This window comes from Balaenoptera acutorostrata, chromosome 1 (genome assembly GCF_949987535.1).
Source record: "Balaenoptera acutorostrata chromosome 1, mBalAcu1.1, whole genome shotgun sequence".
Taxonomy (NCBI): domain Eukaryota; kingdom Metazoa; phylum Chordata; class Mammalia; order Artiodactyla; family Balaenopteridae; genus Balaenoptera; species Balaenoptera acutorostrata.
The window spans coordinates 4,154,571-4,713,242 of NC_080064.1; the positions used below are offsets into that span (position 1 = coordinate 4,154,571).

General features: G+C 54.2%; 10 protein-coding genes across 29 annotated transcripts; 3 read left to right on the plus strand and 7 right to left on the minus strand.

Annotated features, from left to right (window-relative positions):
• Positions 1-82,245: 82,245 nt before the first annotated feature.
• On the minus strand, positions 82,246-222,402 carry NPHP4 (nephrocystin 4). Of its 4 annotated transcripts, none has more exons than XM_057555484.1 (32): positions 222,210-222,402; positions 221,184-221,229; positions 210,096-210,267; positions 209,726-209,899; positions 202,482-202,634; positions 193,489-193,661; positions 192,364-192,428; positions 189,674-189,829; positions 174,660-174,796; positions 172,377-172,558; positions 171,544-171,670; positions 151,822-152,004; positions 143,567-143,705; positions 125,054-125,115; positions 122,998-123,105; positions 121,598-121,746; positions 121,250-121,441; positions 120,606-120,793; positions 104,828-104,988; positions 101,704-101,884; positions 99,170-99,295; positions 96,325-96,533; positions 92,503-92,729; positions 92,191-92,377; positions 91,279-91,362; positions 87,081-87,237; positions 86,425-86,510; positions 85,767-85,852; positions 84,565-84,736; positions 83,742-83,921; positions 83,318-83,461; positions 82,246-82,811 (listed from the first exon to the last, which is right to left on the minus strand). In XM_057555484.1, the coding sequence occupies exons 4-32, from the start codon at positions 209,858-209,860 to the stop codon at positions 82,671-82,673; spliced, it is 4,290 nt and encodes a 1,429-aa protein (XP_057411467.1). In that variant the 5' UTR covers positions 209,861-209,899; positions 210,096-210,267; positions 221,184-221,229; positions 222,210-222,402; the 3' UTR covers positions 82,246-82,670. The 4 variants fall into 4 exon arrangements, with proteins under 4 accessions (XP_057411467.1, XP_057411459.1, XP_057411472.1 ...); XM_057555476.1 differs by having other exon boundaries at positions 96,325-96,536; XM_057555489.1 differs by lacking the exon at positions 202,482-202,634 and having other exon boundaries at positions 96,325-96,536.
• A 205-nt stretch (positions 222,403-222,607) lies between these two features.
• KCNAB2 (potassium voltage-gated channel subfamily A regulatory beta subunit 2) lies at positions 222,608-319,652 on the plus strand. 5 transcript variants are annotated; one of them, XM_057556931.1, is made up of 16 exons: positions 222,608-222,738; positions 264,404-264,532; positions 265,744-265,785; positions 292,854-292,897; positions 293,699-293,736; positions 300,958-301,037; positions 303,435-303,479; positions 305,175-305,219; positions 306,041-306,084; positions 307,088-307,174; positions 310,862-310,947; positions 312,711-312,831; positions 313,105-313,199; positions 314,140-314,260; positions 314,601-314,689; positions 316,724-319,652. In XM_057556931.1, the coding sequence occupies exons 2-16, from the start codon at positions 264,456-264,458 to the stop codon at positions 316,811-316,813; spliced, it is 1,104 nt and encodes a 367-aa protein (XP_057412914.1). In that variant the 5' UTR covers positions 222,608-222,738; positions 264,404-264,455; the 3' UTR covers positions 316,814-319,652. The 5 variants fall into 5 exon arrangements, with proteins under 5 accessions (XP_057412914.1, XP_057412922.1, XP_007166271.1 ...); XM_057556939.1 differs by lacking the exons at positions 222,608-222,738; positions 265,744-265,785; XM_007166209.2 differs by lacking the exons at positions 222,608-222,738; positions 264,404-264,532; positions 265,744-265,785 and adding an exon at positions 274,695-274,929.
• Positions 319,653-320,161: 509 nt separating this feature from the next.
• Positions 320,162-386,867, minus strand: CHD5 (chromodomain helicase DNA binding protein 5). 2 transcript variants are annotated; one of them, XM_057526417.1, is made up of 42 exons: positions 386,655-386,867; positions 376,496-376,623; positions 368,732-368,911; positions 366,206-366,324; positions 365,377-365,615; positions 363,368-363,492; positions 361,987-362,110; positions 361,168-361,334; positions 360,767-360,988; positions 359,484-359,690; positions 359,065-359,276; positions 356,391-356,522; positions 356,197-356,305; positions 354,848-355,039; positions 354,559-354,759; positions 351,461-351,598; positions 351,249-351,370; positions 350,273-350,446; positions 349,751-349,892; positions 348,397-348,528; positions 345,655-345,772; positions 344,170-344,294; positions 342,857-343,088; positions 342,560-342,670; positions 342,135-342,307; positions 341,414-341,588; positions 340,860-340,952; positions 340,572-340,660; positions 340,131-340,264; positions 339,562-339,706; positions 339,017-339,176; positions 336,903-336,982; positions 336,526-336,658; positions 330,909-330,998; positions 330,140-330,277; positions 329,761-329,869; positions 327,996-328,128; positions 327,375-327,570; positions 325,741-325,904; positions 325,512-325,626; positions 325,353-325,406; positions 320,162-323,736 (listed from the first exon to the last, which is right to left on the minus strand). In XM_057526417.1, exons 1-41 carry the CDS (start codon positions 386,731-386,733, stop codon positions 325,399-325,401), a joined length of 5,865 nt encoding a protein of 1,954 aa, XP_057382400.1. In that variant the 5' UTR covers positions 386,734-386,867; the 3' UTR covers positions 320,162-323,736; positions 325,353-325,398. The 2 variants fall into 2 exon arrangements, with proteins under 2 accessions (XP_057382400.1, XP_057382408.1); XM_057526425.1 differs by lacking the exon at positions 325,512-325,626.
• A 4,412-nt stretch (positions 386,868-391,279) lies between these two features.
• On the minus strand, positions 391,280-399,318 carry RPL22 (ribosomal protein L22). Its single transcript, XM_007166205.2, has 4 exons — positions 399,195-399,318; positions 397,301-397,405; positions 395,337-395,461; positions 391,280-393,113 (listed from the first exon to the last, which is right to left on the minus strand). The coding sequence occupies exons 1-4, from the start codon at positions 399,204-399,206 to the stop codon at positions 392,969-392,971; spliced, it is 387 nt and encodes a 128-aa protein (XP_007166267.1). The 5' UTR covers positions 399,207-399,318; the 3' UTR covers positions 391,280-392,968.
• A 6,241-nt stretch (positions 399,319-405,559) lies between these two features.
• Positions 405,560-419,261, plus strand: RNF207 (ring finger protein 207). Of its 6 annotated transcripts, none has more exons than XM_057554998.1 (17): positions 405,560-405,987; positions 406,635-406,767; positions 407,962-408,106; positions 408,210-408,291; positions 408,366-408,441; positions 408,520-408,645; positions 409,093-409,139; positions 409,414-409,486; positions 409,553-409,621; positions 410,141-410,209; positions 410,304-410,401; positions 411,178-411,418; positions 411,536-411,721; positions 411,994-412,045; positions 412,366-412,483; positions 416,860-416,940; positions 418,210-419,261. In XM_057554998.1, exons 1-17 carry the CDS (start codon positions 405,797-405,799, stop codon positions 418,376-418,378), a joined length of 1,956 nt encoding a protein of 651 aa, XP_057410981.1. In that variant the 5' UTR covers positions 405,560-405,796; the 3' UTR covers positions 418,379-419,261. The 6 variants fall into 6 exon arrangements, with proteins under 6 accessions (XP_057410981.1, XP_057410988.1, XP_057410993.1 ...); XM_057555005.1 differs by having other exon boundaries at positions 411,178-411,364; XM_057555010.1 differs by having other exon boundaries at positions 416,860-416,924; positions 418,210-418,325.
• Positions 419,262-419,727: 466 nt separating this feature from the next.
• Positions 419,728-428,929, minus strand: ICMT (isoprenylcysteine carboxyl methyltransferase). The gene is made up of 5 exons (XM_057555047.1): positions 428,607-428,929; positions 427,673-427,761; positions 426,590-426,759; positions 425,612-425,829; positions 419,728-423,134 (listed from the first exon to the last, which is right to left on the minus strand). Exons 1-5 carry the CDS (start codon positions 428,799-428,801, stop codon positions 422,952-422,954), a joined length of 855 nt encoding a protein of 284 aa, XP_057411030.1. The 5' UTR covers positions 428,802-428,929; the 3' UTR covers positions 419,728-422,951.
• A 3,934-nt stretch (positions 428,930-432,863) lies between these two features.
• Positions 432,864-437,649, plus strand: HES3 (hes family bHLH transcription factor 3). Its single transcript, XM_057529748.1, has 4 exons — positions 432,864-433,154; positions 436,226-436,321; positions 436,424-436,505; positions 436,881-437,649. Exons 2-4 carry the CDS (start codon positions 436,241-436,243, stop codon positions 437,252-437,254), a joined length of 537 nt encoding a protein of 178 aa, XP_057385731.1. The 5' UTR covers positions 432,864-433,154; positions 436,226-436,240; the 3' UTR covers positions 437,255-437,649.
• Positions 437,650-439,060: 1,411 nt separating this feature from the next.
• Positions 439,061-450,230, minus strand: GPR153 (G protein-coupled receptor 153). Of its 5 annotated transcripts, none has more exons than XM_057529826.1 (6): positions 450,039-450,230; positions 445,706-446,172; positions 444,936-445,365; positions 442,993-443,185; positions 442,204-442,388; positions 439,061-441,747 (listed from the first exon to the last, which is right to left on the minus strand). In XM_057529826.1, the coding sequence occupies exons 2-6, from the start codon at positions 446,059-446,061 to the stop codon at positions 441,070-441,072; spliced, it is 1,842 nt and encodes a 613-aa protein (XP_057385809.1). In that variant the 5' UTR covers positions 446,062-446,172; positions 450,039-450,230; the 3' UTR covers positions 439,061-441,069. The 5 variants fall into 5 exon arrangements, with proteins under 5 accessions (XP_057385809.1, XP_057385824.1, XP_007166355.2 ...); XM_057529841.1 differs by having other exon boundaries at positions 445,706-446,519; XM_007166293.2 differs by lacking the exon at positions 450,039-450,230 and adding an exon at positions 446,404-449,583.
• Positions 450,231-453,343: 3,113 nt separating this feature from the next.
• Positions 453,344-546,282, minus strand: ACOT7 (acyl-CoA thioesterase 7). Of its 2 annotated transcripts, XM_057533255.1 has the most exons (9): positions 546,128-546,282; positions 527,071-527,188; positions 520,083-520,239; positions 516,049-516,140; positions 510,666-510,780; positions 503,259-503,345; positions 488,595-488,711; positions 470,136-470,320; positions 453,344-453,756 (listed from the first exon to the last, which is right to left on the minus strand). In XM_057533255.1, the coding sequence occupies exons 1-9, from the start codon at positions 546,280-546,282 to the stop codon at positions 453,658-453,660; spliced, it is 1,125 nt and encodes a 374-aa protein (XP_057389238.1). In that variant the 3' UTR covers positions 453,344-453,657. The 2 variants fall into 2 exon arrangements, with proteins under 2 accessions (XP_057389238.1, XP_057389239.1); XM_057533256.1 differs by lacking the exon at positions 470,136-470,320 and having other exon boundaries at positions 546,128-546,273.
• Positions 546,283-551,150: 4,868 nt separating this feature from the next.
• On the minus strand, positions 551,151-555,203 carry HES2 (hes family bHLH transcription factor 2). Of its 2 annotated transcripts, none has more exons than XM_057535792.1 (4): positions 555,054-555,203; positions 554,864-554,959; positions 554,467-554,503; positions 551,151-554,380 (listed from the first exon to the last, which is right to left on the minus strand). In XM_057535792.1, exons 1-4 carry the CDS (start codon positions 555,096-555,098, stop codon positions 554,130-554,132), a joined length of 429 nt encoding a protein of 142 aa, XP_057391775.1. In that variant the 5' UTR covers positions 555,099-555,203; the 3' UTR covers positions 551,151-554,129. The 2 variants fall into 2 exon arrangements, with proteins under 2 accessions (XP_057391775.1, XP_057391711.1); XM_057535728.1 differs by having other exon boundaries at positions 554,467-554,566.
• Positions 555,204-558,672: the final 3,469 nt, after the last annotated feature.

Below are 558,672 nucleotides of genomic sequence, written 5' to 3' on the forward strand. Positions count from 1 at the left end.
ACCTGTGACGTGAGGCCAGCCACACTGTGCAGCGGTGTCACCAGATAAATATGCTGGATCACACCGTTGGTGCTTCCCCAGACAGTCAGGACGTGACCTCGGGGTGGGGTGACCTCGGGGTGGGGCGAGCTCGTTCTCGCCAGGTCGCTCTCACCCTCTGACCTGGAGGAAAGCAACCAGGTCAGAGGGAAGGCTGGTTTCCATGCCAACAGCCTGGCTCCCCAGCAAGGAAGGTCTCTAAGACGCTTTCACGTGAATATGCATTTTGATTAACTTGATCCAAGCAGACCCGCAGAAGCAGATTCCAGGATGACCTGGGCCATCGCGGGCGGTTGGACATCACACGCAGCTCTGAATGCTCCATTAGCCGGTTGGCGCTGCAGGGCTGCAGACTCTGGAGGGCTTCAAATAGAGGCGGACACAGTAGAGGACAGTCCAGACCATGGATTGCCGGTGAGCTGACCATGATGACCCTTGGATCCTCTGCTCAGCGGGTGGAACAGTCAGACATCTCCCAAACACTGTCCCATGGATACGGCTGCCCACAAGGCAGAGATCCCCCTCTCTGGGAGCTGCCCCTTATCCACAAGAGTGGCCCCTGGCAGCTCATATATTCTGCATGGTCCCGCCCCCTGCAGGCAGCTCAGGAGCACACACCTGACCCAGTCGGATTTCCCCTCCTGGGAGGGCTGAGTTGCAGTCAAGAGAAGAAATTGCTGGTCCAAGCAGCCAGCCTGTAACCCACAAACTCAGGTGCCAGGGTGGCCACAAGGACGGAGGAAAAACCATGAAGTGAGGGAAGAATAAAGAGGAGAAGCAGAAGGGAAGAGAGAGAGAGAGGCCAGTCGTGCCCTGCAGTCCCAGGGATGCACCCTGTGCTGCAGTAGCACGAGGTTCCCGTCCGTGTTCTGTGATGCTAGCGCCACCACCCTGGGGTCGGGGAGGTCAGGCCAAGGCAGGGCTGGTCTGACCGCAGGAAGTGGCAGGTGAGCCCCGTTCTCGGTTTCAACATGCAAAGCGTGTGAATTTCAAACACGCTTTGTGTAAAATCAAACAAACTGTCACTTATCATGAATGGTAACGACGTTCTTGGAAAACACCGTATTTGAAATAAATCAGTGGCCGACTTTGCCAGCCCACTGAGTCACACAGAACCTGAATTCATGAATTTGTTAATGAGTCTCCCAGAATGATATTCAAGGGTGTTTGATCTTTGGTTCCCTCTGAACATGTCAAGAGTCTTTGATGATACCAGATCCATATGTGAGAGGAAAAGAGAATGGGCAGCCCAGAAGAGCCCAGAACTAGGACTCAGGACATGGATTTCATCCCTTAAGAATAAGGTGTAACCAGAAAAGACAGAGAGAGAGAGAGAGAAGAAATTATTTAAAACCTAAACTAAGGATCATACCAAAAATAGATAGATAGATATATGATAGATAGATAGATAGATAGATAGATAGATAGATAGATAGATATAGATAGATAGATCGATCCTAAACTGGCTGTAACCACTTCTACCTTCTGTTAATCTACTGCTGCATAACTAGTTAATACAAATTTACTGGCTTACAACAATGGACATTCCTTACCTCTCAGCATCCGTAGGTCGGGATTCTGGGCAGGAAAGCCGAATCCTCCACTCAGGGTCTCAGAGGCTGAAATCAAGGTATCAGCCAGCTGTGTTCTCATCTGGAGCCCAGGGTCCTCTTCTGACCCCATTCAGGGGTTGGTAGAATCCAGTTCTAGCACTTGTAGCACTGAGGTTCCTGTCACTCTTAGCTCCTACAGGCCGCCCTCAGGCCCAAACCACCTGGCCCGCTCACACATGGCAGCATGCTTCTTCAAGGCCAGAAGAGAACATCTGACTTCTGGAAGGTCTGGTCCCATTGAAGGACTCACCTGATTAGGTCAGGCTCACCCCAGGTCAACTCAAAGTCGACTGATTTGAGATCTTAATTTCATCTTCACCTTTGCTACATAGGTGACTTAATCACCAAGACTTCAGGTGGCCCTGAAGTCTCCATGACCTTAGGTAAGACCCTTCTCTTCTCTCCGCTCCTTCCAAGGAAGATGCAGATAGAAATTCCTGCTTGTGGCCACCACCCACAGATCGTATTGGACTCCAGTGAGAGGTACAGCCCCTTCCCTTTGTAAACTGCAGCCACTGCCTCACTGCATGTGCCCCTCACAGCAGCCTTGCAGAGGAGGCGTTGTCCCTGGTGAGGATGGAGGTGGGGGGAGTGGCACAGGGAGGGAAGGGGCCCAGTCTGGTTCTCACTGCAAGCAGAGCCCTCCCACTTCATCCTCTCTGGACACCAAGTCCTGCCTGTCACCAGTCCCAACCTCCATGTGTGACAACGTGCAACCATCTCCAGGACCTTCTGCAGACATCAAATGTCTAAGCAGGAGCAATCGTGGTGAGGATGGTTTGTAATGTGCTCAGGTGTGATTTTGCTCAACTTCCCTGCCTGCAAGTCTCAGCTCAGACCGAATTCCGTCCTTTCTGGGAAGGGAGGGATTGAGGCTGGCTTCCTGGAGGAGGAGGCCGGGAGCAGCGCCTGGGCTGCGAGGGGCTGGGCACGGCTCCCAGGCCGTTGGGAGCAGGTGGCCGTGCTGTCTGGGCTCCAGGCAGGCCAGGAGTGGAGGAGGGTCCAGGAGCAGCGAGGTCCCCATTCCGTGTCCACTGCACCACTCTGGCTCCACGGCCTTGAATCTGAACGGCGGAAGCAGGGACCTTTGCAGAGGTTCCTCATCAGTTACAGCTCCCGACCTCAGCAGCAAGGCACGGGCCCCGCGGGGTGACTCTGCTTCTTGCGCCCGCGACGTGGGGAGGGCTGTGGGCCGGACAGTCATGGCCAAGGGGGCGATTTGGGAGGCTTGGCCTCCAGCCAGGACGGAGCTACAGAGTGACCACTCGCTGCGGGATGGACACCTCCTGAGAGCCCCGCCTACCCCCACCCCTCCAGGCTCCTCTCTGTTTTTTAATACATTTTCTGATTTAATGAAGGTGAAGTTGACACCAAGGTAAAAAAGCTCCAAGTATTAATCAACACTTCTGGCTTGCTACTGTCAAAGCAACCAGCACCTCCCCTCCCATTTTCACACAGAGGCTGGAGAAGCTCCTGCACCCGCATCTAACTCCCACCGGTGGCCTGCCACCGAGGCCTCGGGTGAGCCCGGGAGGGAGGGAAAGTCACAGGGAAGGGGCATTTCAAAAGCCCCCCCAACTCCATCCTAGACATTTGAAATTCATTCCTCAAAACAACCCAAGTGCCTGTAGACTTATGAATGGGTGAACAAAATATATCACACCCATTAAATGGAATATTATTCAGCCATGAAAAGGAATGAAAGTCAGATACACACTGCAACTTGGATGAACCTTGAAACATGATGCTGAGCGAAAGAAGCCAGACACAAACAGTCACACAGTGTATGATTCCATTTCTAGGAAATGTCCAGAACAGACAAATGCCCAGAGTCAGAGGTAGATTCGTGGTTGCCAGGGGCTGGGGGAGGGGCAACGGGGAGTGACTGCTACTCGGGACGGGGTCTCCTTGAGGGTGATGAACGTGTTTTGGAACTAGATAGTCGTGATGGTCACACAACGTGGTAAATAGAGTAAAGGCCACTGCATTATGTACTTAAAAAAGGTTCATTTTGTGTTATGTGAATTCTGCCTCAATTTTTTTAATCCATATTTTTGCATTAAGGCACCAGGTTTTCAGAAATCTCCTATTTCATTGGTAACACTGCTGGACAAGATAATATCTGTGCTCATTCATTTAAAAACATTTATTGGGTACCTACTGTGTACCAGGCACTCTTTTAGACACAGAGAGATGCAGAAGAGAAGGAGACAAAGTCCCAGCCCAGAGAAGTTGTATTTGTGGAGATGAAGGAGTTTATCACAGGCTAAGCAGCATCTTAGAAGTCAGAGCTAGGGGCCCCACAGGGATGGGGCAGAGGCCGGGTCATTGCTGCCCAGGAGCAGGCAGGAAAGAGGCAGCCCGAACCCAGTGTCTAGAGGATGCGAAGGGGCAGTGACGGCACCATGGTGGGGGACCCAGGTGGCCAGGACACTGTGAAGTCACTTCACAAAAGCTGGGACGGGGGTGGGGTGCAGATGTGGGGAGCTCTTAGAAAACACCTAAGGCAAGCTTTATTTCACCACAGACGGATCTTTGGTATTGCTCTTTTCGTTTTTCTTTTTTTTTTTTTTTTTTAACAGTTTCATTGAGCTATAGTTCACATACCATACAATTCATTCATGTAAAGCGCACAACCCTATGGAGTTTTTCTAGTCTCTTCACAGATATATGCAGCTATCTTCACAGTCCATTTTAGGACACTTTCATCACTCCAAAAAGAAACCCTGCACCCCTTAGCTATCTCCCTCCATCCCTCCCTTCCGCCAGCCCCTGGCAACCACTAATCCACCTTCTGACTCTGTGGATTTGCCTCTTCTGGAGGTTTCATAGAAACGGAATCATATAACATGTGACCTTTTGTGCCTGGCTCCTTTCACTCTGCACCATGATTTCAAGGTTTGTCCACGTGTCAGGATTTCATACCTTTTTGTGGATGAACAATATTCCATTGCATGAATATGCCACATTTTGTTTGCCCATTCATCTGTCAATGGACATTTGAGATGTTTTCACCTCTGGCTGTTGTGAATGGTGCTGCTGTGAACATTGTGTGCACACATTCTCATTTCTGTTGGGTGGAATTGCTGGGTCCCATGGTTTCGATGTCTAATTCTTATTTTCTTTCTAAAGAACCACTCTTTGTGTTCTTGCCTTGGAATCTCTGTAAATGCAGTTGTTTCTATTTGTCTGTCTGTTACCTTTTCATCCCCAAACTGGAAGATGGGTTGCATGATGTGGAGAGTTTGCTTGGGCTGGTGGATCCTAAAACACTGGCTGTGAGACTGCTACAGGCACGGGGTGCAGGGCTGAAGTTCTGTTTTTCCACCTGGCAGCTGTGGTCACAGGCAGCTTATACAACTTTCGTGCCTCTGTCCCTTCGTCTATAAAATGGGGTAGGGGAGCTCTTGTGGGTCACGGGGACCACATGTAACTGGAGCGCTGAGGGCAGACCTGCCACGCAATGTGCTGTTTCTGTGTTCATTCATGACTTTTCCTTGACATATGTTCAGAAACACCGCAAGGAGCCAGGGAGGTAAACTGAGTCATGAGCCTCTGAGATCCCATGTCCCGGACAGGTCAGACAATTTTACGCATTTGTTCCCCAAAAGGAAATTCAGAAAAGAGGGAGTCACAATTGATCTATAGACTCAACACAATCCCAGTCAAAATCCCCAAAGGCTTTATGCAGAAATTGACAAGCTGGTTCTAAAATTCAACGGGAAAGACAAAGGATCTAGAATAGCCTCAACAACTTTGGTAAAGAAGAACACAGCTGGAGGGCTAACACCACCCAGTTATTCCAACTATTCTGGAATAAATCTGTTTTAAAAAAAGAAAAACAAGAGAAGGGTCACCCTATATTCTGGTCTTTACAAAGGCTCTCAAATACAGAGAGTTCTATTACATTATTTTAATTACACAGTCTTATTCAGGAGCAATCACTGTGGGTGGAGAAAACCACAGTGGTCACCACTGGGAGGGCTAACCTGAAGGTCAGTCATCGTATCTGAGCCATGGACACTGACTGACCAATATTAGAACTGTTTCTCACGTGGACAGCTTTATCTAATATGCTCCAGAAGAGGTAATATTGGACATTTATTAGGTGCCAGGCACCATGCTAAGGAGTTTATGTGCATAATTCACATCAGCCTATGATGTGGTAGGTTCTGCTTTTATCCTCAGCTATAGATAAGGAAAGGGCAGCTCAGAGAGGCTGAGTAACTTGCCCAAGGTCACACAGCCAGTAAGTGCTCAAGTTAGAGTTTGAATTCTGGTCAACGTCATTAGCCATGAGGTTATACTGTTCCTGTTGGGAGCCAGGCCTGGGGCCGGGGGTGTGTCCAGCCCTGCCGGACCCATCAGCAGCCATGTAGCAAGAACCCTTGACGATGAAGTTAAAACACCAGCCACAGACACTATGGAAAACAGTATAGAGGTTCCTCAAAAAATTAAAAATAGAGCTACTATATGACCCAGCAATTCCACTTCTGGGTAGAAATCCAAAGGAATTGAAATCAGGATCTTGTAGAAATATCTGCACTTCCATGTTCACTGAAGCATTATTCACAATATCCAAGATATGGAAACAACCCAAGTGTACACCGATGGATGAATGGATATATATATATATATATATATATACACACAATGGCATATTATTCAGCCATGAGAAAGAAAGAAATCCCGCCATTTGCAATAACATGGATGGATCTTGAGGGCATTATGCTAAGAGGAATAAGTCAGACGGAGAAAGACAAATACTGCATGGTATCACTTATATGTGGAATCTAAAAAAAACTGAACTCAGAGAAACAACAGTATAGTGGTGGTTACCAGGGGCCAGGGGTGCGGGAAATGGGGAAATATTGGTCAAAGAGTAAAAACTTCCAGGAATGTAATTAACAAGTTCTGGGATCTAATGTACAGCGTGGTGATTGTAGCTAACAATACTGTACTATAAAGGACCTACTGTATAGCACAGGGAACTATACTCAGTATCTTGTAATAACCTATAATGGGAAAGAATCTGAAAAAAGAATAGATATAGATATAGATATAGATAGATAAATGTATAACTGAATCACTTAGCTGTACAACCTGAAGCACAACATTGTAAGTCAACTACACTTCAATTTTTGAAAATTTTAAAAATACTATACTGTACACTTGAGTCTTGCTAAAAGAGTAGATTTTAATGTTCTTACCACAAAAAAAGAAATGGTAACTATGTGCAGGATGGTGGTGTTAGCTAAGGCTATGGTGGTCATCATCTTGCAACATATAAGTGTATCAAATCACCGTGTTGTACACCTTAAATTTGCACCATGTTGTATGTCAACTATATCTCAATAAAGCTGGAAAAAATAGACACCAGCCACTTTGCCACATGGATGAATTTGGAAACAGAACCTTTGGGTCAAATGATGAAAGCTGAGTGTCTTGAGCAGCTCAAATCCTGTCTCTGCCAGAAACGAGGGAGGGGCCTTATATGCTGGTCCTCCAAACTACAATTATGGTGGGGGGGCGGGTGATCCTATCACTTTATTGTGAAGCACAAAGTATTGTTTGGGGAAAATGAGTTGTCTTGAAAGAACCTCAATCAGCGTGGCTTGGGATGCTTATTGAGGCCACCTGGTAAAATCATTCTACAGGGAGGCAAAGAAACTTACACAGGGCGGTCGGTACTCCTGGGGAGCTGACTTCCCAAGGCAGGCGTTGGATATTTTTAACAATCTCCTTGGAGAACAAGAGTTAGTGGTTCCTGTCCAGAGATCACCTAGCTACGCTTACAGGACAAAGGAAAAAGAGATGATTCTTCTAGTGTTAGGCGAATAGGTACATGTGGCCTAGAATAAAACTTTCCGCATCGTACACAGGTTCAAGGAGTCCTGTAATCTCTTCCTCATCCCCTACATAATGGTTCAGTCCAAAAGCCCTTAGTCAGGGCCCAGCCAGGCAGGAATCTGCAGGGACTGGCGGGGAGGAGGGGCCGTGGCCACCTGGCAGGAGATGTCAGCTATGAGCAGGAAGAGAGGAGGGTGGACCATGAGATGCAACAAGAGGCGGCTGCCATGGTAACAACCCAATGTGGGGTGTCGGAGCCCCAACAGGGTGAGGACAGAACAGGGGGTTGGAAGCAGCCAATGTGGGGTGCTGGACCCCAAGCAAAGCGGGGTGGGAGTCGGCACAGGGGTGGGAGAGAGAGATAGTGGTGATGGGAGATTGATTACAAACCAGTTCTAACCTGCAGGATTGGCCAAATAAATTATAGCACATCCGTACCGCGGAATATTATGTAGTCATTAAAGCCGATGTTGTAGAAGAACATTTAATGATGTGAAAAGATGCTCATGAAACACTGAGGGGGAGAAAGCAAGTTGAAGAGACCCCACGTGATGCTACTAATGATGTTCATCCTGGCTCTCTGCTGCTGCTTAACAATCCACGCCAGAACCTGCTGCCCTTTCGTTCTGCTCCTGGATTCTGTGGGCCCAGCATGGCAAGGGGCGCAACGGGCCGGCTTCTCTCTGCTCCAGGGCACAGGGGACCTTGGCTGGGACAACACACACAGCTTAGGGGGAAGCTGGAGGTTGCCTCCAAGACGTCATCTTGACCCACACGCCCAGCGCCTGGGCTGAGGTGACAAGGACAGGACAACCAGGACAGGCCACCAGAGCACCTACAGTGGACTTCTCATCGTGGTAGCTCAGGGCTCCGAGAGCCTGTGTTCTGGTGAACTAGGGGCACAATGCTTGGCCTTTTATGACCTAACCCAGAAGTCACAGGGTCACGTTCACCATACTCTATCTGTGGAGCCGGTCACAAAGACCCTTCCAGACAAGGGGCTGGGCACTGACCCCACCTCTCACAGGGACGAGAGTCAAAGCATTTACAGCCTGAGTCAAAACCACCACATATTCCCTCAAAATAAGCAGGAGGGCGCCAGATGTCAACCATCCTTTTCTAAGAGTGGTGAGATCCTAAGTGGGGTTTTCCTTCCTTTTGCTTCTCTGTGTTTTCTAAATATTCTACAATGATCATGAACTACCTCATTAAAAAGGAAAAAAAGGGCTTCCCTGGTGGCGCAGTTGTTGAGAATCTGCCTGCCAATTCAGGGGACACAGGTTCGAGCCCTGGTCTGGGAAGATCCCACATGCTGTGGAGCAACTGGGCCCGTGAGCCACAACTACTGAGCCTGCGCGTCTGGAGCCTGTGCTCTGCAACAAGAGAGGCCGCAATAGTGAGAGGCCCGCACACGGCGATGAAGAGTGACCCCCACTCGCTGCAACTGGAGAAAGCCCTCGCACAGAAACGAAGACCCAACACAGCCATAAATAAATTTAAAACGTTTTAAAAAATTTTTTAAAGGAAAAAAATATATAAAATTTAAAATAAGGGCTTCTCTTCCCACTTGCTACTCACCACCCCTTCCACCCCCTCGACGCTGCACAAATGCCATCTTCCCGCTGGTCTGCTGGGCCCCTACACCCGGGGAGGAGCAGAGGCGCCCTGAGAGAGAGGGTCCCCTCTCAGTCCTGCAGCATTTCCAGGGACAGTGTCTCCTGAGGATCGTGTGTGAAGGCCCTGAACAGATCTGAGCTTGAGTCAGAGCACGAGGCACCCCGGACAAGTGGTAAGAAGCCTCTGGGGGGTCAGCCACACCTCCTTTTCCAGAACCTTCCAGAACGTGAGGGGCTGCGCTCTCCAGACGATCAGCTCCTCAAAGGCAGCAGAGCCTGGACACCTGAATGGCAGAAGCAACGCAGGGACTGGGTCCCTGCAGGACTTGCAAACAGACAACTGCCACCTGGATCCAGTCCAGAGACAAGGGCCCACCAAGTCATTTGAGGCCAGACTTAAAAATCAGGAGGTTATGTATAAAATTCCAACCTCTGGGTTTGCTTGAGAAAGCTGGAGATTTGGTGACGCAGGCCCACCCTCCTATAGCCACCAGCAAGTGGCACCTGGCTGACTTGCCCCATGCCCCGGGGCCCCCAAAGTGCCACATGGGCACTCACACCTGGCCAGTGTCACTCACCCACTTGAAGGGCACAGCCTCGGGGGCATTGGCTTTGCAGTCCCTGAGTCTCAGCAGTGGGAGGGTCCTCAGAAGGACCCCTCCCCTTTCAGGAATACAGCGTGCCTGGCAGATGCTCATCGCATCCCACTTAAATACCTCCAGGAGTGGGGAGCTCAGCCCATTATTAGACAGCTGTCCTTATTAGAGCAATTCTCCCATCCAAAGACAAATGTACTTCCCTGTGGGTCAGATCAGCCACTCCTTTGGCTGAAGCCCCCAGGGCCTCCCTTTATGCCCAGAATATCGCCTGCAGGACTCACCATGATGCACAAGGCCTGGCCCCCTCTGACCCTGCCTAACTCTCCAGCCTCACTTTGTTCCATCTGTGTGTTAACACTTTCTCCCAGCTTCTTGGATGCACCCCTCTGCCTCTTCCCCCAGCACCCCCTTCCCCAGACACCCCCAGCACCCCCTTCCCCAGACACCCCCAGCACCCCCTTCCCCAGACACCCCCAGCAGCGGCTCCATCTCCTGCTTCCCGTCAACCCCCAACCAAAGTCAGTCCTTCCCACCCTGCACTCTCTTTCCCTTTCGTAGCACTTAGCACAATGTGGAATCGCTGTACTTCATTACTTTCTGGGTTACCTTTCTCCTCCACTAGGGTGTCAGCCCCTAGCCAGGGACTGGCTTGCTTTGTCCATTGTTGTAGCCTTGGCACCTGGAACTGAGGTGCCTGTTCTAATAATCAGCATAATAGGTGCTTAATAAACATGGGATGGATGGATGGATGGATGGATGGAAGATGCATGGATGGGCTGGTACTCTGTAATTCATGCTCCCATTTAGGGAATACAAGCAGACTTCATTTTATTGGGCTTTGCTTTATTGCACTTCAAAGATATTGCATTTTTTAAAAATAGAAGGTTTGTAGTAATCCTGCATTGAACAAGTCTATCGTTGCCATTTTTCCAACAGTATTTGCTCACTTTGTGTCTCTGTGTCATATGTTGGTGATTCTCACAATAGTTCAGAATTTTTCATTATTATTATATTTGTCTGTGATCTGTGATCAGTGATCTTTGATGTTACTACTACTGAGGCAGGAGACAGATGGGCTCCAGGCTAGGCATTTAAAACTGGCCTCCTGTTTACTTTTCTTGGGGCAGGAAAAAGGTGGGCTTCAGGCTGGACACTTACATCTAGCCTCCTGTTTGCATTTCCTGAGACAGGAGATAGGTGGGCTCCAGGTTAGATATTTATGACCAGCCTCCTGTCTGCACTTCAAGATAGAAATAACAAGAGGAACAGGGTAAACAGCTGGACTTTGTCTCCTGTGGACACTTTAAGATAACAGTCACGGCAGGAACAGAGAGGGGCTAAACCTTGCTTGAGTAAAAGATCAAGAGGTCATACATTTCCCATCCTTGGGGCAAGGGAGACATTGCACCTGTGCAGAAAGTCTCCTTGGGGGTCAAAAATCACCCAGAATAGGTGATGCCAAGGCCCCCCATAGGCCTCTGGGCCAGAATCCATCTTGGAAAAAAGTTGTGCACACAGGTTGGGGAGGGTCCTAGGGCAGGTCAGGTGTGGAAAAAGAAACCAGATAATTGGCCAAAGGTAAACAAAGACCCGGAAGAACTGCCCTATATAAATGACTTAACCGCCTCTTCACTGTTCCTCCTCATTAGGGGGGACGCCCACACCCTTCCTCTCCGGGTGTGCATCTCTGCCCTGCTTCTGTCTTAACTAAACAAACTGTTTCTCTGTGAGCTCTCCCACGTGTTGTGCTGTGTCTCTAATGATAAACTTTGTACCTGTTTTTACAGTTTTTGCCTCCTTGAGAAATGCATTTTTCAGTAGGGGTAAGAGCCAGGGGAACTTTGCTTCTAGACTCTAGTCCCTGGTGAACTAGTGGCTAGGATTCCTGGTTTTCATCCAGGCTGCCCAGGTTCAGTTCCTGGGTGGGGAACTAAGATCTTGCTTTAAGCCACAACTCACTGCTGCTGCCTCCCCGAGATCACTACCACTCACTGAAGGCTCAGATGACGTTTAGCAATTTTTAGCAATAGAGTATTTTTGAATTAAGGTATGTACATTGTTTTTTAGACATAATGTTATTATTGCACACTTAACAGGGTACAGTATAGGGTAAACATAACTTTTATGTGCACTGGGAAACCAAAAAAATTCATGTGACACGCTGCCTTGCGATATTCACTTCACTGCAGTGGTCTGGAACCGAACCCGCAGTATCTCTGTGGTGTGCCTGTATGTCCAAGTGTCTGCCAGAGACAAAATTCTCGTCCTATCAACAGGAGCTACATGGATGTGGTTGGCCCCGCCCAGGAGAGCCTTTCAGGTATTGGAAGATTCCCAATCCCATCTTCCCTTAATCATTCCCCAGGCTCTGAGGGATGGGCTCCTACACAGTCACTGGTGGCCTGTGTCTCCTCTGACCCACCCGTGTTGCCCTGTTCCCCTCAGCGCTCCTTTCAGGCCACTGTGCAGGGCCACCAACTTTCCCTGACAGCTGTCCCCGGAAACAGGATTGTCCTCTAAAGCCAGCTTATCAACTATCTATGGAGAAGGACACAGGTTTTTATTCTCAATTTGTCACGAACCTGTACTTGTAAAATATGGTAAAAATGAACAGCCAGACAAATGAAATGAGGAAAGACACAAAATACGAGCTCCCAATTTTTTTTATTAGATGCAACAGGCATAAAATTACCCTGAAAATGGCTACACGGCTTCTAAACGCTTACTCTCAATGTCTGTGCTTATCTTGTCCAAAGTGACAACTTAGGGACCGCTTTGGAGCAGCTTTGTGGAGCAGTCCCACAAGCCCGCGGACTTTGAGATGGGGGATCGGGTGTAGGGCCAGCTGTCCGTGGCCCCAGCGCGTGGCAGGGAGGCCTGCAGGCAATGCCCCACCGGCTCCCTGGAGCCCAGAGAGCCAGATAGAGACAGCCCCACCTGCCCCCATGCTGGCCCAGCTCCTTCCACTTGCCTGGGGCCAGAATCCAGGCAAAATGCTTGCCCTCAGAAAGCTGGTGTTCTGGTTGGGGAAGGCAGAAAGGAGTGAACTGGATACAGGAGGGTTGGTGCCAAAACTCGGCCTCTGTGCACCAGTGCCAAACCGAATCTCAGAGACAGAGTTTTGGGTGAAATAGAAAAGAACAGCTTTATCGTTTTTGCCAGGCAAAGGGGGAAACAGAGGGCTAATGCCTTCAAAACTGTGTGTCCCCACCCAGGGGGCTTTGGTGAGGAGTTTTATAGCAGCGGTTCAAGGGTGGGGTTACTGATAAGGATCAGGGTGTGTGCAGGGCCTGCACTCCTTTAATCTGGCCTCAGGTGGTCTCCTGATGAGCTTCTGTGGTTCTCAAGGTTATCAAACTGTGACCTTTTCTCTTGAATGAAGAATGCTTCATCAAGTAATTAACATCTTCCATTTGTTGGAGGTTTTAGTTCTACAAAGGGTTCAAAGATATTGTTATGTGCATCCCTTAAGGCAGAACCAGGACCCTGCCCCAAGGCTGCACTATTGTTTCTTGACTGCTTCTCCCTTGTCTCTGCATCCCTTCCCTTCCCTGATTAGCAATTGTTTGAACCTGCCCTTTGGAACTCACGGAAGGTCATGGAGGCTGAAGCCTATTCCCTACAAACAAGAAATGGGGATGGGGTTCTTCTGTGCCCAAGAACCCCACAGGGTCCTGCTCGGTTTCAGTGGTGGGTGGTGTACCTGAGCAGGGCGGGACCTCTGGTCAGGAAGGCCTGATAGAGGAGATCACAGATCTCCCTGAATGCGGGCAGGAGGGGACCATGCCAACACTGGGCAGAGCATCCAGGCAGTGGGAAGAGCAGATGCAAAGGCCCTGGGGTAGGAGCATGAGAGGAATATTCCAGGAACACGTCTGCCAGGAAGAGAAGGGAGGGAGGAAGGGAGGCCCAGCCCTGTCAGTTCACCATGGCTGAAAGTCTTTGGCCTTGAACCTGAGGGTAAGAAGCAACCACACCTTGCCCTTCAGTCCCAGGTGGGGCTGGTAGGGGATTAAGGCTGGCAGTCTCTCTCTCTCTCTCTCTCTCTGATGCAGCGAAATTAGATGAGATCACTGACCTCTCTGAGTCTCACTGGCCTTACCTGGCCTATAAAAGAAGGATAGGATACACACACACGCAAACACACACACACATTCCCCAAGGATGTTGTAAAAATTTAATGAGAAATCACAGAAGGATCTGACATTGAGGCTGGCCCAGTCAGTGGAATGACTCGGCAAACATTAAAAAGAAAGAAAAATGCAAACTTGGAAGGAGACACACTTCAGGCCTATTCAGTCATTTCCACTTTAGTGAGAAGTAGCATCCTTCTCACTAAGTAGAGTCCTTCCTTAGGACCTCCAGGTGGGGACTCTTGTGTGGAATGGGGGGTAGGAGGATCAAAGCAAACGTGACCAGGCCCCTCTCCTCGCAGGGTTGCATCCAGGTCTGGGGGAGCCGTTCCCCCTCAGAGTAGGAAGGAATCCTAGAGGTCAGCCCATCCAAACCACCTGAGGGGCTCCTCTGGGCTTTAATGCCCCTAGGGTTGGGGGACTCAATCTCAGAAGGAGGGAATGGCAGGTGGGCAATGGCCAGTCTCTGTGATCCTGGTGTGAAAGTTTACATCCCTTACATTCTTTTCTCCCAGATTCATTCCCTTAAATATGTCTGTGCCTATTCTTTGTCCCCTCCCTAAGGAGAAAGGATTTGCTTCTTTGCTAACCCTAATAAATTATCATTCCCTCAAGTGGGTGGGTGGGAAGCAGGAAGAGAGTTCTTCAGAGCAGCCTGGGACCCAGACACTCACGTAAACACACACCTACACTCACGCACACACACAGGCACACAGGCACGTGCACACACGTGCATATATGCTCACATGTACATACATACAGGGGCAGGCCCACACTCACATACCCACACAGGCACACATGCAAATGTGCTCAAATGCACATACATACACACACACGTGCATTCACACACATACATAGGCACATGCCTTCACGCACAGAGGCGCTCACACATGCATTCACACACGCAAGCGCACACACACACACACACACACACACACACACACACACACAAATGCAGGTTGCAAAGGATTAGCAAATGTTTGCTGAGTTTCTGCCTGGCAGGAGACGCTACACGGTTATCTGGAGGCTGCAGAGAACTTAAGAAGCCCCTGCCCTCAGGGCGAAAGGGAAGGCAGGGAGGGAACCCTTGGTCAGCGCCCACCATGCTGGAAACACACTGCAGGCGTGTATTTCAGGAGGCTGGAAGTCATCGCCATGTTCAGCTTCCCATCCTGTGAAGAAGGTTACATCAGGCCCTGATGTGCTGGGGCCAACAAGATGTCTGCATGTTTCCTTAGGTATCTTCATCAGAGAGGAATTGATTTTAACCTGGTCATGCTCCAAGCCTGAAAATGGAAACATACGCATCTCCAAACCACAACCTCTATTCCGCAGACATGGACTATTTGGGAGGCATCTGCTTCAGCCCACTAAGATCCTGCACTGAGGGCCCCAAGCCCCTGAAGGGGGTGGTCAGCAGCTGAGAACACAAAGGAGAAAGTCTGACCAAGACTCCCGGAGAAATGGTGAGTACAGGTGAGCCTGGTGCAAGGACATGCTCAGAGAAGGATGCTGAGCTGTCAGAGGGCCCAGCAGCCAGGGGAAGGGGCTCCCATGAGCCAAATCTAGGGCTATTTGAGCAGAAAAGTAAATAATGATGGTAATGGATGATAGCCCATTGAAACAAATAGGAAACCATGAGTCCAGACATATCTAAGTTGATGAATAAATAAATTTAATAAATAAAAATATAATAGATATAATAGATTAATATAAACAAATTTAACAAATACTAACATGATAAGTTTAATAAATTAATGGGAGGGAAGGGAAAGCTCTTCCTTACAGAATGTCTATTAATGAATGCAGAAGGAATGCTGGAATTAAGAAATGATCAGCCCAGGCTAAAACGAGTGGATGTAAAAGTTCACCTAAGGGCACAATATTTACCTAACCTCAAAGTATCTCCCCAAGAATCTCCTAGTGATTATAAAGGGAAATGAGTAACTTCCAGTAGGTAAAGAACCTGGTGGACGCTCCCCAAAGCAGGTGGTCACCATCAGAAGCCTTTGTACCCAGACATCCTGAGCCTCCAGACACAGCATCCCTTCAGGAATCTGTCTGCTGAATGGTCACCTGGATCTAAACATGAGGAAACGAGAGAAAACTCAAACTAAGGGACATTTCAAAATAAATGCCTGTTACCTTTCATGATGCCAAAGTCAAAGTTCCCCGAGAAAGGCTGAGGAACTGTTCCAGTTGAAGGTAGAAGGAAAACAAAATGCCCCACGTGACCCTGGATTAGACCCTGAACAGTGATAAACAGCAGGTAGCAGGGTGTTATTGGGACTGTTGAAGACATCCGAATGCAGATAGATAGATAGATAGATAGATAGATAGATAGATAATAGATAGATAGATAGATGATAGATAATAGATAGATAGAAAGATAGATAGATAGATAATAGATAGATAGATAATAGATAGATAGATAGATAATAGATAGATAGGTAATAGATAGATAATAGATGATAGATAGATGATAGATAGATGATAGATAGATAATAGAAAGATGATAGATAATAGATAGAAAGATAGATGGATAATAGATAGATGATAGATAGATAATAGATAGATAGATGATAGATAGATAGATAGATAATAGATGATAGATAATAGATAGATAGATAGGTAATAGATACATAGATAGATAATAGATAGATGATAGATAGATAGATAATAGATAGATGATAGATAGATAATAGATGATAGATAATAGATAGATAGATAGATAGATAGATAGATAGATAGATAGATAGATAGATGATAGATATGGAGAGAGAGAGAATGATAAAGCAGATTGGTCAAAATGTGAACAATGGTTGAATTCAGGTAGAGAATATAAGAATTCCTTGCACTATTCTTGCAACTTTGGTATAAATTTGGAATTACATCCGAATTTAAAGTTACAGGAAATCTAACTAAGTTCTGTCCACCCTCCAGAAGCACAGTGTGTTTGGGGGTCCCCACGACCACTCTCAGGTCCAGTGTTTTTCCAGGACTCACAGAACTCAGAAAAGTCATGGTACTTGTGGTTATGGTTTGTTAGAGTGAAAGGATTCAGACTAAAGCCAGCAGAAGGACCAGGCCCACAGGGACACACAACGGTGACCGCTTCTCTGGAAATGACGACGGACAACACACAACAGGTGTGGTCAACGAGGGAAGCCCAACCAGGCCTTGGTGTCCAGGGTGTCTGCTGGGGGCAGTCACACAGGCATGGCTGGCTGTACAGGACCTTCCGTCTCCAGACTCTGCAGAGGTGAAGGCCCCCACCGTAAGTCACATTGTTATACTCTGGTGTGACCCAAGGCATCAGGTAAACAGACACTCCTGTCTGGCAGGATATTCCAGGGGCCGGGCAAGGAGTGTGCAGGGTCTGGACAAACCAGGCCTGCTGAGCCAGTCCTTCTCTGCCCACATGCGCTCACGGCAATGAGCAAACGGATTCAGAAAAACTCAGAAGCAAAAGGGCAGGAAGCAGGAGGCAGTGTTTGCAAAGGGCTCATGGGTGAGCCTGGGGGGGATGGGCAGTGGGGCTGCGCGGGGAGTCCACAGGGGGCATGCAGGAAGAGTGAGGGACCTCAGGCCATCTGGGGTCTCAGACTCTCAAAATCTAACCCGTGCTCTCACTCAGCCACCCAAGAAACACTTGCCGAGCCCTGGGACATGCTGGTTCCACATGCACAGCGAAACAGGCAGGCCAGGTCCCTCCCTCCTGGAGCTTGAGGTCTAAGGGAGGGGCAGGCCATCCGCAAGTAAGCAGATAATGGAAAACCATCGCATCTGGCTCGTGCAAAGGGAACTGGCTCCCCCTGTCTCCAGCCTCCTCCCTCCCGCTCTCAGAGGGAGGGGAAGAAGCAGGAGGACCCCAGGCTGCCCCGCCTCCCATGCCATCACCGGTCCCTTCGGTACAAGAGGCAGTGAGGCTCAAGCCCATTTATGCTGCAGAACAAAATCCAGCTTCGATTGCCCAAACCTGTGACAATGGCGGGGCTGGGAGCGGGTCACCGTCCCCGCCTCCCTGGACCACCTGACTCTGCCTCCAGCTGGGGTCACTCACTCGTTGCATCCCCGCGGGACTCAGGACAGCGGCAGACTCCCCCGCTGCGGGAGGGATTAGAAGGAGGCAAGCTGGGGTCAAGGGACCGTCAAATCCGTCCCGAATGCTCTGATCAGCAGCATGCCCCACTACGGCCGCCTCCCCTCCTACGCGGCTTTGATAAACGGATTCCTTAAAGGACCTCTCTTCTCATCCTCACCTCTGTGGGACCCAAGGGGACACCTGAGCAAGGCTTTCTCTAATCTTTGCATCTCACGCTTAGTACCGAGACGTTCATAGTAACGGCAGACGGGAAAATAATGGAAAGGTTCTCAAAGCATATTGGTGGCGTTGATGGGCAAAGCCCAGTGAGTCGCTTCTGCTATTGTTAGGATCCCATCTTACAGATGAGGCAACTGGAGCCCAGAGACAGTGACCCACGTGAGGGTCCCGCCCATGTCCCTCCACCCCGTCACTGCCGTTCTTACTGGCCCTTCAGAGCAGGTGGATTGTGCCTCTGATGCTTGCCAATCCATCACCTCCCCCGACTGTGGGCTATCTGGCGGCCACACGAGATGGGGGTGAGAGATGCACATGGCCTGGTGCGGAGACAAATGGTGACGATTGCCCCGAAGGAAAGAAACGCAGTGTTACAAGAGGAAAGTAACAGGAGGGACCTAGAATTTAGACTGTGGCCAGGGAGAGTGATGGTTAGAGCAGGAGGGACCCAGGCAGGGAGGCAGCATACACACCCAGGACCTGCTGGGGCTCAAGGGGGGTCAAGAAATGACACCCCCTCTCCCTGGCTGAGTTCTGAACCAATGGAAAACAAGATAAGTGACAGGTAAAGGAGAACTGTCGTCCTCATGACCGTAAAGGCAGGGCTGAAGGGAATGACCTGGGCGTGGGGATTTCCAAGTCAGACTGACTCAGCTCCCCACCAAGGGCAAAGTCAGCCCCAGCAGGAGAGTGGAGCTGTGGCAGGGGTGCTGCACTAGCGGGGCTCCCCCAGTGGGGAAGGCAGGGCCAGGAGAAGAGAGCTGGTCCCAACCCCCCGCCACCCAACGGGAGAGAGGAGAGGATCGCCCCCCCCAAGGTGCAGTCAGCACGGGGCAGGGTGAGGACAGGGCAGAGACAGCACTGGACTTTCCTCCCAAGGTCAACAGGGAACCATCGGCCGGCTTTAGAGCAGGGAGTGCCGTGCTCCAACTTACACTTTATTTTTTTAACTTATGTATTGTTATTGAGACGTAATTGACATATAACACTGTAAGTTTAAGGTGGTTGGTTTGAAGCATTTATATATTGCAATGCAATTACCACCCTGGCTTAGCTAACATCTCTCTTGTGTCACATAATTAATTGTTATTTAAGGGTACAAACTTGCAACCCTAACTAAGTTCTGGAGTTCTAATGCACAGCATAGCAAATATACCCAACAACACTGTATCATAAACCTCAAAGTTGCTAAGAGACTAGATCTTAACCATTCCAAAATGCATTTTCAGAAAGTAGAGAACTGGCTGGAGAGGGAAGGGTGGAAGAAGAGGGAACCATAGGAAGCTGTCCCTCAGGCCCAGGTGGTATTGGTGGCAGTTCTGAGTAGGTTGGTGGCCACAGAGCCAGCGAGAGCTGGAGGGATCTGGGGCACACTTGGGCAGTGATCTGGGGAATGACTAAGGAAGTTATTCTGGCTTCTACATGAGTTAACTTGAATTTTACACTAACTAGAACAGCCTGTTTGTGGCCAATCAAACATGCATTGTGCACCTGCTTTAATTATTAAAGAAAAGGGTGCATTGACCAGAAGAACATCATGTTAAAAATAAAGATGAAATATGCCGCTCTTCCTGGGATGCCAATGCTGATCCTCCTTTTTCTTTCCTTTTTTTTTTATAAACTTATTTATTTTATTTATTTATTTTTGGTTGCATTGGGTCTTTGTTGCTGCGCACGGGCTTTCTCTGGTTGCGGCGAGCGGGGGCTCCTCTTCGTTGCAGTGTGCTGGCTTCTCATTGCCGTGGCTTCTCTTGTTGCGGAGCACGGGCTCTAGGTGCGTGGGCTTCAGTAGTTGTGGCACACGAGCTCTAGAGTGCAGGCTCAGTAGATGCGGCACACAGGCTTAGTTGCTCCGCGGCATGTGGGATCTTCCCAGGCCAGGGCTCGAACCCGTCTCCCCTGCATTGGCAGGCGGATTCTTAACCACTGTGCCACTAGGGAAGCCCTGATCCTCCTTTCATGATAAGACTCCCTTACCAGGTGCAGAGGCCATCCTGACTTGCTGTGAACGTGCTGATCTGTTTTTTTTGAAACCTTGAAGGAATGTATCCCTGACTTGTTTAATGTTCTTTGTTCTGATAAGACATAAAACTCTGCTGAAAACCATACTTCTCCGGAGCAGGACCTCAGAGTCTTCTGAGAGGCTGGCTTCCAGACTCTAGTCCTCATTTTGGCTCAAGTAAAGCCCTTTTCTATTCTTATTTTTGATTGCTTATTGATTATTTTAGTCAACAGCAGGAACAAGCCAGGCCGTCACAACCCATGGAGGGCGGCTTCACGTGGTCTTACTTCCGTTTTATTGTTGGCACCCCCATCACAAGAGTGTAGAGCAGGTATGAAAGGAAAGAAAAGAAATATTCTTCATGATAAGCAGAGCAACAGGCTGTCTCTCTCGGGGCCGCCAGGAGCAGAGGGGAAGCTTCCAGAAGGGTCCACTGGAGTTTATGCTGCTCACTTTGGGAATGGACCACTGAGATTTTTGTCTCACACTCGGGAAGCCAGGGCCCCTTGCAGCATCCAAAAAGACATTAGAGAGAGAAATAAGAAGAAAACCAGTAATCTTCTCCAGTAATAAAAACAATGCCTCTCAGAGTTACTTTGGAGAAGACGAGGAATCTGGAGGGCATTTAGCCCTTACAGCATGAAATGTTCTGTTAAATTACTGAAAGGAAAGATTCCAGTTTCTTTGAACCTGAAAGATATAGTAAGTACTGAGCCAGAACTCTCAGCAGGAGATGTTTTATGGGACCTAATTAAAGCCAAGCAGGAAGAATGAGTCATCAGAACTGGGTAAGAGAATCCATCACGGGGCTCGGTGAGTAGAGCTGGGGCACAGTCAGCAAGGAGGCAGCCTCCAGGGACAGGACGCGACCCAACTGCACAGACGGCACTTGGGGTGAGGACAAGGGCTGGGGCTGCTCCTGGTCCCAGCATGAGGCCAGGATCAGAAGCGGTGCTGGATGCACAAGTGTCCCCTCCCGTGTCTTGCTTGAGGGCAGGTCATTTGTGCATGCTTGTGCACACACACATGCACACACACACATGCACACACACATGCACATATAAGACACATGCACACACATGCACACACAGACACATGCACATACAAGACACATGCACACATAGACACATGCACATAGAAGACACATGCACACACAGACACATGCACCTACAAGGAACATGCACACACAGACACATGCACACACAGAGACACATGCACACAGGTGCACACACCCCTATGCATGCAGATACAAACACACTCACAATACACAAATGTGCAGGAGTATGTGCATATGCACACATGTGCACGCATATACACACAACACATGTATACAGTCAAGCAAAGCCCCGTGTGAGCCCAGCACTGAGCTGCTCACCTCTGCAGTTCCAAACTTCCTTGCCCGCCAAGGTGGTCCACGCCCGCTGTGAACCCACTGCCTTGTTGGAAAATCAAGACCACACGCCTGCAACTAGGACACACAGAAGAATCCAGAATCCCATTTCTTCCTCCAAGAGAAAAAGTCAGTTTCCTAGAGTCAAGAAAATAAAAGCCATATGTATAACTGAATCACTGTGCTGTACACTTGAAACTAACACAACATTGTAAATTAACTATACTTTAATAACATGTTTTTAAAAAGGAAAAGAAAAGAAAAGCCACGAAGACTGGGATTTTTTTTTTAATGGAGAAATGGAATTTAACAAAGGAAAGGCGTCAGCCTAAAGCTCAGCCAGAGGCAGGGGCCTTGCCGGGCGCTTGGCAGAGTCGGCTGATCCGATCAGCTTCCAGGCCGACCAGGGTGAGACAGCGTGCGGGGGGAGGAGGAGGCGGGCCTGGGGGCCTTGGAGAGCTCCCCACGGAGCAGAGAGGCGCCAGCTCCCGCTCCCTGCTTCCCCGGCGGGAGGGGGACCCCCGCCCACCCCTCCCGGACAACGGAACAGGTGCTGCGCCCCACCACCACTCAGAGAAGGTCCAATGGCCGCCGTCTCCAGGAAGATTCTAGAGTTCTGATGTGAGTTCTCCACCTGCCATGGCTCCCACCCCTCCCCCCATCCCCACCCCCAGGGAAGGGTCAAGGCTCTCCCAGGCAATCAGCAGACTCCATCCAAAGCAATCAGGCATGCTGACAACTCTCTTAGAAAAATGGGAGAAATGTGAGGTGAGCAAGGACACCATTCGGCTATTTTTCCCCAGAGACCCAAAGGCATTTGTATTCCTATGGCATTTGGGGGCTGCGACTTCACCCATCTCTTTTACCCCCATCTGTTTGGTTTCATTGGTGGCTGCCGGCAGCGTGATGGAGTGGAGAGGGCCCAAAGCCAGGTGCCGCGGCCAGCTCCGTGCCCTAACCTTCTCAACCTACAAACGGGGTTCTCGGGCACCATGGGGTCATAGGAGACACCCAGCACCTGAACGCCTCTCCCAAGGCTGACACCAAGACCCCCAGGGGCAGAGGGATTGTGGCGGCTGGGGGTCTGGGTGCCAAGGAAGGGGGTGAACCCCCAAGAGTACCCTTTGAACCTGCTTCCTCCTTCTCATTCTGAAGCCCAGCGTGGACCACCCCGACCCATCACTGATCTTGCTGAGGCCCTGGGGGCACGTCCAGGCTCACGGAGGGGTGAGCAGGGAGCAGTGCAGAGCTATGACATCCCCTCTACCTGGGTGAGACGGGAGGGGTCCCAACGCTCTGCCGGGGACACCAAGGAAGCGTGGGGACTGACTCAACACAAGCAGAGGCGGGCTCAGTCCAGCAAGTCCTGAAAGTGATGAGCCGGGGAAGGAGCCTCTAATAGTTCAGTAAATCAGATATCGTCCTGGCAGAGCCACCCAGAGGACCAGGGCGGGGACCCTGGGGACTGGGCTGGTGAGACATACAACCTGGCAGACGGCTCCCAGAGGGGATTAGGAGGGCAGCGCTTGGAAAACAGGAATCCGGCTGATTGGAGCAGCATCTCAGGCCATAAAGGTACAGTTAGAACCGGCTTTGAGAATCAGCTAACATGGGTCCCTTTCCTAACAGCTGCCCCTGATTGAGACCCAACTTGGGGAGACAGTTACCCCAGGCTCTCCCAGTGGTCACACAGGTCCACCTGCCCACCTGAGCATCAGGCCAGGGCTCAACTTTTACCGCAAAGCTCAGCTTCCACCAGCAGATGAATGCCCATGCTGCATTAGCAGGAGGTGATATGCGGGAGCAGAAAGGGCCCCTCCCTGTCGACAAGCAGGTACAACCCAAACCAAAGGTTTTGGAAAGCCCGCCGGGAACACAGATGACCAGGAGGAGAAGGAGGCTGGGGACAGCCTGCCAGGCTGGGCCTTTTCCCGAGGAACACAGAGGCCTGGGAAGAAACTCCAGGACCCCACGCCCCTTGCCAAGGGCAGAACAGGTAGCTGTCAGTGGACAGAGAGCCAGGGCATCTTGAGTGGCTCTGCCGAGCCCCGCCCTGAGCTCCTTTCCTGGCTGCCCAGAGCCAGGACGGGCCTTCGGCAAACTGGGTACAATCTCTCGGTTCCCTGGAGCCTTAGAGACCCGGGTCTCTCTGCCAAGGCCTGAGCCCCGCCAAGCCATGTGGTGGGAAAGGCATCTCCTCTCCCCGTGGCCAGCTGTGGCCCTGGGTGGCCGTGGCCAGCAGCAGCTGGAAGCCGCTGACTGCATCACTTCGTATCATGTTGAGATCCTGATTTCCCGAGTCCTGACCACAGACACCCAACCTCCAGGGGGTCCCAACAACCCTCAGAGCCACGCCCCTGAGCTCAGAGCCAGAAGAGCCAGGCAGGGGACGTCATCCCCGGCAGGCGGCGGCAGTCCCTCTGTGTGTGCTACACTGACACACGCTCAACATGATGAGCCTGCCTTGCTGTGCTAATGAGAGAAGTCAGAAACACAAGACCCCGGATTCACTTATATGAAAAGTCCAGAATAGGTAAATCCATAGAGTCAGAAAGTAGATTAGTAGTTACCAAGAGCTGGGGGTGGGAGCGGCAGGGGGTAAGGGGGAGACAGCTAAATGGTACAGTGTTTCCAATTCCCTGATGAATTGCTTTGGAACTGGGGATGATCACATAATGTTGTGAATGTATCAAATGGCAGAGAAGTATTTGCTTTAAAATTGTTAATTTTACATTAGGTCAATTTTACTTTAGGAAGGAAAGGAGGGAGGGAGGGAGAGAGGAAGAGAGAAGGAAGGAAAGAGAAAGGAAAGGGAAGAAAACTGGACAGAAAACGTAACAAGATGGGAACCTTTTAAAACGGAAGGCGTTGCTGTATCAAGGGAATTACAAGCCAGCAGAGACTGGTTAGGTGAGGGACTCAAGAGGGACAGAGATAATCCTGAGATCCTGGAGGAGCACACAGGTGCAATCAGTAAGGCCCATGCACTAGCCACGCCATTATTAAAAAAAAAAAAAAAAAAATGCATCCCTACCCAATGGAAGAGGAATAAAACCAACGCTGCTCTCCTCTGCCCTTTGGCTGCCCTCCTTCTGCATTCAAGCAAACACAGGAAGAAATCGTATTCCTGGTATTCAGGCCAGGGGAGTCCATGGGAGAAGGCAGTGGGTTCAATGGTGACCCCCCCCAAAAGATATGTCCACTTCCTAACCCCCGGAACCTGTGAAAGTTACTTTTTTGGAAAAAGGGGACTTTGCAGGTGTGATTTGAAGTTAAGGGTCTCCAGATGAGACCATCCTGGATTCTCCGGGCGAGCCCTAAATCTGATGACAAGTGTGCTTATAAGAGACACATGAGAGAGACATGGGGAGGAAAGTAGAAGGTCATGTGAAGACGAAGGCAAAGGTGTGATGCTACCACGAGGATGGCTGGTGGTCACCAGAGGCTGGACAAGGCAGGAAGTATCCCCCCACCGGAGCCTCTGGAGAGAGCACAGCCCTGGCTATACCTTGATACAGGACTTCCGGCCTCCAGAGCTGTGGCAGAATAAACTTCCGTTGTTTTTAGTCCCGTCAGGACGCTTCTGCCCGGAGCCTGGCCCTGCGAGCCTGACTCTTCCAGGTCTGAGCACGGCCCTCACCTGCTCAAGCACCTCCGTGGCTGTCACCCCCGCAGTAAAGGTCAAATTCCTTCGAGGTGTCCAGGGAAGTCTGTGGTCTGGCCCCATGTGCCATTACTGGGGAGTCAACCCACCCCAACTTCAAGCAGCCTCAATGCACTCTGATAAGCTGGGGTGCCGGAAGTGGGGGACACAGGCTAGGTCCCATCTGCGATGCTCCTAGATTAAGAGCCCATGAACAGGGCAGGACAAGAGGACCCTGAGTCCACAGAGGACATCTTACTTTAACCAGCCATGGGTGCAGGTCTTCCGCTGGCCTTGCCGGGCACCATGTCTGGATGGTCCAGAGCCATGCGAGGGCAGTGCCTGTTGATGGCAGCCCCATGGCCAGTCTTAGCAGATCTCAGAAACACCCCACTGGGACAAAGCCAGCAGGGCTGCAAGAACACTGTCTGCCCTCGGAGGCCTGTGGGCGGAACTGCTTGGCCCCATGAAAGCTGGGACCCAGCTGACAGCATCCTGCCCGTGGCAGGCAATGGATGAGCCCACCTTTCTGCCAGGCTCAGCCTTCTGCTGCTCTTCCGAAGAACAGCTGAGACCCCAGCCCCATCACTGATGCATATGAGAGATGGTCACTTCTGAGACCCTTTCTGTCCATGGCTGGGGCTTCAAGTCCCAGTGATCAGAAGACTCAGGACAGTGCCCTCAGGTAAGTGAGGCCATGGCCATGGTCGGTCCCTCGTGGGCTGCCCTGAGGCACTCTCATTGTCTTGCCCGGGAAGTGGTCTGGAAGAAAGGGAGGATGTGGGGAAACAGTGGCTTACTGCTGCTGGTGCTCATGTGACTGAGGAAATGACAGTCTCAAGCACTCAGCCAGGCCCCTCCACCTACTCACTGCAGGAGGGCGGCACAGGGTGGCCCTGGACTGCTCAGACGCTGGCTCTGAATCCTGGCTCAGCCACTTCCTAGCTGTGTGACCTTGGGTAAGTTACCTACCCTCTCTGTGCCTAGTTTGCTTACCTATAAGTTGAAAGTGATAACAATAATAATACCTATCTCACAGGGTTGTTGTGGGGAAGTGTTCATATTTGTAAAAGAAAGAAAGAAGGAAAGAAAGAAAGAAAGAAAGCGAGGGAGAGAGGGAGGAAGGAAGGAGGGAAGAAAAGAAAGAAAGGAAGAAAGAAAGAAAGGAGGAAGGAAAGGAAGGAAGGAAGAAAGAAAAGAAAGAAAGGACCTCTCTTTAAGCCATGGCTTTCCCACCTATAAAATCATAGAATTGTCCTAAAGAAAAAATGACAGAAGACATGGTGGTTATTTAGCACAATCCACAATAAAAAGCAGCTACAATCTGTCATCATCATCATCACCATCATCATCTTCTTCATCTCATTTTTCATGTGCAATGGAGACAGTGGTATCTTTCCCATGGACCTCACAAGGCTGGAGGGAAGGCAACAAATTAAATAATACCTCACACATGCATTGTTTTTATTGTTTTTGATCCCAAAAGAAGCTGAGTTGTGTTTCTTTTAACCTGCAAACAAGGTTTAGGATATTCACCCTTTGGTTGTCAGCTCCGTTATCCAGAAGTCTCATGCCTTCCCAACCCAGGGATCACTACCTCACTGTCTTCATGAGTTGGGGGACCCATCTGTTCCTCAGGATTCAGGCAGATTCCCCAGACCCCACCCAGCCAGAACCAAGCCCCCCAGGGAAAACACCCACTGTATCGATTGAGCTTCTGTCCTCTGAGCATTCAGCCTTCCTCTGCCCGTACCACGGTGAACTCACACACACACACACACACACACACTTCATGTTCTCTCTTGCCTGCCACAACAAAATGCCACCCAAGTCTCTGGTCCCTCCCGATGAATCACTCTCATCAGTGACATGCATTTAGGCATCAGCTGGTGTCACATGATGTATCTGGAAAACGTCAAGCCCATGCAGTCAGACAGGAACAATTTAAGAGAAGCTGAGCGAGTCTCATTTAGAAGTCTCCACTCTCTGCTGGAGCCTCCGGTGAGCAGAGAGAGAAGGTGATTTCCTTCCTCAGACAGAGGTCAGTGCTTATCAAGATACTTAATACCTAAGCCTCCCCCACCCCAGCAAGCACTGTCTCAGAACAAAAGAGAAACAATGGGAGGGGAGTCAGGGATTTCCAGATTCTTTGCCATGGCCTGGGAATATAGTATGGTTCTATGGTCCACCAAAGAAGTCCTTCCTTCTTTCCGTGCATCCATCCATGCATCCTTCAATCCATCATCTATCCATCCATCCATCTATCCATGCATCCTTCCCTTTTATCCATCCATCCATCCATCTGTCTATCCAGCCATCCATCTGTCTATCCAGCCATCCATCTGTCTATCCAGCCATCCTTCCACCCATTCATCCATCCATCCATTTCTTTGGTTCATTCAGAAGTGATTCTTTCCCCGAGGGTTTTGCATGCAGACTGGAACCTCCACAGTACCCTGGTCCTTGTTGGAGATTCACCCAAATGTATCAACCTGTTCTGTATACTTTGGAACTCAAGCTACAGATGGTTCTGGAGGGCATTTTTAAACAGCGGTAAAAATGTAAGACTAGACCCTGTGGGGGTTGTTTTTCAGAAGCATGACTTTTTAAACATATCTCATAAAATAATTGTTTGGAATACTCCCAGGTTGTTCCAGTTCGACCCAGTTTTTACAAGGTTGTCACAGTATTTGGGAAAGCCAGGTCTCCCTGCGGGCAGATTATTAGGCAAATGCTAAGATCTGCTCAGAAACCTCATCTTGTTACCAGGAGGGGATGCTGCAGACCTCGGCTCACTGGGACCACTTGTCCCTCCTCACAGAACCTCCACCACTGCATCTCAGTCCTTCAAGTGGGACCATCTCACCAGCATCCACATGGCTTCCCCCCTGACCTTGGCAGAGCAGTTGGTTGAACAATGCTAGGTGATGAAGAGGTTGAATGACACCAAGTGACAATTTTCCCCTAGGAATAACGAAATAATTTAACCAAACTAGGCAGAGGAGTATCAGATGTTGCTCTGTATAGATTTTTTTTCAATTCTGAGGCTAGGCAACCAAACTTTTGTATATCTTTTAACAAAAAATCAACATAGGATACTCCAGGTTGCCTCTTTAAGTTTTGGCAGGTTGGGACTTTGCAGGAGGAATATTGAAAAAAGCAGACCTCAGTGCTACCCCATTCCAGAGGTCCCCCTGGAGAAAAGCGTGGTCAATGTTTAGAGACCAGAATTATGGAAACAAGCCCCAGATTACCTGTATTTTTCATGAGTTACACCCTCACCCAAACTTAGCAAAATAAGCTGGCCTAAATATTTTGACTACCTTCATCTCTCTTTCCGCAATTTGGATTGACTTAAAGAGCCTTTCAGAATTGATTTGATGTAATGCTGCTCTGTTTCATTATCGATTTCAATTCCAGTGTAAAACAAGAAGTTTATGTCCACAATTAGAACATAAATGCTACCGTGCTTTCTAAATATTATACCTCACTGCCACAGTGCATCAATGAAAGTGTAAACATACTTTTAATTGACTTTCAGGCACTTTCAGGAAATGTAATTCATAGAGATGCCAGGATGGGAATCTCCTTTCATCACCAATACAATACCCTCTGGCTATGTAAACACTTGCAAAGCCATTACTCTTCATTAAAAAGCAAAGATACATGGAATCCTCCCTGTCAAGGGTCACCTCTACCTATTCAATCCAAGAAAGCTGGAGGGACAATGAACGTAAGTCGTGTGTCCTCCTACGTGAAGGGCATGCTAGTTGGTCTTCACCCACTAGCATGTCTTTTTGTCTCTGGTAGCAAACAATGCTTTCAAGGAGTGAAGGTCAAGCATGTCCAGTACCATGGACAGAGTACTGGATTTGCCATTGAGTTTCCCAAAGGAAAAAGGTTTTAACCTTCTATCTGTCCATTTTTTTCTGGGGGGAGGGGAAGAGGAGGAGTAAGTTAAAACTGAATTAGGCATTTTTTCCTATTCAATACTTTAGAAGTCAACAAACGTTTTCTTTTTTTAAAAAAATTATTTTATTGAAGTATAGTTGATTTACAATGTTGTATGAGTTTCTGGTCTACAGCAAAGTGATTCATTATACATATACATATATATATTCTTTTTCATATTATTTTCCACTATGGTTTATTACAGGATGTTAAATATAGTTCCTTGTGGTCTACAGTAGGACCTTGTTGTTTATTTTATATATAATAGTTTGCCTCTGCTAATCCCAAACTCCTAATTTATCCCTCCCCCACCCCCCTCCCCCTGGGCAACCACAAGTCTGTTCTCTACGTCTGTGATTGTTCTGAACAAACATTTTCTTAAAGGGCCAACTGTAAATATATTGGTTTTGCAAACCTTACGGTCTCTGTCAAAACTACTCACCTCCCACATTGTAGCCCCAAAGCAGCCAAAGACAATATGCAAATGAACTGGCATGGCTGTGTTTCAATAAAACTTTATTTACAAAAGCAAGCAGATTTGGTCTGTGGACTGTAGTTTGCTAATGCCTGCTTTAAGTTAGTAGTAAAAATGCTGAGAAATGGGTAGGGGTGTCAAGGAGAGCACCATAATTCAAAAAGATATATGCACCCCAATGTTCATCGCAGCACTATTTACAGTAGCCAAGACATGGAAGCAACCTAAACGTCTATCAACAGAGGAATGGATAAAGAAGATGTGGTACATATATACAATGGAATATTACTCAGCCATAAAAAAGAACAAAATAATGCCATTTGCAGCAACATGGATGGACCTACAGATTCTCATACTGAGTGAAGTAAGTCAGACAGAGAAAGACAAATATCATATGATATCACTTATATGTGGAATCTAAAAGAAAGGCTACAAATGAACTTATCTACAAAACAGAAATAGAGTTACAGATGTAAAATACAAACTTATGGTTACAGGGGAGAAGCAGGGGGAGGGATAAATCAGGAGACTGAGACTGACATATACACACTACTATATATAAAATAGATAACTAATAAGGACCTACTGTATAGCACAGGAAACTCTACTCAATACTCTGTAATGACCTGTATGGGAAAAGAATCTAAAACAGAGTGGATATATGTATATGTATAACTGATTCACTTGGCTGGACCCTGAAACTAACACAACACTGTAAATCAATTATACCCCAATAAAAAATTTTTTTAAAAAATGGGTAAGGGTGTCAAGCAGATGAGGATGCTAGTGTCTCTGATTTCAGAAGAACCGTGATCGTTGAGCCAGGTCATGACTCCCCAGGGACTTACTCTCCAGTAAGAGATCAGTTTTGCATCTCCTGATACTCATCAAGGACCTAGAAATAAAGCTTTTTTTTTTTAAGTTTATCCTGTATTTTGACCTCCTTAAGCTTTGCCTCACAACGTTAACAGTGAGAAGTAAGAACTGAAACAGGGGAAAAGATTCTGAGATACAAGTGAGCATCCCTCTAAAAATCATTCCTCTACCCCCTACCCAGGTGATCTTCCTGGGACCAGAGTGAGCCCCCTGGAGAAAAGAGAGTCAACTTTTGGGCTACCAATCCCTCACTAGTATCCCAGTAACAGCATCACTGACACCCCCACTTACCTCCAAAATGGCGCAGGTCTAAACAGGAGGTTGATAAGGGAAGCTAGTTCTTTGGAGAATATGACTGGGGAAAAATAAGGGAAGAGCAGGCAGAACTGGGCTGAAAAACTGCTTCAGGAAGTCTCTACTTGGTTGTAGATCCGAATGCTTCTCTCATAACTAAACACTTCAACAGCTAATTGGTTTCAGCAATTAAAAAAAAAAAAGACTGGATTCAATTTCCACTCCCTTAAAATGCAATCTAGACAATTTATGAAAAGCAACCAAATACACTGCAGAGATGAATAGACTTTTTCTTGCCATAACCTTCCTTAAAAGCACTTGGAGAGGTAAAAATATTCTTAAATCAAAAGGAACACCATACTCAATAAAATGGAAGTTGGCATAATTAATTTAGTGGCTCCTTTATTATCATCAGGGACAAATAAAGAGATCTGTCTCTACCTGTTAGGGCTCTTCCTGGGTGAACCCACTTAACAAGGTCAATTACGAAATAAGGAAGGATAAAGCTGCTAGAGAGATGTTCAGACCCCGTGTTGAACCTCCTGCTATTCAGAAAATGCACGGCCTTTGCAGGAAACACAATCTTTGAAAAGAAAGAGGATAAGAATAACAGCCTCCAGAGTGGAGGCTGGAGTGGAGACAAGCAGGTGTCTGCAGAATCAAGAGAAAAGCTGAGGTGGAAGTTTCTAGAAGAGGGATAAGGATGTAACCGAGCAGGACCCTATGGAGGCCTTCCCAGGACAGAACCCCCTCTACGTCCTCCACCTGCCTCTTGTCTGTAGAAAAACTTTAGCCTCCTAGGCCTTCCCCAAGTTCCAAAGAATAATTTTCATCAGAGAAGTGAGAAAATACAGAAAGAAGGGAAAGCAGTCAAACAAGACAAAATAATAAGTTTAGCCATTAAACAAAGTCAAAGACCTTTAGTTCCTCCTCTAAGGCTATAGATTTTGAGCCATATCCTTTGAGCTATTTTGCAGATACTGAAACCCCACCATGTGGAAGAAGTTAACTGTTTGCTGACCACAAGCACATAGACCCCACCACCAGACTGGTTGGAAACAGAAGGTTGATGATGTTGACTCTCAATTACCTCACTACCAACCAGTCAGAAGGGTGTCCACGAGCTGATCACACACCCCACAGCACACTTCCTTCCCTCGCTTGTCTTTAAAAACATTTCCCTGAAAGCCATTGGGGAGTTCGGGTCTTTCAAGAACTAGCTACCTGGACTCCTTGCTTGGCATCTGCAATAAACACTGTACTTTCCATTACCACAACCTGGTGTCAGTAGATTGGCCTTACTGTGCTTGGGCAAGTGGACCCAAGTTTGGTTTGGTAATAAGGAGTGCAAGAGAAAACCTGTCAACAGGAGAGACAGAGGCAGGCACTGAGGGAGAGAGTGAGGGGTGAGGAGTCACCCCCAGGAATCCCCACGTACCAGTGGAAATGAACACGCATGCACACAGCACACCGTGGTACTAAGACACAGACACAAATGTAGACACACACACATACGTACAGCCACACACACATGCACACATGCAGAGACACATCCGACCCACACCAAGACACAATCACACAGGCACAGAACAGATGGACACATGCAAACACACACACGGGTGCACAGACACACACGCACACACAAACATCGACACACACCTCACACAGTCACAACGCCCATGTACACACAGACACATCCACCCACATAGAGACACAGAACAGGCCAAAACGTGCATTCAAATACACGCACCTATACACGCTCACACACAACACAACATATCTATTACACTCCCCTGAAGATGAATACAAATTTGCTTCCAGACCCAGGTCTAGCATCAAGGTCGACTCTCAAGGTGATTGGGAAATCTTGGCATAAAGAAGAAGCAAACAACGTTATCTGCATCTTGCTAAGTGCTGCGTTCTGAAGATGAGGAATTATTTATGAATCACCAATACTCAGCATGTAGCCTGGCACATAGTAGGTGCTCAGTGTATGCTGCACAAAGTACAAATTGTCTAGAGCTTAAGTCTAGGATCTAAAACCAGTAACCTGAGTTGCTCCTGACTCCCTCCCCACCCTTCCCATGCAGAGAGTGTTTGGGGTGCCCTTCCGAGCTGGCCGCCCCTCCCCACACACAGACTCTTCAGGCAGGGTCAGCACGGCCCCGCTGAGCAGGCATCTGGTTTCACACTTTCATTCTACAGAAGTGGGCAAAGGAAGTGGCTGAGAGCATGGCCTGCTGCCTTTGAATCTCAGCTCCATGCTTCCCAGCTTTGCAACCTCAGGAAGGTTGCTCAGGCTCACTGTGCCCCCATCTCCTTGTTGGTGATGTGGGAATTTGAGTTTTAGATGAGATGAATGTCTTAGAGGAAGACTCTCCTTCCTAAGGGGTCAAAGATCTTCCCCCAAACCTGCTCTACCTCAGCCCTCTCTACCCCAGCTGATGGCAGCTCCATCCTCCCATTGGATTTCTCTTTCTCATGGACCTAATATTCGATCTGTCTGCCAGTCCTGCTGGCCCCACCTGCAAGCCAGCTCCAGAATCCAGGTCTTCCCCCAGCCCCCACTCCACCCTCTCTCACCTGGACTCCTGCAACAGCCTCCTACCTGGTCTCCTAGTTTCCGTGCTGGCCCCCCTGCAGCGAATTCTTAATTCATCCACCAGAGCGATGACTGACAACACCCATCAGATCATTCCTATTTCACCCAGAGGAAAACGAACATTTTTATGCTGCCCCCCAAGGCCCGCGTGATCTGCCCCCCATAACTCTGATCTCACCCAGCCTCCTCCTCTCTTTTCCCCGAACATGGCCGAAAAGCACCCACCTGGGCCCGTTGCAAGGGGTGCTCTCTCTGCCTGGAATATGCTTCCCCAGGTACCTGCAACCAATTCCCTCATCCCTTTCAAGTATTTGCCCTAATGGCATCTTCTTCCAACTTTGACCAACTTTGACAGCCATCTGTCCCACTCTGATCCTGGCACTGATATTCCTAAGCTTTACTTTTACACTTAGCAATGTCACTTCTAATCTATTACATAATTCACTGCTGTATGATGTAAATCTTTGTCTTTTCTGCCCACCGGTATATTCCAAGGACTTAAAGCAATGCCTGAACACATAGGCAGCACTGGTTGAAGACTGGTTCAATAGATGAGTGAATGGACTACGGATCAGATGCCGGCTCTTGCACTGTGCTCAGCTTGGAAGATAAAGGGTCAGAAAGAACAAACCAGAAGCCCAGCACCTCCCCCACGAGAGCCTCATTCTCTATTTTCAAGAAGCTCAGTTGTTGTTGGGTTCCCCCCCCCCGCCACCCACTTAAGGAGCTTGCCCAAGGCACTCAATAAGTAAAAGAATGAAAAGTCAAAACCAGGACTTGAATTCCAGACCATGTGCCCCATCATTTAAGCTGCTCAAGAAAGGTCAAGGGGTCATGCACACGCTCTGTAAGCTCCACGGTGCCGCAGAAAACACTGCAGTTGTTAAAGACGCACCTTATTTTGAATCTCAACAAGGTTAATCTGATAAGCAAACAAGGTTTCAAATGGGAACAAGATCAAAGACGAGGATCCAAAATCAGTTAAAAGCATAGTAGAAACATTTAAATAAACCATTCACCCATTCATTTCCCTCCATTTTTCTTACGTGTCAGATCCACAAGATGCAGTGCCTAAAATTCATTCTAAGGTCAAAGAAGAAGAAAAACCTAAATCCAGGGAACAGGAGAGCCCTCTGGTTTACTCTACGTGTGTATTTTTTTTTACGAAGGTGTGCTGTGACCCAGGGGTGGAGGTGAGGGGAGAGTCCTGGACTCCAAAGGGCGATCAGGGGCCCCAGGGACACCTCCTCCCTGCAGTGCAGGATTGGGTGGGGAGGTGGCTGGGGGCTCACTTTTCCACCAGGAAGGGCCACGTCCCGTCCCTCTCATGTTACTCTGAGAACAGCACTCTGGAGGAAGCTCTTCATGTCAAGGAGCCCCTCCTCACTCAGGTCTCTCCCTCCTTAATTTAAGATGATGTCATTTTCATTACCTTTGACCCCTAGAGAGTCTGTCAAGTCTCCATCATAAAGCCTCTTCCAACTGACACCCTTCATTTAAAGGCCTTGGGCCTGTCACTTAACCTCTCTGAGCATCCATTTATCTCCCTGGCTCACTCTCGGGGCTGCTGGGAGAATCCAGTGGAAATAGGAAGAGGGACCACCCTCCTCCCCCGTCATCTTCAACCTTCCCTGCAGGCTGGCTAACGCCCTTTCCTTGACCCACTCCTTCTAGAACCCAGTTGCAGCCCTTCAGCTTCTTTTCTGTGATGGCTCCTCTCTGTGGTTTCCCCAGGCTTCACACACACACACACAAACACACACGCCCATACTCACATCTATACACAGTCCACACTCACTCTGTCACACTCATACACTTGCGCATATACACTCTTATACACACACACACTCCACATACACACTCTCACACACTGTCATACACTCTCACACATCCATACATACACACACACACAGACACTCACACTCACACACATGCACACTCTCACACATACCATGTACTCTCCACACTCACACATGTGCACCCTCACCACTCATACGTGCTCACATACACACATACACACTCTCACACCTCTGCACACTTGCACACACATCCACCTGCACACTCACACACTCTAAGGTGCAGAGGTTTGTGCAGACCCTCGTCTCTCCCCTCCAGGACTTGAAGCACCTGCCAGGTAGGAAGGGTCACCCCACCAACATGCCCACCAGATGCTTCTACCTGAAGAGAACCTGAAGAGAGGACGCCTCCTTTCTGACTGCACCACATTTGCAAAGAATTACCTCCCTCTGGATAGTAGATTGACCGTAAGATAAATAAGGTGGGCTCTTGCCCAGAGGGTATGGGGGCCAGTTAGGAATCTAGAGAACTGCAGCCTTAGCGTGTCCAGCCTGGTAAAGAAGGAAGAACCCATCTCCCTCCCAGTTACTGACCCCATAAATTCTCATTACAGTGTCTGGGACCAGGTGGTCAGCCGCTGCTAATGGCTTCCAATAGGGTCAGTGGACAACATCTCAGCTAGTCTGGGGGCTCAGTAACTGCCTTTTGCCATTTCAGAGCCACTACCACTTTCCCCAAAGCAAGATTCCCTTCTGGGGGCTGCAGGTGCGCTCTGAAATCCTCCCACGTTGGAAATCTCTCATAAGCAGAGCAGAAGGGAGGCATCTGTCAGAGCTCTGATGCTCCTGGGCAATTTCTAAACGCATCTGTCCTCTCCCAGCTTTGCAGAGTTGTTCAACGCCCATCTCAATAAGGAAGGAGCCTCATGGGAGCCGGGGGATTGCCATGACTGGAACCCTTCTACACCAGGGAGTTCTGACCCTATTTGGGTCCACTGGGTCAAAGGGGATAAGGACACCGTTTGTAGATTTAAGTTTGGGAAGTAAAAAATTTTAAGTCAAGGCAATCTGAAAAGAGAAATCAGTTGTGCACAACTATGAGAAGAAACCTTACCCAACATATGGCTAGAACTTCACCCCAGGGGGATCTGAATAGACAAACCTCATGCCTATAAAATGAGGTCATTCGACTGGAAATACCCTCAGAAGCCATTTTTAGATTGAGGTGGTATTGTGTATCAATCGGATATTGAAGACCCGAAATTCTGCTTCATTGACTCCAAATATGAAATAAGATGAAAAGGGATCCAGGAAACAGAGAAGCTTTTAAAATGAGCTACAATCTTCACCGGGAAAAATGAAATGTGAAATTGACTGAGCCAGAACTCAGATTTCAGGATGAACTTGCCACAAGTGGGGCTGTATGTTTTTCATCGATTGAGCTAATATGGGAACACTTTAGATTACCAAAGCCGATGCCACTTCAAGAAATGGTTCAACCTGCATTTTTCAGAACGATTTGATCAAACGCCTCGTCTTTTCTCTTGCCTCTGCACAGGCACATACCAGGTCAACCAATGGTACACAGTATTCTTCCCTCCAAAATCCCTTTATGACCTGTTCAGATTAAAAGGATAAACACATCTAGCATGATGGTGGGAAGATGAGCCAGAATCAGACATATCTACATTCAAACTCCAGTCTCAGTTCTCACTGCCTGGGTAAACCTTGCTGAGTCCTTGTTTCCTCATCTGTAAAGTGGAGATACTAATGCCCATTTCACGAAGATTAAATAAAATGATGTAAGGAAGCATTGACCCCAATGCCTGACCAAGTAAGTGCTAAATAAATATGAATATTTGAATAAAGACAGCACAGCCCACAGCATCTCAATCTTAATTAACAATGATTATTGGAGTATGGAGGTTCCTTAAAAAACTAAAAATAGGACTACCATATGACCCAGCAATCCCACTACTGGGCATATACCCTGAGAAAACCATAGTTCAAAAAGAATCATGTACCACAATGTTCATTGCAGCACTATTTACAATAGCTAGGACATGGAAGCAACCTAAGTGTCCCTCGACAGATGAATGGATAAAGAAGATGTAGCACATATAGACAATGGAATATTACTCAGCCATAAAAAGAAACAAAATTGAGTTATTTGTAGTGAGGTGGAGGGACCTAGAGTCTGTCATACAGAGTGAAATAAGTCAGAAAGAGAAAAACAAATACCATATGCTAACACATATATATGGAATCTAAAATTTTTAAAAAAAGGTTCTGACAAACCAATGGGCAGGACAGGAATAAAGACGCAGACTTAGAGAATGGACTTGAGGACACAGGGAGGGGGAAGGGTAAGCTGGGATGAAGTGAGAGAGTAGCATGGACATATATACACTAACAAATGTAAAACAGATAGCTAGTGGGAAGCAGCCGCATAGCACAGAGAGATCAGCTCGGTGCTTTGTGACCACTTAGAGGAGTGGGATAGGGAGGGTGGGAAGGAGACACAAGAGGGAGGAGATATGGGAATATATGTATACATATAGCTGATTCACTTTGTTGTACAGCAGAAACTAACACAACATTGTAAAGCAATTATACTCCAATAAAGATGCTAAAAAAAGAAAAATGATTATTGGAAAGGAGTGTTTTCGAGTTAATAGGATTCTCTGGCTAAGTGGACATACAAGGCAATTAACACTGGCTGCTGTAGTCAACAGCACCAAAATCTCAGCAGCATTCACATAATAACAGTTTACATCCCTCTCATCACATTGTCCAAAGCTGACCAGATGGTTCCCTTGGGTGGCCTCCAAGTGGTGACTCAGAACCACAGGCTCCTTCTGTATTGTGAGAATGTCCTCTTGATACATGGCCTCTGGGGTTGCCAAGAAGGAGAAGGGCAAGCATGGACCACCATGGCCAGGATTGAAAGGGATGCACCCCACACTGGCCCTCATCCCATTGGCTGGAACCCAGTCATGTGACCCTGATCAAACGCAAAGGAAGCTGGGAAATGGAGATTTCCTTTGTGCACAGGAAGAGGAAATGGAATTGATGGTCATTTAGGCAGGTCAGCCAGGGAGGGTTAGATAGAAAATCCTTTTTGTTCAAACATCGTCATTTTATGGTTTTCTTTTTCTTTTTTCTCTTCTTTTGTCTTTTTAGTGTACTTACTCTTCCTTTGGCTTTAGTAAGCAAAGTCTTCTGAATATAGTCTAGACTTTCTTTGATGATGACAGGGTCATCATTCAAAGCATCAGTGGAAATAAACTCATTATCAGCAATATATATATACAAAATCCATTAGTGTGTGTGTGTGTGTGTGTATATATATATATATATATATATATATATATATATACATACATATACACACACTAATGGATTTTGGAAACAAATTTTTTAAAAACCACCAATAGAGATACATAAAATCTGTGAGATTTGGGTCTATGAATATTGACAACAGCATATTCTATAGAAAAAAGTCTTTATTAAAACCTTGGTAGAAACTTAGCTTATTTTCTAGACATACATTGGTTCACTCAAATGCTATTTTGCTCCAATCTAAATTTGACTTAGAGATTTCATTTAGAAATCAGCCTTATCAGGAACTCATTTTGCTTTTCAGAAAGCCAACCAGGAGATCAGGTGGCCACAAAGAAGTAGCCACATGTGTGTTCCTGGAACACAGGTGTCTTCACAGGCTAGCACATCTGGACAGGCACCAGAATATCTGTGCAACTGGTTAGAATTCAGCTTTCTGAACCCCATCCCTAGTGACTGGATTTGGGTCCAAGGTAGCTGAATATTAACACACTCTGCCAGTGTTGACAGGGCTCAACAAAGTTTGAGAATCCACCAATGTTGTAGAAAGGAAACAGTCTTTGGGAATTAGAAAGTCCTGGATTTTGATCTAAGCTCTAATTCTGACAAGATGTGCTCCTTTGGTGGAAGTACTTAAACATCCCAAATCTCAGTTTTCCCATCCATAAAATGGAGGTGATACCTCCCCGTAGGTTATCGAGTTAACCAGACAACAAATGTAAAGCCCTAAGTTCAGAGTCTGGTACACAACAGGGGAGCAATCACTGGTGACTTCTGTTCTTGAGAATGACCTCCGCACATTGCAAATGTCCATTGAAAACCAACTTTCTAGCCTGGAGAACTAAGGGCTATAGAGGTGGCTTGCTTGTACCTGAAAAAGTTCCTAAATGTCCATGGTGAACAGGAAAGAGAGAGAGAGCCACAGAAGTCTGCAATTTCATCTCTAGATGCCTGGGGAGAATCACCATGAACCATTCCCAAGAAAGCCAACGAGGTGGTGCTGAGAAAAGGGAGTCTCCAAAGCCGAGCCTCTCCCAGGAGAGCCTGATGGGTAGAAAAAAGCAGCTCCCAGACAAGCTAAAACCAGTGATGTAGGGGCTCTAGGGAAGGTGGGTGGCGAGGAGGAGAGTGAGAAAGAAGGAGTTTGGGAGATGCTCTCCTCCCTGCCGTGTGTTGGCTCTGGGGAAAGTTCTCCTACACGCAGGGCATCAAAGGCCCAGGAAAGACCTGGGGTGGGGAGGGGAGCCATGCCTCAGCTTGGTGGAATCTGTCTTTAACATCTCTCTCTAACCCATCTACTCTCCCTTCTTAAGGAGAGATGGGGGAGCGGAGAGGAGGAGGGGGGCGAGGGGGAGGAGGGGGGAAAGGAAAGAAAAACAAACCAAAGCAAAAACTTCTCTTAAAAGCCAGTATTCACTACAGTTAAAAGCATTGTTTTATCTTCTCTTTCTACAGTTACCTTCTATTTTTGAAAAATGGATTCTGGTGTTTCATTCAGGGCAATGATACACCTGCATTTCCCTTTTGAAATAAATGTATTTCACTAAAAAGCCAAGTCCATTTAAAGAATAATCATGATAATACAGTACAAGCATTAAGAGGATAAGGCAAAAACTGTGCAGAAAGTAAGAAATGACTGGGGTCGTCTGGGTTGCCCCTCCCCCTCCCCACCCCTTCACCCTGGGGATGAGGAGAGCAGAGCTGATTGGTCTGGAGCCTGGACACCTGTGGCACCTCCTTTGCCCATGTGCCTTATACCTCCGGGTATATACATTCCTCTAAACATGAACCCCAGCTTTATCTTCCGCTGACACTGGCACATGTGGCCTTTCACCCCAACCAAGTGGCAAGGTCTGAGATTCAGGTTTGGCGGCTGGGGGAGAAGATGCAGCTGTCTGCACTGTCAACCAGGCTGGCCAGAGACCTGCCGGGGAGCTGGGCCAGAGCTGCAGCTGGCTTCCCCTGTCCTCCCCCAAGCATCTCCCCTAGGGCTTTGCAGGGAGGAGGGGGCTGGGCCAGAGCAGAAGACAGGGGTCCGGACTCCCTAAACAACATATTGTCCTAGTAGCTGCTACTCCCATCACAGACACAGTGTGATCGTTCCTGAGTTCGATACGTGTGTGTCTCAAACAATCCAAAACATGTTCGAGTGGCCTTGGGATGCTGTGAACAGGTTCTGCTTGGTTAGGAAATTGACCAAGGAAGAAGAAATGTGGACACACCTCCACCACCTGCTAAGATTTTCTTTCACCAGCAGGGTAATCAGAACTAGCAGCTCTGACATCCTTTTCCATGCTCCGTCATAACTAGGGGTTCATCAGAACAAGAGGTTACTAACTCTGCCCAGGGGTGACCTTCACAGGACATCCACCCACACAGAAGCATTCTTCCCAATAGCTTCTCCCTTCTCTCCCGGGTGAGAGCAAACTCAGAAGCCCTTAGGCAGGGGCTCCTTTCAAAGGCAACAAAATCACCCAGTCATCTTCTGGGGGTTTTTTTCTCTATATCTTTATGATGGGTAGCAACTTCATATATGCACATTAATAATAAAAGTGTATCCTGAACTTGAGAAAAGGAAATATGATGCCCACTGGCTTTGCTGATATCCAGCTAGAGAATTTTCTAAGTCTGCCTGAGCATCAGATTCTCTCCAGAGTGTAGATTTGCTTCCTGAATGATGCACAATGGCTAGGAGCCCAGATGTTCTACAGCCCTATAAGTTTAGGGGGTTTAACCTGTCAAAACTGGCAAGGAGTAATGGTTTTATGGCCCAGTGGAGAAGATGACCCAAAAGGTTATACTTTTATTGCCCTCCTAGGTTATTAACCGGTTTTACATCTGACTTAGCAAGCTCATTTCAGCTTGCCTTTCGCAACCAACCTATAAACCCCTGCTTCAGACACACTCTTCAAATCAGCTACTTTTAACTTCCTGCTGTTCATTAATTCATTCATTACTGAATTAAGTTAAACGTTAACAGGGTCTCACCATCTGTTTGTAAAAGAATTCCGTTTTAAACAACAAACAATTGATGTGGACCATTACTTATAGGACAGGTAGAATAATAATAATCAAAATTCAACATTTATTAAATGCATACTCTCTACCAGGCAATGTGCTAGGGGCTTTAAAATTATCATCTACTTTAATCCTCGTAAAAGCCCTACAATATGTGTAATATAATTCTGCCCATTTTATAGATGAAAAACAGAAAGGAAGTAACTTGCCCAAGGTCACACCTCCAGAGGAGACAGACTAGGATTCAAAACCAGGCAGTATGGGCCCCCCTGCAAAAAAAAAAAAAAAAAAAAAATTAAAGACACGCTTACCATGATACAAGTAAGGAAGCCCCCTATCCCATGAGTTTTTCGCAAACTTAACAAATCACAGAAGCATGCCATAGGTCAGAGGGACTCCAAGTGGTCAAGAATAGGGAGACACTGAGATGCTTCTGCCAGTCTGGCCCTAACTGATGTCTCTGATACATTTCAGAGGCCAGCCTTTCCCTGCTCTGATGGGGTGGGAGTCCTGTAATCCATGCCGCCCTAGGAATGTGCAATGTCCAGGGCTTTCCTGGGTGTGTGGGTTTGGGGTACTGGCTCTCTCTATCTGTTCCATCATCTTCCTGGACTAGAAAAGCTAAAACTACATTTCCCAGAAGCCCTTGCAGCTTGAGTTCACGGTGAGATGCAGATTCCCCCAATCAGATGCACTCATGTGGGTCTTACCTTCCGAACTGAGCTGTGTGGTGGGTGGGCTGGCCTGGCTCCAAGGGCAGCTTCCTGACCTTCACCTGCTGGCCTGCCCAATTCTGTGCTGTTGCTTTAAAAGTCTTTCCTGGAAACTCAGACTTGATTTCATAAGCCACTTAATACCCTGTAAGGAATCCCTTTCTGCTACACTAACTGGAATAGATCTTTCTTCTGCTGCTGAGACCTAAGCCTCTCAGAAATCAGTACCAGGAGTAAAATCTGGGATTTGTTATCTGACCTGACGGCATGCGGCTAAAGGGAGCAAAGGGTGTGCTGACATCCAAGGATGAAGTGGTGGGGAGAGGGCTCCAGGGTGCACAGAGCAAAGCAATTACCCTGGGATCTCCGAGTAACAACACTGATGTCCCAGAGGCCAGGAGGCATGATGACCCCCATGGGCAGCACAGCAGGAATGCATATCAGAATGCCTTAACTCATAGGACTCTTTGATAGAGGTCAGTTGATCATGGGACCCCGGGGGCTAAAATAGGTGGGCAGACTACTATGGTCCTGCTTGGTCTGTGTAACCAAAAAAATAAAATAAAATCCTCTAGGCCTGGTGAACAGAGGCCTGACAAGGCACCACAAGAGTCACAGCTCCTCAACCAGTTCCCAGGATTGGCTCATGGACCCTGAACCCTTTGAATGAGGAGGAGGCCAGGTTCCCCTGGGGATCAGTGCTGGGTTACAACCTGTATCAGCTAGCCATTGCTGTGTAACAAACTGCTCCAAAACCTAGTGGCTTGAACATTCATTGTTGCTCCTGAGTCTTTATGTCAGCTGGAAAGTTCTGCTTGAATTTTTTTTTTAATTTATTTATTTGGCCATGCCACATGGCATGTGGGATCTTATTTCCCTGACCAGGGATCAAACCCATGCCCCCTGCTTGGAAGCACAGAGTCTTAACCACTGGACCACCAAATAAGTCCCAGAAGTTCTGCTTGATTAAACAGACTCAGCCTGGCCAGCCTCTCCCATGCTCTGGAGCCTCCATAGGACTGGCTCATCCCTGCCTCATGTGGTCTCGCATCCTCCAGTGGGCTAGCACAGGCTTGTCTGTATGGAGGAGCAGGGTCCCAAGAGAAAGAATGGAAGCAAGCGAGGCCTTCAGAAGCCTTGGCTTGGAACTAGCACAATGTCATATAAACACTACCTTCTTTCCATCAAAGCAAGTCACAAGGGCATCCAGATTCAAGGAGAAATAGACTCCACCTCTCAGTGGGAGGAGCTGCTGTCACACTGCAAAGGAGTGTGGACACAGGGGTAATAGCAACCATTTTTTCAAATGACCTCCCTCAGCACCGGATGTGATGCTGTCAGCCTTCCTCCCAGCCTTCCCCAAAGGGACCTGCGGCCACTGCCCAGTGTGCTGCCCACGGGGGAGGGAATACCCAGACCTCTGAGGGTTGTTGAACACTGGCTTTGAGCTGATGCTAATCCCTGAAATCCTCCATGGAGGCCTCAGTCCACTGTGGCCTCAGTCAGAATTGGGACTTGTGGAGGGCAGATCAGGCTGGAGCTGGCTGGCTCGGGCTGCAACACAAGCAGCTTTGCCTCTTGGCACTTGCGATCCTTGAGATCCAACAGGGCTCACAGTGTGGGTGACAGATGGGAGACTGTATGGAGAATCACAGTACCCGCCCATCCCCTGGGTTTTGAATGACAGTCACAGCCTCTGCGGCAAACAACGATTCCCTTTGGAGGCACAGTTCAGCAGTTGCTATCAGACCTGATGGGGAGATTGTACTTCTAGTCCTGGGCCCCTAAAGAGCGCCAAGGGACCCCACATAACTGGAGGCCACCCAGTCTACCAGGCCATGCCCTGGGCCAAGCCAAGCGGCAGCCCCCACCTAAGGCATATACAAGAGATCAGGTCAGGGCTTCCCTGGTGGCACAGTGGTTGAGAATCTGCCTGCCAATGCAGGGGACACGGGTTCGAGCCCTGGTCTGGGAAGATCCCACATGCCACGGAGCAACTGGGCCCGTGAGCCACAACTACTGAGCCTGTGCATCTGGAGCCTGTGCTCCGCAACAAGAGAGGCCGCGATAGTGAGAGGCCCGCGCACCGCGATGAAGAGTGGCCCCCGCTTGCCACAACTAGAGAAAGCCCTCGCACAGAAACGAAGACCCAACACAGCCAAAAATAAATAAATAAATTTAAAAAAAAAAAAAGAGATCAGGTCAAGCAGGCCCTGGAAACCCAAGAAATTGCACCAGGGAGTGACTCACGCTCCAGCGCATCTACTCCAATGGCTTGGCCATCCTTCCCTCCACCCACCTCTATCGTCCCAGGGGTCTCCTGCGACCAGCTCACTTAGGAAGAAGGAACGCAAGCCTGGTTTGCAGGCTCAGCACGAAACACTGGTACCAGCCACAACCAGATGCCAGCGCACCACAGCCCCAGCCTGAAGGCGAGTGGAAAAGGAAAACCTTCCCGGCAGGCAGAACCCCAATGACACAGCAACTCTCCAGTGGGTCCTGGAAGGAGAGATGAGAGCAGGTCTGCACAGCGAACGTGAGGACTGTCGGAAGGTTTGGCCCCACAGTCACGGCCTGGGAAGAGCACAGCTGGAGGAATTTGGGGGGCAGGCCTCCCAGAATGACCAGGAGCGTCAGGATGTCTGGTCCCCAGAGCAGAGGAGGCTCTCCGTAGCCAGATGGACAAGCTGACCCATTCTGAGCCTCCTTCCCCAGCCACCCCGTGCCTGCTCAGTGGGCCCACTGAGGCAGGGATGGAGATTCCAACAGGTGCTCAGCGCCCTCCTCTCCCCTCCCCAGGGCAGCTCCACCTTCCCAGGTGTGGCAGAGATAGCAACCGAGCCCCGTGGGAGCACACACCCTGGGAGAGCCAGACCCTTTCCAGCAGACAAGTTAGCCTCGCTGGGACAGGCATTTATCCAGAATACGGATTTGCTTGCCCTGCGCACCGTGCTTCTGCCAGCCTATGGCACTGCTGACTGCCTTCCATGGCGTCTCACACAGCACTGCTCCTGGCAAAGGCACTCATTTCACAGACAGAGGAGGAAAGCAGTGGTGCGACATGTGGATCCACTGCTCCTTCCCTGCATCCGTCTCCCAGAAGCTGCTGGCATTCCGGAATAGTGGAGCATGGTGGGAAGACCCTATGAGACTCCGTGGTAGAGCCGATGGCGCGTGGGGCTGAGGGCGGTCTTGTCCGGTGCAGTGTGTACTCTGCACTCGCAAACCCCACACGTTGCTCCTCCTGCAGGCAGAACATCCGGGTCAGGGAAACGAGGGAGGTACGCACCCAGTGACTCACTGCAGAGTTTTACATTCTTGCTTCCCATCTCCAAAACCTTAGGCTCTGTTGGTCTAGGGATCTAGTGCCCAAGAGAAGACATAACCAGAGGACCCAACAGTGGAGCTAATGAAGTGAAAGTACCACCTGACCTTGTGGGGCTAATTGTGCCATTGGATCAACAGAGACCATGTTGGGTGGAGAAATTGATCCTGAATATCAAGGGGGAAATAGAGCTGCTCACCTCAACAGGGGTAGGGTGACTGTTCTAGATCTCCCAAGATTTGGGGGACTGCTTTCTGTTACTGTAGTGTCTTGTGAGGGAGGTGATGAAGTCTACAGTAACCCCATGCAGGTAGGACCACCAAGATCCCAGACCCCACAGGGACAGTGCTGTACATCGATCCTCCAGGTTAAGAACCCAACCCCGCTGAGATGCTGAAAACAAAGATCACAGAACAAGTAGTAGAAAGAAGTTACAAACATCAACTACGTGGCCCCCCGGCCAGCTGCATAAACGAGGACTGTGCCCTGGATTTCCTTTTTCCCCTCCCTTAGCCCTCCTACTGTGAACCAGTGTGTCGTAGGTGGTTGATTTTAGGTTTGTGTGATGGGTGGGATCTGGCTCTCCTTTCAGGACTGAGGACGGTTGCATTTTTCTGAGGGATGCTTGCACTGCATTCTGTGGGAGCAGCTGATGTGACGGTTTAGGAGTTGAAGTTTGGGAAGGAGTAGGGATGGGGGTATACCTTCAAGGGGTGGGCTGTGAGGGGCCTGTGCACTGGCCTGCTGGTGTCTGCTCCCGCCTCCTTCTAGGCACCCTCCTGTTCTGCAGAGGCCAGTAGGTAAAACTACATCTTCCAGAATCCCTTGCAGCCCAGCTCCAGGTGCAGTTTCTACCATCAAAGGGATACATCCCTGCAAGGAAGGACCATGGACCTGAGTTCTGTGGGAAGGTTCGGGGGTGTGGGGTGACAGCCACTTTGCTGGTATGGCTCAGAGCAGAGACCTCTGTGGTCCCAGAGCCTCTGCAGTTGTAGCTGCGGTGATCCCGCGATACAGAAACAGTTTCCAGATGAGAACTAAAATGTTGCTGCCATATCAGTAAACAAAGGATGTTGCAGCCGTCAAGCCATCACAGTACAACACCCCAGACTGTGAGCCCTGCGGGGACTCAGGATGAGAAAGCACAGGACACTGGCCCGGAGAGCTGAAGTGCATATCAAAGGAATGATTTCAGTGAGCCCAGACTTTGCGTCTTCCCATACGTAGAAAAGCTCTAAATGCATTAACTTGAGATGTATAGTTTTCTTTAATTAGCAGTCATCTTCTGATGTTCCGACCACCTGGTCTTTCGTTGCAAAAACTCTTATATGTCCTGGCTCCCCCACCCGCCCTTCCCTCTTCAGAACAGTTTTCGCAGCGTTATCTGAGATGCTGTGTCCGGGGCTTGAAATCCTCAGATAGTCCGCCAAATAAAACATAACTCTCAACCTTTAGGTGGTGCTTTTTTTTTTTTTTTTTCAGTTGTCACTGATCATGCCTCAAAGCTCAGACTGGAGTTTGTTTCTCCAGCCCTCCCAAAAGTTGAAGAAGTCATTTCATGCCCTATAATAAACTCCTTTCTGCAAAACTCCTAGAGTAAAATCCATTCTCTGCAAGGGGATCTGATGCATCTGTTGGGGTCTTTCTACGCTAATTTACTGTTTAGAAATTGAAAGGTTGGGTTAAACTGGGAGATGATAATGTATTTAGGGGGTCATGAGAGAGGAGGACATAGAAATGAATTTGGATCATTCAACTCCCCTTTCCCTACTTAGGATTCCTTTATTTGGTTTCTCTACAAATATTTCAGTGATAACTCATCAGCTTAAAGACAAACACACACACACACACACACACACACACAGTGTTTTTACAAAAAGAAATCTTTGAGTCCTTGAGTCATGTGTTCTTTGGATGTCAGATGCACAAGCCAGATCAGAGGTTAAATTGGGAAGCAACTAAAGTGGTCTTCCCACTCTCACCCCCACTCCATCCTTAGCACCAACCACAGGTGCCATAGGACCTCACTCTACTCTGAGACACCGTCACCTCCCACTATGGTCCTGCCCAGGGAGTCACCAAAGCTGGACAGGAGCCCAAGTCCCAGGGAACGGATGGAAGGAAGATACCGGCGTCCATGGTGCATGACAGAAGCTATTCTGACATCCTTCGGAACACAAAGGGCATAGGGGCTCTTCTTCAGATGAGATTTTCTTCAGACGAGGGATCCCGGCTGAATTAAGGACCTTCTCAGTTAGAAACACAACTCAAACTTGCTCAGCCAACCCAGGCGACGTTCTTGACTCGTGTAAGTGACAACTCCAGGACATGCTGAGACGACTCCAACAATGTCATCGGGACTTGGTTTATCTCTCTGTCCTTCAGCTCTGCCCTCCTCACACTGCCTTCGTTCCCAGCAGGCTGACTTCTGGTGACGCTGTGAGCCTATGTCTCCCAGCTTCAAGATCGGAACAAGATTTCCTCTTTCCAAACAATTCTAGCAAAAGTCCCAGGGTTGAAACTTCTTGAGTCAACTTGGGTCAGGCATCCGATGTCTTTGGAGAGCCCGAAGGAAAATTCCCAGTGGCTGGGTCTGGATGCCATTCCCAGAACAAGATCATGTGGCAGGGAGGGGGTGTCCGGTCCATAAGACCTGGAACGGACAGAGAGAGGAGGAAGGCATAATCCCCACTAAACGAAAAATAGAGGGAGAATAGATGCCAGACAAGCAAGACAACAGATGTACCCCTCTCTGGCTGCACTGGACCAGCACCCCTTCAGTTGGCCCTGCAGGAAGCCAGATCATCAGCTTCTGTGAAGCAGGGGCAGAGCCATGAGGACAGAACAAGAATCCCAAAGCACAAGCCAGGCTGGAGCCCGCGGGGAGCACGGCTGGCCCTCTGCAGCACCGCACAGCCAGGCTCGCCTCCGTGCTGGTCCCAGCCCTTTAAGCAGCTGCGGAGAAGACACTCCATTGTTTACAAGACCTGATAAACTCTACAGTGTTCAGCTGCTTGAAGTGAACACCGCAGAGCCCGCTCAGCTGTTCAAACGGCATTGAATAGAAGCTGCAGATGGGCTCCCTGTTCCCCAGCAGGAAGGAGAAAGTGCCTCATCCTCCCAGGCCAAGATGCCCTTCCTGACCTGCTGGGAGGCGGGCCTCCGTCTCAGCCTCTCTTCCCCGGAGTGGGCGTGGCCGAGCACACAACCACGCCCATGCTCTCATCCAGCCCATCCTCTTCCATGTGCTTCCTTTATCATGAAAACCATAATTGCTGAGTAATGTCGCCTTTTGTCGATCATTGAGAACTTTTGTGCCATTTGAAGGTCAGAGAACTCCTGTCTACAGAGGGTGGCAGTGGCCGTGGTGGTGACATGGCGTGGTTAGGGCTAGGTGCCAGGGGTGTGGTGGGTGGTCAGAGTGCTGGTGATGGGGGGTGATGATTGCAGTGGGTGGTAGCAATATGGCGGTGGTGGTGATGACGATGGTGACAGTGATGTCACGAGCGTGGCCATGCTGGTGATGTTGATGGTGAAGGTAACGGCTGGGAGGACAGGTGGTCATGGTGGCCGTAGTGTTATTCCCACTTTGCTGATGATGGCAGTGGCTTGAGACTCTTCAAGCTCAAAATGTTTTGCTCAGAAGAGATGAAAAGATTTATTACCTCTACTCCAGCCCATCCAGCAAATACCCAGGTGGGGCTGCTCCAGGGATGTTTAAACCATTCATCACCGTGTGTCATTGTAGCCATGTGCTTCACGGGCTTCCTGAGTGACTGAAATGGCCAGGACCCATTGTTTGGTCCTTCTGGGAACTCAGCCTTGGAACCCAGCCACCATGAGGTGAGGAAGCCCTGGGCCTCAGTGTCTGCTTCCATGCCTGGAGGGGTTGCAATCAGAGCAGAGTTTTAGCCTGATCTTCCTGGATATCAGAAGCTCCTTGAATGTCCTGGAAGTGTTTGAAAAGTGGGTCGAAGCGTGTTTCTGGGATGGGAGCCCATGTGTATTCGTTATCTATTGCTACATAACCAATTATCCAAATTTAACAGCTAAAACCATTTATTATCTCACAGTTTCTGTGGGTCAAAAATCCGGGGGTGGCTTAACTGGGTGGTCCTGGCTCAGAATCTTTGTGGGGTTGCAGTCAAGCTGTCAGCTGGGGCTGCGGTCATCTGAAGGCTTGCCTGGGACTGAGGACCTTTCCAAGGATGCTCATTCAAGGTGGCTGTTAGCAGGAGGCCTCCATTCCTCACTGGCTTTTGGCCATTGAGACATAGCTTCACGCCATGTGGACTTCTCTGTAGGACTGCTTGAGTGTCCTCACAGCATGGCAGCTGGCTTCTCCCAGAGCAAGGGACGCAAGAGAGAGCAAGGCAGAAGTCGGAATGACTTTTATGACCTAATCTCAGAGGCCACACTCTGTCACTTCTACAATGTCCTATTATCTACGCAGATTGGCTCTCTTCAGTGTGAGAGGGGGCCACCCAAGGGCATAAATATCAGAAGGTCAACTTGGAGGCTGGCTACCATAGCTTTCATCATTCCAAAGAGGTCTTGACCCCCCAAAAATGATACGCATCTCTGAGTTCTTCAAATCTTGAGGACCAGGTGTCTGTTGCTACAGATTTCTCCTTCTGCTTCCCTTGGAAATGGAACCAACAGGGAAAGTGATAGTGGCCTGAAATAGGAGAGTGCATATCCTCCTGACCTGTCCCATCTCAAGTAGGTGAATGAGAACAGGGTGGAAGAGGGAAGGAGAAATGTTGCCCCTTGTTTTTCCATCTCTCTTACCAGTCCCATCACTGCCCCCAGAACAAGCCATCCACACACTTTCCACCGAGCCAGGCTGTCCCAGAGAAACTCAGTGGCCCTCTCTCCCATCAGAGCACCTCTGCCTTTTCAAGGCATGAGGCTTCAAGGCAGAGATATAGGGATAGCTGTCTGAAACACTCAGAGCAGCAGTCCCTGAGAGGAGGGTGACAAGCTCTATGGTGACAAGCATGGCTTTGGAAGCTGATAAGTCTGAATTCTGACACCAACTCCAGTGCGTAATGGCTATGTGTTTGGGGCCAGTGCCTCAGCCTCCATGAGCCACCATGTCCATCCACACGGGGCTGTTGAGGATCATTTTATTTATTTATTTATTTTTATTTTTGGCTGTGTTGGGTCTTCGTTTCTGTGCGAGGGCTTTCTCTAGTTGCGGCAAGTGGGGGCCACTCTTCATTGCGGTGCACTGGCCTCTCACTATCGCGGCCTCTTTTGTTGCGGAGCACAGGCTCCAGATGCACAGGCTCAGTAGTTGTGGCCCACGGGCCCAGTTGCTCCACGGCATGTGGGATCCTCCCAGACCAGGGCTTGAACCCGTGTCCCCTGCATTGGCAGGCAGATTCTCAATGACTGCGCCACCAGGGAAGCCCGAGGATCATTTTAACAAGAAGAATGAACTGTCGCTAAGTGTCCAGCCCTGTACTAAGTACTTAACACCTATTGCCTCCTCTGATCCTTGGCATCAGCCCCAGTTTATAAGAGGGTAAAGTGAGGGGAGTTAGGTTCTGCTTTAGGCCAAGTTTGCAAATGGCAGAGCCAGAAACAAAACCAAGAAAGGCTGATTCCAGAACCTGAGTCTTTAACCACCAAATGGGCCCTGAGGCTGGAATGAAGATGGTGATGGCCATGCTGATGATGACGGTGATGATGATGATGATGATGATGATGGTGCTGATGGTGATGGTGATAATAATGGTGATGATAATGGTGATGCTGCTGATGATGATGATGTTGATACTGATGCTGATGATGGTGACGGTGATGACAATGGTATGGTGATGGTAATGGTGGTGATGGTGATGATGATTGGTGATGATGATGGTAACGATGTTGGTGATGGTGATGGTGATGATGGTAAAGATGTTGGTGATGGTGGTGATGATGACGCTGATGCTGATGGTGATGATGGTGGCGATGATCATCATGATGATGATGATGATGATGGTGATGGTGATTATATTGGTGATGATAATGATGGTAATAATGATGGTGGTGGTGATGATGGTGATGAAGCAGGGAAAGAGACAGAGTCCCCAGGACAGGAAGGGACTCTTAGGCCAAGATGACCAGTAGGAGTTAGGGGAAATGTAAAGCAGAAGGCCCAACAAGGGTAACTCAACAAGGAGAACAGAAGGCCAAACCCAGGGCTGAAAGGAACCTCTCCCAACACCAGGGTGAAAAGGAACTGAATCTCACTCAATTCTCCCATTTCCTAAATGAGCAGACCGAGGTCTAGAAAGAAAAAGCCACTGGTCCGAGGTCACCATCCTGCATCCGTGCACAGGCCCAAGCTCCACCTCCTAGCTCCTAGTGAGGAGTCAGTCACCCAGCCTTAGAGCCCTGGGCAGGAAGGAGACCCTCTCCATAACGAGGTGAGTGCCAACACAGCACTGGGCCATGGGAGGGCTTCCATTCATATCTGTTCAATTCCTGTCAACTTAGAAAAATTCCCAGCGTATGTCAGAAGTCTGGAAGGATGTCAGGCATGCAGCCAGAAAAGCACCCAGTCCTGCTTCCTGGGAAGGCTGAGGCGTCCACTGGGGCCCCAGGAAGACCCTGGTAGGAGGTAGGCCAGCCCTAGGACAGAGCCTTTCCTGCCAACCGCAGGTACCGTCTCAGGGAGGAGCAGTGGTGGTCAGACTCGGACCACCCAGGCCTGGGCTGGGCCAACAGTAAGACCCTGGCTGCTGAGTTCACCAGTTGCCCTAGCCACTATAAGCAGCCCTTGCAGACTCCCTCCCCAGCTATGGAGAGGTGTCCCCAGGGTGACAGGAAGCCAGCAGAAGAAGGACTCCAAGTCTGAAGAGAAGCTGCTCAGGCCCCGTGAGCCTGGAGGCTGGAGGTGGACAGAGCCGGAGCTGCAGGCCCCCTCGGTTGGGCCTGTCCAACTGCTCCAACCCTGCCGCTTCCTGCTCACCGGGCCCTCCATGGTCCACTGTCCAGCCACCGCCCTCCCTGCCACTGAGGAAGGCCGGGGACCTCAACGAGACTCAGCAGTGGACCCGGGCCAGGAAACCCGCAGGAGTGTCTGCCCACCAGGAGAGGGCTTGCGCCCACCGGGCTCCCCTCCCTCCATCCCTTCCTTCCTGGCCCCCAAGGCTGCCAAGCTGGCTGTCTAGGTGCCCGGCGTGAGCCAACAGCGCCACCATCAGCTGTCAGCTAGGAAATCCGCCCTCTGGCTCCACCAACACCCACACTTTGAACAGGGGCTCGGCCCCAACAAGTTGGCTCTGCCTCGGGAACCACAGACCTGATAGAGCCTTCCAGAGTGGGTCTCAGGGCCACGAGGGAGCCTAACAATCATGTCCGTCCTCCTTCCCAGCTGTCAGGTTGGAGCAGCGATGCTGAGGCTGGTGATAACAAGGGCACCAAGGGCCCAGCAGAGGAGCAGGGCAGACAGACCCGGCCTGAGGTTGATGACAGTAAAAGGAATAGGGGACATTGCCTGACGCTCCAGTGCCAGCCTGGGCACACAGGCACGGGGCAAGCTTCACTGGGGGTGCCTGGATGGCAGCTGCCACTTGGTGAGAAGGAAGATTTTAACATCTTCCCACCTTGGTCTTCAGATTGTCCATTGAGGTCATTCGTGATGACCCCAGGGTCCCCCGAGGGGATCAGGGCACCTGTCAGGTCTGAGCTAGTCTGACACAGGCGCTTCCAGGGAAGAACCCTGGATGAACCAGCTTTGAGAGGGCATGTGTCTAAACCACCCCCACCCCCTACATGACGACGAAATCCTGGTCCTCACGGAGGCAGCGGTGACAGGAAAGTGGTACCCAGCACAGGACCCGGCACACAGAACCATTCAACAGGGCCACACTGAATGATGGGCCTCCACCCCGAGGAGGCTGTCTGGGGTCCCCTGGGGGCCTCGCCCAGCTCTGCCCACCCACAGCCCCGACACAGATGTGAACGGAAAGCCGGCAGTCCCACCAGAGAGGAAGGCCACAACTCGGGCACAGCAGGGGTTCCCAGCTCGGGCCCACACCGGGGGTCCTGACTCACTGGAAGGACCAGCAGAAGGACCACCTTAACAGGGTGTGGTCTAATTTGGAACTTCCTGAGCGATGGGAACGTCGTTTGTTATGCGTTACCAGCCCTGTTCAATCCTCCCTGAGTTTATGCTACAGAGGGGACTCTTGGTAGACACCCAGCAGCTTCAGGATGGGCGCTGGTGGCCCGGGGAGCCAACCATGGGATAAGAGGGAACTTTCGGCCCCACTCCCTGACCTCTGGGGATGGGGAGGGGCTGGGGATTGAGTTCAATGACCAGGGGCCAATGATTTAATCAACCATGCCTCTTGTAATGAAATCTCCATAAAAACCCTAAATGATGAGGCTTCTGAGTTGGTGAACACTGGGAGGTGCTGGGGAGGTGGTGGCCTGGGGAGAGCATGGAAACCCTGTGCCCCCCACCCCACCCTGCCCTGTGCATCTCTTCCATTTGTCTGTTCCTGAGCTGTACCCTTTAGAACGAACTGGTAAGCCACCCATGTACAGCACTTTCCAGAGGTTTGTGAGCTCTGCTGGCAAATTATCCAACCTGAGGAGGGAGTCGTGGGACCCTCCCCTTAATTACAGGTGGTTGATCAGAAGTGCACGTGGCCTGAGACTTGTGACTGGCGTCTGAAGGGGGACAGTCTGTGGGGCTGAGCACTTAAGCCGGGGGGTCTGTGCTGATGCCAGGCACACAGTGTCCGAGTTGAATTGAACTGTTGCACCCATTTGGTGCCGGGGAATCAGGTAGTGAGATTGTTTCCACGTCCTGCCATGGCCACGTTAGCAAAGGTAGCTTGATGCCCCTGACCTGCGGACAGCTGCCTCCAGGTGGGCTGCCAAGAACCCCCAAACCGGGGGCGCCTCCCTAAAAGAAGACCTTAATCCTCACCTGGTGTGGTGCTCGGCACTGCTCAGGGCTGCTTCTGGAGCAACCAACGTTGACCTGAATTCAATTCTCCCCAGTGCTGGAACCCAGACCAGCCCACCTCAACTGTCCATCCACCTCAACGGCATATTGTGGGTCTTCAAGGCACCCGAGGGACTTGCTGAATGAATGAATGAATGAATGAGTGAGTGTCTGGGCTCCCCACACCCACACCCTCACTTCTCATTACGGGCAACCCTCATTACTCTGATTTCTGGATTGGAATCCCAGGGGCACGGTCCCTGCAGGACATCCTCTGGGCCGGGACTCACAGCTCAGGACGAATTACTCTGCAGAACGTGACTGCAAGGGCTCTGTGTGCCCGAGTGATCTGCCACCACTCCAAAAAGAAGCTGGGACAGCAGTGGCTACTCAGCATTTCCGTAGGAGGCGTTGACGGTCTCTCGCCCCGACTGCGAGCGCACGCTTACCCGGACGAGGAAGAGCCACAGTGTCCGAGCCGAGCACAAGGCAGGGCCGCCGCTGTCCCACACTTTGGACATCCGTAGCTTCCCTCCCACAATCCACCGGGAACCTCGCTCATTCCCTAAATTCCAGGGCATGGCGTCCGGGGCAGGCACCCCTGACACCGAGGATTCGGAATGGCAGGGCTGGAAACTCAGTTTCAGGTGCTTTCTGCCACTGTCACCGGGAGCGTTCCGCAGGGTGGCAGTGGGGTGGACCTGAGGTTTGAGAGCTTCGTCCTGGACCTCCGCCCTCCCTGACTCAGCCACATCCGCAGGAGAGAGGACGCTGGGTATAGCACGGACCATTGCTGAGCCCAGAGGAGGCAGGGCCGCCACCCAGTGTGTCCAGTCCAAACAAAGCCCCCTCCGTCCCCATTACCCACCCTCCCCCAAACCCTCCATCCCCCAGGGACACGGAGCCAGTGAAAACCGGAGCCCCGGCCAGCACCCCAACCTTGTCCCTCCGCCTCCCAGCTCCTGCCCCTGCCTGGTTGAATTGTGGGTGACGTCTGAATGAGCCAATCAGACTCGCTTTTTTTTTCTTTCCCAAGTCACAGACTCTGCCCATCACCCCAGCCAGAGCCCCCAGAACCCAACAGCTGGGATGGGAGGAGAGGGAAGGGGTGTCCCCTCACCATACCCCAAGTGCACAACCAGATAGTGACGGGGGAGTGGCCTCAGTCACCCCAGGTACAAAGGACAGGAAGGTCTAAACTGCAACCCCTAGACAATGACCGTTCTGCTAACCTGACAAAGATTCTCTCCTTGACCAAACTCCGCAGGCTCCTCTGAGCCCATTTCAACCAGGTCTGGAATTTTGCCCTTCGGATTCCTCTCTGCCTTGTCCAGTTTTAGCAAGAATCCTGCTAAGTCAGCTTAGCCAGAATCCCCATCTGCCATATCTGATCGTGTCTCCATCGCCCAGGTCTGACCACCTGGCCTGCCTTCAGCCAGGATCCCCCTTACTCCTGATGCTTCCTCTTGGTGATTTTCCGTCCACCCTGCTCCTTGGCTATAAATGCCCACTTGTCCGTTTTGTACTCAGAGTTGAGCAAAACCCCATTGCAGGTCCCTACACCTATGTCATGCCTCTGCCCCCCTTGAATGAAGTCTGCCTTACCATTCTTTCACGAGTGTCACTGAATAATTTTTTAACGAGATCTTCAGGAAGAAAAAGTGTGTGAAGTCACGCCAAGCCAAAAGTTTGCTTGGAAATCCCCAAGTTTAGAAGCAATTGGCTGCTCCTTCCCACCTTCATCCAGCAGTTTACTTTCTCCCAATCAGCCCAGCCCTGAGTCCCACTCGGCATGGGCATCATAAAGCAGCATCTCAGGCTGCAGGCTCGCAGTGATGGGGCTGGGCGTGCAGAGTACGGGGGTGCCAGGGAGGCTGGGAGCACACGGTCGTCCCTGGCTCCGTTAGGACAGGGTCTCTTGTCTGCGATGTCCCCTACGCCCAGTGCCTGGAGCAGCGCCTGGCACAGAGGACACATTCAGACCTCACTCAGTGGATGAAGGGAACAGACAGCCACCCTGGGAACACGGCTTCCAGAAGGTGCAGGAGTGCTACGGGAAAGGACAGATCCCAGAGCAGATGACAGGCGCACGCTGGACCCCTGCTGCAGCAGCCAACACCTGGCCACCTGTGGGTGCAAAGGCCTCAGGGACTGTCCGTGATTCCTCACGGGGGCAGGGAGCACCACTGCGCTACCACATCTTCTCAGAAACCCAGGGGCCCCGCCATGCGGGGGCTGTAAAGGGACGCTGGCCGGTGTGATGCAGGAGAGCTCAGAGGAGGACAGCAGGGGACATCAGCCAGCCAGGAATCACCTGACGTCTGGAAGATGCCACTCAGAAAGACAGATGCAGGAGTCCTGGCAAAGAGGAGTCAAGAGGGTTTCCAGGGTGACGGAGCTCCCCGGGGAGGGAGGCGGATGCACAGCCGTGGAAAGGCGGCCGGGCTAGTCATGCTGCCCTGGGTCCCCCCACTGTGTCCCGGACACTCAGCTCCCTCTCCAGCCCGGGGCCGCCCCCAGGCTGTGGGAGCATCTGAGGCCGTCGGTCCTGCCCCGAAGGCGCTGGCAAGCCCTCGTGCCCTTGGCGCCCTGGGCACGATGTTCACTCAGGCTCCCTGGCTGTCACTGTCAGAGTTACGTGGCCTGAGCCTCAGGGAGCTGGGAGCCCCAGGTCTGAGCCCAGCGGGGTCAGGTCCTCCCCTAGTCCTGCAACACTCTCTCCTTCTCCCAGACCCGTCACCATTCCTGCCCTGTAGCACAGCCTTCCTCCCCTCCGCCCTCAGGACAGGGCTGGGTCAGGCTCTGGCCGTGACCAGGAAATGAGAAGCAGAGCCAAGGAGAGAAAATGATACAGGGCTGGTCACCGCGCTGACCCCTGGGTCCCTGAGTCTCACCCCGCGTGGGGTCTCCTCCCCCCTCCAGCAGCCTTATAAATGAGCCCACGGCCACCAGTCCTCCTCCAATCAGCTCCAGCACCTCCTTCCTGGAGCTTATTTCAGCCCCAACATGCCCTTTGCTTCCTGCCCTCCAACTCCCCCCAGAAATGCAAAAAAGCAAAGCCTGGCCTTACTGTGGGGACCAGGGCATCCTCCCGTGTGCCGTGCAGGATTCAGAGCTCTCCCTCTGGTTTGCACAAACCCTTTAAGGCTCCAGAGGTCCCGGTGTGTTGTGAGGCTCCTCCGGTTAAGACCCCTTTCTCGAAGGGTCTGTCCCACCCCCTCCTCCGTCGCTCAGTAGGGAACCTCCACCCACCCTCCTCCCCCTCCTCCAGGCAGCAAGGACAGTCCCCACAGTGCAGCATTACGCAGGCCCGTTGCTGCTGTGAGGTCCTCGGGTGCTGCTTCCGTGAAAGCGGGGTTTCAAGCGCACACACTCGCTGAGAGCTTGGCCCAGGGGGAAGCAAGACGGCTCTTTGAGCTTTGTTTGATGTCTCATTTTTCCCCCGGGGCTGCAGCCCTCCTGGGAACCAGAAAGCTGAGTCTGGCCCCCCACCTTCCCTGCACCAGGGCTAAAAACCACACAGAAAATCAACCAGCTTCCTGAACTGGGGGTGGGCGGCTCTGTTTTCCCCACACAAACCCCCTCCTGCCCACTGGCATCAGAAGACGCTCCCTCAGGCTTTGTCCACACCAGCGCCAATCGGACACTACGGGAAGGGGTGAGAGCCGTGCCAGGGCAGCATAGCCCGGAGGCGGCTCTGCCGCAGCCCTGCCTGCCAAGCTGGAGCAGGAATGCCCTGGACCCCTGGCCCAGCCTCATCTCAGCTTCCACCCCCTCCTCCCTCCTAGCACCTCCCAGGAGCTGCCTGCCCAAACCACTGGGCACAGGCTTAGGGGCACGGGGTCCCCCTATCCTGGGTGGAGCCCCAAGGGCCATCACTGGCAAGGCATCCACCAGCCCTCCAAGAAGTGGGAATGCTATAGACTGTTTATGTTCGGCCAAAATCCATATGTTGTACGGCTAACCCCCAATGTGATGGTATTTGGAGGTGGGGCCTTTGGGGGTGATTAGGTCCTGAGGGTGGAGCCCTCATGAATGGGATTAGTGCCCTTATACAAGGGACCCCAGAGAGCTCCCGCCCCCTTCTACCACATGAGGACACTGTGAGAAGACGGCCATCTATGAACCAGGAAGCTGGGCTCACCAGACCCTGAATCTGCCAGCGCCTTGATCTCATACTTCCAGCCTCCAGAACTGTGAGAAATAAATGTCTGCAGTTTATAAGCCCCCATCTGTGATATTCTGTTACAACCACTCGCCTGGCACTGGGATGGGAGCCACAGAGAGCAGCTCTCCGTCCCAATTACTGTGTCCGTTTAGGGGGTTGTTCCTTATTCTGGACTGTGTCCTTCCTCAGTTTGAGGTTTTGAATGTTCTTCCTTTTATGAAATTATGGTACCAGAAGTAGTTCAGAAGGAATTCTTCTTACTTGGCAAATAAAAAGTTGGCAATTCTAAATGAGACCCAAGGATTCTCTGATTTTTAAACAATTTTTATTGACCTATGTAATCCAAAAGTTACCCGTTCAGGGGCTGAAACTTCTCACCCAAGAATGACCCACAAGGAGCCCCTCAGCCTTGTTACCGAGCTTAATCATCAACTTCCAAAATGCAAATTAGTTGAGCAGAGACCAGGATGGGGCCTACATGGCATCCTAAGTGGTCTCACAAGAAGGTGGCTGGGAAGCAGAGGGGGAGGCAAAGGAGGAAGCAGAGGGGGTTTATAATTTCCATGAGCTGAGCTTGTCTTAGAGCAATAAAAATAAAATTAGAAAAATTCTCTTCAGAGGCAAGCACAATATTTTATTCAGTCTGAGCTGCTAATGTGCCTCAGTGCACCATCCAGCCCTCTGCGGACAGGAGATGGACGCTGGGCGGCTGGGCTGGGCACTCCCAGGGGGACATAAATCAGGGGGTCCGAGTGCTGGGCAGAGACACTGGGGACAGACAGCCCACAGGGGCAGCTCCAGCTGGGGGAGGCCAGCTGACTCTCCCCTCCTGCCCACCCTGAGGAGGGGAGAGGGTGGATATCCTAGCTGTGAATTCATTTGATCATCACCAGAATCCAATTTTCCTCCTGATGTGGAGGAAGTCATAGGAGAAAAATAAGACAAGCAAGCAACAAGCAGGGAGTGTTATGAGCCCATTACTGGGACAACTTCATCAGGTAGCCTGAGCAGGATGAAGACCACACCACCTCCTTCCAGGCCGGCACCAATCAGAGACCCCGTCTTCCCCCAGTCAAGCAGCCTGGTCCCCGGATTCCGCAGGTGCTATGTGTCCGTGGGTCCAGCCTGGGCCTGGGGAGGTGGGGATGCTCTGGGAATCTGGGGCCACTTCCTGACAATCTTTTCACTGAATTTCACTCCAGGGCCGTGGCTAGAGGGAGCCCAGCCAGGACCCCTTTGGACAATTCAGACAGTGCTCTAAGGGCACGTGTTATAAGGCATCTTGCTGCAAAGCCGCCCCTTGACCGAGACCCAAGGATGGCCTCGCGCCTAACCTCCAGGAATGGCTCAGAAAGCTCAGTCTGTAGAATCAGAGCCTCCTAGAAATCTCAGGAGCCCCTGGGGGCCAAGGGCTGGGTCCCCTCCACCTGACACGGGCCTCATTCCGCACCAGCTCGACTTGAATGCCATCATTCTAGGTTGCACAGGACATCAGGGACGGGGCCCAGCTAGAACCTGCGTCCCCCTGGGAGTCATGGCTCTGCCCGCACACCAGCCTCCTGCCTCCCCCACAGGAAGCCCCGACGAGTGTTGTGAGATTGCAAAACCAGCTTCCTCTGCTCCCAGTGTTCCGTGATCAAAATAGTTACTATAAAGCATGCATGCACACACACATATGTGCACACACACATTCATACACATCTGCACATGCATGCACATATACACACACAAACACATCAGTTAGACACCTCATGGCGTCCTTCGGAGTGACCACTCCGCAGTCCAGGGCTATCTCCCTGTGTGACCTTGGAGAAGTTGCTTGGCCTCTCTGGTTCTTCATCTTTAAGATGGCTTTGTGGAGGGACTTGTTCCTCGTGTCCTCCCAGGTCCCTCCAGACTCTATGATCTGCCTCAAGGAGCCCTCAGTCTGTAGGGAGGACAGACTTTCGGAGCAGAAGGTGGAAGAAGGAAGCCCATGAAAGGAAATCCCAGGCTCCTCCGGAGCCCAGAGGATGGTGGAGGTCTTCCTCTGAGTGGAGGAACCCTGGAGAGCATCCTGGAAGAGGTGACATCAAGCAGAACCTTGACAGGAAATAGAATTAGACACATGGGCAGGGGGCAGGCAGTGGGAGAGGATGCAAGCAGCGGCTCCACCCTCCACCCTGCTCCCTCCCACTGTCATGTCCAAGGGCAGTGGGACAGCCCAGCTGGGCCCAGGTCACATGACTGCGCTTACCAAGGAAACACTCCCTTCCCTGGGCATCGGGGGCTGCTGTGGATGAGCAATGTAGACGCCATTGGGAGCTGAGTGGCCTAGCAGAGGCCAGAGATGACCAAGCTCCGGCCCAGCGTCCTGGGCGTTCTCTCTGGACCACCAGGCCAGCTGGGTTCCCCACCCTACTCCCCACCTCAAGGTTGCTCTTTTTCTTTAATTGAGATATAATTCCCATACATAAAGTTCACCCTTTTAAAGTGTACAATTCAGTGGTTTTTACATTCACAATGTTGTGCAACCATCCCCTGTAACTAATTCCGGAATATTTCATCCCCCCCCAAAGGAGCACTGTCCCCATTAACAGTCACTGGTCACTCTCCCAATCCCAGGCAGCCGCTAACCAACCTCTGTCTCTGTGAATTTACCTCTTTGGATATTTAACATAAGTGGAATCACACAACGGGCCTTCTGTGTCTGGCTTCTTCCACTAGCATGTTCTCAAGGTCCACCCACGCTGCAGCATGTGTCAGTGCTTCATTGCTTTTCCATGGCTGAGTAATACCCCATCGTATGCATGGACCACATTTGTTCACCTGTTGATGCATCGGGGTTACTCCTGCACTTGATTCTAATCGACCCGCCTCTGTGGAGGTCCAGCGAAGTTCACGGTTTAGTTAAAGCTAAGGTAGTGAAGGACGGACTAACGGGCTTGCGTAGGGTCCCGGGGCAGGGAGGGGAGGGGGGAGGCAGGGCGGGACAGCCCCTTGCAGGAAAAGGTGAGCCTCCTGCGTGGAGGGACAGCTCTAGACTTTGGGGTCGTGGTGCCTGGGCCTCGGGGCAGCTCCGGCAGGGCTGTGCTGGGCCTGGCGGGAAGGGGTCGGGGCTGAGATGCTGGAACGCGGAGGGGCTTCCTTCCTGGACACGGCTCTCCGGGCAATCAGGCCAGGGAGGGGTGGGAAGTGACTGCCCATGGGCAGCACCTCGTGGGGCAAAGCTGGTTCTTCCCAATACACTCACTCCTTCATCCCTTCCATACAGCTGAGAGCCTGCGGGGCCTCGGGAGGAGCCCCTGCCTCGGGGATTCAGGGCTGAGAGCGGGTGCATGGTCAGCACCTCTGGCCGGAAGCAGCCCTCCGGGAACGCCCGGTCTGACCAGCCGCTCGGATTCTGCCGTGAGCTCCTCTGGCCCCGGGATCCCCTTTGGAGGTGGGATTGCTGACGGGAAGATGTCCTTCATGGGAGAGCCACCTGGCTTCCTTCCCGTACACAAAGACTCATGGCTGGCAGCGGCAGTAGATCCAGCCTCCACGCCGTTGCTCATTAGCTGACGTACGTATTTGTGAAAAAAAGGCCTAATTAAAGCTGTCACATTAGCGCTTTATGTATCTCTCCCAGGCTGAATGCGGCGAGGGCCTTAACTGTCTGTGAAGCTGGCCTTGACTTTCGCAGGAAGCAGAAGGGTGCAGGGAGGGACAGGCTGTCCTCCCGCCCACACGGGTAACAAGCCCCCTGTGAAGGTGAGTTCCCAGTCTGTGGCTTAGGTGAGGGCAACAGCAGTTCCCTAACACTCTCCCCAGACGTGGGTAGAATCGCCTACCTTTCGCAGGTAGAGGCATGCAGACCAGAGCACGGGCCCACAGTGGGCTGGCAAGTCCCCAAGACAGAGGGCAGTGGGGACAGGCTGAGCTTCCCAGGCCCAGGTCTCCTCCCAAACTCTCCAGCAGGGGTTCTCGACACCTCCCCGTGGGATCTCCAGCCCTACCCCTACCCCCACCCCAGAGGAGTGGGAAACAGGACCAGCTACATAGTTTGCAGGGCCCCCAGCAAAATGAAAACACAGGGCACCTTGTTGAAAAATTGTTAAGCATTTCAAGACAGCAAGGGCAGAGCATTAAACCAAGTGTGGAGCCCTCCTGAGCACAGGGTCCCATGTGACTGCCTGGTCATTAGCCCACGAGGCTGTCTGAGGTGGGGAAGAAGTGTCTCCGCCCACCGCCATCACCACCATCATACACCCAGCCTGGGCTTGAAAATGGCTGGCTGACTTTTTCCCTGCACAGAGTGGGCCTTGGAACCCTAGGCTCTCAGAGGCCAAGACCCTGCTGGTGGTTCAGCCTCTCACCAACCTGGGTTTCAATCCCTAGGCTTGGGAGAGATGGGGTTGCTCCTGTCTCCTAGGCCAGGGGCAAATCCTCAAAGGATGGGGCCCAGAAGCCACCCCACCCCCAGCTAGTTAGCACCTCCTGCAGGTGCTGGGGACCCCGCCCAGCGCCTCCTTCTACCTGGAAAGGGCCACAGGGATCAGAGGGCAGCACCCCTCCCAGGCATCTTCTCCCAACTCCAGCCCCACACACTGCAGAAAACTAACCAGAATCCCACCCAGGACACCCAGAAGACTGCAGTGGGGCAGCCCCTGACCAAAGCCAGCCTCCCTGTCCAAGCTGACGAATCCAAAGACTCAGGGAGACAAATCTTTGCCAGGCTCCCAGGATCGTGGTCCTGGGCATATGCCACTTCCTTAACTGTTATGCACGGGATATCTTAATTATATCTGTGAGCGAGTGCCTGGAAATCACAGTTTCCAATCATATTTTATCTCACATGACTCCGGAGCTGTCAATCTAACTCTGATCTGTGCATCTCATGCAAGCCTAATCGTCTCTGCAACTTTAAAGAGTGACATGAATCCACCCTCGGACATTTCTGGTTCATGGTAGCTAAGGAAAGACCAGGGCTCATCCATAATCCTTAAGAAATATTATTATCCTAGGAGAATTATTCAGTTAGTCTCCTTTAATAACCCTGTGTAGGGCCCTTGATATACTGTAGTCTTTACAGGATTCATTTCAAAAATATTACCTGTCACTTTCCAACCAACTGAAGCAACAGGGAGGCACCCAGCATGGACCCTGATAGGGGTGCCCATTTGTCAGCTTAATATGCCATAAAGGGCAGTGGCGTTGCTCCCTTCAGGGCATAAATCTCCCCAAGCCTAGGGAGGGCTTTAGGGGCGCAGGAAGGAAGAGCAGTGAGAGGCTCCCGCCAACACTCAAGGCAGGGGCTGGAGAAGCACGTTGCCCTTCTTGCCCAAGGGGGCGACTGCCGATCATCTGTACCTGGGGGCCACTTCCCCGCTCCCCGCAGCAGGCCAGGGCCAGCTCTGCCTGACAGCCAGGAAGCCAGGGCTCACCTCCGTCAGCACCCTGGCCTCGGGGTCTGTAGTTGAGGAGTGGTGACCTGGCTGCGTTCCAGGGATACGGAGATGGGAAGATGGATACGGACGTGTCTGGGATGGATGAATGGCGGCTGGCATGTTGGCCGTCCCTGAGGCACAGCTGCTGAATGAAGGAAGGAACAAACCAACCAACCAGCCATCTGACACAGTGTTCCAGAAGGGCCACAGATATTCACTTGCTGGCCTGCAGGGCCGGGTACCCAGGGAGATGGACGGGCGCTGAGACCGTGTCCCATCATCCTCCTACCCCCGCTTCTCCCATCATCTTCAATCTCACCTCCGTCTCTCCCCGGAGGCCCCAGCCTAGAGCACCTGCCGCGGCAGCCGCCCAGCCCAAGGACGGGCTGTCACAGCTGAAGCTCAGGCCCTGTGGGGACCCGGAGGGGTCAGGGAGAGGTTCTGGGGGCCACTCCTGTCTTCTGCCTGGCCCAGGTCTCCCTCGGGCCACCAACTTCAGATCTCTTCCAGGCCATGCTGCTTCCAGAAATTGTTTCCAGCAGTGTCTGTTTCCACACCCTCACTGATTTTTGTCTCTGTTTTCCTAGCTTCCTGTCACAACAGGACATTTCGGGTGGCGGATCGGAACTCACCCGGCACTAACCAGCCCCTTCAAAGCCGTCCGCAGCAGGACCCTGCCCGGGGCTCCCAGTGGCTTTGGGGAAGAGCCAGCAGGGCACATGGAGGCCTCTCCCTTCATTCCTCCAGGAAAAGGCGCCATCCGTGGGGCCCCATAAGAGGGGCTGCGGGGTCCACCTGACTCGGGTTCAGACACCCCCTTTCTCTCTCATGACCTCGGACAAGCCACCCAACCTCGGGGCCTCAGCACCCTCACCTGCCAGCCCCGGGGTCCGGGAGGACCAAAGACAATGCAGCAGGCTATGGTCCAGGGTGGCCTGGCCGCCCACGGCATCAGGGACCAAGCACTCCACTCTGCCATTCAGGGTGTGGCCTCTGCATCCCAGGCTCCCAGGAGGGAAGAGGAACCTGCATCCTGTCGCAGGGACACATGTCCCCCTCCTCCTGCTTGGCAGCCCCCCAAGCTGCCACCTTCTGCGAACACCCCTGCCCCCCCATCCTCTTCCCTTCTCCTGCAGGGCGGGGCACCAAACACCTGACATGGGATCTCCTTAATCCTATAGCATCCCTGAGGCAGCGATGCTGTTGTCCCAACTTACAGGTGAGAAAGTCGAGGCTCAGAGAGGTGAAGAGCATGCCAAGGTCACCCCGCTGGTGAGTGACGGGCACTGAAGGGATAGATCCGCTTGGTGACGAAGACGAGGCCGCGTACATCGTGAAGTGCTTGTCAGGGCTGATTGGCAGGGAGGCGGAGGCTCAGAGAGTTTGGCCAGTCCCCTGGGCGGGGGTGGGGAGGCAGGACACTGGACGTTTGACTGCAGGGGCCAGGGTCTCCCTCCCCTCTCCACCCTGGACCTTTCAATCTGCTCCCCCTGCCTCCCGGGAGCCTGCTGTATGTACACACGGGCTGTGGGGGCAGCAGGGGCAGCAGGGAGCAGGTGCCACCCAGGCCCAGGCCTGAGCGTCTTTCCTGAGACCTGACTCACAGATCTGTGCTGCTCCTAAAGAGAGAGAGGAGTCAGGGCCCCCCACAGACCCTGTCTGGGTACCCCGAGCCCCAAGTCCAGATAGTGGCAGTTATGTAGGCTTGGAGTTATTGGGAGGGAGTTAGGGGCTTCAAGCTAGCACCACCTCCTTCCAAGACCCCCAGTAAGTGTCAAAGAAGACAGCAGAGGCCCACCGTCTCCTCTTGTTCAGGAAATGACCAAGCGTGCCAGCCAGCACGAGACAGGAGGAGCTCAGCAGGGCAGCGCAGGACGCAGGACGTGGGGAGAATGGCCAGTCAGCTCCCTCTTGGGCCCCAGCGCCCAGCTCCACAGAGACACAGTGACCAGGGTCTGCCCGGGCTGGGGGGCAGCGGCCAGGCCCCGGTCGGAGCCCTGAGGCCCCAGTTTTCTATTTCTGGTTCTCACAGCACCTTCTCTTACAGGGCCAACAGTGGGGCCGTCCGTCCCCATGCCCAGCACCTCGCAGCCTGACTCAGACCGGAAAGCGGCTCCAACCCCGGCAAGCGGTGAGGCTGGGGCTGCCGAGGTTTGGGGGTGGCCAGGACAGAGACAGGCCAGGCGAGAGCGGCAGAGAGACATCGCGCTGGGGGCGGGAGAGATAGAGACACAGCACAAGAGGCCCTTGCAGAGAGAGGCAGAGGGATGGGGGGTAACGTGGGGGAGGGGAAGAGGGCAGACCGGTGCCCAGGTGGATGGGCTGGGCCGAGTACCGACGAGGCTGCCTCTGCAAGTTCAGGCCTCTCGGTGCACGACCGAGTGGGACAGAGAGCGGAGAGCCCGGTCCGGGAGCGGGGACCAAGCAGGCTGGGCTGGAGCGGGGTCCCCCCGCCCCCATGACGAGGCCAGCCTGGTACCACTGCAGCCAGACCCAGTGAGTGTCAAAGACACCCTGGACGAGGCTCAGGGGCAGGCAGAGGAGGCCAGGCTGACCCAGCAGGGCCCTGTCCCGGCGGCGGGATGAGAAGCAGAGACACGGGGCAGCAGGTTGAAGCTGGGCTGGGGGCGCCTTGCTTGTCTCCTGGCAGCAAAGGGCCCCCTCCCTCCCCTCCCCACTGGGCCCTACTCCGTCCAGCTACCCACACCACGCGCTCCACTGCAGCCTAGTGACCCGGGAAGGACCCAGGATGCGGCGATGGGTGACCCGGGTTCTAGCTCTGCTGCCAGCAGCAAGTCACACAGCGCCTCTGGGGCTCAGCTGCCCGGCCCATCGAGCGGGGTGTTAGCGGGGCTCTCCCAGGCCCCGGCCTGGCATGCATCCCAGCAAGAGGGTGCAGAGGGAAGGCGGGTGCTGCCATCAGCCGTCAGCTCTCATGAGCGTCGAGGCCAGGAGCTCGCAGGGCTTTGGTTTTGCCTAGTGCTCCAAACGTGAAGTAGCCAGACCAGGATAGGAGAGGAGGCTGCCCCAGGGACGCATGGGGCAGAGTAGCAGCATGGACGTCCCGGAGCCAGGACGGAGGCGCCCCGCAGCCCCGTGTCCCGAGCGCCCAGGCCGAGCTGCCCTCCGGGGTCCACCGGCCCGGACAGCAGGAAGAGGTCACAATGTCACCAAGGACCCAGGGGACCCTGAGAAGGCATCCCTGGGGCAGGGAGCTGTCGGCACACCTGGGGGGATGTTCCCCCGTCCTGGGCAAAGCCGGTGGAGGGGTCCCTGCCTGTCTATCTCTCCCCGGCCCCACTCAGAAGGTGGCCATGCAAGGAAGAGGGGTTTCTAGCCAAGCCACATTCGGGTGGAATTCAGACCCAGGTTTCCAGCTGGCAGGAGGCCGGCCCAAGGAAAAGCCTGTCCAACCCTGAGCCATCAGAACTGGCCCAAGGGGCCCGAGGCCAGAAAGACCTTGACCTTCCGACTTTGAATGCTGAATACCAGCCTTGCCCTCAGCGACGGAAAGAAAGAAGGCACTGCCTGCAATTGTACGGCTTCCTGGGGCTGGAAACCAGGAGGCGGGGCTTCCAGATCAGGGCGGCCGTGTACAGCTGTGCAGGTTGTGCATCTGCTGTGAAAGTTGCCCCTCGAGCTGTGCGGCTGGGAAGGGGCTGAGGCCAAGCTAATCTGGGGGCGACTCGGGGTCACAGCAAGCACCTGGGCTGGTTCGCAGCTTATCACCTCCTGGCTGTGCGACCCAGGCACACGTCTTAACCTTGATGAGCTTGGTTCTTCATCTGTAAAGTGGGCAGCACAGCATCTCACTTACCCAGTAGCTGAGGAAACTGAATGAAATGTCATCTGAAAGGTGCCTGAGGCCACACCTGGCACAGAGCAGAAGCTCAATAAACAGTATGTCTCTAGAGTTACCATATGACCCAGCAATCCCACTCCTGGGCATATATCCAGAGAAAACTCTAATTCAAAAAGGCACCTGCACCCCAACGTTCACTGCAGCACCATTCACAACAGCCAAGACATGGAAGCAACCTAAGTGTCCACCGACAGACGAATGGATAAAGAAGATGTGATGTATATATATATATACAATGGAATATTACTCAGCCATAAAAAAGAATGAAATAATGTCATTTGCAGCAATATGAATGGACCTAGAGACCATCATACTAAGTGAAGTAAATCAGACAGAGAAAGACAAATATCATATGATATCACTGATATGTGGAATCTAAAAAATAGTATAAATGAACTTATTTACAAAACCAAAACAGATTCACAGACAGAAAACAAACTTATGGTTACCTAAAGGGATGATGAGGGAGGGGTAAGTTAGGAGTTTGAGATGAGCAGATACAAACTATTACATATATATATATATATATATATATATATATATATATATATATATATTTTTTTTTTTTTTTTTTTTTTTTTAAATACAGTAAGCCTCACCACTATGCTGCCCAGTAATTCCCGGCCTCGTTTCCAGGGAGAGCTGCCCTAGCCCCTGCCTCCCCGTGGCCCATCCCTAGGGGGCGCTGTCCATGGACCAGCTCCCCGGGCTGTGCGTCACCCCTTGTCTCAGGACACAAACCACTTTCCCAGCTCAGATGTTTAATCCAGTAGTCATTTCTCCAGGGGCAGGACATCAGGATGGAGGCTGTCTTCTGCTCAGCCCACAGCCATTGGTGCCCAGCTCCTGCCCCCAAGGGAAAGATAAAGCCCTTGAAGGCAGCGTTGGGCGGGGGGTGGTGCTCAGGTTGAGCTGTTTGCTTTTTTTTAACCTCTTTATTAGAGTATAATTGCTTTATAGTGGTGTGTCAGTTTCTGCTTTATAACAAAGTGAATCAGTTATACATATACATATGTCTCCACATCTCTTCCCTCTTGCATCTCCCTCCCACCCTCCCTATCCCACCCCTCTAGGTGGTCACAAAGCACCGAGCTGATCTCCCTGTGCTATGCGGCTGCTTCCCACTAGCTATCTATTTTACCTTTGGTAGTGTATATGTGTCAGTGCTACTCTCTCACTTCATCCCAGCTTCCCCTCCCCCCTCCCCATGTCCTCAAGTCCATTCTCTATCAGGTTGAGTTTTGATTGAATGCAAGACCCTGGTTAGGAGCATCAAGCTCCTCGGCTCCCCCCCGCAGCCCGGCTGCCTCAAGGGAAGCCCGTGAGCCGGTGTTTGAGTCTCTTGGTTCTGCTCTTTGAGGATCACTTGGTAAATGAAACGCAAAGATGGGGGGTGGGAGGGGGCAGGGTCCGTGAGGAAGCAAAGGAAATCAAACAAAAGCAGCTTCCCAAGCAGGCACATCCACCACCAAAGATAACAGCCAGAAGCCGGAAGGCTTCGTCTGGAGTCGTGCCTTGGAGGAACACTAATTGAGCACCTACTACAAGCCAGGCCCTGGGCGCCTGGCCACCAGCATCTTGGAGATGGTTGTGAGTCTCCTCACTGCGCAGAGCTGAGATTCACCAGCCCTGTGAAGCTCGTCTCTGGTTTACTGGCTCGATGTGCTTGAAAAGGGGTCGGGTTGTCTGTCGGGGAAGCCGCCAGGCTCATGACCAGCAAGCCGGCCGGGCAGTGCCCCCAGCAGCACGCCCACCCGGCACCCAGCTCAGGGCAGCCGGCACCTTCCAGCCCCTCGGCAGTTTGGAGGAACTTTCTCATGCCTGTTGTTCAGGGGAGGTTAGTCCCAGCTCCACCTCTGCAGCCCCAGGTATGGCAGCATTAGTGCAGGGACCTGCAGGCTGAGCGGGAGCCAACAGGGGCCCAGCCAACGCTCTGGAATCTTCCGCCCACACTTGGCTATTCAGGCTCCTGGCCCTCCTGCAGCCCAGCTGTAAGTTAAAAAGGAAACATGACCACCCTGGCAGACCCTCTGCCAATCCCCATTCGGTCCCTGCCAGCAGCCTGCTGCACACACCCTCAGCTCGCCATCCAGCCTTCCTCCTGGACTGCACGAGGCTGACCAGACCTCTGAGAGCAGCTGGGTATGGATGGAGTTGGAGAGGGAGTGGCCCAGCCTCCTCATCCTTGGTGGCCCCTCACCACGCGTGTTCCCCTGGGCACAGGGGAACCCGCTGACCACAGTGGAAGCAGCCTGACATCGCTCCCTCCATGGACCCCTCCCCTTCCCCAGCTGGACGCACCACCTCCCTCCAGTCTGAGAGCTGGGAGGTCCCGCTGCACAGGAATGAGTCCCAGGAGCAGCAGAGGGCTCGAGACCAGCCTGCAAAAGGTTTGATGCAAATACACATGCATCGGGATCCAGTAACCCAGAGCACTCCATACTCGCTCTCTTCACTATTAAACAAATTTTCATTAAAAAAATAAACCTCCTTTTGCACAGCAAAGGACACCATAAACAAGATGAAAAGACAACCCTCAGAATGGGAGAAAATATTTGCAAATGAAGCAACTGACAAAGGATTAATCTCCAAAATTTACAAGCAGCTCATGCAGCTCAATACCAAAAAAACAAACAACCCAATCCAAAAATGGGCAGAAGACCTAAATAGACAGTTCTCCGAAGACGATATACAGATTGCCAACAAACATATGAAAGGATGCTCAACTAGTCATTAGAGAAATGCAAATCAAAACTACAACGAGGTATCACCTCACACCGGTCAGAATGGCCATCATGAAAAAATCTACAAACAACAAATGCTGGAGAGGGTGTGGAGAAAAGGGAACCCTCTTGCACTGGTGGTGGGAACGTAAATTGATACAGCCACTATGGAGAACAGTATGGTGGTTCCTTAAAAAACTAAAAATAGAACTACCATATGACCCAGCAATCCCACTACTGGGCATATACCCTGAGAAAACCATAATTCAAAAAGAGTCATGTACCACAATGTTCATTGCAGCTCTATTTACAGTATCCAGGACATGGAAGCAACCTAAGTGTCCATCAACAGATGAATGGATAGAGAAGATGTGGCACATATATACAATGGAATATTACTCAGCCATAAAAAGAAACGAAATTGAGTTATTTGTAGTGAGGTGGATGGACCTAGAGTCTGTCATACAGAGTGAAGTTAAGTCAGGAAGAGAAAAACAAATACCATATGCCAACACATATATATGGATTCTAAAAGAAAGGAAAAAAAATGGTTCTAAAGAACCTAGAGGCAGGACAGGAATAAAAGAAGCAGACATAGAGAATGGACTTGAGGACATGGGGAGGGGGAAGGGTAAGCTGGGACGAAGTGAGAGAGTGGCATGGACATATACACACTACCAAAGGTAAAATAGATAGCTAGTGGGAAACAGCTGCATAGCACAGGGAGATCTGCTCGGTGCTTTGTGACCACCTAGAGGGGTGGGATAGGGAGGGTGGGAGGGAGACGCAAGAGGGAGGAGATATGAGGATATATGTGTATGTATGGCTGATTCACTTTATTATAGAGCAGAAACTAGCACACCATTGTGAAGCAATTATACTCCAATAAAGATGTTAAAGAAAAACAAAATCAGAAACGTATCTCTTTAAAAAAAAATTGAACCAAAAATTTGATCCAAAACAATTGATCCCTGAGCTTACCTACATGAAGGGGTAATAAGCTGGAATAAAACCAAGCCTGGTGTTTATTTAAATCGTTGACCTGAGCCAATCTCTCCTTTGGTGAGAGCCTCAATAAGTAGCTCACAGTCTCAGAAACGACGGGGTTTGGGAGCATTCCCCAGGGGCTCATCCTGGGGTTCCTGACAGCGGGATACAGCAGGACCGAGGGCGTGACGCTGCTGCTTCCCTGTGGGTCTCTTGGGTCATTTCCATTATCACTCCACGCATGGGATGCACAGCACGATGGGTCATAAGAGGTGAAGCATGCTTTCCCAGACCCTCTGCAGAGACCAGCTTAGCAGGTCAGCAAACCCCTCTTCACGTATTTACTTTGTGCTTCCTTCCTGCAAAGGCCCTGAGGTCTGGGCTACAAGACTCAGGAAGCCTATTTCTCAATGCCCATCTTGGCACGTTGAGTGGGGCCATCTGCCTCCAGCTGGGCTGATCCACCTGAGGCCAATACCCCTCAAGATGCTAGAGGCCTGGGCTTCCCTGGTGGCGCAGTGGTTAATAATCCACCTGCCATTGCAGGGGACACGGGCTCGAGCCCTGGTCCAGGAAGATCCCACATGCCGCAGAGCAACTAAGCCCTTGCGCCACAACTACTGAGCCTGCGCTCTAGAGCCCGCGAGCCACAACTACTGAGCCCACGTGCCACAACGACTGAAGCCCATGAGCCTAGAGCCCGTGCTCCACCACAAGAGAAGCCACCGCAATGAGAAGCCTGCACACCGCAACAAAGAGTAGCCCCCGCTCGCCGCAACTAGAGAAAGCCCGCGCGCAGCAACAAAGACCCAACGCAGCCAAAAATAAATAAATAAATATATAAATAGATAAAAATAATTTAAAAAAAGATGCTAGAGGCCTTTTTTTTGTTCATGGTGTGAGAGGGGAACTGAGCACAGCTAATGCCCTAGGGGGATTAACCCCACTGTCCACACACGGCTGGGACCAGTGAGACCCAGTGACATTCCCAAGCGAGGGCACTTCCTGGTGAAGTTGGCCATGGTGGGAGCTGTACCCAGGGCCAAGAGTCCCATTACTGTGAGAAGTGGTCGATCAGGACTCATAAAGTTACATCTGAACTTTAACAGGGCCATCTAGTACAGAAGTATAAGCCCGCCTCCAACACCAGTAAAGGATAAAATCTGGACTCCTCGATTCCAAAACCCTGCAGAGAAGCGGTTTCCAAAGTGACCTCCACGGAACCCTGGTCCTACAGGGTGTTCCTCAGACAGGGCACTGTGGTTACACAAGCTCATGTTGATGGTGACACACTGACAGCACGTTCTTTAAAATCAGGAAGAAAACAAGGACGTGCACTACACCCATTCCTATGGAATATTTTCCTAGAAAGCCTCGTCCAGTGCATTAGGACAAGCAAGAGAAATTAAAAAGAGATAAGGATTGGACAGGGAGAAAGAAGGCTGTCACGCTCACAGATGATATGAGTATTCACACGTCCACCATAACATAATCCTACAGCCAAAGTATTAAAATTAATAAATGAGTTTAGCCATGTCGCCAGTTATAGAGCAATACACAAAAGGCAGTTGTGTTCTTGAGACCAGCCTAGAGTTTTAAAATGAAAATTTTTTTAAAAGATACCATTTCTCTATGTGGTGGCTTCATAAGTATTCACTGTAGCATTATTCTTTAAACCATATTTAAGTTGTAGATACTCTTCTGAATGTATAGTTTAAAACAAAAACTATAAATATGTATGGTAAGACATTAGGAAGAAAATACAAATGACTCAGCAAGATCTGTACGTTACATTTTGAAAAGATCACTAGGATACAGAATTAAGTGAGCAAAAAGAATGTTATCCCATGTGCAAATAAAAGTACACCTATTTATGCACTAAAATGCATAAACACATTCTAGAAGGATCCAAGAGAAATAGTAGTTTCCTCTGGGAAGTGTTACTGGAAGCTGTGGGGGGAAGAGAGAATGTTTAAATTTTTATTTTATACTCTTTGGTATTGTTTGAATAGTTTTACAAAGTACACATTTAACTTTAAAAGTGAAAAGATGTTTTCACAGTGTGAGGTCTTAGAATCTCATGTTTGGACTTATTTCTTTACTAGGGTCTCGCAATTGATTCTAATTAAGGAAAACATTAAGTAAAGTTTTCCAAATAGCCCACAAACAGTTTTCGACCCATGGTAGAATGCAGGTTTGTTCTTTGCTGGCAACATGACTATTATTAAATGCTAGTGGTCCAGTGGCTAAGACTCCACGCTCCCCGTGCAGGGGGCCTGGGTTCAATCCCTGGTCAGGGTAGTGGATCCCACATGCCGCAACTAAAGATTCTGCATGCTGGAACCAAAAGATCCCGCACGCCACAATGAAGATCCCGCGTGTGGCAACTAAGACCCGGCAAGGCCAAATAAATAATTAAATAAATAATCAACGTTGTGATTTCTAATCCTTTAGAAAAAATAAAATAAATAAAATAAAAAGAGGTTTCACTTTTTAGGGGACCCAGTAAATCCAACAGTAGGATCAATCCTACAGAACATTCACAGGAGAACATAAAAGTACATGTACAAGCTTATCGATTGCAGCATTTTATTATAGGAAAATTGGGAACACCTAGATTCCCATCACAGGGGAATGGCCTTGAATGTACGGTACCTCTAGGTGAGTGGAAGTTCTGGCAGGAAACGGGGGCCACCCCAAGCGAGCAGAGTTTGGGCACCATCTACAGAGGAGCAGCAGGTTTGGGAACCGCCCAGACAGCAGCCCGAGGCGGTGCTGGACAATGTCAGGGCCACAACATGGGTGTGAGGGGTGACAGACGTGGCATGCTGTTTAGAATCATGGGACAGGAGGCGGCCACCAGGACAGAGGGGCTGAGGGCAGGTGGCAGTCAAAGGCCGGGCTGAGGAGGGGGCAGAGGCTGGAGGAAAAGCAGGAGAATGTGACCCCCCAACTCCAGGAGACCAGGCAGGGGAGCCGCGGTGCCAGGCAGCCAGAGCAAAGGGGACTGACAGTGGCCATGGACCTGGCTTCACAGGGGCCATAGGTAAGCTTGAAAGCGAGGTCTCCGTGGAGCAGGAGAGAGAACGATGGCGGGGGGACGGGGGCAGGCTTCAGACACTGGCCACAGACAACGCTGGCAAGATTTTCTATCCAGAGGAAAAGAGCAGGTGGCAGCAAGAGGGGAGAATGGAGAAAGAAAAGGCTTTTCTTTTTAAGATGATGGGTGATCGAGAATGACTGTATGCGGAGTGATCCAGAAGAGACAGAAGGGCAGGAGTGAGGCCCTCAGGAGTTAGAGGGGTGGGATTCGGGCCCCCGTGGGGGCCAGGACACCTGGTCCTCTGTCAGGGCAGGCGAGATGGGTGCCGCCTCGGGCACAGCCGGGTCACAGATCATGGTAGGACCACGGGAAGGTTCTGGTCTGGTGGCTCCTCTTTCCTCCATGAAGGATGAGGCAAGGTTAGCAGCTGACTCTGAGGGTGGGAGCTGGGTGGTCTGAGAAGAAAGGAGCAGGGGTGGGCCGCTCTCTGGAAGCCTGGAGAAGAGACAGACCAGGAAGGTGTGGTAGGGCCATTTGCCTGAGGCCTATTTGAGAGTTAGGGCCACAGATCCAAGGAGAAACTCAGCGCATGGCTGAGAGCCTGTCTCCCTGTTCCGCTGCCTGGGCGCCCGACAGAGGGGGCCTCTGCCCAGCAGTTGTGACGACCAGGGGTCTCAGGGCTTCAGGGTATGGCGGTAATGAAAGGAAGGGGCTGTGAGAACAGGAGGCAAGGGAAGGGGGCAAGACGCAGAGGGGGCCGGGGGGTAAGCATGAGGGTGGCAGCCAGAGGTCTGTGTCAGGGGCTGAATCACATCCCCCAAATTCATCTGTTGAGGTCCTAACCCCCAGGACCTCCGAGTGTGACTGTATTTGGAGATGGGGTCTTAGAGGTGGTTAAGTAAAGTGAGGCCATAAGGGTGGGTCCTAATCCAACAGGACTCATGTCCTTACAAGAAGAGAAAATCATGCCATAGATAAATACAAAGGCAGACGGTGGGAAGACGCAGGGAGAAGACGTTCACAAGACAAGGGGAGAGGCCTCAGGAGAAACCAACTGACCAAAACCTTGATCTTGGCCTCCCAGCCTTCTGGAGAGAACTGATTGCTGTTGTTTAAGCCCCCATCTGTGGTGCTTGTTGGGACAGGTGACTAACCCAGGTGGGGAGGCAGCAATGACTGGGGCCACACAGGCCAGTGAGCTGCGAGGTCAGGGTGTGGGTCAGTCATCCCCACGGTGTGTCTTCTGCCCTCATGACCTCCTAGAAAAACCACGAGCCCTGCCCAGCGCCGTGCGGCTCAGGGAGACACCGACAATGACAACTACACACACAAGAATCCACCTTCACTTTCTTTGGCCTGGATGTGTAAGAAGGCATGATCTGCAATCTGGAATATGAGGGTCCTGAGAGCGCGCACAGGGCACCCAGCAAGGAGTGCTGGTATCTCCAGAGACTCATGAGACCACATTTCTGAGCCCCGCCATTCAACTGCCAGAGTTGGAGTCCAACACTAACCGGGAAAGTGGAAGAAAGGATCAAAGTTTATATTTGGTTTAAAAAGGACCAAACATTTCAAATCCATGCTTCTAAAAACCATGTGAACAAGATGTAACGGGCTACTAGGAGGCCGCCAGCTGCGAGAGGAGCCATCTTCCTCTCCTCCCCTCCCTGCAACCACGCCTGGGGCCCAGGGAGAGAGCAGCCCCTTCTGGGACACAGCCACGGAACCTGCGCCCCCAGGCCACAGCCAAAGCATGTCGCCCAGCCAGGCCCGCCATCGGGGTGGAAGGAAAAACGGCTCCCAAGGAGGGCACTGCACTCAGAGCCGCCTGGTGGGATGGGGACGGCGCTCGGGAACAGTCCTGAGGCCATCACACTAGACCTGGGCTCCTCCCCTGCATGAACTCCAGATCCTAACAAGATTCTAAGTGGCAGGAGCTCCTAGACCCCACCTCCCACAGGACACCGAGGACCCCACCTCACACAGGACACCGAGGACCCCACCTCCCACAGGACACCGAGGACCCCACCTCCCACAGGACACCGAGGACCCCACCTCACACAGGAGAAGGCGGCACCCCCAGAGCGGCCGCAGCAGCAGGCCGTGGCCGAGCCAGGATTCAGGCCCGTCTGGATCCGAGTTCTGCCCATACCTACTGCCCAGCCAAGGTGAGGGAGAGGGCGGACAGAGCCGAGAGAGAGAGTTCAGGGCCCGCGGCCCCTGCAGGATTCCCGCCTCTGTCTCACCCACTGAAGGCTGGAGGCCGCGAGAAGCTAAGAGCAGCAGAGGGAGAGATCTGGAAGGACAGGGTCGCCTGCAGCCCGGGGCCCTTGCCGGGCCTTGGTGACCTCAGCCCTTCCCACCGGCCTCACACCCATTCCGACCTGGGCGTCCCGTCTGAGCCTCAGGCACCCTCAACTTTTGGGGGCAAGGAGGCTGTAGTGCCTGTTCCTTTCCCTGAAGTGCCGTTAGAACACTCGTCTTGGTGACTTTGCCTCTTGGAGATGGACTCATCACTTTGGTGTGTGATTATTTCAAGGTTGAATTCTTGCGATGAAATGTATCTTTAGAGCCTTGATTCACAGATCAATTCGGGATCTGACAACCGAGATGACAGACACTCGAGGCTGACGCGGCTCTCCGAGCGGCCCCGCTGCTGCAGGAAGCCACCTCTGCCCGGGGGACGGCCACACACAGCAAAGGGTCGCCCTGTCTACGGGTCACTCTTTAGATTTATACCTGGCCCTCCCTCCCAAGGACCAGACAGAAATCTTGATTCGCTGGTTACATGGATATTTAAGACCCCTGGGGCTGCCGTCACAAGTGACCAGGTGGCCTAATCCAACAGAAGTATATTCTCCCGCAGCTCCGGAGGCCAGAGGTCCTTCTGGCGGCTCTGAGGGAGAACGGGTCCCAGGCCCCTGTCCTAGGTGCTGGTAGCTCCCAGCAATCCTTGGTGGCCCTCGACCAGCAGACACGTCACCCCAATCCTTGCCTCCACCATTGCATGACCTCCTCTGTGTGTCCTTTTCTGTCTCCTAAAGGACACTCACTGGATTTAGGGACCACCCTAATGGTCCCAATATGACTCCATCTCGATCCTTACCTTAAGGACATCTGCAAAGACCTTGTTCCCAAATAAGGTCACATTCTGAGGTTCTGGGTGGGCATGGATTTTGTGGGGACACTAGATCACTCTCTGACTTGCACTTGGCTTTCAGGGCCTCCCTAACAGCCTTGGAGAGGCGAGGAGCAGTGTGGTGACACAGATGACACATGGCTGGCTGTCCCAAGGTGGCCTTTCCCCGACACGGAGAGCAGGCTCCTTCGGCCCTGCACAGCCCCCCACGACCAGCTCACACCTGGCTTTGCTGTGGGATCAGGAGAGCCATGGGGGCCCATGTGTCACGCCAACAAACTTGTCCTGATGACACGGTCTTGACTGTATGTGGAGCTCCGCCCCCTCCACCAGCAGGAAGGGGCTCTGAATTCATTGTCTGTCCCTCAGACTCAAGGGCAGCGTCCCACACGGGACCAGGGAGACCCCACGGTGCTCAAGTCACGCCAGACACGGACGCACTTGAACGACTTCTCGCGGCCACTGGCTGTTTCCCTCCCTCCCCTCCTCTCCTGCTCTTTCTTTGTAAAGGTCTCAGCACACATCCCTGAAAATAAAACTAACACCACTACGTCCAGATTGTTGGGGGTTAGAGCTGCATACACCCCAACCTTCTCCACTGGGAGGAAAAAGGTTGTTAAGGAAACAGAACGGTTGTATTCCCCAACCTCTTCGAACCTGAGGCAACAATTTTAAAAGGCGCCTTAATTTATTTCTAAATAGAGAAAAACATAGCATTAAATCATTATCAGACATGAGCAAAGCAAAGCAGCTAATCTGGCCTTCATTTGACTCCATTTAGTTAAAAGCAGCTTTCGGCCGGGGTGAGAGGAGGAGGAGCAGGAGGGAAGAAATAAAATACTAATGCTAAAAAATGCCCTTGATGGAAATGATAAGGTTCCCTTTGAAAGATGGTACGTCTTCGTGCAGGAGAAGCAGCGGCTCCCAGCCCTTACGGCAGATCCACCCGAGGAGGGCGCTGGGCCCCCGCTTTCTCGTGTAAATCACCTGGCGCTTCTGCAGATGCCAGCTGGACCAGGGAACTGACTACCAGGAAGTCAGAAGTTAGATGAAAATACTAGCTCACGTCTAGGGCGTCGGGGCAGGACACCTCAGGTTCATAAAGGAAGGAAGAAGGCCCGTGCTTTGCAACCCAGAGCGCACAGTGAACTTGACCTGGGCTTTGGGCCCCAGCAGAAGAGCCCCAATATGGCGGATCACAGCCATGGCTTTTATTTAACACGGAAAATTTATTGCAGAAGAAATCTCTCAGGACTTCCCTGGGGGTCCAGTGGGTAAGACTCTGCGCTCCCAATGCAGGGGGCCCGGGTTCCAGCCCTGGTCGGGGAACTAGATCCCACATGCTGCAACTAAGAGCCCATGTGCCACAACTGAGACCCGCGCAGACAAGATAAATAAATATAATTTTTTTTTTTAATTTATTTATTTTTGGCTGTGTTGCGTCTTCGTTTCTGTGCGAGGGCTTTCTCCAGTTGCGGAGAGCGGGGGCCACTCTTCATCGCGGTGCGCGGGCCTCTCACTATCGCGGCCTCTCTTGTTGCGGAGCACAGGCTCCAGACGCGCAGGCTCAGTAGTTGTGGCTCACGGGCTTAGCTGCTCCGCGGCATGTGGGATCTTCCCAGACCAGGGCTCGAACCCGTGTCCCCTGCATTGGCAGGCAGGCTCTCAACCACTGCGCCACCAGGGAAGCCCCCAATATAATTTTTTAAATCTCTCTTTTTTGTGAGAAAAGAAAAAAAAAAGGAAAAAGAAAAAACGCTCAGAACGGCATAAATTTTGACAAGCACAAGCCCCCATCTTGTGCCCAATTCTCACTCCCGGGAGGGGCTTCAAATCCTCACCGGCGCCCAAGAAGAGAGGGGTGTACATGCCAGAGTGACCAGAAGGCCACAGTCCCCGGGGGGAGGGCGTTTGGAGGAGGGGACGGGAAGAAAGGCAAAGGGAAAGATCCTCTGTGTGTAGAGAACCTGCTTTTCTGACTTAAAAAAGCGTGGACAGCCCCCCACACCCCCCGACCCAGCTGAGCCCAGCTTCACCAGCCCCCATGGTGCCAACGCGGTGGCCACTGGGGAAGGCGGGTCACTAATGTGGCCCCCGGTGCTGGTCCTGAGGCGAGGCACCTGTCCACCCCAGCCCCGTCACCCCTGCATCACCCGAGAACCAGCCTGCAGCCCACAAGCCTGAGACCTGCCTCGGCCCCTCCACCCCTTCCTGTACCCTTCTCACCCACCACCCGCTCAGTCACCTCCTTCCTAACATCAACCCGCTCCACGCCCTGCTCCTGCTTTTCCCCTTACAAACTTTATCACCGCCCGGCCGACCGTCTATGTTGTACCCACTTTTTATCGTCTGAGCCCCCCAGGAGGTCAGCTCCTGACCTGAGGCCGGGAAGGTGTCCGTCTCAGGGCACCACAGTGTCCGCACCCCCTGCACAAACAGAGCCCGGAGGAGTGCCCACAGCCAAGGTCGGATGGATGAAAGAATGAACTAACGAGGGAGTGAGGGCCAGAGAACGAGCATCCCTGGCTGATGGCCTCTCTCTCGCCAAGGCCGGCCGCTGCTTCCTCGAGCGCCCCACCACCCCCAGCTCCTGCACCTGCAGCCTGCGGGCCCCCCGGGCACAGTGGGGAGGGGCGCCCCTGACCCCACCTCCAGCCAGGGCAGGGCTGCTGCCGGTGGCTCGGCACAGCTCACTGGGGACGGCGGCCTGAGCCACAGAAAGGCCTGCACGGCCCCCGCTGCAGTCTCTGCCGTGTAGACTAGACGTGGTGTAAGGAAGCCGCTGAGGTCCCACCACTGCGTGTGGGTGAAGTGCGCTCCCAGCGGATCTGCCTCTAGGAAGAGCAGCGGCCCCTAGGTTTTCCGGCTCTTGGAAGCATCTGGAAATGGGAGGAGATGAAAGCGAAGCGTCCCCTGCCCACCTCCCCCCCCACACCGTGTGCCCCCAGGACAGCAAGCAACTAGGCTCCAGAACTGCCTTCCTTCCTAAAACACTCCCCACCGGGGCCTGGTCCCTGGTGGCGGGGCCCGGGCCTGGACTGTCCCGGGGCGTGGATGAGCTGAGATCTTGCTGTGCGCGCGGCAGGCGTGCAAAACGCAGAGGCCGCCCTTGAAAAGACAACAGGGAACACCCGAACAACAGACAGACGGGCCCTTTGGTGGGTCCTCACGTTGCAGACTGGTCAATAGGCCTGAGGCGGTTCTCTTCCCCAGAATCCAACTCCACGCCACTCTTTGGGGGCTCACGCCCGGCAGGGAGGACCTGTGGGCAGGAGGCTGCAGGGTGCTGCTGGGTGCTGCTGGGGCAGGGGCCCCTCCCGGGGGTGGGGTGATTGGCCTCAGTTCCAGTGCAGGTGCCGTCTATAACCCCGCTGATGGGGCTGGGGTCTAAATCAGGCTCCCTGGGGGCAGCCGATGCCCCGCTCCTGTCTACGGTGCGTCTGACCCTGGGCCGCCTCGCTGACCGTCTCTCCAAAGAGCCTGCCCAGTCATTTCCCCGGCTATTGCTCTCAATCACGGGGAGCCCCCCTGGGTTCACGGTGCAGAGAGACCCCCCCATCATGGGCTGCTCTCCATGGGAGTCTGGTTTCCCGTCTGCACATGCGCACAGCTGGCTACCACCCTGCTGTCTCCTCACCACCGGGGCTGGGACAGCACGCTTCCTTTCTGTCCATCTTTCCAACAGACTGAAGGTAAAGTTTCTGTTTCTAAGCCCTAATCCGTCACCTACCCTGCTGATTCCATCCCTGGGGTGCTCCCCGTCTGCCCACTTCTCACCATCCCCACCAGCAGCGCTGGGGCAAAGATGACTGGCTGCCCCCCTAAACCTTCCCCCCTCCCCCCGCTAGGGATACCATCCCCCAAAGTCACCTGGACACACGACCACCTGGAAGAAAGACATTTCTGAGACCCCTTGGAGCTGGGTGTGGCCAAGTGACTAGGTTCTGGCCAACAGGATGGGGGTGGGCAGTACAATGCCCCCTCCCCGCCGGCCTGACCTGACCCCTGGACGCCGTGACTGGGTGACCTCACGTGGTAAAGGGGATGGAGTTAAGGATCTTGAGACGAACGGTTGTCCTGGATCTTCCAGGTAAGTCCAATGTCATCACGGGGGCCTTACAAAGGGAGGCAGGGGGACCAGAATCAAAGCAGGAGAGGTGACAACAGAAGCAGAGGTCAGAGCTGCCCTCCCCTCAGGTCAGGACTGAGCAGACTCTCCCAGAGGCCACAAACCACGGGCCACCTGACTGTCCCTCGGCAACGTCATCCTCCAGGGAAAAGCAAGCTTATGCTGCAGACAGAAAACTCTGACAATGGTGAGAACAGCAGAAAACGCTCAAGACAACTGCCAAAAGAGGAAACGTGTAAAAATTTAGTATTTCGTACAACTTTTTTAAAAGATGTGAAATAATAATACCAGCATAAAAAAACATTACATAGCAAATAATACAGTGTTTGTATAAAACTCAGTTAAAAAAAACATAATTTTATCATTTAAAATGATTCAGAAAATACATTTTGCTGACAGTAAATCCTAACGTCACAGACGGTGACAATCCCCCGCGTGCCGCAGAGAGAAACGGGCCCCGGGTACAGCGGGCGCGCACGTTCACGGTCAGGACTCCCGTGGGGCTGCTACGTGGGTGGTACCGGCAGCAGCCTGACCGGGTGGGAGCATCGCAAACGGTTAGGGGCACGGCAACCCCCCTCCCTCGGCCAAGTCCACGGGACCGAGTTCCGGGACAGCCGCCTGACCCCGAACAGTGGCAGGACGGCCCCCGCCGCTCCTTTACTGGTAGATGACCTTCACGCAAAACGTCTCCTCGTTTTTGTCTTCGTGGTCGTTGATGTAAATCAGAATCTCCTCCTCCCCGGCCTCCTGACGGGACGCAAACCGCAGGCCGATGGTGTAGGTCTCGCCTCCCCGGACCTGGCAAGAAGCATCGCCGTCCTAGCGCCCACCCCGCCGACCCCTCTCTCTCTCTCTTCCAGCCGCTTCCACGCAGGCAAACACACACTCCCCAGGCTCGCAGGCCCCGGGACATACACTCATGCTCTGAGCCAAGCTTCCCAGTGTTACTGTCGAAGCCCTCACGGCTGCTCCTCCCAAGCCCCAGGAGACGCGTCACTAAACCCTCCACCGAGCGACAGACCCGGGTCTGCCCGAGCCGCTGCTCACTTTCCCCGAAAGAGTCACAGGAGATAAAGGCCTAACTTGCCAGGCAGTCTGGATAAAACTGTTGCAAAACTGCAGGGAAGGTCGTCCCCAGGGCTGCCCCCGCCGGGGCCTGGGTGTGAGGTCAGAGGCCCGGCAGAGTTCAGCAGAGGGTGCCCCTGGGGGCCACAGGCCGTGCTCCCCCAGGCCTTGCTGACGCCCCCAAGGCAGGGTCCCGGGAGAAGCAGCGCCCAGGCCCCCCACCCCGGGCAGCCCCGCACCTGGAAGGCGTCCTCCTTGAACTGCAGCAGGCGCGGGTGGTCGCTGTGCAGGCGGTAGGCCCTCGGGGAGGGGTAGGGGTTGGTGTAGGTGATGCGCTTGTTGGCGCCCTTCCCGCCCCCGGCAGGCAGTGTGATCTCAAAGGCCTGTGGGGAGGGCAGGAGTTGGCCCCGGGCTCCTTCTCCAGCCACTTCTTCCCAAGCCTGCCCTGCACTCCTGGGCCCCAGACACTGGACGTCACCATAAATACGGCAGACAAGCCCCCCGAGTTCCGGGTCGCAGGGCTCACGGTACAGGAGGAAACACCCACACCCCAGGCCCCCAGCCAGAGGGGCCGGGAGGAGGAAACGCCGGCCTGGATCTGGGCAGGCCAGGTCACAGGACACACCACCCGAACCGCGTGGCCCAGCGCCTCTCACATCAGACCTTGGAGATGAGGGGTGGGCGGCAGGAGAGGCACACGAGCCACGAGGCCAGCAGCTGGTGGGCGTCCACGTCGACCAGGTTGAGGTGCACGAAGCGGCTGCCCGCCCTGCGGGGCCTCACGCCCACGTGCAGGTCCTGCACCCCGTGAGGGGGCAGCACGAAGACGCCTTTGGGGTCCGTCTTCAGGAACAACAGAGGAGAAGCAGGTCGGGAGGCAGCCCCTCGAGTCGTGCAGACGAGGGGTTTCCTGGGCGTGCAGCCCAGGGGCTGAGCGGGTCCCAGGGGAACCCCTGCGCTGGGCGGGAGGTCCCCTGGCCTGCGTGGGGTCAGAGGTAAGAAGGCCCGATCTGAGGCCAGAGCGGACCTCACCACCAGCACCCATGCCTGCGGGTCACAGTCTGTGCCCCCATCTGTGCGGGGCGAGTCCCCTCCCACACAGCGCGACGCCCTAAGTGTCAGAGCGGCCTCAGGAGAGACAGAGCTTACAGCCCCAGCTCTGAAGCCTGGCCTGCTGGCAGGGCGTCTGCGTCACCCTCGTTGTCCAGATGTACGGTTGCAGCCGCACTGATTCCAGAGTGACTGTTAATATTTACCTCCCGACAAGTCTACAAGTTCACCTTCAGGGCTTACGTGTCTCTCATCCCACGACGGCACGTCTGATAAAGGGGATCCGAATGAAGACTCTATCGAAGTCTTCAGGACCGACCACCAGGCCGCAGCCCAGCTCCCACCCCCTCCCCGGGGTGGGCAAGGATGGGGAGGGGCCAGGGGACACCCGCGAAACCCAACAACCAACCCCACGCACCCCCGCCGAAGGCCATACCGTCAGCTCCTGGGGGTGGGAGCTGAAAGCCTTCACTTTCCTAACTGTCTGCATCCCCCGAAGGACAAGGGCCAGGCGGGTCCGCTGGCCTGTGACACAGGAGACGTCCACGCGCTGCAGGGAGTGGAGGTGGACCTGCCAGGTCTGGACGGGCGTCGCCAGCCAGCGGTCCCTGCGCGGGCAGAAGCCACTCACGGTCGGGCGAGGGCAGTACACCAACCGCGGGAGAGGAGCCCCGAGGAGGCTGAAAAGGCGGCCAGGAGGGCGGGCTGGGGCCCAGCCGCCGTCACCCGCTCGGCCACCTTCCCTCTGAGGTGGAAGCTCTCAGGCGGGGCTGCGGCCTCTGCGTGACTTTGACTCTGAACAGATACTCTGGAGGCATGGCAACGTGGGCTTCTGCAGATGTGCACCTAGGCCACCTTAATCCCAAACCAGGCCTGGAGCAAAGTCCACGGGCAGCACAGCGTGGATGAGGACATGGGCTTGGAGGTCACGTGGGCCTGAGCCTGGGGCCCGCGTTAGCTGCCTGGTGCCCGAGGACACTGACCCTTGGTTGTAAATGGGGTTCAGCATCACCTGCCCACGGGCCGTCAGGACAACACTCTGCGGCCACCACACAGCAGGTGTAGGCCTGGCGCTGCCCCTCAGCCGGGTGGGCACTCAGCACAGGAGACCCCCGCCCGTTCCCAGGTGGGCTGCACCAAACCCTCCAGCCTGCACCGGTTTTAAAGGGTCTTGAGGGCTGGGAGATACGACTTATAGGAAAAGGTAAAGGGACCGGGGTCATTTCACCCAGTCCTCGGGCATCAAAGGAAATGATGCCACCTTCCACCTCCCCTTGGGGGGCCTGGGCAGGACCGCTGCCTGCATTCCCTCGGACTCGGGGCGGGGACCCCAGGGACAAGGGCTGCCTGGGCCGTCCTGGCACTGTGCTGGGGCAGAAGCAGCCTCGAGTTTCTCTCCTGGCTGGGCTCCCGACGTGTCCCTTAGACTGTGGTGCCGCTCTGAGCAGAGGCGCCCTTGCAAGGCCCCGGCCAGTCTGAGAACCTCACTTCATGTGGCCAAAGGCCCGATGGCCCCCAGCACCGTCACAAGTTTAGAGACAGCCAGGGCTGGCCCACTTCCAGTGCCACCAGCAGTCCCCAGCCTGCCTCCTCACCCCCTTTTCCCACCCTCCAGACCACCAGGGCCCACGTACTCACGCATAAATGGTGACAAGGAAGTCTTTGATCTCCGGGCTGGGACCACTGGCCACCTTCAGGAACACGTCTCGGGGCTCCCCGGGGCCCTGCCAGACAGCGGGGGGCATGTCACGGCCACACCACTGCCTCTCTGCTCTGACCCCAGCCCCCCAAGTCCGCAGGAAGCAAATGCAGGTGTGAACCGGGCCCCCTCCCCCCCTAACACCTTTTTCATTTTCTGTACTCATCAGAATTCACTATTTTTGTCACTGCAAAAGAGAAAAATCATTAACTTCTTGATTTCATATTGAGTTTAATAATTATTTTCTGCAGGAGATTTTACCCAGTTTCCTAACCAATCATAATATGATTATGGCCGTTATCCTTACACAAAGGCAATTAATAAGTGCCTTAATCACCACTCACTTTATTCAGTTTGCCTCACGTCTTTTTTTTTTTAATTTAAATTCAGATAATCAAGGAAGTGATCTGCTAGCAGAAAAAATGAAAACTCATTCATAAAGCTCTCATGAGGTTGTCAAAGTAGCCCTTCAGCATCTTAGAAAGAAACCGCTTAAGCAAAACCCTCAAATGAAGAGGCTGCAGGAGACCAGGGGTGCAGATAGTGGGCGGGACCTGGCGGGGAAGGATTTTCCCGGGAGGGCGCTACAGAACTTACCATGTTCTGGGTCTCGCAAATGACATTCGGGTCACTACATCGTACGTAGACCGGGGGGTCCTCACCGGGCATCCCCACGGGAGCACCTGGAGTGGGGAATATCACGACAAATGTCTTTTCCCGAAAGCCTGGGCCATCACAGCTGTTCAGTGAACCCTGCTGGGGGATGGACACTGCCGCCTGCGTGGACACCGGCCCTTCCGTTCCGAGCCGCCTCCCCGGGGACTCACCCCAAGAGACTAACCAAAAGGAAGCGGGGGTGCCATGGAGCCAGTGCCAGACGTGAAAGGCTCGGATCTGTTCTAAAGCACCAGCTGGAAATGAATCAGCAGGTGCAGCGGAGCCCGGAGAGCTCTCCAGGCTCAGGACTGAGGCCAGAGCAGAGCCTGACACCCGAGGCCGGGCAACCTTCCCAGGGCTGTGGATTTCAGAATGGAATCAGCCTGCCAAGGGCGCCTGGCATCTCGGAGGAGGTGAGGAGGTCACCATGTCAAACGATCAAACGACTGAGGCAAGTGGCAGAATTTACAGCTGTGCCCTGTGTTGTTAAAGAGCATCGCAGGATGACGTAAGGACACCACTTGTCACCCTTGGGGAGAAGCCTTTTCCACCTGTTGAACCCGCCAAATGCCAGCTGCGGGGACGGCGGGACCTGCCTGGAAGCGTGTGCCAGGGCAGCAGGCGGATGGCCTTCTTCAGGAAGGTGAGCTCCGGGTGGTAGAAGCGGAAGACCTGGTCCACCACGTGGGGCTGCAGCTCCACGGTCAGGCAGAGCACGGCGAGGGGCTTGCCGCTGCCTGCGCGGAACAGAACCTGCCGGGAGAGCGCGTGGCGCGGCATCAGGACCCGCACGAGGGCCCGTGGGCAGCTGCGTGCACGGCGCCGCCCTGGACGGACAGGGACGGGGTCCCCACGGGGTCCGCTCACGCCCACGAAGTGGGAAGGACAGGCGTGGTCAGCTGCACGGGGTCTGCAGCCGCAGGTGCCCCCCCGCTAGGACGGGCCCAGCACAGGGTCCACATGCTCAGACCACGCACGGCTGCCACTCCTGCCACTTCCCGGAGGGCAGGGACATGCCAAGAAGACCAGCGAGAAAGGTCTGCGGCCCCGACTCCCCCGCCGACGCACCCGCTGCCTGCAGGCTGGGAAGTCGTTCTGGAAGGATCTGGACACTAACCTCACCAGGTCCTCGTGGGTGGGAGCGGAGCATGTCCCCCAGACGGTAAAAGGGGGCTGTGCCTAAACCCAAAGGGCCAGAAATACAAACTTCCTTTAAAAAAAAAAAGTTACTCACTAAAAACAATTATTTGTCCAAAACAGGTCCTAATTGGGAACACGATGGAGCCGGTGTCTTTATTCCAGGACTCGGCCAGCCCAGTGAGCTCTCGGGGCCCAGGACAGAGGGCGGCACACGGCCAACCCCAAGGCGGAGCAACCTTCCCGCATCGGTCGGCGCCAAGCTCGGGCCCCCAGACAAACCTTCCACGTGGGAAAGGATGCTCTTCCATTTTGGTGAGTTTTATTATGAAATCTTTTAGATGTGTAACCGGACAAGTTATAACTGGGCAGCCACCCACGAGGCCATGTGGGCTTGGAACAGGCACGCGGTGCACGCTGCTCACCCTCTGCGCCCTCAGCACCCTGCCCGTCCGCCCCAGGGAGCCCCTCCTGAACTCGTGATCACCGTCCCCCGTTTTTCTTCACCATTCTCCCCTATTTGGGTCTTTAAGCGACCCACAGTGTTGCTTCTGCCTTCCTGGAGCATCCCCTGAAAGCCACTGCCCCGCGCGTCTCTTCCCACATCTGCTGGGAGGTGAGCCCCACCACTGCACCCTCATCCCCGGCAGCTGTGCCCTGACACTCCTGCCGGAATTTCACCGCTACACTGGGACTTCAACTCTACAATGATCCATTTAGCTGTCGTGCACATAGACACACATAGACACACACACAGACATACACTCCCTAGCTCTCTCTGCTCAGAAGGACCGGAAGCAAGGGCACCCCTGTCGTAATGAGCACATTCAGCACCCAGACTTTAGTTTCTAAACACCATTTGCCACTAAAAGAAGCCTTAGATAAACGGCTGATTCCAGAAATGGAGCAGGAAAATGTAAGATGACTCTGGAACATCTTGTGTGCCAGGCACGAAGGAAGTGCTCCAAGAATGACAGGGGCATGTCAAAAGGACAGCGGGGGGGCTTCCCTGGTGGCGCAGTGGTTGAGAGTCTGCCTGCCAATGCAGGGGACATGGGTTCGAGCCCTGGTCTGGGAAGATCCCACATGCCACGGAGCGACTAGGCCCGTGAGCCACAATTGCTGAGCCTGCGCGTCTGGAGCCTGTGCTCCGTCCGCAACAAGAGAGGCCGCGATAGTGAGAGGCCCACGCACCGCGATGAAGAGTGGCCCCCACTTGCCGCAAGTAGAGAAAGCCCTCGCGCAGAAACGAAGACCCAACACAGCCATAGATAAATAAATAAATAAATAAATAAATAAAAAGGACAGAGGGGCCAGCTTGAAGCCGAAGCCACCAGTGGACCAGGGACAATATGAGCAGCAAAACAAAGAAAGACAGGAACAAATTACAACCCACTGAATGAAACAGGAATTCATGGTCCATAATGGTGACAAACAAATTTCAGGAGTGAACGGATGAAGGCCAAGTGCTGCCTCACTTAGAACATGGAAGGAATGATGAAATCTGAAAGTCACCAATGGGTAACCATCATGCAAGAATCATCAGTGAAGAAATTTTAAAAAGAATGTCTCTATGTGTACAACTGGGTCACTTTGCTATAGAGCAGAGACTGGCACGACATTGTAAATCAACTATACTTCAGTTAAAAAGAAAAAGAAGCATCAGCAGATATTAAAACTAGCTGCAGAAGTTGAATGAGGAGCAGGATATTTACAGAGCCTGAGTATCTCCCGACAAAATACTTAACCATTACTTTCTAATTATCAACTATAAAATACTTCTTAATTAATTTTACATTGAAGGACCCTGGCAGACACCATCTTAACCAAATAAGAGAGTTAAATTAACATCCCTGGTAATAGAGCAAATCAACATTGTGTCCCTCCCAATAAGAGGTTCTGAGAAGAACACAGCAAAACATCTGTGCTTTTCCTGCCCTGAATGCACAGCCTGAACCCACCGACGAGCAAACACCAGACAAACCCAGACTAAGCGGCAGGTAGCAGAAATGACCTGTGCGCTTCAAAAGCACCGAGGGCGTGAGAGGCAAGGAAAGCTAGGGTGGGACCACCAGATGCACCATGGGAGTCTGGGTGGGTGAGGGATCCAGTGTTGGGATATTTGGTAAAGTGCAAGCGGGGTCTGTGATGAGACTGTATCAGTGCCCATTTCCTGATTTCCCCGGTTCTACTGTGGTGATGGAGCAGAGTGGCCTTATTTTCAGGCCATATGAGCTCTAAGTTTCGTGGAACAATGGGGCAGTCTGTCCATAACTTATTCTCAAATTGTTCAGAAAAAAATAGGGATAAATATAGACACAGAATGATAAGGCAAATGTAAAATGTCAACAACTGGGAAATCTGGGTAAATAATTCATGGGAACTCTTTGCACTATTCTTATAACTTTTGTCCAAGTTTGAGATCATTTCAAAATAAAGAGTTGTTTAAAAAAAAAAAAAAAAAGGCACAGGCGCTGACTTGAAAGGTATGGCCGTGGCCAGAGAGAGGACAGTTTTACAGCCCAGTGCCTGCCACACAGCAGATACAAAACCACGAGTTCATGATAAGACCCCCCAAAAACTGACCATCTTTGGATGTTCCCAGGGCACAGCTCATTATTTTTAAAATTGATAAATAAAGGGAAAGAACCCAACATTTATCCTGACCTTCCGGTATTAAGTATCAATATATTCAGGGTAACCAAACGGCTGATGGGGGAAAGCTCTTGTTTATAGAAGAGTCACAGCTAGTAAGTACAAGAACAGTGAGAGGATTTCACCGTTTTCCACCTGGTGGGATAATGGATGTGGGCAGTGGATCCTTAGCGGACACGTCGGCCACCTTGAACAGCCACCCGCCGCGGCCTCTGCACGTGAAGCCGTGGTTGGCCCACGGAGGCCGGCCCACGCCCAGCGTCGCCACAGACAGAGCCTCGAGGACGGCGGGCCCCAACTCCCACAAACCGACCATGATAAGATGAGTGACCAGCATGGACTGGACATCGGGCCGTCCTGAGGATTTGTTACTAATTTGGGGGCAGTGATGTCACGTAGCCGGGGTTTTTTAAGTCCTTATCTGTTAGAGATACACGCTGAATAAGATACCTGGGATTTGTTTTAAAACTCCAAACTCATGTAAGGAAAAACGTATTAGCCTCTCAGATTTAATTTATAGCCCTAAACAAAGAGCCGACGTATTCCTCAGACAAAGGCAGAGCTGCGGCCCCACATTTCAGTAAAACACAGCGAACCTCCCCCGAGGGTGGGGCTGTGGGCACAGGGCTGCCGGGTCCTCAGTCTGGGACGGCACCGAAATCTGTCCCGGGGGGTCGGTGGGCGGAGGGTAAAAGTGTTTCTGTTTTTACTTTCAACCTCCTACAAAAGGCATCTGTCTACCAAACAAACAAACAACAACAAGAAAACTTCAGAAATTCCTACAAAACGACAGTGTCCCAAGCTCCCCAAAGGACATCCCATCGGCAGGCAGGGGGTTGATAGTGTGCCCTGCAAACAAGCCGCCCCTGAGGTGGCAATGGGACTATTTACCAGAAGTAACAAACAGCAGAACCCATGATGCGCTTCACCTGGTCCTCTCACAAGACCCCTGGCTGGCACCGCAAGACCTCGGAACATCGGATGGGCGGTCTGCCCCCCTACCTTGGCGTGTTTGGTGGGCATCGTGCTGGACTTACGAGGTGACCCAGCGTCCGTGTCCTTCTCGAATCTCAGCTCAGCAGAGGCCTGCGAGAAACCAGGGAGCCCCCGGGTCATGAGACGGAGGCCCAGGGTGACAGGCACTTCTTCCTACCAGTGGGACCTCTACCTGTAGGAACGGCTGCCACCCTAGGCCCAGGGCTCCGGGGTCTCGTTTATGCTCAGAGTGAACCCCAGGCGGCTGCTGTTATTAACCAGCCCACCGCCCCAAAGAGGAAGTGGAGGCCGTGTGAGCAGTGGCGGGGGGGGGGGGGGTGGTCAGGTCCTGTAACCCAGCTCCACCCGAACCCAGAGGTCTGACACCTTCATCACGGCCCTGATGACCTCTTGCCCCAAAAGTGCATCCAAAGAGCCTGCACTGAAACCTGTGAGCCTCTCACGCCCGCCTCCGTGATGACCATTGCCCTACACAACTGACTTACAAGGTCAGGAAGAAACGCGCACGCCGCGTCCGCCCTACCAGAGCCCGCGCTCGCTCACACCCTGACGTGAAACCCCAGAGTCTCTGCAGTTCACGTCGGGGAGCAAACGCTACGTGAGAAGCGGGCAAACGGCAGTAACTGGGAAGTTTAGAAAACACTAGATCTTCTGAGGTTTAAGAAAGGCTCTTTTACCAATTTAGCAAAGAGAATGAAGAGGAGGTGGTCCAGCCTTTCCTGAGCGCAGGTGAGCCACGGGGCCGCTGGGCACAGCGTAGGTGCCAGGACGTGTGGAGGGGCAGGTGGGGCGGGGGACGGCCGAAGGCTAACCCTCCCACCGCATGGCAGGAGGCCCCCATCTCCCACGTTACTTGGCAAATGGGCTTCCCCGGTGCCCAGCCAGCCCCCTCGGCACGGGAAGAATGGCCTTCCCCACCTGTGCCGAGGCCCGCAGACCCGCAGAGAAGGTCTGGAACTTGAAGGGGATGTGGACCATCTCCCGGGGGCGTAGGAAGAGCTGGGGGGTCAGGCTGCCCCGTGGGTGGAACATGTCCTCCTCCAGGGGCGTGTGCAGGCCGGTCAGCTCTTTGAAGTACCGCCACTCCCGACTGTCCAGGATGAGGCTGGAGGGAGGGGAGACGGCGCTGGGCACAATGTCCTTCCCGGTCGGTCCCAGGACCCGCGAGGGTGAAACCAGCTCGGCTTTCGGGTGGGGCTGGGGGCCCGAGGGGGCGCCCCGCCCTCCCACCTGAGCTCAGCGCTGTCGATTGCGATGGTCACGGTGTGCTGCGTGTTGTCGGGGTTCCTGAGAGCGAATTCAAAGAACTCAGCGGCGCCCAGCGTGGCACGGATGGTGTGCCGCGTGGTGATGGCCAGGCTCAGCGCGTTGGCGATGCTCTCGGCCTTGGTGCGCTCCCGGTAGGCGGCGATGAGCTGCAGGTCCCGAGCGTGCTGGGCACGGATGCTCTGCTGGGCCTGCGGACACAGGGGCCGAAGCGGGGCCACGGTCCCGGGTGCCCTGCTGCTTAGGGGCTGTTCTCTGGCCCCTTCCCCACCCGCCCCAAACACCACATCTCCTTGGAATCACCACCCCACCCCCACCACCGACACGGGGTCAGTTGGGACTGGCCACCTACAGCTCCGGGGGACAGGGAATGGGGCTGCCCGTCTACAGCACCCCAGCTTCCCTCTGCCCACAGGTGATGTACCCGTGGAAGGCGGGCTCTGCCCACATGCCCCCGAGACTCCAACCACCCACCTGGGCACAGTGAGAATTAAGAGCAGAAGCTACCAATAAAAGAGGGAAGAATGGTCCCCAAACTAAGGTAGGTGATCGGCTCACCGGCCAGGCCTCCGGTGTGGCAGCGGGAGCCCTGCCTGCGAGCAGAGTCCCCAGGAGGGGCTGCGGCCGGGCCTGACTGACCACAAGCTGGGCCAGGGTCCAGACCCAGGCACGCTGCCTTGGTGGGCTCAGCGTGGGTCCTTCATCCACCTCCTTCTTCAAATGCCTTATGTTTCAATGGGCTTGGCCACCCCAGATGTGTTCTAGAGGCTGGGGACAGGCATAGCTTTCTCGGGTGCCTTGCAGTAAAAAGTGAGGCCCGTCGGAGGCTGCTTTGCAAGCCCAAGACCTAGAAGGCATGCCCACGTGCTAGGGACGCAGCTGGGTGCTGAGGGCCTCCAAAACCAAGGAGGCCCAGGCATCTGAAGGCCTTCGGACTCTAACTCAGAAGGTGAGGACCGAATCTGACCTCTCACTTAAATTATTTTGGAGACTGACTTTCCAATATCCAAAGCTTTGGCCTTTCCCCCGCAGGGGAATTGAAGCTGAGCCTTTAGTTTCTCCCTGGGGATTTAAAAACGGGAGGGTGGTCATGTTGACATCTGAGGCCTCCCTATGTGGGCACTTTATGATCAGAGCTTCTCGACGGGACGGAGCCTCTACCAGGCTGGGCTGGGCAGCACGGCCAGGTGTAATTTAGGATGAGAAACAGACAGAGCTCGGCTTTTCAACCTCGACTTGAGACAGCAGGTTGTTCTGACCTGCCAGGGACACAACCTGTACTGCCCACCAGTTAGAGGCCCTGGGACGAGGGCCCTAGGGGACAGGCCACATGGAGGTGGGCACAGGACTGGCCCATCAGACTGACCACCCGGGCGGGCACCGTGATGGCCACTCCCTGGTTTTCCGTAGGCCTGGTGGGTAAAAGCCACAGGCCGAGACAGTGTGACCCCAGGCCATCAGGTGTCCACACGGCCCCTAGCCAGGTGGAAAGGCTGGAAAGAAGGATCCACCTGTGGGGGCACCTGGCATGACCCAGACTGCGCGAGGCTGCCGTTAACCGCAGGCTCAGCCTTGTACAGACGCGAGCCAATCCTCCAGCAACAGCTTTACCAATGACTAGAGCCACCAGTAAAACAGAGGTGATGTTTTGGTCTCTTTCTGCCATAGACCTGTCTTCTTTCTTAATTCGAAACCCATGCAGGCAAAGGTGATGACACGTATTGGACCCCTCAGACCCCAAGAGGCAGCAATTCGCACTGTGGCCCCGTGACAGGTCCTGGGATGGGCAGGGAGACCCGTGGGCCACGTGCTGGCATTTCTGGAAAGTAAAGTCCTCTCTTCCGTGGCACTTGGCATGTTTTGACAACACGGAACGTGGGACTAGTGCCACCAATTCGCTAGCGTGAGGGGCAATCCCGGAGCTGCTGGGGTGTCCCTGTAGAGGGTATGCAGAGGAGAGACGACGCAGGGACTGACCGCTGTCGCTAGGGCAGCCGCCGTCCTGAGCACTGCACACAGGTTAAGCCGGGTGACCCTCACAGGGAGGCTGTGACTGTCCCAGGGCACCGCAGGGATTCCAAAGCAGGTGTCAGCCCCACACTCTGTGCTCCTGGCCCCAGGCTCACCACCTCCCCCAGGAAGCCCCGAGACCCTCAGCCTCCCTCGAATCTGACCATCAGGGAGAGAAAGCTGCACCCCAGCTGCCCTCGGCCTCCCCCCCTCACAGGAGGTCACACACGGTTCCACACGCTCACCACGCGCGTGCAGGGCCAGCCGGGACACGGCTCCTGTCGACTCTCTTCCCAAGGACCCACTGATTCCATAGAACTCCCATCCCTTCTTCAAGGAAGGCTGAGAAAGCTGGAAGGGAGAGAGACTACCGCATATCTGATACATCAAGTTACTTTCACCTCAAAATTCTCCAGGGCTATGAACCCAGGAAATCATTACAATTTAGTGGAAATTTTTCTTGTATTTGGAAATCCAATTACTTCCAAATTCACGGCTGTATTCAAAATGAGGGTTCTGACCTGTTGATTTCTCTATTAGAACATATCAGGGCTTCCCTGGTGGCGCAGTGGTTAAGAATCCGCCCACCAATGCAGGGGACACGGGTTCGAGCCCTGGTCCAGGAAGATCCCACATGCCACAGAGCAACTAAGCCCGTGAGCCACAAATACTGAGCCTGCGCTCTAGAGCCCGTGAGCCACAACTACTGAGCCCACGTGTCTCAACTACTGAGCCCGCGTGCCTAGAGCCCGTGCTCCGCAACAAGAGAAGCCACTGCAATGAGAAGCCCGCGCACCGCAAAGAAGAGTAGCCCCCGCTCGCCGCAACTAGAGAAAAGCCCGCGTACAGCACCGAAGACCCAACGCAGCCAAAAATAAATAAATTAAAAAGAACATATCAGATAAGAGGAAACCAGCCAAATGAATCATAAGTAACAATGATGCTAACACCACCGGCAGCTGTCAGGCTGAGGACCTGCCTGCGCGGGGCCCAACCCCCCGGACGCGGGAGCCTCTTGTGTCCCCGGCTGACAGCGGGCGGAGCCTCAGAGGCTGCCGAGGAGGGAGCAACCTGGCTGCACGGTGGCCTCCCCGGGAACCCGCTGGTCCAGCCGGCTGTCTGGGCCCATCCCACTGTGCTCTGCTCCTCCCCCCACCAATTGGACTGAATGGTCTTTTGCTTGTTGGTTTATTTCTGTCTCCCTCCCTCCACGGCCCACCTCTGCGAGCACCAGGGGAAGGCCGGCCACTGCCTGTGTCTGCCAGGCCATGGGCACAGGCCTGGCCCCTGAGAAGGACGGCGTCTGTTCAGACACCCGCCTGCCTCAATGTAAAGGATCCTAAGGCCCCTGTGGCTTCCTTATCCCGTAAACTCCCACTTCTTAGGGTCTTATTTAGATTTTTAGTCTAAGGTGGGAATTCTTCCGGCAAGATCGATCACTCTGACAACCCGTGATGTAGACGTTGTCATGGCTCTGCTCCCCAAACCTGGGGAGCCCTCAGAATCCCCGTCGGGGCTTTCTTAAAAGCCTAGGCTCCAAGGACACTCCCCCAACCAAGGGAGGGGAGCCCAGGAGTCAGCTTTTATGCAAAGCGCGCCAGTAATTCTGGCCTGGAAACTTCCCTCGGTGGCTGAGAGGTCGGGTCTCTTGTTCTGTAACCAGGACGCGGCAGGAGGATGAGGGAGCCCGCAGGAAAGGGGCGGGGCGGGGTGGGGGCGGGGCGGGGGCGGGGCTGCTCCCGCAGCGTTCCCGAGGACGCGGGGGCGGAGCCTCACCAGCGCGCCCAGCCCGCAGCGGCCAGGCTCGGCTCCGCGCTCCCGCAGGTGCACGGCCCGCATGCGCTCCAGCTTGCGCCTGCGGACGGCGTCCCCCTCGTGGCCGGCGCCCTGGGGCCGCGGGGTCCCCGGCCACGGGGGCGAGAAGAGCAGGGCGGCCAGCTCACTGTCCACGTCGGCCAGCTTCTGCGCTTGGACCACATTTTTCACTGCTGGAAGGTTCAAAGAGAGGGCCAGAGGTTAAAGGTCAGAGTTTACGTTCTCTAAGCAGCGACGGCTCCACGCCCTCCAGAGCCAAGCCTCAAGCTTTTCATAAACCCTCAGAGGCTGGTAAAGGTGGAAATGACACACCCTGCCCTCCACGGCGTCCCTCCCTTACCAGCCTCTCACAGAGAAGGGATTCTGTCTCGGAGCTTAGATACAAATGCATTAATGCCCACTAGGGGGTCTGCTAGGGAAAAGGTCAGCGTTGTAGAAGCTCAGGCTCTCAGGATTCTCCAGACGCCCTCGCCCAGGACCGCGCCCCTGCTCACCCCCAGCCCCCCAGCGAGCACCCCCGATGCCCAGCACACTGTCCGGGCTCTCAGGCACGCTGTCCTGTCAGGTCCTCAAACCCACCCTGGGTGCGGGTTATCAGGAGGCCCGAGCTCAGATCAGGAATCGGGGGCTCCAATGAGTTGTGCCCTGAGGCCCCGGGCCAGCCGGGGTGGGTGGAGCCCAGAGCTTCTCCTCTCTGCACCCGGCTGCCTCTGGCTGGCTGGGCCCCCAGAGCACCATCTCCTTCGGGGGCTCTACTCGAAGCCTAGACCCACAGGAAAGCTGTGTAGCCGACAACCAGAAGCCACAATAGGCCAGGCCCCGGCAGGCAGGAGAGCTACTTTCTCCCTCCCGTCACTGGCTGTGCCACTGACATGCACACGTGGCACGTGCCACGTCACAAGCTGACACGTGAGAGTCCCGGACAATCAGTAAACCTAGCACAGGTGGCAGGTGAGACGGAACACCCCAACTTAGCATCATGTCCTTCCTTCAGGCGCCCCCAGAACCACGGGAAGTAACCGCGAGCCTGAACTCCGCCGGCTGGAGCCCCCTCCCCGCCCTCGAGAATCTCTGCCTCCTGCTGCTGTGTTCCACGTGGTGGTGAAGCAGCTTCCCCTCACGCGCCACCTCTCCTCCCATCACACGTAAACAAGCGCTATTTCCAGGTTCTTCGGGTGCCCTGAGATGGCGCAGACGTCTCAAGTGGCCACCCCAAAAGGGCACTTTTCGTGTGTCTGGGGTCCAGCTCCATGGGAACGGGAGCTCCAACCTGGATCGGGCTCAAGCAGCCCGAGGCCCCCGGTCCCGAGTGGAGGGGCCAGGGTGGGAGACGAGCCAGGCTGGGGGGTGATCAACGGGCTTGTGTGTTCAGACTGCATCACCCCGACCGTGGGGGTGATGGGACCGTGTGGGACCACACTGCTGAAGCCAGGAAGCACCTTGCGAAATTCGGCACAACTTCCTGCTTCCAGAACCTTGCCCGGGGGGTGGAGACATGGCTTCTGGTGGAGCGCCCGGCCCTCTGGTTTTGACCAAAATAGGGACTGGAAGACTGATGACTCCAGAGGCTCTGGATCCCTCAGCAAACCCTCACTGTCACAACTCCCCGCGCTGCCCAGAGGAGCCCCCGACCTGCCGGGCCCCGGGCCGTGGGTTTTACAAATCCTCTCGTACCTGTCCCTGGGGCGGGGGGGCGGGGAGCGGAATGGGAGGCACTCCCTGCTCTGTGGAGCCAGCTCTCCATCCATTCTCTTGGTGGCCAAGGGGACCAGCTGGGGATGGGGAGGCACTGGCCCCAAAGCAGGAAATCCAGATTCTAGCCCAAGTTCACCACCCTTAACCACACAACCGGCCATGTCACCTGACCTCTGTGACTCAGTTTTTTCAACATTAAAATGAGGAAGCTGGTCCGGAACAGACTCTCAGCCTGCCGGGCTCACGCAGCATGGACCCCTTTGAGCATCTGAATGTACCCGGGCCGCTCTCCCGGGCTCAACCCGGGAGAAAACGTACGAGGACCCATAAAGTTTGGGCAGGAGTTTCAGGGGACTCGTGGGATTCTGGAGACCTTCCAAGACGGCACCAAAGGCCTCCCAGTCCTGACCCCCGCAGCTCTGGAATTCCCACCCAGGGCACAGGTTCAAGACCAACAAAGTCGAGGGCCCTCAACACAAGCCGCTCATGGCAGTCTCCGATTCCCATGAGATGACCGCAGCCTTTGGGGGCTGCCCCTCAGAGGGCACCTCCCACTTTGCATTCCCATGACAAGTATGTTACATCCAGGTCTGGGGGTCATTTGAAAGGGGACAGAGAAACTTCCGTGTTATGCGATATTTTCACAAGCCCAGGTCTTTATCTCCCGAGCTTCTCTTCTCCCCAACATGGGGAGTTTCAAATTAGTTTTTAAAAAACAGCCTATGTTCATCCTGACCTTTTCCTCCTGTCCCCTTCCCCTGGGGAGGAGCAGCTACCCGAAAACAAACGCCACTCCTAGGACTGTCATCTCCACCAAGTAACACCGGCGGCTTCCCCAGGGCCCAGCCTAGAGAGCGCTGGGCTGACGAACGCGGTGACTCCACGTGGCCTGCAGGTCACTGAGCCGGAGGCGGAGCCACGGCTCGGGCCCCCAGATCCAGAGGGCAGGGCCCCACGACACAGGCGCACGCGCGTGCTCCTGCACACGCACACACGGACACGCACGCACGCACACGCGGCCCTCCGCCTCTCGCTCTGCCCCACCGCCCGCCCACCGCCCCGAGCACAACCCCCAGCCTCCACCCGTAGGCCCCTCGGTCTCTCCACTCACGTCTGGGAGCCCCGGGCGTGAGAAGGCCACCTCCCGAGAAGCCGGTGCCTCCGTCATTCGAGATGACCCGCGACCTGGAAGGTGGCAGTGAGCTGGGACTCCTCACTCTCCGTTCACACAAGTGACCTGAACGAAAAACACCCCCCGCCCCGCACGAGACATAAATACCAGAACAGAGTCAATGACACTCACCCAGATCCCCACCCACAACCCCACTTTCCACTCTCAGGTCGGAGTTCTTTTTGCAGCAGAGAAACGGTGGGTGGGCAGAGGCCCGTTTCCTTCGAGCTCCCTGCTCTCCAGGTCCCCACTCTCCTCCGTCTGACCTCTGCTTTCCCACCACGAGTCGGGGCTCGAGACGCTCAGGGCAGGTCCCCGGGGGGGCCCGGCCCCGGGCTCTGGGATGGTCGCAGACTCTCCTGTCAGGCCCTCGAGTGTCATGCTGTTCCAAGAAGGCCTTTGTGCCCTTCTGCACACGTCTGCGCCCAAACACGCCTCGGGGGAGACACCCTGAGAGCCCCGGTGCCTGACCGTGAGCCGGGGGCCAGGGCAGCCTGCCCTCCCCAGGGAGGCCCCACGGGAGACCTGCAGATACAGTGGCAGCGGAGCTCCCAGGGGGGCCGTGGTCACACGCACAGCCAGGATCACAGGGTCAAAGAAAGGAAAGGGGCTCTTGGGATCTCTAAATGATGAATGACCCCGTAAAGCCTCAGAAGAGGCTGGCAAAAAGACAGCATCAAAAAGCTCGCCTGAGCCGAGAAGCCGCCAAGCACAAGGACGGCCCTCTCCCACGGAAAGAGTCACAGGAGACCTGGGCGTGGGTGACAGATGCCTGGATCCGCGGCCTGGCACTTGACCGCGGCTGTGAATGCAGAGGCGGGGCCCCATCCGGGCAGGCGCCGACCCTGCCTCTGTCACCCTGAAGGCCCGCACAGCAGCACCCCATCTGCTGGCCCGCGCCTGCCGCGCGCAGCAGAACAACCAGTTTCAAAAAGAAACAAAAGCCACGACACTTTTTTTTTGTTCAAGAACTGCAGAACGTACAGAGGAAAGCACAGTGCGGCCGCGTCGTACAAGCGTGCTGCGCGCGGCATCTGTCCCCTGCCTCACGGCCTCCCAGGCTGGGTATCTCAGGCTCCTTCCCACGAGCTTATCTCTCTCTTGCAGGCAACGTATGAAAATGACAATTTAAGATAACGCATAATGGAGCTAATCTTTCTTCTGAAGATAAGATTTTAAAACCTGGAATCACTGCACATTTGTGGGCTGGTGAATTAAAAATAAAAATAACCAACACAATCTTGGAAGCAGAATGCTTCTAGCAACTCCCCTCAGCCGTAGGCGCTTTTGAATAATGTCTGCTTCTCACACACAGCTCATTTATTTCTCCAGAACCTAATTGAGTTTTGCCGTTTCCATATTGTCTGTTCTCCAGGCTGCCTTGGATCCTACATTTGTAAACACGGGAGCAGAAGCCCCAGACCTGGCTTAACGGGCTCCACGCTCAACGCCTGCCGCTCTGTCCCAGCTCTGCCGGCTCCACGCTGTCGGCACAGGTGGAAAGGGCCCACGGGGCTCGAGGTCTAAAATCAGGCTGGGCTGTAAGGAATGGAAAATTCCCCAATAAAACGACAGAGAGGTTTGAGTCCAGAAACCTCAGATGGCTTGGTGTTGTCCTGCTTTCAATCCTTCCTCTGTCCCCTCGAGGGGGATGGAGCGGGCTGGTCACTAGCCCCACGAGGGCTCACACCGGCCTCTGCCCTGAGGCGGGCACAGGCAGGCATGCCCGGCCTAACGTCCCCTGTCCCATCAGGGGCCTCAGTGGAGCCCCCAGAATGTCCAGGCAGGACCATCCCAGCCACACCCAGCCCCAGCCTCCTGCCCACATGGAAGGAGGACTGGGGCTTTCCTCGGCGTCTCTGACGAGCAGCCCTTGGGACACCATCTGACGTAAGGTCAAGGTGCTCGGCTCTGAACAAGCACGTCCCTCTGCCCCTCTGTTCCCAAGCTGTGTGGTGCGGAAGTTTAGGAACAGTTCTCTCTTCTCTCCTCCACAATGAGGCAGTGCTATGAGCTGAAACTCCAGATGAAACTCTCTCCCAAAACCAGTCATCTTATTTGAGGATCGTCACAGCGATGCCCCATGGATAGTACCAGAAATAAAACGTGGGCAAGACGGAGACAGCTAATAATACCAAACCCTGACCAAAAATCAGGAACACCAAACAACCGGTGCCAGGGAAGGCTCATTGGTCAAGGGCAGACTCAGTGGTCAGGGGAAGGCTCAGTGGTCAAGGGCAGATGCTCAGTGGTCAAGGGCAGATGCTCGGTGGTCAAGGGCAGATGCTCGGTGGTCAAGGTCAGTTGCTCAGCAGTCAAGGGCATACTTAGTAGTCAAGCTAATGAGAGCTCTTCTGAATTCCTACTGAGTGCTGATGCCCACGATGTGACCACTGTCCTGAGGGGGCTCAGGCCCCAAATGGGAAGAAGAGTAGCCACCCAGGAACAAGAGCAAAGCTGCCAGGGACTCTTACCCACGTTGGCCAAGGTCAGGTGCAGCCGGCCCTTCACCACCGTGTGGACGTTGATGGGCTTGACGCAGCCAAACCTGGTCACGTCTCCACTCACCACCATGGTGTCCTGTTCGTGCTCTGTCGCCACGACCTCAAGCTCATGCGAGACCTGAACGGCTGGGCGCCCTTGGCGGAGGAGGTGCTGTGGAGGAGAAAGGACCGGTCAGAGGGCGGCCGAGGCAGGGGCCATCTGCTTCTGAAAACCCGAGTCCCCGCTGTCAGGCCTTTCCCCCAAATCCTTAACAAAGTGCATCCCGATTCACCCACTGAGCAAACCCCAGGGATGCACGAGCGGGCCTGGCAGCCACCTGCGTGGAGCCCCCTCCGCGCGGAGAAGATGAGAACACGGCACAGAGCAAGGGGGGATGCCGAGGAAGCCCAGCTCCGCGTCGGCGGGAGCCCCGAGGAGCCTCCGCTGGGCCCCTCAGGACGGAGATGTACCTCCAGGCCCGGGCGGGGCACAGGGGGCGCCAGCGTGGCAGAAAGGCGGGCGGCGGGTCCGAGGAGGGGCCGCGGGGCGGACGGAGCTGGGTCAAGAGGGTCCTTTCCGACCCCACTCTCCTCTGCTGATCAAGTCTAACCCTTCGGAACTGTCCTGAGCCCAAGAGCGAGTGGGGCCGGCCGGGAGGGAGGGCTGGGTCCCTTCTCCTGGGAGGCCCGGGCACGTCACCAGGCCTCCTGACTGTCACACGTAAATGGAAGCAAGCGCGGGGCCAGGTTCAGGTCCTGCTTCTGGAATTCTGGCCCTGCCCCTCCAGCACTTGTCCTCTGCCTGTCTCTGGGGCGGACACGCCCAGACCAGATCCCTCCTGAGCGGGTCTGGGGCTTCCAGCTCCGGAGACCCTGCTTGCTGAGCAGCGCTTGTCCACATAACGCCAACACGTTCACGGTCCAGGAGCCTCAGCAGCCAGATGGGGTGAAGACCCCTCCAGAGGGTGGCCAGTCAAGGCAAGAAGCGACGCCCGGCTGCCCCAGGAGCAGTGATGCCAATAAAAACAGGGTATCGCGTCTCACCTAGGAAACCGCAGAGGTTTTTTTTCCCACCCCGTAAAGGGCGGGAAAGCAGACGCCTTGGTCGTCTTCCGGGAAGAGCGCGGTGCCGGGCCCCTGGGCCCCCTGCCCGAGGCTCCACATTTGCGCACCCGTGACTCGGAAACGCGGCTTTGGGGCGTTCTCATTTGGGGAGAAGATGATGGAGTCAGACCTGGGCTGAAAGCCTGGTCCCAGCATGACCCGGGGTCTCGGCTTCATTGCTGGACACAGGGATCAGGGCAGCAGTCCCAGGGCCGGGCGGAGCACACCGCAGCGGAGCGGGGGGACAACCAGGCACCGGCAGCGACCACCGCGAGACCCCAGCGATGCTGGCGCTGTCACCGCTCAGGAACTGAGCTGGAGAGGTGAGCCACCATGACTCCAAGGTGTTCCCTGCAGTGTTTCCACCAGGAAAAGGCGCTTAACTGTCCAACAACGGGGGGCAGTGCGACGAGCTGTGATGCGTCTGGAAACGCAGGAAATACCCACAGAAGGCCACGTAAGCACCTGACAGCTCAGGACCTGGACTTGCACAAATTTTCCATCTTCTCTACATAGATGTTAACGTGAAGACTTGCTTATTTTTAAAAAGTAAAATTCCATTTTATTTAAACCAATTCTGTGTCAGTAAACCTGACAGCACTTGCTGAAGGGGCTCTTCGTGGAGGATGCGATCAAATAACCCCTCCATTCGCTTCGCTCGCCCCTCCCTCCCCTCGCCTCGCCCCGCTCCCCCCCTCCTGCCTTTCACCTCACCCCTCCCTCCCTCCTTCTATTCATCCATTCTCAGCCATGCCCTACCCACGGTGGCCTAGGACACTGCTGGGGAGGGGTCAGTGGCCATCCCATTCCCACCCTCCATGGCATCACTGGCCAGTGTAGGAGACAGACGGGCAACATCCATGACGACCTTGGAGGGCCTGAGGAATGAGAACATCAGCCGACACCTGCTGAGTCCTCGCCAGCTGTGACCCCGCCCCGTAACTCTTTGCCCACTGCCCCCCGGTTCCTTCCACTGTCCTGAGGGCCTCAGCCCCTCAGGGAAGGGCCCTGAGCCCCGGTGGATGGGACAGTTACAGCCCGGGTCAGCCGCCAGAGGAAGGGAGGGACAGAGGAGCAGGCGGCCCCCAGAGGATGGGGAGCACGGGCCCGGGGCCACTGCGGTACAGGAGCCAAGAGCTCCTCGCGGGCCGGGGTGCTGAGGAGCAAGGGGGGAGGGGACCAGATCTGCAGGCCTCAGTGACCAGCCATGCAAGGCTCAGGAAGGGAAACCAAGGGGGCCCGTGGCTGGAATCCAGAGGGAAATAGCTGTGTGGGATGAAGGAAAAGTGAATGAAGGTCAGAGAGATTCCAGAGCTGCAGCGATGGTGCTGTATCCTCTCCCCCGTCCACCTCAAGGCAGGGAGGAAAACTCTCAGGACGGCATGTCGGCAAGTGGATGTGGCCCAGTGCCCGGCCCAGAGGCCGCCATGTGACCCCACGGTGACCCTCTGGGGTCCTGGTCACACGAAAGGGAAGGTTTGGGGAGAAACCCTGGGAAGAAAATTGAATTAATGCATGGACTTCAGTTTTAGAATATGAGGAGAATGGGAAGCACAGTTAGAAAACGAATTAGCTTCTGATTCTAGGTAGAACGAGAGAAGCACAATTCATGGAACTGAGAACGGGCATCAGGAAACACTTTCCCACCCCATCATTCATTCATCCTGTCCTCCGCCCTGAGGGCACACCTCTGATGGACCGGCCAGGCTCTTGCGGAACAAGGCCGATCCCGAGCTGCTCTCAGGGAACATCTATCCTCACCGTCAAGGGAGCAGAGGTGACGTCACCTGGTGGGTCGGTTCACAGGAGGAACTGACAACTGGGCGGATGTAACCTAGCAGGATCGAGTTCAGACTCTGTGAACATCCTTTCCTTCGGGGAAGGAGAGGACTCGGCAGTGTTTTGAATTTGTGAACGAAGAAGCCAGTCCCCTGGACGATGCCCAGCGCTGGACGATGGCCCACACTGCCGGGCGACAGACCGCACAGGAAGGACCGTGGGGAAACGCTACCTTCATCTGAACGGCGGCGGATCCGATGAGAAGCAGGGAGTCTCCGTCCCAGATGTCGATCTGCAGGGTCTGCATGGCCAGGTAGCGGGCGAACCAGCGCTGCTCCCCGGGTCTCAGGAATCCAGAGTCCACCAGGTACTTCAGCTGAAAGCCCGGAGACCCTGTGCAAAGAGGCCCCAAATGTGCCCAGAAGTAATTGGAATCATTTATTATCTTTACACTTGGAGGAGTTTCTGTTCTGGTCATGATGACTAATTTCTGCTTCTGTCAGAGTTACAGCTTAATAAATAGATTAATCGAAACGTTATAAAATATCCAAATTAACAACATGAAGAGTGGTGTTCAGAAGACTACATTTCTTTCCAAGGTATACAAAAAGCTCCTCCCCAAATAAGACTGATGTTTTTTAACCGAGTCCTGGTGAAACAGTCTATGCTGGATAAGGACAGATGCCCCAACGGGGCCAGCCACCGAGTATGACTCTGGGCGCACAGGATTTAGGGAGAAATGCCGTCTACATCTTCTGTCAAAACCGGGTGGTCACCAGATAAAGAAGATGCGGTACATATACACAGTTGAATACTACTCAGCCATAAAAAGAGAATGAAATAATGCTATTTGCAGCAACATGGATGGACCTAGAGATGATCATACTAAGTGAAGTAAGTCAGACAGAGAAAGACAAATATCATATAATAACACTCATATGTGGAATCTAAAATATGACACCAATGAACTTATCTTCAAAACAGAAACAGACTCACAGACACAGAGAACAGACTTTCTGGTTGTCAAGGGGGAGGAAGGTGGGAGAGGGACGGAGTGGGAGTTTGGGGTTAGCAGATGCAAACTATTATATACAGAATAGATAAACAACAAGGTCCTAGTGTATAGCACAGGGAACTATAGTCAATATCCTGTGACAAACTGTAATGGAAAAGAATATGAAAAAGAATGTATATATATGTATAACTGAATCACTTTGCTGTACAGCAGCAATTAACACAACATTGTAAATCAACTAGACTCCGATAAAATTTTTTAGAAACCTGGGTATTCACACACAGGCGCATGGAGAGCTCAAACTGAGACGGAGCTCAGCACATGGTGCTTAGGCCACCCCGATGCCTCCCGCCCCCAACACGCCCAGCAGCCCCACAGAAGCACAGGCCTCTCCAAGGTCGCTCCTGGTGCCAGGCTTATCATTACGAGACAGGAGCCGGACTGCGGTCCCCGCCTTCACCTTTGCGAAGTGGCATCACCACTAATCCTAAATTGGCAAAGATGTCATTGAAGTCACCATTAGTTAAAGTGCAGGGACAGCAATACAGGGGAAACACACTGAGAACAACATTTCTGCCCTTTCCATCAATAATGTAACAGTATTTACGTGGCCCCGCTGAGCAGACCGCTAACCCCAGGGAGGAAGGCGGATGTTAGCTCAGCAGCCCAAGCGGCCCCGGGCAGGCTGAGACCCTCGCCCCCCGGCAGCCACCTCGCCCCGTGGGGGCCCACACAGCGCCCTCTCCACTGTCCGCAAGGCCAGGACAGTGCGGTCAGCGGGAGCAGTGAAGCAGGTCAGGGTGGGACCCAGCTCTGGGCGCTGAGGAGGAGCGTGGGGGGAGGGCCCCCGGCGGGCCCAGGGGATGCGGAGCAAGGACCAGCGGGGCCCTGGCTTCCGCCACAGCTGGAGCGCCAAGAGAAGCACCCTCCAGGATGGAGGGGCAGAGAGCAGCAGCCCAAAGACCGCGGGAGGGGCTGGGAATGACGTCGTACATGGCAGGCCAGGCCCCAGTGTCCCACCCGAGCGCTCAGATCAAGTCACGGGGTCAGTGGAGGCCAGGGTCACGCGCCCCCCCCACCCCAGCCCCCCACGGCCAGGTGTGAGAAGCAAGCGGCCTGCGGCACCCGATCAGCCTCCCGACAGCCGCCCGCAGGCTGGCTCATCCAGGCGCAGGGAGGACTGCAATGAGGACCGGGGAAGGAGGAGGGTCGAGCTCACAGCACCGCCGGCAGCGCCACCTGCCGGGTCCCGCCGGGCAGACTGCCGGCCCAGGACGCAGCCAGACGCGAACCGTGCAGGGCGACCTCCCAGACGACACCCACAGACACCCTTCCCTGGGCGCCCTTCACACCACCCCCGACACCTCCAGTCCCACGGGGCCTCCACCCAGACTTGCACTCGCGCCTGAACGCAGCATGTCCCAGCTGGACCCCGCATCTTCCTCCCCAGCCAGCTCCCCCTTGCGTCCCCCGAGTGCCACCCGGCACCGCGTCCTCCCGACGCCCTGGCTGGGCTCCATCGTCACCACGTCCCGTCAGCTGCCGGGTCCCCACAATACGACCATGAATTCACATGCAGCAAATGTGCCAGGCCCTGTGTGGGGTCGTGTGGGAGATCAGGAGGGACAGGGTCCCTGCCCTGATGGAGCTCACGGTCTCAGGGGGACACTTTGAGCCCCGAGCTGACAGTGTGCTGAGTGTCGCACACGGGGGCCATCCTGGTCTGGGCACAGCTCAAGGCCCCTCACGCTGGACCCTCCCAATCCCTCCCCACTGTAGGCTCGGACCCCTTTGCTCCTGTCTGGCTAAGACAACCCACTCCTCAGTGGCCTTCCCTGAGGTCCAGGTTCCCCACAGTCCATCCCATGGCACTGCCAAAGCATCCACGAAAGGAATCCTGTGTCATCTCCGTCCCACTCAAAAACCTGCAGTGGCGCTGACCACTGACTCCTGGGGGTAGTGGTACCACCCCACAGGGTCTGCTCAGGCTCCCCAGCTTACCTCCCTCACCCCTTCACAGACGCCGCCCAGCCCAGCTGGGGTCCCTGCTGCACCTCAGTCCTGCCCCACCACCACAGCCAGGTCTGGCAGATGCTCTGCCTCCAGCTGGACGGTCCTCCCCCACCCCTCTTCTCAATCTCCACCCCTCCTTCATGACAAACACCTCCTGCTCTGTGAAGGCAGCCACGACTCCTCTGATGACAAACACTTCATAACACTACAGTATACAATGCATGATGAATGCGTAACAGCTTGGAGTATCTGTGCACCAAATAACAAAGCCGAAATCCAGAGATGTAAGAAGAAACAGATGAAAACACAATGACAGTGGAGACCAAACAACTGCTTTCCTTTCAAGGCAGGTCAAGTGGACCATAAATAAGTAAGGATACAGAAGACCAGACCAGCTAACCCATAAGGCAGAGTGCATGCATACACATACAACATGGTACCCCAATAACAGAGAATATATCTTTTCAAGTATATTTGGAACATTAATAAAAATTTACTGTCTATTTCACCACAAAGAAAACCTAAATACGCTCCTTAAAGTAGAAATATTACAAATAATATTCTCTGATCACAATCCAACAAACTAGAAATTGGAAAAAATTTTTCAAAACAATTCATTTATTCTTAAATAATTCTGTGTCAAAGCGAAAACGCAATCAAAACAGATTTCCTAGAATAATAATAATGAAAATACTACTTATCAGAATCACCAAAACATAAAGCAATAATCAAAGGAAAATTTATAGCCTTCAATACTTTATATCCACAAAAACAAAAGAATTAAAATAAATGAATTAAGCAACTCAAACAAATTAGGAAAATAACAATAGAGAATACCAAAAAGAAAGCAGAAGGGGGGTAATAATAAAGAGAAATGCAAAATCTAATTGATTAAAAAACAAGAAAACAGCAAAACCTATTTAAGGTACACTTATGTGCCTTCAGAAGACAGGGAAGCAGAAATGAGCAGATGGGAAGACATCCCCGTTCCTGGGCAGGTCCCCTCCTGTCCTTCAAGGGCAGTTCTCCTCTCGTTCATCTATGAACTTCTCCAGAACCCCAGACAGAGCCTAACAAGTTCACATAGAAAACTAAACCAGCAAGAATGTCTGGAGAACCGTGCAAAAGAGAACAGCATAACACCTCTGATCAAAGAGCGCGACCTTCGTGTGTAGACAGACAGTCACATGAGGAGTCTAGTGAACTGCAGCCTGCAGGCCAACCCAGCTGTGAGCTAAGAATGGCTTTTACATTTTCTAAGGGTTGTGAAAAACAAAAGTCAAAAAAAGAAGAAAATGATTACACAGAGATCATATGTGAACCCAGAAAGTCTAAAATATTTATGATCTGGCCCTTAACAGAAATCCGTTTGCCAACCTCTAGTCTAATGGAACGAGCAAGAAAATCCAGAATTACACCCAAGTAATAAAAAAAAGTTTGGTATATGATAAGGGTGGCTCTCAAGTCACTGGGGAAAAAGACGAACTTTTTAATAAATAGTACTAGGTCAACTGGATAGACATTTGGAAAAAGATAAAACTGATTCATATCTGCCATCACACAGCAGGATAAACTACATAGAGATCAGAAATCTAAATGTGAAAAATGAAACCTGTAAATCCTAGAAGAAACCATGCACGAATCTCTTGCTGAGCTAGGGGAGGAGAAAGCCTTTGCATCTATGACTGAAGAAGCTAGAAGCAATAAAAGACTGACACATTAGACTACACAAAAGTAACACCTTTACATAGCAAAACCCATCATAAGCAAAGCAAAAAGACAAATGGCAAAGTAGGAAGCATATTTGTAATGTATATCACAGGCAACAGCTAATCTTCCTAATACAGTTCCCAAAACAGAGGACAAAATAGATGAAAAATCTGATAGAGAAATGGAAAAAGATATGAATAGAAGTTTGCAGACAAAGACAAAAAATGCTCAACTTCACTCATTACAAGAGAAATGCACATTAAAACTGCACTAAGATCTATCTCACATCAATCAGACCGTAACAACCTATTTTGTGGAGGAGGCCAAAAGATCTCAGGCTAACAGAGGGGAGGTGGTGGTGTCTGTCAACACCACTGAAGCCTTTTATCCTATAATCCCACTGCCAGCAATCTGCCCTAAAACACACCTCCACACGCAGAAAACACGAGAAACACAAGGTTACTCATTGCTGCATTATCTGAAATAGCAGAACCCTGGAAAGACCCAAACCTCCATCAGTAGGATGATGGTTAAATAAACCACAGAACATGCATCCAATGTAGGACGATGTAGCAGTAAAAACAATGCAGACGGTTTCCACATGGAGTGGAACTCAGGATGGAAAGTTAACTGAAAACAGCACAGTGAAAAAGTGGATTTGGTATGCCACCTACTGAATAAGAGAAAACAAAAAATAAAAACGTAAATATTTGCTTAAGCAAGAAACTAGAAACCTGGTTACCCCCAGGCCGGTGAGCAGGTGGGGACTGTCTAGAGGGATGAGGGTCGAAGGGAGCCTTGAGTGCTCATTCAACTACGGTTTTATGTTTGGGGCCACATAAATATTCCAATCAAAAAGGAAAGAAAGCAAATATGAAATTGAAAACAAACTGAAACCAACAAATTCGATTGAACATCAAATAGGCAACATAACTCCATAGAGAAAAGAATGAACACAAGGGCTTTGGGCCACACTCACTCACTCTACATCCTCGGTGGGACACAGCCCAAGACCAGAAGAACACAAAGAAATCTGAACTTTTGTCAGCCATGTATCATTAGTATTCAAACTAGCGGTGTAATTTTGAAAATACATTGTGTAAATTATAAGGGAAAGTAAATAAGTAAATATATTATCAGGAAACACGATTTTCGGTTTAAGAGGAGATACAAATAAAATATTTTAGGGAAAAGCTTCTAAATTTAAATTAGAAATATCAAGGTGAACTCATGTTTTAATATACATGCCCCAGCTCTGCCCAGGGAAAGGCCTAGAAGCAGTTGAGACGCTGATCAAAAGCGCCCGGATTGTGATCTTTAGAAAGCACTCCCAGTGGGGGGCCAGGCTCCCGGGAGAAACAGGTGACCGGATCTGAGGCAGAAAAGCACAAGGCGAGCCTGGACACCTTTGCTCCAGAAAGGGAGGACCTGCCCAAAGTCCAACCAGAGCGTGTCAACAGACTCAGGCCAACCCGAAGGGCTACAGCCGGCCAAAGACGAAACAAAGAGCTAGGATATACAAAACCTGAACTGTCACTATTAGAGTAACTATTACAGTAAGTTCTTACTCTGAAAATTAGAAATTAAAGGGAAAGTATTAAACATTTGTTCTGCCTTTTTTGGAGGTCATATATGTAGTTCACCCCTGGTTGATGAGAGAAAGTCTCTTTTTATAGAAGAATGCCAGCTCATAAAGGGAGACCAAATGATAGCATTAGAAGAATTACAATTTTGAAAGCTCCATTTAAATAGCTGATCCAGGCAAAGCACAGCCAAGGATGTTAGGACAGTAGGTGAAGGGCTGCAGGGGTCGGATATCCACATGAAGCCCAAGAACAGCCCCAAGAAGTCTTCCAAGCACAAAAGGGGAAGCGCCTACCTCTTCCCACTGGAGACACCTGGGGCGGGTGCCCCTACCAAGTGCTCACACTGGCACCCGCACGGTGACACGGCCTGACGTCGGCGCCTCCGATGGGATGCACAGGCAGCACGCAGCCTCAACAATGAAGAGTTCACACCAAATCCAGGATGAGACTGAGCCCTCAGCCCTTCCCCCAGTGGACGAGAACTACTGGAGATGAACGAGGTAGACAACCAGGTGAGGAAACAATCAGACACACGGAATGTGGGACATTCCACAACTCGCTAGGTCTCTTCAAACAGGCACCAACACTGGACAAAGAATGCAGGGGACAAGTCTCAATGAAAAGAGACTGAACACATGATTACAGATAATACATGGGCCTGGACTGGATGTCAGAGCAAAAAACAGCTACAATGGACATATGAGGGGAAATGGGAAAACTTGACTATGAAATTCTTATAATCTTAAGTATGATAACAGAATTGTGTGTATAGAAAAGGATGTCCTTATTTTTTTATAAATTTATTTATTTATATTTTATTTTTGGCCGCATTGGGTCCTTGTTGCCATGCACAGGCTTTTCTCTAGTTGCGGTGAGCGGGGGCCACTCTTCGTTGTGGTGTGCAGGCTTCTCATTGCGGTGGCTTCTCTTGTTGCAGAGCACGGGTTCTAGGTGCACAGGTTTCAGTAGTTGTGGCACGCAGGCTCAGTAGCTGTGGCTCGCGGGCTCTAGAGCGCAGGCTCAGTAGTTGTGGCGCACGGGCTTAGTTGCTCCGCGGCATGTGGGATCTTCCCGGGCCAGGGCTCAGACCCATGTCCCCTGCATTGGCAGGCGGATTCTCAACCACTGTGCCACCAGGGAAGTCCCAGATGTCCTTATTTTTAAGTAATGTGTGCTGCTATATTTAGAGGTAAAGTGTCACCACGCCTGCATTTTACATTCAAATGATTCTGAGGTCGGGGGAAAGATGAACAAAGAGATAAAGCAGGTATTCCCAAATGCACCAACACAACTTCTGTAGCTGGGGACACGGGATTAGGGCACCTGGAGAAGGCACAGGAAAGACAAGATCCAGTAAGGAAGAGGCGATCAAGGCTGTACTAGAGGGTCCAGACCTGGACGCTGGTCTGGTGGGAGATGCCCCCTTGGCTGGGATAACTCAGGGGCGGGAAGATGGACGAGAGTTCTTTAGGACAATGGATGCTCTTGTCTGACCCAGACTCCAGCTCTCACACTAGGCAAGACCCCACTAGACAAAAACACCAAGAGACGCATGTTAGACAAACAACATGCTAGAAGAAAACAGGCAAGAAAGCAAGGGAAATAACAAGGAAAGGCGGCCCCGTGCATGTGGCGTAGAAGGACGGGGACCAACGCAAGCAGATGAAGTGGCCACAAACTTGGGGGAGCCTTCCTGAAAGGAGCGGGGGACAGTAGTAAGGGAGGGAAGTCCAGAGGCACGTCCCACTGCTGAAGAAAAAGAGGAAACAAAAGAAAGTCTACTCACGATGGAGAACAGGGACTAGAGTGGCAGAGGCAGTCAGCAGGCCCACGGGCCGCAGGTTCCAGAAGCTGCGGTTTCTCCCGCTGGACCAGATGTGGCCGCCGTTCGGCACGAGCCTGCTGAGGGCTGCCCACGAGGGCGTGTGGGAGCCGCGTCATGGACTCTGGGCCCCAGGACGCAGACCTGGAGGGGAAGCGGTGACCCGCCACGAGAGCTGGTGGTCAGGGCTGCCAAGACTGTAAACGTCCAGACTTTGCCAGAAGACAACAACGTCTCAGATGCCACTTTGCATAAGTGGGTCCACCCACCAGAAAAGAGCAATCGTGTGGCAGAGCTAAGACCAGGGCTTTTTCTCTCTGCCCTCATGCAACCCTGAGTCTCTGCTATCGTCTTTGGCAAAACCAAACTCTGGATTCTGGGAACAACATTTTGCTTAAAATAAGTATTCCAGGCTGAGAAATGACTCACTTCGTAAGCTTGGTGGGTGTGGAGCCAATGCTTTTAAAACCTTTTATATGTGCTATTAACTCTCTGCATTCTTTATGAAGGTCACAAACCTCAGTCCCTACCTCACAGGATACACAAAATCAATTCCAGATGAATTCTAGATCTGAATATAAAAAGGGAAAAAAGGCTTCTAGAAGGTATCATAGGAGGATATCTTCAAGACTTTGTGGAGACAAACTCATTTTGGGTGTAGATTAGGAAATCTGCCCATTAAGGAAAAGACTGATAAATTGGACGTAATTTTCATGGAAAACTCCTGTTAACCAAAAGATACCATTAACAGAGTCAAAGGCGGGAGGAGATATTTATAACATCTGAAGAAGGTCTGGGATCAGGATATATACATAACACCTACAAACTGAGAAACAGACAACACAATAAAAAATGGGCAAAGCACTTCAAAGGAGGATCTGCCGAAGGCGACAGCGTGTGGAAGGTCATCGGTCAGCCAGGAGATGCCGGCATATGCCCACCAGGAGGTCACGTGAAAGAAACAAACAGAGCCACACACATTACACAACCAGCAAGGACACGGGCAGTTCAGACTCTCCGTCTACTCCAGTGGGTGTGTAAGCTGGCAGAGCACTGGGGAAGGGATGCACCAAAGCTAGACCTGTGCTGCCCGGGGACCCAGCAACTTCAGTCCCAGGCGCAGACCAACGCAGATGCACACACACACACGTGCACCAAAAGAATGATCGTATGTTATTTAAAAGGCAAGAGAGAGCCGGTACAGGTGAGGGCGTGGAGAAAAGGGAACCCTCGTCCACTGCTGCTGGAAATGTAAAGTGGTGCAGCCACTATGAAAGCCTCCTCCAAACCTTTTTTGGAGGTTCCTCAAAAAACTTTAGTTACCACATGATCCGGCAATCCCACTCCTGGGTATTTAACCAAAGAAAACAAAAATACTAACTCGAAAAGAAATCTGCACCCCCCCCCGCCATGTTCATTGCAGCATTATTTATAATAGCCAAGATGTGGAAGCTACCTAAGTGTCCACCTATGGATGAACAGATAAAGAAAATGCAGTATGTATACATACAAAATATTACTCAGCCGTTAAAAAGAAGGTAATCTTGACATCTGTGACGACGTGGATGGATCAGAGAAAGACAGATACCATATGATTTCACTTATACGTGAAATCTTTAAAAAAAGAATCAGGCTCGTTAAATACAGAAAGCAGACTGGTAGTTGCAAGAGGTGGGGCACGGGGTGGGCAAAATGGGTGAAGGGGGCCAAAAGGTACAAACCTCCAGTTATAAAATAAGTCAGTCACGGGGATGTGATGCACAGCACGGTGACCACAGTTAATAACACCGTGTTGCGTATTTGAAAGGTGCTAAGAGAGTAGATCGTAAAAGTTCTCGTCACAAGAAACACTGAATTTTATAATTATGTTCGATGATGGATGCTACCTAGACTTGTTGGGCTGATCATTTCACAATGTTTTAAATATGTTCATAGCAGCATTATTCAAAAGAGCCAAAACCTGGAAATGATTCAAAGGCCTGTGCACAGCAGAACGGGTAAGCATTGTGGAATATTCGGACAACGGGTTTCTATACAGCCAAGATCACGGACAAACTACTGCTACATACAGCAACATGAAGGAATCTCCCAGACATGAGGTTGAGCGAAAGAAGTTAGATTCAAAATGGTATGGATAATATGATCCATTTAAGTCCAAAAAACAGGTAAAACTGATGCAGAGTGACAGAATTCAACAGAGTAGTTACCCTTGGGGGAGGTCATCAACTGGGGTTGGGGGGTTGCTCTGTAACGTTCTACAGCCCCATCCGAATTGGGTGGTAGTTACACAGATGTGTTCACTTTGTAAAAATTACACCTTTTACAAAAATTAACTCAAAATGTTAATTTTTGTAATGTAAAATGCAAAACTATCAAACTCCTAGAAGATAACATAGGAAAAAAGCTAGGTGACCTTTCAGATTTGGTGATGACTTTTTAGCTACAACACCAAAAGCACGATTCATAAAAGAAATAATTGATAAGCTGGATGTCATTAAAATTTAAAACCTCTGCTCTGAGAAAGACACCATTAAGAGAATGAAAAAGATAAGCCACAAGTTGGGAGAAAATAGTTGCAAAACACATACATGATAAAAGATTCGTATCCAAAATATACAAATAACTCTTAAAACACAACAAATATGAAAACAAACAATCCAATTTAAAAATGGGCTAAAGATCCAAACAGACATCTCACCAAAGAAGATATACAGATAGTAAGTAAGCAGATGGAAAGACACACTACATCATCTGTCATTAGGGAACTGTAAATTAAAACAATGAGCTACCACTACACACCTACTTGGATGGCCCAAATCCAGGACACTGACAACATCAAATGTTGGCAAGAATGTGGAGCAGCAGGAACTCTCATTCACTGCTGGTGGGAATGCAAAATGGTACAGCCACTTTGGAAGACAGTTGGGCAGTTTCTCTCAAAGCTTAACATACTTTTACTATACGATCCAGCAACTGGGCTCCTAGGTATTTACCTAAATTAGCTGAAAACGTATGTCCACACAAAATCCTGAACAACAAACTGGAAGCAACCAAGATGCCCTTTGGCAGGTGAATGGATAAATAAACCGAGGTACGTCCAGAGTATCATTCAGTGCCAAAAATAGATGTGCTATCAAGCCACGAAAAGCCATGGAGGAACCTTAAATGCATGTTACTAAGTGACAGAAGCCATCTGAAAAGCATACACTGTATAATTTCAACTATATGACATCTTGGAAAAGGCAAAACTATGGAGACAGTGAACAGATCAGTAGCTGGCAGGGTGGAGCTCAGGGGATTTTTAGGGCAGTGAAATTACTCTGGTTGATACTGTAACAGTGGATACATCTATCATGTTACACATTTGTCCAGATCCATATAACGTACAACGTGGGGAGAGTAAACCTTAATGTAAACTCTGAGCTTCAGTTATTAACACTGTACCAATATCAGCTCATCGTGAATGTACGAAGTTGCTAACGGAGGAGACAGTGGGGGCGGGAGTATATGGGGCTCTGGGCTATCGGCTCAGTTTCTCTGTAAATCTAGAACTGCTCTAACAAATAAGGTCTAACCATCCTTAAAAATTCACGGGGCTTCCCTGGGGGCGCAGTGGTTGAGAATCCGCCTGCCAATGCAGGGGACACGGGTTAGAGCCCCAGTCTGGGAAGATCCCACATGCCATGGAGCAGCTAAGCCCATGCACCACAACTACTGAGCCCGCGAGCCACAACTACTGAGCCGCAAGCCACAACTACTGAGCCCACGAGCCACAACTACTGAGCCCACAAGCCACAACTACTGAGCCCATGCACCACAACTACTGAGACCGTTCTCTAGAGCCCGTGCACATCTACTGAGCCCGTGAGCCACAACTACTAAGCCCACGTGCCACAACTACTGAAGTCCACGCACCTAGAGCCCGTGCTCCACAACAAGAGAAGCCACCGCAATGAGAAGCCCGCTCACCGCAACAAAGAGTAGCCCCCGCTCGCCGCAACTAAAAAGAAAGCCCACGTGCAGCAGCGAAGACCCAGCGCAGCCAAAAATAAATAAATAAATAAATACATTTATTAAAAAAAAAAAAATTCATGGAATGGTGCACTTTGTTGTATGCACGTTATATTTCAACAACAAAAGAAAACGTCTTAAGTGAGGCCCATGAAAGACTCGGTGCTGAGCCAGATCAACCTTCTGAGGTCTTGAGGAACCCAGTCCATCCGGAGAGAGCCCCCAAGTTTGGGCTGCCAAAGGAAGCCCAGATCTGCTCAGTCAGAGGTGTCTTTGGCCAAGACTCAGCTGTGTAAGAAATTGCAAAGCCTTTGTGGACTTTGAATTTTAATTCACCATGACAAGAAAATTTGATTCTGGAGTTTAATTTCTTTGGACTTCCACTTGCAGGGAAATTTAATTTTTGGACTAATTTCTCTCTGGGCAATTCATAATGGAAAGGGGTTTACAGTCAAATCAGGAGCGTCTCTAAGTGGTTGGCCTTTTTTATTGAATTATCTTAACACTATCATTTAACCTCACTGCAGAACCTCCGATGAGCTCCACTGGATCAAGTGACTGGATAGCATTTAGCACGGGAAACAGAATAGGGAGTGAATGGTCAGCAATGGGTGCAGAGGGGCCCCGAAATCCATGCATTATTCTGATCCATTTCAGAGCCCTCTGGGGACATAGGCTAAACTATCCACTGCTGGTCCTGGGGGGACTGGCAAAGGAAAGGTGGTGGGTTTGGGAGCAGTGGTCCCAGGAAGGCTGGGAAACCTCCCCAGTGGTGACTGGTCCCCTCCCCCAAGGAGGGCCACAGCCCCGCTGGCCATAAACTCAAAGGTTACGTGAGCTGAGAGAACAAAACGCAGGAAGGTTGCAGGAACACATCGTCCCCAAGCCCCACCTCCATGCAGAGGGACGGCCCGTGCCGCCCTCTGCCCAGCATACCCTCCTCCCAGGGCAAGAGCAGCTCATAGGCTGGTGGGTTTGGGGGAAGAAGCAGAGTCCAAGCTTCTCACCCCTTCCCCTGTCTCTTCTTTTCAGATTTGTCCACAGGAAGAGAGGAGGCCGCAGTCCACAGGCAAGCGGGGGGCGGCAGCTCTGCCCCAGGTTCCAGGTCAACGGCGGCTGCCCAGCCCGACCTCTGCCTGCCGCTCATCTGATGGGGGCCCGGCAAGCACCACGGGCTCTCGGGCTAACCCCATTCCCACAACGGCTCTGACTCTCCGCACTGATTCTGACCTTGGACAAGGGAACAGGGCATCACCTGCTGCACCCGTGACTCCTCGCGCCCAACAATCTGGCTGACCCTTTCCACTATTTCTTTGTTTTCTAAGCATTTATGCTCATTTTCTCATTTCTTTCCTTCTGCTTTTATTGGGTTTGTTCTGGTTCTTTTCCACCAAACTTCTTGAGCTGAACAATTAGATCAGCATGTTAAAAGATACTTTCTTCTTTACCAACAATATAAGCATTTAAAGCTGCAAATTTCCCTGTAATTACCATTTTACTTATTAGCTTTTTTTTTAAGTTAATTTTTACTGGAGTATAGTTGCTTTACAATGTTGAGTTAGTTTCTACTGTACAGCAAAGTGAATCAGCTATACGTATACATATATCCCTTCTTTTTCGGATTTCCTTCCCATTTAGGTCACCACAGAACACTGAGCAGAGTTTCCTGCGCTATACAGTAGGTTCTCATTAGTTATCTGTTTTATACATAGTACCAATAATGTATACATGTCAATCCCGATCTCCCAATTCAACCCACACCCCCCTTCCCCCTTGGTATCCATACGTTTGTTCTCTATGTCTGTGTCTCTATTTCTGCTTTGCAAATAAGATCATCTGTACCATTTTTCTAGAGTCCACACATATGTGTTGATATACGATATTTGTTTTTCTCTTTCTGACTTACTTCACCCTGTATGACAGTCTCTAGGTCCATCCACGTCTCTACAAATGACCCAATTTCGTTCCTTTTTATGGCTGAGGCCATTTTACTTATTACTTTTGATATGCAATATTATTTTGTCATTCAGTTGTAAGCAGCCATTTCTACATTGATTTCTTCATTTACCTAGGGAAAAATTAGAAATTTGTTTTAAAATTCAAAAAAATCCAGCAGTTTGGAGCCTTCCAGGGGGAGGGCAGTGAATGATTTCTGACCCTGAGGTGTTATGGTCAAAGAATGCTATAAAATTAGATTAGATATAGGGTCTCTTGGTATATGGCAATACCTGCTTGGTGGCCTAAGATATATATACACATATATGAATAATCAGTTTTTATAAGTTTCAAAGGATACTTGAAAATAACGCATATTCTCTAAATTGGTTGTACAGGTTCTATAAGATCATCTCTTTAAATTGTATTTTATAATATTCTCATTAATTTTTTTCTGCTTGATCAATCAATTTACTGACAGAAGTGTGTCAAAACCTCCTATGATTGTAGGTTTGTCAGTTTCTCCTTATAAAGTCCATCAATTTGTCCTTTATCTTTGGAAGCTGTGGTTGTTAGAAGTTCACGGATTCAGAATCATTTTTTCCTAGTGAATTATTCCCTTAATTATTATTTAATAGGCTTCTGGATCCCCAGCAATGTCTTTGCCTTCTGTCACTTTTGTCTGATGTTAATGTTGTTAAACTAATTTCATTTAATATTTTAACACATCTTTTTCCACCTGATAAGTTCTACTCAAGAGGCAGCAGTGGTTCAGACCCCAGGTATGTCCCTTACGAGCCGTGTGACTGGCCAAAGACAGGACAACTGGCCACCAAAAACAATAACATATTTGGTATGTTCAGTCCACTGCAGTTTAAATCCATCAGTTGATAATGATATCAGAAAAAAAAGCCATTGGCCCCGCCCTTGAAGGATGCTGGGAACTGTCTCACTATTTTAAAAATAAGCAAACAAAAGAGAAGAAACTCAAGCATTATTCTGCCTTATCTATATGAATCGCACCTCAAGGCAACCAAAGAGTTGATGAGGAGAAGCTTCGTTTTAAGGAAGCATTCTGGCTGACAAATGAAGACGTATTCTAGGAGTAAAACATCACCACTGTGCAGCCTTGAATGAAGTGATCAGCCCATAAGCAACAGTCCTGATGGTCACTGACGAAGCATAAGAAGCAACCCAGGCCTCGTGCTGCTGCAGAGACGGGGACACACCACCAGCAATACAGACTCCTTGCCCCAAACAAAAAGCGTGCATCTGCTCACGCATCTAGATCTAACTCCAATTTACAGGCAAAACAGGGGATAGAGGAACGCCGCAGATGTCACCACTGGGCCGCAAAACCAAAGTGCAGACACCGGGAGGCTCCAGGGGACCAGCAATGTGGCGACTTCAACAAATAAAGCGAAAAACAGAGACAGGATGGTGATGACGGCTACAGATAGAAAGAGACTGGAGAGTCACACCATCCCAACGTACAGACCTTACTGAGATCCTGATTTGAACAAACTATTAAAAAATTTTATGAAGTTATTGGGGAAATGTTAACATTGGCTAGATATTTGATAATATTAAGTCATTATTAATTTTTAGATGGGGTAATATTATTGAATTTATGTTTTTTAAAAAGACTACTTTTTTAGATCTACGTAAGAAAATATCTATAGATGAAATCATATAACGTCTGGAATTCGCATCAAATAGCCCTGGTTTGGGGAGGGACCTGGGCAGGGATGTCACTGATAACTGTAGAGGTGAGTGGCACGAGCACTGACTCATTGCACTCTTCTCTCAAATTGTGAACGTGTTTGAAGTTTTTCACTGTTCAACATTTTTTAAATAATAAAATTCGCAGACAAAGCTTGGCACTGGATTTTGCGTTTGCCAGGTGCCCAGCGCTCACCCGCATCGAAGGAGCCGTCCTTGTGAATCAGGACGAGGAGGTGGGGCAGGGAGGCCGAGCTGGTCTTCCCGGCCTCGTCCAGCTCAACCAGCTGCAGCCGCGGCGTCGTCTCGGGGGGGAAGCGGTAGAACTGGAAGGTGAAATACACAGTCTGTGGCCACGGCGCTGGCTGGTCGTCCTGGGACACCCTGGATCCAACGACAGCTCCGAGTGAATCAAGGGTCCGGGCAGAGAACCCGGGCTTTCGTCACACGCTCGCAGGGAGACAGCAGGTGAGAGGCCGCCTCCTTCATCCACATCAGCAGCCCCACATCAGTGACCTCGGGGAGCCCGCCGGGCATCCCCCCACTTCAGGCATGGCTGGAGAGCCCAGATCTCGGGGCTACACCAGTACCCAAGGACAGGGCGACACTCTGTCCACGCTGTAACTAAGGACCACAGGAGATCGGTCAAAGCAGGTTTTGCAGCATTTGGAAATGGCAGTGGGTGGGTCCCAGCCAAACGAAAGTAAAGACCGAGGGCATTCCGTAGTCTCGTTAAGACCTGATCGTAGTATTCTGCCAGAGCCACACAGAAGTTCTTCCTCAACGCAAGAAATGCAAAAGCCAGGAAAAGAGCAAAAGACCAAATATTTAAGAGTTTACCTGCTAAAGGCAAGAAACTGTAGCACTATCTCGTTGCTTTGCAGACAGTCTGATTCTTCCTTCTGAGGGCTGAACTTCACGGGATCTGTAGGATTCACGGCCTCGGCTGGTTGCTTATTGGCGTCCAGAATCTCGGGAAAGCCGGCGGACCGCAGCAGCGCTAGGGAGGCTCGTGACGGCTTCCCTCCAGAGCTGGAACAGAAGGCCTCCTGAGCCAGCCTCCAGGAGAGGGCCCGCCAAGAGGCAGGACCCGGAAAGCCAGCTCTCTAGGAAAGCCTACCGTCCAGGGGGTCGAAGGGTCTTGATCACACAGCACTTGCCCTGGGCCCTCCCAGACCCGCCCCTCACCTCCTGGTCCAGGCTCCCACGATGAGCGGGGCGTGCACAGGTGTGAAAGGCAGCTCCTGCAACTGCTCAGCGGTGGATGTGCCCGGGGCCAAGGCCGTCTGGCTCAGGTCAGCTTCCAGGTGAGAGATCCTGCCCTCCAAGGGGAACTCCTGCCGAACACAATGGGGCCCCAGGTGAGGCCAATGAGGATCCCAACCCGTAACCAAGGGTGCTTGGACGTGGGGCTCATGGGTGCACTGCCTCTGTCACACTGCAAGTGAAAACACAGGAGGCTCAGCTGCACTGGAATTTCAGGTAAGCGATGAATAATTTTAGTATAAGTATATCCCACGCAATATCCAGGACACACTTATACTGGAAAGTATTGTTTATCTGAAATTCAAATTCACCTGGGCATCCTGTATTTTACGTGAGTCGAAAAGCAACGAGGAAGGAATCATAATTTTTTGAACAGCTCAGTAGCACAGGAGACATCTGATGCCTGAGAAGGCAAATTAACCTTAAAACCACGCCTACCGAACAGAAAGAGGAAACCATCTCCAGTAACACTAGGGAGACTGTGGGACAGAGCCCCCTAGCCTGTGTGAACGCTTCCCTGTCCCCACGTCACCGAATGCTCTAGGCTTTCACCAGCACCCTCCGCCCACCTCTGTCTAAAGGAAGAGCTTGACGGGGTCTGGGACGCTCTCTCTCCAGCTGGCCTCCCAAGCTTCCCATTTCATTTAGAAGGAGCCCCCACATGACCGGAGGCAAGGGACACGGGCCTCAGGCACGAGCCGAGATATATTTTAGAATCAGGCATTTCACCATGAGGGTTTTCAAGGAAGTAATTAAATGGAACCATTTTTCCTCAACAGACTTCCAAGGCAAGACTGAAGTCTGCAGGTGAACCAGCAAACTCTACGTGAGTCCCCCAAGTTCAGTAGAAAGGAAACAGGCCTATTTTAGCCCATTAGCTCCACTGGGATCGGGGACGGTGGGCTTCACAAACTCTCCTCCAGCCACAAGGCGAGCGTCCTGGAGGGGGAGCTGGCAACTTGGATGAACCTCTATTTACATCTCCAGCGAAACTTTCCTTTTCCTCTCATGTTCAGAGATCTAAGGGCGTTTTTACTTTGTCTTCTCAGGTAGAGCAAAGCCTAAATCAAGCCCTGTGGCAGGAAAAGCTCCCAGACCGAATACCCTTGGTCACCAAGACGGATGGTGGCAAATATCTAAAGCTGGAAGGAGGTGATGTCCAGCCCCCATCCCAAACGCCCGCATCACAGAGAACCCAGGAAGGTCTCGGTCACCTCACCAAGGACCAGGGCAGCTCACAAAGTCAGAGACTTCCACAGAAGTCAGGAGTTTGGAGCCATTCCCTGGAAGGAGGCAGGCGGGAGGAGGGGCAGGCTACTTACCCCCGGGGCCAGGGAGGGCGTGGGGCTCCCCGGTGGCTTTGAGGGGGCTTCGGCCGAGCGGCGCTGAGCTGGGGACTGTGGGGAAGCCGCCAGCTGGGAAAGCGACAGCTGAAGGGAAGAAAGCTTGGGTAAGACGACAAAATGCACCCCAATAACTTCACAAAGCCCCTCCCACCCCCCGCTGGCACAGACCCTTGGGAAGGAAGGGAAGACTCTGACATGGCCATAGGGAGCAGTGAGGTCTGGAATCTCCTGGAACCCAGCATCACGTCTAATTGCTTCTTTTCTAACTACTGAGAGGGGCAATTCTGTGGTTTCTCCCACATCGTAATATTTGAATAAAAATATTATTAACAAGGAAAAGCAAGTGGAGAAGGGGAAATGGCCAGGGAAGCCGGGTTCTCTGACACTCGGGCTGCAGGGCCGGCTGGTCTCTGAACCTCTCTGGGTTTCACCTCCATCCCTGGACTGAACTTCTCCAAGACCCCTTCTGATTCTAACCACCTGTGTTCCTACGACATGAACCCGCCCGTTAAGGCAGTGACCATGATGGCAGCTGACGTGGGCCCTGGAAGCCCCACTCCACCACTTCACTGCCACGTGATGTGGGCAAGTCGCCTAACTAACCTGGTCTTGCCTCAGTCTCCTCACCTGTAAAATGGGGGTGCTACCAGTACCTAGATCACAGGCCTACTGTGAGAAAGGGCTTGGCAAGGTACCCGGCACAGGGTCAGGTAAGTGTGACTAACGTGAGGAAAACGGACGTTGCTCTAAAAGGCTGGTGTGAAGAGGTGGAGGGCCCTCGCTCTACTGAAGACCTGTCTCTCAAATCCTGGTCTCTATTTATAATGTACACGTTAACAAATGAGACGTCTATCATCAGCAGTGACAGCTGGCCCAGGGGGGGTGGAGGGGGCTGGTGCTGGTACAGAGAAGGACCCAACCCATGAAGAGGTGTTGAAGAAATGGGCGAGGGGCACTGGGGGATCCAGGCAGCATCTTAGGAGCAGAGAAGAATTTAGGGTCTGCTCAGCTCCCCTCAGAGCGCACAAGCCGCCGTGAGCGCCTCCTGCCTCTGGGGCTGGAGGTGCTGCCCTGTGGCCCCTCAGCACTTAGGGGCACCATGCCAACCGCTGGAGGGAAAATGCTGGGACGGGCCAGCAGGGCCCGGGAGGCTGTCCCCAAACACGTGTCTTCGGGCAAACACCACATTCACTTCTGGTCCAATTTCCCAGCTGCACGGTCCACATTAAAGCCACATCCTGGGGACAGCCCTGGATACTGAATCATTCAACTTTTCTAGAAAGCCAACGTCCAGGGTGATGTTGGCAGACAAGGTCATCAGGAAGACAAGCCAACTCTGACGTCATTCAAAAACCACGCTGGCCAGAGCCAGCCCCGAGCCACGGGCAGACCCGCAACCGGCTCAGGTTCCCTGAGGGGTGGCCGCAGCTCCTAGCACCGGAGGAGACGTCAGCTCTCCGACAGGCCTGCCAACGTGCTGGCCTCTGTCGGTGCCGCCCTGTGCCCTCCAGCACCAGCTGCTCGGCGCCCCTGCCGGCTGCTGCCTGGGGAAGCCACGGCCTCACCGGCGCCCTCTCCTAGCAGAGGGTCGGGAGAGGAGGGGGCGAAGGGCACTCCTCAGTGTCTCAGAAGGGGAAAAAAGGCCATTCAGTCCTGAAAGATTCCCAGCCGTCAGACGTAACTGCGGGAGAACACATCAGCTTGAGCGTGGACACAGGCCTTCGATGGCAACTGGAGGATCATTACCAACCAGCACCAGAAGCCACGGCCCTGACAGCCAGCGCTGGGAGCAGCGCGCTAGGGACCCGCCGCGGAGACAGGCAGGAGGGCGGCCGAGGACATCTGCACCCCGACACCTGCACCCCGACACCTGGGGGCCCCTCCCCCCCGGCTCGCTGGCACGCTTCCCAGCCCACACAAGTAAACAGGACATCAACTGTTCTTAAAGATGCAAAGGGGACTTTCCCGCACCCAGAACCTTTAAATACTTGACTGTGGAATTCCGAAGCAGGCCTCTCGGGCCTGGACTTACCCCTGGTCCCACTGGCGAGTCCTGGGGGGTGGTGAGCCCCCGGGGCGGTGGTGCCGGCAGGCCTGGGAGGAAGCACAGGGGCCGGGGAGGGGCCGTCAGCCTGGGTGGGGCAAGGGCACCGGAGCCCGGCTCAGGCAGGCCTGGCGCGAGTCTCCCCTCGGCGGTCACCGGTGCTCGGAGCTGGGCAGCGGCCACTGGGCAGCCCCAGTGCTTGGCGAGCAGACCCAGGGCGCTCGTCCCCAGTCACCGCCTGCAGGATGGAGCCCGAGCTCGCTGCCCACTTCCTCGGCCTCCTTCTCCCTGCTCACGAGGCTCACTCACTCCGCGTGCGCTCAGGGAGATGTGAGGCTCTCGTGCGCTCACCTCAAGGCTCACCCGTCCTTTCCCCTCCTCACCCTCCCCTGCCTGCGTGGGGCCGGGCTCTGATGTCTGCCTGGGCTGGTGCTTCCCTGGCTGGGGCCCACTTGCTGTTCTGTTACATAAGAAACTTCTAAACAGACACACGCATGGCTGGGCGCTCTGGCTCTCCCATCACTCACAGCCCGTCCCCTGAGGCCCACTCACTCTACGGGTGTGAGTGCGGGCGTGTTCGTACTAGGAATAGTCGAGGTCCGTCCTCCACGGGGTCCCTGGAGCGAGGGGCCAAGGGCGCCCCTGCCCTGGGTGACGCGAGGCTGGTTCCTGCAGTGCCGGAGGTGCCCAACTGCGGAGGGAGCAACTGCTCCCACGGCGCTGTCCCCACCCACCGAACACGGTCACCGCACGGTGGCCCGGGGCAGGACCGGGCTGGAGTCTGCCTGTGCTGCTTCCACCCCCATCCCAGGCCCTGCACTCCTGTCTAGGAGTCCAGGCCTCACCCTAGTCCCTGAAACCCCCAGACTCTCAGCACTGTGCTCCGGCGTCAGGGGCCACCCATCACCTCCCCATCAGCCCATACACGCGCGCTTCTTCTGCCGTCAGCCGCCAACATCACCGCCTCCAGTCAACGGTGGGGCTGCCCGCTGGCCGGGGCCCATCCTGACAGGGCCCCCTCCGCTCCCCTGAAGGCCCAGGTGGGACCGGGCACCTGTCCGAGGTGACACGTCTGGTCTCCCTGAGGACCACGCCTTCTTAATGCACCTCAGTCCCCTTCACAGGGACCCGATTCTGGCCGCTGCATGTGGACACCACCACCGGCTGGACTTCAGGACGTCCTGGGCCCTGAGATATCGTGCCCCCCACAGGTAACTAGCCCTGTTCCTGTCACCCGCGTGTGGCCCTGACTGCCCGCACTTGGCCCTCCCTCCCTCCCCGGTGGTCTCTGCTGCCCAAGTCCCCGCACAGCCACGTCTGAGCCCCGGACCGGGCGGTGCCCATGAGCAGCTCACCTGACCCCGTGGCCCCCAAGCCCCAGGGCACACGGCACGGGGCTGGCGCGGGCGGCACCTAGCACCTACCGACCGGCCAGTGCACACGAGGGCCGTGACTCTGCATGCTGTGCAGTCTGAAGGGAGGACGCCCGCCTCCCCTGGCGGCCCTGAATCCCACCACCGCGCAGCTTCAGCCACCAGGCAGGAAGCGCACATGGGAAGCGCCCCCCCCCAGCCGGCCCTGCTGTGCCCTGGGGCCGACATGCCACCAAAGCCCCTTCCAGCCACCTCGGAATCCACCTGGAGAAGGCACTGCAGGCTCACCCCAGGAGGAGAGATCCAGCTGATGAGGAACAGGGTTCGGGGAAAGCGGGGGGCGGCGTGGAGGGAGGCCCCCAACTCCGCTGGTCCCGCCTGAGCTGAGCTACAGGCTCTCCAGCCCCTCGCCAGCCCAGCTCCTTTCTCAAAGCCAAGTTAACATGATTCCAAAGAACGCGGCGCCCTCTAGTCCTGGGAGCCTCCGGTTCCTGAAACGAGCTCCCTTTGGAGGGAGTTAGCGAATCATCGAGCAAGCTTCGCTTCCCAGGAAGGATGTCATCTCGCGAGAAGCAAAACGCAGACCAGGATTCTGCCAGGGCCCCACTGTCCTTGAAGCCACGTGCCTCTCCCCAGACAGCTCAGGGCTCTGGGCAGCCACTCATCACCACCACCACCCCGCCACCCGGAACAGTCTAGAAGATGAAACAGTAGAGCAGCACGCCGGGTTCTCCTTTGTTCCACCCTAAAAGGAGACTGAAAACTACACAGGTTGATTTTGGCAGCGAGGAAAAACCTGCAGGAAATGGTTCCATTTTCCTCTGCTCGGAGAAGCCCGGCGCTCGGGAGCCGGGCTGCGTGTCCTCTAGTTGAGGAAGATCTGAACCCTGCAGAAAGCTAAACCCTCCAAGCCCGTAAACTTCTCACGTGCTCTTTATTTCCCCAGTTTGTCTAAGCTGGGTACTGCGTGGTGCTTTTGAGGTGATTCTTTACATCCTGACTTACACAATCTTAACCTCCTAGACAACCAACCGCACAAAAAAGGCTTTGCAGCAGATGAAAGCAGTGCCTGCTGGGGATCGCAGGGCCCAAACCCACACACACCAGCAAGGCACGGGCTGTGAGAAAATACACCAAAACCACAAAATAACTTGGTTTCAAACCTTTCTGTTCTAATGTTCCATGCGGGAGTCGCTGATTAAGTTGCTTTGCAAACTACGCAATCTAACGGTCTAGCCCGGACAACACAGTGTCCTCCAGAGGCGTCCACTGTCATTCCTCCAAGTCTCCCAAAAGCCACGACGGAGGTGTTGGGGTCTGACTGGGAAGCCCGCCTTCCGCCACTGAGCACGAAAAGGCTGCGAGCTGCCAGGGCCGACAAGACCAAACCATGGGGCCCTCAAGTGTGTGCAAAGGCCGCGTGCGTGGTGACATCTGCAGCGTGCACAAGGACGTGTGCGCAAGAACCTCTGCCGCAGCACCGCTGAAAACAGCAAACCATGAGAATGGCCCACGTGTTCCTGAAAATGGAAGCCCTGAATTAAAGCTGGTCCATCTGGGTGTGGAGCCCGGAAGCAATTAAAAAGGGGGAGGTCGACGGGCGGGTCCTGACGTGGGACGTTGCCAAGACAAGTTACAGAGCGGAAACAAGTTACCAAGCAACCCGCGTAAGGGAATCCCACTTCTGTTAAAGGAGAAGAAAGAAAACGACACGTGGATGAAGGTCTGTAGGTAAATTCACTGAAATGCGTGGAATGGCAGGAAAAGTGAGGGGCTAGAACCTCACCCTTTAGACACGTGAGTAAGCGTGCTTTCCTGTACTACCCGTGGAATTTAAAATAACTTACATTCTAGTTTACTGATCATCATCAGGGATGTCTCTGTGCCCCTGCTGGAGCCTGAGCGCGCTCCTGGCTGAACCGAAGGCACCAGGCGGCCCGTCGCAGAGGATGAGGTCCCGCGGCAGGGGATGCTGGTGCCTCCCCAGACGGGGCCCGCCCGCCACCCCACCGGGAATAACATCCACGTCTGGCCGTGGCGCCGCGGGGCTCTGGCTTCAGGTGAGTCACCTGGTCGTTAAAAGAAGAACGCAGAGACTAAGAACGACAGCTTTGCCAGGCGCTCTGTGCAGCTCAGGGACACCTCAGCCTCGGAAGGGACTGAGTCAGCGGTTGCCATGCCACCCGAGCCAACCACGACGCAGACAGGGCCACACCGAGTGCTTGAGACAGACACGTTTGCAGCTGCAGCCGCTGCGCCCCCGTCTGAAGATGAATTTCCCCGACACCCTATTGCTCCCCGATCAGCCTCCGCTTGCTGAAAAGCGCTGTCGACAGAAGCTCAAGTGTCCAGTCCTCTCTTCAGTTCAGCTCCTAGAAGCCCAAATGCCCTACACTTGACTAAAAGGCCAGGAGGGGGCTTGCGATCTGCCCCAAACCTGGGCTGTCCGCGTCCCGCCAGGTCACACACCTGCATCCCGCGCTTCTCTGCATTCAGCCCCGGGGAAGTGGGGAGGTGTGCAGACCACGAGGACCTGAAGCCCACTCCACGCTCCAGGGCGAGAGGGGCTACCTTTCAGGTCAGCACTTCTCAGACAGCACTTCTGACGAGTCGAGTGGGCGAGCATCACAGAAAGACAGAAAGTAAGAACACAGGCACGAGAGAGCTCAGGCAGCAGGCTTGGGGACGTCCTCCAGGCTGGAGAGAGCAGGGGTCTCTCCACTGTCCTCCCCGGGAAGGCTGGTGGGGTCCCCATGCATGAACACCAACCAGGAGCCGGCCCTGCATGAAAGGCGGCATTCAAGCCCTTTACCCCACAGTGCAAGCTGCCCTCCAGAGAACGCTTTTGCTTGACCGTAGCTGCGCACCCTGGGGGGGACGGAGGAAAAGAGAATCAGCCGGCAGGGCCTGATGAGCGGGATTCGTGGGGGAAAAGGCTGCCCTGCAGACAGACCTGCCTGTGCTTAACTGAAGGGAGAGGAGGCTGTTGCTTAGCAACCGTGGCAGCTCAGGGCCAGGCAGGAAGGGGCCAGGCCTCCGACCAGGAAGGCGGGGCTCTGGGGATGTTCCAGGATGGGGCCGAACAGCTTACCCCAAGGGCAGGGGGAAGGAAGGGGTCGTCACAGCCAAAGACACAATTTCTGTGATTTAAATAAAGATTGTGAGAAACAGCTTTCCCCGTCAGACCTTGAAAATAAAGGATTACTCAGCATTCAATGGTACTCCAGACACTAAGAATTCACAAGGCCGACCCATTTGAAAGGCCGTTATTCCTAATTATTTGGGCTTAAAAAGTCATTCTCTTGAAGACTTTGATCACAGGAATGGAGGAAGTGAGCAAAATCTAGGAAGAGGTAAAGGGATGCTTGTCGATGGAGTAGGTTTGGGTCCCCGTGCTGAAGGAATCCAGAGGTGCCCCGTCTCGGCGAATCAGGCCCAAGAGGAGTGGGAAGTATGAGACGTGCCCGGAGCCCTAGGCTGGGTCACCTTCAAGGACCAGGCTCAGAAGCGTGATCTCCCTCCTGGAAGCCCTGGCTCTGAAACGCTCACTCACGCTCCCCGGCAGATGCTGTGCAGGTGTGTTGGGTTCCCGGGCGCTAACTTCCACCCCCTGCTCAGCCGACATCCTTCACTCCCTCCACTGCTGCGTGACTGCCTGGTGACACGACTCGGGGCAGGCAAGCTGCCCGTCAGTGAGGATACCCTCGAGCACGTCGCCCGCACACGAGGTCACAACCACGTCAAGCATCTAACTCCGTGTGCTCTGGGAAACAGCAGGGTTACGTATTTTCAATGGCCCCGTCTACCCGGCTGCTTTTATATCTATTAAGCAGGCACACCAAAATTCTGACGCCACCAGAACGTTCAAAAGCAAAATATGGGTCAGGGAAATGCCGGGTTCCAAAAACTGGAGACGGAGGGCCCTCTAGCGGCCCCGCACACACCCCCTCGCGGAGGGTGATGAATGGACCTTTGCTCCCTGGTAATTCTGCAGAAAAAATAAAAAGGATAATTCATAACAGAAAGCCAGAGCACCTCACTTAAAGTGACAGCTGCATATCGTTAAGATTTCCAAAGGAACCGTATAAGTTGGTAAAATATTGAAGCAGGAAAAGTTTCCCTCATAAGTTAAACATCAGCCAATATTTAAGTCTCTTATACTAGGTCCTGGGAGGCAACGTTTTCAAATGCTTGGAACCTGGGGTGAAGGCGATCACATTAATGTGACATGAATGCGGTGATAAATCCAAATTAAATAAACCAAATGGAACCAGGTTCCATCCACGCAGATCTGCGGGTCCCCAAACGGGGGCTGAAAACCAGATGACGCTGCTACCGCACGTCTGCACCAGAGCGCAGTCCCTGAGTCTTCCAGCAGCTGAAGCATCCACTCCTGTCTGCCAAGGACGCAGCAATAACCCTTCTGGTAGAGAACTCAGAGGGCATGCGCCCAGCAGCTCTGAAGCTCAGGACGTCACGCTGGGGCTCGGTGAGCCCCACACACGGGAGAGTAACACCCTCCCCCCGGTCACCCAGAAAGAGGCTCAGCTCAGCGGGCGACAGGACCATCTCGAGCCCAAAGCAAGACGCCTTGTGGGGGAGCCCTCCCTGCGGGGTCCGCCCACCCCCTGAACCTCCACAGTGCTCCCTGGAGCCCACACAGTGCCCTGCTCTGTGCCCAGCAGACCCTCGGGGGGTGGAGATGGTGGGCTTCTGGAAGACAGGCCAGGCCCCACTGGCAGGAACTACCAATCTCTACTCATTCGAAGATCGAGAAATGCAGGAAAAGCTGGTCAAAGCTGGGATGCAACTACGCAGTAGAAACAGCTGAGTGCAGGGAAAGACCTGGGACAGGAGATCAGGCCCTCAGTCCATCAGGTGACCACCGGAATCCACCCTCTCTCCCGAGAGCAGCGCTGATGGTTTCCCTTTGGGGACTCACCCTCCCAGCCCTTACCCCTGTGGTCAGGGGGGCTGGCCCAACCCCACGCAGGAGAGGGTGTGTGACCCGGGACGCACGCCCTGCCCCACCCCCATCCCGTCACTCGGGGTGCAGCAGGTGACCCGGCAGAGGGAGGGGCTCCATCTCAGGACCCCGACTGGACAACTGAGCCAAAGAAGTCCTTCCTGCTGGGATGCCTAAGTCCGAGGATAACCGAGCAGCTCCCGGAGCCACCAGGAGGGGAAACCCTGCCTGGAAGGAAGCCACCACGGACAGCTAGAGGCTGAGCAGACAGGTGTGGGAGACAGACAGACAGACAGACACACCAGGTCTTCACCGCATCGCTCAAGGGCCAGGACGCAGCCAGGCCTCACGTCAGGGCTCCTCCATCACGCCAGCCAATCAATTCCCTCTCCGTTTCAACTATTTTGAGTTGAGTTTCTATCATGGAAGAGTCCTGAGTGACCCATTTCTCTACCCACACGTGCTGAATGCTTTGGGCAACAGAAAGATGAATCAGCAGAGGCCCCACTGGTGAGATGCTCCTCTGATGGTCCCTAATGCCGAACGAATAACCACACCAGGGACCGGCACCTCTTCACCTTCTGGGGCCTCGCGGGGACGCTGCGCAGCCCCTGAGGCTGGGCGGGGCCGCACGCCAGCTCTAGCCCCTGGGCTGGGAGGAGGGACGCGGGTCATTTCTGGGCCTTTCTTTGTGCTGTGGGGGGCAGCCGGCGATACTCAGGTGACAACTGCCATGTGTGACCACAGTGAGCTGAGCCGCCACCACCCCACATGGACGTGGACCGAGAGCAGGAAACAAAGCTTCTTCTGTTTTAAACCAGTGAGAGTCGGGAATTCCCTGTTACCAGGGCAAACCTGGTTGACACACCCCAAGAGCAGTAGGAGAAGGAAGAAGCAGACAACAGACGATATAACATGAGGAGCAGCATCTACAAAGGCCGGGAGATGCGGAAAGGAGGCTCTGCAGGGAAGAGACACCTGAGCCGGGCTTGAAGGATGAGGGCAAGGGCCCACGTGAAAGGGCAAGAAGAGTTTAGTGTTTTTTTTTTTTTTAATAGAGGATATTTATTTTCTGTACTGTGCTGTCCTGTCCAATTTTCTAAAATCATTGTTTTTTTTGTTTTTTTTTTTTAATTTACTTATTTATTTTTGGCTGTGTTGGGTCTTCGTTTCTGTGCGAGGGCTTTCTCTAGTTGCGGCAAGCGGGGGCCACTCTTCATCGCGGTGCGCGGGCCTCTCACTATCGCGACCTCTCTTGTTGCGGAGCACAGGCTCCAGACGCGCAGGCTCAGTAGTTGCGGCTCACGGGGCTTAGCTGCTCCGTGGCATGTGGGATCTTCCCAGACCAGGGCTCGAACCCGTGTCCCCTGCATTGGCAGGCAGATTCTCAACCACTGCGCCACCAGGGAAGCCCTAGTGTATTTTTTAACGTGGGGATACTTTAAAACACTTCTACATTCTAGGTAAAAGCGAACAGAAATTGAACCCAACAACTGAGGAAATAAGAACACTAAAGATCAAAACGTATGAGAGTCCACGCTGCACCTAGAAGAAAACTGCAGAACCTTAAGTGATATTATTCCTAAACAGATAAATGGAAAAAATGCTAAGCATTCAACTTTTTTAAAACTTTTTAAAAATTAAGAGGATGGACTTGATAAAAGCATGTAAAATTAAATTTTCATTAAGTTAATTAAAATTAAAGATACAATTAGAAACAAAAACAAAGAACGGGAGAACCAATAAGTAAAACCAATAGCTAGTTCTTTGAAGAGAATGATGAAGTGAAGAAACCTTGGATAAGCCTGACCAAGAAAGGGAGAGATTCACCAAAATATTAGGAATGAGAAAGGGAACTTAATCATAGATACTTTCAAAAAGAAACAACAGGCCCAGAATGGAGTCACTTGTCACTTGTACTAAGCCAATGGCTTAGTACCGAACCATGGCTTAGTACCTAACCTAACTGCAGTTTCAATATTCCCCAGGAAAGTGGTCTTAACTAGCCAGTTTGGAATTTTCTGGTTGGTACCAATGAGGTAACAGCCACTTGGACCCCTTCCATCCCCCAGAGGAAGGTGAGGTAGCCGGCTCTTTCCTTACCCCCTCCCCCTTCTGCCTATAAATGTCTTCTTTTTTTTTTTTAATTATTAGCACCTTTAATTATTAATTAATTATTTATTTATTTATTTATTTATTTATTTATTTTCGGCTGTGTTGGGTCTTCGTTTCTGTGCGAGGGCTTTCTCTAGTTGTGGCAAGTGGGGGCCACTCTTCATTGCAGTGCGTGGGCCTCTCACTATCGTGGCCTCTCTTGTTGCAGAGCACAGGCTCCAGACGCGCAGGCTCAGTAGTTGCGGCTCACGGGCCTAGTTGCTCCGCGGCATGTGGGATCTTCCCAGACCAGGGCTCGAACCCGTGTCCCCTGCATTGGCAGGCAGATTCTCAACCACTGCACCACCAGGGAAGCCCCCGTCTTCCTTTTTGTTCAGCTCCTCCGAGTGCCTTTCTACTTGGTAGATGGGATGCTACCTGATTCATGAATTGTTCAATAAAGCCAGGTAGAGCTTTAAAATTTACTTGGTTGAATTTTTGCTATTTAATGATACAAATTAGAAGCTTTAAATTAGATACAATTTTATCCCAACATCTTTGTAAACTAAATGAAATTGACCATTTTTCTAGAGAATATGTATCCCAAAAGGTAACACAAGATGAGGTGGAAAACCTAAATAGATCAATAACCATAAACAGAAATTTAAATGGTTGTCAAAACATCCCTTCAAAAGGCACCAAGTTCCTGATGGTTTTATAGGTAAGTTTTATCAGACCTTCAAGAAACAGGTCCTACCTTTTGTTTAAACTATTTTAAAGCACAGGAAAAGGTAGCAAACACAGAAAAAGCTTAAAATTTTAAGTGCCAACCTGACTGGATCACAGGGCGCCCAGATGTTTGGTTAAACATTATTCTGGGTGTGTCTGTGTGGGTGTTTCCACATGAAATTCGAATTTGAAGGGGTGACTCCGTTTTAAAGCAGTTTGCCCTTCCCGCTGTTAGTTGGGGGGGTGGGAGGGAGGCCTCACTGAATCCATTGAGGGTTTGTATAAAACAAAAAGGTGGAGGAAGGAAGAACTAGACCCCCTCCTGCCTGACCGCAGAGCTGGGTCATCGGTCTCCTGCCCTCGGTCCCCTGTTCTCAGGCCTTCAGACCCAGATGAAATCCACGCCACCAGCTGCCCTGGTTCTCAGACTTTTGGACTCAGACTGAATTACACCACCCACTTTCCTGGGTTCCAGCTTGCAGACAGTAGATCATGGGACTTCTCAGCCTCCGTAATTGTGTGATCCAATTTCTCATCATGTATCTCTTCCTATACTGTATGTATATCTGTTTCTCTAGAGAACCCCAAGTAAACACTCATTTTACACACCTAGCATGCTCATAATACCAAAACCTAATAAAGACAACAAAAGAGAAAGGATCTATATATAAAATAGATAACTAATAAGAACCTGCTGTATCGCACAGGGAACTCTACTCAATACTCTGTAATGGCCTATATAGGAAAAGAATCTAAAAAAAAAGAGTGGATATATGTATATGTATAACTGATTCACTTTGCTGTACACCCAAAACTAACACAACATTGTAAATCAACTATACTCCAATAAAAATGTTTTAAAAACTAGAACCCACTAATATAAACAAACGCAAGTAATAATTCAATAAATAATAAGAGTGGTTTCTTAAATCAATGAGGAAAACATTAAGAATTAAACGGTATTGGGATAACTGGATAGCCATCTAGAAAAATATAAATTGGATGTAAACTGATATTTTATACAAGAATAAATTCCAAATGGATCAATGATTTAAATGTATATATAAGAAGGAAGCCCTAAAATTACTAGGAAAAAAACTTGAGAGAATTATTTATAACCGTGGAATGTGGAAGACCTTTCTAACTAAAATATGATCTCTTAACGCTTTAAAAGAGAAGATTGAAAAAAGATGACTATGAGGGGCTTCCCTGGTAGCACAGTGGTTAAGAATCCGCCTGCCAATGCAGGGGACACAGGTTCCATCCCTGGTCCGGGAAGATCCCATATGCCACGGAGCAACTGAGCCCGTGTGCCACAACTACCGAGCCTGTGCTCTAGAGCCCGCGAGCCACAACTACTGAGCCCGCATGCCACAACTACTGAAGCCCACACGCCTAGAGCCCGTGCTCCACAACAAGAGAAGCCACCACAGCGAGAAGCCCGTGCACCGCAACCAAGAGTAGCCCCCCCCCAGCTCGCCGCAACTAGAGAAAGCCCATGCACAGCAACGAAGACTCAACACAGCCAAAAATAAATAAATAAATTTATAGAAAGAAAAAAAGAAGATGACTATGAAAATTTTTGTAAACTCCTGGCAAAACCACTACAAGAAAAGTCAAAAGAAAAAAGACAAATTGAGAAAATAAATTTGCAACCTTATCACAAAGGGCTCGTTTAACATAACAAGAGCTTCTATCAGTTGGTAAAGACCAGCAACCCATTAGAAAATTGGGTCATCTATTTACTATTTCCCACTTTAACATTTTTTAAACATCTAAATATATTACATTTTCAAAAGACTTAATAAAATAAAAATTAAAAAATAGAGATTACTCTGGCTACTGTTTGGGTATGTTTCAATAAAGACTATTACACATTAAAAAAAAGAAAAAGAAAAAGAAAAAAAGGATCTGCAAAGTATGGCCCACTGGTCAAGTTTGGCGCACGATCTGCGCTTATAAATAAATTTTTATTGGCACACATCCATACTTGTTCATTTACACATCCTCGATGGCTTTCACTGAACACCAGCAGAGATGAGTAGCCGTGGCAGAGGTCATCTGGCCCACAAAGCCTAAACTATTTCCTATCTGGCCTTAAAGTCGGCTGACCTCTGCCACAGATGAACCTCAAATATGGAAACAGAAACATAAATCCTGAACACAAGTTAATCAAATCAAGACAGACATAACTAAGTTCCCCACATATTATTCTCTGTCTTATTCTTTAATGGACTTTATCTTTAGAGCAGTTTTATATTCACAGCGACTTTGAACAGAAAGGACAGAGAATTCCCATATACTCCCTGCTCCCATAGGCACCGCTTCCCTGCTGTCAACACCCCACACCAGAGTGGGACAGTATTCTTTCTGCTACCTAAATATTTGGTGGTTTGTTCACTTACTGTCTCTTTTTAAAATGTACCTGGCACTTCACAGACTGTCAATAGGGTTTGCTGAATGGGTGAGGGGAGGGCGCACTGGGCAAACCTATCCGAATAAACACTCCCTTACTTTCTTCCAGAATGCTAACATAAAACAGTAGAAGCAGGGCCAACACTAAGCTTTCCGGCCCGGCGGGAACCCACTTCCCTAGATGGCAACACGGGCACTGGTTTGTACCCATCACGGACTTTGGGGTCAACAGTAGCTCTGTGCAAATACTGCATTTGCTCCTGACCTGGTGGTCGCCTTGTTTCCAGTGAGACTTGGGATCTGTATTTAGTTGGGCCAGTGGCTGAAAGGGGGTATGAACTTGTGGCCGCTGCCCACCGATGCTGCCAGCCAGCAGGACGACAAGATCAGTGCAGCTGACAGCAACTGTGAAGCGTCTGCCCCGAGCCGGGAAGCCCGCGCACCCTGACAAACCTCTTCTCGTCTAACCCTCTCCACGACCTCTGAGGGCGTTTGCCCGTTTTTCTTGTCAGTTGTTTATCTCCTTCTTACTGATTGGGAGGAGCTCTTTCTATCATCTTTCTTCTTTCTAATCGTCTCATTCTTTCAATTAATTTTTAATGGTTTTATATATTGCAAGTATCTTTTAGTCTGAGGTTTGTCTTTTTTATATATATAAATTTTATTTATTTATTTATTTATTTATTCTTGGCTGCGTTGGGTCTTTGTTGCTGCACACGGGCTTTCTCCAGTTGCGGCGAGCGGGGGCTACTCTTTGTTGCAGTGCACGGGCTTCTCATTGCGGTGGCTTCTCTTGTTGTGGAGCTCGGGCTCTAGTCACGCGGGCTTTGGTAGTTGTGGTGCGTGGGCTCAGTAGTTGTGGCGCACGGGCTTAGTTGCTCTGCGGCATGTGGGATCTTCCCGGACCAGGGCTCGAACCCGTGTCCCCTGCACTGGCAGGCGGATTCTTAACCACTGCGCCACCAGGGAAGTCCAGTCCTGAGGTTTGTCTTTTGTTTATGGAGTCTTCTCTCACAGAAAAGCTTTACATGTTAACATTGTCACGTTTCTCAATCTTCTCTTTTTGGTTTGTGCTTCGTCTATCTTGTTTAAGGAAGCCTTCCTAACCTCAAGGTCATAAAAATATTCTCCAAATTTTTTTCTAAGACTCCTCGAGTTTTGCTTTTCATATGTAGGCCTTTAATCCATCCATTTTACAGCTGAGGAAACTGAGGGACAGACACGTTAAGCAACTGGTCCAAGATCACCCAGTTGGCAAGTCTGGATTCACAAACAACACGCAATTGATTTCAAAGCCACTTACATGCTGCCGTGCTGTCCATTTCCTTTCAGAACCTGCCTTTTTCACTCAGCACACTGCTGTGAAGGTTCACCCATAATGATATGCAGAGCCCTATCTTGGCATTTTCACTGCTATATAGCACCCACGGTCCAAATAGATCAGCTCGTTCAGCCAGCCCCCGACTGGGGCGCAGGCAGGTCGTTCCCACGCTTCAGCCACTAAACACAGGCCCCGTGTCACATGAACTAGCTCCTCTCTGCAGTGGGCGTCTAGAAACGGCACTTCCCAGCTGCAGGGTATTAACTAAATACTACAAAACTGCTCTTCAAAGTGGTCGTACATCCTGCATTCCTCCCTGTGTGGTGGGAATTCCTCGCTTCCCAAATCCTCCTCAACCTACATGCTATCTAGCCGGCCAGGTTTTTTCCAACACGAGGGGCATGAAGTGATTTCTCATTTTAATTTGCGTTTCTCTGATTGCTAGTGAAACGGAGCACTTTTGCATACGTTGATTGGTTATTCTGGTTTCTCCTCTGTGAATTCTCTCCTCACATCCCTTGCCCATTTTTCTGTCCTGTTATGGACCATTCCTTATTGATTCGGAACAGCTCTTTCTATCATCTTTCTTCTTCCTAATCTTCTGATTCTAAAATTTCTACAGTTCTGCTTTGTAATCCATCCAGAATTTGTGTTCACAACACGGAAACTGGGATCTGATTTTCCATTTTCCACCTGGACAGCCAGCCCAGCGCTGTTAACTGACTGGTCCGCCCTTACTCTTGTGGCAGACAGAATAATGCTGCCCACCGCCCCACCAAGTGCCCACGTCCTAATCCCCACAACCTGTGAATACGCTGCGTTAACGCCACCAAGGGAACCAAAGTGGCAGATGGAATTAAGGTTGCTAATCAGCTGGCCTGGAGACATGGAGATTGTCCTGGATGGTGGAGGGGGCCCAGTGTAACCACAACAGTCCTTATGAGTGAAAGAGAGGCAGGAGTGATTAATCAGGGTCAAACAGAGACGTGGAAATGCTTTTCTGAATCTGCCTCTGAAGATGGAGGACGGGGCCAAAGGTGCCACTGGGCCCTGGGAGCCGGCAAAGGTGACGAGGCAGATCCTCTCCCACGCCCTCCGCAGGGGTGCAGCCCAGAGACCTCGACTTCAGCCTGTGAGACCTTTGGACTGCTGATCTCCAGAACCAGACGATACTAACTTCATGCTATTTTAAGCAACTAAGCTTATGATAACTTGTTATCACAACAGTAGGAAAGTAATATGCTCCTTATCTGTAATTTGTCATACATCACGCTTTTTATTTTGTCTTGTTATCTGTTGATCTATGTCTGTACCAACGTCATACTGTGCTAGTTACTATAATTTTGCCGTTAAGCTTGCAAGTCAAGAAAGGGGAAGCCTCTCTTCTTCAAAACTGCCTTGGCTATTCTTGAATATGTAATCTTTTAATTTAACAAAAAGAATATATCTATACACTACCAAATGTAAAATAGATAGCTAGTGGGAAGCAGCCGCATAGCACAAGGAGATCAGCTCGGTGCTTTGTGACCACCTAGAGGGGTGGGATAGGGAGGGTGGGAGGGAGGGAGACGCAAGAGGGAAGAGATATGGGAACATATGTATATGTATAACTGATTCACTTTGTTATAAAGCAGAAACTAACACACCATTGTAAAGCAATTATACTCCAATAAAGATGTTAAAAAAAAAAAAAAAAAGAATATATCTTAAAAGAAAATAAACACAGTACACAAGGGAGATGCTTTCTAGGCTCAGGGCATGAGCCAAGACTCAAAGTCATGAAACGACGACATGTTTAGTGAATCACACGCAGCACGAAGCAGCCAGGAAAACTTTCAAAACCACTGGACGATCAGCCCTGGGGTGGATGATTTCAGTAGCCTAGAAACCATTAACAGCAGGCAAAGCCTTCTACCTCTAACCAGATTTTCCCTCCCATCTGAAACAAAAATTTTTTAACAGAATATATAAAACAACAGTCTTTAAGACATTGGAATTCAGGCAGGAAAGGATCCTGAGGAACTGGAAACAAAAGAAGTAAACCCTCCAATTGTCCTCACATCACAGTGTTGAGTGATTCTGCAGACTGCAGGGCAGGGAGGGGGAACCCAGAAAGTGCACAGTGGGGCCCTGATCTGAAGACCAAGCTGAGAGTCCAAGGAGACCAAGGAAGCTGGAGTTTGCAGGGCTGAACATAGACAGGAGGGGTGCACAGAGAAGGAGCTCCAGCCACTTAGAGGGCCCCTCTAGGATTTCGTAGATCACTGATGAGGAAACTACCCAAGGATGGGCAAAGAACCACCCGAAAAATTAGAAGGACCAGTACCCAGGGCTCACCCGAGGCCAGAAAGAAGCCGTTCTCACAGACTGGTAAACCTCACAATTCAGGGACATCAGGCAGAGTAACAAAAGGGGTCTTGTCACCTAGTGAGGAATAATTAGCCCTAAACTAAATGCTGATCTGGTCCCATCTAACAAATCTTAAGGGCAAGACCCAAAATGACCAAACCATTTCCAAAGCTCAAGAGTATTTATCAACTACAAAAATATTCAGTCCCCAAAAGGAGAAAACTCACAATATCTGGTATCCAGTAAAAAAAAATTATGAATATAAAGAAGCAGGAAAATACAACCCAAATTAGGACAAAAATCAATCAATCAAAACTAATCCAGAACTGACCAAGATATTAGAATTGGCAAACAAAGATATTAAAGTAGGGACAAACTTTGTAACATTATCTCCAGATTTTGGTAACTTGAAACTAAACCAAGTTAAAATCAGAATTCACTCACTATCTGGGTCACTATCTGGGTCATTTCAAATAGGATAAAATACTGGAACATTAACTGCTGGGCAGGTCTAAGAGGTCTACCTACCTCTGCCTTCTTTGGAGAGGAAGACTAAAGCATAAGCTTGTCAGTGGTTGTACAGGTATTTCCCATGTTCAAGAAGCAACAGGAAACACTGAACATGGAGGACAGAAAAAGACCCTGAGAGAACTTCTCTGGAGATGAAAACTACAGTATCTGTGATGAAAGCTACACTGGATGGGATTCATGGCAGATCAGACACTGCAGAAGAAAAGATGAGTGACCCTGAAGGTGCAGCAATAGGAATGATCTAGGACGGAACACAGAGAGAAAAGACCACAAATAGAAGTGAGGCTTGCTGCCTGATACATGCGTAATTGGGGGCCCTGAGGGAGAAGAGAGAGGAGGACAGAAGAAGGAATGATCAAAATTGTTCCAACTGTGATTTAAAAAACCCAGAGATCCAAGAAGTTCCGTGAACCCCAAGCAAAAACTCAGTTAAAGGACAATTCTGGGAAACAGAGGCAGCGACAGACTAGGCTTTAAATCTCCTCCAAGGCCCTCATGAGAACAGACAGGGCAGCTGGGAGAGCAAACCCAAATCCCATAGCCACACTGACAGTAGGTCAGGCCGGAGAAGCCAACAGGGTCATCCCGTCCTGGTTGACAATTAGATTAGACTAGATGCTGTTTCCAGTGCCATAACTACATCAAAATTCAACACCGGAAATTTCCTTTCCAGAAAAGGTAATTATATTCTTCCCTTAACGACAGCTGTATGGGTTTCTTCTCTAAGAAAATGATCTATTCTGACATTTCTAAGGACCAGGGTAAACTGTATTTATTACTTTAAACTGGGTTTATTACATTTCACTACTGTCCTTTTGAGTTACTTAATCAAAAAATCACAAAATATACATATTTTTATAATCTAGGATACTATCTTTCTTTCATACTTATATTTCTTAGAGGTTGGTACTTGTTTTATTTTTAGAACGTAACTACGAACATATGTCAAAGAAGGGAAGATACTAGATTTAAAGAAGGGAACGGGTTAGAAATAAATTTGACTCTGTTTAATATTTTTAACTATATATTCTATGCTTTCAATGCATTCAACTTTATCAGATAAAACTGGAAATTTATTCTAAACTGACTCTGATGGAAAACACATGCCTACCACCCACCACTGCAAGGGATTCTAGCAGATATTCTGGCAATTCCTCAAGTATAAGTGGTGCTGTACATTCCAGTACCACTTATATAAGATGAGATTATTAATGTACACACTGGTGGTAAGCAGCAATCCTGAGAACAGTCTGGTAAGTACAATATTCAAAACTACAAAGCGCAAAACAATTAAAACCATCACATGTACTGCCTTTCGGGGAAGAAGGAAAATACTTAATAATGTGCTTTGTCCCAAAGCAATCAACTATTAAGTTTTGGTACCTGAATATTTTTAAATATCTCGGAAAATCCTGGAAGGTCACAAAGATGGAGGCCAGCTCATCAAGTTCTAGACCAGAGAAACAAGTGTGCTGCTTCCACCAACTGTAAGATTAAATTCAGCAAGACCGGGACTTCCCTGGTGGTCCAGTGGTTAAGACTCCGTGCTCCCAATGCAGGGGGCCTGGGATCGATCCCTGGTCAGGGATCTAGATCCCACATGCATGCCACAACTAAAAGTTCTCATGCCACAACTAAGGAGCCCGAGAGCCGCAACTAAGGAGCCCGCCTGCCGCAACTAAGACCCAGCGCAACCAAATAAATATTTTTAAAATAAACCAGTAAATTCAACAAGACCAGTTTCCAAAAACTAGAATCTCAACTCATAAAAAACCACTCCCAAATGACAGACTCACTGGTGCCTTTGCACCAGCACCCAGGACCTGCTGCCCAAGAGACACTGCCCAGCCCTCCATGGACGCCCAGCAGTGTCCATCAGAGGAAATCCATCTGGATGGAGGATGGTTGGACACTAAGCTCCCCTCTACAGCTTACACTTTTGTTCATTCCCTACCTTTCTGACTTTCTAAGAGCCTAACTGCCCATGATCTAGAACATTCTTTCAGCCAGTGAGATCCCTAGAAGCCGAGAGCCAAGGGCTCAATGCTCTTTCAACTCTCCTCCTAACCTCCTCCTCTTCCCGCCACAGGTGGGCTTCCCCCCCAGGACACTAGCTGCCTGTCCTTGGGAATAAACTAAGAGGCCCTGAACACAAGGTACCAGCCTCAGCACAAGGTGCTGGTGTAGCCAACGCAACGCTGACGGCCGTGGCCACACGTGGGGACGCCACCACCCACAGGAAGGACACCACTCTGCTGACAGCCCTCGATCCCTTTCTTAAAGCCACACCCTGAGGTCACGGCCTCCCCACTCTCAGACTGTGCTCCAAGGGAGTAGAAAGCACTTTTTAAAAACAGCAAACTCATGGCTACATTAACAGTGCAAAATAAAGCTGGCAGTCCTTGGCTTTCAGCCAGCCTCTGATTCCTGAGCCCTGTATCTGCACGGCACCCACATGATGTGTCCCTTTAAGGGTCACCAACAGACCTCCCCAGGCCCTCGGTCAGGGAGCTGCAAGCAACAGAGCTGACTCGTGGCTGAAGCACAAAGCGCTGGGCCACGCTTCATCACTGCCCAGTTCTACACCTCTGTATTCAGCAAAAACTCAACCAACTGATTCAAATTAAAGCAACCTGCAGTGAGTATCTGATAAATGTTGCTGTACCGGGCACAGATGGAGCCGTGCCATGAGCTGGAAAACTCAGCTCTCTACACACACTTACTTGAAGGGGAGGCGGGTGGCTTCCTGGAAGGCCGCTGCTCTGCCTTGGGGCGAATGGCGTGCTCCAGGGGCGTGTCCGGGTGTCCTTCAGGGCTCAGTGAGTACTGGAACTGGACTGTCCCTGACTCCACCTGTTTCACCTGCAATCGACCACAACAAGAGCGGTGACGGCCACGCTCCCTTCAGCAGCGCCCTTCGGTTAGAACAACTCAACCAGGAACAATTCGCCCGGACCTAAGACGACCAATGAGAATCAGAACCCCAGGAGACCACCATCACAAGAACACCCTCACCAAGCAGAAATCACAACATTCCTGCTCCAGTTTCGAATGCGTTTTTTAATTAACCTATGTTATGCTGACTGTTTCCCTTTTGGTGTATAGTTCTTTGAGTTTTAACACATGTAACCACCACCACAGCCAGGGTACAGAACAGCCCCACCACCCAAAACATTCCCTCACTGCCTCCTTGTACACCGTCCTGCCAACACCCAACCCCGCAATCTACCCCTCTCTTCTGTCATATGAATGGGATCACATGCTATACAACCTTTGAGACTGGCTTCTTTCACTCCCTGCGATACTGATGAGACTCTCCCGGGCCATAGTGTGTACCCACAGCCCGTTCCTTTTTGTTGCCGAGCAGTTTTCTGTTGTACGATGCACCCCAGTGTACTTATCCATTCACCCATTTAGGAACATTCGGGCTGTTTCCAGCTTGAGTGGTTATAAATAGAGCTGCTAGGAACACTGGTATACATACTTCTGTGTGACGTAAGTTTTCATTCCCATAAGGTTCACTTCTCTACGAGTAGGATTGCTGGGTCATATGGTATGTGTATATTTAATTTTACAGGAAACTGCTAAACTGTGACTTGCTTCTGGACTCTATTCTGTTCCATTCATCTATGTGTCAAGGCCTTTACCAACAGCACTTTATCGTGATTACTGTAGCTTTAATGAAAGTCTTGAAATTGTGTAGTATGAATCCTCCAGCTTTATCGTTCTTTTCAAAATTGTTTTGACTCTTTCTAATTCCTTTGCTTTTCTGTATAAACTTTAGAATCAGCTTGTCTATATATACAAAAAAATCATGTAAGGATTTTGATTGAAATTGCATTAGACGTATAGGTCAATTTGGGCAGAATTTATATCTTTACTATGTTGAAACAGTCTTCCAATCCATAAAGACGTCTCTCCATTTATTTAGGTCTTCTTTGACTCAGCCTTTGTAAATAATGCTGTTTTTTAGATTTTGCTTTCCAACTGTTGTTAGTGTAAAGACATGTGATTGATTTTTCTATCTTGACCTCCTGTTGTATCCTGAAATCTCCCTAAACTTGTTTATTCTAGGAGCTTTTGGTAAATCCCTTGAGATTTTCCACACAGAAAATCATGTTGTCTGCAAGTAAGATTTGTTCCTTCCTTTCCAATCTGTATGGTTTTTAAATTTTGTTTTCTTGCTTTATTGCACTGGCTAGACTTCCAGTACAATGTTGAATAAGATGTTGAGTACTATGTGTGGGCATCCTTCACTTGCTCCTGATCTACGGGGAAAAGAATTCAATCTTTCACCATTAAGTGTGATGCTAACTAAAGGATTTTTGTAGACACTCTTATCAAACTGAGGAAGTTCCTCTTTATTCCTGTTTGCTCAGTTTTTGTCGTAAACGGACGCTGAATTTTGTCAAATGCCTCTTCTGCATCAATTGTTATGACCCTACGTTTTTCCTTCTTTAGGCTGTGACTGTGATGAATTACATATTTTTGACTTTCAAATAGAAAATAGCCTTGCATTCCTGAGATAACCCCCAACTTGGTCATGGTGTATTATTCTTTTTCCATATTGTTGGATCCAATTTGCTAATATTTTGTTGAGTATTTTGCATCTAAGTTCATGAGGCTTATGTATCCATAGTTTTCTTTTCTTGTACTGCCTTTTTCTGGTTTTGATATCAGAGTAATGCAGGCCTTGTTACATGAACTGGGAATTGCTCCTATCTATCCTACTTTCTGGAAGAGAATGTATAAAATCGGTGTTAATTTTTCCTCAAAGGAAAAAAGGTTTAGGACAATTTACAGTGAATAGGCCTGGATAGTTCTTTTTCAAACGTTTTTTAACCATGAACTCATTTTCCATAAAGTTATAGGACTACTCAGATTATCTAGTTCATCTTGGGTAAGTTTTGATAGTTTGTTGTTTAAGACAAATTGATCCATCTCATCTAAATTTTCAAGTTTATGGGCATAGAGTTGTTCATAGTATTCCCCTAATATCCTTTTCATACCTGTGTGGTCTGTAGTGGTATCCCTTCTTTCATTCCTATTATTAGTAATTTCTGTCCTCTCTTTTCTTTACTCTTTCAGTCTTGTTAAAGGTTTGTCAATTTTACTGAGCTTTTCAAAGAATCAGTTTTTTATTTCACTGGCTTTCTCTAGTTTTTCCTCTACTGTTTTTCTGTTTTCAGTTTTATTAGTTTCTGCTCTTATCTTTATTACTGACTTTCTTCTGCCTTGCTTTCAGTTTATTTTCTTCTTCTTTTTCTAGTTTCTAAAAGTGGAAGATTAGATTATTGATTTGAGACTTTTCTCTGTTATTATATAAGCACTTAACACTATAGATTTCCATGTAAGAACACTTTAGCTGCACCCTACAAATTCTGATATGTTGTATTTTCATTTTTGTTCAGTTCAAAATATCTTCTATATTTTCTTGAAGCTTCCTCTCTGACTTATGGATTTAGAAGTGTCTCAATTTCCAAGTGTTTCTAATTTTTTATGTTATCTTTGTTATTGGTTTCTGGTTCAATTCCATTATGATCGCAGAATATACCTTGTGTAATTTCAGTTCTTTTAAAATTAAAGCTTGTTTTATGATCCAGGATATGGTCTATCTTGGTGAATGTTCCATGTGCACTTGAAAAGAATGTGTATCCTGCTGTTGTTGGGTGGAGCATTCCATAAAGGTCATTTAGATCCAGATGCTTAATGATACTGTTCAGTTCTATATGTTGGTGATTTTCTATCTACAGGTTTATAGTTTACTCCAAGAGGAGTGTTGAAATCTCCAACTACAACTGTTAATTTTTCTATTTCTTCTTTCTGCGCTATTAGATTTTTGCATTTTGAAGCTCTATGTTAGATGCACACACTTTTAGTATTGTATGTCTTCTTGGTGAATTGACTCTTTTATGATATGTAACATCCCTCTTAATTTCTAGCAATTTCTTTTGCTCCAAAGTCTACTTTGTCTGGTATTAATATAGCTACTCCAGTTATCTTTTGAATAGTGTTTGCACAGAACGGTTTTCCATCCTCTTACTTTTGACCTACTACATCATTGTATTTGAAGTGAGTTCCTGGTAAACAGCATACAGTTGGACCTTGAGTTTTTATGCCACCTGACAACTTCCGTCTTGACGTTGGTGTGTTCAGACTATTTATATGTCATGTAATTATTGGTGTGCCTGGATTCAGAACTATCATTTTATTACGATTTGTTCCCTCTGTTTTTCATTCCTGTTTCCCCTTTCTTGCCTTATTTTGAATTATTCCATTTTATCTATCTATTGGGTTTCTCACTGTCCCTTTGTATCTTATTTTTAGTGACTGCTCTGGGGTTTACAATGTAAATATTTAACTTTTCACAATCTACTCAAAATCTATATTTTATTACCGCAAGTGGAATGTAGAAACCTTATCACCCTACAGGTCTCTTTACCCGCCCCCTTTGTATTATAGCTGTCTTACCTATTATACCTACATACCTTAAAAATCCTATCAGACACTGCTATACTTTTTGCTTCAACCATCAAACATATTTTAAAGAACTCAAAAGGAGGAGAATACTATATTATAGTTATCATTTTTGATGTTCTTCCTTCATTCCTGATGTACCAAGTTTTCATCTGGTATCATTTCTCTTCTGTCTGAAGAAATTCCTTTAGCAATTCTCTTAGAGCATGTCTCCTGCCAATGAATTCTCTTAGTTTTAGTTCATCTGAGAATGTCTTTATTTCACCTTCATTCCTGCAGGACTTTTGCTGGAATAGAATGCTGAGTTCTGGGGTCTTTCTGTTACTGCTTTTAAAATGTTGCTCCATTTCCTTCTGGCCCTCATGATTTCTGCTAAGGAACCCACAGATATTCAAATTATTGTCTCTGTGTAAGTAATGCATCATTTTTCTATGGCTGTTTTCAAGACTTTGTCTTTAGTTTTTAGCAGTTTGATTATGATGTGTCTGGTTGTGGATTTCTTTGCATTTATCTCTGGGTTCACTGAACCTCTTCAATCTGTAGGTTTAAGTCTTTTGCCAAATTAGAGGAGTTTTCAGCCACTGTGTCTTCAAATGTTTTTTCTGCACAGAACCCTTTCTCTTCTACTGGGACTCTGATGACACAGGCGTTAGCCTTTGTGGTCCTGCCCCACAGGTCCCTGAGGCTTCGTCCACTGTCTTCCAATCACTTTTCTCTCTGTGGTTCAGACTGGATAAATTCTATTGATTTACCTTCAAGTTCACTGACTTTTTCTTCTGTCACCTCCATTCTGCTATTGAGTCCACCTAGCGAATACTTTACTTTGGCAATTTTATTTTTCAGTTCTAAAATTTCCATTTGCTTCTTCTTTATCTTCCATCTCTTTGCTGAGACTTTCTATCTTTCCCTTTGTTTCAAAAGTGTTTGCTCCGATTTACTGGAGCATTTTTATAATGCCTGCTTTAAAGGCTCTGTCTGATAATTCCAACATTTGTGTCACCTCAGTATTGCTGTCTGTTGAATGTCTTTCCCTTACGAGTTGAGATTTTCCTGGTTCTTTGTCAATTAAGTTTAGATTGTATCATGGACATTCTGAATATCACATTATAAGATTCTGAGTCTCGTTTAAATCCTATGGAGAACGTTGATATTTTTGTTTCGTTAGGAATTCACCCAGTTGGGTTCAAGCCCCAGTTTCCAACCAGCCTCCTGTGGGTGGTGGTTTCAACACCAGTTCCATTTTCAAAGCCTGTGCAGTGATACTCAGGCCTCTCCTGCATGTGGTCCACCCAGTGGGCAACTCCATCCACAGTCCAGTTCTCAAAGTCTGCGATATGCTGTTTAGGGTCAGATTCAGGCACGTGAAGCTGGGGGTTAGCTCAGCATTTCTTAAACAACTTTATGGGGTACTTTCCAAGCTCCTCCCTCTCCAGACCCCCCTAGTTCTTTCCAGTTTCCTGCGGCTCCCCTTCCAATCCTCTGGCCAGGCCCCACTGTGCTGCACACCTCTGGCAGCAGTACCTGAATGCAAGGCCAAGCAGTGGGGGGACAGAGTGGGGTTGTTTTTTAAGTGCAGGAGTGTATAAAAGAGCTAAAGTTCCCATCTATCATTACTGTAGGACAACATATAATTTCTAAAATTGATATACTAAGAAATAACAGTAGAAGCATAATATTTAGAAAACAAAGTAAATACCATATGTCACAGCTAAGAGCTGAAAGCAGCTGCCTCTGGAGATATTTTTTTTAAAGACAATTATTTGCTCAAGGAAAGAATACAGGAGTTGTTTAAGAAGGAAAACATAATCATATTACACTACTTACCTTCACAGTAAATAACCATAATAACATAAACCGCAAAATTTACTTAGTAAAAAATTATAGGATGTTTATAGCATGTATTTTTTTTCTTTAACATCTGCCACTCCTACTCAACTGTAAGTTCCATGGGATTAGAGATATTTTTCCCGGAGCAGATACAGGTGATCAATAAAAAGTCACTGAATGAACAAATAAGATAAAGATCTGACGGGTGCACAGGCAGAGACCAGGCTTACCTAGGTTTCCTTCCACCCCTCTGACTGGGTAGATGCTGGCACTGCTACATGAGATGAGAAATACAGGAAGAAGCAGAGCGGCACTTTTAGAGAGCAGGAGAGTGAATCAAGTTTGTGACCAGTGGTAGTTTATTATTTTAGCGAATTACATCTGTTTAGAGTAGTGGTCCTCAACTGGGGGCGACTGTGCCCCCAGAAGAACACATTCAGCTATGTCTGCAGACACTCAGGCTGTCATCACTGGGGGAATGCTAGTGGCATCTAGTGGGAAGAGGCCAGGGACGCGGCTTGACACCTTCCAGCGCCCGGGACAGACCCACAGCAAAGAACTACCTGGCCCCAAACGCTAATAGCGTTGAGGTCGAGAAACCCTGATTAGAAGTGATATTCCTCATGAAAACTGATGGTATTTAATATATGTGTCCTTAAGAGAGTCAGACCTTCACAACACTTACGCTCCAATATAGTTTACACACTTAAAAAGCGAAGGAGATGTAGTGGCATGAGAAGGCTAAAATTAAACAGAATAAGGATTTATTTACATACATACATACACAGAGAGAGAGGGAGAATGAGAATGAGAAAATGGCAATGGCTTCAGGATTTCTAATGGCAATTTTATGATAAGGGCTCAAACCAGACCATGTGGGAATGCAGCAAAATGTGGACCCATAATGAGAGACATTGCTTATAATAAGAAAAGCTGCACAATCAGCTGCTCCCTTATTCAGGCTCCCAAAGCATAATCCAAACCACAAATAATAACACGGAAAACAATGTTTGTCACTAGACTCAGCACACGGATGACATACTGATATAACAGGTCTGGTCCTTTACCTAAGAAAAATTAGACAACTGAGTCCTAAAAGCCTCCTGTTTGTGCTGCTGAGACAGGACGGGTGTATTTCAGGAATGTCAGCAGAAGAATCAAACAACACACCCAGGCAAAAACGCTGTCACAACCCATTAGTAGTGTCAGGAAGGACTTGGGACATCAGCCAGAGCAGTGGTGTCACACGGTGTCTGTGGCCCCCAGGTCTCTGCTCCCCACCCCACAAGGCCGCCAATGGGCCAGTGGAGGCCAGGAGATAAGACCCACACACACACGCTTCCACTGGCCCTGCCCCACTTTTATTTGCTTTCTATACTGGGGATCAGAGAAAGCTTCATTTCAAAATGGATTTTTTTTTAAGTCCTGCTGTGGTCCCTCCCCTCCAGACACAGCTGGAGAGAGCTGAGGTCCAGTGGGTGTGAGTGACAAGCCACAAAGACCAGCCAGGGCAGTGCCCACCGCCCGGCTCCCATCCCAGCCTTGTGCACACGAGACACAGCCCCCAGTGCACCAAACGTTTCAAGGGGGCCTTTTTATTAAGGGAACCCTCCGACACTGTTGGTGGGAATGTAAGTTGGTGCAGCCACTGCGGAAAACAGTAGAGAGTTTCCTCAGAAAACAAAAAATAAAATTACCACATGATCCAGCAATCCCACTCCTGGGCATATATCTGGAGAAAACTCTAATTCAAAAAGACACATCCACCCCAATGTTCACAGCAGCACTATTCACAATAGCCAAGACATGGAAGCAAACTGTCCATGGACAGATGAATGGATAAAGAAGATGCGGTACATATATACAATGGAATACTACTCAGCCATAGAAAAGAACAAAATAATGCCTTTTACAGCAACATGGATGGACCTAGAGATTATCATACTAAGCGAAGTAAGTCAGAAAGAGAAAGACAAATACCGTACGATATCACTTATATGTGGAATCCAAAATATGACGCAAATGAACCTATCTATGAAACAGAAACAGAATCAGGGACATAGAAAATAGACTGGTGGTTGCCAAGGGGGAGGGGGTTTGGGGGGGGAGAGTTTTGGATTAGCAGATGCAAACCGGTGTATTTAGAATGGATAAACAACAAGGTCCTACTGTATAGCACAGGGAACTATATTCAGTATCCTGTGATAAACCATCATGGGAAAGAATATGAAAAAATGTATATATATATATATATATATATATATGTTAACGGGGTCACTTTGCTGCACAGCAGTAATTAACACAACATTGTAATTCAACTATACTTCAGTAAGAAATAAATTTAAAAAGAAAAGAGGGCTTTTTAAAAAGCGCAGAAGTGGATCTCATGGCACTATGTATACAAATACGAGTCACAGGCCCCGCAGGTCACCTTGAGAGACCGATACATGACCGGGGACATTATAAGACCCCAGATAAAACCGGCCTCAGTGAGTCCACAGCCGACTATGACTCAGAAACCACACTTATTTTTTAAGGGCACAGCCATGACGTGAAAAAACAGTGCTCGTGAAACATCAGCAAACCTATTTGTCAGCTTCTGATTTTGAAAATGCATGAACTTGCTAGAAGCTCGTAGAAAATAATCATACTTACGGAGCCTCTAACAATTTACCTCTTCGGAGCTCATGCTGGCTGGGGGTACCTTATAGACCAGACAGTGCGAGGGGTTGGGCTGGATCCCACCCTGTAGAGGTAACATCACCCGCCCGGAGCTGGCTTCCAGCACGGGGTTCCAGACAGCCCAGCGCACCATGTGCATACACGCCAGGTTCGACAACGAGGTGACCGAAGCTGCCTGGAATGGAAACAAAGCACATCGGTCATGAGTCATTACCAAGCCCACTTGGGTGGGGGAAATCAACAGTGCTTTCCCGGTAACATTTCACTAGAGAGCAGTGTAGCAAGGCAGGGGGTCATCACAAAAGAAAGAACCGCCACAGGAGGAGGACACGGCATCACATCAGTGGCTCACAGAGAGCAGGGAAGCCAGCCTCTGGTTCTGGGACCCCACCCCGCTAACCAGGACCCTCTTGAAGACCAACACCATCTTTATGACTCCTCCTCTTCCTGTAGGATCTTCCTGCAGGTTTTCAAACACTCTGTGCCTTACCAACATCTACCCAAATCCATGAATAAAACACCAGGAATGGCACTTTGTGTTAGTGATGAGACACTTTGTAAAATGATGAAGAAAACACGTGGATATTGGGAGATTGGGATTGACATATATACACTACTATGTATAAAATAGATAACTAAGGGACTTCCCTGGTGGTGCAGTGGTTAAGAATCCGCCTGCCAAAGCAGGGGACACGGGTTCGAGCCCTGGTCCGGGAAGATCTCATATGCCGCGGAGCAACTGAGCCCGTGTGCCACAACTACTGAGCCTGCGCTCTAGAGCCCGTGGGCCACAACTACTGAGCCCGCGCGCCACAACTACTGAAGCCCGTGCGCCTAGAGCCCGTGCTCCGCAACCAAGAGTAGCCCCCGCTCACCGCAACTAGAGAAAGCCCGCGCGCAGCAATGAAGACCCAATGCAGCCAAAAATAAATAAGTAAATAAAATGAAGAAAATAATAATAAAAAAAATAAAATAGATAACTAATGAGAACCTAATGTACAGCACAGGGAACTCTACTCAATGCTCTGTGGTGACCTAAATGGGAAGGAAATCCAAAAAAGAAGGGATATATGTATACATATAGCTGATTCACTTTGCTGTACAGCAGAAACTAACACAACATTGTAGAGCAACTATACTCCAATAAAAATTAATTTAAAAAAAAAGAATACACATGGATATTCAATTTAGGGCTATTAGCACACAGTTTCTCCCCCAAAGTTTCAGCTCCTAATGTTATATTCTCTCTATGTAACTTATGTGTAATTAGGAAATCAGTCAGGCTGAATGTTACGTGCTGTTCCTTCTTTCACTGCCTCTATCATTGGCCAGATGCAAGGGAAGAGGACCCTAGGACACCCCAGAATTAGCCTCCACGTTCAAACAAAGCCATTTTCACAAATACGGCTTCAGGGCTTGATTCAGTAGTGTTTTAAAGAAACCACTTTCATCCACTTATTCAAAAAGCAAGAGGCCGGTCATGTGGTTAAGACTTCACCTTCCAATTCAGGGGGTGCAGGTTCGATCCCTGGTCGGGGAGCTAAGATCCCACGTGGCTCACGGCCAAAAAACCAAAACATAAAACAGAAGCAATATTGTAGCAAAGTTCAATAAAGACTTTAAAAATGGTCCAAAGGAAAAAAAAAAAAGCAGCAAGAATAAAGCGGAACTCGGAGTGGGCCGTGGTCGGGTCCTGAAATTCCTGCTCGGCTGGGCAGCAAGACTTGTGACCCACCCCATTACGGCAGCTTCAGAGACAACGGCTCTGCCCCAGGCCCTGAATGGCAGATTCTGCAGGTTCCCTGGCACACTGACTCCCCAGGAAGGCCACTTCGCCGCCAGAGGACACGGGGCGCTTGGCGACACCAGGTGAGACTGGAGCCCAGGAACAGCGCTTTCCACCCCAAGAGCCCAGCGGCACTAACCGCAGTCAGACTGACAGCCGGGACTCGGGGCAGCGGCCACGCCCGCCTCTGCCCCACGATTCCCAGCCTCGGCGGTAATGCTGCGGAGAAGCCACCCAAAGGCGGCCGGTGTAAAATGCAACGTGGCCACAGCATCTCCCTCCCTGCGAGGACGAGAGCCAAGGACCGCGTGGCGCCTCACTGCCGCCGGGCAGCCGAGGAAGCCAATGGCCCTCCGTCCCTCTCGACCACCGGCTGCACGCACTAACCCAGCCGCCCCCAAACCCAGGCCGTGGTCACAGGGAGGCTGACAGCTGCAAGGAGGGGGCCTCGGACTCTCGGAAGGAATGGAAGCCCAAGCCCGCCTGTGATGGTGCAGAGCACGGTCCCAAAGGAAAGGCCATGCCAGCGGGGACCCTCTGACCCGAGCTGTGTCTGGGGCCACGGAGGCAGGGAAGGCTCCAGCGGTGTGCCCGGGGCTCCCCACGGACCCTGCTCATGTGGCTGGACACGGGTGAGCTGTGTGCCACTGTCACAGCCAGGACTTGACTGCACTCAGGTCCAGGGCAGATCGTCACACACACACACACACACAGAAGGACTCTGGCTGGAATCCAGCACAGGCGGCTTGATGGCCAGCTGGCTCAAACCACAGCAGAGGGCGTGCCCGAGGGCACCCCAACACAGAACAGGAAGTGGGCATTTCATCCGAGTCAGTCTTCCCAGACTGTTCCAGATGATATCCCGTCCCGTTATATCCTTTATATCCACGTGGGGGAACATCCAGAGTCAGTGTCTGGTTGTGAATTAATCTCTCTTTCCTGAGGCCCCCTCGTAACTGGACCTCACACCACCCACTTCAGCTTATTCTGATCCTTTACTGGAGCCAAATTTCAGACCCTGGGTGGGATACTTCATACCACCACATGAGCAAGGATGTGGGTCCCTGTCAACTCAATGAGAAAAAAAAAAAACCCACATCCTGGAAGTACAAGCAAAGAATCAGCCGAGTTAAGAAGAGTCGGATTCTGTGCCATCACTTCCAGCGTCTGTCGAACACAAAGACGGCGTCTGCCCTTCCCGTCCCGTTACCACTGACAGGATAAACGGACCTGAACAACTACAGTGTATCAGGGAAAAGCTGACATAAGCCTATTGCTTTTTAAAAATAAATTATAAATGTATTAGCAAAACTGGCCACTAAAAAAACTATAAGGATTCAATACTACCTAGACTACGTTTGCAAACAGCCGTCTCCCAAAAAATTCATAAGTTTATTACAGGATCAAAATGAAAATAAAACACGTGCCCCCATTTTCATGCTATTTGTGCAGCCCCTTCTGGCTTAACCTTTCAAGCGCTGTGACTGATGCCCAGCTTCCGGTTTCACACACCTTTTGGTTTTCTCGCCCTCAGTCTGCACAGCACTCTTCTGTGTAAGGCAGCTGTCAGTTACACAAACATCCACTTCCCACACTTTGTTTTAACAGCCCAGGAACAAAACCTAGAAGAGGCAGGAAGGATCCTCCCCCGAGCCTCCAGAAGGAACAAGGCCCTCCCGACGCCTCGATTTTGGCCCAGCAGATTCTGGATCCAGAACTGACAGAGAGAATAAATGTCTGTTGTTTTAAGCCAAGTAGTTTGTGGCAATTTGTTCAGGCCGCCCCAGGAGGAATCCCCTCAGCCTCTGTCCTCAGAACAACTCAGAAACCCCTTCGAGGCGGTAAAACTTCAGGTTATTTCACAAGGTTGACTTTCCTTTAGATCTTCAGTGACACCTAATTCCTCCTGCCGGGGCCCCCTGTCACCCACTGAGCCCCCTCCATGCTAACTCTGGTCACCGCAGCCCAAGGCCCAGAAACACACTGCAGAGGTGACAGGGAACCCAGGGGGTGCGGGGAGGTCCCCTGGCCCTGAGGCCACCTCCCGAGACAGAGCTGGGCCCGAGGGCCAGACCCTGGATGGGGGCAGCCACGCTGGGGCCCCTGGTGAGCACAAGTGAGAAAAGCAAACTGTTGTGTCAGAATGTGTCCAAATGTCCCCGACAGCACGCCCATCACAGAGGCTGTGGTGACCGAGAGTCACAGAGAGAGATTTAGGAAGCACGGGACAGATGGAGAACGGGGCAGAAGGCAGTCCGGCCTGGGCCAGGCACAGGTCTGTTCTGGGGTGTCCATCACATGCACTGGCCCATGTGACCCTCTGCACCGTCCGCGAATGCTGACCACGGAGGGAGGGCCACGGCCCAGCCCAGCGGCACAGACCAAGGAGCGTGCACCCGCCTACGAGCCGGGCCGGTCCACACTGGCAGCCGGCGGCTCTGAGGTCTCAGAGCTGGGCCACAGGCAACGCACAAGGTTAAGATGACTTGTTTCTCGCATCCTCCTGAGAGGACGCTGGGTGCCTGGCCACTGAGGTGAACCTCGCAGGGCCCAAGAGCCTGAAACACACCCAAGGGGAAGGGTTAGGAGAGAAACAGGCGTCCAGAGCCGGAATCTCCCCCCTCCATCCTGCCAAGGAGCATGAGACACCCAGGACCACCAGGCAAAGCGAAGGCTCACAAACCACATACCATCAGCCCTAAGCCATTCCTTCCAGAAATGGATCGATTATACGCCAAAAGCTTTTCCAACTCAGACATACAGAGAACGCGGCAGCTGCTGCAGACTGATTTCCTTCATACATATTCAGGGTGGAAAAGGAAACCTAACGACATATAATTAAAGTCGTTTAAGCTGCCCGTATACGACACAGTATATGCAGAGTCATTTAAAAGCACAGTAATCATTTGGCAGGCAATATTTTCATTTCATTCTACAGAGTACAGTAATTATTTTTAAACATACACATGAGCAATGAAGAACAACAGGGGTATGGTCTTAAGAAAGTTGTAAACCTAGAATTATTCTTCATACTGGCTAAAGGGCTCATAACACTCTGGTCCTCTTTGCAAAAAAGATATCAAGTCAACAAGAGCTGAAAGAAGCAACAGGGAATCCGTCATGAGTTTGGGGCCGTGGCTGGTGAGGTGGACAGGCGTGCAGCCTCTTGCCCTTCGGAGTCTGCAGCCCAGCAGCCAGAGCGTGGGCACTCCAGGGACTTTGTATCTGCTTCCTCTGGAGAACCGGCCCCTTGCCGGGGTCTGCTTCCCTCCTCGCATCTCCCACTGGGTCCTACAGAGCCCGTGACCTTGGGGCTCAGGCTTGGTAGCCTGGCATCCCTTCCTATGGGCAACCCCTGCTCCACAGGGCCGTGACCCCAGTGCAGGTCAACAGGGAACTCCACGGCCTGGAATAACGGCTACTACAGGGAAGGGATGCACTGAGGTCAGCCCTAGCCTTTCTATGAGGGGTTCCTAGGGGGCTCTCAGGAGAAGGCAGCTCGCTTGCGTTCGGAGTCACCACCCGGGGAAGAAGTAAGCCTGAAGCTGTCTGCTGCCACCCCTACCCCAACCCCCAGGGCACCATGAAATCCTGAGCACAGCGGGAGAGAAGCGGGCAACAGAGAAACACACAGGGCAGGCGAGGGAACGCAGGGGAGAGGGACGGAGGGGAAGAGCCTCCACGCCAGCCAGGCTGAGGCCATGCGGAGGATGCAAGACCTGAAAGAAAAAGTCGGCCAGCTGGACTTGAAACCAAAAAACAGCATTACCATTGGGGACAACTGGTAAAGAGGAGGTGGGATCTCTCTGCTTATTTCTTACAACAGCATGTGAATCTGTAATGACGTCAAAATAAAGTGTAATTTAAAAAACAGTGAGGTACATGACAAAAGCTATATAAAGTGCTGGTAAAAAAAAAAAAAAAAAAAAAAAAAACTGTTTAATGACTGTCCACAAAAAAAGAAGATCCAGAACACATGAAAGAGAAAATCCCACTTACAAGAGCAGCACAAAAATTAAATATCTGTGAATAAACTTAGTAAGAACTGTTCAACTGTTTAAAATCTACATTGTAAACCTATATTTAAAATCACTCCTGAAAGACACAAAAACAGAAGTGGACCAACACAAAGACTTCCCCTTTTCCTGGTTAGGACATCACAAATTAATAAATTGAATGCAATCCCAATAAAAATGCCAACGAGCTCTCTTTGTGGAGCTAGACCTGTTGACGCTGAAGTTTGGGGAGGGGCTGCAGGCCGCACCCGCCACCCAGAGACCCGGCAGCCTCGGGGCCCCTGCCGAGAGGCTGTGGTCCCAGCGCAGAAACAGACAGAGCGGCCACGGGCAGAACAAAGGTCTAGAAGCAGATGCAAGTAGAAACGGAGATCTAGCGTATGACTAAGAGGCATCTTAAACCACTGCAGCACAGAAGGACTTTTTAATAAGTAGTATCGGGACAACTGGATGGTCACTGGAAAGAGATAAAATTAGATCCATTCCTCACACCACAAACGAGATCTAAACATAAAAATTGAAACTATACACGCACTAGGAGAAAACACGGATAAATTCTTCTATAGGAGTAGGGAAAGGCTTTTTAACTACGACTCAAAATCCAGATACAATGAAAGAAAAGACTGATACATTTGACTACATCAAAAAATTTTAAAGTTTACATGATGTTATGGACTGAATGTTTGTGTTCCCCAAAATTCATACACTGAAGCCCTAATTCCAAAGTGATGGCATCTGGAGGTGGGCCTTTGGGAGGTACTTAGGTTTAGATGAGGTCATGACAGTGGGGCCCCCATGGTGGGATTAGTGCCCTTATAAGAAGAGAAAGAGAGAGCTCCCCCTCTCCCTCCACACACATACACCACTGAAAGGCCACGTGAGCACACAGCGAGAGGGTGGTGTCCACAAACCAGGAAGAGAGGCCTCACCAGGAACCAGATCTGCAGGCGCCTTGATCTTGGACCTCCAGCCTCCAGAACTGCGGGAAATACATGTCTGTTGTTTAAGCCACCCAACATGTGGCATTTTGTTACAGCAGCCTGAGCAGACTAAGACACGTGGCCCAAAAAAAACAGGGACGAGGGGAATAAAAAGACAAATGGCAAAACTGGGAGAAAATATCTGCAATATATGTCTCAGATAAAGCGAGAAAATATCCTTAACATACAAAGAGCTCTTCACGTTTGATGACAAGGTGCAAGAGCACTACAGAAAAATGGGCAAAAGACGTGAATAGACAACTCACACACATATGAACACATGTTCAACTTCATTTATATCAGAGAAATTCAAATTCAACTATACTGTGATACCATTTCTTGCCCATCAGATTAGCAGAACTCAAAAGCTTGACGATGCAGCTATTGGTGAGCCGGGGGGAGACAGGTCCCCCGGTACACTGCCAGTGAGAACAGAACAGCGTGCAACCCCTCTGGAGAAACTGGACAACAGCTAACAACACAATATATACATTTAACCTCCAATCCAGCAAACCCACTTCTAGGAACTCACCCTGAAGGTGCCCCTCCTACAACACAAAAGTGCACATGCACGAGACCATTCATCTCAGCATCACTTACAGCTGCAAAATACTGGAAACTATCTGAATATCCAAATATAGGTAATTGGGCAAATAAACTGCAGAGCACAATGGAGCAAGTGCAGCTGGAAAAAGGAGCGGGGAGGCGGGACTGCCGGGTGGGACTGCCAGGGTGAGCTGGGCCGGGGAGAAGACGCAACGAGCCACAAGGCCCACGCACAGGTCTGCTCCCCGCCCCCACCGTGTGTGAAGGAGAGCTGAGTCAACACCCACACATCTGTGATATTCACACAAAGCAGCCCAGGAAGGAGGGGCTCCGAGCAACAGAGCTGGCTCCCACCAGGAGACTCTTCTCGGACCACCTTTCGGTAGAACTTTGACTTTCAAAACTGTATTTGTGTTCTTTATATTCAAAAAATAAAACTAACTCAATAAGGACGGGCAGGGGAAATAACTATAAAACTGAAAGCGAAGAGAAACAGAAGGACCCGACTGCATTCAGATGAACAGCGTGAACACAAAGAAGGGGCCGAGCCAAGGGACCCAGGACAACACTGGCTGCTCCCCTGGGTCTCGGCCGCTAACGAACCCTGAACTCTGCCTGGTAGGTTTGTTTCTGACAGCTGTCTGGGTGAAGCTACTCTGACGTGACTTTAGGTGCATCCTAGGATTGAGCAAGCGAGCTGCCATGCGGACGGCACTGGGAGCCAGGCTTCTCTGTGGAAGGAGAGGTGCAAACATGGAAGGTGAAGCCTGGGGCGCCCCGCCAGGTGGCTGGGGCTCAGCAGCAGCTCAACTCCTAAGCTGTGTGCATGCACGCGGACGCGTGTACATGTGTGTGCGTCTAAGTATGTGTATGCGTGCGTACCTGTGTGTGCGCATATACGTGCATGTGTGTTTCCATATGTAAACTGTCCTAGCTCTGTCCACTGAGCGGGCTTAGAAACAAAGACAATCCCAGCGCCCAGACCTGGATTCTAACACATTCCCCTTTAAAAAGAGCCAGGGCTCATCAAAACCAAGGAAAGTCTGAGAAACCGTCACAGTCCAGAAGAGCCTAAGGAGACATGATGACTAAATGTCATGTGGCCTCCTGGATGGGGTCCTGGAGCAGAAAAGGACATTAGGTAAGGAAATTCGACCTACCTAAAGTATGGACTTCGGTTAGTAACAATGCATCAATACTGGTTCATTAGGTGTGACAAATGTACCATACTAATGACGTTAATGATAGGGGAAACTGGGAATGGGTATATGGGATCTCTCTACACTATCTTCGCTGTTTTTCTGTAAATCTAAAACTTTTCCAAAATAAAAAGGGTTTTAGAAAAAGGAAGAGGTGGGAAACCACAGTTCCCCACATAAATGGCTGATTCCAGAGCTGGAACAGGGAAGAGGCAAGATGAGCCTGAAGCATCTTCAGCCAGAAAGCCAGAAAACGCTCAAAAAATAAAACATGATGGGGGATGTCACAGGGACACAGCCTGAAGGGACTCTGGCTAAGTATGGGACAATTTGAACACCAAAAATAATTAGGGGTGGTCATTTTAAAAATAGGGATCCACAAGTCCATACCAATATGGACTCCATGGCCAAATCAATCAATCAATCCATCCGCGGGGGAGAAGGGAGGGTTCTGGACAGTAGAAAGCCATGTGGGGGAAAGGCTGGGGTTGGAAATCATGCTTCTGAGAGAGGCAGCGATGGATGCCAACCTAGGGGGACACTCAGACACGGAGCAGGTATCTGCGCGGCTTAAAGAGCCTCCCACGGTCTGCTTATTAGCTGCAAGGAGAAAAACAGTAACTCCACAGTGGAGAGATCACACAACACCCAACCAGACGACCAAAGTTAACAAGGCCAGTGAGGTTCAGATGGACACCGTACACCTGCACCTGTGGGCACGAGACCCTGGGGACACGCCTCACACAGTGTCCAGCGGGGATGCACAACCCGACTCCACCAGGAGGGAACATCAGCAAATCCAAAATAAGGAACTTTCTCTCTAGGACACTTTTTAAAGGAGGGAGAACATGGCATAAAAAATAAAGTCTTAAAAAGACAAAGAAAGGCTGTGGAGCTGATCCAGGTTGAAGGAGACCACAGAGCCATGTGATCCTGCACTGGGTCCTGTACTGAGAGAAACACTGCAAAGGACACGGCTGGACGGATGGGCAGAACCGAAAGGCGGATGGGAGATGGGGGCGTGGAGCTGATGCTAAGTGAACTGAAGTTGACCCCTGCACTGCGCTTACACAGGGGACACCCTCAATCCTGAGGAGGCACAGAGGCATTTAGGGGTCAGGAGCATGATGTCTGCAGTTTACTCTCAAGTGGTTCAGAGAAAATACGTGTGTGAGTCTACATACATGCACACACATGCACACACACACACACACACACACACACACACACACGGGGAGGGAGGGAGGAAACATGAGCAAGCGAGTGCAAATAAAGCAAATGGGGCAAATGTAATCAGCCAGTGAAACTGGACCAAGACTAAACCAGTATTTTTTGTATTTCTGCAACTTGTCTGTAAGTTTTTAAAGAAATAAAATACAAAGTTTTTGACAGAACAAAATAAAGTCCTACTATGCCTTTAAAAAAAAAAAGTGTGAAGAAAATGAAAAGGCAAGCCACAGACTGAAAAAATATTCACAATCTATGTATCTGACAAAGAACTTATATCCAAAATATATAAAAGAAACTCCCATCCACGCAATAAAAAAGGCAAACAACCCAAAACAATGGAATGACCACTTGACAAAGGCAGATTAGGAACGGCCAACAAACACACAAACAAGTACACAGTATCACTGGTCACCAAGGAAATGCAAAGTAAAGCCACAGTCACAACCCCTAAAGTGCCTAAAATAAAAATGACAAGCAAAATCAAATGCTGGTGAGCATGTGGAGAAACTAAGCTCTCAAACGGTGCTGGTGCAACCACGTGGAAAAGCTGGCATGGCTTGAAAAGAAAGCACACATCTATCTGTAACCCAGCAACTCTGCTCCACAGTATTTACCAAAGAGAAATGAAAATACATGGCCATAAAAACACTTGCCCAAGAATGTTTCGGGCAGCTCCATTCATAAAGTAGAAAAGCCCACCAACCGAAAAACGAAGAAACAAATTCATAGGACAGAAAACTCAGCAATAAAAACGAATGAACCAGGACCTCCCTGGTGGCACAGTCGTTAAGAATCCGCCTGCCAATGCAGGGGACACGGGTTCGAGCCCTGGTCCAAGAAGATCCCACGTGCCACAGAGCAACAAAGCCCGTGCGCCACGACTACTGAGCCTGCGCTCTAGAGCCCGCGAGCCACAACTACTGAGCCCACGTACCTCAATTACTGAAGCACGCGTGCCTACAGCCCGTGCTCCACAACAAGAGAAGCCACCGCAATGAGAAGCCCACACACCACAACAAAGAGTAGCCCCTGCTCGCCACAACTAGAGAGAGCCTGCACTCAGCAACGAAAACCCAACGCAGCCAAAAATAAATAAATTTTAAAATTTAAAATAAAAAAATAAAAAATGAATGAACCACATGAATGAATGTCCAAATCATTATGCTGGATGGGAGAAATCCAGACACATAAAGCATATTCTACATTATTCCATTTAGATGAAGTTCAAAAATAGGAAAAACCCATCCGTGGTTGTAATGGGCTGAATAATGGCCCCCAAAGATATCAGGCCCTAAACCCCAGAACTCGTGAATATTACTTTGTAAGGTCAAGGGATCTTTCCAGATGGGATTAAGCTGAGGATCTTGGGAAGGAAAGGTCATCCTGGACTATCTGACTGGCCCTAAATGCAGTCACGAGTGTCCTTATTAGAGGGAGGCAGAGCGGGGTTTGAGACACACACCGAGGAGCGGGCCGTGCCAACATGGAGCGGCGGAGACGTGACGACGCAGGCCTGCAAGAGTGGAGGGACGGGGCCACAGCCAAGGACTGCCGGCAGCCCCCGAAGCTGGGAGAGGCAGGAAGGAGCCTCCCCTGCGGCCTCCAGAGGGAGCACGGCCCTGCCCACACCTCGTTTCCAGCCCAGTGATACTGACTCCAGACTTCTGGCCTCCAGAACTATGAGAGAGTACATATCCACTGTTCTACCCTATCAAATCTGTGGTAATTTGGTAAGCAGTCACAGAAAATTAATGATGTTTCTAAAGATAAAAACCAAGCCAGCAATTGCTGACAGGGGGTGGGAACTGCCTGCGAGGGACAGGAGCGGACTTCTGGAAGAGTAGAGAGGTTCTGCACCTTGGAAGCGGTGGGGGAGACACAGGTGATACTAGTCAGAACTCACAGAAGTAAGCGTAGACCTGTACAGGTCACCAAAGGTAAGCTCTACTTCAAGAACAAAACAATCACGTGAGCCCCTGAAGTGCCTAAGACCAGACCCTTCCTCGACTCGCCAGATCTAAGAGCCAAGAGAGTCGCTTTCTGTTGCTTAAGCTGGACTGAACCGAGTTTCTGTTTCTAGTAACCATAAGAGTCTCAACTCACACGCCTACAGAGACATGCATTTGCACCAAAGAAGTGGCCCCTGGAAGTCCGGCAGTTATACAGGCTCTTCGTCACCTGTGCCCAGAATGACTCCGCCTGCCTCGCTCCCAGGAGTGGGAGGCATTGGCCTTTTTCTGATTCTACAGGATGTAAGATGCACCACCCCCCCAACTAAGCACACTGCCTGAGCAGGAAAGCAGAGATTACGGGTGGGGTGCTGCAAGAGAAAAGGAAGGATGCCGCAGAATACGGAAGCTTCTGTGCATCACATACCAATATCCTGAGCAATCACCAAATTAATAACGGATGGGGGATGCCTCCAGATCATTTCCTGAAGCCGTGTGAGGAATTGACTTGAGCAAGGAACCTTCAGCTGGTTCCCAAAGTGAAAACCTGACAAGTGTTAGAAGGTGTTAGAAGGAGGGGACAATTACAGGAGCACCTTCACCTGTGACAGCCTACTATCACCAGTCTTATCTCCAGAAGAAATAAAAGAGGAACACCAGCTCCACGTTTAACCAGAGACCTGTAAGTCAACAGGGCAGAAGGAACCACAAACAAGCGGGGCAGGGCTGCCATCCCAGCATCTCATTTGGGCCTGGAGTGGAAGCCGTTTCCTCATTCTCTCCAAGGAAACACCACCAATGGGGATATGAGAGGCAGCTCCGCCCAAGGCAGCGTTACCGGGCTCATACCACTGAATTAAAGGTGAGTTGTTCCACCTTGGGTGAGAAATACCGAACGATGCACTAAAGTCAGAGATGTTAGATGCAGCACACCTTACACTCCTGGGGCAGAACCAAACCACGATGAAGACCCGTAATTTATGAGATTTGGGACTGGGTAGAATTGAGCTAAACCAAAGAAGTGATGGAGACAAAGAGAAACTTACTTCAAAAGGTCAGTCAGGAGAGGATCCTGCAAAGAAGGCGGAGCAGGAGACACCAGGAATCTCTCCCCACTGGACAACACCTGCTCTGGCAGGACTGTCTGGTGTAATTATTTTGGAACTCGGGAGACTACTGAAGGCTTGCAACCTCCAGGGGAAGAACTGGACAGTAAGTTGTGGTCAACTGGGGGCAAATTCAGCTCTTAGCCCAGCAGCAGCTCCCCACCCCACCCCAGCCAGGGGGCAGGCAGCTGTGCCCATGTTCCTGGGACAGCCTGTGCACAGCTTGGGGGAACCAGGGTGGGAAAAAAGACCCCCTCCTTTAAAGACTGGGTATCCATGCTCTGATTTTTTTTTTTTAACATCTTTATTGGAGTATAATTGGTTTAGTTATGGTGTGTTAGTTTCTGCTGTATAGCAAAGTGAATCAGCTATGTGTATACTTATATCCAATATCCCCTCCCTCTTACATCTCCCTCCCACCCTCCCTAACCCACCCGTCTATGCTCTGATTGCTGCTTCTGATCACAGAGGTACAGGAAAGGGGAATGCACCAGTGTTGTTGCAACTTCCCTCCAGCTGCAGAGGATTTGAAGGCTCAGAGCCTTTTCCACCTTCATTTTTCTTTTTCCTCTTTTGGGAGCCAGACATTAAAGACTCAGACATTCAAAAACAACTGCACATATGTGGAAAATTAGAAAGTGACCATGCATGCACAGGGAAAGGCACAGGCTCAGAAAAGACCTGAGAATAACTTAAGTTTATACCTCTGGATGATCCTCAGCACACAGAAAGCCCACAGCAATCAAAAAAAAAGGATAATAATAAAAAACAGCAAACCCTGGGGTATGGGCAGATCTGATTTCCAGAGTTGCCACATTATTAGACCCAAATGTCCAGTGTTCAACAACAAAAACAAAAGCACAAGGCATACAAAGAAACAGAAAAGTATGGCCCATTCAAAGGAAAAAAATAAATCAACAGAAACTGTCCCTGAAAACAACCTGATGGTAGATATACTAGACAAAGGCCTTAAAACTACTGTCTTAAAGATGCTCAAAGAACTTAAGGAAGATGTGGAGAAAATCACAAAAACTCTGTATGAACAAAATGGAAATATCAATAAAGAGACAGAAAACCTAAAAAGAAATTCTGGAGCTGAAAATTACAATAACCAAAAATGAAAAATTCACTGGAGGGATTCAAAGGCAGATTTGAACATGCAGAAGAAAGAATCAATGAACTTGAAGATAGAACAATGGTAATTACTGAGTCTGAAAAAGAAAAAAATTGAAAAAAAAGCAGACAGAACTTAAGGGACCTATGGGACACCATCAACTGGACCAATATACGCATCATGGGAGCCCCAGGAGACAAGCGAGAGAAAGGGGCAGAGAGAGTATCTGAAGAAATAATGGCTGGAAACCTCCCAAATTTGATGAAAGACATGAATATAAACATCCAAGAAGCTCAATGAACCTGAAGAGATCCACACTGAGATACACTGTAATCAAACTTTCAAAAGTCAAAGACAAAGAGCAAAAATTGAAAGCAAGGAGAGAAGCAAACTGTCACACACAAGGGATCCTCAGTAAGATTATCAGCACATTTCTATCAGAAACTTGAGGCCAGAGACAGTGAGCCAGCATACCAAAGTGCTAAAAGGAAAACAAAACTGTCAACCAAGAATCCTATATCTGGCAAAACTCTCCTTCAAAAGTGAGGGAGAAACTAAGACATACCTAGATAAACAAAAGCTGACGGAGTTCATTATCACTAGACCTGCTTGCAAGAAATGCTCAAGGGAGTCCTGCAGCGTGAAATGGAAGGACACTAGACAGTAACTCAAAGCCATATGGGAAAAAAAAGATCTCAATGAAGGTAAATATATGGACAATTATAAAAGCTAATATTATTGAAACAATGGCTTGTTACTGCTCTTTTTGTTGTCTACATGATTTAAAACACTAATACATATAAAGGAAAAAAACAAATTATTAGTGTAAAAGCTACTACAACTTTGGTTTGTAACTCCATATCTTGTTTTCTACATAATTTAAGAGAATAACACATTGAAAAGCATTATTATTTTATGTCTTGGGCACATAGTGTATAAAGATGTAATACTGTGGCATCAACAACCAAAAGGGTGGGAGATGGTGCTACAAATGAACAGAGTTTTTGTATGTTATTGAAATTAAGGTGGTACAAATTCAAATTAGTGTTATAACTTCTGGATGCTAAATGTAGTCCCCATAACCACAAAGAACTGAGCTACAGAATATACACAAAAGGAAATGAGAAAGGACTTTAAACATTTCACTTCAAAGAAAATCAACCAAATGCAAAAGAAAACAGTAATGCAGGGACCAAAACAAAAAACAAAAAACTGTAAACCACATAGAAATAAATAACACAATGACAGAAGTAAGTCCTTCCTTATCATAAATTACTTTAAATGTAAATGGATTAAGCTCTCCAATCAAAAGACAGAGACTGGCAAAATGGATAAAAACACATGATCCAACTAAACACTGTCTATAAGAGACCCACCTGAGAACCAAACACACATACAGGCTGGAAGTAAAATGAATATCAACAGAGTAAAAAGGGAAACCACAGAATGGGAGAAAATATGTGCAAATCGTATATCTGATAAAGGATTGATATGCAAAATATACAGAAAACTCCACAACCCAATAAAAAACTGGCAAAAAACCTAGACATTTCTCCAGATAAGACACACAAATGGCCAACAAGCATGTGAAAAGATGGTCAACATCACTAATCGCTAGGTAAATGCAAAACAAAAGTACAATGAGATACTACTTCACACCCATTAGGATGGCTCCTATCCAAAAAATAGAAAGCAGTGAGCATTGGCAAGGACGTGAACTGTTTGTGGGAATGTAAAATGGTGTAGCCACTGTGGACAACTGAATTGTGCCTCCTCAAAAGTTAAAAATAGAATTACCATATGATCCAGTAATTCCACTTTTGGGTATATACACAAAAAGTATTGAAGGCAGGTCTCAAAGAGATACTTATACACCCATGGTCACAGTAGCATTGTTCTCAATAGCTAAAACATGGAAGCAACCCAAGTGCGGTCTATCCATGCAATGGAATATTATTCAGCCTTAAGAAGGAAGGAAATTCTACGATATGCTACAACATGGATGAACCTTGAAGACTTATACAAGTGAAATAAGTCAGTCACAAAAGGACAAATACTGTATGATTCTACTTACATGTGGTACTTAGAATAGTCAAAATCATAAAGACAGAAAGTAGAATCATGGTTCCCAAGGGCTAGCAGGAGGGGAGAATGGGGAGTTTGTTTAATGGGCACAGAGCTTCAGTTTTACAAGATGAAAAGAGTTATGGGGATGGATGGTGGTGATGGTTGTACAACAATGTGAATGTACTTAATGCCACTGACTGTACACTTTAAAATGGTTAAGATGGTAAATTTTATGCGTATTTTCCCACAAGAAAAAAAGGCATTTAAAAAAAAAAAGTCAGAAAACCACTGAATTGGACACTTTAAAAATCATATTAGGTTATGTGAATTTCTCAATGAAAAAATACTTTTTTGGAAAAGACAAATTAAAAAAAAACAAAATTTTTAAAAATTGAGTTGTTATCTTTCTTAAAACCATAAGGGAAACCCAACATTCAGGACAAAATAGAAGACTCTGCACCAATTCCCTCTTCTTTAGCAACCTCCACCTAAGCAGACAGTCGGAAACTCAGCAGGTCCTGCCCGCTCTGGGGGGACTCGGATGGTGACAGCCTCAAGCTGCAGCACAGCGAGATGTATGGCTGCAATGTGTGTACGACTGCAAGGTGACTCAATCGGGACACGGACCTCGCTCCAGGGTCCAAGGCGGGGTTATTTTGAAAGCTCTCCAGAGAACCCTCAAGACATCTGTATTTCCAAGTTCTAGAAAGTTTAAATTTATGTAATTTTCAGAGTAAATCCAGGCATGATACCTATGTCAAGTACTCAAATCTCTGTTATATGAACTTGTTTTGTTCAAAGAATACTAGCAAATATATAAATAAACTAGAGTTTTACCTCCCAGAGATGTGGGAGAGGGTTATTTTGCTATGTCACTCCCCAGAAAAGAGCTCGTTTGACCCCTGGCAGCCCCGTGGCGATCTGCACTTATTCTGACATAAAAACGCAGCAAAGGACACTGGGTCTAGTTATTTTTACAGCTACCTTCTTTCCACGTCACCCTTATGTTCTAGGCAGTCTGCTTTATCAGCTTTATTCAAACAGCAAACATTTCTGGAAGCCACACTTGCAAAGCTCACGGCATTTCAAAACGGGCCATCTGCCGTGGGTGCACTGTCCCCATGGACTCAAGTTTCTAGAAGGTACGTTGTCTGGATCAAGAGAACAGTTAACCCGAAGACAAATCACAAAGGCTTTAGTCGTTCTGGCTAAGAGATTACAAACAAGGGGTGTGTCTTCTCAAAACTTTTTTCTAGTTTGTGTCTAATGACTACCAAAATATTCAGGACCAAAAGAATCCTCTGAGACTCAGGTGACTGGGTATAAACTGGAGGCACTATTAGCCCAGGTGGCCTCTCGCTGATCTAGATAAACACTTGAAAGTGAACAGTCTCACAAAGGTCTATTTCTGATTAAGGAAAATACTTAAAACATACACCCAGGCAGGCTGGGTGCCTGATGATACCGAGAACTTTGTTTTAGTTTTTGAGGTGTGACGATGGTATTGCAGGGAAGTTTTACCCCCATCTTTTGGAAAGATCTACTGCACTGTCCACAGAGGAAATGACACGGGGTCTAGGATTTGCTCTGAAATAATCTGGGAGGAATGGGGACAGGGAAGAAAGGCAGAGACAAGGCTGGCCATGAGCTGATAACTTCTGAGACTGGCGATGGGTACATTCATTGGGTTTATCGTACGTTTCTATCTTTATATTTGAAATTCTCTATCATTAAAAAGGTCTTAAAGAAAAGAATGTACATGCCGAAATGTTTACAATAATCAAAACAGATGCAATTATGACTGGAATTCGCTTCAAAATGAACCAAAATGGGTTGTGCAAAGGGGTATGGACAAAACAAGACTGTCCACACAGTGGATAACTGCTGAAGCTCCTTGGGGCTTATTTTGTTTAAACTTGGAATGTCCATCATATAGAGTTTTTTAAAAGGAAAGAAAAGGGAAAAAGGAATTTGCAGGCTGAATGCACCCGAAGACACGCTCCATAATGCACTGCAAAGGGAAGCAGGAGCATGCCAGCTGCGACCCGTCCCTCCAAGGCCGAGCCCTGACCTTGCAGGAGGCCCTGTGGGCCGCGTCCCCTCCTGGGACACTCCTGGGGGAAGGAGCGACAGCCCACGTCGACAGCATCAGGCTTGTTTTCTCCTGTACATCTAAGTCTGGTTGTGGTGGGAACGCCTGATTCGGCTTTCACCCCCAGAACGCTAACCCATCCTCACTGTTCCTTGCAGCAAGTAATTTGTGCGGAAAATCAGTTCAGACACAGGAACATTTCCTCCCCAGATTACACTGAAGAAAGTACACTTGATGACAGTAAAACAGAATCCAATATTCCATGTTAAGATAAACCTCCACATCAAAAAGAACTGATGAGCTATTTCAAGCCACATTCCAAGAGCTCCACAAGCACAGCGCGCGGCGGATCCACCTGCCAGCGGGTAAGCATTTCAGTGAAGAGTTAAAAAATAGCAGTCAAGTGTCGGGTAAGACATAAAGGTTTCAGGACACAGGCTTTATAATCACAAGCGAATTGTAATTACCGTTCTCGAGGGGACACAATCTAAATGTAAATGAGTGGAGAGCCAGGCCCGGTGCTCCTCAGGGGCTCCCTCTGTACTGACCCCGTGCCCACGCCCAGTGGCAGCACCAGGGATGTTGCATCTGAGCCGGCGAACTTCCCCCCAGGATGGGGAAGCCCCAGAAGCCCATCCCTCCTGGTAAAGCTCCACCCCAGGCCCGGAGTGCCTGCCCCGGGCAGACAAGCATATCTGCATACAGTTGCATTTTAGCTGAAATTTCTGGTAACAAAGAAAGAAAAGCAGAGCTGGGAACAAGAGCTTTGTGAGAACAACGGGGATCATTCATTCGGCTATACTCAGAATACCTGCCTCTGGGTCTGTTCACCTGATTAGGACTCTGAATTACACGACGAGGTACGGACATCAGAGAGGTCAGTTCACCGCTACCAGAGGAGATCAGGAACTAACACAGCAGCTGTGCCGACACCCCATTCTCCTTCCAAAGGCCCCCCACGACCGCTCTCAGCCCCCTGCTCTCCCCTCAGCTGCACGGTGATGCAGGCAGACTGACCACCACAGAAGGTGTCTTGTTGGCCTTTTTTTATTTTTAATTTACTTGTTAAATTGATATTTGCTTTTTCAAACAAAAATCTGAATCTTAAGAATAGCATGACTTGGGTTTTCCAAAAAACCTGCATCAATGATGTAAATGATGTCTCTTTGTTACATTTCTTCCAACTGAATCCTATAAATTCTTACTCTTGGTTCTGATGTGGGCACATACAAAGTCCGCTCTAAGAAAACATTCATTTCTCGTGCAGATTTAAGCTTTACTACACTTAGTATCATTTGAAAAATGCATTAAAATGGTCTCATTTTTTCAAAATAATTATTGATTCAATAATTATGAATTAATGATATTATGATGCATGAGGCCTATTGAACTGTTTATACCATCTGCCAGCAGAATGTATGTACTATTACCATAAAGATGGGAAATGATTAGAACAAAGCTATCACTTGGAACAAGTGTTTTCTAGACTCATATTCCACACTTGTTATCCGTATTGTTAATAATAATTACACTGCTTTTAACGGAAGAAAAATTAATGGTGACTACGCTTATTCTGCGTGCGTGGAGCCCGTCGCCAGGCGGCACGCGAAACAAGCTGATGGTTCTTACGTTGCCGTCCGCTCCCGAAGGGCTGTTAAACACGTACTCCAGCTGAAAGACGATGGTGAACGCGGGGTGACAGACCATCTCAGGGAGCTGGAGGCAGCTTCTCAAGACCAGAGTGTGGTTTCCAGATCTGGGCCGAGAACACACAGAGGGGGCGTGTCAGGCGCTGCTCTGGCTGCCCGGCACCCCAGCCCACCGTCAGCTCGGGCGCCGCGGCACCGGGCGCTGCTGCTACAGTCTGGTACAGTGAGTCCCCCAAGCAACGGCACTGAGCTCTTCTGGGTGTTTGGCCATCAGGGTAATTTCCCAAACCAGAGCCTTTCTTAGGTGCCGCAATCAGCACTTTCCCAAACTGCCAGCACCGGTATCAGGAGGATGGAAGGTCCCCAGGGAGGTGCCCCCTCCAAGGCCGGCTTCCGTCCAGCTTCACATATGGAACCCCTAGGCGATGTCCCTGATTGTGACTTGAGAAGCACAGGGCTGAACAGAGCGGCAGAACTTACTGCCCTCTGGTTCTGTGTCACGTGAGAAAGGGATCACAGGGTGCATCTGGAGGAAAGCGTGCCAGGGCTTCATAGCTGGAAGCATCTGTAATGCTAACTCCAAAACCCGTCGTGGCACAAAAACCAGGATCTTTCCAACCTCACAACACTGAGGTCTGCTCCTGATGGGGACGACTAAGCAACAGGAATCAAAGGCACCGGGGAAGAACCCAGGTGGATGAGCGCACACCTCACGTGTAAGAACAACTGCCTTTCGCTCTGATCCCTGGTCAGGTGCCCACCCGCACCTCCTAACTCCACGCGGGCCGCGACCTGGGACCCCAGGGGAAATACCTGGCCTTCGAAGAGGCGCCAACTTTCCGGCTGAAGCTGGCAGAGTGCGTCAAGGCCACCTCCAGCTCAGGCACCAGCACCACCACCTGTGGCCTGTGCACGAAGCCCAGCCCATTGTGCACGCCCACGCACAGGCGCCGCTCCAAGATCTCCAGGGCACCGCTGTCCAGCGGGCTGCCCGCCTGGGAAAAGCACACATGGCACAGAATAAGGTCAGTGCGGAGGGGGGAGGGAGCTCGCCAGAAAAGCTCCCAGCAGAGAGCCCCAGCAGAGAGAAGAAACTAGAACAGAGGTTTCAGACATTCCAGACCAGATGGAGCTTAGTGAAGCACCATCCAATCAGAGCAGACTGGCCTTAGGGCATTTTCTAGGTACTTTGGGGATTTCTCACGTAGCATCATCTTGTAGAGCAATACGTCCCTTAGATGCCTGAATCAGCTAACTCTCGCTCCGGGTTTCCAAGGTTGAGCTACAATTCTCAAGACGCAGCAAACCAGCAACCAGGGGCCCTAGCACCTCCAAGAGTACCTGGGGCTCCAAGAAGTGGGAGGTCCCGGAGACCAGGGCAGGCGCTGACGGAGGCTGAAGACAGCGAGCTTCAACACCTCTGCCCTCCCCCAGCTCAGACACCTGAGACTTGGGGCGGACAGGGCCGCAGGAAGAGTGGGCATATTTAGACAGCAAGTCTGCCCCAAAGTGATCCCTGGATATTAAAGTGTTTTCATCTTAACAAAAAAAAAGTACAGGCGCCCTAACAAATGAGCAAGGATATTCCTCCAGGCTATTATTGTTTATTAAATTATGTGATTGTTGCAAAATGATCCCTGAATTTTCAAGTTTTCTTCATTGCCCATTAATCATGATGAACAGACGTAAATTCAGCCCATTAGTCTCTGAGTAATGAAAATAAAACGAAGGTGATAACGGAGTATCTGCCGGTTGGATGGGAACAAAAATACAAAGAGAGTAAAAACACATAATAAAGTGATCTTTGTGGGAATATATAAAATTCAACAATGATACTCTTAAACATCTTTCTACCCTCAGACAATCTTTTCTGAGCAGTAAGAAAACAGCAGGAACTACGCCAAGAAAATGTATGATGCTATTTCAATCCTCTTCTCTGCTTCGTGTTTCTGTTTCACATAAGACTACATTACGTGGAACAACATTTTCAAGAACGGATAGAGAGCAAAAGAAAAGACCATCTTATTCGTGCGTGTACACACATTCGTGTGTGTGTGTGTGTGTGTGTCAATAATTTGCTAACTTCACAGGCTACGAGGACGGGCACCCACTGACTGCATCATTCATTCTCACAAATACATGTTAAAGACCTACTATGTGCCGACCGTTTTAGGCACATCAGGTGCAGCGGTAAAGCAAACCAAGTCCCTGTCCTCCTGGTGCAAATACTCCAGAGAGGGACCGACAATCCGCCCGTAAGCAGGAAGGAAACCAGGTGCTCTCCGCGAGGGCCAAGCACCCAGAGAAGCGAAGCCGGGCGATGCGCGGGGGGAAGGGGGCGCTGCCTGCAGCTTGGGCAGGGCGGCCCCTCAGGGCAACAGGTCTGCACTGAGACGTGAAACCTGAGAGGGGTGGTGCACGGATCCAGACGAAGAACATGCAGGAAAGTGGGCCATGTGGGGCCGAGGCATAACGGTGCGGAGGCTGCAGGACGGCGTCACACAGGCAACACTGAGCAGCGTCAGGGGGAGCACCGCTCACAGTAAACTGCTTCGATGCGGCGAAGTGGCTGAGATCCCTAGTCGTCTCCTTGGAAATATCCTCAAAATGTCCCTTGTAAATGTGGATTATTTCACAGGTCTTCCTATGCTCATTTGGTGATTTAACTTACTTTTAATTGAGGACTGATTAAGTTACATCAAAGTGAATGCTAATTAATGTCTCAGGATAACAGCACCCTCATCAATATCACAGTTAAGACAACGGGCTAGTGGGACTTCCCTGGTGGTCCAGTGGTTAAGACTCCGCTCTTCCAATGCAGGGGGCCTGGGTTCGATCCCTGGTTGGGGAACTAAGATCCCGCATCCCACATGCCACGTGACCCAGCCAAAAAGTAAAAATTTTTAAAAAAATTAAAAAAATAAAGACAATGGGCTAGTGTCCCTCTTCAGTCACAAAGAGATGAAAGACAGGACCACAGGTGTCACCAGGGGCTGGACCACCCACCTGGGGGCTTGAGAGGCCGGAAGCTCCCCAGCTCCGCCTGCCATTTCCACCTGCACTGTTCAGACTAACTTCCCGAACCCAAGACTGTACCTCCCGGAAGTGATCGCTGATCACAAGTTCCAGAAGCTCCTCCTCAAACTTCTCCAGGGAGGGATACAGCGTGAAGAACAAATCGTCCAGGTACCACGTGAGAGACTTCTGAAGGCGAGGCTTCCGGAGGGCGTCCCCTGCACAACGAACGAGAGGCTCAGAGGGATGACCCGCAGAAACAAAACCACCGGAGGGGTCTCTCACCCACGAGGGGTCCAGGCCGCAGGCCAAGCACAGAGAAGGCGGCATGGGCATCACTCAGACAGGACTCACAGCCAGAGCCCACCTCAGTCCAAGCCCAGACACCAAACAGATCAAACAAGCGCAAATTTCATTTTCGGTCCAAATTCTACCCCAAACCATCTCCAGGAACAAATCCCCTAATCCGGCCATCCAGGGCACACAGACAGCCTGAGGCAGAGTGACATCTGTCCCCTGCACTCGGCTTCCCTTTGTCATGACTTCCTATCCAGCAAGGGCGCAGCCCACTATGTCATTTCTCGTTTCATTAGGTTTACCCTGAAGCATGTGGAAACACGCAGGCATAGGCGTGAGCATGGCACAGCAACGAGCAGAAACTCAGGCTGGGCTGGTACCACGAGGGAAGTCCCACCCCGACCAAGAAGCACCCCTGGACCGTGAGCTCCGTGAGGACAGAAGGGGACAGCGGCCCCTGCATCCAGCCCAGCGCCCGCACCAAGCAGGTACATGGAAACCCGGCCGCGGCCACGAGAGGAGAGCATCACGTCCATTTGGAGAGGACCCTCCATGGGCTCTGGAGCAAAGGTGACACAGGAGGAAGAAGGCAAAGCCAGTTGCTTCCCAGCAAACACACGCCCAGGGGTGTGTTCCTTACGTCCCCATCAGTGTCATCTTTCTGGTTCTGGTCCTGTCTGTCTCTTCCTAAATTTTTATGATTATTTAAATATTTACGTACAAAGTCTTCGATTTTGAAAGCCAATTTTAAACTTAAAAAAAAATTGACGTAAGACTCAATGCTGGGGGGTGGAGTCAAGGTGCCGTACTAGGAGGACGCGGATTCGCGTCTCCTCACAACTAGGGCGCCTACCAGGCACCGGTGGGGGACCACAGACACCTAGGGGACGGGAGGAACCCCCAGCGACCGGTTGTTTCAATTACAGTTTTATTTTTCCTAATATATATTTTTTTTTTAATTTATTTATTTATTTATTTAATGGCTGTGTTGGGTCTTCGTTTCTGTGCGAGGGCTTTCTCTAGCTGTGGCAAGCGGGGGCCACTCTTCATCGCGGTGCGCGGGCCTCGCACTATCGCGGCCTCTCTTGTTGCGGAGCACAGGCTCCAGACGCGCAGGCTCAGTAATTGTGGCTCACGGGCTTAGTTGCTTACGGCATGTGGGATCTTCCCAGACCAGGGCTCGAACCCGTGTCCCCTGCATTGGCAGGCAGACTCTCAACCACTGCGCCACCAGGGAAGCCCCATATTTTTCCTAATATATTTTTTATCTTTATAACTTTATTTTGTTTTTTATTCTTTGATATTGTACTGCTTTTTTTCTTTCTTTCTTTCTTTTTTTTTTTTACCATGCCATAAAGCTTGCGGGATCTTGGTTCCCAGGCCAGAGGTCGGGCCCGAGCTCCTGTAGTGGGAGCTCCAAGTCCAAACAGCTGGACTAACAGAGAACCTCAGACCCCAGGGAATATCAGTTGGAGTGAGGCCTCACAGAGGTCCTCATATCAGCACCAAAACCCGGCTCTATCCAACTGCCTGCAAACTCCAGTGCTGGACACCTCAGGCCAAACAACCAGTAAGACAGGAATACAGCCCGACCCATCAAAAAAATGAAACGACAAAAAAAATGTTACAGACAAAGGAGCAAGCTTAAAAAATACAAGACCAAATAAATGAAGAAGAAATAGGCAACCTACCTGAAAAAGAATTCAGGGTAGTGATAGTAAAAATGATCCAAAATCTCAGAAACAGAATGGAGAAAATACATGAAACATTTAACAAGGATCTAAAAGAACTAAAGAGCAAGCAAACAGTGATAAACAACACAATAACTGAAATTAAAAATACTCTAGAGGGCTTCCCTGGTGGCACAGTGGTTAAGAATCCACCTGCCAATGCAGGCGACATGGGTTCGAGCCCTGGTCTCGGAAGATCCCACATGCCGCGGAGCAACAAAGCCCGTGCACCACAACTACTGAGCCTGCGCTCTAGAGCCCGCGAGCCACAACTGCCGAAGCCCACGCACCTAGAGCCCGAGCTCCGCAACAAGAGAAGCCACCTCAATGAGAAGCCCGTGCACCTCAAAAAAGAGTAACCCCCGCTCGCCACAACTAGAGAAAGCCTGCACACAGCAACAAAGACCCAACGCATCCAAAAATAAATAAATTTAAAAAAAAAAAACTCTAGAAGGAATCAATAGCAGAATAACTGAGGCAGAAGAATGGATATGTGAGCGGGAAGATAAAATGGTGCAAATTACTGCCACGGGGCAGAATAAAGAAAAAAGAATGAAAAGAATTGAGGACAGTCTCAGAGACCTCTGGGACAACATTAAATGCATCAATATTCGAATTATAGGGGTCCCAAAAGAAGAAGAGAAAAAGAAAGGGTCTGAGAAAATATTTCAAGAGATTATAATGGAAAACTTCCCTAACATGGGAAAGGAAGTAGTCAATCAAGTCCAGGAAGCACAGAGAGTACCATACAGGATAAAACGAGAGAAACATGCCAAGACACACAGTAATCAAACTGACAAAAATTAAAGACAAAGAAAAATTATTAAAAGCAACAAGAGAAAAACAACAAATAACATACAAGGGAACTCCCATAAGGTTAACAGCTGATTTCTCAGCAGAAACTCTGCAAGCCAGAAGGGAGTGGCATGATATATTTAAAGTGATGAAAGAAAAGAACCAAAGCCAAGAATACTCTATCTAGCAAGGATCTCATTCAGATTCGACAGAGAAATCAAAAGCTTTACAGACAAGCAAAAGCTAAGAGAATTCAGCACCACCAAACCAGCTCTACAACAAATGCTAAAGGAACTTCTCTAAGTGGGAAACACAAGAGAAGAAAAGGACAAACAAAAACAACCCCAAACCAATTAAGATAATGGTAATAGGAACATACATATTGATAATTACCTTAAATGTAAATGGATTAAATGCTCCAACCAAAAGACATAGACTGGCTGAATGGATACAAAAACAAGACCTGTACATATGCTGTCTATAAGAGACCCACTTCAGACCTAGGGACACATACAGACTGAAAGTGCGGGGATGGAAAAAGATATTCCATGCAAAGGGAAACCAAAAGAAAGCTGGAGTAGCAATTCTCATATCAGACAAAATAGACTTTAAAATAAAGACTATTAAAAGAGACAAAGAAGGACACTACATAATGATCAAGGGATCAATCCAAGAAGAAGATATAACAATTGTAAATATTTATGTACCCAACATAGGAGCACATCAATACATAAGGCAAATGCTAACAGACATAATAGGGGAAATCGACAGTAACACAATCATAGTAGGGGACTTTAACACCCCACTTTCACCAATGGACAGATCATCCAAAATGAAAATAAATAAGAAAACACAAGCTTTAAATGACACATTAAACAAGATGGACTTAATTGATATTTATAGGACATTCCATCCGAAAACAACAGAATACACTTTCTTCTCAAGTATTCATGGAACATTCTCCAGGATAGACCATATCTTGGGTCACAAATCAAGCTTTGGTAAATTTAAGAAAATTGAAATCGTATGAAGTATCTTTTCCGACCACAACGCTACGAGACTAGATATCAATTACAGGAAAAAAAAATGTAAAAAATACAAATGCATGGAGGCTAAACAATGCGCAACTAAATAACCAAGAAATCACTGAAGAAATCAAAGAGAAAATCAAAAAATACCTAGAAACAAATGACAATGAAAACATGAAGACCCAAAACCTGTGGGATGCAGCAAAAGCAGTTCAAGAGGGAAGTTTATAGCAATACAATCCTACCTCAGGAAACAAGAAAAAATCTCAAATAAACAACCTAACCTTACACCTAAAGCAATTAGGGAAAGAAGAATAGAAAAACCCCAAAGTTAGCAGAAGGAAAGAAATTATAAAGATCAGATCAGAAATAAATGAAAAAGAAATGAAGGAAACAATAGCAAAGATCAATAAAACTAAAAGCTGGTTCTTGGAGAAGATAAACAAAATTGATAAACCATTAGCCAGACTCATCAAGAAAAAAAGGGAGAGGACTCAAATCAACAGAATTAGAAATGAAAAAGGAGAAGTAACAACTGACACTGCAGAAATACAAAGGATCATGAGAGATTACTACAAGCAACTCTATGCCAATAAAATGGACAGCCTGGAAGAAATGGACAAATTCTTAGAAAAACACAACCTTCCAAGACTGAACCAGGAAGAAATAGAAAAAATAAACAGACCAATCACAAGCACTGAAATTGAAACTGTGATTAAAAACCTTCCAACAAATAAAATCCCAGGACCAGATGGCTTCACAGGTGAATTCTATCAAACATTTAGAGAAGAGCTAACACCCATCCTTCTCAAACTCTTCCAAAATATAGCAGAGGGAGGAACACTCCTAAACTCATTCTACGAGGCCACCATCACCCTGATACCGAAACCAGACAAAGATGTCACAAAAAAAGAAAACTACAGGCCAATATCTCTGATGAATATAGATGCAAAAATCCTCAACAAAATACTAGCAAACAGAATCCAACAGCACATTAAAAGGATCATACACAATGGTCAAGTGGGGTTTACCCCAGGGATGCAAGGATTGTTCAATATATGCAAATCAGTGAATGTGATACACCATATTAACAAATTTAAGGATTAAAAACCATATGATAATCTCAATAGATGCAGAAAAAGCTTTTGACAAAATTCAACACCCATTTATGATTAAAAACTCTCCAAAAAGTAGGCATAGAGGGAACCTACCTCAACACAGTAAAGGCCATATATGACAAACCCACAGCAAACATCGTTTTCAATGGTGAAAAACTGAAACCATTTCCTCTAAGATCAGGAACAAGACAAGGTTGCCCACCCTCACCACTATTATTCAACATAATTTTGGAAGTTTTAGCCACAGCAGTCAGAGGAGAAAAAGAAATAAAAGGAATACAAATCGGAAAAGAAGTAAAACTGTCACTGTTTGCAGATGACATGATACTATACATAGAAAATCCTAAAGGTGCCACCAGAAAACTACTAGAGCTAATCAGTGAATTTGGTAGAGTAGCAGGATACAAAATTAATGCACAGAAATCTCTTGCATTCCTATACACTAATGAAGAAAAAGCTGAACGAGAAATTAAGGAAACACTCCCATTTACCATTGCAACAAAAAGAATAAAATACCTAGGAATAAACCTACCTAAGGAGACAAAAGACTTGTATGCAAAAAACTATAAGACACTGTTGAAAGAAATTAAAGATGATACAAACAGATGGAGAGATATACCATGTTCTTAGATTGGAAGAATCAACATTGTGAAAATGACTATACTATCCAAAGCAATCTAGAGATGCAATGCAATCCCTATCAGACTACCAATGGCATTTTTCACAGAACTAGAACAAAAAATTTCACAATTTGTATGGAAACACAAAAGACCCCAAATAGCCAAAGCAATCTTGAGAAAGAAAAATGGAGCTGGAGTAATCAGGCTCCTGCACTTCATACTATACTACAAAGCTACAGTAGTCAAGACAGTGTGGTACTGGCACAGAAACAGAAATATAGATCAATGGAACGGATAGAAAGCCCAGAGATAAACCCACACACATATGGTCACCTTACCTTTGATAAAGGAGGCAAGAGTATACAATGGAGGAAAAGACAGCCTCGTCAATAAGTGGTGCTGGGAAAACTGGACAGCTACATGTAAAAGAATGAAATTAGAACACTTCCTAACACCATACACAAAAATAAACTCAAAATGGATTAAAGACCTAAATGTAAGGCCAGACACTATAAAACTCTTAGAGGAAAACATAGGCAGAACACTCTATGACATAAATCACAGCAATATATTTTTTGACCCACCTCCTAGAGAAACGGAAATAAAACCAAAAATAAACAAGTGGGACCTAATGAAACTTAAAAGCTTTTGCACAGCAAAGGAAACCATATAAAAGACTAAATGACAACCCTCAGAACTGGAGAAAATATTTGCAAACGAAGCAACTGACAAAGGATTAATCTCTAAAATATACAAGCAGCTCATGCAGCTCAATATCAAAAAAACAAACAACCCAATCCAAATATGGGCAGAACACCCAAATAGATATTTCTCCAAAGAAGATATGCAGATTGCCAACAAACACATGAAAAGATGCTCAACATCACTAATCATTAGAGAAATGCAAATCAAAACTACAACGAGGTTATCACCTCACACCCATGAGAATGGCCATCATCAAAAAATCTACAAACAGTAAACGCTGGAGAGGGTGTGGAGAAAAGAGAACCCTCTTGCACTGGTGGTGGGAATGTAAATTGATACAGCCACTGTGGAGAACAGTATGGAGGTTCCTTAAAAAACTAAAAATAGGACTACCATACGACCCAGCAATCCCACTACTGGGCATATACCCTGAAAAAACCATAATTCAAAAAGAGTGATGTACCACAATGTTCATTGCAGCACTATTTACAATAGCCAGGACATGGAAGCAACCTAAGTGTCCATCAAGAGATGAATGGATAAAGAAGATGTGGCACAGATATACAATGGAATATTACTCAGCCATAAAAAGAAACGAAATTGAGTTATTTGTAGTGAGGAGGATGGACCTAGAGTCTGTCATACAGAGGGAAGTCAGAAAGAGAAAAACAAATACTGTATGCTAACACATATATATGGAATCTAAAAAAAAAAAAAGTTTCTGATGAACCTAGGGGCAGGACAGGAAAAAAGACACAGACATAAAGAATGGACTTGAGGACACGGGGAGGGGGAAGGGTAAGCTGGGACGAAGTGAGAGAGTAACACTGACATATATACACTACCAAATGTAAAATAGCTAGCTAGTGGGAAGCAGCTGCATAGCACAGGGAGATCAGCTCCATGCTTTGCAACTACCTAGAGGGGTGGGATAAGGAGGGTGGAAGGGAGACGCAAGCGGGAGGGGATATGGGGATATACGTATGCATATAGCTGATTCACTTTGCTATACAGCAGAAACTAACACAACATTGTAAAGCAATTATACTCCAATAAAGATGTTAAAAAAAAAAAAAAGGCTCAATGCTGATGAAACTGTGGTGAAAGGAACACTCTACCTTGCTGAAAGGTTATAAATCAGTACAGCTAAGAGGCAATTTTCTCTAACTTTGTGTGTGTCAAGAGCCTTAAAAATGTCCATATCCACCTTCTGCCCCAGTAATGCCACTTTTGAATCTATTTAGCAAGATATCAAAGATGGAAGCAAGCTTTATTTGCAGGAATACTCATTAGAACATTATTTATAACAGACAAAAATAAGAAACCACCAGATGTTCAATAATAGGAGAATTTAAATAATCTATGGCTCATCCAGATAAAATGAGAAAAAAATCATATTCTCAAAGATTATTTAATAATCAAAAAGTAATCATGATATTGTAGGTGAAAAAAACAACATATAAAACTGTGTATTATTAGTCCATTTGATGACAATTTTATTTAAAATATATGCATTTACATGTATACATGTATATCATTTTTTTGGAATAGTTGCTCTGTTCTTGTTTTTCTTTTTTTTAATTGAAGTATGATTGATATATAATGTTTCAGGTGTACAGCAAAGTGACTCAGATATATAGATAGATAGATAGATAGATATTCTTTTTCAGATTCTTTTCCATTATAGATAATTACAAGATATTGAATATAGTTCCCTGTGCTATACAGTAGATCCTTGTTGTTTATTTTATATATAGTAGTGTGTATATGTCAATCCCAAATTCCCAATTTATCCCTCCCCCCCTTTGCCCTTTGGTAACCATAAGTTTGTTTTTGAAGTCTGTGAGTCTATTTCTGTTTTGCAAATAAGTTCCTTTGTATATTTTTTCAGATTCCACAGATAAGTGATATCATATGATATTTGTCTTTCTCTGACTTCACTGAGTATGATAATCTCTAGGTCCATCCATGTTGCTGCACATGATATTATTTCATTCTTTTCTATGGCTGAGTAATATTCCATTGTATATATGTGCCACATCTTCTTTATCCACTCCCCTGTCAATGGACATTTAGGTTGCTTCCATGTCTTGGCTATCGTAAATAGTGCTGCTATGAACACTGGGGTGCATATATCTTTTCGAAATAGTTTCCATCTTTTCTGGATATGTGCCCAGTAGTAGGATTGCAGGATCATACAGTAACTCTATTTTTATTTTTTTAAGGAACCTCCATACTGTCCTCCATAATGGCTGTATCAATTTACATTCCCACCAACAGTGTAGGAGGGTTCCCTTTTCTCCACACCCTCTCCAGCATTTATTATTTATAGACTCTTTGATGGTGGCCTATGCATGTATATCTGTAGGCAGTAATCACAGATTATCTTATTTCCCTCTTTGTGGCTTTCTATACCTTCCCTATCACAAACACACACTAGGTTTGATTGATACATCTGAGAAAGTTTATGTATTCCTTTCATCATTTTTTAATTGTTTAAAGCAGGTCAGTTGATGAATCAGACCCAATTAAAAGTGCAGGTATCATTATTCACAGTAGCCAAAAAGTGGAAACAACCCAGTATCCATCAACAGATGGACCGACAAACAAAATGTGGTCCATCCACACGACAGAATATCATTCAACCTTAAAAAAGGAAGGAAATTCTGGCATATGTTACAACATGGATGAACGTTGTAGACATTATGCTGCGTGAGATAAGCCAGTCACAAAAAGACAAGTACTGGATAATTCCATTTATATGAGGTACTTAAATTAGTCAAATTCCGAGATGGAAAGGAGAATGGAGGCTGCCAGGGGCTGGGGGGCGGGGGATGGGGAGTTAGTGCTTCGTGGGTGCGGAGTCTTGTTCTGCAGGAGGAAAACGTTCTGGAGATGGAGGGTTGCTCAAGGGTGTGAATGTACTTAACACTACTGAATGCACGTTGAAAAACAGTATGACACGTCTATTTTAGCACGATTTTTTTTAAGTGCAGAAATATATAAACTGCAACCTTTCATGAAATGGTCAAGCGAGTGTCCAAAGCACATCCTGAACTGGGAGCCTCCGTCAGAGAGAGAGGGGCGGGGGGGAGGGGAGGAGGGCAGGGCGAAGGGTCCACCTCCTGCAGCAAGACACAGGAACCCGGGGCCTCCACTGACAGGAAGCGGTACAGATTGTCCCTGCAGGATTTCAGGGAGCGATGCTGGCAGGACCCAGAGCAGCAGGAGGTGAGTGTGCAGAGATGGAGCAGAGGGAAGTGGGAGGGACACGTGAAGGACGCTTGTCACCCCCTTATTTTTGCAGACTCCGTAATATTTGCATTCTGCAAGTTAATTCATGTGTCTGCAATCCTCCTCCAGTGATTTCAGCATTTTTAACACAAGACTGCTGCCTTTTTCCATGACCCTGAGCTGCATGACTCTGCTCGCTGCTTTAAAGCCCAGACAGGCTCGTTTGCTGGTTACCAAACAATCCCCCTCCTCTTGATCGCAATTAAACTCTTGGTCAAAACAGGTGTTCAGACTCAAGTGGTCCAGGGCTCCGTGGGCAGTCACGGGGGAGAGGGGCGGGGGGAGGGGGATCCAGGTAAGGTGGCCACGCCCCTCCCCCAGAGGGAGGTGGCCGCGGCCGCTGAGCTCCCTGTACTCCTGGTGAGACCCCCCCTACCTCCCCCCACCCCACACTCAGGACCCACACACACACGTCAATGCAGGCCTTGACGCTGTCGGGACCATCTCACCCTGCCCCCCACCTGGGCTTCCATCACTCAGCCCAGGGAGCCGGGACCCCCCGGACACCCCATTCTCTCATCTCTGGGGCAGAGAACAGCCTGGGGGCACCCACTGAACACACAGGGAAGGACACACGGGCTGCACCCTCTCCCCAACAGTCCTGTGCTGAGCAGCAAAATCACCCGACCCCAAAGGGACACCCCGCATGTTACCTGCTCACCTTGCCCCCACGTCAAGTCCTGTTTCCAGAGAAGCGTGAGTGGGAAATGAGTGCCCTCCCCCGGGGGCTGCTCCCTCAGAGGGTCTGCGTGGCCCCCAAGCCAGAGGCCACTCCGTGGTCAACAGGCACTGGAACAGAGAGAAGAGCCACCAGCCAGACCCCCGTCTGCAGGCCGCCGTAGGAGCAGAAGGAAAACCCAGAACCGACGCCTTTCCCAGCGCAAGGCGTCCAGTTCCAAGCCTGGCTTGGCCGGGGACCCGCTCTGCGAGCCTCCAGAAGCCACGACTGAAGAAAGAACGGCCCTGCAGGGCCCTCGCACAGGAGACAGATCCCGCCTCCCAGACGTCCTGCGGCAGCCACCGTGGCCACGTCGGAGGAGCCTTCTGGCCCAACCCAAGGCAGAACTTGCCTGACCAAAGAGCAGCCGCTCACGCTCGCCGGACCCTCCCTGTGTCCCTCTCTGGGCAGGTCCTCATAATGTCCCCATTTTACAGAGGAGACCGGCCACAGCAGAGGCTTGGAGCCATCCCACGGGGCCAGGAGCAGAGCCAGCGCACCACCGCCGGCCTCAGGGCTCTTCCCCAGCATTCCAGCAGCGCCCACAAAGCGCAGCTTTGCCATCTGACACTGTCATTCAGTCATTCAACCGACCAGCGTCAGCAGCCAGGACAGACGCAAGGGGTCTCAGCAGAGCTGACCTCCCGGAGGTGGCGACTGCTGACCCTCGTGCTCTGTAACTGGGTCAAGCTTTCACCCATCTGTTGCCAGGTCTCTGGACGGGGCTGCAACTCCCAGCAACAGCACTGCTCCCATGGGAAGACAACCCCTACTGCACGACGATCCATCTTCTTCTGAGACCCCTGAACGCACTGCAGAGAAAATGGGGACCGCTAGAACCCCTCCCTAGCGACAGCCTTCAGGGAAGCGCTTGGAAACACCCGAGATGCCCAAGGAGCTCCCCGCTAGGCCCTAACGACGTCCCCCCACCCGCGGACCGAAGCCTCCCGGGGACATGGCTCTCCTGCCGAGGGTATTTCATTCGCCAGAATGCACCTCACAAGACAGAGAGAACACGGCAACAGAGGCAACAGAGTGCAAGCGAAATTGAGGTACGATTTAGGCAGGAGTGGAAATGAGCTTGCGCCGGTCCACACATACTCTGAAACACCTCCTACTGCCCGTGAGGACCGTGGTTAGACTGTGAGGTTGGCCCTCACTTACCTGCATCCGGGAAAGATGCCCTGATGCTCCACTGGGAATACAGGGCTGCACCCTCAGCCCCAGCACGGGGCCTGCCACGCAGAGGATCTACTCTACAAATACATGTTGAGTCATCAACAAATAAGTGAATGAATCAATGACTAAACTAGTATATAAAAGGCATACACCCAGCTATTAGCAGTGGTTTTCTCTGGCAGTGAGATTGGAAGGGAAAACTTTTAGTCTTACCGAATTCACGGAATCAAGATTGATTCTGTCATTTTAAGCTGTCCTCGGCCTAAGAGGGCGCCAAGGACCGGAGTCTCAGCTGCAGCAGCACCAGCCCCCGGCTCAGAGCGGCAGCGGGAAGCCCTGTGCCCCTCACTCCCTCTCCGCAGGGCACCGCGGTCACTGTCCGGGAATCTAGAAGCCACGCTCCCAGACCGGGGGAGGGCAGGCCGTCAGCACAGCCTGGGAAGCCCGGGGGCAGAACCCCACCGCTACACGAGGTGCTCAGGCTTGGGGTGCGGGGCCCCACCCGGGACCTCGATGTTGTTTGTTGAGATGCAGCACCGGCAGGTCGGGGCTGGAACACCACCTCAGGTAGGTAAGTAGAGGGCCGGCCCGGGGACACACCAAGCTAGGGGAGGCCGCCACGGGGCAGACGGGCAAGTCAGTTCTGCGGACAGCGCTGCCGAGCTCGGGTTTAACAGATGACGAAGCCGGGGCTGGAGTCGGCGAGCTGGCGGGTCCGGCAGGGCGGGCTGGCCCCGGGACTGCCCCGCACAGCACAGAGCTGGCACGGCAATGCTCGACATACAGGAGGGCGGGAGGATGGGATCCCGGGGAGCAGCGGCGGTGAGCCAGGCCAAGCAGGGGACCAGGGATGACTGACAGCGGTGAGCCCCCTGCACTGACGGCCCAGCACGGTGCCCGGGGCGCCCCTCACCACCCCTGCCAGCCAGACCTCCCGCAGCTGCTGCGAGGCTGCCCCACTTAACTAAAACCACGTGTGAACCTGCAGTGACCTCAGTCCACAATTCAGTGGAAAACAACTCAGTCCTCCTGTATTGTGGCATTTTACAAAGGAACAAATATCCGAGTCCCAACACGGCATCCAAATAAAACCAAACCCTCTGCAAATTAGACAAGCGATTCCCGATTCCCACCACGGAGGCCAGCACCAGTCCCTGCCTGGGCGCTTTCAGGGCCATAAAACGGTATCCAGCAAAGAAACCCTTTCTCAAAGAGTGAGTCACAAAAGCCTGTAAGATCCTGGGCAGAACCGATAACGGAGTCAATAACCGCTGTCAGAAAGGGCTGAGCAACAGGGTCTCTGCTCCCTGACGGTCTCGGGACGGAGGGGAGGCTGCCCTCGGCCCCTCCCCAGAGGAGCTCCTGCATGGGTGACGGCAGCTCCCGCCCGCCCGCCAGACCGATTCCGGCCGTTTGTTTTTAAACAACAACAACGTAAACTGTCCTTCATCTTTGCCATTTTACAGGAACCACCTGCATCTATTAAAAATGCCCAGTGCCAGCCGCTCCATTCCAGGGAGGCAAACCGGAGGCCAGCGGGGCCCAGCTCTTCCGAAAACACGAACTTCAGGGTCAGGAGCTGAACTCATGCTCCTGGGATCCAGAACTCGTCTCCGTAACGCAGCCCTTGACTCGCACAGTCCGGCCTGAGATGCTGGGAACAAACGCGGGGCCTGTCTGGGCATCTGAGCTTCTCCTTCGCCTTCCAGGAAGGACACAGAAGCAGGTCCGAGCTCCGCTTCCGTATTTTCATGTTTTATCTGCAGTGCTACTGACACCCACTGGTGATGGATACACCTCAGGCCCCAAGAACATTCTGTTTAAATGCCCAGAATCCCAGGTCAGAAAGACTCACAGAAGCTGAGCTCCCCGCAGGCGCGCACATAGGTGCCTAATACCCGCGTAGTCACAGCGGTGCTGACAGCGCCCCCCTGACCAGTGGGAGGGGGCTCAGAGCCGGAGGCAGGTTCCACCCTCTCAATCCCAACAGCACGACCAGGACGGAGGTTCTCCCTCTGCCTGCCTGTAACTCTAGCTCCTCCTCCCTCCTTCCCGGGTGAACACAGGCGCGTCGCAGAGGGCACACAGCTGCCTGCGGGGGGCTTCAGGAGCGTTAGAGCTCGGTGACCCACGGCAGACCCAAACCTGGGACCCCCTCCACCCCCCCGCCCAGGACGTGCTCCTGTTCATGGTTAACCGGTCATTTCTCATGTATCATCGTCTCTTCTCTGAGACGCTGGAGAAACAGTGCCCTCGTGACGGTGACGACCACCGTGCGCCCGTCCCAGGAGTTCATGAACTCAGATAACGAGGCCGGCACCCCAGCCTGGACCCCAGCGCCCAGGCCCCAGGCAGGGACATCGTCACCGAGACGAACACTCCCCCTCCTGGAGCTGAGCCGTCTCTTCAGGTCCTGAGTGTTTCTGGTGCGAGCCAAACACTCAGCACCTCCCAGCTCTCCTCCCCAGCCACTCACACCCACAGCCACATCCTGCCCCTCCTGGAAGGGAGCTGCAGCCGGCCCGCGGAGACCAGAGGTCCCTGCAGCCCCAGGCGGGGAGGCTGGGGCGGTCCCTCCTCCTGGATTCTCCCAGACGGCCAGGCAAAAAGGCCCCAAGGGTACCCAGAAGGAGCATGAGACCGAGGAGGGGAGGCCCGTCAGCAGGACCCGAGAGGAGAGCAGCCCTCACAGCGACTCGCGGCTGCGAAGGGCTGACCCACACCCACCAGGAGAATCAACTTCTGAAACACACCCAGACACAGCCCTGAGCCTGTCCCATGAAATTCAGTTCCAAAGGAATCGAGCCGTTTCACTCACAAGTGGAAAGGTAGAACAGCCCAAGTGTCCATGCACAGGTAAATGGATAAACAAAACGTGGTCCATGCATACAGCGGGGCACCACTCAGCCTTAGAAAGCAAGGAAATTCCGACACACAGAACAACAGGGATGAACCCTGAGGACACTATGCCCAGCAAAATAAGCCAGTCGCAAAAGGACCAATGCTGTAGGATTCCACTCCTAGGAGGTCCTTAGAGGAGTCAACTCATAGAGACAGAGCGCAGAATCGGGGGGGCCGGGCTGGGGAGGGGATGGGGAGTTAGTGTCTAGCGGGACAGAGTCTCAGTCTGGGACGATGAAAAGGCTCTGCAGGTGGACAGGGAGGATGGTTACACAACAGTGTGAATGTACCTAATGGCCCTGAACTGCACACTTGAAAATGGTTAAAATGGTAAATTTTATGTTATGTCTATTTTACCGCAATTAAAAAATGATAATAATTAAGCCACTGATATGATGGCCCAGCAAGGGTGGGATCTAGCAACACTGGTTTTTCTGGCCACAGTCATACAGACATGGGCTATTTGTCTTATGAAAGCATTTCTCGAGGAGAGAAGGCAGAGATGACCTGAGGGATGTGAGGTGCGTTCAGGAAGGGACTGTGAACGAGACGACACTGCTGCCCTCCCCCTCCTCCCCTTCCTCCTCCCCCTCCCCCCACCACCAGGCTGTTTGCTGGGGGGCCCAGCCAGCACTCACCCCAATTCCTGCAAGGTCTGACCATGAACTAACAGAGACTCACCAAGTAGACAGAAACAGAGGAGCCCTTACCCGATTCTCCATGAGCTGGAAGGAGACCAGGTATCTGCTGCAGCCCAGACACCAGAAGGTTCTCGGGAAGAAGGTGGAACACGGGCTCCAGGAGCGGGTGTGGCTTCAGCGTGTACTGCAGGCTGCAGTTCTCAATGAGGGTCATGTGCTTGTTTTCTGAGGGAGAAAACACCTCCTGTGACAGCCCGAACCAAGGCACCTTCGGTCAAACCGACCAATAAACTGAGCATCTTGGAAAAGAACTCAACAAACAGGAAAAGTATTTTTCTAGGGAGACAAGGGAATTGCTCTGTTTGCTCAGCCAAAGAGCAAAAAAGAATCAATCCTTAAATAACTCTCACTGGTAAAATTGCAACGAAGGAGATACTTGTTTCTGATCCAACATAACAAAATCTCTCCCCTCACCTCTTCCCCAAGAGCAGTGAAGTCAGGCATCGCTTGCTCCCATAATCAGAGGGAGCCTAGAAGGCCCTCTGACCAGAGGCCTGCATCCCTTTCAGTCTCAGCCTTGCATCCGTCAAGACCCACAAAGCAGCAGGACTCGGCCCTGGGTGGCCAGTGGCCTCCAAGACAGAGTCCTGTCCTCAAGGAGGGACCGTTCTTCTGGGGTGACTAAGACACAAGCATGCCGACATCCATAACACACAGGAGAACGGGATCCGAACCCCAAGGAAGGTTCGGATAACGTGCTAGGGGAAGTGGGAAGAGGGAAAGCATCCTGGAGAAAGGAACCACTGGGAAGAGCTCAGATACAGAGCACTCGGGAAAGTGGAGGGAAGGGCGTCAATAGAAACTGGGTTGGGAAGGACCACAGACAGGCCCTCAACACATTCCCATCAAATGGGCCATCTTGCTTGGGCTTGATTTCCTCCACTGATAGGGGACTCACCACCTCCTGAGGCATACTTTGTGATTTCATAAGAAAAGAACTAAATATCACCTACTACATTCGTCAGAAAAACAAAACTATATTATCAAAAACCAGATTTTTAATATCTAACCACTCCAAACATGGGATCTGCTTACTTTAAAATGTTAAGTACCCTGAAAGGCACTCTGCTACATGGCTGGCTGGTGAGCACGCAGGTACAACCTCTATGGAGGGCAAACGGGAAATAATACAAAACTGTGAATGCACAGGCCCTCAGACCAGCAATCCCACTTCTGGGAGTTTACCCTACAGATTCACGTGCACACTTGCAAAAGGGCAGATGTCCACTGCAGCAAAGCCTTCAACCCTCTGTTCTTACAGAACTGCCCCAAGGGTCCATTTGTGGTGGGTTGGTTCAATCACAAACAGCAATTCAATGAAATACCACACAGCTGTAAAAAGAATGAGCACGCTTTCTAGGTACTGATATGAAACATTCTCCAAGATAAATCATTAAGGGAAAAAAGAAAGGTCTGGGACAAGTACACGGGGGCAAAAACAGAACAGGGAAATGCACGTTTGCTTGTGTGTCATCAGAGGACATAGAAGGACCCACAAGATCCCAGAGAGGAAGGTCCCCTGTGGTGCAGGTGAAGGGTCGAGCAGAGGTGGAAGGAGACCTCACCTGAACCTTTTCATACTATTTAATACTTTGAATTCTGGGTCATGTGACTGCATTACCCATCCAAGAAAAACAGCCCCACCCTTTTAGAAATGCCCCTGAGAAGATGAGCTGACGGCCTGAGGCGATCCCTCCCCAGGCACCCCTCACACGGCTGCAGTTCCCACACCCTCCACCAGCGCCCAGATCCGTGGGCCTGGAACAAACCTGGGGGCTGTGTCTGCTGTTCGAAAGGTGCTGAGTCTAAGGATACTTCAGGAGAGAAAACGCTGGCAGGTTAATGATTAAATTCAATTGGGAAATAATCTAAAAGCCAGTATTTATCAACAAAACCAAGTTTCTGACCGATTGTTCCTCTATTGTGAGATTTTCACCAAATTCAGAGGGAGTGGATGGGTCCGGGTAGGCTTGGGTTTTTCATACAGGCTGGGTGCCCATCGTGGAATCTGGGCAACATCGCAGAGACAGAAAGTCATCCCCCCACCCCAAACAGACCCACCTCCACCGCTTGGCCCCCGTCCACACTCCCCGAGGGCCAGCACAGAGCCCACACGGGCCCCTGAAACAGCCTGTGAGCCCATCCCCCCGCTTCACCGCGCAGCCGGCAGCCAGGGGGCCACAGGTCCCTCCCACGGGTACCGACTGCTCGGGAGGAGAAGCCACAGAGGCAGGGCGGGAAGCCCACTCTGCCCTAAGGCCGGCCGCCCGCGCGGGGCCCATGCATGGCAGGTGCTCCTGCAGGATGTCACTCTCGTTAGGCACCGCTGGACACCTTGCTGTGTTGGAGATGACCCGTGGACTTCGCGGTCAAAGGCTGCCTGGGACAGCCGGTGGGCAGCGATGGACGGCAACTGCTTCACGTGGGGGCGAAGCTGCCACCCCAGGGGCAAGGGGGCCAACAGCCCTCCCACCAGGTGGCCCCCCTGGGGTCGTCTTCACACAGCTACACCATCCTTATAGGCTCGTGTGTCTCAGATCTGCAAATTATGTCAGAACTCCAAGCCCAGTGTTACATGTTCCCCAAATCTATTAACAACTCTGCTAAGCTGATGAGCTTCTAACACTCAGGGAAGTCATATGACGAACAGATGCTGCTGAGGACGGCAGGAGCAGGCCTGGCCAGGCCTCGTCTCTTACGTTCTATGGGGTCCTGGAGAAGCGGGTGCAGGAGGGCTCGGGGGCTGCCGTGATACAGTCTCAACCTGCAAAACAAGACCCGTGAGACGCAGGTCAGCATCTTGCGTTTACTCATGGGATGTCAGCTGTGCTTCTCGAAAGGAAGGCCTTGGGGACCCCAGCACCACACCTCCAGGAGCTTTCTCGACCCTCCGTGGGAAACAGACGGCTATGGACAGCATCAGATCCGCGAGCCCTCGGCAGTCGAGGCCAAGCATGTCCAGCACACACACAGCATGGCCCGAGTGCAGCCTGAGAACCTCAGCGCTAGAAAACAATGCCTGGGGCGGGTCATGCTTGGAAATGTCCCGGGAAAACAACGTTTGAGGGGTTTCCACGATTGTGTGTCTGGAGTGGTGGTTCTCAACCCGGGACGATGTTGCCCCCATCGGGATGTCTGGTAAAGTCTGGAGATATTTTTGGCTGTCACAGCCGGGCGGGGAGGGGACTGCCTGGCATCTAGTGGGCAGAGGCCAGGGGTGCTCCGAGACCTCGTACACCACACGGGGCAGCCCGAAGTGTCTGCAGAGCCAGGGCTGGCAAGCCCCGATCTACAGTGACAACGCAAACCCCGCCGCGGCTGAAATGACCGCACACCGTCTCATCCATCCGGGCACGTCCAGCTCCTAATGTAGCAGAGCCTGGCACATAGCGGACCCCCAGCCAGTGTTTGCTGAGTGAACACCTACTGCTCCCTGGGCGCCTGTCTGGGAAGAACCTACTGTTTACACTCTGGACCCTTGGGAGATGGGCGCTGCATTGAAGATGAATTCAAAGAGTTTAAACAACTGGCCTAAGACCCCCCAGGAGTAAGTGACGGAGCAGGACTCAGCCCTTACCCACCTGACATCAGAGCCCACCCCCGAGGCCAAAGCCCGTCCTGCTCCCACCTGGAGAACGATGGCTTGGCTTATCCAGAAACAGCAAACCCAGTTACAACCCGAAGCAAAAATACCCCCCCAGGAGACTGTGATGAACACATATGCTGACAAATTCAAAGCTTTCTAGTCTGGACAAATAATGAGCCGTTAAATCACCACAGAAAGACGCTGGAAACCCCAGCGACGGGGAAAATGAGGCCGATACCGTTTGTCCTGGGGGGCAGAGGAAGGAGATTCCGGGTTGTTGCTGAAGAGCCGAAGGATTCCAAACCCACAGGACAAAGTCTGAAGGGTCCCGTCCCGTCTCCTGCCTTCAGTGACCACTTCCACCACGGCCACAACGTTAGGGTGGTTCAAGGATGTGTGGAAATAGAAGGGCTGCAAGAGAGAAGCCAGGGACGGACTGAACGTTCACGACCTGCAAAGAAGAAACACGGAGGGACGCGGGTGCGCCCCCTCCTCACCCCTCTACAGTCGTCACGTCAACGCCACAAACACGCCGCGTGGGGAGCAGCGTCCCTTCCAGGCGCCAGAGAAGAGAAGGGGCCCAGTGAGCGAGCCCCTCACAGCTCCTGCTTCCAGGGTGCCCAGCATCTGGGACATCAAACTACTTGCTTCTCCTCTGGGACCTTTCCATCCACAAAAAAATGCCAACAGACCCAGAGCCTCTGGAGAAGAAAGGGGCTGGGCAGCCACGCGCCCCACGCCCATCACCCGGGAGGACCACGAGCCCAAAGACGTAAGTAGCCCACCGCACCCACGCACCCGCTGGGCCGGTTCATGCAACACCGCTGTCAAACTTCAATCACAGCTTGCCAGTATTGACTCTAATCCCTGTTTCGTGTGGAAATACCATGAGGCTGCACCTGAATGAATTTTGTTTAAACTAAGCAGGATCCTAAGTTCGGAGCCCAACTAACATCTTTTTATGATGAATATTGCTGTGGGATTTTTTTTTTTTTTTTTTTTTTTGCTGCATTTGGTCTTCGTTGCTGCATGTGGGCTTTCCTCTAGTTGCAGTGAGCAGGGGCTACTCTTCGTTGCGGTGCGTGGGCTTCTCATTGCGGTGGCTTCTCTTGTTGTGGAGCACAGGCTCTAGGCGTGCAGGCTTCAGTAGTTGTGGCACGTGGGCTCAGTAGTTGTGGCTCACAGGCTCTAGAGCACAGGCTCAGTAGTTGTGGCGCACAAGCTTAGTTGCTCCGCGGCATGTGGGATCTTCCCGGACCAGGGGTTGAACCCGTGTTCCCTGCATTGGCAGGCGGATTCTTAACCACTGGGCCACCAGGGAAGTCCCACGGTGGAATTCATTATTATAGGAGTTGTGGACCCAAGCCAAGTAGATGATAATCAAATTGCTCCTAAAAGGTTTCCTACTTGCAGCCTCTCCATCCTCTAAGGTACAGATGGCAGCTCTCACTCTCACCAGGGGGAGGGGGGACACGGGCGGGTCAAATCCAGCTCTCATTGCTGAGATGCACCCTCCCAAGTGGGGATGGAAGCACCTTCCCTCTGCTGCTGTTTTCCGATCTCCTGAAATCCAAAGCAGTTGCTCTCAGCTCACAAACGTCGTAGACACAGGAGACAGAAATGGAGGCACTAACTGGGTTTGCGAATCTATGGGCAACAAGCATCCCAGGAGCCCAGGTCCGCGCTGACCTGAGGCTCTGGACCCGAGTGGTCCCCGGAACCCAGCGTCCTTGTTGGGGCAAAGCCCAGGTGTAGAGTCACCAGCAGAACACAAAGGCCACCCTCCCCCCAAGGCAGGGCCGGGCTTGGCCGGGCCGTGGAAACGTGACTTAAACTTGGAACAATCCCCCATTAACGAGTCATTACCATGGTGTCACCGAGAAAACGTTTACTGTAATCACAGACTGTCAGCCCAGGATAACAGAGAGACACATTAAAACATCAGCCATGAGATATAAATCGTTATTCTATTATCTTTTATTGCAAAATGATGAAATAGTGACCACTTACAGCTGACAGGTGGTTGGACCAAGAGAGAATTATGTTTCCGTTTCCAAGACTCAAGAACTGTTTTAAAAAGGCCTGCTGTAAAGTCAAGTTTGTCATTATCTCACCTCTCATATGTACACCTGTGCATATCAGTTTTATGAACACTACCCACTTTTCCTCTTGGCAGTGAAACAAACATTGTCAGCTCTGATGCAAAGCAGCAATAAGCCTCCAGCTTAGAGGTCACCTTGAAATCCTTTGCCTGGAGGCGGTGGACCAGCTGCTTTGGGGACGTCCCACGTGTGGATTCATGGCTGTTGCCCCTCCCTTTCCTTTACCACTGAAAACAATTATTCTGAGACCAAACCGACCACGGAGCCCCCTGGTCTGTCTCCAGAGACTCCACTTTCACCAGGAGGGTCGGCCTTGGAAGCTCCGTGAATCACAAGGCGACACGAGGTCTGAGGGTCTCATCCCATCATTACTGCTGGTTAAGGACGGATGCTTTTCCAAACATCATTTATTGCCCCTCTAGTGTGGGCACAGCGCGTGCTAAAGAATTTCTAAGGAACCTGGAAAACGCGATCCAGCCCTCAAGAAGTTCAAAGTTCAAAGGTAAAGGCTAGGTTAGGCAGGTAGAAAATGCACACCCTGCCCAGGGCCGACCAGCTCGGAGGGTCGGTGGAAGCAAAAGTCTCCTGGGATGAACCACACAACTCTGCAGCTTCAACGTGTGTGTGTGTGTGTGTGTGTGTGTGTGTGTGTGTGTGTGTGTGTGTGTGTGTGTGTGTGTGTGTGTGTGTTTGGCGGGGTCCCCAGGAGGGCCAAGTCACCTGGAACCCAGGCACTCCCCCACCCCCAGCCCCGTGGGGTTGGCCAGACATCTCAACCGCGGTCAAGCAGCACTGCAAACAAGCCCTCCAGTGTCAGGACGCCTCAAGAAGGCCGTGCAGGACGCTCGCAGATGCGTCGGCTGCCACTGCACGATTAAAAGCTGGAGTCAAGCCCGTCCAATTACCTGCGAGAGAAGCCGCCGGAGATGGCAGGGTGGGGCTCTGGCTCTCCCCCGCGTCACATCTCACTCACCCACCCTTGACAAGGTGCCCCCCTGACAGGAGAAACAGATTAATAAATGACAGAAGTGCTCCTGTCTCAATGCCTTCATCTTGCGACACACGGACAGCACTCTGCCTCGGGGCCCAGGTTCCACTTTCACCCACACGACTGGGCCTCCGGTGACGTGCTCCCAGGGAGAGGCTGCAGCCTCGAGTTCCCGGCCGCAGCTCCGCTCGATCTGCCCTAATTAGACACGTGCTCTTCGGCCCCCGGCCGAGGTCAAGGCCACAGGGGAGAGGATCAGAAATTAAACTGGTGCCTTCCAAACCTGCTTTTCTTAAATAAACCTTCAATACGATGTCTTCAGGAAGGTAAATATATCACAAATCCTTCCTGCAGCCAACATCTGCCAGCTCAACCTTCCATCTGAGGCTCAGAGCAGTTTCCTGCACACAAGCCAACACAAGACTGAGTGCTCCAAGCACAGTAAACTCACCAAGCAAAGTTGCCAAGCATCTCGGGAGATGCAAAATCTCTAATTCCAAAGTCAGAGGCTTCCGCTCATCCGGGGTGGGGCCCACCATTATCCACAGGAAGGGACACAGCCCTGGAGGCAGCCCCCCACCAAGAGAATTATCTGGCTCAAAGTGTCCACAGAACCAGGGTTGACAAGCCCCGATCTACGGTGACAACGCAAACCCCACCGCGGCTGAAATGACCGCACACCGTCTCACCCATCCGGGCACGTCCAGCTCCTAATGTAGCAGAGCCTGGCACATAGCGGACCCCCAGCCAGTGTTTGCTGAGTGAACACCTACTGCTCCCTGGGCGCCTGTCTGGGAAGAACCTACTGTTTACACTCCAGACGCTTAGGAGATGGGCGCTGCTGTCCCTCACGCACGGACGATGAATTCAGAGTCAAGAGTTTAAACAACTGGCCTAAGACCCCCCAGGAGTAAGTGACGGAGCAGGACTCAGCCCTTACCCACCTTACATCAGATCCCACCCCCGAGGCCAAAGCCTGTCCTGCTCCCGCCTGGAGAACGATGGCTTGGTTTATCCAGAAACAGCAAACCCAGTTACAACCCGAAGCAAAAATACCGTCCCAGGAGACTGTGATGAATACACAACAGCATAAGCTGACAAATTCAAAGCTTTCTATTGTCCCCACGAGGTAGACAGTTAAATCACCATACAGTCAACTAAATCCCAGTGCTGGAAACATCATGGAGAGACATCCTTTGTCCTTCTATTCATTCACTCATTTCTGTCCCCTTCCTACCACCGTCCATTCCTGCCTTGGTGTCCCCGGCACTGGTTTCTGTTGAGCTGGAGAGGAGAGAAGCCCTCCTCGGGTGACACGGCTGAGGCAGGCTCTCTCCATAGAGACGGTGCCCGGGAGTGATACTGGATTCCTGCTTTGCAGATTGTTTACATCAGGAGCAGCTCTTGGAACACGTGAGAGGTGTAAGAAGCGGGTAAGGCACGTTCAAGAACCCGGAGATTAATCAAGGCACGGCAGAGCCTCCCAGAGTTTCGTTTGGACACGCTGACATTCCTTGACAGCCTCCACTTTTTTTTTTTTAATTTTATTGAAGTATAGTTGATTCACAATGTTGTGTTCATTTCTGCTGTACAGCAAAGTGATTCAGTTATATATATATACACATTCTTTTTTTATATTCTTTTCCATTATGGTTTATCACAGGGTATTGAATATAGTTCCCTGTGCTACACATTAGGACCTTGTTGTTTATCCATTCTATATACAATAGTTTGCACCTACCAACCACAAACTCCCAACCCTTCCCTCCCCTACCTCTCCCCCTTGGCAACCACAAGTCTGTTGTCTGTGCCTGTGAGTCTGTTTCTGTGTCGTAGATAAGTTCACTTGTGTCATATTTTAGATTCCACATATAAGTGATATCCTATGGTACGTGTCTTTCTCCGTCTGACTTACTTCGCTTAGTATGATCATCTCCAGGTCCATCCACGTTGCTGCAAATGGCGCGATTTCATTCTTTTTGATGGACAGCCTCCACTTTTATAGGGGAGTCACCTCACTCTCATTACTCTGACGAACAAGAACGTTCAGGAGCTGGTTGCTCTCGGTTGGCGATGGGAAGAGGAAGCAGCCCCATTCCCTGTGTCTGTCGGAAGCCAGGGATCGACCTGTGACTTCGGCAACACCTCGGGCTGAGACGGGCTCAGGAGGAACCATCTCCTGGTCTGGGTTCTGGCTGCCTGAGAAGAACCACTAGGATTCCCGCCAGTCACTCGCATACAATCAATAAAGGAGGAGAAAGGAGCCCGTCACTGAAAGGTTGAGCATGATTAGTTAAGGAAAGAATCTAAGGGAGAATTATGTCCATCGCAGAAAGAAAGTGTAGGAACTCCACAGTACTTTGGCCTCCCGGATTATTTTTTAAAGATATCTTTTGAGAGTTTGAATGAATGATCAACCGTCTCAGCACAAGTGAAGGGCAATTCCCCTCCACCGAGGACAGTCTCTAAGGAGAGCATATAATTCTGAGTCAGGGCTGAGAAGCCCGGAGCTGGTCCCCTGGGCTCCGCCAGACAGAGCCAAGAGGCTAGGACAAGAGGGGATCTGAGCGCAGCATGAGGAATTCATCACTCACAGAAAGAAACACCCAGCTCGGGCTCAAGGAAGGACTTCTTTTTTCCCAAGTCTTTCCTCAGGGCATTGTTTGCAAAGTAATGAAATAACATCTTCTTTCAGGGCTGCACATTACAGTGACAACTCAATCAAAACCCAGAGCCCACGCGGTTGATTCAGGAATCCACGTGTAGGCCGGACAGCCACGCCGATTCCAAAGACGGTCCCCTGCTACTGACAGCTGGCGACCTCCCGTCGTTACCACCCCCAAACCACGGCTGATCGGTAGAACCAGAAAAACCCAGGCGATTAGTAAAATCAGAAGAAGACCATCACCAAATTTCAGAATCACCTCTAAAAAGGGCAACTTATGTTTCTCTCTGTTCCCATAGGTATGGACGCAGAGCTTTGCTCAGATGACGAGACCACAAAACCAGTCCCTCCTGCTATTCTGGGCCACCTTGGGAATGCTCCACATTTCATGTAAACACGTACGTACACGTATGCACGCAAGTACACACACAGGCACACACACACACACACACACACACACACACACGGCGAAGGGGGAGTCTCTTTAGTTAACTAAACTCTGAAGGTCAAGGATGAGAGGAAAGCGCGGGGCAAGGAGGATGCCGCCGAGTGCCTCATCGGGATGGGCGTTCCTGGGGCACCACTGGCCTCTGCTGCTCGCCTTGGGCATAGCAGCTGCAGCGCCGCTCTTCCCTGAGCAATTCCGTGGCTCTGGCACCAGCTCCCAGCCCAAAATGCTCTGTTCACCCACACCAGCCTTGCTGCGGGCTCCACTTCAGTAACTAAGGCTGAAGGGTGCAGACTCTTCCAGAAACTGTGAGGGCTGTGGTCCTCCCTAACACACGGCCCCGTCCCCGTGCCCCACTCAGCAGAACACAAACGATGCGGCGGCACTCGGCTCCCACAGCTCAGATCAGACCTCAGCCGTGAGCTGAAAAGGCCAGAGACCCACAGCTCCCAGGACACAGGGACACACGAGGAGCCCTCTCCGGCACGGACGCTAAACCCTGCACGAGTCCAGGAGGGGGAGCGGCAGCTCTGAAGGCTTCCTTGCAACGCGACCTCCACTCTGCAGGGCTCACAGTCACCGAGCTGGTGGGGGGACAGGGCAGGCCCTCCGCGTGTGGCCTGTCAAGGCTGTGACAGCCGCTGCCACGGGGAAAGCCAAGGGGAAAGCCACAGAGGGAGGGCTCATCTCGGGACCCCAGTGGCGGCAAAGTGCTGCCGTGCTGATTTCAGAGCATAACCATCCCCTCGACCCGGCAGCGCTTCCAAACAGAGCCTGCAGGGCCCCTCCGACGCCCGGAGTCAAAACAAGGCCCGAGAACAATCCCTGCGGTCAAGGCGGGTGTCGCTCACGGCCTCTGACCTGCCAGATTGCTCTTCAAGGCGGATGGCGGGGACGAAACCACACCAAGGTGCTGGGAGCCAGCCTCTCCCATGGAGACTCCCCCGGAGAGGACCCTGTGTCACCGTAGTAACTGTCACCACACCGGGCTTCCCGGGGCCTGACTGTCCGCCCGAGAAAGAGAATCCAAACAGCCCGGCCCTGGAAGGCTCCCAGCAACATCGGGGCCACCGCGCTCCTGCCAGGCCTTGACCGCCCCAAGTCAGAGGCGTGAAGGCGACTCACCGCCTGAGCTGGGACGGCACCCAAAGCAGCTGCCCACCGCCACTCCCCGGTTTACAGCACGTGGCCTTTCTCTCGGCCGGACTCTAAGGGGCACCTCACAGGCCGTCTGGCAGCCTGGACACCAGCCGCGGTCCTGGGCCGCCGGACACACGTACCCACGGCCTTATCTACTTTTCCTGACCTCCGGCGGGGGGGGGGGGGGGTGGTGTCACCCTCTCCGGCACGTTCAGTAAGGGGACCAGTCAGGATCAATCCACGCTGAGACATGGCATCCCGACTCTGGGTGACCGCCAAGTGCAGAGCCGCGACCCGGCGGCCTCACGACTGGGCCAGGACCGTCCCCCGCAGAAAAGGGAGGCTCGCTTGGTCTGGTTACGCACGGTGACCTCCCCCAGGATGGCCATGGTCACCGCCCCCACCTCCATTATTCACTGTACTGTCACTTACTGGGCTTCCCTGACTCTGTACACACGGGAAGGATAAAGCCAACACAGCACCGACCCTCCCGATACCCGTGAACGTCCCCCGCAGGACCCGCTGCCTACATACAGGTTCAGCTTGAAGCAGCAGCCGGGAAGAAGACCTCTGGGACGCCTCCCGCTCTTGAGGAAGAGCCCAGTGTCCCTAGGAAGGCCCTGCCCAGACAACCCGCCAAGCCCAGCCTCGGCCGCCTCTCCACGCCTCCCTCCCCCACCCCTGGGCACGTGCAGGGCCTGCCCTGCTTGCGGCACCTGCCACCCTGCTCGTCCCGGGGCTGGTTCCCTCCTCATCCTGGGGCCCAGCTCGCAGAGGTCCCCCTTCACCACTGCCTGCAGCACACCTCCCTTCTTCTTCGGGGCAGCAGCTGTCGGTCTCCTCCGGGAGCCTATCACACCTGCACCTGCTCTGTCGCCTGCCTGGGTGTGTCGTCCCAGCAGACTGCAAGTTGTCCAGGGTGAGAGCCACGCCAGGCCCGTCCACCCAGCATCGTCGCCCCGGCGCCCGGCACAATGGCCAGCAGACAGCAGGCGATGGAGGGATGCTTGCGAATTTGGTGCAGCTGAACGAAGATGGAAAACCCTATCTGCGGGGCGGCCAGACACAGCTACGTGGGCAAAATCGTGTCACCAACTGATGCCAACGCAGCCACCCCATCTGCAGCCAGAGGCAGGGGCTCCGGGCTCTGCTACCTTCCACCTGGGTAAGTCACTTTACTCCTAGGTCTCAAGTTGTTCATTTAAAAAAAAAAAAAAAGAGGGCTTCCCTGGTGGCACAGTGGTTAAGAATCTGCCTGCCAATGCAGGGGACACAGGTTCGAGCCCTGGTCTGGGAAGATCCCACATGCCGCGGAGCGACTAAGCCTGTGAGCCACAACTACTGAGCCTGCGCGTCTGGAGCCTGTGCTCCGCAACGGGAGAGGCCACGATAGTGAGAGGCCCGCGCACCGCGAGGAAGAGTGGCCCCCGCTCGCCACAACTAGAGAGAGCACTCGCGCAGAAACGAAGACCCAACACAGCCAAAAATAAATATAAATAAATTAATTAATTAAAAAAAAATATATATATATATAAAAAAAGAAGAAGAAGAAACTAAAAAGAAAGAAAAAGAAGGGGAGAGGAGAAGTAGGGGAGTCAGATGAGATCGATAATTTCCTAACTTTAACTTTGTTCCAAAAGCTGCAAGGTTCCGTGAAGGCAACGAAATCCCCTCGTGTGTCCCTCCCACTCCCAGCTGAACCGCTCAGGGCGTGTGGCTTCCACCCAAGATTCTGTCTGGAAACAGGGGCCGGCCGCCAGGACGAGCTTGGCGAGGGCTGGGCCTGCTGCTCAGGGGCGTTCCTGGGGTCTGGGACGCGCTGGCAGCGCCCCCAGGCCCGCTGTACCCTGCACGCCCACCCCGCACACCCGCCTGCCGCCACGCCCACCTCACTGAAGACGATCCTGGGGGGCTGCCTGCAGAGCGGCTCCACGGGCCTCGCCGAGCTCTTCCACGTCCTCCCGAAGAAGTGTCGGTAGGTCACATCAAAGAGGGACACTCGCAGGTGGCAGCCCACCTCCGACAGCGCCTCCAGCACACCCTAGGAGACAGAGGGACGGCCCTGAAGGGTCCTCAAGGTCACGAGCCTCCCAACAAGTGCTGACGGACCATCCACGGAGAACTGGGCCACTCGGCATCCATCCCCCGGTTTAGGTCTCAGTTCCTTTCGGGGAACTACCTCTCTCCCACAGCCCATGGTCCTGGTGAGGTTATGAGTCAAAGTACATGGCCCTCCCCTGGCCAACCAGAGGCTGGAGTCCCTGGGCCCAGACACAGGCTGGAGACTCACCCAGAAGCAACGAGACACAAGAGGCCGGAGCTGCAGAGACAGACACACATGATGCCATGTGGAGCCAAGAAACAACAAGTCCAGGTGACACCATGTGAGATTCTGGATCAAGCCACAACTGAAGCTTATGCTAACTATGGGTTTGTCTTTATGTGAGTTAACAAATTACCTCAAGCTTAAGCTATTTTGCATGGATTTTTGTGTTTTGTTTTACCATTTACATCCTGATAGAACCACAAACTAAAAACTCAACTTGCCAGAATTATTTGGGGGTGGCGCTGGGGTATGAGCAAAAGAAAAGCAGACATTTGAGAACTGAGAAGTCACGGCCACAAATACAGACAAGGCACCACACACTATAAAGCCCAGCCCTTTCCCCAGAGCAGCACCACCTACAGTGAGGTTCTGCCTGGGCCTTTAGTGCTTTTGTGACTGGTGCAGCTGGCAAGGGTGCAGCTCTTACTGTCTGTCCCGGGACCAGGAGTTCTGTTTTCCTCTCATGTGATCATTTGGTAAACATTATTTAAGCATCTATTCTGTGTATCACTGTTCTAGGCACTAGAGACACAAAAAGGAACAAAACAGACAAAATCTCCATCCTTGGGGCTCACATGAAGAACAACGAAAGTGGGTGAGGGGAGATGGGTGGGTTGGCTCTTTGAATAGGACGGCCAGGGAAGGGGCTCTGAAAGATTACGTCTGAACTGAGAACTAAGGGGGTGGGAACCAGGAGTGGACCTGCGGAGAGTGAGCCAGGAAGGAGGCGGCTCTGGGCCAAGAGAGCTGGGTGCTCAGGGACCAGCAAGAAAGCACCCTGACCATATGTAACGGCGGCGTTAACTACTTTTTCTCACTTCCTGTGTTCTTAGTGCTCTGACTGCTGGGGCCTCCCTCATGGGGAGAGACTGCCCCGCCCAGGGCCAGCTAATTCCTAGTGACAGTAAATGACCTGCCTTCCAGTCCATAACCCCACCCGCCCCCTACCTGGCTCACACTCCAGGAGACAATATCCTCCCACCCTAATCATCCCGGGCCAGAACCAGGCAACCAGGTGCAGCCCCTCCACCCCGGCAGCCACTGAAATTACTCAGACTGGCCAGTCCTAAGCGTGTGCATCTGCTGACCCGGCCTCGCCCATCCCTTCCCATGAAAACCGCTATACAGGCTCTTGCCCAGGCTCTCCCCTCATCCCACTGCCTCCCAACCGACCCAGCTGCTTCCCCGTGTGGCCCTGCAGGGCGTGGTGCAGCCCCTCCTCTGGGGAACCGCGAGGACGAAACCATCTTTCAGTGGCAATCGTTTCCTGCTCTGCTGGTCCCACCAGAACAAAATAAAAACAAAAGCCCAGGTGTGTTTTAAAACAGAACGCCTGTAGGATTGCATAAGGGGTGCGGAGAAGGGGCTAGGGCCGCCCATGCAGGTCTCACAGAGAGTGATTTGAAGCCAGGTTTCTACTCCAAACTGGAGGAGAAACCAGGGAAAGAGCCTGAGCAGAAGTGACACCACCTGATTCGAGATTCTATGAAAATCAGTCCAGTGTGAGATGATGGGTGTGTGAAGTTGCTGGCGGAATCCTTCCACAACCCACATGGACGCCCAATCATCACGCTGTACGTTTCAAGTACCCTACAATTTTATTTGTCAATTATATGTCAGTAACACTGGAAAAAGGAAACCACTCCAGCTCCACATGGGGACGGGAATGTGGGGAGGGGACGTGAGGAGGCTGCTGCCGTCACCCAGGCAGGCGGGGGTGGGGGGGCCGCAGGTGGGACGAGGAGTGGGCACGTTCAGGACGTCTGTGAAGGAACTGCCCAGTGACCCTGGCGACGGCTGGACTCAGGATGCGAGGAGCAGAGAGGCAGGAAGGAGAGGCTGGCGGCCGCCTGTCTGCCCAGGCCTCCCGGGTCTGGCAGGGGAGTCCCAGCCCCTAGTGAAAGATGACGGCTCGTCCCCCGTCCAGAGCAGCTGGGAGAGAGGTGGTGTCGTGTGTGAAGGTGGCGAGGATGCAACAGGTCTGGGGGGATCCCAAGCCCAGGCCCTCTCCCATCTGCCCCCTCTCTCAGCACCGCCCCACACCCCCCTCCCTCCCCGCCGCCCCCTCTGCTGTGATCGCTCCCTCGCTTCCATCAGGCCCTGACCAGGGAGGCCTTCCCTGACCCCCGCCATCCAGGCCCCTGTCCTCCAACCCCACTTTCTGTTTCCTGTGTCCATCAGCTGTCCGTTTACATGCTGGTGGTCGGTCACCCCAACCTAAATGTCAGCTCCAGGAGGACGAGAGCCTGGAATATCCTCCTCCAGCTCCATCCCTGGGGCTGGGGACTAGACCATGCCTGGGGAGGTGCTCAGTGTGCACACCTGCCCAGGGGGCCAGGCCTCCCCTCACAGCCGGTACCACCCAGGGCACCACCATCGGCCCCCTCCACCTCCTCACCACTCTCTCAGGGAGGGGAGATCACCAGCCGGGACCTGGGGACTCCCGGATCTCCCCTGCAGACTTGGTCTCCTTCCCGGAACTCCACACCCTAACCACCTCCTCCACCTCTCTGCGACTCTGTACCCAATTCTACTCAGGTCTAAGTTTCTAGGTCCGTCTCCCCACGCTGGACCGAGAGCTCCATGAAGACAGAGTGTGGGGTGGTCACCCTTCTGTCCCCTGCACAGTTCCAAACACACAATAAATACCAAATTGAATTGAAATAGCCATCCCAAAGGAAAGTAATCAACGTTCATGGTAAAATTAAACTAAACCAAAAAGGTAACTGAATAGTAAGAAAAACATACCAAAATGACTAATAAAGTGCCTTGAGTTCAAAATAAGCATGTAATATTTTCAGCCAACACCTTTCACAGGGAAGTCTGCTATCATCTAAAGCTATCAATTCTCAAATTAACTAAAATTGCACAAATTTGTAAGATGACCTTAATTTTGAAACAATTTATTGCTAAAAAATACCAACTATCGGGGACTTCCCTGGTGTCGCAGTGGTTGAGAATCTGCCTGCCAATGCAGGGGACACGGGTTCGAGCCCTGGTCTGGGAAGATCCCACATGCCGTGAAGCAACTAGGCCCGTGAGCCACAACTACTGAGCCTGCGCGTCTGGAGCCTGTGCTCCGCAACAAGAGAGGCCGCGACAGTGAGAGGCCCGCGCACCGCGATGAAGAGTGGCCTCTGCTTGCCACAACTAGAGAAAGCCCTCGCACAGAAACGAAGACCCAACACAGCCAAAAATAAATAAATTAATTAATTAAAAAAAAAAAAATACCAACTATCATCTGAGCCTTCAGTGAGTCATAGTAGTAATATCAAAGATCACTGATGACACATTACCATAACACATATAATAATAATGAGAAAGTCTGAAATATTGCAAGAATTACCAAAATGGAACACAGAGACATTAAGCAAGCAAATGCTGGAAAAATGGCACTGATAGACTTGCTCCATGCAGGGTTGTCACAAACCTTCAATTTGTAAAAAATACAATAACCGCAAAGCACAGTGAAGTAAAGCACAATAAAATGAGGTATGCCTGTACCTTTCTTCTTTTCTAAAGTAGTCATATAAAGCTATAAGTTTCCCTCAAAGGACTACATTAACTGCATCCCACAAATTTTGATATATTCTTAAATTATTCAGTTCAAATTATTTTCTAATTTCTCTCTGAATTCTTTTTTTTATGAATTTATTTATTTTATTATTTTTATTTTTTGGCTGCATTGGGTCTTCGTTGCTGCGCGGGCTTTCTCTAGGTGTGGCAGCGGGGGCTACTCTTAGTTGCAGTGCATGGGCATCTCATTGCGGTGGCTTCTCTTGTTGCAGAGCACGGGCTCTAGGCACGCAGGCTTCAGTAGTTGTGACGCATGGGCTTAGCTGCTCCGCGGCATGTGGGATCTTCCCGGACCAGGGCTCGAACCCGTGTCCCCTGCATTGGCAGGCAGATTCCTAACCACTGTGCCACCAGGGAAGCCCTCTCTCTGAATTCTTCTTTGACCCAAGGGTTAGTTAGCAGTGTGCTGTTTAATTTTTCTACCATTTGGGGATTTTCTAGGTATCTCATTGTTATTGATTTCTAATTTAATAACATATTAGTCAGTGGACATATTCTTTGTAATTTCAATCCTTTTAAATTTCTTGAGACTTATTTTTATGACCAAGCATATTATCTATCTCCGTAAATGTTCCGCATGCACTTGAGAAGAATGTGTATTTTATTTGTTTGGTGTGTAGTGTTTTAGAGGTGACAATTCGGTCAAGGTGGTTGGTGGTGGTGTTCAGATCTTCCAAATCCTTATGATTTTTTTTCTGGGGGGGGGGGCGGTCTATTTGTTCTATCAATTATTGAGAGAGAGTAAAAAGTCTCCAATTATGAAGGTGAACCTAAATGTAGTTCCCTTTAGTTCTACAAATTTTGCTTCACAGATTTGGAAGCCGTGTTATTGGGTGCCGGGCACAAAAGAGTTATCATAGCAGGCCAGTTATGCTTTGAAAGGCTGGCTTACAAGCCTGGCCCTTGGCTAAGAGTCTGGGAACGTGGGGTTCCCCACCACCCTAACGAATAAGAATGGCTCCTGGTACCTAAACTGCTTGTACAGAGTGATTTATGCTGAACACCTGCTTTCCTTCTGGGACTCTGGAATCTTGGTACGTGCTAGGCAGAGGGTGTCTACATGACCAGTTCCCAAGAAGCCCTGAGGTTTTTTAGCGCCTGTGGGCACTGAGTCTCTAACGAGCTTCCTTGGTTGGCAGCATTTCACAGGTGTTGTCACAGCCTGTTGCTGAGGGAATGAAGTGTGTCCTGTGGGATTCCCATGGCAGACGACCCTGGAAGCTCACACCCGTTTCCCCCCATATGCCTTTCCCTTGGCTGATCTTACTCGGTAATTTTTCACTGAAATAAATCTTTCCTTTGAGGATGACTATGTGCTGAGTCATGACAAGTCCTCCTCCTAGTGTATCACCGAACCTGGCGGGTGCCTCTGGGGGCTCCCGACATAGGTGCATACACATTTAGGACTGTCACGTCTTCCTGATTACCATCATCACTATGAAATGCCCCTTTATCTCTAGAAATATGCTTCGCCTTGAACTCTACTGTCTGATATTAGTATAGCCACAAAGCTTTCTTATGCTTAGTGTTCACACGGCCTTTTTTCCATCCTTTTCCTTTCATACATATGGTCTGAAGACATCCACTTTAGGTTTACAGTGTGATTTTTTATAAACAACTTATAATTGGGTTTTAAATGAAAACTTTTAATGCGTGACTCGAGATCATGAAACCACTTGTAGGAATCATTCCACAGACATACGTGTGCATTTTTTTAAATGATGTCAATGAAGTTACGCATTGTAGCAATGTCTGTAAAAGCAAAGCCCTGGAGGGAGTCCAACCGGTCATCAGCAAGGGCCTAATGAATGGATGACGGGTCATCCACACAGGAAAAGCTATGCTGTCTTAAGAAAGAGTCAGAAATTCTTCATGGAATGACATGAACAACCTATAACACATATTGTTAAGAATATTTTTTAAGATATAGAACAGAATAGAAGCTATCATTTATGTAAAAAAGAGGAAAAATACATACAACTGTATTTATTTGTTGTATTTGCTTAGAATTTCCAGAAAGTTGTACAGAAAACAGGTTAACACTGGCTGTATCTAGGGTGGGACACGGGTGCCTTGGGGACTTCATGGGACAATACACTTTCCCTGTGCGCCCTTGTGGATTTTGAACTATGGGAATTACCTTTTCAAAAACAAATTAAAATGAATTAATAAAGTAAAATGGGAAAATAAATAAAATCTCCTTTTGCAAAACTCCTAAGAAAGAGGAAACTGCTGTCCACTATCTCGTGAGCTCCTGGAAGGCCAGGACGGCTGCAGCCGGCCTCCCTAGGTTGGAGTCCCAGCTGGCCGGCTGGAGCTGTGTCACCCTGGGCAACCAAGGTCACCTCTCCCGGGTTGCCGCCTCTTCTGTAAAACAGGGGTAATGATGCCACCTACATCTTGGGGTTGTCATGAGGACGAAGTGAACTAACACAAGTAAAGCGCTCAGAAGTAAAGTAGTAAGAGCAGTAATCACCACGGCACCTAACACAGTGGCAAGCACACAGCAGGTGCTCCATCAAAGGGTTTGAAGTGATGATGCAGGATGGATGTGAGTGATTTAATAATAGACCCAGCGCTCCGACAGCTTTGAGTGCCTGGAGAATGACCCTGCCAGCTGCAGAGGAAGAAGATACAGTCTTGCCAAGGCACATGCTCACACTGGCAGGGCTGGATCCTGCCTGTGCGCCCCCCCCCAGGACACTGGGCCTCCCTAGGACCATCCAATCATGTGGGTGGTCTGAGGAGGCACAGGAGCGCCAGCTTCTCCGGCAGGTTCCCGGGCGGCTGGAGGGCACAGGTGGACGCAGAGCCACAGAGCAAGGGCCTGAATGTGCACAGGCGGTGGCACCTCCCAGGCACATCCAGGATGCCCAGAGCCCCGCCCCTGCTGTTCTGACTGCCAGGCCGAAAGCAGGCCACGCTGAGCCGCGCACAAGGCCACCTCCGGCAAACAACGTGGCCAGCGAATAACCCAGGAAATCGAATTACCTGGGTTTTTAGGTTGCTCCACTGTAGGCAAAAAGCAGCCTTTAGCCAGGGTCAAAAGTGCTGACCGAGTCGCTGAATCACAAATCCTCTTTGCTGATGGACCACTTGACCTCCGAGTACTGCCAACGCCCGGGGTGATGGGTACAGTGCAAGACTCAAATAAACATGTGAAAATCAACACCATCTCAGGTGAGAGCAGTGACAGCGTGCATTTGACAGTAAAGAACCAATTTCTTTACCTGCTTAATTAGCGGGCCATCAAGCCACTTCAGGACACACTGAAATGCCGTCGATTCCTTTAGAGGCTGGCGTGCTCTCTGTGTGTGGGGAGGGACCAGCAGGTTTTGGTCAAAGGTCCTGTGCCAGTCATGCATTCTGCCAGTCTGAGGGTCGCTGGGGGCCTCTAGGACTACCTGCGGCATTCATGTTCAAATAAAGAAAAGAGTTATGAGGGCCAAAGTTCTTAGAGCAGTTCTGAAAGCTTCCTACCTCCCGGGAACCCCAGGGAAACCACCACCCCTGCAACCCGCACTCTGCCATCCCACCCTCTAGCCCCCAGGGCAGCAGACTGGCGCCCACGCCACCTTCCCCTGGCCAACCAGAGCACACCTATCCTGGCCTCAGTGACTGGTTTAGGGACCGGCACGTGCTTTGTCCAGCTGTGGAGGTCGAGCCCTGCACAAGGGCACCAGGCCTCGGGAACCAGGGCTGTCTTAGAGCGGCTTGGGGCGCATGACCCACTCAGAGCCAACGAGAGGTGATCTCAGCGCTTCTGCTGGTTCTGTTAGGAGAAGAAAACACTCTTTCCCGTGGCCTTCGGAGCAGAGAGGTCATCAGCCTGAAGCTGCCCAGGGCACCACAGGAGCAGCTACCTTGAGACACATACAAAAAGGCAGGCAGAGCCAGAGCAAGGCCAATGGGTCCAGATGTCACCACGAGAGCCCTGGCTCAAGGGGACCCTGAAGTCCGGCACCCAAGACAGCTGAGCTACATGCAGTCTTGCTGGTGAAGCCAGGTGGGGACAGGTTTTGAGGGCTCCGGGTGTCTTGGCGATCTGGCTCAATAAGGATGTTACCTGCCTTCCAGCAGACAGGGATCTGAACCTTCTCGAGAGACTGTCCAGCTGACACAAAATCTTAAGCTCTTGGCCTTGAACAGAGGCCGAATTCTGTATGCTGAAACGGCAAGCAAGAAGGCACGGGGTTTGATCTTCTAAGACAGCAGTTTTCTGAATGTGGTTCCCAAACCCCTGAGGTTGCCCAAGGTGGTCAAGGGCTCCACAGGGTCAAAGCTATTTTCATAACCTCCAGATGCCACTTGCCTCTTTCACTGGGTTGGCATTGGCGCGGGTGGCGCCGAGGCAGTGGTGGGTGAAGCTGCTGGGGCCTCGTTACGCCCTGAGGCAGAGGGCACCACACCCCACCAGCCATCCTGTGCTCTTCACCTCTCACGGGACAAAGTTCAACAGCTTCACCTAAGAACGTCCTTGGGGAAGCTGTGAAAACTATGGATTTTATGACGTCTTGACCCTTGAGGATGCGTGCTTTTAACATTCTATGATGAAACGGGAAATACACGAAAAGCATTTCTGCTGCCAGATGAAAGACAATGGTCACCCCGGGGTGAGCCGGGCATGATCGCTGGGCTGAGGGCTGAACTGGCTCCTTCTTTCACTGAGCAACACCATTCTTACTAAAAGAACGGCTCACAGACAAACCATGGTTTTTCAGACTTGGGTGCTTTGTAGACAATCTCTCAAACGTGAACAAAATGAACCTGTCACTGCAAGGAAAACTCGTCCAAAAAATTGAGCTTTCAGGCAAAATTCAGGATTGGGAAAGTCTGTACCCTCCACTGTGAGCCTGACAGCTGCATACTTCTTTAAAGACTTTCCTGACGAGATGGGTAGTGCTGGTAACGAAAGTGATCTTTTGAAATTGTGTGATTAGATGTGTCAATATTTGGAAGATCTGCCTAACTGAGAAGCGGTATTTTCTGAGTGAACAAGCACGATGATGTAAAATTCTGCACGGATGAAAGATCCACCCAAAGTGCGAGGCAGACCAGAGGGTTTTAACCTAACACTATGAAAGTTCACGAACAGGGTGTCAAACTCCGCATGCAAGACACCCTTAAGAAACAACCACTTGTGGATTTGGGTACAGCACCAAAGCAGAACATCCACAGTTCTCTAAGGGCCTACTCCCTTATCTGGGTGAGGCTGGATTTCCTTCAAATACTTCAGCCGAAATGACCCATCACAACAGAGAAGCCTGTACCAGACCAAGCAGTCCTCAACAGTCTGTCAGCCGGATGTTAAAGGGATTCACAAACAAGCAAAACAACCCCACAGTTCTTGCTCATGTTTTTGTTTCGGAAAACACAATTGGCTTTCATTAAAAAAATACATCTTTATGTTAACATGTAACAGGTCTACTGTTTTTAAATGAATTAATAACACTGTAGATATTTCTCAATAATAAATATTGGTAGATATCACTCAAGTTTTAAAGTTATTTGGAGTTCTCAATCATTTTTTAAAGCATAAAGGGATCTGACACTCAAAAGCTGGAAAAGGGCTGCTCTACAGGGACCCAAAATTCGAGGCTTCGGGCAGCCAGCCCACCTCCACGCTCACAGGCTGTGCAGGGAAGACAGGGGGTCTGGGAGGCACGGACGTGACCGGCCCCCAAGCTGCTCTCCCACACCCGGCGGGCCTCGGGGCGGGGCCCAGCCCCCCACTGGAATGCCACTCCCACCCGGCACCCCCTTGGGTGGGCACACCCCTCCGCCTCCAGATCCACACTGTTACCGTATGAACAGGAAGGCGCACACATTGGTTAGTTTGGGGTTTTTTCCTTTGTAGGTTATATTTGTCTACTCAACATCCCTTGTTTTGTGGAACGACCCTCCCCAGTTCCGGCCAGAGGGCTTCAGCGACGGTCTCAGAAATGAACCTATGACACACACTGGGTGTGTCTTCCCTGGGACTCCAGCCATGCCGCCCTCTGGACAGGCTGTCTCTCCCCCAGGCCAGGAGCTGCCCAGGCCGGCCTGGAGCCCCAGGGGCCACTCTGCCACCCCAGGGAGAGCCTAAGGTAGAGGCCAGCCCAGGGGAGGCTGGTGGAGATGGAGGGTGGCGAGGACGGCCCTGCCGGCAGGACCCAGACCTCCAGGTGGAGAGAGCCTGATGGAAGGCAGCCCCACCCCGACCAGAGCTGAGTTACAGGAGCCGTAAAGGCCTGTGGAGGCCTGTGGCGGCTAAATAATGGCCCCCAAAGACGTCCCCATCCTAATCCTCAGAACCTATGAATGTTGGACTTCACGTGGCAAAAGGGACTTTGTGGGTGTGATCAGGTTAAAGACCATGAGATGGGGAGAGTACCCGGATTACCCAGGTGGGGCTGCTATCGTCACAAGGGTCCTGATGAGAGAGAGGCAGTGGGGTCAGAGAAGAGGCCAGGCGAGGCAGAAGCGGGAGAGACGTGAAGACGGAGGGAGGGACCACAAGCCAAGGAATGCAGGCGCCTCTTGAAGCTGGAAAAAGCAAGGAAACCGATTCTCCCTAGAGCCTCCAGAAGGATCACAGCCCTGCCCGCACCTTGACTTTATCCCAGCGAGACTGATTTCGGACTTCTAACCTTCAGAACTGAAAGAAGAGAAATTGTTTTCAGTCCCCCAGTTTGTGGTAGTTTGTTACAGAAGCCATGGGAACTCCTACAGGTGTCCATGACCTGTAAGCAGAAGAGGTCTGACCAACACCCAGCAGGCCTCTGAGCACTTGTCACCTGTCCTGTACTGATCTGCTCACTGGCCCACTGCTTGCAGAAGGGAACCTACTGTCCTGTGGCCTTGGTACCAGGCTGTCCATCAGGACTCAACAAATTCAATCATGAAATTTAAGTTTCAATAAACTTGACTCCCAAACATTTGTTTTTCAGGAAAATGTGGTTTTCTCCTTGACATTAGTTATAAAGTTGGGACGTTTATCCTTAGAAAGCGAGTGCATATCTACAGGGAAGCCCTTCCTGCCTTGGGAGCACAAGCAAAGCACACACGGCAGGATACCCTCTGGAAGGGGCCCCACCAGCCCCACACCCTGCCCCGCGGTGTTTCCCGAGCCCAGGACGCAGCCTCCTTTGCAGGGCGCTCCAGACTTTGCTCCCGTGCCCCAGATTCCTGCGCCAGTACCTCCCCGCACTTCCCTGAGGGAGTGGGACCCAGCACCACACTTGGCGGGGAGCTGCTGCGGAGCCCTCCTGCTACGGTCGCCCGGGCAGGGGACGCACAACAGGATGCCCCAGGCAGCACCAGCAGGAGATGCACCGGCACAAGAGGCAGCTACTCGGAAAGGCAGGCCACCCAAAATCAAAGAACTGAGACGGGCAGGTGCAAGCAGGCAGCAACATTCCGAGAGGGGGACGGAAGGGAGGTGACTCCTGAGACACAGGCTCCTGGGGGTGGGAGCCCAGACGGTCCCAGGGGCTCTGAGACACGCAGAGCTCTTGCCTTCCCCCACCCCCCCACCCAGAACGGCTCTCACCCAGCCCTCACTCCTGTCCACTCCGCGCAGCCCTTGCTTCAGTTCCTCCTGGACACCACGTCCGTGCCACCCCCCAGCCCAACAGGCGCACACCCCGGGGTGACTCCTCCTCTTCCTTGAGAAGTCAGACCAGGAGCCACCTCCCCAGGAGAGCACCCCCATCCCCCACACAGGACCCTGCCACAGAAGGCACCCCGCTCCACCAGGCTCCACCAGGCTACGTGGTCCCGGTCGTCCTGCAGGACTGAGCTCCACGAGATCAGGCCTAGGCCCTCAGTGAAAACTTTTTTAGTGATTCAGTAAATCATTAAGTTATGCTGTGGAGGAATTAAGAAGGCTGTGGAGGAAGGGCAGAGGGGCCTTTGGGGCTAGATGAACAGAAAAGGGAAAACTGGGAGGGTCCCATGCTTTGAGCCCAAGAGAAGGGTACAGTGGGCTCTCCGGAGGGGAAATAAAGAAAATGCACCAGCTTTTATTGAATCCTTATCGTGAGCCAGACACTCGCAAACATCTTCATATTCATTATTCCAACATCTCCGTAAGGTAAGTACCATTACTGTCCCCATGTTATAGATGTGGAAAGTGAAGCTCAGAGGTTAAACAGCCAGTCTGAAAGCACACAGCCAGTCACACTCACATCAAAGACGTTATAGCCATGCCGGCCCTCTGCCCACCAAGGCCAGGAGAGGCAAAGGAGCAGAGGCCCTGAGGGCACAGAGAGGGCACTGGTCCAGGACCGGGCTGATCCTCCCTCTCCTCTCAGACTTCTGGAAAGTCTCTGGCCCTCCAGGTGTCTGCTTCTCATCTACAAAAGGAGCGGCTGTAAAGTTCCCTGGAGGTCTTTGCTTCTGCAGACCCGGTCAACAAATATTCACCAAGCACTTGTTCTGTCCCAGTACACACACCATGAAGCGGACTGTCAAATGCCCTGTCTTCAAGAATCTAAATATCCAGTGGGACAAAAACAAGGGGGTGGAGATTGGTTCAAGATGGCGGCGTAGGACGTGTGCTCACTCCCTCTTGTGAGAGCACCGGAATCACAACTAGCTGCTGGACAGTCATCGACAGGAAGACACTGGATCTCACCAAAAAAGATACCCCACATCCAAAGACAAAGGAGAAGCCACAGTGAGACGGTAGGAGGGGCGCAATCAGAGTAAAATCAAATCCCATAACTGGTGGGTGGGTGACTCACAAATTAGAGAACACTTATACCACAGAAGTCCACCCACTGGAGTGAAGGTTCCGAGCCCCACGTCAGGTTCCCAACCTGGGGGTCCGGCAACGGGAGGAGGAATTCCTAGAGAATCAGACTTTGAAGGCTAGCGGGATTTGACTGCAGGACTTCGACAGGACTGGGGGAAACAGAGAATCCACTCTTGGAGGGCACACACAAAGTAGTGTGCGCATTGGGACCCAGGGGAAGGAGCAGTGACCCCATAGGAGACTGAATCAGACCTACCTGCTAGTGTTGGAGGGTCTCCTGCCAAGGCAGGGGGTGGCTGTGTCTCACCGTGAGGACAAGGACACTGGCAGCAGAAGTTCTGGGAAGTACTCCTTGGCGAGAGCCCTCCCAGGGTCCACCATTAGCCCCACCAGAGGGCCCGGGTAGGCTCCAGTGTTGGGTCGCCTCAGGCCAAACAACCAACAAGGAGGGAACCCAGCCCCACCCATCAGCAGACAAGCGGATTAAAGTTTTACTGAGCTCTGCCCACCAGAGCAACAGTCAGCTCTAGCCACCACCAGTCCCTTCCAACAGGAAGCTTGCACAAGCCTCTTAGATGGCCTCATCCACCAGAGGGCAGACAGTAGAAGCAAGAAGAACTACAATCCTGGAGCTTGTGGAACAAAAACCACATTCACAGAAAGACAGATAAGATGAAAAGGCAGAGGGCTATGTACCAGATGAAGGAACAAGATAAAACCCCATAAAAACAACTAAATGAAGTGGAGATAGGCAACCTTCCAGAAGAAGAATTCAGAATAATGATAGTCAAGATGATCCAGGACCTCGGAAAAAGAATGGAGAAAGGATCGAGAAGATGAAAGAAATGTTTAACAAAGACCTAGAAGAATTAAAGAACACACAGAGATGAACAATACAATAACTGAAATGAAAAATACACTAGAAGGAATCAATAGCAGAATAACTGAGGCAGAAGAACGGATAAGTGACCTGTAAGACAGAATGGTGGAAATCACTGCTGGAGAACAGAATAATGAAAATAAATGAAGACAGCCTAAGAGACCTCTGGGACAACATTAAATGCACCAACATTTGCATTATAGTGGTCCCAGAAGGAGAAGAGAGAGAGAAAGGAACTGAGAAAATATTTGAAGAGATTATAGTCGAAAACTTCCTTAACATAGGAAAGAAAATAGGCGCCCAAGTCCAGGAAGCACAGAGAGTCCCAGGCAGGATAAACCCAAGGATAAACACGCCGAGACACAGAGTAACCAAACTGACAAAAATTAAAGACAAAGAAAAATTATTGAAAGCAACAAAGGAAAAACTACACATAACATACAAGGGAACTCCCATAAGGTTAACAGCTGATTTCTCAGCAGAAACTCTACAAGCCAGAAGGGAGTGGCACGATATATTTAAAGTGATGAAAGGGAAGAACCTACAACCAAGATTACTCTACCCGGCAAGATCTCACTCAGATTCGACAGAGCAATCAAAAGCTGTACAGACAAGCAAAAACTAAGAGAATTCAGCACCACCAAACCACCTCTACAACAAATGCTAAAGGAACTTCTCTAAGTAGGAAACACAAGAGAAGAAAAGGACCAACAAAAACAATCCCAAAACAATTAAGAAAATGTAATAGGAGCATACATATCGATAATTACCTTAAATGTGAATGGATTAAATGCTCCAACCAAAAGACACAGGCTTGCTGAATGGATACAAAAACAATATATGCTGTCTATAAAACACACACTTCAGACCTAGGGACAGATACAGATTGAAAGTGAGGGGATGGATAAAGATATTCCATGCAAATGGAAATCAAAAGAAAGCTGGAGTAGCAATATTCATATCAGATAAAATAGACTTTTAAATACAGTATGTGACAAGAGACAAGGAAGGACACTACATAATGATCAAGGGATCAATCCAAGAAGAAGATATAACAATTATAAATATATATGCACCCAACATAGGAGCACCTCAATACATACGGCAAATGCTAACAGCTATAAAAGAGGAAATTGATGGTAACACAATAATAGTGGGGGACTTTAACACCTCACTTACACCAATGGACAGATCATCCAGACAGAAAACTAATAAGGAAACACAAGCTTTAAATGACACAATGGACCAAATAGATTTAATTTATATTTATAGGATATTCCGTCCGGAAACAGCAGATAACACTTTCTTCTTAAGTGCACACAGAACATTCTCCAGGATAGATCACATCTTGGGTCACAAACCAAGCCTCGGATAATTTAAGAAACCTGAAATCGTATCAAGCATCTTTTCCGACCACAACACTATGAGATTAGAAATAAATTACAGGAAAAAAACCGTAAAAAGCAAAAACACATGGAGGCTAAACAACACACTACTAAATAACCAAGAGATCACTGAAGAAATCAAAGAGAAAATCAAAAAATACCTAGAGACAAATGACAATGAAAACATGACTGTGAGATGCAGCAAAAGCAGTTCTAAGAGGGAAGCTTTTAGCAATACAATCCTACCTCAAGAAACAAGAAGAAAATTTCAAACAATCTAACCTTACCCCTAAAGGAACTAGAGAAAGAACAAACAAAACCCAAAGTTAGTAGAAGGAAAGAAATCATAAAGATCAGAGCAGAAATAAATGAAATAGAAACAAAGAAAACAATAGCAAAGATCAATAAAACTAAAAGCTGGTTCTTTGGGAAGATAAACAAAATTGATAAACCTTTAGCCAGACTCATCAAGAAAAAGAGGGAGAGGACTCAAATCAATAAAATTAGAAATGAAAAAGAAGTTACAATGGACACCGAAGAAATACAGAGCATCATAAGAGACTAGCACAAGCAACTCTATGCCAATAAAATGGACAACCTGGAAGAAATGCACAAATTCTTAGAAACGTACAACCTTCCAAGACTGAAGCAGGTAGAAATAGAAAATATGAACAGACCAATCACAAGTAATAAAATTGAAACTGTGATTAAAAATCTTCCAACAAACAAAAGTCCAGGACCAGATGGCTTCACAGGTGAATTCTATCAAACATTTAGAGAAGAGCTAACACCTATCCTTCTCAAACTCTTCCAAAAAATCACAGAAGAAGGAACACTTCCAAACTCATTCTATGAGCCACCATCACCCTGATACCAAAACCAGACAAAGATACTACAAAAAAAGAAAATTACAGACCAATATCACTGATGATTATAGATGCAAAAATCCTCAACAAAATACTAGCAAACAGAATCCAACAACACATTAAAAGGATCATACACCATGATCAAGTGGGATTTATCCCAGGGGTGCAAGGATTCTTCAATATATGCAAATCAATCAATGTGATACACCATAGTAACAAACTGAAGAATAAAAACCATTTCATCATCTCAAAAGATGCAGAAAAAGCTTTTGACAAAATTCAACACCGATTTATGATAAAAACTCTCCAGAAAGTGGGCATAGAGGGAAACTACCTCAACATAATAAAGGTCATATATGACAAACCCATAGCAAACATCACTCTCAATGGTGACAAACTGAAAGCATTTATCGAAGATCAGGAACAAGACAAGGATGTCCACTCTCGTCACTATTATTCAACATAATATTGGAAGTCCTAGTCACGGCAATCAGAGAAGAAAAAGAAATGAAAGGAATACAAATTGGAAAAGAAGAAGTAAAACTGTCACTGTTTGCAGATGACATGACACTATACAGAGAGAATCCTAAAGGTGCCACCAGAAAACTACTAGAGCTAATCAATGAATTTGGTAAAGTTGCAGGATACAATATTAATGCACAGACGTCTCTTGCATCCCTTACACTAACAATGAAAGATCAGAAAGAGAAATTAAGGAAATAATCCCATTCACCATTGCAACAAAAAGAATAAAATACCTAGAAATAAACCTACCTAAGGAGATAAAAGATCTGTACTCAGAAAACTATAAAACACTGATGAAAGAAATCAAAGATGACACAAACAGATGGAGAGATATACCATGTCCTTGGATTGGAAGAATCAATATTGTGAAAATGACTATACTACCCAAAGCAATCTATAGATTCAGTGCAATCCCTATCAAATTACCAATGGCATTTTTTACAGAACTAGAAAAAAAATCTTAAAATTTGTATGGAGACACAAAAGACCCCAAACAGCCAAAGCAATCTTGAGGGAAAAAACATGGAGCTGGAGGAATCAGACTCCCTGACTTCAGAATATACTACAAAGCTACAGTAATGAAGACAATATGGTACTGGCACAAAAACAGAAATATAGATCAACAGAACTGGATAGAAAGCGCAGAGATAAACTCACGCACCTATGCTCAACTAATCTATGACAACGGAGGCAAGGATATACAATGGAGAAAAGACAGTCTCTTCAACAAATGATGCTGGGAAAACTGGACAGCTACATGTAAAAGAATGAAATTAGAACACTCCCTAACACCATACACAAAAATAAACTCAAAATGGATTAAAGACCTAAATGTAAGACCAGACACTATAAAACTCTTAGAGGAAAACATAGGAAAGACACCCTCTGACATAAATCACAGCAAGATCTTTTTTGACCCACCTCCTAGAGTAATGGAAATAAAAACAAAAATAAACAAATGGGACCTAATGAAACTTAAAAGCTTTTGCACAGCAAAGGAAACAATAAACAAGATGAAAAGACAACCCTCAGAATGGGAGAAAATATTTGCAAACGAATCAACGGACAAACGATTTATCTCCAAAATATATAAACAGCTCATGCAGCTCAATATTAAAAAAAAAACAACCCAATCAAAAAATGGGCAGAAGACTTAAATAGACATTTTTCCAAGGACATACAGATGGCCAAGAGGCACATGAAAAGCTGCTCAACATCACTAATTATCAGAGAAATGCAAATCAAAACTACAAGGAGGTATCACCTCACACCCATGAGAATGGCCATCATCAGAAAATCTACAAACAACAAATGCTGGAGAGGGTGTGGAGAAAAGGGAACCCTCTTGCACTGTTGGTGGGAATGTAAATTGATACAGCCACTATGGAGAACAGTATGGAGGTTCCTTAAAAAACTAAAAATAGAACTACCACATGACCCAGTAATCCCACTACTGGGCATGTACCCAGAGAAAACCATAATTCAAAAAGACACATGCACCCCAATGTTCATTGCAGCACTGTTTACAATAGCCATGTCATGGGAGCAACCTAAATGCCCATCAATAGACAAAATGATAGAGAAGATATGGTACACATATACAATGGAATATTACTCAGCCATAAAAAGGAACGAAATTGGGTCACTTGTAGAGACGTGGATGGACCCAGAGACTGTCATACAGAGTGAAGTCAGAAAGAGAAAAACAAATATGGTATATTAATGCATATATGTGGAATCTAGAAAATGGTACAGATGAACCAGTTTGCAAGGCAGAAATAGAGACACAGATGTAGAGGACAAACGTATGGACACCAAGGGGGGAAAGCAGGGGCAGGGTGGGGGGATGGTGGGATGAATTGGGAGATTGGGATTGACATATACACACTAATATGTATAAAATAGACTAATAACAACCTGCTGTATAAAAATAATAAAATAAAATTTTAAAAATTAAAAAAACAAGGGATCGAGTGTGAGCAGCACACAGAAGACAAGCCTAATCCAGACTCCTTTTTTTGGCGGGGGAGGGAGGGTAGAGAAGAGGAGGGAATCCGGGCGCTGAAGTGCTAAGCTGGGTTGATGTCTCACAAGCAGTGGTTCACCAAGGAAAGGGAGGAGCAGGAACCACAAGGAGCTGCCCGGACACAGGGACGCTTCCCACCCAGAAGTGAACAAAATCTGGAATGCCTGAGACCTGAAAGCTTTGGGGAGCTTTTTTGAGAGTAAGCAGAGGTCTACTTAAGCACTGCCAGGAATTCCTCATTCAAGGAATAGTCTTTGAGTACCTACCACGTGCCAGGCCGTGGAGAAACCGTCCTGCCCTCGAGGAATGTATCTGGAGAGAGGCAGAAAGAGACAGGATGCAAGTTAGCACACAAGGGAGGTGGCTGTGACCTCTGAAAATCAGAGGCCCAGAGGGTGTAGTGAGCTGTGATGAAGACCTGGGCGGGAACTGGGGGCGACTATCCACAATCATCTAAAGGACACCTTTTCCAACTACACAAGGTTGGGAGGCCAGACTTCCTTCGTATGCTTCAACCCAAGTGACACAGTGCAACACCGAAGGCAGGACCGGGTCTGAGAAGGCATCTGTCTTCTAGGGAGACAGGCATGGAAGAGAGATGCAAAGGTGGGGCCTCTGAGTCTGAAGAAGCGAGCAGGAGACCGAGCACTGGGGTCTCGAGAAGGGCCCAGGTGGGGTGCTCAGAGGCGGTCCGGAGGTCGGTGGGCTGGACAGCGGAGGGGAAGGTGGGAGCAGCTCCAGGGGAGGCCGTAGGCAGGCAGGGCCATCAAGGCAAGGCCTCCTGCAAGGGCCAGGGAGTCTCCAGATCTCCACTGGGCGGCGGCGCTGGGACGGGTCGGCAGGGCCAGCGGGGGACAGGCACCCAGTGGGGACAGGAAAAGCAGGGGTCCCCGGCAGGGGTCCGAAGGGGAAAAGGGGAGGGCCAAAGCCGCGGTCTCAGCACAGCCCAGGCCGGCGGCACCGCGCTCGCCTTAAGCTGGAGGGCTGCAAGGGGGCGCAGGGTCTAGGGACAGAGTACTGAGGTTGAGCCCTAAGAAGCCCCCGAAGCCTGCGGCCCCGGCCGCACCAAGTGTCACGGAGGGGGAAAAGAGGTGCGACCGACGCGGGCACAGCCCCGCGCCCGCCCGGCTGCCGCGCCCCGCAGGCACCGGGCCCCGGGGAAAGACGCACAGAGCACCCCCACCCCGGGCCCGAGGCCCCGACCCGTTCGGCGGCCCCCGCGCCTCCGGGCCGCGTCTAACCTCCCCCGCGGAGCCAGCCAACGTGGTTCCGCCCGCGGCGGGCAGCGTTACCTAGGAGACGAGGCTGCAGCTGCCGCACCCGCCCTGGGGCGTCGAGCCCCAAGCTTTCGAGGATGTGCCCCTCGGACGGATCCAGAGGCCCGGCGGCCGGCCGGTGCCCACCGGAGCCGCAAGCCTTGCGGTCCGAGGACCGGCCGAGGGTCACCCGACCCGCTGCCACCCGCCGGAGGAGCCTCAGAAGGGAAAGAACCCACCCCCCGACCTTTGCGTCAGCAGCACCGTGGGACCAATCAGAGCCCAAGTCCAGGGGCGCCGCTCCGGGAGCGCCAGCCAATAGGCGCGGCGGCGGGCCCGTTCTTATTTGCATGGTCGGCGATCCCTCTGCCAATAGGAATGTGAGTGGCGTGAAGGCCAGCCAATGAGAAGCTGGCAGAGGCGTGGCCCCGGGCGTCCCACGAGGTGAAGATGCTGCGGGCGGAACCTGGTGGAGCTAGTGGGATTCGGGGGCGCTAAAGTCGCAGGGGCAGGGCGGGAAGGAAGATCCGGAGCGGGGCAGAGGATCCGGAGCTGGAGCCCCCAGGTGAGTGCAGGGGGAGACCCCGGCCGTCCGCGCAGTACACGGCCGTGCGCCGGGAGAGCGGCGGCGGGCCCCCGCGAGGCCCGCGCTGACTCTCCATATCCTTTTCCCCAGCGCGTCCCCGCGCCCGCCTCCGTCCTCACCTCCTCTCCAGCCGGCTCGCCTTGTTCTCCATCATCTCCCTTCCCCCAACCCGTCCTCCCTTGCCTGCCCTATCTGCCAACCCGCCCGACCTTTTAGCTCCCATCCCCGACCCCTGCCCCAAACTTCATCCTTCCGCTCGTCCCGTCTCTGCCCCCTCCTTTTCCCGCAGTCTCGCCTCCCCCTCCCCCATCCCCCCTTCAGCGCAGCCCCATCGGAGCGCTCCTGGTCTTGGTCCTCCGCATCTCTCTCCTTGTTGCTCCTGAAGGCTCATCTTGCCTTTCCTTCCAGATCCCTGGCCCCATCTTCCCACCCATTCTGCTCCCAATCGCTACATCTCTCCCCGTGGGCGCCCTCTCTGCACCTTGCCTTGCTCCCCAGGACCTTGGCATTCTCCTCCTGCACCAGTTCATCTGGCTACCTACACACCCCACCCCACCCCGGTCCCTATACCCCTGCCCCCTCTCCAGCTTCTCTTCGCTCCCCACCTCCCCTACCTGCTGCTGCTCCTGCAGGACGCAGGACACAGAGACCCAGCTGCTGCACCGCTTCCTGCTGCAGTAGCAGTCCTGTACCTGCCCACCTTCCCACCCTCCCACCCTACCCTGGCTCTGCTCCTCCTGGCATTTGTCTGGGGGCTCCTTTAGGGTCTACGCTTTGTCTAGAGCGGCCTGGGGGGCTCCAGGTGAGAAGCCCCTTAGCACCCTTTCCTGCCTTCCTCCCTAGCCACCGGCTCCCTTCCCACCCCACCCCCACTTTCCTACCCAGCTTACTTTGTGATTCAGCATTTTTGGGGTTGGTAACTTTCTTTGCCTCCTGGCATGATCGGGACCTGGTTGTGGGGCCGAAGGCAGGGGGGTCTTGACCCTGCAGTTAGAGGGGCCACCTTAGGGAACAGTCCTGAGCTGCCTGGTGCGGACAGGGTTGGGGAATGGGAACTCACCAGTGGGGGCTGCCCTTTCTTCTCTTTCACTTGTCTGCCCTGTGTTGAAATGCATCCAAGGGGAGATGACATAAGTAATAGCTCTTGGGGAAGTGAGCTATTAGCATTTATGGAAATTAATACATCCACATCCGAGGAGCAAGAACACCAAGTTCAGGCCACAGCTGTCCCACTGCCTGTCGTTTCAGGATTTCTTCTTTCGCTGCAACTTCTCCTCCCCCTCAAAAACGCCATCCGCCTTCCAATGCCAAGAGCAAGCTCCTGCTCTGCAAACAAAACCGCATTCAGGCCCCACGTTGCAGGGTTTGGGGACCTGAGTGTGGAGAGTTGCACCTGCCCTCCTGATTGTTGCTTGGCGTTTGCATCTACCTGCAGACCCCAGGCTTGTGTGTGGTTCTTGGGCTCCTTCCCCTGTGCTATCACAACGGGGGCCCAGAGGGCATTGGCTCCCTGGGGCCTGTCCATCAGGAACACTCTCCAAGCCCCCACCCGGCCTCAGTGACATTGAGGATGTTCAGGCTGCAGCACGTTCCTACCTCGAAAGCAGCCTGCTGGAGGCTCCCCTACAAAACCAAGGTCCCGTTCTTTGTGCCTCTTTGCGCCGTGCCAGTGGACAGACAGTGTGGGGACTGAACCAGGGCACAGGGGGAGGGAGGGTCACGAACAGTGCGAAACTGGGTCTCGTGCTCAAACCTTTTGGGTCTGGACGTGGCGCCTGGACGGGAATGAACGGGTGTGAAAGCAGTTGCACACAGGAGGTGTGGCAAGACGGACACTACTGCTCATCTGGTGAGGGTCACAGGCCGAGGCTCTGGGGGATGGAGGGGTGAGCGAGCTCTGGGGTGGGGCAGATTGAGAAGCTTCACACCATGGGGCTGGCTTTCTTTCCTTTTTCAATGATCTTCTAAACCCCAAATGATTCAGGAGGAAGGGAGTGGCACAAGTTTTGGTTTGACAGCTTCCGGTAAGGGAGGGGGCCTCCTCTCGACTTTCCTGTTTGTTGGTGATGGGCCCATGGCAACTGGGCAGCACGCACGTGGCGAAGGAAGGCCTCCTCCACTGCTGGAACCCAGGGGAACGAACGTGTGTGGCTTCCCAGGACTCTGGCTAGAAGGAGCGTGTATCTAGTCCTTGACCTTCACTTCTCCATGACCTTCGCTTCGCCAAAGGTCCCAGAACCAAAGCAGTTTCCTGGAGTCCCTGAATGATAGGCAGAACAGTGACACTGCAGGCAGCATTCGGGGAGGTCCGTCTCTGAAGGTGTCCAGGGCCAGAGACCCCTCCTCTCCCCTTTCCGCAGCCAGGGGTCCCACTTCATAGAGGCGAGCGTGCTAGAGCTACAAGGGGTTGGGCATCTTCCCCTTTGGAGGACGCAACGGAAGCCTTGGCAAAGTCAGAGACTTCTCCAAGGTCACTCAGAGGTGAGCCGCGTCAGGCCCCGTACCTCCCGCCAGTCTGAGCCAGGTCACTCCCTTGGTTCTGCCCTTGGAGGAAACCAGCACCCCGTGGACACGCCATCCACCAGCTCCAGCCACCCTTCAGGACGCACCTGTGAGATGGTGCTGACACCCGTGGAGGAAACAGCACCCCGGGTGCGTCTGAGTCACTGGGGCTGTCAGGAGTGGGAGATGCTACCGACCACAGAGAGTTCTCGGCGACAGCATCCTGCCCGGCCTGGCAGTTCCCCGGAGCCAGGGCCCTGTGGCCCCAAAGATGTCATCAAAGAGGTGGCAACGGGCCGCGCCGCCGGGTGAGATGAAAGGGAAGAAGGGGCTCTGTGCCTTGACCTCGCTGCGCTGCGGGTCCTTGTCAGTAACCCTAACCACCCCCGCGAGGGAGGCTGGTTAGCCTGGATGGGAAACAGGCACAGAGCGGTGGTGAGACGGACCCGGCCTCCTGGATTCTGTTCCCGCTGCACCAGGCCCCCTCCAGCCCATCAGCAAGTGCCGGAAATCCTTACCCCCCAGAGATGCGTCTCCTCCAATGTGCAGGAGGGTCAGGTTCAATCCCAGCTCCCAAGGGACATGGAAGCTGCCTTTCTCACGGTGGGAAGCCCAGCATGCTCAGCCCTCCACCCGCAGCATGTCCCCCCTTTCTTTGGGGTGACTCTGAGGAGATATGGTCCTTGGCTCAGCCAGTACAGAGGAGGAAAAGGGTCAGGGCCTCCCCAGGAGAAAACACACAAGGGGCCAGTTGGGGACATCACCCGACGGGTCATCGGGTCACTGGGCGGGGGAGGGGGCGCTTCAGGCTTTCTATCCGGCCTGGGCTTGGCGAGAACATGAGTCTCCCTGCCCGAGCGGACGTGAGCAGCTGCTGGGTCTTCTTACCCTTTGCCACATCCCGCGGGGCTAAAACGGGGCTAGCCTTCCTCTCCCTCTGCACTGAGGGATGCACTCTGGGCCCGGCCCCCCCCTCCCCCAGCTGAAGTGTGCCCTGCGCCCGCACACTTTCTAACTCATAGCACAGAGGACAGGGTCTCAGGAGGTCACCCCCTGCTCCACCGAGTGGCCAGGTGGTTAGCCCTGGAGACCCAGTGTCCGCAGGCTTGTATGTGTCCCTCATCCTATTTCACCCACATCCCTGGCACCTGCCTGCCTTGAACTTCCTCCTTGCAGTCAACCTCTCTTCCCTCTAGCTCCAGCACACAGGCTCTTGCAGAACTGACTGTCTTTTTTTTTTTTTTAATTTTAATACATAGATAAGCTTCTTTTTTTTTAATTTTAATTTATTTATTTATTTTAGTTTTTGGCTGTGTTGGGTCTTCGTTTCTGTGCGAGGGCTTTCTCTAGTTGCGGCAAGCGGGGGCCGCTCTTCATCGCGGTGCGCGGGTCTCTCACTATCGCGGCCTCTCTTGTTGTGGAGCACAGGCTCCAGACGCGCAGGCTCAGCAGTTGTGGCTCACGGGCCCAGTTGCTCCGCGGCATGTGGGATCTTCCCAGACCAGGGCTCGAACCCGTGTCCCCTGCATTGGCAGGCAGATTCTCAACCACTGCGCCACGAGGGAAGCCCCCAGAACTGACTGTCTTAATGCCACACAGGGTACAGATTAAATAGGACTGGGAAAGGGGGAAAAGCGGAGATGGGCTGGGGATGTCTCCCTCAGCTTCACACCTGTGCTGCAGACCCGGTAGGGGACTTTTCCCCACCAGGATCTTGAGCCCTCTTAGGGGGTTTTCCCCACCTAACGTGATCTTGATCTTGAGCCCCAGCTGCTGAGTGGCTGAGATCCATCATCCAACTCAACGGTTGAAAGCCAAGTGTATATTTCTCCTTCTCAGATCCCTGCACTGGGTTCAAAACAAACCAGCAAACCGTTCGTCGTCGGGCTAGTTTCCCCAGTAAGCGAGCGACTTCTTGGGTCCCGTAGACACTGGGTCTTGTCCGCAGGGCCCCCTGTCTGGGGTCTTGGCCCGTGGCCCCCAGTGGAGAGCTAGCTCTCTGAATGTCCGGTTCTCACTCTCCCAGCCGCTTGGCCTTGTGCTCGCGTCTCCCTTTTCCGGGATTGGTAAAGTGAGGCGGGCAGAGGCATACGGACAGTCCCTGGTACAGGGCGGGCACTCCGTCAGCCTCCCAGCCTCTGTGTCCAGTCATAGACTGAGCGCAAACCTTCGCTCTACCTGGAGCCCAGGTGGCTCCCGGGAAAGCTCAAGCAAAGTGACTCAGGTCCCCTTCTGAGTCATTTCATGAGCCCACGTGGGGCTCCTCAGAGGGGCTGGGTGCTCCTGGGGAACAGCCTGGGAGAACCCAGCTGGTGGCTCTCGTGGAGGAAGGAGGGCGGGAGCCTGTTGCTGTCTCTGCAGATCATGGCCTCCCAGTGAGTGGAGGGACACGGCTTGCCCTGTCCTCCCAACCCCAGGCCTCCTGGAGGGCCGGGTGCGCAAGTCTGCGGGGCATCTGTCTGCCCGCCTACCCCCCTGTACAGTAGCCTGTGGGGGCTGCAGAGCCCCGCCCCAAGCACGCCCACCCTCTGCAGCACAGCATGTTTTCATTTTCCATCCTTCAGCAGCCTTACGATCTCTCAGAGTGAACTGCAACCTGATGTCCACAAGCTGTCAAATACAGCCCAGGGCAGAAGGAGCTAGAAATCTGCCTGGGAACCTTGCCTTCCCGAGTGCTCTGCGGTGGCAGGGTCTCTCTGGAAACAGTGCCCTTCCTGCCCCTTCTGGATGGAGGAGACTCAGAAATAACTAGCAGAAGGAAATTCTAACGAATCCGTGCATTAAAAAGTAAATTAGAATTTAAACATTGTTTAAAACCTATAAATACCGCCAACTGGGGAAGCCCTCTGCGGCAGACATTTGAAAGGCCAAGGGTGAGCAAGACCCACCTAACCTAACCACAGACCAGGAACCGTCAGAGAAGCCTCTGCTGATAGAAGAGAGATGGGAGGCAGGTGGGGTTGATATTTGACCCAGACCCTGAAAGAAGACAGGGTTGTGATAGCAAAACTGGGAAAGGACTGTCTGGAGAGAGCCCTGCATTGGGCCAGGCCCTGGAGGGAGGACTAGGGGGTTGAACAGTGGCCGAGGCCCAGGGGGAGCACAGGTGGGACATGAATATGGGAGTCATTGAGGGGGAGCAGGAACTGGGGTCTGGGAGGCCAGCCGTCAGACCCCTGGGGGTTTTGGAACCAGCAGTGACGTGTCCACACCGGGATGGAGGAGGCAGATGTGTCTGCAGTGTGGGGCGAGGACCACGTGCGATGGCAGGGGAGATGGCGAGTCATCCTAGAGAGACTGTTATCTGTGTTGTGTGCTGCTGTAGGCCCAGCATTGCACACAGAGTGGGACCCCGTAAATCTGTCTCGAGCGGATGAGTAGAATGAATAGGCAGGAGAGCGTCACGGCAAAGCTGCTGTGGAGCTGGGTGGCAGTGGGATGCGGGCAGCAAGTGGAGCTCGGGGTCCCCTTTTCATCGCTGGGTCTGCTCGGGCTACATCCTGCTGACCCTGCCTCGTTGGGTCCAAGGTCTTTGCCTCGGCCAGTCACGGCTGTGGGCATCGAGAGGGAGAGCCATGGGTTCAAATGGGGTTCAAACCAGAGGTGATTGCCAACCCCCCACCAGTCACAGCCTTGGCAGGGAACAACGTCACCCAGGAGGTGGGGCCAAGAGTAAAGGGGGCAGAAGACGGAGCCCAGGGAGTGGCCGTGAGTGCAGGATTTGAGAGGGAAGGTGAAGGTCAAGACAGGAGGAAACCCTGGGTTATCCTGGAGCCCAGTCAGAGAGGGAGGTAGAAGGTGGGGGCAGGTGTCCGCTGCATCAGGCGGGCCCCGCGCTGCTGGGGCCACAGTCTCTGCCAAGAGGGGAGGCGACAGAGCTGCCCCCCCATAACAGGTGCACGTGCCGCGTCTTTGCCCTGTTCTGTGTCCACTCCTTCAGTTCAAGGAGATGCCGTTGTCTGCATTTTACTGGTGCAGAAACAGGCACTGAAAGCCGAGGTGACTATCCTCAGGTCACAGAGCACTAACAAGGAGTCAAGATCTGAACCCCGGCTGTTGGGTGCCAGCGCCCGCCCTCCTGACCTTTGCATTCTGCTGCCTAAATGGCTCTTGAGAAAGTGACAGTGAAAGAAGGAAGGGAGGCGAGAGGGGGCGCGCTCACGGGGTTAGCAGGTCGGTGGGAAGAAAAGTCACTTTTCTGGTTAACCGGGTCCATCGGCCGCATCCTCAGTCTCCATGGTGCGTGATTCTGTGTCCTGCCCTAATGGGGACATTTCTGGGGTCACCTGTGAACTGCGGGGCTCATCCTTCCAGCTTCATGGGTGGCTCTGCATATGATGCAACTGCAGAGGATGAGAACGCGGAGGTTGCGGTGGCCCCGGAGATGCCAGGCAGTCCTGAGCCCTGGGGCACACGTCGGGGTCCCAGGGGGCGGTGCCTGGAAACAGCCCCTGTGGGTCCTGGTGCAGCTCAGCAGCCGCTGCCCGGGGTTCCAAGGCCACACTTTGAGAAACACTCCCCAGTTTGTCATAAACTTTCCCATTTCCGCTTCTTAAAGCAGCACCCAAGGAAACACGCCTTGATCACTGGAAGCTCTGATGAGCAAGCCTTCCTGGGGCTTCTTCAACACTGTGGAACATAGGAAGCCCTTGTTCTACTGGGCGACCTGCTACGCCTTTGTCAGCTTCGAATCCCGAATCGAGGTTTAATCCTGCCGTGGGTGGGGACGTGCTGGTGTTCGTGGTGCCCCAGCGCTCCTGGAATGAGGTTTGGCTGGGATGCTCACTCTGAGCACCTGCCCCGTGTGACGGAAGCGGGCACCCCTCCCGGGAGCCAGCCTGTCACTTGGGACTGAACCTGTGGCATCTCCCCTCCCCCTCTCGTGAGCCCCCACCTCTGCTCAGTGGCTCCCTCACCCCCCGGGGAGTGTTGCCTTTGCCTCTCACTGGGGAGAAGGGTTTTTGTCACCCAGCTTAGGCTGCCCGGAGCCATCTCTGTCCCTTTGCTCTTGCCAAGATCATGGGATGCCCGGAATAGAAATTGCAGATCCCAACAGATCTGCAATAGATCCCAACAGAGATTGCAACAGATCCCAATAGAGATTGCAGATCCCAACAAAACATCGCCCCCTTTCTGTAGGGGCACAGGCGCTGGGGTGCCCGCCCATGTCCTGCCCAGGACACGTCAGAGGCTCCAGGGATGCTACTGGAGATGCTGCCGTACTCCCTCCTCATCCCGAAGGCTGGGTTAGGGAAAGGCCTCTGACGGCTCGTGGGACAGCTCCTGTGGGTAAACGTGGACCCACGTCCTAAATAAAGAGGCTGTTCAGATGAGACTCATCGGCCACCCTGGGCCTGATGTCGCAACTCGAGGGGCGGTGGTTGCTCATAGGAGCGACCCTGCTCCTGCTCTGGCTTTGTGCAGGTGCGGCCATGCTGCACGTCACCCCTTCCTTCACTGACCCGAGAAGCGGGGGGTAGACGAGGCCACTGCCCTCAGGGCCCACAGTCGGTGGGGGAGAAGACACGGGCTCCAGCCCACGGAGGCGCCACTCGGGCCACAGCAGAAGTGTCTGCAGGCCCAGCGGGCAGGAAGGGGCAGTGTGCCTCCCACGTGGTCAGGGAGGGAGGAGGCGAGGCTGGAGCCGGTGTGGCTCTGTGTTGGGTGACAGAGGGAGACAGGACAGGGCGGTCTTCTGGGCAGGAAGAGCTGTGCCAGAAGGTGAGAGATGGCCTGGGGTATTGGGGGAACCTCAGGAGAGGGACGCCGGGCTAAGTGAGGAAAGATCTTAGGGGCTGCTCCTCTTCAGAAGAAAGATGTGTCCTGACCAGGACACAGGAGGGTGTAAACGGGGAGGCATCCCCCGCTCCTGGGAGTCAGAGCACCTGTGTCCATGCAGAAAGGGGACGATGTTTTGTTGGAATTTGCAATCCCTATTCCAGGCATCCCATGTCCTTGGCAAGAGCAAAGGGACAGATGAGGCTCATCTGTGGGGCCAAGCTGGGTCATGCATGCAGAATGGGGGAAAAGAAGCTGAGCAGGTCCCTCAAGGCCCCCAGCCCTGTCCCATGCCCCTGGTTCCCTCAGGAGCCCTGAGCTGCTCCAGCTACCATGATTACCACAGCTCCCCCCAAAACACACACGAAGCCTGTGTGACCAGCTGGGCCCTCGCTCCCTGCCTCACCCAGGGCTGGAAGGTTCTGACAAAGCCCACTGGGGTACCACTGGGAGGGATGTGGAGGACAGGGTTTCTCCCCACCCTCCCGCAGCCTGGTAACCATGTTAACCATGGGGAACTGCTGGAGGCTCCCAGCCACCTGCTGGGCTGCATGGGTGCTGAGGCCCGGGTGGGGACCCATGGTACAGCCACGTGGGCCCCTGGGCAGCAGCCTTTGCGAGCAGCAGGTGAGGCGGCGGCGGGTGCAGCCCCAAACAGTCACCCAAAGCTCTGAAAACAAAAAGGGCCCCAGTTCATGGGGAGAGGGCACAGCTCAGGGGACCCTTCCCCAGTCCCTTGAGGGGACGAGAGGGCACTTGCTCCCAGGTTCAGGCAGAACCCCTGGTCTCTAAAGCAGCCCCCAAGCCAGCGGGCATTTGAAGTATTATGGGGCTTTATTTCATTTATTACTCTGGGGCTGGGGCCCCTGGGCTCCTCCAGCCAGCAGCGCTCAGGAAAGTCCCTTCAGGCTTCTTACTCTTTGACGCATGTGGTCCAGCCTGTTTGTTTTAAGGAGAGGGAAACTGGGGCTCGGGGAGGAATCATACTTGTCGGCAGCTTGGGGCGACCATGCAGCTCTCTGACTGCCAGCCTGTGTTCACTCCCTGAGCAGCGCTCACCAGCATCCTGTAGGTCTCTCTGAGCAACACTCCAGGATGACCTTTGCTACTGACATCGGTCCCTCCTAGAGCGTGTGCCCCGTGAGGATGGGACGTGTCTGTCCCGTCACCTCTGTACCCCCAGCTCAGCCCTTGGGCAGGCACGTGGCAGAAGCAGGCTCTCAGGAACGATGGACCCTCCCAGAAGGCAGAACAGGGTAGGAAACAGCTCATGTAAGGCCCACGCCCCGCCCCCAAGTTGGAGCCGCCCTCTGCAGAGCTGGGAAGGGATGGGGGACTCCGGCCTACAGACTAGTGGCTGCCACCTGACTCGGGATGATCAGAGGAGGGAAACCCCTGGGCAAGAACCAAACCTCGTGCCAAATCCTCCGTGGGACCTCCTCCGTACATCAGACCATTTTCAGGGTGCTCCTGCATCCCCCCAACCCAGGCCTCCCCGCTTCCTCAGCCAGACGGCCCATGCTTGGTGCTCCGGAGGGATGCTCATTTCCCTGTACATGTGGGTGAATATTGCTGGTGCAGAGGCAGGACCACTAGGCCTGTCACCCTCCCTTTAGACCCGAGGAACACTAGCCTGACCCAGACTGATTTCCCCAACTTCCAAGAGCCCACGGTCCTTTGAGCCAGCGCGTCGCAAGCGTCGGACGGCTACCCTTGCCTCCCATCCCCTCACAGCATTGATGTCCGGGGCTCGGAGCTGCAGAGAGGTGATGTTACAGCCCTAAAAATCCCACTCATCCATTCTTTGTGAGGCTTCACTCCAGGAATGAAGTCCTAGCACTGGCCCTGGTGCTGCCCGCAGGCAGGACAGGTCTCCCACCTCCCCTTCTGTCCACTCATCCACCCCAGGAACTTTCAGAGGCCCTGCTTGGAGGAGCTATCTGGTGAGCTTTGGATCCTTGAGCTGAATCCATGGGACCAAGCCTGGGCTCTCTGGAAGCAGGCAGTGGCCGTCCCCGCCGTGGGCTCCCTTATTCCATCTCCCCCAGGCTGGCCACCCCACTGATGGATTCTCCGCAAAGTATCTTATCCCCAGGGCACAATCCTGCCACACCCCGAACAACAGGCAATGCCCCAGGGAGGGCAGAGCAGCCGTGGCCTCTGGGGCCTGGCACCCATCCAAAGATGGCAGTCAGCGAGGATACACCCCTGCAGCTGAGGGCAAGACAAAGGCAGGTGCTCAGAGCCTGTGTGCTGAGGCAGCTCTGATGCGGGGGCTGGCATCCTAGGCTGGCGGCCACAGGCTCCCAGCCGCCTGGCATCTGGACAGGTGGGCTGTGTCCTGCAGCCCAGCAGCCTCCCCGAACAGACTGCACGCTCGGTGCCCGGCAGCCACATTCATGTGTTTATAGCAGGGCCACTTAATTATGCGAAGTTAATGCCTTCTAACTGCAGAAACCGTCCCAGGGCATCCAGATTGAGTGGTCCCAAGCGGCAGGCAGAGAAGGCCATGGCCCCGTGAGCAGGTTTCCACGGGAGCTGGGGACCTCCAGGAAGGAGGCTGGACGGCTGAAAGCCTTTGCCCCACTGCGGGAAGGAGGCAGGCAGTTCATATGATGCTGGTGGTAATGGTGATGGTGATGGTGATGGTGATGGTGTTGGTGATGGTGATGGTGGTGATGGTGTTGGTGTTGATGATGGTGATGGTGGTGGTAATGGTGATGGTGGTGGTGATGGTGATGGTGATGGTGTTGTTGATGGTGATGGTGGTGATGGTGATGGTGATGGTGATGGTGGTGATGATGAGGATGACAGTCATGTTGGTGACAACAGTGATGATGACCATGATGATGTTGACGGTGGGGATGAGGAGGGGTAGGATAGTGGCTGTCCTATCATTATTTGTATCAGCAGCCGCCATTTGTCTGGGATCTGCTCTGTCAGGCTCTTGCTCAAACCTTACAAGCATTTACTCGTAACCCTCCAGCCACCCCAGGAGTAGGTGCTTCATGGGTGAGAACAGCTTCCATGCTTGACCTCAGGTCACGCAGCCAGCAGAGGACCCTGGGCCCCATATCGCCTTGTTAATGGGATGGGTGCTCACCCTTGGCCTCCCCCTGGGCTGGGGTCGCCAGGATTCCTGGTAAGAGGAAACCACATAAAGGTCCAGCCCAGCCTTCAGCTCAGTGCTGGCAGAGCCCCACTGGATTCTTTCTTTCTCTGCCTCATGTATGCAGACCCTCCCACCAGAAGGGGGTCTCTGAGTCTGAGGCAGGAAGAGTGCGGTTGGGAGGCGGGACCCCTCCGCACTCTCCTGTGTGCTTTCCCCTCCCGCCGGCAGGCAGAATCGCGTGGGGCTCCCCTCTTCCCCCACTCACATCACTGCCGGAGCACTTTCCCAAACAGGGAGACATCACTGCGAGTGACCGAGTTATATCCTATTGTTTTCCCGAAATTCACTGAAACATGATCTCCTTAGGGATTTAGCATCTTTTCACTCTTCCCAGTAATGCTGTCTTGAACACGGGTGTGCATCTAACTTTATTTCCTCTCTTGGACTGTTAGGTTACGTTTATACCAGTAGGATTTCTGGATCCCAAGCTATGGATCTTTATTGCCCAATTACTTTCCCAAAAGATTGTGCCGCACGTCCCCGAAGCAGCAACGTCTCATTGGAGTAGCTTCTTTGCAACCTCACCTGCGATGAGTATTTTCATTTAAAAACGCATTTTTTTTCCTGTTAATTATATGATTGCAAAGGCACAGTGCCTGATGGCTTTCTTTTGCATCTCTTTTAATTCAGCAGAGCCTTTAATGGATGAGGTGGGGTAAAGCTGGCTTTCCAGTTGCTAGCGTAGTGCTGCGTGGGCAAGATATTAATCTTTCATGCCTCTGTCACGTGGTACCAGCAGCGTAATCCTCTTTGAAATCATTTGTTACTTATTCTTACTTGTCCCCTGGAGAGCGGGGAGGGCCCCAGGAGCCTGTTCACAAACGCTAATGCAAGGAGGGCTGCAGAAATTTCCCTGCAAGCTGCCCCTCCCCTCAAGGTGTGGAACTGAACCAGGGCTGGGGACACAGGTCCCCCCCAGCAAAGGGACACACATCACCCCAATCGCTGCCTCCATCACTATGCCTCCTTCCCTGCATCTGTGTCTTCTCCTCTTTTAGGGAAACCTGTCATTGGATGTAGGGTCCACCCGAATCCAGGATGACCTGACCTTAATTACATCTGCAAAGACCCTTTTGCCTCCTAAGGTCCTGTTCACCAATACCAGGGATCGGGACCCTGACATATATTTGGGGGGTGGGGGACACAATTTGAGCCACCACGGCAGGTTTCTGCCATTGATTCCCCACCACCACCACCCCCAGGGCCCCCTCCAGAAGCTCCTATGGCTTTCTTTCTGGTCTGCTGATTCTTCCCCCTTGGCAGGGACTGCATGTTGGGTGTTACTGGCTAAGGGGTAAGAGTGGGAGTGTGGGGTGTGGACCTGGGGTCGAGCTGGGTCGAGTTGGATCCCCTCTCTGGAAAGCCAGCAGTTCCACCCGGAGCCGGGGCCCGCAATGAGGAGTGGGATCCAGTAGGGGGTCACCCTGGCCATACCTGCCAGCGTACTTAGAGGGCAGAGCCCTCTTCCTGGCCTCAGAGCGGTGAGCCCAGCAGCCTGGGGAGGCTGCATGGAGCTCACCTGTGGGTGACAAGGTGAGCAGGTGAGACAGGGCAGCGTGCCCCATTGAGGGCAGATGGGAGGTGCTCAGATAGGGCCCCGTTTTCAGGATGCCAGCCTGTGCCTCCCCCGGGGAGGGATGGGTTTGTGCTACAGACTTTAGGGGCCCAGCATCCCTCAGACACGCTGCCTGGCGAGCAAGCTTCTTCTCAGGCTCCTGATTCCCTCTGCAGATGGTACCAAGGTCTGTCCCTCAACTTCTACGGGTCACCGCTGAAATCCCCCTAAAAGCCCAGGGGTCCAGCACCACCGTGCGTGCGATCACGCGGAGTTTGGGGGCTCCGCTGCAGACAGTCAGCCGCGTGCTGTACCAGGCACTGTGCCATCTACAGGGGAGGGGCCCGGCTGGACACGGTGACCCGAGGCCCCTGCACGGGGCTGGCCAGAGGTAGGTGGCCCCCGTCCCCATGGCCCACCACCAGCCCCCCAATGTTACTGCAGAAACCCGTAGCAGCGGGCAAGATGGGAACGCCCACGGCTCCCCAAGTCCTCCCTGCCCGGCACCCTGCTTGGAGGGCCCCCCAGGGTGTGGGTTGTCCAAGGCTCCAGAGGGGAAGCCCTGGGGGAGGGCCGAGTGTCCAGGGACTGCTTGGTGGCACAAGGAGGGCGCCAACGTGTCCACTTGCACTAGAGAGACCGACTCTGAGGCTGCCTGTCTGGGGGACACCAGGGTGCCGGCCTCTCCCTCCTGCTCCCATCCTGGGGGGGTAAGCGGTTAAAACCCACCCCTCTGCCCGGGCCAAAGGAAGCAGCTTGGAGCTGCTCCCTCCATCTGCCATCTGCCGAGCGCTGGGCCGTCTCTGCTCCCGCCTGTGTCAGCTGCTGAGTCAGGCTTTGAATCATCACAGGGGTCACAGCCCTGATCACTGGCAAGGGGTGCTTCTTCCTCCCCGCCCCCTGCCCCCCAAACTCTGTGTTTTCTTCCCACCGAGGCTCAGTTGGAAAGACCTCAGTCCGGCTCTGATAGGAGATACGGCATTTCTCTGTCCCTCTTACTGTGGATGCCCCCCAAGGAGTGGGGAAAACCAGGACCACTTAAGGGGGAGGGGAAGCGCGTGCTCAGACCTCCCCCTCCCGCAGTCCCTCGGCTCATTGGTTATCCCGCTCAGAGGCGGATGAAGAGGTTCTGTCTCTGACGCCCCAGCCAGGTACTCGCGGCACTGCAGCCGCGGCCGAGGGGCTGGAGATGCCGCAGGCATGCTGACCGCAGGGTGTCCTGGACTCAGTGCCGCCCGTGGGTGCTGCCTGGAGTCCTCTGGGATTGCACGACCGCCCCCCAGGGAGCTGGTGAGTGTGGGGGCCAGGAGCCGCTGCCTCACCCGGACCCCGTCACCGGCGCCAGTGGGGAGGGAATCCTGGAGGTGGGCCATTAAGACCTGCAGCTTGTCTTCTATTTGGCGTGAAGGACAGGGCTTGGGTTTCGTAAGGGAAAGGCCCTCCGGGCAGTCAGCCGAGTCCCCATCCTGCAGCAGGAAGCCCCCCTTGTCCCCCTGACAGTGGTCAGCACTGGGGACAGGTCGCTCTGGTTCCGCTGTTCTTTATCTTTAAGAACCTCCCCCCTCTGCAGGACAAGGTCCAGATACCAGAACAGGCGAGAAACGCTCTCGGTGTGAAAAGAGAGCTGGGGCGGTAGAGTGTGGGCGACACAGCTCTGTCCCACAGCACACCCCCAGCCAGATCTCGCGCTGTGTGTGGCCCCCTGACCCCCAGCCTCCACAGAGGGGCTGGTGCACGTGGGGCATTCAGGCCTGGGGCGCTGGGTGAGGAGATGCCTGTTGCCTTGATGGGAGCCCGGCTCCTCCCAGGGAGACAGCCCCGCCCATGGCTCTGGGAGCATCCACTGAGGCAGGAAGTGGACACAGCCAGGCCCCAGAGGGAGGAGAGCAAAAGCACCCCTGGGTGCGCTTCATCCCAGTGGAGGTAGGGGCGGGCCCAGCCCCTCTGCCTCCCCCAAAGGTGTGGGACACACTCTCTGAGTCATGTTTGAGATGTGCTCTGGCTGGACGTTTGGGTCGCCCAGATGGCTCTCAAGTCCTTCTAGCCACCACCCCCTACCGGGGGGGGGATCCTGTGTCCTTCATCTTCACCTGCTCTGTGGAGCATCTGCTTCTCGGAGCAGCGGGAGGCCCCCCGGGGCTGGCCTGCGACCACCTGGGACGCGGGCCGTGAGCTTGCAAGTCCTCGCACACACGGGAAGCTCAGGCCACCCTTCTGGCCTGACCTGGGGCAGAGCATCCGGCCTGAGGGAGGAGAGGCCTTCCCCAGCGTCTCCTGGGGTACATGAGCGGCAGCAGACCTCGGGCTGCTTGGCCGATGGGTAGAGTGGGCCTGTGCGTGCGTGCGTGTGCGTGCGTGTATGCACACCTGTGGTGTGTGTGTGTGTGTGCGTGCATACACACCCTTTCCGAGGCACGTCCCCCCACCCAGACCCTCATCAGAGCTGCTCTCCGGGGCTGGCCTGGAATGCTCCATCCTGCCGGGGTTCTGGTCTCTCCCTAGATTCTCTTGATAAACTTCCTGTAATTGGAGGAACTCTGACATGCTTTCACAGAAGGGGAGGAAAATTAGTTTTAAAGAAAAGAAAGAACTGCATGACCACCTGGAACTCACCTTTGCCCTGTGGTTCCGCGGTGGAGTCTGCATGCCTTCCCCTGGGATTTCTGGGGATGAGACTCTGAGGCCGTGGGTTTCAGGAAGCACTCTCCCTCCTGCGCTCAGGTGCCTCTGTCTCTGTATCTCTGTCTGTCTGTCTCTCTGTCTTCGGCAAGTATTTCCACACTCCAGTCCTTGGCCTTTCATCTGATGCTCTGAGTCATATGTGCACACAGCCAGACCTGTTTCTGAGTTTGCATTTCTCTTTCAGCTGGTTAAACCTTTTTCTTAAATAAGCTTATTTTGAAATGAAACTTGCCGTTCCTGCAATTAAGGGAAAGCCAGCATTACTTGTCATAATTCAAAGATAACTGGAAAAATAAGTAGATAAATATTAGATTCGAGAACTATCTCAGGTGTGACCAGGACACACAGACTTTGAAAATCCCTGTCTTGGGGATTCCAGAATGAGCCACCGGCTTGTTTTCTGGGAATTGGAGGGTGTTTTGCCTGCCCCTCCCCCTGTTCACAGGTGGAATGCCTGGTCCAGGGTTATTCACGTTCTGAGGGCAAATTGGCGAGTCCTTCCTCGTCCCTGCTCCGGTGAATAAAAGAGGTAGAAAAGCCGGGGTGGGGTGGGGGACATCAGCCCCATATGTCCCCCAGTTGGATTTAGGCAAGAGGGGGAGGTTTTATTGGGGATGAGGCTGGGCTGGCATTTGAGTGTCAAAGATTTAAACCAGAAAGCTGCAGGGAGCATTCTTCTCCAGAAATCATCATGGAAGCCTGGGACAAAATGGCATGAGGGGGCGTTAAGAGTGTTGGCTTTGGAGTCGAGTAGACCTGCCCCAGCTCTTTGCTTCTTAGAGCCTTAGCGGGGTAGTTCAGAAGATTCGGACGGTAGAGGTGTTAGTCATGGAAAGTGCCGACACCCTCCCCGCTATTGCCGCCCCGGGGGTAACCACTGCAAATAGTGTGGGGTGACCCGTGCAGGACAGGGAAGCAACCACTGCATTGGACCCTGAGGTTGGTGGCGTCCCCAGCGGATGGGGAGACATGGCACCCCCCCAAGGGGGGGGCACAGAAGGAACAGGGGCAGGGGCCGCCACAGGTACAGGAGCACGAGGGAACGAGGCAGGCAGGCGTGCCCAAGGCCAGGTGTGTGGGAAAAGAGGCAGGCAGGCGTGTGGGAAGCCAGGGCCGGGGAAGAGGGAGCAGGCTACAGAAGTAGTCAGGCCTGGCTGTGAGTGGTTCTGCAGACCAAGCCCAGGCACTGGGCCTGAGGCTGAAGGCCCTGGGCAGCCAGTAAAGGCATGGCCTGATGGATCTGCGGTGGAGAAAGAGGAATGGGACTCTGGTGACAGGTGGTCGACCCGAGGCTGGCAGTGGAGATGGGCAAGAGAGGGAGTGTTCCGGGGACAGCTATGTGGATGGGGCCAGCAGGCAGCTGAGAGTCTGAACCTGGGGCTCAGGCCGGGGGCGCTGACGGTGCAGCCGTGGGGCTCGTGGGCATGGAGGTGAGAACTGAAGCTCAGAGGGTCGTTCAGGGGGGAAGACTCCAAAGCAGCAGTGCTTGGGGGAAGAGGAGCCAGCCTGGGGTGAAGGTGGAGGGCATGATAGAAGTGGAGGTTGTGGAGGTGCTAGAGGTGGTAGAAGTGATGAAGGTGAAGGTCATGGAGGTGAAGGTCATGGAGATGGTGAAGATGGTGTGTGAGTGTATGTGCGTGTTCACACATGCATATACATGTGCTCTATGCCCGTGCACACGTGCCCTTGAGATGCCTGGCTCTGTCCTTGTGCTGTGAACCAGGGATCATCCTGGTCGGGGACTCCAGACCTGGTAGAGACTGTCAGTCCAGTGATAGCCTGAGATCCTGACCTGGGCCTCTGCAAGCTGCACTCTCCCACCGTGAAACCCCACGGAGGAGGTGCTGAGCTGCAGGAAGAAGGAGCACACGAGCCATGCAGTGCAGGCGTGACCTGCCTGCACGCGTTCAGCAATCTCCCCGGCCCAGCACAAGGGGTTCCTCAGGGAATGAGACCAACCCAGTGGCTGCCCTCTGAGCTCACCGTCTGGTCAGGGGGACAGCCGGGTGGAGTCATCGCAGGTTGGGGTACAAGCTCTGCAGGAAATGCACGTGCTGCTGTGATGGACAGGACATTGGAGAGGGCTTTCCAGAACGACCTCTCTGGAGAAGTGACATCTGAGCGGGGACACAAAGGAAGAGCGTCCCGGGCAGAGGGATGGCACCTGCCAAGGCTCTGTGGCAGGAGAGAGGGGAGGAGCCTGGAGGAAGACCCCAGCCCCCCACGTGGGTGTCCCACGGGCCCCTCGGACTGGACGCAGCCGCCACCAGGCTCCAGGCTCCCCCAACCTGCTGCACCCACCAATTCCCCCATGTCAGGAGCTGGGGGGGTCACCCTGCTCCCCTGTCTTCTCCCAGCACCCCACATCCACCCGCCAGCCGGCCTTTGGTCTCCACCTCCCGGCTCCAGCGGCTGCCGGCCCACCCTGGACCAGGCCTCCCTGGCTCGCACCTGCATCGTTGCTGGTCTCCTAAGGAGACCACCCCCCTGCCTTTGCCCCCCCCTATCCCAGCCACTCTCAGCCTGGAGAGCACAATTATCTCACCCCTGTCGGGAGGAGGCCTTTGGTTGCTCCCTCTCTTCCCGTGGCAGTGCAGGGCTGTGGTTCAGAGGAGGGACTCTCAGGGCTGCCAGGGGGCCATGGCCAGGCCGACGGGACCTCTCTGAGCCTCCGTTTCCCCAGCCATCACCAGTGGTTGGTAATAAGTACCAACTTCACGGGGTATGGGGTGAAGGCTAAGTGAGTGAGTGCACGTGAAAGCCTTTATCCCAGCACATCGCACCTCTGCACTCGGTCACCAGCAGCTTGGACTGGTCCCCACCCAGGGATGCTGGTCAGGTGGGTGTCTGGTGCCTCGTCCCTGCATGCCACTCAGGGGGCACTCAGATGTCCTGGACCCCCAGCCATCGAAAGCCCAGTGTCATTGCAGGACCCTGAAGGCCCAGCGTCTCCCCAGGACTGAGTGGGTCACCGTGTCCAGGAGAGTGAGGCAAGGCTGTGGGCCGGAGCAAGAGGGCAGGCGGCCCCACCTTGGATGGCGCTTTCCAGGTGCTGCACTGAGGCAGCACGAGCTGGGTTTAAAAATACTATGCTTATTTCATCTCAGTGCAGGAGCAAGAAAGAGAACATACAGTCTGTATGAGCAACTCAAATCAAAAATAAATGAGACAGAAAGAGTAACCAAAAATAGTATGGCATCAGAGGCGGCAGGCAGCCTGCGACCATGGCCAGCTGTCCCCAGCAAGCGGCTGGGAGGGCGGCTTTGCATGTTTACTAGGAGCAGATTAATCAGGCCTGCGGTCCGATGATAAATCAGAATTACTAGCAGGTTCATGAGGACTCAGGGCACATGGGACCTCTGTGCCTTCTCCCTCCCCAGCAGCCCCGCTGAGCAACGGGGTCAGGGGCTCAGCCAGCAGGCAGCATGGGAGTTATCTTGGACCTGAGGGGGTCCCCTTCCTGACCAGCGTGTCCCCACAAAAGGACAGAGCAGAGCTGTGAGTGCTGTGGACCTCATAAGGATCCACACTTCTGTCTTAATTTCAGTGGATGTCACCTTTTTTTAATGTCAGAGATCAAAGTTCTGCAAACTATGGCCTGAGGGCCAAAGCCAGCCCACGACCTGTTTTTGTCAACAGAGTTTTATGGGAACACAGCCACACCCTTTCCTTCACAAACTGTCTCTGGCTGTTTTCACATGGCAGAGACTCACAAAGCCCAAATATCCACCCCCGTCCCTTGGCTGCACCCACCAGAGGTTTGCGGTCCCCACCGGAGACATCTTTCATCAGGTGCTCCAGCATCCTAGGGAGGTATCCTATCCATCAAAAGACATCTACCAGTGATAGGGGGGTTTGTTCGGTGGTGTTTTGGTTTGCTGATGTTGATGCGGGGCTTTAGAGATTTTTTTAAATAATAATAAGATTCTGCAGTAACTAGCTTTCTCTTGTGCAGGCAACGTCTTTGGGGCAGGCACGTTTGAGTCACATGATTAACCTCAGACCCCCGCAGGTTAACAGCTGCAGGAAACCCCCGGGCCCCACCTGGGGGCCACCTTCCCTGCTCTGTTCCCCAGACATCTGAGGGGGAGGAGCAGGTGGGACCCCACTGGGCAGGGTAGAGAAGCACCTCTTGGGGGTCCCCTTTCCTGCGATGTCCTCAGGGCCACTCAGCTTCCAGGAGTCACTGCGGAGCCCTTTCAAACCCCCACGCCCCTGGGCGAGAGAGGATCCTTTGGACAGACCATGGGGCCACGTTGTGAATGTGATTAGGCTTTTGCACGTGGCCTGTCTGGAACACTTGGAAAATTTGCATAACATGTCACCCGGGAGGTGTCCCCCAGGGGAAAAAAAACCACCAGGAGCTTTTCAACCATGAAGGTTTGCATTTCTACGAAGGCTCCGGGAGACCCCTCACCCATGACGTGACCGGGGTGGGGTCTGCAGGACGCAGAGCTGAGCGCCCACCAATGGTGAATCCCCCCAGAATGTGACGTGTGGCCCCTCCAGGCACCAGCGTTGACAAATACACCTCCTGCGTTTGCCCCCCCTCCCCAAGCGAGGTTTTGAACGGGGCTGCAAAATGTTACAAATCACGCTGCCTTTGAAATGGGTCTGCTTCTGGCTATCAGTTATTAAACTGGATTCCCGTCCAGTCCCCGGAGAGGAGGTTGTGATCTCATAGGCTGAAAACTCTCAACAGAACCCCAGGGTTGGCTTGAAAGTCACCCAACCACGCAAGCTACACCTGAATGCAGGAGATGAACAGAATGACAGTGACCAAGAGTGCGTGTGGGGCCCAGGCAGAGTGCTTCGTGCGGTGACCTCACTTAACTGAAGCCCCACTCCAAGAGAGGTAACGGCCGAGACTTGGGCCCAGGAAACGGGTGTGGGCTCGTGGGAGCAGAGGCGGGGTCCAGCAGCAGAGGTCAGTGGCTCCAAAGGCTGTGTGCAAAGGGTGCCTGAAGCCCCTGTTGCTCCAGGAGGGAGGTGTAGCCTTCTAGAGGCCGAGGTAACTCCTAGAACGGGGATCCGCAAACCTTTTCTACAAAGGGTCAGAGAATAATTGCTTTAGCCTTTCAGGCAGTGCAGCCTCTATCCCAACTCCTCAGTGCTGCCACGTGGCGTGAAAGCAATCGTGGCCGATACGTGAATAAGTGTTCTGGCCCGAATGTTTGTGTCCCCCAAAATTCATACGTTGAAGCCCTAACTCCCAGTGGGATGCCGTTGGCCTTTGGGAGGTGATTGCGTTTAGATGAGGTCCTGAGGGCGGGGTCCCATGATGGGTTGGTGCCTTTATAAGAAGAGGAAAAGACCAGAGCAAGCTCATTCTCTGCCTGTGAGGACACAGGGAGAAGGTGGCCGTCCTCAAGCCAGGAAGAGAGTGTTCACAGACACTGAATCTGCCAGCACCTGGATCTCGGACTTCCGTCCTCTAGAACTTTGAGAAAAATGTCTGTTATTGAAGTCCCCCCCCACCCCATCTGTGGCGTTTTGTTATGAAGGCCCAATAGTACATGAGCATGGCTCTGTACCAATGAAGCAGTATTGATGACACTGAAATTTGAATTTTTTATAATTTTTACGTCCCATGAAATATTCTTCTCTTCCAACCACTTAAAAAACGTGAAAACCGGGCTTCCCTGGTGGCGCAGTGGTTGAGAATCTGCCTGCCAGTGCAGGGGACACGGGTTCGAGCCCTGGTCTGGGAAGATCCCACATGCCGCGGAGCAACTAAGCCCATGAGCCACAACTACTGAGCCTGCGCGTCTGGAGCCTGTGCTCCGCAACAAGAGAGGCCGCGACAGTGAGAGGCCTGCGCACCGCGATGAAGAGTGGCCCCCGCTCGCCGCAACTAGAGAAAGCCCTCTCACAGAAACGAAGACCCAACACAGCCATAAATTAATTAATTAATTAATTAATTAATTTTTTTTTTTTTTTTTTTTAAACGTGAAAACCATCCTTAGTTCCCCGGCCGGGGAACAGAGGTGGGCCCTGTGGGTAGAAGTTACAAGGATGCTGACTTGAAATCAACATAAAAAAGGACATGTTTCGTCATTTCGGTCATCCCCAGAGGACTCATTCGCTTAGCGTTCCCCATGGGGGTTTGCAGAGGGAGTCGTGTGTCTCTGGGGCCCTGGACCCCGCTCTCTGCTCCTCACACGGGGAGTGTCTAGGCTGCATGAACCCGGCCCTCCGCCTACACTCCGGGGACAGGTCCCGGCCCAAAGGAATGTGAGTTACCTTGAGGCAGATCTGTTCAGAACTTCCTCCGTAAGTTGTGGAAACAGCTAGAATCCCTATGAGGTCCGCGCTTACCAGGAGGTAACTTCAGGTGGTCTCAAGACCGGCCTGGCACACGATCGTGTTCTGTGGTCGAGCTGGGGGGACGGTACAAGACTACTTGCTGCAGGTCACCCCACACAGGCCTCTGAGGTACCGCCTCCTGCCCCCGATCCAGCCTGAGAGACCTCCGCCCGTATCACTCCTTCTGCTGAAAATGGACACAAACTCCTCCATGAAGAAGAACATTCCAGAAGATTCTGTCCCTTTCCACAAGGAAAGCAAAATTCCCTGGATACCCCTCTACCCCCAGGACTCTGCTGATAGACCGTGTCCCAGGCCACACTAGCTGGAAGATGATTCAGGAAATGGGGCATGTGGGTGGCAGTTGGGCCACTCAGCGGCTCTGTCTGTCATGTTTATTGATCCAGCTTAAATCTGTGGCTCGGATGCGTCCACGCAGAAAAGGAGCTGCCCCTGGTCCGAATGAAGTATCCCCAACTTCACAGCCCAGCATTCAGTGGCTGCCTGCCCTCCCGGTCCAAAGGAACTTCTTGAAAAAGCGTTGGCAGATACCTGAAGAAATGCGATTTACTCTTAGGGGCCAGGAATGAAGCGGCGGATTGAGACCTGACTCACGGTGGCCAGCACTGCCAAGCGGCCCACGAGGTTACAGGCGTTAGTTTGAAATGTCCAGCTTCTACCTGCTGCCTGGAGGTGTGTAAGAGCAGTGAGTTAAGTGTGCCTCGTGGACCCGCAGGGTCTCCTCCGTGCTGGTGGGCAGCAGAGGGTACCTGTCCAGAGTCAGGCCCGAGGGGGTCCAGGGCAGGTGGAGGAAAGAGTCCCAATCTGGAGCCAGACGTACCTGGTTCCCGTTCCAGCTCTGCCACTGATGGGCCCGTGGCCTTGGATAGCATTTAGTATTCATGGGCCTTGATTCCCGTGTATAAAAGTGCACTCATCTAAGGGGGTTAAAGACAGCAAGGGCTGTGTGCGGGGGGTCAGCTGTGGGGTCTCTCCTCCCGATGCCACCCCCCCCAGGGCCTCTCTTTTTTCCGTTGTCCCTTTGCTCTCCGCCACCCTCCTGCTCACCTCCCGACAGCTGCTGTCTTCAGTCAGTCATGAGATGCTCCAGAGCGCCCCAAACTGTTTACTTCTCCCTTCTCTTTCCTCTTTCTTTTCCCCACCGCCCCATCTGTGTCTTAACCCCGCTGGGGACCTACGGCAGCTGCTCCCACTGCAGCCTGAGTCCTGTGCCCACCCCACTCCCTGGAACCGTGGATAAAGCCTCCTCCCCACAGAGGGGAATCCCCCCTCACCCGTCCTCCCGGGCCACCCCGCCCCACCACCACGTCATCTGCTTGCACCTGCTGTGTCCTGGCTCAGTGGCGGGACCGGGGATGGGACATGAGTGAGGGACAGAGCCCTGCCCCGGGCTCACCGTCCAGTTGGGGGACATCCTAGCAGTGCCCAGCTCAGAGTACAGCTCTGGAATCAGCCCAGCCCCGGGTTCAAATCCTAGCCATGGGCCTGACCTCTGACTCTCAGGGTCATCATCGATGGCATTGGGGGAGCAGCAGTGACCCCCCCCCAGGGCTGGGGGGACAATCAGATGAGGGGACGTGGGTAAAAGGCGCGTAGCCCAGCCCGGGCACGAAGCTGGCGCCAATAAGCAGGAACTGGAACATCCCCAGAACTAGCTGGTAGCTGCGTGTCTGTCCCCTCCCCTTCCCCCTCCCCCTCCCCCAGAAAGGGGCCCCCCACCCTGCCTGCGCAGGGCAGCTGCTGCACTGTCAGGAAGGTCGGGGTGTCTGGGGCCCTCATCGGGGCACGCCTGGCACTAGAGGCCACACCCCGTCTCGCCGGGGCCCCGGCTCGCCGAGCATCCTCTGCAGTGTCACTCGCTGCCGGCGGCTTCCTGGTCGGCCCCGTGGTCCTGCGGTGTTCGCCTTCCACCTCGTACACGCCAGGATGGTCTTGTCTCTGGCTGTTCTGACGCAGGAGCAGGTACCCAGGGCATTTCGGGGACCCTGCTTCCCAGGATGGGTTTTGTGCTTGAGGGGATGGGACCCCGGGTCCCTCTGCAGGGTCTGGGAGCTCCCCTGACGTCCAGGGTTCATCAGGCCAGCAGCCCCCTGGGCCCTGTGCCCCCGCAGGACTGGCTGCCGCCAGGGTGGGAGCTACCCCTGTGGACGCCCTGCTGGACCCAGGCCGAGCCCACGTGGCTGGCTGGCACAGAGGCTGCAGGCGTCCTCCCTGAAGGGGACCGGCAGGCCTCCTGTGACCCAGTGATGGCTGGGGCGCAGCGGGTGGGACCCAGAGGAGACGTCTGACACGGCTCTGCCTCCGGGGCTGCTGGCTTCTGCTTTCATCCCTGGGGCAAGGAGCTGCCCGGAGATCAAGAGTGCGGCAGGGCCACCTCTGTCCAGCCTGGGGGGTGAGGGCACAGCTGCCAAGGGGCCCCAGCAGGCTCTTGGAGAGGTTCCTGCCCATCCACTGTCTCCTGGGAACCCCCAGCCTGGGTTCCCATCTCTGAGTGCAAAGTAGTTTCACAGGCAGAAGGAGTAAGGGTCCCTGCCTTAAAAACAAAACGAGGACTTCCCTGGTGGTCCAGTAGTTAAGACTCCGCACTTCCAATGGGGGATGAAGGGGAGGTGCATGTCGGATCCTTGGTTGGGGAACTAAGATCCCGCATGCAAGGGGGAGGGTGGCCGAGGACCCCTTGAGTCCCTTCCCCACCCTGCAGGTCTGTCCGGGAAGGGCAGCCCATGGTCACCACGTGGGTGAGGGGTGGGGGGGAGCTCCCTGATGCCTAAGGGTCTCCCTCCCGGCCTGGAAAAGCCCAGCTTCTTGCTGCTTCCCTCCCCGACCTTGCTGTCCTCTCCACTCTGGGCCCCAGCAGGATACTGGTGCAGGCTGTGGTCCCCACGGGAGACCAGGGCAGCGGACGGGGAGGAGGCTGTGAGCTTCCCGAGCTGGGACAGGAGAGCTCTAACGTTTGCTGAATGAATGACTGTGGGGAGGCCTGTGGCCTGGGCCCCCGGAGAAGGTTATGGAGATTCCGGAGCACGTGCGGGCTTCTGTTTCCTGCATCTTGCCCTGACCCGCTGCAGCTCGCGTGGTCTGTAGAGCACTGAGGCCTCTCTGGCCAGACTTCGGTGACCACACCCTTCCACCTGTGGTCACTGGGATGTGGATGGAAATGGGGGAGCCGTGGCCAGGAGACGAGGCCCCTCCACCCCGTGAGCCAAGGGAGAGGAGGTGGCTGTCCCCACGACTGGGGGCCTTCGGCTGCTGACCCCAGCAGACCACCCCGCCCCCCGCCACCATCACTGTGCGCAGCCCTGACGTAACCAGGAGCCATGGCGAGCCTTCCCCGTGATCGGAAGGCGCCCAGCCAGTAGGTGCCTGAGCCACGGTGAGGATCTGGGTGGGCTGTACCAGGGGAAAGGCCTTCCACCATTGCTTTGGGAGAGTTGGGATTTGATTTTTTTTACTGTGGAATCAATTCGATTTGAACAGGGACTCTCCCTGCAACAGTCCAGCCCTGGCTCTGTGTTGGTTGACTTGTTCGTAATCAGGGAACAGGTGCTTGAAGGTTGCTTTGAAAAGATTGAAACTTCCAGTCTGTGATCTTTATAAGGAATTCTTAATGGGGCATCAGTTAGACGCGTGAACAGACGCCCTGTCAGGCAGTCTTGCCGTGGGCTCTGTGGCTGGTCCAGATGTTTCCACCGTGGTCTGGCCACGTGAGGTCCGTGGTTTTTAGTGTTGGGTTGGGGAGGGGTCCCCATGCCGCTTGTCCCCCTGGCTCAGGCCGCAGGAGTTTAGAGAAGAGACTGAGGTTCTCACTGGCCAAGAGCAGAGGGGGTCCTGGCCGTGACCCCCAGCCCCCAGTAATGATTGCACCATTCTCCCCGCCCCCAGCTCCATCTGAATCTGAGCGAGATCTGGATGGTGCTGTTTGGGTGTGGGACTGTTGACCTCCAGCCCCTTCTGGCAATTGGGCCTCTCTGTTTGTCCTCCAAGATGACTCCACAGGCAGAACGGGCACCCCAAGTGCACTCAGGTTCAGCAGCTCTCGCCCTTTGCCACCCATCTTGCTCGCAGGAGGAGAGTTGGCTCCTGTCTCGGAGCTCCTGGCCTCTGGGTGAGAGCGGAAGGGGGTGTTACACAAGCGCCCTTCCGGATATGTGCGGTTTTCAGCAGTTACTCCTCTTCCTGTCTCTTCTTGAGGCACCCTGTGGCCGCCGAGGCTCCCGCAGGCTTTGGGCCCATAAAGGGCAGTGGTTTCATGCCGTGTCACAGTCAGAGCCATACCTCAGGGCTTTGGTAGAAAGGATTTACGGGGTTCGAGAAGCAACATGCAAAGTAACATGAGTTTGAGAAGCAGGAGCTTAAGTCCTAGCCCTGATTCCTGAAGCTTCCGGGGAGATAACCCAACGCCCTTCAAACGCCTGTCACACGCCTGTCACACCCAGGTGCTGTAAGCCTCTCCTCCCTGGTCCCTCAGTCAGAGGTCACGGAGCATCGGCCACGTGCCTGGCACTGCTGGGACACATCAGTGAGCAGAAGAGGCAAAGCCCCTGCCCTGGAGGAGCCGGCATCCCTGTGGTCTCAGGGCAAATGGGGACAGAGTAAAGGTGAGGAACAGTCCGTAACTGGTGTCACAGCAGTGACCTTCAAGATGGTCTCCAGTGGCCCCGCCTCCTGGGCCTCACCCACTCCATCGTATTAGGGTTGGTCTTTGTGACCAATAAACAAATCTCCTGAGCCTCAGTCAAGAAAGACACGGCAGCTTCTCTCTCTCTCCATCCCTTGCTCTGGGGGAAGCAAACTGCCTTGGCCTGAGAGATCCAAGGAGTACAGAACCGAGGCCCACTGCCCACAGCCTTGTGCAGGAGACATCGAAGAAGAGGAGCCTTCAGGGGAACTCCCTGGCAGTCCAGTGGTTAGTACTCCACGCTCTCACTGCCCAGGTCCTGAGTTCAATCCCTGGTTGGGGAACTAAGATCCCACAAGACGCACGGTGCAGCAAAAAGCAAAGACAAGGAGCATTCAGATGAGATGGTGGTCTCAGCTGACATCCTGCCCACAGCCTCAGGAGAAACCCTGAGCCAGACCAGCCAGCCAAGTCAGTCCCGGATTCCTGACTCCAAAACTGTGTGAGTAATATCTGTTGTTGTAAGCCCCCAACCCTTGTCAGGTGGCAGTAGACAACTCATACAGTCTCATTGTTCTTAAGACCTCGGCGATCTAGGGCCAAGCCTTCTGGAAGCTTTGAGCTTCCAGGATGATCCAGAATGAGGATGCAGCCCCCAGAGGGACCCCCACGACAGCAAGTCATACCTGTGCATGGCTGGTCACCTCCGTAAATTATGAGCCTTTTTCTGGGAAACTGGAAAAGATGAGAAGACTTCTGAGAGCAGGGGAGAGAGGCAGCATGGGAAAAGGAGAGGTTGCAGTGAGTCTGAGGACCCTGAAAAGTGATTTTCTGGAAGGCAGGACCACTGCCTGGGAGCAGGCTGCCTCTGGAGCAGATGCCTCTGCGCAAGGGTGACCTCACCTGCCTTTGGCCCGCGGTGCAAATGTTCAGGAAGGAGTCGTGACCGCGGACTTGCCGAGAAGTACTCCCACGCCTCGGGCAGCACCTTCCCTCCTCCAGCGCCGGGCACGGGCGGATCCCAGCCTCTGTGGCCGTCACCGCACACCCCCACCTGGTAGCGCATCAGCTCCTCCGTGACTCCTGTTACCCTCCCATTTCACAGATGGAGAAACTGACACTTCGGAAGGTTGGGAGATTTGCCCAAGGTCAGACACCAATAAATGGCAGAGTTACGATGCAAACTGAGGGCTAGATCTGAACCCCAACTGGACCTCACCTCCCTCCCCACCACCTGGAGTGGTCTCCTGGGTCACCCAAAGGGGGGAATTGTGTCATCCACCAAGCCCCAGAAGAAGATGGAAACGGGTGTCGACTCGGCAAGGTTTCGATTTAGAAACAGTTTCCCTCTCCAGAGCTCAGAGGGCTAGCTTCACATGAAGAGCTCTCACTACCTGAAGGTTCCCATCACCCAAGTTTTGTGCTCCAGAATCTATGGTAAAGAGACAGCTGTGGCATCCTTTTCCCGTAACTGGAAGTAGCTCCCGGCCTCCCACTGGAGTTATAATTTAATGTAACGAGAATGACCCTGAATATGAAAACACAGCAGAACGGCTCCCAGCGGTGCTAAAGTTAAAACTCCATTCACCTTGTGTGTAACAGTCCTGGTGGCAGGCCACAGAGAGGTTCGTTTGTCTGCATTCGTGGGTCTGCTGGCTCCACATCGCAGATCGATGGGTGATGCCCGGTCCAGGCCGGGTGGCTCTTGCATGTGAGCTCGGCCTCTTTGGACCAGCGGGGGGTGTGTCTGGAGCAGGTTCGTCCATGATGATGGCAGGGGCTCCAGGGCAAGTCTCCTGTGGCTGGAGCTGGCATATCGTCATTCTGCTCGCTCCCCATTGGCCCAAGAGTGTGTTTGTGTGTGTGTGGAGGTGGGGTGGGTGTTGTATGCATGCGTGCATGTTGGGGGGAGGTGGCAGAGTCACTCAGCAAAGGACATGGATACGGAAGGAGCCAGGAATGGGGACCGATGATTCAATCTCCTAGACCCTCATACCCTCCTTCTATGCAAATCAGATGTCAGCTCATCAACCAGAACATCTGAGGAACCAGAACAGGTGGTCCCCCAAGCAGGGTCACTCAGAAAGCATCTCCTATTATTGAGTGTCTCTGGACTCGTGGGCTCGCTCTGACTCTTCTTTGTGGTTTCTTGGCTTAGCTGTGAATTCCTTTTCTTCTCTCGCCTGGATGCACTGAATTCTTCCCATCTCATGCAAGTAGCTCTCATCAACTCTGAGAGGCTACAGATTCCATCTTTAATGCTGAGGCTGAAGGGAGCAGAGAAAGAGGGAGAAAGAGAGAGAGGAAGAGAGAGAGAGCGCCACTTGCAGCTCCGAATTGGACACCCCCAGGCACATTAGCCCCCAGAATAATATAATCATTTATTCTTAGCTCCAACAGAGAAATTGAGGCTCATGTAGGCCAGGCCCCCATTTTGCAGATGAGAAGACTGAGGCTTAAAGAGAGAGAGAGCGAGCTCGTGTGTCCTGGTCAAGGGCGCCTCACCGTGGTCTGCTCTGACCCTGGACATTTTGCACAGTCCATCTGGTTTATTCTGGGGCTTTCCCTCTGTGTGTATAAATGTGCTTGTCCATGTTTAAAATCATGTCATGGGTCCACTTTTCCAGAAGACCGCCAGCCCGAGTCTCAGGGCCAATCCCAGGCCCCAGAGTCACATAGAGGCCCCGTGGGGCCTTTGGTCAGTCCCTGAGAATCTGAGCATCAGGGCCTGGCCGGGGCTGCAGCTCTGATGACAGCCTAAGACTCCAGGAATCCGTTTTTGTGTTTTCTTCCCATTTAAACTGGGCCTCCTGCCCTCTCGCGTCCTCTGCACTCGGAGCCCTAACAGGCTGCATAGTGACCTTTCTGGGAAAACTAAAGTGGAGAAAACACAGTGAGAGGTTGCAGGGGAACTGGATTCTCACACAGCCTCAAAGAGCCCTCCCTGCGGTTCCTGGTTAATTATGAAGGAATTAGTGCTCCGTGCCAGGCGGAAGCTGCCTTAACCAAGTGGCAGGCCCTGGCTTTGCCCGTCAATGGACAAACGCGCATGTGCATCCTGGTTGGATGCACCAGAAGGACACACCTCACCAAAAAGGTTTAGCCAGATCTAATCATCAGGCTGCAATCAGACAAATGCAAAATGTGGGACAGTCTGCAGGACTAATGGCCTGAGCTTTTCAAAAACAAATACAAAAACCCAATGCCATGAAAAACAAAAATGAAAAAATGGTAGGGGGGTGGGGTGCTGGATTAAGAGATTAGTTGAGGGGTGCTGGATTAGGTGAACCTTGAGTGGATTCTGGTGTTTTTTTTTTAAGCTATAGAATCTATTTTTGGAATGGATTCTGGATTTTTTTAAACTATAGACTATCTTTTTGGAATCAATGGGAAAATTTTAATCTCTGTTTTATTTCTTCTCTGATCTTTATTATTTCCTTTCTTCTGCTGACTTTAAGTTTTGTTTGTTCTTCTTTTTCTTTCTTTCTTTTCTAATTTATTTACTTATTTATTTGGTTGCGTCGGGTCTTACTTGCGGCAGGCGGGCTCCTTAGTTGCGCCTCATGGGTTCCTTTCTTGCGGTATGCGAACTCTTCGTTGCGACATGCATGTGGGATCTAGTTCCCTGATCAGGGATCGAATCCGGGCCCCCTGCATTGGGAGTGCAGAGTCTTAACCACAACGCTTCCAGGGAAGTCCCTGTTCTTCTTTTTCTAATTCTTTTAGGTGGTAGCCTGGATTGTTTATTTGAGGTTTTTCTTGTTTTTTGAGGAAGGCGGAAATTTTTAATATAGGCTATATATCAGGTGGTATTGAATTAATTGCCTTAGATATGATCATGGTATTGTAGTTATGTAAGGTAGAGTTCTTATTCTCAGAAAATGCTTGCTGCAGTATTGAGGGGTGACGTGCATGAGATGGCAACTGTCAAATGGTTCAGAAAAAAAGTGTGTGCGAGAGGGAGGGGGAAGAGGTGAAGGGGAGAGAGGGGGAGGGGGAGGAGAGGCAATGCAAGGAAATGAGGCATAGGTAGACTATCAGTGAGTAGGATGAAGGGTATATAGGTGTTTGTGGCTATTCTGGTTTTTTACAATTTTTCTGATGTTTGAAAGTTTTCCAAACAATAAGTTGGAGAGAAGACAGTGTCTACAGATGGAGGCTTTCAGGTCCCCTGTCATCGCTCAGCTCAGCCTGCAAAGGGTGGGAGCTGGGACTGACTCAACATCTTTCCTCTTGGGCTCAGAGCGTATCATCTTCTCTTTGCTCCCGTGAGAAACTATGAACGGGCCTTTGTGAGCACTCCATGCTTATGTCTCCAAGTATAAACCGGGGTGGTTTGCTCCAGGTCACACGCAGACCAGCTGGGCATGCAGGAGATGGGAGGGACCCAGCTTTCGGACTCCCAGCTTGGACCCCCGAGCCACACCCTCTCAGCCGCCCCTCCCGTCCCTCGTCCCTCTCGAGCCTGGCATGTTGCCAAATGGTTTCTGCACGGTCCCGGGTGGAGGTGGGCTGGGCAGCTGTGCCTGCCTTCCTCCCCCAGGGGTGCAGGAGCCCAGCACCTGGCAGCCTGGGAGTCACAGCCTCCCCACTGGGACGTCAGCTCCTTGGGGGTTGGCTGCCAGGCAGATGCAGTGGCTCCTGATTGGACAGTGGCAGCTACAGGGCAAGGAGGTGGGCTCTGGGCACGTTGGCTGTGCCCCTGGACTGTGTCCTGAATGCCCAGCAGGGGGCTTGGGGAAACCTCACCAATCCTCTTCCCCCCCGTGAGGTGGCAAAGGTGCCAACCCCCCAGGAGGAATGAGACAGAAGCACTGCTCGTGGCCTGCAGTTCTTTTCCACGTGAAGTGGGCATCAGAGCATGGCCAGTGCCCGGCTGTGGGCGGAGGAGCTGACTGCTGACCCTGAAGGACCTGAGCTTCCAGAGTCCGGGCTAGGGTGAGGAGTGGGACAGGTGACCTCCCTGGGGATGCCTCCCAAAGTGTGGCCAGTGGCACCTGTAGCTGCCGTGAACACCCCCGCTGGACAGAGCAGGCATTGCACCCTCAGGAAGGCGGCCCTGTCCCCACCCCTGCCACCTCATGCCAGCCGAGTCCCCAGGCCCTCCCCCTACCACAGGTGTGCCAGGCATAGCTGTGAACACAGCCGACAAAACTCCCTGCATCCATGGAGCTGGCATCTTGGGGTCATAAATGAGACAGTAGGTGAAATAGAAGGTGTGTTAGAAGGTGACACGTGCCAGGGGAGGGACCAGGGGAGTGTAGGGAAGACAGGTCTGCAATTTAAGATAAAGTGTCCAGAGAAGACTCCCTGAGAATGCGACCTTTGTATTAGGAGATGAAGGTCAGGGGGTCCCTCCGGCGGGTCGGGGGTCAGAGAGCTCAGGCAGAAGGAAGAGCAGGTGCAAAAGCCCTGAGGTTGGAGCATCTGCTGGGTTCACGGGACCCCACAGAGCCCGCGTCTGGGGCAGAGTGAGCGAGGGGGGGGCGGGGATGAGGTCAGAGAGGTCATGGCTCAGGCGGGGCCGGGCTGAGGCCACTGTTGAGATTTGGGCTTTCACTCTGGGTAGAATGGGAAACCATTGGAAAGTTTGAGCAAAGTAACAACATGATCTGATTTATGTTCTGGAAGGTTCGCTCTGGCTCCTGGTCAAGGTGGAAGCCAGGAGACCTGTCAGAAAGCTGTCGTGGGGACTATGAGAGGGAAGGTGGCAACCGGGCCAGGGAGGAGGAGGCGGAGGTCACCGCAAGAAGCGCGGGACTCTGGTGGCTTCTGAAGATGGCCTCAGGACAGGGTGGCCGTGGAAGAACAGGGCTGGAATGGGAGTTGTCGACTTAAAAAAATGCACAACATGAGAGTGAGAGTTAAGTTTTATTTGGGGCAACATGAGGACTGCGGCCCGGGAGACAGCATTTCAGATAGCTCTGAGAAACTGCACCAAAGAGGTCAGGCGAAGGTCAGTATGTATGTGATTTTGGCAAAGAGGGAGCACATGCAATCAAGCACGTATTTTTTTCCAGAAGGTTTCTGCTAGTCACAAGGAGCAATCATCACCATGAAGGATTTTAGTGTTTTTCTAGATATGAGGAAACACAAAAATTAGGCTCATTAAATCTTCTCCTGAAAATATCTAGCTATCTGAAGACCTGTTCTGCCAGTTTTTCTCAGAGCACCGAGTGCCTCATTTCTGCTCTCCACCCTGAATTCCGTTCAGGGGATGTTGAAAGTCAGCAACTGCAGCAGCACAGGATTTAATCCTTGTAGAGGTAGATGGCAAGTGCACATGGCAAGTGCCAATTTGTAGTTGACAGGGTGGTCAGGAGCTTCGTGTTAGATGCATGGACCCAAGGTGCTTGTTTCACATCCTTGTAGAGATGCCTAGTGGATGGTTGGATACACGCGTCTGCGGTCCAGCAGAGAGATGGGGGCTGGAGATACAATCGTGGGGTCTGCATCGTAGCAATGGAGGTCAGAGCCAGAAGACTGGTGGAAATCTGAGGAACCTCGTGTAGACAGAAAAGAAAAGAGATTCAAGACCTGAGCCTGGGCAGAAACCAGAGGTGGAGACAAGAGAGAGGACCAGACGCAGCCCGGGAGCCCGAGAAGGAGCAGCTGGGGAGGCAGCAGGACAGCGGGCAGCGTGGGGTCCCGGAGCCAGGAGGATGGTGCGGCCCCGCCATCCACCCCGTACGCTGGGCACTATCAGGCTTAGCAACAGGGAGGTCACGGCGACCTTGGCAATGGTAGCTTCCTCAGAGGCATGAGGGCAGAAGGGAGGGTAATTGCAGACAAGAGGACATTTCCTGTGATGGAAGGAGAGAAATAGGACAAGAGTGGGGAAGGAAGTGGGTCCAAGAAACTATGCTTGTTGTTTTTGAAAACTGCAGAAGTAGTTTGGGTTTTTTTTTTTTAGTTATCTATTTTATGCATATTAGTGTGTATATGTCAATCCCAATGTCCCAATTCATCCCCCCAGACTTCCCCCCTTGGTGTCCATACGTTTGTCCTCTACATCTGTGTCTCTATTTCTGCCTTGCAAACCAGTTCATCTGTACCATTTTTCTAGATTCCACATATATGCATTAATATATGATATTTGTTTTTCTTTTTCTGACTTACTTCACTCTGTATGACAGTCTCTAGGTCCATCCACGTCTCTACAAGTGACCCAATTTCGTTCCTTTTTATGGCTGAGCAATATTCCATTGTATATATGTACCACATCTTCTTTATCCATTCGTCTGTTGATGGACATTTAGGTTGCTTCCATGACCTGGTTATTGTAAAAGTGCTGCAATGAACATTGGGCTGCATGCGTCTTTTTGAATTATGATTTTCTCTGGGTATATGTCCAGTAGTGGGATTGCTGGGTCATATAGTAATTCTATTTTTATTTTTTTAAGGAACCTCCATACTGTTCTCCTTAATGGCTCTATCAATTTACATTCCCACCAACAGTGCAAGAGGGTTCTCTTTTCTCCACACCCTCTTCAGCATTTATTGTTTGTAACTTTATGATGATGCCCAGCTAACTGGAGTGAGGTGAGACCTCGTAATTTTTTTTTTTTTAAAGGATTTTCTTATTTATTTATTTATTTATTCATTTTTGGCTGTGTTGGGTCTTCGGTTCGTGCGAGGGCTTTCTCCAGTTGCGGCAAGCGGGGGCCACTCTTCATCGCGGTGCGGGGACCGCTCTTCATCGCGGTGCGCAGGCCTCTCCCTATCGCGGCCCCTCCCGTCGCGGGGCACAGGCTCCAGACGCGCAGGCTCAGCAATTGTGGCTCACGGGCCCAGCCGCTCCGCGGCATGTGGGATCCTCCCAGACCAGGGCTCGAACCCGTGTCCCCCGCACTAGCAGGCAGACTCTCAACCACTGCGCCACCAGGGAAGCCCAAGAGACCTCGTAATTTTGATTTGCATTTCTCTAGTAATTAGTGATGTTGAGCAGCTTTTCATGTGCCTCTTGGCCATCTATATGTCTTCTTTGGAGAAATGTAGATTTAGGTCTTCTGCCCATTTTCTGATTGGGTTGTTTGTTTTTTTTGATATTGAGCTGCATGAGCTGTTCATATATTTTGGAGATAAATCATTTGTCTGTTGATTCACTTGCAAATATTTTCTCCCATTCTGAGGGTTGTCTTTTTGTCTTGTTTATAGTTTCCTTTGCTGCGCAAAAGCTTTTAAGTTTCACTTGGTCCCATTTGTTTATTTTTGTTTTTATTTCCATTACTCTAGGAGGTGGGTCAAAAAAGATCTTGCTGCAGTTTGTGTCAAAGGGTGTTCTTCCTATGTTTTCCTCTAAGAGTTTTATATTGCCTGGTCTTACATTTAGGTCTTTAATCCATTTTGAGTTTATTTCTGTGTATGGTGTTAGGGAGTGTTCTAATTTCATTCTTTTACATGTAGCTGTCCATTTTTCCCAGCATCACTTATTGAAGAGACTGTCTTTTCTCCATTGTATATCCTTGCCTCCATTGTCATAGATAAGTTGACCATAGGTGCATGTGTTTATCTCTGGGCTTTCTATCCTGTTCCATTGATCTATATTTCTGGTTTTGTGCCAGTACCATACTGTCTTGATTACTGTAGCTTTGTAGTATAGTCTGAAGTCAGGGAGTCTGATTCCTCCAGCTCTGTTTTTTTTTTTTTTTTTTCAAGATTGCTTTGGCTAATCGGGGTCTTTTGTGTCTCCATACAAATTATAAGATTTTTTGTTCTAGTTCTGTAAAAAATGCCATTGATAATTTGATAGGGATTGCATTGAACCTGTAGACTGCCTTGGGTAGTATAGTCATTTTCACAATATTGATTCTTCCAATCCAAGAACATGGTATCTCTCTCCTTCTGTTTGTGTCACCTTTGATTTCTTTCATCAGTGTCTTATAGTTTTCTGAGTACAGGTCTTTTACCTCCTTAGGTAGGTTTATTCCTATGTATTTTATTCTTTTTGTTGCAGTGGTAAATAGGATTGTTTCCTTAATTTACCTTCTGATCTTTCATTGTTAGTGTATAGGAATGCAAGAGATTTCTATGCATTAATTTTGTATCCTGCTACTCTACCAAATTCATTGATTAACTCTAGTAGTTTTCTGGTGGCACCTTTAGGATTTTCTTTGTATAGTATCATGTCATCGGCAAACAGTGACAGATTTACTTCTTCTTTTCCAATTTGGATTCCTTTTATTTCTTTTTCTTCTCTGACTGCTGTGGCTAAAACTTCCAAAACTATGTTGAATAATAATGGTGAGGGTGGCCAACCTTGTCTTGTTCCGGATCTTAGAAGAAATGGTTTCAGTTTTTCACCATTGAGAATGACGTTGGCTGTGGGTTTGTCATATATGGCCTTTATTAGGTTGAGGTAGGTTCCCTCTATGCTGACTTTCTGGAGAGTTTTTCATCATAAATGGGTGTTGAAGTTTGTCAAAAGCTTTTTCTGCATCTATTGAGATTATCATATGGTTTTTATCCTTCAATTTGTTAATATGGTGTATCACATTCATTGATTTGCATATATTGAACGAACAATCCTTGCATCCCTGGGGTAAACCCCACTTGACCATGGTGTATGATCCTTTTAATGTGCTGTTGGATTCTGTTTGCTAGTATTTTGTGGAGGATTTTTGCATCTATGTTCATCAGAGATATTGGCCTGTAGCTTTCTTTTTTTGTGACATCTTTGTCTGATTTTGGTATCATGGTGATGGTGGCATCATAGAATGAGTTTAGGAGTGTTCCTCCCTCTGCTATATTTTGGAAGAGTTTGAGAAGGATGGGTGTTAGCTCTTCTCTAAATGTTTGATAGAATTCACCTGTGAAGCCATCTGGTCCTGGGCTTTTGTTTGTTGGAAGATTTTTAATCACAGTTTCAATTTCATTACTTGTGATTGGTCTGTTTATATTTTCTATTTTTTCCTGGTTCAGTCTTGGAAGGTTGTGTTTTTCTAAGAATTTTTCCATTTCTTCCAGGTTGTCCATTTTATTGGCATATAGTTGCTTGTAGTAATCTCTCATGATCCTTTGTATTTCTGCAGTGTCAGTTGTTACTTCTCCTTTTTCATTTCTAATTCTGTTGATTTGAGTCTTCTCCCTTTTTTTCTTGATGAGTCTAGCTAATGGTTTATCAATTTTGTTTTTCTTGCCAAAGAACCAGCTTTTACTTTTATTGATCTTTGCTATTGTTTCCTTCATTTCTTTTTCATTTACTTCTGATCTGATCTTTATGATTTCTTTCCTTCTGCTAACTTTGGGGTTTTTTTGTTCTTCTTTCCCTAATTGCTTTAGGTGTAAGGTTAGGTTGTTTATTTGAGATTTTTCTTGTTTCTTGAGGTAGGATTTTATTTCTATAAACTTCCCTCTTGAACTGCTTTTGCTGTATCCCACAGGTTTTGGGTCATCATGTTTTCGTTGTCATTTGTTTCTAGGTATTTTTTGATTTTCTCTTTGATTTCTTCAGTGATCTCTTGGTTATTTAGTAGCGTATTGTTTAGCCTCCATGCGTTTGTATTTTTTACAGTTTTTTTTCCTGTAATTGATATCTAGTCTCATAACGTTGTGGTCAGAAAAGATACTTGATACAATTTCAATATTCTTAAATTTACCAAAGCTTGATTTGTGACCCAAGATATGGTCTATCCTGGAGAATGTTCCATGAATACTTGAGAAGAAAGTGTATTCTGTTGTTTTTGGATGGAATGTCCTATAAATATCAATTAAGTCCATCTTGTTTAATGTGTCATTTAAAGCTTGTGTTTCCTTATTTATTTTCATTTTGGACGATCTGTCCATTGGTGTGAAAGTGAGGTGTTAAAGTCCCCTACTATGATTGTGTTACTGTCAATTTCCCCTTTTTTGGCTGTTAGCATTTGCCTTAAGTATTGAGGTGCTCCTATGTTGGGTGCATAAATATTTACAATTGTTATATCTTCTTCTTGGATTGATCCCTTGGTCATTATGTCCTTCTTGGTCTCTTGTAATAGTCTTTATTTTAAAGTCTATTTTGTCTGATATGAGAATTGCTACTCCAGCTTTCTTTTTTATTTTTTTTAATAAATTTATTTATTTACTTATTTATTTTTGGCTGCATTGGGTCTTTGTTGCTGCGTGCGGACTTTCTCTAGTTGCGGCGAGTGGGGGCTACTCTTCGTTGTGGTGCGCGAGTTTCTCGTTGCAGTGGCTTCTCTTGTGCAGCACAGGCTCTAGTTGTGCAGGCTTCAGTAGTTGTGGCACACAGGCTCAGTAGTTGTGGCTCATGGGCTCTAGAGCGCAGGCTCAGTAGTTGTGGCACCCAGGCTTAGCTGCTCCACAGCATGTGGGATCTTCCTGGACCAGGGCTTGAACCCGTGTTCCCTGCATTGGCAGGCGGATTCTTAACCACTACACCACCAGGGAAGCCCCTCCAGCTTTCTTTTGATTTCCATTTGCATAGAATATCTTTTTCCATCCCCTCACTTTCAGTCTGTATGGGTCCCTAGGTCTGAAGTGGGTCTCTTGTAGACAGCATATGTATGGGTCTTGTTTTTGTATCCATTCAGCCAGACTATGTCTTTTGGCTGGAGCATTTAATCCATTTACATTTAAGGTAATTATCAATATGTATGTTCCATTACCATTATCTTAATTGTTTTGGGTTTGTTTTTGTAGGTCCTTTTCTTCTCTTGTGTTTCCCACTTAGAGAAGTTCCTTAAGCATTTGTTGTAAAGCTGGTTTGGTGGTGCTGAATTCTCTTAGCTTTTGCTTGTCTGTAAAACTTTTGATTTCTCTGTCGAATATGAATGAGATCCTTGCCGGGTAGAGTATTCTTGGTTGTAGGTTCTTCCCTTTCATCACTTTAAATATATCATGCTCCCTTCTGGCTTGCAGAGTTTCTGCTGAGAAATCAGCTGTTAACCTTATGGGAGTTTGCTTGTGTGTTTTTGTCGTTTTTCCCTTGTTGCTTTTAATAATTTTTCTTTGTCTTTAATTTTTGTCAGTTTGATTACTATGTCTCTCAGTGTGTTTCTCCTTGGGTTTATCCTGCCTGGGACTCTCTGTGCTTCCTGGACTTGGGCGCCTATTTCCTTTCCTATGTTAAGGAAGTTTCCAACTGTAATGCCTTCAAATATTTTCTCAGTTCCTTTCTCTCTCTCTTCTCCTTCTGGGACCCCTATAACGTGAATGTTGGTGCATTTAATGTTGTCCCAGAGGTCTCTTAGGCTGTCTTCATTTATTTTCATTCTTTTTTCTTTATTCTTTTCTGTGGCAGTGATTTCCACCATTCTGTCTTCCAGGTCACTTATCAGTTCTTCTGCCTCAGTTATTCTACTATTGATTCCTTCTAGTGTATTTTTCATTTCCGTTATTGTATTGTTCATTCCTGTTTGTTTGTTCTTTAATTCTTCTAGGTCTTTGTTAAACATTTCTTGCATCTTCTCGATCTTTGCCTCCATTCTTTTTCCGAGGTCCTGGATCATCTTCACTATCATTATTCTGAATTCTTTTTCTGGAAGGTTGCCTATCTCCACTTCATTTAATTGTGTTTCTGGGGTTATCTTGTTTCTTCATCTGGTACATAGCCCTCTGCCTTTTCATCTTGTCTATCTTTCTCTGATTGTGGTTTTCCTTCTGCAGGCTGCAGGGTTGTAGTTCTTCTTGCTTCTGCTGTCTGCGCTCTGGTGGATGAGGCTATCTAAGAGGCTTGTGCAAGTTTCCTGATGGGAGGGACTGGTGGTGGCTAGAGCTGGGTGCTGCTCTGGTGGGCAGAGCTCAGTAAAACTTTAATCTGCTTGTCTGCTAATGGGTGGGGCTGAGTTCCCTCCCTGTTGGTTGTTTGGCCTGAGGCGACCCAGCCCTGGAGTCTGCAGTCTCTTTGTTGGGGCTAATGGCAGACTCCGGGAGGGCTCACGCCAAGGAGTACTTCCCAGAACTTCTGCTGCCAGTGTCCTTGTACCCGCAGTGAGCCACAGCTGCCCCCTGCCTCTGCAGGAGACCCTCCAACACTAGCTGGTAGGTCTGCTTCAGCCTCCTATGGGGTCACTGCTCCTTCCCCCTGGGTCCCGATGCGCACACTACTTTGTGTGTGCCCTCCAAGTGTGGACTCTCTGTTTCCCCCAGTCCTGTCAAAGTCCTGCAGTCAAATCCTGCTAGCCTTCAAAGTCTGATTCTCTAGGAATTCCTCCTCCGTTGCCAGACCCCCAGGTTGGGAAGCCTGACGTGGGGCTCAGAACCTTCACTCCAGTGGGTGAACTTCTGTGGTATAAGTGTTCGCCAGTCTGTGAGTCACCCACCCAGCGATTATAAGATTTGATTTTATCGTGATTGCACCCCTCCTACCATCTTATTGTGGCTTCTCCTTTGTCTTTGGATGTGGGGTATCTTTTTCAGTGAGTTCCAGTGTCTTCCTGTTGATGATTGTTCAGCAGTTAGTTGTGATGATGGTGCTCTCGCAAGAGGGAATGAGTGCACGTCCTTCTCCTCCACCATCTTTCCTTCCATCTGGAGAAGTCATTTTTGGGGGAGGGGGGTTTTGGGGGTTTTTGGCCGCACTGCGTGGCATGCAGGATCTTAGTTCCCTGACCAGGGATCGAACCTGTGCCCCTGCAGTGGAAGTGCAGAGTCTTAACCACTGGACCACGAGGGAAGTCCCAAGATAGAAGAAGTAGTAATTGATTGTGTGCAGATGGCTCTGCTCTGTAAAGAAGGAAGGACTTGTGGGCGAGAGTCCTGTTACAGGATGCCCTTGAATGGGGGCGAGGCAGAGGGTGTGGGTGCCGTGGGCGTGGCCAGGTCACCCGGTAGCAATGGGAGGGGAGCAGAATGTTCCTTGTGCTGATACTGGGGGATGGGTCTGATGCTAGTGAAATAGGAAGCATCAAGTCGAGAGCTATGGGTAACACGGGAAAGGAAGTGTTCGTGATTTCAGGAGAGAGGTGCTGGGCCGTGTCATCTTGGACAGTGGGGGAGAGAATAGCCTAGAACAGGGGTCGGCAGACTTTTCCTTTAAAGGGACAGGTAGTAAATATTTTAGGCTTTGCAGGCCAGACGGTCTCCATTGCAATGACCCACCCCATCATAGTAGCACAAACGGGCAATTCATAAACAAATGGGCATGGAGGTAAAACCTCCAATAAAATCTTATTTACAGAAATTTTTGGCCTGCTGGCAGTAGTTTGCCGACTTCTAGTCCGGGAGCTCGGCTTTAGGCCAAGGGTCCTCAAAGTGTGTTCCCTGGACAAACAACACAGACGTCACCTGGGGACTCAGGCAGATTAAGTCTGTGATTCAGAATTCTGGACATTAAACATCCCTAAGTGCCCGAGCTGGGGGTTGAGGTGTCACCACACAGCAGCTGGGCCCAGGGAAAGCCAGAGAGGAGAGCAAGGGGTGGGGGTGGGCCGCACCCCCAGTAAAGGGCACGTGCATCCCGGCCTGCCCTTGGCTGCCTGTTCCCCATCCCGTTACCCTGTGTGAGGACGTCGTGCACCCTGCCTTCCCCGGGGCCTCTGGACCAGCATCTGGACTGGCCTTGGGGACGGCTCTGCTCCAGCAGGCGCACAAGGCCTGGCGCTCTGTGCACCCTCCCCTCTGTGGTCCTGGTTTCCCGTCCGTGTCCCTCACTTGCCCGGGGGTGCCTCAGGGCAGGAGTCAGAGGTCAGGGAGGTGAGGCATCCAGGATGACCCTGGGTGACCGTGGTACCACTTCCTGGCCTGGGGAAGACAGCCCAGATTCCCAAGTCCACAGATTCCCTCTGCAGCCACCATTTCTGCATAGTTTGGGCAACGAGGAAGTGCTCCCAGAACCTCAGAAAGGCAGTCAGGGAGGGGCAGAGTGGGGGCTTGGAAAGAAGGAGTAGAAATCCTTCACGGTCACGGACCCGACCATCAGCCTCACCCGAGCCCCCGTGGGCCTGTCTGTCTGTCTGATGAGGGACATGCAGATGCCCAAGGAACCAGGCCTTCAGGATCACAGAGCATCCTGGCCACACTGATTGGTCTTTTTGTAACCGCCTCCCCTCCTTCTTTGCTCTCCCTCCAGGATCTTCCCTCCTTGAAGAAGGGAGTGGGTCGGGACGAGTGAGGCCGGCTCCATGTATCCGGAATCGACCACGGGGTCCCCGGCTCGGCTCTCCCTGCGGCAGACCGGCTCCCCTGGCATGATCTACAGGTGACGCCCCCGTGCCACCCCACCCAGGCCCTCCCAGGGCCAGTGCTGCCTCTGAGGAGGTCCGCAGGCCAGTCTCCTCCCCTTGACCCAGAGGGAGGGGCCGAGTGAGCCCACAGGGCTGTCAGGTGCACGCAAGCCTGCATTTTCTCCAAGGAAAGGAGGCTTTTAAGACCAAAATGGGAAAGAAAAAACCCAAGGTTTTCCAGGTGGGATGGAGCCAGGATTAGACTGCTGCCTTGTCCCTGACTCTTCTGAAATATTCCGTGGGAGGTAACAGAGGCCCTTCCCGGTTTCCGTCTCTCTCTGGTCCCACACACACTGCAGGTCCTGTGGCCCCTGTGGTCCCACCAGCTCCCCTGACGCCCTGAGCAAGGCTCCAAGCCTTACAGGCCTGAGTGGAGCCCGCGGAGGGTGGAATGCTCACCGGGCCCCCTTGACCTCTTTGTGGAGCTCACTTCCAGATCCAGCCCTGGGTCTTTCTGTTTGGAAAATAGCCCAGGTTGAACCACAGGGAGGGCATGGGGAAGGCGCGGGGTGGGAGCCGCTGGCATCATTGTCACGGAGGACTGGGGCGCAAGTGGAACCCTGGGGCCCACCAGTCCTTGAGCCACTGGACCTTCAGATAACTGTGAGGGCCTGAGCCACAGCGAGCGTCCATGGAAACCACAGGGGATGGGGGCGTCCCTCCTGCATCCAGGTCCTAAAAAGAACCCCATGGTCACGTGCAGACTTCCCAGCGTGTTGGGTGATGGGCATTCCTGGGTTTGAAGGTTTTCAACCGTTGGTCTGAAAAAGCATGTTTCATGAAAATTCAAACAGAGGGACTTCCCTGGCAGTCCAGTGGTTAAGACTCTGCCCTTCCCCTGCAGGAGGTGTGGGTTCAATCCCTGGAGGGGGAGCTAAGATGCCACATGTCGCGCGGGGTGACCAGGAAAAAAAGAAACCCAAACCGAGGCCAGGCACAGAGGAGCCTGGCATCCAAATAAACGGGCCTCCACCTCCCTGTGCCACTGGGTGGCGCTGCTACCGAGACTTGGTACCCGGGCACATCCTCCGACAGCCCCGAGAGGGCGGGGTGGGGCTGGGGCTGGGGCTGCCGGGCGTCAGAGATGCTTCCCGGGCTGGCACCTCCCTGTGCGTGGTTGATGCCAACTGTGGCTTCTCTCTCTTCTCTCCCTGTTTCCTTCTCTCTCCTCCATTGCTGTCCGCAGTACTCGGTATGGGAGCCCCAAAAGACAGCTCCAGTTTTACAGGTAACGAGCCCTCCGTTTTCCCTACAACCGGCAAGCAGGGCAGCGGGTGGGAGAGCCATGTCGCCCAGGCCGGGTGTGCTGGTGATTTCTCGGGCGTGAAAACTCCCCCATAAGATCCAGGCTCTGGTCCTCTTCTCGGTGTCACGACACGGCATAGTGATGAAAGATGTGAAGTCAGGCTCGTTGTGTGGGCTTGTCGTCTAGAATTTGCTTTGATTTGAGCTGAGCTCTCGCCAGATCGCCTTTCAAACCTCACCCCTCAGACAGCGTATCGAGTGCTTTCCTGTCATCCCAGCTTTGTGCTTCTTAGGTGATCAGAGTGAAAGATGATGCACCCAGCCCAGTGTTCTCTGCGTTTCCTTGAATTTGAGCTGATCTGTAGCCTATGGAGCTCTCTGGGGTGTGCGGCTGCAATAGGACCCAGGCCAGGGTCGGGACAGGTGCTCTGGCATCTTTCTGATGCATTTCCTGTTGGAAATCAGCACAATGTGTCCACTGGGGGAGAGTCTGTCACCAGAGGGACACGGCGTCCAGAGGTCCAGCCCGAGGCACGTCCATCAGCAAAAGCCCCCCAGGCGGGTCCCTTCCTCCCTCTGTGCAGCCTCTTCCTAACCTGTAGGGGTGGGGCGTGCACCACAGACACGCGTGCTCTTGTAAATCTCTAACTCTGGGAATTTACTTTGACGTTTTCCTCCATCGAGAACATGCCAGGCTTATGGAACCCTCAGGGCAGCTCCGCCAGCTTTGGGGCTGGACACTCGGTACGGCTCGTGGGGGCAGGGCCCTGGTGTCTGTTGTGCGTCTTGGCCTCCAGGCCTGGGAGGTCTCTCGGTCCAGAACTGGGTCCCCGGCCTGTGCACCCGCAGTGGTGACGGAGCTGTGGGGCCGTTATCGCCGATGCACCAGGGACCTCGCTCGGGCAGTGGGTGCTGGGGTCGGCGCTGGATTTCCATGTGGCTTTTTCCTTCCCACAGCCTTGGCACCTCCGAACATGACCGTGGGCCTGGGTCCTCAGGCTAATTTTGCCATTGCTTCAGTGCCTCCCATGAGGTCTCACCCCTTACCGAGAGCTCTAAAGGGACGAGCGAATCTTTGATTCTACTGGAATTTTTGCTAGATAAGGTCTTGCTTGAAATAGTTAGGTCTGAGCTTGCAAATGCTCTTATTGAATGAAGTGTTTATCATCATATACGTATGTATGTGTGTATGTATGTGTGTGTGTGTGTATGTATGTATGTATGTATGGCATAATATGCCAGAATGAATGTTTGCCATCCGTCCACAAGGATTCAAACTGAATCCTTGAAACCAAACATGCACTTGAATCCTTGAAACCAAACATGCACTTGAGCTGCATCCTCAGAGGTCCTGGGCCTGCCTCACTCCTGGAAGGAAAGGAGTGAGCTGAGACATGCAGGCAGAAAAATCCCCGAAACAGGCCAGCCAGCTGAAAGGGCTGGTCCCGTAAGAGGTGCCAAGTAAGTCGAGTTGAAGTGAAAGGGTGGTCCACGCCCCTTGCTGGCCCCCCGGACCCCCTGGATCCACCCTGTGGTCTACCCTCTGCGACCCCTCTGGCTGAGCGTCCGGTCCCCATGAGGTCTTCTTGCCCCGTGGACAGGCTCTGCTGGAGAACTGAATCTCCAGATCTGAAGACCACCCACCCCCAGCCTCTCAGCTCCACGTTCAATGCCACAGGCTCTGGCTGTCCTGCCCTTTGGGTCTCCAGCGTGGTTACTTCCCACAGACACTCGGCATCTTTTTTGGGGCCTCTGGTGATGACCTCTAAGGGGGTGGGGTCTGTGTTCAGCAAACTGGGTGCCACTCCCAGTGGGGGGTCCTCATCACCCAGGCACTGACACGGCTGTTGGATGGTTATTTAAGTCAGCCAGCAGGGTGACACCCCCTCCTCCAACAGGGCAAAGGTGTCCAGGACCCTGCCCTCGAGCAGCTCACAGACGGGTAAGGGAGGGAAGACCCTGTACCTGTCAGCTTTTACACAGGAGGCTGCATAACAAACTACCCCAAGTTGCAGGGGCAGCAACAATAAGCATTGATTCCTTGCTCATATATCTGTGTGTTGACTGGAGTCAGTTCGTCTAGGTGGGCTTAGCTGGGTTGGTCTCTAAGCTGCAGGCTGGACGCCGGTGTTCACCATCTCTCCATCCTACCTAACCAGGGGCCATCCCAGGCCTCTTTTCATGGCAGAAGTGCCAGAGAAAACAGCAGAAACACAACTGTCTCTGAAGGCCGACGGTTAGAATTGGTACAGTCACTTCTGCTCATTCTTTTGGCCAAAGCATGCTCATGACCAAGCCCAATGCCAAGGGGAAAATATACTCCCCCCCACCGACCCATGGGAGGAATCATGGTCACGTGACGCAGAGAGGTGGAAAGGATCGGCCACGGTAGTGCAATCTACTCCAAACCCAAATCATTCTAAGAGTATCTAGGAGGCAAAGTGGGTCATGGGGGGCTTCCCTGGTGGCGCAGAGATTAAGAATCCGCCTGCCAATGCAGGGGACACGGGTTCGAGCCCTGGTCCAGGAAGATCCCACATGCTGTGGAGCAACAAAGCCCGTGCGTCACAACTACTGAGCCCACATGCCACAACTACTGAAGCCCACACGCCTAGAGCCTGTGCTCTGCAACAAGAGAAGCCACGACGATGAGAAGCCCACACACTGCAACGAAGAGTAGCCCCCGCTCGCCGCAACTAGAGAAAGCCCACGCACAGCAACGGAGACCCAATGCAGCCAAAAATAAAATAAATTAAAAAAAAAAAAATAGTGGGTCATGGGAGAGTCCAGAGAGTTGGTGGCGTTCCGAGGAGGGAGGGGTCACAGCCAGCTGAGAGTCAGGGAAGGCTGCATAGAACCTTTGGGCTGGACCTTGAAGACTGGACAGAATTCAACAGACACCAGGAAGAACATTCCAGTAGATGCGACAGCCTGAGCACAGCTTGGAGAGGCGCCCTGAGAACAGGAAGTAGCGGTCACACCATCTGGGCCATCAGGGACAGGACAGGATGGAGAGTAAACAGAGGCCAGACTGTAGAGGCAGCTGGGGGTCTGAGGAGGGAGGGCCAGGAATGCCAAGCAGAGGAGCCTGGACGGCATTCAGTGGGCGCTGGGGAGCCATCGATGGTGTTAGAGTAGGGCGGGGGCAGGGCTCTGCTGCAGGAAGGAAGCCTGGTAGCAGGAAGTGAGACAGGGGATGGAGATGCTGTATGAGGAGCCAGGAGAGATGGAGAAGGGCTGAACCACAGGAGCCACAGGAAGAGAGAGTGAAGGGTACCAGGAGCCACGTCCATGGGGCTTGGTGTCTGAGGTGCAGGTGCTGAGAGGGACAACGTGATGAGAGGGGAACAGTGCCCCAGGGGAAGGAGATGAGCCTCATTCCAAGCATGTCAGGCTGATGACCGCCACCCAGCAATGAGGCCCACTACGGCCACTTCCAGCCAGGGGGTGACACGTGACATGGAACCTGACAGTGGGCTTCAGCCTTTAAGAAAAACCATCCCAGGGAATTCCCTGGTGGTCCAGTGGTTAGGACTCTGTGCTTCCACTTCAGGAGGCATAGGTTCGATCCCTGGTCAGGGGACTAAGACCCCGCAAGGTGCGTGGTGCAGCCAAAATAAATAAATTTTTTAAAAAAGAAAAGAAAAACCATCCCAAGTCCATCATGAAGGCCTTTCCAGATCATCACCCACTAACCAGTTACCTCCGGTTCCACGTCCTCCCCCGGCCTCCCATTTCTTTCTACTCCAGATCTGGCGAAGTGATCCCCCCACCCCTTGTAGCCACCCCGTTAGCAGGTTTGTCATGGGGTAATCAGCTCAGCCTCCATCCAGAATCCCACAGGCACCGGCGCGATTTCTCAGCTAGAGGATAGTGTCATGCTGAGACTTTGGGGGGATCCTAGTATGACACGAAGGGCCCCTGCGGTCATGAACCCGGAACGGGGGCTCAGCATAACATCACCCCAGGGCTCAGCCTCAAAGCGTTTTCCAAACCTCAGGTCAGGACTGTGAGGAAGGGTCTCCATGCCCCCACCTGGAGAGAGAAGCAGTGTGGTGTCCAAATAGCAAACTGCAGGAACCTTCCAGCCATTTATAGGTCCTGGCAGTAGAGGACGTACAATCTGGGGCACGTCCCGGTGGAAGGGAGGTGGGGCATCTGTCTGCGTGTGCTGAGGGTGCGTCTTGCCAGACCTCAACCCCTTCACTGTGGGCGGTGGTCACGTGCCGTGGGGCCCCGGGGCTCCCCTGCTTGCAGACAGTTAAGAACAAGGTGGGACGGCAGCTGCAAGCCTGGGTCCCGTCCTCAAATACCAGAAAGCACAGCCTGCGCCTCTCCACCTGCGGTTCCCAGGGTCAGGTCTCGAGGCAGAGGGCGTGCACCCGAGGGGATGGCAGGACCCCAGCCGGCGCCCCCTCCCAGCCAGCACGCAGGAGGCTGCCTTGCCAGGCTGCACCGCAGAACCACACTCCCCAGGCTTTTAGGGGAAGAGGCGCTCGTGAATAATTCAGCCTCTTTCACTGAGATGCAGATGCCCTACTAGGACTAATGGACTCGCTGCCTCCAAACCCGACCCTTGTGGGACTTATTCACCAATTGCTTCTGACGTTCTGCAGTGACACTCCCTAATGAGAGAGCTGCTGCACCAGCTCCTTAAACGCCTTGTGAACCCTAACAAACTAGACTGTGTCCCTTTTAACCAGCAGACGCCAGCGAGGCAGGTGAGTGGTCCCTTCATCCCTTCAGCTCCAGGAGACAAGTGGCAGCTGCCTTCTTGGTGGGGGGAATGCTGCTGGGGAACAAGCATCCCGGGAACAGAAAGGACAGGGACAGCTTTTGGGGATGCGTTTGGCTGATCAGAAATTAGACCCTCTATGTGTTTTCAAAGCGGAAAACCTCAAAAAAAAAGCCAGCCCTAGGTAACCACGGGAGGAAGGAGGGTGGGCGTTCTGCCGCTTGAGCCTGCTTGCCTCCCAAGCCTGCTGCTCTCCCATCCGGGGAGACCTGAGCTGCAGCTGGTACCCTGTCGGGTTCCCCACTAAGATCCAGCATTTTCAAGTTTCCCCCCTGAGAATGGCAGCAGGAGGCTGGGTGCTGTCTGAAAGGTCTGTTTCGAAACACAGGCCTGAGAGGGCCGGGGGCTGCTTCTTTGGGCCTTGGTTTGCTGATGGTTCTCGAGCAAAAATAATTTTGTTTTTGCCCTGACGCGATGCTGTGCATTTTCGAGCCGAGCTCCGGAATGATTTCGAGCCGCTGCCCTCCGCGCTCCCGCTTTAGGAACTTAGGCCGGTTTCTCCGGTGTCGAGACACATGTCGCCGTTTCAAAGAGACTTTCCGGATTCCTTCCGGATCCCATGTCTCGTGTTTTGGTGGCTTTCAGTAAACAGACCTCAGTTCAGGAATTCCAGGTGGAAGGCTCTTCAGCAAGGTCGCGATTCCCACGGACTTAACGAGGTTAATGTCTCTTTCCGTTTTTCCATGTCACGCGGCTCATTCGCGTGAATTCCCCAGACCCCCGTCCACAGGAATAGATTTGCAAAAGGCAGGCCCCAGCACGGGGTGGGGGGGACCCTGTAGGCTCTGTAATTAGTGATGGCTATTAAAGAGGGTTGATCTTTCCTGAGATGGGGGCGCAGTATGGCAAAGAGGAGGAGCGAGAGGTCGGGGTGCCTGAGAAGCCAGGTGGCCAAGGCAGGAGCCCCAACAAGGGGAGTCTTCGAGGGGCCCCTCATCCAGGGACCCAGCCCTGCTCGCCTGCGGAGGAAGCCAGCTTATTACGTGTCCTCTCCCGCTGGACAGCATTGGTGACCGTCCGAGTCCCTCTGTGTCCTTCCTCCCCCGCCCTCGAGGGCCTTAGGAGGACCCACGCTTCCCAGCCCCTTCCTAGCTGTACTCGGCCCTCCGGTCACAGACCCCCTTGTGGGTCCTCACCCTCCACCCCAGGTCAGGGGCCACCGTGCTCGCCCACGGCCCACCCCCCCTCCCACGGGTCCCCTGGCCTAAGCCTGCCGTACGCCACCAGGACCCTCACATTCAGCAGGAGGCTCTGGACTCCCTCCATGCAGCTGGTGGCCCTGCCCCACCCAGGGGCCCCTCCCAAGGCCGCTATAGCTCAAGATGAGGAGAGATCCCAGGCAGGAGGGACCCCCAGCCCCACAGAGAGGCGCCCTCCAAGTCCTGGCCGCACCCACTGCACCCATCTCATTAAGGATGTGTGTCTCCGCCAGAGCAGGGGCGATGGATAACGTCCACATTTCATCCTACACGGCTCCCTCGAATCACTCAGGCCCGTGTTCACGTGCGGCCTCTAGAGAGGCCCCCGCCGGCCCACCCACCTCCCCTCCACCCCCTTTTGTGTATTTTGTCCTCACGCCACTTCTCATAACTGGTGCCACGGTCCACACCTCGTGGTTGGTGGCCACGTCCCACACGTGGCATGCTCCCACGGCGAGGCCAGCCCCTGTCCAGTTTTCCAGGCCGGTCCCGTGCAGCCCGAGGCAGCCTGCACAATAGGCCTCTGCTCATCCCACTTCACAGACGTGGAGACTGAGGCTCGGAGCGGTGCAGGTGCCTGCCTGGGTCGCACCGCGTGGGTGACACACCCACTGGACAGGGCTGCCCCTGTCCAGAAGCAGGGCACTCAGCCGCACTGGCATTGCAGCTCTGGGGCCAGGGCTAGATTTCCAGAGCCGGATCAGACCAGGATTGCTTTTTGCGGGTCATGTCTTGAAAGCTCTAATGGCTATTGATCTCAGCCTGGCTGGGCCTGGCTGGGAACGGTCGTGTCTGAGGTGGGTCCTGCTCTTCGGGAAGCACCCCGTAACTGCTGCTTGCCCGGCTGTTCTCTCTGAACACGGACCCCCAGGGAAGCCAGGACTGGCCTGCTTTTGCCCCACGCAGGCCACACAGACGCCTTTGAAGCAGCTGCCTGATGGGTAGTGGGCAGCATGCACTTGGAGGGGAGGAGGGAGGGAGGGAGCTGGCGTTGCTACCTGTGGGCGTCCATGGTGCCACGTCCAAGGTCAAACCCACCCCCCCCCCCACCGAGCCTGGGCCCCCTCTGCTGCCCCAGAATGGTTCTCCTGGAAGGTGGGTATTTTCGTGTCCTGCAAAAGCATCCCTCAGAGACCTTAGTCCAAATCCCTGGGGGATGCTAGAGGTTCTGGGCCCCCCTGTGGGTCTGAGCTGTGGTGATGCAAGTCCTGGCCCAGGAGAAGGCAGCCTGCAGAGAACCTTGGCCTGAGTCAGGGGGCCAGCCCAGCCCCTCCAGGTGCTGCCAGCACGGCCAGGGAAATACCCAGTTACTACTTCGGGAGCTGAGGGTGCAACAGTGAAAGTAGATGGAAAAGTCCCTGCCCTCCTGGACCTGACCTTCAGGGGGTCAGATGCAACAAACAAGATGACTAGAGAGGACAGAAGCACGTCGTCAGGTGATGATACCTGCCGTGGAGAAAGGGGGATACGAACTGGGGATGGAGAGCTCACCTGAGGAAGGACCAGCCCAGGCGACCCCAACGCCCTCTCCGCCCTAGGGACTCTGCAGCTGCCTCAGCCCCCAGGGCAGCCTGCCCAGCCCTTCGCAGGGATAATGGAACTTGTTTTCCCTTAGGGCAGAGGTGGGGACAGTGCTGGTTCCTCCAGTTCGAGGGCTGGGCTCCAGGGTCCAGCTGACCCAGCTGAAAAGACGCATCTCACCTCGGTGACGGTGACGATTCTGGGGCCACGGTGCTGGCATCTGGGCCGGGGCAGAAGCCCGTGGTCAGATGCGGGGGGGAGCGGGGGAGAGTCCCTGGATTGTAGAACAGCCCTGCCCCCTGCGGCCGTGTCCATGTTGCCCAGTCAAAGCCACTGCAGGATGTGGACGCACAGCTGTGACGCTGGCCCTTCACTGAGCTACTCACGTGTGCGCGTGAATTGACACAAGGGCAGCATTCTGTGCACACACGTGTTCCCCTCTCCTTTCCTTTCTTGACGCTGTCTCCTGGGACTCATTGCCTATCAGTCCACGTGGAGACACCTCACGTGGCTGCACAAATTTCCATTCTATGGATGAGCATTCATTTACATAACCAATTTCCTATTGATGGACATTTATGTTTTTAGTTTCCAAGTGTAATCATCCTTTCAGATGACGATTTAGCAATGGTTCTTAACATTTAAGCTTTGCAGTTTCCAAACCTATTCCCTTCCCCGCTTCACTCCCTCCTTAAATGCATCCGCTCAGTGTTTCTATTGCAAAAACTCGTGGATTGTGACATAATTAGTTTGAGCATGGAGCCCAAAGAACTGTGCTGGTACAACGGCGCTTTGTACAAGCAGAGAATGCACATGTGGATAACATGTCCCTTTACCAGGCTGTGAACCAACAAATAGGGCCTTCCTGGGGGCGCGATGCCCCCTGGCAAAATCACACTGGAGTTTGCTTCAGCGACAGGTGTGCTTATGCTGCTTCCCGGGACAGCCCTGTACCTGGTTTTACCCTGGGAACACCTCCAGGGGGTGCCGTGAAGTCTTCCACTCTGGGGGCCAGGTTCTCTGCATGCTCCTGCCCCCTTCGCATTTGGAGCATTTTTTTGAGATCTCCCACCTGGAATGCAGCTTCGCCTGTGCTTGTCTCACGGGTGCAGGGGCAGAGGGGGTGACTCAGCCAGAGTTCCCGACCAGTGCAGCTTTGAGGACCGAGAATCTCAAGCCAAGAGGTGTTTACATTCCGGGGCCGGGCCCTGTCCCCAGGCGCCAAGACCCCTTGGTGGCCGCTCTCTCTGGAGGATGTGTCCCTGCCGCAGCCCCTGCCCCAGCCCCAGGGCCGGCGTCCAGCCTGGGCACCGGGGACGGCGGGATGCTCTCTAACCCATCACCACTCGGCGTTTCCCGTCCGGACAGTGGCAGCTTCTGGGCCGGGTGGGACCATGTTGTCCATGACGTACAGCGAGAGCCTGAGAAGCGTGATGAGCAGGTGTCACTCAGACTGGGCCCTGCAGCCCGTCCGCCAGGCCAGCACACTGGAGCTGCAGCAGCTGCGGGAGGTGCGGGCAGCCGCCCAGGCCAGGAACATGGAGAGCTTCCTGCGCATGCACGGCCTCTCCCTGGACAGCTGCACCGCCCGGTGCACCGGCATGAAGTACCGGTAAGGGCTGGGCTGGGCGGGGGCAGGAGGAGGTCCCCTGGCCGAGGCAGGGGCTGCGAGAGGGATGCAGCCCAGGAAACGGGGTAATGGTGTCACTGTCAACTGGGGCAGACTCCTTGGGGTTTAGGAATGCTGACCGTGGGACTTCCCTGGTGATCCAGTGGTTAAGACTCCACACTTCCACTGCAGGGGGCACGGGTTCAATCCCAGTTCAGGGAACTAAGATCCCACATGCCGTGTGGCGCAGCCAAAAAAAAAGAATGCCGACCATGTAGGAATGTATAAAAGAGGAAAATGAGAGTCTGCAGAGTCCTCTCCTCCAGAGCTAAGCACTGCTGCGTTTGGTGTATCCTCCATGGGAAAAGAGTATGGTTTCTTGAAAAAACTGTGCAGCAGGGGTAAACATACTATGTCATTTGTCTTCTTGCCGTGTCATTGGGACACATTAATTATTAGGGGTTGACTAAACACAAATTAGGGGAAATCCCTCAATTCATCGTCTCTACCAACGAATCCATCCCAGCACCAAAAACCCGTGTGAGGTCCTGGGGACCAAGATGTGCTTAAATTGGGCTGTCCTCCTGGGAAGTGGCCTCTGAATTGGTTGCTGCAACTACGCTTGTAACTGTGATTAGCAAAGGCTGTGGATTAGGTGTCCCTGTGTTCTCGGATGCTGGGTTTGGAGGGTTCCTTCTGAACCTCAGAAAGACATTCTGTTTAGCTTGCTTGTCATTGAAATCAGCATCTGGGACAGTGCTCTGACCTGCCCACTTTCTCCTCTGAAAGCCTCAGAAAGTGGCCAGAGAGCCCCAGAGCTGGCATTTGAGTTGATAAGTTACATACATGAGGCTTTATTCCTGTGCCTCCCAGGGACAAGTCCTGGCCAGAGCTAGTTGGCCAGAAGGGACCCCACCCACCCACCTAGTCTATGTACAGTTGCCAGATTTAGCAAATAAAAATATAGAACAGGACTTCCCTGGTGGCGCAGTGGTTAAGAATCCGCCTGCCAATGCAGGGGACACGGGTTCGAGCCCTGGTCCGGGAAGATCCCACATGCCACGGAGCAACTGAGCCCATGTGCCACAACTACTGAGCCTGTGCCCTAGAGCCCGCAAGCCACAACTGCTGAGCCCACGTGCTGCAACTACTGAAGCCCACGCGCCTAGAGCTCGTGGTCCACAGCAAGAGAAGCCACCGCAATGAGAAGCCCACGCACCGCAACGAAGAGTAGCCCCCGCTCACCGCAACTAGAGAAAGCTCACGCACAGCAACAAAGACCCAATGCAGCCGAAAATAAATAAATTTATTTTTAAAAATATATATATATAGAACACCCAGTTAAATTTGAATTTCAAATAAACAACCAGTTTATGCCATCATCGGGACATAATAGCAGAAGTTATTCGTTGTTTATCTCAAGTCCAGATTTAAGTGAGTGTTCTATATTTGACTTGGTTGCCATCTAGCGCAGGCCCCGGGGTGATCTGGCTGTTGTCTGGAGAGAAGAACAGAGGCCAGCCCTGTGGCTGTAACATTTTCTCCTGCGGACAAGTGTTTGGATCTTCAGCATGAGGTTGTCATTTAAAGATATAAAGCACTTCTGCCCTGAGTCCATTAGATGGCAGAATTCTTAAGGCTTTGCATTATAAATCCAGATGTAAAGGAAGGACAAAGGGTCAGCTAGTTTGGCCTCGAGGACCTCCTGATTCTGATGGAAATTTCTCAAGAAGGAGATGAGGGTCTGCATTTTTTCTTTTCCTTTCTAGATTTTTTTGATGTGGACCATTTTTTAAAGTCTTTATTGAATTTGTTACAATATTGCTTCTGATTTATGTTTTGGTTTTTTTGGCCTTGAGGCGTGTGGGATCTGAGCTCCCCTACCAGGGATCAAACCTGCACCCCCTGCACTGGAATGCGGATTCTTAACCACTGGACCACCAGGGAAGTCCCTGCATTTTTTTCTTTTTTTGGCAAGTCATTGATACTTTTCATTAATTCAGCAAATGTTTACTGAAGATCTACTTGGCTCCAGGCTTGCCAGATGCTGCGTGAACAGGACAGACAAGGTCCCTCCCCACCCTGTTGGACATTACATCCTGCTGGGGGATGGCAGAGAAAAAGCAAGTAAATGCATAAGAGAGTCAGGGAGACCAGGGGCAGCTGAGACCCCAGCCGTCTGAAAGGAGGACCACTTGAAGACGTGGAGAAGAACTTTCCAGTCCAAGGGGACAGGGGCACACGTGAGGAGAGAAGGCCCAGGGCTAGAGTGAGGAAGGCGAGAGCAGTAGAGGTGAGGCGGGGCGGGCAGGGGGGCCAGAGCCTGTCCCCCGCCCCGGGGAGACCCCAGCTCCCTCAGGTGTGGATACCGTTTGTAATGGAGGGGGCACTGGGGTGAATTTTGTCCCCCCAAATTTCATCTACCCAGAACCGTAGAATGTGAGGCTATTTGGAAATAGGCTCTGTGCAGATGTAATTAGTTAAGGTGAGCTCACACCGGAATAGGGTGGGCCCTAAATCCAGCGCCTGGTGTCCTAATAAGAAGGCCCAATGAAGACGCACAGGGAAGAGGCCCTTTGGTGGTGGAGGCAGCAGTGGGAGGGACGCGGCCACAAGCCGAGGAACCACGGCCACCAGAAGCTGGCGGAGGCCAGGACGGATCCTCCCCTGGAGGCTTCAGAGAAAGCGCAGCCCTGCCCACACCCAGATTTCAGCCTTCTGGCCCCCGGAGCTGTGAGAGAACCAGGTTCTGTTGCTTGAAGCCCCCCCAGTTCGTGGAACTTTGTCATGGCCCAGGACCCGAACACAGCCGGGAGGTGTGAGTACTGGAACAAATCTCTTATTTGCCTGACACCCCAAGGAAAAGGGCTGTGTCCCATCTGAAACATGCGGGACAAACTGTGGGGCTGAAACACCCTGGGGAAACTTGCTTCCCAAAGAGCTGAGCTGACAAGAAAACCACTTGAGCCTTTAGCGTCTGATGGGCCAGATGTCGCCCCCGTAGGGCCCGCCCTTTATCTGGTGGCTTTCATCTTGCTGCATCCAGGGGTTTCGGTTAACTGGGAAGAGGGCCTCGGAAACCACGACCAAGAGTTATTAAAGATCCCAGATAGATGCCGTTCCGCGGTTAATGTTCCCGGCAGCAGCTGGGCTGGGACTCAGCTAAACCTGGTCTTGAATATTAATATAAAAAAAGATAAAGCCTCCAGATAAGTGCTCCTCCGTGGAGCAAGGCGACCACCGTACCATGGGCCCAGACACCACATCAGCCGACCTGAGCCTGCAGCTGGGGGAAAAGGCTTTCTTGTTAACTTTTCCCATTTTTTTTTTTTAACTGTCCTCAACTCTTGCTGTTTAAAAAAAAAAAAAATGCACTGAATTTTTAAATCTACACAGTCCCTGTGTAAGCTCCCCTTCCCCATGTCCACCTGACTGTAGTGATGGAGGGTCTGGAGATGTGGCCTGAGACAGGACAGCAGCTGTGGCCATAGGCCAGCCAGAGGCTGTGACCTGGGCCCAGGCAGTGCCAGTTGGACACCGGGCCTGGTTCAGGTGTGTTCCTTGTCTGCTACCCACGGCGTCGGGAATGAACCCAAAGTCCCCACCATGCCCTGCGCGGCCCGTGCTGTCTCTGATTTCGGCTTGTACACCCTCCCTCCCGCTCAGGGTGCTCCTTCCTTCCTTCCTTCCTTCCTTATCTCAAACATGCAAGCTCATTGCATCCTCAGGGTCCTTGCACATTCTATTCCCTCCCCTGGAAGGTGTGTCCTCCAGATCTTCACAGGGCTGGTTTCCTCCCATCATCACATCTTTGGCCTCAAAGAGACTTTCCGCACCACCCAGTCTAAATAAATGCCCAGTGAGTCATCCTAAAGCCCACTGTCCTGTCTCCCTTACCTTGCTTTTGCCCATCTGCACCCCACTGGGAGCACAGCCTCTGTCTGTTCGCAGCACCTAGAACATTTCGAGCCTCTGTAAGTATTGCCTGGGTGGCGTTATGTGGTCTCGGTCTTAACCCACTTTTCAGAATATTCCCCTGTAAAATGTGTCTCCTTCCTGCTGCTTCCTTGGCAGCAGAACTGGAAGCTGCGTCTGAGACTCTCTGATGCAGCCCGGAGGGTGGGGAGCCCCGGGCAATGAGCCTTGGTCTTGAGCTTCTGGCAGGGCGGGGCGTCCTGCGTGCCTGTGGTTTCTGCCTCTAGATCGTAGCCTCTTACCACGAGCCTCTTACAGGAATCACAGGCAGTATTTGATTTGTGGTCAGGTTCATCGAACAGACTCTCCAGTTGCTCATTTATTCACAGGAGGTCAGTCAGGGAAGACTTCCTGGAAGAGCTGGGAACCCAGGTGTGTCTTAAAGGATGGGTGGGAAAAGGAGGAGGGGCAAGAGCAGAGTCCAGAGAGGGACGGTGGGTGGAGCGGTCCAGGCAGCCAAGTGGGGGCCGGTCCACCTTGAGACAGTCGTATGTCAGTGTCCTGGGGCTGCCATAACACAGCGCACAGCACAGTGTTCAGAACAACAGCTACCTATTCTCTCATGGTCCAGGACCCAGAAGTCTGGACCTGGGGTCAGCAGAGTCACACTCTCTCTGAAGGCTCTAGGGAAACATCCTTCCTTGGCTTTCTTTTTCTTTTTTATTTTTCATTGGAGTATAGTTGATTCACAATGTTGTGTTAGTTTCAGGTGTACAGCAAAGTGACTCAGTTATACATCTACATATATCCACTCTTTCTTAGATTCTTTCCCCATATAGGTCATTACAGAGTATTGAGTAGAGTTCCCTGTGCTATACAGTAGGTCTTTATTAATTATCTATTTTATATATAGTAGTGTGCATATGTCAATCCCAATCTCCCAATTTATCCCTCCCCCGCCATCCCCCGGCAACCATAAGTTTGCTTTCTACATCCGTGCTTCCTTGGCTTTCTTTGCCTGTAGACACAACACTCCAATCTCTGCCTCCATCTTCACATGACTGTTTTCCCTCTGTGCACCTCTGTCTGTCTCCAAATCTCCGTCTCCTTGTAAATACAGCAGTCATTGAATTCAGGGCTCACCCCCAGTCCAACAGGACCTCAATCTTTACGTAATAATATCTACAAAGATCCTATTTCCAAATAAGGTCACATTCACAGGTGCCGGGAGTTAGGACTTGAACATGTCTCTTTGGAGTCACATTTCAACCCACAGCGGGTCCCAAGGGCTGACTCAACTCCTGAGCCTGCAGGGACATCACTGAGTACCCTGAGGGGAATCCTGGCTCCCCCGCCGGTACCTGTATGAACGTGGACGAGTCACCTGGCCTCTCCGTGTCTCAGTGTCCCCATCTGGAAAGCAGAGACTATAGTTACTTCCTCACAGAAGTGTCCTGAGGACTAAATGAGACAGTGACGGAACTTAGGGCTCCCGGCTTGGCTCCTGGTGGGAGAGAAACCCCAGTCTTGGAATCTCATGGGTGCAAACAGTAGCACCTGGAGATGCAGCTGCTGCTCTGTGTGGACATCAAGCAGATGGGAAGGGAGCAGGGAGGGAGGTGGCGAGACGAGCCAGTCACTCGGGACGAGCTGCCGTGCAATGATGCGGGGGTCCCTCGTGGGCCCCCGGGGAGGGCCGGTCCAGGACCGTGGTGTCAGCCACCGATGGCCTGCCTTCGTGCTGGGTCTGCTTCTGCTGGCGGTGGCCACCGTGCTAGGTCTGCTTCTGCTGGCGGTGGCCACCGTGCTGGGGCCCAGCAGCGGTCCCGGGCCTGGACACAGCCACCCATCCCTCTGCGGGTCCTGGGCCTCCCGCCCCAGCTCCCCTGCCTTTACAGGGACATCACGGCCTCTCCCTCCCCTGTGTCGGGGACGGGAAGGGCTGCGCGATCCTAACACAACTGCTGGTGTGTGGCTTTGTAACCAACGCGCAGCACAATGCAGTGTCTCCCAAGCCGGCCTGGCAGCTGGAATCAGGGGGTCACCTGTCAGCAACGCCGACCCTCAGGCCCTGCCCAGAGGTTTGCGGGATCCGCCCCCAAGAGGCTCCTCTGATTGGGCAAGACGGGAGCCCTGGCTGATTGGCTCTCTGCTGTCCACCTGGAAAGGCGGGGGTCAGCACAGCCCGCTCAGACCCGCAGACAGTGCCAGGCAGCGTCCCCCCCCCCTCACCCTTTGACCTGGGGTCTGAGAGCAGCAGCCTCCGCGGTGCAGTGAGGATGGGCCCAGCGCTGGTCTCCCTTCCTTGACCTCTCTGTGCCTCGGTGTCGTCCAGCGAACGGCAGCATCGCAGGGCCCAGCTGCAGGTTGTGGTGGGAACTCAAAAAGCGCCCGGCACAACGGCTGGGCCGCAGCGGGCACCGTGTAAGTGTTAGCGCTGTGGCCGTTGTCGTTGTTGTTATGCCTCCAAGGTGCTTCTAAGGACGAAAAGAGAAAAGGTGCAAGAAGCGCTTACTCTGGCCTGAGTACAGCCACTTAGCACACGGCAGCGACTAAGAAGCAAGAGGGGCCAATTCACGGCTGAGCCGCCTTCCTGCCTTTTAGGGCGGGTAACGCTGGGCGTGACTGGGGCATGAGCTCCCAAAGGAAGCACAGCCACAGCACTGAGCCCCCGAGGGGGCTTCAGCTCTCACGTACCAGAGGACACCTCCTCCAGGAAGGCCACCGGTCTGCCACCCTTTGCTCTCAGAAACCTCAGGGGCCAAGGACCTCCCATCCCACTGCTCCGTCAGGGTGGCCCCCAACTCTTCAGCAGCTGCCCCCGCCTTGGGCAGGAAGTCACCATTGAGTACAAATCAGGACACAGCACAGTTGGGGCAGCCTAACTGATACAGGGGAGGCACCCAGGCCTCTGCAGGGCACAGCCGAGGCTCGTCCTCATTCCTGAGTTGCTGCTGCAGTCCGTGCTTTTAAAAGCCATCTTTAGGGAATTCCATGGTGGTCCAGTGGTTAGGACTCCCCACTTTCACTGCTGAGCGCCCGCCTGGTCCAATCGAGGGGCACGGCGCCCAAAAAATTTTAAAGCCATCTCTAAAACTTCTACTCCAGGCCTTGAGGCTTCTACGGGCCTCATTCTGTGCAGGGAGGGTCCTGTCCCCTCCTACTGTGAACCTGTCACTGTCTTGGGGGAAGGATCTGGCTGGGCCCCAGCTTTCTTATCTCCCCATCCCTCACTGGGACAGGTGGGGGGTGGATGCCAGGCACAACACAGGAAGCTTCTGTCCCGAGAAGCTCTCTTTGGTGGCACTCTATGGACACGGCAGAGCTTTTAATTGGGATGGCTGCCCCTCTGATTAATCACGGCAGGAACCAGCTGCTTTGCTTTAACAATAGCAGGTACTGGAGAGGCAGAAAAAGAACCCAGAATCTGCTGTGGATCAAAATCAACCATCCACACTCGATGTTTCTGCCCAAAGCCCATTTCAAGTCGACCAGCCCGTGTCTGGGACTCACTTCTCCACCCAAACATGTTTGAAAGGAGAGACCCTTTGGGGGTGACATTTAATTGTGGCAAGTTCGGGTCAAGGTCTTAAGCTTTCAGCTTTCCATTCTTGTCTAATTCTTGTGATTTTCTGAGCATATTATGAGTTGTGACCCCTGTCTGGGGCACATGAAAAATTACAGACTCTGGCCAGCTGTGAAAACCCACCTACCGGACTTCCCCGCTTGGCACTTCTCTGCTGGACACAGAGACACCTTTGCCCTGGATTCTGGGTGGGTTCTGAGGTCAAATGTCCATTCCCATCATCCCCACAACACGTTATAGTGGGATGGAGTCGGGGCTGGGGACTCTACCACCAGGCCAGGCCCGGGAGGTCCTGCAAGAGTGAAGGCTTGACTGCTGCCGAAGTCTGGGAGGGCTGCTTCGTGCTGTGGCTCGCGGGCCCCTGGTATCACTGGGGAGGCTGAGGTCGGCGACACTGGGAGGAAGGAAAGGTTACTGCTGCTTGCGGGGGGCGGGGGACTGCTTCACACTGCATGTACTATCTCAGCTGATGCCAGAGGTCAACAAGGATTTCAAAAGCAGAGAAACGGGAAGGGCACTCCCACAGGGAACAGCAAGAGTGGAGGCCCAGAGACTTTTGAGGTCATTGACTTTTTTTTTTTTTTGGTAAGTTTTATTGAGATATAATTCACATGCCATACACCCATTTAAAGCATGCAATTTAATGGTTTTAGTACAAACAGTTGTCCAAAAGTCACCCATTTTAGAACATTTTCATCACCCCAAAAAGAAATCCTGCACCCACATTAGCTATCGTTCCCTGATTCCCCACTCCCCCCAGCCCCCAGCAACCACTAATCTACTTTCTGTCTCTATGGATTTGCCTGTTCTGAACATTTCATATGAATGGAATCATACAATATGTGACCTTTTGTGACTGGTTTCTTTCTCTCAGCATGATGTTTGCAAGGATCATCCGTGTCGTAGAATGCATCAGTACTTCATTCCTTGGTATGGCTGAATAACATTCTACTATACGGCTATAGACCACATTTTTTTTATCCATTCGTCAGTTGATGGACATTTGGATTGCTTCCACTTCAGGGCTGTGATGAGTAATGCTGCTGTGGACATTTGTGTTCAAGTCTTTGTGTGGGCGTATGTTTTTAGTTCTCTGGGTACATACCTAGGAGTGGAATTGCTGGATTGGGGGGTGAGGCAGGTGACCTTTTACACACTGTGGTGACTAAGTCTTCGTGGATCTCGCTTAAAGCTTAAAGCACACCATCCGGTTAAGAGCAATGCCGGAGGAATAGCAAGATACCAGGCCTTGTAGGATCTGACAGCTTGCCAGAGCACAGAGAACAGTAGAAGGTGGAATGAAGTAGGGGATTTCCACATCCTCTCAGCCAGTGCACAGCACCACTCAAAGCTCTTGATAAAAACACAGCTTCCCAGGCCCAGCCCCAGAGCTACCGATTCAGTAGCTGTGGTTGGGGCCCAGGAATCTGCATTTGCAACAAGCTCCTCTAGCATCCTGGCCAGGGGTTGAGCATCCCTGCCGTGGACATGAGCTCCACAAGCCTGGGGAGGAGCCAAAGGCAGAGTCTTTGCCACCTGCAGCCTCTTTGGCAGGCCTGTGGGCTTCCTGAGGGCCAGGACCTGTTGTCTTTAAGTGCGAGGTTCAGCAGGTGGAAGGGCCAGCACTGCAGGCTGTCCTTCCTCCTTCCCATCCCCCCACCCACCCAAGGGGCTCAGGGAGGGCCCCACCCTACCCTGAGCTCAGGGGCCCAGGCCAGCCAGGCCCCGAGGTTTTTACGGGCAGGTGGAAGAGGAAGGCAGAGCCGGCCTGTGGGTCCTGAGGGGCCCCACTGGCCTCCACAGGTAGCGTCTGTGACCTGCCAGGGCCCCCTGGGCAAAGGCACCAGCTCTGCCCTCCCCAGGCCTCTATCCCCAGGTCCAGGTCCCCACCTCAGGGGTGGTTCCTGCTGCCGAGTCAGGCCACGGGGAGGACAGAAGGGGTATTCTTACTGGTGGGGATGGGGGAGGGTCTCACACAGGGGTCTATCCTGACTCCACGGCCAGAAAGCCACTCCTTTCTGCTGAGGGACCGTGGGAGTGCTTCCCAAGGACCAGCTGTGTGAGTGCTTTGCAGGCGTGATCTGGCCATGCCTTTGTGACCTGCGTTGGACACAAGAGCACTGAGGCTCGGAGAGGGGGTCACTTGCCCAAGGCTGCCCAGCTCAGGAGCGGGGAGGCTGGGACTGGAACAAGGTTTTATTCTTAACTTTTGTGTCAGAAAGGCGGGGCCAGAGCTGAGAGCAAGTCCAGCCACCATCTACCGTGAACATCTCTGGGTGGATTCCTCTCTGGGTCCCGTCAGAGCATAGGGTGGGCAGCCAGCAGGCGTGGAAGGTTCCTGCAGAGCCAGGCTGGGAGGGGCAGCATGGTCCTCAGGCCAGCCACCTTGTTCTGTCAGTGGATACCCAGGGACCCAGAGAAAGCAGGACACCCGCCTGGGATCACACAGTGAATTAGCAGCAGAGCCTGAGCTAGACCCCTGACCACCTGCCTCCCATCCACCACGCTTTCTCAGCCCTTCCCGCAGGGCAAGATGAGATCCAAAAGGCAGCTTTGGCCAGGGCCACCCTGCAGAGTGAGAGTGGCCTGCTCGGGGTCAGAGGGAAAAGCCAGCCCTTCCTGCCGACGGGGGCATCTCTCTGGGTTTCAGGAAACCTGTGAGCTTTGTTCTGTCTTCATCCTGATCCCATGAGTGTGGGAAAGGGGGATGGGGTAAAGCAGGGGGATCTTCATTCATCAGTTCATTCACCCATTCATCCATCCATTCATTCATTCATTCACGCCAGAAGTATTTATTGAGCATGTGCCAAGAGCTAAGTATTGTGCGGAGTGCTGGAGCTTCTGAGGTCTCTGGTCCCTGGACCCCGGGCTTCTTTCCTAACATCACCTGCGTCATTACCATCTAGACAGAATGGTCCTCTCTCCTCCAGATTTCTGGTGATCTGACTGCTTGTGCTGAACCCTGGTGGCAGCCCCACCTTCCTGGGTGAGAACCACCAGGGGACAGAGCTGGCCAGGCCAGCTGGCTGCACCCTCAGCTGTCCACCTGGCTGCAGTGCCTGCCTCGTCCGGTCCTGGCTGAGCAGCTGTTAGCCTGGAGCCCCAGCGCCGACCTCCCGGGGATCAGCCAGGGCGATCGGGGCGGCTTGTGCATCCGCTTCATTAATAATGAATCACCTCCTGCACCTCCCATGCCTCTCGCCGGTCACCTCGTTAACTTGGTGGGAGTCCCAAGAGCCACAGTGCGCAGAGCCGGGGGTGGACGCCAGGCTCCCTCCAGGAGACTCGGGGAAGCCTGGAGAAGCAGCTGCTCCCCGAACCCCTGGGCTGCCACCCTGATGGGAGGCGCCCTCCCTCCTCCTCCTGCTGTCAGGGGACAGCGGTGTCGCTCATTGGTCGTGAGGTGCTGGCAGCCCAGCCCTGCCGAACACAGCTGGGCTGGGGGCTCGGGCGGACAGAGCCGGACCAGGGTGGGGCAGAGGAAGGACCCGCCGAGAAGGGAGAGGGAATGGCATCTTCCCCACTCCTCGATTTCTGAGTTCTATCTGATCAGGTCTTTTCCAGCACATTTCTGGAAATTTCACCCCCTTCCCCCGGAGAGCGCACAGGCTTTTTCTACGTCAGAAATCTGCACTCCTGAAGCAACGCCTGGTGGCTTCTTCACCTTCTGGGATAAAGTCTTGTCCCAGGCGGAGCAGGGCTTCCAGGGGCAGGTGACTTCGGAGCCCGGAAGGAGGGGGGACGTGGCCAGGAGCTGAGCACCGGAAACATGCAGGTGTCCTTCGTGTGCTCGGAGCACGGCCTCAAGGGCCGGGGCCCCGAGGAGAGGCTGGGCCGGCCGGCAGCCAGCAGCCCCAGCCTGGGCACCCGCAGCCACTTCCGCGCGGTGGCCATGGTGGCCCGGAGCCTGGGACAGCTGTCGGTGCAGAGCCTCCTGAGCACAGGCGAGGCCAGCGTGATGCAGCCCGGGATGAAGTATAGGTACGCGGCGCGGGGCGGCTGTGCGGGGCGGGGGCTGCCCTCCCACCCCCATCTGGGGGAGCTTTGCAGATGGCGGGAGAAATAAAATCGAGGCTCAGGGTCAGGCGCCCGTTTCTTCCCGACTGCAGTGGATGATGTTGCCTTTCTTTCCTTCTGCCCGTTTGTTTCCTTTCTTGGGAGGGGTCACTATAGCTGGGCCCCACCCATATTGGACTCCAGGTAAAGCTTCCTCTTTCTGGGAACCCCGGGGCACCGGCCACAGACCCCTGCCCTCCCCCTGGGCACACAGGCCCCAAAGATGCCCCGTGGGTGGTCTGATGCCTTTGCAGCTAAGCCGCCTTGACAAACCTCAGTTTAGTAGTCAGGGATACTGGGCGAACCATGTGATGGAGTTAAATCTTCCCACCGAAAGTGAGCCCGACCCCAGGCCTGGGCTCCTCTACAGGCAGGGCTAATGCTCCACAGGGCACAGAGCAGCAGCTGGAGTTCCCTGCTAAGGGCTCAATCCAGGCTGCTGTGTGTCCCTCTGCTTCGGCCCAGTCCCCACCTACTCTGGGTGCGCTCGCCGTGACTGGTACGTGGAGAGCGTGCAAAGCACCAGTGTCAGGGGGCAGGGGCCTTCCTGCTGTTCCTTGCATGCCCCCCTTGCCCCATCCAGGGCCTGGCTCGGGTGGCCGGTGGATGTACCCGCGTGGAAAAGGAGGGCTGGCTTTGTACCAAGGGTCCGCGAGGGCAGGGTTGTGGGTCACCAGGCTGGAGGTCTAGCCCTTCTCACTCATGAGTTTCTCTTCACTTAGAGCCTTTAGCGCTTCCAGAATGGTATTACTGGGGAAAGGGGGGTTCTTACAACAAACCGTCTGCATGAGCTGGAAAAGCTAAGTTAGGTCCCTGGTTCCCAGCCCTGCTCTCAGTGACTCAAATCTCACAGGCCACCAGCCTCAGAAAAAGCCACAGAAGAGTCTGGTTGTGTTTGAGGAGAATGCCTGGGTTTCTAGCTGGTGTTGGTGCCGACTTGAAAAGTATTGAGAGAATGGATCTTTAACAACTGAGCAGTGTGGCTTAAAACAAAACCAGTGCCCGGAAGTTGGACCTCATGTGAAGGAGCCGTGTCCTAAGTCCCAGGTGTCCTTGAGACGAATTCTGGAATAACTGGGTCCTTCTGCGTCTCCACCCGTATCCTTTCCTTCCCTGGTCCTTGGGGGACATTTGATGTTCTTTTATGGGCGTCTGGGGTACAAGGCTTTTGTTCCCATTCTCTAAATTCAGTGAGGACAGTCCAGAGCAGAATTCTCTCTTCTAGAAGCTCTGGTGGTTTATATCTTTTGTTCAGTGGGAATCAAAGGCTAGGAGTAAACAGAATCTATTTTTTAGTATAGATTCGTGTTATCCGCTGGGACTTTTAAGTCAGTCCTAGGATATCAAAGGAGTTAGTACAAGTGAGACCATTTCCAAAAATACGAAGCACTCTGTAAATGGAAAATGTGGCTATTGACATGATTCCCTCCCAAGCTCCTAAGATCCACTGAGGATTAGATATGTCAAAGAGCCTGAGGGCTTAAGATTACTGCGTCTGTGTGTGTGCACCAGTGTGTGTGCACCTGTGAGTGTGCATCTCTGTGTGCATCTGTGTGTGTGCACCTGTGTGAGTGCCCATCTCCGTGCGTGCGTCTCCATGTGTGCACCTGTGAGTGCACATCTCTCTGTGCGTCTGTGTGTGTGCATCTGTGTGTGCGCAGCTCTCCATGTGTACGTCTGTGTGTGCGCATCTCTCTCTGTGTGCATCTGTGTGTGTGCACCTGTGTGTGAGTGTGCATCTCCATGTGTGCGTCTCCGTGTGTGCACCTGTGAGTGTGCATCTCTCCGTGTGTACATCTGTGTGTGCATCTCTCCGTGTGTGCATCTGTGTGTACACCTGTGTGTGTGTGCATCTCTCCATGTGCGCGTCTCTGTGTGTGCACCTGTGAGTGCGCATCTCTCTGTGTGTGCATCTGTGTGTGCACCTGTGTGTGTGCACATCTCCGTGTGTGCGTCTGTGTGTGAGTGCATGCATGTGCACGTGTGTGCGTGTGGCACATGTGGAGGCAGGGAGGGCAAGACAGGCAGTAAAGGGAGGTGCTCGTTGGGCCAGAGAGTTTGCAGTCTGAGGATATGGGTTCAGATCCCAGCCCCAGCTCCTCCACACTGGGGGGCCCCCGCCAGTCCTTACACATGGCAGGGCCTGGGGAGCTTTTCTTGGCAGCGGCAGGAGGAAGGTGGGTTCATTTCCCTGTAGGATGTGTAGTCTCATACCAGCTGAAATGGGAGCCAGAATCCAAACCACTGGATCCCCTCGCTGAGCATGAGGTGCCTGCCTTGGGGTGCCTGTCTCATGGGATCGCTCCATACTGACTGTCCCAGGGCCACAGCCAGGGTGCACGCAGGTAGGGGCTGCAGGGGACCTGATCCAGATCTGCCCCAATTCTGACCACCTCCTTCAGAAGCTGGCCCTTCACAGTGACGCTGAAGGTGTGTGGCCTGCACCAGGGTGCCACATTCTTGCCAGGGGTGCTCAGTGCGGGGGAAGGGGTACACCAAGCCCCGTGAGCAAGAAGAGGGACCAGCATTTGATCCTGAGGGTCTGGCCCCAGGGCCTGGACTTCTCAGCCCCACGTTACACCAACAAGCACCCCTGGGACCCTGCAGCTGCTGGCTACAATCTGATAGCAAAGACCTGGAAGTCCAGGCCTGTCCTTAGGGAGCCTGGAGCCTGGGGGCTGAAAACAGATAATCCCCCGCAGGGTGACAACCAACCAGAAAACGCCCTGGCAACCCTGTCCATCAAGCCAGCCCATCAAGACCCCGTTGCTTTCCATCACCTGATCATATTTTTGTCCTCGCCCAGATGGCTGAAGTTAAAGGCCCTGAACAGCTATATTGACAGGATTTGTAATTGCCCGGAGTCTGAGGTGCAGTGTTTAGGGGTGCAGCGCGTCGGGGGGCTGCATGATGGGCGTCAACTGTCTTCCTCCAGCAAAGGTTAAATCCCTGAGTCCTCATTAGCCATTTTTCCAGACCCCAGGAGGGACATGAGGCAAATTAATAAAGACTAACGTTGTTGGGGTTGAGAGATTTAGCCAACTATTTTATCATGATGTCAGGTTTTAATTAGGGGAGGAAAAGCTGTAGGAAACGATCTTCGCGTGTTGAAAGTTTCGAGTGGCAGTGTGTCACCAGGCCTGGTCCACCCGAGGCTGTGATCTGTTGAGCTCGCCCCACCCCCACCGAGCTGCCGTATTTCTAAAGCTCCTAGCCCTGAGATACCCTGTCCCTTCTCGTTCCTTCTCCCGAGGCCTGGCAGCGGATGGCAGAACTAATACCATCATTTTAACAGGGAAACAACTTGAGCGGGGTAATTGCAGCATCGCTTGGTGTCCTAGTTTTGCTAAATTATTCCTGTGGGCGGTGGGAGGGGCAGCAGCTGCATCGCCGAACACCCTGCGTCCGTCCGAGGAAACTCGGAGCCCCTTCTGGTGGGCGAGGGGTGTCACCTCTCTTCAGGCACAGACACAGGCGGGCTCAGCCTGCTGTCCTGTGTCCTCACCTGTCTGCTGCTAAAGCTGCCCATCCCCTGAACACGCAGCACGTGCCAGCACTTGTTTCCACGGTGACGAAGGGCAGTTGCAGGAGGACATGCCTAGAACTTGACCTTCAGCAGAGCCTCGCCAGGAAATTGCTCCCCCACCATCACGCATGGGGGTGGTTTTGCAGAGGCAGGGGCTCAGCCTCCCTTCTGGCACCAGATTTATCTAGACCACGTACCCAGGCCTTCGAATGCCCGGGCATTGCAAACAAGGTTCTGAAGGTTTTTGTGTCTGTGAGCATTTCCAGGCAAGGAGCGTCTCAAAGGGGTCTGTGACCCCAAAATTTTTAAGACCGCTGATTACAACTTTTAGTCCTTTTTGCTCCATTACCAGACTGCTCATAAGCAACGTTCGAATTTCTCACCACAAGCATTTTCTAGCCAGTGTGAGAAAATCTACCTAATCTGCTAAATGGAGCTGGCCTGATGCAGGGTCTATTGGTGATGCCATTATGCTTTTCTTTCTTTCTTTTTTAATTCCTTTTTAATTCCAATTTCCTTATACACAAGAATACACAAGTTTACTCTCTACTTAGCAAGCGACATCAATCCAAGCATGATTTAAACTTTATAAGAAAACTTTTGAAGAATGTGTTTGACTACTCAGCCCTTGAATTTCATGCACATTGTATTTGAAATCTCTCATAGCAAATCTGAAGCTAAATCAAGAATATTCTAGAATATTCAAGAATTTTCCCAGTTTTTTTTTTTTGAGATATAATTGACGCATAACATTGTGTAAGTTTAAGGTACAACATAACGGGGCTGATACATTTACCTGTTGTGAAACAATCACCACAGACAGTTTAGTTAACATTCCATCACCTCACATAGTTACAAATCGTGCCTCTTTCTAGGGTCACAAACCAAGTGTCTCTGGGCCAGGATACGCAAGCAATGCTGAGGGCACTAGTAGAGTATTTCACTGATTTATAGCGGGAAAAAAAACAAGGGGAAACTTCAGTTCCCTTTTTAACACAGTAACATTTAAAGCCTGTTGGATTTGTCCGTTGTTGTTTCTCGTGTAAGGAAAAGGCTGCTGTCCCCCGTTCTGTGCTCTCTGTGACCCTGTGCCCCAGGCACATGTGTTATCCCATTTCATCCTCATGGCCACCCTCTGAGAGTGGCAGCATCTCGAGCCCATTCTACAGATGAGCCCACCAAGGCATCAGGCGGTTACATGACATGCCCAGGGGCAGGCATACAGCCAGGAAGGTCGAAGCAGAATTTGAACTCCAGCTTCAGAGCCTCTGCTTGTAGCCACTGCCGATCTGCTCCCCTCCCTGAAAAAGAAACCAGCTGTGATTATGTCCTCAGGGAAAAATCCCAGCATTCCCTGTAGGAACAGTGGGCCGGTGGCTGGGCTGGTTTTAATGGGAAATTTAACAAGAAAGCTGGGCAATTTAGAACTACTTAAATTTGGTGACAAACTGTTATCAAACCGCTTACAAGTTTATTCTATCCACCCCCGACCAACGACCACCTGTAATGTGGGCAGGGTCCAGGGATCTTGTAACCAGGGAAACCCAGGCTGCAGAAGGTCATAGCAGGCCCATGTCAGAGAAGGGCAGGTCCCGCTCAGCCCCACACCTGCTTCCCAGGGGCCACATAGGGTAGAAAAACAGGACACAGCAGCCACTGAAGTTAGAAATGCCAGACGGCCCTAGGGAAGGAGGCTGGGGTTCACCCACTGCAGCTCTCACAGCTCTCTGGCTTCCCACTGCCTAGAAGGGTATCGCACCCCGGGCTGGTCCCAGGACCGGGATGCCAGCAGTGGGATCTCGCGAGGGAAGTGGGCTCCCGCTCTGCCACTTGTCAGCCTCACCATCCGGGCAGCTCCCACAAAGGGCCAGGGCTGCGGGAGCCTGCCGCTGCGGCAGGGAGCATGTTCTCAGAGCCTGCGTGAAACCCCAGCTCCTCTGCTCCCAGGCAGGTCCAGTGTGCTCTTCTGTAAAATGGGAACATCAGGAAAAGGGAAGCACCTGCCCGACAGCTGTCAGGGGATCAGTGACACCCGGCCTGTTGCTGCCCTGCAGGCTCCCAGGCAGCCTGTGCAGGACGGACAGGCCAGGACGGACTGGCATCCTCAGCAGGGCACTGCTGCCCTCCATGACCTCCTGAGGACATTAATGACAGCCTGCCGCTCACCCACGTGGACCCCAGCATGTGCCCCATCTGGCAGGCGCCTCAGCGGGCCTGTGATGGAGCCCTGGACAGTCAGCGCAGCTGTGGCCCCTGGGTCTGATCAGGACGTGTGCTGCCCGGGGATCTTGGCTCTCGCCCTCCTGAGCGTTCCTGGCTAGGGGTCAGGCCTGCTGTGGGCACCAGTGCCCTTCAACAGGGCTCTCATCTCCCCCCACTTCCTCCTGCAGAGAGACAGGGCCCAGGGCTGTGTGGCCCAGGTGATGTGGGACTAATTTCTTCTCCACTCCTCGGAGAGAAGGAGTAAAGATACACAAAACCGCAGACGTGACACTAAAGAAATGGAAAGAGAAGCTTCTTACAAGAGGACACCCTGCATCCGGGGCCACAAGGCCTGAACCAATCTTGTTTCAGCCCATGGAATAAGATGGGGTCCATTCCATGTTCTCTCCCCGAGGTGGCTCCCAGGGCCCTGCCGTGGTCACAGCGTGGGCTGTCCCAGCAACGTGGCTCTGCCCTGGTGGGCCCTTTACCCCCAGGGTGGGCGAGCAGCAGGCCTCTCTCCAAAGGACCCCTTACCTTCAGAGCCTCAAAAGAGGTGGGTGGGCGGTTCGGGAGGCTGGGCAGTAGAAACAATGGGTTCTGCCCTGGCCACTGAGAACTCACGCCACGTTTGTCTTCCAGGAACCTGGGCAAGTCGGGCCTCCGGGTCTCCTGCCTGGGGCTCGGTGAGTGTGGGGTCCTCTTGGTCCCGTGGTGCGCAAGGAAGCGGGGGTGGCAGGAAGGCTGGGGGGTGGGGGAGGGAGCTGTACCCAGAGCCAGGATTGGGGGGGGGGGAGGGAAGAGGCTCGGTTGCCGTGGTAACCAAGAGGCAGTGGGGGAGGGGCCTACGAGAGGGAGTAGAACAGAGATGCAGCCTTAGCAGGGGAAGTGAGGTGAGTACCAGGGCCCTCTGCACACACAGCCCACTGCCCAGCAGCAGAAAATCAGGCAAGCCCCCTGCCCCCGGGTACCAGCATCTTCTTTCCTTACGTGACAAGAGTCCCTCATGAAGGGCAGTCAGATTTTGCCCTTTTTCTTCTTTTGCCAGATATGAGCTCTGTTCCCAGAACACGCTGTCTCTCCACCTCCACGGTGCACACGTACACACACGCACACACACACCGCCCAGCAAGCGCGAGGGCACGGCTGTCAGCCCTGCACATCTTCAGGGAGACAGCCCCGGTCCCACTGCCCGCGGCGTGTCCCTGGAATAGGAGCTGCGGCGGCTTGAGCGCCAACGAGCGCATCAAAGCCCTGCAGCCAGCTGCCTGCTCTGGGCACTTACTGTACCCTTTGTTCCTTGGCTCCAAGAGAGAGAGACATGCCCCGAAAGCCAGGTGTCCACGCGTGCCAAGCACACGCTCCCGCAGCGCGGCGCGGCGGCCTGTGGCTGGCCCCTGCGCCCTGCAGCCCGAGGTCCAAGCTCCCTGGGGAGAACTGGGCTGCCGGGGCCATTCTCTGACTTGAGCCTGTGTCTCTCCTATCAGGAACATGGGTGACCTTTGGAGGCCAGATCACCGACGAGGTAAGATGGGCTCCCTCGTTCCCCCAGGCCCCGGGGAGGGCCGCCCATGCCCAGGCACGTGGTAAAGTATGCGAAATGCACCAGGTAGCCAGTGCTCAGGGCAGCCTCCTTGGCTCCCCTCTTACTGTTTCTCCAGGGTGCCCTGGGGGACAACAGGAAGGGTGAGCGCCGCAGTGGCGCCAACACCCAGCAGCTGGGTGCACTGGGGCTTCAGCAAGTCCCTGAAAGTCCCAGAAATCAGGTTCCTCACCTGCATAGTACCTATCCCACGGTTAGCCAGAGGAATTCAGGGAGAGCACATTTTCCAAATCATCAAGCCCGATGCAATTCTTTGCCACTCCTACAGAGGATGCCCACGTGAATTTGAAACATCAGTAAATATCTGTTGAGGTCATTTAGAATGCAGATCCTGGAAATTTTGCTGCAAACCAAAGACCGAGTAGATGAACGTTTGACCAAGCTCCTAACTGCGCGTGCCCCATAGCCATCGTTAATGGGATGCACTGCCGTGGGATGTACTTGCTGGGGCTTCTCTCTCCACAACTGGGATTCAGTGCAGCCAGCGTCTGTCCTGGAGAAGACAGTGTTCCCAGGCTGGTGTGCACTTCTGGGCAGGGAGTGAATATTGTGGAAGTGGGAACAGCGGTTTTGCTCAGAGAGCTCTGAACCTCTGCACAAGAAGCTGTCTTCATGTCTGCTCTACTTCCTATTGGAAAGATTGCATTTAAAAATGAATAAGTGAGTTCACTTGAGACCTTGTAACTGTGATTGCTCAGTTATTTTTCAAAGGGAAAGCTTGGCTTCCATCAAAATCTAGATGCATTTAATTTGCATTCTTGTTCCTTTTTCTTTCATGACAGTAGCTGTCGTAGAACTATTTGCCCTGGCTTTAGGTTCTGGGGGCTATCTCAGGTAAAGTCGGGAGTTTTTAAGATGCAGGGAATTGTTTCACCTTCAGCCACCAGATTGGTTCCAAGCACTTAGGAGGTTGGAGCCCCGGAGCCCACGTGGTCTACCCCAAATAAGTGGTGTCTAATTCGCCTGTTACCCTTTCGATGTGGAAGAATTCTGTGGAGGATGTGACTTCATTTCCTAATGGCATTAGCTACGCTGTGTGCATTGTCCTTGTGGGAAAGATATAGAGAAGTGGCCGGATGGTAACCGTCCAATTAGGTGACTTTTTCACCAACAGATCCATTGCACCCAAAGAGTATTGATTAAGGATCCAATGACAGCCACAGCTGGCTCTGGCCTCCACCATGGCTCCATCAGGGACATGGTGACATGTATGAAGATGATGGAAGTCGTTTCCAGATGACACAAAGCTGGGAGGACGGCGGATACAATACATGACAGATTCAGGGTTCTAAAAGGTCCTGGCAGGTGAAAGTGATTGAGTGAAAGAGCCAGCGGAATTTTCCTATTAAACCCTACGGTTAGTATCCCAAACAATCAACACATCAAGTCTGAGGGGCCCACCTCTCCACGGGTCAGGGGAAGAATGCCTGGATTTTATTCTTCGGCTGGCTGCCTGGTCTGCACCAGCGGGGTTGGCGCCACAGGAAGCAAGGACCCTCCTGGGCTGCAGAGGAACACGCGTGCTGCCCAAACCCAGAGCGGCCCCAGGCCGGGGCTTCACTCCGGCTGGGTGACCCCACCCGGAACACCGTGTTCCTTGCTAACTTCATGTCCAAAGGAAGGCGTTTGGCATGCCACAGAATCCAGACACACAGTCCTGTTTCTAGAGTTACCTCCTGTGTGCAAGATGCCACGCCCAGATGCCAGAGAGACACAGAAACAAGGAACTGGCGGGTTTACTATGGCAAAGTGGCGTTCCCCGGCAGGACTCAGGAAATGTCAGTAAGTGATGTCCTGGGGGCCAAATCTGGTCCCCAGCCTGGTTTTTTGTGTTTGGTTTTTGTTTTTGTTTTTTCTTTCTTAAATATATGAAACGTAAAATTTGCCATTTTAACCACTTTTCTTGTGGATAAAATAAGCATAACATAAAATGTACCATGTTAACCATTTTTTAAATATACAGTTCAGCGGCGTTAAGTACATTAACTTTGCTGTGCAACCATCACCACAGTCTATTTCCAGCATTTTTCATCACCCCAAACAGAAACTCTGTACCCATTAAGCAATAACCCCCCAGCCCCAGCTAACCTCTCATCCACTCTCTGCCTCTATGAATTCCACAGCCCGTTTTTGTAAATAAAGTTTTATTGGCAGGCAGCCACGCCAGTTCGTTTACATATGGTCTGTGGCTGCTTTCATGCTGTGAGGGCAGAGTGGAGTGGTTGCCACAGAGACCATCTGCAAAGCCTAAAATAGTTACCCTCTGGCCCTTTACAGAAAAGGGTTGCCGTCCCCGGTCCTGTGGGGTCACAGCGGCATCTGCAAATATCTGTGGGTTGTCGTCCCAGGGAGGGAGGCTTCTGTGGGCTGGGCAGGGACACGGGGAGCAGACAGAGTTAGTAAACCTCAGATCACGTGGCCAAGTACCGGAGCTGCCCCGGACAGAATCAGGTTTCCAAACTCCGGTTCAGTGCCCTTTCTGTGACCTCACACAGCTGCTCAGGTGGAAAACTCCCCCTCGGGCACGTGTTCCCAGCAGCCTGGGCAATAAGAGTTTAATAAGAATAGTGGCTGAACTTTACATTTATCATGGCTCTGAATCCTCTATCAACCCAAGGAGGTAGGTGTTTTATTATCCATTCCGTGGAAGCAGAGCCTCAAGACTGAGCAGGTGCCCAAGGTCACACCTGGAGAGGGATGAAGAGGGGTCCTCCCTGAGCTCCACGCCTCAGAGCCTACAGCCAGCTCTCAGCTCTGGGGAACCGTGCGGGGGCAGGATGGCCTCCCTGTCCCCTGGGAGGGGGTGACAGGAGGTGGCCCACATGTCCTCTGAGGTTCCTTCTGCCTCCAGCCTCTGGGACTCTTGACACTGGAAATAACTGAAAAGCCACCAAATAGAAGCTCCATTACATAACGCAGGATGCACCCACAGAGCAGAAGTCTTTAGAAGTCATGTTTTGATGACTGACAAGGGGACAGAACCATGATGAGAGGGCACGGAAAACAGCAGAGACAGCCATGTGTATGTCAGAGTTGCAGTGTTGCAGGGAAAAAGCATATAGTCACATAGAAAAACCTGGAAGATGAATTACACCCAAATCATAGCAGTCCAAAAATCAGAAATCAGCCCTGAAAATTCCCAGATTCCCCCATTCTCTTTCTGTCCATAGTCACCCAGGCACTGTCCTGGGTGTACTTAGGATTGTGTTCACGTCTTTCTTTCTTCCTCCATTCAGCTCATGCCGGCTGAGCACCTGCCGAGCTCCAGGTCCCTGCCCTCGGGCTGCTCTCTGTCTGGAGAGGGGGACAGATCACAGATCATAAGCACATCTTATCTCCGAGGGTTAAACATACGATGGAGAGTGCATTCCTTTCCTGTGGCTGTTATAACAAATTACCACCAGCTGTGTGCTTTAGAACAACAGACATTTATTCTCTCACGGTTCTCGAGGCCAGATGTCCAAAATCAGTATCACTGGGCTGCAATTAAGGTGTCAGCAGGGCCGCGCTTCTGGTGGAGGCTCCAGGGGAGGGTCCTTCCTGCCTCTTCCAGTGTCTGGGGGCTGCCTGCAGTCCTCGGCTCGTGGCCGCATCACCCCAGCCTCTGCCTCTGTGGTCACGTCCCTTTCCCCTGTCAGTGTCAAATCTCCCACCGCCTCCGTCTTGTAAGGACACCTGTGGTGGCATTTAGGGCCCACTTAGCTCATCCAGGAGAATCTCTCTTAATTTAATCAAATCTGCAAAGTCCCTTTTTCTACCTAAGGTAACATTCACAGGTTCCAGGGACCTGATATCTTTGGGGAACCACTATTTAGTCAACCACAGAGAACAGGAAAACAGAGAAAGAAGGACTGGGGTGTTGGCTCCTGGTTTGCACAGGACGATCCAGGAAGGAGGGGGTGAGGGAATGAGCCACCTGGTGATCCAGAGAAAGAGCGTTCCAGCCCAAGGGGACAGGTGTGTGCCCACCTGCGTGAGGCCATGGCGAGAGGGGTGTCAAGAGATGGGGTCAGAGGTGAGGGAGCAGATCTGGTGGGGACTTTGGCTTTGACCCTTCGTGGCATGGAAGCCACTGGAGGATTTTAGCAAAGAGGAAGGTTGCCCTGACTTAGGTCTCACTAGGCTCAGTCTGGTTGCTGCACTGAGTATGGCCGGTGGAGGTGCCTCTCAAACTGTAACGTGTGCACGAGTCCCTGGAGATCTGCTGGAAATGCAGATTCTGATGAGGCAGGTCTGGGGCGGAGCCTGGGATTCTGCATCTCTGACACTGATGCTGCTGGTCTGTGGACCACAGTTTGCCTAGCAGGGGTGGCAGGGGCACAGACAGAGGCAGAGAGAGTTAGGGGGCTACCGCAAAAACTCAGCTGAGGGATGCTCCAGTTTGGACCAGATGGGCCCGGTTGGAGGTAGGCAGGAGCGGTCAGATTCCAGATCCGTTTGCAAGCGGGAGCTGATAGGACTGGCTAAAGGTTTTGATGCTGGATTGAGAGAAAGCCAAGTGGAGGGTGGCCAGGTGTTTGACCTGAGCACAGGACGGGCAAGACCACAGGTGCGGCAGGTACAGCAGGCTGCGCTCCTCAGCACACACCAGCCCTACTGCCTGCAACGGCCCCTGCTCCACCTGCCCTCCTCCTGCCTGCCTGACAAACTCCTAACCACCCTTCAAAACCCAGCCCCGTAAATTCTGCCACATTACACCACGGATGAAGCTTGAGGGCATCTAAGTGAAATAAGTAAGCCAGTCACAGAAGGACAAAGACTGTATGATTCCACCCATGTGAGGTACTTAGAGGAGTCAAAATCATAGAGAGTGAAAGTAGGAGGGTGGGGGCCAGGGGCTGGGGGAGGGGATGGGGAGCTAGTGTTTAATGGGGACGGAATTTCAGTTTGGGACGATGAAAAAGTTCTGGAGATGGACAGTGGGGATGGTTGCACAGCAGTGTGAATCTACTTAATGCCATTGAAGTGTACACTTAAAAATGGTTAGACGACTCCCCTGGCGGTCCAGCGATTGACGCTGGGCACTTCCACTGCAGGGGGCACGCGTTCCATCCCTGGTCAGCGAACTAAGATGCTGCGTGGCACAGAAAAAAAAAAAAAAATGGTTAAAATGGTAAATTTTATGTATATTTTACCCTGATTTTTAAAAAAATTTTTTAAAGGAATGAAGAAGATCTCCACGAACTGATATGGGTCTATTTCCAGGATGTATTGTAAGTGAAAAAAGCAAAATGCAAAAGAATACCTACAGTGTGGTACCCTCCCTGTGAGCACGATGGGGACACAAGAAAATATGTGTGTGTCTGAAATATGAAAATAAAAGCCCTGGCCCTGGGTCACCTCGCTCAGAACCCTCCCAGGAGACAGCGTGCACGCCTAAACCATCTGTGTAACCTGCGGGGCCCAGCACATGGTCCTCTCCTGGGCAGAGCTCCGGCAGCCTGGTGGGACACATCCCGGAAAAGTAAGGATGAAGGCGGGATAACCAGGGAAGGAGCCTGGTGTGCCTGGAGCTCTGGAGGCAAAGAAAGGAGGAGGAGGAGGGAGGAAGGGCTCCGAGGAGGATGCAGGGGTGCTTCGGCTACTTGTTACACTTGAGCCAGAGGAAGGAGGAGAGGAGCCAGTCCGCCCTGCATATGGATCCAGAAAACTGCTCCGTCAATGAGCTTTCCTAGTCGGAAGACAGCAGCTGACTGATGGGGGTTAGCTTTGGCCTGTTCATCCTCTGAAACCTTTGGGGTTCATTGCCAACGTTTGAAAATCAGAACTTACCCCCCTCCCCGATATCCTGAATTTCTGGCTTCTCTTGAAAAATAAAAGGATTTGGACACATCTGGCAGTGTTTGGGCCCCCTTCCACCCCACTAACCCTCACCAGGCACCAGCCTCCCTCTCCTTACCTGCCTGGCCAGTGGGACTTCTGCGTTTGGTATTGGGAGAAGCTCATAGAAGCTGCACCTGGCTGGCTGGCCCTCTGTCGTGCAGTTTTTGAGAGTTAAGTAGTATTCACCGCACCCTGGGCTAGCTACTGGGAGGGAGGCTTGGGGCTCCGAGCTGAGCTTCGAGAAGTGGCTGGTGGGGGAGTTTGCATCTGTGACCCCTGCTCAGACGGACGCCTGCACCGTCCAGCGGGCCAGCAGAGTTCATTGTCCACTGCATCTTGGAGGAGGCTGTCAGTTGCAGGCAGCCTGCCTCGGATCCTCGCCCCGACTGCCCACCGGTTGCCATTCATCCACCCCGGTCCGCAAGGCACTGGAGAAGCAGGGCCAAGGCCAGAGGGCTAGCTGAGGATGGCAGTTTCTCCACCTGCAAACAGTAATTTCACCCTCATGCCGTTGCCGGGAAGAAATCAGAGGCATGCAGCACCACAGGCACATTCTAGCCACAGCTTTTGAAGAGGATTTATTCTGCCAAGATTTTTCACGCTCCTGTTGTGGGCTGTGTTAGTTTCCCAGGACGGCCGGAGCAAAGTCCCACAAACTGGGTGGCGTAAAACAACAGAAGTTTATTCTGTCGCAGTTCTGGAGGCCAGAAGTCCAAAATCAAGGTGTCCGCAGGGCCGCACTGCCTCCAGGGTTCTGAAGGAGTTCTGTTCCTGTCTCCCAGCTCTGCTGCTGGCTGGCAGTCCTTGGCATTCCTTGGATTGCAGGCTTATTACCCTAACCTTCGCCTCCATCTTCACATGGCCTCTTCCCTGTGTGTCTGTGTCTACTCTTATAAGGACACCACTCATGCTGGATGTAGGACTCACCCTAATGCATTATGACCTCATCTTAACTAATTACATCTGCAAAAACCCCATTGCCAAATAAGGTCACATTCCGAGGTTCTGGGTGGACATGAATCTGGGGGACATGATTCAACTCAGCACAGGTGCTAAGCCCTGAGATGACCTAATGGGTGGGGTCCCTGCTCACAAGAAATTCACATTCCAGAAGCTGTTTCTGCATTCATTCTGTCTTCTTTCTTCTCTATGGGTTTGTGACTGAGCTGCTTCCAAGCCTGTCCTGCGGCGGGGACAGGGCCGCCTGGGCACACGGGGGGTCTTCCCGGGCCACGAGGCTGTGCTCTGGAGCCTCCGGGCCCTCCCCCTGGGCTGGCAAGATGGTACCGCCTGTGAGCAGCCCCGGTTTTCTCGTTTCAGATGGCAGAGCAGCTAATGACCTTGGCCTACGACAATGGCATCAACCTCTTCGATACCGCAGAAGTCTACGCGGCGGGCAAGTACGTGCCTTTTCTCACGGGAAAAAGCGGTACCGGCCAAGCCCAGCTTCCCTGGGACGCGCCGGAGCTTCTTGCTCCCCAGAGGGTTTGCACCTCCCACTCTGCCTGCTTTTCTAAACTGCAAACGGCGTGGGGAGGTGGTGTTTTCACGGGGCCAGAATCACAGAACATTTGGTCACTTGCTAAACTCCCGTGTGTTCAAGCAGCAAGATGACCACAGCCCCTCTGGTGCCAAAGAGGCTGCGCTGGGCGAGAGCCGTGATTAAGCTGTAGTCCAGGGGGCTCTCCTGCCGCGCCCGCGAAGTGCAGGCAGCCCCACATGCCTGATATTTTCACATCTTAATGGTGCAATTAGGGCTGCAGGGAATGCAGGGCCTCTCAGGAGCTGGGGAGAGCAGGGTCTGCTGAGCTGAGCGCTGCAGGGAGCTGCTCTTCCCATTTTGGCAGTGAACTTTCCTACTCAATTATGTAAAAGCCCTCTTCAGCCAAGGCTGCTGGCTTCAGTTTTAAAGACTGGCTGTAATCAAATCATCCACTCGCCTGCATCGGGTTTCCAAAAGTCAGCTTTTGTTTGTGAAATCATTTGTTGGCTCTCTCTTTGTCCTCCCTCTGGCCCCCTGCTGCCTGGGGCGAGCCAAGTTCCCATCAGCTGGGCTGCTCAGCCTGGCCCACCGCCCGTGCACTGTGGCCGCAGGGCCAGCACCTGCCTCGCAGGCTCTGGGTTATTACCTGCGGCTCGCGATGGGGCCTAGGGTACCGAGAATCAGGACCCCAGCTGGGACTTTGCTCAAGTCCTGGTCTGATGATCTGACAGCCCCGAGGGCCTCCACTGGGACCCCCAAATCTCCTCCAGCCCCTGTCAGCAGCCCTCTGTCCTCCTGATGCCACAGCTCCCTCCCCACCCCTCCAAACCGGCAGCTGCTTTCCATCAGAGCGAAATGCTTTCCAGACAGATGAGCTAAGCCGAAGGGTCAGAGGTGGAAAAGCCCGATGCAGATGCCAAGCCCAGAGGCGTCCCCCCCCCATCCCGAGCACCCCAGCCTGTTCCCTGGCCCCGCGCCTGCCTCCGTTTCGCTGCCCAGGAGAGCGTGAGGAAGGCAGCTCCAGATGGCCCCGTGTCCAGGCCCAGCGCCCCCCTATCACGGCAGCTACACTGTCTGCGTCACTGTCTCCACTTCCCCCAGCTTAACTGGACAGCCGGGGCTGGCATGCCGGGGCCAGCACACTGAGTCCCTCTTGCTAACCAGAGTGCCAAGCGTCTGTCTTACTGAGTGCCCCTGCTTCTCATGCTTTGGGCACTTCCCGGAGAGCTGCAGGATTTCTGTGCCCCCGCTGGGCAGAGGCTTACCAAATTCATGGCCAGGAGAATTCACAGCCGAAAGCAACAGGCTTCGGGCGAGTCGTTGCCTACAGCTCCTGCAGCCCCAGGACCACTGCCTGCTCCCCTCTCTTCCTCCTTTCCTGATCTTTTGTGCCACCAACGAGGGACCCAGGAATAAAAGGAAGAGACCCAGGGCTGAGTGACTTTCTGTGCATCTTGACCACAAATGAAGAACATTCAGAATGTATGCTAAACAGCTCACAAATGAGAGCCCGTTATTTCTGAGTGGATGACTCAGGCGCTGTTATAATTGGAATGTAGCGCTGGGTATGCATGGTTCTCCGTCTGTTGTTTTTGCTCAGAAACATTTCGCCACAAGCAGAAAGTTCTTAAAAGTTAATCCAGCGCTGCAGTGCCAAGCGAGGCTGGAACGGTCCACGCGTGACCCCGGCTGGCCTGAGTTTGGTGCAGGGTCCGGAGGGACGCCAAGCAGAACAGACAGCGGTCAGCCTGGCATCTGTCTCTCTATTGTTCAGAAGCAAGAAACAAGAGGGACACACACACACACACACACACACACACACACACACACACACACACAAACGCACTCGGCTGGAAATTCAGCCCTGAGTACATGTTGATTGTCTCTGCAAACAGAGGATGCCCTTGGTGAATAATTTACCTTTTAAAAAAATACGTGTCTAGAAACTTCACCCATGTAACGTTGCCGAGCGTTTTCCCCGGTGAACTTCCGACGGACCAGGGCAACGGTCTGCTGCTGGTCTTGCCAAGCAGGACATTGCTCCTTCCTTCTCCACGGGAGCCGGAGCTGCCATTGCTGGGTCAAGTGGCACACGCCCACGGCCACCTCCACGGGGGAGTAACCCAGCTGCTCCCAGGCGCTCTCCTCGCTCTGGAATGAGCTTCCCGAGCCAAAGCGGGCACTGACAGCCCGGCTCCCTGGCCCCAGTGGCATTTTCACAGAGGGGACCCTGTGGCTGACTGTCAAGGTGGGGCGAGGTTTGGTGTTTCTGTTACGCTGTAATGAAGCCCCCATGTCTCGGTCTTCTTGGCAGGGCTGAAGTGGTGCTAGGAAACATCATCAAGAAGAAGGGATGGAGGTAATTACCGTGCTCTCTGTGCTCCATCCCCAGGGCGCACGCACACAGGGAAGAGGCTGGAGAAGGCTGGTGGGAGGGAAGAGGACCACCCTGGGGTCCTGGATGGGATGGGCAGGCCCCCCGGGCGAGGAGCCGGTGGCTGTTCCTTCCTGGTTTCCGGTGGAGCACCCAGGGTTGGCCTCATCACCCCTGTGCCACCAGCCAGGCTTTCTAAGGCCTGGCGGTTCCAGAATTTTTCTTGCTGGGAAGGTGAGAACGTCGCAGAATAGAGGCAGCCCCATGCTTCCTGCAGGGGGTGCGAGCATTCACACTGTGGGTGGCCACCCCGGGGAGCCAGGCCCTGCGCCATGGTGAGGGGGGGAGCTCCCCCCTCCCCCAGAAAGCTGGTCAGGAGCCTCGTGTCTGGTGTCAAGCAGAGTTCCCGCCCGCCCTCCTGGAGTCAGGCCAGGCTGAGCACTTGCCTGCATTTTGGGGTCCCTGAGGCCTGTGTGTCTTTATTTTCAGCAAAGTCAGAAGCAGTTAGAAGGCTGGGCCTCCCCCCTCCCCTCCCCTCCCCTCCCCTCCCCTCCCCTAGTGCACGAACTCAGAGTCTCCCCCAACCTCTGGGGCCTGGATGACTGACACCCCTCTTCCTGCCCCACCCATGTTGTTTCTTCTCGGCTCTAATTGATACCAAAATGTATCCCTGCTCACTTTGCAGTTAAAAGGAAACTGCGCCTGTTGGTGAGGGCCCTGATAACGTCTTAGGTGAACTCGGGAGGAGATAGATTCCGGTTAGGTCATCCCGCCTGCCCGCAGGCGACACTGGCGGCTGTGGGGCTCCTGGCTTTGGGGAGCTGTTTCCTGAGCAGTCCTCCCCCTACACCCCCCACTAGAGGAAAGCACAACCCCAGGGGACACTGTCACCCTCTTTTGGGAATGGTCAAGGTCAGATGTGGCCAGGAGGGGCCATCATGACCCCCGCCCACCTGTCCCTCCAAGGCAAAGTCACAAAGGTGTCAGCACTGCCTCTTGTGGATTTGCAGCGGGAGACCTGACTCTATATACCCTTTCCTCGGGCTTTCAGCCACCGAAGCCCGAACCCCGAGGAACATCACCTGCCTGCCTCTCGGGTCAGCCCCACCCTAGCCTGCCCCCGCCTCAGTGGCCCCCAGGCCGCTCCCCAAGGCTGCCCCACACACAGCTTTTCTGAAACAGTCTCAGCCAGTAGAGGAAGAACCAGACGGCGTGGTCCCTTGCCTCGCTCCCTCCTCACCGGAGCCCTCCATCCACCCTCCAGCCCCTACACTTGACCTCCTTGGAGTCCCCAGGCAGCAGCGGCCGCCTTCTATTCCCTGAGCCGTGTCCCCCCCCCCCCGAATGTCCCCCCTCCTCTGGGCTCCAGGCTCCATCACACTAGACTCCGTCTCCCTCCGGCCCCCGCTGCCCAACCCTAGTTCCATGGTTAGCTAGTTGCATCCACAGGTTAGTTACATCTGCGGGTTGTCTCCTGGCTCAATGGGGAGCCCCAGGCCCCTGGGCTCGGCACACCCCAAACATTGAACGGCAGAGAGGCGCCCCATTTCACGCCTTATGCTCCAGGATGAGAAGGGTTTAGGACCCCTGTGTAAGAGCTGAAGACAGTGGGGAAGGTGGGGGGAGGGAGGCCCCCAAGGGATCATGCCCAGTAACACCCCTCCTTCTCTTGTTCCGCAGACGATCCAGCCTCGTCATCACCACCAAGATCTTCTGGGGAGGAAAGTAGGTGCAGCGGGCAGACCATGCCCCTGGCCGGGGGCCAGGTCTGCAGAGACCCCTGATTTAGGAGGCCCCTGGGGGTGGGGAAGGGGTAGTTATCCTGGGGAAGCAGAGGCTGCATGGGGTCTGTCCTGGACCTCAGGAACCTCCTGGAGGACAGCACGTGGGCAGCACAGTTTCCTGTCTCCTGGTGCCGGAAGCAGGGGGCGGGCTGGCGTTTGTGCAGCCGTCTGTCCTGGCTCGTGCCGTCCCTATTGAGGGACGTCACGTTCCAGAAAAGCAGCTTTGTCTGAGTTGCCTTGTACTCAAACCTTGTTTCATTTTTATTTTTACTTTTGTGGGTTGGTTTGTTTCTGATGACAAAGGTAACATCCTAAAAATTTCTGGAAAACACAGAAAATTCATGAACTGTCCCAATCACTCCACCTTCCCTGGGCCACAGACCACTCCTGCCATCCTCCAGGGATCTGGCCCCATATTCTCTCTGGGGCTGGACAAAATGGGCTTCATAAGAATTAGAAATGGGATTCATTTTTAATTTTTAAAAAAATCCAAGCCAAAAAAGAAAAACATCCAAGCCAGACAGAAGGGCAAATTGAAAAGCAGAGGCCTCCATCCCCCGCTGTGGGCCCCACCTCCCCAGGGTGGCGGGCAGGCGGCCCAGCTCTGCCAGGTCATCTCCACAAGCAAATCCGCATAGCCTCGTGGTTTTATCCCCAAAGTGGAAGCAGACTACGAGTGGCATGAGCTGACCTACTTTTGCGTCATGAACATTTTCCCCCAAACCGCCTGCAATATCACACGTGCTGTCGCCTGTTTTTCAGAGCCGAGACGGAGAGGGGCCTTTCCAGGAAGCACATAATAGAAGGTGAGGGGGGCCCTGGCTCCACACGGCCCCCTAAACCCACGGCATCTTCCCGTGAATGCGAAAGTGAAGAAAGCACAGAGCCTCTCCCCCACCAATGCTACAGGCCCAGAGCCTGGGGACAGCCCGTGCTCTGGTTCACCCAGGCTCGCATGGGGTGGACACTCCGTGTCATGAGGGAGGGGACAGGGGTATGGGTGGGTGGTTCCCCTGGGGTAGGCAGTGTTGTCCCTGAGAAGACACAGACAGGCCTGGGTTTCAATCTAGGCTAGGCCCTGTGCCCACTGGGTGACCCTGAGCAAGGGACATCACTTCCCCAGGCCTCTGTGGCAGCATCTGTAAAATGGGCGTGGTAAGAATGCCCACATCTGGGGTTAGTGGAATCGGGAAGGACCCAGGTGAGGGTGCGTGTCAGACACAGCCTGGGCCTCAGCACACGGGAGCACTGGGGTCGAGGTGCCAGGATGTCTCACTTATCCTGATTTGTATTATCTCCGTGCCTCTTCTCCCCATGTTCACTGCCGTCAAGGTAATACAGTCACTCCACTGACAATCAAATGATTAGGAGGCCTTGCTGCCCGCCCTTCCCCGTCCCCCAGCCCGGCACTTCCGCTCTGCAGCTCTGTTCTGAGCCGCTGCGAAGTGCTCATGCGTTTCGGGCCCCACTGGCCTTCGGTGCCGTGGATGATCGACGCAGCTGTCCCCCGTGTCAGGTGGCCTGGCTCTCCCAGTTCCAGCCGGGCCGCTCTAGGAGGGGCCCCCTCCGTGCAGGCACAGAACACTGGGCCGTGGCCTCCACCCCGCCCCCTTTGGGGTGTACCTCCTCTTCTCTCAGGGCTGTTCTCCACCTTGGTGGCCCGTGCCCACAGATGCACCCCGCCGTCCACAGCTCCCGGTGCCAGGGGCCTCGTCCCTTTCATCTATTGCTCCCTGAGACGCACGCACGCACCAGGGCCCAGGAGTGTCTGTGAAGATGGTAACAGCCCTTCCCCACTCCTTCCCCCAGGTCTGAAAGCCTCCCTGGAGCGGCTGCAGTTGGAGTATGTGGACGTGGTGTTTGCCAACCGCCCGGACCCCAACACGCCCATGGAAGGTACGTTCTCCCCGGAAGCACTGACTGCCCGGGAGTCACGGCTCCAAAAAGAGCAGAAAGCTCTGCACCTGGGCCTCTGAGGGCACCACCGCAGGGCCCGCTGGGCACCCAGGCCTGGGGGTATGGAGGGTGGGGCCTTCCCCGTGTGGGAAGGGGCAGGGGGGCGGGCCCGAGCTCAGCCTCTGATCGACCCCTCACGTGCACCCCAGCACCTCCGGGCTGAGTCCCACCCTTGCTCTGGGTCCGCGCCCATCCTGGCTTTGAGCTGTGTGCAGTGTTAGCTAAAGTCACAGTATGATGACTCTTTGCAAGGGCTGCCTTCTTTTCCGTTCTTTCAGTCGTGGTCCACATTCTACTGGGAGGGTTTAGGGGACTTTTGCTCTGGGGAATGAACTGTTACTCAAGAGGAGAAAAAAAAGACGTGCAGTGCTTTGAAAAGCGGTTTTGGTTTCTCAGGCGCTTGTTTATTCTTTGACTCCTGCGATCTCAGCGTCCCCCCCACCCCCATCTCCTCCAACTTTCTGCTTCGGGCATCTTCTCATTTGTGCTTTGCTGCTTCAGGGACTTGGAAAATTCAGTTATGTTCAAGTTACTTTTTCTTCATTTGTTTGTATATATACCATGCACCCGTGCGTGTGTATATATACGTGTGTGTGTGTGTGCGTGTGTGTGTGGTTGGTTTTTTATCCAAACGAGTATTTTGCGAAAAGTGATTTGAGCCTCCGTCCCCGTGCCCTTTGTCAGACTGTGCCCCTCAGCGTTCCCACAGCTGTGAACTCTGGTCTCTTTCCATCTTTCTTTTATCACCAGGGGATCCATTTAGTTCCTCCAAGTCAAGGACATTCATCATAGAAGGTACACAGTACCCTCGGCCCGACAACTGACCTCTGTGTCCGAGCTGCATTTTATGAGACAGTGCTTTTATTTACACGACTCTCTTCCCCCGCCCCCATGACTAAACTTCTCCATAAAATGCACAAAGGAAAAATAAGTGCCTTATGGGAACACCTTGCAAGTGAAGAAAAGCAAAGCGGTGCAGAGCCCCGCCGTCCCCCTGGTCCACGCTGTCACCTCATTCCTCCCCTACTCCTGTGCATGCCTCCCCCTCCTCGCACTGCCTTGCATTGCCACGATCCGTGATCCGCGGGGCCTCCTCTTGACTTGGGGTTGCTGTGATCCGCACCAGAAACCTTGACCCCAGATGGTCTGGGAGAGGGCTGGGGAGACCAGGTGCCCACAGTAGCAAACACATCGGGGACCCCAGAACCTTGGCCCCCAGCAGGTTTTATCTTCTCCACGTTTGCTAAGCTCCCACCTCAACCAGAAGTGAAGGCACCAGCGACCAGCTGCCCTGCCCCCACCAGTCCCCTGGGCGGGCTGGGCCACCTGTCACTCTCACCCCATGCCATGCGGCCAGAGCTCACCATTGAAATGCAGTTGTTTTCCTCCTTGAAAAATACCTACATGAGCTGGGGAAACTCTGAGACCCGGGGCAGCCTCTGGCCATGCAGTGGTCTCTGCCCACCCCTAAGCCAAAGGACCCTGGGACCCCACCCCACCCACGAAGGGCAGGCCTTGGTATCCCTGGGAACTGAGCTGTGGTCCACAATGAAAGGGCTCCTGCCTGCCAACTGGCACTGCCACCTGACCCCTCCCATGTATTATTTGAGACGCAGCAGGAGATGCCATGGGTTTTGGCAGCAGCTGGAAGGATTTGGTCCTCCTGCTTCTGTTCAACAGCATTAAATATTGAGGTGGACAGCTGTCCCTAATTGTCCCTGTTTCTGGTGTCACTGACACCAGGCTTGGGCAGAAGCACAAGGGCCATGCTCCTGCGCATGGGCTGCACGCCCAGCCTGCCACTGCCCAGGACCCCTTCCCTCTCAGGCCAGCGACAGGCTTGCACAGGGTCCCTGGCCCCCAGGCTCCTGCTGGACTCCCCTCTCTGCATGGAAGGGGCGTTAGGAGAGAGCTGTGCTCAAAGAAGCCAGGCTAGCGAACGGGGGTGCCCTCTGCTTCCCTCTCTCTGGCATGTGGGCCTGAGCCTGGGCTGAAAAGAATCGGCCGGTCACACTGCATGGTCACAGGTCCCCCCAAGAGTGTTTCTAAAGAACCCAAGAAGGACGGCCGGGCTGGGAGCCCAGACTCAGGGTTCGGATGTGGGCAGGTTCCTTCCTGGGACCCTCAACCTTCACATCGAATAGTGTTGGCCGTTAAAGTGGTGGCCCGCTGAGAGCCCGAGGGGGGCGCTTCCCTGCCAGACCCCCTCCCTGGGATGCGCGGGGAAGAGCCGAGTCCCTGACCTTGGAAGGAAGGAGAGGACAGGGCTTGGCCTACAGGCGTGGAAACCAAGGTGTGATTTGTTCAGAGGTCCTCGGCAAGCCCACGGAGACCACCACCCCAGAAGCCCCAGCTACCTTAGCTTTCTACTGAAAGAGGGGACCTCGGCCAAAGGGGCACTCAGGGACCCAGGATGGATGGGAAGGGACACCCCAAAACAGAGGTGCCGCTCTCTGCCAGAGAAGGTTCCGGTGGTCCTGGGACATTCCAAGGTGGAGCTCTCGGAACTGACCTGCATTCTCCTTCCTTCCATCCTTCCTTCCACCCCCACCATCTTCAGGGACCTCAGCTGCCCCATGTCAGTGGCCACTTCGGGAGAGATGGGGATTTTCAAGGGGTATTTGTTTTTAGAAACACCTGTACTTCAACTGAACTTCCGAGGCTGCCTTGGGCAGTCGAACTTGCAAGCACTGTATGGGACCTGAGAGAAATCTGACGGGGTAGCCCGTCATCCCGCAAAGCTAAGAGCCATTTAAAATTTTAAAATTTGAGGTCAAGTTCAATTTTAAAAACCACGATATCCCCCCGGGGCCGAAACAGCCTCGGGGGCAACTCTAACTGGCAGATTTTTATTTCTCAAAAAACTTTTTTGAGTCCAAGGAAGACTCTAGCACAGTGTAGATGGGGAGAGGGTCCCTTGCTGGATACTGGGCTGGTTTGAAAGTCGGGGTGTGGTCCACAGGGGCTTTCCATGTCTACTGCTGGCTCTTCTGGACTCGAGGGGAGCTCCGCTCTGCAGCCCCCAACCCCTGGGACCACCCAGGGCCCCACACCCTGCCCTTCTCCCAACAGATGTTATTATTACCTCTCCATTCGATTCTCCAGATTCCAGTGAGAGTCTGGAGTAGCCCCAAGTGGGAGACTAGAAATGGGCAGAAATTATGTTACTTCCTCTTGCCATCTGTCAATCTGATCGTAACCTTAATCCGTTTATCTGGTTCTTCCTGAGCGATCAGGGTCCCCCATTCTTCCCCAGACTAGAGAACGCCCCCCATTCTAGAGTCACATTCTTTGACCTCACCTTTCCTTCATCCCTCTAATCTGCCGTCGAAACGTCTCAATCCATCCACAACCCATTCTTCAAAGATTCCATAAGACCTCTAACTATTTGGGGACATTGTTTTCAAGACCAGCTTCTTGGACAGCGGCTCACTTTTTTCTGTGGTCCCAGAAAACCCAGGCCGCCCCCAACTCCGGAGCCGGGAAGTACACTGCTTGCAAGCCGTCCCGGCAGCACCCTCCCCCTCCTCCCGGCGCCCACCTGTATTTGCAGAATGTCCCCAGGCCAGGCCCCGCGCCCCCGGCCGCCCCCCCCCCCACCTGTGGTTTCCCCTTCTCTCGTGACAGAGACGGTGCGCGCCATGACCCACGTCATTAACCAGGGGATGGCCATGTACTGGGGTACATCGCGCTGGAGCTCCATGGAGATCATGGTACGGTGGCCTCTCGGTGCGTGCGTGTCCCCCAGCTGGGCTCCCGGCCCCAGCTCCGTGGGTGAGGACCCCGGGGCTCTGGCAGGTTCAGTGCCGTCGGCCCCTAATGCACAGATAACTGGGTACTACGGGGAGGGACACTATGGTGACATGTGGCAGCGATGTCCGCAGGCCTTGCAGACAGGGGTCTGGGCTTGCATCCCAGCACTGCGTGGCCCGGGACAGACGGCTTCACCTCTCTGAGCCTCAGTTTCCCCACCTGTAGAACAAGACTGCAAGGACAACCTACCCCGTCACGAGGCTGTTGTGAGAATTAGCTGAGAGAACAGGTGTGAGGCTCTTAGCGGGGGTCCTGGGGCTCAGCCAGTGCTCAGCAGTGGTGACAGTGCCAGCCACCGTGCTGAGCTCTTGGGATGTTCCAGGTGCCGTTAGATTTGAGGGCTCTGTGTGGACTGACTCCCATTTAATCCTCACAACGCCCTAGGAGGTAAGTGCTACTGTTATCCTGTTTTTCAGATGTGGACACTGAGGCACAGAGAGGTTAAGTAACACACCCAAGGTCACACAGCCCATGCCAAGATGGATGCTCAGGCCGTGCAGCTCAGAGCCTGGGCTTCCATCTCATAATCCATGATGTTTCCCCTTCACCTGCACTTTCAGGAAGGCATCTCCTTCCTTGTCATTTCCCTCCATGGAAGCCATCAGTAGCTGAGGGTGACAGATGTTTCATAATATTTCTGGGGTATCCCAGAAGGGTCGGCAGGGTGGCTTCTCAGAGGCAGGCAGCTGGTTGGTGGGGGGAGGGCAGAGGCCTGGGGACTGCGTCTTCGCAGGACTAGCTCTCAGGCTGGCCCCCTCACCCCTGCCTCCAGGCTTCCTCCCAACCTCAGCCCTTCCCATGCCCCACCCACCAGAATTTCCCACGTCCTGGCATCCCTGCTAGGGGGTTTCTCCTCTTGTGAGCCCCAGATTTCTGGTTCATCCAAAAAAAAAAAAAAAAGATTAAGCAGGATTTTCATTTCAAGTTACAGACAACTTTAGAAGCCCATGGTATCAATCGGCCTTTGGAGTTTGCAGCATTAGTGATCATTTGGCATTTTTCTGAAGCTGCCTGGACCCAGCACAGAGCTCACTGAGGTGTTAGGATCTCATCCCCACTTTACAGATGTGAAAGCTGAGTCTCAAGCTAAAGGGGAAAGGGCCTCTCGGGCTGGTAGACGGGCTTCCCCAGGAGCTCACACTCATCCAGTCTGCAGAGTGGAGGCCTTGACCTCCAAGTCCCATAGATGGGCTGATGCCGGCCACTCTCCCCTCCTGACCTAGTGTTTTCTGCCCCTGCTATGATCCTGGGTCCAGGCCCTACAGTAACAATCATGATAAAACCAGTAACAGGCAGGCACTGTCCTGAGGGCTGCCAGCACTGTTGGCTCATTTGACCCTCATGACAAATGAGGAAACTGAGGCACAGGGGGTGAGCCCCTTACCCAAGGACACCCGACCAGTAAGTGCCAGAACCCAAGCCTCACTACTGAGCTGTGCTTTCCCCCCAAATCCCTTCAGCCTTGGGGTCCCACAACCCACTCACTTTTCTCCACTCGTGGAGGGGGGCCTAACAGGCTGCCAGGAAAGTTGAGAGGAGAGGGGAGGGGCAGGCGGGCCAGCCGTTCCTGGGGATGCCTTTGTGTCTTCTCCCTGCTGCCCCGGAGGCCCCCCAGAACCGCTGACAGGCAGGGACCCTCCATGCGCCTCTTTGCTTTTCCCAGGAGGCCTACTCCGTTGCCCGGCAGTTCAACTTGATCCCGCCCATCTGCGAGCAGGCCGAGTACCACATGTTCCAGCGCGAAAAGGTGGAGGTGCAGCTTCCCGAGCTCTTCCACAAGATAGGTGGGCTCCCCTGTTCGGCCCCGCCCTTGCACCGCCCCTCCCGGCCCCGCCCCACCCCGCCCCACCCTCTCTCTCGCTCCGCCCCCTCCCCAGCCCAGCCCCAGCCCCACCCCCAGTCCTCCTACCCATCTCCCCACCCCACCCTAGCCCCTCCCTCTTCCTCGCTCCGCCTCCTCCCCAGCCCTGCCCCAACCCCATCCCAGATCCCCTCGCCCCGCCCCTCGCCCCTCCTCGGGACCCTGGGTTTGACCTCGTCCGGCTTTCCTCTGCCAGGAGTGGGCGCCATGACCTGGTCCCCTCTGGCCTGCGGCATCGTGTCCGGAAAGTACGACAGTGGCATCCCGCCCTACTCGAGAGCCTCCTTGAAGGTGAAGAAGCGGCCGGGCTCGGGGAGGGGACAGGCAGGGCGGGCATTTTGGAGGGGTGGGGCCTTTGGGCAGACATGTTGGTGCTGGGCGGGGCTTCCCTGGGCCACTGTTTGCAGGACGGTTCGGAGCGTGGGAACTTGGAGCCCCAGCTGGCCTGACCCCATGTCTAGAAAAGCTGCCCACCTGTGGGACATCCCCCAGGTGAAGAAGCCCCTCACTCCCCCGCCCTCCTGCCCTCCCCCCAGGTTCAGCCCTCACAACCTGCGCTGGATCCGCGTGTGCCCCCTGGGATGCCTCCTCCCCCTGTAGACACCCCGCACACTCTCTCTGGCCCATTCCTAAGACTTCTGGGCTGAGGGCCGCGGGGTTTCTTCAGTGTCACTCAGAGATGACCCCCGGGACAAGTCCCCCCCGGCCCACATACAGGCACGCGCGCGCACACACACACACACACACCTCGAAGTGGGGACTCAGGAGGGTCTCCAGGCTGCAGGGGTTGGGGGACAAGGAGCGGGGGGAGAAAGGCCTGCCCAGGCCAGGGCAGAGCCAATACTGGAGACCCCAGCCCCAGATTCAAGAGCAGGATGGCCTGCCCCACCCACTCCTGCCCAACCCCCAGCAAGCCTCCCAGGGGGCTCCCTGACTTCGCTGTGGCCACACCTCCTGGGCCACCCAGCCTCCCAGGAGGAGGGAAGGTCAGCTTGTCCACCTCCTTGTCCAGGCTCAGGGGCCTGGCCTCAGCTCCCCGACAGCCCACAGGCTTCAGATGCAACGGTTCCCATCCTTGCAACTGCCCAGGTCTGGACCACAGCAGGACATGGTTAGGCCGGGGCCGGGGGTTGCTGCCGTGCCCCAAATCATCATTTTGTGCCATGCACACAGAGGTCCAGGTGACCTGCCCTCACCTGTGGGCTGTTCTGTGCCTCCACCCCACAACCAGGGCTACCAGTGGCTGAAGGACAAGATCCTGAGTGAGGAGGGCCGGCGCCAGCAGGCCAAGCTGAAGGAGCTGCAGGCCATCGCGGAGCGCCTGGGCTGCACCCTCCCCCAGCTGGCCATAGGTAAGAGGCTGGGGAGCAGGGTGGAGACCCGTGTCCCAGGGAGATGTCGGGAGTCCCCGAGTGCTTGCGCCACACCCCCTCCACCAGCCAGCTGTGGGTAACGGGCTCCCACATTCATGGGGAGAGGATGGGGGGGTCCCTGAGCACTTGGGCCATCTCTCCACTGGCGGCAGTTGGTGCCAGGGTCCCCCCAGCACTGCTGAGCCCCTGGTTTGCCAGGCCTTTCCTGGGCACCCTCAGCCCCATGCCCAGGAGGCTGGCCTAGGCAGGGTCAGGGCAGAACCAGAGAGGGCCCTGCCTTGGATGGGCCTCCCTCACCTCTGGTCTTGCTGCCCCCCAGCCTGGTGCCTGAGGAACGAGGGGGTCAGCTCCGTGCTCCTGGGCGCTTCCAGCGCAGACCAGCTGATGGAGAATATTGGAGCAATACAGGTGAGTGGGGGTCGCCAGCCTTGCAGGCGCTGGGCAGAGCTCAGGGTCTCAGCCAGTCATCTGTCCAGCACGTACTTATTGAGCACCTACTACATACCGGACACTGTTCAAGGCACCTGGGCTACAGCGGTGAACCACCAAAAAGCCTTGCTCTCGAAGAGCTGGCTTTCTAGCTGGAACAGACGGAAAACACTAAATGTGAGAAATAAGATTATAATATGTGTCGGAGGGTGATAAGGAATCTGGAAAAAGAAACCTAGAGCAAGGTCGGGGGTGTCCAGCAGGGGCGGGGAGGGGGGGAGCCATGGACCCAGGTTGAAAGGGGCTGTAGGGTAGCCTTGTTGACAAAGTGACTTGTGAGCAAAGGCTTGAAGGATGAGGAGTGGGCAGTGCAAATACTCAGGGGAAGAACGCTCCAGGCTGATGCAAAGGTGCAGGGTGGGCACGAGCCCAGGACAGCAATGAGGCCAGAGGGCCTGGAGCAGAGGGGCAGGGGCGGGAGATGAGCTCGGCGTGGGGGCAGACCCATGGGCCACTGCACGCCCTCTAAGGACTTTGGCAATGGTCCAGTGAGATGGGAGCAGAGGAGGGGCAGGGTCCAACTTAGATTTTAAAAGGCTCCCTCTCGCTCTTTGGCTGCTGAGTGGAGGAAAGAGTTTGGGGAGCAGAAGGGAAGCAGGGAGATTGCTGGGAAGTGATGACGGTGTTGGGGCAAGGGATGGCCGTGGTGCAGATGGACAGCTGGTTGGATCATCTGGATGTTCTGGAAGATGGACCGACAGGACTGGCTGACAGACTGGATGTGAGGGTGCGGGATAGCAGGTCAGACAGCCCCTGGGGTTTGTCACCTGGAAGGGGGATGTTGCTGTTGGCTGAGGTCAAGAGGGCTGGAAAAAGCAATTTGGGGGTGTGGATTATCAGGTGTTCTGGTCCTGGAATCTGCATTTTATGCCGTCACTGTCCTTCCATTTGAGGGGCAGAGCTTAGACCAAGGCAGGTTCCCTCTGCCGCAAACCTTCTGGAATACAGAAGCAGCATGGCCCCCATCTGCTTCATGAGCCTCATGCAATGAGAGCAGGACAGTCTGGGGCCAGTGGGCAGCTGGAAGAATGTCCCCCTGTTACAGAACTCAGGTTCAGCTGCTCGTCACTCAAGAATCCCAATACTGAGACTTCCCTGGAGGTCCAGTGGTTGGGACTCTGCCCTTCCACTGCAGGGGGCACTGGCTCTATCCCTGGTTGGGGAAGTAAGATCCCACAAGCTGCACGGCGCGGCCAAAAAAAAGAAAAATCCAATACTGAGACAAGTGTTGGGTAAAAGGAAAGGTAGCTTTATTGAGGAAGCTGGCGATCCTGGGAGAAGGTGGACTCATGTCCCAAAGATCCAATTTCCCCATGTCGATCAGGGGGCAAGAGCTTTTCAAGGGGAGTTTCAGGAGTGCTTTGGGGGTGGAGGGAGGAGGCTATGTACAGAGCAGCACAGTTAGCTCTGACGGTCATCTTGAAATTGGTTGTGTGGTCATCTGAGCAGGGCCACCTGATTGTTTTAAGTACAGTTAATCTTCAACTCCAGGGTCAGTTTGTTCCCATTTCCCTGAGGCCAGTTCTTGGAATTGTGCAGGATGGAGCAGCTTATTTCATGGCTACAGTCTGGTCATCATGCAGTTACTTTTTATACCTGGTGGGGGTTTCAGTAGCTGGAAAACAGCTCAAAGGACATGGCTCAGAATATGACCTATAGCCCTTGAGGAGGGACTAAAAGTCCTTGACTTTGTTTAATGGCTAAACTACTATTATTTTGTCCCGTTTGACTGCTTTTCTTTGCTTTTGCATTTTCTCATTTCTCTGATTAAATTTATTCTTGGGCTAAAGTTCTTCTACAGACAAGAGGCGGGCATAGGACGTTGTGGGGTGGAGGGGCAGAGCTGTGCTCCAGGAAGGCCTCATAGGGCCCTGCTCCGTTATACCCCACCTCACCTGCAGGCCAGGCCAGTCTTGGTGGTGGATTCTGAATAACTCCCATCTTTGCACACAGGTCCTTCCAAAACTGTCGTCTTCCATTATCCACGAGATCGATAGCATTTTGGGCAATAAACCCTACAGCAAAAAGGACTACAGATCCTAAGAAGCCCCCGGCCGTTTGCCTGGACGGTTTCCGTTTCCCTCCTAGCCTCTCTGTCGCTCGCTTAAGCTATTTTGAAGCCAAGTCAAGAGTGTGGTTTGCTTCAAAAACAAAACAACGCACCAAGATGTCACCGGGAAAAGATCTCAGAAGTCGCTGCCACACACCACCCGCTGCTTCGCAGGACCGATGTCGGGTTCGTGTCGGGGAGTCGGCATTGATTCGAAGGCACTCGTGCGGTCCCACCCAAGCCTGCCGTCTCTGCTCCTCCTCCAAGAAACCACCACGTTTTCGCCCAGCCACGGCCTGTCTCAGAGACTCAAGTCCCGGCCAGGCCGAGACCAGCTGGGACCTGGGGGCAGGCAGAGCTGGCCTCTCCTCTGCCGAGAACCCCACCCGGTGTTGGGGAAGGGATGAGGAGACCAGGTCTGCCTCTTCCTGTGGCCCCTCAGCGGGGCCCTGGTCGGGGCAGGCCTCCCTCTGGGGTCTCCCTCATTCCCCCTCTTGCCAAGGGCTCCAGGTACTTTCCTCGGGCCTGACCTCGGATTCTTCCCCCAGCCCCTTCTCCCAACCACCCGCCCCAGTGTGTCTCCGAGGGGCCTTCCGAGCTGCCCCTTGACCCCCCCCAACCTTGCTGGCAGGGGCAGGGATCCAGGGGGATTCGCCCTGCAGTTTGGGACCCACAGAAAGTTGGGGGGCTCTGATTTCAAGCTCCTCGCCCTGCCGGCTTCCTCCCCGCAAACAATTGATGAGCCCCAGTGCCTGGGCTCCAGTCCAGGTCCCTCCAGGGCCCCACCTGCCCTCCCTCCCTGCCAGGCACCCCGTCCTCCGCCCCTCTGTCTTCGCCCCAGAAGGCCCCGAGGTCATATGTGCTCAGCTGGACTGGGGCTGCTGACCACACACCAGCTAGCCAGCCTCTGCCGTGCCCGGGGGTGGTGGCCTTGGGGTCTGCAGAGAGAACGTGCTGGGACCCTTTCAACGAGGGAGAGTCCCTGGGGTTTTCTGTGCTGCATGCCTGGGGCCTGGGGGACAGCCAGCAGCAGATCCCGTGGTCCAGGAAAAGACCCTGGGAGCCTGTCTGTGGAGCAGTGTCCCTTGCGAGGCCTCAGACCAGGTGGGGTGAGATGCTCTGTCTTGGGTGCTCAGAGCTTGTTACCAGGGCAGCAGTGCCACCCCCAGGACACCTCCACACAGCCCACGAAGACGGAGGGATGGCTGGGGTTGGTCATTCCTTTCCACACCAGCCGCCTCCCCCGCAAGCCTGGAACAGACTGGGGACAGGGAGGGAGGGCGGGGCATTCACAAGTGTCAGCCCCTTTGCAGCCGGGCCTGGGGCTGCAGGGATGGACGCGGGGAGGGGGGCCGGCCGCCAGGAGGCGCAGCCCCCAAAGTCCTGAGCGGCACCCAGCCTTTGCTGGCCGTGGTGGGTGGGAGTTGGGGGCCAGGCTCTGCAGACGCCCCAGCCCAGTGGATACGGGCCCTCGTGCCCCTGGGCAGACACAGCCCATCCCGCTTTGCCCTTCAGAGAGGTCCCTCCCTGCCATTATTCTCAGAGGGGCTGCCGTCCAGTCTTGGCTGAGCCGAGGCCTGGGAAATTGGCTTTAAGAAAGCCACAGAAGTGGGGTGGGGGGGAACCTTCCTCCCTCCACTCCTGACCTTTGTGCTGACCCTGGAGTCTAGAACCTTCTCTGTCTTTGTAGACTGGGCCCCTGGGGGTCCTCTTCACCAAGTCCCCTGCACGCTTCAGCCTGTGGGTGTGGGGAGGGGACAAGCCTGTCCCAGCAGAATCCCCAGCCACTCCCCACCATCACACGGTGGGGGTCTGGCTCTGAGGACAGGACACTGCAGTGGGGCGGCTTCCATCCCAGGCCCATCCAGGCGGGGACCAAGTGTTCTGGGCCGGGCAGTCCCAGCAGCCAGCTGTGCTCAGGGGCCAGGTTACCGGCCGCTCGTTGGCGAGATGACTGGGCCCCCCTCCACACTGCTGTTACCCTGCCCACCCACTGCTGGAAGAGGGACCAGGGCGAGCAATCGGGCCGAGGTCAGGACTGCCACCCCCCCACCCCATGAGCCACACCTGGGAAGGCCGAGCCCGCTGGCTGCATGTTTCCCAGACGGAGGGAGACAAGGGCCCGCAGGGTTGAGCTCTACCAAGGCCTAAATGCCCAGCGCAAAGACCCAAGCAGCCTCCCGGCCCTGGGGCACCATCCACGGCCTGGTTCTGTATCCCCCCCTGCAAGTGGGTGTGGAGGGATGGCGCCCCGCTTCCTGAGGGAGGGTCCCCCGACTTGGGGGGTGCCGGAGCGGGGCCCAAGGGCGGTCCGAGCCTGGAAACAGAAGAGCTGGACAGAGGCAGGCCCTGGTGGGACAGCCTGGGCCCCGCCCGGCATGGGTTTCAGACCAGCCAGCCGCAGCCCACCTGCTTGAGGGGAAGCCCGCCAAGGGCCCCAGCTGCCAGCCAGCCTCTCACCCTCCCCTTGAAGCAGAGTTTGCCCCCAGGGGTCCACCTGGCAGTGCCCCACACGGGAAGAAGGCCCGGCGTGGGTCAGGGCAGGACCAGTCTTCCTTGCTAACGACACACACAGCCCCCAGCATTTTTCATCCTGAATCTACGGCAAATTCGAGGTCCCGAGGACGAGAGGGGGGCTTGCTCTGTCTTCTGTTCTCTCAAGTCATGTAAATAATGTGCTATTTTTCTCTCCCTCCCTTTATTTTAATGACTGTGGCCCCTCAGCTCACTGCATCCCCTACACAGGCGGAGATGCCGTATGCGTCACACTTCCAAATGACACTCCGTGGAGACACAGCGCCGTATTTATGGAATGACGAAATAAAACCCAAGCCCGTCAGGGTCTGCTCCTCGCCTCTGCGGGGTCCTCGGGGTCAGGGCTGGGCCAAGGGCAGTGGGAGGGGGAGGAGGCTGCCCCCTGCAGAGGCCAGCAGCCTGGGGCCGAGCAGAGGTTGGGAGAAAGGGGCCCTGGGGGAGAGGCCAAGATTGGTGACCGAGACCCCCTTCTCTCCCAAGTGATTCAAGGATGGAAGTTGGTGGGAGGCTGCTGGACGCCCCTGAGGACAGAGAGGTCAGGGTCCAGGGAGGCCTGTGGGCTGCCTCTGGGGGCTCAGTGTTCCTCTGAGCAATGCTGTTTCAGGGGGCAGGTGGGAGGGGCGGGCACCACCCCTGAACACCCCTTTTTGGGGCACCCCCTTCCCAGCGAGCCTTTCAGCCTCATGGGGCCGTGTCTCCTCAGGTGGGAGGTGGCTTTAGATGACACCCCATCCCCCTCACATCCTTCCCCGGCCACCCCCATCCTAGATCAGTGAGAAGCTAGGAAAACACTCTTTGATCCAATCCTTTCCCAAAGGATTTATTAAAACACAGAAAACCAAGACATACACAGAGTATAAAGTAAAGGGAACGGGGTCGGTTACAGTCTTTGTCGAGCGTCCTACACATCCTCCCGAGGACCGGACAGGTGACTACACACAGGGGCTCAGCCTCCAGCCCCGGCTCCCCGGCTGGGACCGTCCCGACTCGCCCCAGCACCCCGGCCCCTTCGCCAGCTGGGGGCTCTACCAGGCAAGGGGCCGGCCCCTCTCCGCTGGGCCAGATGCCGGCCTGGGTGCGAGCGTCTGCTCCCTCATCCTCCCACGCACCGATGCACGGGCAGGGGGGTGGGGAGACCGATGCATGGGCAGGGGGGTGGGCCCCTCCCCTCAACCCCAGGCACAGAGGAGCCATAGGAGGCTCAGGCTCCCAGCTCAATATCAGGGGTTCAGGACACACACACACCCAACAGGCCCTTTCTGGGTTATCGCACCTAAAAAAATACTTTGTTTAAAAAAAATCTGAAAACTAAGAAGAAAATCCCAAAACACAAGCCAATGACTTTGGGCTGATGCACCACGACTGTAAACTTCCAGAAATATAAAACGGGGCGGGAGCCAGCTTCCTCGACAGAGATAGTGGTCGGCACAGGACAGCTGCAGGTATGGAGGGGGGGACCCTGGACCGTGGCCAGGCCAAGACCTCAGCCCCCGCCTCCCAGACAAGCTCCTTCCTGCCACCCCACTCTGGGCACGCTCCGGAGGTCCCCAAGCCTACCCTCTACACGATCCCCTCAGGCCCTCAGCATCCCTGGGACCCAACGCCTGGCAGCAAGGGCTACAGGTGTCCCTGGGGCAAGACTCGGCCAGCCCCTGACCTGGGCCAGGGAGTCCCCAGAGGACCCTGGGAAGGGACGCCCAACAAGCAGGAGGGCAGGTGGCTGCACGAGTCATGGTACCAGCAGAACAGGACCATGGTACCATGGTGGTACCATGGTCATCACTTGCAGAAAACAAAGGAGCTTCTGAAGGCGGCTTGCAGGGAGGGCCTCCTTGCACAGGGGGTCTCAGGATGTGCTTCCGTGGTGGGTATGTGCAAGGGGACCCCCGGACACAGTCCAGCCCAAACTCCCCTGGTCACCCAGGAGCCCAGCCAGCTACGCCTTCCGAGACTGTGGCCCCAAGATGGTTCAACAGAAAGCCTACTTGGCACTGGTCTAAATAATAAGGTGGCTGGAAACAAAAATGCGGGCTGGCACTTCCGGCTTCCGCTTGCACCTGACGACTCTCCTTCTGCCCGCGGGAAAAACCAAACCCAGCCTGAAGATGCTGAAGATGGCCAACACTCCCTCCCCACCACTACAACTTTCGGCAGGAGATAACTTGATAAACCAAGAAGAAAACATTCTTAAGATCCTTTTTCTTCTCTAAAACCAGTCAGCCAGAAACCCCCTCCCCAGCTGTCCGCAGCCCCCCTCCCAGGCCTCCCAGGTGCTGGTCTTGGGGAGCTGAGCCCTTCCTGGACCAGGCAGTGCCGAGGGCCAGGCCGTCCGTGGGTGCCTGGCTCTGGCTGGTAGAGGAAAAGGGCGGAGGCCTGGGAAGGAGCAGAAACAGAAGGGCAGAGGGAAGCTGGCTGGGGAGCAAGGGCTGGCAGGGGAAGGACCAGCTGCCCTTGGCGTGAGGCAGCGGGGACAACACAGACCCCCATCCTCTACCACGTGCCCCCTGACCTGACATTCAGGACCCATCCACTGTGTTCCCCACCAGGCCAGCCAGTCTGGCAGGCTGACTGCCTGCTTGAGAGAGCAGAGTCACAGGGCCCTGTGTCGGGGGCTCCTGGCGGTCACGCTGCCCGTGGCCTGAGCCGGAACCTCTGCAGGGGGGCACAGGTCGGAGGACCACGCATGTACGTACATGGCACTGGACAAACCATAGGGGACAGGAATGACCCCACCCTTCCGGGAGGCGGGGTCAGCGGCTGTCACGTGTGTCCTGGACACCTGTGCGCCCCCCCAACTCCTCCCACCCGCAGTGCCAGGGTTGGCCAGCCTGGAGATGGCAGGGGCCTTGGGGGTCCAGCCCTCTAGGGGTTCAGGGAGAGCTGGCCGATGGCCCTGTGTCCCCAAGACACCCCCAAATCCTGGCCCCAGTCCTGGCCAGGGAGCAGAACAGAACCCCCTGGTGCCTCCACCCCCAGACCCAGCTTGTCTCTCAGACAGGATTCTGCACCCAGGGCTCCACGCCAGGAAGGCCCCTCCCTGCTCAAGGCTCGGAATTCCCTTCCAGGCTGGGCCACAGGGAACCTGAGACACAGACAGGCCCAGGCCCTGGCCCGTTCCTCCCTTCCTCCAAACTGGGGCCACCACAGCGTACCACCGGCTGGGTGAGGGAGGATCAGGATTCCAGTGGGGCGTTACTGGCAGGAAGCAAGGCAGGAAGCTGGGGATGCACCAGCTGGGAAGACTGCAGAGGCTACTGGGCCCAGTCTCCTGCCTCCAAGCTTTCCCCAGGCCTTCCGAGAACACAGCGAGGGCAGTCGTGGCCCACCCCAGATGGCAAGTGCCCAGATCAAGGCCTCTCCGGGGACAAGAGGAGAGGGAGGGATAAGCCCGGGCTCCAGCGTGTGGCCTGGCTTCTCCACATCTGCGGCCAGATCGCACGGGGAGTGTGCACCTGGAGGTGGGGGTGACGGGCCCCCCAGGGCACAGGGCAGGACCAGGGGCTCCTGGGCCCCTCTCAGCGCTGCTGTGACTCTCCCCACTGGAACGCTAGCCACACCCCGGCAGGGGGAGGGCACGCCCCTTCCCACGGAGGCCTGAGAGGAAGCCTCCGGCAGCCCCCAGGCCAACACCTGCAGGCCCTGCCCTCTCCTTCCCTCCGGGGAACAAGTGACCTGCCACACAGGGCAGGGGCCACAGACCCTCCGCTGGTGACGACCGAGTCCAGGGCCTGTGAGACAGGCTGGGCCAGGGACAGACACCTGTCCCACGGAGACAGCACATACTTGGTGGTCTCCAGCCTTGCAGGAAGCGGCCTGGCCTGACCTGGGCATCAGCCAGGTCTCTACCCTTAGGCCGGCCAGTTCCCCAGTCCTGACCCACCCAGCACCGGGGGGCCTCACGGGCAAGGGGCTGGAGCACGGTGCAGGCGGGATGGGGGGATGGGGGCAGACTGAGGGCGCCCACGGCGGGCACCTCATCCTCCTCAGCCGGGCCGAGTCCTCTGGGCTCCCAGCAGCTTCCCTTCAGGTCCGGAACCCGTCGGCAGAGAGACGTACGTGCTGCAAGTCAGACTGCCCCACGCGTCACTCGACGTTTATCAAGACAAACTTGTTCAAGTCTTCAACAGGAAAGTGCAAAAGACGTACAAAGAAATGAAATCTCTTCTAGGAAGTCGTCCTGGCAGAGGTGGCCGAGGGGTGCGTCCCGGGTGGTGTGGGGAGCACTTGGGTTAGGAGCAGGTGGCACTTCTGGGCTCAGGTGGCCTTGTCCCCATGAGGTGGCATTTCTCGCTTTCCCTTTCTGTCCTCGGGTGGCGTGGCTCTAGAAAGGCGGCAGCTTTTCTCTCCTGCGGGGGTCGGGCAGGGGGCCCGGCAGGCGCGGCTGCAAGAGGCAGATCACGGGTCACACAGCTGGGCGCTCGGGTCCCCGCGGGGGTGGCACCCAACACCCTAGACCACCCACTACGACCTGTCATGGCCAACTGACACCAGGGGGTCCCCTAGCCTAGACCTCCCAGCCTCGGGCCACGGCCACACCCGGGGCGTGGAGGAGGCGGGGACCCCAAGGAGCAGCCTGTCTGGAACCGCCCCACCCCCGAGCCTCCGCGCCGAAGCAGAGGTTCTGATGGGACACACAGCTTAGCGGGGGCTGTCAGCGGGGCGGAGGAGGCCACAGGAGACTGGTGGTTTCTCAGGACTCAAACCCTCTCCCAGCCGGTAACACTGAGCCGCCCACACGCTGGGCCACCCTCCTGGTCCTCTCCCAGCCGGTAACACAGCCGCCCACACGCTGGGCCACCCTCCTGGTCCCCTCCCAGCCGGTAACACTGAGCCGCCCACACGCTGGGCCACCCTCCTGGTCCCCTCCCAGCTGGTAACACAGCCGCACACACGCTGGGCCACCCTCCTGGTCCCCTCCCAGCCGGTAACACAGCTGCACACACGCTGGGCCACCCTCCTGGTCCCCTCCCAGCCGGTAACACTGAGCCGCCCACACGCTGGGCCACCCTCCTGGTCCCCTCCCAGCCGGTAACACTGAGCCGCCCACACGCTGGGCCACCCTCCTGGTCCCCTCCCAGCCGGTAACACTGAGCCGCCCACACGCTGGGCCACCCTCCTGGTCCTCTCTCAGCTGGTAACACAGCCGCACACACGCTGGGCCACCCTCCTGGTCCTCTCTCAGCTGGTAACACAGCCGCACACACGCTGGGCCACCCTCCTGGTCCTCTCCCAGCCGGTAACACAGCCACACACACGCTGGGCCACCCTCCTGGTCCTCTCCCAGCCGGTAACACAGCCACACACACGCTGGGCCACCCTCCTGGTCCTCTCCCAGCCGGTAACACTGAGCCGCACACACGCTGGGCCACCCTCCTGGTCCTCTCCCAGCTGGTAGCACAGCCGCACACACGCTGGGCCACCCTCCTGGTCCTCTCCCAGCCGGTAACACTGAGCCGCACACACGCTGGGCCACCCTCCTGGTCCTCTCCCAGCCGGTAACAATGAGCCGCACACACGCTGGGCCACCCTCCTGGTCCTCTCCCAGCCGGTAACACTGAGCCGCCCACATGCTGGGCCACCCTCCTGGTCCTGGGCAGGGGTTGGGGGGAGGTGACGTCCCAGGGCGTCCACCACCCAGCAGGAAAGCGCAGGCAGAACGGTGGAGTCAGGGTTCCAGGCTGGGGGCAATGGTCCCTGACTCACTGCCGGGGTCACGCACGCACACCAACACACCGGCGCACAGAAACACGCGTGTACGCAGGGGAGCACACCCACGTGCACCTGCCCTGCCGTGTGCTGCCCCCCAGCCTCCCGGGGAAGCGTCTGGAAGCCTAGGAAGACACACCGGCCCCAAGACGGTCCCCGAGCGTGGAGGGGCGAGGCCCCCGGGCCCCAGGGCCGTGAAGAAGCACAGGGACCAGGGCCCGTACTGGCCTGGCCTGACTCGCCAAGCCAAGGAGGGACAAGGGACAGCGCAGCACCCACGAGCGGCCTCACCTCCACTGGAAACGAGCCCGGCAGCAGAGGGAAATCTCGGGGACGGCTAGATATCTGCGGCAAAGAGAGGAGAGCTCGGCTTGCCTGGGGCGGCGGGGGGCCGGCTGGGGCCCCGCGGGCGCCCCTGCCCATGCCGCCCGGAAGCAGACGGGCACCTACCGGTCACATAGGGCCCCAGGGGCATCTGGTTGTAGTTGACAATCCCTCCCGGTCCAGGGCCCCGGAAGTTGGGCCCAAAGTTGTTGCTGTACATCTGGGAAGAGCCGAAAGCGCCCTGGAGGCAAGGACTCAGGTTTAAAGGTCCAAGTCCCGCGCCAGCCCGAGCCCCCACCCAGGGCGCCCAGGACGTGCGTGGGGGGCTGGGGCCGGGGCGCAGGCCGGGCCTGACCTGCTGGATGGTGGGGTCCCCGGCTCGGTTGGTCAGGCGGCTCAGGATGCTGCGCTCTGACATCTGGAGACGGGCGGCCACCGGGGGGATGCGGGACAGCATGGAGGGCAGGCGCGTCACATCCGCCTTCATGTCGCTCAGCAGCTCCTCCAGCTGGTTCAGGACTGGGGAGGGAAGGGGAGGCGCGGGCGCGCGGCACCCAGGCGGGCACTTAGCTACCAGGCTGTGTCGCTGTGTTACTGCACCCGCGCAGCAGACGCCAGGGGGCGCCCTTCACCCGGCCCTCCCAGCCAGCCAAGCAGAGCCCCGCCGGCTGCTGGACAAGAGCCCAGTTTTCCCAGCAGCTTCTCCCGGGCCGAGGGCTGCAGAGATGACAGCCAGGAACCCCGACCCAACGCTGGGCTTCCCCCCGGGCCCTCAGCCAGCCTCCTGGCTCCCGGGGAGGCCTGCAGCACTGGCCACCGTGGGGGACAGGGTCCGCGCCCAACGCAGAGCAGCCTCAGGAAACTTCTCCCAGGCAGCGGGGGCCGCAGAGTCCAGGGACCCTCACGTGAGCTTGGCTCACCCCGTCCCCCTAACCAGCCTGGGAACTTCCTCAGGATTTGGAGCACGAGGGTCAAGGATGTGAATCCCGGGAGACCTTGGGCAGCTACTTCACCTCCCCGAGCACCGACTTTAAAATGGGATGAGAAACCTCACCACTTAAAGATATTACAAGGATTAAAGAGAGAACGTAGTTAAAGCACATTGTCATAAGTTGGGAGACTGGGACTGACACATACACACAACTACATATAAAATAGATAACTAACAAGGACCTACTGTACAGCACGGGGAACTCTACTCTATACTCTGTAATGACCTGTATGGAAAAAGGATCTAAAAGAGAGTGGACATATGTATATGGATAACTGATTCGCTTTGCTGTACACCTGAAACTAACACAACATTGTAAACCTACTCCAATAAAAAAATTTTTTTTTAATTTTAAAAAGGTCCTCTCCTCTTTCACTAAAAAAAAAATTAAATAAAAAAATAGGGGCTTCCCTGGTGGCGCAGTGGTTGAGAATCTGCCTGCCAATGCAGGGGACACGGGTTCGAGCCCTGGTCTGGGAGGATCCCACATGCCACGGAGCAACTGGGCCCGTGAGCCACAATTACTGAGCCTGCGCGTCTGGAGCCTGTGCTCCGCAACAAGAGAGGCCGCGATGGTGAGAGGCCCGCGCACCGCAATGAAGAGTGGTCCCCACTTGCCGCAACTAGAGAAAGCCCTCGCACAGAAACGAAGACTCAACACAGTCATCAATAAATAAATAAATAAATAAAAGAACGTGAATTTCTAAAAAAAAAAATAAAATAAAACAAAACATGTTGTCAAGGCTCGATAAACGAGCTGTACAATTTAATAGTCTTCTATGTCACCTACCTGCCGCCCAGGGCCTGCACGGCGCTGACCTTCCGAAAAAGGCTAGAAAAGCAAGGGCCTCGCTTTCCCCACAGCTAAGAGCGGAGGCTGGATGACAGCCTGTCCCACCTGATGTCCTGTCCCCAGCCCCACGCCCACACCTGTGGCTACGGAGCCGCTGGGCAGGAGCAAGGCGAGTGGGCCCCCTCCAGGGAGCGGGCTCGCTCACCCTTGTGCAGGACGGCATTGGCAGGCTTGTTCCCGGCGAGGGACTCCTTGGAGAGGTGCTGGTGGCTCTCGGCAAGGCACTCCACCTCGGCCAGGCGGGCATTGAGGGCCATGGCGGGGTGGTTGGGGTCCTGGGTCATGTTGAGGTACGCGGCCCTCCGGAGTTGCTCCTCGATGACCAGCGCCTGCTCCAGCAGCTGAGGGGGCGGGGGGAGGGGAGGGACTGAGCGCTAGCCTGGCCCCCCTCCGCCAGCACCCACCCCCGCAGGCCAAGGCTCTGGCGGAAAGCAGGCAAGGAGGACACACACCCTCACCCGGCTGTCCACCCTCTGGGCTACCCCTTAGAGACCGCCCCAAGCTGAGTTCTCTGCACCCATCACCCAGGGCAGGGACACTCGCCCAGGGGGGCCTGGCCCAGAGCAAGGACCCAGCACCTATTCATTGATTGACTAAATGACTCCCTTTCCTGGACAGTCTGGCCCGCATCCAGATATACAGGGTGGGGGGTTGCTGCTCGCTCATTTCTTTGCCCCAGACCTTCATGTAACTTGCCCCAGACCTTCATGTAACCTTCCCTCTTGCAGCAGCCCGCCCCCAGCCTCTGGCCCTGCCAAGGACTGACCTTGAACCTGCGGGCCAGGAACTTGTTCTTCATCTCCAGGTAGTTGCCCTTGTGGATCTCGGACTTGAAGGGCTCGTTGAGGATCATGTATCTCGGGTCGTTCTGGATGTCCTGCCAACGGGCATAGCCGTGCCTGGGTGGGGCACCGTTAAGGGCAAACCTGGCCATGGGGTGGTGGGCGGGAGACCAGCCCGGGGTTCGGCGCCCTGGCTTTGTGCTCTCCAGATAGTCATTAACTTTGGCTGCAAGATGAGCACGTGGACAAGGGTGACTTGACAATCAGTGGACACCGACAGGGGCCCCCAGGAGCCCAGACACAGCACCGAGGCTTCATCAGATAAACTCCTTCATCCCCAACACCCAGAGGATGGAAACATCCGAGTCCTAACCCCCAGCACCTGTGGCTGTGACCCTATTTGGAAATAGGCTATTTCCAGGTGTAATCAGATTAAGAAGGGGTCATCCTGGGAGAGAGTGGGCACTAATCCAGTGACTGATGTCCTTGTAAGAGGAGGAAATTTGGACACAGAGAGACACCCAGGTAAGAAGGCCATGTGAGTGACAACAGAGGCAGAGACTGGAATGGTGCAGCTAGCTGTAAGCCAAGGGACACCAAGGACTGACAGCCTCCACCAGGAGCTGGGGACAGGCAAGGAAGGGGCCTCCGCTAGAGCCTTCAGAGGGAACAAAGAAAAACAACACAGTTTTCTTGCCCAAAGTCCCACAGTTAGTGAGGGGCAGAGTCAGGATTCGAACCCAGGCAGGCTGGCTCCAAGCATCTTAACCTCCACGACTGGGTCCACAGGCCAAATCCGGCCCACAGCCTGTTTTTGTAAATAAAGTTTTATTGGAACATGGCCACACTTGTTGGTTAACGTATTGTGGCTACTTCAGCTACCATGGCAGACTGGAGGAGTCCTCTGCAAAGCCTGAAATATCCACTCCCTGGTCCCTCCCAGGAAAGGTCTACCGACCCCTGATCTACAACTTTCCAACTCTTGTTATAATAACCAGCCCCACTCCAGGCCGTCATGAAGGCCGGCTGTGCTGGGTGGCTCCCCCCGGGTAGCAGTGTGGCCCTCTCCTTGTCTCTGGGAGGTCTGTACTCAATGTCGCCTTCTCTGACCTTCCCACATTACAGGCAACTCCCACCCACAAAGCTCCCTTTGCCCATCCTCCCTTTATCATGTTCCTTGAACCCCACACTTTGCTAATTTATGCTGTTCACCATCTACCCCCAGTAGGATGTGAGCTCCGGGTAGACAGAGATTTGGGGCTGTTTTGTTCATGGCTGCATCCTCCGTGCCTGGCACATGACAGGTGATCAGTAAAGATGGAATTGAAGAATGAATGAATGAATGAAAGCCTTCCTAAATGGTGAAGCACCCTTCAGGTGTCATCAGCGGGAGGAGGTGAGGTCTGTATCAGGTAGGAATTAGGAGCATTGGTTGTGGAGTCAGATGGAAGGGCTGTGTGTCCCTGAGCAAGTCACTTGGCCTCTCTGAGCAACGTGTCTCCTCCTCTGTGTAACAGGGATCGTAGTAGTGACCCTTTGGGAAGGCTGCTATGAGGATGGAGTATTGAGTATAAAGGGACAAGCTACCGTTACGATCACGGTCACTGTCATCGTCACCAGGAAAGGGTCCCTGGCACCTGGTTAGGAGCACCAGCCCCTGACTCCTCACCCTACAAGCCCCACACCCCTTCCTGAGGTCCACAGAGGAACAGACCAGAGTCCTGCCCAGCCCGGCTTAGCCAAGGATACGTCACGATGCCCGCCAGCAGCCAGTAGTCGTGGCGCCGGTGCCAGATGTCGTAGATTTTCCCCGAGGACACAGCAGCACGTTCCTCGTTCTGCCACAGTGTGTGTAGCTCTGGGAAGCCAGCCAAGGGGAGCAGAATGAGGTGCCCCCCAGCCTCCACAGAGGTGGGCCTAGGAAAGCCTCTCCCTCACTACCTACCATCTCCTCACCCCGAGAGGTTCAGTGTTCCAGTGTTACTAGGAAATGTCATACCGCGGATTTTTGTCAACCATTCACACATTAGTATAATAATAACCATCTGCCCAGACTCCTGGGACCCACCATCAGGAAGCCTGTGACACAAACAGGCACTGCTCTCTGCCCACGGCCCCACCCCAGTACCTGTGAAGCCCCCGTCTGCAATGTTGAACATGAACTTGAACTTCCCGATCTTGTCCTCCCTCTTCCCCTCCTCATCTTCCTCTTTGTCACCATTTTGCTGTGTTTCAATGGGCTCCTTCTCCTCGGCTTTGGTGTCATCTGTGGGAGGACAGACCCACCTTCATCTATCCATCCCAAAGGCACTGCCCAGGGGCCTCTTTCCCCCAAGCACTGGGGACCCAAAGGCAAGCGGGAATCACATCTCCCCACCCGCAAGGGGCTCACTGCCCAAAGGGATTTGAAAGAGACAAGCCAGCAGCCCCCTCTCTCCATCCTGAGCAGGGAGGGCTGCTCCAAGCCTGAGTGTCCCTCCACCAAGTCAGGACCACCTGGGAACAGGGGGGATGTGGGGGACTGTGAAAATGCAGCTTATGTTGAAGGAGGGCAGTGCCGCCTTGGGGCTCTGATCTGGGGACGACCGTTCCAGAACATTCCAGCACTTAGAAGGACACAGGCTGCCAGCTGAACCCCAAATGCTCTAGGCCAAACTCTATGACCAGCTCTCCTTCCCCCTAGTGGTGGCCGGGGCCACAGGAGGGGTCAGGAGAGAGGAGGTGGAGGGTCTGTCCCCTGAGGGGCTGGCGAGTCCAGGCTCCCACCCAGCAGCTCTGATCAGGGCCTGGGGCCAAGGGGACGGTACCCAGGAGGCTGCAAGAGGACCAAGAGGCTCCAGATGGTTCCCTCAAGAGACCAAGGGACACAGGACAGAGCACATGCAAGAGCCCCAAACCTGGCCTGAAATCACTGCCATCGCCTCTGCTGTGAATCAAGCTCAGCTCCAACTTGTCCAGAATCTTCTCCTTCTCAGCAAGCACTTCTTCTGCAAGACAAAGTGTGTTCACAGAGTGGGGAGGGGTCCGGAAGGGCAGAGGAGACTCCAGGCTGGTGGCTTCCCAACAGTGCTTTAGCCGTGCACGGAATCCTCTCCATCATCTTACTCAGAAGCCCAACAGGTACCATCAGGGAGGGTCCTCTGGGGAGGCAGGGTGGGGGCGGGACCTCACCCCACCCACCCATCCCAGCAGCACCCTCCCCCCAAACTGAGTCAAGGCACAGTCTCCAAACCCTCCCTACCACAATGATAACCAGAGGACTCAAAGTTCTGGCAACATGTCAGGGATTCGTTAACACAAAACCCCTCTTACAGACACCCAGAAATGTCAGGCAATATCTATCACGTTAAAAAAACACACGGGTGGGGCTTCCCCAGTGGCGCAGTGGTTAAGAATCTGCCTGCCAATGCAGCGGACACGGGTTCGATCCCTGGTCCGGGAGGATCCCACATGCCGCGGAGCAACTGGGCCCGCGAGCCACAACTACTGAAACCTGCGCGCCTAGAGCCCGTGCTCCGCAACAAGAGAAGCCACGACGATGAGAAGCCCGCGTATCGCAACGAGGAGTGGCCCCCGCTCGCCACAACTAGAGAAAGCCTGTGCACAGCAACGAAGACCCAACACAGCCAAAAATAAAAACAAACAAAAAAATAAATAAATAAAAATTAAAAATAAAAAAATAAAAAAAACAAAACACACGGGTGCGCTCACAAGAAGACAGGCAAATTGCCAGGTGCCGTAAATGAATGGAAACTCAAAGCTCGAGAAGCGTACGCTGGGGGCCTGGGCAGAGCGTGACTGGACACCAGGAAGAGGTCTGGGGGGCTCCAGCTGTGTCTCAACACCAGACAGGAAGGGTGAGGCCGCAAGCCCCAGAGATGCAGAGAACTGGAAGTAAACCAGTGAACCAACACCCTCCAACTGCTGTGCTCTCTGCAAAAGAGGGAAAGTTCCATCCGCCAGCTCATGGCCAAGCTGAGGAAGCCTGGCTCCCACATGGAATCTAGGGGGCAGAAAGCCCCCAGTGAGGGTCCAAACCCAACACAAAGGCATGCAGGCTGTGGAATCTGAATTGTGTCATAAAGACTGGTCCCAGACCAGCCAAGTCACTAGTGAGACCACTAGGCCCTGGGCTTCACGGAAATAGAAGGGGAGACATTTCCTGCTACCCAGGAATAACATGGGTTCTCATGGATAAAACAATCTCTGATGAAGATGCACCCAAATGAAACTCAGAAAACAATACCCACAGCCAGACAGAGAGAAAAAAAAGGAAGAGAATCCGTAAGAAAAGACAAATCAAAAAAAAAAAGGAAGTAGAAAAAGCCAGATAAAACTTCTAGAAATGAAATACATAATCACTAACATTTTAGACATCTCCTTGTAGATTTCTAAGACATCCTCACGACTTCCTGGCCCTGGAGAACAAGCCTTGTACATAGTCGTCAGGACTGTGAATGTGATGGATTCTACTCCCCTGAGAAGGTCATGCAATGAGGCACAGGTGATCTTAAAAGAGGGAGATTATCCAGGTGGGCCTAACCTCATCACACCAGCCCTTTAAAAGCAGAGTTTTCTCTGAATGGTCACAGAAAAGGACGTCAGAGATCTGAAGCCTGAGGGGGACTGGTGCACCATTGCTGGTTTGAAGATGGAGTGAGCCCCGTGGCAAGCAACGTGGGCAGCTTCTAGGTGCTAAGAATGGCCCCCCAGCTGAGAGCCAGCAAAGGAGGCCTCAGTCCTCCAACCCCAAGGAGCTGAAGTCGGCCAACAGCAAGAATGAGCTTGGAAGCAGATTTTCCCCCAAGCCTTCAGATGAGAACTCGGCTCAGCCAATGCCTTGACTTCAGTCTTGCAAGTCCCTTGTCAGGGAACCCCGCCACACCACCCCAGACTTCTGACCTATGCAACTGTGAGCTAATACACGGGTGTTGCTTCATGCTGCTAAATTTGTAATCATTTGTTTTGCAACCACAGAAAATAATACAAATGAATAGCTGTATAAAAGAAAGTAGGAACTGAAGCTAGATCTGAGGATGACTCAAAAAGCCTTGCAGAAAAACAGGAAACAAAAAAGTAAAAGATGTGAAAGACACGTCCGCCTCCCTCTTGCACAAACCTTGTACCTGCTTTCTTTTCTTCATTGCATTTGGAGTCTGTTATTGAACAAGACCTACTTGTGCTTATTGCTGATCACCTGGGTCCCCCAGTAGAATACAAATTCCATGTGAAGGCTTTGGCTTTGGTTCACTGTCTGTGTCCCCAGAGCCTAGGACAGCCCCCAACACACAGCAGGCCTTCAATATATATTTGTTGGGTGAATGAATTAATTGATGAGTAAGAGGAATGCCAGGAGAAAATAAACATAATGGGAGGAAAGATAACATTCAGCGAGGGAGTGACTGAGAATCTGCCCATAACCCATAGAAGACACAACACTCAGCTTTAAGAATCACAGTCAGTAAGAAAAAAAAAAAAAAAAAAAGAATCACAGTCAGTCACAAGCAGGATAAATAAAAATTTCACTGTTGTGAAATTGCACATGACCAAAGACAAACAGAATATCTTACAAATGGTCTTTCCGTGTTAGGAAAGATAGAAAAGGCAGGTTTCCTACAAAGGAGCAGCAATTACCCTGAGAGCAGCCTTCTCAGCACAATGGAAGCCAGAATACAAAAGAAATAACATCTTTAAGTGCTGAGGGAAAACCCCTATCCCACCTCGAATTCTGCTATTATTCAAGAAAAATACAATAAGATGTAAAGGAAAAATAACACATTATGAGAGAATTTGCCATCCACAGAAATTTGCTTAAAGCACCATTGAAGGGTGTATTTTGGGAAGGAGGACACTGAACAAATCAACAATGAACAAACAAGCAAACACAAAACTTTTAGAAATAAGTAACAGCACATAGAAGATGAAAAGGGAGTGCGTCAGAGCTAAAGTTGCCTACAGTCCTTATAGTATTCAGGAGGTAACATGTTAAAAATTTAAGAGTACAAAATTGAATTGACTGTAAACCTTCCAAAGAAGTTGAGGGGAAAAGGGGAAAATAGAAAATGTGATCAATCCAAGAGATGTCAGGAGAAAAAAGAAGAAAAGGCAAGGGTGATATAAAGCACAAAATAAGAGTAGAAATTCATCCAAATACCTAGCTATTACAATAAATGTAATGAGATTAAATTTGCCAGCTAAAAGGTAGAGATTATATGATTAGATTTAAAACAACAAATCCCACCATATACTGTTTACAAAAGATATACCTAAAACTTAATTATACAGATAGATTAAAAATTAAGAAATGGAAGAAAATACTTGCAAATCACCATATCTGATGTGGAACATGTATTATAAAGAACTCTTATAACTCAATAATAAAAAGACAAATAACCCAATTAAAAAATGGACAAAAGGATCTGAAAAGACATTTCTCCAGCAAAAATGTACAAATGGCCAATAACACTTGAAAAGATACTCAACATCTTTACACAGAAGGGAAATACAAATCAAAACCACTTGAGCTATGACTTTTCACCCACTAGGATGGCTATAATCAAAAAGAGAGATAATAACAAGTGTTGGCCAGGATGTGGAGAAATTGGAAAACTATACACTGCTGGTAGGAATGTAAAGTGGTGCAGTCACTGTAGCAAACAATCTGGCAGTTCCTCAAAATATTCAAGTTACCATACAATCCAACAATTCCACTCCTATGTATATACCCAAGAGAACTGAAATCTATGTCCACACAAATACCTATATACAAATGTTCACAGCAGCATTATTCATAATAGCCAAAAGGCAAAATAACCCAACTGATGTTGGGTTAGTCCATCAACTGATGAATGGGAAAATAAAATATGGTCTATCCACAGAGTAGAATGTTATTCAGCAAAAAGGAATGAAGTTCCAGTACATGGTACAAACTGATGAACCTTGAAAACACTGTGCTTAGTGAAAGAAGTCACACATAAAAAGGCATATATTTTATGATTCCATTTATATGAAATGTCCAGAGCAGGCAAATCCAGAGAGACAGAAAGTAAATTAGTGATTGCCACAGGCTGTGGGGCGGAGAAAATGGGCTAATGGGCATAGGGTTTCTTTCTGGAATGATGGAAATGTTCTACAATTAATTGTGCTGATGATTCTACAACCCTGTGAATACATAAAAACTACTGAATGATACACTTTAAATAGGTGAACCGTATGGAATATGAATTATATCACAATAAAGTTTTTATTTATACTTTTAAGTAAAAGGATAGAAAAAAATACACCAAGTATGGGAATTCCCTGGAGGTCCAGTGGTTAGGACTCTGCGCTTCCACTGCAGGGGGCATGGGTTCAATCCCTGGTCAGGGAACTAAGATCCCACATGCTGCACAGCATGGCCAAAAAGAAAAAAAAAAAAAAATACACCAAGTGTATACTAAACAAAAATAAGCTCAATCCAAATCAGCCTAAATGAACCTTAAAGCAAAAAGTATCAGGAGGGATAAGAAGGTTATTACATAATAAACAGAAAAACACGTCACCAGAAAATTATAAAAAACCTGAACCAATATGCACCTAACAACCCAATCCCAAACTATACAAAACAAAATCTGGCCTTACGATGACAGAGACTTACCCACACTCACAGTGAGAGATTTTAACACAATTCTCTCAGATGTGACTGATCAACGCAAACCAAAAATAAGTAAGGATATAAAAAAATCTGAACAACATAATGATCTAATGCATATATTTAGAACCTTACACCCAGCAATGAAAGGACAAACATTCTTTTCAAGCACACGAGTATTTACAAGATCTGACCACATTAAGCCAGAAAGCAGGTTTCAACAGTATCATATAAAAACAATATCATACAGACTCATGTGTTCAGACCACGAGGCCACTGATTCAGAAATAACTAATAAAAAGATGTAGCCCGGGCTTCCGTGGTGGCGCAGGGGTTAAGAATCCGCCTGCCAATGCAGGGGACATGGGTTCGAGCCCTGGTCCGGGAAGATCCCACATGCCGCAGAGCAACAAGGCCCGTGCACCACAACTACTGAGCCTGCACTCTAGAGACCGCGAGCCACAACTACTGAGCCCGCGAGCCACAACCACTGAAGCGTGCACGCCCTAGAGCCCATGCTCCACAACAAGAGAAGTCACCGCAAGGAGAAGCCCGCGCACCGCAACGAAGAACAGCCCCCGCTCGTCATAACTAGAGAAAGCCCGCACGCAGCAACGAAGACCCAACGCAGCCAAAAATAAATAAATAAAATTATTTAAAAAAAAAAAGATGTAGCTCAATAACCCCCAAACTGTACAGCAGGAAAAGTTAAAGCCCACATGTAGAGAACTGAGCCCCTGGCTCTCCCCTCACCCTGGGACCTATGGTGCTAGGACAGAGTGATGAACAGTCTACCACCCGGCCAGGGAGAGACGGGGCAGAGGGCGGTCTGGCTGCCCTTCTCTGAGCCAGGCCTGACACTGCATCAGGGTGGAAGCCCGCACCTTTCGGCAGCTGCTCGGGGGAGGGCTGGGCCTTCTCCGTCTCCTCCAGTCGCTCCTCTCGGGCCCTCTCCTTGCCCTCCGAGTTCTCGTGCTTGTCCTCACCCTCCGCTCTGTCCAGGGCAGCTGGCAGGGCCTAGGGAGGACAGACTCGGGAGCTGCGGGGCCTGGAGCCTCAACAGGAGTGGAGGCAGGGGAGGGGTGCTGGGCTCGGAACCCACTCTCCCGGCTCCCACTGCTCGCTCCCAACCCGCTCCCCAGACACAGAGGCTCGAACTTGGAACCAGGGGGCCTGAGTGACAGCTGCCTGGGCAAGGCCTGAGAAGGTCTCCAGACCCACCCCCACCCCACAGGGGCCCAGACACCTGCATCTTCCGTACCTGGATTTCTGGGGGCTTCTTTGGCTTCTGCACCCCCAGCTCCTTCTCTTCCAAGTAGCCCAGCTGGGCTTCCATTTTGTCTGAAAGATCAAGGGAGACAGGGTGAGACAGGTGAGCTGGGGCGGGGAGGGGGAGAAGGGCAGAAAATGGGGCATCAGAGAGGATCCCGGGCCCGGCACCTCCAGAAGGACAGGTGAACCAGGTGAGCGAGAGCACCCAGGGCAGGTCTGCAACGTGAGGAGCCTGGGAGGACCCTGGGCCCAGTGAGGCCAAAGCCAGGGGCCGACAGGACGGAGCTACATGCAGGGGGGCCTCCATCTGGAAGCAGGTAAGTGAGGTAGGTGGAGGCCCAGACTAGGAGCCAGGATGGCTGGGTGTGGTCCTGGCTTTCAGGCTGGTTGACTGGCCACGTGCCTCCCCCACGCTGAGTCAGTTCCTGATCCCGCAAAGGGCCAGTGACCCACGTGCTCTGAGCAGCCCTGGAAGGTGGTCACTATCCTGGCTCCACATCACGGATGAGAAAACGGGGCTCGCAGGGTAAGGGACTTGCCCACGGGCACACGGGTCCAGGAAGTAAGCTAGGCGTGTCTAGTAAACTAGAGGGCACTTGTGCCCAGAAGCAGGACGTCCTCAGAGGCACTGAGCCTCTCGGGGCCTCACCTGTCACCTGGGATAGGCAGGACGCCCCCGGCCTGAGGGGTCTGACTGAGAAAAGAAGATGCTTTGCCCAGATAAACACACAAATCACCAAAAAGGCAAATAACCCATTAAAGAAGGACAAAGGATCTGAAATGACATTTCTCCAAAGAAGACGCACAAATGGCCCAGAAGCACATGAAAAGATTCTCAACATCTTCAGCCATCACAGATGCAAATCAAAAGAGAAATGCAAATCAAAAGAGAGATGCAAATCAAAACCACAACGAAACGCCCCTTCACACCCACTAGGATGGCTGTAAGCAAAAAGTCAGATAAGTGCTGGTGAGGATGTAGAGAAACTGGAACCTCACACGTGGCTGGTGGGAATGAAAAATGGTGTGTTCGCTGTGAAAGTCTGGCAGTTCCTCAAAATGTTATACCATGTGACCCAGTGATTCCATTGCTAGCTATACGCCCGAGAGAAATGAAGACACTTGTTTTCAGTTGAACACAAAAGTTCAAAGCAATGTTACTCACAATATTATCCACAATAGCCAAAAGGTAGAAACAACCCAAAATCCATCAGCTGATGAGTGGATACACAAAATGTGGTGGATCCAAACAATGGAATAGTATTCGGCCACAGAAAGGAATGAAGTGCTGATACCCTACAACGTGGATGAACCTGGAAAACATTATGCTAGTGAAAGAAGCCGGGCACAAAAGGCCACATGGTATATAATTTCATTTACATGAAATGTCCAGAATAGGCAAACCCATGGAGACGGAAAGTAGATTAGTGGTTGCTGAGGAAGATACGAGGAGAAGGCATGTGGAGGCACTGCTAATGAGTATGTGTTTCTCTTCGGGGTGATGAAAACATTCTGGAATTAGAGGCAATGGTTGCACAATCCTACGAATCTACTAGAAACGACTGGATAATACAGTTTTAAAGATGGAACACGGTGGTGTGTGAACTACATCTCAAAGCTGTCATTTGGGCTTCCCTGGTGGCGCAGTGGTTGAGAATCTGCCTGCCAATGCGGGGGACACGGGTTCGAGCCCTGGTCTGGGAGGATCCCACATGCCGCAAAACAACTGGGCCCGTGAGCCACAACTACTGAGCCTGCGCGTCTGGAGCCTGTGCTCCGCAACGGGAGAGGCCACGATAGTGAGAGGCCCGCACACCGCAATGAAGAGTGGGCCCCGCTTGCCGCAACTAGAGGAAGCCCTCGCACAGAAACGAAGACCCAACACAGCCAAATAAATAAATAAATAAATAAATAAATATTAAAGGTGCTAAAAAAAAAAAAAAAAGCTGCCATTAAAAAGAAAATCTCTCAGGGGAGTGACACTTCTGCAGCCAGAAGCTTTGGGTGGGGAGGGAGGCCAGCCCTTGTGGGATGTGGGGAGGACGTGGGGTCTCGCCACCTCCCGTGACCCAGGTGCCCTCCCCTGCTTGACAGAGCCCAGACCTGGCAGGCCCAGCGGGGCAGACAGAAGGTGGGCAGGGCTGGCGGGCACTGGTGTGTTGGGATCCGAGGAGATGACCTCGCCTGGCTTCTTGCCCTCGGGCCCCTCAGGGATCAAATCCGGGGTGCTGTACTTCCCATTGACGTGCTCAAACTCCTGAACCTGGGGCAGGTGGGAGGGAAGCAGGGAGGGAGGTGGTCGGAGCTCAGAACTGAGGGCCTCAGGGCAGCCCGTGGGACTGGGGGCGTCCCAGGCTTGGGGTGAGGTAGAGGTGCCGCCTCCACCAGAGGCTTGCCAAGCCACATGCCCTTCTGACTGCAAACGCCCCTGCCAGCCCCTACCCTCAGCCCGGCCCCACCTGCCATCCCGGCCTCCAGTCCCCACCCCCTCCGACTTCCCCACCCAGAGAGGCATCGTGGGTCCATGCCTCTAGCCTGACTCAGACCCTGGAAAGCCAGGCACTTGCCCTCTGCCCGCTGACCCCCCAGGGGCACACCTGGGCCGTGGTCGGCCACCAGGACAAGCCCAGCAAAGGCTACTCACCCACCTTCTTCCTAACTAGTGACATGACCCCAATGCGCGTGAGCACGTGCTGCCTGGAGAGGCCCTCGCGGGGCACGCCGTCTGCGAAGGTCTCCGCGCCGTCAGCCCCCGGCTCACACAGGTGCCGCATGAAGAGGGACACATAGGCTCTGGGGTGGGGGGGACCGGGGCTCAGGGAGTGGGGGGCCGGCAGGACCCCCGGGGGACCTCCTGGCTGGAATCATCACCCGTCGCCTGCCTCCCAACCAGGCCTGGCTGGGTCAGGCCCCAGGGAAGGACAGAAGAGGCCCCCCGGGCAGGGGACCCTCCCGGGACGGCCCTCGCCCCAGATAACCCAGATCCTTCGCGCTGCCGTTAACACCAGCTGCTCTGGCAGAGGGGACTGGTCAGCATTCTCTGCCAATGAGCCCTGCCCAGGCCTAGAACCCAGGCACGCCAACATCGGACAGCAGTGAGCTCTCCGGATGCCCTTAACCCGGCGGAGACGCCACCCATCGTGCTGGCTCGCCCGCCGGAGCCTGCCCGCTGCAGGGCGGGCGGCCACGCCCCGGGCCACCGCCTCAGCCCCTTTACCTAAACTCCTTCTCGCTCTTCCCGCGAAGGTCCCGCACCAGCCAGTGGGAGTTGAAGGCGTCCTGGGGGGGCATGCCCCAGCGCATGATAGCGTTCAGAAAGGCCTTCCGCTGTCGGGCGTTGAAGCCCAGCACCTGGGCCGGTGGAGATCAGGGTGAGGGAGCGGGGAATTCAGAGATGTGGCAGAAAAGCACAGGGAAGGGAGGGGCACAGAGAAGCAGGGGTCTCCAGCGGGGGCAGGACCCAGAGGGGCACGGCCCAGACCAGGGCCTGTCCCAGGCCCACCTCTACTTGGCACTGACCCAGCATGACCCCCCGGCCCTCCCGCCCCTCCTCCGCGCCCCGGGAGTGGCAGCAGCGGGGAGCTCTTTGCTCTGAAAGGGGACGAGAGAAATCTGGGGAAGGGGAGCTGGGAAAGCGGGGTGTGCACGCAGGCCCCACCTCAATGTTGCCGCCGACCCGGGCAAGAAGCGGGGGCAGGGGCTTGTCCCTGTCGCTCTTCAGCTGCCTCCTGGATTGTCGCCGTCCACCTGGGGGAGCAGCCCGCCACGACCCTTCAGCCGGGCCCGGGGTCCTGACCCAACCCACCCAGCAGCTCACCCCAGGACAGCAGGCCCCTCAGGACCCACTCCGGAGGATGGATGCTTGTCCTGATGCCCCCGGGGCACCCCACGCCGACCACCAGCTCCCCGACACACCGCCTGGGCCCGGCCCGGCGCTGAGACTCACTCTGCCCTTCCGGCCTTTCTTCAAAGTCCTCGTCCTCGTCCTCGGATCCAATGGAATATTCGGACTGGTTGTCTGAGAGCTCGTCCTGCCACTCTGTGGGGGGTCAGGCAGAGGGGTGCAGGGTGAGCTGTGCAAGCAGAAGCCCACCCGAGCCCCCCACACCCAGGGGCACACCAAACCCCTACACCCCAGCCCGAGAACAGTGACAACGGAAACAGCCCTCGTGTACTTCCTGTGAGCTCCCGTAGAATCCCTACAACCCTACACTACATCCTAAGACCTCATACCATCGTCGTCCCTATTTTACAGACGGAGAAACTGAGGCTTGCCTAAAGGCACACCACTAGCTGTGAAGTCACTGAACCACTTCCCATCTTGTTCCCCCAAACACCCAACACCCCACACCCGCCCCGGAGCCCCCTTTCTCTGAGAAGCTCTCCCCACCGCCTCCCGGCTCAGGCCACTCCACACGGCTCATACTCTCCCACGCCCAGGGCTTCCCGCCACAGGGATGCCCTCCCCTCCGGCACGATCCTGCCCGCCGGGACACGCACCCTGGTCCTCCTGGGAGGCGTCGTTGTAGTTGACCTGCTTGCGGATGCGCTTGCCCTTGCCCAGGTTGCGGGCCAGGTCCTCCTGCTGCTGCTCATAGTGGTGCCGGAGCAGCTTCTCCCAGTAGTCGGGGTCCACGTTCTCCTCCTGCTTGATGATCTCCCGCTCCACCTCCTCCTGGGGACGCAGGTGCCATGGGCTCCGTGAGGGCGGGGCCAACACGCATCTCCGCCCCTAGGAGGCCTCGCTGCCTCTATCACATCTCACCCTCTAGGGGCTCAATGAGGAACTGGAAAGCCTGCCTACTCCAGGAAGCCTTCCCTGATCACCCCCAGCCCCACATGTTCTTCCTCTTCCTGCTCCTGCCGCAGTAATTCATTCATTCATTCATTCATTCACTCTACAAGTATTCCCTGGCCTTGTGCCAGGCACTGGGGTATAGAACAGAATAAGCCCCACCCTTGTCCTCAGGAGGCCCCCAGTTTCAAAAGGAGAACTGGCACGTGGAAGAATAATTAGCACCCAGGGTCCACGTGGAGGGTGGAGGGCCCACTCAGGAGAGACCAGGGAGCCGGCCTTCGGGATAATCGGTTTCTGAGCGTAGATGGAGAAGCTGCGGTAGGGGCGGGCGCGGCCGCAGATGGGTGGAGCCGCTGAAGGGAGGGGCGTGGTCGCTGAGGGCGGGGCCGAGGAGGGGCGGGGCCGAGGAGGGGCGGGGCTTACCACGCCGTCCTCCTCGCGCACCACGTACTGCGCCACCTTGAAGGAGCTCAGGTATTCATTCATGTTCTGCAGCTCCGTGTCGTCCGTGGCGTCCTGGTTGCGGTCCAGCAGCTTGGAGATGGCCGCATCATCGTAGTGGATCACACTGCTGTCCTCCACGTCCTTGTTGTCACCTGGGGGCAGACAGAGTGCAGAGTTGAGGGACCCCCACCAGAACAGATTCCAGACAGTGGCCCTTCCCAGTCCCCTCGAGGGCTTGCAACTGAGGAGCACGGTGATCAGAGAATGTAACAGCCCACTGCCCGCTCAGCTACAGTCCACAGGCAGGGGAACCTGACAAAATGGGTTTGGGGGGCCCCCTTCCTCTCCAGGAGCAGCCATCCGGGGTACAGGAGGTCTGGGGGCTGGACTGGGTGGGCCCCTACCTGGCGGGGTGCTGCCGTGCTTTTTCTTCGCGCTGGCAGCCAGGGCTCCCCCTTTGGAGGACTGGACATCAGGGATGGGCGTGGCGGGCCTCTGGCCCTGAGACATCATGCCTGTAGGACAGAGGTGGGGGGCCGCAGAGCTGGGGGGGCAGCACCCAGAGATGCCACCCTGGCCCTGCCCATCCTGGCCAGGAGGGGGGAGCAGAGGCGGGAAAGGCTGCACACTGGAGATGCCCTGGAAAGGGAGTGTCTCGAGCAGGACGAACCCCCCCGTGCCCCGGCAGCCGGGATACCCACCCTCCACGTCGTCCTTGAAGAGCTCCTCCGTGCCGAACTTGAGGATGTCGTCCAGCTCCTGCTTGGTCATGGAGCCGGACTTGGAGCCCAGGCCCGGCCGCACCACCAGGTGCGTGAGCATCATCTTGCGCTTGGCCACCTGCGTGATGCGCTCCTCCACCGAGGCCCGCGTCACGAAGCGGTAGATCATCACCTTCTTGTTCTGCCCGATGCGGTGGGCGCGGCTGAAGGCCTGCGGGCGACCTGCAGCTTAGCACGCATGGCTCAACCGAGAGAGGGCTGGGGGCTCAGGGTCAGGCACCGGAGGGCGGGGGGAGGCATGCATATGGGCTCCTGAGCGCGCTCTGCGTGGGACCAGCTGCCTGACTGCCCGTGGAGACGTGTGTGCACCAGCACAGCCGTGCTCGCGTCCCGTGTGGCCTCCTGTGGGCCGGGGTGCCTGTGCAGACGGAACTCGGTGTGACTGCAGGTGTGCAAGGCAGCGGTGTGAGCGGCAGTGTGGCCAGTGTGCCTGACGTAATGAAGCCACACGAGGCTCTGATGGTGCTCATGCCGAGACGGGGGCTGCAGCTCCCTGGGAGTGACCACTAGTGGGACTGTGAGCCCACCTGTTGGAGATACACAGCCACCCTGCGAGGACAGGCTGTGATATGAGGACATGCCCGGGGATTTGCGCATTAGGTGTCCGCATGACGTGATCCGGTGTGATTAGATCTGTGGGGGTGACTGTGCACGGGTGCACACACGTGTGCATGAGACATGAGTTTGTGTGTGCGCTCCAAGAGTGTAAAGTGTGTGCGTGCCCGGCCCTGCCCCGAGAGGGGTGGCCATGGACAGCAGAGTGTGTCTCTACTCCCACCACCCCTGCCCCCCAACCCTCCCATCCTTCCTCACCAGCCCCATTGCCCCCGCCTCCATCTCTTCCTCTCCCCACCTCCACAGGCCTTGTCCCCTAAACTCTATTTTCCTGTTCCTCCCAAACTGGCCCCCTCTGGGTCCCAGGACCCCCTCATCCTGCCCCACTCCACGGCCTTGACCCTAAGATTGATGGGACAGACCAGGGGTCATGGTCACACAGATCGCTGCGTGTTCTTGGACACATCCCCTGCCCTCCCTGGGCTGTTTCCTCTTTTGTACAATGAAGGAGCTGGAGGGGCTCACCTCCCAGGTCCCTCTTGGGGCTGGGACTCCACGAGGCGGGTCCAGGGAGAGGTAAAGCCCTGAGACAGTCTTTGGGGGGAGGGAGGGAAAGCCCACAGAGCCAGGGTCAGCGAGGGGCCCTCTGAGAGGGTTCTGGTGTCAGGGCCACACACCTGGATGTCATTGTGCGGGTTCCAGTCTGAGTCGTAGATGATGACCGTGTCCGCCGTGGCCAGGTTGATGCCCAGGCCACCTGCCCGGGTCGAGAGGAGGAAGCAGAACTGCTGGGCCCCAGGGGCTGAGGAAGAGAGGTGGGCGTCCAGCGGGGTGAGTGAGGGGCACACCCAGAGGGGTAGGGGTGGGGACAGGTGGATGGCAGACGGGAAAGCTGGAGGGGAGATCGGGGCAGGGAGGGCTGGAACTGTGACCCCATCACAGGCAACAATGGCCTGAGCTGTGCTCAGGGAAGCCGCAGGAGGCCTGGGGCCCCGGGCGGGGGGACAGAGCAGCCCACCTGAGCCCTATGGATCCCCCAGCTCTGAGCCCTGAGCCAACAGGATGGAGCCAGAATGAGAAGGAACCAATTTTCAAAGCCCAGGCGGACAAAGAAGAAACTGCAAACAGCCAGCAAATACGGGCAGAGCCCCTGAGGGTCAGGCCCCAGGGAGCCCTGGCGAACTGCCCTGACCCTGCCCGTGATGCTGTCAGAGCAGCCAAGGAACACTCTGGGTCACAGCTCCAGGGCCCAGGCCGACCCTCTGGTCAGTGCCCACTGTGGCTCGGACAGCTGGTTCTCAGGCCCATCGGGGCCCATCCCTGAGTGACCTGGGGCTGACCACGGCACCTACTCGAGCTGCAAACAGGCCCCCGAACCTCCTGATGCTTCCCACTCAGACGTGTGCCGGGGCCGCATCTAGATGCTGAAACTGCACTCAATTTACCTCTGACGTGAGTGGGCAACAGGAATCGCTGCTTTGGGTTGTGGAGCCGTGGGACCCCAGCCCTGTTCTGAGGGTGGAAGGCGGGAAGCAGCCACAAGCCCCAGGGAAAGAGCTCATCAGCACTTGCTGCAAACCTGCCACTAAAGAGGCGCTGGACCACTTCCCCCTCCAGAGGTTTCCTCCACTCCAGAGCCAGCTGCTGGCCTACCCCCCTCACCTCTCCTTCCCAGGCAAGCAAGAGAGCAGGTTGGAAGTTTGGGCCTGTGTGGCCCTGCCCTCCCTCTGTCCTTCCTCTAAGGGAGCACTGCTCAGCTCTGGCCCTCCCCGCAGCCTGTGTTCCGGGGACAGGCCCCATCCGGCCCTGCTTATAACTGGAGGTTTAGCTGGTGTCCGTACCAGAAGCCCACAGGTGCTGGCCAGACCCTCAGCACCAGCTTCATTTAGTAACAGAGGGATTTTCCTCCCCTTCTGCCTTCCTCCTTGTCTGTTTCTCAGCTCTGAGCAAGTGTTATCTACTGGCTTCTTGCACCCCAGCAGGCCCCTGGAAAGTTCCACGGAATGAATCCCTTTTACCAGCTATTAGGACCTAAGGACTGGTCTGCTTTCTTCGGCCATTTGAGGAGCAGCTACCCTGACCATGAGTTGGGTGGTCTGGCTAAGAGCCTAGCGTAGGAGGAGAGGCAGACGGGGCCCCGGGATGGGGTGGGGCGGGGGTACCGTTGAATCTGTCAATCGCCTCTTGCCGGAGGCCCCCGGTGATGCCACCATCAATCCGCTCATATTTGTAGCCCTCATACTCCAGGAAGTCCTCCAGGAGGTCCAGCATCTTGGTCATCTGCAGGGGACATGGTATGCCTGAGGCACTGCCACAGAGCAGGGACCCCATGACAGGTGGGGGAGAGGACAGAGCAGCCTGCTGAGTGGGGAGACAGGTGGGACCCAGGCAGACCTGATGCAGGGCCACAACCTGCCTAAGACACGGCTCTAAGCACGTGCCTCCCTGCTCTCTCCTCACAGGATAAAGCTTGCAGGAGTGGTGCCCAGCTCATCTGGGCTTCATTTCCCAATGCTTCCTTCATACTCTCCAACCATCCCAAATTACCTGAACTCTCTTCCCACCCCCTTACCGCCTAGGAAACTCAAACAGCACCTCCTCTGTGATGTCTTCCCAGATTTCACCCTTTCCTATGAGAAGAGAAAAGCAGTCCCTTCTGAGCTCCCATATTCCTCCCATAATCAATCTGGAGAGATAGTTCGGCTGGATATAAAATTATCAGTCACCATTTTCCCGCAGTGTATTGAAGGTTTTGCAGTTGTCTTCTGCCACCTATTGTTGCTGATGTGAAATCTGAGGACAGTCTGATTGTCATTCCTTTGTAGATACTAGGTCTGAAGTGTGGCATTTTCCCTATGATGTGCTTAGGGCTTCCTTTATTTATACAGTAAGTCCCCTACATACAAACCTTCAAGTTGTGAACCTTCAAAGATACAAACGTGCATTCGCATGTCCAATCACATAAGTTAGTGCATGTGTCTGGCGTACATTGTCATACGCATGCATCCTCTACAAGTGGTTGTGCTTTTGTGTACTTTACTGTACAGTACTGTATAGAGTACAGTAGTACAGTATCTTTATTTCAAGCCCAGGATGTCTGGAAGCAAGCGTAAAAGCGGCAGTGATGTAGCTGGTACTATTGTACTTTTCAAGGTATTATACTGTAAGATTTAAAATGTTTTCCTTATTTTTTGTTTGTTTGTTTTTTATGTTATTTGTGTGAAAAGTCTTATAAACCTGTTACAGTACAGTACTATATAGCCGATTGTGTTAGTTGGGTACCTAAGCTAACTTTGTTGGGCTTTCGAACAAATTGGACTTAATGAACACGCTCTCAGAATGGAACTCGTTCATATGTAGGGGATTTACTGTATTTATCTTGCTTGGTACTCCAGAGTGCACTTCAGACCTGAGACCTCACATCTTTCTCCATGTCTGTCTGCAAACTCTCATTAAGTCTGACTTCTTTGCCATTTTCTCTATTTCTTCTTCTGCAACTCCTAGTACACAATTACCAGAGCCTCTCACGGCATTCTCCATGTAATTTCTCAGTTTTATCTTTGTCTCTCTCTGCTGCATTCTGGGGAAATTCCTCAATGCCAGGTTCCCATCCACCACCATTCTCTTCAACAGTGTTGAGAGTTTATCCAATCTGTTGAAATGTTTTGTTTTCCATTTCATGCAGATCCTTTTCCTATCCAGCTAGTTTTATTTCATTTCTTGCTGCTTGTGCTTAATCGATTTCTTCTTGATTTATGAGTGTCACTTCTGGTATTTTTGAGGTTCCTAAATGTGTTTACTTGAACTCTTTTCAGGCTATTCTATTGTTCCTTCCACTTGGATTCTGCTTACTATTTTGTGGGATGTCTCATTCAATGTCTCACTGAACGTTTTCATGAGTTTCGGAATTGGGGTTTTCAGGCTTATTTTGGCTGGCAGGGCTCCATCGTCACTTTCTCTCTGTGTACACTTCTAGAAGTTGTGCAGTTCCCTCTACTTGGTCCCTTGGGGCCTCAGCCCAGAATCATGTCTTACGTTGGCAGGGGGCTGGGGGATTCTGGATCCAGTTTCCAGCTCAGCCCACAGTCACAGGCTTGGTCAGCTTTCCCCAGATTCCTCAGCCTGCTGCAGGCCCAGGGTGGGATCAGGGCCTTGCAGGCAGGAGCAGCTGTTACACGCTGACTGTTGCACACAGAGGACCCACATCCTAGTGTCTGGCTCAGTCACACCACCGTGGAACGTTTTTCACACCAGGCCCCTAGGGCCATCCCTGACCTCCATCACAGAGATGACCTTGGGGTTGGATAACTGTCTCTAACCTCCATCTCCCACACTAGACTATGAGGGTCTTGAGGACAAGAGCTGGACCCCCATGCCTAGCACAGAGCCACACATACGACAGATGCAAAAGGATAAAGGAAGCGCACAGACAAACCAACCTCTGGGGCTGGACAGCTTTGCCTCTGACCGCCCAAAAAGTGATGCTGCAAGTGCAATTTCAGGATCAAGCTAGAAAGAGGGACACACACCCCCCCCCAACCAAGCTGCCCCCACCACAGGGCCCCACCTTCATGAGAAGCTGGGCTGCAAGGGTGAGAGGAGAGGGCTGCCATCCCAGCCTGGACAGAAGCTCCAGGAGGAGCAGGTGGTGGGGTGGACCTTGGTCCTCCCCCCCAACATGCCCTGAGCACCTTGAACTTGGCACCCAACCAGCTCTCCTTGGCTGCATCACACCAGGGCCCAGAGGAGCGACTTTTGACACACAACCCACGTGGGGATGGCATCGGGCCCTGAGGGCTGCTGGCAGGTTGTGCCCTCAGCTAGTGGGGGCAGGACGCCCTCTGCAGGTGTGGGGTTGGGCTAGGGAAGGCAGGGAGGCCAGCAGCCACCTGGGGGCAGCTCACCTGGGAGAAGATAAGCACACGGTGCCCTTCGTCCCGCAGTTTCTTGAGCATCTTCTGCAGCAGCATGAGCTTCCCTGACGACTTGACCAGAGAGCTGCCATCGTAGGAGCCATTGGGCAGGACAGGGGCCTCCTGCGGACACAGCAGAAGGTGGGGCATTGGGGGCTCCCCCCTCCTCTCTGACTCTGCACCAGAGGCCCCAGAGAGTGGACAAGGGCCCAACCGTGGGTGGAGCACCGAGCCCAAGCCCCGGTCAGGCCAGGCTCTGCAGGGCGTGTGGGCAGGTCACACGGATGCTCCCAGCGCCACGTCCCCCAGGCAGGGCTCAGACTTGCCGGCCCTGCCCTCCATCTCCCCCTGCTGGCACTCCACCAAGACCACAGGCATCAGAGGACGGAAGGATGACACAGTCCTGAGCCAAGCCGGCCGTCCCAGGGGGAATGTGGCCTGGCCTCTGCAGTCACTGCAGGGCACAGCCAGGCAAGGCCAACCTGGCCCCCCGGCTGGGCAGAACCTTAGCCCAAAGGCCGCTGCTGGGCCACCATGGTGAGATCAGCCTGGGGCTGGCTGAGTCCAGGTCACCCACAGTACGGCCTCCTCGCCTAACTCTGCGTTGGTCTTCTTGTTTCGGGGCAGGGATGGGGGAGGGGGAAGGTGTCAATTAGAACCAGAATAGCCGTGACCTCAGTGAGCACTGCTGTTCCGGGCTCTCTCCGAGGGCACTGACGTGGACTTCCTGGTCTGGTCCTCACCCTTTCAGGGGGTTGCTGTTATTGTCCCCATTTCGTAGAGGATAAACCTGGGGCCCCAAGAGGACCACTGACCGTCCTGAGACCACAGGACTGGAGCCGGGGGTCTGACTGGGGGTCCAGTCCCTCAGCCAGGGCTGCACGTCAGATCACCTGGGGGCCCCACCCAGGCCTCCCCGACTGCCAGGTCAGCCCTCGGAATCCTGGCCTGGGGTCCCCTGACGCTGAGGCTGGAGGGGATTCTGTGGTGCCCCGATGCCCCCCATTACTTTATGGTCACGAGAAGTGGTCCAGAGAAGGAGAGGGCCTGGCTGAGCAGTGGACAGAGGTAGGTTTCCAGATACTTCTGGCACAGTGGGGACCCATATCACCTCCAAATCATTCTCAGGGAGGATTGACAGCTGAGGGCCTGAGCACCTGCCCCAGCAGCCAGGGGCACCATGGCGGCCACAGCTGCTTGCCACGAGGGCCACAGAAAACCCACCACAGCACAGCCACATGCACCTACCACGGCCTCAGGCCCCTTGCACGGCAGCCTCAGGCACTCACCGTGGTGGTCAAGGGCACCTATCACGGCGGCCACAGTGGCAGCCACGGGGACCTACCACAGCGGCCACAGGGAAGAGGTAAGGGTGGTTGCAACACTTCTTCAGGTCCATCATGATGTTGAGCAGTGACACCTGGTTCCCGCCCCCCTTGGAGTTCAGCGCCTCGAAGTTCCGCGTGAGGATGAACTTGTAGTACTTCCTGCCAGAGGAAGGAGGAAAGGCAAGCTGGATACACCTGGCCACACCAGCCTCCGAGAGGGCACTCTGCTCTGCGGGGAGCCTGGGGGCTGCTGCCCAAGTACCGGTTACAGAAAGACCAAGGGGAGCCCCGAGAGGTGAAGCCACAGGCCTGGCGCTGCCCAGCAAGTTGCTGGGGGACAGTGCAAGGACCCAGGCAGCCCCAACCCTGGTCACTGAAATCTAAGAGGCCCCAAGAAGGAAGTGTGTGCAAAACGTGAGTTGAGGCCTGGGCGGGGCCGAAAGGCCCTCCCACCCACCCGGGGCAGCAGCCCAGGAAGGCCAGGTCAGGCCCTTCTGATCTAGAAGACAAGCCCAGGGGACACGGGGCAGGCTGCTCACTTCTGCATCTGGCTCAGTTCCACGCGGACGATCAGCTCGGTCTTGGCCGGCATGTTCTTGAATACATCAGCCTTGAGCCGCCTTAGCATGTGCGGCCCCAGAAGGTCATGCAGCTTCTTGATCTGGTCTTCCTTGGAGATGTCGGCAAACTCCTCCAGGAAGCCCTCCAGGTTGCTGCAAGAAAAAGCTGGGATGAGAGCCTGGAGCAGGCCAAAGCCCTCTGCAAAGGGAACCAGGATTGGGGTGGGGGAGCGGGCCAGCCAGCCCCCGGCCACCTGCCAGAGGGTCACAGGGCAGGCCAGGAGGCTGGTGGGCCACGGAGCCCTGGCCCTGCCCTAGGTGCCCTTCCAGTCTCTGTCTAAGCCTGTGTCACCCCCACCCATCGCGGCTGTCTCAGCCACACAGGATGCCCTCCTGTCCTCAAAGCTGTCCTGGACATGCAGTCTCTAGGACTCTTAGCCATATCACAGATAAGGAAACTGAGGCTGATGGGTGCCCAAGGCTATACAGTCCAGCCTGCCCTCGAATCTACATCTCCTGATTCCAGAATCAGCATTCTCCACCCTGAATCCCCTGAGTAGGAAACTGAGGGGTCAGATGAAGACAAGAAGGCCGGGGCTCTGTCTTCACCCCCGTCTCCACCACCACCACCCCAGCCTTCTGCCTCCCATCGCTGCCCCCCATGTGGTCACTTCGATCTTTGTGGAGGGACAGGAATGGGCCCGGGGTGTGGGGAAGGGACAGGAGCCCAGGAGGACCCCCGGGGTCTTCAGGGGCAGAGCCGAGGAAAAATCGCAGGATTAGCAGCAGCGGATGTTTCCCAGGGGCTCGGCATGGGTCAGCGCACTGCTAACACTCCCATGTTACTGGTGAGGAAACCGAGGTCCAGCGAGCAGCCCCAGAGCCGGGACGGGCACTGACCCCTCTTCCCTGGCTGCCCCCCACCCCACCTCCCCGGCCGGCCCCCCTGACTCACTTGAACCTCTCTGGAGTCAGGAAATTGAGGAGGTGGAAGAGCTCCTCCAGGTTGTTCTGAAGGGGGGTCCCCGTCAGCAGCAGCTTGTAATCGATCTTGTAGCTGTTCAAGACCCTAAAGAACTTGGGGAGGGGGGACAGGGGGCCTGTCAGGGGGCACCAGGCGGCCGGCCCATCTGGGAAGCACCGGAGCCAGCGGTCAGCACTTCCTACCTTGGACTGGTTGTTCTTGAGCCGGTGGGCCTCATCCACCACAAGGCAGGCCCACTCGATGGAGCCCAGGATGGCCTGGTCGATGGTGATGAGCTCGTAGGAGGTGAGCAGGACGTGGAATTTGATCTGCACTTCTTTCTGGAGGGAAAGGGAGGCGTTTGGGAGGAGAGCTGGGAGAGCAGCAGATCAAGGTCTCCAGAGACGAAGGGGCGAGGAGGAGTGTGGACAGGACCCCCAGAGAGCCCAGGGAGCCCTGGGACTGAGAGGAAGACACACGCCACTGAGCGAAGGGGTCAGCTGAGGCCCAGAGCACCTTCCCCAAGAGAGCGGGGAAGGGCTGAGAGAGGCAGAGGGGAGCCTGTAGGCGGCACCTGCGTGTGCACCGGCCCTGCTCTTTTGAGCTAGACCTTGGTTAAGGTAATTAACCTCCCCAAGCCTCAGTCTCCTCACCTGTAAAAAGGGAGCAATACTGTCTATAGGAGGAATGCCACAAGAATTAAAAGGGCAAGTCTGTTCCTGGAAAAATTACACATATTATGGAGAACGGTATGGAGATTCCTTAAAAAACTAAAAATAGAGCTACCATATGATCCAGCAATCCCACTCCTGGGCATATATCTGAAGAAAACCATAATTCGAAAAGATACACGCACCCCAATGTTCACTGCAGCACTATTTACAATAGCCAAGACATGGAAACAATGTAAGTTTCCATCAACAGAGGAATGGATAAAGAAGATGTGGTACATGTATACAATGGAATATTACTCAGCCATAAAAAAGAATGAAACAATGCCATTTGCAGCAACATGGATAGACCTAGAAATTGTCATACTGAGTGAAGTAAGTCAGACAAAGACAAATATCGTATGATATCGCTTATATGTGGAATCTAAAAAAATGGTACAAATGAACTTTTTTACATGAGAGAAACAGAGTCACAGATGTAGAAAACAGACTTATGGTTACGGGGAAAAACAGGGGGAGGGATAAATTGGGAGATTGGGATTGACATATACACACTACTATATATGAAATAGATAACTAATAAGGACCTACTGTATCACACAGGGAACTCTACTCAATACTCTGCATTGACCTATATGGGAAAAGAATCTAAAAAAGAATGGATGTATGTGTATGTATAACTGATTCACTTTGCTGTACACCTGAAACTAAGACAACATTGTAAATCAACTATACTCCAATAAAATTTTTTAAAAATAATATAAAAACAAAAACAAACAAACAAACAAAATTACACATAGAATTGCCATGCGATCCAGCAATTCCAATTCTGGGTATAGACCCAGAAGAAGTCAAAGGAGGGACTTGAATGAATATTTCTGCACACCTATGTTCATAGCATTATTCACAAGAACCAAAAGGTAGAAACACTCAAGTGTCCATGGGCAGATGAATGGATAAACAAAAGGTGGTCTATTCACATGATGGAATGTTATCCAGTCTTAAAAAGGAAAGAAATCCTGACACATGCTACAACGTGTTGAGTGAAATGAGCCAGACACAAAAGGACAAATACTGTACGATTCCACTTACATGAAGTACCAAGAATAATCAAATTCAGAGACCAAAAGTAGGAGGTTGCCAGGGGCTGGTGGAAGTTAGTGTTTAATGGGGACAGAGTTTCAGTTTTACAAGATGAGGAGCTCTGGAGATGATGGGAGTGATGGCTGCACAACAGTATAAATGTACTTGATGTCCACAAACTGTACTGGTAAAAATGGTTAAGATGATAAACTTTAAGTTATGTGTATTTTCCCACAATTTTAAAAAATAAAATAAATTAAAAAGCTGAGTCAGCAAAGCACCCAGCCCATCGCAGGACCCCAGGGTGAGCTCAGAAGTTGTTTCTGTGACTGATAGGCCCACAGGCCCATCCCTCTGGAATCACTGAGTCATTCTCTCATTCAACAAATAGTTATTGAGAATTCCCTGGCGGTTCAGTAGTTAGGACTCAGCGCTTTCACTGCCATAGCCCAGGGTTCAATCTCTGGTCGGGGAACTAAGATTCCCACAAGTCGCGCGGCGCAGCCAAAAAAAACAAACCCACACAAATAGTTACTGAGCATCTCCTGGGGCCACGACTATCCCCAGACGATGGAGAAAGCCGAGGTGAGGAACCCTGGGGAGGCTGGAGGTGATCCGCCAGCCCCCAGCACTGCAGGTAGCGCGTGAGAGCGCCAAGACTGCCTGAGTGCCCCCACGTGCCAGGCGCAGGAAGTACTGCTTTGTGTCCTCGATTCTCAGAGTGCAGCCTGAGAACCAGAAGCGTGCACATCATCCGGGACTCTGTCAGACCCCACCCCAGAGCTGCTGGATCAGAACCTGCCCTTCAACAAGACCCCTGCTGACCTGGGGGCACAGGGAAGTCTGAGTGGCCCTGCCTAGTGCCTATTCATTCAACCCTCCACAACTCTAGACTGGGTCTGTTATCTCCATTTTGCTGAGAAGATTCTGAAGCACAGAGAGGCTAAGTGACTTGCCAGAGGTCACACAGCTGGTGGACCGGGTTGAATCGTGTCCCCTCAAGATCCAGGTCCACCCAAAACATCAGAATATGACCTTTTTTGGAGCTAGGGTCTTTGCAGTTGTAATTAGTTAAAATAAGGTCATCCTGGATTAGGGTGGGTGTCTTTATAAGAGGAGGAGACACAGACACACAGGGGAGACAGCCACCTGACAACAGAGGCAGAAACCCAAGTGATACAGCTGCAAACCAATGACAGCCAAGGAACGCCTGCAGCTACCAGATGCTGGAAGAGGCGCGGAAGGGTCCTCCCCCAGAGCTTCAGAGGGAACAGGACCCTGCTGACAGCTGGATCTCGAACTCCTGGGCTCCAGAATGGTGAGACGATAAATTCTGTTGCTGTTTTCAGCTTCACCACCACCCCGTTTATGGTTCTTTGCCCCAGGACATGGATACAGCAGGTAACTCTGCCTCAAGAGAAGCTCTGTGCCAGCCACTGCCTCCACCAGGGCCCAAGAGAAGAGACCCCAGATGGAATGCAGGGCCCCTGCGGCCCCCAGGGCAGACTGGGCGCCTGTGCAGGGCCCCCGGGGTGAGGAGTGCTCACCTTCATCCGGAACACCTTCTTCCCACTCCGAATGGCGTTGTCCTCAAACGAAAATTCGTTCTCCCGGATCACAGAGCGGCTCTCCTTGTCCCCCGTGTAGGTGACCACGTAGAAGTCGGGCGCCCACATCTCAAACTCACGTTCCCAGTTGATGATGGTGGACAGGGGCGCACTGACCAGGTAGGGCCCCTTGGAATGGCCCTGGGGAGGGAGACGGACGCGCTGAGGCTGCCGGCCCACAAGCCAGCACCGGCTACCCCTCCCCAGCCGCCCAGCCTGGGCCTCAAACCTCCTTGTACAGGGAGTAGAGGAAGACGATGGTCTGCACTGTCTTGCCCAGACCCATCTCATCAGCCAGGATGGTGTCAGTGCCCTGGGCCCAGGAAAAGCGCAGCCAGTTAAGGCCCTCCAGCTGGTACGGGTGCAGTGTGCCGCCCGTGGAGTCGATGTACCACGGCTGCTTGTCAAACTTGACCGTGGGCTGCAAGGAGGCAGAGGTTCAGACGTACCCTGGATCCTGGGTCACCAGGGCCCACACCCCAGGCCTTTGCACACGCAGTTCCTTATGACTGGAGTACTCTTCCCACTCCTCTCATCCCTGCTAACTTATTCATCCTTCAGGTCACAGCTGGAATGCCTCTTCCTCCAGGAAGTCCTCCCTGACTCCTGGCCTGGCTTAGGTGTTACCACCACGTCCTCCCTTGTCGACCCTATACTTCTCCTATCAGGGCAGTTTCCCAAGTGTTGGATTCTCTGACTTTAAGCCCAGCTTGCGGTCACCATACTGGTGATCTGTTCCTCTGAGTCCCATACAGTGACCAGGACACAGTGAGCACTTAGGCAACATTTGTTGGATGCATGCCCAGGGTGCCTGATCCCAAACATCACCTCTTTTATCCTGCAGCTCGGGGCCACCGCCCCCATGAAGTCCTCCAAATGTATCAGACCCATTCACCTTTCCCTGGCATCCCCCAGTCTCAAGCCGAATCCCCATTTCTGTGTGTACCCGCCATGGGCCCTTGGAAGATGAGCACTTCGTGAAACAGGGGGCAGGGCCTTGTTCCCCCAGGGCCAGCCCAGGGCCAGGTGCTAGCAGACACCCCAGAGAAGTTTGTTTGCTGAATGAATAATAGTCAACCTTCCACTCCCAGATGGGATCAAAGCTCCGGGGCAAATTGTGGGTCTCCTCCCCGTGAACAGATAAGAATGGTGTATAATTAGCAAATCAGCAGTTATGTTCCTGAGGTAAGAGACACACTTTTTGATTTAAGTGCTTGGAATTAGCTCAACGAAAGGAATGCAATTTCGTGAGCTGCGCTGAGTAGAGACTATCTGCTCCACAGTCTGTACACTGGTGACCCACCCTTCAAATCGCTCTGTCCCCCAGGAGCTGCCGCTCTGCATGAGGCTGGGGGACCCAGACTCCAGGGTGTGAGCCCTCCCCTGCGGGGAAGGGCTGGGTCCTGTCACCCTTGTCCCTGACTGAGCCGCAGAGCCCCCTCCTGCGCAGGTGCGGCTCCACGTGCATACACCCGCAGTACGAGTTCTCCAGAGACCTCCGGAGACCATACCCTCCTCCACGGCCAAGCCTAGGTGGAGGCCCTGGCAACCCCACCCTGGGGCCCCCACCCCGCTCACATCCACAATGGGCGTGTCCGGGGGCTTCTCCTGTTTGTCGTCCTTCAGCTTCTTGCCCTTCTTGACCAGCCTCTTGGGCAGCCTGGCGTCCTCCCCCAGCATCAGCTCCCTGGGAAGGAGCACGGGATGATGAGAGCAGAGCTCAGGCCGGTGGGGGGCGGGAGGCCCCGCCCGGGGGCCCCACCGTGGCCCACCTGTGGCCCCAGTAGGCCTGCTTCAGGTTGTCGTAGTAGGGGATGTCAATGTCGTCAATCTCCCAGGTGCACTGGTCGTAGGGCAGGTCTTTCCACTTGATCAGGTAATGCACATCCCCCTTTTTGTCGAAGCTGCAACACGGTAAACAGATGGAGGAGGGCGGGTCACCCGGGCAAGAGTCCACGGAGGGCACCTCACAGGATGCAAAGCCTCTCACCCCCGCGGTCCCCTGGGAGCCCCAGCCAGGAGGGCAGCACCAGGCAGGGACTCCAGAGAGGTGAGGCAGCTTGGCCGAGGCCACACAGCTAGTGAGAGGGAGGGAGGAGGGCACGGGTCGAGTGGCAGAGCAGAGGGACATCTGGGAGGCCACGCTAATGGGGGAGCACAGAACCAGCGTCCTCCATCCTCGGTGGCCGTGAATCCCATTCAGTCATGAGGATTCCCCCGGAATTCTCGATTTCTGAGTCAGATGGTTCTCCCCTGACCACAGACCTTTGTTTTCTCGCTTAAAAACTCCCAAAGAGGGACTTCCCTGGCGGTCCAGTGGTTAAGACTCCGAGCTTCCAGTGCAGGGGGCACGGGTTCCATCCCTGGTCGGGGAACTAAGATCCCGCATGCCACACGGAGTGACCAAAAAAAAAAAAAAGAAAAAACCTCCCAAGGACTGGAGGGGTGCCCATCCCGGTCTGGGGCCAATCCCTGCAAAGTAGAGACGAATGTAATTCTTGCAGGTGGGATGCCCTCTCCCAAAGACCCCCGGGGACACAGGGACCTGATGGCCCAGCCAGCAGTCCAGAGGGGTTGCTGCAGAGAAGCACCTTGCACTGCAGCTTGAATATGGCTCCCGGGAGGGTCCTGGGGCCTCCCACCCAACCTGAGTGCACTGGGCAACCGAGCCGGGGCAGCGCTGCAGGGCCGGGGGTGCCACGGCTAGCCTGGGGGCCACGGACAGAGAGACCAATCTCCAGTCACCATGGAAACCGATGGATTTTTTTTTTTTTTCAATAAATGATTGGTTATTACTCAGACTCCATTCAGGTAATACAACTGGAGGAAATTCACCTACCCCGCTTTGAAGGCAGGGAGAAAACTTGCCACTTTTGTTTTGAACGTGCAATTTAACAAAGGTAAAAAAATTGTGGATCAGTTCAACGGGGGGCTCAGGTCACAGTGAGGGCTGGGGATGGGAAGCGGAGGCATTTCATAGTCAAGGGGGTACTTTTTCAAATTCCCCTGGCCCATCTTCCTGACGGCCATGCTAGCAGGCGCTGGCACACTCCTTGAACCCCCGCGGCAGCCCTGTAGGGTGGGTACTCTCATTATCCCATTTCACATGAGAAACACAGAAGCACAGAGCCCGGAAAATGGGAGCCAGGGTTGAAATCCGAGTGACAGGATCAGGTTCTTAAACTCTGCTCTACCCAACTCCTGCCTTCGGGACGCCTGTGGTCTGCTGGATCCCAAGTCCCCCCGAGGCAGAGCCTCCATGGGCCCCACCCTAAGCCCACCTATCAGCCACCGCCGGTTCTCAAGCGCCCGAGCTCAAGAATGAGCAAGAGGGACTTCCCTAGTGGCGCAGTGGTTAAGAATCCGCCTGCCAACGCAGGGGACACAGGTTCGAGCCCCGGTCCAGGAAGATCCCACCTGCCACGGAGCAACTAAGCCCGTGCGCCACAACTACTGAGCCCGTGTGCCACAACTACTGAAGCCCGCGCACCTAGAGCCCGTGCTCCGCAACAAGAGAAGCCACCGCAATGAGAAGCCCGCGCACCACAACGAAGAGCAGCCCCCGCTCACAGCAACTAGAGAAAGCCCACGCGCAACAACAAAGACCCCATGCAGCCAACAATAAATAAAATTAATCAATTAATTAATGAAAAAAAAAAAAAGAATGAGCAAGAGCTCCCACCTCCCCACCAAACCAAAGCCAAACTCTTGGAGTCCGGGGGGGCTCCTGCCTTGGTCTCTGCGTCTGGCCTCTGCAGCCTCTGACCACTGTCACCTGGGCAATTTCACACTGCTCAACAAAGAGCTGTTGCAGGGGCACTGGGGTTTGGAACAGTGGCTAAGAAAGCAAGTCCTGCCGTCAGAAAAGCATGGGTTCCAATCCCAGCACCCCTGCCTCTTGGCTGTGTGACTCTGGGCAAGTGACTTAACCGTGCTGGCATCCATAAACACGAAGGCAGAAATAAAACGCCTACCTCTGGGTAGATGGTGCTCGGTGGTGTTAGCCGTGTTATAAAGGAGCAGCAAGCATGTACTCAGCCCACAGCTCAGGCCCACCCTGGTCCCCAGGACCTTCCGGCAGGTATCAAGCACTGACGTCAGCAGACACCCAGGAGCACAACGGTCCCGACCCCCCAAGTGTCCCATCTACAACTTCCACTGGCCGTTCATCAAGTTGCCCCTTTAGACATATGACTTAGGACCTGCTCTCCTACCACGAGAGTGACATGCGTGCACATGCAAGTGTAAACATGCGTGCATCCATGTACCCAGGTGCATGAAGACCCCTCCAGCTGGACAGTCAAATCGCCGACAGTGGGGCCCCTTCCCCTACCACACCCACACGTGGTCCTGAGCCCATTTAGCAGGCTGAAGGGGCCGGCGTGTCCCAGACCTGCAGGCACCCACCTCCAGCGAGGCTCAGGGCCCCATCCGCCGAGCACACACCTGTGGTTCAGGATGCGGTGGATCACCATCCACTCGGGCTTGATGCCGTAGCGGTAGAAGCGCTCCTCCATCTTGGCGTAGAGGGGGTCCTTGTTCTTCCTCTTCTCGCTCTTGCCATCCTCATCGCCAGAGCCGTAGTCAAAGGGCGGTGGCTCATCCATGTCGTTCTTTCTTTGGTAGTTGCGATACATCACCGTGTGGTAGAGCTCCAGCTGCTCGCGAAGGGGACAGAGGTTACAGGAGGGAGATGGGCCGTGACCCCCCATGTCCCCCAACCCAGCTCCCCCAGCCTGGGTCCCAAGCAGGACAGTCCTCACCTTCCGCCTCCCCCTCCCCAACTCCCAACAATGCCCCTCACTCAGGGAGCTGGCCAGGGCGTTTAGGTCCTGAGCACAGCCGCACCTGCCCAGGTGCCTCACCTGTAGCTCCTTCACCCAGGAGCAGTGCCAGTAGGAGAGCCCAGCCCACTTGACAAAGAACTCTCTCTCCGGGATGCCCTCTAGGGGCTTGGGTGGTGGAACGCCAGGCTCTACATCGGACCCCGGCAGTCCCACCATGAAGGGGGCTGGGGGCTCTGTCCACCTCCAATGCAGGATCCGCTGGACTTTGCCCTTCAGCGGGGGACACTGTGGACAGAGGAGGGTCCCCAAGTTCAGGGCTTAGCTGCAGGGCCCCACCCCGAGGCTCCTTCCAACAAGCTGTACTGCTCCAAGTCAGACAGCACCACGGTGACTCCAAGACACCACTCTGTCCTCCGGAGACCACCCATGCCGTGCACGCTGATGAGGCGATACAGGTCTGCACACACACGCGTGCACACACACATACACGCGCATAACGGAAGCCCATATGCACACAGGTAACCGAGGGCTGGCACGGCACAGCCCAGGATCCAGAGGGTGGGGGACCCAGCACTGGGGTGGGCTGGCGACAACTCGGAGCGTGGTGGCCTTCAAACGCCTACAGTGAATGGGGGGGAGGGGCGGAGGGTGCTCTCCTCTCCCCGCAGAAACTGAGGCCCCAGCCCCAGAGGCCTCCTACCCTCTCTCCACCCCCAGCCCTGGGACAAGAGCCAGGTCCAGGCTGAGTCTGAGTGGACAGTTCAGCCTTGTGTGGCCTTGGGCAAGTCACTTTACCTCTCCGAGCCTCAGTTTTCTCATCTAAAAATGGGAACAACAAAAGGCCTGGTGCTGGAAAACTCAGTAAGCGTTAGAGGGATGCCCAGTAAACGGTGGCTATGGTGGGCGGTAGTGGGATTATCACCACCGCTTTTCTCTTCCCATAGCGGCTGTTTCCAGAAAGAAGTGTGAAGGGGATTGCGAAGCAGAGCTGGCCTGGGTGAGGCGGTGGGCGGGACTCGGGGCGGATGGGAGGGGCTTGACTGAGCCCCGGCGGGGACGGGGGGGGCGGGGGCGGGTACTCGTGGGGCGTGTCCTGGACGGGAAGGGGCGGGTAGAGGCCTTGGTAGGCGGAGAGCCAGGCGGGGCCTTCGTAGGTGATGCCTGGAGCAGCATGGGCGATGGACGTGGTGGGCATGGCCTGGGCCGGCGGAGGCGGGGCCTTGGTGGACAGGGCCTGCTGGGGCGGGGCCTCGGTGGGTGTGACCTTTGTGCGCAGAGCCTTGCCAGGGGAGGGGCCTGGTCATGACGGGCGGGGCCTTGCCGGGGGCGGGGCGTTCGGCGCGGGCCGGCGTAACACTCACAGTACAGCGCGGGCAGAGCCATTCACCGTTTGGGATCTCGGGCAGCGGCGGGTTGAGGCAGTGCAGGTGGTAGGAGGAGGGGCAGGCGTCGCAGCAGAGCAGCTCGCCGCCGTCCTTGCACACGCGGCAGAACTCCATGTGGTCGTCCTCCTCCTCCTCGCAGCCGCCCTCCTCCTCGTCGTCGTCGTCGTCCTTCGGCTCCCACTGGATCCCCTCCTTCTCCTGGAGGGGGGGAGTCCAGGTGGAGGCACCCTGGACCAGGACCCCCCCCCTCCACCAGGGAGCAACTCCCTCCCTCCCACTCGCACTTCCCCATGTTCTGCCCCAGAAGACCGTGCAGGAGTCCGGAAGCCAGGCACAGACAAAATCCCCGCCCCGGCGCGCGTCTGCCAAGGGCTTACACAGTGGGGACAGCTCCACTTGCCCTCAGGAGCTTTCTCCAGCTCTGGGTCCAGGCAGACGAGGTGGTAGGCCCTCGGGCAGGTGTCGCACAGGATGATCTCCCCACCCTGCTGGCACACCTCACAGTAGTCCTGGTGGTCCGTCTCATAGCCGTCACCGTCATCAACTGGGGAGGGGGCAGAGGCAGTCATGGAGGGCCTTGTTCCCACTCCCAGTGCACAAGCAATCTCCACGCCAGGCTGCCCTGGCACACACTAGGCACTCGATAGACGCTGGATGGTGGATGGACAGACAGGGTCAACAGGATGACTGAAAGAGCAAAGGGGTGAAGAGATGGACAAAAGGAAAGAAGGAAGGGAAGGAGGTGACTGAAAGAGCAAAGGGGTGAAGAGGTGGATAAAAGGAAAGAAGGAAGGGAAGGAGGGAGGAGGAAGGAAAGAAGAAAGATGGGTGAATGCACAGAAAGATGAATGGTTGGATGAATAAAGGCAAGGGAGGGAGGGAACGAGGATGGAGAGAGGGAACGAGGATGGGTAGGGGAATGGGGGTGAGGGGATACATGGGTAGAGGGTGGATGAGGTTAAGAAGCAACTCTGCCAGTGCAAATGCCCTGGGGTGGCTCACATCACGGGTCCCTAACGTATGCAGACTCACTTGGACAGGACCCCCTCTCCTAACCACAGAGGCCAGGGTGGCTGAGGAAGCACAGGGGAGCTGCCTGCTGAGGCCTGAGGGTGCCCTTCTCTGCTCCCTGAGGGGGCTCTGCACGCCCACATCCACCGTGGTGGCCACGGGAACCCTGCAGACAGGAGTCTTACTTCTCTTCTTCTGGCGCCTCCTCTTGCTCTTCCTCCCCAGCAGGGCAGAACACTCAGAGCGCACGGAGGAGCTGTGGATGCTGGCGCTGTCGAAGTCCGACTCCTCCCGCTCCTCCTCCTCGCTCTGTGGGTGCAGGGGAGGGCCCTGTGAGCCCAGAGCCAGCCCTGGGGGCTCATCTCCAGGCTTCGCAGGCCTGGGGCGGGGGTGGGGCAGGGCACAGTGGAGGCTCCAGAGGCACAGTGCTGTCTATCTCTGGTTCATCTCGTCCCTCCACCCAGCTAGAAAACCCTCAGCCCACCGGTCCAGCCTGATGGCCTTCCACCCTCCCCAAGCCCTGCTCTCCAGCCCTCAGACCCTCCCCACACTCTCCACCTCCAGAACTCTCCCAGGCCCTGCCCTCCACCCTGCCAAACTCCTACACATCCCTCAAGGGGAAGCCCTAAGGACACCTCCCCCAAGGAGCCTTCCCAGATCTCTCCCTAATGAGACCTGTTGCACAGCCTTGTGCCAGGTCCGACCTGTCCCATCTGCCTGTCATTGGCTCTCTCCCAGTGCACATGCCCAAACCCTTCCAGACTGTGAGTAGCTCCAGAGCAGGACCCACCGTGGTGGAGCAGAGGACCTAGCACATTAGTATGTGCTCAAAAGCTAAGCTGAGCTGGACCACCAGCTCTGGGCTGGACCATGCCTGCTGCTCCGTGCTCCCCTCCACAGCAGCTAAACTTGAGACCTGTCACTTGCCCCTACGAAGGAACAAAGAGATGGCTTCCATCTCTGCCCCTCTGCAGGGCTGGGTCAGGTGAGGGAAACAGGTGCCCTGTAGGGGCAGGAGTGGGGTGAATGCCTCCACCCCCAGAGAAAGAGGGCTCAAAGGCTCAGACACGGACTTAGGGTCATTCCAAACCTGGTGACAGAGCTGGCCCTGGGAGGGCAAGGGAAGGGCAGGGCTCCAGCCCAGCCCTATCCTGCCTACATGCCACCTTCCTGGGGCCTGCCCTCCCAGCACATCTGGGCATCCAGGCACCCCCCAGGACTCTCCCACCTGCTGCCCAGATGGAGAGGCAGCTGGGGCGGAAGGAGCCGGGACTGAGCCCCCAGCTCAGCAAGGTGGGCAGGAGAGCTACCCACCCAGAGTCCAAGCTACAGGGGCCCTTGGAAGGATCCAGGCTGAGCCCCTCACCAGTCAGGTGGAGAAACAGGCCCAGCAGGCCTGAATGTAGAATGGGAGAGTCCGGGGTGGGGGCAGGAGGATGGTGTGTACAAGACCTGCCCCCTGCCTGGTTCAGGAGAATGAACTGATAACCCTGCTTTCCACGTCACCCAGCCTTTGCATGTTACACACACACACACGCACGCACGCACACACACACTCACACTCACCGAGGAGCCTTTCTTCCTCTTGCTGCCAACCCCTCCAAAGCGGAACTTGAGCCCGGCCACCTTTCTCCCTTTGCCCTTTTTCTTCACATCCTTGGAGCCTTTGATCTTCTTCCTCACTCCAGGCCCTGAAAAGCACGGGTGGAATAACCAGCGCCCGCCACGGCTCACTCACTCACCGCCGTGCTTTCACTCGGCCTCATGAGAACCCGCTTTAAGGAAAGGATGGTTTCTGCCGTTGCCCCTTCTCAGGTGAGAAGACTGAGGCTCAGAAAGGGGACGTCCTCACTAAAGTTGCACAGCAGAAGGGGAAGCCAGAGAGTAACCGTGGCCCAGTCCCTGCTCTGGCCACTGCGCTGCCATCTTGGGAACAGCCCTGTCCCAGCCCTCTCCCCGAAAGAAGCTGTCCCCAGTGGAGCCCCCAGCCCCCAGGGCCACTTAGGGCACACCCACCCACCTGCGGACCATACCTAGGCCCTGGAGGGATGTGCTAGGGCAGGAAGCCCTTTCCCCAGCTGCCAGCCTCCGGGTTGCCTGCCATACCCCACACCGGCACCACTCAAGACCGCCCCCACCTCTGCCAATCATCCCCAGGAAATGCTGGCTCCCAGGTGGCCAGCAGGGGTGAGGTTGTTTTTATGGAACTGGTCACAGGACAATTAGTCACCTGGGGAGTAATGACCCCCAGCAGCCTCTCCCACCAGGCCGAGCAGGGACAGTGGGGGCCTGAAGGCAGGTGGCCTCGCCCCAGGCCCTCCTCCACCCACATCACACACACAGAGCTGGGTCTGGGAGCCCAGCTGTAACCTCAGCGGCGCCACGGAAAATCTATTTCAATTTTTCAGGCTCTGAATAGGCAGCTCAGGGAATCGATAGCTCAGCAGCTGGAGCCCGAGAGGAAATGAGAAAGGAGGCTGGCTGGGCAGACAGCGAGGGAGTTGAGGGGGAGCAGTCTCTAAAGCCCGCGTCACTCACCCACCGGGGCCCCTGTGGGACCTGGTAAAGGGAGGCATCATCCCAGAAACCAAAGCTCCTTAGGGCGGAAACAAGGGGTCCCCAGTGTCCACTCTGCCCCCCCATCAAAATCCAGGTCAGGGGACTTCCTTGGTGGCGCAGTGGTTAAGAATCCGCCTGCAAATGCAGGGGACACGGGTTCGATCCCCGGTCCGGGAAGATCCCACGTGCCACGGAGCCACTAAAGCTGTGCGCCACAACTACTGAGCCCGCGTGCCACAACTACTGAAGCCCGCGCACCTAGAGCCCGTGCTCCGCAACAAGAGAAGCCACTGCAACGAGAAGCCCACACACCGCAACGAAGAGTAGCCCCCGCTCGCCGCAACGAGAGAAAGCCCGCACGCAGCAACGAAGACCCAACGCAGCCAAAAAAAAAAAAAACCAGGTCAGGGCACCCAGGAAGATGAGCTGCAGGCGACACCATCACTCAGAGCCCCGGGGAGATCAATGTCCCTACTCCCAGTGGGGCCATAAATCCTCCATCTGGGGAAGAAAGGTCCCTCCCCTAGAACTTCAAGTTGCAGAGAGCCTCTGCTGTCCCTATTCTCCCCACCCAGACACCACCACAGAGTCTGATTTTGTATCTGGACCTCCTTCCTGGCCTCCCTGGGAAAGCGGCCCCGTCCACGCCCATGTACGCCCATTACCCCGAGGGCCGGGTGCTCAGAAGAGAACGATCCACGGGTCACCTTGGGACCCCTTCCCCCTGGGAATGGTGCAGCCTCAAACCCAAGAGCCCCCTAACTCCCAGCAGCACGGGCCACACCTCTGTCCCCTCCTCCACGCCTGGGAAAACTCCCAAAGCTCTGAGCCCACCACCTCCTCCACTTCACCACCAGCCCCAAGAGAGAGGCAGGACAGATGCCACAACACAGCTGAGGAAGGGTGGGTGGGTCCAAGGTCAACCAAGGCACTGGGTCCTTGACAGAGACCTGCCCGGCTGTCCCGGACTGTAGGGCCTGGGGGCCCTCTGCCAGCAGGACTGGGTGCAGCCTTACCCTTGCCCTCCTTGGTCTTGGCCTTGCGGACGGGCACAGGCTGGGGTGCCTGCTGGGGGCTGATGGCCAGCGGAGGCGCGATGGTGACTGTCTCCACGGCCGCGGCCACTGCCGCTGCGGCTGCCGCCGCCGAGCTGCCCTTAAAGGGGTTGTTGGCGCTGAACTCCCGCCACTTGGCGCCCAGGACGGTCATCATTTTGGACATGGGGATCTTCGGGTTCTTCTTGGCGATGAGTGGCCTGCGTGGGGGGAGAGGCAGGAGGGTGAGGACAGCCCCATGGAGGGGATGAGACCCCCATGTGACCCCCCGCAGGGCCCACCCTTCTTCTCCCAGGTCCCACAGCTGGGATATGCAGCAAACTGGGAAAACCGGGCAGAAAGGAGGGCAGGGAAGAGGACCAAGACAGAGACAGCAGTCCACCCCCAAGGCTCCTGATTCCCTGTTTACGTGGCGGGTGATCTTCTAATTGGGTTTTCAGACCCTGTAAGACCCGAGGGGCCGGAGGCAGGGGCCTACAGCAGCAGGACCCTGGGGGGCCAGTCCCATTTCTTTTAGAGCTGAGTGTGGCCACGGGGGCTTAAGACCCCTGGGAATGACTGGGGTCTCCATCCCTGGGGGTAGGACCAGCGAGGAAAAGCAGGACCACCTGTTGAGATGGAAGGGTCCTGCCCCTCCTGCCAGCTCTGCCCAGGGTCAAGGTCAGCCTGGCAGCCCACCCCAGGAGCCCGGGGCCCTGTCCCTCTGGCTGCCGCCCTTGGTGCCCCCGGGGGAGGCAGGCCTCGAGGGCAGTCTCCGTGGACGCCCAGCCATGGTGGCCCCGAGGCCCACCTGAGGAACTGGCTGAAGGCCTTGTAGTTGGTCAGCGTGTGATAGTCGGCCTCCGAGAACAGGTAATCCACGTCGTCCAGGCCCCACTCGGCCATGAGCTGCCCCGAGGACTTGGGTTCCTACAGACACACGGGCCGGAGATGGAATGAGAGGTGGGGGTCCCTCTACCCTGCACCCCCCACCAGGGCCCCACCCAGGGTGCCTCGGAAAAGCAGGGGGATTATGTCAGCAACTTAACAAAAGCAGTTCTCACCCACTACTGAAAACATCCTACAGCATCTCAGGCCGCCAGCCCCTTGATCAGTGGGAATGGCCCAGATGCCAGCTCATGATGGGGTGTGGGCCACACGCCTGCGGGGTTAATGTGGGGGTTTGGAGGGAAGCCAGGGCAGGAATAATAACAGGACTCACTCTGTCCGCCCCAGGAAATCACCTAGCACAGTCACACTTGGACCTCGTGAAAGGACAGGCCACTGCGGGTTCTGGGACCAGGAAGGTGTGCCCTGGTCAGGGCAGTGGCCCAGCTCGGGGCAGAGCCCAGAGAGGGTCCCTCGGCTCCTGCTTCACTCTCCAGATGGGGCACTGAAGCCCAGGGAGGTGTGCGAGTTCCCAAGGGCACACAGACAGCCAGCCCAGGCGTCAGGTCACAAAAGCAGACCCCAGATGGCTGGGAAGGGAGGGGTGGGCGGTGGTGCTGGCTATGAGATTGGAACCTGCTGGACAGATGCAGGCTCCAGTCCTGGCTCTGCCACATACTAGCAGTGAGAGGTGGACAAGCCACTTCACCTCTCTATGCCTCAGTTTCCCCATCTGTAAAATGGGGATAACAGTGCCTGCCTCACAGGAGGGAAGGAGTTAGCACAGGTGCTTGGAACAGGGCCCTCACCCCGATTTCCCATGGTGGGGCCAGCCCCACCCACTGATCCATTCCACCAATCAGCACACGCCATCCCAGGCCACAGTCACTGATCCAGGTGGGCATGTGACTCAACCAGTCCAGGCAGGGGCACCCCTGGTTCTCCTGTGTGGACAGCTAGGATACAAGCCAGCTTTCCCTCCTGCTGGATGGGGCAGGGGGTGTCCACAAAGCCCTGCACAGCTGCTACACACATTCCCAGCCACGAGGGTGCCTGGCCTGAACCCAAAGCTGACCCTCCAAAGGCAAAGAAACAGGGCCTTGGATGACACCAAGCTTCCCCCTAGCTGGAAGCCCCCTTGCCTCTCAACTCTTAGGGCTGCTGATCCAACAGACCCCTTTTACCGCCTAAGCCCCTCAGAGTTGGGCTGTCTGCTCCAGCAAGGGAAGGCCCCCCGGGCAGAACACACGGCCTCCCTCGGCCCCAAGGGACCCGCTTCCCGGCCTCCTGTTCTCTGTGGCAGTTCAGAGGTGCTCCCACGTGGGACCCCCTCCCTCGGCCAACCTGCTCCTGACACACAGCCAGTCCTGGAGGTTCCCACCACGAAGCAGGGCAGCAAGTGAGCGATGACATTATTACAGGACGACCCTGAATCACTCCTGTAAGTTCATCTTCCAAATCTGTCAGCTTCTCAGCTGTCATCAGTCACAGGTGACTCATAACACACCTGCCAACTAATGAGCTCCCTCTGGGTGTCGGGACACCGTGGGCACTTCCCAACTTCAGTCGCTGACAGTCACCACCTCTGCCTCACCCAGCAGCCACTGTACTAACATTTACGGAGCACTTATCTTCAAGTCCACGGCCAGCCCAAACTGAGCCTCGTCAAAGATCGAAGGCAGCAGGAGGTTCCCGGATGAGGTGCTGTCATCTGTCATCTGCCGCTGCCCGACCCAGAGACCCAGGACCCAGAGACCCAGAGCCCGTCTGCCGCCCTACCCTCGGCCCCTCCTCCCACCCCCGTGGAGGCCCCGCAAGGAGCGGCCTTGACATTCCAGGGGCCACATCATGCCCCACATTCACCGGGAAGAGGCTTTTCCCCAGGGGGGAGCTGCAGGCCCATCGCTATAGCTTCCCTGACTCTCGCTCCCTGGGACACTCTCCTGGGTGCCCACGTGGGATGAATTTCGGAACACATGCTAACTAAGGCCCCCTTCCACCATAAGTGGAGCTGTCCAGCCACTTCTTCTTAGCAAAAGCTCCATTTGTTTTATTTTCCCAGACTGCTCCGACCAAGAGGTTCCTGACACCAAACTTGAGTTCAGACCATCGCTCTCCTCAGAAGCAGCTGACCGCTCAAGTTGGGCAAGACAGCGGACAGTACATCAGCAAGAGGCCACACGACTTCTTCCCCAAACTCCTAAATGTCATCCACTGTTATTTCTAATGTGTCTCCGAGACTTGTGGCTACAGTCTTTCTCACCAAGTTGTGTCCAACCTTCACGCACGTGCACTCACCCCCACAGACCCATCCGCCCCGACGGCCCTTCATGGCAAAGGATGCTCTGGCCCTTTTCCCACAGGGGCTCCCGGGTCAGAAGGCAGGGAGCTGCCAACAGGAGGCTCAGCCCGCCCAAGCAGGTGTCCCCCAGCCCGGCCTCAGGGTTACCTTGAGGCATCCGTCATCGTTGTCGTCCTCGTCGTCATCTTTCTTTTTTCGCTTGGCTTTTTTCTCCTTCTTGTCCTTGAGTTTTTTCTTCTTCTTTTTATTTGGGGAGTAGTCACTGCCCTCACTGTCCGACTTCTCTTCCAGATCCTCTTCATCTTCCGGCAGCTCATCATTGCTCCCCTGGAAGAGAACGGTAGACGGTGAGGACAACAGGGGCCCAAAGAAAATGCAGAGTCCCAGGCAGAGGGGCTGCCCTGAGCCAGCACGGGGTAAGGGTCTTGTCCCCAATGACTGGTTGGTGACAAATGGTGCTGTGCAGGTGAGTCGAGGCCTCGGGTGAAGACACGCGCCCCCACCAGGCAAGCTCAGCACAGCCCGCTTGGACGGCCCTGTTTCAGGTTTCTATGGACTTTGGGACTGTAACGCATGTCAGCGATGGCACTTGGACCCAGGCGCTCGTAGAGAAGAGGTGATGCCCAGAGCCAAAAACCAAAATGCTGTCCACGCGGGAGAAGAGCCCCCAACTTCCGCCCTGGCTCCCAGCTCCTCACCTCTCTGTGTATCTTTGCATCCTATGGAGTCTGTGTGTCAAGTGAAACCTATGATTAACACAGGGCGCACATCCCAGTTTCATCTGCCTGTGCGCTCTCCGGACGCTGCTAAGGCACAAGCCCACCTTCCCCACCGCCCGAACCCTGGCTGCTTCATCTCAATATGAGATAAAGTAATTTAGGCAGCTCTTAAGCTTGGTTTCCTTGATTTAGTTTCCCTCCTACAGGCAGAAAATGGCCCATTTATATGGAGATAAGGCTGTTTACAGACAGAGCATCCCCTTCAGAAAGGCACTGCCCCTGCCAGAAAGCTGAGAAGGCTGTGTATGTGGGGCTTTTCAAGAGGCAAGCAGGCTGATTAGGCCCCTCCCGGCCTGGGTCTGCAGGAAAGGCCAGGCACGGATGCTCCCATGAAGATGACACTTGGCATCTTCATGCTGGCGGTTTGCTGTCTTCAACATGAGCAAAGAGAGGCACGGAAGAGATGAAGAAAGAACTGGAGAAATGAAGGATGTGAGCTCCAGAAAGAGCAATGAGGGAGGGAGGAAAAGAGGAGGTGGAGAGGGAGGAGGAAGGAGGGGAGGAGGGAGAGGAAGGAAGTGGGGAGGGGAGGGAGCAGATGGAAGAAGGGCAGAGAAGAAGGAGGGCAGCAAAGGCCGTGGATCTGTCTTGGGAGGCCCCCAGCCCGCTCTGCCCTTTCCAGCCGCACTGTGGAGTGGAGAGTCTTTTCCCAGGAGGGAGGCTCTTGCTAAGATACAGCTGGGAAAGGACCCACCCGTGGGGTCCCTGCACTTCCTGACTCTCCTGCCGCTCAGCTCGCTCTCTCCCTACCGCCGGCTCCCGGCTCCCAAACCTTTTATGCACATTAAGCTGCTGAGTCAGTGTGCTGGCTGGTGGCTGGCAGGCAGCAGGGCCTCTGGGCCTTTCCGGAACCCAAGTGTTTCCCGGAATACTGACTCGGTCGGCCACACCAGGCTCCAGGGGCAGCGCGCCGGTCCTGGCTGCTGCCAGAGCCCGCCCAGGGCAGGACAGCCTTGCACGCGATCCCATTCCCAGGGCTCATGGCCACAGCTCCCAGCCCTGCCTCGGTCCTCTGGGGAGGCAGGGGTCAGACAGGGATGTCCATTTCTCCCGAGGATGTAGAGTTTGGCCAGCTTGGAAAGAGTACCCTTCGATAGACCTGAGAGACAGGCTCAATCCCAGCCACACCCCCACACAGGTAAGGATGGGAGGAGGAAACCGCCACAAGCTTCAGCACCGCGGACAGAGGCCGTGGGGCCCGCCGAGGGAGGGGCATGGGGCTGGCCCTCAGCTGCCCTGGGGACCCCACGAACCAGACCAGGGAAGTGACAGGAGGACCCACGGTGGGTCCGGGGGCTCCCCGGGGAGGCTGCAGGACAGAGACTGTCTCGGAGCTCCGACCCTTGCTAGTCAGGAATTGGGCAAGTCACGGCAGCATCCGGACCTCAGCCTCCTCATCTGTGAAATGGGGATGCCATACAGGGCGGTAAGAGGAACAAAGGAGATCATGTGAGAGAGAAGCCCTTAAGCATTTTGAAGTAGGAGAGTCCCAAGTACCCACGATGCCCCCAACTCTGCTCGGAAGCTGAAGATGCAGCCAGGACCACAAACCGGAGGACACAACGAGCCTCATCCCCCCTCGTTTCTGCAAATCGGGGCTGGACTAAAGCCAAGTGCATGGACAGTGCCTGCAGCTGGGCAACAATTACAGTGCAGACGGGCAACAGGACGCCAACAGAAGGGGCTATTGTGGCCGCACCTGAGGGGGAGGTGCCCTGAGTATCTGCTGGGGAGCCTGCACGCCACATCCCAAGTGCAGGAGAGGCGGGGAGTGGCCAGCACAGCTCTGAACACAGGGCCCAGAGGGAGCAGGAGGGAGGGAGGAAGGGAGGGAGGGAGGGAGGCGGGGAAGGCACCTCCAGCGGACGCCCTGTCGGTGTGTGCATAGTGGGCGGGGCGGGGGGGGCCGGGGGAGCAGGTCTGGCAGAAGGCCCCACGCTGTGCACTGCCAGGAGTGTTAGCCCAGCAGCCACTCCGGGGCTAAGCGGGAGAGCAGGAGGGCAAAGTTCCTTCTCGAGGAATGAGCCGGAGCTACAGCAGGACACTCAGCGCCCCAGCGGCCCACGGGGGGTGACAATGATGGCAGCCCCTCGTTTCAGGGAAGGAGCAGACCTCTCCCTGCCCTGTCTACCTGCACTGGGGAAAGCCTGGCCAAAGAGAAGACTCAGATTCCTCAATTCTCCGACTCCCCGCCCATTCCCTGATCCCCTCTCTGCCCTGCCTTCTCCCCCCGCCTGCACCCCGATCTCGTCCAAGCCCCCCTGCCCACCTGGGAGGCTGGTGGAGGGCGGGGTGCAGGACAGGTGTTTGGAGATGGGTTTCCCGATGGTACAATCAGTCTGTATCCACAGCGTCTCTCTGTATCCAGACACATCTAGACCAGGGCACATCTAGACACATCTAGACCAGGGCCTCCTTTTTCCTGTGTTTTGTTTTTCCAAACTCTTCCCTTGCAGAGAAAGGGGCAAGCGGAAGGGCAGTGAGTGGTTCTGAAAACAACTCGAAGAGGAGTGACCCATCAGCAGGACCCGGAGGGATGCAGGTCAGCCAGTGGCAAGAAGGGGAGGAATGACCAAGAACCAGGAGTAGACTAACCATTCGGTATCTTGAAACTTACAGAGGAGAGTGCGGGCCAAGCCATATTCAGGGAGGAGACACAGGCACAGAGCAAAAATGCCCTAATAAAGCCCTGAACCAACCTGAGCCCCGAGCCACACTGTGGGCTCTGAACACCAGGACCAGTCGGGGCTGTGACCCTGATGCTGTCCTCTGGGCTGCAGCAGCCCCAGGCATGACTGTAGCGGATGCCCTGGATGGTAGAAGAATCTAAGTGAACTTGGAGTCCCAACAGAATCCATCTGCAAAGCTGCCTTAAATCCTACACCCGGGCTGGGTGTGCGAGGAACTGGGGGTAGGGAGGAGGGGTCTCTGCCCTGAGCCCCAGGCCCACTGAAGGCACAGCATGCCACCCGTGCAGGCCCTGGGGACCCCGAGTGGGCAGTCTATGCCCACCCTTCCTCCCCCAGCTCTGCAGATGTCTTTTGATCCAGGCCTCCCATCTCTCTCTCCCTTCCCTCTACGCCCAGCTCTCAGCACACACCGCATCTCTCTAAAAAGCAGGCATTTAAACTCAAAAGGAAGGACTCAGAGAGTTGGTCATTCTCAATTTGGGGTTCTTCAAGACTGAGAGGGAAAAAGAAAGAATGAAATATGAGCCTTCCCATTCACGAGTGTTATAAACAGTTATAATTTAGCACTGAATAATTGGTTGCTATGGTAACCGCTGCAGCACAGGTTGAAATCATTTCTCCCTCCTGCGCTGGGTCTGACAAGGAGCTTCATCTACATATGCTCAGGTTCCGGCCGAAGCCCCGGTTATTTTATGTAAATCAGAATTCACGACTTGCTGCCTGTCCCTCCACCCCACCCCCAAAAAGCCTGCTGCTACATGGGTTCCACCACCGGGGGCCCTCTGCTCCCTCCACCCAGAGCCTTGTGTTGGGGACACCTGGTTGGAGATGAAAAGGAGAAAAGGGGTGACATTCCCCTCCCCACATCCTGAGGACGGGGTCTGCAGGCGGGCGGGCGGGCAGTGTGCACATGGCGGCCAGGATCTTGCTCTCTGGCTGCAGCATGCTCAGACTGTTGACATCTGACAGCTGCCAAGCCAGGCTCTCAGCAATGCTGGGGAGGGGGCAGCAGTGGCCCGAGGGCCACCTTGGGGGCCTGGCTGGCACTGCCCGGTCATCTGCGGGGCCCTCCAGTCTACCCTGGCCTCCATGTCCTTTGAGATCCAAGAATTGCATCTCAGTAGAGAGAGGAAGGAGAGAGGGAGAGGAAGTGAGGGGAGGGAGAGTGGAATGGAGGAGAGGAGGAGAGAGGAAGGGAGGGGGGGAGGAAGAAGAGGTGGGTGGAGGAGAAATGCAGAGGAGTGAGAAGGAGGGCAAGGGAGACCCAGGAAGAGGTAGCAAGAGATGGATACCACACAGAGGCCATGCTCAAGCCACAGCAGTGAGAGACGGGCTCAGAGACGAGAACCAAACCCCATGTCCCGTAGGGCCAGAGGAAGGAGACAGGAGACCTGGGTGAGCAGGGTGATCAGGCATGTGGGGGGCAAGCACCAGCCCCCCTGGCCTCGGAGACCACTGGCCCCCACCTCCCCTGGCCAAACTCCCCCCGCCTCCCTGCTGTCCAGACACTGCCCACCTCCTGCCTCCTTCGTAAGCAGGGCAGAGGGGAGGGTCTTGCTGCACCCTGTAGCCGGCAGGGCAAGAGAAAGCCCAGCCCAGCCTGGGGCTGGGAGTGGGGGAGGCAGGGCAACCCGTGGCAGCCCTGATGGTCTTTCATCGGCATTTGGGAACTGGGCAGACCAAGGACCAGGTGGAACTGCCCGCCTTGGCCTAGCCTCCCTCCCAGTTCCCAAGAAAGAAGCTTCGGGAGAGGGAGAGAAATCGCTGAGGAGCTGGGGAGAAGGTGCTTGTGCGGGATGCCCCAGGACCCTAGGATCTACCTCCACCCCGCAGCCACAGAGCGTCGGGTCTGAGGGCTGACAGCAGTGGCCGCAACAGAGCAAGATATCAGAGCTTCAACCGGGAAGTCGGCCCCTGCACCCCAGGGCCCCACCAGCCCTGAGCCATCTAACCTCTGCCCCCAACAAAGACAGACCTGCGGGCCAGGGTGCGGGAGGGGCTGGGGGGAGCTGCAGCAGGGCATTCGGAGCCCCCTCCCCCTCTCCTGCCTCCACTGCCCCCTGCTGGGTAACGGGGACAGAAAGCTGCAGCTCACAAACCTTCCCACGTGCAGCCCACGTACCAGCCGCAGGGTTAGGGGTGGGGTGTCCTGGGAGGGGACAGACCTGTCAATCCCCTCCCAGGAGCCCAGGCAGTGAGGACAAAGCTGAGGGGCAGCAGAGATGGAGGGTGGCATCGGACAGGGGCAGTGCTGGGCTCGGAGGAGGCTCAGGGCCCCTCTGCGGGGAGAAAGGGTTGTCTATGCGCGCCAGAGGAGAGGAACAGCCGGGTGTGGCCGCAAGCGGGCAGGGAGAGGCTCCGGGGCAGCTTTGGCCAGGAGCCTGGACAGGGCAGCTGTCCTAAGGAGGCCCTTCCCGGGAGCCAGGAGAGCCGAACAGGGGGCGGACCTGGTGAGACATGCTGACCCCAAGCTCACCAGGGAACACAGGCCGGACGTACCTGCGTGGTTCCAGCTGGAGGAGGTGGGGCTGACACCAGCCCGGAGCTAATTACTCTGGGGACCCGGGGCACCGCCCAGGGCCGGCCCTGCCCTCCAGACGCTTGCAGGCTGACACCCTGGATGCCCCCAAGGGCCACTGGCCTTCCCCGTGGCACCTCTCACGTGAAGACGCCCTGTTGGCCCATATCTGATTTGCCCCCAAACAAGCGGGGCGGTGTGCATAGGCGATGCTCCCCTTACTACAGACACAGAAGCAAGGCTCAGACAGGTGTGGGCAGTGGCCTGGGGAGACGTGGGGAAGAAAGTCCACCACCCGTCGCCTGCCCACCATCCTGAGCCCTTTGTCCTCAGGAGTCTCCTCCCTCCCGCCCCCGCAGCCTGTTTGGGGACCCTCCAGAGTTAAGTCATACCACGGCCCCCTCCGCACAAAGCCATGCAGGGGACAAGCCAGAGGCCCACAGTGGCCTTTGAGGCCACGTCAGAACATCCCAGCAGGGCCTCCGCACACACTGCTACTCTGTCCCGGGGCCACAGAGGGCGATAACACCTCCCCCACCGCCTCCCCTGTGAGGCCAGGCCAGGTGGGTCTCCTCTGGGCAGGGGAGGAGAGAAGGCCAGAGGACCAACAGCGCTTCCCCTCGGAGCAGGCGGGCCAGGGGAGGACCAGGCTGGGGGGCAGGGGGCAGCCGGACATCCCCAGGGCCAGATCTCAGCTGTGTTGCTGTGACCCTGGCCAGTTCATCTCTGAGCCTCATTTGTAAAGCAAGGTGCACACCAGCCCCTCCCCATAAAGCCACCGGGAGGATCGAGTGACGCCGAGGAGAGGTGGCAGCTCTCACGAGGTGGGAGACGGGAGTCCCCACGTTGCCGTATGACCATCCCCTCCAAGTGCCGAGGGCTTTAAGCTACAAGGCAGCCCCGGTTTCTCCCTCTGTTGGGCGGTGATAATCATCCCTGCCCCTGACTCCCAAGGTTGATGCTGAGGATGAAGTGAGTCCGCGTGGGGCATTCTAGAAATGCTCACACGAGTTACTCATAGGAGACCCATCCCTCACCGGGGTCTCCTTACTCTTCTCCCATTTGTATCTTGTTCACCAGGATTCCAACTCACAACAGGTTGGAAGCAGCAGACTAGAGGGACAGACGGCTGCCAGGAAGCAGATATGTAAGGGGTAGCAGAAGGCACCACCAAGAGCACAGAGGCAGGGACACAGATGCAAGCGGGAATAAGGGCCCTTCAGTGAAGGGGTGGGAGCGCCGGGGACCCCATGCTGTCACGGCCCAGAACAGCCACCAAGGGGAAAAGAATAAACACCCCAGAACACCCTGTTTAAGAAGACAGTAGGGACTTCCCTGGTGGCGCAGTGGTTAAGAATCCGCCTGCCAATGCAGGGGACACGGCTTCGAGCCCTGGTCCAGGAAGATCCCACATGCTGCGGAGCAACTAAGCCCGTGCGCCACAACTACTGAGCCTGCGCTCTAGAGCCCGCGAGCCACAACTACTGAAGCCCGCGCGCCTACAGCCCATGCTCTGCAACAGGAGAAGCCACCGCAGTGAGAAGCCCACACACCACAACGAAGAGTAGCCCCCGCTCGCCGCAACTAGAGAAAGCACACACGCAGCAAGGAAGAGCCAACGCAGCCAAAAATAAAAAAGTACACTTGGGAACTCCCTGGTTGTCCAGTGGTTAGGACTCCATACTCTCACTGCCGTGGCCAGGGAACTAAGATCCCGCAAGCCGCGCTATGTGGCCAAAAAAGGACAGGACACTTGAGATACATCTCAGGGCAGGTGTCCGTGGGGACACTGGTTTTGGTGTTTCTCACTCAGGCTCAGCTCTCTGGAGGCAGCCCTCCACCAGATGGTCCTGGGAGCCCAGGTCTTTCTCTGCAGGCCCAGGAGGAGCAGCTGAGACCCCAGCACAGCCCTGACTCCACTCACCTCTTTCTTCTTCCTCTTCCCTTTGCACCTGTTCTCCTTGAGCTTCTTGGACTTCTTCTTCTTGGGAAGGCTCACGGGCTCCTCGGGGAAAAAGTCATCGAAGCCTTCAAGGCCACCATCTTCTTCTTCTGGAAGAATCAGAAGTGGGAGGGGGTTACTCCGCTGCTTCCTTCAGGGAGACCCCCAGGGACACAGAGTGAGAGGCAGGGCCCGCTGGGACAGTCAGTTCCTCTGCCACCCAACTGTTCCGGGTGACGGCCACCCTGCCCTCCCCAGCCCATCCCCACCCCTCCCCACCTTCTCTGCCTAGTTCCCCTGCCCCAACCCCTCAAAGCCACCCCCAGACCTGCCAAGTGGAACCCCAGACCCTTGGGCTGTGTCACATCACCCCACCTCTCTGGGCCTCTCCTCCTCTCAACCTGTAAAATGGAACAATAACCACCTACCCTGCTGTGACAGTGCTCGGGAAAGTGAAGCAAAAACAAATGACCAGGGCTTCCCTGGTGGCGCAGTGGTTAAGAATCCACCTACCAATGCAGGGGGCACGGGTTCGAGCCTTGGTCTGGGAAGATCTCACACGCCGCGGAGCAACTAAGCCCGTGAGCCACAACTACTGAGCCTGCGCTCTAGAGCCCGCGAGCCACAACTACTGAGCCTGTGTGCCTAGAGCCCGTGCTCCGCAACAAGGGAAGTCACCTAGATGAGAAGCCCATGCACCGCAACGAAGAGCAGCCCCCGCTCACCACAACTAGAGAAAAGCCCATGCCGCAGCAACGAAGACCCAACGCAGCCAAAAATAAATAAATAAATAAAATAAAATAGATTTTAAAAATAAAAAAAAACAACAAATGACCAAGTAAGAGGCCTTGTGGACATGGCTCCCCAGGGAGAAAGCAGCCCCACGGAGTCACAAAGCCATCTCCAGCTGGCCCAGGGAGGGGTCGAGGCCCACCTCTGCCCTCCAGAGGGCCACGGCGTGGCCAGGAGACAGCCTGTGAGTGCAGGATGACAGGGACATACAGGTCACATCACCCTAGGACCACTTGGTGCCTTGGAGCAAGTGCCCGGGAGCTTGGAGGAGAGACCAGCACGGAGGATGCCAGGGCTCCCCTTAATGGGGATTCGAGGACCACACTGCCTCCCCTGCCTGGTCCCCATCCGCACCTGCCCAGGCCCACTCCCCATCACAGGTACCCGGACACACACGGCAGGATGCCAAACACACTCTGCTGGGCGCTCGGGACGATGTGACGGTCCACAGAGAGGTGGGTTTTCTAGAAGCTGCCCGCCTTTCCTGAATCCTCATTCCTTCACGCGTTGGAAAGGCTGGGGGGAGCAGGCAGGTGTGTCACGTGGGCATCTTAGAAGAAGCTGCAGGCTACATGCTTCTTGCTGCCCCCAAAGGGAGCCCGTGGCTGGGGCCTAACTCCCACCCAGGAAGTCAGGGGTGAGAAAGGGCACGAGCCCTGGGTTCCTGGGACCGGACGTGGGCCCCAGGGCTGGGGGTGCGGAGAGCGGGAGGGCCCTCTTGGGGGCAAACGGCAGCAAAAAGACACCGCAAGAACAAACCACCCAGACTAGAGCTATGCATCTGTCTGCCCGGGATGAAGGAAGCTTCCAGAAGGCACCGGTGCAACCTCCAAGGAGTCCACAAAAGGGGCCCACAAGCCAGCCAGCCTCCACACCAGCGGCTTATCCCCCATCCCACGCCCCTCACTGCCCATGTGCACGGTGGGGGGGGGGGTGGGCAGGAGTTAAGGGCAGGGAGAAGCACCACGGGGGTGGGGGGGACATGACAGGGAGTCTCGCTCGGTCTGGGGTCTGCCTCGAGCGGGACCCCACTGTGGGGCTGCCACCCTGGGAGACCCTTAGGAGGGCAGAAAGTCCCAGGGCCACGCAGGGGACTTTCATATGGGAAATGGGCAGTGTCCTCACTGAATCGGGCTTAAATGATAGGCCCCCAACCCCGCCCAGGAAGTCTAAAACTTTTAGAGTAAAACATCCTGACTGTTGAACGCGTCAGACCCACAGATGCTTGGACACGCCGACACATCCTGGGCGCTCCAACATCCGCCCATCCTCCAGAGGGGTCCACCCCAGGGCCTGGGACCCTGCCGCCTAGAGTCCCCAGCGGGGAGGGGGAAGGCGCCCATCACCACACTCTGGGTGCAGCTAGAGGGCGCTGGTGACGCTGGTGGCCCAGTGAATGCCCCTCCCCCCCACACCTGGAGGGCCAGTTCCCACACGTACCAACCCCCTACCCAGGGAAGGCGGGGGCTGCACCACCGTCTCAGCGCCCCTCTGCTCCAGGGCCCTCCTCCAGGGCTGCCGGGGGCCTGTGGCCCTGCCCCCCAGGAACCAAGTGCCAGCCCTGTCTTGTACGGCCCCCCCAGGAGTCCACGGGGACAGGGCATGCCCAAGTCTCAGTCCCCTCCCCATCCTGCCAGGCAAACACAGACATGGAGAGAGACCAACTCCAGGCAGGCGAGGGAGCTGCCATGCAGGTGACATGAGGGTGGCCTGAGTGCCGGCCATCCCCGGGAAGCCAGCTCAGCGGTCCTGACTGGCAGACAGGGGCAGTGCTGAGGACAGGACCACGTGGAGGGCACAGCTGCTGTGGCCCTGGCCAGGGCTACGGCCCCCGGGGCGGGCAGTGAGGGCAGGCCCAAAGCTGGGTCTTATGTGGGCAGGCTTTGAGGGGAGCCAGGCGAGGGCAGCAGGAGCCGACCCCGTCCTGTCCCCTGAGCCCTGGCATGGGAGAGGCAAGGATTTCGGGGCCCGTTGGAAACGTTCATAGGGACCCCCGGAGTCATCCGGGAGTGGAGGGCTCTGGGAGACAGTGACATGGTTGGTGGGGAGGCAGCTGGCGACGTGACGCCCGTCCACGCCTGCCCACTCTCCCACCGGCCTCCACCTCCCCCGGAGGCACAGAGAGACCGCCTGGGAGAGCCGCCCCCGCACCCTGGCCGTGCCCAGCACGGTTATGTAACGGGCTCAGCTGATGCAATCGGGAGGGGGCCTCTCTCTCCCGCCTCCTGCCACCTCCCCACGTCCCCTGTCCCCTCAGCAGGGCAGTCCCCAGACTGGGGAGGCCAGCCCAGCACACGGTCACAGACTGACCGGCCAGCAGCACAGACAATGGATGCACAGGAGGCCGCGGGAGGTTCTAGAAGGAAGCCTGGGATCTCCCGTGGGCTGCGCCCCACCCTGCCTGGGAAGGAGGTAGGGGCACCTCTAGCCCTAACCCGCGCCCAGGACAGGGCTCAGAGGAGAAGTCCTCAGGCCCTCTGCCCTTGGACAGACCCCTCCTCCATTCCCAGAAGACCTCACGGCCCAGGGCCATCTGTCTGGTTAAATCCCTCCTCCAGGGACGTTCCGGAGCTGGCACACGACCACGGGGACCCCACCCTGCCCACCCCCCGTCCTCCTCCCCCACACGGCTTCTGGTGGCCCTGAGGACGCCCAGGGCTGACCTCCTGTGACGCTGCTCCCCGACACCCCCACGATTCCCACTCAGCCCTGCCCCCTCCTCCCTCTTCTGCAACCGGCCCTGAGCTTCTTCTAAAACCAGACCTGGAGAGTCACAGCCAAGCAGTCCTCCCCAGTGCCCATCGGCCCCTCCCAGAGCCCAGCCCGGTGCCTCCTCAGGGTACCCAGCCACCAGTAAGGTGGGAGCCCGCCCGCCCTGGGGGAGGGTCCTGAGGAGGAGCGGCCTCAAGACTCCTTGTCTGCCAGCTCCCGGCTGCCCCCCAGCCCTTCCGGCCAGGCGGCCGTGCCCTCGCGCACCAGCCCTGCCCCTCCAGGGCCCGAGGCTCCATCGACCCCAGATGGGCTATAATTAGGACCCATTAGCCCTGATCTGTCTCCCAGGTCTGGGGCGGGGCCGGGGGAGACTGCTTCAGAGATGAGACGGTGGGGGGGGGGGGACAAGAGGGGGGACGGCAAAGAGAGGCACCTGCACCTTCTGCTGCTTTCCCCCAGCCTCTCACCAGCTCCCCGCACACACTCTGGCTTAGCCCTGCGGGACCCCCAGGCTGCTCTGCAAGCTGCAGCTCAGGCAGGGGGGGTGGACCCTTCTTAGCGAAACACCTTATAACAGTGGAAGGACCTACCACCTGCACCAAGCTCGAAGCAGGTAGCATATGTTCACTTATATGAATTCATCTACTACACACAGCAACCCTGGGAGACAGTACTATTATCACCCCCATTTGCAGACAAGGAAACAGGCTCCGAGGATCTCATCGCTTGCCCACTTCTGAGTCTCACAGCCGGCAGGTGGTAGAGCCAGGATGGAGCTCCGGCAGGTGGCTCCCACCACCAGGTGTGGTCCCCACACCTGCCCCTCCCTCCAGGTATAGGACCCTCCCAGAATTCAGACCTTCCCCACGTTTACTTCACAAGCATTTAAACAGCATAGCCCATGTGCCAAGCTCAGGCACGCCCAGGGGACACTGAGGTGACTCAGGCCGGCCCCTGGTCTGAAAGATCACCTGTGGTCCCTCGGGTGGGAGGGTCAGGGCTAGTCCACTGCAAGTCCCCATGCTCTGCCCACCCCCTGCCCCTGTCCTCTGGGGACAGGGAACTTAGCAAACACAAGGTGATCCGAGCGAAAGAAAACTCATGACTGTGGAAGGAAGAGGTAGGTCGTCTGATTCGGGGTGGCTGACGGATTTGGGGAGGTGCAGCCAGGAGCCGGATCAAGAGCTCCATCACCTGAGTCCAGAAAGGTGAGCAAATCTGTCAGCGATGGGGACCCAGCTCGACGTCCACCATCCTCTCTGAAGCCTGTGGAGAGGGTCTCCTTCCGTTCCCCCAAACAGGAAACAAGACCACCTGGTGGCCAGGAGGAGGGACAGGGGAGCGCAGGCTTCGAACCACCACCCCTTCCTGGCGGGGTGGCCCCCAATCCCTTCTCCACTGAGCCCACTTCCTCATTCTTAAAATGGGCCGAGTATTGGGAATTCCCTGGCAGTCCAGTGGTCAGGACTCCATGCTTTCACTGCTGAGGGCGCAGGTTCAATCCCTGGTCAGGCAACTAAGGTCCCGCAGGCTGAGACGTGGCCAAAAATAAATAAATAAATAAATAAAAATTTAAAGATAAATGGGCTGAGAACTGCCTTTCTCACGGGGTGATGAATAGAAACTGTGAGTTGCAGTTTAAGTGCTTGGCAGTGGCAGGCGGGTCCCAGGGCCTCAGGAGGGTTAGGATGGCCGGGGCTGAAGGAGTGGATGGCGGGGGGAGGGGGGTCTCTCGTTTGGGCACTGCTGGGCCAGGGGTTCTCAGGGCCACCCTAGGGCTGGCCAAGGAGGGGTCACCAAGACTAACGTTCCCATCAGTCCTTGGAGTGCCCCCCACACCACAGCTCTCTACTGACATTGCTGGGGGGGGGCAGTACTCCCGCCCAAGAGAGAATTAATAATTCATTTATGACATTTAACAAAACCCAGACACCACCTCACTGGCATCTCATCAAACAAAACGTCAGTCCTGAGCACCACGGGCAGGCAGGCAGGCAGGCAGGTGGGGGGCGGAGGACAGGGGAGGCTTTTACCCTAAGGGACTGGGGCCAGAAAGAGTGAGGATGGAGGAGGCTGGGGGCCCAGAGCACTGACGGGGAAAAGGAAGAAAGAGAGGCCAGGAGGGAGGGGACGGGGACAATAGAGGGAAAGAGAGGGACAGCCAGACAGACAGAGAGAGAGAAGCAAGGACTCGGGGAAGACAGCCTGACAGGACTTGGAGACAGACAGACAAAGGGATAGACATGGGGAAAGAGTGAGTGAGAATAAGAACAGGAAGAGGGAAATAAGGACAAGCCAAAGAGATAAGGCAGGAAGTCTCAAAAGTTTTACCTGCAAAAACCCCAGAAAGTCAGACACCGCATACTGTGTTCAATACTCGCTCAGAGAAGACATGCAAGAAATCTATGCTGGGTGGGTGAGTGGATGGATGGATAGAAAAATGGATGATGGATGGATGGACAGATAGATGAATGGACCAATGGATGGATGGATGGACTGGACAGATAAATAAATGGATGGATGGAGACTGGTTAAGATGGATGGATGGAAGGAAGAAAGGAAAGAAGGGAGGGAGGGAGGGAGGAAGGAAGGAAGGAAGGAAAGGTGGACTGGACAGATAAATAAATGGATGGGTGGATGGATGGATGAAAGGAAGGAAGGATGGATGGATGGACAGATAAATAAATGGATGGGTGGATGGGTGGATGGATGGATGATGGGTCAATGGATGGATGGATGGAAGGAAGGAAGGACTGGACAGATTAAATACGTGGATGGGTGGGTGGGTGGATGTTTGGATGGATGATAAATGGGTAGGATGGCTGGCCAGTGTATGGTGGGTGTCCTGGTCGGTTCTGTGGTTGGATGGGTAGATGTTCTGGTGGGAGGGTGGATACATGGGGGGGTGGATTAACAAGTGGGTGGGTGATTGAATGAACTGATGAAATGATAAATCAATTTAGAATGCGGTGACTATCCCACAGGCCAAGCCACTGGGCAAGGTGTGCTAACCACTTTACCTCCCTCCTCTCAGCATAAAGTATTAAATATGATCAGGCCTCCTGATGCCCCAAACCCACATTTCCCCAACGTGGGGGGAGCAAACTAAGAAGGCACAGACCTTCAGGAATCATGGCTCTCTCTCCCTCCTGCTCCCTGGGCCCACAGAAGCCTAGATGGGCTAGGGGGACCTGGGCCAGTCAAGTGCCAGAGTGGTCACACTGTCTGGCCTGGAGAGAAGATGGGCTCACCAGCTCTAGGAAACCCACCCCTCCGTGTGGGATTGAGGAAGGGCTGGGCCTACAAGGCAGGGAAAAGGCCTGGGATGCTGAGGCCCCCTCCTCCCTCCCTCGCTCCAGCCCCTCTGGCCCAGGCTCCCAGCCCCCCAGCTTATTGGCTGAGGGTGCATGTCTCAGAAGCATTTCCTTGGGGAAGGCAGGCCAACTGCTCCCCTTGGATGGTGCTAATTATAAGCCACACTTTATTGGGCACCTATTACATGCCGGGCACTGTGACCTACTTGTTGCACGTGCACCGCCTCATCAGTCCTTATAATAAGCCCTCTATGAGGTACCTTGCACCACAGCCCATTCCACAAGTGGGGAGACTGAGGCAGAGGGACTGGGTAGCTTGCCCAAGGTCAGGCCACAAACAAGCCGCAGAGGCGGAGCCACCTGGCCCTTGAGCCCTCTCTTGGACTAGCCCTCTGAATGCCCAGGAGAACCTGGCAGCTGGGGTCCCTGAGCCCGAGAGGCAGGCACCTCCCCCCACCCCCCGCAAGCAGGCTCAACCACCCGCCTCAACGCCAGAGAGCTGCCCGACCGAAGCCCAGGTGGCAACAAGAACCCTGCTGAGGGGGGTGGTGGATGGGCAGCGTGAAGGCAGTAGGCCTGACAAGTACTGAGTCCGCCGCGGCAGATGGGGAACTTAGTGTGGCAGCTCCCAGCACGCCGGCTCCCCCATCCACAAGCTGCCACCTGGGGGACCTGCCGGCCCTACATCCCTGTGGGCCACGGCCACGAGCTCAGGCGGAGGGCTGCAGAGAGGCCGCAGTGGAGGGTAGGGGGCCAGGCGGCCAGCACTTCAGGAGAGACACGAGAGGCCTAGGCCGAGGCTGTCATCACGTCCAAAGGCCAGGGTGACCCAGGGACCCCCAGCCCTCAGACACTGAGACCACAACCCTCTCTCTAGCGCCCACAGTGCCAGGTGCCGGGCACAGTGGGTGGTCACGGGAGTCACACCCCAGGCGGGAGCCCACGGACACAAGTCAGCTGACGATAATATTCCAGGGAAGTACTGCCAAGAAAATAAAGCATTAAAATGGGCCTGAGAATGACAGGGGTGGGGGCTACGCTGAAGCCAGGAGCTGAGACCTAACCGGCAGGAAGGAGGCAGTTGTGAGCCGAGGAAAGCTTGGGTCTGGAAGGGGTCACGGCCAATGCTCCGGGCAGGATGGAGCCTGGGGGGTTCCAGAAGCATCAAGGAGGCCAGAGTGTGAACAAGGAAGTGGGGCTGGAGATGAGGGTGGAAGAGAAAAGGGACTTTGCAGTCAGCCCAAGCCGTGGGGGGTCCGGGTCCGATTTGTGTTTTCAAAGGTGACCCTGGCTGCTGAGCGGAGCGTGGTCGGTGAGAACTGGTCAGGAGGCTCTAGAGGGGACCAGCTGGAGGGGACAGTGGCTTGGACCAGGGACACACAGAGGAGCTGGCAGCTCGGGAAGGCTCAGGACATGCTCTGGAGGTGGGAGCCCCTGGCCTCGCTGAAGGACAAGCTGCAGCCTCTGCTCTGCGGGACTTCGGGGGCCTTCCTAGAGGCCCTGGGGCAAGCCCACCCCCCCACGCCCTGCCCTGGAGTGGCAGGCGCAAGCAGGAGGGAGGAAAGGTGGTGGGCAGGTGACCCGGACCGAGGCCCAAGGGGAGTGAGCTGGGTGCCCGCCAGTCTGGGGGCACCTTGCCTGGCCTCCTCGCCTCCCCACCCTCCGAGCCCTGACACAACCCGGGAGAGCCAGAATGCGTGGGAAAGGGGGACAGGGGACCCCAGCAGGGGGTTGGTGAAGTCCCAGAAATAAGCCTCTTCACGCACATTCAGCTGTCCACTGGCCCCATCAGTGCCACAAAGGGCCACGCCCCGAGCACCACTCACTGAGGAAGCCAGTGACCAGCTTACCAAGGAGCCAGCTTCCTGAGTAGAAAACAGCCATGGGTTTCAGTGCCTGTGCTAGGCCTCTGTGTTCCCTTCCGGGAAATGGGCCTAATTCCCTGGACCCCCCAGCACGTAACAGTCAACTATTGTCCAAGCAACTCCACCCAGGTGTGGCCACCTCACCCCCACTCCCCTCACCCCAGCAGGCTCTTTGCAAACTTGGCTGCACTGTCTGAAAGGCAGGGTGAGGCCCCAGTCACCCTGTTAAAGCAAGCAAACAAGTGGGGAGGGGGGAGGAGACCCCCCAGTGGGCATGGCCACCTGGTGGGAAGCCCCTCACTAGGAGAGACAGAGCAGTGAGGAGCTGACGCCCCTGGGTCCTCCCCATCTCACCTCCTGCACACAGGAGTTAAGGTGCCAATCTGTGGCATATGCTCCCCCCTGGGGCCAGACAGCCCACTCCAGGGCCAGGGAGGGCTCCGGCACCGCCCACAAGTCCCTCAGGTGCCCAGCAGGGGCCATGACTCGGTGCGGCGAAGCTGCGATGTGACAGAGTCCCCCAGAAGGGAAGGAGGAAGGCTGGTTGACAGGGTGAGGCCCTGCCCAGCTGTGCCAGGAGGAGAAACGTCCCAAACAAACGGTGAGCAGTTAAGAAAAGAATGACGCCGCAAGGCTACCCCTGACCCACAAGCCCTCTTTCTGCTGAATTCTGGAGAGGGGTGGCAAGGGCAGGGGCGGTGGCCCTGCGAGTCAGGCCCCGAGCCAAAGCAGGGTGGGCTGGGAACGCCACTAGCCGGGCGACCGCGGGCTGGAGGCGCCGGCCGGCGCTAGGGCGCGCCAGGAAGACGCCGGCGGCCCGGGCAAAGTGCTTGGGAGCGGCAGTCACGGCACCCGGCGGCCGCGGAAGGGGAGCGGGAGTCCGAGCCCGCGCGCCTCAGCCCGGAGCCTTCGTGGGCCCGGCGGGAAGCCGCCCCAGCCAGGGCGCTCGCCCTGTCCCCTAGTACGTCCTGTCCTCCGCCCGCTCCGGGCCCCACCCAGCCCACCCTGGGGCCGAGATCGGCCGGGTCCGGGTATCTGGTCCCGCGGGCCCCCGCCCGTCCCCGCGAGGCCAGGGGTGCGCGGCGCGGGGCGAGAGCGCCGAGTGCGCGGCACCAGCAGCCGAGCGCGATTCCCGCCCCCTTCAAGGGCACGCGGGCTGACCCCCGCGGCGCCGCGCCCCCTCCCCGCTTCGGGCGCCCGGCGCAGGCCCCCCGCGGTCCCCCGCCCGCGCCGCGGCCAGGGTGGTCCCCATCGCACCCGCCCTTGGCGGCCCGCGCGCCGCGCCCCGCCGCTCGCCCAGCCCCGCGCCCTTGGCCGCGCGGCGCCAGCAAGGCGGGAACGCAGCCCGGCGCCCCCTCCCGCGCGCCGCCAGCGCCGCCCGCGAGGTCCGGCCCCGGGGCCCCGCCGGTCGCCTCGCCCCCCGCCGCCCGCCCCGGGCGCAGCCGGCTTCCCGCTCACCTGACATCTCGTCCTCGTTCTCCATCTCGTCCGCGAACAGCCGCGGCAGCTCCTCCTCGGTGCCCAGCGGGCCCCGCATGCCCGGCGCGGGGGGGAGGGGAGGTGGGCGCCCCCCCTCCCGCCGGGCGCGGTGCCAGCCTTAACCCGTGCGCTGCCGGACGGGCGCGCGCGGCGGGCGAGGCGGCCTCGGAGAGAAGATGGCGGCTGCCTGCCCCCCCACCCCCCCAAACCTCCACCCACCCCGTCTCGACCCCCTTCCTCTCGGCCGCCTTCGCCGCGCTCCCCGCAAAGCCCGGGTTGCTCCGCCCACCGCGCCCCGCAGCCTGAGTCCCGCAGCCGACCGAGGTGGCGGCGGCAGCGCCGGCGGCACGGCAGCAAGGCGGGGGGGGGGCGGGGGACGGGGGGACGGGGGGGGGCGGGGGGGGTGGCACACATGCCCGGATTGTGACGTCCAGTCTGGTTGCTGTGGCAACCCCATCCCATCGTTCCGGCAGCGCGACTAGTTAACAGCAGAGAACAAGTTGGGGGGACTAGTGCTGAGACTCTGGGTGCGGGGTGGGGACAGGGCGCTCCGGCAGGGGGAGCCGTCGAGGCGACCACACGCCCGGGGACCCGACGGCCGAGCTGGCAGCTGGGACTTGGGTGGGCCGGGCCCGGTGGGAGGCGGGGAAACGCCGGCCCGCGCACCCCCGGCAGGGCCCAATGCCGCTGCCGCCCCCGCCCGGGAAGTGTCCCCAAGGGCGCGGAGGCGGGGTCCCCGGGGCAGCGGGCAGCGAGCTCCCGTACTCCGCTCAGACGCGCCGAGACCCTGGTCGCCCCGCACCGGCCGCAACACGCTTCTAATCCCCTTTCCAAAGAGGATGCGAAGAAAAATGCGTTCCGCACTTGGGGAAGGGCCGCTCTGGAGACGGTGGGTCGGATTCCTCCAGAAAAATCTGTACAGGCTGGCTCCTCCCTCACGCCATCGCGCCCCGCTCCCACCGCCCACGTGCCCACTTCCAAAACGCCCCTCCAGGCGGGGTCCGCTTTAAACACATCCAGACCCCCGGGGGTGATGCGGCCCTGCGTTCTTTGTGCCCAAAACTCCCGCGCGGAGCGGGAAGGAACCGCGCCGCCAGCCCTCGGTTGTTAAAGGTGAAGATGGAGGCCAAAGCCCTCGGGAGCAAGACTAGAATTTTAAATAAGCACCACCAGTCTCGGCTGCAGCAAGTCTTCAAGCTACTCTAAGAACGCAGAAGTTTCAGGGGCGGGCTTTCTAACCCTAGAAGAGCCCGGAAAGGGAGGGCACCCTCACCTCACTGCCTGGGGCCAGACACGTTTGGAGGAAGCCACTGGAGACCCAGTCACGCCAAGGACCCTCAAGATCTACCTGACTCGGGAAGCCCAAAGCAGCCAGGAGGAGGTTTCCTCTCTGGCACCCCCCCCCCCTCTGGTATTGGCTGAGTACCCGCTCCATCCAGGTGGGCATTCACCTGTTTCACCAGTACCCGAGCCACTGGCATCACCAGCAGGGCTCTTCCTTCGTGGGGGCTCTGAGGAACCAGGAGAGTTGCGGGTGCTTGGCAAGGGCCCCTAGTGCAAGACCTCTTGGGGAGGTGGCCACAACCCACTCCACAGTGAGCCCAAGCTGTGACCTGAAGGTGATGGATGGCATGGGGAAAGCTGGAAAAATATGCAGCACATTTTTCCTCCCCCTTCTGACCTAATGAAATTGTCAGCAAGCCCCAAACCAAAGCTCCTCTTCAGTCATGCCTGGGAGAGAACAGTTCTGTCCAGCCTCCCAGAAAAAGTGCAGGGCGCTGGGAATCCCATCTCCTGGATCACTTTTAAACCACATTAGGAGAGATGTTGAATCTGCCCCGAGCAGGTGGCCTGCGAGGGCCAAGGGAAGGGCAGCAGGGAAGCGGACTAAGAAAGCAAGGGATCCTCCTGGCCTGAAGCTGTATTTCACCTCCTGGGCATGTAGCTGAGGGAACCTCAACCACTGAGGCTTTAGCAGGCCTGCATTTTCCCTGGCAAGGCTGCCTTCCTCTTTCCAGACCTCCTGTCTTCCTGAATGTTAACCAGGAAAAGACCCTAAGCGCCACCAAACTGCCCACCCCAGCCCCCAGCCCTGCCCCCAACCCCTCCCACATGGTGGAATGAGTTCAGGACACTTCCACAGGTCCCCTGTCCCACTTCAGAGAAACTGTGACCTACAGCATTTCCCATCACCAGAGAGCCCACCACACATGCACCATTAACCTTGGCTCCAGCTCCCAAGGTGAGGTTAAGTCAGACATCATTCAACGAAGAACAGTTCCAACTGCTTAATTTGGCAAATTAGAGTCGAGATGTTCATCACTCATAATCCTCTCCCCGTCCTTGTTCTTGCGATGGCTGCAGCTAGGTAACATTACTTAATGACCAAAAGCAAAGCAAAACAGAAACTGGAAGGGCAGAAACAAATGGATTTTTGCCTAGAAACCTCTAGTAATATTTAAAGGAGAGCGTTGATTACTGTTAAACTATTAAATATGCATTTTAGTAACGATGGGCCAAAAATGACTGCTGTTAAAAACAAGCCCCCCCCCCAAAAAAAAACAAGCCCCAAAGGGTGAAAATTCGATAAACTCTGCAGTTCCAAGAGGAAGCCTGTCATTAAGGTAACAGTTTCACGAGACATGATTCTCGGATTTGCTGATCACAAAGCTTGTAATTACACCTCAGTGACAATTCAAAATCAAAATATTTTAGGGCTTCCCTGGTGGCGCAGTGGTTAAGAATCTGCCTGCCAATGCAGGGGACATGGGTTCAAGCCCTGGTCCGGGAATATCCCACATGCCGCGGAGCAACTAAGCCCGTGCGCTCTAGAGCCCGCGAGCCACAACTACTGAGCCTGTGTGCCTAGAGCCCGTGCTCCCCAACAAGAGAAGCCACCTAGATGAGAAGCCCCCGCACCGCAACGAAGAGTAGCTCCCGTTTGACGCAACTAGAGAAAGCCCGCACGCGGCAACAAAGACCCAACACAGCCAAAAATAAATAAAATCAAAATATTTTAGAACGGACCTAGAGATTGTCATACTGAGGGAAGTCAGTCAGACAGACAAATATCATATGATATCGCTTATATGTGGAATCTAGAAAAATGGTACAAATGAACTTTACAAAACAGAAATAAAGTCACAGATGTAGAACACAAACTTATGGTTACCAAGAGGGAAGGGGGTGATAAATTGGGAGACTGGGATTGACACACTACTATATATAAAATAGATAACTAATAAGAACCTACTATATAGCACAGGGAACTCTACTCAATACTCTGTAATGACCTGTATGGGAAAATCTAAAAAAGTGGATACATGTATAGGTATAACTGAATCACGTGGCTGTACAGCAGAAACTAACATAACATTGTAAATAAACTATACTCCAATAAAAATTCATTTAAAAAATCAAACTATTTTTAAAAATATATTGGTTCTGTCCAAGGTTACCAAGCAGAAGCCTGTCCCCTTGGTACTCCCAAATCTGTAGTCGTGTCCTGTCACACAAGGGAAGTGCCCCCCTCACAGGAAGGGGCCCGCAAAGGGCCCTGCTTACAGCCTTGTGAAGTTTGGGGGTAAGTCAGCAGAAGGGCCAGGCAGCAAGAGGAAGGAGAGCCAGCTTCCAGGCTCCCCTGAGCGTGTCAGTGATGGACCAGGGGACCATTATCACCTTACTGGGGTCCTGCTCACCTTCCAAGAAACCAAGAGACGCCTAAAAAGGCTGAGGTCTAAATACCCCAAAACATTCTGTAATTTTGACCAACTGTCTTAAAATATATTTGATGTGATCAAACTCTCCCACTTTCCCCCGTCTGTGACACCAATGTTGCCGAACACCTCGGCACCACTTACCAGCCAGCACTGGTCTATTTCACCACGTGGCTCATCCCGAAATGCTAGGAGGATGACACTACTCAAAAGAGCACACCTTCACCACTGAAAAAGCCACAGAAGGGGGTAGCGGGGGCTTTTGAAAGGAAAACAACAAATGTAAAACCTCAGATGAGAGATGGTGTTGACCCAGCCAAGGGTGAGGCCATGCTGGATTTGGAGTCAGCTGAAAACAAGGCTGCACCAAGTTCCTATTTCACTACCTTTATGCACTTAAATCTCAGCTTGAAACGCTCCAAGACCCAGTCTCTTCCTGTGCCTTGATCAGGCAGGTGAAATGGGTCTAAACTGTGGCTCGGGCACAGCTGGGATAATGGGTGCCACGTAATTCAAGTTCACATCACATATCCATCAGAAAAAGTCATGTGTTTGCAACGTTATTCTCCGGCTCTGGGTCTGAAGAAGTTCTACACGGAGAGGTCGGTTATAAGTCAACTCCAGAACCTGAGGCACCGCGGCATAACTAGGGAGAAGAAAGTGGGAATAAAAGACATATGTTCTTCTCAAACTTAATGAAGTCCAAGGTCATTGTTGGTACAGCAATTCATCAGTGAGGACAAACAACCAATTCATTGTTGCTAAACAGATTAACATGCCAATCCTTTAAAAAAAAAAAAAAAAAGCCTGTACAATAATAGTAGCCCTGTGTTAGCCACTTTAATATAAAATGTGATCAAAAGTCAAAATACAAGAGTTCAAAAGGCATAGAAAAACCAAGAAGTTTCAATTTTATTACAAGTTTTAAATTCTGGGAATAGTTTTAAAAACAAAAAAACTTATATGCTAATTTCAGCCCAGGGCTAATTTTTTTTACAACCGAACTAAGAATTACTACAAGGGAACATCAATGCAACAAACAAGTAAAATTTGCAAACCCAAGTCACAAACTTGCTAACAAAGTTAATAATCATGGTAATGGACAGCACCAAAGAGCAACTGATGCCTCAGTTAAATTTGAAAGAAACACTGCCTTCTCAAGGGCAGAGAAACATGCAAACAATTCTGCTTCAAGAAATTTGCATAGAAATAGAAAATGCTAGAGCCTTTACCACAAATGAAATTACGAAGCCTCAACATGTTAAATTCAACCCAAGGAGCACCAAATGTTAAATTGGAGCCAAGGTACGACTCAAAACATTTAATTTCCAGCTATGCAACTAGAAAGATCACAAGAATTTCAGGTGTGGAAAGGCACCCTAGGCAAGCTCTTGAAATACATGAATTTGATACAACGTAATCTTAAGACAATGCAGATATTCCTGTAAAATTTAAATTTTAGAGGGCACCGTAAGGCATCAGGGTCTCTTCTCAAAGTCACTCTTGATATTGTCAGCAACAATCACATCTTTATGATCTCATTAATGACCTTTCACAGATCTCTAGCCTCTACACATAGGACAGAACCCCCAATATCGTGGGAAGCCCTTTAAGTCTGGCCCTGCTTAATGTGTTTGTAGAATGACTTTTAAGCCCAGCCGTGGCCTAAATGGTGTGAAAGGGACTACTCCCTGGGCATCTCAACACTTCTCTTCACCCTGTCTCCCAGGCCCCTCTCTTTCACATCTGCCCCCGTGGTTCTTTAAGACTCCAGAACTCTGGGATTCTGATCTTGACCCCAGGGAACCTCACCAACACCCACCTTTGGAAGCTCCACTATTCCTCATCTCCAGCTCCCCCTGGTGGGGTTCAAAGTGACAGTCTGGTGCAAAGACTTGTAGAAACAATGATTATTTACAAATTCGTATTTTGTAGACCTCTCCTTAATTGAACACCTGCGACTTTTACAGTCGCTCTCCTGACCCTTTCCCGAGGGGTAGTAGAATATGCGAAGCAACAGGACCACATTTTATTTCTACGGGAAGAAAAAGGATTAACATACATAGTAACCGTGTGCGTCAAGAGTAATTTGTAATCAGAAAATGAAAAGACAAAATGCCCCAGAAGCCTGCATTTTATCGACACTGCCACTTTCCCAAAAAAAGAACCTCAGAAACAAGTCACTGGATCTGCTTTCAGTGAATCAGGAGTTCCCACATTTGTACTCCTCAATCTTTGAGAAAAGTACCAGATGAAACTGACCCACCCCTTTTTGGGTAAAATAGTAACTAACTGAACTCACATCTCCACACCCTCATCCACCTGTTCAATGTCAGACAGTAGTCAGTTCCCTTGAAGGAGACTTATCCATTTTGGTACTTCTACCAAAAGAACTGAAATTTTCAAGCAGAAAAAAAGTTTAATTACAAGTAAGTGAGTGGCAGCCCAAGTGAAGCCCTTTTACTCTGATTTCCAATTTTCTGTTCAATCCACACTGCAGAGATACAAGGAAAGCCACCATTTTGTTTCCTAAATTTTATTTAAGAATTCATACAAAATACTCCAGATAACTGAGTTTCAATCCTCATCTTCCTCCTCTTCTTCATCTTGATTAATCTGGAAGTAACGTAATTCGTAACTTTCTTTGCTGTTAGCAACTACGCGTAACCAATCACGGAGATTATTCTTCTTCAAATATTTTTTGGTGAGATATTTCAAATACCTGCAGAGAAAGAACACTTCAGAACTGCACCAGATACAAAGCGTTCTTACATTCTGAAACACTAACTTTTATGAAACCCCTGCATTCAAAGTCATTACAATTGAAGGTGTTTTCCCATGGTTCAAAAATGGCAAAGGTAGGCAAATATACCCAGCCAACGCTCTAACGAGGATAAACATCAGTCACATTTCATCTAACCTGGACATAAAAATGAGAACAGATTAAGATGGGACTGCTGTCCATGAAACAATAGCCCTCACCTATAAAATGGTTTTTAGCGACCACTAGGGAAAGAGATCAAGGTAGTAATTTGGCAATTAAGCACACAATCTTAGTACCTTTTATTGAGAAACCGCTGGATTTCCAATGAGCTCCAAGTACTTCACCTCACTGACTGAAACCTGCCATTGAGGTTGCTGGGTTACTGGGACCGGGGCTGAGGGGCGGGGCACACACACGCTCACTCCTGCTGCGTGACGCTCATCTCCCCACGCCCCCCCCCACCCTGGCAAACGCCCTGACTGCGACTCTGCAGCCAGCACTTGGCCTCTCTAGTCCATCCACCCAGCGGCTGCCTCGGCCTGAGCGAGCCCAGCAGCCAACCCTGCCCAGCGCTGTCATCAAACTCTGTTCACCTAAAGGCAGCGATGCCTCCTGGGCTCAAAAGAAAGCCCGCAATCCTGTTTCTTCTCTCAGCTGTCTGCTTATGAGGCCCTGAGGTTTATCTACTCTGGCATCTTCCCAAAGCCACAAAGAGGAACAGAATGCCCAGCAAACCCACCACTGGGCAAATCGACCTTTCCAGGCCTCAGGTTCGCCCTCTGTAAAGTAGGACTCATGATACTTGCATCTCTTCAGACTGGCACAAGGACTAAATGAGACGCACGGGCAAACTGTGGCGCTTTAGCCAGGACCCAAATATTAACCAACCAACAAACTCAACACCTCCAAGAAATGAACGCTGTTCAACTGTCTTACTTACGCCAACAAAGCCATCTTCACAAAGATGTGAAGATCTCAGTTCAATTCTACCCACTTTCCCTACATAAAAATAAATCAGTTTGTTAGTTTCATCTAAAAAGTATTCTTTTTTTTCCATTTATTTCTACTATAATGTATTCAGGTGAGGTGGTTAATTCAAAAGTTTAGGTGGTTTGAGTATTCTAACAGAATGTTGGGGGAAGCTAGGTTAAAAGGGCTTCCCTGAGAGCTCTGCAGAAGCCCAGTGGGGTGGGTGTTAAGCACACCCTGGAGGCCCGCCAGTTGCCCCATCTCTCACTCCATCAAACTGCCTTCTGCACAAATGAAATAACGCAGTCAGGCAGAACAGGAGTAGTTCACTTAGCTTTAAAGTCATCTCTTGACTGTTCTAGTTAAAAATGGAAGCAAAGGGGAATTCCCTGGCGGTCCAGTGGTTAGGACTCGGCACTTTCACTGCCAAAGGTGCTGGTTCAATCCCTGGTCAGGGAACTAAGATCCCGCAAGCCGCACAGCACGGTCAATAAATATTAATTGATTAATTAAACCCTATTCTTTAAATAAATAAATAAAAATAAAAGCAAAGGTTTAACTATAACTAACTTGTCCTAACACTTCAAACTTCCCACTGTTTGATTCAGTTTGATTAAACGCTCCTAAGAATTATACGCCAGGCTCTGGGCTAGGAGCTAGGTATAAACACGTCCAATTCCTTAGTGACTTGTAACGTGTGTTTAACCTCATTCTCAAAACAGAAGACGTAAATATAGCAGGGCAAGTGAACTGATGTCTCCAACTTAAAAAAATTGACCCACAGGAATTAACAGAGTGGCTTCAGTCTAAACTGAGATTTCAGATCCCTCACCTAATTACAGTAGCATTTACAGGGGAAAAAAAAAACCCATAAAATTAAAAATGAAAGTTCTTCAACGTCATCTAGAGGCAAAGGAAGCAATATCTTCACTTTTAAGAACACAGTCTAAGCAAGTCCGAGCATCTTTACTGCTTGAAATACTTTAGCCTGTGAAAAACAAAACTGTAAAAAACTACTAAGAGTTGAATACTTTTAACTACCATAACATTCATCCATTCATTCACCAGCCCCTTACACTGGACACTGCTCCAGAGGTTAACAGAGGTAACCACAGAGCAGATTACTCAAGGTGGAGTAACACTCCTGGCCAAGGTGGGGTGGGAAGCTCAGCGCTAGGATGCAGGCAAGAGACGCTCAGCTCTTTCCCATACCTTTTGGAAAAAGGCACCTCGGAAGTTACAGTGATCTTGCTTTTGCTTCTTTCGATTGTTACAACACCTCCTCCGAGATTCCCAGCTTTTCCATTCACTTTGATTCTTTCCTGAAGAAACTGCTCCTGTAGAAATCATCAAATTGACCAGTTCACCCATCTCATTTTTTTTATACTCCTAACTCTAAGCAAATATAGTTCATTAAATGTTCAATCTTAAAAAAAAAGGAAAAGAAAGAAAATCTTTGGCAAAAGATCCAAAATCTAGGAACAGCAATTAGAAAATGGTACTATTCAACTGTTTACATATGTAACTGAAAACATCCTAGCATGAACATACGTGACTGCTCCCACACATGGTCAATGTGCCTCTACGCCATGGAAGGCTCTGACTCCTGGGTCATGGGAAAGAGTAGTCAGGAAACCCAGGCCCAAACTTACAAGATACAGGCAACCACAGTGACAAGCAACTCCTGGACCTAAGACATATAAAGCATTGTCCTCTGTGTGATAAGAGAAAATACGTCTTCAATCCAGCAGAAGGAACAAAAACATACAGTGACCAAAACAATTACAGATCTGCTGAGGGGCCACGTGCACCATCACCGAACAGCAGAAGGGACAGCGGCCTAGGAGCCCAGAGGTGGACTCTGGGCAAAGCCCCGTGGAAGCCTGGGCTGGTCATTCACTTCCATGGGTTTCAGGAGTTTTTGGTTTTCTTGCTATTGCAATGATATGAAGTCCCTTCAGCTCCCAACTCCTACAGCCCTCTATTTAAAAACTCCAATACACAATATGTTAACTGGCGACGGGGGGGAAAGAGTGATTAGGTCAGAAATCCTGACCTTTGCATCTCAGACTCATGAATGACTCGTGTTTTCTATCCTAAGGAGGCGTCTAGAAGGAAGACAGTCACATACACAGATGAGTACAGAGGGAGGAAGGGAGAAGGGAATAATGTCAGAACAGGGCCACCCCAGACACAAACTGGAAGAAGCCACAAGTTACGAGGGACAAGAGGCCACGGAGAAAAGCAAGAAGTCACTGGCTGGAGAAGGAACTAAGGAGTCAAGCGAAGGACTTTTTGCAGGACAGGCCAGGACACAAAAGGCATCTACAAGAGGGCAGTGAACTACAGGTTGCCCGAATTCCACACTTTGTAAGTAGTGGCTGTAAGCCAAACTTTTAATTTTTTTATTTGAAAATTATTCTTGTTGTAGTATTTATCTTGCAATAGTTGACCTTCTGGAGACTAAAGAGAAAATGTCAATTTAGGGTTCTGCACAATATGTCTGAATTCCCCCAAGCTTGGCTATTGGAGAGGAAAACAGTAAAATGCCAAAACCAAGTTGCAGAGTCAAAAATGTGGCAATGAGGTTCATTCTTCTAGACTTACGTGAAATAGAGGAATATTGGGGAATGGGGCCAACATGAGGGTAAAAAATCAGTACAGAGCAAGGCCTGAAAAAAAACCAAGCTCCAATTACAAATCAGCAAGCAAGGTATTTTCACATGAACACTGAAGCTCTGATGCTTAATAAAACAGAAAACTCAAGGAGATGCTGCCATCTGTCCAAGGCCCCAGAGCCAAGCATCAGGCCCAGGTCACAGGCACCCCCTTGGCCCTGAGGGTCAGGGCCCACAGCTTACACTTAGACACACCCAAGTGCAAAGGTGTGCCTGTTTCCTTGTAAATTTTAAGTAAAATCATTTTTGGAAACTGAAGGAGAAGAAGACGTAGTTCTCTGGCACTGATGTGCTAGAGTGCATCTCCTTTACTCCTCACAACTGCTACACAGGAAAGCAAGGGTTAGAAACAGAACGAGACAAGGCTCCAGGGTCAAACAGTAGAGCCAGAACAGCAGAGTAGCCGGAGCCCGCCAGCAAACATGCTCCAGGAGGTTTTCTCAGCAACGACCCAAAGGGTTCGCTACTGCCCAGGGTGGCATCAAGGGTGTAACTTACAAAATTGGCCGCATCCATGATTCCATCTTCTACAGGATGGGTACAGTCAAGAGTAAACTTCAGGACCTGCTTCTTTTTTTTGCCCCCCTTCACCACAAGCTTTTTCTAAGAAAAGTATACAAATGATAACAGAGATGAAGGCATAACCAGTCCAAAAAAAAAAAAACTCAACAAAAGCAAAACTACAATTGTAAAAGTACACACAAATGCAAAAACCATGAAACTGTGTTCCCCTGCAAAGGCGCCAAGAGTGGAGGCTGGATACTACTCAAAATGCTGCTCTATAAACCTGGGGTCATGCCCTCTTGAAGGGGAAATCATTCTAGCACTCCTGACCCACGTACACTTTCCAGCCTCCCCAGTTTCTATGAGCACGAAGGTCTGTTAGCTTATGAACTACAATAAAATGAACGTTTCCTCTTATTTGCCCTAAAATTTCCAAAATAAAATTAAATACTCATTCGTTTTCTTCCAGGATTAAGACACAGGCATGCACATGCCTTGCGGACCCAAAACAATTTTAATCTGCAATAAATTCGTGTCCTAACTTTCCAAACTCGGGTCCTGATCCAGTTTAGCCGTTTTCCCTTCGTCCTGTCTCATCTACCTTCTCAGAACAGCGACCAGAGCCACACATCCTAGCGGCCCATCTAACCCCAGCTGGGACAAGGGTAAAGCTAAAACTCAGGTTCTAATTATAACATTACTGGCGACAATTTCTGGCCTTTTGACTGATTTAATCTAGCAGTTTCAAACCACTAGTTTAACTACAAGGTTCCAGCCTCTTCACTCTCAGAAGAAACCTTATATGATTCTTCTCCATCTACAAGTGTAACACCATAAAAAAAGCATTTGGACAACCTACTTACCCGCACTTGCACCTGAAATAGCCTTTCAGAAGCTAAAAAGACCTTTCCAAGAACCCATCTTACCTCTCTTCATGTCTCAAAAAACTTCACCTAAAACCTGTATTAACTGGGTCAATTTTTCAAACATTTAGCTTTCACCAAGTCACTTTTCCTCCCCCCTGTCTTCCTAGTAACAATCAGAAGGTCTGGTTTAAAAATCTAGCCCCGGAAATATACAATCAGCAAATAAAAGACCTGCCAGCAATGGTCTCCATACCTCCCACCACGGTTTTAAACCAAAAGCATACAAATGCCTAGAAGCCTTACAAGCCCACCCAGGCAGAAAAAAGGAGAGGAGTCGAGAATGTTCACAAGGGCGTCCCAGCAAAGGAGGAGGGCAGGAAAACTTCCGCCCAGTAACCTGGGAGAACGATCTGCAGCCAGAGTGACGTGAGGGCGCCGCGCGAGGGCCCAGTCCCAGCCTGGCTGAGAGAGAATGGAACTGGGCCCTCACCCGACACCTAAAAGGGGCTGTAGAGCTGCATCCTGAAGATCTAACTTCCTCCGCAGACGCGAAAGGCTCCTCTAACCCGGGCCTCCCTCTGAAAACACGCCGGCCAGGCCACCTTCCGTGGACCTTTCCACTGGTCACCGAGGGCGCCGGGTCCCCTCCTTCCCCGCCTTCCGCTCAGGTAACCAGGCCCAGGCCTCGGCTGCCTCAACGCCGGCCGGGCTCCAAGGGCCGCTGACCGACCCAGGCTGCAGTCTCAGGCCCCCAGCTCCCCGCTGGCCGCGCAGGCAGGGGCCCAAGCCCGAGCCGCGGCCTCCGAGAGCCCCGGGTCTGCCCCTCACGCCTCGGGCCGCGGCCTCCTCCGCCCACAACGTGCGGGGCCCGGCGGCCGCCCCAGCCTGCTCCGGCCGGCCTGCTAGCCCGGCCCCGGCAGGATGCTGCAGAGAGCCGTGCACCGCGAGCCAGGCAGGGGCCGGGCCGGCGAGGCCCACGTGCCTCTCCCCAGAGCCGAGGCCTCACACGGAGCCATACTAACCACTGGCGCCATCGCCGCAGCGGAGGCAGAAAAGGAGTTGGGTGAACTACGCAGACGCAAAGAGTCCGCAGCGCGCAGAGCACGCAGGGCTCAGGCCGTACCAATCGCTCTGCCACGCCCCTCGGTCGCCACCATCTCGCCCTCTTCTGTACGCTCGGGGAGCGATTTCTTTTGCCTGAATGCAAAACCTGTCCTCTCACCCGTCCGGAGGATTGTAGGGGGAGCGAGGCCGAGTGGCCTATCCCACTGTGAAGGATCGGAGCGGGGAGCCATGCTAGACTAGCCCAAAGAGAAATAAAAGGGTTCGCTCTACTTTCGAAAGTCTTAGAAAGAAAAAAAAAAATAAGGAAATTCAATAAACCATAAACTACCAGCTACTGGGATGGGAGTCGAACTCACTAACTTGGGGAGGTGAGGCCTAATTTGGGGTCCTAATGCCCGAGAGCACTTGGCTTCTTCCTACCTAAAGCGCCCAGCCTGGAAGCTGGTGCCGGGGGTGGGGGGGAATAGGGCGGATGTCTCCCTGCGCTAGCTCTCTTTGCTGCAGTCAGGTACACTCTCCACCACCTCAAGTTCAAGCCGCCCACACTCTGATCATCACCTCCCAGCTTTCCAGCTCTTCCCTTCTAGTTTCCCAATTCCAAACATTCTTCTGCCAGCGCTCCCCAAACTGGCATATAGACAGGAATCACCTGGGAATCCCGTAAAAATGCAGATTCCAATTCAGTGGGTTGCAGTGGCCTGAGACTCTGCATTACTCAAAGCTCCCAGGAGATGCTGCTCCCGCCGGCCCACGGTCCAAAGTTGAGTGGCAACGGTCTTCATGCCCAGACCTACAGTCCATGGACTGGACCACTTTCACCCACTCTCCCCACCCCCCCGTCGTGTCCTCACCAGTTACAATCACTCACTTGCACACACCCTCCAGCCCCTGTGTGCCCTGTACTCACCTAGCAGAAGCCCAATCCTGGCTCACAGTGGTGGGGGAGGAAACTCCCCATGCTGTCTGGTCTAGGTTTACCCTCAGGCTTACTCTGCCAGTTGACCAAGTTCCAAACCCACCCTGCTGTTCTTTTTTTTTTTTTATATATAAATGTATTTATTTCATTTATTTATATTTGGCTGCGTTGGGTCTTTGTTGCTGCGCGCGGGCTTTCTCTAGTTGCGGTGAGCGGGGGCTACTCTTCCTTGCGGTGCACAGGCTTCTCATTGCGGTGGCTTCTCTTGTTGCAGAGCACGGGCTCTAGGCGCACGGGCTTCAGTAGTTGTGGCACACGGGCTCAGTAGTTGTGGCTCGCAGGCTCTAGAGCGCAGGCTCAGTAGTTGTGGCGCGCGTGCTTAGTTGCTCCGCGGCATGTGGGATCTTCCCGGACCAGGGCTCAAACCCGTGTCCCGTGCATTGGCAGGAGGATTCCTCACCACTGCACCACCAGGGAAGCCCCCACCCTGCTGTTCTTGACTGCAAACCACGTTTCTGCTTTGCCACCTGCAACCTGGTCAGGTTCTTTCAACGGGGGCCTAGAGGGGAGACTGCAGGCTGGAGAAAGAAGAGACTTCTCCCTGTTTGCTTCCTGCTTGTTCCTGTTCTGTTGGTGTCACCTACTCCTGCTTCTTCATCCTGGTAGCAACAGTTGGAACATTCCAGAAACAGCAGTTGAATACGGTTTGCAGTTATTCCAACGCTTGGAGAACCAGCCTCATTTTCTTCTCCCCAGAAACCCCAGCCCCAGCTGAGCAGCACCCCTTTCTCAGGTATCAGCTTCCTGGGCCCCGTTCTTTAAGTGTCTCCATTTTAATAAGACCACCCTAGGAGTGGTAGCCACTTCCGGCAGTTGCTACTGATCTTTTTTTTTTTTTTTACTATTTATTTATTTTGGCTGCGCCGGATCTTAGTTGCGGCACACGGGCTCATAGTTGTGGCATTCGGTCTTCTTAGTTGCAGCATGTGGACTTCTTAGTTGCAGCATGCCTGTGGGATCTACTTCCCCAGTCAGGGATTGAACCCAGGCCTTCTGCATTGGGAGCGCGGAGTCAAGTCTTGATACCCAGTTAACGGTCCTTAGTGTGCTTCCTCCCGAGTGACACCTCTCCTAACTCTGAGCAAGCCTGGGGGCTGCCTGACAATCCGCTCAGTGACTGTTTCCACACCTCTGGTCAGAATGCCAGCTCCTCGCCCCAAAACCTCCCTCTCAGCTGATGACTTCCATTGCTCTGTTTTTGAAAACATAGAAGCAATCCAAAGAGAGTTTTCAGACACACCTGCCTCCACATCTACCCATCCAGCAACAGCTTTACCCAGCTCTGCCTTTCCTCCTGTTACTGCAGAAGAAGTGTCCTTGCCCCCATCTGAGGTCAACCCAACACTAGTGCATTCGTCTGGCATACTGCCGCCTACTTGAGGACGTCACTCCAAGAGTCCTTGCCCCCCATCCCATGAAATCATCAATGTATCCTTTCTTCTGGATTTTTTCCCATCAGCACTCAACCATTCTTTAACATCTCCCATCTTGGGACTTACTCGGTAGCGCAGTGGTTAAGAATCCGCCTGCCAATGCAGGGGACACGGGTTTGATCCCTGGTCTGGGAAGATCCCACATGCTGTGGAGCAACTAAGCCCGTGCGCCACAACTGCTGAGCCTGCGTGCTGCAACTACGGAAGCCCACACCCCTAGAGCCCATGCTCCACAACAAGAGAAGCCACCGCAATGAGAAGCCCACTCACCGCAACAAAGGGTAGCCCCCGCTCACCGCAACTAGAGAAAAGCCCGCGCACAGCAACGATGACTCAACGCAGCCAAAAATTAAAAAATAAAATAAAATAAAGATAAAATCCCCCATCTTAAAACAGCAAAAGCAATCTCTCAACCCCCAACATTCCCGGTCACTTACCACCCCTTTTGTCTCCTCTCTACTATGGACTGAATGTTTGTGTCCCCCCATATTCATAGTTGAAACCCTAGTCTCCAAAGTGATGGTATTTGGAGGTGAGTCCTTTGGGAAGTAATTAGATTCATTAGCAATCATGAGGGTGGGGCTCCATGATGGGACTGGTGCCTTTCTAAGGGACAGAAGACACTTGAGACCGCTCTTGCCACGTGAGCCACAGGGAGAAAGCAGCCGACGACAAGCCAGGAAGAAGGCCCTCCCCAGCAGACAGAGCTGTTTGCACCTGACCTTAGGCTTCCAGCATCCAGAACTGTGAGAAATTTCTGTTGTTTAAGCCTCCCAGCCTGTGATATTTTTGTCACAGCAGCCTGAACTAAGACAATCTCTTTAACCAGTTTTCTTGTAAGTTTCCTCTGTGTGCTGTCTGCAATTTCTCTCCTCCCATTTCCTGTTGAACCCACTCTGGTGAGGCTTTTGCCCCCCGCCCCCCCCAGCCACTAGGACAGCTCTCATCAAGGTCACTGGTGATGTCCCCCTGCTAAGCACTGGGGTCGGGTCCTGGTCCTCCTCTTCCTGCTTCTGTTAGCATCTGACACCACAGGTCACTCCCTCCTCCTTGCTGACCCTTCTTCCCTGGGCCCCCAGGACCTCGGGCTCTCCTGGTTCTCCTCCCACCTCACTGGCTGCTCCTTCTCCGTGTCCTTGCTTCTCCCTCCTCCCCGGACTTGAAGAGCCACAGGGCACAGAGCTCCTCTCATCTTCATCTGCACTTGACCTTTGGTATGCCCCAGACTCATATCCTTAAATACAGCTCCCCAGGTCTGTATGTGCAGCCTCCATCCTGGACTCCTGACTTCTCTAGACTAGAGGGTCAAGGTGACCACCCTCACCCCCATGAAACCACCCTCACCTCTCCACCCTTACCCCGGCTCTCCATCCCCAGCCTCACCCCGCAGCCTGTGTCCCTTCATCTCCACCCACATTGGTCTTCCTTTCCTTCCTCTAAATTTATTCCAACTTCTGGGACCTTGTACTTGCTGTTGCCTCCACTTTTTTTTTTTTTAAGATTGTTTTTAAGTCTTTATTAAATTTGTTACAATATTGCTTCTGTTTTCTGTTTTTTGGTTTTTTAGCCTGGAGGCATATGGGATCTTAGCTCCCCCACCAGGGATCAAACCCTCACCCCCTGCATTGGAAGGCGAAGTCTTAACCACTGGACCACCAGGGAATTCCCGCCTTGGCTTTGAACTCTTCCTGGCTTTTCTTGTGTCTGATTTTTTCTCATCCTCCAGGGGCTCTGCCCACGGTTATCTAGTGTGTCCTCAGCTCCACCCCCTCCCAGCTGCCCTCCATCACATCATCCTGATTCTTTCCTTCAGAGCATTTAACACAATCTGTCATTATTGTACTTGTTTATTTGTGTACTTGGTTAACCTTGCCTGGTGGGTTAGGCGCCCTTCTTGTGTATGGCGCATGGCAGATGCTCAGTAAATACTACTCAGATAGTAACATTGTCAGGATTAGATGACATAATACAAGTATAAGAGCTTTGAATAATATCTTGACGCATAAACATTGACCACAGTTTTTATGACTTGGAGCACAAATGGAACCAGGGCTAGGGAGGACCCTTAAAAGAATAGGTAGTTCCTGCCTAGAATTCACTTCCTTTCTTCCCCTGGCAAACTTCTACTCATCCTTCAAAACCCAGCTGGAGGGGGCTTCCCTGGTGGCGCAGTGGTTAAGAATCCACCTGCCAGTGCAGGGGATACGGGTTCGGTCCCTGGTCCGGGAAGATCCCACATGCTGCGGAGCAACTAAGCCCGTGAGCCACAACTAGTGAGCTTGCGCTCTAGAGCCCACGAGCCACAACTACTGAAACCCACGTGCCTAGAGCCTGTGCTCCGCAACAAGAGAAGCCACCGCAATGAGAAGCCCACGTACCGCAACGAAGAAAAGCCCCCACTCGCCGCAACTAGAGAAAGCCCGCGCGCAGCAACGAAGACCCAACGCAGCCAAAAATAAATAAATAAATTTATTAAAAAAAAAAAACCAGCTGGAGTATTATCTCCTAGTTTTTTCTAGTTAGTAAGATTGTTTTTTATAACTTTTTAAAAAAATTTATCTATTTTACTTTTGGCTGCGTTGGGTCTTTGTTGCTGCATGCGGGCTTTCTCTAGTTGCGACGAGTGGGGGCTACTCGTCGTTGTGGTGCACGGGCTTCTCATTGCGGTGTCTTCTCTTGTTGCGGAGCATGGGCTCTAGGGCTCGCGGGCTTCAGTAGTTGTGGCTCGCAGGCTCAGCAGTTGTGGTCCACGGGCTTTGTTGCTCTGCGGCATGTGGGATCTTCCTGGGCCAGGGATCGAACCCGTGTGCCCTGAATTGGCAGACGGATTCTTAACCACTGCGCCAGCAGGGAAGCCCCTGATTAGTAAGATTTCATTGAGCACCTTCTATGGGTCAGGCTGTGGGGCTGACTCTGATTTCAGGAGGGACAGCTACAGGGGCCGCTTTCCCGGAGCTCAGGGTGACATGTGCAGAGAAGGCGGGCACGCTGGAGAAAATGACACTGGGTGAAACAAGCACTTGCCAGGCTAAGAAGGGCAGAGGGGGCCCAGCTGGAAAGGCTCAGAGCGTCCTCTATCACTCTCCCACCCAAACCTACCTTGGGAACTCGCTGATGATGGGCGTGGGGCCTTAATTATTTTGGAAGCTTAGGATGTGCGTTTCACTTCACTGAAGTCTCACCTCATCACCCGGCGGCTGCCCTGTTCTACCCCAGCTCTGAGGCTCTGAGAGGTCAGAAACTTGGCCGAGAGACCCAGCCTGCCAAAGGCAGCCCTGGGCTTCCAAGCCCTCTCACGTGCTCTCCCAAGAACTGGAGTGTCTGCGGGAGGGAGGGGCGGCTGCTGCTCTCGGGCGCCCTCGACCGCCCGTCGAGGAAATGGGGCCGCGCGGACCCACTCCTGTCCCGGCCCAAATCCGACCGCGCAGAGCCGGCCTAGCCAGCGGGGCCGTACGCCCCTGAGGAGCCCGCAGCCAGGGTCCTCGGGCCCCGCTCTGCGCGGCGCTCCCGCGTCTCCGGGCTCCGGGCTCTGTCACCGCGGGCGGGGTCCAGTCCGAACCTCGAACCCTTGCCCGGCGGGGTCCTTTCCAGCCGCGCGTTGCCGCCTCTCCTCCTCCGGGCGAGGGGTGCAGTGGCCGCGGCCGTGGCCGTAACCGGAGCCCTGGGTCACAGCGGCGGCGAGCGCCGAGATCCGTCCAGGTTTCCGGCGCGAGGCAGCCGGCGCCAGCCTCGGGAAGGTGGACGGGGGCACCGCGCGCGAGCCTGGGAGCGCCCGGCGCAGAAGGGGTGTCGGCTGGGGTCGCCCAGAGGACACCGGGAGGGGAATTCCTGGGGTGGGGGTGAGGGGAGGTGGGAGAGGGGGAGGCCCGGGGAGGCTGGGCGTTGGGTAGGAGGCACCGACTGACCTTCCAGGGCTGCCGTGGAGAGGCGGGGAGGGCGGCGGCACAGGGTCTGGCCCCTCCGCGCGCCTCCTGCCCGTTCTCCCCGCGCCCGGCACTCCAGCCCCCAGCCCCGGGCCCTAGCTGCTCGCTGCTCCCCGCTCCACCACCGCTGGACGCCGCGCGGGGTCCAGCGGGCCAGGTAGGAGGGAGGCGGCGCCGGGGCAGAGGGGCCGCGGGCGCCCCGCCGCCCTCCTGCGCTGTGCCCGAAGATGTCGGGAGCTATCTTTGCGCCCCTGGAGGGCCCGGGCGCCCTGGACGCGGCGAGCGGCCCCCCGCTCGTGTGCCCGCTGTGCCGCGCGCAGTACGAGCACCCCTGCCTGCTGGACTGCTTCCACGACTTCTGCGCCGGCTGCCTGCGCGGCCGCACCGCCGACGGCCGCCTCGCCTGCCCGCTGTGCCAGTGAGTGCCTCGAGCCCCGGAAGACGGGAGACTGGCCCCGCTGGGCAGGGACCTAGGTGCTGGGAGGGCAAGGCTCTGACTCCCTGTGGAGACGGCTGGGAGAGGCTGCACACAGCCTGCACCTCTCCGCCAGAGAACGTGAAGGCTCCGGCCCATTTTACAGATGGGGTAACTGAGACCTGGGGTTATGGCCCAAGGCCTCCCACAGAAAGTCAGGGGGCAAGGGCGGGCTAGAGTACGCGTGCTGTCGGATTCAATGCTGCTGGAGTAGGGGATCTCAGCTCAGCGTCTGGACACTCCCAGTAAATCACTTGGGGGTCCTGAAGTCTTCAGTCAACACAAGCGGGTTATGTTGGCTCAAGTTACCCGGGGTGGCCCTAAACTTGCCCAATGCCGTGAGAGGGGGTTGAGGGGAGCCTTCTGCCTTTGACACCCTGAGTCGCCAACCCCATCCCAAGATTCCCCTAGGACTGGAAAGGGACGGGGTCAGAGAGAGCACTGGCTGAGATATTTATAGACGTCAGGCCTGCAGGCATCCCACCTCCCGCCGCCCTATTTTTAGCTCCAGCCTGGAATGTATGGAGTAGGAAGCGGGTAGGGAGCCTTAGGGAAGGGGCCTCTGGATGTTGGCTGGAGCTTCTCCGCAGACACCAGACGGTGGTGAAGGGCCCCAGCGGGCTGCCTCCGGTGGATCGGCTGTTGCAGTTCCTGGTGGACAGCTCAGGGGATGGTATGGAGGTGGTGCGCTGTGCCAACTGCGACCAGGAGTGCGGCAAGCAGGCAGGGGCGCCTGGGGGTGGGGTGGGGAGCGGAGGGTGCCAGGTTGCACTGTCCTGACGCTTGCAGTGTGCGCCATGTCATCAGAGGATCACCCATCAGCGCCTTCTCCAACGCCTCTCTAAGGCACCCTGTATCCAGAATGTGGGCCCCATTTTACTGGTGTGGAGACTGAGGTCCAAAACAACTGCCTTGGGCCAACACCAAGATAGTTGCAGGGGTTAAGGCTATTTCGATTTGGGGGGAGCTTACTGGTCCCCAACTCAGAACACAGTTGTGAATTGGAACAGGAAGGGCATGCCAGGGCACAGGCCTAGGCCAGCCCTCTGGGGTCCGCTGCTACCTGGGTAGCTGTGAGCAGCTATCAACAGCCCAAGGGGAAGTGAGGACATTGTGCCGTTGGGGAGGGGTGATCCTGAAAGACCAGGGAGCAGAGGCCAGGCTTCAGGCTGGACGGTGAAGGGCACGCGAGACTCTCTCTGGCCTGTGGAGGCTGGACCAGGTGTTCCAAATCCCAGGAGGATGTCCCTGCAGGAGCAAAAGGTCTGGGAGGGCGGGCAAGTTCTAGAATATGTGCCACGCAGAAGTACAGAGATAACCAGCAGGAGGTGAGGGGCTGGAGGTAGGGAGAGCGTGGGGAGGAAATGGCCTTGAGTGCCAACTTAGGAAGTTGGGGGTCTGTGCTTTCATAGCCATTGCTGGGGTCAGTGCCCTGGACTCTCAGCCCTAGGGAAGGGCACCTGCAGGTCTTCACTCCTTTTCTCCTCCCAGCCAAGTTCCCACTCCAGATGGCCGGGGTGGGCATCCATGTGGCTACTATTGAGGGTGCCAAGGGGGGCTTCACACACGCACAGGCATACACACACGTTTTTGTTATAGGTGGAATGTTTTGCAAATGCAGTGCCTGCCCTCCCCACAACCCCATGTAACCCCCTCCGCAAGACCGTCCTGGGTACCTGCCCCTTACTGGACCTACTTACCTACTCTCTGAGCCTCAATATTCTCGTCTGTAAACTGGGTACATGAGAGCGCTGCGCGTTGGGGTTACATGAAAGGGCTGCATGTGACCGCGCGCCTGCCCCAGGCTGGGGCCGAGACGCACAGCCACGACGTGCGGAGACTGCAGTTCCCTCGCGGGCTGTGATGGGGATCAGGCTCCCAGTTCACGGGCGGGTTGAGCCCGAGCTCTGTCCGCAGGACGCAGAGACCACGTACTTCTGCAACACGTGCGGGCAGCCGCTGTGTGCGCGCTGCCGCGATGAGACGCACAGGGCACGCATGTTCGCGCGCCACGACATCGTGGCCTTGGGCCAGCGCAGCCGCGACGTGCTCCAGAAGTGCAGTGAGTGCGGCGTGCCGGATGGGGACCGGCGCTGGGCGGGGATGGGGGCGGGCACCGGCCGGAGCCCTCACCGCCGTCCCCCTCCCCGCCCCCCCCTCCGCAGCACTGCACGCCGAGCCCTACATCATGTTCTCCACAGACAAGAAGTCGCTGCTGTGCATCCGCTGCTTCCGGGACATGCAGGGGTGGGTAGAGGGCGCGGGAGGTGAGGGGGCTGGAGGGTGGGCCGGAGCAGGGCTCATCCGCGGGCTCCCCGTAGGGAGAGCCGGGCTCACTGCGTGGACCTCGAGTCGGCGTACGTGCAAGGCTGCGAGCGGCTGCAGCAGGCGATGCTGGTGAGCGCGGGGTGCCCGGCGCGCCGGGGCGGGGGTTGGGAACGCGCGCCCACAAGGCTGAGGCCGCCCTGTCCCCAGGCGGTGAAGGCCCTGCAGACCGCCACACGGGAGGCCATCGCACTGCTGCAGGCGATGGTGGACGAGGTGCGACGCAGCGCGGCGGATGAGGAGGCCGCCATCCACGCCCTCTTCGGCAGCATGCAGGTGAGGGGTAGGGGGAACTAGACAGCCACAGGCTGAGCATGCTTATCAGCCAGGACCGGTGCCCGGGACACAGGGCAGGCCCCTCCCCCCCGGGGCCCTCGTGGAGTTTCCAGTGTAGCAGGGCAGCAAGCATTGAGCTACGTTCAGAAGTTACTTAATCGTAGTTGCCAGGAGAGTTCTAGAGGTGGAGCACGGGCCTGCCCCAGGCTGGCACTGGTGGTGAGAGGGGGTCAGGGAAGACTTCCCCCAGGAGGTGACATTTAAGGTGAGGGCACCAGGGCTCTCAGGCAGTGAGATGCAAAAAGGAGGTGGCTCGGGCAGCAGGGCTGGTGGGCTGGAGAGAGAGCCAGCCTAAGCGGCTGTGTGGCTGGGGCCCAGGGGACTGGGAGAGTGCTGGGAGGTGGCAGGGCCGAGTTTGCCCGGTCAGTAGCAGACCTTCCCTCCCAGGACAAACTGGCAGAGAGGAAAGCGCTGCTGCTGCAGGCGGTGCAGAGGTGAGTGGTGGCGGGCTCTCCATCCCCTGCCCCTTGACCTCCAGACACCTGTCTCATAGCCTGGGCCTGGGCAGGCCCCGGCCCACCCTGGAGAGCAAGACATCCAGGTGTCTACCGGTGAGGAGGAAAACGTGGCTCGGGGCTCAGGGAAGGGGTGTCAAGGAAGGATGCACAAAGCTGGTGGGGAGATAGAACCACCCAGTTCCGAGCCCGCCCCCCAAGTGGGGTTGGGCAGCCCTCCCCTTGGAGATGAGGCTGCCTGCTCCTCCCCCAGCCAGTATGAAGAAAAGGACAAGGCCTTCAAGGAGCAGCTCTCCCATTTGGCTACTCTGCTGCCCACCCTGCAGGTAAGGGGAGCTGGGGGCGCAGGGCCGGGCACCCAGCCCAGGCGCTGAGCAGTGTCCCTCTCGCAGGTCCACCTGGTCATCTGCTCTTCCTTCCTCAGCTTGGCCAACAAGGCTGAGTTCCTGGACCTGGGCTATGTGAGTGCCCACAGCTTCTGTGTCTCCCCCCTCCCCACCAGGAGCCCACCCTGCACACCAGAGCCCCCCCCAACTCAGGGCTGGGCAGCCTGTTACCTGGAGGCTGGACCAGAGGGTCTTTGGGTGGCCCCCTCTTCCACACCATCATCTACAAAACATTTAGGGGCTACCTGAACCCCTTTTAAGAGGACATCAGGGAATTCCCTGGCGGTCCAATGGTTAGGACTCCAGCCGGTTCAATCCTTGCTGGTCGGGGAACTAAGATCCCGCAAGCCACGCAAAGCGCGGCCAAAAAATAAATAAAAAAATAAGAGGACAGCAAAGCCTAGGAGGGGGCATAAGCCTGCTCCCCCGAGGTGCAGGGTGTCGCCTGGAGTCCAGACCCCCCAGTCTTTCCTGTGGATTTGGGGGCAGGGGTGGTGTGGAGGATTGGATGGCAGGTGAAGTCCTAAAGACGGACGCGCCCTCGGGTCCTCCCGCCTCCCTGTCACCCCCACGCCCCCACCCACCTGAGCGCAGGAGCTGGTGGAGAGGCTGCAGGGCATCGTCACGCGGCCCCATCGCCTACGGCCGGCACAGAGCAGCAAGGTGGGCGGGGCCGCGGGGTGGGCCGGGCCGGGGCGGAGGCCCGCGGAGTATGGAGCTGCCTCACGAGCTCGTCCGCCCCCCCCCCCCGCCCCAGATCGCCAGCGACCACCGCGCCGAGTTCGCGCGCTGCCTGGAGCCGCTGCTGCTGCTGGGACCGCGCCGGGCGGCGGGTGCCGGGGGCGGTACCAGCACGTGAGCCGCAGGGGCGCCGGGACCGGGAAGGGGGTGCGGGCACAAGGTCCCCGTTGGGGTGGGGGCCGCCCTTCCCAGCTCGCCGAGCTCCCCGCGCCGCGTCTGGGCTCCAAAGACGTCCACGCGGGAGGGAGAGTCCGCCCAGCCTGGAAACAGCCGTCGGGGCCGCCCTGGATCGGAAGCCCGTGGCTGACCTGGAGTGGAGCCAGCCCTGGGGTGGACAGAGGGACTCAGGGGCGCCCCCAGCCGCCGCCGCTGCACCTGGACTGGGGTGTCTAAGCCCTGAAAGGGAGGGGTAGCTTAGGGTGGGGCCTGGGTCGCCAGAAGCTGCAGGGGGTCTGACTACGGGGGGGGGGGGGTGGAGACCCAGTCTAGAGAGCCGGAGACTCCCGGGGGAGTTAGGAGAAATGCCTAAACTGGATATGTCTGCTAAGAGCTCCAGGGCCCCAGGCAAGGGATACTGGGCATCAGGCCAGATTTGCAAGGTCGAGGGTGTGTGAGTGAACATAACTGCCTGAGGACATCCTGGTGGACATCCCTGAGGACATCCTGGTGGACTCTTCTGCACATTGGCATCACCCTCAGGATTTTAAAAAATACCCTGCTGATGTCATTGGTCTTGGGTGTACACAGCCTTGCGTCAGGTTTTTTCAGAGCCCCTGCGTGGTTGTGGTGTGCAGCCTGGGGTGAGAAGGCTGAGAATGCACTGGGAGGCTGGGGGAGGGGAAGACCCTCTGGACCCCCCACGTCTACATCCACACAAGTTCTCTCCCCAGGCTAGCAGGGGGCTCGGGCCCCAAGGTGCTGATGGGGCCCAGCTGCCCTTCCCCCGTGGGAAAGATGTTGGGGTCACCGGTCCAAAAGCCCACGCTGCACCGGTCCATCAGCACCAAGGTGCTGCTGGCAGAGGGCAACGATTCACCCTTCACGGAACACTGCCGCCACTTTGAGAACTCCTACCGGGTGAGGGGGCCAGGGACCTGCCAGCTGGGAAAGGCCCCACCCCTTCTCGCCAAGGTGCAGTGGCCAGATCTAGTCCTGGCCACCTGGCCTGCCAGCCGTCCCTCCACCGAGGCCCCCGCAGTGCACCCAGCCTGCAGGAAACACAGGCACTCACGCGGTCTCTCCCCCCAGCGCCTGCAGGCAGAGATGCAGAACCTGAAGGACCAGGTGCAGGAGCTGCACCGGGACCTCACCAAGCACCACTCGCTCATCAAGGCCGAGATCATGGGTGATATCCTGCACAAGTCCCTGCAGGTGGACACACAGATCGCCTTGGAGTATGCTTCCGTGGAGGGCATGAGAGCAGTCTTCCAGGAGGTAGCCCTTCCCGAGGAACCTCCCTCCCCTGCAGTCCCACCTGTCAGCATGTACATGGGCTACCCCAAGACAGGAAGCGGGGGGAGGACCTTGGCCTGGTGCCCCAGGAGTCCCTCGTGTGGCAGGCTCTGGAACCTGGGCCTTTGCTGCCTGGAACCACGTGAACTGGCTGGGAGTGTCCTATGGCTCTGAATAGCTAGAGGACAGAAATGCTGCCAAGGGAAATTCCAACTCACGGCCACGTGCAATATCCAACTTACTTTCTCTTTCAGATTTGGGAGGAATCCTACCAGCGCGTGGCTAACGAGCAGGAGATTTATGAAGGTCCCGGGCAGCTGCTGGGCACACCCGTGTCCTGGAGCTAATCCACATGCTTTCAGGGGCAGGAAGCCAGTTACCCACTAACCAGATACGAACCCCCGTGCTCTTCCCCCTAGCTCTTGACTTTGCCTCACAGCTGCTAACCGGCCCCCAAATGATATATCTGAGATCAGGATTCAGTAAGTAGGATGCCTTCACGAGTCTTACCACACTCTTTACTTAGAGGTAATCACTGAAACAGTTGGGTTATTTAGATGGTTCAAGGCTGGAGAGTAAGAATTTGAAGGCAACAAGACCTAACGCTCTGGCCTGGGCCCCCACAGCCCAGCTCCATGACCTCCTCCAGCTGAAGCAGGAGAATGCCTACCTGACCACCATCACCAAGCAGATCACGCCCTACGTCCGCTCCATTGCCAAGGTGAAGGAGCGGCTAGAGCCCAGGTGAGACCAGGGAGTGTTCCGGGGGAACCAAGACACTTCAGAATGGGCGTGGGAAAGGTGCCACACCTCTGGAAGAGCCCCTTTCAGGGAAGTCAGTGGGCCAGGTCGTGAAGGTTTAATCAGGGCATCTGGGAGGACCAGGTGCTGGACATCTGCCAAAACACAGAATGAGCACGCTGTTCTGAGTTTCTGCTTTTTTTCTGCACACAACTGCCCATCTCTTTACACCTTGGGGGTGTAATGAGGGTCCTTAGCTGATCCAGACAGCAGGACACAGAGGAAAGAGAACTTCCCCAGTACATGGTTAAGCCAAGTCTAGATAGGAACCTGGACCAGGCTCTCAGCACCATACTTGGGCACTGGAGGTGTTACAGTGGCAGAGGATTTTTGGTGGCAGGTCCTCAATGTGCCTGCCTCTCAAGTCTGTGCCCCAGGGTGGTTGCCCTGTAGGGCTGGTACACAGTGGTCAACCTAGCCTCTCCCTCCACCACCCTCCAGGGGACTCCATTTGCCTCACTCCAAAGTGAGATCTCCTGATTCCCATATGACACATGTCCTCTTTCATGGTTTGGTGGAGCCCATCCCCCAAGCAGCTCCTTGAGAAAGGGTACAGAGAAGGGACATGTTTTGAACAGCGCAAGGCTGCAATATCTTTATTCTGCCTTTGCACTTGACTGATAGTTTTGCTGGGTATTGAATTCTAGATGGAAATTCTAAATTGGAAATGATTCTCCTTCGAAGGCATCACTCTATTGTCTTCTGGCTTCCAAGGCTGTCTTTGAGAAGTTTGAAGGCATTCTGATTCCTAATCCTTATAACGTGACCCACTTATTCTCTTTATTTATTTATTTATTTTAATATTTATTTATTTCGGCTGTGCCGGGTCTTAGTTGCAGCACGTGGGATCTTTAGCTGCGGTATGCGGGATCTTTAGTTGCAGCATGCGGACTTCTTAGTTGCAGCATGCATGCAGGATCTAGTTCCCCAACCAGGGATCGAACCTGGGCCCCCTGCATTGGGAGCACAGCGTCTTACCCCCTGGACCACTGGGGAAGTCCCCACTTATTCTCTCTTCAGAAGCTGGTGGAATCTTCTCTGCTCCCAGTGTTCTGAAATTTCACATTGGTGAGGGTCTAATTCTATCCATTGGGTACCGGTGGGTCCTTTCAATCTGGAAATTCATGTCCTTGTTTGGTCATATTTCTTCTTGAACTGGTTAGTTGATTTTCTCCACTTTTTCTCTTTCTGGAATTCTTACTGGGTATTGGCCTTCTGGGCTGGCCCTCTGATTTACCATCTCTTTTCAGTCTTGTTTTCCACCTCTTCATCTTTTTGCTGTACTTTCTGGGAGATTTCCTCTCTTATCTTCTGACTCTTCTATTTAGTTCTTCATTTTTGAAGAAAACTTCCAAGAGCTCTTTTAAATGTTTTAAATTGTTTTTCATTCCCAAAGAGGTGTTTTTGGTACCCTGACTGCTCTTGTTACACAGCATTCTGTTGTTTCATGGACAGAATATCTTACCCCTTTGGGGGGCTGATAGGTGTTTTTTTGCTTTTGTTTTTTTAAGTTTCCTTCTCCCTGAAGTCTGTTTCCTCCAAGTTACTTTTTGTTTATGTAGGTTTCTACCTTCCCTGTTAAAGGCTTTTCTCAGCTGTCAGGAAATCTTTGATCACCTGTTCATGTTAGGAGTTGGGGTTGGGGAGAGCAGGCTGGAAGCTCTGAGCACACGGGCGGTGCTTCGGTGTAAGGGATCTGGGTGGGCAGCGTTTTTTGTTTTGCTTTATCTTACTTTTGATGCCCCAATGTCAGTGTTAGATCTTTGCCCAGTTTCCTTCCTGGAAGGTCACCGTATGGAGTATCTGTATGCACAGCTGATTTTCTGTCCTTCAGTAGTTCTCACGGTGGGTCGCACCCTCCCAGAGACTAACCCTTCAGTATTGGGGGTGGGGGCAGCGGTTCGGAGGTAGGGATCTTGACCTTCATCGTCCTATTTCAGTCCCACCCTCCTGCTTGCAGAGGCATCAGGGCTGCCCGTTCCTGGGCCCCCTGAGGATTCTGTGGTGGGAACTGGTCGGGCCTCAGCCGCTCAGGTCTGCTGAATTAGTGACCATTGTCTACATGCTCTCCAGTTCCAAAATTTTGCTGTTATCCTTTCCTGCTGTCAACCTGGAGAGGTTTTTTCCCCTTCATTGTTTTGGTCCCTTTACTAGTTTTAATGAGTTTGGGGAAGAAGGAAAATTAGAGTGTGTGTGTGTGTGTGTGTGTGTGTGTGTGTGTGTGTGTGTGCAATTGCTGTATTAATCCAGAACTGCCAAGCCACCTTTAAAGTCACTATTTTAACATGTCACACTGAGAGGTTGCACTCATCATGCCTTTTGCACAATTTTGATCAAATCCCTGACCAGCCAGGACTAGTTACAGTGTCCTCCTAAGCTGACATTTACTAAGCAGTTTACTCCAGATACTGTGTGATTCCATTTATAAAGCCTCAAAACCAGGCAGAACTAACCTCTGGTGTTAGCAGTTGAGATTGGGATTATCCTGGGGGGCCTCTGGGTGGAGGTGACATCCTGGTGCCGCCTACCCAGCCTGTTCACGCTGTGTGCCCGTTCTAAGCCGTGCTCTTACCACTGGCGTCCTTCCCCTTCTGTGTGCTCTGCTTCGGTGAGCAGCTGGCTTCAGGTAGGGTGCTCCTGCCTGCCTGCAGGGGGCCACACCCCGGCAGAGTCACATCTCTGCGGGGAAGTGGCATCCGTGGTTGGTGTTAGCAAATGGAAAGCTTGGGCAGGAGCCCAGCTCCTGGAGGTTTGGGGCAAGCAGGGAGGCTGCCTCTACGCTTCTTCGCGGCCCCACTTTCCAGGTATCCGGAGCTGCCCTCTGCTTCCTCCCCTCCCACTGCTGGCAACTCACACCAACCCCACCCACCAAATCTGCTCTTGTTCCCACCATCAGCAACCTGTCGGCTGCACCCCTTGGGCTCGGAGAGCACCCGGGAGCCTGGGCTGTCTGTCACCTTCATCACACTCTTCTTTTGCTTCTGAGACGCCCCACACTCCCGGTTTGGTTTTCCTCCTGCCCCTCCAGCTGTTCCTTCTTCTGTTTTTTTTAAAGGGAAAGAGAACCTTTTTTAAAATTTTATTTATTTTAATTTATCTTTATTTGGTTGCACCAGGTCTTAGTTGCGGCTCGTCAGCTGCTTAGTCGTGGCATACGAACTCTTAGTTGCAGCATGCATGTGGGATCTAGTTCCCTGACCAGGGATCGAACCCGGGCCCCCTGCATTGGGAGCGCAGAGTCTTAACCACTGGGCCACCAGGGAAGTCCCCCAGCTGTTCCTCCTTAGTCTTTTTGGCTTGGCTCTGCCTCCTCGGCTCAAGGCCCAAGAGTCCGTTTTCCCCAGGGCTCAGTCCCAGGCATTCTTCTCATCCTACGCCCTCTCCTTAAGGGGCTTCACCCAGTCTCCTGGCTTTAAAACCCCATGGTATGGCAGAGGACCCCCAATCCCCCTCCCCAGCACAGATCTGCCCAAGCTCTAGACTCATCTCCAAGTGCCCCTTCCTGGGAGAGTCTCCTCTTGGTGGTCTCAGGGCACCTCAAACCCCACAATGGCCCCGAACTTGGTTTCCTCCCCCCCGAACATGCTACTCCTGTTTCAGTGAAGGCGTCACAGTCACCCAGGCGCTCGAGTAAAAAGCCCAGGAGACATGGATTCCTTTCTTTCCTTCACCCCTATTGCCAACCCACCCTCAAGTCCTGTTGACTCAACTGTCCTGGTCCACCTGCTTTGTCTCCACTGCGACCCTCAATCCAAGCCGCCGTCGTCAACCCCCGCACCCTGGCCCCTCCAGCACGTCACAGTCAGTGGTCTTTCTAAAGCCTATCGTGCTGGGGCCTGAAAGTCCTTTCGGGACCCTCTCTGCCCACCTCCGACCACGTCGGCCCCTCCCCACACCCCAGGCACAATGGCCTTTCAGTCCCGCAAAGAAGCTAGACTGGCTGCCACTTCCCTGCCTCTGCCTGGAATGTTCTTGCTTCGTCTTGTTCCATGGACCTCATCACCCAGGTCTCAGCTTGAACGTCAGCAGGGAGGCCTTCCCAAACCACCCTATTGAAAGCGGGTCTCCCTCACTGTCACTCCCCATCAACCGTCCCGCTGGGCCTCCTTCCCAACCTTGGCGTGTCTCCCCCCGCAGAACGGGTCTCCCACAAGAGCAGGGCCCAGCCTCTCTCGTCCACTGCCGTGGCCCTGGCCCTCGGTAAATATTTGGGCCCAAAGCGTTTGCTCAAGTTTGGTGTTTGTGCAGCGAGCCTAAGCACACGCAGCGGGCCGGCTCTGCTGCATCCAGATTCCTGGGAACTGCTTTCTCTCACGCAGGTTTCAGGCCCCTGTGGATGAACCGTCAGACCATCTACAAAACACGCATGATGACGGCGTGAACGGTGAGGCCCAGGCCAGGTAAAGTGAGTCTTTCCAACCTGAGCGGGCAAACGATTTAATCTCAGAGACAAATACAGGCGACAAAGACTGACCTCCGGTTTTCTTTTGGTCCCAACTTGCCACTGACCAGCTCTACGGCCTCAGCTGGGCCTCAGTGTGTAAAATACAGGGTCAGAGGGGTTCTTAAACTGGGCGGTGCCTTCAAACAAATGACCTCGTAGATGACAGATGTGACCCTGATAGACATGACGTGAGGTTTATAACTAGGGACAGCCGTGGTTGCCTCCTGCCCAACCCACACCTCTGAGAGCGCAGGCTCCTACACCACTGTGACTCGAGAAGAAGGGATCGAGGGTTATTTCTTCCTGTGAGAGAGCATTGCTACTCACTGGGGCCACAGTGTTTGCCAAAATAATTGCCAGAGGGAGAAGAGGATGTGCGATAACAGATGTGTCACTGTCACAGGCTGATCTCTTCGTATTTCTCTGGAGTTGTAGAAAGTCAGAGCTAAAAGGGCCTGGGGGCGGGGAGAGGTCTGCTGCATCCAGAGCCACCACGGGGTTGGTGACAGAGCAGAAAGCAGCCCTACCCTCCCAGGCACCATGCTTCAGGGGAGGGTCAATTCAAAGAGCAGGGTCACCACAAGCCACTGAAATGGTCTGCACTGCTGATGTTTTGGCAACTAAAAGTCATCAGAAGTGAATAAGAATCCTTTAGGAGGGGCTTCCCTGGTGGCGCAGTGGTTAAGAATCTGCCTGCCAGTGCAGGGGACACCGGTGGTGGCGCAGTGGTTAAGAATCTGCCTGCCAGTGCAGGGGACACCGGTTCGAACCCTGGTCCGGGAAGATCCCACATGCCGCGGAGCTGCTAAGCCCATGTACCACAACTACTGAGCCTGTGCTCTAGAGCCCACGCGCCACAACTACTGAGCCCGTGAGCCACAACTACTGAAGCCCGCACGCCTAGAGCCCGTGCTCTGCAACAAGAGAAGCCACCGCAATGAGAAGCCCGTGCACCACAACGAAGAGTAGCCCCCGCTCGCCACAACTAGAGAAAGCCTGCGCACAGCAACGAAGACCCAATGCAACCAAAAATAAATAAATACATAAATTTATTAAAAAAAAAAAAAAAGAATCCTTTAGGAGATGATGTAGTTAAGGTTCTATCACCCGCTGGTGCCTTCCCGGAAGGCTTGCCATTCTGAAAGCCCCTGCCTGGGTGGATTTTAGTGCTGGGACACAGGGAGACAGGGGAGCAGAGAGGAGCTCACATTAAGTGTTTCTTTAGGAACGATCCAGTGAGTGTCTCGGAGAGGAGAGAGAAGAGCTCAGAGCCGAGAAACAGCCGGACCCTGAGCAGCCTCGCAGAAGAGCCTCCACTGAAAAATAAAGATTCTCACAGACCCAAACCGAAAAATGGGGGTGACGTCCCCACATGGAGAGAGCGCCCAGCTTAGCATGGGACTGGTCCCGGAGGTCGGGCATTTCACAACATGCACGTCAAGGCTGGGATATTTAAGAAAAGGCGGTTCCCATCATGATTTTCTGTTTAATGTGTAATCATTTATCAGCAGTAAAACCCAGACAGTCTCTGCCAGGTCCCAATTTCAGGTTCTTTGGCTTGAGCTAGACTTCGTGTCACCCCGAGTCCTGGTCCTCATCACGGTGACTCGGGACGGCATCCCAGTCTGCGTGGAAGATGTTACATGAGTGAACATCCAGCCTGAAGCCCCTCACGCCCCCTGCACCTCCCTGGCGTCTGTGTGCTAGTCCCGAGAGCTCTCGCTGGGGTGGGGTGTGCACCCGTCTGAATTTCGGGTGATGAGACTCGCCCACTGTGCGGCATCTGCCCTGCCACAGAGGAATCCGGCTCCTCCTGAACCACAGCCCCACTGTTAACCGGGCGACCCTGGAAAGTTCCACCCGCTAATCTGAGCGCTGACTCAGCATAGGGGAAAAAACCTTCGCTCCAGCTTTTCTCACTGTAGGGCCAGGGCTGAGCGCATAAAGCCACGCAATAGCATCTGGTGGCCTGCATGGCAGGAGGTGGCCTCCGTCACGACTTCCCCACCGCTGTCCCTGCCTGCTGTCACTCTCCTGTGTTCACCTTCTATTGATATTAAAGCACAATTCACCAGCAACTTTGCTCTAGTGGTTTTCCACTCCTACCCAGTACCCTTTTTATCAAGCGGAACTTAAACAAAATGCTTAAAAAAGAAAATTAACCTGCATGACCTAAAATGTAAAGTTTTGGAGGCAAAATGATGCCCAAAGAATCATGCTTCAAGCAAACATCAGCTTGATTCAGTGGTTCCAACAGCGAGTGGCTTCTCTGTGCCAGGTAGGCCTGCAGGTCAATACACTGACCATCTGCCACATCAGTACCCGACACCCCCACACCTGCTGTCAAGAGCACCGATGTTCCCATCCCAAAGCATCACAAACCTCCACGGTAGCCTAGGGGGCTGGAGGAACTTGTCATGACAAACCGGTTAGAGGTAGGACTTCAGAACAGAATCGAGGAGGCAAAACACACCTGGTTTTACGCTGCAGGTTTTGGACATTTCTTAGCCAGAAGCAAAAAGACCTTAAGAGTTTCCGGGGGCTTCCCCGGTGGTCCAGTGGTCAAGACTCTGCACTCCCAATGCAGGGGGCCCGGGTTCGATCCCTGGTCAGGGAACTAGATCCCGCATGCCGCAACCAAAAGATCCTGCATGCTGCAACTAAGACCCGGCACAGCCAAATAAATAAATAAATATTTTTTTTAAAGTTTCTGAATCCCACACAATCATACTATTGTTCACAGTGAAATCAAGTACAGTTTTATTTAAGAATTGGAAATAATTCTGTGAAAGAAAATCCAATATTTAAATAAACATTTCTGCATGTAAAAAGAAGAGTAATTACCCCATTAGGTTTACTCTCCTAGCTTAAGCTATGGGACAGACCCTCAGGAGCAAGCGCTTGGGACCGCTGCTGATGGCCGGTCGTCCGAGCCCAGGACGGGGCGTCAGGCTTCCATAGCGGGGCACAGAGAGCAAGCCTCTCCCACCGTGCCAGACAGGCTGGGGTCGCCTGGCCTCACCAGGTCACTGCAGAGGCAACACGCAGAGGGAGAGCACAACTCCCTAAGGCAGTAAGGAAGTGCAGAGAAGGGACAGTGGTTCACTCTTCCTGTCACAGAGGGGCTGCGACCAAACCCTACGGAACCTCACCTGTCAACACAACCGCTTGGTTTAGCGATGCTTCCCCATCATGTTAATCACCCAGAGTGCTAAGTAAGTGGAAGGGATTAATAACGTTCACTTTGTAGGCTTGTGCAGCAGTTTGTGACAATGAAGGGCTGGCGGGGCGCGCTGCCTTCTGCCCTCTGCCAGGCTCGCCTACAACCTCGTTTCCGTAAACTGCCATTCTTGGCCCCAGCCTGCAAACCCTCATGAAATGCTTCATTTTGCACTGCTTCAAAATAGCTTTGCTCTGTGCAGTGCCTCTTTTCCATTTCAGAGTCTCCGCTTTGAAACCTGCAATGGAAAAAGAAATCTCTTGACGGTTTCTTAATTTGAGGGAACCGGCGACGTGGCCTTCACCCAAAGTGAGCTTTCGGGAAAACCCAAAAAGCCTGTACCTCGTTAGCCTGATCCTCTTCCCTGTGCGCTGTCACTGCTGAATTTATGAAGTTAAAAATAACCTGAAGATCTCAGGGCTAGATGAAAGTCAATCACTTGCCAAATCCCGCCCCTAAGTAAAATCAGGGTGGGAACTTGCTTGTGGACCTGCTCTTTCAAGCAGAGCAGAATGTCACGTCCAGCGCAGGTGGTGTGATGGCAGCATCTCCCTGCCGACACCAGGGCCTGCCTCCTGAGCTCCAGGCCTGGCAGGCAGGCGGAGGAGGGACAGACCGTCAGAAGCCAACACCTCCGGTCTTACTGTCTGCAAAGCCAGGGTCGTGAGTCACTAGCTCCTCTCCATCCGCTAAAGAGACAACTTCACGACCCCCAGTGGTAACGAAAGCTGGGTCCTAACCTGCTAGATGCAGCAAGAAAGGACTTTCCCTCAAAGAGCTGGGGGTGGCCGCCAAAACCCCAGCTACGCCCTCCTCAGTTTTGCAATCCTATTAAGTGGCGTTTATCTCACTAGGAGTGGTCTGGAGAACAAGTTTAGCACTGATTCAAGTCCCCAAACACAGTAAGTGCATGTTGATGTCCCACCGGGCAGTGTTCCCGCCAGGGGAATCTGCCGCGAGGCTCTGGCTGCTGCCTGGGTTGTCTGCCTGCGAGACCTCAGGAAGCCGAGGCTGGAATCCGTCCGGCCCTCAAAGCAGCAAATGGTGCGCCTGTCACCAATGAACCTGTAAGCCTCTTTGGTACATATAATGATGAAAAAGCTAACTAGGCCATGAAATCTAGAAATAAGTTAATATCTTGACTTGGTAAAATGCTTTTTTGAACACACATTTCCGGTATCTGGTACAGTGAATCAAACGTCCAATTTTGTGTAACTCATGCAGTATTGGTTTCGTTTATGTCATCTCTGTCACCAAAGTATTAAAAACGTTTGACATTGTTCTTCTAAGTCTTCACAAGACCCCTGCGAGGTAGGTGGTATTGACCCCATCCTACAGATGGGGAGGTCTAGGCACGGAAAGGTTTAGTGGCTCCTCGAAAACCGCGTCGCGTCGCGTGGCGTGGCAGCGCTCCAGCCAGGCGCCGATGCCACCTCTGATTCACGCTCTGTTGGTGCCACTGCAGGACTGCATGGAAGGAATTCACACTGAGAGCAAGTTGCTCTCTGGTCCAGAATTCAACAAGGGTCTCAAAGCTTATATGTTTGACTCGAAAGCCAACCACTCTTCCTGAACTTGAAAAACAAAAGTACTGACTAAATCTCAACTGGGATTATTTGCCCTATTTTTTTCATGAGTTGACTTGCTTGAATTTCATAGTTGTTTATGCTCAAACCCCTTTGGAAAAGACAGTTTGAAATGGCATTAGGGACGATGGAATTTTGAGAACAGAACATAGAAATCAATGGTTAATAGATTTAAGTCAAAACACAAAAATATAAGCTATGATAGAATAAGAATAAACCCCAAGTAAACGGAGAGCAGTATTTCTCAACGTTTAACAATGCCTTGCACAGAGCAGGTGTCCAGGAAGCATTTTTTTGGATAAAGGAGAAATGACACATCTTTGACATGCCTGTCACTGGTAACAGCCCCCTTCTGGGAGGAGCCAGGACCCAGGAAAGCCACAGGGGCCCACAGTCTCCCTGGCCCGGGGAGCCCTGGTAACACAAAGCGTCAGCTGAGTCATCTGGAGGGGTCTGTGCTGCCTTTCTGCCAAATGAAAGGTGGGGCTCACACGCCAATCGAGTCCCCCGAGTTCATACTGCTGTTTTTGAAAACAGGTAAGTAAACATGATGAGATATATGAAGAGCCAAAGTGCCTTATAAGGAAGTGTCTTTAAAACTATAGAGATCCTCATGCACTTAAGGACAGAAACAGTGAGGTTAAAGCTGTGCTGTCTGTGTGTTTCGGTCCAAGTAAGGGTTCTGAATGGGTTGCTAACGCTAGTAGGTACTGGTGCCCACGTACCCCTCCTGCTGCGGGAGCCTCACTCAGCGTCAGGAGCGAGCCCCCCTCTCCCCAGAGGTCTTGGTCACAACTTAACAGCCCCGGCCTCGTGGGGGATGGAGTGTGGCCTAGGCTCTCCCCAGGCACGTCGGGGGGGCACTGCCGAGTACTGCTGTTATCTGCATCTCGTCCACCTTTAATCTGCGTCCTACCTTGATGCAGCCAGAGATCACGCTGCTCCGGGGCAGGGGGAGGTGGGGGTGGGGGTGGGAGGGGGGTCCTTTGGTCCTAAGGCCTTCTGACCATTTGATCTTGAGTGATATTCCAGAAGAGTAACTGGTGACATACAAAATGATTTAAGAAAGTCCGTTCTGCAGAGCGGCCGACAGGAAGCAGTTCCGTCCCACGCTGCCTGGAGTGGGAGGCCCCCCGGCCTGGCCTGGGCTGCCCGGGCCTATCATAGCTCCACCTTGACCCCCTTTATGAAAGGCAGGCCCGTGGGCACCCGCTTCTTATACTCCAGGTACTCGTCTCCAAAAAAGTGGATCAGCGAGATCTCCTCCTCCTCTGTCCGGTCGCGGAAGAAGCGCCACACTGTCAGAGCGTAGCTCACGCCGCAGATGGGGTTACACAGCACCACCTGACGAAGGGACACAGGGTTAGTGGACTGGGGTCAGTGTGATCTGACACCTTGAACTTTAGCGGCACGTGCTGCTCTCCAGCAACCACAGAGGACTTCCTGCCAAGGGCCCGAGAAACTCCCGAAATATCACCAGGGTCTTTGAGACCCTGAGCCAGGGCGCCATTAACGGAAACCACACCATCACTTTCACAACAGGGCTAAACACCCATCACTGCAGCTTTCGTTCGTATGCTTTTCTGTTGTTCCTCTTACCTGAGAGATACCTAAAAATTGAAAGGAAAGAGCAACCTCTTGGATTTCAACCCCCAGGCAGGGGTGCTAGCAACTCCTCCCTCCACCCCCATTCGTGAATTCCCGCGCGGCTCCCAGCCTGCCCCCTCCCTAGCACGCTCCCTCCCGCCCCACCGCTGCCTGGCCCCCTGCCTCTGGCCCCCGCAACCTTCCTGCGTACGCCGATACACTGCTGTCAGCTGAGCCCCCAAAGCCACTTCTTCCATCAGATCACTCCCCTGTTCACAAAGCACCAAGGCCTCAACCACGCCTCCTGAGCCCGGCTTTCGAAGTCCAGGAAAGCAGCTCCTCGGCCCACTTCTGTGTAGCTCAGGAGCCCACTGATCCACCCCTGCCCACGCCGACGGGCCCCCCGGCCCCCGCCCGGGACGTATGTCTTCCCCACATGGGTGACGCCACTTCTTCTCACCATTGTTTACTGAGCACCTACTGTGTTCCCAGCACATGCCAAGTCCTTTACCACCAACCAGTAAGCCATTCGACGCCCAGAGCAAGCCTCTTGAGTAGCGCCGCCACCCCCGCTTAACCCACAAGGAAACGGAGGCCAATCAGTTGATGTTAGAGCCGGACCGGCCCCGACCCGCCCGCCAGCGACCCCAGAGCCTGTGCCGCCACCGCCAGCAGACCCTAGAGAGGGGTTTCCCAGTCTCAAGCCACAACCGTCATGGAGCCAGGAGATCAATCCCGTGCATCCAAAACGGCATTACAAAGACTAACAAGATAGGAAACAGAGTGTTTTGTACACAGTCAGGGTGAGTGTTGTTCAGGAAAGATGTGTGCAGCTTTTACACACACTTGTGTGCTGGGTCATGGTGTAGAAAGATCTATAGTCAAAGAAGTATGAAAAGCTCTCCAGTCCTAGAGCACTTAGGTTTATTAGTTAGCACTTAACGGCAAATTACATGATTCCACTACAATCAATCTGTTCCCGGGGAATGTGATCTTAAGTTTCAGAGTTTCAAGTTTTCACACAAATGCTGTGCAGTAACCTACTACACCACTGGGGGTCACCAGAGTGCCCCCCCATAGCATGCACTGCAATGGGATGCCTGGGGGCCCAGACTGGATGTTCCCAAAGAGGTGATGAGTTTTCTAAGCTCTATCCACATTCTCTGGCCAAGTCCTTCTAGGACTAAGAAAACAGATTCAAGAGACAATGCTCAAGAAACAAGGCTCGGAGGCTTCCCTGGTGGCGCAGTGGTTGAGAATCTGCCTGCCAATGCAGGGGACACGGGTTCGAGCCCTGGTCTGGGAAGATCCCACATGCCGCGGAGCAACTGGGCCCGTGAGCCACAACTACTCAGCCTGCGCGTCTGGAGCCTGTGCTCCGCAACAAGAGAGGCCGCGACAGTGAGAGGCCAGCACACCGCGATGAAGAGTGGCCCCCGCTCTCCGCAACTAGAGAAAGCCCTCGCACAGAAACAAAAACACAACACAGCCATAAATAAATAAATTAATTAATTAAAAAAAAAAAAAAAAAGAAACAAGGCTCGGTCTGCAACCTGAGACAGAGCAAACCTCCATCGCTCATGTTAAACCTGACACATGACCCTGGGCTCATCCACAGCAGCCTCTAATGAAAATCAGCTAAGCTGCCCCTTGAGTGGCAGAGGGCTCTCCCCAAAGCCCCATCTCTGTCCTCATCCCACTGGGATGCTCCAGATCTAAGTTAAAGAGGCAGAAAAGGGGTACGACGGGGGGGGTAACGGCACCTAGAATCGCCAAGAGTTTACAAGCTTAGGACACCCAGATTTTAAGTACATAGCAAAAAATGCTAAAGACTAAATCAGTTCTTTTGACTTTTATTTAACTATCACTTGAAACATGGCAGGGAACACGTGTACCTATTTTAAAAGGACCATCAGGGAATTCCCTGGTGGTCCAGTGGTTAAGACTCCGTGCTTGCACTGCAGGGGGTCCAGGTTCAGTCCCTGCTAAGGGAACTAAGATCCCACCAGCTGCACAGCGTGGCCAATAAATAAATAAATAAGTAAACACAACACTTAAAAAAAAAAAAAGAAAATGGAAAAAAAATTAAAAAGACCAACAACTTCGTGAATACACCGAAATCTACCAAATTATACACTTTGAAATGATGAATTTTATGATATTTAAATCTATGTCGATTTAAAACATATTTTTAAAAACTTTAAAGGAGACCAGTATCGTATCTGATAGCATACCTGGGTTCCGATACTCCAGTAAAACCACCCAACATAAGAAGGATGCCGGAACCAAGCGTATACTCCGCTTGTCACCAGAGTGTGGGTTTCTGACTTTTCATTCTGCACCACGTGGTTGAAATTGGAACCAGCTGTAAACATCGCCGCTTTCCTCAGACACTCTCCAAAGACCACCATCAGCAGCCCCGTGGCGCTGAGCCAGGTGATCTGCTTCAGTTCTGCAGGAGAGGGATGGTGACAACCGAGGAGTGAAGACCCTGGACTGCTGAGTTCCCCTCTGCATGCTTAAAATTAACCTACGTTTCAAAAGACAGGGACACTAGAACACATGCTAGCGGGCAATCGGCATCTGTCATCACATTAAAATTTAATTATAAACAAAACACAGTCCCCTAAGTCATGCTGTTCACCCATTCACGTTAGAACGCCAACAGCCCAGTTAGAGAGTCACGGCAAAGAGCTGACGGGCTCCCATCCTTCCTCTGGGGACAAACACAGCTAAGTGAAGCCGAGAAGGACCCAGCGTCTCTCATCTTGGCCCTTTACTGAATCTTAGGAACTATATACATTTCATTTAACTTGCTGTGGAAAGTTCAGTGTCAGAGTAGGTTCCAGATGCAGTAGTTTTTGCTAATAAAATTTTTACATGAAATTTCTCAAGTCACAGAAAATGAACAGATCCAAATCTTCTGACTGTAAAATTGGTATTACAGCTATCAGAGGTTGGGACTTCCTGTTAAATGGTACACACTACGTCCTGCAAGGCTTAAAGCGTAAGGTCAACACATCCTCCATTCAAAATCCAGAAGCAGAATTCACAAGTGGAGCTTGTCCTTTATAAAGAGCTTAGTGAGGATAGAGGTCTGGGGAAAATCACTCGGGGAGATTAGACCTGAGAGGTGAACCCACGTCACTGTCCTCAGGCCCACGTGGAAGCCACCCATCTCCCCTGCAGAGGGGAGAGCAGGGTACACTGACCTGGCCAGAAGATATTTTCAAGTGTGAACTCTATCCAAGAAGAAAGAGCTGCTACTGTATACTCCACACTGTGATTCAGGAGAAAGGAATCCAAGGACAGACTCTTGGGATTATTGACGGCTGTGACTAAGTATTCAGAATAGTGAAACAATGACAGGGAGCACATATACCTATTTAAAAACAAAAAGAACGAGAGGTAAGTTGGGGCAAGGGAATCAAGTTAGCTGTTAAGTCCAAGTACAGATTTGGTCTGAACTGTCCCTGAATTCTATGATGAGGGCCTGCTGTCACCTGTCTGAGAGTGGACATCAGGCACCCACATGTAGCATTATTCCCTGAGGTTTGCAGAAAGGGGGGTTGTAAAGGGACTATGTTGTTGAATGTCACAGGAGGGAAAAAAAGAAAAAAAACAAAAAAACAAAAAAACATAGGTTAGGAAGGCACTATGGGCCTTCAGCCTTTTTTAAAATGACACTACACACAGTAAAACATGAAAGAGAGAAGTATCAAAATAAAGTAGTGATGTATGTCGAATACAAAAATTCGAAAAACTGAAATAATTCCAGCAAAGAAGGATTAGATGGCTCAGAGTATTGATAATAGGAGATGAAGCTTTTTACCTTGAAGCCACTGGTTCATATCCAGGTCAGGGCCTAGAAGGCTCAAGGGACTGAAATCACAGTGTAGGGAAAAATCCTACACTGGCCGTGGGGGAGGCACTAGATGTGACCTAATAGAAATTAGAGACGGAAAAGGCCTGTGAAGACGAGCCAGAGCCTTGCCCCTTCCTGTCACTGAGGACCAGTACCCTCTTCTGGGAAGGGCTGGTCACATTACTGAAGGTGCAGCAGATGAGAGCACCTATGGGAAGGGCGCCAGGGAGACCTGTTTCCACCTGCGACAGAAGCAACCAATGGGCACAAGTTCTCAAGGTTCGAGATGCGGGAATCTAGGAAGCTAGAGGCCTCATTCCCTTAGAGCCCTCACTAGCCTTCAGCCAGCCAGGGATGCGGGAATATCACTACTGACCCTCTGATCCGCCCACCCTCACCTCAAAACTATCATTCCCAAAGCACTTCTTACCAGCCAAAGTGATTCCAAGAAGACTGGCTAAAACTTAGCAGCACTCCACAGCCAAACACAAAGCCAAGGAAACAGGCTCGGATGGCTATCTGAAACGGACCCAAAAGGGGATCAGTCACCTGGTTGTCCACAGAGCATACATGCTACTTCCTGGGATAAGTAGGCCACCCGCAAGTCCATGGAGTCGATTTGCTCAGAGGTTAACAGGGTGAAGCAGGGCTGCCTGGGTTCAAATCCCAAGCCCACCCCGCTATGGCTCTGTGGCCTTAGGGAAGTTACTTAATCTCTCTGGACCTCGGTTTCCCCATCTACACAATGGGGATGACAAGAGTACCTACCTCTGAGGACTGCTGTGAAGATTACCCATGTAAAGCACTTAACACGAAGTGCTTCGTAAGTAAGATTTAGCTACCATTACTATTATGATTGTTATTGTCACTCAGGGCTGTGGGAAAACTGCGTTAAACCTAGCTTATTGGCCGGATTCTCCCAAGTCCATGCAGCGAATCTGGTCGGGCAGCCGGGACTCTGCGCCCAGCCCCCTCCACGTAACTGCGGGGGCCTCTGACCTCAGACTTGACAGCAGGTAGTTCTCCACACCTTAAATTACATAAAAGAACTCGTGGGCCCGCTCACTCCCCACCCCACGTGCATCTGCCGCAGCTGCTGAACGGCACCAACCGCAACTTCCCACCCACTCCGCCGGGTGGAGGGGGCCCGCGCCCCACGCCCCCCGGGACTGGCAGGGAGGGGGCCCTCCTGCCACCTGAACTCGCAGCTGCTAAAAGGCGCGGCCGGGGGAGGCAGCCCCTCTCGCGGGCCGCGCTCTCGGCAGACCCGGACCTCGACCCCGGGGGGACGGTGCCCACGCGCCGCGCCCAGCCCGCCCGGCCCCCGGTCCCCGCCCCGGCCCTCGGCCCAGCCCGGCCCGCACCTGGTAGCGCGGCGGCCGGTAGAGCAGCAGCAGCAGTGCGTTGAGTCCGGCCACGTAGAGCGCCAGCCCGGTGCGGCCCTGCAGGCCGGCGCGCGTGAGCAGCGGCAGCGCGAGCACCGAGGCGCCCAGCAGGAAGGTGGCGAGGCTGAGGCGCGCCTCGGAGCCCGGCGGAGCCCGCGCCGCGCAGCCCGCCATGGCGCAGGGCGGCGGACCAGCGGGCGGCGGCCCCAACCGTAGCCTGGGGAAACCCGCCCGCCGCGCCTGCGCACTGCGCTGCCGACGCCGGCCGGGAAGGGCAGCTGCCCAGACCTGCGCACCGCCCGTGAACTCTCGCGATACCGCCGCGCCTTGCGGCGGGGGCCCGAATTTGACAGGAGCGCCCAGCCCTGCCGCCCCGCCCCGCCTCGCCCCGCCCCGCCGCGCCGCCCCGCCCCGCCCCGCCATCCCCCCGGGACCCCCTGACCCAGGCAGAGCTGCGGCTGGCGGGCGGGGCAGCGGGGAGGCTGGGTCCTGGGCCGAGAAGTTGCCGGCGGCTTCTGCCAGGAGTCGGCCCCAAACTCCGGAATGTCCCCGTCCAGAGAAATCACGTGAAATCTAAAGCACCCCGCCCCCGCCGCTCACTGGCTCCGCGCGGTCCCCCGCGAAACCGACAGTCCTGGGCATGCGGGCGCGAGCCGGCGATCCGCCTCCACCCCACCCCGCCCCGGGGGGTCCGCGCGCAGAGACCACCCGCCCTCGGCAGGGTCTCCGAGCGCCCGCTTGGCGCCCAGGCTGCGGGGACACTACCCTTGGGGCATGCACGCAGCCGGGTGACCGCCCACTTCAGTTCGTGTCGAGGGAGAATGTTAGCCGACGGTGGAAATCCTCAAGACATTACATTTTTTTATAAGGCATCATGCAAAACTTTACAGTGTGATCCTGACTTCACTTGGGAAAGAAAAGCGTATGTGTGAACCTGGGAAAATGTTTGGAATAGAAGCCAAAATTACTTCACAACAGTAATCTTCAGGTGGTAGGGACTCTGGGAGAATTTTACTGTCTTTTTTATATGTTTTTGTATTTTCCATCTGGCCCACAATCAATCTATATTACTTAGGAATTGTTCCTTACTTTACCGGCGCAGCATTGCGGAACTTCCCGGAGCGGGGATCCAACCCGTGCCCCCTGCAGTGGAAGGGCTTAGTCTTAACCCCTGGACCACTGGGGAAGTCCTGTTCCTTAATTTTTTAAAAGGTAAATGCTTCCACTTCCGGGCGCTCACAGAGGCCTGATGGCGGAAAAGGCAAGTAAGCAAATGACTAGAATAAACTATGGTGGGATGGGAGTGGGTCAGGAGCCAAGTAGGGATAGAGAGGGAATGGGAGGGACCCCAGAGAGAGGCCCGTGGGTGGGAGCGTTAGGAGCCTGCCCCGGAAGAGTCGGTACTGGCAGCCCGCCTGAGGCTGGAAATGAGAGCAAGGACATCTACAGGAGGGAGGGGACCGAGTTTTGCAGACACAGAGGCAGGAGGAAGCAAGCCTGAAGCGGTATAGGGGACAGGCCCTGGGGGAGGCTGGAACCCAGAGTAGTGGGTCAGAGAGCCATAAGGGCAGGTGGGCTGTGAGCTGCAGTCAGCCCAGTCTGCCTCTGAGTCCCTGGCCACCCTACCTTCCTGTGTCCTTGCAGGACCAGGCAGGAGGCCTGGTGTCTGGAAAGCTGGGTTCAGGGAAGGGTGGAGAGCCTGTCTCAGCAGCTTTGTGAGCTCGGGCAAAGCAACTCTATGAGCCTCAACTTCCTATAAAATGGGGATCCTGATTTCACGGGTCTCATACCGATGTTCTGTAAACCCAGTATCATGTTTAAAATGTGCTCCGAAGACATTTGCTAAACTTGGTAGATGGGAACTGAAAGGAGATTTAATGTTTTAAAATCCAGCGTCACCCAGTTGCAGCGCCATGTGGGAAGGAAGCCTGGACTGTTACTGGGGGCTGAGAGCCAGGGTCCTGCCACTGTCCCCTGTTTCTACTGTCTCCCGCACTCAGAACCTCTCCTGCATCTCCAGGACACCTCAGGGCCACTAGAGGGTGCTCACTGCATCTTCACTCCTGGGAGTGAGTCTGGTCCTGGGGCAGAGGGCTGCTCCCAGGAAGCTCCTTTTCTGGCCACTGGTATCTGCTCTCCATGCTGACTTATGGCAAGGGCAGTCCCTGTTGTGGGGGGCACAGAGTAACATGTAATGCAGATTGGAAGGCTTGAGCAACTCTCTCTTCTCTGCCCATCAGTTCCTCTTAGACCATACATCTCCGTCAATCCCAAGTTGGAGAAGGGAGAAAGAAGGGGGAGGCAGTCCCCTTCCAGGTAGGGCCAGACCAGCGGGAAGGGGAATTTTTAGAAGTCACTAGAGTTGCTGAATCTGTCAGGGCCCGGGGGTTCACAGAGGAGTGATGGAAGAGAAAGGCAAGTAAGCAAGTGTATGTACACACTGGCATAGACCCAGAGCAACAAAGTCACACAGAGAGATACACAGGCACACAGAGAAACAGTAATTCACAGAGATATAGACAGAAACACAGAGGCCTGCTTTCCCACCAGAGAGGAAAGCAATCTGATCAAACACGTCCACTCTGCACCCAGCTCTCCCGTGTCACTCCAGTTTGTCATCCCCTAGGCTAGAGGAACAGCACACCTACAGTAATATAAGAAAAGAAACTAGTCAGCCTGGGGATTCCTTGCTTTCCATTTTTTCCCCTCTAAATAAGCATTTGAATGTGTTTTGTTCTAGGAGCTGTGAGGCAAGCACAAAGGGAACCCTTTCTCATGCAGGAAGTTCCCTCTCTAGGGCCTCCCCTCCCCGCCCCCCAATCCAGCCATCCACCCACCAGCTGAGGTGGCTTTCCATCCTGGGCCCAAGTGGGGATCCCTCTTGTTTTAAAAAGCCATCAGAACCATGTTGACTTTTCCAAGTTAAGCTGCAGGCTGAGGTGAAATTAGGCTCCCTTTTCTCAAACAGGTTGCTTTACGGAGAAAGAGGAAATGTAGGAAGGGGGAATGCTGCAGAGCAAGCAGGAGAAGGGGCAAGGATGGGTGTTAACCTTCCCAGGATGAAAGGCTGGCTCCTGTCCAAGCCTGACACCAAGTAGGAAACAGCTCTGGAACTCTGCCTCTCCCTTCTCCCTGATGGTGGGTGACCTCCTGGGACTCCTTGTCACTCACAGGCCTCTGCCCCATCCACTTCCCACGTGGAGGCCAAGAGGGGCCTGTCCAGTGTGGCTGCAGCTCGCTCTGATCCTCCAAAAGTTGTTTTTTCTTCGCCTCCTCTGGCCATTCCCCACTCCAGGCATGAGAGCCCGCCGCCCCCCACCCCGAGTCTGGTAAATGACTCGTAATTTATGAGAACATCAGCCCAACGTGCATAAGTCATATGTGCACAAAGGGGCCGGGTAAATATTTAAAGATTAGAGCCAGCTGGGGAGAAGCACAAAAGGCTGGGACAATGAGGGTCTCCCAGAATTCACCCTCTCTGAGCTGGGCCAGCCCGGTTCAGTGTTGATGCACTCACCGGAGTCCCAGCCTTTGTCCCCTGGAGGGCCCTTGGCTGCCGGGCTATTCAGAGTCCTAACCCAGCCAAAGAGAGTTAAACAATCGCAGCCTCTCCAAGCCCATCTGGAGACAATTGGCTGAGTCATTTCTGAGCTTTTGCTGTGTCCCAATAGTTAATTACATGGAGCAATCACTTCATTCCATTTAGAAATGCATCCCGGAGGGGGACGCACATTTCTCCCTCCAGCCACTGCACAGGCAGTGGCCTCCGCAGCACCTAACAGCTCGGGTAGCTTTAAATGCCTGGGGGCTGCAGGAAGGCAGGGGTTCCCATCCAGGGCCTGCATCGTTCTGTAATGTTCTTTTGCCAAAGTCAAGAAAACCAAATGGAGGAAGAGAGGACAAAGGCACAGGTCACTTTGGGCCTTAAATTCCCCAGCCTGAGGAAGCCACGGGCTTTGAGTAGCCCTGGAAGCCCCCAGAGCTCTCCTGAGTTACAGAAAGAATTTTTCCTGAATGAGCAGAGGGCAGCCTGTGTCCCCCCAGCGCTCTGCCTGGACTTGTGCTCCTTTCCAAGCCCCCTGGGAACCCCAGAGGCTAAAGATGGAAAGGGAGTCGGTGGCCTACATCCCGGCTTGCATAAGCCGGGTTTCTAAGTTGGTCCATGCCCTTGCCGGCAGCCCGAGAGCGCTTGGTCCTGTTTGCTCTCAGAGAGGACAAGGTGAACCCGCAGCCGCTCCCCCTACCTAGGAAAACGCCTCCCCCGCCTCTGCACGCGCCCTCGGAGCCCAGCCTGCCTAGGGTGTGTAGGATGCCCAGACGCAAAACTTGCAAACAGACCTGGGGGTCCCTAGCCTGGGTCTCCGAGCAGGATCTCGGTGGAGACTCCGGTCTTTTCCAATGACCTTGCCAAATGCAAAAATCTGCTTTTAACTTAGTGGGGGTATCGGCTGCCCAGAAGACTGACCCGAATTGGGGGTAAAGTGTGGTTAGGGTGGCGAAGAAACTGTCTCTGAAGGTGGGAAAAAGGTAAGATGGAATTTGCACAGAGATCCCTTTCAGCCTTGAGTCCCGCGCGACCCTCGGCCAGCTGGAGGCGACGAACGCGCCAAGGTGGCTGTTTGTGGTGAGGGAGCCGCGCGAGGACCCGAGCAAGCCCGGAAAGTGGGGGAGGGGATCGGCCTAGGTGGGGAGACGCCAGCTGAGGACCTGCCAGAGGGGGAGGGGGCGCAGCGGGCAGTGCCGGGGTGGGGGTCGGGGGCAGCGGAGGCGGAGGCCCATTGAGCCGGCAGGGGCGGAGCTTGACAGCCCGAATTCCTCCCGGGCCGCCCGGGCCGGCCTCGCCTGCCACAGCCAAAGCAGAACATTGCGAATTAGCGCATTTTGCGGTCAATTTTCCACTGTTTAAGAAACACTAAGCCACCCACGTGAGCGGCCCCACCCAGAGCGGCCGGGATCTCGGGGCACGGGCTCGAGAGGGGTGGTGGCCCTAGGAGCTGCGGGGGCCAGGGTGCAGGCGGGGGCGTCTCGCGGGCCCCTTTATTGCGGCCTGAACTCTGGAGAGGGGGCGGGCCCGGCGCCCCCGCTGTGGGCCGCGAGAGCTGCGCCGAGGGCCATTGGTTTGCTAATAACGCCAGAGTTGAAAGGCGCGGGCGGCGGTTTATGGGGAGGGATCATAATTAGAGGACAAATTGCCCGGCTGCCCGCGCGGCTCGAGAGCGGGGCGGGGATGAGGGGGACCGCCTGAGCGAGGCGCGCGCCCAGCCTCCCTGCAGATGTGTAGCAGCTGGAAGCCCGCGCGCGGCGGGGCGCCCGGAGTTTGGCCCCGAGGGGGCGGGCGGGGGCGCGGCTTTGTGGGGCCGGCACAATGCCCTTAACACTCGGCTGCCCCCTTTGTGCCCGGCCTCGCCGCCCGCCCGCCCCGCGGCGCCTTTGTACCGCGCCGCCACCGCCCCAAGCCGGAGCGAACCCGCGGAAGCCACTCGGGGCCGGCCGGCTCCGGCGCTTCAAAGCCGTCCGGCGCGTGCCAGCGCCCGCAGTCCCGCCGCGGCCCCGCCACCCGCCCTGGGCCGGGCCCGGCCCGGATCTGGCCGGCGGGCCCTGCGGCCGGGGCGAAAGAACACTTGGGAACCGCTGTCGCCGAAGCTTCTGCCTGAAAGGAGGGCGGGGAGCGATTCTCCACGCTGCTTGGCGCCTGGGAACGCCACTGCCGGGCAGGGGGCCCATCAGTACCCCGAGCGGGGGTGGATGGGTAAGAGGATGGAGCTGGGGCCCACCAAGGACCCAGCAATTTCCCCTCCCCCTCCCACTGGGGCCCCGCGAAGGCCAGTTTGTTCAGTCTTCGGCAGCAGGGCTCCACTGCCGAACTTTTGGGCCCTTGCGACTTCCACAGCGCCCTCACAAGCAGCGCTAGGGGCCGCATGTTCACCGAGGCCAAGGGAACTCAGTAAAGGGAGCTGTGTAGGTTTGAACCCAGGGACTCCCGCAGACGTCAGTTTTCCCGTCCCTCACGGCTCCTGGAGCCCAGCCTCCTGAAGCGCAAGCAGGGACTGCACCGGAGTCCTGCTCCAGGGCCTAGCCCGTCCGGGGGCAGGTGTCTCCTCTCTGAGCTCCTGGGGTCTTCAGCCACCGCCTGAATAATGAAAAGGGGGTTGACATCCCGGGCCTCCAAACGTGCAGAACGGCACTCTCCCCAGATGCTCAGTGGTCTTCACCACCACCTCCCATTTGTTGGGACCCAGAGAAGGCCAATGGGCAGGGGTGGGGGGAATAAACACCTAGGCCTTCCCTGTGAAGGAAAGGTCCTCAGAGCCTGAGTTTTCCAGCCTGCAAACTCAGGACTGGGGGTGGGGGAGGCCTTTCTGACTGCCCTGGCCTGAGGCTGCCTGCAGCTTGCCCCCCAGTTTGAAGAGTGTGGGTTGGGTCCTAACAGGGCCAGAGGGCCCCGAGCCCAGACGGAACCCCGACGCAGGACTGCTCCCGGTCCCAAGGCCCCAAGGAGGAGGAGGCTGGCTGTGGCCCCGCGGGCGGGCTGCATGCTTTAATGGGACACATGTTGCTGCTTGGCCCCCGCGGGCCTGGTCTGCACCTGGCTTTGAGTGGCCACAGGCAGAAAATTGCTGCATTGTCCCGACATTAGGGCGAGTAATGCAGCATTGCCAGCGCGGCCCGAGCGTGAAGCCCGCAGAAAGGCCTCGCTGGCGGGTGCTCCCTGCCTCCGCATCTTCATCAGGCCCGAGAAGGCCCAGTGCTCAGTCATAGTCATTAGTGGGTCTTGCAGCCAGCTGGGCCCATGGACCTCCCCCAGTGGGCTTGGTGGTGAGGCCCAGAACTTAGGGAGACTGGGAGGGGATGGGCATGGGAAGGAATTCCAGACTCAGGCAGTGGTGAGGGTGAGAGGGATAAAGGAAAGACTGAGAGGACCTCCCTGGTGGCGCAGTGGTTAAGAATCCGCCTGCCAGTGCAGGGGATACGGGTTTGGTTCCTGGTCCGGGAAGATCCCACATGCTGTGGAGCAACTAAGCCCGTGAGCCACAACTACTGAGCCTGTGTGCCGCAACTACTGAAGCCCGCGCGCCTAGAGCCCGTGCTCCCCAACAAGAGAAGCCACCGCAATGAGAAGCCCGCGCACCGCAACGAAGAGTAGCCCCCGCTCGCCGCAACTAGAGAAAGCCCGTGCGCAGCAACGAAGACCCAATGCAGACAAAAAAAAAAAAAAAGGAAAGACTGAGAAAGGGTAAAGGTGGTCCCTCAGGAGGGAGGAGGGGTCCTGGAGGTGAGACCTGGACTAAGGGAAGAGAAGAGGCAGAGGGAGGTGGCGAACTTCCCAGTTTGTCCCTCTCTCATCCCCTCCCCCTGGGGGTTCCACAAGTCCAGGAGCGCCTCATTGACATGTAAACGAGGGGCCCCTATAAAGGCGGTGCCGCCTCCAGTGGTCTCTGCTACGACAACATGGGCACTGAGTCCGACACCCAGGGCAGCTCTGGCGGCCCCGCCGGCAACTTCCGCAAGGTCTGGGGTCCTGAGGGCTGCGGGGGTGAGGGGTGAGGCAGAGGGCGAGAGGGCCAAGGCCTTGCCCTCTAACTGCTGCTCACCCACAGATCTCCAAGCCGCTGATGGAGAAGAAGCGACGGGCGCGCATTAATGTGTCGCTGGAGCAGCTCAGATCGTTGCTAGAGAAACACTACTCGCACCAGGTGAGAAAGGGGACTCGGTGGAGGTAAGGGATGACACGATCCCCAGCCTCATCCGCTCCAGCCCAGGCTGCGGCGCTAAGAGCCCTTTCCACGGATCCCCAGATCCGGAAACGCAAGTTGGAGAAGGCGGACATACTGGAGCTGAGCGTCAAGTACATGAAAAGCCTTCAGAACTCGGTGCAAGGTAGCGGGATGGCTTGGGGGGTCGGGCGAAGAGGCGGGGGAACTTGTGGGGTCAGAGCCATGGATTCTACAAGGCCAGATAAAGGAGGGATGGATGGAGAAGAACTGCTCAGGTCAGTGGGCAGCTGAGTGAGGAGGGGGCCCCATATTGCTGTGAGTGGGCAGGCAGCAAAAGCCCGTCTGGCTGTGGAGTTGTAATCCAGGTGGGCGAAGGTCTGGACCCGGGAAGGGCGGAGCGGGTTCGGGCTGACTCCCCTCCCTTCTCTTCCCTCCCTCCACACTTTTCCCCTCCCTTGCTCTCTCCTCTCTCCATCTTTCCTTTCCTCCTCCTCTCCCCTCCTTTCCGCATTTCTCTCATCCGCTCCCCTCCCCCCAGGGCTCTGGCCGGTCCCCAGAGGAGCCGAGTACCCTTCGGGCTTTCGCGGCTGTCTGCCGGGCGTTAGCCAACTTCTGCGGCGCGGAGAGGAGGGCGGCGACGGCCTGCGCTGCCCCCTGGCGCACGAGCGCGCTCGTGGCAGCACCATGGACAGCGCCAGTCCCGGCCCCGAGGCGCCCGCGCGGCGCGGCCCCGGCGCCCCCCCAGTTTGGGCCCCTGATCCGGCCGCCGGCGGCTCGCGGTCCCCGCCACCCCGGCTCCTCTTCTCTGGAGGTCTCCCCGGTCAGTCCACCAGCATCCCCGCGCCGCAGTCGGCGTCTCGCCGCTTCGCCGAGAGCCCGGGGCCAGGGCTGCGCTTGTGGCGGCCCTGGTGAGGATCTGTTGCGGCCTCGGACTCACGGAGGCCCTCGTCTGGCCTGGGGACGCAGAGACTGTTTTGGACGGCCGGGACTCCGGTCATCGGTTCTGGTCCCGGGACGGGGTGGCCGGGAGGGTGCCGCGTCTCTTCGAACTCGGGGAAATACACGAAGCTACGATTGGACCGGGTTCTGCGCGTCTAGGCATAACCCAACCCCCCACCCCAGCCCTACCCACTTAGGCCGGACCCGCTTTCTCCTCCTCCCACCTTCTAGTGGGCCTGGGAGTGGGTGTCCCGGGCTGCGCCCCTTTCCCAGGGCCCCTGGCGGGCAGCTCGTCCCCGCCCCGCGGCCGCGCCGCGGTGGGAAGGTCGCCGTCGGCAGCGGCACAGAGCGGACCCCTCGCAGCGAGGAGAATCGCTGCCCCGCCCCTGCCCATTCAGCCGGCCAGGAACGCCCGGTTCCCACCGGCACAAAGCGCGCCAGGCTCCGCCCCCCCGGCAAGGGGCCCCCATCCCATCCCCATCCCGGACCCACTCGGCTTCCAGGGATCCCCACCCCCTCCGCACGCGGCGCGGCCCACCCGCTGGCGCGCGCTCCTAAGTCTGCCCTCTCGGAAGCCCCCTCCTTAGCGACCCTGCCCTGCGCCCGCTCAGCGCTGTGGCCCCGCCCGGTAAGATGCTCCACCTACCGCCCCGGCCACCCGACGCTTGGCTCCGCGCGGCTTCTCGTAGGGACCCCGCCCACTGTCGCACCAACTTGAAGGCTGCTAGGGCACACCCCGGCTCCTCTCAAGGGAGAGTTCACTTCTCCCCGCTTGGAAAAGACCCCGGCCCCGCAGAGTCCCCGACTCCGGACCTCTGGGGCCTCCAGGGAGCCCACCACCCTTGACGACTCCGGGAATGCTGTGCGACTCGTCCGAAAATGAGGTCATTGCTGTGCCCGGACTCGAACCCGGGGCTCCCGGCCCGCGAGGGGAAGCCTGGGGTTGGAGGACAGGTCCTGCGCTGAGCCCAGGAAGAGATCCTAGCACCTCCTCCCACCAGCTTGAAATTCAAAATAAGGACAGTGCGAACTTCTGAAATGGGTATAAAGAGGCCACGAAGGTTCTAATTTCTCCCATGATGCCTACTTAGGTGAATCTTTTTGAACTACAAACATCAACTTTGTATAAAACGTTTCTCATTTTGGGCTGCCCCTGCCTTGCCGTGTGCTAAACCCGTCCTGGTCAGACCGCGGGGAGAGGGCTCTCCGGAGCTGGGCTCTCCGGAGCTGGGGCGGGGGTCCTGCAGTGGTGGTCCCGGGGCGGCCTCTCGGGTCTCAACTTCCTGACACTAATCCTTCTGCAGGCCACCAGGCTCCTGTCGGCCACCAGGTGGCGATCTTACATCGCGGACCCAGGGCACGTCCTCCAAATTCCAACCCAGGCTGGTGGGCGGGTCAACCGGCACAATGGGTCCTCCTCCCCTAGGCACGGCTCCAACTGCTCTGCCCTTCTCGCCCTCCAGAATCAGCCTCACTGTGGTTAGCGGTCCGTGAAGCCAAACCCGGGCAGGGGCTGCCATCTGCACTCATAGGTCATCTCCGTCCTTTACTGGGGCTTTGGAGCCCACCAGGCCGCTCCATCCTGCCGCTGCTCCAGGTCTGACTCACTCGCTGGGTGGGGCCGCTGGATTTGCCTAGAGAAAGGGGCAAGTCCAACCCAAAGGAAGGGTGCACTAGCGGAGGAATTCAGGACCGAGAGGGAGAGACATTAAGGGGCAGCTGGCCAGCGGTGCTGTTAGGTTCTAAGTGTTTCCATGAAACCGGCCTTGGATTGCCTGGTGCAAATCATAGGAAGTTTTTATTAGATTCTGTACAGAAGATAAATGCTCAGTTGTCAAAAAAACTACAAACGGATCCCTGGCTCTGGGCTGGGTGGTGGTATGAAGACAGAGCTCCCTCCACAGTGAACCCAGGGTCAAGCTGCTCATCAGGGCAGCAAACAGGCCTGGAGGCTAGACAACGTGAGAGAGGGAGCCCCAGGCTCCAGGGGCCTCCCTCCTCTTTAATAATTTTGTAAAAACCAGGACTGGAGGGACTTCAGGGGACCATGCCTCCCTGCAAGTATTGCCATTGGATATGAAATACACAGATTGGATATAAAAACCCAAGGTGACAAATCGGCCGGCGGGGGGCGGGGAACAGTGGCTATCTCTGCCCCCATGTCACACGTTGGTCCTTGAAGGCACAGCCGCGTTGGCGAGGCAGGCCTCCCACGGCTGAGGCTGGACTGGAGCCCCCTGCCTTACTCACCTGTGGCCAGCTCCTCCCCCCAAGTTACCCCACAGCCAGAGACTGAAGGGGCCTCTGAAGGTGAGACAGAGCTGCGTAGTCCCCCCTGTTCTCCCGGCTCCCAGAGGCCTCTCTGGAGCTGGGACCCTGTCTGGAGGGTGAGGAGACAGGCTTGGCCACCTGAGGGGCAGAAGCAGTGCTGCAATTCCAGGTTGCAGAGCAGGAGGGAAGAGGGGGTAGACCAGCTCCTTGAGGGCCCCGGAACCCCCTCCAGATCTTCACGTGCAGGGGCCACTGCATGGAGGCAGGGGATGGAAGGAGACAGCCTCTGTATTCACCCCGGCCCCTCCAGCTCGAAGTCCACAGCTGTTGCCGGGCTTCTCCTTAGCCTGAGTCTAGGGTCTTCCTCCATGCAAGACCCAGCAGGCCCTCCCCAGGGCCCATGGCCAAGCCCAGGCCTGCAAGAGGTCTGCCCAGCATGGAGAGCAAAGAAGACCCCTGCCCCAGGGTGGAGGAACTCTTACCACGGACCAGGCCTTGGACCCAGAAGCTGCGAGGCCTCTAAGCCAAGATCCCTTCCTGGCCAGACCTGCACGGGTTGGGGGTGGGCGCCAGGATAAGGAAGCCCGCTCCCCCTTTGCTTCAGTTTTCTCCACCACGTACCCACGACCTTCATGGTGGGAGTCACAGAGGTGGCTGACATGGTGTGCATAGGCAACGGAGGCACAGTGATGAGGGTGGGATGCTAACAGCGGCCAAGGTGGGTGTGGTGCCCATGGTGATGGTGCAGAAGTGTTGTGCTTTAGCTCGGCTGGGGAGAGTTCTCAAGGGGGCCAGGGGCACTAAGTGTGGGAGGCCTCAGGCTTGGGGGCCACGCCAGGCCCCTGTAAACTGGCCCCCACAAAGGACCCATGGAGGGTCCTCCACTACTCTTACTCTGTGTCCACTCGGTGGCGGCCGGGGCACACAGACCAGGAGACTTGTCCGCAGTCCTGAGCGTTAACATGGTCACCTGCTCATTACAGATGCGGAAACCAAGGCAGAACAAGTCAGCAGGGAGACCTGCTCAGAGAACTTGGCTTGGGCTCTGAAGACCCCTGTGCTTACAGACCCTCTGTATCCCACCCCCTGAGGTGTGACAATTACGGTGCAGAGTGGGAAGCCGGGTGCAGTCTGGTGGCTCCTGCAGGGCTGGGCTTTGTTCCGTCCGGCGGTCGCCCCGTCTCCGGGCTCCCCCCCACCCCACGTCCCCAGCCCAGCTGCCCCGTGCGGAGCCCGCCTTTTCCCAAGCCCCAGCCTCACTCTGCCCGGAGATGCCCTGCCCAGAGGCTGGTCCGCGCCCAGTGTGGTCGTCCAGGGCAGGCGTTGCCCCTCCAGGCAATGGCCGCTTCCGGGGCGGCAGACAGCCCGCCCCGTCAGGGCTAGTGCAAGCCCAGGCGCCGCCGGCGGTCTCAGCGTAGCCCGCCCCGAGCCTGGGCCGGGTTAGGATGGCATCTTTGGTGCTTTGGCCCCGTGGGTGGCCCGGGCCGCCTGGAGACTTGGGGAGGCGCCGGCGGGCCCTAAGACGCCGAACCCATCGAGTCCGAGTGCAGCGTGACGTAGCCCGACGACTCCGAGGGCGAGCTCAAGAAGCTGCTGGTGCTGCCGCCGCCGCCGCCGCCGCCGCCCGCCGCGCGCAGGCCCCCGGGTTCGCCCCACGACGCGCTCAGGCCGGTCCGCAGGGTCCTGGGACGCGCGTGTGCGGCCGGGCGCGGCCCGGGGCTCCGTTGCGCGCTGCCGCCGCCAGGAGGCGCCGCGTCCCCGCCGGGCTGGGCGCCGTCGCGGGGAAGGGCGCGGACGGGGAAGGGCCCCGGCGAGGCGGGCTGGCGGCGCAGGGCCTGCGGCTCCCGCTCGAAGGCGGTCAACGCGAAGGCGTCGGGCAGCAGCGAGGCCGAGGCGCTGCGGGCGCCGGGCCCGGCGCGGCGGCGCGGGCTGCCGGGGGGCGAGCCGGGGGCGAGGCGCGGGCCGTCGTCCAGGGCCGGGGGGCACAGCGACAACAGGCTCTCGGCCGAGCGTCGGCGGGGGCGGAAGGGGGGCGCGTCCTCCGCCAGCAGGCAGCCGCGGCGCCGGTCGGGCCCGCCGGGCAGCACCAGGGCGGCCAGGTCCTCGCCAGAGCCCCAGCGCGGTAGGAACGTGGGCAGCGGAACGGCGGCCCACACGTCCGCGTCGTCGTGGGAGAAGCGTCGCGTGGGCGGGACCTGTCAGGACCAAGGGGTTAACCCAGGCTGCCCTCCTGGAAAAGGGGGACCTAGCCTCCCCTCACCGAGCAGGGCCGCCTGAGGTCAGGGACCAGGCCTGGTCCAGGGCACCCTGGTTTGGAGCTGTGAGATCTGGGGCAAGAGACAATCTCTCCAAACCACAGTGTTGTCATCTGTAGCTTGGGTCAGTTGGGGAGAAGTCCACTTGAGTAGGGTGCTGAGCCCCAAGGAAACAGCAAGGGACCAAATGGACCATCCTCCTAGAGCACCAGGGAACTTGGGCACAGGGGCTGGGGTGCCCGCCATGGGTCCACCTGCACAGGCTCTGTGACCTGGGGCCAGCCCGTCTTGGGAGGATGAAAGCCAGCCCCAGGAGCCGTGGCAGGTGTGAGACGGGCTCAGAGCGGAAAGGCCGTGGAGAGGCCTATTTGCGCCCCCAGCGCTGGCTGCCCCTACCTGCAGGTACCGCATCTTGTCGTCCTGCAAGGGCCGCGGAGGGCAGAACTGGGGCAGGTCCCCCTCCAGGGCAGAGAGCTCATACGTGGCCGTCCTGTCCGGGGCCACAAAGTCACCCCCATAGCTGTAGTCCAGGGAGCGGTCCAACACTAGGTCTGGGGGGATGCCACCTTCCAGGCTGGTTTCTGCAGGGCGGGGCAGAAGCTTAGGGCCATGGAAACTTGGGGGCGTCCAGGAATGGGTCCCAGGGACCCCCAGAGACACACGCGGGGCTGGTGGGCTGGTTAACAGAAAAGGAGAAGGGCGGGGTCCTCTATTCAGATCCTGACTCTGCCACCTTTTAGTTGAGGGACTGGGGAAGTCACAGACCCTGAGCCAGTTTCCTCCTCTATGGGGGTGAGAACTAAATAGACACGAGGAGCTGACACTGCCTGGCAGGTGGCAAGGGCTCAGCCCAGGGTCACATTATTACTGCTGGCAGGGAGACAGCACCGGTCTACAGGAGCCCCGGGGCAGTTCGCCAGGACCCCAAGGTGGGAAGCTCCACGAAACCCACTCAGGCTGGAGTCCACAGCCACTCTGTTAACCAGAACATCTGAGTAACTGGAACCCTGGGGGCGGCCAAGCCATACAGGGGAACGCCCCGTGGGCCACCAGGCTTGGGTCCTTTAGGGGTTTAAGAACCTCTGGGGTAGAACAAGGGGGCTCTGACAGCTGTTATCCCGCGGACCCCCAGTGACCTCACCCAGGCGCCACTCTCCCTGGGGGGCATTCTCAGCCCATCCTCACCGTCATCCGAGTCCTCATCGTTGGCCATGAGGGCCACGCACTTCTCCCAGACAGCCTTGAGGTCAGCGCGGTAGCGGTCGCAGGCCCAGAGGAATAGGGGCAGCAGCAGGGCCTGGGTCACTGAGCACCACAGCACACACAGTGCCATCCAGGGCGCCGAGGCGTCAGCCCGCAGGCTGCTGAAGCTCACCACCTGTGGGCACAGGGCTGGGCCTGGCACCCGGCAGGACCCCCATCACCCAGCTTCCCTTCCCGGCCTCAGTGCTCCCACCTGTGGGGCAGGTCTGAGTGTCCACCTGCCGGAGGAGGTGGAGGGGGAGATGGAGGGGGAGGAGGAGGAGACGGACAAAGCTCTGGGCTCTTGGGCAGGAAAGAGACAGAGTGTGAGGGGAGAAGTCCCTGCCCACCGACAGCCGCTGGTGCCAAGATGAACAGTCACAGCCCCGTGTGTGCATAGCCCTTCACAGTGTACCGGGTAGCACTGGGCATGGCCTCCCTCATTTCACCCGTGACTGCCCAAGGAGGAGGAGGCGTGGATTACCATCCCCTTTTTCAGAGCCAGGTCTCAAGTCTCCCAGTTCAGGGACCTTTCTACCATCCCCGCTGCTCCACAGCTAGTGGCCTCCTTGGCCCTGCCCCTACTCTGAGGGTCTAGACCTCAGACCCCAGAGGTCTAGAATCAAAGCAGTTTCTGGGGGTCAGAGGATCCAACCAGGTGGCCTTTGGGTCACTGCCTAGGGACCCCTCATTCCTCTGCTCCCAGGAGAGTTCATGCCCCCACTGAGTGACATAACTATTCCTCTTTCAGAGCAGAAGTGGGCATGATGCAGACATCATGTTGGTTCTTCCATGCGAGCTGTGTGACCCTCAGAAAGATGCTAAACCTCTCTAGGGCTGTTTCCTCATCTGTGAAATGGGCCAAGAACACCCCACAGGGTAAGGTAAAGATTCCAGACACCGTACCATGCCTGCAGCATGGAGTGGGTTCCACAAACGGCCCTGAAGAGAAGCTGGGGGGCCCTTCCCCCACTGCCGTTCCCATCTGGCTCTTCAATTTCACACATGTGCCTTCCCTCTATCAGCAAAGGGACTGGGGACACCAGGCCCCACTGCACACAGGAGGACTCTACCTGGGGGGTACCTGGCCCACTGAGGGTGGGGCAGAAGGTCACCCCTGACTATGAGGCTGCCACACCACCTGTCACCTTCTGGAGCTTGTGTCCTGCAGTGAGTCCCTGCCCAGCTGCTAGGATGAAGCCTCTATCTGGTCCGTGCCCCTAGACCCTGCCCTGTCCAGCTCCGTAGCCTTCAGGGGCTGGGCTGGAGCCCTGTCAGTGGGAGGGCTTGTCTTGGAGTCCATTCTTGGGCTAGGCCTGGGGCACAGCCTCACAGACAGAACCCCAGGCAGCCTTGGTGGACCTTGGACCCTTGCTGGCAGGGTCTTCAGACCAGCCCTCACCTTGACCTTCCTCAGCTCCTGGGATCAAGTCCAACTCCCCAGCACACATTCAAGGCCTGCCCTGCCTCCCGATTCAGGATCAAAGCCAATTCTGCCACACCAAATCCCCCCTCTGTCCATCCTGGGACCTGGACCCACCAGGAAGCCTGTGGCATGTCACCCCACCTTCCATACCCTCTGCATCAAATGGCTCTCACTCAGGTCAGGAGAGGAAAGTCCCCTGCCATGTGACAAAAGACCCTGGTCTCTGCAGCCACCTGACATGGGTTCAGATCCCACCATGGATGCCCTGACTTTAGGCGGGTCGTTTGACCTCTCTGAGGTTCAGTTTCCACCTCTGTAAAATGGGGATGATGATGATGCCTCCTGAAAAGACCGGGCGTGAGGATTCAACCACCTCATGCCTGGAGCGCGCCCAGCCCCAGGGCTGCCCCAGAGCCCACGCCCCCCCGCCGGGCTCCTACCACCCGCCGGGCTCACCCACCAGCACAGGGAAGCCCATGAGGCAGTCGTATATGACGACGATGGTGGCCACCAGGCCGGTGATCTGCAGCGAGGTCCTGGCGGGCTCGGAGCCGTCGATGGAGGAGCGGCGCTTGCCCTGTGCGTCCTCCACCACGATGGTGGGCACGGTGAAGGCGTGGCGGTCAGCCCGGCGTCCCACCTGCACCGCCAGCGTCTGGAAGAGGGCGATGGCCGTGCAGACCACGCCCATGGCCACGCTGCCGCCCACCAGCAGCAGGAAGCAGACGCCGAAGCCCAGGCCAATCTCAGCCACGATGAAGTGGCAGCCGTGGGTGTAGAAGCGCTCGCTCGTGTCGTGCCAGCCGACGGCGGGCAGCGCCGACAGGATGAAGGACACCATCCAGATGCCCATGACCGTGTGCACCGCCTGCTTCTTGGCGTTGCTTAGCCTGGCATGGGGCGGGGGCAGGACAGAGGGACCTGGTGTCACTCACAGGGTCTCTCCGCAGGCCCCTGGGGACCGGCAGAGGGTCCTCAACTGCCCCAGCCCCGCAGTCGGCACATCGTCACATGTCCTTCTCACCGAGCCCCTCTGTACCGGACACTGTACACACCCACGTACACCTACACGCGCTCTCGCCCCTGCAACCCCAGCACAGCATGGGTGCGGCACACCGCACAGGGACCCTGTCCCCACACCGAGGGTACCTGTGCGCTCAGGCACCCACGTCCCCCTCTGCAAGGACACCAGATGTTCAGGTGCACACGGGCACACGCCCAGGAACTCACCGGTAGTTGACGGGCCAGCGGACCATCCACATGCGGTGGTAGGAGAGGGAGGTGACGGAGAAGCAGGTGGCCAGGGTGAGGGTGTAGAAGGTGGAGACGAAGACCTTGCAGAGGCCCTCGTTCCACTCGTAGTCGGGGCGCTGGCGCCGCAGCTGCACCACGGCGTAGGTGGCGATGGGCACGGCCACGTTGAGCATGTGGGTGGCCGCGAGCGTGCACAGCAGGAACTCCAGGGGCTTCCACTTCTTCTGCTTGGCCCCCACGCTGAGGATGCCCCACGCGTTGGCCAGCAGGGAGAGGCCTCCGCAGGCCAGCCAGCCCACCGCGCTGCCGGGCAGCCGCCGCTCATCACTCATGGTGCAGACGGGAGCTGGCCGGCGGCTGGGACATCCTCCTCAAGCCAGGCCTCGGCTCAGAGCAGCAGCCCTCACACGTGGCGGCCTGGGGACACCAGGGGCCGTGAGCATCTGCAGTGGGTTCGGGGGGAGCCAAAGAGCTCTCAGTGACTCTCCCTTGGGCTCCGGCAGTGAAGCTCTTGGGGCTCTTGGGAGTGGGAGAAAGAGGGGGTCCCCGCATGCCCCACTGCCTGTCTGGTCCTGGCTTGGGCGGGGCTGCTTCGCCCTCCTCCCCCCTCTATGGAGCCTCCTGGCTCCCAGGGGATGTATACAGGGGTGCTCAATAAGTGCACATCCCCTCACCTCCACCTACTCCTGGTCAAGGTGCGGCATCTAGGCTTCCTTCCAGGCCGCCTGCATCCTCAGGGAAGCCGCCAGGCCGGGCCCAGGTGGGCGCTGTGCCGCGTGTGTACCTGGTCCTGTCCCAGAACCAGCCCTCTCACCATCAAACTCCCCAAATCCTCACGCAGCCCACGCGAGGCTCCCCCAGTGCATGCTGGGGGCCCTCACTTCCATTGGTCCCACTTCCTTTGGCCAACGAGGACACGCCCGGAGGATGAGCCCCCCGAACGTCCCCTGTGAGGAAGGGATGCTCTGGGGACCACTCTCGTGCCCACCTTGGGAAAGGGCGGCCTGCTTTACCCAGGTCAGCCCCCAGCAGGCCTTCCATGGCCGTGCACACCTGGCAGGCCCTGGCACTACCCCGGGCTGGGGGGCACACTAAGCTCTAGCGCACTAGCCATGTGGCCCCAGCAAGGTCCCTGCACCCACGTCCTACTCTGAAACGGGGACGATGAGGCTTCCTCCAGGGGGAGGCTGGGGTGGACAGACGCCACATCTCTAACGCCCGGGGCAGGCCCGCTCTCACGCACGGTGGCTGCTCTGGATGCCGTGGGCAGCACGGGGCCGTAGCTGGTCCAGGGACCGGAACCTGCCCCCAAGGACAGCCTGTGGATAGGCAGGAACCAGGGACCTAGGACGCGGGGCAGGCCCCATCCTGCCAGTGGGCCAGGCGGTGAGTCCCCCTTCCCAGCTCGGCACGTCCCTGTGCGGAGCGCTGGCCGGTCCCTCTGATGCGAGGCCCCCCACAGCAGGCCCCTCTGGCCACAGCCTGGAGCAGGTGGCGTGGGGCACAAGTGCAGTGCTAAGTGCAGGTCTACTATGTACGCTGCCTACACTTGGGCCTTCTCACCCTCTAGCCTGTGTAATCTCATTGGCTGCAAATTTGTTGCCCCCAACACTTATGGGCACCACTGAACCAGACACAGCCACGTGATCCTTCAGGGACTGTTTCCAGCTTGGGGTGGACAGGCCATCGCAGGCCCCTGGCGCTCAGGACAGGGGAAGTGGCACCTCCCAGCCCGCTGCCAGGCTCGCCTGCTTGTCTTGTGCAGAGTGCGGCCTGAGCCCCATGGACACCGAAGGATCTGAGTCCTGATGGGTCTCATTCATCTCTGTGCCCCTGCAGTGGGCCTGCCCAGACCCCTGACCCAGAGGAGGAGTCTAATCTGGACCACACCAGTGCCCACTAAGGGCCTTTTAGTGGGGGTTGGGGGACTTCTGGGGCCAGGGAACTTCCTTCCCAAACATTAGGCTTCTGCTCGCAAAGCTGCCTCCCCTTCCCCACCCCAGACCCAGCGTGGGAGGTGAGGCGGCCCCACTGAACCCTCCCCCAGCCGTCCAGGTGTCCAGCGAGCCTCCCTGACTTCAGCATACAGAGGCCACCCGGTGTGGGGTGAAGAGCTGTTAGGCTCCAGCTTTAGCGCCCCAGCCAGTCATGTGCCTCTGCTGGGCCTCAGTTTTCTCATCTGTACGTAGACATGATAGTATCTACCTCGAGAAGTGCGTGGGTAGCCGGTAAGCTATGCCAGGGAAAGCGCTTAGACTGGAGCCAGGCACACAGTAAGTGCTCAATAAATGCTTGCCACATAGATGTCTGTACCAAAGACCTCCCTGCTCACTGAGCTATGCTGTCTCTTCAAGACACTGAGCTCAGAGGTCTGCATGAGCCTCAGACCTGCAGGCAGACGCACAGTCACCCCACCCAGAACCTGGGACAGCCCAGCTTGGAGGGTAATGAGGCCACAGGGCTACACACAGCCAGGTGGGGTGTCTGGCAGCCTACCAGGCGTCCAGAGCCGGCAGAGTCTGCATGCTGCTGTGGGCCAGAGGCTTACATTATCAAACAGAAAACCGGATTCGGCATGCACCTGGTGGCCTGCCATCTATTTCTACTTGCATCGCGCCACCTTGGCCGTCAGATTGGGAGGCCATCCCTCAGAAGCCCAAGCAGGCTGTCTGACTCCTGTGACCCTGCGCCCGGCCCAGCCCACCCTGCCCACCTGTTGATTGCTGGTGCAGAGTGGTAGGGAAGGTGCCACAGGCTGCCACTGGTACAACCCTTCCTGGTGCCGGTTCTTCCCTGAGTCTAGCCGAGCAATGTCTCACTGCAGGGAAAGGCCCTAGGTCTGTGGGCAGGAGAATGTGCCCTACAAGTAGAGGGAGGAGGCAATCCTCCTTCGGACAGGCACACTCCCCTCAGTTCGCACCCCCAGTGATCTTGTCTGAAGGACTGCCATCGTTCCCATTTTACAGATGGTTAAGGGGAGGTAACCAAGCTCTTAAGGTTCCCGAGCCAGGATCCAAACTCCACCCGCCTGACATCAAAATCCTGATGTCTGAAACATTAAAATGCTCGGAAACTTGGCATTTTTTTGTTCCTTGAGCTGAGGTTGTCTTTCTGGGCCTCCTGCCCCTGCAAGATGGGTCCTACTGTCCCCACAGTGCAGATGGGAACACTGAGGCTCAGAGCCCAGTGCAGCACAGGGAGGAAGTATGAAGGCTGGCTTTGTGGACTCCTGAGCGTGGTGGTCCTGCGATGGGGGAGGAGTGTCACTGGGGTGGGGTGGAGAGCAAGGTCTCCAAATGCAGAGTGAGAGGGGGCTGGCTCTGCGGAAACAAGGAGTCCCCCTTCCTCCAGGTTGGTGACACCTTCTGTTCATTCTCAATCACAGGGAGCAGGGGACACTAGGGTCCAGACCCCAACACTCCAAAGGTGTTGCCGCCCCCTATTGGGAAGTTTCTCCGGCAGCCCACTCAGGCTCCGCAGCATTTCAGGACTGGGCTTCCCCCTCCGCCTGCATCCCGGAGACGCTCCCTGCCCCCACTGCGGGCGGGGCTCCTGCCCCCACTCCCCCCAGGACACTGCAGGTGTAGCGGGCTTGGGACCCACCGTACTCTCTCCGCAGGGTCTGCGGGCGGGGCTCCGGCGTGACGTCGCGGCCCCGGGCCAATGAGGCCGCATGGCCCCCGGGCTCTATTGCGCAACACAGAGAACCCAGAACTTGAAAGGATTCCCGGGCTCAGGCTGCCGCCCCCAGGCTGCTCTCCGCCGGCGCTGCTACCCATCAGTCCCGCAGGGCCCCGCTCGGCCGCCGCCCAGGGCGGAGCTCTCGGCGAGTAGCCTCCACATCTCCGCCACGCCCGCCCCCCACCCCCGCGGTCCCCGCTCCTCTGTCCTCCGATCCCCCGCCCGGCCAGGCGCGCAGTCCCGCCCCAGCGGGGCCCCCAGCTCTGCCCAGCCCCGAGGGCGCGTCCGAGCGTCGGCCGCGAGCCGAATGCTGACGGGACTGCGGTCCCGGACGCCTCCCGACTTACGCTGGACAGCGGTGGGCCCGGGACCCCCAGACCGGCCATCCCCGCCCCCTGAAAGCAAGCCCCCCGGGGCGGCGCTGCCAGGCTCAGAAGAAGGGGCGGACCCCGGGGAAGTTACCCCGAAGGTCCCCAAGTTGGGGGGAGGGGTGCACAGCCTTAGCGGAGCCCTTGGCCATCGGACAGACCCCGTGACCGACCGACCATGGACAGCCCCTCCCCGCCCAAAGTCCTCCCGCCGGGGGTCCCCTGCCCGGCCGCCCCCGGGCCAGGGCGGAGGCGCTCACCCTGCATTCGGGCGCCCGGGGCTCCAGCTCGCTGCTCCCGCCTCCGGCTCCGGCTGCGGCTCCCGCGCCCCCGGGCCGAGCGCGGGCCGCCGGGGACCGCGTGGGTGGCCGGTGGCGGAGCGGCCAGCGGGCCGGGGCATCCTGGCGGCGGCCGCCCGTGGCCTGCGCGTTCCGCTCGTCTCGGTTCGGCCCCGCCGCCCCTCCCTCCCTCTTTTCCTCCCTTCCTCCCTCCCTCCCTCCCCTCGCGCCGCCGCCGCCGCCGCGCTCCGATCCCGCCGCTCGGCTGGCTGCGCCGGGGCGGCCGGGGGCGGGGGGCGGAGCAGGGCGCAGGCCTCCGCGGGCGTCTCCACGCCGCCCCTCGGACCGCCCATCCCCTCCCCTCGGAGGCGCGGCCCGCCGCGTGTGTGTGTCTGTCCGCGCGTTTGTCTTGTACCCGCGGGGGCGCGCCCTCCGCATCCGCGCCTCCCGGCCGAAGCCCCCTAGGGTGGGCGGCGCCTCCCGCGACGCCTGGATCACGCTTGGGCCTCTCGCTGCCGACTCGGGTCTGTCCGTACTCCCGGTCTGTCCATACTCCCGACGCCGGCTGCGAGCCTCCTGGGGAAGACGTAGGCCAAAGGGGCCTGGGGCAGGAATGGACAGTGGGAACCTAGGGCCGGCGGTGGGGGGCTCAGGGAGGCCTTCCTGAAGGAAGTCACATCTAAGGTGAACTATAGGGGCGGGGTGTAAGGAGGACTTGGGGGCCCTGAGGACTGGTGGCCTCTAGAAATTGGGGAGTCGTTCATGGGGGGGAGCCAGGGCAGGGAGAGGTGAGGTTGGGTCAGCTAAGGATTCAGACTTACCCTCGGGCCTTCGGGGGCGGGGATTCCACCGCGGGAATCAAGTGAATGGACCACTGGGCCGCCAGGTGGTTGTCCCTCCCCCCATGGGCTCAGAAGTGTTCTCTGTGAAGCTGAGACCACGACCACGCAGCTGGGAGAGGCCAGGACCTGCGACCTGGCACCCCTGGCCCTCTCTCTTCCCTCCCTCAGGAGCTTGCCCTCCACTTAGCACTCCTAGCGGGGCACAGGCTGTCACCTCTAGGCTAGGTGGGGAAACCCATTAGTCCCCTTGATGGGGGTCTCTGGAGACCCAAGTCACAAGAGAGAGTGGCCTCTGGCATCCTGGCCTCCCATCCAGTCAGAGGATCCTGCCTGCTTCTTCTAGAAAGCCAGTGACCACACACACCCTGGACGAAAGGCTTCCAGAGTCACTCTGGGCTGCCCCGCAGGGCACTGTCCTGCCCCACAACTGGGAGCGTCCACAAGTGCCCAGCCCTGTGTCCGGAGGAAGGCGGGCATCTGCTCAGGACTGGACTCAACCAAATGCAGCCAGTGCTGCCTGTACCACTCCATAGCCTGGCTTCTGTGCCCACCTACACCATCTCCTCCACACCCCAGAAACAGCTGGGGAGTTAGAAGCAGCTTTAGGGGGCCCAGAGTGAGTCTTGGGATCAGGTTTTTTTTTTTTTTTTTTGGCCGCGCTGCGCGGCACGTGGGATCTTCGTTCCCTGACCAGGGATCAAACCCGCGCCCACTGCATTGGAAGCGTGGAGTCTTAACCACTAGACCCACTAGACTGCCAGGGAAGTCCCCAGGATCAGTCTCATGAGACAAAAGTAAAAGTGTTTGTATAGCAAGATTCCGCAGTGAAGCAGAGCTGGTAAACGGTGTGTCCTGGGCCATGCACTCCCTGTGTGTGGCTTCTGGGTGGTCAGGGCCCCTGATGAGCTCTCCGTGGACAGGCCAGCTCCCTGCCCATGTGACCCTGGTTGTAAATAGGGCACCAGCAGTAGGAGGCTGACACAGGGTAGCTGGTAGTCAAGTGTGGCATTTCTAAGGCAAACAGGCAATCCAGCCATCCAGAGCATGGGCCAGGCCGCTGCCCAGCTGGCAGAAGGCAGCCTGCCCCACGCCTGTGGCCCCAAGTGCACCTCCACGAGCGAGCCCAGCTCACCACGGCCGCCTGTACTCGTGCCCCTGCCCCTGGCTTAGCTGGCTCTGGGGGCAGGTGGGAGATGAGCTTCTGATGGCCACCGTGGGGAAGCCCAGGGCCCAGGCACTTTGGGGCTGGCATGGCCGACTCTGGTTTCTCAGGCCAAGGCTTTGGCCGGCCTGGGCTGGCTCGCCTCTGCACCACTCCCTGCCCAGGGCACCGCCTATGGCCTTCAGGAAGTTGGCACAGGGTGTGGGTGGAGCTGGGGAGGCTGAGGCAGCCTCCAGGGGGCCGGGGGGCAGGGTGGGGCTGCCGTGGCCTGCTGTGGTCTGTTCCCGCCCCCTGCTCCCAGGCAGGAAATAACCCCGTCAGCCAGGACTGGGGCCCGAGACGGATTCCGAAGGTCCTGGCGGGCGTTTCTGCACATCTGGAGCCATGTTCTCTCTGTCGGGGGCCCGAGGGAGCCCTGCGTGAGGCCGTAGCTGTCGGTGGCCAGTCTCATCCCCAGGCTTCGGGGACCAGCCTGGGTCAGGAGCGTTCTCCCAGGCGATGGTGACCGGGAGTGCTTGGTGGAGGGGCCTTTCTCAGCTGGGGCTGGGGCTGGGGCTGGGGAGCTGGAGTGGCCTTGGCAGCGTATCTGCCCTGAGGCTGCTGGCCAGGTGCACACACACAGCCCCATACTTCACATGTGCACACACACGTGTGCAGAGACGGATGCTGACACACGTGCACACGCGCGCACACACACACACACACTGCCCCTCGGACCCCCACCCCATGAGCCTTCCCAATAACCCCCCTGCCCGAGTGGCTGGGGGTTCCCACGTCGGGCACAGGGGCCCTGGCATCAGCTGGGGAGGCTCCCTCCAGCAGGATCCCTGCCTCTTGCTCTGAGGTGTCTCAGCTGCCTCCAGGGAGCAGAGGCCAGGCCCAGGGCAGGGCTGCCCCATGCTGAGCTGTGGTCTGGTCTGGCTGAGCCCGGCTCTTTCTGCCCTGCTCCTTGCCTGCGTCCTCACAAAAGCACCCCAGCCCCCATCGACAGGAAGGCCAGTGGGACACCGGTGGGGCCTCAGAGCCAGGACACGGAACCAGGGCCCGGGAGGGGGTTGGAGGGTGGGAAGGGAGGAAGGGGTGCTCTCTCTCTGTCCAGCAAGCCGTCGGGCAAACACAAGTGGGTGCCGCTGTGCCCGAGGTTCTGGGGTACGTGCAGGTACAGGCACCCAGAGGCGGGGGCGGGAGGGTGGCCCTGAGGAAGGGGGGACCCATGGGAGCCCACAGCCCCCCACACCCCGGGGAGAGCAGCCGCGCAAGACAAGCGACCACCCAGACCAAGGTCCAGCCAAACAGCAGCTTTATTAATGATGCTGGACTCTTTCCATACCGTACAGCGTGCGCCCCAGTATTCCCCAGGGTTTCCAGGGAATGCCTTGGGGCATCGGGACAATACTGTGTAGCATTTACACTGGGATGATATAAATAAAGCTTTGGTGTATAGGTTTCCAGGAGAGGTTAACACAGGTTAACACTGCGAGACGAATACTTCACACACCACCAGCTGTCAACGTGAACTGGGTTTTTGGCCAAGGGGTAACTTCTAAATGATGAGACGCTGGGGGCTGCTCCAGGCCCCAGCGGCAGGAGGGGGCGTCTAGGGCTGAGGCTCCGCTTGACCCTGTCGTTTTGCCTTCATTTGCAGGTACCGCCCTTTGCCTTCCTCAAAGCGCTTCTTCTCGTCCTCAGTCTCGGGCTGCGGACCACACACAGAGAAGCAGGCAGGTTAGAGAACCTGTGACTGCAGGCTAGCCTGGGCCCTGCCCCACCCCGCCCCTGCCCGAGGGCACAGAGAACCCGGCCCAGGCCCCACCTTCCTGACAGCCCACAGCGAGCATCCCTCCCCGTGTCACCTTCCACAGCAGGCCGAATCCTGAGCCCAGCGCCATTTTGGTAATGAACTTCAGCTGAAAATGCAGTTGATGAAACGTGGGAGGGGAGGCCTAAAGCAGAGCCAAGCCAGAGCAAGGAAAAGGGGGACCCGCACGTTTGCGCCATTCCCAGGGAATGCCAGCTGCTCTCCGTCTCTGCCCCGAAGGGAAGTGGGAACAAACGCGGTGCGGGCTGGGTGACCTTGAGAAGGCCACTTTACTGTACCAAGAGTGAGCGACCACATTGTGGGCAGCGAGCCCTGGCCTGCACAGACGCCTAGGAAGTGGCACCTGGTGTCCTCCTCACCTCTCCTCTGCTGCTTCCTTCCTCTGAGCAACCTAAGAAGCCAGGTCCCCGAGTGACCAGCGGGACTTGGCCAAGGGCTGGGTTTTGCCCAGGACAGTCCTGGCTTGTGCCTGCCAACCCAGCAGGATGGCGAACGGTGCCCCCTCTCACTCTTGAGAGTGGCCTGGCCTGGCCGCTAAGTGGTGTGGCCCTGGCCAGAGAGGTCCACTGCGGCAGCATCAGGGGGTCACTTCCCAAGGCCCCATCTGTCCCACCGCAAAGTTCTCTCTTGCCGCCCGGGGCCAGGGATTCGGGCTTAAAGAGCTGTGCGAATTCCTTTGGGATGACAGTGCCTTGCGACACTTTGAGGGTGTCTGAAAGCCAAAGAAATGGGGCAGTTGCCCTTCATCCACAATGACACCAAGCCCTAGCAGCTATTTTTGGCCCAAGGGTTTTACAGACAAATGGTATATTGGCAGAAGAGAGAACGATCAGCCAGAGGATGGAATGTCAGGTCATACCAAATACTTCCTCCCCCTCAGCCTTCTCAGAAATTGTTCTCTAAATGTCACCAGGTGTAAAGCGTCAAACCTTGCGGCTCGGAGCCAGGAGAACATTCGGGTTTCTGAAGCACTGCGACTGTGCTTCTTATAGTGGTTCTGGTTCCTGTCTGAAGAGTCTCGGGGCAGACATGGAAAATGGTGGCTTTTCCAAGACACTTTATTGAAGGCCTGCTCTGGTTTCACCTCTGGCTGACTTTTTAAAAATAAAATTTGAGGCTACTCAATTTGACTTGAAACAGCACAGGGAGATGAACTGTTCTGTTTCAGCAGTCAGTTCTAAACGGGCAAGACCCCCCAGTCCTCCAGCCCCTGCTGCCCAAGGCACCCCACGAACACAAGTCCACATCCTGCTGGGCCCAGCCCAAGGTTTCTGCACACATCCAGGCAGAATGTGCTAGATCGGGGCCTCTCAAATGTTCACGTATGCACGAATCACTTGAGGATCTTGTAAATGTGGATTCTGACCCGGTGGGTCTGGGGGTTAGAGGCTGAGACCCGTTTCTTTCTTTTTTTCTTTTTCATAAATTTATTTACTTATTTTTGGCTGCATTGGGTCTTCGTTGCTGCGCACGGGCTTTCTCTTAGTTGTGGCGAGCAGGGTCTACTCTTCCTTGTGGTGCACGTGCTTCTCATTGTGGTGGCTTCTCTTGTTGTGGAGCATGGGCTCTAGGCACGCAGGCTTCAGTGGTTGTGGCACACGGGCTCAGTAGTTGTGGCTCGCGGACTCTAGAGCGCAGGCTCCGTAGTTGTGGCGCACGGGCTTAGTTGTTCTGCGGCATGTGGGATCTTCCGGGACCAGGGCTCGAACCTGTGTCCCCTGCCCTGGCAGGTGGATTCTTAACCACTGCGCCGCCAGGGAAGTCCTGAGACCCGTTTCTAACACGGGTCCAGGTGATGCGATGCTGCTGCCCGCAGAGCACTTTGGGTAGCAGGACCCTGGCCCCTCCCCATCTCCATCCCTGTTCCAAATGGGGGACAGCCAAAGCGGCCAAGAATGCAAGGTCAAGGCCACCAGGCTAGAACAGTGGGGGCTTTTTCCTCCCCCTCCCCTATATGGAACTTGCTTGGCATGGCTGAGGAGACCTGTGGCTCCCATCCACCTGCAGCCCGAAGGCACAGCCCTTCCTTAGTGGGAGGAGGGGTGTAGCCGGCTTTCCTGCCTGCCTTGCAGACGACCCCATCAGTGCCTATGGGGTCCCAGAGCTGGGAACCGGGGAGTCGGGGCCTGGTGGGGCTGGCTGAGAGGAGAGCTGGAGGAGGGCAGTGCAGGGTCTGGACCACGTTCCAAGGCTCCTGCCAGCTCTAAAAACCCGCCCCTCTCCGCTGGGGTTCTGGAGCAGGCCCTCCTTCTAGCTGGTGGAGTTGCCATCTCGGGGGCAGGGGAAAGAAGGCAAGGGCTTATTAGAAAGAAAAAGATTTCTCAGAAGCAAGAGAGTGTGAGCTTGGCCTGGGTAAGGCAGCAGGACCAAGAGGGGGCGGCTACCAGGCCCTCTGCAGAGCCCCCCGGAGCCAGGACCTGCCTCGCGAGAGGGGCTTCCTGTTTCTCCAGCCCATCAGTGGTCTTGGAAACCAGCAGATGTGGGATTCGGGTGAGAACTGGGTCCCTAAGTGCCAGGGTCATCAGCCAAGTGCCCTTGGGGCTCCAGGGAGCAGGGAGGGGACCCAGGGAGGGTGGCAAACGGCCCCGTGGAGGTGCTGGCGTGAGCTCAGGAGCTGGCGTCCTGTCTGTCAGGCAAGGATGGCCCACGTGAGGCCAGGGCCTGGGGGGGGGGGCTGGCACTGGGACTGAGGAAGGGCTGCTGGGCCCGGGAGACGCCCGGGGAGCAGCCCACCCTCTGCGGCCACCTAGCCATTGACCCCTCGGGGCCGCCCACACTGCGCACTTGGGTTCTTTCCCTCGAGGACGCACACCACCGTTCCGTTTGCGTTGACACCACTGCCCGCAAGCTTGTGGCAGGAGTGCGGGCTCTGTGGCCTCCTGCATCCCGGGTCTCTGTCTCCCAGCTCCAAAAGGGAGATGAAGACTTCTTGATGATCTGTGGCCAAATGGGTCTGGAAACCTGAATGCTAATTAGCCTCTCCCAGCTAATGATGCACACAGGTCAAAATCTTGAAGTCAAATAAACCTGTTTAACGGTGTTTAATCAGGGCTGTCCCACAGTGATTTAGCCGGGGACCCCTTTTCCTAAGGAACCTCACTCCCATCTTGGGGGTGGCTGAATGGGAAGCGCTGCCCACCCTCTCCTGAGGTCAGCTTGTGGCACGCCCTCAGAGCTGGCCGACAGCCCCGGGAGAAAGAAGCCGGGCACAAAGGCCCACCTCACGTGTGAGCCCAGTTACACAAACGTCCAGAACAGGCAACTCGACAGAGAACACAGATTAGTGGTGGCCAGGGGTTGGGGGAGGGATGAAGATTGGCGGTGCACTGTGTCTTTCGGGTTTTTTTTTTTAAAGAAATGCAAGCATTTCTTTCCGTCTTCTTTTTTTTTTTTTTTTTTTTTATAAATTTATTTATTTATTTATTTATTTTTTGGCTGCTTTGGGTCTTTGTTGCTGTGCGTGGGCTTTCTCTAGTTGCAAGCGCGCAGGCTTCTCATTGTGGTGGCTTCTCTTGTTGCAGAGCACGGGCTCTAGGCACGCGGGCTTCAGTAGTTGTGGCACATGGGCCCAGTAGTTGTGGCTCGTGGGCTCTAGAGCGCAGGCTCAGTAGTTGTGGCGCACGGGCTTAGTTGCTCCGTGGCATGTGGGATCTTCCCGGACCAGGGATCGAACCCGTGTCCCCTGCATTGGCAGGCGGTTTCTTAACCACTGCACCACCAGGGAAGTCCCCGTCTTCTTTTTTTTTTTTTTTTTTTTCCGTCTTCTTTTTAAATAATTTATTTGTGTATTTATTTTTGGCCGCGTTGGGTCTTCGTTGCTGCGTGCGGGCTTTCTCTAGTTGTGGCGAGCGGGGGCCACTCCTTGTTGCGGTGCGCGGGCTTCTCATTGCAGCAGCTTCTCTTGTTGTGGAGCACGGGCTCTAGGCGTGTGGGCTTCAGTAGTTGTGGCTCGCGGGCTCAGTAGTTGTGGCGCACGGGCTTAGTTGCTCCACGACATGTGGGATCTTCCCGGACCAGGGCTCGAACCCGTGTCCCCAGCACTGGCAGGCGGATTCTTAACCACTGCGCCACCAGGGAAGTCCCTCCTTTTTAAAAATAATTAATTAATTAATTAATGGCTGCATTGGGTCTTGCTGCCGTGCGCAGGCTCTCTCTAGCTGTGGCGAGCGGGGTCTACTCTTTGTCGCGGTGCGCGGACTTCACATTGCGGTGGCTTCTCTTGTTGTGGAGCACGGGCTCTAGGCATGTGGGCTTCAGTAGTTGCGGCTCACGGGGCTTAGTTGCTCCGTGGCATGTGGGATCTTCCCGGACCAGGGCTCGAACCCGTGTCCCCTGCATTGGCAGGCGGATTCTTAACCACTGCGCCACCAGGGAAGCGCAGATTGTACGTTTTAAGCAGGGGAACTGTACGGTGTGTAATTATATCTCAAAAGCACCCCAGAGGCACAAGTGCCATCCTAGTTTACAGAACGTCAAAGGGAAGGTTCAGCAGGGCGGTGCCCCCACCCAAGTCCGGGCACATGAGGGAGGGGCACCAGGGCGGGGGTGATGCTCACTGATTTAAACCAGGCACTTTGCCCGCCACGGCGCCCGGGCCTGGACGCGTGCACTCCCCACAAGCACACAGACCACCCCCTGCGGGACCCTGCCCTGGGGAGCTGACCCGCTAGCTGACAACACACGGGAAGAGAGGTAGCCGACGCAGCACTAGGAACGTGACGATGGCAGGGACCAAAGACAGAGGAGAGCAGGGCAAGGTGGTCTCGAGGGCCAGGTCCTGGGGAGGGTTCCTGGGAAGGCGTGCGGGCACCACCCAGCCCATGAGAGTCTGTGTAACAACCCAGGAGGGGTCCAGAGCTGTCACGCTCCCCTCCCACCAATGAGGACGCGGGGCAGAGGCTGAGCGAGCGGCCCAAGCGACAGCTGCTAAGTGGCAGAGCCTCGGTTTGAGCTGCTGCCGCCCTCCAGACCAGCCTCTGCTGACGGGCTCTCGGGGCGGGCCTGTCGGTGGGCAGCAGGGCACGCAGTGGCCCTCCTGTGTCACCCTGGGGACCCTCCAGAATGAGCCAGAGCCCCCTGGGCCTGCAGCGGCCCAGCGCCCGTGGCTCTTCTCCATCCGGGAGGGGACAGGCCGGGGCAGGGGTGCGTTCCTGTCCCAGCCTCGGAGCCAGGCGCCTCCCCGAGGAGCTGCCTGGGCACTAGAGGCGAAGAGCAGACGGGCGCTGCGCCCTCCCTTTCTGCCAGGTCCTGTGAGTGCCAGTGGGCCACATGCGGCTGCCCGAGCGTCCTCCGGATCTCCACACACGCGAACAAGAGTGCCGGCCCTTCCATCACATTTGGGGCCACGACCCCCATGCTCCCCCCACACTCACGAGGAATGCCCTCTCTAGGTCATAAGCTCTGGGAGTGAGGGGTGAATGTCTGGGGGGAGCACAGCATCTAGAAGCCAGGGGAGGACCATATTGGGTCCTCATCAGGGCCGGTTCTGGGGCAGTGGGCAGGGTGTCCACTTCCGGGTCGTGCCACACAGGGTGGGCACCTCATCTGCCTCCCCTTGTCCCACCAGGCCCTGATGTGCAGCTGTGACGAGCCCAGCCCTCTACCGGGTCACTCCAGACGACTGCAGCTACTCACCCCCTCGGCAGCCAATGGGCCACCACGTGTCCAGAACGGGTGCACCAAAGGCTCTGGATTCTCCTCTCAAAGCATGACCTGAGGAGGGGCCTAGGCCAAGGTGCAGGTACAAGACAGGGTACATTCTAGTCTCTGCTCAGTGGAGGGAGGGGCCCGCGCCCAGCACTGGGCTCGGAGCTGCGGCCCTGAGTCTCTGACGCTCGGTATCCTGCAGCTAACTCATCAGCCAGGAGCTGCCCTCGGACAGACCCCACGCCGCCTGATGATGGGTGCACAGGCAGCTGGCCAGCTGGAGAGCGTGGCCGAGCCACTTGCAAGGCCCGGGAGGAAGGAGCCAGACAAGGGCTCATCCCTCTTCTCGCCTCTGGGGACGGCGGCCTGTGCTGCACCTTCCAGGCTCTGAGGATTCGGTGCTGCCACCCCAAATGCTGACGGCCCTCCTCACCGGCCTGCCCTGGAAGGTGCCCAGCGAGGGCACACGTTTATGAAGACAGGCCCTGGCCGCCACCCCAGGGGGAAACAGAGCCAGAGGTGAGCAGAGCAGCCTCTCTGCTCTCTGGGGAGGTGGGCGCCCTGCCCTGCTGGCTGGTGGACACTCAGTCTCCCCAGGGCCACGAGCTCTGATAAACAGCTCTCCTGGCCAAGTGACTAAGCGGGGCCACCACTTCCCTGCTGGGCACGGAGCGGACAGAACGAGACAGATGGCTCCCTGCACGCGGCCCCGCCCACGGCCCAGCTGCCGCCTCCTCGCCTCCTCGCAGCCCGTCTCCCTCCATCCGGCAAAGTAAATAAATACATAAGTTGTTGGCTGTTGCTGTTTTTAATGGGGGTTGGAGGTGATGGGGAGAAGGACAAAGCTCCTCCGTGGGAAATCACATTTTCCCTCAAGTGCCTGAAGCTGTTGGCAGGGAGGAGGGCTCACGACCCCCGCCCACCGCAAGTGGCTCTCGGCAGCCCTTCCCCCAGCCTTGGGGGGCCCCCTGTGGGTATGAAAAAGGAGAGGTGACAGCAAAGGGGCCCACAGGCCGCTCAAGGCGTGGTGACCCCTGTTTACCTGCCTGGTGGAAGGGACAGTGGAGGGGTGGTGAAGACCACAGGGTCACAGGGACCTGCTGTGTGGCCTCAAGAGACGCTGCCCACCTCCCCAGGGCCAGGTCCTCCCACCTGTAAAATGGGGTTCTCAAGGAGGTGACGTGGCAAAGGGTTTCCTGCACTGCCAGTGCGGGCCGCTCTCTGCGCACGGCAGTCACACCGCAGGTGTGTGCGTGCGCACGTGCACGCTCGTGAACTACTGTCATCACAAATGGCCTTAGAGGCCAAGTGCGCTCCTGTCTGCCGACCCATAGCCACTGCCCTGGGAGGAGGGCGAATGGCCCTGGGGGTCACCTTAAGGCAGCTGGGCCTTTGGAACGTCACACAGCCCCAGGGACGTGGGGGTGAGGGGAGGGTCCCAGGGCCGGCCCCTCTGTGCTCTGGGCGCCCCGCTGGCTCCCGCCCGCCCGCTGGCTCCGGGCCTCCGATGTGCATCTTCTCCCCCTCTCTCCCCCACCCCCCGTGCTTCCTGCCAACGCTGTCTTCCGGGCTCCTGTCAGTGCAAACCAAATGTTTTCCATTTTGCATTTTCTGTGCTTCCAGAACACACATTTGGAACTTGGCAGGGAGGATGAGTGACTAAGTTCCACCCTCAGTAAAATCAAGAGCTTGTCCTTTTTGTAATTAACGAACGTCTGGTGCGAAGCGGGTTCCCAGTGGTGATATAACAACTTCCTGTGAGCCTGAGGGACACAGACCTTCTTAATTAGGAAGCCATGCAGCACAGCCTCTCCGGTCTTCATAACAGGAGACAAGAGGGATCTTGGGACAATCATGAAGGCAATTAAGACGTCCTCCAACTACTGGGGCCCTTCGGCGTGGCGTGGCATGGCGAGGGGCTCTGTGCATGGGGGTGTCCAGGAGCCCCCAGCCCCGCAGGCAGCTGTGTCCCCCAAGTGCAGCTCCACCTGCAGACCCCGACCCCAGGGGTGCTGGGCTGGGCACCCGGGAAGCCGCTGTCCGGGGGCCCAGCTCCCAGCGGCCGCAGGCTGGGTCTCACCACCACCACCACCAGCACACGCAGCCCCAAGCCTCTAATGATGGGACCGCCATGGGGAGTTGTAGACACCCTCGCCAGGGGCTCCCCTCACGCCATAGCACCAGCTCAGCCCCTGAAATCACTGCCCTTGTGTGCGGTCATGAAATTCCCCTGCGGAAGGGCCAAGAGGAGGCTACGGAAGAGGCAGGGAGCTCCGGCGCTGCCTGGGAAAGGGCAGCGACGGGTACCAGTCTCCGCTGGGAGAGGGGACACAGGCCCTGCTCACAGCACTGGCCCCTGTACCAGCTGTGTGGACACGGCTGTCCCCACCAGACGACAGCTATAAGGTCCTCGCCGCCTTTTTCTGAGCCCTTCCCACGGGCTGGGCCCCGGCCAGGGGCGGCGTCCTCACTGCAAGCCTCTGGCCCTGCGTGTGCCCACTCGTGTCGGCGTCTTCCCTGCTGTCTGTCTGAGGCCAGCACGGGGCCTGGGACACGGCAGGGCCCGGAAAGCATTTGCTGAGTGAACGAGCAAACCAACAAAGACTGCAGCAAGAAGGCCTTAATTCCAAATCAGTGTGACTGTGTGTTAAAGAGTCTGCTCAATGGACACATTCAGGCAACCTCTGTCCCCAAGCAACTCCAGAAGGCTCAGACCACCCAGGGGCTCGGCAGGGGCCTGCGCTGGTGACAGAGGCACAAGGTGGGGCGTCCGGCACACTTAGGCGGGGACAACCCCCTCCCGCCCCCGAGGAAGCATCTCCTCTCCTGCTGGCAGGGCCGGCATGCTGTTCTCTGATTCTGTGTGTGCACATGAGCGGGGAGATCCTTCTGCGTTCTTCCTCCCACTGCGGGGTTCCGGGGTCTGTTTCTTCCTTGCATCTTTGAGCACAGGGTTCAGAAGTATCCCTGTCCCTGGCAGGCCTTTGCCAGGGGACTCCACGCCACCTCACAGAGAAAGCACAAGGCTGACAAGAAGCCACGGTTCTCACATGGGGGGGCGGCCTTGTGGTCCACCCCAGGATACATCGGGCATGAGCTCACCCTCCTGAAAGACCCTCTCAGGTCCTGCGGCCGTGGCCCTTGCCTGGGCCCAGTGACCTTCACAGTCCTCTCCCCAGCTTCGAAGTCACCTTCCAGGGGGGCCACAGTGAATCAAAGCTGTCCCGACTCTAGCTGGGATTCTCCTCTTTCCGCTGCACCCTCTGCCCACGGGCCTCTCTTCCTGCAGCCGTGTTTCCAGCACCATCCGGGGTCAGGCCTAACAGGGCCCCTGAGAGCCTGCCTCGGGCTTTCACCTTCTATAGAAATCACAACAGCTGGGGTCACCTGGATTTGGAGACAGAGCACTGAAGCAACAAGAAGCTGATGTTCCAGAGGTAGAACCTACCAACGTTTTAACGAGAAAAAGCGTGTCATCGGTGCCTTGGGCCCTCTTCTGGAGCTGACTGTTGAATGTGAACTGAGTGTTCTCCAGAGCACTGCTGTTCCACAAAGAGGCCAGCCCAGAGCCGTCGGGGACCCGGGATCTTCAGGAGACGTGAAGACTGGACGGGTTAAGAAGGTCAGAGGAAGAGTCTGGGCTCATGGCAGAGCGGAGGTGAGAGCCAGGCTGGCGGGGGCCGCACCCTCTCATCCACGACCCCTGTGGTACCCACACCCCTGGTTCCAGGGGGAGGTGCGACTCACAGGCCACTACAGGTTCCCAGACACCACCCATTCAGGGGACAGGAGCAGCCTCAGGATTCTGGCATTTTCCCATGACAAGGCAGACTCCCTGCTAGGCCTCCAAAGCCAAGGGAGGGAGAGAGAGGACATGGGGTCAAGAAGCTTCGCGAACATTCTAGTCCCCGACTCGCTCCTGAGGACGGGCAGCAAGGGCACAGCCTCCCTCACTGGCGTGGCTCCCCGGGCCCTTCCGGGAACAGACGCGTCAGTCCTGCTGTGCGCCAGTACGCCTGAGCGTCTTCAATCAGGGAGCCAGGAGAAATCACTCCAGCACACCGAATGTCCGGGACAGAGGTGTCTCCCCGAGCCGTGGGGCCACCTGGGGCCCCCAGTCCAAAACAAGCCCCGTGGGAGGGCCCTCTCCCTTCCCTGGGGGCGGGACGTACGCTCCTTTCGCCGTGACAGGCTGTAAAGAGCAGGGCTGGCCGTGCCTGGGGGAGGTGGTGGCCGCCTCCGCTGCTGCTGCTTCATCTCGAGGAACGGGCCCTTGGGAGCATGCCAGGCCCCTTCACCGCCAGGCCCGGGTCCTAGGGTCGAGGAGCTGACCACTGCCGGAAGCCTTGGCCCCGTGCTTCCTCTTCGGTGCAAAGTAGCGAGGAGCTCTCTGGTTAGATCACGGAGATGGTGCCGAGACCACAGAGGACCTGCCGGCCCGGGGTGGGGCTCCGGTGGGGAAACGGAGGCTCAGAGACTGGAAGGGGCTGCCATGGCCAAGGGGCTCAGGGTCTGCTCCAGGTCAACTCCATGTCAGGGCCGGCCACTGGACTCTGGGCGAGTCCCTGCCCATCACTGTCACTGTGGCCTGTCTCTGGGCTAGGACAACCCACCCTGACACCCACCGGGGAGGCCGGTCGGCACCTCGTGAACGCTCAGCTGCCTCCCATGGGACCATCGTTGCTGTGGGCACCGCGGGCATCCACCCTGCCGGCCCCCTCCCAGGAGACAGAGAATGGCCTCGGCGGGCACCTGGCCCTAGGGAGTGGGCGCTCAGGAAACCTGGTGGCGACTGGCCCTCGAGGGTGCCCTGAGGTCCGGGTGTGATGTACAGTGGAAGCAAAGCGCAGAAGCACACGTTTTGCCGTGTTCTTGGCAGAGCTCCACTGGCTGCGAGAGGGAAGGCCGGCTGCCACCCCGATTTCCTCACTGCCCCCGCTTTCATCCCGACTTGTCACTTCAGTGGCTGAAGACGGAGGTCCCAGGGTCCGGGCCCCTGTCCTCTGCACGCCAGCTGTCCGTGTGGACCGGGAGGCGAGGGTCTACAAGCAGCGGCCGAGACCCCCGCGCCGCAGGCCGCTCTGTGGTTTGGGTTTTCTGGGAGCCAAGCAAACCGGCTTTGGAAAGACCTTGCTCCGCTTCCTCCACGTGCCGTGGCCGTGCCGCTCGGCCCGCTGGGGAAAACATTCCTATTCCAAATGACCCACAGAAGCAGCTGTGAACGTGCTCTCTCAAAACCCACGTCGCCTGCGTGCTTGCGATGGAGCCCAGGCTTCTCCCTTGTCGAGAGCGCGACCTCTCCCGCACGCGAGTCTCCCGGGGCCTCGGGGGCTGCAGCGCCCACATGTGAACCAGAGAGAACAGAGGCCGGCCTTGCGCCCAGGACGGGCTTGCTCTGGCTTCAACACAGAGTCTGTCCATCGGGTTCTCACGCTTCTGGAGACTGAAAAGGCTTCCCACACCCGGGCTGGGAAGTCGCCCATAGGAGGTGCTGGGAGGTGCCGGGAGGTGCTGGGAGGTGCTGGGAGGTGCTGGGAGGTGCTGGGGCCGGTCTGGAGCCGGGTCCCAGGGAGCCACCTCGGTGGCGTTCCCCCACGTCCCTCTGCACGGGCCGCCTCTCCAGCGCCGGAAGGTGGGGTGGGTCTGTCCGCCACCCCCGAGGTCAGAGGGCACGGCCACAGGGAGGCCTTTAGAGGGAGGCAGGGCCTGGGCCTGGCTGGTTCCGCGTCCCGCGCTTGCCTCCTCTAATAAGCAGCCTGGAAGTGCCGGCAGCTGCCGGGCGGGCGCGGTGCAGTAGGCCCTCCCCAGCATAAAATATTCATCAAGAAGAACTCCAACAGCCACGCTGCCTTCCGTGTCAGCCGGGCCCTGGGGACCGGAGCTAAAAATAGACAGGAGGATAAGTGCTGACAGCAGGGGTGGGGAGGGCTGAGCCCCGACGCAGGCACACGTGGGCTGCGAGGCAGACAACGTGGTGTCGGTGGTTCCCAAGTGAGCGCCGCGGAGGCTGGGCTGGAGGCTAGGGAGTCTGCCCTCCCCCCAGAGGCTATTTTTATCCACATCGGTGGGCCCCAGGACACCTCAGTGAAGAATCAAAGCCCATCTTTAATTAGCAACAATAGCCTGGATCGACACGCAGCCGGCCAGCGGGAAGATGTGGCCACTGCCAACCACCGGCCCCTCAGACCCGGGAATTCGGTCACCCTCCCTTCCCCTTCATTCAAGCAGGTGACTTTCCCCTAACCCCCTGCAGCCCCTCCTGCACCGACCCCCTGACCCCCAGGTCCCTAGGTTTCTGGAAAGGGCACAGACAGCCCCCAGGGTTCACAGACCAGCCCGGCCCCATGAGAGCGTCCCAGCTCTGGGAAGGTCACGGGCTCCTCCACAAAGGGCTCTCCGTGCGGACTGGAGCCCGGGGCCGGAGGCTCTCCTCCCTGAGCCCAGACTGCTGCCCCCCCCACCCTGGCTGCGGCACTGGGCTCCCCAGCAGCCTGAGCTCTGGGGTGCGGGCAGGGCGGAGGGGGTAGCCATAGCAAGCTCCAATCAGGCCCGAGGCAGCTCCTGGGCTCCCGGGAGGGCGCACACTACAGCCGGCTACGGCCGGAATGCAGACCTTGCCGGGACACCATGTCCACCGGCATGTACTCTGTGGGAGCCTTTTCAAAATGAAGATGGTCCCGACTCCTTGGCTATCCTTGGTCTCAGGGCCATTTGGGGTGTCCCGCAGGCCCCACTCTCCCTCAGCTGATGGTAGAGGAAAGGGCCCGGACGGCCGGAAGGCTGGTCCTGGGCCGGGCCTGCCCTCTAGCAGCTGGGGGGCCTCGGGTGTGTCCCTGCCCCTCCTCTCCCGCTACAAGAGGCCAGCTCGGCCCCCAGCCCTCTCAGTTCCTTTTGCTCTCTCTCTCACCAACTCCAGGCCGGTTTCCAGGCAACGGCAAAGAGTCTCTGGGTGATGGGGTGGGTGTGCGGAGTAAGGCTTTATCCAGAGAGGGGAGGGAAGGTCATCAAAGGAGGAAATATCTGAGAAACGGTGGAAGGAGCTGCTGTCGTGACCATCTGAGGGAAGGTGTCCAGGCAGAGGAACAGCAAGTGCAAAGGCCCTGAGGCGGGACTGAGTTTGGGATTTGAGGAACAGAGGCGGCCGGCTTGGCTGGACCCCGTGCCAAGGGCACCGAGGAGCCGCTGAGCAGTTCAGGCGGGAGAGGCGGCCAACGCAATTCTGTTCTGAAAAACTTGCCAGGATGCAGCGCAGAGTCAGGGCGAGGGCAGCAGGAATGGGGGAGGGCATACAGCTTGGGGCTAAGCGGGAGAGAGGGGCCAGCCCAGTTCCCAGGCTCACCGGGAGGGAATCCACCAGGAGGAGTGGGAGTTTTGGGGGGAGGCAGCTGGGAGACAACGGTTCAGATTGGAATGTTACGTTTGAAACGCCTGCTGAGACCCTGTGGAGAGAGGCAGCCGTGGCAGCCCATATGGGAGAGTAAAGCAAGGAGGCCCGGGGCCTGGTCCCAACCACCCAAGGAGGGCAGGGTGCAGGTTGGGATCTGTCAGAGCCCCGTGTTTCGGGGCCATGGGGTGGCCATCTGGACATTCAGCAGAGGCCCTCTCAGTGAGGCGTGCCAACGCCAGGGAGAGGCCAGTGAGATAAAGACGGAGAGTGTCCTTGGATCTGGCCACTCTGCTGGAGCCTGGAGGTTGGGGAGGCAGGGAGGACAGAGGTCAGGGGCTCGCCTGTGTGGGGCGGGAATTCAGCATCCAGGAGGGAGATGTTGTGGGCAGCCGTGCCGACAGGTGTCCCCCAGGGGCCCTGTGGCAATATGGAGAGAGATGGAGCAAGGGTCTGGGGGAGAACGAGGGCGAGCCTGCATCTGGGGGCCAAGAGGAGCAGGCAAGGTTCCCAGAGGAAGGGGTCTGAGACCCAGAGACACGTGGTTGCAAAGGTCAAGGCAGGAAGAGGTCAGGCCTGTGGACAGAGGTCGGGCGGATGCGTGTGCATCAGCCGGGGGGCCAAGGCGGGATGGAAGCCATCCTGTTAAGCCATCAGGATGGAGGGCGGGACGGGCACCCCGGTCCTTGTGCTCCGACGAGGCGGGCCCAGGGCCCCTCCGGCGGGGGGGGCGGCAGTGGTGGGAGGTGGGGAGGAGGAGGGATGCGAGGCCGGGGGCTACAGCGCTGGGGACTCGGGAGGGAGAGGCCGAAGCTGCCGGACCGTCCACCCCTCCCCAGCAGCCTGGGGTCGTACGTGGGGAGGTGACGGTGCAGAGCCTGCCTGAGGACGGTGCCCACCCTGGCTCCCCTTTCCTTCCTTCCACACGGTGGAGCCCCCCATCCTTTAAGGCCAGGTTCACCAACCCTGCCCTGTACAGCCCCACCCCACGCACCCCCCCGACTCACTGGACCCCCAGGGTGGGGACCCAATGCCAGCGAAGAGCGAGTGGGGGGCGGCCCGCAGAGGACGGGGGAGGGACAGGAGAGGGCCCAGTGGGCAGCCGAGGCTCCTCCGGCCACGTCAGGGGCCTTGACGAGGCCAGACGGCTCCCCCACCAAACCGAGGCGCTGCCCCCGTGGGCCTGCGAGGCCCCAGAGAGGAGCGGGGCTCACCTACGCGGCAGGCCAGGCGGCCATCCTCAGCCACAGCAAGGAGCAAGCGGGGGCCTCGTGCCCGCCTGGAGGAGGAAGTGCTCCGAAGCGCGGTATGTTTATCGTTACACAGGCCTGCAGTACATGCTCTTTGCCAGGAGGCACAGGAGCTGCGTGGGAGCAGATGCTGCAGGGGCCCTGGGAGGCTGGCGGGGGGCCTGAGTCGCCCGCCAGTCGCTTCCACACAAGCGTCAGGCGTTCGAGACCCTAACCCCTGGCCCCTCCCCAGGTTTCTCGGCTCCGCACCCGCACCTCAACCACCGCCCAGGGTTCTGGCTTCCTCCTGGACCCCTAGTGACAGACGCAGGGTCTGGCTCAAGACAAACCAGGAGCAGCCTGAACGGAGGCTTCCTCTACACCCAGGCTCCCGCGGACCGGCTGTGTGACCTTCCCCAAGTGCCTCAGCCTTGCTGGGCTGAGGGTGGCCGAGAGAAGCAGGCAGAGGACTCAGAACCAGCGGGCACAGGGCCGTCCTCCAGGCGGGGGCACTTAGCCTGACTGGCATAGGTAAGGAATGTGTGAGGCTCATAAGCTGTCATCAGCCTCAAGGGGAATCTGGAGGCATCGTTCATTCGTTCACTCGTTCATTCCTGCGTCCAACACACAGTCGCCCCGTGCCTCTGAGCTGGGCCTCCTCGCCACCCTGCCCCCCCGCGCCCCCCCTTGACGCTGGCCGCCTCGGGCTCCCCGACTCCCGGGCTCCCCGACAGCTAGCACGCGCCAAGGTGTTGGGATTACAGCTCCCACGACCGCCCAACACGGCCCCCTGCCCCACTGGCCTTCCTGGGGGCTCCTGCCCACTCCCCGGGCACCACTTCACGTCCACCCCAGGTGGAGGCCACCGGCCCAGCGCGCTTCCCCGGCTCCCCCGAGCGTCCACGCCGCCTGTCTCTCCTGGGATTGGCTTCAGGCCTTGCACACAGCAGGATTCACGCATTTTCCCAACCGCACCCACTAAGTGCCAAGACTGTTCCAGCCCCAGTGAGCCACTAGGAGCACATGTGTTCCAGTTGGTGAAGCTCAGTCCAGTGGGGGAGGGACAACCGGCAAATGAGCAGCTCCCGCAAGCCGGGGGGCTGGTGCTTTGGAGAAAAGCAGGGCAGGGACGAGGCCAGACTGTGGATGGGGGTCTGGCGTGGGGCAGGCGTGAGGGGGTGGGAGCCCCGGAAGTCTCCGGGGATTGTGGCCTTGAGCGCTGGGGGCCCGTGGGCGCCGAGAGCTGAGGAGGGGGCCGGGGGCGAGAGGGAGGGAAACCCTTACATGTTCAGTGGATCCAACCTTCTCTTTTCCAAATTAAGAAAATGCTAGTGACTCACCTGTGCCCCGCCACCCCCCCACCCCCCCACCCCGCTCCCCGCAGCTCCAATAGCAGCCTCTTGGGTTGTGGAGCCCAGGACGGCAGCCGAGCAAACCCTGCTGGTGGCTGAGACCCACCAGGATCCGTGCCTGGGCCAGAGCCCCCAGCTCTGCTCCCGGTGGCGGCCGCCCACCTGCCACTGCCCTCTGCACACCCAGGGCAGAGCCTGGCTGGGGAGCCAGGGCAGGGAAAGGCCACGAGGCCCAGACGCCCAGCCCCGAGGTGCAGGGCTCTGGCTTGGCCCCATGATGCAGGACACACAGGCCAGGGCCTCCTCGAGAGCTCACCCTGGGAGGGTCGTCACCCCCACTCCAGCGCCTGTACACGGTGCCAGGACCCGCAAGGCGGCGTGCTCATCCCACGGCAAGGAGCTCGTAAGGGGCGCCTCTCACCTTGTCTGCCCAGTCCCTCCCCCACAGTCCGCAGGGACGGGGCCTCACGTTTGACCTGCCCCGCAGCCAAGGTCGCGGGCCCCTCAGGAGCTGAGCGGACCCAGCTGCCCAGAATGGATTCATGTAGCTCGGTTTCTCCTGGGAGCCCCGCGAGCGCCGAGGGGGCCGGCCCAGCAGCGGGGGCAGCTGCCCCCAGGGACACCCGGGCCAGAGGGGCCACTCACCACGAGCTGCGGCACAGGCAGAGACTTGCCCTCCTGGCTCAGGGACACATAGGTGAAGAAGGCACTGGCGGCCCGGTAGCGCTTCTGGGAATTGTCCACCACGGGGTCGGAATCCACCAAGACCTCGATCTCCATGGACTTATTGCTGGTGAAGGTCACGCGCCCAGAGATGGTGATGACACAGCCTGCGGAGCACAGACAGCGGGTCAGGGAAGCCTCGACCCAGGGAGGCCAGGCGGCCGGGTCGGGCTGGGCAGGGAGGCTGCAGAAATCAGCAGTACCGAGGATGCTGGAAGACACTTGGTTAGACGGCACAGACCATCCTGCTAACTGCCAGGACATCACAACGGCAGCACGTCGGAGCCCCCTGAGTGTTCACCTTTCTAGTCAGTGAGAGGGCGTTTCCTTCACTTGGGGAAACATTTAGAGCCGAAGGGATCCTGGTGGCCACCCAAGCGTGGGTCTCTACTCCCCGGGGGAGGCAGCGTCTGCTGGAAGGATGCTTCCAGTCAGTCCCGCCCCTCGGGGCCAGCCCCCAACCTGCTTTCAGGTCCCTCCGCAGGTTAAGGACGAATCTGCACTGTCCATGCTTTGGCCTTACTTGTGCCACTGAAGCCACACGGCTGTCTCACCAAGTTGCTCTGAGCGCCACTAAAGAACCTTCCTCCGCCCTCCCCGGCCCCCCCCCCGCCCCCCAGCTCCCTGGCTCCAGCGTTCCCGATGCTGGTCTGAGGGCAGCGTCACATGCACCGTCAGGCCAAGCTGCCACGCTGACCATGGTCCTAAGTCCCCCGGAGCCACTGTCTGCGCTTCGGCCCACGTCCTCCTACCCTCTGTGCAGGCGGGACTGCGTCTGTCCCGTCAGGCTCCCCGCCCCGTCAGTCTTGCCCACTGGACCAGCGCTCTCCTCTGAGCTGCAGATCTGCCCTCCGACAACACGCCCGCGGCCCTGCCCACGGTCAGGGTCCCCAGGTGCTCCCCACCGTCCACACCAGCAGTTTCCCTTGTAGACAGTCACACGTTCCTGTAACACTGTCCTGGGGGTCCCGCTCTCCCTCCACCCCGCCCCAACCTCTCTGCACTCCCCATGCCCCTGGGTCCTGAACATCTACCCTAGAGCATGTCTTCTGCCCCCGCCCTCCTGGTCACGGGCTCCCAACTACCACTGGCCTTGCCCTCCCGTCCCTCGACTTCATCTCATGGAGCCCAGCTTTTCTCGTACAAACAGAAGCAAGTTGCCTCACGGGGTAACTATGGGGCTGGCATGAAACGAGCCAGGTGCCGAGGCTCCTGCCTGGTGGCAGGAGGCATGCAGTGCGGTCATTACCGCCAGCAGTGTTGTTTTGGACCCTGATGCAGCACTATCCTTTCCACTGACATGTGGTCAGGACCACCACCCCAAATGCAGCCTGGTTCCGGGCTGGGCTCAAGGAAATCCCTGGCCAGGTCTGACCGGTGCTGACTGCAGGGACCTTTTAATACCCCGGGAACCCCAATGTCCCAGCTCCATGGAGACAGGCCCCCACAAAACATGTTTAGAGACCAGGAAGACAGACAAGTTGGGGCAGCGGGTGGCTGTTAAGGTGGTGAGCGCGTGGGCAGCCAGAAGCGGGAGCGGTTATCCGTGTTATTCGTGGGCAGCCAGAAGCGGGAGCAGTTATTTGTGGCATGCAAAGCGCCTGAGCCCACCCTGGGAACAGCCCCCATACAGCCCCCATGGGCCGCTTCCAGGGGAGCAGGAAGGGGAGGTGGGCATCCCCGAAGGTCTCCAGACGTCCCTGCCTGTCCCCATCATGCCACCCCTAGTGCCATCCAGCACCCTCTCACCCACGACCAGACAGAAGACTTGGCGCCCAAGAGCCGAGAGGCAGGGAGGGACAAGACCCCCCCCCCCTCAAGAGGAAACCTGCCAGAACTCCCTGGGCAAGGGGCAGGGATGCAGGGCAGTGAATTCGGGGCATTTCAGCACTGACCGTTTGTTCAAAGAACAAATGGAAACACACCCTTGTTTGTCTCCTGTGTAAGCACCCCCACCAACCACGTGGCTAATCACGTCTCATTTCGGGTAGAAATCCGAAGAAACTTCTAATCAAAAGTGATTTCAAACAACGAAGAAGTTGATTATGAGCATTAGACACAAGAGGACGCCATCTCGAGTGTCACTCATGGTAGGAGACACAGTGATCACTTCTTTTTTAAATTTTTAAATTGTTTTGGCTGCGTTGGGTCTTGGTTGCTGCATGCGGGCTTTCTCTAGTTGCAGCGAGCAGGGGCTACTCTCGTTGCGGAGCACGGGCTCTAGGCACGCGGGCTTCAGTAGTTGTGGCACGCGGGCTCAGTAGTTGCGGCGCACAGGCTTAGCTGCCCCACAGCAGGGGGGATCTTCCCAGACCAGTGATCGAACCTCTGTCCCCTGCATTGGCAGGTGGTTTCTGAACCACTGGACCACCAGGGAAGTCCCTGATCACTTCTTAAAAGTCGGGAAAACTTCAATTATAGCCAAAACACCAGCTTCTTCACTTCTCAGAGATGGTGACATCTTTATTCTCACAGCCCACAGGCTTTATTTACCACTGGCTGGCCACCACGGGAAGGTGCTTGAAGGTTGGAAGACGGACTAGGTCACTGAGGGGCTGGGACCTAATTTGAAACTGACAAGGAGAGACCCCCGTGCTGCTGAGGGCCTCCCCTTCCGGGGTCTGTGGTCATTCGCAGGGGATGGGGTGGTCAGAAGCACCTCAGGGCAGCTCCAGCCACGTCCACGGTTCGTCAGCTCCCAGATGTTGGGAAGGCTCCCACCAAATCCCTCAGCTCCTGCCTCCTCTGCTGCCACCAGCCACTGCAACATCACTAGGCTCCCCCAGCACCCAAGAGTGTAGAGCGGCCAATCCACAGTGGTGGAGGGTCCCCAGCAATGGGTCCCAGCTTTGTGGGAACAGACACCTCCACCCCACAGACCCCCCCTCCACCTTACAGTCCCCCCCCTTCCACCCCACAGACCCCACGCCACCCCTGCCCCATTGCCCAGCCCGGTCCACCCTCTCACGGCAGCTCGGGTGCCCCCCGTCGCTCTCTTTCTAGAACAGAGCTCCTCTCCTTCAGGGTACCCAACCCGTTTGATGGCCTGTCTGATGTTCGCCTCCCTCCCAGCCTGGGAACCCCATGAGAGCGGGCGCCCCATCACCCCTGAACCAACACGTAGCCCTGTGTGGACAGCGGGCCACTGCAGACTCCAGCCGGATGGGGACACTTCTGTAGACACTTCGCCTCAACTAGCATCGTGGCCACCCTCCGCCCGAGCAGTCCAGCAAGGCTGGGCTCCTTCCACCCTCCCCCAGGCACAGGGGTCAGAGCCGGGGACCCTGGGGGCCCATATGAGCAGGGGACGACCCCAGCCCGAGTCTAGCTTGGCTGCTGTTCACTTTGTCTCAGAAACCGCCAGAGCGGGCACGACCTGCCACGTGCTCCAGGGCGCTCCGTGGGGCAGCGGGGAGGTGCGTTCCGCCCTGACTGAGCGGTCCGAAGTGCTGAGACGCTGCCTGGGGACTTTTCCACTAGGTCACACATCCAAATCCGCCCAGAGGACGACTAGTTTATTTAGGAGTGGAGTGACCGGGGCTTCCCCGGTGGTGCAGTGGCTAAGAATCCGCCTGCCAATGCAGGGGACACGGGTTCAAGCCCTGGCCCGGGAAGATCCCGCATGCCACAGAGCCACTAAGCCCATGAGCCACAGCTACTGATCCTGCGCTCTAGAGCCCGTGAGCCACAACTACTGAGCCCACGAGCCACAACTACTGAAGCCCGTGCGCCTAGAGCCCGTGCTCCACAACAAGAGAAGCCACTGCAAGGAGGAGCCCCGCGTGCTGCAATGAAGAGAGGCCCCACTCACTGCAACTAGAGAAAGCCCGCACGCAGCAACGAAGACCCATCGCGGCCAAAAATAAATAAATAAATAAATTTATATATATATATATATATATATATATATATTAAAAAAAAGAGTGGGGTGACCTGCTCAAGGGGAGAAACAGCACCTCCTGGTGGCACTCGGCGCCATGTGCCACCTTGGACAGGGGTGGGGTGTTGGGGCCACTCCGGATCCAGGGAAGGAGGCCAGGAAGGGACCACCCAGCTCTCCTCTGAGCCTCGGAAGCAGGGACAGATTAGCCCTGACACAACCAGACAGTCCCCACGAGTGTCTCCACGAGAGGCAGCCTCTCTGAGCCCAGAGCAGCCCCCGGGGCCCACAGTTCCCTCAGGCTACTGTGCCCTGGGGAGGAGCCTTGCGGTCCTCGGGCTCTGGGGTCCAACAGGCCTGGGCTTGAACGTGGGCAGGGGGCAAGCCAGGAACCTGCTGTGCCTCGGTTTCCTCATCTGCAAATGGGTGCAGGAGTGGCCGTCTCTCGGGGGAGGTCACTCCCGCTTGTTAGGTTATCTGGACAGAAGCCCAGGACAGTCATTTCTGGTGGGGTCTGAGTGCCCTTCTGCAACAGCCCTCCGGGGAAAGGCATCTCAAACCCAAAGGGAGAGTGTGCCCGCAGAACTCCCTGTTGTGTCTGCAGGGGGTGAAAAGAATCGCTCCAGAGCTTCCATGGTTGCCCAGTGGTTAAGAATCCGCCTGCCAATGCAGGGGACACGGGTCCAAGCCTTAGTCCGGGAAGATCCCACATGCTGCGGAGCAGCTAAGCCTGTGGGCCACAACTACTGAGCCTGTGCTCTAGAGCCCGCGAGCCACAACTACTGAGCCCGCGTGCCACAACTACTGAAGCCAACACGCCTAGAGCCTGTGCTTCGCAACAGAAGCCACTGCAAGGAGAAGAAGCCCACGCACCGCAACAAAGAGTAGCCCCCACTGGCTGCAACTAGAGAAGGCCTGCGTGTAGCAATGAAGACCCCATGCAGCCAAAAATAAATAAATTAAACAAATAAATAAATAAATGAGCTTATGGTTTCTTTGTCAATATAAGCCTAATAAATTAAAAGTGGAAATATTAAAAAAAAAAAGAGTTATTCCAACAAGGTAATAATAAGCAGTGACATTTAAAACAAAGCACTCCCTTCCTTTTTCTTTTTCTGCAGCAGGCACATTTACACTGGGCAAGAAGCTGCTTCTGACGCTGTCTAAATGAATAAAATGGGCGACTATCTCCGCGAGGGAGTTCCAGCTCTTCAGCTGGTGAAGAACACGGCAACGAACCCCTGCCCCTCCTCCCTGGGTCCCCAGGACATTAGCAGTTGTGCGGACCTGACACTGAGGTGTGACCACATCCGTGGCCGGCCCGCAGGGGAAGAAGGCCTGGGCCACAGCTCAGCATCCGCAGCACGTGAGCCTGTCGGAGAGGCGGGTACTCAGCTGCGCTCACGGGGACCCCAGCTCCAGCGCAAACGCTCTACGAGGGGCGGGGACGAGTCTGCTGCCTCCACGCTCACCCCTAATCCCCGAACCTCAGAGATGCCATGTCCTCGGCTGGGAGGCTTGGGACACAGGGAGGGGCACTTCTTTTCATGCTGCCTTGAAACCCCAAGAGCTGGGGAGCCCCTTGCTCCTCCGAGTTTTCTGCCAGCGTCCTGTCCACAGGGCTCACAGGGTAAGACACAGGGCAGGGAAAAGGCAGAGCTCAGAAGTGGGCTGGAGCCCTACCTGCCTCTCTGTGTCAGCTGGAATTTAACTACCGTGGCAGGTGGAACAAGGGCCCCCAAAGACATCCATATCCTAATCCCAGAAGCTGTGAAAATGTTATCTCACACGCAGAGGGACCTCACAGGTGTGACGAGGTTAGGGATTTTGAGGTGGGAGCTCAGCCTGGATCACCAGGTGGGCCCCAGGTCATCACAGTGGTCCTCACAAGAGGACGGGAGAGCGAGGAGCCGTGGCAACAGACGCAGGGTCAGAGAGAGGCTGCCGGCTTTGAGGATGGAGGACGGGCCACAAGCCAGCGAATGCACGTTGCCTCTAGAAGCTGGAAAAGGCAAAAAACGGTTCTCTCCTAGAGCCTCCAGAAGGAACGCAGCCCTGCTGACCAAGGAACAGCACTTTTCATTTTACTTACTTTTAATTATAATGGGAACAGCCACGTGTGGCTACTGACCGCTGTGGGAGGCGGCATTGGCATTGACGGGCTCTTGCAGGCAAATCTGACGTAACCAGAGGACAGAGCTGCTGGGAGCAGAGACTGAACTGTCTGCCTCTGGCCGTCCGAATTCAGCAGGAAAGGGGGCCCCTGGGCTGAGACCGATGAGGGGGACGCGAGCAGAGCCGGGCCTTCCTTGGACTGGACGCCCCTGACTGCGAGAACCCTCAGCCCTGTTTCAAGCTGCTTGACGAAGGCAGGAGTTTCACACACAACTGCGGGGGGTGCGGGGGGGAGAAACGGCGGCGGCTCTGGCGGTCCAGTGCGGGCGTCTAAGATGGATGGCACTGCACTGATCGGCGTCACCCACCGAGGCGGACGCCCCCGGGCCCGCGCAGCGGACGCCGTGTGGTTCAAGCCCGGTCGGTGGTGGGAAGGCACCAGGGCTTGGGGCTGAGAGCTCTGGCCCTGGAGCCGACTGTCCGGCCTCCCGGCCAGCCTCCACCATGGACCAGCCCTGCGGCCGTGGGCAGTTTCCTTAACCCCTCCATCGGCAGTTTCCAGATCGGAAAAACGGGGATAACAAGAGCTCTTGTCTCACACCCCCAAGTGAGGCGTAATCGTAAAAAGCACTTTATTAGCACAATGTCTGGCACTTGAAAGTGAGCAACGTTTGCCAGAGTTAAATTTAAATAGATGGAGCGCCTGCGGTGAGCAGAGCTGTGAGCTCATCTCGGTTTCTAAATCCCGGTCGAGCTGCCTGGAGTGGCACAACCCAGGAGGGCTGGCAGGTGCCTCACCGACTCCCCCAGCACCCGGGGCCTCTTCCAGGGCAGATCTCAGCAAGAGGACAGGGATTTGGAAAAGAAAACAGAATGATAAAACACTGTTCTTCCCAAGGCCACGTTGTCAAGTGTTGCAAACTTTAAGGACAGCTCAGCGTTTAAGCTCCAGAGAGCCGGGGCAGTGACTGTCCTTAAGGAAAGCGTGGAATCAGCGAAGCAACTTTGGTATTGCTTTTTAAATTTTTATTTATTTATTTATTTATTTATAAATTTTCTTTTAGTTATTTCTGAGATATACATTTTAAAGTAATAACTAGAATTAGGACTTATAACATTATATCAGAACATATAAGATTTTTAGAAATTTCATGTAATGTCTGAAACATTTATATTAACATATTTCCATACAAATAACCCAAAGAAAGTTTAGTATTAGTTGTTTTTATTTTAAAATTATTTATTTATTTATTTATTTATTTTTGGCTGTGTTGGGTCTTCGTTTCTGGGCGAGGGCTTTCTCTAGTTGCGGCAAGCGGGGGCCACTCTTCATCGCAGTGCACGGGCCTCTCACTATCGCGGCCTCTCCTGTTGCGGAGCACAGGCTCCAGACGCGCAGGCTCAGTAGTTGTGGCTCACGGGCCTAGTTGCTCCGCGGCATGTGGGATCCTCCCAGACCAGGGCTCGAACCCGTGTCCCCTGCATTGGCAGGCAGATTCTCAACCACTGCGCCACGAGGGAAGCCCAGCTGTTTTTTTGTTTGTTTTTTTATACTGCAGGTTCTTTTTTTTTTTAATTTTTAAAAAAATTTATTTATTTTATTTATTTATTTTATTTATTTATTTTTGGCTGCGTTGGGTCTTCCTTGCTGCGTGCGTGCTTTCTCTAGTTGTGGCGAGCGGGGGGTACTCTTCGTTGTAGTGCGTGGGCTTCTCATTGCAGTGGCTTCTCTTGTTGCAGAGCACGGGCTCTAGGCACGCAGGCATCCGTAGTTGTGGCGCATGGGCTTCGTTGCTCTGCGGCGTGTGGGAACTTTCCAGACCAGGGCTTGAACCCTTGTCCCCTGCATTGGCAGGAGGATTCTTAACAACTGCGCCACCAGGGAAGCCCCTGCAGGTTCTTATTAGTCAGCAACTTTATACATATCAGTGTATACATGTCAATTCCAATTGCCCAATTCAGCACACCACCATCCCCACCCCACCGTAGTTTTCCCCCCTTGGTGTCCATACATTTGTTCTCTACATCTGTGTCTCAACTTCTGCCCTGCAAACCGGTTCATCTGTACCATTTTTCTAGGTTCCACATACATGCGTTAACAGACGATATTTGTTTTTCTCTTTCTGACTTACTTCACTCTGTATGACAGTCTCTAGATCCATCCACGTCTCAACAAATGACTCAATTTTGTTCCTTTTTATGGCTGAGTAATATTCCATTGTATATATGTACCACATCTTCTTTATCCATTTGCCTGTCGATGGGCATTTAGGTTGCCTCCATGACCTGGCTATTGTAAACAGTGCTGCAATGAACATTGGGGTGCATGTGTCTTTTTGAATTATGGTTTTCTCTGGGTATATGCCCAGTAGTGGGATTGCTGGATCATATGGTAATTCTATTTTTAGTTTTTTAAGGAACCTCCACACTGTTCTCCATAGTGGCTGTATCAATTTACATTCCCACCAACAGTGCAAGAGGGTTCCCTTTTCTCCACACCCTCTCCAGCATTTATTGTTTGTAGATTTTTTGATGATGGCCATTCTGACGGGTGTGAGGTGTGATACCTCATTGTAGTTTTGATTTGCATTTCTCTGATAATTAGTGATGTTGAGCAGCTTTTCATGTGCTTCTTGGCCATCTGTATGTCTTCTTTGGAGAAATGTCTATTTAGGTCTTCTGCCCATTTTTGGATTGGGTTGTTTGTTTCTTTAATATTGAGCTGCATGAGCTGTTTATATATTTTGGAGATTAATCCTTTGTCCGTTGATTCGTTTGCAAATATTTTCTCCCATTCTGAGGGTGGTCTTTCCGTCTTGTTTATGGTTTCCTTTGCTGTGCAAAAGCTTTGAAGTTTCATTAGATCCCATCTGTTTATTTTTGTTTTTATTTCCATTACTCTAGGAGGTGGATCAGAAAAGATCTTGCTGTGATTTATGTCAAAGAGTGTTCTTCCTATGTTTTCCTCTAAGAGTTTTATAGTGTCCGGTCTTACATTTAGGTCTCTAATCCATTTTGAGTTTATTTTTGTGTATGGTGTTAGGGAGTGTTCTAATTTCATTCTTTTACATGTAGCTGTCCAGTTTTCCCAGCACTACTTACTGAAGAGACCGTCTTTTCTCCATTGTATATCTTTGCCTCCTTTGTCATAGATTAGTTGACCATAGGTGTGTGGGTTTATCTCTGGGCTTTCTATCTTGTTCCATTGATCTATGTTTCTGTTTTTGTGCCAGTACCATATTGTCTTGATTACTGTAGCTCTGTAGTATAGTCTGAAGTCAGGGAGTCTGATTCCTCCAGCTCCGTTTTTTTCCCTCAAGACTGCTTTGGCTATTCGGGGTCTTTTGTGTCTCCATACAAATTTTAAGATGATTTGTTCTAGTTCTGTAAAAAGTGCCATTGGTAATTTGATAGGGATTGCATTGAATATGTAGATTGCTTTGGGTAGTATAGTCATTTTCACAATATTGATTCTTCCAATCCAAGAACATGGTATATCTCTCCATCTGTTGGTATCATCTTTAATTTCTTTCATCAGTGTCTTATAGTTTTCTGCATACAGGTCTTTTGTCTTCCTAGGTAGGTTTATTCCTAGGTATTTTATTCTTTTTGTTGCAATGGTAAATGGGAGTGTTTCCATAATTTCTCTTTCAGATTTTTCATCATTAGTGTATAGGAATGCAAGAGATTTCTTAATCTCTTGCAATTAATTTTGTATCCTGCAAGTTTACCAAATTCATTGATTAGCTCTAGTAGTTTTCTGGTGGCATTTTTAGGATTCTCTATGTATAGTATCATGTCATCTGCAAACAGTGACAGTTTTACTTCTTCTTTTCCAATTTGTATTCCTTTTATTTCTTTTTCTTCTCTGACTGCCATGGCTAGGACTTCCAAAACAATGTTGAATAACAGTGGTGAGAGTGGACATCCTTGTCTCGTTCCTGATCTTAGAGGAAATGCTTTCAGTTTTTCACCATTGAGAATGATATTTGCTCTGGGTTTGTCATATATGACCTTTATTGTGTTGAGGTAGGTTCCCTCTATGCCCACTTTCTGGAGAGTTTTTATCATAAATGGGTGTTAAATTTTGTCAAAAGCTTTTTCTGCATCTATTGAGATAATCATATGGTTTTTATTCTTCAATTTGTTAATATGGTGTATCACATTGATTGATTTGCATATATTGAAGAATCCTTGCATCCCTGGGATAAATCCCACTTGATCGTAGTGTATGATCCTTTTAATGTGTTGTTGGATTCTGTTTGCTAGTATTTTGTTGAGGATTTTTGCATCTATATTCATCAGTGATACTGGTCTGTAATTTTCTTTTTTTTTGTAGTATCTTTGTCTGGTTTTGGTATCAGGGTGATGGTGGCCTCATAGAATGAGTTTGGGAGTGTTCCTTCTTCTGCAATTTTTGGGAAGAGTTTGAGAAGGATGGGTGTTAGCTCTTCTCTAAATGTTTGATAGAATTCACCTGTGAAGCCATCTGGTCCTGGACTTTTGTTTGTTGGAAGATTTTTAATCACAGTTTCAATTTCATTCCTTGTGATTGGTCTGTTCATATTTTGTTTCTTCCTGGTTCAGTCTTGGAAGGTTATACCTTTCTAAGAATTTGTCCATTTCTTCCAGGTTGTCCATTTTATTGGCATAGAGTTGCTTGTAGTAGTCTCTTAGGATGCTTTGTATTTCTGTGGTGTCTGTTGTAACTTCTCCTTTTTCATTTCTAATTTTATTGATCTGAGTCCTCTCCCTCTTTTTCTTGATAAGTCTGGCTAATGGTTTATCAATTTTATCTTCTCAAAGAACCAGCTGTTAGTTTTTTTGATCTTTGCTATTGTTTTCTTTGTTTCTATTTCATTTATTTCTGCTCTGATCTTTATGATTTCTTTCCTTCTGCTAACTTTGGGTTTTCTTTGTTCTTCTTTCTCTAGTTCCTTTAGGTGTAAGGTTAGATTGTTTACTTGAGATTTTTCTTGTTTCTTGAGGTAGGCTTGTATAGCTATAAACTTCCCTCTTAGAACTGCTTTTTCTGCATCCCATAGGTTTTGGATCGTTGTGTTTTCATTGTCATTTGTCTCTAGGTATTTTTTGATTTCCTCTTTGATTTCTTCAGTGATCTCTTGGTTATTTAGTAACGTATTGTTTAGCCTCCATGTGTTTGTGTTTTTTACGTTTTTTTCCCTGTAATTCACTTCTAATCTCATAGCGTTGTGGTCAGAAAAGATGCTTGATATGATTTCAATTTTCTTAAATTTACTGAGGCTTGATTTGTGACCCAAGATGTGATCTATCCTGGAGAATGTTCTGTGAGCACTTGAGAAGAAAGTATAATCTGCTGTTTTTGGATGGAATGTCCTATAAATATCAATTAAATCTATCTGGTCTATTGTGTCATTTAAAGCTTGTGTTTCCTTATTTATTTTCATTTTGGATGATCTGTCCATTGGTTTAAGTGAGGTGTTAAAGCCCCCCACTATTATTTTGTTACTGTTGATTTTCTCTTTTATAGCTGTTAGCAGTTGCCTTATGTATTGAGGTGCTCCTGTGTTGGGTGCATATATATTTATAATTGTTATATCTTCTTCTTGGATTGATCCCTTGATCATTATGTAGTGTCCTTCCTTGTCTCTTGTAACATTCCTTATTTTAAAGTCTATTTTATCTGATATGAGTATAGCTACTCCAGCTTTCTTTTGATTTCCATTTGCATGGAATATCTTTTTCCATCCCCTCACTTTCAGTCTGTATGTGTCCCTAGGTCTGAAGTGGGTCTCTTGTAGACAGCATATACATGGGTCTTGTTTTTGTATCCATTCAGCAAGCCTGTGTCTTTTGGTTGGAGCATTTAATCCATTCACGTTTAAGGTAATTATCGATATGTATGTTCCTATGACCATTTTCTTAATTGTTTTAGGTTTGTTTTTGTAGGTCCTTTTCTTCTCTTGTGTTTCCCACTTAGAGAAGTTCCTTTAGCATTTGTTGTAGAGCTGGTTTGGTGGTGCTGAATTCTCTTACCTTTTGCTTGTCTGTGAAGCTTTTGATTGCTCTGTCAAATCTGAATGAGATCCTTGCCAGGTAGAGTAATCTTGGTTGTAGCTTCTTCCCTTTCATCTCTTTAAGTATATCATGCCATTCCCTTCTGGCTTGTACAGTTTCTGCTGAGAAGTCAGCTGTTAACCTTATGGGAGTTCCCTTGTATGTTATTTGTCGTTTTTCCCTTGTTGCTTTCAATAATTTTTCTTTGTCTTTAATTTTTGCCAATTTGATTACTATGTGTCTCGACGTGTTTCTCCTTGGGTTTATCCTGTATGGGACTCGCTGCGCTTCCTGGACTTGGGTGGCTATTTCCTTTCCCATGTTAGAGAAGTTTTCGACTATAATCTCTTCAAATATTTTCTCGGGTCCTTTCTCTATCTCCTCTCCTTCTGGGACCCCTATAATGCAAATGTTGTTGCATTTAATGTTGTCCCAGAGGTCTCTTAGGCTGTCTTCATTTCTTTTCATTCTTTTTTCTTTAGTCTGTTCTGCAGCAGTGAATTCCACCGTTCTGTCTTCCAGGTCACTTATCCGTTCTTCTGCCTCAGTTATTCTGCTATTGATTCCTTCTAGTGTAGTTTTCATTCAGTTATTGTATTGTTCATCTCTGTTTGTTTGTTCTTTAATTCTTCTAGGTCTTTGTTAAACATTTCTTGCATCTTCTCAATCTTTGCCTCCATTCCTTTTCTGAGGTCCTGGATCATCTTCACTATCATTATTCTGAATTCTTTTTCTGGAAGGTTGCCTATCTCCACTTCATTTGGTTGTTTTTCTGGGGTTTTACCTTGTTCCTTCATCTGGTATATAGCCCTCTGCCTTTTCATCTTGTCTATCTTTCTGCTAGTGTTGGAGGGTCTCCTGCAGAGGCGGGGGGTGGCTGTGGCTCACCGTGGGGACCTAACTTCGGTATTTCTGACATGACACACCCAAAGCATCTTCTAGAGATTCCTCCCTTCCTACCCTGATAGTCTGGGGAGATTAGTTCTCCACAAGAGGACTAGGTCAGCTTTAGGTTTTCCTACCCAAGGCCTCCAAAACCACTATATCAAAGGCAACTATTTTCCCCTTTTAACTTTTCTTAGCATTTTAGCATCTCAGTTAAAAAACAGTTCAGAAATGGAGCAAGTGGAAGTAAGTTCAGGTCTTTGGGCTTCATCAGCTTGCCCTGAGTGATGCTGGCAGCCCCGTTATAAGGCGGGTGCCTGGGGGGGCCCCTCTTCCCACCACCCCGCCAGCACAGGGTGCTCAGAACACTGCTGGCCACGGACCAGTGAGGCAGGCGGCCTCACACTGCTACCCATCTTCTGATGGGTCACAGGGCCTGTGATGCTGGGATCCCACACAATCCCGGCTCGTGGACAAAGCGCTCCTCCTTCACCTCAACTTCCCGGCTTGAGTTTGATTCTGTGCACAACTGCCGAGGTCCCCGAACCCGCTGGCCCCTGGCGGGAAGGGGGGCGAGTCCTGGCGGACTTCCAGTGCCGGCGGAGGGGCTGGGCTGAGCCTGGTGTGTCACGGGCAGCCATCAAGGCCATGATCAGAAGGATAGGTCACCAGCGTTAAAGACCGTGGATATGGGCTGGTCTGGGGGCGGGGGGCGAGGGTGTAAGAGAGGTGGGCCTGCCATGGTCCAGGCCGGCAGTGACAGCGTCCTAGAGGAATCTGAGTGGTAACAGCAAACCTGCCACCCTGTGAGAGGGCACAGTCCCCGCCCCTGCGGGCTGCCCTCACCGTGTCGTAAGTGCAGGTGCGGTAGGCTCCCCTCTCAGCGCACACCCTTTGTGGCTGAAATTCAAAGTCATCTTCCGACCTTCTGGGGCTATGTTTTCAGGCTGCTAAGCTGCAGGCATGGCTTCCTGACAGACACCCCACCCGAGTGACAGGTGAGGCCACAGCCAGGCTGGCGTTTGGCTGAAAGCATACAAAGCACTGTCCTTCTGAGTGAGGAGTTTCACCAGAGGCTGAACGGAGATAGAGCAAAGCATTTCCTGCCTTAGACCTGAAGAAGCTGGTCAACCCAAGGGCCTGGCTTCCTCTCCATTCCAGCTGTTTTTCTAATGAAATATGCTGAAATGGGTAAGTCATAAAGTCATACCCCATCTGCTAAGACACCACCTATGGTCATCAGAATAATGATGCCCAAAGATGCCCACGCCCTAACCCAGGGGACCTGTGAATACTTTACTTCACATGGCAAAAGGGACTTTGCAGACGGGATTCAGTTAAGGACCTGGAGATGGGGAGAGGATCCCGGATTAGCCGGGCAGGCCCCCTGTCACCTCAAGGGTCTTTATAAGAAGGAGGCAGGAGGTCAGAGCAAGGGGAAGGAGATGGGGTGATGGAAGCAGAGGCTGGAGGAAGGGGCCCCAAGTCAACGAATGCAGGCGCTGCTAGAAGCTGGAAAGGCAAGGAAACAGACCCTCCCCTAGAGCCTCCAGAAGGATCACAGCCTGTGGACCTCTTTGAGACACCTGACCTTGGGAACCATAAAAGAATGCTTTTTGTTTTTAAATCACTGGTTTGTGAAAATTCAAACAACAGTGATGGGAAACTCATACGGACGGCATGTGCGGCTGGCAACGCATAGTAACTTCTGGGCTCTCCCCCACTGTGTCACAGCAGCCTTAGGGGGTGGGGGGCACCCCTCCCGGGAGGACCAGGAGGAGGCTGCTCATGAGTGGTGGGGGGGAGAAAGGAGAGGACCCCCGGGTGTGTGTCTGAGAGGTGGGATGTGACCAGGGTGACATTCAAGGATTTCCCCAACAGGACGGGTGGGCACTGCCCGATGAGGCCGGGCGCTGGCATGGACAGCTGCTGCATCATGGCCACATCCCAGGGTGCCCACCTGCTCAGTCACCTGTGTGTGCCCAGGACCACCTGCTGGCACCTTTTCCATGAAAATAACATGACTTAAGAAATAGTCCTTGTGCTAAGTTTTACCCTCGACCTAGGGACAAGTTAATTCTACACCTCCAGAAGAAGAAGTGTGACCCCTTGGTCCACGCCATTGTGCTTTCCTGTCATCACTAAACATTTGCTTCTCGGCTCCTTCTTCTGCCACCTGGAGGAAAGCCACTGGTCCCTCTTCAGTGTCCCCATGCCGGGAGCACACGGCCTCTCGATTTTGCCCTAGGGGGGCTGTTCTCTGGAGTCAGGTCCCAGGGGTGCCCCCCGTCCAGCTGTGCAACTGCCTGTCTCAGAACTGGGGCACCTCCCTCTGGACCCCTCAGAGCTGCTCCTCCTCTGGGCTGGCGCTGACCTGACCGCTGGCTCTCACCAGGGCAGGACCCACATCCATGTGGGCAACGGGACAGGGAAAGGGCGGTTTGGGGCACAGAAGAGACTTTACCCACCTACAGTTTTGCAGAAGAGAAAGTGAGCTTGTGTCTACAAGGGTTAAACTGTAAGAAAAGAAAGCATCTGTAGTGAGTTGACGGTGGCCTCCAAAAGATCAGTCCATTCAGCACCCGAGAATGTGACCTTATTCGGAATAAGCGTCTCTGCAGGTGTCATTAAGGACCTGACACGAGAGCCTCCTGGATCACCCAGGTGGGCCCTAGATCCTCTGTAAGCATCCTCATAAGTCACAGAGGAAGAGAAGAGAGGCGGGGTGCGGCCCCGGGAGGGAGACGGGGGATGGGCCACAGCCCAGGGACGCAGGAGGCATCCTCCCCGGAGCCTCTGGAGGGCGCGGACGCCTGGCCTCCAGAACCGGGAGGGAACACGCTGCTGTGCTTCGAGCCCCCAGGTTGTGGTGGCGGCTGTGCCGCCCGGGGACACGCACACACACTCTCACTGCCCCGCGTCCTCACCTCTCGGCCCCTTCGCGCTGGAGCAGAACCACGAGGCCAGGGACCGGCCCAGCTCGCAGGCCGCGCCCCGGAGAGCCCCGCGGGCTCACAGCCGTCTCAGCAGACTGGCTTCAGAAAATCAGAGCAGAGCCACCGGGAATGTCAACCCCACCCCTTCACCGGGTGTCTGACACGCTTCCAATGCCCAGTGCCAAGAACCCAGAGCCCACGGGGCCACCCCAGGCGCAGCCGGCCTCGCCCTGTGCTTCCCCAGAAAGGAGAGTACAGCACGGGGGAACAGGGGCCGCTGCCCCTTGGCATCGAACACGGCATGTGACATTGTGTGCGAGGCGGCCGAACAGCGACCTCAGCCTGGCAGCGCCCGGCCGGGCTCCTCGGAGCGGGGACACTCCCTGGAAAACAACAAACAAGGTGTGACACTGTCCAACGGCCCCAGGGGACTCCATAACTGTTATTTCAGTTTGGCCCAAATTCCTCTATACACAAAACAAGATGTGACCTGAGAAAACAGAAGCAACCTCTCTGCTCCCTGGGGCGCTCCCCAGGCCAGGAGGCCCAGCTCTGGGGCCCCGGGCCGCACAGGCCCACGGCCAAGGCTGTGACGGCACGAGGCGCATGGGGGGCCTGCGGAGGGCTCAGCGCCACAGGGGGTAGCCGGTGAGCCCCCAGCCCGCCCCGCACTCTCACTCCATCCACGGTGGAATGTTCCGCCAGGAAGTGCGGCTGGTGAAAATGGAGGTCCCTTTCTGTGCTTTGGAATACGAGTAACATTTTAGAAACAAAGTCCTCTCTGCACCCACGTAGCCCTGACGTCCCCCAGGCCCCTCAATGTACCCCTAGAAAAAGCGCTCTCCTCCAGCCGGGGTTCACTGTCTCCACCCAAAATGAACCAACGCGGCCCCTCCTTGACCTCTTTGAAAGGTAATTCTGGTCACACGAGGGACTGAGGGTGAAGTGTCGGGGGTGAGGGCTGTTTCATCGTCTCCTTTTTTCTAACGAAGGTCAACTTTCATTCTTTGGGAGCTTCCCTCAACTGCAAAGCACCTTTGCCAACAGGGCTGACCTTGAGGAGTCTGGCGGGCTCACGAGGAAGGCCCACTTTGTTTCTTAGCTGGCGGCGCTCAAAGGGCACCCGGGAGACAGTGAACAAGCGAGCTCTGTGGAACGTAAGCGCATTTTGCACAGTGGGTTTTGAAGTCACGTTTAACAGTGGAGCTGTGATCACAGTAATTCACCCAGGGAGCAGCTCCAGAAAAGGAGAGGCCAGGAATCGCGGCACGACAGGAGTCTTCCCTTCCCAAACGTCCCCCCCACCACCACCACACACAGCACCAAGGCCTGGCGAGGACCAGCCAAGACAGACAAGATCCACTTGTTCTGGGCAAATCCTAAAATGACACTGTGCTCTGTGTCTGAGGCAATCGCCTCCTAGCTGGGAAGGGATTCTGCAAAGCAGAGGAAAGCAGTTCTGCAGACCACCGTTCCCCTAAAAGCACCCCAAATCCAGTGTGGGTCAGACTGACGTGCTCTCAGTTAGGCCGGGAAGGGGAGGCACCCCTTCACCCTTCCGCTCTCAGGACGCTCTGTCCCCAGCGCTCAGGCGTTCAACCGACAGGCGTGTCTGCAGGAGAGAGCGCGCGGCCGGGCTGGGACCAGGCCGGGGCCTCGGAGCCCGGAGGAGGCCTCTGTGGGTCTGGACCCAGCACTGCTCCGCTCAGCGGCGCCCCTCGAGGCCGGGGGCAAGGAGTCAGCCTCCCTTCCTTCTCCTCTGTGCCCCCACGGCCCGGGGACGGGTCTGACTCAGCTTTTCCAACGGCTGCCTCCCTGGTGAGGTTCCTTCAGAACCAGTGAGGCTCTCGCAGCCCAGACACCCCCGACCCCACGGTGAAGGGCTGCTTTCCGGGGGCGCGTGGCCTCATCTCAGAAGACACGACAGACAGAAATCACCACGTGCCAGGAGGGGACAGTCCCTGTACCTCTTCAGATAAGCATTAATGTGAAACAAGCATGGGAACCGTCTTGTTTCTGGGCGGGGCTGGGACTGGACCTCGGTGTCGGGGAAAACCACCAACACCAGCGCTGCCCTGGGTGGTGCAGGCAGGCTGGCCGAGGAGAGGGCCGGAGGCTTCTCTGCTCTGCCCCCGCCACTACGTACGGCACGGGTGACCTGTGCCCCCTCCAGAGAGGTTACGTGCCGCCACGGGATCTGGTGGCAGTGGTCGCAGCAACCGTGCGCGTAGGGTCTTCGCAGGGCTCCGTGCCTGGAGCAGTTTAAGAGAACAAGTTTATGCTGCTCTTCAGCAGGACAAAGGCTCCAATCACATCTGAGTTACAGAATTTACCAGACTGAAAAGTCAAACCGGCAAACCGTAACTTCACAGATGCATCACCAAAGGCAGACTCGAGGCTCTGGCTCCTGTGTCCTGGCAGATGGGCAGAGGCCAGGGCCCAGGACAGGCAGGGTGAAAAAGCGAACTGTACACGGGACCCAAGCAGCCGAGGCAGCGCCCCTCTTTGTCGGCGGAGTTCTCTTACCTTTTCGGATCTTGTCGTAAAAGTTAATGGCGTCCACGGAAGCCGTGACTATGTTGGTCTTGCAGTGACGCGCGGCCACGATCCCGGCCACCTCGTCCATGAGCTTCATGGTGACCCCTGCAGAGAAGGGCAGGCGGCAGGTTAGACATGGGGAAGGGAAGCCTACTGCCCGTCCTGGAAACAAGTTGTGGGAAACAGTGCCCCCGTTCCCACCCGCAGGGCCGCAAACCTGTCTGCCTTGAGAGCTTTGGAAGATGACTGTGGCTGAGGTTTTAGGCCACTGACAAAGTGACGACCGTTCTCCTAACCTCTACAGGCATCCTATCCTGCCAGGAAAGCTTCGTCACACTCTCCACCAGGACGGCCGCAATCAGAAAGCCAGATGCCAAGCGCCGGTGAGAATGTGGAGAAATCGGAACCCTCTACACGGCTGCTGGGGATGGAAATGGTGCAGCCGCTTTGGAAACAGTTGGGAGGGTCTCGAAAGGCTAAACACAGAGCTGCTACGTGACCCAGCAATTCCACTCCCAGGTGTGCACCGGAGAGAAATAAAAACATGTGTTCACGCAAAGAGTTGTACACGAGTTTTTGATCCCATGAGAGCATTACTCATAATAGCCCCAAAATGGAAGCAACCCAAATGTGCACCAACCAATAAATGCACAAGGAAAATGTGGCATAGCCATATAATGGAATATTATTTAGCAGTAAAAAGAAACAAAGTACTGACACAGGCTACAACATGGATGAACCTTAACAACATCATGCTGAGTAAAAGAAGCCAGACACAAAAGACCACATATTGGAGGATTCCACTTATATGAAATATCCAGAATAGGCAAATCCACAGATAGAGAAAGTAGATTAATGGTTGCCTAGGGATAGGGGTTCGGGAGAAGTGAGGAACGGCTGCTAATGTGGTTACGCGGCTTCTCTTTGGGGTGATGAAAATGTTCTGAAATTGATTGTGGTGACGGTTGTGTAACTCTGAATACACTAAAAATCAATGACTTGTAATGGGTGAGCTGTACGGCATGTGAATTACATCTCAATAAAGCTGTTACATAAGAAAACAAACAAAACTAGACAAGTGGGCTGACCGAAAGAGCACTGTCGGGCCAAGGTGTCTAAAACCTCAGGCCATAGACGCTTTCTTCTGCTCGCGCCCCCTTAACTGACGGGATCAGGATGGCATACCTGCTGCTAACCCCCCAACCCCCCGTTCCTGCCCCACCAAGGGCAACACAATATTCTTCTTCTTATCTCATATTTAAAACCTTAAACCATATCTTATATTAGGTCAAACTACATGAAATGGCCAATGTTCAACCATTTTTGACCTATAAAAGCAGCAAAATGATATCGATCTACCTGATAACTATCAGAAAACTTAAAAGTTATGGGGACTTCCCTGGTGACGCAGTGGTTAAGAATCTGCCTGCCAATGCAGGGGACACGGGTTCGAGCCCTGTTCCGGGAAGATCCCACGTGCCGCGGAGCAACTAAGCTCGTGCGCCACAACTACTGAGCTTGCGCTCTAGAGCCCGCGAGCCACAACTATGGAAGCCCGCGCGCCTAGAGCCCGTGTTCCGCAGCAAGAAAAGCCACCGCAATGAGAAGGCCGCGCACCGCAACAAAGAGTAGCCCCCACTCACCACAACTAGAGAAAGCCCGCGCACAGCAACGAAGACCCAACACAGCCAAGAAAAAACCAAAAACCAAAAAACAAAACAGTTATGTACATCCACCCAAGGATACAGAATGATTTCTAAAAATGCAGAGAGAGGCAGGCTCATAAAACCCTGGCTCCCAGGGAGTCATGTTTCAGGTGGGGCTCGTGGACTTCAGTGCCTACAGGGCCAGGCAGGTGACGCCGGACAGCTGACAGCGAGGAGAGCTGGCGGGGACCCTTCTACAGGACAGCTGCTGCTCGGCCCCTCCTACTGTCCCTCACCCCCAGGAACAAGGGCTCAGCACGACCAGACTAACGATATTTCAAGAGAAGCCTGGAACCTACGAGTTTATGAGGAATCTACCAATTTTTAAACATTGGTGATTAATTAAAACTCTCTTTACTGTGAAGGGAAAACAAAATACAATAAACTAAAAACAGGACAGAAGCCCCTTCTGTAATGGACCAGAGGCCTCGTACAGATACTACAGCAGAAGACACTACTTACAAGGAACATGGGAGACAGGGAGGGGCCCTCTGTCTGGGAGGGGCATACCTGGGGGTTTGGTATACTCTTCTCTCTACTTTTGTGTATATTTGAGCATGTCCATAATAAAAAAGTTTTTTAAAAAAAACATTAGGGTTGTTGATTTTAAAATTATGCTTCTATTACCATGACTTTTCTCATGCAAGCTCCTGATGATGACGATAAAGCATGGAGACAATGGGGCAGAGTTAGCTGGCACCTGCCACTCTCAAAGCGTTTTCAAAGATACTGCGTCATTCTGCTCAACGGAGGCTCAAAGTCACACAAGGTCCAATTCTAAAGAGAGTGCAAATGAGAGGCTGGGGAAAGGCTCTTCGGCAGAAAACAGAACCACTGGTGCCAGGTTTTAACCCTGGGCGGCTGGCAGGGCAGGGAGGCTCCGGGCTTCAAGCAGCTCGGCGCTCAAGGTCTGAGACAAGGGGTAACACCTGGCTTTGCAAGGAGCCTCTGGTGGGTTATTTTAAGTCATATTGGAAATGGACCCGGGAAGCCATGCCTAAGCCCAGCACGAGTCCTTCCTGGCCTTTCTACCCACAGTGAGGGAGGGGCCTTGATGAAGGCGGGGCAAGTGCTGGCTTAGCAGCCAAGTCCCTCATCGGCCCGGGGCTCCAAGGAGGTGAAAACACAGGCCAGCATACAGGTCACCTGGCGGGGGAGGGCACTGTCCCTCCCACATGGTGGTTCAGAGCTGGGACGGCCTGGGCCTGAGTGCCCCCTGCCCCCGCCTGGCTGGGGACCCTGAGCGGGCAGATCATCCTCCGAGCTTTGGGTGCTGCATCTGCAAATTAGAAGCGGTGGCAGCGGTGACAGGCAGGTGGCTTTGAGGAGCAAACAGGAGGAGCCCAGCAGCTACAGCTCAGAGACTCAGGGGCTAGTGGATGTCGCTGAACTCCACCCTGATTTAATTCGGGGCTTTGGGTAGAGAGCTGTGGTCTAGAGGATAAACATCAACAGAAAAAGAAAGACAAGGGAAATGTCTCAGAACACCAGGAAACACGTTGGGCAAGGGCGACACACACCGCCTGCGGATGAGGCCGTGGGTCAGTGTGCGTGTTTGCGCCTGCGTGTGTGTGCACGTGCGTGTGTGTTTGTTTCCCAGAGGGAGTGAGAGAGCCCAGACTGAGTGCTCCTAGGCTGAACTGCCTCATAAAATTCACGTCGTTAGAGCAGCTGGACAAGTGGTCCCACTCTCGAAAGGACTCGGCATGAGCTGGAGGCTTGAATTCAGAAGCTGTTTCCCGTAGACTTACTCCCAGTGCAGTAAGTGACCAACAGAGCTCATTCAGTGTCTGGGGTCGGCTGTATTTGCCATGAAACACAGCTGCAAAGACGATAATTTATTACATTAAGAAAAGGCTGATCCAGAGTCTTGAAACAGTTGAATGCAAGAAGGATGAGGAGACAGAGGGGATTCTGGTAGAAACTGTATGCGTGTGTCACGGGGGAGGGGGGTTTGCGGGCATTTTAACCAGAGGATGTTAGAAATTTATGGCGGAATGTGTATTACGTGCGGCTGTCCTGTTTTTCGATGGAGACGCCAGCGAACTCAGCCACGTCAGGGTCCTTCTGGGAACAGACGAGACAGAGATAGCCAGAGGTTTTTTTCGAGAGAAAAACAAAGAAAGGCGACACTGGAGTCTGGCGCAGGATGGTGGTGGGAGCAGAGAACTAGACGAAAAACAGCGGGCGTTTACGGAGGTCCAGGCGCAGGCAATGCTCCAGCGCGTGGCTCAGAGCCCCTCGGGCTGGAAGGACACTGTCCTTGTTCACTGATGCCCCCCGGGGCCGGCCCCATGGTAGGCCTTTAGCACATACGGAGTGTAAGAACAAATGAATGAACGAACGAATGAATGAGTGCTGGCCCTCCCTGGACAGCAGCCTCGGAGGGGGAGGGGCCCTTATTGTCTCCGTTTTACAAAGCAGGAAGTAGAGGCACAGAGAGGCACGTGTCCGTGGCTCACACCCTCGGGCAGAGGTGGGGACCAGCCCCTGACCACAGGCCACCAGAGGCCACGTCACCTCTCGACCCAGATCCCACGGTACTGAGACTAAGACAGGACAGTGGAGAATGGAGCTCAAGGTCCTGCTGAGAGGTGGTGGTGGAAGCGACATCCGTGTGTGCAGCGTGGGGGTCCCGGACCCAGAGCTCCCAAGTCACCTGACGGTGTCATCGGGGAGGTGTGGCTTGGAGGTCGGAAAGAAAGAATTTATATTGGGATTGATGTTTAGAACACAGAAAGTACCTACAATTAATCCCTTATTTGTAGGTCCTGAAAAGCAGAAGCTAAGAATGGAAGACTAAATGGAACAAATAATAATCAGCTCCTTCAACCAGCGTTTTGCTCCATTTATCCAAAATGCAGGGACTTCCCTGGTGGCGCAGTGGTTAAGAATCCACCTGGCAATGCAGAGGACCCAGGTTCGATCGTCGGTCCAGGAAGATCCCACATGCCACAGAGCAACTGAGCCCATGCGCCACAACTACTGAGCCCGCGAGCCACAACTACTGAAGCCCACGTGCCTAGAGCCCGTGCTCCGCAACAAGAGAAGCCACCGCAATGAGAAGCCCGCGCACCGCAACCAAGACCCAACGCAGCCAAAAATAAAAAATAAAAAATAAAAAAAATTTTAAAAATGCAGGTAGAGGTTCCACGAGGGACTTCACTGTTACGAAATATACTGCCGGATCCAAAGCGTGTGCTAGCCAGGATGGGCGCTGAGCCCAGGGCACAGGGGGTGGGGCGGCGGAACGTGAGCAGCCGGCTGAGCTCCTGGTGCCAGACGCCCCATCAGCCCCGTGTGGCATCCCCAGGCCACCGCATCACGTGACACGGACGCTGGCACAGGGTGGGGACACGCCTTATTGTCCCCGTGTCCTGACCAATTCAGAACCTGACACACAGCGCTCAGAAAGGGCCGCAAGTGAGTAAGTGAGTCAGGGACCAAAGGAACGCTGAATCGACCCCAGGAAGCAGCTCCAATAGCGAGTCACAGGGCCCAAACCTGGGTAACAATCACAGTTAGTCCAGGTGAGGCCAGGAAAAGCCAGGTGAGCTGCTAGGGGACGTGTTCGATGACAAAATCACCATTCATCTCACACTTGAAGAGACAGCCCCCTGCCGACCCCAAGAGCCAGCACACAAATCTGAGCTGGGAGACCAGGGAGAGAACTGTGATTGGCTGAGACCCACAGGAAACAAGTGGTTACAGTGACGGCTCCTGGACCGAGGCCCTGGCCTCCCAGTGCCCAGGTCAGGGGGCAGACATGACCCCACCACGTGAGTCTACTATCAGATGATACCCCGAATCGGGGTCGATCCCAGGTACTGGGACAGTGATATACGGGCAGCGGGTGACAAGGCTGAGGAGGAATCCCAGCACTGAGGGACAGGAGGTCTGCTCCACAAGGAGAGGAGCTGCAGACAGGCCTCACCTGGACCATCTCCGCCCACCTCCGTTATCTCCACCTCCCGGGGACCACGGTGGGGTCAGTGGGAAGTGACAGCAAGGTAGATTTTAGGGCTCACTACACGGAAAAGCTTTCTGGGGGAAAAACTTAGACTTGTGCAGAACTCAAGTGTGTGGCCTTCTACAGGCAGGGCTCCTGGCCCCCCGCTTTGCGTGCGGGTAACACGGGGTCAGCGCTGGGAGCAGAAACCTGTGCCCGTGGCTCCCGGCGGCCCCGAGTCTGTTCTCACAAATGCGATGGAGAAGCGTGAAGCATAACCGGGCCCTCTGGGGTCCTGTGTGCAAAGTGGACTCTGGCGGCTACTTAGAGGGAAGGGAACTGATCTCGTAAAACCGAGATTACAGGCACCTCGGAGACATTGCGAGCTCGGTTCCAGACCCCTGCAATACAGGGAATTTAGAAATAGAGTTGGTCAAAACGATTTTTTTGGTTTCCCAGTGCATATAAAAGTTATGTTTATACTACACTGTAGTCTATTAAGTGTGCAATAGCATTATGTCTAAAAAAGCAATGTACATACCTTAAATAAAAAGAATTTATTGCTAAACAATGCTAACCATCATCTGGGTTTTCAGTGAGTTGTAATCTTTTGCAACAGCAACCGCTGCAACCAAAGTCACTGATCACGGATCACCATAACAAATAGAAGAATAATGAAAAAATTTGAAATATTCCAAGAATTACCAAAATGTGACACAGAGACATGAAGGGAGCAAATCCTGTTGGAAATTGGGCGCTGGACAGAGTTGCTCAATGCAGAGCTGCCACAAGCCTTCAATTTGTTAAAAAAAAAAAAAAAAAAAAAAAAATCTGTGAAGCACAATAAAGTGAAGCTCAATAAAACAAGGTCTGCCTGTATAATAAAATGTTGATTACGAGCCCTCTTTCCTCTTCCCGGTGAGGAACAACCCTGGACCCATCGCTGCATGGGTCTGGGCTGAGACATTCTTGTTCTCTGTTGCTAAGGGAAAATGGCCCTTGCAGAAAACAGACAATAAAATCCACATAATCTCATCCCGTTATGACATTTGTAAAGAAAGACTGTTATCACAAAATACCCTTATCTATGATTGTAGACACGAGACATTACAATCAATGTGTCCACTGAGAAAAGTAAATTTTCTTTAAAAACAAAAACAACCAGAAACCCAGCTGCCTGGTTTGTAACTGCCCTTCCTCTAACTTTGCCCAGCCGGGCCCCCTGTCCTGCCAGAGGGAGCCACCAGCCCTCTTGGACACTGGAAGTCACCTTCTCCCCTTCACTTTTTTACGCTTTAATTAAAAATATCAAGTATCCGAGTTTTCTCAAAAATGCCTCTTTCCAGGTTCCCACTGAAAAACCTCATCAATTCCTTCCCATTTAGATACGATAGGTGCCGCTGACGATGGGAAAAGGACTTTGGCAAATTAGTCTGTCGTGAGCTGCTCTTATTACCCGAGATTCGCCATTTAAAAGATGACAACAAAACTGTAGGATTTGCCGCCCTTGGATACTGCGTTCATTTCAGGAATTACGGGAAGGAAAAAAAGTAAGACTTGCTTGGCCACTAACATGCCAGACAAACATCGGGTACAAGAGATATTTTGGAATCTAACACCTAACTGCTTACAGGTTTGCTTTTGTTTTTGTTTTTAAAGTACTGACAACATGTTGACTGGCTTGAACATAGAGGCTGAATTTTCTTTTCCCGGCCTGCCTGGCTGACTGGGTCACGCCTGCTGCAAACCCAAAGCAGCCGTCGGCAGCTCAGAGCCCGGCGCCACCGGCTGCGCTGTGGGGGGCGATTCGTGATGCCCCCATTTCGATATTGAATCCCAGCTGACGGAGTGTGGGTGCCGGCCTCCTATATTAAGAAAACGCTAGTAAGTTCATCTTATTTTAACTAGCCCACCGTTTGGAAAGCACAGGGGGAGTTATTCTAAGAGCCGGTTAGGCAACAGCCTCCCGAGACTGGCTTCTCCCCCTTCAGGTTCCAAATGTACTTGCAGGTCTCTGGGAACCGGGACCAAGGGCAGAGGAATATTAATTAAGGTAGCTAATAAAGGTTGTTTTTGGAAATTAATGCACAGTGAGTGAAGACGATTGGTTTCTAATGACAAATGTCAAGGGCGAAGACGATTGGTTTCTAATGACAAATGTCAAGGGTGGGGTCTGGCGGAGGCCTCAGGCACAGCCCCGGGGCAGCGCAGGCCCAGGGAGCCGGGGGAAGGGCTGCCCGGCCACGAGGCCACGTCTTACTTCTGTGTCAGGGAACTGGAGAAGGTCACAATTAAGTTCGCTTACTGCTGTTTGAGAATCAATGCCTTCCCTGTTTTGAACAGGCAACAGGGGAAGTAGGGCACGCGTGTTCCTGCCCCAAATGCCATGGAGAAGAGGGAAAGGTGGCAGTGGTTACGCACGAGCCCCTCCCAGTGGGACGTGGTGGCCTCGCCGGAGTCCACACGAGGCAAGGTCACGCCTTTGACAGCCCATAACCACTCTGGAGGGTGTCAGTTTCCTCCCAGGAGTCCAGGCTGCAGTCAGGGGTGAAGGCTAACACGGAAGAATTCATGCTCCTGACGTTGAACAGGAAAGACACCGTTAGGGGACATCTGCCTTGTGTGCCCCTAATGATCACAACCAAAGGGGAAGCAAAAGCTGATTAACGGGGCACCAAAACCCCAAGCACCGGTGCATTCGTAGGGAAGGACGTGCGCAGGCTGTAGAGCTGACTGGGTTTCTCAAGCGAGATGCTGTGCAGTTCAGGAAGAAGATGGGCCGGGAGCCACACAGGTCCCCAGCCGCTCAGGGGACCAGCGCGGGCAGGAGGAAACCAGTTCCGGGATGGGTGTCAGCAGGTCCTTTGAGCGGGGAGGCAGGAAGCTCACGAGCAGCTCACAGCGCCTGGGGTTCCAGGGCTGTAACCAGACCCCGGCTCCCGCCCTTCCGTCCAGATGGACAGGACGCTGCTCTCTGGAGCCTGGGCGGCAGAGAATGGTGTTTTCAGAAACAAGGATTCTTGCAAAGTGAGAACTGGAAGGAACGGGGGCCATCGCCTGACACAACTCAGCCTTACGATGAAGAAACGGGGGCCCAGACCGGCCTTCACGCCCTCACCTCTTGACCCCATGAGACCAGAAGCTTCTCAGAAGGAGGAAACACGCCTTCCTGGCCTCCTTGCTTCCTCCCCGGCCACAGGTTTGACACCCACTCCAGCACGCAGCAGGGGCTCCGATGAAACGAGGTCACAGAGCTGGAGAGGAGCATCTGTGCCTCCTTCTGCATTTTTCCATGAAATCGGTTCCTCTTCCAGGTGTAGAGGACCGCTTTTTCAAAACCGCCCCACGAAACCCGAGCAGACACGAGCGGCTGTGCAGGGGTCGCACGCCTCACCTCGCCTCGCCTCCCAGACCTCCTTCGCTTGGCTGGGGCTCCTCTCGGCCCGCGTGCTCCCTGCCACCCCGGGGCTGCCGTTTCTGCCTCCCCCTCTTCCTTCAGGTCCCGCGAGGTCCCCCGGCCTCGGGATCCTGGGGCAGCTGTGCGTGTCCCCTCGGCGGCTCGATGCTCGTGTGCAGGACGTGTTGCAGGAGCAGTTCTGTCTCTGGACGTCTCAGGCGGGGCAGTGACTGCGTCCCCAAGCCCCACACGGGGCTGGCACATGGGAGGGGCTGCCGGACGCTCACCAAGTCAGGGGCCGTCATCATGCGTCCTCTGGGGGGCTGGGGGGGCTGACCTGCTGTTGCCCCTGTCAGTTCTGGGGCCCCTCTGCCCACTCAGGGACCATCTTCCCTCCCTCATCTTCACTCTCTCTGGCCCCTTCACTCAGCACGTGGCCCGTCTACACCGCAGGGAAGGGATCCGTCCAGGCCCGGGGAGCGAGCAGGCCGGGGTGGGGGCCGTTTTACATGGGGTGGTCAGGAAAGCCCTCTCCTTTTCTCCAGAGACGTGAAGACAGAGAGAGGTATCTGCGCGGCTGTTTGGGGACCACAACCCAGGCAGAGGGAAGGGCAGGTGCAAAGCCCGCAGGTGGAAGTGCCCCCGCCGCCCCCGCCGTGTCCCGGGAAGCCGAGGAGCAGAGCCCGGGAGCTGACACGGCGGAGCGGGAGGCGTGTGGGGAGACGGGTCCCGGAGGCCTTGCGAGCGCAGAAGCGGCACAAACGGAAGGCCGGGCTTCTACCTGGAGTCAGACGGGAGCCACCGAGGGGGCTGAGCAGGCCCGGCTTGACCTGCCTTCGGCTCTGAGTGGACCCGTGAGGCTGCTGGGTTGCTCCTGGTCACGGAACTCAGACCAGGTGTGAGGCCGTTTCCACGGTAACGCGCATGTCCCGGAGGTGAGGTGACGGTGGAGGTGGCGAGAACTCAGGTTCTGATGTTTTGAACGTAGAGCCCGAAGGACTGGCTGACAGATGAGACAGAGAGCCTTGAAGAGAGACCGAGTCCCGGAGGACCGCAGGGATTCTGGCTCGACAACCAGAAGGGCGGCCTGGCCGCCACCACAGGGGGAGCAGAGGAGCTCCGTGCCTGACATCAAGTCGGAGACGCCCGTCCCGAAGAAGCAGCTGGAGTCAGGAGCCACTGGCCTAGGCTGGCGTGAGACAGAGGAGTCCCGGGGGGAGGGAGTGCAGGGGCGAGGATGGGGCCCCGGGTACCCGACGCCGGGCAGGACAGGAAGGAAGGTGGAACGGCACAGGGACTGAAGGGGTGGCAGCGGGCGGAGGAAAGCAGGGGAGGGCGATCCTGGGCCTTGGGAAGGAGGTGGCAGGGTGGAGGGGAGCCGTGTGAACCGTGAGGGCCAGACCCACCCGCCGGTTTTGGCAACGGCAGGTCAGAAATGAGCTTGACAGCAGGCACGAGTTGGAGCCGGCTCCAAGGAGGACCTTGAGAGGGACTGGACTCGGGGGACGGGAGTGCAGACACCCCAGGGCGCCGAGCAGAGAGCGCCGGTGCTGGGGGTGGGGAGGGGGGGTCAGGCAGACGGACACGCGTCCCCTGCAGGAGCGTGGGCACCACAGGGCACTGTGAAGCACGGGGCAGAGCCTGTCCTACGAGTGGGCCCAACCCGGCAGCTCAGTCTGAGGACATGGGAGCCACGTGCCCAGTTGGATTTACGGCCCGTGATTCTAACAGAGAAAAGCTGCCAATGGCTCAGGACGTGGCCACCGGGCAGCGTCAACTCAAACCGTCTTTCCAAAAGATTTCTTTCATTCACTCAGTGGCCGTTCACCAAGCTCCTTCTCTGCAGAGCACCATGGGAGACCGGCAAGGGAGATGGGGACCTCCAGGAGACGAGCGCCTGAGAAAACCACAACCAGCACGGGGGGGCAGGACGAGAGAGGCCGTGGCGTGGCGGCTGGCGAAGGGCGTGCAGCTGCCTGGGAGGGAGGGGCTCAGGGAGCACCAGGAGGGCGCGGGATTTGGGATGGGCAGGCGGACGGTGCCAGGTGGGAAGAACAGGGTGAACAAAGACACCGAGGCAGGAGAGCAAGAGGCACGTTGAGGGAAAGAAAGTCACAGGGTGAGCGCAGGGAGCCGTGAGCCGCGAGGCGGCAGGGGCCCCCGGCTGAGAGCCACACACGCCGCGGGCAGAGCTGTGGTGCCCCCCTCTCCGATCCGGCCCTCGCGGCCAGATGGGTCTTGGCAGAGCACAGCGGTCCCGGCTTTGGGGAGCACGCTTCCTTTCACATCCGGCCAGTTGTGGCATCAACAACCCCCCTCGGGCTGGGAAACCCACGTGGAAACAGCCGACGGAGGGCCAGGCGAGGAGAGTCCCCCAGGAAAGAAATCAGAGCACAGGACATCTCAGGAACCAACACGGGAGAAGGGAACGCCATCTTCAAGAAGATGAATCAAAGGCGCACACACAAAACCAACGCCCCCTTTTCATCAAATTATGAAAAAGTCATGTTTCATGATCCGAGTTAAAATTCACCGACACAAAACACACCTTAGAAAACAAACAGACCTGCAAGCAAAAACAATGAAAAGCAGTTTTTCTATTTCAGGCAAGCCTTTTTTATTATTATTCATTTTATGTGCTGCTACCTTACTGAATTTTTAATTATTTGAGTTATTTTTATCACTGAATCTCTTGGGTTCTCCAGGTATGTCACTGCACCATCTGCAAAGCCAGATAGCTTTACTTCTTTTCTGCCACTTCCTGTGCCTTTATTTTTTTTCCTCCTGTTTTACTGCAGTGGCTAAAATCCCCAAGACAACGTTAACTGGGGTCCCTTGCCTTACTCCTAACCTCAGGGGAAGATCCTCCGAGCTCCCCTCTGAGTAAGATGTTCACTTTAGGGCTTTTATCATGTCCGGGAAGTAAAATCAATTCCTACTCCAGGTGTTTTTATCAAGGATGGGTGTCCGGGTGAGTTTATAAAAAGGTCTTGACTGTGGCAAGAACATAAACACCCCCGCAGATAGCTGCTGGGTCACCCCTTTCAGCCGGCCATGGGGGAGGGGAGAGCGGAGGGGGAACGGCCTTTTCTGGGCTGAGATCCCAGAACTACCAAGAGGAGAAAGAGAGGACTGCACGTGGATTCATGCAGGACTCTGAGGGCAGAAGCCAAAAGCCCGGCCAGTGCTTCTGCACAGAGGCCCTGAAATTCAGAACCACGGAGAAGCAGCCAGCCCGCCTTCCCACACAGCAAAACGAGCGTCCTCTGCTCACTCCCTGCATCCTTTCTATCCCCTCGATGAATTATCGGAGGCTCTGTCCCTGCAGCCAGGAAAGGAGGGACGACCCAGCGTCTGACAGGAGTCCTGGATTCCCTCTGTGATTTCCAACCCTTCCCACTACATCTCTCACCAGTTCGGCGTTGCCAAGATCTGTATGGTGTGTGTTTTTTTAAGTGGCAGGGTAGGAGCCAGTCCTCAAGATGAAGACTATCCAATGTGTGAAAATCACAGAAAACAGGACGGGAAGGAGGTTTCCAAAGACCCATACGCAGTGCAGAATTACTGAATAAAAGCCAAATTAGCATCCATCTCAGTGCACCGTTTCCTCCTGCGATTGGCATCTACTGAATTACAGTTTACAGGAGACGTTCATTCAAATGGCTTAGACACCATTCTTGCCGACAGTATTCTCTCTATAGGAAAATACGATAAAATCACAGCGCTCAGTGTTTTCAGTACGGTATTTATTTTGTTCCTTCGCGCCTGGTGAGTTACGAGGCACTATAAGAAGTGATTAGGTTTCGTAAAATTATTAGGCATGGTTTTAAAATCATGAGCACAAAACCCCTACTAAAATAGGCACTAAATATTGCAAAGCCATTGTAAACACTTCTTTAACACACATTAAAAAACGCGTTTGTTTTAAATGCAGCCGCACAGGCTCCGTAAATGAGCACGATGTGCTGTAGGTTTCCAGGGGATTCCAACAATTCCCTCGCTTCCTGCATTTCACGGGCGTCTCTCAGCATGTGAGGAAAGATGGGACTGAAGAGTATAAACTTTCTGCCAAGGAGACAGTGATGATGGAAATGCCACATTTAGTGAACTTCCAACATCTGCATGAAATAAGCAAAAACTCTAGCATAGAGTTTCACAAATTTCAGGTAGAGCGGAGCTCTATGAGGCTCAAAGACAGTTCTTAGCAGTTACAGAAGCCCGGCCTTTGGCTGGCAAGGGCTGGCGAAGAACAAGAAGGCTGGTAAGGCCACGGCTGCTCTCAGAGAAGAAAGATACCCTGATTGTCACAACATTCATGGGGCTGGAAAGCACCCTTTGTTGTAAAGTAGAGCTTCCCTTAGGTAGGACTAAGTTAATCATATCTAAGGGCATCGCGAGCAGCGTTTAGTTGAAAGAGGGAAAAAATCATGAAATTGAAAAAAGAAATACACAGAAGAGGATTAGTTAAAAAAAGAAACAAACTTGAAAAATATATCTCAAATCAGGCCCCATTCTCTGATTCTGACAGGTCCAGGGCCCCTCATCCCAAGCTTTTCAACCCAAGCCTGACCTGTGCCTCTTGTTCACGGAACAAGCTTCTGCAAAGCACCTCTCTGGCTCTGTGTGAAACCCTGGAGCCAACACAAAGAATAAGACTGAACCCTGCTCCTGAGGCATCCCCTGGTAGAAGTATCAATGTAATCCTGCACAGAGTGCTACCCCTGGAACTGGGTTTTGAAGGATGAATAGGAGTTTTCAAGAGTGGAGAAGAAAGGAGAACTTGGCATTCCAGGCCACTGGAAATGAAGAGTGCAGATGAACGGCATGTGCAAGTGCCAGTCATGCCTGGGGGACGATGAATTGCTCAGTACCCCCGGAGGAGCGGTGCCCAGACTACACCGCCCACACACCACCGACACAACTTCTGCTAACGGGTATACCACTTAGCAACATTTCCCCTTATGTTTTTCTTTAAACCGACTTGTTTTTTAAGGTTTACTTTGATCTCATCTGAGATGATAATCTCCATTAAATTATAGGTTTGATGTGCTACTTATATTTTCCCTAAATCACACAAAAAATAACTACACACTGTTAAAGTAAAAAGTGTCCCTCTGTGAGCCTGCAGCTAAGTCCTCTTGTGTTCCAGCCGTGGTTCCCAAGCTGGGAACTTCAAGGCCTGTATTGTCTGAGGTGGAATCTGATTAAAGGAAGAAACACATGCAAACGCCAGAGGCAAAAACGTGCTGAATTAAGCCCTCTTTCTTAGCGGGTCACACTGTCACTCCCTGGTGACTTCACTGTCCCCCAAAAGGCCCTGCCCTGACCCACGGGCAGCCACTAAACATCTCGTGGCCATGAGCTCCCAGGGCTGCGTGTGACCTTCCCTTAGGACAGTCACCCATCTGACTTTCATTCCCAATTTTGAAAACAGGCGCCGACAGTATTTCAGCAATTTATTATGCAACCTCTTAAAAGTTTAAATTTACACTTCATTAAACACAAGAGCCTAAACTGGGTCAGATGGCAGCATGGCCTCCTGGGGGGATTAACAAGGAACCAGGAGCAGGAAGGGGACAGCGAGAGTCACTGGTCCTTACCTCCGTGCACAAAGCCGTGCAGGGTGCAGTCGGAAGGCCCCACCAGGTGGATCAAGCTGGACTGGCTGTAGCTGACCGTGTTCGGCTCTGGAATCACAAAGGAGAGAGATTAGGCCGCGGGACCGATCGATTCCCACGGCCAAAGGGCCCAGCAGTGGCGACAGTGCCCTGATGTTCGCGTGGTCCCCGAAGGCTTCCCACTGCCATCACCTTAGGTGGGATTTCTCTAAGGAAAACCGTGGTCTCAAAACGCTCCAGTCCGTGAGGGGGGAAGGCTTTCGAGGATTAATTAGCCACTCTGCTAGTGGGTCATGACACTACTCCCTGGGGACACCAGTGTCCCCAGCGAGGCCCTGCCCTGACTCCCGAGCAGCCAGTGAACACCTCCTGCCTATAAGCCCCCAGGGTTGGTATGGCCCTCGGTTAGGGGACAGTCACCCATCTGACTTTCATTCTCAAGTTTGTAAACAGGCACTGACAATATTTTAGTAATTTATTATGCAACTTCTCAAAAGTTTAAATTTCGACTTCATTAGACACAACGGTAGGTGGAGACTCGGAACTGGATAGAGACGCCACAGACGTGCATCCCTAGACCTCACCCTGGGACTCCTGCCAGCCCTCAGTCCCGACCCGGCCCCGGAGACACAGCACCGAAAGGTGTGCTGGCCTTTCCTCCAGTGTCCCCCATTCATCTTCCCAGAGCACCAAGTCTCTGGGGGCATCCCTCACCCACGCGGCACTGCTGCTGCTGAAATATCTGTAAGAGGCTGCACGTCAAAAGAAAGATGAGATAAAGCCCCGTCTCCAGAAATCGATACTGTCCCTCGACACAGACTCTTCCAACGGGGTGGGTAACACCAGCGTAGGGTCTTCTGAGCAGACCCCACTGCTGTGCCTGCTTCCGCCTTCCCAAAGCCTCCGGGAGGGATGACGCCCACTTGTTCCCGGCCTGGACAGCTGGTGTGCCCCTTCCTGCCCCAGCGAGACCAAGCTGCCGAGGAAGCCAGCCTGCGGGGCCCCCGCACGGCTGGGACACCCTGCAGGTGAAGAAAGGTCCTTCCTGTGTTTGCCGGTAGACAGAAAAGTCTGTGCAGGAAGTAACGCTGCTCAGGACCCAGGAGGGGCGCCCACCCAGAGGTCGGGGCCTGGGTCTCTTAAGCATCGACAGTTGCCTCCGAGACTTTTCCTGATGCTCCCCCACGTGGGATCTCAGACTGTGTGGCTGCCTGAAGGGGTCACGAAGCAGGAAAAACTGGAGTTCCGGTGAGCTGGGGCCTTAAGGATTGACTTCCAAACTCAAGATATTTTCTATCTGTTCTCAAGCCTCACGGCTTAGAGAGACTTAGACTCAAGTTGCGAGCTCGTGTGTGAAGTGCCACCTGCTCTGAGAGGTCCCTGCGGGAAGGACTCAAGCATCTTGGGATGCTCCCAGCCGGGAGGGCCCTCGGCTGTGTCAGAGGCGACGAAGTGGTTCCAGCCTGGGGTGCGGGCTGGGGTGGGGGGAGGGGTCGCTCACTGTTACCCACAGTCAGTTCCCACCTCCGGGGGTTCTGGCGACAGGCCTGCTCCCTCTCTGCCTGCTTCCCTGGCTCAGTGTGACTGGCAGAGGCGGGCGCCAGCCGCCACGGGAGGTCTCAGCTCCTGCCTCGGGTGAACCCTCAAGCCGGGGACGTCGGAAGCAGCAGCTTGTCGCGGCGTCAGGAGCTGGTGGTCAGCAGCCGAGTGGAGAACTCCCTCCCGAGAGGCCACAGTCTGAGGACTCCGCCATCCAGCCCACCCACCTGCATGTGGGCCCCGCGGGAGCAGGTGCGCAAGGATGCTATCTAAAACCAGCCAATAGATGACGCAGACGACTCCAAAGGCTCTGGGAGGGGAGGTCCAGGGTCCCCTGGCATCCCCGGGGGCTTCGGTCAGTGCAGACGACCGGAGGGAGGAGATGCTTCCTCTCGCAGCTGCCTCCCAGGCCCCGGGGCATCCAGAATGGCCTGGATCATCCGAGACCACGCTGGGCCTCGGGTAATGTCGCCGGACACGCTGCATGGGATGAGAAGGGAGGCCCTGAGAAGGCGTCCAGAACTCTGCCCTGCCCGGTTCCTAATTTCACTCCACGTGGAGAAGACGCACCCGAAACCCTCCTTGTGCTCAGGAAGTGCGGGTAACAGCCCTGGCAGGTCAGGGTGCACCCAGGGCCACGCCTACTGTGGCCTCGGGGCTTCAGACGGCTGGACCCGGCCTGGGGAGACTGGGTGGAGGGGCACAGCCCAAGGGCCACAGAAGATGCCAGCAAAGTCCCTCTGCCACCACAGCCATCAGAGAAACACTCTAGGCCAGCTCTGCCGGCCCACGACACCCCTGATCTCCAAGGACTGTCTCCCTTCGGCCTCTCTCTTCAAAGAACAAAAAGGCCCCGAGAGCCACAGGGTGCCCTACTATGCTTTCTTTGCTTTGGGTCCCACTCATAAAAGACATCAAAGTAGCTATTTTACAGCATGAATGGAAATGAAAAGCCTCAAGTTTGGCCTGCTCTCAGGAACTGCTCTGACCAGCTAAGAGGTTTGCGTGTGCACAATGACAAAAGAATTTTTTTAAATTTCAAACAATGGAAGCAGCATACAAAAATCTTTGTCATGTCAACTATCTACTTATTCAAATGACAAGCCACTTGAAATGACTATAACAACCCAGTCAAAGAGATGTCCCCACTGTTCTGCAGTCATGTTTAAAATATCAGTTAAGCTGTGTCTAATGATTTAGTGTTCTTGGAACTGGCACTGATGAGCTTTTAACGAGGGAAAACACCAAAATTCTGATGGGAAAAAAAAAAATACACCCACACACCCAACACCCAAGTCCTCCTTCCCTGGGCCGTGGCCCGTAACTCATGGGGCTCTGCAGGGTGGGACCATGTCTGTGGGTTCACAGCCCCTGGATCAGGCACTTCCTGTCCTCAGTGGCCTTTTCCCCGCTCCTCACGTCCTGTTTCTTAGGGGAACTAAAGGGAAATGTGAAGAGGATCTTCGAAGTTCAAGGTCAAGGCACAGACATCTGGGCGTTATCTGTGATCACTGCCAGTGCTGCCTTAACAAATAGATGGTGGGGCTGGACAGGATTCCGGGTCGCTGTCCTTGAGGGTGAGGTGTACCACGTGTGACCAGAAGGCAGGACCGGGCAGCCCCTCTCCTCGCCCTCCCCCGTGCACAGCTGGACCGCGTTTCCCAGCCTCCACTGCACGGCTGCTCTCCTGACACAGGAGAGTGGGTGGAAGTGCTGCATCCAGGCCCAAGGCATCAAAACGCCGAGAGGTGAGTCTCCCTGCTCTCTCCCCTCCCGAGGTGCCCCGAGAGCCACCTGATCAAAGGTGCGGGGCTACAAGACCAAAGGACCTGAATCCCGAGTCCCCACCTCCTGGAGGAGATCCCCCGATTAGGAGTTTACAGGAAATAAACCTCTACTGAGTTAGGAGCTAGGATTTTAGAGTGTAAGCAGCTACAATGACCTTGACTAATGCAGTGCCTAATCTTTGAGCCTGCGATTTCAAAATGAGGTCCAGAACCTGAGTTAGGTCCCCAGGGCAGCCAGAGACGAGCACAGAACTCCCTCTTCCGTGCTTGCAGCCGAGGAACCTGAGGCACAGAAGGGCTAAGTCCCCGCGGAGCAGAGCTGGGATCCAAGCCCAGAGGTCCGGCTCCAGACCCTGTATTCCTCCTCCTGCTCCCTCCTGCCTCCCTCCTCCCCCCTGACCCAGGTCAAGTGCTGCTGGGAGCGGGGTGACAGGGCCTGGCCAGACCCTGGGGAGAAGGTTCTCCCACCCAGCGCAAGCCCCTAACGGGCACCAAGCACTCTTAGGGGCGGCTCAGGGCTGATCAGCCTGCGGGGGTGGCCGGGCACTGGCTGACCTCAGGGAGGCAGGGTCCAGGGCCTGAGCAGGAATGAGGGGCGGGTGTGACTCGCCAAGACCCCGGCTGTCCCGGTAGTGGGGACCGGACTTAGAGGTGAACACTGCTTCAAACACAAAGGCCAGGGAGGAGGCAGGGCTGATTCTTTAAGATTTATTTATTTATTTTATTTACTTTTGGCTGCGTCGGGTCTTAGTTGCAGCACGCAGGGTCTTCGTTGAGGCACGCGGGATCTTTCGTTGTGACGCGCGGGCTCTTTGTTGTGGTGCGCGGGCTTCTCTCTAGTTGTGGCGTGCGGGTTTTCTCTTCTCTAGTTGACGGCACGCGGGTCCAAGAGCGCGTGGGCTCTGTAGTTTATGGGACACGGGCCCTAGCTGAGGCACGCGAGCTCAGTAGTTGTGGCGCGCGGGCTTAGTTGCCCCACGGCATGTCGGATCTTAGTTCCCTGATCAGGGATCAAACCTGCGTCCCCTGCATTGGAAGGCGGATTCTTTACCACTGGACCACCAGGGAAGTCCCAGGGCTGATTTTGTCATAAACCCAACAGCTCCCAGAAAGAATAGTGGGTCACGTGGCCAAATAGTCCCTACACAGTTAAAGCTGGACAACTAATGGCCATGGGTTGAAGAATTCAAGGTAATTGTATTCTGTCTCATCAGATGGAGAAAACAATAAGAAAAACTGGGCCTCTAAAGAACTCCCAGACTCTCTGAAAAGACACCTGAAAGAGGAGGTCGGCCCCTCGTGGGGATTGCTAGGCAACAGCCACAGAGGCTGAAATGTGATTCTGGTTTCAAAAGTAACAGAGAGCGGCAGGTCCAGAGGGCCTTGCAGGCGCGGGGGGTGGCAACTCTCGGGCCAAGCCTGCCTCATCAGGGCGGGGCGGGGGTTCTCCCAGGAAAGGGGAGAGTGTTAGAAGACCCCAGTGACAAGCGCACACTGCAGTATTCAAAAAGACCAGAGAGTGGATATGTGACTCCCTTAAGAAGTAGTTAAAAGCCAGCCCCTATTGCTGAGAAAGATGCGTTTTTATTAGGGCCAGAAAAGGAAAAAATAAAAGCTTGTAAAAATCTATCAAGAAATCTTGAGATTTAGAATGCCACTTTCCATTAATATCATTAGAGAATAACAGATTCTGAAAAATATTATGGATCAGATTTACAATCAGAGGACGGCAAACAGAAAATTATCTCATGAGTGAAGGAACTTAAACTGACTGAAAATCCTGAGTAATCTTAGTTCCCTAGACAGTCAGTCAAAGGAGTAAACCAGGATGAACCTCATGGCTCTCAAAGCCCGAGACTGAGCCTTCGGCCCCGGCCTCCATCCAGCACTGGCCAGTAACCGCCCAAGGACGGGTAGGTCCAGCCCCCAGATGCCAGCCAGCGCCTCTTCTGAGCTCCCCTCTTTGCTGCTTTTGGGCTGACACTGTCTCTACCCTTCTGTCTCTTACAAGGACACTGCTCATTGGATTTGGGGCCCGCCCCATGTTTGTGGGTAACACAGGATGACCTCATCTTGAGGTCCTTAACTTGATTCCACCTGCAAAGGCCCCTTCTGTGAATAAGGTCACAGTCACAGGGCCCAGGGACTGGGCGTGGACCTGTCTTCCAGGGTGGGGAGTGCTGCCTTTGGGCCCGCTCCAGCCTCTCTCCCAGGAACACCCCCGGCACCGAGTCTGTGCCTTTCCCGAGAGCTCTCGGCTCCCCTGCGTCCCTCTGCAGTCCTCCGTGCCTTTGCCTGACCTGCCTCCGGAAAAGCAGAGGCTGGGCCTGAGGTCGCTGCCTGATGGTGACATGTGCCCCAGGGCCTGGATACACTTGAGTCATCACAAGAGCCCGCAGGCCTGTGGATTAGCATCTATTTACATTTTATTGTTAAAAGATACAACTTTATCAGGTTTCATCAAAACAGCAACATTCTATTTATACCTATAGGTTTTTCTTTTCTTCCTTTCTTTTTTTTTGGGGGGGGGGGGGGTGTTTGTTGAAAATGCAGAACAGTGGACTTCCCTGGTGGCACAGTGGTTAAGAATCCGCCTGCCAATGCAGGGGACACGGGTTCGAGCCCTGGCCCGGGAAGATCCCACATGCCGTGGAGCAACTAAGCCCGTGTGCCACAACTACTGAAGCCCGCACGCCTAGAGCCCGTGCTCCACAACAAGAGAAGCCACCGCAATGAGAAGCCCGCGCACCACGACAAAGAGTAAGACCCCGCTGGCCGCAACTAGAGAAAGCCCACATGCATCAGCGAAGACCCAATGCAGCCAAAAATAAATAACTAAAATAAATAAAAGAGCAGAACAGTAAAGACACCAACCTGCAGTGCCCTGGCCTTCACTGTGGGCAGTTGAGGGTGGAACTCAGGAAGGAGACCGCAAAGTGCAGACCCCTACACAAACGGCACAGACGCTGCCAGAGGAGTCAAGTGCACACCCGATGAACGACAGAATTCGAAACCCAGAAAGCCCTGTCCGAGTCTGCGCGCCTGCGAGGTGTTCACCAGTCCCAGCCCCCTACGCCCACCCTGATGCCAAAGGGTCCCGCAGCCAGGAAGACAGGTGGGCGGGCAGGCGGAGTTCCTCCAGCCCCTGCGCTGGAGCTCACTGCACTCTTCAGTAGCGGCGAGGGGGCAGCGCCCGGGGCACGCGGAGCAGCACCAAGAGGGGAAAGGGATGCCCGGGGCCGGTCCTCAGACGGCAGGCCAGGACCAGATCAGGAACCCCAGCAGCCGCGTGCAGGGCCCCTGAGGAGTCGCTCTGGAGCCCAGCATGGGACATGGACACGCAACACAGGAGCCCGGCCAACCGGAGAGGCTGCGGGTGAGCCGTGCTCACGGCGTGCGCATGCGCACAGGAGCGTGATGTTCGTCACCGGCCCCGAAGCCCCCAGGCCCCGTCCTGAGCTGTCAGGGACTCGGGAGCCCTGCCTCACCTGTTTGGACTGTGGAGGCGCGTCTTGTTAAAGCCAGCAGCCCGGACTTACAGGCACAAGGATGAAGGCTGGAAGGGAGCAGCCCCGCGAGGAGCCGGGCCCGGCAGAGCCCTCGGGCCCCCGCGGCCAGCCGGGCGCTCAGAGTCCGTCTAACGTGAGGCCGCGTCTGGGCGGCGGGCGGGGAACAACCATGTGGGAAACGCTGCTGCCATTTTGGCTTTTTCATGAGCTGGAAACCCCGTCCAGAACACACTCTCGGGCGAACTTGGGGGACAAATTCTCCGTGGCCGGGCGTGCGTTCCTCTGCCTGGGCAGCGGGGCCTCTCCCCACGGGGGCCTCCAGGTCAGCGCTCTACGGGAGCAGACACACCGAGGCCTGCGGGGTTGTCCCCCCATCCCCGTGGTCGGCTGTGCGACTGGGAAGGGGTTTGCAAGGTGCAGGGCCAAGGGGACAGCGCCCCCGGGACCCCTGGGCCTGTCCCGGGAGACAGCGCCAGGGGACGCACCGGCCCAGGAAGAGGACGCTGGTGAAGTGGCCGCGCTGCCTCGGCCCCAGCCCACTCCCCAGCCCCTACCTGGGTTCAGGACGGGCTGGACGATGTCCCCGTTCCGCCACGTGGTCTCCATGCGCTCCAGCTTCTGGGCCTCGTAGCGCTTGCGGCCCTCCTCCTCCTGCTCCTGCCGGGAGTACTGCGGGGGGCACGGGAGAGGGTCAGGTCCGGCCCCCAGGCTCGGCTCCTGTGTGCGCTGCCTTTCTGTGACTGGAACTATCTATTCTTTCTCTGATAGTATATGTTTAATATAAATAACGAAAACACAGAGAAGGGGAAAATATCATGAATTCTTCCCCCTGCAAGAGTGCCTGGGTCAAATGTTTGCCTTACGTCCTCCCTAGAATTATTTTCATGCCCGTGTATAAATAAAAGGCTCTGCCATGCTGTATGTGAAGTTCAAAGTCATGGTATTTCCTCCTCTCACTGTATCCTCCTACCATAATTTATGTGATGGATCCATCATATCTGGGCCTTTAGTTTGCTCCCAATTTTTCACCATTAAAACAATATCAGGGACTTCCCTGGTGGCACAGTGGTTAAGAATCTGCCTGCCAATGCAGGAGACACAGGTTCGAACCCTGGTCCGGGAAGATTCCACATGCCGCAGAGCAACTAAGCCTGTGCGCCACAACTACTGAGCCTGCACGCTGCAACTACTGAAGCCCACGCGTCTAGAGCCCGTGCTCCGCAACAAGAGAAACCACCGCAATGAGAAGCCTGCGCACTGCAACAAAGAGTAGCCCCCGCTCGCCGCAACTAGAGAAAGCCTGTGCGCAGAAGCGAAGACCCAATGCAGCCAAAAATAAATACATAAATAAATGTATATATATATTAAAAAAAAATCATACTGACAATCTCAGCCACTTACCATGTTATACCTACCCCATTCCTTCCTGGGATTCTTTCCTGGACATAGAGCTACAGAGTCAGGGAGCCCCAGGAAGGCTGCACCCCCTCTCCCACAAACAGGGAGAGGAGGGAACAGGTCCCCGTGTGCCCCTGACACTGGGCAGCCTCACTCTGCTGACTCCTGGGCAGCCGACACCCGCCAAAGCTAAAACAGCCCCCCTGAAGCTTTCCTGATGGATCACGGGGGTTCTGACCCAAGAAGTTAAAAATAAAGGTGACAGTCAAGCTTGGCACGATGGAGAATGTTGGGCCCTCTGGTGCCCACCGTCCTGGGGTCCAGTGTAGGGAACACCCCCTACCCTGGGATCCATCAGACAGGCCCGGGGTCCACAGGCGCCCTGACCGGCCTCACCCTCCCTGCTGACCCCTGCCTGGCCACTCTCCTTCTGCTGGGCTCCGACTGCTGCCCTTCCATCCCCTCTACCTGCATCTCCCGCTGAGCCTGCGGAATAGCCGCCAGGCTCAGGGCCCCGTGTGCTCCTCTCTGCCCCTTGCAATTTCAGACCTTCTTCCAAAAGCCGCTTTTAAACATCTTGCTTTTCCTGCTCGTGGCTCTGCTCCAAAACTGCCCAGGTCTGAACACATTCCATGGCTTAATTACCATTATCTTGGGCTTGCGACCCCCGTCTCTAAAGGAGGCTGTGAAAGGAGCTGAGTGGTTTGTTCAAAAGAAACAGAGCATGGTGAGGATTCAAGTCGCCGTGGACAATTAGCCTCTTCCTCCATAAACAGATGGTTCCCCCACGTCCCAGCACGCAGAGCAATGCCTCTAAGAGTAGAGTTTGTGCTGTGCCTTTCTAGTAAAACTCACGGATGTCTTACGTGTCCTCAAGAAATGCCTCTTTAAGAGATTTTTTAAAAAATGAGCCAAGCTCCCCAGTCTAATAAATCCTCATGTCCAGCACATGCTTCAGACCTCTGCAGTGACACGGGGACCGATGGGGGCCCCGGTCCTGACATGGGCGACGAGGACCAAGAAAACGCAGCCTGTTCACAAACAAACGCCTCCTGCTGGCTTTACATCTGGGGACAACATCACGAGGACATCCTGATGATGGGCTGGCACCCAACTCGCACCCCCAAGGACTCATCAGACTCAGCTGTTTTGAAGCAGGAGGCAGCTCAGCTCAAACGTCCAAGGCGACAGTCAGTGCGAGCCTTTTAACCCAAGCTCATGTTTAGACACCGATAAAAACCAGCGTCCACTCTCCAATGGCCCCCAGCCTCTCGGGGGCCACAGCTGTCCCCAGCCACCGCAGGGGTCTCTTTTTCCATCACAGGGCCACTGAGGTCGCTGTTCCCTGGGGGAAGAGGTGGAGCAAAGTGACAAAGTCCTCACTGAGTGACACTGCAGGGGGGGAGGTGGGCTTCCCCCGGGGAGACGCACACATGTGGTCGGTCCACACACGCGCATGTATGTGTGACAGCGTGTGTGTGTGTGTGTGTGATGCGTGTTCTGTGTGTGAGATATCTATGTACGTGTACGTGTGAGATATACGTATGATCAACCTGTGTGTAATATATGTGCATGTGTGAGATGTGTGTAAGATACACATGTAGACAGAGAGACGTATGTGTTCTTAATAAATGACCGCTACCTGTGAAGGGTCGGCAGGAGGATGCTGGCAGGACATAAGGAAGTCTGATGGTCAAGCTACCAGCACCTGAGCCTAAATGCCCATGAGAGCCAGACCTGAGCTTTCCAGGACCATCGCGTGAGGACTCGGCTGGGCCATGCCAATGAAAAGAGCAGGATGAAACATTTCAAATGAAGTGATGAAACGAAAACAGTTCAAATCAACTGAAGGCTTATACGTGGGCCTAGCATGTATGGGGGGAAGAAAGCGCAAATAAACATTAGCAACGGCTGCAGCTGGGAGCCGTGTGGCTTCTCCCATCTGGAGCTCTCTCTGCACCCGGTGGGACGCTTCCAACACTCCCCTCTAACACGGGCAGAGTGGATATTTATGTCTTATCAAACTCGGCTAAACAAAGGGAATGGGAAAGCTACCGGGGTCTCCGCCAGGAGGTGGGAGGGAGGGCAGGGGATGAGAGGGGTGATGCAGAGAGCTGCCCTGTCCCTGCAGGGACCCCGGAGACTGACGCTGCCCACCCACCACCCCCCCGTCCTCACTCCCCACCACCGGCTAAAAACCCACCGGCTCTCAGCACACGGGCCCCTGAGGAGCCAGAAGGAAACAAAAGCTAATGTGTTTGGCCCAGGAATCTTCCTTCAGAAGCAACCCCTTAAGATCCACCATGTGGTGCTGAAACCAGAGATATGGCCTGCTAGAGATTTCTAAACTGTGTAGCGTCTGAAAATTAAATCAGTTAAATAATGTGCCTGAGTATTTACGTGTGATGTGGATAATTTAACACCAAGTGCTTAGTGGGAAAGATGAAAGCGGGGGTTAGCACGCTTGTAATCTCTAAAGGGAACCCTCACTGCGCCTCAGACACACGCCTGCTTCTTGGGTTTGAAAACCCCTCAGTTAGTGCTGCTTGAAAATGATGCAATTTCCATCTTGCCAGCAGCAGAGAGGAGAGCAGCTCCAGGAAGAATGGGGGCGGGGTGGGGGGGGAACACAGAGAGACAGAGACGGAGAGAGAGCTGGAGAGAGAGAGAGAGAGAAAGACAGAGAGAGGTGGGCTGGACGGAAGGCCAGTGTTCTGGGTTGAACAGCGTCCTGTCAAAATTCCTGTCCACGTGGACCTGTGCATGTGACCTTTCTGAGAACTAGCATCTGTGCAGGTGTAATTAGTTAAGACACGTGCACACGCGCACACACACAGACACACAGACACACACACACACACACACACACACGGGAAGACAGCCAGATGACAACAGAAGCAGAGGTTGGAGTGATGCAGCCACAAGCCAAGGAATGCCTGCAGCCCCCAGGAGCTGGAAGAGGCAGGAAGGATCCCCCCCAAGAGCCTCCAGTGGGAGCCCAGCCCTGCCCATGCCTTGATTTTGTACTTCTGGCCTCAGAACTGGGAGAGAATGAACTCGGTTGTTTAAGCTCCCCAGACTGTGTCACAGCAGCCCCAGGAAGCTCAAACAGGTGGGAAGCGTGGGAACCATCTGGCTCACACCCTGGCCCTGAGCGCCCCTCTCTCCTCACATGTGGAGGGACAGGTGGCACCGATGCTGGCCTGGTGCTCCTGGCACTACCGCCCTGCCCTCAGGGTACCAAACCCTGGACCACCAACCCAGTGCAGACCAAGGTCTAAGCACACTTCCTGTTCCGCATGGAGAGAGCTCCTGCTACCAAGATTCTTTTTTATAAAGTCTGGACTAAACGGCAGCTGGAGCCCAGCAGCTGGTCGCCCCCCAGGAGATGCCCCACCGGAGCCTTGACTGCGTCCACGGAGGCCCAGGCAGGGTCCCAGGTCAGACGTGAGCTGGCACAGGGAGAGGGCAGGGAACGCCCCCAGGCTGACATCTGCAGCAGCTCAAGGAGCAAGCCCCCCATCGCCCCAAGTGACCCAGGCCCACAGGAAGGTGCGCAGGGGGGAGACGGGGTGGGGAGGGCTTGCAGTGGGGGGGAGGGGACAGGGGCCGTTCCTCCGTGTGCTCTATACCAGGGGTCCCCACCCCCCTGTTAGGAGCCAGGCCGCGCAGCAGGAGGTGAGCGGCGGGTGAGCGAGCGAAGCTTCATCAGCCGCTCCCCGTCGCTCACGTTACCGCCTGAGCCATCCATCCATCCCCCCTTCCACGGAAAAACTGTCTACCACGAAAACGGTCCCTGGTGCCAAAAAGGCTGGGGACCTTTTACTGCTCTATCCAGTTCCTGTCTGGTTCCCAGTTTTATTATTCTTAGAAGTTTCTTCTACAGACATCTCGACCACAGAAAAACGCTCCCTGAGGGCAGACACTGCTAAGCCAGGCCCCGGCCCTCTGAGAACGGCCCTCCCTCACAGGGGTTAGAGCAGAGCACCAGGCCTCCGGGGAGAGCCGCTCAGGCGTGTCCTGGGGACACCCAGGGCCGGGGGGGCCACACGAGGAGGAGTGGGGCGCCGTTAGGGAAGGCGCTAAATCCCTCTATCAGCCCAATGTGCCCCCTCCAAACGCCTGCCCCCCGAGCCTGCCTGCAGCGGGGCCCCCGGGAGTGAACGTGGCCAAGTCTCTTCACCCAGAGATGCCTCTGTCCACAGCAAAACCAAAACGAGAGAAACCAAGGCAGGAAGCGGACGCGGCAGGGGGAGAGAGCGGGGCTGAAGCAGAGACGTCGCAGCCTGTGCCCCCAGGAGGGGACGCCCGGCACAGCCCCGTCACCCGCCTTCCCTCCGGCCAGGCTCCTCCGGGAGGGGTGTCTTCGGGGCCCAGGGCAGCCCCCACTGGCATTCCCAGCATGAAGGATCCCAGGAGGGACGCCCCTTCCCATGGCGCCTCCTACTGCGGCCCAGCCGCCCCCCCCCCCCCGATGCTGCTCTCCTAGGACCCGGGCCCCTGCCGCCCACCCGGGAGAAGTGGGAGGGGCCTCCTTACCACCACCGGAGGCACCTCCAGGACCTTGTCCACGTTCTTCAGCGACAGGGGCACGTACCACAGGGTGGCCTTATTGGTCAGCTTTTTGGTACCTTCAGAGAAGACAAACACGTGAGTGATGGCTGGGAGCCAGCAGGGCGCCGGGCACAAGGCAGGCAGGGCCGATGCCACCTCTGGCCCCCACCCCCAAGGCCTTCTTCAGCCGCGAGGTGCACGTGTGGGCACAGACCGGGGAGAGGCGTGGCCCCCAGCCTGGGGACCCCCAACGCCAGCATGCTGCCCCACCCTGAGGCTGCTGGAAAGACTGCAGGTCACGCGGTCTAAGCCTGGGGGGCCTGGGCCTGTCGGCTTTCTAGCCCTTTCTAACTCGGAAGGCCCGCATCTGGAGGGCACCGACTCCAGGCAGCCCTCCCGGGAGCCTCCGGAGCGAGAGGGAGGGAAGGGCTGTGGGGAGGGGCAGACTGGCCACCAAGAGGAGCTCCTGCGGGACAGGAAGCAGCTCGTGGGCCTGAGGCGGAGGGGTGGTGGAGGCAGAGCCCACCCGGGCAGCGGGGCCACAGCCCAGAGCACAGCCTGGGGTCGGCTCATCACAGCTCCCGCCCCCCGCGGCCCCCCCTTCCCCAGGGCCACCTCCTTCCAGGTGGGAGGCGCCACACCAGACACTTCTGCTGCTGGTGACTCAGCGCTCCAATGCAGAAGCTTCCATGTGGGGGCTGAGAGAGGGCGGTGGGCTGCTGGCTTCTGCTCTGGGCTGAAGGACAGGAAACAGAACCTTCTCTGGGGCGCTGAGCCCAGCCTCAGGGCAGAGTGGTGCCGTCAGGGCGGGAGGCCTGTCTGGGCTGAAAACCGTGGGCCAAAAGAGCCTGGAGATCACTTGGTCCACACCCTGCACTTGTACAGGAGGAGCTTGACGCCCAGAGAGGTCAAGGGGATTGCCTAGGCTCACACAGCAATTCGACGCCATTCTGAGTACAGACCCGGACCTCCCAGGTCCCAGTAATTTCAGAGAAGTGTTTGCGAGGATGCCTTTTAAAAGTTGCCTCTTCGACATGGACGATTCCCAATGCAGCGGAGAACAGGAGAACTGCAGGACGGAGAGAGGAAGTGGAGAAGCAAGGAGCAGCCCGGGGTGAGGGGGGGGGGGGCTTGCCGTAAAGTCCCCCGCAGTAACTCACTTCCTACCAGTTCCTTCTGACCTGCCTTCCCAAGGCGAACCTGGGGCTTCAGTTTCCTCCCCTTAAACGTAGCCCCAAGGACCAAGCCAAGCCCTGGCGGGTCAATTAGAAAGAGGGTGAGGCCCCCGGCGCCCAGGCCTGCCCCTCATGCCAGGAGGTCCGCCGCTCCGCCCGGGCTCCACGGCACCACCAGGACCACAGGCAAATAACACGGAAAAATATCTTCACTGCGCTTTGACTGAGAGTGAATCTGACAACCTGCTTTGGGGAATAAAGATTTCCTGTTTGACTCAGCTAGAGCCAGCCTGACAAGCTGGTTTCCATGGAAACCCCAAGTGGCCCTCCTCCAGACCCAAATGAACACCGTGGAGCAAATGAGGCAAAACACGCTAATTGTACTTTATCATTTAATAAAACCATCAAAAGACAAGTACAGCGCTAAAAACATCTATTCTGAAATCTTGAGAGCTCCCAGCTATTTTCTGGAGTGATTCGCAGCAATCACGTCCCAGTTAGCTTAATATTTTGACAGTTGCCGGAGATGAATGAGCAAAGGTTTGAGGTTTGCTGGTTGTCTGCCTGGGCGCATGCTCGCCCGGCTGCCTCACGACAGGCGGCAAGGCCCCGAGCGAGGGGGATGCACAGAACGGGGGCCCTGCCCTCTGGGGTCTCGAAACACGGAGACGGCGCACAAACAGCTTCAGGGTTCAGTCTGGTTGCCTGTTTGTCCGCCCAGCCCAGTCTCCCCACCTGTCCGAGTCCACCCGCCCACCCGGCCCGTGTTCACAGAGCACCTGCTGGGCGGCCCTGCCCCGGGCGCTGGGACTGCCCTGGACCAGGCGGCCACATGGCCTGCCCTCGTAGGGCTCCCATCCTCGTGGACACACGGGCAGAGATGCATCAAGACAGGAAGGCCTCGAGACACGGGGTCCCAGAGTAAAAGAGACTCACACAGATCCAAACATGGAAAGACGGAGAGAGTTTGAGAGATGCACAGACACAGTGCTGAGACCCAGAGAGGGGCACCAGGATGTGAGAGTAAGGGAGGGGGCGCCCGGCCCTTCAGCAGGGGCTCCAGGGCAAGGCGGGCAAGGTGACTGAGACGTGTAGAGAAGGCACAGCCCCAGCGCTCCAGGTCTCACTGTCCCCATCCTGTGATCCGGCCCTGGGGTCTTCCCGGGGCCTCGGGCCTCCCCCGTCTCAAAAGGCTGGGCAGTGCTGGCCGGTCCCCTCCCCCTCTGAGCTCGGTCCCTCTCACATGCACAACGCCCGGCCCGCTGTCCCGGGAGGCTGTGCCCCTCACAGTCACTTCTCCCCTCCTCAGGGCAACTCAGGCTCTGCGTGTCCATCCTTCAGGGTCAGGGCGGCTGGGGACACTGGCGGGTGGAGAGCATCCTGACTGCGGGGCGGGGGCTGTCATCTCGCCACCACAGCTCTGGGCAAGCACTGCCTGCCTCCTGCCCGCTCCTGCCCCCAGAGGGGGGATCCCGCAGAAAGTGGGCTGGAGCACGTCCTTGTAGACAAGGCCCCCTGCCCGCTTCCCCTCAGCACAGAGGCCCAAATCTTCCTGACTCATCCACTCCTTCATTCATTCACTCATCAGTGACTGAGTCCGCGGCTGTCATGAGCCAACAGGAGAGCACGGCCGTTTCCCCTCTTGTGTCAGGAGCAGGGAGGCTCAGCCCCCAGCACAGCCCAGGAGAGCAGGGCTGGGTCGCGTGGAGGGGGGATGGGGGGGAGGGGCCCGCCCCGCACTGGGCCTCCTCCCAGTGGGCTGCCAGCCCCAATGTGGGAAGTCAGGGCCAGAGGACCCCTTTCTGTGCCACAGCCCAAGACCAGCATCCAAGGTCCCTTCGATGCCAGAGCTGCCTGCCAAATACCGGGCTCAGGCCACAGACGCAGGACATGGGGCACAAGCCCTCTGACCGCTCCCCACCCCCGTGCCCCAGGCCGTGGCTCGGCTAAATCGTTCACTGTGCAGTGGCTGGGCCTGCTGCGGTCACCGCAACGCTCCAGATGAATAACTGAGCTCCTGGCCCGTGTCGGGGAGAAGCCTGGAGCCCCTTAAAGATCTCTGAGCACAGAGCTCTGCAGGCAGCCACGGCCGAGGAGAGGGCATCGGGAGGAGGCACAAGGACCCTGGCAACTCCTCCCTCTAGAACGAGCACGGACTCTCCTCTGGGTGAGACAGCGGGTGGCCTGGGACGAGGCAGCGGGCAGTGCGGGGGCCCAAGGGGCCTGCCTGCCTCATCAGCATCTTCGTTATAAAAAGCAGCGACTGTGAAGCGAAGCCACACTCCCCTGCAGTGCCCAGTGGGAGGGTGAGAAGGGGTTTCCATGGCTACCACTCCGAGGAAGAGAATATTCAGATCAAAGCAGAGTCAAAGGTTCGCCCAGGGAGCGCCAGCCTAGGCCTGGCTTGCGGGGCCCAGGGGAGCAGAGCAGAAGCCAGGGCAGCGTCTTCCAAGGGGCAGCAGCTCCACCGTGCAGGGAAGGGCAAGGCGGGGTCTGGGGAGACGGCAGGGGGGCCGGAGGGTGGCATGTGCCCTCCCAGCCCGCTCCCACCCTTCTGCCCAGACCAGCTGGCCACCAGGCCCCTTCCTCCCCAGGAAGGCAGGGGGGCCGTACCCTGGGCTCGTTGCCTAACTCGTCTGCGCCCCCCTTTCCCCGTCTGCAAACAAAGCGAGGACGGCAGAAGTCCCTGCTCACAGCTGGAGGTGGAAATGCAGGGAGGTCACCCACAGACAGTGTTAGGACCATCCAGGGGCAGTCAGCCCTCAATGGACGTGGGCTGCCGCCTTATTGCTACTGTCACCGTTGTCCCCAACCCCGCACGCGGGCTCAGCAAGAGGAAGTTACCTGTGAGGATGTTTTCGGACATCACGTGGACCTGGACCTCCACCGAATGCTTGGAGGTGTAGGTGATCTCCGCGCTGACGTGGGCCACCTCGCCGATGCACATGGGCGACAGGAAGTCCGTGCGCTCCACCTGGGCCAGGACGGCCACACAGCACTCCTGCAAAGACCAGAGGCGGGTCGGCCTCCCACGAGGCCCCAACCTGGACATGCTCCCCCAAAACGGCCCTTGGTTTTTTCCCCACTGTTAAAGTAACGCAAGTTATTGCCACCACACACTCCTACATGCAAAACCAGGCGATGAAGCACTGCCCGAGGGCAGCACGGCAAAGCAGTTGATACAGGCGATTCTGAGTGGTGGGGTTCCGAGCGGCCTGTTTCTTTTTTCTGACTTTTCTACAAAAGATACGTATTACTTGTGTAACGAAACGTGAAAAAAGGCATACATACTTATGATGGAAAATTTGGGACGTACAGAAAAGGAGGCAGAGGAGGGAAAATCACTCCTCCCATCCAGAGATAACCATGGTTTCTGTTTTGGGATCTTTCTTTCCAGGCTTTTTGCCCCAAGAACAGGGGTTTTACTGGTTCACTTGTTCGGCTGTCTGGCTCCTTGTTTTGCAGTTTTAGTCATAGATAGTTGTCACTTACAGTCATGTATAGTTGTCATATATAGTCTTACGTAGTTGTGCAAGCACTAAATATACACTTTCACAATCTGCTTTTTTCACTCAACAGGAGGAAAAATAACCTGCCCGTGTTATGACAAGCTCTTAGCAATCACAGTTCTTCTTTTTAAATGTTATTTATCCTTCAAATAGGCAACCCGTTCTCATGACTCAAAATTCAAAAGGAACAAAAGGGTATATGTCCCCGGCCACCCAGGACCCCTTGGTAACTGGATGGACGCAGCCAGTCAGCACGTGCGCGTGGGGTCCAGCTGGATCCACTTGGGAGCTCACATTCTATGAATGTGAGGGACTTACTTCCTCACTTCCTTTCTTGACACTTTCTACGACTGCCACTTCACGATACTCCATTGCAAAGATATTTCTTAACGGCCAAATAAAATATTCTTCTGTTGTTAGATTTGTATCAATCCTCAGTCGTCTCATTATAAATAACCCTGTGATTAGGGTCCTTTTAGTTAAGTCATTTTCAGTATTGGGGATTGTTTCCTGGGCGGAAGGGACAAACATTTCGGTGTGTGTTCCCAAAGTGCTTCTCAGCAGGGCAGAGTGCTTGACGTGGCCCCAGCACTCCCGCACCAGCACTGAAAATCAGCTTTTTTTTTTACGTTTGGCTTTTATTGAGGTAACATTGGTTTATATCATTGTGTAAGTTTCCTGTGTAACAACGTTATATTTCTACTGTATACCCTACAGCGTGCTCACCACCGAAAGTATAGTTTCCATCCGTCACCAGACAGTCGATTCCTTTACCCATTTTGCCCCTGGGCCACTCCCCCACCCCACCCCTTCCCCTCTGCTAACCACTGCCTTGTCCTATCTATGCGTTTTTGGTTTGTTCGTTTATTTTTTGTCTTTTATATTCTATCTATGAACAAAATCATCAGGTATTTGTTTTTCTCCATCTGACTTATTTCACTTAGCATAATTCCCTCAAGGACCACCCATGTTGTGACAAATGGCAAGATTTCATCTTTTTTCTTTTTTACCTCTGAGTAACATTCCATTGTTTGTGTGTATACCATAATTTACTTATCCATTCATCCATCAATGGACCCTTAGGTTGTTCCATGTCTTGGCTGCTGTAAATAATGCTGCCATGAACACAGGGGTGCAGATACCACTTCGAATTAGTGTTTTCATTTTCTTTGGATACATACTCAGAAGTGGAATAGCTGGATCATATGGCAACTCTATTTTTAGCTTTTGAGAAACCTCCAGGCTGTTCTCCACAGTGGCCACACCAGTTTACATTCCCACCAACAGCGCATGAGGACCCCTTTTTCTCCACATCTTCACCAACACTGGTTATCTGTTGTCTTTTTGATAACAGCCATTCTGGCAGGTGTGAGGGGATATCTCATTGTGGTACTGATCTGCACTTCCCAGATGATTAGTGATGTTGAGCATCTTTTCATGTGCCTGTTGGCCATCAGTATATCTTCTTTGGAAAAATGTCTATTCAGTTCCTCTGCCCATTTTTTAATCGGGTTGTCTATTTTCTGTTGTTGAGTTGTATGAATTCTTCATATATTATGGAATCAGCTTCCTTTTCATCCATGCTAACCGAATGACACAAAAGACAATCTTATGTGTGAGCCACAGGACCGTGGATCTTCACTGCCAAACACAGCACCTGGCACTTTTTTGACTTTCTACCAGAAACCAATCAGGGTTTTTAGGACACTGGACAGCATGGGTACCCCTGGGCTGGGTGGGGAGCAGGGAGCAGGAGATGGGCCCACTCTTGAGGGCCTGTCGGCGCCGTGTCAGCGCTGGGCTTCACCTTTCCAGCTGGTCCTCACAGCACCCCTTCTGCAGGGGTTGGAGATATTAAGCTTGTAGGTGACAGTCAGTTCAAGCTCTGGCATGTCTGCACTCTTTCCACCGGCCACCTGCCACCACCTGTGGCACCAATGCACAGCTCTCCCACCTGCGCGAGAACTCACCTGACACCTGGCAAACATGCAAATTCCCTGACCCGCCCCAAACCCGCAGAACCTGCCTCTTTGGAGGGACGCCTGGGGACCTCCATCTTCACCCCTTCCCCGGAGAGCCTCAGACACACGGGGGTCCTCTGATAGTTTCTGTTCCTATAAATGTCCTGGAATCAGCTCTCAACGCAGCAGAGCAGGAGCTGAGCAGGCAAGCGCAGCTTGTGGCGCCCCCCCCCCCTGACTTGCCGGGGCCCTGTCCCCCCACCCCCGCCCCACACAGACGTGTCACCCCTGAAGCTAAAACAACGCGAGGGAATTGCTGGGCGTCACCCCGAGTACATTTGTGTGGCTACAGCGCCACCCACTGGCAGAAAGCTGGAAGGGCAAGTGTGAAGCAAGGTGGGCAAGAATGCGGGGCCAGCCTCTGGCTGGAACTTCCAGCCACTTCTGGAAGCCTCTATCCAAGCTCCACCTGCAAGACCCAAAACGAAATAAAGCAGCTGTCTTTGTTGAAGGGTGGCTAAACTATGGAATGGATATGTCCGCACACAGGTAACACTCCTATACGTTAATATTTTAAATGGAAATGCAGCTCGTTTCTTGTGCCTTTAAACATCTGAGCCTTAGATGGACCCCAGCCTTTTTAAGGCTGCAGAGGCATTCCTTCACTTGTGGTGGTATCTACGGAGCCAGGCCCTGCACTCGGTGCCTGCCCCTGGCCTGGGGTCTGGTTGGGGCACGGATGACAGATAAGCACGTGGCAGGTGCTCCAAAGAGGGCAGTGTGAGGTGTGGGGTGTGGGAAGTGGGGTGCAGGTGCCGATGTGGGAGGGGCAGCTGCAGGTGAGGGGCTGAGACCTGGATGCTGAGGTGTCAGGCAGGAGAAGGTGTGGGGTGCAGACACCGCAGGCAGAGGGGAGGGCAGGGCGACCCCGGGGGAGCTAGAGGCTGCTGCTGAATCCATGTCCAGCTGGGTGTGGACGGCACAGGCTGGGACCCAGGCAGCTCCAACATGACTGGGAGCTGCCGTTTCCCAAGACCTAGCGGGCCACCCCAGGCACTCCATAAAGACCTCTGTGACCCAGAAATTCAAAACACAGGCTGACAAATGTTTATTCAGTGTGAGCGTCTCCGAGCTGTAGGTGTCCGTGGCTGTAGATGTCTGTGGCTCCCAGCGGCTCAGACACACCCGTAACTCCCTGCTTCGGGGCGTAAAGTAGGAGGAACAGCCCCGACCCGGGAAGCAGCCGTGAGGGTTCTGATCAGCATCTAGCCCAAGAAGCACCCTCTGCCATGCTCCCGAAGGCAGCCTGAGTTGCACTGCCCATTGGGCACAGATGCCTGGAAAACCACGGGGCTGGGCTCCTGAGGGGCCACGGGGCTTTAAGCCGGGACAGCAGCTTCAGAAGCAGAGCCAGAGAAAACAGGTCTGCGCCCTGGACTCAAATCCCAGCTCTGACACTAGCTCTTGACCTGGTCTCTCTGCAAAATACAGATAATAAATGGTACCAGTGACTGCTGCCAGGATTCAAGCGGATGCTGTGTGGAGAGGAGGGGTGGGCTGCCCTGCTCTCACAGGAACGTAGGGATCAAGGCCCAGAAAGGGTTAACTCCTACTGCTCTTGTTATTTGAGCTGCACCTGCCCCCTTCACCCACCCAGGCCCTCTCGGCTGATGCCCACTCAGAGGATGCAGCTCTGTGACCTTTGGGAGCCACATGACTTTTCCAGGCCTCCGTTTCCCCACCTGCAAAATGGGGTTAAGGAGATTCCCCAGGTAAGGAAGGTCAAGCACGCAGTGCGGCCACTGGTGCTTCGTAAGTGTGCATTAAACAGAAGCTCTCCACAGACAACTACTCCAGACACACAGCTAATGGGAGCCCACTGCGTTCCAGACCTTGGCCTAGATGCTAAGGGAATCCAGCAGGGAAGTGACGGGCAAAAGTCCTTGCCCTGGTGGGGCTTACATTCTAGTGGGGGAAGCAGCCCAGAGCTAAATGAGCAAAACGCAGCGTGCCAGGAGGGACGGTGCTGTGGACGAGAGCTGGGAGCGGTGAGGGAGCCGGTCGTCAGGGGCATGGTCGTTGGGGGCGTGGAGATTGTATTTACAGAGACTGGAAGGAAGGGGGAGCCACGTGGGTCTCTGCGGGAAGAGCGGTCCAGGCAGGGGAAAGGGCCAGTGCAAAGGCCCTGGGGCAGGAATGCTGGCGTGGCCCAGGGGCGTGACGAGGGCAAGGAGTAGGAGCCGTGCCCTGACTTCACACAGGACGGGTTTCTCTGGCTGCTGCTGGAGAGCAGACAAGGGCAGGGAGGCCTGTTAGGAAGCTGTTTAGGCAATTTGGGCAGGAAGTGACAGTGGCTCGGCCCAGATGGCGGTGGGGCTGGTGTGCAGTGCTCGGACCTGGAACTATCCACAAGGTGAAGTCGACAGGACTGGATGCCAGTGTCCACGGGTGGCAGGAAGAGGGGGTCAACGGAGGCTCCAGAGGTCTAAATTTACTGAGCAGAGGGAGGCCGTGGGAGAAGCAGCCTGGGAGCGGGCCCCGAGAGTCTTTTGGGGCCCATCCAGGTCGAGGGCTGATTAAGCATCCAGGGGGAGCCAGCCAAGAGGCACCAGCTGGACAGAGGACCTCGGGGCTGTGTCGTGGTACTAAAGCCACAGGCTGGATGAGACCACCAGGGGAGTGTGGATGGCAGTGCCCCCAGCCCACCCAGAGCCCCAGCAGAGCCATTCAGAGGCCAGCCTCAGCCCCCTGGAGCTGCCTGGGGCTCACACCCCCTTCCTGAGCCTGGGATTCCAGATCGCTATCCTGGGGCCACCAGCCCAGAGGCATCTCCCAGCCAACAGGTCACACCTCCACCCCAGGCTCACTCTGGGGAAGGAGTGAGAACGAACAGGGATTCAAAGCACAGGTTCAAGACCCAGATCAGCCAGCTGCCTCCCCATGTGGCCTCGGGCAAGTATCCAAGCTCTCTGGACCTCAGCTTCCTCATCTGTGCAGTGGGGCTAATACAGTAACCACCTCGATCTCTAAGGGGTGTCGTGAGGACGACACAAGCTAAATGCTACAGAGCTTTGCAAAACCCTAGGTGGTCACTGAACCCTGCCGGTTACCAGGGCATTGTCACCCACTTGGGCTCCCGAGCCCCTCCTCCCTCCCTCCCCAGTCCTGGGGCTCTTCCTTCCCAGCGTCCAGCCTCTCTTGCCAGGCCTGGCTGGGAGCCTCACTGTCTCCCTCTCGGAGGGTCTACCAGGGGCCCGGCCCCCACCTCAGCCCCGGCCCCTCGGGCTCAGGCCTGTCCTCACAGCCACCAGAGGGCGCTCTCTGAACGTGGCCGGGTTTGCCCCAGAACTTCAGGGGCAAACTCTTAGCAGGCGGGAGAGCCCCTTCCTCACATGGAGAACCCAGCCCAATCCACTCCCACTCCTCCCCAGGCGGAGGCCCCCAGGCCCACGTCCACCCACACACACTCACCCCGGCTCGGTTCATCCTACACACACACACACACACACACACACACACACACACACGTGCAGCGCTGCACACCCACGCGCACGTGCACACAGTCTGCGCGGGCGTGGAATCGGCCTCTGGGCCTGGAGGACGATGACACAGCAAGTGGCTAGCCGAGGCCCCCAGGTACCCAAAGCCTCAGGCTTCCTTGGAGCCGCTTCCGTGGCTGCCTGGTGCCGAGCTGGCAGTTGGGGCACAAGACTGACTCCTTCCCCCAGCACCCGAGGGGAGGGGCTTCAGAGAGAACGGCAGGTCCCGCAGGGCTGGGGGCCGGGCAGGAGATGACGGGCTGAATGCCCCGCAGCTGCCCTGAAGCCTAAAGCCACCAGCCTGGCCCTGCCTGGGCGGCGGGAGGAGAGCCGGCACCATCGCAGGAGTCTGTGCTGGCCTGTGCGGCCCGGAAGCCACCAAGGGGAGAGCCCAGACTTGCCTGTGGACCCAGGGTCAGTGGAGCAGGGGAGGGATGTGGGTCCAGGCCGTGTGACACCCAGGGTTAACTGCCGCCCATGCAGGCTCTGGGGGGGCTGGGCCCCCGGGGACTCAGGAAGCTGACTCTCCCTGAACACAGGGGGAGGGCTGGAAAGGTGGCTCTGTCAGCTGGCAGCTCTCAGCTTAGTTTCTGGAGGTCCCCACCCCTCCTCGCTGAGCCCCAAACCAACTGCCAACCCAAGGGGTCCCCAGTCCAGGGCTGGAGCTTCCCAAAACCCCCAAGGCCCGGGGACCGGGGCAGGGAAGGCTCCAGGCCTGGCCTCCACCCAAACTCCCTTCCTGACCCGACAGTGGACAGGGGTGCGGCACCGCCAGAGGGGACGCTAGGCCCCCAGGGCCCGGGATCTTCCACGTGACGCTCACCCCGTTCTGGCTGTTGCAGTGCCGGGTGCTGATGATGGCCCCTGCCTCCTCGATCATCTTCAGGATGGTTCCTCCGTGGACGTTGCCGGCCACATTGGCGTCATCTGGCCGCATGATCCTGGGGGGAGGGGGGGAAGCAGCAGGGTGAACCTCGGGAAGGACGTCACTCGTGAACAGCAGTAACCCCGGGGAGGGGCAGAAGGTCCTCCAAAGGGCCCGATGGCTCCCAGAAAGGGAAAAAAGAACTTCCCGCGTGTTTGCTCAGGGTGGGTGCTGATCTGACAGCCAGACAAGGGGCTGCAGGGTCGTGTTTCCACGTGTTTCCACCTTCCTGCCCTAGGGCCGCAGGCACCCGGCCTGGCAGGTACCAGGAAGGGCGGGTGGCGGGCACTTTCCGCAAAGGCCGTGAGCGTGGCAGCAAGGCGACCCGGCTGTAGGGTGCCCAGCGCACTTGCCCCTCCTGGTTTCCAGGACTGCCAACGACCAGCAGAGCTGAATGAGCACAAGCACACAGGCTCTGACCCCTTGGAAAATGGACAAATTCCCAGTACCACCACCTCCATCAGGAGTCCCAGGGGAGCTGGGCTCGTGCGGCCACAGATGTTCTGAGAACTGGAAACAAGTCGCAGCATCCAGACCCATCAGCAGGTGAACGCCCGCTTGCCACCTGCCCCTGGGCTCTGAGAGAGCACTGGAGGGGCCCGATTCCCTGGACTGAGAGCTGGGAGCTCCCCAAGGTCAGGAAGGACTGAAATGCCACCCCATTTCCCCAAGAAGAAAAACCCTGTCCTTGCCGTGGGCAGTGGGGAAGCCCCGTGAAATCCCCGGAGTCCCAACAAGCCAGCCTAGTGCTCCTGCCTTGGGCAACCCCAGAGAGGCTGGCACTTTCCCAGACTCCAGTCTGGCTGATGAAATCTGCCTGCACCAGCCTCAGGCCCAGAGACGGGTACCAGGCAATGAGCGAGTGTGCGGTTCCTGGGTGCCCAGCATCCCTGGGCCCACCCAGCCTGTTCCAACCCGCTGGCTAGCGTGGCCCCCAAGGCCGGACCCCCCACTCTGGGCCACGGAGCTCCACTGCCCTCCGGGTCTGGCTCCTTTCAGGCAGACTCAGAGATCGTTCCTGGCTCCCACTCTCACTAGCTGGGTGACCTGAGCAAAGCTGCCAAAACCCTCACTTCTCCGCTTCCTTGTCTGTAAAAGAGGAACAACAGCACCGCACTTGACGGTGGGGAGGACTGAATCACTCAAGACAATGCAGATAACAAGCTGGCACGCGGTCAGACATAAACGTTCACCAGCACTTCTTCCCTCTTCTCTCAGTGTCAGCCAACTGACCGCAGGAAGGCTGGAGGCTCCAAGAAAGAGCCGTAGCTGCCATTTTCTGGAGCAGATGAGCACCGACATCCTGGGGTGACTGACAACTGTCTGCACCTGTCGCCCATCCCAAATGTCACCCCTTCATCCTGGGGGGCGGGCATTCAGGCCCCCTGCTTCTCGCCTGCATCACTGGCTCAGGGGCAGCCGCGACGGTCACCAAGCAATGACCAGGGGAACCCCCAGAGCACGGGAAAGAAGCGTCACTTGGCTTCTCAAATTTTCATTTTAAAAGATTTTTGAATCAACTCGAAATAGGTTAAAAACTTGAACACAAGACCCGAAACCATAAAACTCCTAGGAGAAAACATAGGCCTTAGTGATGATTTTTTTAGATTTGACACCAAAAACAAAGGCAACAGAAGCAAAAATAAACAAGTGGGACTACATCAAACTAAAAAGCTTCTTCACAGCAAAGGAGCCATCAGCAAAATGAAAAGATAACCTGTGGGATGGGAGAAAACATTAATATCCAGAATACATAAAGAACTCATACAACTCATACAATAGCAAAACAAACAAACAATCCAATTAAAAAACAGGCAGAGGATCTGAATGGACATTTTCCCAAACAGGCACATGAAAAGATACTCAGCATCATTAACCAGCAGGGAAATGCAAATCAAAACCACAATGAGGGGACTTCCCTGGTGGTCCAGTGGTTAAGACTCCTCGCTTCCAAAGCAGGGCGCGTGGGTTCGATCCCTGGCCAGGCAACTCGGATTCCATATGCCACATGGTGCGGCCAAAAAATAAAAACATTTAAAAAAAAACCAACACAATGAGATCTCACCTCACACCTGTTAGAATGGCTATTATCAAAAAGACAAGAAACAAGTGCCGGCAAGGATGTGGAGAAAAGGGAACCCTTGTGCACTGCTGATGGGAATGTAAACTGGTGCAGCCACTGTGGAAAACAGCCTGGAGTTTCCTCAAAAAATTAAGACTAGAACTATCATATGATCCAGCAATCCCACTTCTGGGTATTAATCTGAAGGAAATGAAATCACTCTCTTGAAGAGAGATCTGCAGCCCCACGTTCACTGTAGCATTATTTACAGTAGTCAAGACATGAAACAACCTAAGTGTCCACTGATGGATGAATGGATGAAGCGGACATGGGGTGTGTGTGTATGTGTGTGCGTGTGTGTGTGTGTGTGTGTGTGCATAATTCAGCCATAATAAAGAAGGAAATCCTGCCATTTGCAACAACATGGATAGACCTTGAAGGCAATTAAGCTCCATGAGATAAGTCAGACAGAAGAAGACAAAAACTAGATCATTTTACTTATACGTGGAATCTAAAAAGCCCAAACTCACAGATGCAGAGAACAGACTGGTGGTTGCCAGAGGCCAGAGGGGTGCAGGGGGGATGGGTTAAAACAGGTGAAGGGGGTCAAAAGGTACAAACTTCCAGCTATAAAATAACTCATGGGGATGTAACGTACAGCATGGTGACTAAAGGTAACAACACTATGTCATATATTTGAAAGTTACCGAGAGAGTAGATCTCAAAAGTTCTCCTCACAAGAAAAAACAATCATAGCGATGTGAGATGATGGGTGTTAAGTGAACTTGCTGTGGTGGTCATTTCACCACACACACGTGTGCCGGGTCACCATGTTGTGCAGTTCTATATGTCAATCATATATCCATAAAGCTGAAAAAATAATTTAAAAATTTAAAAACTTTTTAAGTTTAAAAACTTCGAGCTTATACTGAGTTGTTTTTTTTTTTAAGTTGTAGTTAAGAGGTAGCCAATTCAAATAACAAAACTGCTGTATCAGACTCTTTCCTTTGTATTTGTTTTCAACTTAGTAAAGACCAGACGGTGCATCTCTGCGTGAGGGAACAGGTGCTTGGTGGATGCCGAGGTGGGGTAAGGGCTTTAGTCCAGACAGGTGAGGACCGAAACGTTTTGACACCAGGAGCACCAGAGCCTGCCTCTGGCGGAGCCTGGTTCCTTTCTGCGGGTTTCCCTTTCCCGGTCTGTAAAGTGGGGCTGTCCACGCCAGGCTGGTGCAGAGGGATGCAGGGCCAGGGCGAGAAGTGCAGACAGAGGGCCCCAGGGTGCAGGAGGAAGTGCTTGCATCCGGCAGGGCCCTGAGGAGGGAGGGACTGATAAGGAGGTGGCCTCTGAAATAGGAGAACAGGGGATGGCGCCTGCGCCACCCTGCCACACTGGGGGTCCCTGGGGACCCCACGCCGTCAACATCCCACTGCCCCTGGCGTCCCTGGGCACTTAGGAGTAAATGCCAGGCGCTCCAGACTGCATACTCTCCAGCCCCCTCCCGTCCTGGTCACCCTGGGTCCTGCCCCATGGACCGTCCTAACCCCCCAGGCCGGCTGGCCACCCAGGCACGCGGCGCAGACACAAACCTTCCCCCAGGACCTGACCCTGACTCGGCTCTGCAGTTCCTGCAGACACCGGGGGGCCAGAGCCCAGCTCACTCACCCCTTTCCTGTGGCCCCAAATCAAGACTCCTTCCCCATGGCCTCACCGTGGTTCCTTCCTGGCCTCCATCCCCATGCTGAGCTGTGATCCCACACCTGCCCTCCCTCCCTCCAAAGGGCTCAGGAGCTGCTGGGCAGGGTCCTCCTCAACTCGCCTTCCCCAGAGCTCCCCCTACGCCTGTCACCTCCAGGCAGGACGGTGAGGAACGAGGGCCGCCAGGAGAACATGTGGCCCCTCTGTGGAGCTTTTGTTTTCCCACTTTTAGTAAAGACATTAAAAAAGAAGAAAAGACAGCCCAGCAGACCAAGCACGATGCCACGCGGCACTGCCCACGGGTGTCTGAGCAGGGACGCAACGGGGCAGTACTGGGCAGGCACGCTGGCCAGCTGCGGCCGTGCAGGGGTCTGAGTCCAGGATGCCGAAGCTCTGGGTTTTCAAGAGAAGCTGGCAATCCAGAGTCTAACGTGACATCTCCTGATATTTGACTGGCCACACCCGACTGAAATGTTTCAACCCCACGCAGGCCAGCTTGCGGGGCAGGGGGGCGAGGGGCAGAGCAGGTGGCGGGCCTGACCCAGTCCTGGGGGGAGACTCTGTGTGACCCATTCTCCCTCCCACCTCTCTCTGCCCCTCTGCCCATGCCAACCTGCAACTCCCTCGCTCCTTGGACCCCAGAAACTTCAGAGGAAAGTGGAAGGTCAGCCCAGGGAGCCCCTGCGGCTTCCCACCCCTCACGTCCTCTCGGCCGGCGGCGGCACAGACACTGCCTCTGGCGAGCAGGCCCACACCCCGCGCATCCCCTTCACCATCCTCCACTCCCCCCGCCTCCCAGCAGTGGCCTCTGAATGTCACCATGTCACCCACTGCCCCTCCCCTTCTACTCCAGCTGCTCCTGCCCCAGAGCACAGGATGAGATGGCCAGGGCTGGGCCCGTGGCTAAGCGAGGTACACAGCACCCCGACTCCGCTCCGCTCCGGAGCAGACACAAAGCTGAGGGCAGGGGCGCGAAGGGAGCTGCAGCGGCCCGGGTCAAGGAGTCACTCCCAGAAGGGGCAGCCGCTCACCCGGACGCGGGGGAAAACTTCGCAGAGGACGTGACACCTGGGCCAAGTCCCGGAGGGGGGGCAGGGCTGAGCCGGGGACGGGGACGGGGACGGGGACGGGGGGCAGGGCTGAGCCGGGGACGGGGACGGGGACGGGGACGGGGGGCAGGGCTGAGCCGGGGACGGGGACGGGGACGGGGGGCAGGGCTGAGCCGGGGACGGGGACGGGGACGGGGACGGGGGGCAGGGCTGTCCCAAGAAGAGGGCGCATCTCAGGGGAAGGCCCCAGCGCTGGGAGAGCTCGGTGGGTCCAGAAACAGATGACAACCCGCCAGCGCTGGCCAGCGGCCTGTGGGGGGGCGGGGGTGAAGCGGGGAGTGGGACGATGGAGCCAGGAGCTTGTCACAAGGGCCTGGGGCTGGCTGGGGACAGCGTCTCGACTTGTCCTGGGGGACGGGGCGGCTTCAGGGAGACCGAGGCAGGGCTGGTATGTGGGGAGTCACTTGGGGACCAGGGGAGGGGGGCTTCTTCGTCTGCCTCTTGCCTCCCAGCCCCAACCCACCGCCTACCCCACTGCCCCAAGAGTCCCTCTTCTTAAGCAGGAGTGCACTCCCCTGCTCAGACCCTCCAGGGCCCTCCCTACGGAATAAAGATTCAACATCCAACTCCCGGGACTTCCCCCGGTGATCCAGTGACTCCCGCGCTTCCACCGCAGGGGGAGTGGGTTTGATCCCTCGTCGGGGAACTAAGATCCTGCATGCTGGTGTGGGGTGGCCAGAAAAACAAAAGATTCAACTTCCTAGTGAGGCGTTTGAAGCCCTCAGGGATCTGGAACTTTCCTCGCCTGACCTCCCACTGCCCTGCAGGGCTCCAAGCTGCACCTGCCCAGACCAGCGCTGCTGGCCAGGCACACCCGGACCTTCCCACCGCCCTGCCTGTGCCCACCTGTCCCGAGGGGCTCATCGACGAACGGGGAGCATGAGTGGCTACAACCTCCCGGAGGGCAACCTGCTGTTATCGTTATCCGTCCAAACTCCAAATGCATAGGCTGCTCTAAGCCAGCTGTTCCACTGAGAGGAATTCACCCTACAGATGTCTGCACACATGATTAAACCAAGTGTGTTCAAGGTTACTCACTGCAAAGCTGTTTATCATGCAAAGACTGGCCGTGTCCTAAATGTCCACCAATAAGGGACTCAGATTAACTTACATCCACACAATACAAGAGTGCACAGCCCCAAGCAAGAGGGAGGAACCATCTAGGAGAAGCACCGTTAGATGAAAAAAGGCAAAGCGCAGAATGATGGCAACTAGGTGACTGACTACACCTGCAGGCCCCGTGTAGACCATCCCTGGAGGGAGGCCAGGGAAACCGGAAGCTTCCATTGCCCTTGAGAGGGGAACTAGCGACTGGAGTCGGGGTGGTATGCTCTAAGGACAAAGAACAAGATAAACTCAAAGGGCCAATATTACCAGAACAAAGAGTTACAGGACTCCCATCACTCTGTCACAATGGGACCATTGCAATGTCCCAGAGCCCTCCCAAGCAGCATGCCCTGTCCCTTTCCCATCCCATATAAGGAAAGACATTTGCCCAGATTTCCTCCCGCTCAGCACGCTGAAAGTATACATACTCTGCCCCGTCAGCAGATGACTCGCAGGTTCCCTGGCTATAAAAACAGAGAAGCAACCGATGCTCATTGTCGACCTTCCCTGGCTACCAGGAAGTCGGCCAGCTGTTCTGGCAGCAACCCTTCTCTTTAATAAACTCTGTCTTCCTTACATTCTGCCTTGTGTCTGGAAATTCTTTTCCAGCCCACGCTCGGACCACGACATTGTGGTGGCCCGTACGGGGATATCTCTTGGGGGATCTCTTTCCCCACCTCCTCTCCTCATTCCTTGGGACTCTCTGTGAACAGGCAAGCTGCCGGGGAAGCAACAGAGGACTCTGGCCAGGGCCACACCCCGGTGTGTTCCGAAGGCTCCACGCTCACTTCGCCCCAGTGACTGCCGCCCAGTTACTGGGGCTCACTTCGCCCCAGTAACTGCGGTGAGGGTCCCTCTGCCTTCCTCCTGACTGAGGACTAGGCCGATTGGTATCGTGCGGGCACGGGTCAGGCATTTAAAAGCCATTAGGGCGCCTGCCGCTTGAAGACTCCCGTGAAGGATAAGGGGGTCACGGAACGGACCAGGCTGTTAGAGCACCTGCCCCCAGCAAGACAACTTCCGTGCACCGTGAGGCACACACTGGTTCAAGCAGAACACCGAGCCCCCTCCCCTTGGCCGCCGCCTTCCCGCAGGACTACGAGGCCGATTCCTCGGCCTCTCTTCTCTGTTACTTTCACCTTCTTCTCAGTCCAGATTGACTTACAGGAGCCTAAGTGTTGCCTCTGAGCCATCCCAGCAGTGCCTTTTCACGTTTCAGGGCATCGCCAAACGGTGAGTCACCCGGTGGGTCCCGGGAATCTTTCTCTCTTTCCTTTCTTTCTCTGCCCGAGTCACAAGGTGCCTCAGTCGCACGCTCAGGGGTCACCTCTCACGGTCGGACGCGATTGTTGGGACGGTCGGCCCATTTTGTGCCTTAGTCGCACGGAGAGATCACTGGGACAAAGGGGACGCCTTTCCGTCACCCGGTGGCTCTCAGTACCCCCATTCCATGGCATACAGGCTAAGAATGGGTTCTGGTATGTCTCGGGAGCCTCCCTCAGACTCACCCCGCGGCTGTATCATCAGGAACTGGGAAAATTTGACCCTGAGAATCTCAAAAAGAGGAGGCGCATTTTCTTTCGTAACACGGCTTGGCCCCAGTATAAACTGGGGGACCGAGAACAATGGCCTCCTGATGGCACACTAAATTATATCACGATCCTCCAACTTGATCTCTTTTGCCGGAAACAGGGAGAGGACTCAGAGGTTCCTTACATCCAGAACTTTATGGCCCTTAGTCAGAATCTGGAGCTGAGGGACTCATGCCGTCATGTGTCTTTCTGTTGCCACCTTATCCCCCCGACCCCCTCTGCCTCCCTCTCCATCAGATCTCCTAGGCGACCCTCGACTCGACCTTTCCTGTCCCCCACCCCATCAACCCCCTTTGCTTCAGCCCCTGCCCCCGCCTCAACCCACAGCTCCCAACAGCCACCCCCTTATCAGGGCGAAAGCCCCCTCTCCCCTCCCCACACAAGATCGAGGATTGCCCAACGCCAGGAAACAGATTCTAATATGCTTCCCTTAAGGGAAGTAGCAAATGGAGACATGGGCACTATTAGATTCCATGTTCCCTTTCCCATGTCGGACATTTCTCAAATTCAAAACAAGTTAGGTTCCTTCAGTCAGGATCCCACCACTTTTATGAAGGAATTTCAGGCCCTCACCATAACCTTTGACCTGACCCGGCGAGACATTCATGTAGTCCTGACCGCTTGCTGTACTCATGAAGAGAAAAACAGGATATGGGCATCAGCCCAAGCTTGGGCAGACGAGGCACAGCTCTGTTTCCAAAACCTGGATGGTTTGGGGACCCATTTGGGGCTGGATAAATGACTCTCTTTGTAACTACACCCTCAATTTTAATCAGACTAGCCTGGAGTGGGATCCCTGGTCCGAGGAAAATAAATATGATGTACATGAAGGTAACTTCACTTTGTGTTGGGGAAATTCGAGGAAAAATGTGACTAAGAAAATATTAATGAAGACCATATCCCCATAAACAGCTCGGTCCTGGGAACTAAATATGTGGGGATCGGTGTGACCACCAGACAACTTACTTAGTTTAACCTCCCGGCAAGATTCTCCTCCAAAATATAACATAATTCAGCTAATATTCAGAAATTTGTTATGCCAATCCACCCATCACACTCATCATCAGTCAGAGCCCGGATTCTCCCCTTTATGTATAGATGATTATTTCCTCTGAGTTTGGCCTTCCCAATATAATCCTAGGCCATGGGACCCCATTCTATTTCCAGAGGAAAACTCCCAAAAGGTCAGAGCCTGGCCCTGGGGACCCACAGCAGGGGTATCCTCGAGGGGCACCAGATTTTCATTTCTATGTGGTAACGGGGTCTATCTGGATCTTCCCACACTTTGGAGGGGCTCCTGCACAATTACTGCCGTGGTCCCAGAGGCGACCATTATGACTACAAAGGATTTAGCTTCCTTGGGAGGCATTCCCAGCCTTGGGTTCTTCCTTGAAGAGGCCTTAGACCTGTCCTGGAGAGACAAAAATGAACCGCTGCTTGGTGGGGACATGCTTATGATAACCCAGTTCTTGATCAGCCTGAAATAATACGTAGCGTCTTTAGAGGGCTCTTCTGGTTTGCAGGCGTACCCCTTAGAGAGGAGCGTTCTCCATCTCACCATCGTGGTCCAGGAACCTTGGAAGGCTACAGTTGCAGCCACTGAGGAAGAGCAGTCAGCCCTAGGCTCTCTGGCCGAGGTGGTTTTATAAAATAGGAGGGCCCTTAATGTTACAGCAGCTGAGGCGGGGGTGTCTGTGCCCTACTAAATGAGACAGGTTGCTTCTATATTAATACCTCCGGCCAGGCTGAAGAAGACCTCCAGATTCTAAAGAAAAACATCAAATTAATAGAAGATTTAAAAGAGAGAGCAGGACAGGGCCCCAAGCTGGCTTTCCAACCTCCTCTCCTCTATGGGGATCCAGATATGGACATGGCTATTGCCCTTGTTGGGACCATTAATCCTGATAGCCTTTGTTTTGTTGTTTGGTCCCTGCATTATTAACACATTATCTAAATTCATCTCTCAACAGGTTCAAAAGATTCAGTTCCAGATGGTGCTACAACAAGAGTACCAGCCAGTTGGCACACAGAATACGCTGGAACAAGCTGCCTAATCATTCTGCAGGATCTCATCTCCCTCTGTAAATATACCCTGATAGAGAGTGGGCATTGGGACCCAGGGCCCCACAACGCCCCTGTCCAGCAGGAAGTAGCCAGAGAGATTGTCACCCGCTTCTCCTTACAAAAAGGGTTCCTGAATGCCTGAGAAGGAGCTAGGCAAGTAGGTAGACGTGAGCAGGGTATCCAATAGGGCCAAAGAATTGGCCCTGTAAATAAAGAGAGGGGGGAATATAGTGTGCTACAAGGACAAAGAACTAGATAAACTCAAAGGGCCAATATTGCCGGAACAAAGAGTTACAGGACTCCCATCACTCTGTCACAATGGGACCATTGCCATGTCCCAGAGCCCTCCCAAGCAGCATGCCCTGTCCCTTTCCCATCCCATATAAGGAAAGACATTTGCCCAGATTTCCTCCTGCTCAGCACGCTGAAAGTATACATACTCTGTCCAGTTAGCAGATGACTCGCATGTTCCCTGGCTATAAAAACAGAGAAGCAACCGATGCTCATTGTCGACCTTCCCTGGCTACCAGGAAGTCGGCCAGCTGTTCTTGCAGCAACCCTTCTCTTTAATAAACTCTGTCTTCCTTACATTCTGCCTTGTGTCTGGAAATTCTTTTCCAACCTGTGCTCAGATCATGAAACGTAAATATCTCAGCATTCCCTCGAAAAGATAAAGACTCCGTTTGAAAACAGAACCGCAGGAACTCCCTGGCAGTCCAGTGGTTAGGACTCACTGCTCTCACTACTGGGGGCCCCGGGTTCGATCCCTGGTCAGGGAACTAAGATCCCACAAGCCAGGTGGTGCGGCCAAAAAATAAAAATAAAAACAGAATCACAAAACAATTATCCCACCTGAAATACGAACTCCTTAATATAACTTTTTTCTAATTGGCTTTATTCAACAATTCGTGAATCGGGCAGTATCCCATCTAGCAAGCAGAAAGGAGCTCCTCTTTTTTTTTTTTTAAACTAACATTTATTTTTTTAAAAATAAATTTATTTATTTATTTTTGGCTGCTTTGGTTCTTCGTTGCTGTGCACAGCTTCCTCTAGTTGCGGCGAGCGGGACCTACACTTCTTTGCGGTGCACGGGCTTCTCATTGCAGTGGCTTCTCTTGTCGCAGAGCACGGGCTCTAGGTGCGCAGGCTTCAGTAGTTGTGGTGCGTGGGCTTCAGTAGTTTTGGCACGCGGGCTCAGTAGTTGTGGCTCGCGGGCTGTAGAGCGCAGGCTCAGTAGTTGTGGTGCATGGGTTTAGTTGCTCCATGGCATGTGGGATCTTCCCAGGCCAGGGCTCGAACCTGTGTACCCTGCATTGACAGGCGGATTCTTAACCACTTAGCCACCAGGGAAGCCCAGGAGCTCCTCTTAATATCATTAAATATCAAGTAAGCGTTCAAGTTTCCTCAGCTACGTCCTAAATGTTTTGAAATCTGCAATTGTGAACTGTTTTCATAACTGCCCAAAGCTGTAAAGAACTCAAATGTTCACTATCTGATAAAGAGATAATGAAGACTACTAGGCAACAACAGCAAGAATCACGGACACACACACACACACACACATGTGAAACTCACAAGCACTATGCTCAGTCTATGACTCCATTGATGAGAAATTCTAGAAAAGGCAAAGCTATAGTGATAGGAAGCAGACCTGTTTGCCAGGGACCAGAGCTGGGAGGAAACCAACTGCAAAGGGGCAGGAAGGCACTTTTTTTTTTTTTTGAGAAATGTAATTAATTAATTTATCACTTATTTATTTATTTATTTTTGTCTGTGTTGGGTCTTGGTTGCTACGCGGGGTTTCTCTAGTTGTGGTGAGCGGGGGCTACTCTTCATTGTCGTGCGTGGGCTTCTCATTGCAGTGGCTTCTCTTGTTGTGGAGCACGGGCTCTAGGCGCTCGGGCTGCAGTAATGTGGCATGCGGGCTCAGTAGTTGTGGCTCTAGGGCTCTAGAGCGCAGGCTCAGTAGTTGTAGCGCACGGGCTTAGTTGCTCCACGACATCTGGGATCTTCCCGGACCAGGGATCAAACCTGTGTCTCCTGCATTGGCAGGCGGATTCTTAACCACTGTGCCCCCAGGGAAGTCCCCAGGAAGGCACTTTTTGAGGTGATGGAAAAGTTCTATGTCACAACTGTGATCATTGCACAGGTGTACACATTTGTCAAAAGTGAACTGTAGGGGCTTCCCTGGTGGCGCAGTGATTGAGAATCTGCCTGCCAATGCAGGGGACACGGGTTCGAGCCCTGGTCTGGGAGGATCCCACATGCCGTGGAGCAACTAGGCCCATGAGCCACAACTACTGAGCCTGCACGTCTGGAGCTTGTGCTCCGCAACAAGAGAGGCCGCGACAGTGAGAGGCCCGCGCACCGCGATGAAGAGTGGCCCCCACTTGCCGCAACTAGAGAAAGCCCTCGCCCAGAAACTAAGACCCAACACGGCCAAAAATAAATAAATAAATAAATAAATAAATAAATAAATAAAATTAAAAAAAAAAAAAGTGAACTGTACATTAAAAATAGGTGCAGGGTTTCCCTGGTGGCGCAGTGGTTGAGAATCTGCCTGCCAATACAGGGGACACGGGTTCGAGCCCTGGTCTGGGAAGATCCCACGTGCCGCGGAGCGACTAGGCCCGTGAGCCACAATTGCTGAGCCTGCGCGTCTGGAGCCTGTGCTCCGCAACGGGAGAGGCCGCGATAGTGAGAGGCCCGCGCGCTGCGATGGAGAGTGGCCCCCACTTGCCGCAACTAGAGAAAGCCCTCGCACAGAAATGAAGACCCAACACAGCCATAAATAAATAAATAAATAAATAAATAAATAAATAAATAAAATTAAAAAAAAAAGGGGGGGTGGTAATTCCCTGGCGGTCCAGTGGTTAGGACTTCTCGCGTCCACTGCAGGGGGCCCGGGTTCGATACCTAGAACCCTGGTCAGGGAACTAGTGAGGCAGGAGACAGATGGGCTCCAGGCTAGGCATTTACAACTGGCCTCCTGTTTACTTTTCTTGGGGCAGGAAAAAGGTGGGCTTCAGGCTGGACACTTACATCTAGCCTCCCGTTTGCATTTCCTGAGACAGGAGATAGGTGGGCTCCAGGTTAGATATATATGACCAGCCTCCTGTCTGCACTTCGAGATAGAAATAACAAGAGGAACAGGGTAAATAGCTGGACTTTGTCTCCTGTGGACACTTTAAGATAACAGTCATGGCAGGAACAGAGAGGGGCTAAACCTTGCTTGAGTAAAAGATCAAGAGGTCTTAAATTTCCCATCCTTGGGGCAAGGGAGACATTGCACCTGTGCAGAGAGGCTCCTTGGGGGTCAAAAATCACCCAGAATAGGTGATGCCAAGGCCCCCCATAGGCCTCTGGGCCGGAATCCATCTTGGAAAAAAGTTGTGCACACAGGTTGGGGAGGGTCCTAGGGCAGGTCAGGTGTGGAAAAAGAAACCAGGTAATTGGCCAAAGGTAAACAAAGACCCGGAAGAACTGCCCTATTATAAGTGACTTAACCGCCTCTTCACTGTTCCTCCTCATTAGGGGGGACGCCCACACCCTTTCTCTCCGGGTGTGCATCTCTGCCCTGCTTCTGTCTTAACTAAACAAACTGTTTCTCTGTGAGCTCTCCCACGTGTTGTGCTGTGTCTCTAATGATAAACTTTGTACCTGTTTTTACACTTTTTGCCTCCTTGAGAAATGCATTTTTCAGTGGGGGTAAGAACCAGGGGAACTTTGCTTCTAGACTCTAGTCCCTGGTGAACTAGTGGCTAGGATTCCTGGTTTTCATCCAGGCTGCCCAGGTTCAGTTCCTGGGAGGGCACTAAGATCTCGCTTCAAGCCACCACTCACTGCTGCTGCCTCTCCGAGATCACTAGGGTCCCACAGGCCTCATGGCAGGGCCAAAAAAACCACCAGAAATTCCTTAGTATCCCTAACTGTCAAGGGACTATTCACGTTTCCCCAAGGATCTCATAAATGTTTTAAAATCTGCATTTTGGGGACTTCCCTGGTGGCTCAGTGGATGGGACTCCACGCTCCCAGAGCGGGGGACCCGGGTTCAATCCCTGGTCAGGGAACTAGATCCCACATGCATGCCGCAACTGAGAGTTCGCGTGCCACAACTGAGGAGCCAGCCTGCCACAACTAAGGAGCCCGTGAGCCACAAATAAGGAGCCCGCCTTCCACAACTAAGACCCAGTGCAACCAAATAAATAAATAATTTTCTTTTTTTTAAAAATCTGCATGTTGTTGACTTTTCTACTGAAGCATAATTTGCATGCAGAAAATCAGTATTTATAATAAGCTTCCTCAGTTATTCAGATGTACGTAACCCGCAGGCGGGGTGACCATATAATTTACCCTCCTCCTCAGGATACCTCTGAGAGTGAAAGAAAGTGGACCGGGAGGCACAGGGCATAGTCATCCCAGGCTGGGCCCCACCCAGAGAAGTGCCACCCACAGGGGGAAGCAACTCCTGGCCTGACTGAAACCAGGGAGCTGGGAAACAGTGGTGCCAAGGCGAGGGCGATGCCAGGCTGCCTGGCCCACTGACGGGGAGGCTGGACGGTGGGTGAGCACAGCCTGGCCCACCACAGGCTCCCTGGGCTGCAAAGACTGCATCTTCACCCACAGCTCCCGCATCCCCGCAGGAAGGGAGCCAGCACTGTGCATCGCGTTATGGAATGTGCCAGAATACTAACTCCGAGTGCGGTTTCTGTAACTCAGATTCTGTGTTTTCACTGACTTCCCTGTAAACCCAAAGACAAAGCCCCAAAGAGAAAAAATTCCAAACGGGCATACCTCGAAGATAAAGCAAGTCACATGACTCTTCTGGCTTCCTAGTGCATGTAAAAGTTATGTTTACACTATTAAATGTGTAATAATTTTAAAAACACTTTATTTTATACCTATCACACAAGGAATATAGCCAATATTTTCTAATAACTATAAATGGAGTATAACCTTTAAAAATTGTGAATCACTATATTGTACACCTGTAACTTATGTAATACTGTACAGCAACTATACGTCAATAAAAAAATTTTTTTAGTTAAAAAAACTTTATCGCCAAAAAATGCTAACCATCAAAAAAAAAAAAAAAAATGCTAACCAGCACCTGACAATGCAAAGTTGCCACAAACCTTCAATTTGTAAAAACAAAAAAACAGGGCTTCCCTGGTGGCGCAGTGGTTGAGAATCTGCCTGCCAATGCAGGGGACACGGGTTCGAGCCCTGGTCTGGGAGGATCCCACATGCCGCGGAGCAACTGGGCCCGTGAGCCGCAATTACTGAGCCTGCGCGTCTGGAGCCTGTGCTCCGCAACAAGAGAGGCCGCGATAGTGAGAGGCCCGTGCACCGCGATGAAGAGTGGCCCCCGCTCGCCGCAACTAGAGAAAGCCCTCGCACAGAAACGAAGACCCAACACAGCCATAAATAAAATAAATAAATAAATAATTTTAAAAAAAAACAAACAAAAAAACAACACAGCAATATATTCAAAGTGCAATAAATGAGACACAATAAAATGAGGTGTGCTTGTGCTAAAATTCAAGTCCATTCCACTAATCTTTATTGGCACATCTACCAGATGCCAGGCACTTTGCTGGGCATTCATGGTACAGCAGTGAACAAAGCAATCCCTGAGCTGAAGACACTTCCTAGTAGATTTACACCTACAAGCAGGGCAAGCAAAAGGAAACTCTGCAGACCTCACACATCTACCTACAAAGGACTCCAGGGTATCTGCCCTGGGCCATGTACCTGCCAAGGTCCCCCTCCGTTAGCTCTGTTGTTGGGAGAGCTGCCTACAGTCCCCAGAAAGCTTCCAAGCTTCCCTTAGGAAACCCTGCCCCTCAGAGGCCTACCAGGAATTCTGGTTTTTAAATTCCTCTACTTATTGCACTGTCCCATAAGGTAGCCACCAGCCACAGGAGGCCAGCCCGTTTACATTTAAATAAATTTAAATGAATGCAATTAAAAATTCAGTTCCTCCATGTCTGACTGCATTTCAGGCACTCATTGGCCACCTGTGGCTAGTGCCTGGCGTACTGGACGGCGCAGACACGGAGCATCTCCATCACTGCAGAAAGTTCTAGTGGACGCTGTACTCTCCACCAACCTGGTATGGGACATGTCCTTCAACTTCACTTCGACCAACACCCAGGGGCTCCTACTAGGGGCCCACACTGATGCCATGATCCAGCCTCACAACCGGACGAGAACGTGAGGCTGAGCAGTGGAAAAGCACGACAGTGGAGCACCGGACAGGGAACAACCCACCAGCTGCCTTCGCTCCCCTGGCTGTCAGGGTCCGAGGCCACCCTAGGCCAAGTCTTTACCCTCTGACAGACTCATTTTCCCCCATCGGTAAAGTAACAGAGTTGGGCTGGGGGCTCCTAGGAGTCATTCTGATTCTGACATTCTAGAACTCTGAGTCCAACAAGGAAAAAAGCAATTTGCTAACAAAATGTGAACTAACATCATTCAGAATAAACCAAAAGAAAAGTGCTCTTCTGAGACTTTAAATGCTGTCCCAGAGCCTGCATCTGTAGGGCTCGATAAAAAAGAAGGAGGGACATGGGAATTCCCCGCAGTCCAGCAGTGCGGGCTCCACGCTTCCACTGCAGGGGGTACAGGGGGGTACAGCGCACCGCAGCGGTCTGGCTGCCCAAAGCTTGGGCTCTCAGGCGTAAACTCCCCCCTCTGTTTTCAACTGCCCAGCACCGTGCCAAAGGTTTTAATCCTCACAGCCACCATGAAACAGGCACTGTTATTATCTCCGATTCACAGACAAGAATACTGAGGCCTAAAGCCCACACCTGCAGGAGGCAGAGCTGGGATTCGAACCTAGGCCCTTGGCTTCCTGAGCCTGGGTCCCACTTTTCAGACAAAAAGAGTTCCCGTTTACTTACAAGGTGCCAGCCGTCCTGCCAGGCTCTAGATACACTTTCTTTAGCACTCAGAACAACCCATGATAAAACGGGTCACAGAAAGTTAGGCAGTTTCCAAGGGGCAGAGGCCACATTCACACCCAGGCCTGGGACTGGAGAGCTGGCTCTGACCACTGCCCTCCCCAGACGTTAGGGCCCCTAGCCCTTCAACACCTCCTTCTGAACCGAGAGCATGGGACCCTCTTAATCGTCTAGGATGGTGGTGGGTGTGGCATCCTCTCCCTGCTAGACTGTGAACCCGCTAAGCTGGGGACTGAATTTTCCATGTCCGTGTCCCTCCCTCAGGGCACTTCACCCCTTGGAGGCGTCCAGTGAAGCTTGTTAAATTCATGGGCTGGGTTGCCCTAGGCCAGGAGGCTCCTCTTTCAACATGGGGTGTCAGCTCAGATGTCCTTAAAGGGCTCCCCACCCTGCTACATCCACTCCAGTGTCCTGGGGTTTCTCAGGGCCAAGCCGCTGTGACCACGGGCCTCATCACAACCCCTCCAACTCCCTTGGGCAGGTGTGTTGGCCACCTGAGGCTCACCTCAGCCAGGTATCCTGCCCACGTGTCCCCAGTCAGAGACAATATGCCATTGTGAATATATGAGCGGCAGCCCGGCAAGCAAGCACCGTGGGTAAGAAGAAGTGTGCGCGTACATGTGGAAGTGTCCAGGCTATCCAAAAGCCTATTAACTATGTTAGAAGCTGGTTTTTAAAAAGGTAATATGTATAGACGGGCTATTCATCATCCTGATGAAGTAAATAAAAGCCCAGCCTTCCACGAGTAGATTGAAATCAGTATGTTCTTTTGTTGGGAATGCAGTGGAAAGAAAGTGGGTCTGGAGGCAGAAGACCCATCAGGAGCTGTGCTTCCCCACCCCGCAAGAGCCCTGGGCTCTTGTGGCCGGATGACCTTACAGAGGCAATGGGTCTCCCGGGACCTCAGTTTCCTCTTCCCTGGCAAGAGTGGTGGGCTCCCTGCCATCTTCCCTCCCAGGGGTGCTGGGCAAACCAAGCGAGATGAGAGATGTTACGAGCCCTTAGCAGATCACGAACTGCAAGGTCACCCGGCCAATATGAGGCAGAGACCGATCCAAGGACCTGATTCCAGGCCCGTCTGTCTCCTGATATCAGTTACTTCTATTATTTTTGCCCTCGGAACCTGGAGTGGGTGGCGCCAAAACGGCCACACAGCCAATAACAAATCAATGGCTCAAGGCTCCCCCAAAGATTTCTTCTCCCTAGAAAAGTCAAAACTGACCTTGAGGGCAGGACAGGACTTTGACTCAGTCAGAAGTGGGGGTGGGTTCAGGGCACCCCACGACCCAGCACTGTCTGCCCAGCCTTTGCCTATTCCGAGGAGATGTCACCATCCACAGGAAACCAACCTGGCTCGGACCCAAGGTCAGTGTGACGCCCGGTCTCCAAATCTGAGGCACCGGGCCCCAAACAGGAAGGCGGGGTCACTATCAACAGTGCATCAAGCAGCACAGGCCCTGTTGCAGGCCCCAGCGCCTGTTCGGCCTTGCCAGACTCCTCGCTTTTCCTTAGCTCAGGCTCCAATGCCACCATGCCTGCTTCCGTTCTTTCCAAGGGAATGGAAAGTAACCTTGAGGCTGCCCTCCCGCATCTGTCGGAAATGAGCCGGCTCGTGATCTCCGGCGTCCCCGGGGCCCTCTATATACCGGTGCCGGTGGCGGAAGGCAGGGATGGTCCCCTGACAAGAACAACCCCTTGCCCCCTTTGTGTGAGATGCTTCCGGGCTCAATGGACCATCCTCTGTTCTTAGCCGTGAACTGTTAGAAGGAAAGGTATTTACCCTTCTTCCTGTTTTCAGCAGCCTCCCGCCCAAAACCGTGGCAGGGCACTGAAGGGACCGCATATGTGCAGCCCCCGCCCACTCGGGCGCCCACCGATGGGCTCAACCGGCTCCGGCCACCGCCCAGCGAGCGGGGTACCTGCGCCGCACATGTCGGGGGATCCGGTTGGCTTTGCACCACCGCCCGGATAACGACCCCGAATTAGGGGGCTCACTGGGACCTGGGCTGGGGCTCCGGGGCGCTCGGGCAACGGGCGGGGCGGGACGTGGTGGGGCTGCGCTCCGACCCCCGCCCGGGGAAGGGCGCCGCGCCGCTTCCTCGCGCAAACGGCCTGCGTGACCTCGGCGCCGCCCCGCAGATGCGCCGGAGGCCGGCGCGGCGGCGCGCGGGGAGGCTGCCGGATCTGCGGCAGCCGAGGCGCATCCCGGCCGCGGCGGGCGGACGGGCGGGGTCCGGAGGCGACCGGCCCGGCGTGGGCGGCGACTGGGGAGGGGAGGGCGCGGGGCCGGTGGGGGTCGGCCAGGCCCGGGCGGCAACTCGTAGTCCTGGCCGCCCGCCCTCCGCGCGCCCCTCTTACCGGCAGATCTGGATGGCGGACGGGGTCTCGGCGGCGGGGCCCGACATGGTGGCGGCGGCGGGAGCCTGAGGGAGCGCGCAGGTGTCTGGCAGGCCCGGCGCTGAATGAATTAGCCCGGGCGGTGCCGTGGAGGGGGAGGGGAGAGGCGGAGCCATTGCGCCGGAGAGGCGGGGCCTGTGCGCCGGCGGCGAATCGAACGCAGCTTTCTTCGAAGCCCCGCCCCGCGCACCCGCCCTCGTCCCGCCCCCAGGCCGGCGCCGGCTCCCCAGGCGTCCGGTTCTGGCGGCGGCGGGGCAGCGGTGGGGCGCCGCTTCCAGAAGGTTCGGCGGCGGTTGGGCGGAGCCGGCGCGGGGCTGGGCGACCTCGAGGGTCAGCCTCGCCCCGCGTGGCGCGTGTTTGTATGCGGCCTTCCCCCTGCCCGCGCCCGGCAGTTCGGGAGGCCGCGACCGGTACTCGCCTTCTCAGATCAGCCCTGAGAGGAAATTGGGGGCGGTTTCCCGTAAAGGAGCATTCATGGCCGAGCTGGGAGGCACGTGTGTGCACAAAACGGGGAGCCAGGAACCATCAGGCCTCAGCGAGTGTCTCTGCTGCAGGAACACGCAGCTGCTGGAGAGAAGCCAGGAATTGGGGTCCGTCTACAGCGCCCGATGTACACCACCTCTGGGTTGTTCCAGAAGACTTCCTGAGAGTGCTGAGCGTTTGCTTGGGGGTGCGTGTCCTGCAGTGAGGAGCTCTAAAGATGCTGATCTGTTCTGTTGCACACCCTGTGCCCAGCAGTGGAGTCCAGGCCAAGTCGGTGTCTCAAAATCCACCCAGAAAAGAGGGGAAAGGGGATCACATCTATGTGCTGTAATTTTTTAAAATTATTTATTTATTTATTTTGGGGCTGAGTTGGGTTTTCCTTGCTGCGCGCGGGCTTTCTCCAGTTGCGGCGAGCGGGAACTACTCTTCGTTGCGGTGCACGGGCTTCTCATTGCGGTGGCTTCTCTTTGTTGTGGAGTACGGGCTCTAGGCATGCGGGCTTCAGTAGTTGTGGCGCGTGGGCTCAGTAGTTGTGGCGCATGGGCTTAGTTGCTCTGTGGCATGTGGGATCTTCCTGGAGCAGGGCTGGAACCCGTGTCCCCTACGTTGGCAGGGGGATTCTTAACCACTGCGCCACCAGGGAAGTCCCAATGTGCTGTAATTTCGGAGAGCCATTACCCCGTATGAGACTTGACTTTCTCCCAATTTTTTACAATATACGTAAATTGCTTCTGTAGTCAGATTTTTAAAAATCAAAACCCATGGAACTCAAGCTCGCCCATTTATACTGAACTAAATAGCTCATCCTGGTTACTCCTGCATTACCAGACCAGCGAGGTGGCCCACCACACGTCTCTAAGTCCCAGGAACAGAGGGAGCTGACCGGATCATGCCTATCATTTCAAGATTATTACACTGAAAGTTTCATTTTCTAGTGTGCAAGCATCTAGGGTCACCAAGCCTATTTAACCACCACCTCTTCGCAATATGGGTCCTGAAATGGATGGATTTCTTATGATGGGACCCAGGAGCAACAGCCAGCTTTGGAGCCTTAGGCAAGGCGGATTCCTTATCTGTTAAATGGGTGTAATAATACTCACCTTCCAGACCTTTAGGAAGATTAAATGAGATAATGAAAGTAAGGGGCCCAGCACACGAATAAGTTAGGGCCTCTCTTCCTCTCTGTGCTCACCTTCCCTGCTCATTCTTTCTCTCTAAACAACCCTTCCCAGACAGTGCAATGGAACGAGGATTTACTGAGGCCCTGCCCTACTTGTATAGGTGGGCATGTCACCGGGAGAGTTGGAGACATTCTGTTCTTTTCTTTTTCTAATATTTATTTATTTACTTATTTGGCTGCACCGGGTCTTAATTGTGGCACTCAGAATCTTCGTTGCAGCGTGTGGGAACTTTAGTTGCAGCATGTGGGATCTTTTAGTTGCGGCATGTGGGATCTTTTAGTTGCAGCATGCGGGATCTAGTTCCCTGCATTGGGAGCGTGGAGTCTTAACCACTGGACCACCAGGGAAGTCCCCATTCTGTTTTTCAGAAAGCTCAAAATCTGATTGGGGGACAAATCCCGGACACAAAAAGCCTGGCTCTGACCACCTGCTGGACTGAATTCCTAGACTGAGTGGTTCCGGATTAAATAGCCAGGTCCCGGGACTTCCCTGGTGGCACAGAGGTTGAGAATCCGCCTGCCAATGCAGGGGACACGGGTTTGATCCCTGGTCCGGGAAGATCCCACATGCCGCGGAGCAACTAAGCCCATGCGCCACAACTACTGAGCCTGCACTCTGGAGCCCGCGAGCCACAACTACTGAGCCTGCGTGCCACAACTACTGAAGCCCGCGCGCCTAGAGCCCATGCTCCACAAGAGAAGCCACCGCAATGAGAAGCCCGCGCACCGCAACGAAGAGTAGCCTCTGCTCGCCGCAACTAGAGAAAACCCGTGCGCAGCAACAAAGACCCAACGCAGCCAAAAATAAATAAATAAATTAATTAATTAAAAAAAATAAATTACTAACACATTGTTTTAAAAAAAGTGCAAACTTCCAAACTGCCCCCAACCAAGATAGTAAATCAAAACAATGTAGATTCTTAGAGTAGCAAGAATTAATGCCACACTTAAAAGACCTAAAGGATGCATCATGGCTTCATTTACTTGACCAGTCTGGTTCCTGGGAAACCAGATGGATCCCAGAGGACCCAGTTGAGTAGCTGCCCAATTCCAGATAAGGTATCTTTTAGTTTACTGTTTGGTGGTAAAATACACATAAAATTTAGCATCTCAACAATGTTTACGCGTGCAGTTCAGTGGTATTAAGTACATTCACAGTGCTGTGCAACCATGACCACCATTCCATCTCCAGAACTCTTCTTATCCTGCAAAACGGACACTCTGTACCCAGCTGAATGCTAACTTCCCTTTCCCACCCCCACCTCCCACCCCTGCCCAGCCCAGCCCCCAGCTGCCCCCATACTCAGGAGTGGCCTCTTTGCTTAAGCATATATATATTTTTTTGGGGGGGGGGCCTCACCATGGGATCGTAGTTCACCGACCAGAGATTGAACCCCATGCGCTCGGCAGTGAAAGCGGCGAGTCCTAACCACTGGACAACCAGGGAGTTTCCGCTCAAGCAGATTAACCCCCCATCAGGTGAAAGGTATGAGGCTGTTGACTCAGACACAGGGAATCAGAACCCTGGGAGGTGGGACCCAAAAATCTACATTTAACAAGCTTTCCAGGTGGTGCAAAGGGGGAAAAATGCCGTGAATGATGTCAATGTTTGTGTGAGTCTATACCTTGTAATATTTAGCCTGAAATGGGTGGAGGAAGCAAATGGAAGGCATTTGTCTCGTTATTGTCATTGCAGGAGACCCAGAGCCCATTCTGGGTAGGGGTGGATTTACCATGAGGCTGATGAGGCTTAAGCTTGGATCGCCCACAAGCAAGGACAGGTAGTAGAATGTTCTAGGAGGGAGTTCCCTCGCAGTCCAGTGGTTAGGACTCTGTGCTTTCACTGCCGAGGGTCCAGGATTAAAAAAAAATAATTCTAGGAGCAGGGGGAGGCCAGGATTGTCACCAGGAAGCATATTTATGGAAGTATGTTGGTAAATTGCTTAAGGAGAAACCAAAAGGGATGGGACGTCAACCTGCAGGCACCACTAGTTTGAAGTGACTTATTTTTTCCTTCTGAATAAATATTCACTTCCATCCTAAATCTATACTCATAATTTTACATGTTTTCTTACAGAGGGCCTCAAAATGTAGTCCCCATAAAACCTGAATCTGTCTCTGATTTCTGAGGTCCAGAATGGTTCTTTGTTCTTTAAGAACTTTGTCCTGTGTTCCCTGAGGTTTTTAATTCACCGAGCACCAAGACAGGTGGCTCTCGGGCCCTCCCTCCAAACAGAACCAGCAGCAGGCACTTGTTCAGCTGGAAATCTCTTTCCTTAGCCCCCAGGCCAGGGAACCCCTCGCTCACAAAGCGCGGTCCTGTGACCAGCCACCAGCCCTTGCTCCCTACTGCCCCCCAATGGCCCTTTGGTGACAAGACACCATGAGTGCACCTAGGGTGTGCCCTCTAGCGCCTTTCTCAACGCTCCTGAAACCATTCAGAGTTTTATTACAGCTGCTTTAAGTGGCTGGGGCTTTGCCAGGGCCTCTCAAAACCCAGAGTGAAACCAGTTCCTCACTGGGAACCCTCAGTGGGTGGCTGCGTTCTCCCCAACATTGAGTGCCCGGGCAGCTCTCTGCAGCGTGGCCACCTGGCTGCACAGGGACGCACACGCACACACAGGCACCCAGCACCCCAGAGATGCACCCACACGGGGAAGGGGCCAGGCAAAAAGGGAAATAACACCATTGGGTGGGTTAGTTCTCTGGACCGGCTATAGCAAGCTGGTGTGTGTGTGTGTGTGTTAAATAACCAATTATTGCTTTAACAATCTCTTGTCACTTTATTTTTAATTTCTTGGCTGTGCCGCAGCATGTGGGATCTTCATTCCCCAACCAGGGATCGAACTGGCGCCCCCTGAATTGGAACCGCAGAGTCTTAACCACTGGACCACCAGGGAAGCCCCACCCTGGTGTGTTTTTAAAAAATAAATATGGGGGACTTCCCTGGTGGCTCAGTGGTTAAGAATCCGCCTGCCAATGCAGGGGACACGGGCTCGAGCCCTGGTCCGGGAAGATCCCACATGCCGCGGAGCAACTAGGCCCGTGCGCCACAACTACTGAGCCTGTGCTCTGGAGCCCACGAGCCACAGCTGCTGAGCCTGTGTGCAACAACTACTGAAGCCTGCGCACCTAGAGCCCGTGCTCCGCAACAAGAGAAGCCACCGCAATGAGAAGCCCTCACTGCAACGAAGAGTAGCCCCCGCTCGCCGCAACTAGAGGAAGCCCACACGCAGCAACGAAGAGCCAATACAGCCAAAAATTAATTAATTAAAAAAATTTTTTTTAATTAAAAAAAAAAAGTAAATATGGAGTCTTCCCTGGCGGTCCAGTGGTTAAGACTATGCACTGCCGATGCAAGGGGCACGGATTTGATCCCTGGTCGGGGAACTAAGATCCCACATGCCTTGCGGCAAGGCCAAAAAAAAAATTTTTTTTTAATAAATAAAAAGTAAATATGGCTGCTTATTGACGTTTCGAGTAGGAGGTGGCTGCCTGCGCACGATGGGGACGTGCCGCCGCTGTCTCCAGGTGCCGTGGTCACCCCAAAGCACGGTGGCGAGGATTCTTCAAAGCCACAGATTCTTCCAGGCGTTCCCCGCAGGCTATGTTCATTCTGATCCTATTCCAGATAAACCAGCGGAACACTCATCCTCAGAGTCTGGGCTTCACAGGCGGAGCAGAGTAATTTGTAAATGTTTATTAGGGGAGTCCTCCCTGGCAACCCTCATGGAAACGAGATCTGCCCTCTCCAAATTAACTGGTGCGGGGGGACAGGTGGGGCCTGGCCCCAGCCTGAGTCTCCCCGACAGCTCAGTGCTCTGACTGTGCTTAGGTCATTGGACGATTTCACCCACTGGTTTATGAGACATGGGAGCCTTGCCTCTAACCAAGCATGATAACCAGACAGAGTTAGACTGAGTCATGGGACCAGAACAGAGAGGACATTACAAGAGCTGTTCACTGGGCACTCTGTGAGCCTTATAAGGATCATTAAATGCCCCTGAGTGAGGCGGCTTCCCTCCCACGCAGAAGAAGCCCGCTCTGCCCTGGGCTCACCTTTGGCCATGAGACGGGGCTCTGGGAATACCTGGGGAGCTGCCAGGGGGAGGCACCTGCAGGGGCCCTGTAGGGGAGGGATGTGGGCGTCCCTATTTCACAAGCCCAACTCAGAGGACCAGCTGAGACCTTCTAGGCAGCTCTTGCACGTCCCTGCTGGGAAACTGGCTTCTCACCTCAGGCCCAGAGCCTCACCCACCCAGGCATGTCTCAGCTCCTTGCCAAGGCCTGGCTGGCCGCCAGCTCAGATCCCCGGAATGCCTGACCCTGTGTGTCACTGGCCTACCTACACGCCCCGTCCCTGACTGCTTGTATTGTGGCTTGATTGGGGTCAGATCAACGAGAGTCACAGAGTTGGGGACCCAGATGGGGCTCAGAAGCAAGCAGTGGTCGAAAGGAGGAGAGGGGCCTCTGGTTGGTCAGTTTTTACCGAATTTCAACCCATACTGAAAGCTCTTATTTAAAGGGACAGGGAGTCGGCCCAGTTTGTGCCGATGGATGGGCGTCCTTGACCCAAGGGAGAAACTTGAACTCTCGTGGCAAGCATGGGCTTGTGGGTTACGTGCCCCCTCCACTCGCTCCTGGCAGCTCAGGAAAGCAGGCTTGCATTCCAAGGAACTGCCCTCCCTACTCTCCACACCCTTCCCCACATTTGTCCCGGGGAGCTCATGCTCTGGGGCAGCAGCTTTTCAAAGTGATATTAGGGCTCTGGGGATAGGCGTTGAGGCAACAACCAGTCTGTCGGGGTCCAGTGGAGCGGGCCCGTCACATCACCCATTCGTTGGCTCACGATGTTTATTGAGGACCCACCACGTGCCGAGTTCCTTGGGGACAAGGTGGTACACTCAGCCCTGGCCCTGCCCCGCAGGAGCTTGCAGTCCAGCCAGCTGGGCCCAGACAGGCGGTAGGACAGCCCCCCTTGCTGTGGGCTCACCCTGCTGTCTTCACATTGACTTCCTCAGTAATGCCCACCGCTTCCCCACATCCTGCCACCAGAATCAGTGCCATGGTCATCATGGGTTTATGTGGCATAGCTCAATTTAGTGACCCCCCCAACAGCTCTATCTTCTTGCCCCTAGTGCCCTGGTCCCTCGCACAGGCTGTTGGACCGGGGACTGGAGGGAGGACTCGCAACCTCCCACAAACGCTCAGCGAATCCCCACGAGATGCTGGGAACACGACTGAGGGTGGGCCACAGATGCTCTGGCCTTCTCCTGGGCACCCACTGCTGGGATCCACAGCACCCCACCACCACCACTGGACCTTTGAAGGCTCTCTGGCTTCCATGGGAAAGAAAGAAAAGTCTTAAGAACAAGTTGCTTCCAGCTATCTGTCCTGACAGTAGCAGAGAGCAGTTCAGAAGAGAAAGGGGGATTCCTGTTCCTTAACCTGCTGTGTTATCCCTTGAATTTCTGCTGCTCCAGGACACGGGACCTGCTCACCTCACACTGGCACCAGCTCTGTGCTGGACCTGGGCCCTTCAAGGTGGCAAGCTTCCTTGAGGCCACAGGGCACCCTCATTCTTGTCCCACCCCTTTTTCACACCCCAAGACCACCTGGCCTGGTGTGTGGTACACAGGTGTTAACTTAATGCTTGGGGAAATAAATCCTTCCCAAGACTACCTAAGGAAGCCCCCACCCCCCGGGACACAGAGCCCTGGCTGCATCCTGTCCCTATAATTGGAAGCTTTAGGCAGGGAGCCCAGGAGGGGAGGTCATGACTCCCCAGCCTTCAGAGCCCCTCGGGCCATTGCTGCTGTGTGCCCAGAGGTTACCAAGCTGAGCTGGCGAGAAGGCAGGTTCAAGCAGCGTTGGGAGAGTGGTGACCAGTCAGAGCAGGTTGCTGCACCTGGCTCAGGTGAGCTCCTGGCCCAGCCCTTGGGCTGGTGCCAGCGCTGGGGCAGGTGTGTGGGCTGCTCAGGCAGCAGTGGCTGGCCCAGCCCTAGAACCCTTCCACCAACTGGGGTGGGAGGCTTCTTCTTCTCCCTGCAGCCACCTGCCCCTCTACCTCTAGCCCAGACACCCCAAGTTGGGGCTGAGAGTGGGCCTCTCCTCTTATTTCCTGAGCCCGCATGGAGGTCAGTCTGCCACACAGCTCACAAACATCCGGGTCTGGCCAGGTTGTAGGTACCAGGCTGGTCCCTGGTGGTGTGAAGGAGAGCCGCCACCAAGAGCTTCCTCAGTCTGTCCAGCATTCCTGGTCCCACGCTGTCAGCAGGGTCCCATGGACCGGCCAGGGGACTACCAGGGCCGCCAGAGGCCTGGGTCCCGAGGAGGCGCAGGTGGTGAGGGCGCGGGCGGCGGGGAGGGCCCGGGCGGGCCGCAGGAGTCCCCCGCGCGCCCGCCGTCGGGGGTGGCGCTGGCCGCCCTCCGGCGCAAGTGCTCCAGCAGGCGAGCGCTCACGGCGGGCTCCAGGACGCGGCAGGCGGGTAGCACGCGGGCCAGGCGCGCCAGGCAGGCTCGGTAGCCCTCGCGGTAGCTGTCGGAGGGCGCTGCGGACGGAGAGCGGCGTGAGGCGCGGGGTGGAGAGAGGGGCGCGGGCCACGGAGCCGGGCCGGGGCGGGGCAGGGTCACTCACTGGGCGCTGCCGTCGGGCAGGAGGACGCAGGCAGCTCCTGCAGGAAGCGCACGGTCATTTCCAGGATGTCCGCTTTCTCCAGCTTCGAGAAGCGGGAGCTCTGCGCCCGGCCACGAAGGAGAGGGACAGAGAAAGGGACAAACAAGACAGACCTCCGGCAGGCTGCCGTGAGTACCGCGCTCCCAGGAGCTGGTGCCGGGCCTGCCGTAGCCCGCGGTGGGTCGGCTCGGCCGAGCCTGTCCTACCCGGGCTCAGCCTTGGGCCCCGCGCGTTGTCCCCTCATCGGCTTCTCCGGCAAGGGTATCTCGGCCCGCCCGGCCTCCTCGCCCCGCGCCCCGGGACCCCCTACCCCCAGCCCCAGTGCGCCCGGCCTGTACCCGAGCGCCCGGGCACTCACCTCCCTGCCCAGCAGCGACAGGATGAGGCCCTTGAGCTGGCTCAGGCTCTCGTTGATGCGCGCGCGGCGGCGCTTCTCCAGCAGTGGCTTCAGGCTCTGCAGGCGGGCGCGAAGGCCGCGGTTACGCGGGTCGCTGTCCAGGCCCCCGCCCCCGCCGCTCTGCCCCCAGACGCCAGGCCCCGGCTCCTACCTTGCGCAGCTCCGCCGGGTCCCCTGCCCTCCGAGGCAGCCCCATGCTCGGCGGGAAAGCGGCGCCGCTGCGGGGCCCGCGCGTGGGAGACTTGTGCCCGCCCAGACACCGAGCGCAGACCGAGGCCCGCAGAGAGGTCTGCTGCGCGGCCGGAGCGGGCGCCAGTGGAGCGCGCGCCACGCCCGCAGCCCGGCTTTAAGGAGGCAGCGCGCCCGCTCCGCCCCGTCCCGCCCCGCGGAGTCAGGCCGCCTGTGGGTCCCACCTCCGCCTTTGTTCCTGCGCGGGGTTGGGGCGGAAGGGGGGACAGCGGAGGCCCCGGGTTCCTGCTCCAGGCCTTCGAGTCCCATCTGCTGCGAGCCCGGGGCGCCCTCCTCCCAGAGCACCTGCAGGGGTGTGTGTGGGCGCCATCGAAGCCCTCGCTGCCCTGACCCTCGGGCAGGAGGCGAGCGGGTGGCGCCAGGCCCTTGTCCCTTCTTGTCCAACGCCGCCCTTCTTCCCTCATTCGGGACCAGCGCCTCCTCTGAGCCCCGCCCTGGGCTTGGGCAGGTTAGCCAGCGGCGGCAGGACCCCCAAGTCCCGGGCCTCAGGGAGCTACCACTCGGGTTTCTACTATGGGGAGGGACTCGCCCCACCAGTTGTTCTGCGGGGCTGGAAGGGGAGACTGAGGCCCGGAAAGAGACCTCAACTTGCTCCGGCTCTAACGGCTGGAAACTGGCCAGGCAGAACTAGGGCCCCGGTGACTCCAGAGAATCCTCCGGCCCTCAGCGAGTTAGGGACCACCTGGTTCCCCTGTCCTCGGTTTTGAACGGGGAAACTGAGGCCCAGAGAAAACGAGGCAACCCAGGGGCGCCCGGAGCTCATTTTCATTTCACTGGCTCCAGCTCCGGGCTCCTACCTACAGGACAGGCGGAGCTCACGTGACGGGCGGGGCGGGGCAGTCCTGGGTGCCAGCTCTTTGCTGCCCATCTCCTCCCTCCGGGCCCGCCTCCTCGCCGCGTGGCCGGTGCTGCCGCAAACTGGCTGGGCGTCCCCCGCCCATCTGCTCGGGGCTGCCCTCCATCAACCGGCTGGCCGGGCAACGGCCAGCACGGCGGACTGGCGGGCCGACCCGCGGGCGGATGGCGGGCTGGACCCACCTAGCCGGGCCGGGAGGAGGAACCACAGGGCGGAGCCGACCGGCGCTGTCCTGGGTGCTGGATGGGGCCCCTCCCCTCCGCCGCGCAAACCCCATCTCCGCGCCCCACCTTCGACGCTCCGCCTAAGTCCCCCCGGCCGCGTGCTCCCCAAGCAGGGCTTGAGAAGACCAGCGCGCCCATCAGGAAGGGGCCCGGAGCATCCGGTCGAGTGGGAGCTCGCGCCACCCGTACCTGACTGGCCACCACTTACGGAGCACATGCTGTATGTCAAGCGCCTTTTGGCCCTCCTTTCCATTAACCCCCGTAACAGTCCTAACTATGAGAATAAGTCAACACATCTAGCGGAGCAGGGCCTGGGCATGCCTGAGCCACTGTCTCCTCAAATTGAATCGTTGAGCTCAGGGTACCTATGGGCCGGCCTCCTCCAAGGTTATTAATTGTTCTCTCTCTCTTTTTTGGCCGCACCGCCAGGCTTGCGATCTTAGTTCCCCGACTAGGGACTGAGCCCTTGCCCTTGGCAGTGAAAGCGCGGAGTCCTAACCACTGGACCACCATAGAATTCCCTCATTAATTATTCTTTAGGGGCTCAAGAAAAGGACTTCATGGATCCTTAACTGATGCCCCACATGCCACCCCTGGCCGCACACACTGGCTCACTCAGCTCTGTGCCGACAGGCCCCCCTGCACCAACCTCTGCATCCTTGCTGAGATACCCTGAAACTAGCTCCTGGGGAAGAAGGTTCTTCCTAGAACATCCCCCTCCATGCCTGTGGACCACCATTTGAAGCCTGGAGGGTGGGGAAGCAGACTGCATTTTCAGTTACCCCAGATTTTAAGTCTCTCCTGTCTTCTCCCATTGCTGTTCCCTTCAACCAAAGGATTCTGGGGGTTTTGCTGGTTACCTGGAGGAAGGAGTCGTTTATAACCAGGGGAACTTAGGTAAGACAACCGAGTGGATGGAGTATGGGGGTGCAGGTTTTAGGGAAGCTGGAACCACTTAGGGTACAGTGGGGACGCACTCCACCTGGGTGCCTGCTCTTGGGTGGGGGGAGAGGTCTGAACAGGTGTTTTCCACATAACAGGTGGGCAGATGGCCTGATCCCAGCAGAAGAATGAGCGGAAGCCTCCTGGTGGGGGAGGGAGCCCCTCAACTGACATCTGGAGGGTGGGAGACATTGGGGGTGCTCTGGGCAGGGGGAACTTCAGGTGCAGAGGGAAGAAGGGCACAGCAGGGTCAGCCTCTGTGAGTGTCAGCCCCTGAATTTGCCCCTTTCTATTTGCCACAGTGACAGAGAGCCAGTGTGGACAAGATACATTAAAAAGTAAAACCAAACAAACAATGTAAAAGAATGAAATTAGAACATTCTCTAACACCATACACAAAAATAAACTCAAAATGGATTAAAGACCTACATGTAAGACTGGATACTATAAAACTCTTAGAGGAAAACATCAGCAGAACACCCTCTGACATAAAGCACAGCAAGATTTTTTTGATCCACCTCCTAGAGTAATGAAAATATAAACAAATGAGATCTGATTAAACTTAAAATCTTTTGCACAGCAAAGGAAACCATAAACAAAACCAAACAAATTAAAAAACAAACAAAACCTCCCTGTGCCTCAGTTTCCCCAGCTGTAAAATGGGTATAGTGTTGTACCTCTCTCATAGCATCCCTATGGGGCTAAATATGCAGGTGAAGCCTGGCATGGTGCCTGGTAAGCAGTAGGGTTTCCAAAAATGTGTTCTTGCTGGCGTGGGCTCGCTAGAGATGCTGAGCAGGACCCCGTGGACCCAGTGCAGCCCAGAGAGGACAGAGAAGGCCTGGATCTCAGCCTGACTTTGAGTGGCATCCTCAGAAAGGAGTCTGAGAAGATGGTCAGCAAGGATGAGTGCTCACACGTGATTTTTATGGAGATGTCCCTATCAGCAGCGGGAGCGGCTCAGGGTTGTCTCTCCTGCCTTGCCCAATGCCATAGCAGCAGCACATCACCCTGATCTGGACCCCAAAATGACAAAACCATGTGATAGTTGAGGGTGTCCAGGACCAGGGGAGCCAACATGGGAGTGCAGGGATTTTTTTTTTTTTTCATGGAGGAAGCACAAGGGAGGAGCCCTCAAGATAAGCCATTTTAGCTCTTTGTCATCGAAGCACCCCTGCCACTCGCAGGCCTCAGGGTACAGCTCCGCTCGGTGGGCTAGAGGAGGGCAGCTCTGGCAGGCACCAAGAGCCAGTCGAAGCACTGAGGCTGCCAGGATAAGACTCCTCCCTCCCCTTGTCCCCTTGGGTAGGGGTCCCAGACCCCAGCCTTCATAGGTCCCATGGGGGAGTGAGGCGGGTCTGGCGTGGTGAAAGTGGCTGGAAACCCACCTGGCCACTCAGGCCCAGAGGCTCCAGTTTAGGAGGGTGCCGTGGAGCGCTGGAGCCCATTGCACGTGGCGCCACCTGGTGTTGGTCCCAGGGACTTGGATTCCCACTGTT

Bases quoted from the DNA above. Each gene is read 5' to 3' on its own strand.
- NPHP4 (XM_057555476.1), bottom strand. From the start codon at position 209,860: ATGCATGACTGGCACAGGACCTTTGACCAAAACCTGCTGGTCCCTCCC. The intron at 92,378-92,502 runs GTGGGAGGGCGG...CCCTCCCTCCAG, and splicing joins ATCGACAGCGCTGAGCTCAG to CCTCATCCTGGACAGTCGGG. The intron at 84,737-85,766 runs GTGAGTACGTGG...CTGCCCGCGCAG, and splicing joins TTCCTTGTCACCATTTATGC to GGACCGCTGGCTGGCGACGC.
- KCNAB2 (XM_007166209.2), top strand. From the start codon at position 274,712: ATGTTGTCCATGACGTACAGCGAGAGCCTGAGAAGCGTGATGAGCAGG. The intron at 306,085-307,087 runs GTGAGGGGGGCC...TCCTTCCCCCAG, and splicing joins CAGGAAGCACATAATAGAAG to GTCTGAAAGCCTCCCTGGAG. The intron at 312,832-313,104 runs GTGGGCTCCCCT...TTCCTCTGCCAG, and splicing joins CGAGCTCTTCCACAAGATAG to GAGTGGGCGCCATGACCTGG.
- CHD5 (XM_057526417.1), bottom strand. From the start codon at position 386,733: ATGCGGGGCCCGCTGGGCACCGAGGAGGAGCTGCCGCGGCTGTTCGCG. The intron at 368,912-376,495 runs GTGAGTGGAGTC...GTTCTCTTCCAG, and splicing joins GGAAGAGGAAGAAGAAAGAG to GGGAGCAATGATGAGCTGCC. The intron at 336,659-336,902 runs GTACGGAAGATG...TGTCCTCCCTAG, and splicing joins AGAAGCCCCCAGAAATCCAG to GCCCTGCCAGCTGCCCTGGA.
- RPL22 (XM_007166205.2), bottom strand. The intron at 395,462-397,300 runs GTAAGTTACACC...TGATTTCTACAG, and splicing joins TCATGGATGCGGCCAATTTT to GAGCAGTTTCTTCAGGAAAG. The intron at 393,114-395,336 runs GTATGGGAAAGA...CTTTCTCTGCAG, and splicing joins GAGGTGCCTTTTTCCAAAAG to GTATTTGAAATATCTCACCA.
- RNF207 (XM_057554998.1), top strand. From the start codon at position 405,797: ATGTCGGGAGCTATCTTTGCGCCCCTGGAGGGCCCGGGCGCCCTGGAC. The intron at 408,442-408,519 runs GTGAGCGCGGGG...CCCTGTCCCCAG, and splicing joins GGCTGCAGCAGGCGATGCTG to GCGGTGAAGGCCCTGCAGAC. The intron at 411,722-411,993 runs GTAGCCCTTCCC...TTTCTCTTTCAG, and splicing joins TGAGAGCAGTCTTCCAGGAG to ATTTGGGAGGAATCCTACCA.
- ICMT (XM_057555047.1), bottom strand. From the start codon at position 428,801: ATGGCGGGCTGCGCGGCGCGGGCTCCGCCGGGCTCCGAGGCGCGCCTC. The intron at 427,762-428,606 runs GTGCGGGCCGGG...GGTCCGTTTCAG, and splicing joins ACCGGCCGCCGCGCTACCAG to ATAGCCATCCGAGCCTGTTT. The intron at 426,760-427,672 runs GTAAGAAGTGCT...GTTTTTAAATAG, and splicing joins TCTTGGAATCACTTTGGCTG to GTATATGTGCTCCCTGTCAT.
- HES3 (XM_057529748.1), top strand. From the start codon at position 436,241: ATGGAGAAGAAGCGACGGGCGCGCATTAATGTGTCGCTGGAGCAGCTC. The intron at 436,322-436,423 runs GTGAGAAAGGGG...ACGGATCCCCAG, and splicing joins AGAAACACTACTCGCACCAG to ATCCGGAAACGCAAGTTGGA. The intron at 436,506-436,880 runs GTAGCGGGATGG...CCCTCCCCCCAG, and splicing joins CCTTCAGAACTCGGTGCAAG to GGCTCTGGCCGGTCCCCAGA.
- GPR153 (XM_057529826.1), bottom strand. From the start codon at position 446,061: ATGAGTGATGAGCGGCGGCTGCCCGGCAGCGCGGTGGGCTGGCTGGCC. The intron at 443,186-444,935 runs GTGGGTGAGCCC...CTGTGCCCACAG, and splicing joins TCATGGGCTTCCCTGTGCTG to GTGGTGAGCTTCAGCAGCCT. The intron at 441,748-442,203 runs GTAGGGGCAGCC...TGGTCCTGACAG, and splicing joins ACAAGATGCGGTACCTGCAG to GTCCCGCCCACGCGACGCTT.
- ACOT7 (XM_057533255.1), bottom strand. From the start codon at position 546,282: ATGGCTCCGCCTCTCCCCTCCCCCTCCACGGCACCGCCCGGGCTAATT. The intron at 527,189-546,127 runs GTAAGAGGGGCG...CCCTCCCCCCAG, and splicing joins TCCGCCATCCAGATCTGCCG to GATCATGCGGCCAGATGACG. The intron at 503,346-510,665 runs GTAGGGGCTGGG...TTGTGATTCCAG, and splicing joins CCAGCCCGTCCTGAACCCAG to AGCCGAACACGGTCAGCTAC.
- HES2 (XM_057535728.1), bottom strand. From the start codon at position 555,098: ATGGGGCTGCCTCGGAGGGCAGGGGACCCGGCGGAGCTGCGCAAG. The intron at 554,960-555,053 runs GTAGGAGCCGGG...GCCCGCCTGCAG, and splicing joins ACCCGGCGGAGCTGCGCAAG to AGCCTGAAGCCACTGCTGGA. The intron at 554,381-554,466 runs GTGAGTGACCCT...CTCCGTCCGCAG, and splicing joins CTGCCCGACGGCAGCGCCCA to CGCCCTCCGACAGCTACCGC.